Genomic DNA, 495,185 nt, shown 5'->3' on the forward strand with positions numbered 1-495,185 from the left:
ATAATTTTATATTTTTACATATAAAAATGAAACCAAATTTTTATCTTTTTATTTATTTATCGTTATTTTTAATTTACTGGTTCTTAGTTTTAAGAAAGAAGGCGACATATGCGTCCGAATGTTCATTCAGGTTCACCTCTAGTTGGAAACAGGCAACAAAATTGAGTCAATTAAATGTAAATAAGACAACACTGTTCTGTTCAAACTGTGTGGTGAGTACTGTGTATGCAGCAAATGATGCAGTTCACAGCTTGCAAATGCGCACCTTAGCAGCACCTTTAACAACGTTCATCCTTCGACAACTTGGATGTAAAGGATCCGATTATAATATAGAATTCCGTGTTAATTGGGATATATCCTTGCGCTGCGTTTTAAACCGAGGTAAGTGAGTTCTGTTCAAACGAACTGAAGGCTATTTTACAATGGGAATTTCCATTTCAGATCGTGGCGTTGACTAGCGCTGAGAGAAGGTAGGTTTCAAAACATTAGCTCGGCTTTGCCGTCAATACAGCAAAACTCAACAAGCAGGGCTAATGTCATTGTGATGTTATCAGCTTAACATGGTCCAACGCTGGCGTTGTTAAAGCTCCTCGTAACATTGAAATGAATGAAGCGCTGCTAAGAAGGTGGGTCCAGCCTTTTTAGGCCATTAGCAAGACCCGCCTAGCTAACGTTCCATCGCTGGGTAGCAGTGGCGCTTTTTGTCACCGCCTTTTCAACCGACGTTCACACCGGGTGAACGTATCCGGTGTGGCGTTAATCACTCCGGGATGGAAACAGGAGCTCGACACGGTAAACTTGTGACATTATTATTTATTGATAATGGTTTGTAAATGGCTTTGAATGAGAATTGGGGTTAGAGGTTGCAATGTGGCTGTTCTATAATGTTGAACAGAATTGAAGAAAGACGCAACGCGCAAATTAGTCATCGCTGGTTTGTCGTTTCCCTGTTAAGGGATTAGCCGACGCCAGCTAACTAGCTGAGCGCTAGCTGCTAACAAAGAGCCGTTGCTTCCCTTCGCTTTGTAATGTTGACTCGATGTTGCCATTTCAGACGACAAGGGTGTCATTAATACAAAGCTAAAAAAAATACAAATGTACTAAAAGGTTTTATTTGGTCATCATTCGATTTTTTGTTGTTATTCTTACGTTTGTATATATTTTTGTATATCTGGATGGAAGCGCGACTAACATTTATCCGGTTTCTTTCTGTCATTATGGTTGCTTACGTTGGCCATAGCTGCTGAGGTGACAGGAAAAAGGTGATTAATATGTAACAACATTGTCACTGCTCGCTTGAACAACCATATCAGGGGACAGGATGCAAATCGGTTTTTTGCTGTTACTGACACACCGACTAAAACGGATGTTTAAACCGACAGAAGCCGTGGTTTAATTTACAAAGATGTTTTATTGATTATATAAATCTTTGTTCTGCTCAAAATGCTTACTAACCTCCACCCTGAACATAGGCAATAGAATTTGTCATGATTATTTACTGGTGGCAATAATTATTACCTGTCAGATGTGTTCTGGCAGCCACCTCTGGCTCCTAAAAGTAAAGCACGGGCTTTCAGTTTTACAAGAGGTTAAGTAATGTTTTTATATCTATATGTACTGTCACAGTTAAGCAGATCCCATGACTTCAACGTGGCTATTATTTTTAAAGTTGACTTTTGCAACATTTTTAGTCATGATAGTAATTACTGCATTTAAAAATTAAAAAAAAGATCAATTCAGTCTTTTTTTCCCCCACTATATTTTCCCTCAGCTTTTCCTACTAGAAACAACTAAAAACTAAAAACATCTGCGATATTGAGTTCAGTTTAAAATAAATAACTACGGGTAGGATTCACCAGGTTATTTTGTAACATTACAGTTTATAATGGGGGAACAAATGTTTACCCAAAGCCAATTTATTCTGTCTTCAATACAACAGAATTGTGTATACTCTCTCAATACACACGATAAAAGAGGCAGAGTTTACCCAGTAGAGAGTTTTATTAATATAATAAGATGGGATGTGACAAACAATAAAATCTGGACTTAATTTTTCTATTCGAGCCCTAAAAAAACAATTGCAAAACCATAATGTTAACAGTGAAGACAGTTTATTCTGAGACACCCTAAAGACCTACTTAAATGCAATAAATACAGTTAAGGAAATTATGTTTGACAATTATGTTTGTTCAGATCCTTTTTTTTTTTGCCTCACTATCTCTGAGTTTGTTTTAAAAAGAGTTTTCTATTAAATCCCAGCTTCTGACATAATAAAACATGGGTAAAATAGAAAAGGCTTTATCTGTCATACATCATTCATATCTGTGTGCATTTTTGGCAAATCTCAGATTAGTATAATGTACCGTGTCGACTGTTTTAAACTGTGTCAATGGAAGTTTTGCCCATGATTATTGTTTATAATGCTCAGGACAAAAAAAAGTCATTTGTAAAAGTTGGACACAGTTCAATTTTCTATTTTGTGCTGAGCTTTAGCAAAACAAGAGGTAGGCTTGAGGCTAAGAGATTATAGATTAATTCAATTTGTTCCCCTTGTTGGCAACTTTAGAGAGAAAATGCCCCGTAACCCAGTTGCGGGGGCATGTTGGAACAATTGTGTTACTTTTGAAGAAATTCACATAATTCAAAATCGAACGCAAGTTGAAATCTGATCTTCAACTTGGGGGAACTAGAAAAATGTGTAGTCAGTATTAAAATTACTCGTCCTGCAAAAATTCAATCTTCAACAAGCTGTAAATGTAGTTTCTTTTTTTAGGCAAATTTAAATAGATTAGTCTACTTGAAACATAATTTCTAAAGTCTACATCAATTGTATCAAGCTTCTCTGTGCTTCGGGGTTAAGAAAGGTTAAGTTTATGTGTACTGTAAATTTTGCCTTATGCTAAACGCTACAAATCTTGTTGACATTTGACATAATGTTGGTTACTTTTGAAATGTGTTGGGCCTAACTTTTGTTTTGGATTCTTTGTTGCAGGACAAAGTGGACTGGAGCGTATTAACACTGTTTGCCCACCCTGCTTTTGGGGTGATTGGTGCCTGTCGGAGGCTGTGCACGCTTGGTCCTTGCCAATAATTCCTTATGCTTGAAAGAACCTGTCAAGCATCCTGTCTTACAGGATGGATGATGTGGAACTAAAGAGACTTGTGTATCAACATCAATACTCTGCATTCTGTTGCGGTGTTCAGTGTTTTCCCATTGACAAGAGAACACCTCCCATTTTGCACCCCCAGTCTCTGCATTATAAATATAAAGACAGTCTTTGAGCAATCAAAGGGACAGCATAAGATAGATTTCAGTTCAGCCTTTTTGTTTTTGACTACAGGTTAATACCACCTATTGGGCAGTCATGGAAGTAAGCTTATTTTAATTTTTATTTACTGTACCCTCTTACTCTAAGCCTGGGTGGTGGGATGTCGGACAAGCCAGACGACAAAATGGTGAAGTTCCTAGCCCCCCCTCAGAGAAGTGGAAATGGCCCCAGTTCTGGTTCAGATTCGATGATGGGTGATTCCCGGCCGGTGGAAGTGAGACGTCGACATCACACCATGGAGCGAGACCGATGTAACCCTGAACACCGTTTTTTACGTCGAAGTGTCATCAGTGATTCCAATGCCACAGCACTGGCCCTTCCTTTACCCAGCAAAATCCCCATCCCGTTACCTCCACAAGTTCAGCCGCAGGAATTGGTCCCTCCGGAGCACAAGGCTGCTGCTCCTCCCTTACTGAAGGCTGAACCCAGAAGTGATCAAATTGAGAAGTCTGCTGATAACGGTAGAGATAAGCAACAGGGGAAAGAAATTGAGATTGCCAAGGTAGACGTTTTGGGTCAACAGTCTGCTGTTGTGCAAGACATTAGAGATGCAGAGATGTTGATCGAAGCTCACACCGCACCATGTTTGGAGGCACATTTGCCTAGTCACAGAGAATCTGAAAGTGTCACTGAGGTGAAGGTTTCTCTTGAGAATGAGGGGGAGGAGGAGGATAAGGACTCTGCCAGGGCACGAGCTGAGGCAGAGCAAAGAGAAGCTGAGAAAAGGGTCCAGGATGACATCGAGGAGGCAGAAACCAAAGCAGTGGGAACATCACCGGACGGACGGTTCCTGAAGTTTGATATAGAAATTGGACGTGGTTCTTTCAAGACGGTCTACAAAGGGTTGGACACTGAAACCACGGTGGAGGTGGCATGGTGTGAGCTGCAGGTATGCACAATTCATCTCTTAGTGTCATTGCTTTTCAGAATTGTACTAATGTCATTCTGAGACATTTTTCATTTTAAAACAGGAAATGTCTTTACCTAATGCTTGTTCAATTATGTTGGGTTTTTCCGTTGTTTAAAGTGACCTCAGATGATCTTTGTTTTGAATTTGTGCCATTTTTAAACAAAACTTAATATTGTTCACCATCAACTTACGATCTTACACAAAAAGTAATATATTGAATATAACAGGAGTATTGGGACTCTACAATGTGTTGTGATGGGGATATTAAATATCGCACTGACAAGTAGTATTGAGACACTGTCACGAGACTCCGTCCAACAGGCTTAACATACTGTTATCTTGAAAGTATTAATTCATGAAACTTTGAATAAAACAGTATTAATAATACACATGGTGTTATTGGCAATGATAGGATATTATGTAATTAATCCATTATCCACTAATAGAGTCATGACTAATACAACTTCTACTATCTATTCGATAAGCATTATTAAGCCAAAGCTAATGATCAGTGTGGCTTTTATTAAAAGGTTTGTGTAGGTATTCAAGTATAAATCTACTTTTTAGCCTTAAAATGTCTTAAATCAGCTTTTAGATCTTAAATTTCTAAATTTAAGCTAAATTAAATTCATTATATGTACTTTGTTTTCATTCTTAAGCAAAAGTATACCTGATTACATTAATTTGTTCTGTGTGTTTCCTTTTCAGAGACAAATCAAATCAATCTTGTTATTTGACCCACTTTTGTGTGACAAAAAAAGTGTTTATTTAATCAGTGTGTCTTGAAATCAGGGATTTCAGTGGCTGATCATCTTATCAGAAGTAATTGTTTTGAAGGATAATGCGTTTAAAAGTTGTTGAAGCTCTGCAATCTATCAAAGTGAAAGCATTGAGTCACATGCTGGAACTGATCAACACCAACTTCAGTGGATAAACAACTATAGGCTCAGAATGGTTCTAAAAATTTTACATTTAACTTGTGGGATTATGCTGTCAGGTTCCAAGCCACAAGAAGTAAACGTAAAGGGTGCTATGAACATGCATCATCCCATCCATGTGGCTTCAAAGACTATAGTAGCACTATGATTTTATTTTACAGCAACTTTCACATTTCACTTTTCAGTCCAGTGAGATGTCTGATTTTTAAAGTGTTAAATTGTCTTGCCTCTCTTCTGTGAAGACAGTGGAGCCAGAAAGATTTCTTTCCATGTTGTTACCTGAACCCGGGCCGCTGTAATTTTCTTTTTGATAAAATGATAAGTCACCATTTCCTCTTAGACTGCTGTAGATTGAACTGCTCATCCAAGCATGGTAAAAACTTCCCTGTGTGAATGCAGCCTGGCTGACTGGATGGGGTTATTGCCTCAGAGGAATAAGATTTTATGGAAAGTCTTGCTTTTGTTAAGTAGAGAAACCTCAGAAATCTGCCATTAACAATGTTTCTTCTGTCTTAGAAATGAACAGAGTTGTTGAAACACTGTAAAATAAAGTTTTAGTGGTTCAGGGACCTGCAGTTAAATACATTCTAATAAATTCTGGACAGCTAAATAATAAGGGAGTGAAAATAAAATCTGAGAATATTTCCATAACCACATAATTGCCACTTTTTAAGATATAAAATAACAGTCATTTCTGAAGTTATCTGCCTCTCTTCTACAAAGTGGGCCACAAAGATAAACTGTTTTACAAAAGTGACCTTTGACCTAGATTCTTCAGGATCTCTTTTAGACCTCACTTTTTGTTTATAGATAACTGTGTGTAATTGTGGCTCTGCTGTCCGTCCCAACCGCTGTGCAGTCCAAACTTTGACCTCCTTCACCACATGACCGTTTGGTTATAATGTTGAGCTTTTACCCTGTCATGACTGCTGTTGGCCTTCACACAGCAGCGGATGGAACCACAGTCTCACATGCAAGCTGGTTTCAGAACAATGTTAAGATTACAGACACGTGCCCCTCCCCCATCACTTGGAGCAAGTCGCACGCATGCTCAGTACATTCCTGTTGCTAATGCTTGTGTGAATGCAAAACGGGTCACATTCCTCGCTGAGGAATCTCCTGTGTTTAGCACAGCAGGCTGACCTGCCCAGTCCTGCTAGTAAACCATCAGTCCACTTCCCACCCTCTTAATTTCCTCAAAGAGGTTTAGATTTTTTCTTCTTTTTCTTTTTTTTTTAAATATCAACTCAATACCCTGGCAAGAAAAATACACCCAGTTAACATGTTACTACTTGGCATGCTGGTATTTACCCCCGTGATTGATCGTCTCACTTGAAGTTGCTCTCTGTCATTAAAGATAGATTATAACATTAAAGGTAGTATTAAGTCTTCATGGCTTGCTGAAATAGCAGTTTTGTAAAGGACAGCTGGAATTGCACAAGATTTTGATGCGGTGATAATTTATAAAAATTGGCCTAAATGATCAACATGAGAATAATTTTGCTAACTTTCTTGTATTTTTGGGAATGTGTGAATTTAATCAATCAGTGTAAGACTTTTGGCTTTAAGTTTAAATTCTATTGAAAACAGCAGTATGAGGGAGATTACACGAATAAGACCACACATCATTGCTGAGTCACACTCAGTCTCACTCTTTGACTCCACGTTGCCATTCGGTATTGTGAAATAACTTATTGTTTCAGGACTAGATTCTCTGTGTCACACAACCACCAGAAGCCATGGTGTGAAAGGAGAGCAATAAACCTGACAATCTGGCCACAGAGGTAGTCAGAACGACTGTGACTCATAGAAGTCTTCTACCTGGTGACTGGCTGGTTGGAACCTGAAAAGTCTTATCTTATTCTGATTACCGAATGCACTTACTACCATGTCTCCAGCCACAAAAGCTTTTGGTGTAGACACTAGTGTTGAGCAAAGAAGATAAGTTTATGTATGATTGGATGCATTAAACCTGAAGTCAGAGGAAGAACAGAAATGTTAGATGCTATTTAAAAGGAATCTGTATTTTTCTTTATGATACCTGGAAACATTTCTGTGGATTGTTCAGTTTGTGTTAGAGCAACAATTTAAGTAGATAGCTGTAAGACTGCACAGACTCAGAGTACAGGGATGTTGCTCTACTTTATCTTCTTGAGATTTCAACATTATGGAAGATGCTGGCTTTAGATATGTTGCCAGCCTTTTGCAAAATGCAGAGTTCAGTCTCAATTAGGGAATACACACAGACTGCTCTTATAGTAATGCTAACTGCACTAATTTTTTTTTTTTTACAAAAGACTCTAAAGGCAGTTAGAAATGTTTCTTTGTCTCAGTTCTGATTTTAACTTCCTTTTCACAGCCCTTTGCAGAAAGACTAGAAACAATATTTTTAATGCTATTATAAATGTCTATATTATAGGTTTTCAAGAGAAATTGAAATAAGTTAAAGTCTGTATCAACTGATCAAAGCTTTCTTTCCAGAAATCAGCCACAAAAGTTTGATTTGTGCATTCTTTAAGGGAGCTACAAAACTTGCAAACTAATCTTGTTGCATTTTCCGTAATTCAGGACTTAATAAAAATGCAGACTAGTTGAAACATGAATAAAAAGTTATTTTAGCACTGACATAAAGCAAGCTCACCATCTAATTTTGTTGCTGGTTGTCTCTTGGTTTGTTATTAAATGAAATCACCAACTCCACTTCCCTGTCTTCAGGCCCTGCAGCTAGTTCGCCTAAAATCACTGTGATCTAAAGCTGCATTGTTGTACAACTGAAAAGCCAATTTGTCAAAATCCTCAAGAGTTTCTAGACCAACACCCTTCTTTACTTACTCATGACCACACTCATTTGTTTTGTATCTCATGTTGCTGGCATGTCTGAACAATAAGTAGGTCACCAAAGAGAGGAAGTTGAGGGAAAGGGAAATAAATTTAGGAACCTCCCCTTTCCTCCTCACTCATGCAGTTTCGTATGCGTCATCTCCCCAACTCGTCCTCCTTCTCCTAACTGTAGCCATACTTTAGAGATTAGGGAAACCTCTGGATTTATTCAGAGACAATGACAGGTCTGTCCAAGGGATCTGTTGAAAGTGTCGCACTAAAACTCAACTACGATTTATTGCTGATCTTAATGGTTTGCTGCTGGGAGGCTTGCTATAAGAGTGTTACTAGATTTTACATTGTAATATTTTAGAAAGTATTGTTCAAAAATTATCAAGTGAAATCCAGCATAAGCATTTTCAAACCAGACACATTAAATGAGCATTCAGCAATTTACTGTTTGTAACACTGCAGTGGTAAATCACGTGGGTCAGTTTAACAAAAAAAAAAAAAGGTTTAGTTTTGAGCAGAAAGGTGAGCTGATAGGATTAACTTGTCTTGGTTCTCATTCTGACTAAAATATGTGGGAGACCATGACATGACCTTTTAAACCCAAATGCCATCGATGACTAACCCAGCTTTTAAGAAAACAGCTGTCGTTAAAACAGCAACTGTGAAACTGGGACGTTTTTAGTATTGGCAAATATCATTCTGGTGACACTGTGGCAGGAAGTACAAGAAAGTGGTTTTGATTTGAGCATAGCTGTGCAAAATACAGTCATTAAACTTTACAGACATAAAGGAAAGTCAAATAAGGCCTTTAATGAGTGATCTGACCTATGGGTATAGAATAAAAATGAAAGATGGAGAAAAAACTCCTGCACACTTTTCTATCTTGCTGTGGCTCTAGACTTTTGTTATTTTTTAACACGTTTAATTATCATTCATTTTGGAGAAACTTGTTCTGCTGGGGCCCTGCATTCAGTTTCCAAAATTTGGGGGAATTCCGACTTTTAATACAAACCAGGGCATGTTCTGCTTATGGTTTAAATTTACAAGCTTTTTCTTTTTTGTTTGGTTGCTTGGAACATAAACTTAACATTAGACAACTAAATGACTATACTTGTAATGACCAACAGAATAGTCCAAAACAGCAAAGAGTACAATTTACTTTGTTAAATTGTGTACTTTAACTTAAGACAAGAGTGGTACTCCCTTGAGTAGTTTTATTTTTAATACTTTAAAATCTGTTCAGTGTTGAAAATTTGCTAACTGATTTGTGCTGGCTTGTCTTGCTTACAATTGACCTGCAGTTACAAAGGTTTTTACACATATATTGTTACACATACCGTTACTGATAACAGTTTCCATTTATCAACACTATCATTAATGGATTTTTCACTTTAAACATTATCCCAAAGTAAGTTAGGAGCTAAGCTTCATCAATCACTCAGTGTTTGCATGATCGCAGGCCGTTTTCCCCCCTCAATCTATTTTTGGTCTGTTAGATTATTTATGAAAGTCTTTGCCTAGAAGCAGTGCTTTCCCCTCCACTTTGCAGTTAACAGTGAATGTGATTTACATTCGCTAAAATTGCTTCGGGTCTAAAAGATTATTATTATTATTATTATTATAATTAGACATATTGAAAACATACAAGAATAATATAAATGCTAAAAGCCATGGATGTAAAAGTTTGAACTGTTGTTTAAAAGAAATTAGGTTATTTACAGATTTGGTCTTTGTAACAGAGGATTTATTAGCGCAATTATTATTATTATATGATCTCAGATTTGTGATCAATATCCTTTGTGTTGGTTTTGTGCACAGCCGTGGAGCTTTGAGAATGACGGGGCGTGCTGCTGTAGATATTTTGCATATTTGCTTTGACATGGTGAGCAGAGGAGAAGGGGAACCCATGGCCCCACAAGATAAATAGATACATTTTCTACAAAGTAGGTCAGTTGGTCTAGTTGCCTGATGTCTCACTCACTGTTTCCTGGTGTTTCTTTGATTAGCTCATTCATTTTCCCAACTCGGCTTCCCAATTGTTCTTTGACATGACAACTCAGACATCTCCACAGTGAAAGTTGTAATATAAATTTATTTATTTATTGTATGGACAAAGTAATGTTTTGTAACGTCAAAGTCAAAACATTTATTTTGCTTTTCCAGGCGGATTGAATATGCTGGCAGCTTGGCTTAAGGCCAGCTGTCCGGGGACTTGAGGTCTTTGGCTGCTGGGTTTCTCACGACTTGTTCAACTACAGTGGGTTTACTGCTCTCTAGTCATGCATAATCTAAATATGGGTCATGCTGAAAATTGCTCCTGAAACTTGATAGAGGTTGTTTCACGTGTTTTAAATTTTGGGGGGATAATGGGCAGAACATCAAAGACTTCTAGTGTTTATGCTTTAAGCTCTTAATTGATTTTGAATATATGTTTCACATATTAGAGAAATGCATTTTTCCATGATATAAATAAGTGCAGCTCCTCATGACATATAAAAGCTCAAATCTGAACTACATAGGCTGATTTTGTGAACAAAGTCATTTTGTGTCTAATTTTATGATTTTATTTCATCTTCTGTTTTTGATTATTTTTCATCCAATCCATCATTGCACTTCTAATTTGGTTTGAATGAATTCAAGGGCAAACCTCAACACATTCTTTGTGTTTCACAGCCTTTGCCAGAGAAAACAGAAATGCATTCCTCTGACCACAGCTGCACACAGTTACATTTTTGTTTCATGAAGACACTATATCCTGTGTCCAACTGTTAAAAAAAGAGAAATTTCACAGTATTTATGAAAATTGAATTAATGGTGTTTATACACCGAACATCACTGTAACTTCATACATGTACATTCATGCATTATTGTGGTGGTTATGAAATGTTAAAATGTTTCCTTTTGGTTTTGTTTGTAGGATCGTAAGCTGTCGAAGACAGAGCGGCAGCGCTTCAAGGAGGAAGCGGGGATGTTAAAGGGACTACAACATCCCAACATTGTTCGCTTTTATGACTCCTGGGAGGGACCTTCCAAAGGAAAGAAGTGCATTGTTCTGGTTACAGAACTGATGACCTCTGGTACACTTAAAACGTGAGTCTATCAACTGATAAACTTAAAAATATAAAATCAATAGAACTCATGTTCTTAAAAAATGTTTTGCCTTAACTCATTGTAAAAATTTGATTTTGGGTCAAAGTTTCTATTTCTGTAGCACACAGAAATAAAAAAAAGGAACAAAATGTCAAGTATGCCTAAATCCTACGTTGTTTTAAGTACAAGTCAAAATGTCAAAATGTACTTGATGTTCATCTGCGGCATTATCTTCTTGCAAGTACAAAAAAGAGCACAGCTCCTATCATTCGATACTCAGTGCATCTAACAGGCTTTGTAGAAATAATGATTTGTTCTCGCAGATATCTGAAGCGGTTCAAGGTGATGAAAATCAAAGTGCTGCGCAGCTGGTGTCGACAAATCCTCAAAGGACTCCACTTTCTTCACACTCGGGCTCCGCCAATCATCCACAGAGACCTCAAATGTGACAACATCTTCATCACAGGGCCGACAGGATCTGTTAAGATTGGAGACCTGGGACTGGCCACCCTGAAGCGCGCATCCTTCGCCAAGAGTGTTATAGGTATGAACTCAGAATCACTTCAGCCTCCTTATCCCTGTGGGACGGTGTCTTTCTCTGAAGTTTTGGACACTTTGTCTTTATGAAATTGCTATTTCTCTGACAATGTGGTTTAAAAACAGACCACAGTGTTTCAGCTGTCTCTCAAACAAACCACAGCTCAAATGGAGGCCAAATATGGTGGCAGATTTGCACATAGTTTTTCTTCCTCGCAGATTCATATTTGATCGATGTACAGAGCATTTCTGTTCTATGTCTGTTAAAAAAAGTCTTTTTTCCAGGCATCTACTGACTGTAAGTAGCGCCTAATGTTTCTCCTACTCTTAACTATTAATATTAAATATAACAGTAGTTGTCATGCCTTCTTTCAGGCTTTAGGTATTTGTGTCTTAGACTGGTCTTTGTCCTGTGGTTTGGAAATATGTGGTCTGTTTGCCAGTTGTACATATATTGTTTAACATCTCTTTCTATGGGTTTGCTTCAACAGGTTTTGTTTTTTTTTCCCCCCCTAGTGTTTGTCTCTTGCTATCTATAAAATTATTGCAGGACTGCAGAGAGTTTTTGCTCCATCTTTCTGTCCAGGGAGCTCTCTCCACTTTGCCTCTGTCGGCATTTTGTCTTTTTTTTTCCCCCTTCCTATTTATTTATTTTATTTTATTTTCACATTCTTGAGTATGCTTTTAAAATGTAGGCTCTAGCCTCAGCTGTGCCCCATTCTGCTGTTTGGAATGAATAGGGTACTGCTGGTCATTAAGTAAGTATCTTTTATGGGCCTGGTAAGTCTTAATAGTGTGCTGTATATGCATCAATATCAAAACCAATTACAATCAAATACCTAAATGAGTTTTTCTGTGTCAGACCTGAGACTGAAGCTAAAATAATGAGTTTAGTGAGGCTGGTGGGCAGGACACACTGTTCAGCTCTGTAAATAGCTATGGGATGTGTTTTTGTCAGCCTTCACTGTAACACCTTCCTCCTGTAGGTCAGGATGATGTGGTAGGTCAGACTTTGAGAGGTGAGTGTACTGCAATGAGTAAAGTTAACACTGTTTTTTGTGGCTAAGGTTTTGACAAAAGCTACTTCTATCGCTAGTTTTATTTCTTTTACAGAGCAAATTGGCACGATCTAGAGTACCTGTAATTTCACTGCAGCTGTTGGAAGCAATTTTCTTAACTGAGAGCTAATTATTAAGCACTGTGAATATGAATTCCTGCCAAAAAGTGTGTTCTGTACACCAGCTACCTCAGACCCACACATATATATATGCCCCATCATGTCGAGGTCTTACACAGACAAACACGTGCAATCCTCTCTACAGTCTAACTGAGCTCAGCTTCCCCCTCCTTTTTTGTTTTCTCTCTTTTTTTTACTTTCCTTCCCCCCTTTTTTTTATTTCTCTCCTCCAACTTTCACCTCACAGATTCTACTCCAGGAGATGTCAGCGGGCCCATCACTCTTCTCATCCTCCTCTTCCTCAACCCCGTCCAATGGGTTAGAGGAGCAGAGGAGCAATGGGTTATGAGAAGCCCACACAGTCAGTAAGGGAGTTCGAGAGTTCTGAATAGTTGTTTTGATTTAAGGTACCCCTGAGTTCATGGCGCCTGAGATGTATGAGGAGAAGTACGACGAGTCAGTGGATGTTTATGCCTTTGGAATGTGCATGTTGGAGATGGCCACCTCCGAGTACCCGTACTCAGAGTGCCAGAACGCTGCACAGATCTACCGCAGAGTTACCAGCGTAAGTCGTCTTGTCAGCACTACATATCACGTCTCTACCATGCCTTCACCTCCTCCTCTGTGCCACGAAGACTTGTGTCTCTGGAGTAATTCTTAATTCACACCTGCGCATTTTTGAATTAATTTTCCGTTTCTATTGACCGGTACCTTCCAAGAGGGAAATTAGCATTGTTTTTCCCCCACCAGAAAACCCCTTCCTTTTACATCATCCTGTTTTGCTTTCAGTTTTTTGTTGATGTATCTTCTTAAGTAATGAGGTGAGATGTTGAAGGTTATTAGATAGTTCACAAAGAAGCCGTGCCGTTTATCTACAAGATAAAATTAGTAATCGAATCCTTTCCTGAACAGAAGCAGCTACATCGGAGAACCGCATAGTTTTAGTCTTATTCATGCAGGTTGTGTTGGCAAACTGCTGGAACGCAATGTAAGTTATGAGTCATTCATATTTCTCGCATAAGGAGGTTAAAACTGTTGCTTTCATTTTTTGTTTTTTTTTAACTGCAATTTCTTTTTTTACGTCTCATCAGTCATCTCTGTCTGTACCCCCTCCGTTTCCACCGCTTGACATTCTTTAATGTCCCCCCCCCACTACTCTAAATGTCTTCTCGGTAATTCTGCTTTATTTGGATGCTAAACCTGTAATGTTTAAAGTAATAGGCTAGATATTTTTTTCCACTTTCTCAACCCCAATACAAAAATTCAAATAAATGTTTTTGTGGTTTCGAAAAAAATTCCAGCAAGATACAAAAATCTCTTTAGATTTGAAAAATTCCAGCTGTAGAAAGTGGTTTTCATTTAGAGTTCTGTGTTTTCTGTAGGGGGTGAAACCAGGCAGCTTCGACAAGGTGGCCATTCCTGAGGTGAAGGAAATTATCGAGGGTTGCATACGTCAGAACAAAGATGAGAGGTCTCGAACTTTAGAAAATCCCCATATTTATGCTAGATGTCTGTCTTATTTTTTCTAAAGCTTTGGGGTTTCATTTACTCACTGGTTTATTTAGATACTCCATCAAAGATCTCCTAAACCATGCCTTCTTCCAAGAGGACACTGGCGTACGTGTGGAGTTGGCTGAAGAGGATGATGGGGAGATGGAGGCAATCAAGCTGTGGCTGAGAATTGAGGATATAAAGAAACTGAAGGGGAAGTACAAAGACAACGAAGCTATAGAGTTTTCTTTTGACCTCAACAAAGATGTCCCAGAAGATGTGGCTCAGGAAATGGTAAATTGAACGTATTTTAATGCGCTGAACAGCCTTTTTCACGCCTTTCCTTTCAAGGCTGGGCTGTCTTTGTTGCTCACTCGTTTCCATTGTGCCTCTGTGTGTGAAGGCAACATCGCAAATACATGGCTGCAATTAAAGGCAATGGCGTATTGCACTGATATGTTGAGTTCTGTGTGTGGAAATGCTGGAGATTGAGAATCTGCTTTGATTCCTGACTTAAATATCTATTCTTCCTCCTGCAGGTTGAATCTGGTTATGTTTGTGAAGGAGACCATAAGACCATTGCAAAGGCCATAAAGGACAGGGTGTCTCTAATCTCTCGCAAGAGGGCGCAGAGGCAGCAGGTGTGTCCCAAGCTTGATGTTTTTCATCTACTTTAAGCACATTCTGTCACATTATAACCACTAACTTCAATGTATTTTGAGATTTTATGTAATACACCAACTCAAACCAGCACATTTTGTGAAGTGGAAGGAAAAGAATGCATGGCTTTTATTTATTTCTTTATTTACAACGAGCCAGAAATCTGATGCCTCCAAATCAAATCCAGTTCCACCAGTTACCTTGAGATTTGACATAATTAGCAAAGAGAGCAAACAAACTGCATCAAGAAGACTAAGTAACCTGTCAGACAGGAATAAAATAGTTTAATGGAGGATTTGGTAATAAAGCAGTAGTCCAGTCTTGGAACATCTTATTGGGCTTTGTTTAGGCCATCATCTAAAAACAGAGTGTAGAACGACAACAAACCCACAAAGACCTTTAAGCTGAGGCCAGGCTAGGAGAGAATTAATTAAAGTAATCTCTCTCTAACTAGTTGTAACATACGAGGAGCTGCAGAGAATCACAGCTTAGGTGGAAAAAAATCTGTTGATGCTTCATTAATCTTGTGAAATGAAAAAGCCACAAGAAATCTTGTTTGCAGTCTTCCAAACGCCATGTGGGACTTGGCAACCAGAGGATTAACGTTTTAGCCTTCATTTTATACACTCTATGTAGCAGAACACTAACTTGTGCACTTAAGTGTGAATACACTGTCTCAACCGTAAAGGGCAGTGGTGGCAACATGATGATTTGGGAATGCTTGTTGCCAGAACAACAAAGCTGGCCCAAATTTATGGGAATGGAGCTGCACACAGGTCAGGGCTAAAACAAAACCTGTTAATCATTGTAAAACGAGCAGAGCTTCACCTTCCATCAGGAAAATGTTCAGTTGGAGCTCCATCAATGCATGAAAGTATTACAGTACAAGAGTCCAGACTTAATCTCATTTAAGAAATCAGGGCAAGATAAAAAAAAAAATCACAATTTAAAGATGCTTTGCAGTAAGGCTCAGCTTTCAACTTATAGGAATGTTTTTTTTTTTTTAAAAAGTGGGTGAAAATCTCTAATTATATGCTGTTATGCATTAGTCACCTGTAATCAAAATAATAAAATTGAAGTGTGTGGTTACAATGAACAAAGTGCTATAAAATGTTCATGGTGTTCTTTCATAAGGGAGTAAATGTGCAACTTGTTCTTGCTTCCATTAGCATGAAGGGAGTTTTTTTTTATTTTATTTTAATGAAGATTCATTCAGTATTTGTTGAATTTTCCTAAAGGTCCGAGAAGATCAGGAGAAGAAACGGCTTGAAGAGGAAGTGCAGAGCCACTCTTTGCCGCCACAACAGCAAGTAGGCCAGCAGTCGGGTCTGGAGGTGTCTCAGTCACAGCCGGTAACGCAGCCTGCAGCCTATGTCGCGCCCCAACCTACCCAACACAGCACACAGATTAGCGGCCAACCAGCATCGCAGCAGAGTATGCAGAGCTCAAGCTACAGTACTGCTCAGTCGACTAATGTCACCGGGTTGTCCCAAGGGGTTCCCCAGCCAGTTTATGTTCCTCAGTCGAGTGGACAAGTCCAAGTTCCCATTCAGGGACAGAGCGTCAGTGGCATCCAGCCAGAGTCTGAAGAGTCCGAGTCGGACCAACATCTGCAACAGACTGGAGGAGGTATAATTACTCAATCTGAGAGACCATAATAATTAGATTTCTAAAGGTTTGTGATTACCAACCAGTTCACCTTTTTGTCTCTTGTCCAGCTCGGGACCTGGCGGACAGATTACCTGGTTCCTCCGCCCTTCCTGAGGCTCTGCCCCCTCAGCCTAAAGTACCCTACATTTCTCCAAATCAGCATCTTCAGCCGCAGGCGTCATGTTCACAGATGCAAAATGATTCGATGTCAACGGTGAGAACATACAAGACAGATTCTCCCACTTGTTTTATCTTTAGAAGAGTTGGAGGCACAGTTTTGTTTTTGTGTCTGAAGGACCTGTTGGCAAATGCTATTCACAAAAATTGAACAGGTTTAATAAATCTCTTAAAAAAGAAAGCTCCTTGTCTGAGGCATGACCAAATATACTGGTCATAATTTTCTGAATATAGACAAGAAATTAGACAAATGAGGCATATTTTGTTTTAAGCTCAAAGTAAGGTGGAGCTAAAGAAGACAGGCATTAGTTCCCCAATAGTCTGATATGAAAATGTGCTTTTTTCCCCCTTCTGCTTGCATTGTTGTCTTAAAAGCACTGAAAGAAAAATTAATATATCAGCCACACTTTTTTTGCAGTATCTTTTAATATGTTTTTTTACAAAAATGACCAGTTAGCTGTAATCTGCATCCAGGACTCATGATATATTTTTCCACCCCAGGTGCAAGCCGGTCAACTTGAAGTTGTTCCTAGTGCGCCCACCAACCCGTTGGCTTCAGTGACGCCTCCACAGGTATGATTTCAGATGTTACATCATTATGTCTTTGAAGAGTAAATTGTGAAATCTGAAACCGTTTTTTTTCACAGGGTTTTTGCTTTGGTCACATCTATTGTTTATATGATAATAGTTTGGAAAAATTTTCAGGACACACCCTCTTTCTCTGTAGTCAGTCTTTTAAAGTGAAAGCTCATTTATTTAGGTGGTTGTCTATTTACAAAATCCACATTCCCTGCTTGAGGTGCTGGTTTAGGCAGCAGGATCATAACTTTCCTGTCCGGTTTCTCTCCCCCTCCATTAACTTGACTTCTGTCTTCAGTCTGCTACTCTTACCTTGTGCTTTTGTTTTTTTTTATAGTACGGAGTTTACTACCAACCATCGCCTCCCCCTAAGGTAGATAAAATGTACCTTTGTCCTGCTACAGCCTTTTAATACGCCCTCAGTCTAAAGAGTAACATGTTCAGGGAAACTAAAGGGACACGTTCGTACTAATCTGTAGACTCCTGTAATTTCTACTGTAGTAGTTGTAGCGGTACAAAGTGTTTTCTAATTTAAAGAAATAATAAAAAGAAATGCACATAAGATGCTTTGTTTTTCGCTTAGCAACCCCGTGGCCCTAGTTTCGGATAGATTAATTGTGTAGCAATGTTATCCAACAGGTAAGTGCATGTGACTAAAAGAGCACAGAGGAAATCTCTGACAGATGTACTGTAGATTAGTGAGCAACCAGGCCTTCACAAGGTGCCCTAAATACCTGTATTGCTGCATTCTTCCAGCTTGTCTTTTAACAGCGCTCCTGGCCAGATGCCTTTTTTTTCTTTCCTGGTCTTCGATGTATATTTCCTTTTAATATGTTTATATTCTCTCTCTCGACAATCCCTGATGCCCATGCTCCTGTTATGTTTTTTTCCAGCCACAGTTAGAGAGCAGCAGCACACTGGCCCAAACTCCTAGTGGAGCTCAGCAGCCACAGGTGATTCACAAACTTCTCCTGCTAATGCTTTATATGCATTTTAAATCTTGCTTTCACCTGTTTTTAAAATGCATACATATGAGTCAGCCATATTATAGGCATCACTAAACTAACATACATAAGTAATGAGTGAAATTAATGTTTTGATTTTGCTCTCAAACATAAAAAGGTTTCCTCTTGTATACAGAGAATACAGCACACATTTGGCTGCATGATATGCATTTTATTCAGACTTCCTACTGATTTGCTTGACAGTGACTGCATGAGTGTTTTTCTGTCTACTTTTGTTTTGATTGTTTAAAGTTTCTGTCTGTTTTCCATGAACACACAACTCTTACTGTGTTTGTGCCATTGCTTTCTTCCACTCTTTCCCTCTGCATGCTACTTATTCTTGCATGGCTTTTAGCCTTGGGGGAATGATCCAAGTCCTCCCATCATGTCTCCACCAATCAACGCAGAGCACCTTTTCTTCCTCTATCAGGCCTCATGCCTCTCTGTTTTGCAGGTACTTTTCAGAGCACTAAACAAACTTGTATGGGTTGTTGAATTTACTGTCAAGCATTTCTTATACTTCTCTTTGGCATGGCTCCAAAGACTGTGTCATCATTCCTGGGGCAAAAATACATGTACCCTTATTCAATGTGTGGCTGTGGCTTGAAATTATACTTTAAACTGATTAATGTGGAGTGGTATTTATTCTATCATTAATTGTGTTAAGAGTAATACAACTAATATAAAAGAACTAAACGTGTGCAACAAAATGAAAGAAACATATATGTGGAAATGGTTTCCATCTAAGCTCAGCAGAGACAGATTCAGAGGGAAATGAAAATTGTTGCACAGCAGTAATTGGTTTCTGAAATGGGCTTGCTGTTACTGTATCCACTTATTTTTCATGCTTTAATTTAGCGCCATCTGGTGGATGACTTGAATAAAGATATTTCTATACTGGATTTTAAAAAATGGATAATATTCGTTATAGAAACTGTAGAACTGAGGTGTCGTAATTGTATTTATAGTAAGCGCACATCAGAGATAGAAGTGTCTTAAAAACCCTACAATTATGAAACGCCTTAAAATGTACTTTAATCATAATGAGACTTAAAATAAAATTTTGTTTATGATGAAATCTAAAATTGTAAAAAGTAATTCAAGAAAAGGATATTTAAACAGTGAAAACAGTAAAATATGGATGAGAGTAATAATTACTGTAGTTCATCTAATGTTCTCGTTCAAAGATAATTTATTAGATTTTTTTTGTTTAGAAATACTAAGCTGTGCTGTTTTTAAGTGGTCTGAAAGGTTCATTGGTAAGATTTTTGGTAATCGTTACCAGCATAATGTTTAAGATTTAGTCATGAGTTTGTTTAAATGTGTGTTGTAGGGTTCTGTGAGTCTTCCTCTCTCAACACCAGTAGAACAACCTGTGAGTTCTTCTGCTTTAGTGCCACCATCTGGTGACAGGTATGATGTTGTTTTGCTTCTTCTTGCATATATACTCTAATTTATGTTTGTAAACCACAAAAACTGTGGTTTACAGTTTTCTGTAAAAACTGGTTGAGAATGTTGGGTTATTCTTGTCATTTTTTGTCACTTTTTGTTTCATAAGAACATCAACAAATGCTCAAAATATGATCGAATGCAAATGCTATCACTATTAATTTGCACTGTCACGCCACAAAATATCCCAGTATCTTGGAGTTTGCTAATCATCTTTTGCATGAACTTTTCTCATCTAGCTGCCTGTCAGACGCAGCTTCAGGTCTAAGTGACGGTAACGATGGCGGTCCTACATCTGGGGGTCGCCATGAGGGCCGCACCATGAAGCGTCACCAGCGGCGGTCTGTCCGCAGCCGATCTCGCCATGAGAAGACCGCGAAGGCCAAGCTAAATGTTCTCAGTGTATGCAGTTGTCCTGCCAGTATTGAGTTCTTTCTGCTCCTGTGTTTATTTGTCACCAATCAGTTTTACCTGAAATCTGCTGCAGATTTCTAATGTGGGAGATCGAGTCGCAGAGTGCCAACTGGAAACTCACAACAGGAAGATGGTTACCTTCAGATTTGATCTAGATGGGGATAACCCTGAGGAAATTGCACACATAATGGTAAAGTTGATTTACTAGTAGATGTCATTTATGTTAAGCCATTTACTGTTCACTGAGCATGCAGTTTTGATGATTTAGTTTATTCCAACCTCTGTAAGGGACTTTGTAAAATCCTGTGGGATCTGACAGAGTCTAAATATGTCTTCTTTTCATTTAGGTTGATAGTGAGTTCATCTTGGAGAGTGAGCGTGAGTCGTTCATCGAGCAGGTCCGGGAGGTCATAGAAATGGCTGACGAGAAGGGAGAGAGCATTAAAGATGGCTTCCCACAGGTACGTCTATTACCCATACGAATGAAGAGATTTCACTCCTGCTTGCCAAATCTGAGGATGTTTCTGAATACATTGTCTCTTTGCAGATGAGTCATCAACAAAAACCTGAGCTGACTGTTCCCATGGTACCAGGTAAACAAATAAAACTAGTATTAGTGTGTTTAATTTTCACAGAGTTTTATCCTAATAGGATCATGTTCGTGCCTGGTATGAACATGTATAAAATCATGCAAAAGGCATTTAACCTCTAAATACCTTTTGCATTTAGAGATTAGTTTAATTCTGGAGCAAAGTGATAAATGTAATGTGGGTCACTGTCCCCTTCATCTGTAGTCCACTTTTTTTTTTTTATTGAAATTATGTAGTTCAAACAATTGCATTCGTTAATAAAAGGTACTTGAACTTATTACAGTATCTTTAAGTTGTGACCTAAATTTAGTGACCACTGATTCGTAAACATGAAGCACATCCTCTACACAAGCAGCAGAATTGAGTCCACATTTTTTTTTGTTTAATCAGTGCTAGATTTTTACTAAAATTCTAACCAGAAACTATTCTGCATTCCTTCAGACTTCTCCACTTTTTGACTCCATCTGTTGTACTTTTATTGACTGACTGATGAATGAATGAAGCTTGTTTCAGCATAATGGCTACAAACTTCTGATTTTCTGCACACTGACACGCTGTAGATTTTGACGGACACACAGCTTTCCTGACAGACTGGTGTAGTGTTTTCATTCTGCCGTCTCATTTGACCAGAAATGAGACGGGACAGTGTAAAAAGCTGAGGCTACGTGTGTCTTGGCATACACTGATTTGATGCACCGTGTTTTTCATTAGGCATCTCCCCCAGCACCACCACTCAGGTGGTTCATTCAACAGGACGGAGGTTCATAGTGAGCCCGGTCCCAGAGTCGCGTCTGAAAGATCAGTTCTTTGGAGCGTCGTCTGCTAATACATCTGTCGGAGACGACTTTTCCTCTGGTAAGAACATTAGTTTTGTCTGCTGTTTAATGCCAGCTTATAATTTCAGGTGTTAAAGTTCCACTTTGTTCCGCAGCTCCTTTGGGCCTCTCACTGTCTGCTCCATCTGGGGTTCTTCAGCACGCGTTCAATCAACTCAAACAAGCTCGATTGGACAGAAGCAGCACCATCGACTCGACTCCAACCGATAAAGAGTCGGGCCCTCTTCTGTCCTCTGATATCTCTAACAAAACCCAGTCCCCTCCTGAAGCTGTGGCTCCCACCGCTATCGTTCCTGTCACGTCAGCGTCTTCACCTCCTCACTCAACAGGAAGAGTGTCGCCGTTACCAACACCCGTTCCATCCCAGACCGTGAACAACGACTCCAGTCCTTCGCCGCAGTCTTCCCATGAAACGGCTCTCTCACAGCATCCGCCATCGACCAGCATTCCGACTTCGTCCTCGACCGTTTCTCCTCCAACCACCCAGACGTCCATACCTGTGGTACCCGGGTCACAGCCAGGCAATATGCCGCCCGGCGGTCCATCCGCCCCAGTTTCAGAGCGGCAGGCCTTTAATAGTGCCGTTACGTCCATCCATCCTCAGCACCCGCCGGCCACGACGGTACCAGGCCAGAACCAAGCCCAACCACACCCAACGGAGCCTGAGGGAGCCGAGGTCCAGTCTAAGACTGTCGGCAGGGATGACATTCTAACCCTCGATATGAAGCTCCGTTCACTCTTCAAGGACCAGCTCTCCGCCTCCTCTGTGTCGGTGGATCTCGGTTCAGGCACAGGGACTTCCTCTCCTCCCACGGGAACTTCCTCTCCTCCTCCTGGAGCCGCCCTGGTTCCTCCGTCGAACCTTCCCCTCACTTCAGGCGCACAAAGTGTTCAGGGCTCGACCACACCGGGGGAGTCAGCTCAGCCCCCTCCATCAAAGCTCCGGGCTCAGGTCTGTGAATAATTCAGCTCTCAGAAATAAATCAATAGTTATCTTTACTTTTGCAATGATTCTTAACCAGATTCCTTTTTACCATTTTAGACTTTACCTACTGATTTTGAGCAAGCTGCTACACCTCCATCTGAACCTGTACACCCGTTTCCTGGACCAAACCAGGTGCGTTTCTCTGACGTATCACCACAAGATACAAAAATCAAAGATTCTCCTTACCTAATCGCTCCCATGTTAGAAAATGATCTCACACTGGTTGATTATCTGATGTGAAGTATTCTGGTAAAAAAAAAAAAAAACACCTGTCTAAAATGCATCCAGATAAAGCTTAGTTTGTTTTAACCATTAGTTGCCTTTAGCAGATTATTAAAAGAATTGGCTTTGTTTAAACAGGATTTATATTATCTTTATAATTTGTTGTGGTAACCTGACTTCACTTCTGGGTCTGTTTTTATTGTCTATGTTACTTTCTTTGTGTGTGAACCAGCAGTCACTGCAGGGGAATTTGGATACTCAGATAATGAGAGCTCCAAGTCCTGAAAATGCTCAGGGAGGCGACGATGTCCAGCCTCCAGAGGGAGGTTTCACTCTGGGACGCTTTAAAGTGAGTCTCAATAACTTTAAGATTCAAAGTTTAACGTTAAACAGCTGAACGTTTAAAAACCTCACGGTTCATCTTATTATGTAGGTCTCTGTCGCAGCTGACAGCGCTCCAGATCCGTCCACCATTGTGTCTTCTTCGTCCCTCACATCATCTTCCATTTCCTCATCCTCGTCATCCTCGGCACCTTCGAGCCCAGATAACACACTCCACCAGTCGTCCCCACTGCCTCAAGGGCCCAATGAGGCCGACGGAGCCTCAGCGATCTCCAATGACTCTGGTATTCAGAGCACCAACGTTGGACGCTTCCAGGTGACCAAAAGCAGCGAAGCCTCGTCTGAAACAAGTGCTGCCTCTAAAGTGGGACGGTTTTTAGTCACAGGTAAGTGGGAGGTTTTAAACAAATGTTGAAAAATGTTATGTAAAAGTGGTACGCTAAAGTTCCCTTGCTTCTTTTTTGGGGTTTGACCCAGTTTATGACAACCTGTAAGAACTTGATGCATTCATTATAAATGAATTATGGATATTATCTTACATGCATATTGTCAGAATTATACTTCCAGGCTCAAATAAATGCACACACTCCGCTAATCTTTTGGAAAATCTCTTTTAGCTGCAGAGAAAATATGTGCTGTTTGTAGCCGTCATCAATATTATGACCGCTCTTTTATCTAAACATAGTTTAGATCCAGAAGCTTAATGTTAGTCCCTTCAAAAAGGTTGGTCTATCTAGCTGTAATCATATCATTACTCCTTCCTGTTTGTGAAGTGGACCAGTGGAAGTGAAATGGGCTCACAGCATGATTCCACTTCCACTGTGCTTTACAGTTGGTACCGTGTTGAAACAAACATTTTCTCATCAAATCTACGACCTGTAGGTCATGTCTCACGCTGCACAGCCATATGAAATCCAAGCATTTACCGTTTGCCCTCACGCATTAATTAACACATAAACATTTTATAATTACATTTAAATGTATTCATTCTTACAAACAATTGCCTTGGCAAAAAGCTGCTAAAGGCCGCGTTCATTTTGAAAAATGAAAAAGTCTAATATCTACCATTTTAGAAATGTGAATAGGCGTTGATGCTCCAAGAAACGTAGCAGATGGAGATGAAAACCGTGGCGACATTAAGTGCCCCAATAAATGAGAATGTTCAAAAAACTCTTCATAAACGTCTCTGGTCTTTAGGATGGTAGTTGAAGTCTAGTCTGAAGGATTCGTTTTGTTGTTTTTGCGACGAGTCAGACCTGTTGGTGTCTGATTGTTATAGCTCAAGCTGGCATGATGTTTATGCTGAATCCATCAGACCCAGTGATGACAAATGTTTCTGTATCATGAGGTGAAACTTTATTTCAAGGAATGATGTTCACTGTTTGATTTTCTGCAGTGACGCCAGCTCCAGTAGCAAACTCCAGCTCACAACATGGCAGCGGTTTGCCGAACGGACCGTCGTCCTCGACCTCTGACCCTCCAAACCCACAACTCCATGAAACCAGTGAGGGGGACTCTGAAGCAGAGGACGAAGCACTTCAGAAAGAAATCAGTCGCCTCAGAGAAAAGTGCGTCAAACATTTACTTACTGTTGAGATTTACATCATGCAAGTTCAAAAAGATAACTTAATATCTCCTGCAGACACATGAAGGAGATTCAGCTCCTCCAGAGTCGTCAGAAAGAGGAAATAGAGGCACTGTACTCCAAAATGGGGAAATCTCCACCTCCGACTGTCGTCTCCCCTGCCGTGGCTCTGGGCGGAGGTCGGCGAAGACGCAAAAGCCACAAATCTCGCAGCAGCAGACAGCCAAGTCCCAGCCATTCAGGTCAGGACAGGCGGCTGATCATCCCGGTTTCCAATAAAACGTGGTGCCTAAATGTTTAATCCTTGTGTTTTAATGCTCAGGTCAGAGTCATGGGTCAGAGTCGCCTCTGAAGCAGAGTTTACCGTCTGCAACGGGGGCTGCTGACGGAGGCGTTAGCTCATCTGTACAACCACTCGCATCGTCTCCATCGCTGCCAAGCCTCAGTAGTTCTTCCACTGGTATGCTTAATGTCATCGACCAGGAACTGAAATGTTTCTCCAGTTCGCAGCTCATCCGTATAAAATATGTGTGCAGGATCAAGTGGAACCAGCTCCTCCAATGGGTCGAGTCTCGGCCAGAACAACTCTAACTCTCTGTCCCAAATGGGTGGAGCGGCTCCGTCAGCATCTCAGACCCAGAAAACCAAGAGCACCTTTTCTGATGACATGCACCAGCTGGTGGATAACTTTGCCAGAGACGCCAAGAAAGGGCCTAAGACCGGAACCTCTGCAACTCTGGGACTGGATGTAAGCCTTCAGTTTAGGTTTTTATTTCAAGGGATAGTTGTTCAAAATGGGACTATAAACAGCTGATATCTTACATGCAGTAAATAAATCTCAGCTCAGATTAGTTGGTCCTGGAGGCTGAAGGTAGAGATCAGCTGAAGCCAAAATATACATCACCATCTTCAAACAGCTCCAGTTAAAAAAACAAAATAAATCATAAAAGTTCACAGCAGTTTGTTTGAATCGTATTTCAGAAACATCGTAGCTCTCTTTATAACAATGTTGATCTACAAGGTGATCAATATGTTCATGTTTTAAAACATGTTTTCCACTGGAATTAGTGAATTAGTAGCACATTATCTACACTATTTCTTATGTAAGCAATTATTGGTTTCTTTGTAAATAAGCACCAGATCCAAATGTGACACTTTCACATAAGCAGGTCAGATGCCTTAAGACGTTAAAGTTGTTTTTATATGCACAGATTTGATGTAACACCTTCGTCTTGGTTTTGATTTGAAGCTGGTCTCAGACCAGCTTCAACATCGAGCACCAGTTAACCAGATTTAGCTTCAACCTGCAGCTAAAAAATACTTCTAACATCAAGGTGTGAAAAGCTCAGACCTTTGACATCAACGCAGCATAGGTGTCAAAGATCAGTTTAACTTTTGGATGAACTGATTAATAATTGGACAGTGAAAGGTGTGTAATAGCTTTAGCAGACTATGAAGCAGATGAAGGTAAAACTGGGTGGAAAAGATTTGCAATGAAGGTTTTTATCTTAAATATACATCTTTTGTTCACCCATACAGATTTGGCTTTATTACTGCTCTGTGTTCTTTCAGCAGATTGTCTGTAGGTTCCAGTTAATGATTAATTGAATACCGAATTAGTTGACAATTATTTAAATATTTGCTTAGTTGTTTCAGCCCTAATTTCAACAAATCCTTCCCTTCTCGTTGCTACACAGATCATCCCTCCAGCGAATATGGGCCGTAAATTCTCAGCGCCGGGACAGCTGGGTCCAACCCATCACGGAACCTCCAACTGCACAACCACCACCAGCACCCACCTGCCCAACCCGGCCAATCCCGCAGCCCCTCTGGGGCAAAGGAAAGGCTCGCTAGGTCCAGTCAGCCAGGGTTTCGGCTATGCTCCAGCCTCCTACAGTGCTTCTGCGTGGGCCGGACCCACGGGCAGCTGCCAGGTCGGCATGCACACCCCCCCTCAGCCACTAAAGCAGTACCAGCCCCCCACTACTGTCTCAGTGTCCATGCACCAGGGCTACCACATGGGAACAGGTCAGACCAGCCAGGCCACGGTTAGCCACGGAGGGACCAGTCCAAGGCCTACGTAGCCCCGTCCAGGCCCTGCTCCAAGCTGAGACAAAGGGCCGTACAGAGCAGAGAGGTCAGAGGTCAGGCAGTTGTTGACCCAAGAACCACAGCCTCTCTTTGCATTTTGCTGGTTAGCTGGCTTTGTATTGTGCTTTTTTTGTTGTTTTTCGTTTGTTTTTTTATTTCATTTTTTTAACATTGTGTATTATTTCTGTTGAAGAGTTGACCGGTGTGGTTCGAGTCCTCTCAGGTAGATTTCAGTCTGTCTGACAACTGGTGGGAGAGTGCAATACACCTCCACGGCACAAAGCGCGTCATTCTTAGCCTGCCGTTAGCTGTGGAAGCAAGCTGTGACGAGTCAGGCGGCGGTGTCCGCAGAAGCACCGCACACCGAAGGCGTAACCAAAAGCAGCCACAGGTGTCTTGAAAAGCAAGATGCTGCAACATCGTCATTCCTTTAGGAGGGACTGGGACGCTCATCCTTATTGATCTGGACTTTAGAACAAGCTGGGACTGAAGACGGTGGAGCCGGTCCACACAGTGGTGGGAAGTAAAGTCGTTTGGCAAGTGGGGAAGAGAGTGTTAAGTGTACAGAAAGTGTGAAATAAGAAGTGGAGTGATTCTGTAAGGTTAGAGGAAGGACTTGGTAAGTCAGGGAGAAGTGATAGAGCCGCAGTACAGATAGATCCCAGAGACTACTGAGTAAAATGCAATAATGGTGAAGTAGATAACAGTCCCTTATAACCGTGGCCTTAATCCCCAAACACATCTAAACATTGACCTTGTACATAGAGATCAGTCCATTGGGTTCTGATTCTATATCTGACATATTCCCGTCTCTGTGAGAATCTTTGTGGTTTGAGTTTTTGATCATCCAGATTCACCTGTGAGAACATCGACTCACAGTGTTGATCACTACTAGTTTAACTGACAAGGCGCCGCTGCAGGAGTTAACCCCGCCCAAACATCAAATCCCTTCTTTTACTTCAGCCGAGTTATTGCTGATAAACATGCATATCGTATCCAAATTAATATTTTTGGGATAGTATTTAAAGAAGTTTTCTGTTGTGTGGCCAGGCGGTGCAAAGTACACAAATACATGGGTTTACTGCAAAGTCATGTCCCACAAGATATTTGTACCCATAACATTTAACTGTGACCTCTCACATCCCAAAGTGTCTGTTTCTTTTTTTTTCTGTTTTGTTTTCTCTGTGATCTGTTTTTGTAAGCATATATTTAATACAACAGACAAACGTTCTTTATGGACTTGTATTCAGCCATCAGATTTTGATGTTGTTTCACTGTAATTATTATTAAAAGGTTGTTAAACAACATGTAAAGAAATATTAAAAAGTGCAATTGCAGGGTGGTTGCAGTTAATATCGTTCTCACCGTGCAGGAGTGAGCCTGCTGTTTTATTAAGCTCTTCTATGACCGCCCTGCACCCAGTTCCTATTTTTTCGTTGTTGTTTTTGTAAATATGAGGCTTTCACATAATACTCCGTCACCACTCTTAATGCACATGCACTCTAAGCCGTAAACACGAGGAACACTTTAGTGCCTTGCATCCTCACTAATGATCGGTTCCAGATTCATCCAGGCCCTGCAGCTTAAACCAGTACAAAAAAAAGTTAAAAGCCACTCGACCCGGTCGGTTCAGAGCATGCAACGCCGAAACAGACGCAGAACCGAGAGCACAGAGTCAAAATGTGCCGTTTCTTTTCTCTCTACATTTACGTTTGTGTTGGTTGTGTAATCAGCTGTGTATTTCTACTTGACTCGTGGGAACATGGATTTTTTTTTTTTTTTGCTGACATTTTCTTTGTGAATTTATTACTAAACAACTTTATAGAAGCACGTGTTTTAAGTGGAGAGTGGGCTGTACAAAGGTTCAAAAGTCCTCCTGCTGACTCAGCTGCTGTCTCACCACCTCGCAGCAGTGCCATGCTGTTGTTGTTGTGACTCTCTCGCCTGCTTGTAGATCAAATTGTTTAACTTCTCTAGAGAAAAAAATGACTTCCTGCAATGCAGAATATGCAATGTTTAAAGTTTTATAGGGAGCGAGGGGTGTTGGAAACATTTGCATGCTGATGAAGTGTTAACTTCAAGGTTTTTGATAAGTATTTCTTTTACTCGTTTGCTTTCCTGACAGTCGTCGATGTCACAGGCACAACCTCAGCAATAGGTTATCAGCATGCTCGCTTTACTGGGTGTTTATTCCCATCAACAAACAACTATTTCACAACTTGACCACTGCACAACACAAGCTCCCAAAGGTTAGCGTCGGTGTGCGATCACACAATTCCCAGAACCCCCTCCGTCCTGTGAAAGGCCCCGGCGCACAGTTCTACTCTCATCTGATCCCTCCTGACTTCCTGTGATTCTGTGTCTGTTTTGTGTACATTTTTCCACATTGTACAAAATGTAAAAACAAATAAAAATATCAAATACAAACGATGTCGCCGTCATTTGTCCGTCTGCTCATTCCTCAAAAGATTTAAACGTTTTATTCCGATTTTTCTATTTAAAACACTTTTAAGACCGTAATGGTGCACAAGAGGTTTTCTATGATCAATAAGGTGCAAACATTGTGATGCAGCAGCAATGCTGTGCAAGAGGAACACAAGTATATTGAAAATAAATAAAACAAAGGTTTTAATCGAAGCGCAGAGTAAAGTGTCATGTGTCCAGCCGGCGTTTCTTCAGCTGCTGTCCTTGTCTGTAAGGACTGAAGGCCTCGCCTGGAAATCAAGAGGAGTAGAAGTTAAAATAAAAACTTCAACCAGAGGCTCAGACACTCTGAGATGCTCTACCTGGTCTCCCCTGGCACTGATTGCTGTGTGGCGGTCCGGAGTGAGCGTTCGGGCTTCCGGTCGACGCTCTCTGAGGGGTTTTACTTCGCGTCTGCATCTGGTGACCCCCCGGCGTTCTGGGCACGCTCCCTCTGGGAGAAGACGCGCCTGCGGGATCATCCAGCTCCTCGATCCCATCCAAAGTGAAATCCCAGAGTTCTGGATCGTCTGCAGATACAGCAAGACAGGAGGAGGAAACCTCAGCAACTAAACCCGAGGCGATGGATTAAAGTACTGTTTGATCCAGTTGAGATTTCAGAACGGTCAAATATTAGCTTACGCCTACTTGTAACTAATTACTGTCCACATTTTAGACTTTAATGGATCGGTACCATGCAAACTGAATGAACCTTCCCATGAAACCTGCTCTTTAAGATCTACACTTCCAATTGAAAACCTGTGAAAAAAAGTTATTAATTGCAAAAACACTGTAATCACAGATGAGAAGGATTTAAGACTTTTCGACTATTTATGCTGTTTGAATAATCTTACCTGCACACGTGTTCCTGCTGCCTGACTGGTTTCCGGATGTTGGTTTGTCGCTAAACGCAGACGCACCGTCCTCACCTGAGGCGTAGAAGAAGAAAAACTGGAGATCAAATCTTGACATGTAATATATGGACGCAGAATAATTCCAGTTTGTGAATCGACTTTAATTGAGAATAACTTTCTTATTGACAACCTTACAATATTTTAAGTTTTTTTGTGGGAAGCAATCAATCATGCTTTCATGGAATCAGATTTGTCAGACAGATGTTTTCACAATCATTTGACTTAATCATTACTATATTATCTACAAAATGGATATGATTAGGCCTGCCACAATAAGAAATTTTGCTCAGTGACAAATTGTCCCAGAAATGATTGCCATTTGAGACAATTTTCAACTAAAATAAAAATGGTACATTAATGCGAGTGCATCCTCTCAAAGACCCAAAACCTTTAACTTCTAACGAACATGTAACACTGGAGCTGGGAAACATTTTAAATTCAAAATAAATAAACAAAACAACAATAATTAAAATTAATCATGAAGTGTGTGGAAACAAAATTGTGTTTCAAAAAAATATTAATCAGGAAAAAATGTCAGGAGTTTGAAAAAAAGAAAAAAAAAGCCAACTACTGTCATCAAATGTTTGTATTATTTTTAAATATTAAGAGGGAAACATCTCTAATGATTATTGAGTTCATTTTAATTTATCGTGCAATGAATTCATTTATTGCAACAGTCTTGGATGTGATTCACCTTTAAAATGTACTTTTTGTTAAGTACGGCAAATTCAAACACTTTTAATCTTTTCTATGCTACAACACAGAAAAGATTAAGGCTTTACTAAACTGTGCCAATCATATTTTCTCTGGCTGGACCTCTACCTCCCGTGGATCTCCGTCCAATCGTGACCTCCGCCTCTTCAGTCTTTGCTTGTTGCAGTTTCTGCTGCAGCTTCTTGGCCTCCATCTCCCTCCTGAACTCCTGCTGCAGCTGCTGCTGCCGCAGCTTCCTCAGATGTTTGGGGTCCGTATTCGGGGCGGATATGACGACATCAGCACCGTCTGCGGCTGACCTTTAGAGGACGAAGGCGACGGTAAGAAGTGCTTTTACAGCGAAGATGACAAACGAGATCGCCCCGCGAAGCACGGTGTGTTCACCTGGAGACGTTTTCTGACTTTATGTCGGCTGCAGAGTCAGCTGAACTGGGCCGGCGGGCCTCTGATTGGTTCTGATTGAAGACTCTGGGATCCAGCGGCATCCTGGCAGGTTCTATTGCACTCATTGCGTTTGGATCTCTGACCAGACTGCAGAAGCGGGCCTTCTCTATGGACGGCTGGCCCTCGCAGCGCTTTGTCTGTGCCGGGTCCAGATCCGGACGAGGCTGTGCAGAGAGAAGCGGTGATTACAGAAACATCGACACAAAGCTTCAGCTTCAGCTTCGTCATTCCTCACCTGTTTGGGAATCTTGTTGATCGCAAGGAGGTATTCTTTATCCAGGATGCAGTTTCCCAGAGCGTTGCCGAAACATCTGCCCGTGATGAATAGAGACGTTCATTTTTCTGCACCAATCCAAGCAAATTCGAGAAAGAAAAGCATGAAATTCTTCTTTACTTCAGAGCTCTCTTCATGCCGTCTGTCACAGCTTCCTTCCTCGCCTTCTCCAGAGACAGAGCTTTAGACCTCAGACCCTCGCTGACTCCGTACCCCACATCCTCATGAAACGACCCATCCTGGAGGGAAGCAAATCGATCCATTTCACAAACTGTTATTGATGATGACAACAACATTTTTTTGCCATTTGGCTTTACCAGTTTTGCTTATTTCAGGGTCTCATTACAACAGCACCCCTCGCTTTTTCACATTCGAATCAGGAGAACCAAGCATTCCTCTACAATTATGCACTACTTTGTGTTGCTTTGTCAAATAAAAATCCCAATAAAATGCATTGAATTTTGTGATTCTCATGCAACAAGACAGAAAAATCCTCCAAGCAGACATTAACGAAGAGTTTGTGAATCACATAATGAAGAGTGATTGTCCAACCTTCAGCTGCACTTTGACAAACGCACTGACTCCAACATAAAACTTCCCATTGATGAGGTCTACAAAGTCTGAGAACAAAGGAAAACTTGATTATTTTTCAATTAAAAATCATTGTACATTACTTTACTACTCACAAAATACTGGCATTTGACAAATAACATCTTGCGTTTGACGTCGACTGCACAAGCACTTCTTACCGACATTTTGCTGGGAAATGGAGTGAGACCATCCATTGTATCCAAACATCTCATTGGCCAGGCTGATGACACGATGTCCTTCAATGTAACAAACCTGTCCAAAACAGGAAAAAAAGGTCCATTTAGCTCAAACCCCAGAGGTGGTTTGTTGCAGGAAGTCTTTAAAACGTTGGACACGGCTTTGAAGAAACACAAAGTGTTGCCTTTTGTCCTCCTCCAGCCATTCTGGAGCTGATGAACTCGGGTCCCAGCCGCTGCCGCAGCGCGTCCTGCACGGCCCGGTACTCCTCCGCCGTGTAGGTGCACTGTCCAGAGACAGGTGCAGCATGTTATAGAGTAGGCGTTTAATGAATTACATGTCATTTAACTCTAGATTTGTTTCTTATTCTAGTAAATATCAGTTAAGTTCAAGTTTACAAACCAATTTAAACAACACAGTGCTTCCCATTCAGGAGTGTGGTGAAGAGAGCTGTAATTATTGTACGTTATTTTTCAAAAATGTATGTTTTTCCATTCAGTTGAGGTAGAAAACAAAGCCAAACTTTTTTTTCTCTGACCCTAGATATTGCAGAACTTCAATACACTATTTATACAAATTGTCTTTTCTTTCTTTATTTATTTATATTTGTTGCAATCTTTTACAGCTTGAATCAACTCTGTTTTAAGTCCTATAATTCCAGTCAGATTAAGAACTGGATTATCCAACACTAAGGAGAAGTTAACTGCAGAGCAGATTTGATCTTTGGTTCATTCATTTCAAATGTAAACGTGAAAAAAAAGAACCAGTTTTCATGCTGTGTTTTTCATAACCTTTCAACCCAACTCAGCTTTCGTCAAGTCAATTAATTTCGAAAGCATATTTTAAAACAACAACTATTGACCAAAGCATGTACAACTAAGATTATATCAGCATTATCGGTTCCATCCAACATTAGAACCACAGGAACAATAAGATTTAAATTTAAAATTGCTTAATGATTAAAATTAAACAATCGTTCAAAAAAAGTCTAATGCATTCAGTCATTAAGTTAAAAAAATAAAGTACTGAAGGATACATGGAAAAATTCAAGTAGTGGAGTTCAACAGTGGAGCAAATCAGAGACAATTTATGTCACATAAAATTTAAATAAACTCACTATTTTTTGGACAAAGATTTTTTGCAGCGTAAATAAATATTCATAACTTCATTCAAGCCACACATCTGTCAAAGCTAGCAACTTTGTTTGACCTCAATAATCAATTACATTTGTTTAATTTATTACTTATTGTCCTTAATAAATATAAAAATGGCGCTTCTCTCCACTTTGTCTCTGCTTACTTGTCCAAAGCTCCTGGATGATGCATGGACTCTCTTCTCCTCCATAGCTGTCGTCCTAAAATGATGAAATGCCCAAAGTGGAAAAATGCATTTACAACATAAATAATCATGCATACATGTCATAGCTCAAATTAAATGGGAAATAAGCACATAAATGATTTTAGTAAAATTGGCCAATAGTGAAAACAAACACGAGATTTATGAATTAAAATATGAACTCGCCGCATGATAACATCTTTATTCTGAATTTATTGAGTTATTTCTTTGTCCACCATGAAATGACTAAAATTGTTGCAACTTTTCATATTCCACTTATTTTACTTCCATCACCGGAGGCTCTCCCATTTACTTTTGGGTAACTTACTATATTTGCTTTTGCTTGAGTCAATACTGTAAAAGCTCCAAATGTTTAGTTAATATTCCACTTATGAAACATCATGTTCAGTTGTTTTCTATTTAGTGAGAAATGTGACGTAAATGTCAACCATTTGTTGACTTTTGTTGTTGAATTATGGCCCTTTTGGACTTCCATAGGTGTACATGAACACGGAGCACAGTCCCAGTTTCTCTTTCTATTGAGTAGCTCATTTAAAACTCCTAGATTATTTGTAACATAAAAATAACCAGTGAAGAGTTTATTAAATGTTGGATACTTTCAGGAAAAGCTCTCATTCCTCCCTTTTACTTGCTAATACGGTTTGTATGCAGGTCCGACTACCAATAACTACGAAACATGTAAGTATAACTCACCTGTTTCAGCTCCTTTGAGCTATTTTTATGATAAAAGTCCAAAGAAATATGTAACAAATGTGCAGTTTACGCTGGAAAAGTAGCAACAGCGTGAACTTCCCGCTCGTACTGCCGATGGGAGGAGCCTGTTCATGCTGCCTTCAAGACTGTCGGAAAGGAAAGTGTCAACAGGCCCACGGCTACGAGGAATGGTTAAAAATTCATCATTTAAGAAAAAACGATATTCAAAAGACAACTTACTTAATAAATGTATTTAGACCCCTTTAAACTACAACTGATAATATAAGGAGCAAGCGCAGGGAGTTTTGGTAGGAAAAATTTCGAGGTGAACTTGAAGTTTTGTGTCGTAACGTTTTATCTTTAAATTTAAGCAAGAGGAGACAAAAGACAAGCCAGAAAAAGTCAAATAAAAACCAGGCAGATATACTTTTAAAAGATTCAAATCCGCAGATAACATGGTCTATTGGAAATTGCACAAGCACAACATGAAAAATAAAATGGAAAAATTTATATCTGTGAGGTTTTTAATCATTTATTGTTCTTTTGGTCATTGGGATGTTTCCTTTGGTGGTTAATTTGTCTCATAATATCAGCTATTTTCCACCTGTACAGCTTAATATTTTGAAACATTCATCCAGAGCTTTGGGGCAGGTTCAAACTAAAACTTAGTCATATTCCAGAATGATTAGGTCTTAGTCTTCTCTTAAATTCAGTGAGAATCTGGGGAAGGACTTAAAATGTTCTGTTCGCAGATGACGGAGGTGCAGAATTGGACCATTTTCCCAGTCTCTAGTGTACAAAACTATTTACTCTGGCGATGATGAAGAATACAAATCCATGTTGCACTTTTTAGATGTTTGTGTTTAACCCATCCAAAAACAGATGTATGATTTCTCTTCCACTCTGCAGCATTGTTTTTAAAGCCAGTGCAGATAATGTGTGTTTGGTGAGGATGTTATTTTTCTCACTCTCACTGATAAGAGCCAATGTGGCACATGCAGTTCTTTTTTTTTTTTTTTGCGCCACTATCTGCACATCTGCCATTATGTCCGCTGCTCTTTCCTGTTTTGCTCATTATTGCTCCCATCAATGAAGTGGCACAATAAACCATCTTACAGAGACAAACTGCATATCTCTGATGAAGCTCTGCGGTTTTCCCCATCTCGCACGCACAGCTTTAATAATAATAACAACAATAACAACCTTAACCACAACGCGCGTTCACGTGCGTGCTCGTAACAGCGACCAGGTTTGTGTGTGTGTGGTTGTGCCTCTTTTTTTTTTTTTTTTTTTTTGCATCTCGTCAAAACAAAGCGGGGGCGAGCCGCAGCCAGAGAGCGAGCGGCGGTTCCTGCCTCATGAATGAGAGGTCGGTCGGTCGGTCGGATCCTTCATCCCGCACCCTGACGCCCGCCCGCCCGTGTGGCTGCGCAATCCGGCGCGGTGCAGCTCGAAGAGCCTCCCGCTGATGAGTCCCCGTCAGAAGACGCTTCCTCTCGGCTCTACATGACCGCTTCATCCCACCGGGTGCGACACGACGGGATCAGGAACGGTGAGCGCAGGCTGCTGCTGCTCCTGTGGGCGCATTTCACGCACACCAACTTTGTATCCAACAGTGATACTGTGTGTTGTGTGTTTGTTTGATTGTTGTTGTTTTTTACTTGCTCATCTGCGTGTTTACATCCGTGCGGGCGTGTTTAGCCCCGGTGTTTCATCCATGCAGGTAGTGGTGAATTAGAAAGCTCCACGTACGCACGGCTCGCTGCTGAACGGTCCTCCCCTGCAGGAGAAACGTGGACTGTTGGTTGCGTGTCTGCGCCGATAGACTGGACGTCTAATGTCGGGGGGGAAAGGCCGCTCAGTTGTACACCAATTGGTCGGAAAAGATCGGTCGATTAGAAATGAAAAAGCGGCATCGATCGGATGTGAGAGTGCAGTCGCAGGCGAGGAGGAGGGGAGAACAAAAGCAGAAATGCCCAGACTGGCGTGGCTTGGCGTTTCTGCTAGACGCTTTCTGTTTTCCTCTCTCAGATTTGATTTGATCCAGCAATAATCGATCAGACCTTCTTCACACACGCCAATCAACATTCCTCACCACTATCTGGCATTCTTCTGTAAAACCATTGTCTTTTAGAGAGACATGCCAGACTGTTGTTCCCTCCTCTGACCACCGGATGGCGCTTTGCTGTTGAGCTTCAGATTTGTGTTTCTATGCAGGGAGACACCCAAATGCACTGTAACTGTAAGGCCACAGAGCCTTTACAGGAACCATTCACTCACTTACTCACCGATGCATGTACACACATGCTGGTTCCCTTTTTTTTCCGCGGATGTAATGAGTGATTACGGGAAGGCTGCAAGGCGATTGCCAAACAGCCGTCTGCTATTTCTGAATGACTCTTAACTGACAGAGAAGACTCTGAAATAACAACTTCTGTCAATTGAAAACAGTGACAGTATATTGGTTTGTTTTTGTTCTTCCCTTTTGACTAATGTTTCTGGTTTATGTAGTTGTTGCTTTTTTTCTTTGAGTTGATCAATGGTCCTGAAAGAGGTTTTGATCGGGCAGCAGGAGACCTTCCAGAACGGTTTCAAAGAAAGCTGCCGTAAGATTGTGTGGAAAGTAGATGCTAAATTTAGTAATATTTTTTCTTAGACTTTTCTTGTGAGGCTGGTGCCATTGGTAGCAATGTTTTGTTGACATGGCATATTCTCCCTGTGCGTCTCTCTGTTGATGGACTCGCAGCCTGTCCTTTCACAACAGGTTTCAGTGATAACTCAAGTGAAACACATACAAAGCAGTCAAAACGTCCATCCATCAGTCCATTCCAGATGGTGAATTTGTTCAGGAGCCATTTGGCGAGAGGCGAGGTACACCCTGGACAGGACCCAATCCATCAAAACACAACAAAAAGTCACGCATGCACACAATCACACACATGCACACACACACACGCACACACGCATGCACACACACACACACACACTCATAAGTGCAGTTTCTAGAGAAACTATTTTACCTGGCAGCCATGTTTGTTTCAGAAAACTTTTGTTTGCAGAAGTGTCATAATTCATTTTATTTGTTGTTTCTGTTATTTTGTTCATTTGTTTTGGATATTTAAAATCTCTTCCAGTGTTAAATGTTGATTAGACGTTAAAGTTCACAGATTTTCCAGATTGCGTTCATTGCATTATTATGCCATTAATGTAGTATTATCTGAAAATTGTCTCAAAACAACAATATTATCAAAATAGCTTCTGGGACAATTTATCGTCCAGCAAAATGTATTATTGTGGCAGGCTTGGAACTGAGACTCGATATAACTAAAGGAACATACTCAATAAGAATCAGAAGATTTAATGAGGGGGAATTTTTCAGCAAGGCAACAATCTGAAGGAAAATCCACAGCATAACCTGAACATGAGAGTGCATGGAAAGGATGAAATGTTTGATACTTATTTTCCCAGTGGTCTCGGGTGGTGAGTGTCTCGCTGTGAAGGACATAAGCTTAAAACATTCAGCTCAAGGTTTTGGGTCAGTGAATTGTGAAAACCTCCTTCTTGGGAATGAACTGAGGAACGGTTTGTTAAAAAGAAAAAGAAAAAAATGTCCCACTGCAGCCAAAGCAACCAAACCACAAAAGTATTAAACTGCTAATTGGGAAAATAAATATTATTTTGGTGAATCAATCAAGTTTGACCTCTCCTCTCTAGTTTCATGTTTGTAGAGTCTGAACAGGGAGGCCTGGACGGGACCCCCTACTGTTTTGTTCACTTTAAACCACCTTGCTTGTTTTTTCAAACATCTCTCCTGTAACCCTAACGGCTGTTTTGCCTTCATTTCCCCTCCTGGGCTCAGATGCTTGACGGACTCCGGCGGCGGCACGCCTCCCGCTCCTCCCCCAGACCCCTTTCCCTCAACTTCAGCACCTTCTCGGCCCCTCCCCCGAGCCCGGACATGGACAGCAGCGGCACCGAGCATCCGTTCAGGAGGTGAGGCTCGGCTCCTGCCCGCTATTAACATTTAACACCATGCGGTATCCCGGGGAAGAAACGCATGAAATATTAATTAGCATTAAGCCTGTTTCTGGTCCCAGATGATTTCCTTACCCAGCTGAGCTTTCTCTGCAACACATGCTGGCCTGGTGATAATGATCTCATGCTGGGGATGCTTGATTGACTCGGTTCTTTCCTTTTGTTCGTCTCATCCGTTTGTGGCCCTGCTTTTCATGCTGTTTGTGTTTTGCGTGCGTGCGTGGGAGTGAAAGGGGGTCTGTTGTTTACTGCTGTGCTGTCAGCACTCAGAGTTTCTGGACTGCGTGGGTTTAAACTCACCGTGTCTTATTTTTCAGAGAGCTTGTTTTCATCACCCATCTCTTTAGAAAATATGCGTAGCTTTTTTCTCTTTCTCCATGTTTTAAAGTTTGATTTTCAATCGAGGACACTTTCTTTTTTATTTTTTATGACTGCACCAAAGTAGGTCCTAAAAATTACAATTAGGCTACATCCAGGTTCCTGAAATAAATGAGGATTTGGAGGACCATGTCTCCTAAAGGGGATGTCCCATATAGAGAGGAAGAGCAGTGACTCAGCCCAGCAGATAAAGTTTCAGCTCTCAACCCTCAGAGAGATTTGTGGCAGCGCTCACTCTAGTAGAGTCCGGTTCAGTTTTCTACGAGGTCTTCATCACTCTGCTGCCATTTTTAAACAGGCTATTTTACTGCATTGAATCAAAATCTCTAAGAAATTCTAAAGCACTAAAGTATGAACCAGGAAGTGTTGATAATGTTGTGATTGAAGTAAACATTTCATGGTCTAGAAGTCGGGACTTAAACTCGAATCTTTTCTTCCAGCTGGTCCACATCCACACAGCATGATTCTGCCACCACCATATTTTGCTGTGTTCCCGAACAAATCTCTGTCTACAAAATGACAAAATGTTACCAAGTATTTTTGGTCTAGTTTTTAGTGCAAAAATCATAGACAAAAATCATAGACAAATCTAACTAACAACTAATGTTTCAACAAGATATAAGAGCTTGTTTTAAGCCGATAATTTCTTAATTTTGATTTAAAATAAAGTGCTACTTCCATTATTTTATTTATCATATGAGAAAATTGTCTTCCTTTAAGTGAAATAATCTGCTAGTGGAACTTGTATTGTTTTATTAATATTAAGAAATTACAGACTTAAAACAAGCTCCTATATCTCATGAAGAGATTATTTAAAAGTTAATTATCTTATTTCAAGTGCACTAAGATATTTGCTCTAGAAACTAGACCAAAGATACTTGATAAGGTTTTGTCTTCTTGCAGTGTTCAGAGCAGCTGTATTTATACCGCAAATAAATTACAGGTAAACTCTGTTTATTACACTGCGGTGAAAAAACATACTTGCCCTCTCAGCAGATTATTGCAATATTTAGAACACTAAAAGTCTCCAGGTCATAAATGCAAAGAGCAGTTCTGTAACAATAATTTCATTCATTGTGTCAAAAATTAAATGTTCTCTAAACAAAATAACTGATTGTGCCTGCCACACTAGCAGGCTGGCATCAGGTGTTTGCTGTGGAGGGAAACCGATGTTGTCTTTCTCCAGTCATGTTAGTTCATCAGGACTTCACACTTTCCAGAATGTTCCACGTTTGTTTCAACATAGTCCACAGATCAACACTATTAGTGTGGAATAAAGTCTCAAGTCTCACGCTAAAAAATAAGTTTCATAAATAAATGACTGAGAATATTTTACGGCATTGTTTTGCAGCAGAGGTCTGTTTTTCATTTGTTCGTTTTCCGCATCCAGCTGTGGTGAAGCAGGAAAACCTTCTTCATTGTCTTGCACCGTGTCGCTGCTTCCTGTCCCTTTTTCCGCTCTTGTCAATAAACCATATGACTTCCTTCTCCTCTTCTCAGTGCAGTCACAAGCGCAGCGACTGCTTTAGGCCTGCTTGCCCTGTAGTTCCTCTGGCATCTGTGCTCTGCATAAATATTTGTTTGCATCAATGGCGGTATTGTACGGACTGCGAGGCGGTTGGAGGAGGCAGAGAATGCCCCCAGCGGTGTGTGTGCTATTGTTTTCCTGCTCTTCTGAGAGATCCGGCGGTGCAGCGACACAGAGCTTCACCTCCCAGCTGGGCTCCACCCATCCTGCTCTTCGCTTGTTGCCCCAGTCTCACCATGCACCACTCTGTCCTACTTCTCTCCTCCTCCTCCTCTGTCACCGGCTGCTCTTTGTTTTCTTTTTTTTCCTCCGCCGTTTGATTTCTCCTCTGCCTCGGAGCCGTCTCCTCGTGTTTCCTCTGCGTATGTCGGCTCATTGCCTGACCTTCTTTCTCGTCTATCCCCTGTCCGCCTTTAATGTTTTCCTCATGAGGACTCTGCACCGGCTGAAGTTGATGAGCTCGCCAAGCCTCAGTGAGCTTGGTAAGAGTGAGAAGAGTTCACCGGAGGACAGAGGGGAGAAGCAGAAGAGGGCCGGAGCCAACGCCACCTGGAACAGGTACACCAGATTAGAGCGGGGGCAGAAGACGCGCTGGATTTAGAGCAGCAGTAAAATGTGGTTTCTGTTTGCGTTGCAGCATCCACAACGCTGTCATAGCAGTCTTCCAGAAGAAGGGCCTGGCCGATAATGAACTCTACACCCTGAATGAAGGCGTCCGGTAGGTTTAGAAATCAACACAAGGCATGGATTCCCCAGCTGTGAAGATCCAGCTGCTTCATTTTAGACTCTTGATCTAATTTTGTGCTGTAATCTGTGTAATTACTGTCTGTCCAGCGCTTGCTGCTGACTGACTGTTTTCTTCTCAATGACCTTGTTTGTGTATGATGTGTATGTGGGGCTCTGGAGTCATGTGGTCAGGCCAGATATCTCATTATCTCTCCGAGCCAGACCCATCACTTCTCTCTGCCTCCACGTTAGCCGACCGAAAATATTTCCGGAAAAAGCCACAAAGACGTGGATTCATCTTTTCTGACCTCAGCAAAATGTTCTTCGGGAAAACAGACTGTTTTCATATAGTCTTTGTTTTCACTGGGAAACTACTGGGTTACTTTACAGAACATGGTTAAATATGTTATTACATCTTCATCCAGTACACTTTGTCATTAAAAGTTTAGAAAAATAAACAGTTATTGTCTTTTTCAGGCATTTGTTGAAAACTGAGCTGGGTTCTTTCTTCTCAGAGTACCTCCAGGTAACGCACATTTATTTCCTTTTTCTAAATTTATTACTGGCCTGAACCTCACAGTTCTATCAGACAAGAATATTAATGACGACAAATGATCCTCCTATATCACGACCATAATTGTTGTCGACTTTCCACAGAATCAGCTTCTGACGAAAGGCATGGTCATTCTTCGGGACAAAATAAGATACTATGAAGGTAGGTCTGGGTTAACGTTTGGCACATGCTTTTAACTCACATCTGAAAAACAAAATCTTCACATCACCCTGAAAACACAGCAATCCTCTGAAGACTGTTATATCTAATACAAGGTTACACTTGAAACCCATTTAGAGGCTGAACATTAGATGAGCGTTTAGGTTTGACTTGCATGCAGAAAATCACCCTAAAGTTGCAGCTGAAGCTACCAGATCGAGGCGTCGGAGCTGCTTGAGCAGTTTTGCTTTGATGAATGCATAAAAATGTTCTACATACTGGTAGAGACATGACCCAAAAGACTAATTGCAGCAACCACTGAATACTAAATCCTTCCTAAACTTTTCGGATTGCTCTTACCCATGTAATCTTCCCCTTGGTCTCTGTTCACCGTTTTGTCACATGAGTTCTGAATAACACACAATGCAGTTTGTTGTAGTAATGTGACAAAACATAGTGAATGTAAACAGCAATGAATCCTACAGGGCATTGTTTTGTCTCTGATTCATGCAGGCCAGAAGTTACTCGACTCGCTGGCAGAGACCTGGGACTTCTTCTTCTGTGACGTTCTCTCCATGCTGCAGGCCATCTTTCACCCAGTCCAGGTGCACAAACTCCTGAACAAGCTGCTTGTGTTCTTTTTTTTTGTTTGTTTGTTTGTTTTTGTTCACATCTCTTCTGTTGAATCGTTTTCTTGGGTGGTGCTCATCGCGGTCTCCTCCTCCCTGTGTTTTCTGCAGGGTAAGGAGCCCTCTGTCAGGCAGCTGGCCCTGCTTCACTTCAGGAACACCATCGTCCTGAGCGTGAAGTTGGAGGACGCGTTGTCTCGGCCGCGGGCCCGCGTGCCCCCCTCTGTCACGCAGATGTTGCTCATACTGCAGGTGAGCAGAACATTTTCTCCTACTTCCACTCTCATTTGTTCAGCTATTTTTGTTTTGAACATGAGGAAGCAGTACGTCGTTCCTGTGTTTTGTACCTTCAGTGAAGCTTCTTGTTTTGGTGTTGGAGTTAGTATCCTTCTGCAGGAGATATCTCAGACATTAAGACATGCTCTTCACTGTTACGTTAAGAATAAATGAGCGCTGGATTTTATTCAGTGTTATTGCAATAAGGAGGGTGAATATAAAGGCATGCCACACTTTTCAGATTTTTATTTGTAAAACCTGTAAATTCTTTGTTTCTCTACACAACTCTGCACTTCTGTCTGTAGGTTAACCGTTACTTATCAGTGCCTCCAATATCATATTGATGTTGGGTTTTAATCATGTTTGGGTTTATATTTACCCTTATTAATATCTTAGCGTGTTGCAGAGGAATAATGATAGTCTTGGCTTAATTTTGGATTCATGTTTGGACACTCAACAAAACAAACAGTTTCCTATGTCTGACCACAGACCCTTCAGAACAGTCTGTTATTTATAGAGTTGAGGTTGACATTACCATTATCTTTATCTGTTTTATCCATGAAAAAAACAAATTTTATTATCTTTAAAAAGTGTAGGGCTTCTCAACGCTTTTTCATATAGAAAAAAATTATTTTCATTTTAATTTTTAAAATACAAACATTTCTACATAGCTTTATGTTTCGGTCCATTTGATGATGTAATTTTCAAATATTAAATGATTGATGTTTTTACGTTTTACCAAATACTTTTTTACTCTCTAGTAATCTCTTGGATGGCTATTTTTCACTTTTCCTAGTGTAGAAATGTGTTGAGGTGCTGCTGCTCTTCCTTGAGTACAGGTGTTGGTACTCTGCCCACCAGGTTTTTGTTCCTCTGTGTGTTTCAGGGGGTCCATGAGACGCGCGGCGTTAATGAGGATTATTTAAGACTCGAGTCTCTGGTACAGAAGGTGGTCTCACCTTACCTGGGCACCCACGGCCTTTACTCTGGGGAGGAGGATGACGATCACTGCTGTGTTTTTGGTGAGCCAGAAGCAAAGTAATAATGATGTGCTGTATTTTGAAAGGTCTTTAAAGGAAGCCCTCCCCTGCTTTCGTCTCGTTTTACAGACAAGCGTGTCCCGTGGGGCTGGCCCAAGTCTGCTGACCAGCCATCCAAAAACCCTGTGGTACGATCTAAGAGCTACAACATCCCCCTGCTGCTGACCCCCGTGGCGGAGTACGACCCGGATCCCAGCTCGGTCGGCAGCGGAGGGATCCGCCGCCACTCGGCTTGTGAGATTATATCATGCCTGGAGGAGCAGGGGCTGACCTACTCCGACCTGACTCCAGGATCTGAGCTGTCTGGTCCGTCCTCTAACAGACTCTGCGTGGGCTCTCAGTTTAATGGTAGGACTGATTTCTAACTGGTTTCACCCACCATTTTATCAAATAACACCAGAATTTGTAACGACACAATAATGCTGTTTCATTCCCAGGGATTATACAAGCAGGCGCCGGTGCCATGGACCTGGCCCTGTCCTCTCCTTCCATCCTTCATTCCTCAGGCGCGCTCCACGGCACGGAGGCCACCACCACAGTGACTGACCTCAGCAAGGGGGCGTCCTCCTCACCGCCAAGTGAATCGTCCAGCCCTGAAACCATAATCGGACAAGTTCCGGGGTCTGCCGGCTCAGACTCAGATGGGATATTTATTGAGTTCCCTTCTTACTCTTCGGGTGGAAAGAGCCTTAGCCGTGAGAGCAGGCAGAGCACTGTGTAGCTGTGGCCCCTTCGAGGAGCCACAGCGAGGGTGTGTGGGAATCTTTTGGTAGAAAAGGGTACATCTTCCATTTTACTTTTATACCTTCAAAGACAACCTTCTTCCAGTGTGGATTTTATTTAAATTCTTTTATGAAACTTTTAAGCAGCTACAAAAAAAAAAAAATTTTAAATTAGCATGCATGTCCAAGTTGACATGATGTGGTACTGATGGCTGAAAATGTGTTGATCTTAAGTGATAAAACCTTTTTACTATCAAAAAAAGTTCAAGTCCTAACAAGATGATGCAATCAACAAACACAAAAGACCATCTAAATAACTTAAAATGTTATTGAACTTATTCCAGGAATTCATCTTAAAAAGTTAAACTTATATATTGGATAGATTCAGTACACACAGAGATATTCAAACATTTATTTCTGTTAATCAAATGATTATAGCTTACAAATAATGAAAACTCAAAATGCAGTTTCTCAGAAAATAAGAGTTCAAAATAACTAAAATTATTAGTTATTGACACTTTCCACAATGAGAGAGAGTAAGCCACAAATGTTTATTTCACAGCAGGTGAAAGTTCCCTCACTGCTGCATGCAATTATATTAATGGAAAGTTGAGAGGAAGGAAAAGTGAGGTAGAAACAGTTTCATTTGTTAAATCAGCTGTCTTCCTCATAATTATGTAGATCATAACATTTCCTTAAAACAGCTGCTTAGACGTCTCAAAAGGAGCTTAGACCAAGTATTAACAATAGTTATTCTCCATGTCCTGTAACACTGACTCCCTCTGCAGTCCTTTGAATGTACTTTGCTTCACAATCATCTCAAGGCTGTGGTATCTTTGTATTCCATGCCATTTTTCCTTCCGTGTAACGTTCCATGTTTGCATGCAGCACTCTGTGTCTTGTGCTTCCCCTTCTTGTGGAAAGTGTCAGCGGCACTCAGCGTTCTGTCAAGTCAGAAATCTTCGCCTCGATTGTGTCACTTTTAGTGACACGAACGTCATTTTTTTCATCGGCTGATGTAACGTTCGCATTTTCAGAGAAACCAAATTGTGAGGTTTTGTTAGTTGTAGACTGTAATTAATAAAATGACACTGATGAGTTTTGTTTTGAAGCTGAAAAACTGAGATTTTCTGTGATATTCTTATTCACTGAGATCATCTGAATTCATCTGAGTGTCTAAAGCTCTAGTTGCACTAATAATCTTACTTCTTATAGTCTGTGAGGATACACAGCATTAAAAAATGAATCCCCTGCCAATGACAAGGTAGTGCATGTCGTTTACAACTAAAACTATATTAGAATGTCTTTTAAACTTTAATTTATAAATGTAACTACATATCAGTGAGACACAGAGTATCCTAAATGGATTAGGTTTGAAAGGTAAAGTATTATGAGACAAATTGTTGATTTCTTTATCTTTCTCGGTTGTTTTCTGGGATTTGTTCATTATGGGGGAAATAAATATTTCTATTCATTCATTTCCTCATTTATTTCAGTTATTTGCTTTAGTTGTTCTCTTGCTTCCCTGGAGAATATGTACTTTAAAGAAAAAAAACTACACATTATTTTTTGTTACAGGTTGTTTTGTATTTGTGTACTCTGATGAAGACTCTTTTATATTCCCTGTTTTTGCTCCTTCATGTGCTGCTTTGGGGATCAAGAGGTTTTCTCGCTTTTCAGCAGCGCTCCGAGCGCTTAATGCAAAATTATTTTGTGACTGCATTTGCTTTTTCTGCATGGGCTTCGTGGTTCAAGGGAATACGACAATGTTTGTTTACATTCAACAAAGATGGAAACATTTTCAACTGAATGTTGTCTCACACTGTATTTTGCACCACCACTAACATGTAAATAAAATGTTTTTTTGTTTTTTTTTTTTTTTTTAGAAAGAATAGATCTTGTACAGTGAACATTTGTCCTGAAAGGAATAGATTTTTTTTTTTTTTAAATACAAACTTTTTAAAATAATCTTTTTCAATGATGTTTTACCTCAAAGCATTTTGTACTTTACTTTTTGGACAATCTATGATGTCTCCAGAATTGTACTTTGTATAAATTTGTTATACTGGCCCCATAAAAATAAATAAATTTCAAGAATATCTAAACAAAAAACCCCATAAATGCTATTTTAAATTGATTATTGATGTATGAATGAATAGGGTATCGTACCTTTCAAAGTAAACAACGTATTCTTGATTTAACTTAGTTAATTATCTACCTAGTTGGATCTCAAGGGTCGCAGAGGTTTTAAACATTTTTCTATTAAAAATGTTCATCACACTACAACCCTTCAATTTTAGTTTAATCTGATCATAGGTCATTTCAGTCAACATCCACACCAGGTTTGGTATTCTCCTCTGGAGTTGATGCATACATTTTGTCACAGACAGACATATCTACTTCCTGTACAGTATGTTGGCTGAACATTTCCATATTTGTTTATAATAGTTTGAACAAATAAACACACCATTTTCAGGCATCTGGAAATTTGACCCAAAGAAGAATCATAATCATTCTCATATATTCAATGATTTCATTTGATTTCCTTATAATGTCACGAAAGGATACAGTAGTTTGTAGTTTTCAATAGCTAACAAAGCTATAACATTATCAAACACTAATCTTTGTCTGTGTAAGTTGCAGTTAAGAATTAAAAAATTTTCTTTGTAGTTATTCTGAAATTTGACAAATTTTTTTAAACCTCCCTGTCCTACAACCGGAAGAGTTTAGTCTGATTTACTTTCTCAAACAGTGAGAAAAAAAGTATGTCATTGGTTTCAACTACTTTCTTTCTTTCTTTCTTTCTTTCTTTCTTTCTTTCTTTCTTTCTTTCTTTCTTTCCGTGTTTTCTGTGTAGTCTGATTGAAACTGAAAAGTAAATAAATTAAAATCGTATGTTTTTATTTTGAAAGGAGTACAGGAAACGCATCACGTTGTTAAAAACACAAACCGGAAATGTATCTTTAGCTTAAAGCTAACCCCTGCTACGTGGTTGGTTTGTTGTGAAACGGTTAAATATAAATGTTTTCTTGTTAACGAGTCACTGCATTTATCAGGAAATAGTGTCGGTAAACTCGGTAAGCGCTCTTCCTACCACATTGTTTGAGTGACATTGAATAGCTCAGTCCTGCGTGACTTACAGTAGCTTCCTGTTCACCCGCTACTGGACTTTGGTTATGTCTTATTCATCGTTTGTGTTTCATTCCAGCTGCCGGACAGAGAGCTAGCTGTCTTCCTGCGCTGGGATCACTCCGCCGCCTGCGCTGCGCTCTTCGGCCTCGTTTCCAGCCTCCGCCGGTGGATGAGCCTGGTCAGTCGCCGCCTTCCTAGATGAAGATGTCCCTGGCTCAGCGAGTCTTCCTCTCCTGGATCTTCGCCCTGGTCTTCCTCATCATGCTTGCCCTCAAGCTGGACTCCAAAATCCAGTGGAACTGGTTCCTGATCTTCCTCCCCGTCTGGACCTTTGACACCGTCCTCATCCTCATGCAGATCGTGGAGATGGCGGGTCGCTGCAAGCCGGACTTTGACCCCAGGGACGAGGAGAAAAGCGTGAAGAGGAGGCTGTGGTACCTGACAGCCCTGCTCCTCAAGCTGGCCTTCTGTCTGACTCTGTGCTCCCGGCTTGAGAAGCTGACGGACATCTGGGTCAGCGTGGTGTGTGTCCCACTGTGGGTGCTGCTGGGTGGAGCGCTGCTGGAACTGGGATACAGTGTTTTCCACTACAGGAGGGACTGAGCCAGGCGGGGGAGAAACCCTTACAAACGGACACATTGTTATTTTTAGAGATATTCACCTCTTAACTGAGGGATGCACAGTTATTTAGTTGTTATTTTAAAACCTGGGACTGCAGCACCATAACAAGAGAAAACTTTGGTATGATTTTCTCTCCACTGTAGGAGTTCATTGTCATTGCCTGACTAAATTGCACTTTGCTTTAGATCTGACAACTTCACCTCAATGTCAACATGTCTGGGATTGTTCAGTTAAATCCAGCCCTCTTTTAAGGTTTACTCACTGCCGCTTTTTTGCAATTTTAAAGTAAAATAAAAAAAAGAGACTTAAACTGGTTTTAAGATCCTCCCTGAGCATCATTTTTTATTTATTTTTACTTCTCTGCTTCAGAGGTTTTATGCTATTTTGTTCTCCAAGGTGATAAAAGTCAATAATTATGTGGATGGATTAAATATTATTTACATGTTGGATGCAGCTGGTAAGGACAGATTTACAAATGTAGAAACCTTGAACTGTATGTTGTCACATTATCACCACAAATGTCAATTTCTTTCGTGGGGAGGTTTTGTGATAGAGCAGCAGAGCGAATAATGCAGAATCTTAAAGTGGAAAGAAAAAAAAATAGGATTCCTTTTCTTAGAATAAAATAAGAATAAAAAATATAACTGAAAGTGTGGAGTTTGTTTTTGGGCACTTGAGTGAACATTTTAGCCATTTTCATTTCAACAGCAGCTGCCGGTGTTTTGGGTTTGTCTCTACTGAAATATTCAGTCACAAATATTTATTCCCAATAACTCTGATCAGTTTCCTTGTCTCTGACTCTCCCACCTGAGCCGTGAATCTCTGCAGCCACTCCTGAGACTTCCTCATATCTCGACTGCTTTTTGCACGTTGCTATCTATGTACGACACTCTTTTCAAATTTGTTTGTAAAAGAAAAAAGTGCCTTATGTTTGTTTGTCATTAAAATCCTTGAAGTTTGCAGCTGTAAAGTAAAAAAATATGAAAGTTTTTCAAGTCATTATCGCAAAGTGAAACATTGGTATGAGGATGAAGTATGAATATAAATAATTATATAACTAAATTGACCATTTATTTTAAAATGGAAAACAAAGCTCTATAGTTGTTTTCATGTGTACAAAGCATATCATTTGAACTATTTTATCGCTGTGTGCTGCGAGACAGCATAAATTCACTTTTACTCATTTATGTTAGTGGGTGAAGCTCATAATTGGTTACAACCAATAAGATGTTAAGTTATGAAAAGCTCTAATGATAGATTTCTATTGTTTCATGGTGAAGTTTCAATAGTTAATAGAAACTATAAAGCGCTGAAATTTGTCTTCATGTTTGAGGTCTAAGCCATGAATCTAAAATTTAACAATTTAATAAATTATTGACACAAGTGGGTAGGCACACATCCGCATACTGATTTAAGGTGTTTATTTGCACCATTTATTTTAATCATGACAAATACGAGACAGGATTTAATGATTTGTTTAAAAATAACTGGATGGACTGATGAGTAAATGAATGCACTCAACTGAATAGAAAATCTTTTATGCACATTTATCCAGATGCATAAAATGATTCAGTCTGAATGTGATCCTGCGGCCGGGGCCGAGTGGAGAGCTCCCTCAGGTGGAGGAGTTTAAGTGTTGAATCTGTAAGAACCGATTCAAGTCAAACTTTTCCATGTTTCACTCGCGCAATTTAAGACAATTTAACTTGGGTTTGAAAGTAACTCTTCACGTCGCCGTGCTTCACCCTGAAGCATCTAATCAGGAAATTAAAACTTAGAAAAAACAGGAGACACTTTGTAACTTAGTCAACATTTAGAACCATTTATTGAGAGGTTCTGATCAGAGTATAAATCACACTACCAAGTATTATCTTAGGAAATAAAATGTATTTACAACAAAATCTTCACATACATCAGTTTCAAATAAAAACAGACAGTAAATGATATAAATAAGCTCTATGGAAAATAAAACCTGTCTTACAAAAAATATATGCAATTTCTGTATACATTTCCTCACACCGGTGCTAATAACATCTAGACTGTACAGTTTTGGTACTTACAGTATAATTTACAGCCCTGTGTGTCAAACAGTCCAGTCTGAAAACCACTGATAGAATCTGATTTTGGAGTGTTATAAACAATGAAAATCCTGCCCACCAAAGCAACAGTAAGACGATTTACAGACCAGTGGAGGACCTACCGACATCTCCCAGTTCACGTCGCTCAGCGCCCGGCAAAACTGTTTCAAATGGTTTCCACACTGTGTCAGCCTATAGCCACAGGTTTCAATGTTTTCATCGGGATCTCAGCTAACAGAGACGCAAAGTATTTATCAAATGAACATAATTAATTTGCAATCAGCACAGATTCATTCTGATACCACTAAATAAAAATCCAGTACAACTAATTACCGGCAGAAGAGACCTAATTAGCGGACAGTTTGTAACGTAAATTAATTTTAAATACAGCTTCTTCACAGCAGGATGAAGACCTATGAACACAGCAGAACCAAAAGAGAAAAAGTTTTGAAGAAAGTTAAAACAACAACAAAAAAAAGCCACATTTTAAACACATCCGGACCATGACCTCCTCTATGAAGCATGGTGGTGGCTTCATCATGGTGTGGGACTCAGCAGCTGGTTACAGTTGATTCCAAGATGGCTAAATATGAGGGTAAGACTGTAGACTGGGAGTCTGCAACTCGAAACTCTGGTGCTGCTTTTGTCTCTTTGGACTTTCTTAATGGCTCTAAAGAACTTTGGGTAAAAATGAAAAAGGAACCAGTTAAGGTTTTTGAACACAAATATAATAAGTAGTGTTTTTAACTGTTTTTATTTCATTTTCTTGCAGCATATATGCACTGAATTTCTACAAAGAATGACACTAAAGTACCAGTTTTAGTGTACTTTAGTGTACTTTTCCTCGTCATTAAGCTGCAATCTAAACAAAATTCTGGTTCTTTAAAAATGACAAGAAATTTCTAGAGTAAATTACCTTTTTTGACTGTCTTAAGCACCAAATAGCTCTGTATGTTGTAAGGGTTGCAGACTCCAGGTGTGGCCCTAAATCTGGCTGGACAGCTTGGAAACCGATGTTCACTCTGAATGAGCTTACAGCTGCACCTGCACTGAAATGTGGTTCCAAAAAGACCTGATTTAAGGGGAGATGGATATTTTACAGGTTTATTTATTAATCAGTCGACTTCTGGAGTTCATTTGTTGCACAGGATTTTATTTCAGGGCATCAGAGAAAGGAGAAAACAGATGTCAAAATGGTCAATCATGTAACCTAAGTTACTTTGTGTCCTCTCTCTTGAAATCCCCATAAAATCCAACTCAGTTAGTGACACAAAAACTAAACGTGAAACAGGCGTCAAAACCTTTGCAAGATGATTGTTTTCAGATTGGCTTGAGTACCTAAAATAGGAGCTTTATGAGCGAAGCTAAGCAGTGCACAGGGGTCACCAAAGCGAATCGCGTTAAAGCCTTCGTACGTCTGCCGACCAACAAGTGAAGTGAGCTGCTTAGCTTTCATTCTCTGGCGCTGTTAAAATCCTTGCAGAGCGCATCCTCGTCTCGCTGCGTCGCAGCAACGACGTCTAATTTATGTAATGGTCGCCTTTTAAGGGAAGGGTGAACCGTCAAATATTTTAACAAGGCCTTGGCATAAGGAGGGCAATAAAAGCAGAAGACGTGGAGACATTCATATCGAGAAGTCTTTCTGTGTTTGTGGCGTTTGTGTCCTCAGAGGCTGCTTTAGTGAGTCCTGCAGCCCCGCCGACATTGCAGGTTTTCCCTGCAATGAGTCCTTTACTTTTGGTCCTTTAGAGGGGACAAGTGTCCGAGCGTCCGACCCGGGCTTGGAGCAGGACCCTCGGGGGTCGGTGTGAGGTTTGGGTCTGCTGTCTGATAAGGAGAGGGCGAACGGCTGGTGAGCCTCCATGGGTTTGAAGAGATCGAACGTGAAGAGCGTCCGTGCTGGTTTGTGTTCAGGCTTCTTCCTGATCTCCTCTCTGCCGCCGTCTTTCTCCTTCTTGCCGTCCTTCTTCACCTGCAGCTGCGTGTGTTTGTTTGTCTTTCCGTCCTCCCTGCCTGGTTTCCCCGACGTGCTCGTGTCCTTGCCCTCCTTGTGGCCGCTCTTCTCCTTCTTCCCATGTGTGGACTTGTGTTTGTGTGAGCCTCCGTCCCGGCCGTCCTCTCCGTCCGGCCGGGACGGAGGCGCTCCTCTGTCCTTGTCGTGCTCCTTGTCTCTCTTGAAGTGGGTTTGTGTTTTGGAGTCGGCCTCTTTGGCCCACTTCTCGTCTCTCTGAGCGGACGGCGCGGTCGGGCAGCCTCGATTTCCCTCTTTCATCCGCTCTTCATCCTCCTTTTTCTTTATCTGCGTCAGGATCAGGGTGCCTCCGTCTCTTCCTCCTTCAGTCTTGACCTTCTCCCTCTCTCTGTCTTTTCCTCTGTCTTTTTTCTCCTTGTCCTTACTCCTGTCCCTCTCCTTCTTTTCTTTAGTCCTCTCCCTTTCGTCTCGTTCTCTTTTACCTTTATCCTTCTCTTTTTTGATCTGCGGTGTGCTGTAGGCGCTCGTCGTGTCATCTTTATTCTTGTCTGGCAGCGCTGGCTTTGGCTGCCGCTCTTCCTCCACATCACTTTCCTTCTTGATCTGCTGTGAGGACTTTAGGGACGGTGAGTCCTGTCCAGCGTCCTCCTGACCCGGGAGTCTTTGATTCGTCTCTGCGCCGCCCTTTCTGTCCTCCTGTAGCTCTTCCACTTTAATTTCCATCAGCGTGGGACTGAAGACAACCTCCTCTGATTCATTTTGGACCGAAGGCAGAGACTGTGTCCCTGGCAACTCCTTCATCTCTTCTTGGCCATCTTCCTCTTCCTCCTTGAAATGGTGCGTCAGCGTTTGAGACGGTGACTCCTCTCGTCCCTCCATGTCCTCATCCTCCACCTTCCTCGCCGTCTGCACTCCAAAGTCACACTTGTTGCCCTCTTCCTCCACGTCGTCCTCCTGTCTGATTCTACGCAACGCTTCGCTCAGTGAACACTTCTCCTCCTCTTCCTCCTCCTTCCTCTCCTCCTGTTGATGGTACTGTTTGAGTCGGATGTGCCAGGCCAGGCTGCAGACTGCGGAGACGGTCTTGAACTGGTGGACGACTCCTCTGGGGATGAAGTAGATGTCGTCGTGGTAGAGCTGGATGCGAGCGTATCGGATCCCCTCCCTCCTCAGCTGGTTCAGCTTGGCGTCGTCGATCCACTGGACGCACTGGAGACACGGAGACAGGAGGACACGGCGCTTAGCCAGCTCTATTTATTCTTTACGTTCACCAAATTTATTTTAGAAACAAAACAAAACCCAATAGGATAAAATGTTTCTTTTTTTTTCTCTTTAATTCAGACATTTTCTTCCTACTTTGACGTTAATGCACCTTTTGACTTTCTGGTGGTGTTTATTCACTAGAAGCTTTTATTTTGACACAAAACAAAGCATTAATCCTGCCAATACTAAATTAATTATGTTAAAACATTTCCAGACCCCAAATTTCAGATTTTTGGTTGATTGTATAAGGAAAAAAAGGGAGGATACGAGGAGTGATAGAAAGACTAAAGTACAAAAGAAAGTAAGAGGATAGAAGGGTGTATTAAAGAAAGGAAGGAAAAACAAGAATAAAGTTTGAAAGAATGGAAATAAGAACAAAAGGAAGAATACAAAAAAAGTGTGAGTGGAAATGATAGAAGCGACAGAGAGAAATGGGAATAACCACAAAAAGAACAACAGAAAGGAAGAAATGAATAAAGGAGTGACAAAAGGTAGGACTGAACGAATGTCGAGGAGGAGGAAGTAGAGAAGGAGGGAAGGAAAGTAGGAAAGAAATGAGGAAAGGGTGTATGAGTGAAAGGAAGGAGGAAGAAAAACAAAAATACCTCTTTCTTTTGGATTTGGGACAAAAGTTGAGTAATTCTTTTCATTCTCAGTCTAAAATGTTTTCCAGACTGTTTCAAACTCTAAACATCACCAGATTACAGAATTTCTGCCTAATCTCATTTATTAAAAATTCAACTTAATTTCTGCCCACAAGAACAGAAAGCAAATTAAATCAGAATTTGTTTTCTCTAAACTGGCTTCCTGGTTGCTAAACATGCATTTTACTTCACCATTAATTTGTCTATTGTCTGCAGTAAAAACACTTTTAGACTAAAAACAAAGAATCGAGGCAGCTCCTCGTTTGTTGGCAAGTTGAGTTAATAGTCAGCGGTTTAGCAGATAATTTATATTACACACACTAAACCAGATTTACTGTCAGCATGGAAATAATTAGTGGGGCAGTAAAGGAAGAAGGAATGAGCATTTACACGAATCGCACGCTGCTGGAAAGCTTGAGGAAAGAAACGCCCGACCCACCTGCGACAGCGGCGGCTCATGGAGGTCCAGCTGCAGCCTCATGACCACGTCTGGGAAATCTCCGGCGTGGAAACACACAACGTCTTTGGTGATCCGGGGCGGAGTGTCGCTGCTGTGGATCAACACAACAGGTTTTTGAAAAAAAAGCGAGCCTGAGTAAACCACAGGCTGGGCAGCTTCAGACCTCCCAGCATGCACTGCGGGAGGATCTGGAGAAGTGAAACGGATCCTCTGCACTCACTCCTCTCCGCAGCGGACGGCCTTCAGCACGCCGACGGCGGCCGTGGTCTGCCGCTCGAAGCCCTGACCGATGTGATCGGCGTGGGCTCTGGTCCGGTCCTCGAACAGCATCTCTCTGGGCTCGCTGGTTCTGGGCAGGTACTGCAGGTTCTTGATCTCGTTGGTGGACCTGCAACACATCCAGTTCACAGCCGTCATGGTTCACAGAGGAGGCGAACTCTCTTACAGGTATTTAAATGGGTTTTTGTTCTTTGTAAAAGCATTCACACCTCTTGAGCTTTTTCTGATTTATTTCAGGTGCTAATAATTGATTTCAATGTGATTCACTGGGATTATTGATGATAGACCAACAAAATGTTGCATGCTTAAGAACAGGAAGGAAATTGATGCATTTTTCTCACTTATGTCCTAGACTGCCTCTGAAAACTAGTCAATTAATTCTGATTAATCACATTTTCATCAAGCAATTTAATCCAAGTTTCCAGTGAATTCTAGTTTAACTGTGGCAAAAGGACACCAGGTGTCCAACCTGTGGCGCAGGGGCCATTTGTGGTCCAGAATGATACAAATTTCTGACGGATGCGGATAGAAACGTTTTGTGACCCACGAATTAAAATCTTATGACAAAAACGTTAGAAATAGCACAAAGTATATTTAGTAACCAAAATTTATGCTTTCTTTTTTAATTTCATAGAAGATAGAAGCACATCTATCCATTGACTTAAACACTAAATCTCAAATCTGCTTTCTACAAAAAAATCAGACTCTTGTCTTTTTAACTAAAACATTTAATGTTCAGTTTACTGTCAGGCAGGAAAAAGCATTCTGACTAAAACGTTTTGTGATTTTAGTTTTGAGAAAAATGTTTTAATTCTTTGGTTCATGAATACTCTCCAGTTCATAAATTTGTTACATAAATGTTACATAATGTTCCAGCATCCCTGAAGTACAAGATTTGTATTATTAAAAGTAACTCATTTAACAAAATAGTTACAATAAATGATGAAATTTGTTAGTTTCTAGCTGGGATTCTTGAATGTTGAGTGACTTTAATTTCACTGTTTTCCGTCCAGTCATATAAAACCGGACAGAGTTACATGCAAAACGGCCTAAAGCAAGTAAGCGTCACAGTCATCTAAATCATGAGACATTCTGCTTTTTACAGTGCAGCAGGCCTGACATGAGAATGTGGTGAAGGAATAGAAATTCACCTTTTCCTTTTGAAGGGGGACTTTGGCATGTCCGCCATGGGGATCATCTGTTCCCCGGGTCGGACCCACATGATGGGGCCGTCGTCGCTCTCCGTCGGGCTCTGCAGCCGCAGACTGGAGAAGGTTCCCCACGGCAGAGTTCGCTGCACAAACACAGGGCGGGAAACTTCAGGTTGCATAACTCAAGAACACCCACAGAGGAAGGTCGAACAGATGTTGACACGCCGCCGGTGCGGACATTTTGCAGCTATGAGAGCGCACTGACCACCAGGAAAGGAGAGTCCTCCAGCATGCTGAGGAACTCTGGGAAGTAGTCGCCGACCTCTTCGTCCACGGCTCCGACCAGACTGATCTGCCGCATGGCGCCGGCACGATACGTTCCCCGGGAATACGTCCTCTTCACCTGGAGGAGGGGACACAAATCAGGCCCCAGCTCACATCACGGCACATTTCCACAGCGAGACAAACACGGCAGGCGGCCTTTTCACCGTTTGCTCTTAACTGTGCACTCAGAAAACCTCAACCTTCAGCTCTTATTGAGAAATGGAAATGTCAGGAGCAAAGCAAACAAAAGCCAAGCTGCTGGGACTCAGAGAAATGTGATGGAGGAATAGAAAATCATTCAGACAGCTTCAAATCTACATCTCTAATTCTAAAACAAGAACAAAGTATTTAGCTCCACAGGTGAAGTTCAAGGCTGACAGCAGCCATCATCGTTATATTTATATACATATTCTGTATAGCTGTAATGATAAATTATAATTAATGATGCTTTAAAAAAAACTGTTTTGTCAGTTTTACTATTTTGTTCATTGAAAGCATCGATAAATATCAATAAATTTGAAAATATGATCAAATACAGAGCAGTTTATTGACGCAAATCACTCTTCTTTATGTCCCAAAGCAGCGCATTTCAAAGGTGAATGTTTTCTAGAGAAGTATTTGTGCTTGTGGGGCCAAGACTGCTGTGACACACAATGAGTTACTTAAATATATTTAATAAATAGTTTTATAATCAGTTTTATTATAACAATATTATATTTAAGTCCAGTATATCCTGTATAACGTAAAACTCTGGAAAACATTGAGAAAATCTCCTGGTCATTCCACCAAATATTGATTTCTGAACCGGTCCTGGGTTAAAACATTAGCATTGTTGTTTCTAAATTCATATAAATTTGTTTATCTTTGCATTGTTTACATTTATACTTGGAATTTCAGAGACATGTCAGTAGTTCATAGAATAAAAGAACAAAGTTCAATTTACTCAGACATATAAAAAGTTCAATCAGATAAACTGATAATTTTATGTGTTCTTTTAAATTGTTCCACAGCAATAATTAATACACTAATTTTACTTTCTTCAACCATTTAGAGAAAGGCAAAAACAAAACAACACAAGTATGGATATGTGCAGTATATGGAGATAAAAGTTAGGAAATTGAATGAATGATCAGAAATGTTTAAATATGGTTAAATGTTAATAAATAAACTTCTTGGATTAAAAAAATACAATCCAAATATTTAAAAATAGCTCCGTCAGCAATTATTTAGATATATTAAAAGTGAAATGGCTCTATAGCGTGCAATATCTGAGTGAAAGTATTCGTGTCAGTGAATCATCGTTGACTAAAAATCATAAAGTTATATTTAAAACGTCTAATATCTTCACATTGGTCCAACTTGTTGCATGCAGCCACACTTCCTGGCCCGGTCTGGACCTCTGTGTCCGGTTTGGCCGTGTTCACTAACACATAAGCAGAAGCTAAGGCTCGGCCCGAGGCGTTCGGTGCAGAGCTCGTCCAGAACCAGAGCAGACAGGACAGATGCAGAGCACTGCCTCCGAACTCACAGCTGTGCTTTCTTCCGCTGTTGCTGCAGAAATTGTCATAAAAGCAGAGCGGAATGTTTTCTCTAAGGAAAACACCCGGGGGTTTGGATGCTGCTTTTTGTTTTTTGTTTTTAATCGATTGCGTTTTTTATCTTGGAGGAGAAAACATCCGGGAGGGACGCCGCTGCTCTCGTGGCGCGGCGCGGCGTCAGGAGAAGGTGGCTGCTTGGGCGATGTGCGTTTACGTTGACGCTGGCCTGTTCAGACATGACATTGACACGTCGCACCGTCTGATTTGGTTTTAAGTGAACAGTAAATTACATCGTAATTGAAAAGATTGCAGCTACCTGATCTGAATGTGAATGCAGCCGGTGAGAAGTGGAGACAGCAGGCGGCTCTGCTGGCGACACTGACGGCCAACATGAACCAGACCTGATGTTTCTGATGAACATGATCGGAATTATTCTTGTTGTATTTTTAGTTTTATAGAATTTAACTACAAGACTATTAATAAGAAGAAGCATAATAGATACAGTAAAGTGTTGTGTTCCCATCCTGCTAACTGCTTGACTTATATTTTATCATTTTTATTGATTTTTTTTATTTTTTGATGGCAGAAGTATAATCAAAACCACAAACTTGTGCTTCTGGTTATTTTATGATGAACTTTTTAAATGGAGCCGCTTCTGTTTCCAATAACGTGTTTCACATCTGAATCCAAAGCACTTCCACTAAAGCACATCTTGTTCACTGGTTTGCTACTTAAAAGGTGGGGTATTGTGTAAAATGGACTTTTTTGCGATTTACATCATGTTCTGATGTTATTCCATCATCAAAAACATACCTGAAGTGTTGCTGTGACTCTTTCAGGCTTGAGAAATCCTTTACTCTCCAGTGGCAACCTGCTCTGGGCCACTAAACGTTTTTAGTGCCACGTTTTTCACATATCACTTTTTGAGCTGCAGTCTCCGAGCCAACCTCACCTACCCTGCAAACTCCTACAGACTAGCAGCCGCAGCAATCAGCAAACACCTGGTGGAATAGAGTCTGCTGAGCTCATCACTACTCAGTGAAACGCTGGTAAGAGCCGCTGTAAGCAGCTTAATTGTTGTGACGATGTGCTGGAAGCGGCAGGAGCTTCTTAAAGAGATCGGTTAAATTTCAAGGTGTCAAATTATTAAGTTAAATTTTATATGCACAACACTTCCATAACAACTGAAGACATGGCTGCTGGCTCGCCATCTGTTTTATGGGCTTTGCACAAATAAGGACAATAATAATGTCATTAATTTGTTTGTTTTTTAAGGACAATCCTTTGATTTTAATTTTCCTGCAGCACAAAATGTTTTTATTTTTCTCAGCAGTATTGTTTGACAGTGACCAGCTGTCAAACTTAATACTTAATTTAATTGTGCAGCGTTTCTGCACTGAAAGAAAACTAACTTCTAGTAAAACATTAGCTGGATTGAGTCTAACCTGTTGTGTTTCACTTTATACTGTGAGTCAGTCTTGATCTGAAGTTTGAAAGTTAAAATTAACCAAGAAAAAAATGTTTGCACTCAACTATCTCTTCCATAGTTTCACTTTTGCCGTCTCATCAAACAAAAACAAGAACTGAACAGTCTTATGTCACACAAGATTATTGTTTCAATGCGGTTAATCTGCCTCAGAGAACATTAACACTGGAAAGCAGAAATGTAGTACAAATCAAAGAGGTTGAACGACAGACCCAGCCAGAGTTGAGCAACAGCTAAATGATTTTTACCCTGAGGTCAATTATAAAGCAAAGCGATAAACACAACAAAAAGTGCAGAAACGCTCTTTGCAATGAGAGTGAACCTGCTGCAGCCTGAAAAGATAAAAAAAAAAAAAAAACTGAACAAACGTGGCATTCAGTGACATAAATCAAAGCATCCAAAATAAAAATCATACAACTTGAGAAAAGGAAACACTACTAATTTTGGCTCAGGAAATGCTTTGCTCTTACCTTCTTGTTACTTCCATGTCAACCAATGAACAGAAACAGCCTGAATAAAGCAGTCAAACACATTCAATCGTCACGTCGCCTGCAAAGCTCCGAGGCGGTGAGCGCTAAAGACCGCCTGCCTCTGCAGCACACCTCTCTATTAAGTCAACCAGTGCAATCCTGAGTCCATAACTACTGTGTGTGTGCAGTAGAAACGGATACAATGCGCGAGTCTGAGAGCTGCCATGAATTAATTCAGTCACTTAACTAAAGAGGCTTTTAGAGCTGCTGCTTCACTATATGCTAATCTGCAAAACTGTACATCTGCAGTTTGCATCAGCAAGTGAAAAATTAGTCAATAAAAAGCAAACGGATAAATTGTGAAATCTCAACACATTCACTGCATATTCTGTGAATATGAAAGTGGGACTTCACCACTGCAGGGAAACGTCACACTACAGTTATTATTGTTAAACATTAAGCAAAGCTCCTAAAACATCACAGCTTAACCCCATCTACATTGTATATTCCAAACCCTGATAGCATCATCATAATTGCAGTTTGAAATATTGTGCAGATATTTTCAGCGTCTTGAAATATTTGTTCTCACAGCTAAGAGAGTTTGGCATAGATGTATGAAATCTTTCCGTGACCTAAATCCGTTTGTTTAACTTGCTGAAGCGTGTTGAAACGAGGCTTAAACTCAAAGCATGTGACAAACTCGAGCTTCCATTTTTAGTGGCTGAGCACCATTTGTCACCCAACGAGGCAATCTGCAACCCAGGTAGGTTTGCTCCTCTCAACCCAGGTAGGTTTGCTCCTCTCTTTCTCGTCCCTCTATGGCCTTTATCATCATCCTCAAACATTGTCAGAAGTGAGAATCCTCTACCTTGAAATGTTACAGGCTCCACATATAATTAGTGGTTGTTTAGTCAAGACCACCCAACCTGAGTCAAGAACAGAACCGACCCAAAACCTTAACATGAAAGTTGTAAAGCCCCCTGCAGCTCATTGTGAGGCGCTGCCACATTCAACCTAGACCAATAAATCTAAAATAATGATAACAGGTTAAACAGACAAACTGGGTAACATTAAAGAGCAGCCAGCTAAATGTTAAACTTAGACAAAAAAATGGTTCTAAATTATGAATGAAGTGAGTAACTCTGCAAAATATGCTAAAATCCTGCTAGTACTTCAAAAAGCAGCCAGTTTTGATTGCTCCAGATTAAAGACTGGTCAGTCAGAAGCTAATGAAAGTCCTATGTAAGTCATATGCAGTCCATGCAGGCAACAGTCTTCAGTGTGGAAGTCACTGAAGAAAGAGGAGTCAAAGTTAAACATGTTCTGAATTAGTGAGATATCTTCAAATTAAGTCCAAGGAAGAACAGGGAAGTATGAGTGTCGGTTCATTCAGGAAATTACTTATTAAATTATCACTCTCTAAGCAACAGGAAGACAAAAGACATTACAGCACAGATACTTTGTTCAATAAAATTAAGTTAGTAATTTAATTTTAATCAGAAAATGCTGGATTAGGAAATGTTGGCAGCTTTCCTCTACATAGAAAACATGCACAGACTGATAATTGCGCTAATCAATAATATAAGCTGTGAAAGGGAGTTTAAAACGTCCCATGTTGCCAAGCTGCTGGAATAACATTGATCTTTTTAGTAAAATCCCTTTTAATAGCAACACAGTCTCTTTAAAGAAGCTGCTTAATTGCATACCATCACATTAAATGTAAAAGTCTGGTTTCGTGAATGGATCTTGTGTGCAAATAATAGAGAAAGGAGTTATGCTTCATTCGTTGGGTGGATTTATTTATGCAAATATTAATTCCCCAAACTCTTGAGGATTTTAAAACACAGTAGATTTACAGTGATGTGACCGGAACAGCACTGTCACCTGGTCAACTGTAGGAGTAAATCGTTTCATTTTTCAGTGAAACAGCTCTAAAATTATTCATACACCAAGCAGGCTTAGATTGAAAGAAATGTTTTGATTTTACCAACGTGTTTCTTCTGGCTGGGTGTAATGTTTATGTTTTGGAGCGGCCCGGTCGTAACAGAGATACAGAATCAGGGAAGACTTCCTACTGCAAAGCTTGGAGCTCATCACTAAATTTAAATCCTAAAAATACCAGCGGAAACACATAAGATTGAAGATTTTTGCACTGATTATTCAGAAGAGTGCAAACAAGTTTAAGAAATGCTTCTTTTTTTTCAACAAAATGTGCAAAAAATTATTTTCCATTTTGTAAAATTCATACTTATTGTCCATTATATTATCATTTGAGATGTGTCTGTATTGTTGTGAATAATTTGGAGGAAAGCTGGTTAAATTAACATTTTCTAAAAATATTTTGAGGGTTCTCATTTATTTTAAACTTAGAGAAATCAGAGTCAGATAAAACAGGTATAGACAAAATCTCTCTGTGCATCTCTTAATCCAGGTTGTTAGTTGGGATTTTGGTGGTTCACATTCCATTATTGCTCATTGAAAATGTCAGCGATTAATAACATAATAATCACCGATCAGCCTGCATGTTTTCTCTGACTGGTGAACTTTCCATGGAAGAGATAAACTCCGTCTCCAGCTGACAGCCAAAGAAAACACCCAGCAAATCGCAGCACAAAAACAACCAATCATAGAGCACGCCCCAAATAGAGCCACCAATCGCTGCAGAGCATCCCTCCCACTGACTCTTCAGGTATTTTCACATTTTAATCTTTGACAACTTCAACATAATCAAAAAGTTTTCAATAGTGACACAAAAATACTTTTTAAACTCCAAATTTCTGATATCAAACTGAGATGTTAAATAATTAAATAAGTATTTAACATCTCAGTATTAAACTACTGCATATCTTCCTTACATTTCAGTGACGTAAGAGAAAAATCTTATTTAATCGCTGCTTTGCCTCTCCATATATTTAGCACTGGTTAGCCAAAGTGATCACCAGCTAAGTCTAACTAATAATTGGGACTGTTTTATGTGGCTGCAACATTTATATAACTGCAACAATACTGCAGCATTAGGCCTGTCATATCAACCAATTTATCTGGATGATAAATTGTCCTGAAGATTATTCTGGCAGCAATAATATTGTCATTTTGGGACCACTTTCAGGTAGTATAATATTATTAATGATACATTAATGTATGTGGATCCTCTCAAAAGTCAAAGAACATTTAACACTGCAACTGGAAAACATTTAGAATATCCAAAATAAATCAACAAAACAATAATAATTAAAACAGATTTTGAAGTCTCCGTAACCAAAATTACATTTAAAAAAATAACCATTTCACTGAAACAAGGGAAAAGGGCAAATGTGCCAGATAGGACTTTTGTAAAACAAAAAATTAAAAAGGGGAAAACTAAGTACTTCTTACAAGGTGTTAAAACGTTTGCAGCATTTTTCAAAATGAAAGGCGAGCATCTCTTTACCGACTGTTGTCAAAATAGAAAGTAACAAGCTCATTTTAATTTATCATACAATTGATTGATGCGTTGCTTAGTCTGTTATGACTATATAAGAACGTTTATTAATCTTATGTGACACTGAAGATCCTGTCTGCGCTGAAGAAGACTGATCCAACTCGGCATGCTGAATGCTTGAAACTGGAACTGACCGTCTTTCAGCTGAATTCAGGTTAAGTATCTGACCTCTTGTCTGTAGTCAAGCAGCACTGACATTTCCTTCCCAGCTGTTCAGTTGATTGGTAAAAACACAACAAAATACTGGTGAACACCAAAGCTGACGAATCCCCATCAAGATGCAGCAGGACACTGAACTCCGTGCCCTTGACTCCATGATACGTGCGTTATTAAGAAGATGACCACACAAAATGTGACGCACACACCTTAAAAATCTGACAGGACTTGATGTTCTTCAAAATCGCCTTCATTTTCTCACATTTAGACCTCCAACAAGCTTTCAATAGCAAGACACAAACTATCTGACAGTAGCTTAACAGTGACATCGATAAATAAATGGAAAAGTCACAGCTTTTTATGGACAAAAAGAAAAGCTACCACAAACATTCCTACGTTAACACAGTCATCCAGATATGGACCGTCTCTTTCACGACTTTTTTAAACCACACAACATCAGAGCTTTTAGCCTTACAAGACTACCTGAAAACTGACACGGTTTGAACACAAGAAAAGACTGGAGATGTTGCGGCGCAGCTTGAAAGGATCCACCAAGTCTGGACACAAACTATGAGGCGTGTCGTTTCAGGATGTGACAACTGAGCCGCTCACAAACTACCAAGAGACTTTGAAGTGGCAAAACATCCCGGTCTTTATCTGATGCAGTTCAGAAACCCATCCTCACCTGAGAGTGAAAGGTAGCCATGGTTGTCGTCTCGATGTCCTTCTTTCCGAGCACTTCCATCTTCACTGTTGCATTGGGAAACTTGTAGGAGAAGTAGTCCAGGAAGTCTGGGAGGTAGGAAGCCGCTCCGTGAATGATTCCCATCACAAAGCGTGCGGCCTGAGCTCCATCCTCGCTGAACGACAGGCTCACAAACTCCTCTGCAAAGCGCTGCATCTCTGCTGGAGACAGACCGGACAGCTCCTCGGTGTAGGCGTGCACCACAGAGGCACCTCCGTTGGCCTGCTGCTCGATGTGGATCAGATGGCTGAACTCCAGCCCGGGAAGGCCCGCCGTGGCAGTGCAGCCGTAGCTGAGCCTGTCCCTGACCATGGAGGACATGGCGGCAGAATCAGCAGCAGCAGCAGGATCCTGGAAGTGTTGTGGTAGTGTAGTGCTGTGGATTAGACCACTGCTGCTGCTGTCCCCGTTGATCCGTCCGAGGAACTCCGGCAGACCTAGAGTCACCCCTGAGCACACAGTCTGGCAGGATCGGTGGTACATTTTGGGCCGGCTGTGCCTCTCCTTCACCCACTCGCTGTCTTTGTGCTTCTTTTTCTTCTTTTTCTTGAGTTTCTTAAGCAGCAGCTCTTCCTCTGAACCAACGCTGAGCACTTCTTTAGACTCTGTGATCAAAACAAGAGTTGTTCACACCAAATGCACAGTACTGTGAATTATGATTTTGATCCATTATGACTTCAAAATGTACAGCTGTTACACTTGAGGTCAAGTGTTTGTCTTAACCTCCAATATAATTTTGCATAAGATGTCAAAACAACTAGAACCAAACCTGCTTTAAACTGACTTAAATTCCTAAGACAATTTAAAGAGCACCATTATCTCTGCCTGATAAAGTTATTTCATATTCTGAATAAATTCCTACCTTTCTGGGGGGACATCACCTCTCCGTTTTCTCTCACAATGTCATGCACAGGTGGTAGTTTGTGTTTTTTCCACTCCTTGTTCTTTTCCTTCTTCTTCTGCCTGTCTTTTTCTTTCACGCTGTGATCTGGGGAGATGAAAAGGTGAACTGAAACACTGTTGTGTCCCAACTGTGCCAAATAATTCAACGAGAAACATTTCCACGTGTATCCACACACCATATGGGCCTAATAAAAACAGAGGCCTGATGTGCGGCAAAATGTCAAATAACTCAACAAAACATTCCTTGGATGGATTCGTGGGTAAACTGGGTTTATTTCGCTGTAAAGCAGCAGCACACTGTGTGGTGTGGTGGGGAGCAGCCTGGCGGCGCCGCGGTGTCCTACCTCTCTGCAGCGTTTTCACGTCGCCGTTCTCCGTCTTTGTATGGCAGCTAGCGGGGCTCACTCTCTCCACGGCGGCGGCGGAGCTCCGCGGGGCTTCGCTGCTCCTCTCCTTCTCCTTGCGCCGCTTCTCCTTCGCCTTCTTCACTTTGGGAGGCGACGCCAGGAAGTTGCTGATTTTGAAGATTTTCCGGACAGGGGTAGTTGGCATCGCGGAGGCGGTGGAGTGGCTCGCCTTGGCCGGGCCGAAACTCCATTTCGCAGGGCTTCCACAACTCTGCTTCCCGTTGTGTTTTTCCCCTGCGCACGCCTCTCCGTTCAGCTTCCTGTGCTTCAGGCCCTTCTCCTCCACCCTGACCTTCTTCGGGGTGGGTGGGAAAATGTCGCTGGAAGACTGCGGACGGCTCTCGGGCGGTCGTTTGGCCAGTAGGGGATTCGGGGAATTTGTTTTGCTGTTCGCAGCGAAATGCATGGAGTCCACGGACTCGGCCATCTTGGAAGTTTCTATTTTTTACGGTCAGACGTAACTGGTGCGCGAGAGACAGGCCGAGGGCGGGGCTTAGCCTGTTACGTAAGACGTACAAAAAGAGAAAAGATGGGTGGATAGGGGATGGGAGGAGTTCCCCAAACATATTTTTAATCTGGTGGGTGGACTCAAATTTGTTTTATATTGAAATGTGATTATAAACTATTAAATTATCCAGGTTTCATTAACAAGATCCCCTGGCTTAGAAAACTGCTGAACTTTTCTTTAACCTCACATGGAGCAATGGGGAGATTCTGTATAAGAATAAGTCACTTTATTAAAATGACTGGGAGGCAAATATTGTAGTAATTGTTTAAAGGGTGGTTATTATGCAAAATCGACTTTTCAGACTTTATATTCCTTCATCAAAAATAAAGCTACTTCTTGGAACTGCAGTCTCCAGCTGACCTTCCATCTCACGAAGTATCCATCTCCCAAGCCTTACCCACTCTGCTCCTCCAGACTAGAGACAGCAGCAATCAGCAAACGCTTGGGAGTACTGCTCATCTGCTGAGCATATCATATGTGAGCGTTGCCTTTCACATATGAACGGCCAGGAACGGTTGTAAATGGCATAATGGAGAAATGTTGTGATGTTGTGCTGAAGGTTGAGTGCTGGAAAAACGTGAGCTTCTTAGAGTCATAGGCCAATTTCCAGGCTTCAAATTATGAAGTGAAATTTCTTTTAAGTTATGTTTGATACATATTATACACTTTTATAAGAACTGAAGGTAACGTAGCTTCTTGATTGTGATATAAAATGGCACTAAGTCCCTGGGAAATATATAATATCTCTATATTACATCTAATATACTATGCTGGGTGGATGGCACTCAAACAACATGTTCCAAAAAATGTATTAGGACGTGTCTATAGAGGATTACTTTACCTTCTGGAGATATTTTTGGTCCTCTATATTCAGAGAAGTTAACTGGGGCGGATTTGGTTAAATGGAGAGAAATTTGCATAGCAAATAAAGTCAAAAAAGTTCACTGTAAAAGGTTAACTATTGAACAGTTGATTGTCTAACTGTCAATTAACTAAATCGATTAATGTCAATTAATAAGGACTTTAATGTTTTGATGGTAAGGGCATGGATAAACTTCTACTTCTTAGTAAACATTCACAAGAGGAGGTGATCAAACTCCAAGCCAAATAGGATCCACTTTTGCAACAATCTTAATACATAAACTATTAAGGAACTTCACAATAACAACAAAAACAATAAACTAAAAACAAACAAAAAACTTTTAACCATAAAAATTGCACTTTTACATTTCTTTTTACAGCAGAAATCCTGGAATTTTGTTTATTGAAGTGAAGGCCTAGTAAAGTTTTAAAATACTTTTTGAATTCACATAATCAGCCGATTGCAGCATTAACACATCGAGCTATGTTGCATACACACACAGGAAATTCCTTCTTTTTTTATGTTTTGCTGTGTTTTAATGATTTAAGATCAGTTCTTTATTTCAAAGACACATGTGAAACAAATTTGTTTTGTTCCATAGGAACATTAGAAAACAACACCAGTTGTTTTCTAATGTTCTTCTAAAAATGTTTTGTATGAACATTTATACAAAACAGATGCCATTCATTTCTGAACCATTTTTTCTCCCCCCAAATACCAGCACACAGGATTGATTTTAAATAAGTGCAACATGCATTTCCACCAAAAATAGCAGAATATTTAGTTCCTTTTGTCTTCCAGATTTAATAATGTAACATTTTACAATGACTAAGCATCATCTTATTTAACTTACTTAACCAGTTATCTCATTCTATATTTGAAGCTGCAGTTAGAAGAAAAAATGTAAACAGATTATTCAACAAAACTTGGAGTGTTATATGGAGATTTTAATGGATTCTTCTGAATTATTTTCAAATGTAACTTTGCACAGTCAGTCAATGTGTTATTCTCCGTCTCATTTTATTATCCATTTTATATTTTTGTAAATATAATATTTTTCCTCTGCACTCTTTGTTAAGCGTGTAATTTTCACACCAGCCGCTAGATGGCAGTAAATGAATGGAACTTAAATGTGAAGTATTTGGTTTCCCTCACTGACACTCAACACTTCATTCAACGTCTAAGTTTACGAATTAAAATGAAACAGAGCCGTGCACAACATCACCTGGTTAGCTGTTATTCTAATCACATCTATTTTTCCAACTTTGTGACGAATTTTCTAAAAACTTAATAGTTGCCAGCTGATGCGTTAGACGAAAGTTATCTTAAGTTATGACATACACTAAAAACGAATCCACCGAAAATGTGGAAAAATTTAGCTCAAGCTTTTAGTCACATATTCTTCTATTCCTCCTCTTCAACTTTAATGTGCTGCTCATCTGGATCCGCACCCATAAATTTAGAGGTCTTGACCTACTGGGGAGATTTGAAAGGCAGTGTGCACAGTGTTTAACAGACTTACTCTAAAATCAGATTTGTTTATTTCCTCTGACTCATCCTGTTCATTTGGCGAGTGCTGGACTGCACTCTGTCTCTTAAAAAGGTTTCCATAGAGATGAAGACAGTCTGCTGGACATAATAAAGTCAGGGTCATTTATAGTTCTCTTAACACAAACAACACCTACAGACGTAGTGGAAAACATCCATAAAAAATGTATGTTAACACAAGTCTGATGTCGTTGTATTCAAATATTCTCTCAAGTTGAGAATATGTTATTTTATTTATTACAATTTAAAGAGCCTTTTTTTATATGTATATATATATATACATGAACATTTTGGGTTAATTATGATTAAAATCATACAGAAACTGTCAATTAAATTTTATCTTGAGTTTCAAAAGAAAATAAATTGTAGTAAAACTAAAATTATGTCTAAAATACACTCGCAGACATAAATGGTTTAATCAAACCCAGTTCTCTGCAGCTATGCTCGTGTGTTTAGAGTCACTGTCACTGAGTGGCATAGTCAAAGTTAAGGCTGAGTAAAAATGCACATCACACTTTTCACATTTTTGTTTGTAAAAAATTCATCCTTTTCTCTTCCCTTTGCAAATTCGCCCCACATCTTGACGTGAATCTCTGCTGCTCCTCCAGACTCTTGAGTGCTTCTCTCATTACGACTCTCTTTACCAGAACTGTGACAGTTTAAATTAACGATCAAGATTCAGTAAGTTTTTCCATCCTTAGAACAATCCTCATTTAGATGCTGGTACACTTCAAACGTCTCCGCAACTTTTTCTGACCTTTTTGCAATGTTCCTTGGTTTAGATGATGCCGTTTAATTTTATTGTTCTGTAATAAACCTCAAAGGCCTTCAGAGAACGGCTGGATTCAAGCTTAAATTACACATAGGTTGTCCCCAGTAATTAGATGACTTTTGAGAGCTGCAGAGGAATTTATTTAGGGATAGAGTAAAATGGGTCAAATACAACCACACTGTTTATTTATGTAAACAAAATACATTGAACGTTAAGTATCTTTTTTCTTCTGTCTGCTTTGTGCTGGTCTTGTTCATAAAACCTAAACAAAATATAATAAAGTTTAGTCCAGGCGTGTGGGTTATGAATACTTTTGAGCTGCATGATTTGATCTTGCAGTCCTATCTTGTCCATACTCTGATAATTAACCACATTGTGTTACATTATTTTGACTCTTTGAGGTCATTTCTGTAATGAAGAAGAGAAAAAAGTCATCAGACAGTATTAATTCCTTTTTGGTTAGAGTCTGTTTACCACAGATGGGAATAATGTGGGACACTGCTATATAAAATCCATTCAAGATTACCTTAATTTTATGTGATATAAAATTCAAGAGGTGTGGTCCTCTTGATCTTTTAGTAGAAAATAAACCATAAAATATAAATTAGCGCCCCCGCCTGTTGGACACACTGTGCAGCTAATAATATTGTTTTCCACGTTACACCCAGCATCAGCATCCTTCATCCCTGCCAGGTTTCTTGAAAATAAAGTATAAAAGCATCTTAATGAGACCCAGACTGACCTGACGTTCTCCTGTGTGGCTGGCTGCAAGAAATGCAGCCCAGATGTGAGGATCACTTGATTGTATCACTGGTAGGAGTCACTATCAGGCACGTAATGGATGAAAAACACTCACATGTGGGAAAGGAATGCATGTGTGACTGCAGAATTAAGGACCTAGACGCAGACAACCTGTGACAACCAGACAACCTGTGTGAATCTCAAAGTTCGTGGCGGATCTGCATCACAGAGACAGAAGATGAAGTCAGGAAAGACGAGTGGCTCTTTAATTTTGAAGTAATACGCACAGATTGTCTGGATTAGAGCAGGTGTGGCTCATGTGACGGCTGTGCTGAGTTAATATGTCTGCTTTAGTTCTTGGCTTGCAGAGAGCGAGTCTGTAAAATAATAGCATCCAGGTAGGTTTCAAGGCAGACGAAGAGTGGTGTTATTAGAGGCTGCATGGTGCTGCATGGTGCTGCATAGTGCTGCATGGTGCTGCATGGTGCTGCATGGTGCTGCGCCTCACTGTGCCGGGTTCACACTGGTTCAGATGGAAACTCAGACGAGAGAAATGACACTGGTTTCTCTTCCCAAACTGAATGGAGATGAAGCGCTCTGCCAGGAAGGCCCGACTGATGGTCAGATGTTTGTTCTATCTGTGTGGGAAAAAAAACACAGAGTTTACACAATCCAAGACAGAGTGGGCCGAGCCAGCCCACTGGGGGAATTCAAAACACTGTATCCAAGAGGGTACACTGAGGGGGGAAAGAGAATGCTGTCCATAAATGGGTGAAGCCCCGGAGTGAGTGGATTATTGGGAATATTAAAGTTTCAGCATCTACTGACGTTCAGTCCAGTCCGGTTGATGGTCTTCATGTGGCTGAGCAACAAACTGAGATCGATGCTCCGCTGTGCTGTAAAGGGTTCGGCCGTGAATCAATAAGACTGAAGCCTCTCGACAGTGTAAACATTTCTGTCACACTATTCAACAGTGTGCTGTTGGAGTGCTGAAGTCAATGTGGAAGGTGAACGAACTTGTACTTCTGGCTTTTATCCTCCCAACAGTTGCCAAATGTCAGATGAGCTCATGGCACATTATCAGAAGAGGAGGAAGAAGGGGAGACCAACTTAAGATTTACAGCCAGGCGGATTTACTGGGACAGACAATTAATACTTCAACAGATGTGAAAATCAGGCTAGTTAAAGGATGATTTAAATTCAAAAATGTGCAAAACAAAACTATAATAACTTTTTATTTAAAGCTAAAAGAAAACATTGGAATCAGTTCAGTGTAAACTTTTATGGCTTTGTTTTATTTCTTCTTTGAGAAATTTTATTTCTCTACAGAAAACATAAGAGTTCAGAGCGATTCTTGGCTCATTTTGCTACAACTGCTTCAATAAACCTAAGTATTTGTTGATATTGTTCATTCCAGGTCGCTGTTTAAGAAGAACCTTCATTTCTTCACATAGCTGTTCCACAGTTAATTTGACAATTGCTTCAATAAAAAGAAAAAAAACGCAGCTGCGGTGACGTTTTACAAACAAGAACTTGGTACACAAGTTTATATTTACTCTTATCCACAGAGTCTAATTATACACACCCTCTCACTATAAATGTCCCCTGCAGGCTGCAGAGAAGCCAGAGCTTTTGTGACTACCAACGTTTCTTGTTTAACTCCTCCTGGATATTCAATCACTGTTCTTATCACAAATTGTAGCGCTCATTTAAATTAATTAGTTTCCTGAGGAAGGCTTTGCTTTTAAGCTTGATTTGTACTTGTTAAGTCAGAGTCATTCCAGATGCTTCACGTCTGCCTGTTTTATCCATTTAGAAAACAACATTGAGTGTGTTTGGGTTCATTGACCTGTTGTTACTATGAGGTATCTCCAAATTTGTAATACTCCTACATTTTTCAATACTCTGACTGCATCAGCACCATTGGGACTAAAAAAAATCCCTTAGCATGACGCTACCACCACCATGCGGGTGCAGTGCCTCTCCTCCAAACTCGCAAACAGCTCAGTCTCTGTTTTATCAACCTTCAGAAGGAGAAAATGTTGCAAAGTCTGTGATTCAATACAATTGGCTGGATTTTATTAGATACAAACTTTGATAATGTTCCAGTTGTTTCATTGCATGTAAATGTTTTGATTCACTTAATTGAGCCAAACTTGAGTTGTAAACAAGACCGAAAAAAAAATAAAATCCTTTTCGACACCTCTGTTGTTTATAAGCTGAAAAGTTTTGTTTTTTTTAAACGCCAGCACTTTTTTCTTGTAACCTGTCAGCAAAGCCTCCTTTAGACCCAAATAGATCTGACCGGTTTTATATTCAGATACTTTTACTGTGCCACAGCCGGAAAACAGATTTTTACAGTGGTATTAATCACAATCTGAGGCATTATGACAGTACATCACTTAATACCTTACTGATAATTCTGTGTTTTCCAGTTTTTTGGAGTCATGGTTTTTCTGAACAGTGGTTTAAAGAATAAACATAAGAAGTGAGCTGCAGCATGACATATTGCACTGTTTCCATACAAGCACCTCCTCCAGCATCGTAGCCAATTGTTTTTTATTTTCACTAAGTTAAATATGCCAAGATGACAATGAACAAACCTAGTCTTAAAAGTCAACAATTAAACACCTGTGGGAAATTATTTTGGAAAGCAGATTGAAACTTTAAGATTGCACAAAGAATAATGGGCAGTCAGTTTAAAAATGCTAAATAATGTTTAATCTAATCTTGCGCTCACTTAACAGGAATTTTGAACTAAGGCCCAAGCTTTAAAGCCCTCTGAATCCAAGGTGCAACATAATAAATCTTTAATCTTATCAAACATTTCAAACATTATCTTTATCTAAGTGTGTCATTGAAATGCTTTAAGCTCTCAGAGGCTTCAGATGCCAATGATATTCCATATTGTGCCTTTTTCTCCCACTCACTTGTTTTCCATTCCAACCTGCTGTTTCACAAGGTTTTCTTGCTAAATAAATGGTTTTCAGCGTGATTGCTTAAGTCACAGCTGAAAAACCTCCAAGTCTGTGAATGAGACAAAACATAGTGAAGCTCAAGTTTCGGTTTTAAAATGCGATAATTTAGGTGGTTTAATAAGCGTTACAAATGAACAAACCAGACATATCAAACACTTGCATTGAATGTGATTAGTCAAATGTTACTTCCTTTGCTGGGGTTGACATCCACACCCAGGAAACTAAAGCCTCATTATCTAAACTCCCTGCCAAGCAGATACCTCATTTAGCTCATGTGACTGCGATTTTTCTCTTTTTGCTTTGCAGACTGTAAGCAGCGGAAAAACAGACTCGGCCAAGAGTCCAGGACTCAGATGAGCGTGAAGTGACTTACAAAAGGCAACTTTACCTCAAACTTCTGTGTGTTTTATTTGGATTATGTGTGAACGAGCGTCTTCAGCTGCTCGAAAACCATGGAAGGAAAATGATTCATAGTTTGTACAATTAAAAATAGCATGAAGGGCACTTGTATCCAGCCCTCTTCACTCTAATATCCCCACATAAAACTGTTTACAACCAGTTGCCTCCTGAGGTCACTAGAATAGTATTCAAACGGTGTAACCTAGTATCCTTTCTTGAATAGGTTGGGATACGTCTATGCTCTATACAAAACATAACCATTAAATTGGTCCTCAAGGCACACTGTCCTACATGTTTTAGAGGTTCCCTGCTTTAATGTGCCTGATTCAAACGACTGTTAATCAGTCATCAATTGAAATCAGCTGGACTGCAAGGAAGCAAGGAAATACCTGAAACGTGCAGGGCAGTGTGCCTTGAGGACCAGGGTTGGGAAACACTGCTGTAGAGATCTAGAGCTCAGGTATGCGAATCTGTTCACAGTTTATTCTGCCTGAGGAGTGGCAGAAATAAAGTCATTGTTGCAAGATGCAGTGTGTAGTGGAAAAATAACATCATGTTTAACGCCATGACAGCATCATGCTTCTCTTCAGCTGACATAATGTGTTTGGAGAGAAAAACATGTTAAGTACTGCAAAAAATCCCCCAAACAAACCATGAGTTGGAGGTTATCGTAAAAGATAGACAATTTGCATGATAGAAAAAGCTAGAATTTCTGGATTTATTGCTCTTGTTACACAGAATAATAAACCATATTTAGTTTATTATTCTGTGTTGCATGTCATTGTTGTTATGGTCTTGCCACAGGTCCATTCCTTTGTGTTTAGTTTCTTACTTTATGACTTTATGCTTTCTGGCTTTCACAGAGCTGGTTTCTTATTTTGTCCTCATCACAGTTTTTAAAAAAAATTTATTTCCTTTATATAACCAGGTAAACCCCGTTGAGATCTGGCTCTGATTTTCAAGAGGGACCTGGACAGAAGTCTGCAATACACAGTAACTTGGTTCCATGTTCTGTTTTCCTTGTTCCAACACCTGCAAATTTTGTTTGTTTGTTTTAAATTGAACTCTGCTGTTCTCCACCAGCCTGTTGTCTACATTGGGTCATCTAACTACCACACACCAGGACAATAATGAATAACACTGAAGTATCTTCGCGTGTTAAGACTGGTCCAGTCAAAGTCCAAGTCGAAGTTTAATGGACTATGACTAACAAGAAAATTGGCTTTCACACATGGTTTTCATCCAATTTGACTGAGCTATATAAGAGCGGACTAAGCTCTTATATAGCTCGAGATGAGCAAACCTGGTGAAGACGTTTGAAATAGACATGGAGCTATAATTATACCATGGTATGCTTTTGAGGTTTTGAAAACCTTCCCACTCACAAATATGTTCTACTTTGTGTTGTTCTACCTCATAAAATCTCCATAAAATACATTGAACTATGTGGTTGTAAAGTGACAAAATCTCAAAATGATTGAGCAGCACAACAGAGTCTGCACACACTGAGATCAGCTTCTCCACCCAGAACTTCCCTCACCAAATCCGACACTCGTTGAGGATTTGTTGAGTCAGAATAAAATCCTTCATAACACGAGACATTTCTCTTCTCCGGCACTGCATGTGTATCTTCTGGTTCTCTTGGATAAATCATTCCTGGTTTACATTACCCTGGAGTTCAAACGTACCACACAGCTTACAGTGAAATGAAATACAATGTCACAAATCAGAGTAACATCTTCTTGGCTCTGGCTCTGTGTGTTTGCTTCAAATGCATATTTTGACTTGTGACATCTGTCAGTCACATGTTTGTGGACGCTCTGACAGGAAATGCTGGAAGCCTCTGCCAGAACAACTGTGACACACATGTATTTATCGCATTTATCCTTACAGCATGGAGGGAGAATGTGTGACAACTGGCCCTCATTAGGTGACGTGACCAGAAAGAAAATAAATGGGATTGTAATAATACAATTACAATGAGAAGGATGCTCCCTAAGACTTCTCTTTTGCTGAAGTGATAATTCTTCTGTATGTCCTCAGGCTGTAAGGCAATAAACATTTAATTTCTAGGAAAAATATTTGCTCTTTTACAGATTTCTTCAATTTCTTTTTCCCACATTTAATGTTTCAGATCAATATTCGGCAACGATGACTGGAGTAAATACAGAAATTTGAAAGCAATTTTCAAATAAGCATATTATTTAAAAGGGAAGACAGTTATCCCTTTTAAATAAAGGGATTGTTTCATTTTCACATTCGGCCTCATGTGAAAATGAAATCAGGGCCTTATTTGTCATATATTAGCTGTTAATAACCACATTTTTGGGAATTTCTGAGATGAGTAATTTTACCATCCAAACTTGAAAACTCTCTGTTTTAACTCATTTAAAACAAAAAGCCTTCCACAGCCCCTGTACGACCAGGTTTAGGAGGTAATTACTTATTCAAAAAATGTCAACAGTTACCTTTGTCTGATATTAAAATATATTTGATTTGAACCTGTGGAATAGTTTTCCAGAGTATCTTAAATCACCTAATAACATAACACTTAACATCATAGCTTTAAAAGGGAATTAAAGCTATAAAAATACATGAATATTATGATGGTGGATTTTCTTACTTTTAATCTTCCAGTTTCTTTGTGGACTTTTTTCTTCTCTTGTTTTAATTGTTGATTCTGTTAGTATTTGTTGTTTCTTAAGAGTTGAAAGGTTTACGGGTACGCACAGAGAAGCTGAAAAGCCTCAGCTTATAAATGATTTCTATTTGGCTTTGTTTTGAGTATTAATGACAGCAGTTGGAGTAATGATCAGCATTGTTGGTATTTGTGTGTCTCTACATTTTAGATCGAATGAACTATACGTCTGTGCGTCTCTGACTGAACGTTTACATCCGAGTCCATGTCAAACAGAAAAGTATTGGTAAACAATTATTTTGTTTTTCATTATGTATGCGCATGTTTTCTCTGTCCTTGCTTTTTAAAAACCTGTTTGAAATAAATAGATCAACTCAAGTCTGGCAATTAGAAGAAAAAAAACAACTGAAATTTTTAAGAGGATAAATTATTTGTCATAGCTCTGCATCATATACTGCCTCCCAAACCCAATCCGCTGAGATGATTCTCCTTCTGCGGCTCGGCTTCATCTGCCTCCCTCCCACCTCGTCTCCTCCTCTCTGCTGTCACTGCGCTTCACTAACAGTTGGGTGTTTTTTACACCCTCTCCCTCCTCCATCTTCACTCTTTCTTCACAAGACACAATGAGATTAACAGTGCTCTGTGTGTGTGGGACCCTGCTGGCCTTTTCAAGTCTCTCTCGGATCAGAGCGGAGGAAGGAGTCCTCCTGGGCGACCGGGGATTCGGACCCTGTGCTGCGACTCTGACACCGGTAGGACCGTGCAGACCGGGGGACCACGACAACACGTGCCCCTTCCACATCAGTCTTCCTCCTCTGGTTGTTCATTTGCCACAACATCTTTTGGAGTTGGAGAACATCATGCAGGACCTGCAGAAACTGAAGGAGAGTGTCGATGAGCTGAGGGACATGTGTGCAGATTGCGCAGGTGGTCAAGCGGCGAGAAACTGTGAGAGGAGGACTGAAGGAGAGCTGAATGGAGGTAAGATCACAAATGAGGATGAGAGGGACTGGCTGAATGAGAGGCTTAAAGAGAATGAGAGAAATTTCAGACAGGAGTGTGGAAAAGATGGTGTTAAGGTGGAAACAATGGACGGAAACAACGAGGAAAAAAAGCTGAAAGACGGGAACGAATGGGAAACAGGAGGAGTTGTAAAAGAAAACAGGAGAGGAGAACCTGTGACTGAGGGTGCAAGAGGAGAGGACACATTAAAAACGCCAGACTCTGGTGGAAACATAAAATCTGTTAATGTGACAAGAGGAAAGATTACTGTGATAAATCCCAAAGGGAGCTCAAGGAAAATTCAAGATCTGTTGGACAAAAACAAGGAAAAAACAAAAGAAGAAACTGGCCATCCCATATGGCGAGATAAGACAAAAATGGAAAAAAATAATAAAGCTGAAGCCATTGATAGAATAAAGATGTCTAAGAACCACACAACAAATATGAATAAGGACCAGGGGCAGATTGAAATGGAAAAGGGAATAAAAGTGGACCCAAATAAAAAGAAACCAAAGCAGATGGAGAGGTTTGGGCTCACAGAAAAGGGGAGGGAGATTAAAACAGAGAGTGTGCAGAGAGATGACGATGGAGAAACATCATCCAGCAAGACAACTAAAAAGACAGACTTTTTATCGATCAGCCCGACTCCCCTTACAACAGAATTAACTTCAAGGCCGGACTTGAGCGACAGTAAAAGCTTTACATCACCTCTTCCATCACCTTCTCTGCTCAGCTCCACTTTAAGCTTCATCACAGATGTCACTCATGACCCAAAAGCTGGTTATGGACTAACGGGAAGCACAGAGCCCGGAGCAGCTGGTGTTACTGAGCCCAGACGCCAAGTTAAGGGGCGGCTATCTACAACAACAGAAACAATATCCACAGTGGGTGGTCCAGGACAGCAGATAGCCATCGCTGATGTAGAGTTATCCATAACAACTCCAACCACCTCATCTCCTCTTCACACTGTATTCATAACATCATCATCCAGAGTTACAGATCATAGTCACAGGGCACCGAAGAAGAACATCAGCTCAAAACCCAAGATCAATCTGAAACCTCCACCAGCCCAAGCATCGAAGCCTGATGAAAAATATAAATCTGGAATTAAGCCTGAGGCAGACAAAAGACTAAAGAATGCCAAGAATGACCACAAACCAAATCAAGGTCCTTCAACAGAGGAGAAACCTAAACTCAACCAAAGGAATAGGCCTCACAAACCCACAGGTGTAAAATTAAAACCTGGCAAAGACTCAAAACAAATCCAAAATAAAAAAACTGGCCAAAAAAACAGCACTGATATTTCAACAACTGAGGAAAATCTCAAAAGCATTTTGTTGCATAAACAGGAAAGTAGAGCTAATGAGACACAATCAAAGCAAAACACTTCATCTGCTGTCCAGAGACCTGCAGCTCAACGACCTCCAGCTGTAAATGCGACACGTTCAGGTAAATATAAATTAACCAATAGAAAGTCTGACAAAGTTTCAAATGCTGACCAAAATTTAAAGCCAGGAAAAAAATTTGTTCAAGTTTTTATTACTGACCTACCTGACCAAAAGTCAGACAAAAGGCTGGGTGAAGAAAAATTAAATGAAACAATTATATTACAAAATCCCGATCATTCATCAAATCCAACTGATGAAGCCAATCCCTCGAAGGGCAAATACATCAAGAAAACCCCAACATTTGAACCTGAACCTACTTCAGAGTACAAATCAACACCAAAACCAAACCAAATACCTTCAAATGAATTCGTGGGCACATTTGAAGAAAATATGGAACAGGAGATTACAAACAGTCCAGATTTAACCTCTGGACTAAAGGACATTGCAGAACGACCTCCTACATCTCCGGATAACACCAATGATTCCACTCAGAATCACTTCAAGCCTTCCCAAGAGTTTGAAATTGAAACAGCTATACCTTTAACCGAGGCAGTGGACATCTCTGAAGAAAATTCCTTGCAGGAGCCCAAATATAATCCAGATTTAACACCTGGACAGACATATGTACCGGATCAAGCTACTGTAACCCCTGATCAGAAGAAAAATTCCAGCCAGTATCGCCTTAAAATCAAAAGCAAGCCAGAATCCACTCAAGAATCTTCTTCTGAACCTAACAAAATAGAAACGTCTACAAAAACTCCAAAACAAACGCTGTTAACTGAGCCAATGAGCAAATCAAATAAAAATCCCTCGCATGACCCCAAATCAAATCCAGATGTAAGGCCTGGACGGACATCTGCTCCGGATCAACCCCCTATGACCCATCACCTGATGAACAAATCCAGGCTGGGAATTCCTGAAACTAAACACAAACCTAAGCCTAAACCTAGCAAGCCTAATTCACAGAGAAGTGAAACCACTGCTTCACCTCAACCAAACCAAAGGTTTTTAACCCACGTTGGAGATAAATCTGAAGAAAATCCCTCAAGGAAGTCTAAAAACCCTTCAGACTTAACACATAGACTGGAAGTTATATCTGATCGAGCAAACACAACACTTGATCACATGGATGAATCCAGCCAGGAAAGCCACAAAACTAAACACAAGCCTGTTAATAACAGTGAGGATAAATCTGAGAAAGCAAACAATTCTGATGAAAATTTCTTGCAGGAGTTTGTATCAAATCCACATGTAACACCTGGACAGACATCTGTATTAGATCAATTAACAAAACACTCTGATCAGACGACTAAATCCAGTGAGAATCATCTTAAAGAGACCCACAAATCAGAAAACATCCAAGGGTTTAGGTCTAACAAAAGTGAAACAGCAAATACAAAACATACAGTGGGTATGTATGAAGAAAAGTCCTGGCTGGAACCAACACCTAATCCAGGTGTAAGACCACATCGAGGTACCACAAGCCCAGATCAGATTAAAACATTCAGTGAGGATCATCTTAAACCAGAAATTATCCACAAGATTAACAAAAGTGGAACAGCAACATCAAAACCAATCCAGGAACTTTTTCCAGAATCAGTAGACCAGTCTGAGGACATTCAGCAACCTGCACCCTTTCCAGATTTAACAGTTGGACACACATCAGCACAAAGTCAAGCAACTATAATACCTGATAAAATTAACAAATACATCAGAAAACACCTCAAACCTCAAACTTCTCAAGACTCTGAAAGTCCAACAGTGACACCAAAACCATTGATTGAACCAAGGGACAGGTTTCAAGAAAAAACCCTTCAGAAACCTACATCTGATCCAGGTCCCGCACCTGCAGAAACATCTACAATAGATCCAGCTACTACAACAACTTATTGGGTGATTAAAACCAGTCAAGACCATCTCAAAGCTAAAGGTAACCCAGAAAAAATCCATGATTTTACATCAAATCAAAACAAAGCAGCAACCCCAAAACCCCAGCAAAAACCTTCACCCAAGACTGTGGAGGAGAATTACTTACAGCAAGCCAAACTGTATCCAGATTCAGCACACGGACAAACATCTACACCTGGTCATGCAACAACGACACCTGATCATATGGATACATTTAACAATGAATATATTGAAACTCAAATTTCTAAAGAGTTTAAATTTGACAAAAGTGAGACGGCATCTCAAAAACCGCCAACTAAAACATGGAACAAGTCTAAAGAAATAAATTTGCAGGAGCCCAGGCCCACACCGGACTTAGCTCCTGCAGTCCCAAATCAAAAAAAGAAATCCACCAACAGTGACTCTCAAAGTAAACACTCTCATGTGACTAAATTCAACAAAAGTGAAAAAAGACCAAAACCTTTAACAGAGTCATGGGAGAAGTCTGAAGAAGCATCTTTGCAGGAACCAACATCTAAACCAGGTTTAGCACCAGAAGAAACATCTACATCAGCTCTAGCTACCGCAACAATTGATCAGATTACAAAAACCGCCCACGACCACCATGGAGCTAAACAAAACCCAGGAAACAACAAAGGGTTTAAGTCAAATAAAAGTGATACAGCAATACCAAAATCCAACCAAAAACTTTCACCAGAGTCAAAGCGTAAAGAACAGCAGCACAAAAACAAGTCAGACTCAACATCTGATTCAGTGAAAATGTCACCAGACCAAAGCTCCAAACCTGGTAGTAATATACCCAAATTTAGCAAAACCACTGAACCTGCTCAAGAGAACAGACAAAACCAGAAAAACACAAAGGTCAATCCAAGCTTAAAAACAAGACCAAATGCAAACCTTAAAACCAACCAAACCAAACAAACAAATTCCAGGTTGAAACCCCAGAGACCTGGCTTAACGACTACTCTAAGACCAATATCTGCAGCAGAGAAAATCATAAAATTAGCGCACAACAAAACATCCAGACGGAGGTTTCCATTTCGACACAAACCATCAACAGGACCTATGTTCAGGCCAGGAGCTAAACCTGTACAGAGGTCAAAACAAGCAGTGGAACCAAAGCCAAGTCCACAAAGCTATACAAGCCCACCTCAGATCAGCTGGGTTCCTTCAGGAAACATCCAAAACTCTCGCACTGACACCCCACCTACATCTGGCCTAAAAAAACAAATAGCTAAAGTGAGTCATACCCTGGGGGAAACAGAGTTCAGCACAAGTGTGAGGAAGACCATAACTCTAAGTCCAAAGACCTCAAACAGCTTGAAAAATGGATACCTCCCCGCCACTCACACCCAACCCGAAGACGTCACATCAAGCCCAAACACCAGGATTACGTCTGATCCGAGGCCACAAACAGCCAGGCTGCTGTCATCTGCCCCAATGACAACAAGACCAAACGACACCAACCGTAGGATCCTCCAAAATGTTATCACTAGCACTGATCCAGGAGCTACACAGCTGAGCGAAGCTCCCAAATCTAAGGCTAAGACACATCATGAAGAAGAAAGCACCCATGCAAACCCAGTTTCTCCCCTCAGTTTGAAAACTACCCCCACACTCAGCCCCAAGTTCAGGTCAAAGACCTCCTCCACCTCCAGCCATGAGCCCCCGCCTGCAGAAATGTCCACTTCTAGCCCACGAGAGCTGCGTGTGAAAATCAACCAGGTGGCTGCGTTTGTCAACAACAGCCTGATTCCTAACAGGAGACCAGACCAGCTTCCAAAGGAGTCCCAGACCGGCGAGGGGCCTGAGAGGACACAAGGGAAACTGCCAACATCTGCAGCATCCGCAGGCAAGAGATTACTTTTATGATTTCTGCACGTTTTACTATACTTGTCACATTTACGAGAAGCCTTCTGAAAATGTAGCCTCTCTTGTTCAACTGTGTTTATTGCAGTAAATTGAAAAGGACGCTTTTATCTAAGACACATTCATTCATTCAGGAAATCTCAAGCAACGTAACATTAAAAACAAGGAATGAGTAAACTATATGCATCACAGCAATTAGGTCGGTATGTGCGTATCTAAAAAGGAAACTTAAAAGAATTTTGAGTATGACAACCACACAGTAAACTCAAAAGAGCCTCAAACAATTAATCAGAAAGTAAACTTCATGATGTGGTCTGAGATCATATTAATGCCATACATCATCAGAAAGAATCTGCATGTGTGCACAACTTGTAGATCGCATGACTGTGAGGTTAGCGCCGCAACAATGCAAGGACCAACAGCTTTAAAACACTCTTCAGTGGAAGCAGTGATTCAGCTATCAGTCATGGTAATTAGTAATAATTTACTCGCCGCGTTAAAATAGGCGTATTTTATTTAAATAAGCCGTAAACTCCTCACTATAAACTTCTCGCTTAAATTACTGGTGAAGTTAAACAATTAAACATTTAATTGTTTTCACTGCGTCATTCTGCTTGGTTTAAGTAAATAGGAAAAATAAACACAGAAAAAATTTGAAATGGAAATAGGAAAGAAAGAAATACATAAAAAAAAATAAAGAAAAAAAATAAAGAATGATAGAAAAGGCACTCAAAAAATAATGCTAATAATTTTGAAGATTAATATATAGCAAGCAAGGAAATTATAAGTTTATGGATAAATTTTATGTTTATCCATAAAGTTTAGTTTATTTAGTTTCTTTATGTTTTTTTGAACCTGTGTATGTAAATATTTAAATTAACGAGAACCAACTAAACTTGTCAAACTCAGTATAGAAATAAATAAGTTGCTCAATTAAATTAATTATTAGTGATCAGTTTAAACAATTGTTGCTCTGTAAAATCTGTCTTACAATAGTTGAATTGTTTCACTCCATATTGATGTGAAATGCAATTTTGCATAAATCAATAATCCTAAAGCCAATAGATGAGTTGAAGAATAAATAATGAAAAAACAATGAGTCACTTAATGACTACATGATTTAAAAATTAAGCAGTAAATTAAATTCATGCAATTTAAAATTTCTCTGGCTTTTAGTAAATGGCTGTAAATTACTATTAAAAATCTTAAATAGCTAAAGTGTTAGATAAAGTGTATATAATGCCTTATGTATGACTTAAGAGAGACTTTATAACATATAATGACTGAAGAGTCATCAGAACTGTGTGAGGAGGAGTTACACTACATTTGGCTCTGGAGGACCAAACCTACCAAAATTTAAAATAAATAAATAAATGTCTACACACTTCTCTATAATCAGCAAGATATTCTTGGCCTAGCACATAAAATCCCAATAAATACATCACATATGTTAAAACATGTGAAAGGGTTCACAGGAATCTTGTGAATACTTTAGTGAAGCACTGTAATTGTTTCGACTCACATATTTTCATCTTTATTTTTGGCTTGTTTGGTCCTCCACATAACATTGTTGCCATTTGACCTGGTCAAGGACATTTTTCAGCCAAGTCCCAGAGCTGCGAGAGAATGTTATCACCTGCACTTTCTGTACTGCATGCAACCGATTAGTTCAATTCTCTTCCTCCATTCCTCTTCCACAGTAATCAGAGACTGCTCAGACCATCTCCTCAGAGGAAAAACCAGGAGCGGACTTTACCTGGTGACCCCTGACCTCCGCAGCAGCAGCTTTAAGGTGTTCTGCGACATGGAGCTGGACGGCGGCGGGTGGACCCTCCTGCAGCGCCGCCAGGACGGCACCGTGAGCTTCAACCGGTCCTGGGCGGACTACCAGGCCGGCTTCGGAGCGCTGGACGGAGGAGAGTTCTGGCTGGGCAACAACAAGATGCACCTGCTGACCCGGGACAGGGACATGGAACTGCGGGTGGAGCTGGAGGACTTTGATGGAGTGACTGAGCATGCGCAGTATAAGCACTTCAGGGTCGCCAGCGAGCGGCTCCGCTACAGACTGACGGTGGGCGGGTACTCAGGTACGGCGGGCGATGCCCTGCGCTTCAGCAAAACCTACGACCACAACAACAGGGCGTTCACCACCCCTGACAGGGACAACGACCGGTATCCGTCCGGGAACTGCGGGGCCTACTACAGCTCCGGCTGGTGGTTTGATGCCTGCATGGCTGCAAACCTCAACGGCAAATATTACTTTGGGAAGTACAAAGGGGTTCGGGACGGTATTTTCTGGGGAACGTGGCACAACATATCCACAGAGTACTACCCCACCAATGAGAGACAGTCTTTTAAATCAGTCAGGATGATGACCCGACCAAAGAGCTTCGGCTTGCGTTAAGAAAGCGAACATCAAACGCTTTCGTCCAGGTTTCTACGAATCTTTTTGTACTTAACAGCGTCTCAGTGCTGCCATCTTGTGGCCGTACATTCAGCAACGTGGTTTAATTTACTAGAATGCAGAAACAGATGATAAGCTATTTTGCAAAAAAATATTAAGAAACGCCCATACAAATCATTGAATTCAGGTGTTCCGGCCATTGCTATGGCTACAGATAGGTATGGGCAGGTTTGATAAGTTTTGTTAAAAAAAAAAAAAAAAAAAAAGATTTTATGTTATACAGGTAATATTTCAAGAAAAAAACAGAAATGCATTACTTACAACAACTACTGCCAACAACTGAACATATTGATTACAGTAATTATAATGTAATTAACATATAAGTAATAGCCTATTTGCTTAATTTAGAAGAGGGGGTTTCAAGTACATATGCTTACTGTGGTAAACATAATAAATTTTTATTGATGTTTCAAAACGGCATTAGTGTAATGTATTGCTGTCCGTAGGAGTTTATGCCAATATGTTGAGTTTTTTTTTTTTTTTTGTTGCAAAGAGAACTGTTTACAAGCAGCTGAATTTGTCTTTCTTGTCACAAGGGGAAAAGTACTGGTACTTTCTTTCAGCCAGCTGACCAGCAGTGCACATCAACATATTGGGGCAGTGTTGTTTTAACCGATGCAACCCGAGAAAACTCCGGCCCTTCTACCAATTTCCCCAGCAATTTATTAAAAGAACTGTAAAATGCAGTAACTATTATTTAATACCTCGGTGGGCCATCAGGAACCATCAGGTGTAAAATTAAGCACTCAGGCATTCAGGCGGCTCAGGAATTTGGTAAATTCAGCTGCGATGCACTGACAGGATGCATAATAAGCTCATTCATAAAATATTCCCTCCACTAAACATTACACTGATAATTGGTGTTGGTGTCAAAACGTATTGAAAGCAACTGAGAAAAACAACAACTCTGCCTGGAAAACAGTGTGTCTGAAATCACAGAGCGGAGAAAATGCTGGCTGAAGTCTCCAACTGTCAGCAGAGCCAGATTTCACGCTCTCTTTATTTTAGATTTCTGGAGCAGTGCGTCAAAACCCATTACATCACTAAGTACTATGCAAAGACTTGGAAGCAGAGGTGTGAAACTTATTGCAGCCAGACTAGATCTGAAAAAATCCTGCTGCTCTCTCGAGCTGTCCAGTGGAAAAGTCTGAGTGTGGAGGTCGTAATGGGGACACGCTTGCCTGACTGGTTTGGAGTTGCTTTTTAGGAGCCGGGTGTGGAGCATACAAAGACATTATGGATGATTTCATGCTCCTGGTTATTTAGGAAGAACTTGGAGCTCCTGTCTGTTCCAGTGTGACTTTCCATCAGAGCACCAGGCAAAGGTCGTGGATACCCGGATGAGCAACTTTGGAGAGGGCTTCCCTGAAGAGCGTTGGTGGATGAATTACTGTGAGCTAGATTAGATTGTCCACCTGACCTCAGAAATGGTTTCCTGGAAAATGGTCAAATTTTCTCTCCTAATCCTTCTCAGAAGAGATGAAGTTGTTTCAGAGGAGTATGAGCACATGAGAGACTATTAGGAATGAGATTTCATTACAGTTCATTTGTGTAAAAACAAGCATCCCTGTATTGCTGGTAGTATATTACATTACAAAGGTCACATCGTAATGATTGTCCTTTTGAACTATTTTTCCTTTTAACAGTGAAGAAAAGCTGTTTTTAATTTTTTTGATTGGTCTGTTTTATAACACAGTTTGTTTAATTAAAAAAACAGTATCTTATATATAATGTCTGATAAGTATCAAAATCTTATCTAACTTTGTACTGTTTAACCTTCATATAACAATCTGGATGTAAAAACAACTTTAAGACTCAATTTCCCTAAATCCTTTGCGCTAGAACTGACGTCACCCACATGGTGCTCCATTGTCTGTTTTCATTGGTTAAAACCAGAAAGGGGTCGGTTCAAGGTTTACGCAAGAACACAACATCCGGTCTGTGAAGTTTGCCAAAGCAACTTGGACCGAACAATAGAGTGAATGAACTTCCCTTCAAATTAAAAGGATGAAGGAACAAATGTAATATGCAGCTAGGGAGGATAAGGAAAAGAGTTTGACGCTCCTGTCCAGAGGATCATTAAACAGGCGCAGGAACCGAGCTTCATGTTGCGTTCACAGGAAATCACGGGGAAACGGCTGCTAACACTTTCTGATATGTTCAATGATGTCATATGGCCACTTGAGGTCTCGGCAGTAAACTTCGCCTACCTTGGGCCGCCCTGGATACTTCAAATTATCTCCGCATTATCTTCAGGAAGTTTTAAAAATCTTACGCTTGAAATAGCAGACTTTTATTCTGAAATCCAAGCGGTTCTGGTAGTCTCAGTAGCAGCTCGGGACTCACGTCCCCCGGTGGGACTGAATGACTGCACATCAGACTCAGCAGGTTGTGTTGTTGTGTCTGGAGGTTCAGAGGAGATGTTGTGGACATCCGCAGCTCAGAGAGGCCCCGTGGGGCTCCTCCTGCGGTGCTGGCCCCTCACATCCTGTCACACGGCTGCCGCTGCGCCCCGGTGGCCCCTGCTTGCCTCCCGGCACTTTTCGAGCTCCGAACCCGCAAAAGCGCCGACACATGACGGGGCGGAGGCGTCGCCCCTGCGGCAATGGGCCCTGGACGTCAGCCCCTTCACCACAGTGAGGGCCCGGTTGCGCTGCAACATCTGCGTCCGCCCGCTGGACGTGCACGCCTACCCCGAGGCAAACCGAGCCCTGATCTCGGTCCACGGTCCGGACAGTGACCGGGGGGGCTGCACGGAGGACCTGCATGTCCACTATGATGGACAGAGCCAGGAGCTGCTCATCTCTGCTGAGAGGGTGAACAGCGACGTCACGATTGAGATGGACGCACCAATCAAAACTAGTGAGTTTTTACAATAATGACAAAGCTGCGCATACAAACATGGAGCTTAATGAACCTGCGTGCTTTTGACAGATCTCTTCATCACTACTGAAGGAGGAGGAAACGTGCAGGTGAAGAGGATGGAGAGTGATGTCTGCAAAGTGCAAACAGAAAAGGGCAGCTGTTTGCTTCACTCTGTTAAAGTTGGTATTTCCTCATAGATAGATAGATAGATAGATAGATAGATAGATAGATAGATAGATAGATAGATAGATAGATAGATAGATAGATAGATAGATAGATAGATAGATAGATGTAACCAACATATCAAAATCATAGAAAGGCAGAAATTGTACTCAAGTACAATTCAGTACAAGTATAGAGTATTTAGTAGCAACATAAAGTATTTGTAGCATTTGGCCTGAAAATTCTATATTAGGCCTAAAAATAGCATCAGTACAGTTTGTTAAAAACAATAAGCCCCAGTTTAGCATAATGTTTGTGTCTGGGGCATTTTTGAGTTAAAACATTCTTGCTGTTCGTTCAATGACATAACTGGAGGTGTGTAGAGTGGCCAAAATCTGACTAAAGTAAAAGTAACGTTAGTGTGAAATAATATTAATCAGTAAAAAGTATGGCACGAGAAAATGATTAATATGAGTACTTGGTAATTGGTTACTACTCACCAGAGTAAGGCCAAAGAAGTGGATTGTAACAGAGTGATGTAATAATGTATGTTAATGTTTGTGTCAGAGATGCTTAATTTCATCTCTAGCAAAAGTTTATTACTTATATGGAAAAAAAACACACACACATTTTTATATTTATTCAAATATTAAAAAAACTATTTAATATCTTTATTTAAATTGTGTCTTATAGTTTCCACTTTCTTATTGGCTTCAATGTACAAAAAAAGGTGATGAAAGAAGGGAAGTAATTTAAAGACACTTGCAAAAATAAATCTGTAGCGATTTTTATGCCTTAAAATAGACAAAATAATGATGTGAAGAATTGATATGCATCAGTTTTATAATCATTGATTGTGTTAAACCGTCAAATATCTGAAACTGGCTTAACTCCTCATCCTCTTGTGATGTCTCAGGGACATCAAGTGGAGGTGAGGTCCCACAGCGGACACGTTACAGGTTTGGGCACCATCCATGGCAACGTGGACATCAGCACAAAGGGAGACAGCGTAAGTGGGACAGGGTTTCTGCAGCTCTTCGGTCTTATTCTTAGCAGCCATTAGGGGGTAGCAGCGTCCTATTGCAGCCGTCGGCACCAGTGAGTTAAATGTTGTGTGTTCTGATCTGAAGTGGTGTGTGTTTACATCTGTGTGCGGTCACCTGAGGTCTCATCTTGCAGGTGGTTGATGTCAAGAAGCTTCAAGGCACAAGGATGAACATTTCCACGGAGCACGGAGCTCTGAAGGTCAAAGCGGTCTATGCCGAGTCCAGCCGTGTGTTCTCCTGCTCGGGGAGAGTAGAACTGGGTCATGTGCACGGTGAGAAAACGTTTCTCACTTCTACTAATTCATGTGTGCATGGCTGGGTTGCCATTTTCTTTCTTCTCTGCACTCTTCCACAAACATTTGATTTATTGAGTCCAGGAATAATAGCTTCCTCTTAATTCATTCTCCAAACAGAGCGTTGGGTCTTTGCTCCTCAGATCAATGCTCCACTCGAACTGCCTGTTAGCTTAGCTGAACAGCCATGTCTTGGTTGCCATACTCAGTTGGCACAGTTAAGTGTGACACCTGATTTTATTTAGGGGTATCAGAGTAAGGGTGTCTAAATAAAAACACAAGTCATACTCTCCTTTTTCTTCTGTGGAGTTTAACTGCATTGAATTACCACCACCTAAATGTAGATGCTAAGGCTTCCTAAATCTGCTTACATAGGGTCATAAAACATTAGCACCCACATTTTCTGGATTCAGTGTCACTTTTCCCTATAATAAATAAAAGGCAATTCATATTTGTATGGCCTATTGCAATACACTAATATGAATTCCTCTCTCCTGTTTCCTCCAGAATACGTGACTCTCTGCATATATAATCCCCTTCTCCTGTTTTCACTGCTGTTTTCATACTTGGTTACACACATCTTAACTGCTCTGCATGTTTCAGATGTTTCTCTGCTTCAGCACATCTGATTTTAATTGACGGCACCTGGTTTTTAAAAACCAGGTGCCGTCAATTAAAATCGTAAAAACCATCGTAACATCGTAAAAACCAGGTAACCAGGTTGTGTTAACAGTGTGAGTCGAAGACCAGCAGGGTTTAGAAAGTCACAAAAAAATTCAAATGCAGCATGCTGAGGCAAACATTTTACTCAAGGAAAAGGAAAAAGTAGCAATTTAAGAGATTACTCAAGTAAGAGCAAAAAAGTATTTGGTATAAAAGCCACTCAAGTACTGAGTAACTGATCAAATTATCGATCATTTTGTATTTAAGAATTACATCGTCACACTAACCAAAATATGGAAAAAAATTGGAAATTTTGGTAGTTTAAATATCAAAATGGAAACAATTCACATAAATAAAATAATGACAAAATGAGGCAAAAAAAAACTTAAATATTTTTTTTTCAATTAGAAACTTTAGTAAAAACTACAGTTGTGCGTTTCTGTCTGGTAATTATATAGTTAAAACAAATTTGTTCTTCACTTTGTGAAGTTACTCAGGCATCCAGACATTTTACTCAAATAATAGCAACACTCCGTGATAAAATTACTCAAGTAACAGTAAAAGTGTAGCATAGTTCAAATATACCAAAAGGTATTTATTTTCCTCAAAAATGTACTCAGGTAAACATAAATGAGTAAATATAACTAGTTACTACCCAACTCTGGTAATTTGTTTTCCTTATTTCATTAATCTTGTAAGTATTATCCAAATAATCTGCACAAAATCTTTTAACATAAATATATTCTACATTAACTTAAATCCTACAAACATTGAAAACTTGTGAACCAAACATGCCAGATTTGACCGCACAGATATTGATCTTGGCCAGATTTCTCCACTGCCCTGCATGTTCTCTTCCAGAACACCTGATTCAAATGACCGCCTGACTTCCCCTGCATGCCACAGAGTGCTGCAAAATCCTGTTAATCCCCCACTTATTCAAGTCAGATGCATGGCAGCAGAGAAACACCTAAAACATTCAAGGCGGTGCTCCTTCCGGACTGGAACTGAGAAACGCTGATCTATGACAACCTTCACCAGACTCAATGATTTTAAGGGTTTAAATAATGCTTAAAGAAACTTTACTTCAGAAAAACAACTGTTTCGTTTAGCAGTTTCCAGTACATTCTGGTCCACAGCTGCTTTAGGTTAAATCTCTTGGTAAAGCTGAGCCATAAGGAATCTCGGGCTCAGATCCAGTCACAGTTGATTTAAGCACAATGTGGTCCCAATCTACCACAAACCTTTCAACTATTTTGCTTTAAGATGGCTATAAAGTCAAGTTAGCAGTAAAAAGTGACATCGTTGATCACAAACAATCCTGAGAAATATTTCATAAATAAAATTGATTGAATAACAATTTTATTGTATTCCTGAATGTGAATTTCAGCTATGTAATGTAATGTGTTACAACTCAAGATGTGCTTAAAGTATTCAGATATTTATTTTCTGTTCAGCGTGGTGAAGTGCAGGTAGTGATGAGGTTATTTAATCTTGTTTTTTTAATTCATTGTAGGTAACGCCACAGTGGAGAACAAGTCTGGGGATACAGTTGTTGGTAAGCAGGCTGGCTGGCTGCAGACTGACCCACGCATGGTTTCTATCAAAGTCTGAGGTTTGCTTTGCTCCTGCAGATGGTTCAAATAGTTTCCTGAAGGTTTCCTCTATTAGCGGAAGCATTGATGTCTACGTGGGAGACGGTGGCACCGCTGACCTCCACACTCAGGACGGTAAGTATGCCGTAGACAGAGCCCACTTTTTCCTGTGCTCCTGATTTAGTTTCAATCTTTGTGTCATGTAGGAGCGGTGAGTGTGCGTGTCCCGTCTTCGTTGAGAGCCGGTGTAAATCTCTGCGGCACGGCGGTGAACGTCAGCCCAGAGGTTCTTCTGCATGATGAACAAAGACACACCGCAGACGGCCGGACCACACTGACTGGTGAGCTCCTACCATCCGTTGTTTCTTCACTTGACAATGACATGAAAACCTCCAACCAGTGAATGAAACATGACATTAATGCGTTTGTCTCAGGCTATATGAGTGGAGAACCTCCTGATGACCAGTGGGTCAAAGCTCGGACAGACAGAGGATCCGTCCAGCTGAGGACGCAAAGCTGGTTTGAGTCCCTGAAGCTCGGGAGCTAAGTGACCGGATGCATCGCAATGTTCTCAGGGCCGAAAACCGGATATTAATACTATGCGAACAGCTGAAAGTTATTCTCCTGTCTTCACAGTGCACTCAAAAATATAATTTAATTTAAAGTGTCTTTTGAATGTTCATGTCAAATCACACAATCAATGTATTGTGACTGTGTGTATTTAGTGTTTTTTTTTACATGATTAAAAAAGATATTTTAATAAAATAATAGGTTCTTTAATAAATCACTCAACAAAATAATTACAGATAGCTTTAAAAATCTCTTTAAAATCAATGTAAAAGGCATTTTCGAGTGAAGAACAAGACGTGGAGAACATGTCATTGTTGCTGCACAGTTTTTACTTTATAAAAGTAAGTATATTAACACGTTTTAGTAAATATTAAACTTTATTTGTCTCATTTACAGTTTGTGCTCTTAGAAATTGTTGACCAGTTCTTCTGTGAAAGGGCACAAAATAACAATTAAGTAAAAAAAAAAAAATAAAAAGAAAGACTAAAAGGGTCTAGACCTTTTAGTGAATTACCATGGCAAAGCCAGGTGAATTATTACCTGGTTTATAATTGGTTTGAAATATATCAGTGAAAATAAAAACACTTTAATAAGAAATGTACAAAAGCTCCTAAATCGATGGTTGGAGTGATCGGAAACAGGGGCCTCAAATTTCTGCCCTTGATGTTGGTCTGCAGCTTTTAGGTGCACCTCTGCTGCATCTCACTTGAATCAAATAACAATGTCGTCAGCAGGACTCTGCAGCTTCTAGTTGCCAGCTGAGGAGGCAATTCAACCATTCGGCAGGTTGCATGAAATATGCATCTAAAAGTCACAGCACACCGGACTTTGAGAACTTAAGGTTGTGACCTCTGCTTGAAGATAATCGTTCCTCCAGGTTTTTCTGTATTTAAACAGAACTTCGAGCTTTCTGGATGTAATTGCTGTTCATGACTTTCCAATGTCCCTCTCCGTTACCCATGAGTCATTATCCTTCGGGATCATTGCAATCTTGTGTACATTGCAATCGAACCAGGAGGAAGATGTGTCGCCGCTATACTCCCAGTGCGAGAGGCGTCTTTTCAGTTTCACAGCAGCCTCCCTTTAAAAAGAAAAAAGGACATTTGTTAGACAAGCTCTCGCAAAGCGTGCAGATGTCAGACTTTTGACTTTTAATGTACCATGAGATGCCTGCACAGTCATTTAATCTGATGGTGGTGAGTGGAGGACAAATCTTTTTTAGGTTTTTAAGAGAGCGATCGGTGAGGAGTTTGCAGCCACTCAGGTCGAGTTCTCGCAGGTACTGACAGCCAGTGGTCAGATACACGACCGCCATATCTGTCATCTGAACACAAACAAAACGAGGAACTGTAGCGGCTAAAGAAAGATAATATTTAATAGTGAGTGTGCATCCGAGTGTTGAGAAGAAGTATCTGCTCACATGTTGGAGATCAAATTTTAGTATCAGCAAAGAAAATCTAAATAAATACAAAATGTATTTTTCACATATGAAGTCAACCTGGTGCTACGTGAAAAATGTATTCATTAAAAATATTCTGTGGGTTGGTAAGAAGAGCAGTACACCCATTTAAATCTGGGTTGAAAACTAAAATCACATATCAGAAAAAGAGCACAATCAAACACTGTGTGTTTGGGCTGCTGTGCTGCTGCTTCAAAATCTGGATAATATTGATGGAACCAGAAAATCCAGGATAATGTCAAAGCACATCAGCAAGTCCACTATTAAACATCAGAAACAGAAAACATGAGGTTGTGGGGCAGCCTAGTCAAAGTTTGGATTTAAATGGGAAGCATCATCAATCCCAAAGACTCCAGTTTGGCTGGTTTAGAAGAATCCTCCAAAATTCATTCACAGAGATGTAAAAGACTCACCACCACTTATGAGAAATGCTTGTTGGCTGTTGACACCAAGAGTCAGATGGTTGATTTTAGGAGATACCGGATTTTTCTGGTATTGGGACTCCAAGTACCGATAAAACAAGTAGTTAACAAATTGGTACTTAAACGTCACACGATAGATTTTTTTAAACTAACATTTATTTAGAACAGGGGGGCTCTTCTTTTTAAACCTGTAATCACTTTAACTGTTTCAACAAATCATAAATAGAGCATGACACACGGATTGTTCGATCTGTAAATAGTTTATCAAATTACTCGTTGAGACACATTTTCTTGTTTTGAAACACATTTTCAGCTCGGCTAAGCACAGAGGGCAGTCTGTTTTATTTATCATCCTTTGTGTTTTCCTTGACATATCTCCAAACTCTGGACATTTTGGCCACCCTCCCACCATCTGACTTCAGATGGCGGGATATCGTGATATCGTTTTGTTTTTACAGGTATGAATCCCAGTGCTTGATGCTGGTATCGATACAGATACCAATACCTATATTGGTATCTGGTTGACTTGCAGAGAAATAACTTTTTTCATACAGGGTGACGTGGGTTGAATAGCGTTTGACAGTAGCGTTCTTAATTTCATATCAAACTATTTTTTTATTTGAAAAACTTAAATAAGAAGCAAGAACTGAAGAATTTCTGTTAGGAGAAAAATACAAACACTTTACTCCATATGCATATGCAAACTGAACCTGTGGACACGCTGCCATCTTCAGTCTGAGGAGACAACTGCAGAAAAATGAAATGGCTTTGATTGCTGCATCAGTCAGAGCCGGACATTGGGAAATGTCAATGTACTCCAGATCTCTCGCGTTCTCGCACAGCCTCTGTCCGGAAGGAAAATAAGAAGGCATAAAAAGGGATATAAAACTGTGCTGATATCTTCTCTTTCTCACATCTGCTTCTAAAGGGAGAGATGATTCTACAAAAAATATCCAGAAGGAAATAAACTTGAGGCCACTAATGACTGAAAGTTGTGTACCTCTATGCCCTGATCGGTGATGAATATACACTTGGCAATGACAATCTTCTTTAGACGGATCTTCTGAAGTGAAGCCAGTCCCTAAAATAGAGAACACTGTAATAGTCATCGAGACGGAGAACAAGCAACGTGGTTTAGTACCTGATCTCGGATGTTGCAGCCAGTCAAGTCCAGAGACTGGATGGAGCTGCCATTCAGGTTCTCCACAGCCTGGTCTGTCACCCTCTCACAGTAACTCAAATTAAGGTGGAACAGTTTATGCAACCTAATAAATTGTTTCCCAAACACAAAATTGCAACATTTTACTTTTTTTGTGCAGGCCATGAATCCCATTTAGGGAAAATGTAGATTAACTATCAGGATAGGATGAGCTCTGTAGTTGAACGTTGCTAAATACCTTCGTGCAATCCTCTTGATGGAGAACTCATTAATGAGGCAACACTGACTAAGGCTAAAGTTATGCAGTTTGTTTGCTGAGGGACCTTCAGTCAAACATTTGATTCCAGCATCACTCACCCTGAAAGACACGATGGAGAACGCCATGACGTAATTCCATCGATTCAGCAAATGAAGCCAACACAACCTGCACCCACCTGCTGCAGAGTGAAACATCCAGGTAATTCAAGTGTCTGAGCATGGCCACATATCTCATGCCATCATCAGTCATTCCAGGACAGTCTACCACATGCAGCTTGTTGAGACCAGCGGAGAAGCTGCACAGGGCCTCCCAGGTCACATCAGTTATTTGGTTGTTGCCTGAAGCACACATGAACATGTTCCTGCCTCAGTGCATAACATCCACACATGGCTAAGAAAGAGAACAGCAGCAGGATGCAAAATGGTCTCACCCTCTATACTCAAACTTTTCAGATTGGCTACTTTTGCCATGACTTTAAAGGTGATGTCGGACAGGAGAGGACAGCCCACTAGAGAGATGGAGGACAGAGTGTAACACTTGGAAAGTAGGGCCTGGTAGAAAAAGAAAAAAAAAAAAACATTATTTTTTCACTTTTACAGCACCACCTTGAAAAAGAATTCATACCCTTTGACTTATAAAGTCGTATTACCGAATCAAACTTTTAGATTTTATAAGAAATACCAACAAAAGTGAAGTGGGAGTGGAAGAAAGTGACACAGTTAAAAGAAAAAAGAAAAGTTCAGCATGAATTTGTACTCATATTGCAATTTACAATTTACTTTAATACGTAATTGAATTGAATCCAAGTAGTAAATAGTCTCAGTATAAATGTAGATGTTCTGTGAACGCCTCAAAGGCTCTCTAGAGAACAACTGTGAACAAATATTGTCATGCAGACCAGGACACACAGCAGACAAGACTGGGATAGAGTGGAGAGGTTTAAATCCTGAATAAACATCTCTGAACATCCCATAAATGAGTTTTTAATCAATCTGACAATAGAATATAACAACTTCAAACCTACCAAAACATGGCCGTCCACTCACTACATCTGACAGGCCACGTAGGAGGAGCATGAATTAGAGAAGGAACAAAGAGGCCCTTCGTAACTCTGCAGGAGCTGCAGAGAGTTACTGCTCAGTTATTGTACAATTGTACGAATTTGGAAAGAAAAAATCCATTGTTGGGGGGGAAAAAGCCATAAGTATTTTTTTGCATTTTGCCACAAGCCATGAAGAGACCAAACAAACACGAAACACCGTGACCAGATGACACTCGACCCTCTGTGCAACATGCTAAGAGGGTTTGAGTATAACAGGCAATGCACATTACCCTAAAAACAACAACAACAAAAAAACCTTCATGGTGAAACATGGTGGTGGCTGCATCAAGCTGTGGGAGCTCTATTCCTCATTTTCAGTTTTGCTTTCCACCAGTTAAAGACATTAAAACATAGAGCAAAAGCTGTACAGTTGTCTGTTACAATAGTCTAGTCAAAGTCCAGACCTAAATTAAATTAAGACTCTATGGGAAGACTTGATGATGGATGCTGACAAACATCTACATCTATTCTGACTTAGCTTGAACTTTCTTGCTTCTTCTTCACTGTGATGCACCTCTTTGTTTTTGGTCCACAACAAAATACCCAAGTTAAATATACGGGGGTATGAATACTTTTTAAGGAACTGTGTTGCTTCAGCGTTGATTTGATGTTGTTTATGCACATCACATAATACGCCAGAGTTTATGATCTCAGTAACATCCGGTTTACTTTGTGTGACTTCTGAAATGTTGCAGAAATAAACTCTTACCAAAACACAGGTGTCTGACAGAGTTGTCATGTCGTTCATCACAACCTCTTTGAGAGACGGGCATCCTGTAGAAATGTAATCGAACCCTTTGGGTGTCATCTGTGAAGAGAGAGGGGGGAAAGTGGGTTTTCACCCACTTCTCTGCGTTTTGCTTTTTTTTTTGGCATTTTCTGCATTCTTATGATCTCATGGTGAAAACCATACATCTGGATCCCAGCTAATGCTCGTCCCCGGAGCAATGAGTGCAAATGTTACATGGTGTACACATGCGGAGAGGGTGGGTGTGTAAACCCAACCCCTCCACTTAGATGTTTTGAAACTTTCACAGACCTTCCCCCATTCGCTCCGATGCGCCCCAGTGCAGAGGGAGAAACAAGATCAGACACGTGCAAACGGGAGAGTGGATGCAGTAGTTGGAAACTGAGTCTAGGAGTAAACTGTCGCTTTGGTCATCAGGAGACTTCGATTGTATTGATTAGGAACCAAAAGAAGCAAAATGGCTGACCTGAAGGCATCCGCTTAAGTCGAGGTGGATGAGATTTCGACCACCTTCCTCTGTGGTCAGGGTTGTAAATCCATCATCTGTGAATCTGCGGCAGTGGGCCAGACTCAGGTACTGAAGGCTGTGGCAATTCCTATTTGAGAAAAAGAACTGCCTGATATTTTTTATTGTTACTGCGGTGACTGATTTCAAGCTCGTCTAGACTAAAAAAAAAAAAGTGTACATATAGGGTAGAAAAAGCTAAATCTGGAGCTTTTATTTCACAATATTTACCTGAATATTGCTTTCAAAGACTGGTTGGTTATGAGTGTGTAAGAAAGGTTCAGGTAGAGCAGGCACGGACATCCCTCTGTGATTTTGTGAATCATCATATCCTGGTAAAGAGCAGAGTTTAATGTAAAATGTCTCTCTCAGCGTCACAAAGATTGATTTACATGTTTTATTTTGAAGCGGACTATTATTAGAAAACATTTCATTTTGGGTTTTCATTTTCTGGAAAGACATTTAAGACTCAGTTTATGTGAAAACAAAGATTATGCTGTTAATAATTAAACATTGTCATTTTCTGGTACGAAACTAAAGGTCTGAGCATCGGGTTGAACTTTCAGGCTTTTGATGTACTTACATTATAATTTAGAACAAAACCATTGCTATTTCACTTTTATATCAAAATAGCAAAGAAAACAAAATTCCAATTGCGGCTAAAATAAATATTATTTGATTAACCTTTTTTTATTATTATTACTGCTTCATCTAGTAGTTGTAAAAAGCTCATTGCATGGATTCTTACATGCGTTTACAGTTTTTTCCTTATGTAATAAAGCATGTAGATTAACCATATATTAGCTGATAACATTGTCTGAATCGGCTGCAGAACTAGAATTAGCCAATCACACTTTTTCTTTACATAAATAAAAAACAAAATAAAGTCTGACTGAACAGATATGCAGCTTCTAGCTTCCCAACAGTGATATGGTGGCAGTCCTTTACTGGTCATGCCACAAACATATTCACTTTTTGAATGCTGAATATTTCCAAAGAGTCAAACTTTTATGTTTTGAGAGGTTGGAAAAAGTTTAGCAGTTGATTGGCAGCAGCATGTAAGGGTGGAACTGAGAAACTGTACACAGCACAGGGAAAACTTTAGACGCAGAGAAACATAACCTGTCATCGAACTGTAAGGATTACTAAACATGTGAACGGTGGGATGGAAAGTTTCGGCCAACTTTTTTGTGCCTTTATACCAGTATCCAGGTACCAGCAGCTGAGATCAAATGTAACATTAGAGTGGAACTAAAACCACTACAAAAAGTTTACAGTAAACTTTTGCTTTCCTTTTCTTCACACTGTAAAATAATAAGAAAAAAGAGATTTACGACTGCTGGACAAAAATGAGTCAGAGTGATTCATTTGTGTGGGGAATGTGGTTTCCAGAAATCCTGCCAATCTGTAATTTAATGCAGGGTGGCATTAAATCAACATGACAAATGTTTTAGCCTTAAAACTGCATATATAACCCAAAAACTTTTTTTTTAGTCTCAAGATTTTCTCCAACTTTCAAACCATATACTAGTTTACTTACAGAAATAGCCAAGCACTCGGACAAGTTGAGTTCCTGCAAGTTTTTGCATTCGCCTAAAGGAAAGAAAAAAAGAGAAAAGAAAAAACAAAATGAGCAAAGCAAGGCTTGTTAAATTGTTTTCATCTATGTACTAGTAATAAACCTCGATACATATCAATTTTATGTGATGTCTCTTCTCTTTGATGATGTGCTGACTTGAGCTTTTTTTCCACAACAGAGTAAAGAGAATCTGTGTTGCATCAAAACCAACACAGCTGCCCGTCAGACAGCGGACTGAAGACTTTCTTCACAGATTCCCGCTTTGACTCTTGCTCCTGTAGGTGAAAATAAACACCCTGCAGAGTTCAGGATGCGTGTGATCTCACTGATCTTTTTAGTCCTTGTGGCTCTTTCGCTGCTCCCTTCCACCGAGCCAAAGAGACCAGGGAAGGGCCGAGGACTTAAGAGGCAGAAACTTACACGGGAAAGGTATGGATTCACTGCTGTTTACAATTCTGTTTCCAGAGACTCCGGTGTTTATAAGTCATAGTGAGCTGAGATTTGTTTCTGTCTGTTTCCAAAGAATAAGGATGAGGGCTTTTAGGAATCACAGCAGATCAGGGGCGTTAACCTTAATCTCCCAAGTGAGGGGGGCCAAATTTTTCAGAGGTCTGTTGAGTGATTTATTATTGTCCCGCATCTAATCGCAACTGTGCTTAGTGGCTGAAAACACACATAATCACCAACAGCCACAGTTTCAGCAGCAGGGGACCAATTTTATATTTCTAAACTACTAAATCTAAAGTTTTATCTGCCAAACTCTGGGTGAACTGACACAATTACCCTGGAACATTCACAAGTTAAGTAGCCAGATCATCACGTCTCAAATGGCAGCAATAAATAAAGTAAAACATCATTCCCATTAACAAATTATTACTTAGCACACAAAATGCAACAGTCGTCACAGGTCGGAGGGAAATAAGTCTCATAGTTTTATTTAATGGCATGAACATGAAATGTGATATTTTAGTCAAATGTGAGAGCACAGATGTGCAAAATTAATAAAGTGACATAAAAATCTGTCAGGAGTTGAATACTTTTTACAGCACTGTGTTGATGTGTACAACTTGTGCAGTGTTTATATACAAATTATGAGATGCTGGACTTTTTTTTCCAAAGGTCAAGGATGAAGGCTCTGCGGCGTCAGAGCAGATCGGGCCTTTCTGGCGTTGTGATACCAAACTGCTCAGAGATGACTCAATCTGGAGAAGTCTATCTGGATTGTCAGGATCAAAGTCTCACTTTCATCCCCAGCTCAAGCACCTGGTCCAGAGTACCTAACCATCTCCTTCTGGCCCGCAACCAAATTAAAGCGCTCCGCGGTGGATCCTTCCTTGGATACGAACGTTTATCCAGTCTGGATCTTCAACAAAATCAGATCTCACAAGTGGATGAAGATGCTTTTCAGGGTCTAACTCACCTAACCACCCTGCTGCTGCAACACAACCAACTGAGAACGCTCAGCGAAGAGGCGCTCATCCCAATGCCAAACCTTCACTATCTGCGTCTCTACGACAATCCCTGGAAATGTCTCTGTCCAATGGAAAGCCTCATACGCACTCTTCAAGTCCCAAGCAACCGTAACCTAGGGAATCATGCCAAGTAAACGATGCCACCAGATATTTAATAAGAGCATCATTGATTTACTGTTAACCTGTAAACATCTCCTGTTCTAGGTGTGCAGAACCAGTCAGCCTTAAGGACAGGAAGCTGAAGCAGATCGATCCTGAATTACTGTGTGAGGAATTTGGCCCAAACATCAACCTCACTCAAACTATAGAACCCATTCCGATCCGCGGCAAACTAGACGCCACCGCGCTGTGCCACACTTACATTTTCCCCGTTTCGTGGTTGGACTGCAGGAACCGAGGCAAGTTCAAGATCAGGCTTTATTCCCAAGTATCAATTTGATTAACGTCTCTCTACCGTGAGCCCTAAAGCTGGTCCTGTAATCCCCAACACTTGGTCTTATGTAACAGAGGGGTTAAGAGCAGATGATTCATAATTACTGTTGGGTTACTGGAAGAGCTGAACTTTGCTGTTTTGTTGGGGTTTTTTTTTTGAAAGAGAAACATTTTCATGGCAAGACATAAAATGAATCAATGCACATCTGTCTTTTTTTCAGTGCTGAGTCAGTTATTCCTATAAACACTAATTAATGTCAATTTATTAGCACCTTATCTGGTTGGAGAGAGAGTTTTGACCAGCGTATTAGAGTAAAAATATTTAAATTTTTCGAGTAAATGGACTAAATCAGTTATGTGATACTATTGTGTTTGCTGGCTTCTCCTAGATTTATTTGAAGCTGCAGTTTGTCTCTTCTGCAAGTGACAGAAATGTGGAATCAGAAATAATTTGATACAACAGTCTTTCATTTAATAAATCATATGTAGGTGAATATGGATAAAAAAAAGTTGCAATAAATAAATGTAAATGTACCCTTCCTGTGTCTGTCCAGGTCTAACTGAGGTGCCTTCAGGTATTCCAGACAGTGTTGTTCGGGTCGATCTGTCCCTTAATCAAATCCACCATCTTAAACCCAGAGATTTTCAAGGAGCAAAAAGTCTCAGAATCCTAAACCTCAGCAACAACGACATGCAGCGGATCGACACGGGTAAGTGTTACCCCCCATGCTCACAGATTCATCAGGATTACTGGATATAATAACATGTCCTGTATGTAATCATCTCGGTAATACTTAGAATGAATTGCTGCACTTATACGGTTGTGTTTATCTTAATCTGAAGTCCAAAAGGTGGGGAACAGTTAAACAACTGCTGTGGCTTCAGTTTTCCCCTTTTTTATTTTGAGCAGTGGTGGGCATTCAGCCATACATGTATATACAGGCTTAGCTTTATTTATGACGAGGTATACAAGGAGACATGCTGATATATAGCCTCGCTGTGTTTGAGTAAATCACGGCCCACTGGTAGGAACTGAATTTAACATCAGCAGACCAGCAGCTAATCCCGCTGGCGACTTAAACTGAAATCTATTTAACTTCAGTCCGAACTTGGTTCTGGTAAAAAAAAAAATGAACCAGTCCATCTACAGGAAGGAATACAAACTAAAGGCACCTGATAAGTCAAGTTAGTATACTTGACTGGCTCTGATTGGTTGTTTTTGACTGGGAGCTGTGCATTTCTTCAGACAGCAATCATACCTCAGGGAGGAGGAGGAGCTTGATTTTTTTCAAAGCTTATCTGTCCAATATTATATTATAACAACATATAATATAACATACAATATAGAAAAATGTATTTTGCAAACGTTAAATAATGCAGCTTAAATGTTGAAATCTGGGGAAAATGGCCAATCCTGACATTGTTCAGGAATCTTGATTAAAAAGTTGATTTGAAAGTGTGAAATATCTGAAATAGTGCCAAAAATGATTGGATGCTTGACTGACTGAATTCAAAAGCTTAAAGAAAAAATTTAAGTGAGGCAGATTGGGAAGAAAATGCAAAACCTGACGCAGACTGTTGTACCGTATTGACAGAAAATAGACTTAATCACTGATCATTTCCAGGGTAATCAAAGAATAATTCAAGAGAAAACTATAACCATCAACAGACCCAATGTGAAGTCAAGCTAAAGGCAAGAAACCTCTGCACGCCTCTGAAAACTGGCTGAAGAGGAAAGCGCACATTTACTGGTTTTAAAAGAAATGGTGCAACACCTTCGGACAGTTTGTCAGAGGTCCCTCAAACATTAAATTCATGCACTGTGAAGCACAGTGGCTCAGACATCATGATATGGACGATATTTTACAAACTGTGGTGTTGGGCCTAATTGTGTCACACCTGCATCTTGGTTCCAGACCTACAAAATAAATATTGCAGAGTGGAAAGCCTCTTGAAGTTTATCCAATAGTAAACATGTGGGTAGCATAAAATATGCTGCTTCTGAGTCAAAAACCAAGAAATGCAGGAACTGTGGAGTGAAATCAAATTGTCCTTGGCTGCAATAACAGCTCTCAGGTAATTGCTCAAAGTTTCCATCACTTTCTTCAGAATAACAACACAACTGATAAACTTCTCCTCTCGTTTTGCTTTGGAATAGAATGTACTGCATTATTAATGCATTTCTGTGTCTGAAAGCAAAAGCTACAAGGATTTCGAACGTTAATGTATTTAACTAGAAACTTGAGAGTTTCAGCTTCTGTGCAAAACTAGAATGCATAAATAATTTCCATCCTTCAATCCCTCATGCAATGAAAACAAATAAGAAATAGAGCTTCTTGTGTTTTAAAATGTTTGTGGCATGGTGGTACGACTGTTTAGGTACGTCTTCTCACGAGTCAATCACTGTTCTACTGTTTTGCAGGGTCCCTGTCTGGACTTTTACACCTTCAAGAGCTGGACCTGTCATCCAACAGGCTGCATTTTGTTCAGTATGGAGTTCTTGAAGATTTGTACTTCTTGTCCAAGCTAAAACTAGGAGGAAATCCTTGGATGTGCGACTACAAGTGAGTTCCACCCCCAAACCGCTGACAAAGACTCCAAAGACTTATTCTAATAATTGCTTACTTTTTCTCCCTCCACCCCCCAGCATACACTACATGGTGTATTGGCTACGTCTGCATCCAGGGGTGAAGCACTCTGGCCTGCTTTGCCAATCTCCCCTAGAATATAATGGGGAGAGAGTGGAGGACTATGTGCATTCTTACAACAGAGACTGTCCTAAAGACAGACAGCTCAGCAGACCGGATCAAAACCAAAGGGACGCCGAGCTTTGGGACTCACCAATGGAACTACAAGGAGAAATAGAAGAAGAAGAGTTGGAGCCGAGCCATCTGAGAGTGGCACAAAAATACCAGATCTTCCGACTGGCCTGACTCAAATGATTTGTTTTTAATAAAGACTTTTCATTTCTCCCTTTCTGTCAATACAGTACAACAGTCTGCATCTCATTGCTATGTTTTTTGCATTTTGATTTTTTCTTGTTACAGTTTGTCAGGTAATTCATAATATGAACAGTCCCACTGCAGCTGGTTTGACTTTAGCATTTTAAACAGCACAGCTTACATTTGATCACCTGTGGGTATTGGCACAAGTAAAAGACATTAAAAAAAACCACAAATAAAGAAATTAAAACTCACTGATATATTTTAAGCTGGACCATTTTGTCGAATGGCAGCCGCGCAGGTTCAGGTGGGTCACAAAGGGCCGGTAGCTCTTCAGTATTTTCTGCACTATAGCATCTGTTACCCAGTCTTTCCCCACCGAGAAGTCAATCTAGCAGAGACAAAAACACTTTAGGCATGAACCTTTACCACTGTACTAATGGTATTCAACCTACTTCAGCTTTTTCAGATTATGTAACATTATAGGCACAGATATTTTCAGATAGAACAAAACAACTAAATATGAAGTTCAAGGAGATATTTATATGGGTTTGAATTATTTTATAAATAAAAAGCTGAAATGCTTTGTGTAGAGTCACCATTTTCTGCACTTCATACTGATGTCTCTATCAGGTTTGCACATCTAGAGAAATAGATTTATGCTCATTCTTCTTTGTAAAATAGTTCCAGCTCATTCAGTTTAATTTATTTGCTCAGATTCTTAGTTGGAAATCAGTCTAAGCTTTAATTGTGGCTTTTTAATGGACAAATATACTTTGGTCTGACCCATTACTTTGTAGCTCTCTGTTTTAGGTTATTGTCCTGCAGGAAAATAAACCTCTGGGACAGAAAACAGGTTTCAAGGATTGTGCTCCATTTAGCTCCAACCATCTCGATATCATGACATAGCAGCTTCCCTGCCCCTACTAAAGAAAAATATTCTGCTGCTCCCTGCATGTTTTACTATGTGTGACTTTGTTCAGCATGCAGGATAAAAAGTTATATTTTGGCCTCATCTGACCAGAGCGTGTTCTTTCAGTCCTCAAAATGGCTGACAGGTCTTCTTATTGTGTCTCTGATACATCTCTTCTCCCCTGGTCAGTTGGTTTCGGAGTTAAACCCTAAACCAAGGTTTGTAGCTGTGCCATATTCTTTCTATTTCCAGATAGTGGATTGAAAAGAGCTCTTTGAAATACTTAAATGTTGTATATTTTATGAGCTAACCTTGCAGTAAACTTCTCCCTGTCCTGTCTGCTGTGTTCATTAGTCTTCATGATGCTGTTTGCTTTCTGATGTTCTTCAATGTACTGCTGTATTTACATTGAGATTAAATTGCAGACAAAAAAACTAATCATCAATTGACTTCTGATGGATCTTATTTGGGGTTTTTAAAGTTAAAGGGGTCATGTTGTAAAACTATGACACAGTCTTTAAAAACTACTACTACTACTGTCATTTTCCTTTATTATGTTTCGGGTTATTTTTTATTTAGTGTGTCACATAAAACCCCAATGAATGGCACTGAAGTTTTAACGAGCATGAATATTTATTTGTACTAATCCTCTATAAATATTTCACAGCACAGACCTGACTCCACAACGAGCCTGAGTGGACAATCGCTTTCCAGGTATTGGACACCTCAGAACAGTTTAGCCAGTCCCTTAATTCTAAATACTGAAAGATCTGAGAACAAAAAAGAGATTTACACAAGTTTCAGGCAAAAGACACTGGCACAGAAATTCAGACAAAAACTATGACACAACTTTGATGCTGACAGATTGATAGTTGTTCCTTGGTTTCACAGAACCCAGACTGGGTACTGACAGAACCCAGACTGGGTTCATCGTCCCTTTTGCCACTTTTTATGGCAGAGATATGTAAGCAAGCAGCCCCTGTCTGTTTCCAAACATAGTCATGCCGAAGCACAATTTATCAGGCGATACTCTCTATAGAAACACCAGAGTAAGGAAGGCCAACAAATCTCTCACTTTGCCAGCTGCTGTGAATCCAAAACAATCAAAGGCTAAAAGTGGAGCGAGCAAGCATGGCTAATAATAGACCAAGTTAAAACGGCTCTTACTTTAGTGGATATAAATCATGTATAAATATATGCATGAGATACAGACTGCAATAAAACTATAATGATCTGCATCTGAGTTTAATCACTCAGAGAACCTGTATGCAGGATTACAACAGAGTTCACACACTGCCTAAAATAACACAAATTATCTCACCACTGACTCCTTACAGAGGGGAACAGAATAGCTGGAGCTTCAACATGAAGACCAGGATAATACTAACAATACTATCTAAACAAATGAATGGTGAGAGCTGCAGATGAGGTACCTTCAGTGACAGGTGATGAGGGAGGTCTGAGATTCCATCAACTCTTTTCTCGAGCAGATGAGTCTTAGAAGGCCGCTGACCTTTACTGTCGAATTCTTTGACATTTGCCTCCAACCTCTGCCAGTTATATAAGAACGAGAACTGGTAAATGAGAAAGCAACTTATGTTTAACGTACTTTCAGAGGAATATCTTTAGTACCTCAAAATACTCTCTTCGCCTCTTTGCATCCATAGTAACGACGTGCCAAGCTGTTATGTAGCGGTTGAAGCGGACTTTGTACACCAGATTCTGAAGTTTCGCAATGGCGGCTAAATGAATGAGAAACTTTTCTTTAACAATGAACGTGATATTAAAAAAAACATCTTTTTTTATACCTAACTGAATAGTCTGCCAGTTCACGTCTTAAACAATGATGATAATAATGATAATATTTCTCTGGACGCTTTGGCTTCCCAGAATATGTTTGGTAATCATGACTGTTAGATCAATCTATTACTGTAAATTGCCCTTAGGTGTTAGTTTGTGTGTGTACTTGCCCACCTATGCTACTTAAGATGATTTCTGTCATATGTACTGACCTTCTGAAGACCAAGAGGCCTTTAAGGCTTTTGGGTTATGGGTTAGGTTTAAAACTAAGGTGTGAACAGAGTTCAGGTTAGGTTTAGCATAAAAGTCAGGGTTAAGCTACGGAAAAATAAAATTGAATGGAAGTCCTGGTGAAGATAGAAAGAAATATTATGTGTGTGTGGGAGAGCGTGTCCTGTGTGCGTCTGCGTTGCCCTGCGATGAAATGCCGACCTGTTCAGTGTGTCCCCTCCCTCTTGTCCCCTCTAAAAAACTCAAATGCCTGCTGTAATATTTTATTAATTTAATTCTAAAATGTATGTTTTTGCTCGCTCTACTCTGCTCCGTTGCATTAAAGATCTATTATATGCCGAGGTCATGCCATTCTCACCCTATTATGAGAGTATTGGCTTTAGCCCTCGATTCATTTAAAGTGCTGTGTAGGGAAGGGATATTGCTTTAGCATGACATTAACTCGAAAAATAAAAAAAATTTCAGCAAACATGCCCCCTAAGAGTTCAGAATTTATTGCCAGTCTCTAGCTACTTTCAGGATAAAATGAGTCACTAGACTGGAGCAATCCAACAGCATCTGGAAGGATTTTCAGCTTGGACATATTTAACCACAGCAAATGTTTTCTCTGGCTTCACTAACTGGAGTGGGATGCCTTTCAAATGCAATAAATCAGCAGCATTCATTATCATTTCTCACCATCACCTACCTGCTTTTCTCTTCCTGTATGACTTCTCAAAGATCAGCCATCCAAAGAATGCAGCTTTCTGGCACTTCTCCTCAGCATACATCTTTGCCACCTGCATCTGCAGAGCCATCGCTAAGATTTCGTTTTTCTTCTGCTGAATGAACTTCTTCCACGCCCTGTCACACCACGGCAGGCACAACTCATCAATAATTCAGTCAACAGGGACAAAAGAGAGGCTGTGAGGGGTCCATGCATTAATTATACAGCAGTGGGTCCAACCTAATATTTGCTAATCAAATCTATTTTATCTTCTAGAGTTTCATTGTTAGGAAACAGGAGAAATAAGGATAACAGAGACGACTTCCAGTGTTCACATAAAACGCATCCACTGCTGAAATTATTCCGAGAAGGAAAATGCATTTAAAACATACGGATTGCCAGGAACAGGAAATGTAGGGAATAAAATAGAAGTGCATTCCTGTAAGTCTGTATGCATGCTTCCTCTTTATATCTGATTGGTAGCTGGCAAGCTTTTTTAAGTGAATTCCTGCCGCCACTAGACTGGAAGGTGGATCTGGAGGCAGAAAGAAGAGATGAAAATAAATGTAGCAAAATAACCTAGCTGCCTTCAGAAACAAAACAACCTTGGCGTATTCGTTGACTGATTTATTCTTAATGTGAAGTCCTGATGTTTTTTTCCTTTTCTTAGTGACCTCTGAAGAGCTGCTGCACCTGCAGGTATTTAGGCAGATTACCAAACAGGCAGCTGCAGTTTTCATCAGGGGTCTGCTGTTTCCGCTCTGCTGCTGCATGTGCTGTCATGGATCTTTCATTTGGGTATAAACACGTGTTGCATTTTATATAGATGTTTTGCCCTAATTAGCTTGATTGCTTTCTATCTATAAATATTTCAGTGTTTCAGGGTTTCCTGGTTATGCATGCTTTTATGGGGCTGCATCTGCTTTCCTCCTCAAACTGATAAGCATGTCAGGAGTTTTTTACCCCCCTCCGTTTAAATCCCAGTGAAAATAATGTGTTGTTTGTTTCCTGATCGGTTATAATACTGCACATGGAGACAATGTACAACAGGTTAGGCAACAGGAGAAATAAGGCCGTTTAAATAAGGCCTGGCCAGAGGTCCACAGACTAAACGGGAGCAAAGCTTTGTTTCACTGCAGAGTAAACCAATTTTCCATGAAGACGTGTTGGGTTTTGGCTCTGTTGGCAGCTTCCCTGAAGAGATGGTGCAAAGCCAACCAGATATGGTGGATAAAGACACCGAAGGTGAAAATGAACAAAACGTCTTGAGCAGACGAGATCAAAATAACCAAGAAGTGGATGAATACAGCTTCTTCACAAAGCCTCCTCATTTCACTCAAAACATCATCCCTTCTACTCTTCAAGCGGTTACATGTTTTACAGTCGCCAAATGTTTATCCAGTCATTTGACATTGTTATGTCAAGTGTCATACCAATGATAGTCCACCTGTGGACGCAAAGACGCTTTCTTGAGTGTTTCCAAAAACAGTCATGTTCAGTCAGGCTATGAGCAGAGAAAATTCCCCTTGAGCAGATTCTCTGGTGATTCATTCATCAATCATAAAACGGTAGCTGTTTTTGACCGCCCATCTCAAGATTTCATCTTCTTTTCAGTGAGGAGATCTAGTTTAGTTCTCTACGTTACAGGTCAAAGGACCTTAAGGCGAAATGCATCCCTGTGTTTTCATCTGGTGCCGACAACAGTAAGGGATTCCACAGGGTGGGTCAATCTCATGTCCTTTCTCTACACAAACCCCCATCTTTGAATTACTTCATACCAAAAAATTATATCTACATTCCAAATGTTGAAGGCTTAAAGGAGAAGAAAGCATCCAAGTCCTTTCATGCATACGAATCCAGTGTTGGCAAGAGATCAAATGACGGAGTGTATCCTCCCACATGCTTGCGGCAGGTATCTGCAAGCATGATACCTGCTGCAGATACCTTCAAAATTTCTCTTTTCACATTTTGAGTTGGATGCAAATAAACCTCAAAAGGAGCAGGGTGGTTTTCACTTTGGATTCAGCGTGCAACCTTTCAGTCCAACGCATGACCCGACTGGACGTTCCGGCACTTTCAGACACCAAAAGTTCCACTCCGGTCCGTTTATTCTGGCTGCCCATCCGGAATACAATTTTGCTCGTTACAAGCCAAATGAAAATGTTTTCACTCCACATAAAGCTATCCAGAAAGAAATCTCCCCTCGGGGTCGCCTGAGCTCCTTTTCTCCTCAAGACAAATTCCTTTTCCTAAATAGTGGCTATGAAGAAGCAATGAAAGCTGGCTTGCTAAAACCCATAAGCCAGCCAGACCGCTCACAGATGCTTTCTGAAACCATGGAAACGGAGCCACTAACTTTGCCTCTTGGCCCTCGGAGCTGTTGTCTGAACCCAGAGATGCAGATCTGAACTGGATCCGGAAGAACACAAAAAGTTCTTCTCACCCAAAGCCCCAAAAATCCTCCCGCTCCTCTGTGAAGGCATACATCAAGTCCAAAAACCGCTCCAGGAGGGCGACGACGTTTTGACAAGGACCTGTTGCAAACGGACGAGGCTGATAAACGGCAATGGAAATCTGCTTTAAGATATTGTACATAGATGCCGTTCTCACTTCAATTTGCAAAATGACTTGGGGAAAAATTGGGAGAAAGCTTCCTGAAGTCACAAAAGGGTATGCCACATGTCTGTATAGATTTCTTTAAATTGCACTGAGCGCTTGTAATTCTTGATAGCACAAGTGTAGACCTACCTGAAGCACATACCCAGTAAGTGTCTCATGTAACAAGAGGCAGCCTTTTCCAATTGACAGTATCGCTCCTGCAAAGCACATAAATGCCTAAATTAAAATGTATTCACTTCCAAAATCTGTATTTCACTATTACATACTTGTATAATACCATTTGGGTGCTTTGGGAACTTGTTTCTACAGCTTTGGATTTCAGAGAATCTTTTTTTATGAAATCGTTTACATAATCAACAAATTTTTGCCTGCAAAACAAAACAAAAAAAAAAACTTTCATTAGATTGTATGAATTGTATGACTGCAGTGAAAATTGCAGAGTTGGTGTTCCCCCTTTATCCAAGACAAAATACATGAGAAATGGAGCCACCAAGCGGTTGTTTTATCAAACGCAGGCGGTACATACCAGTCGACAGTTCTCAGATTATCATGTCCCTGGAATGCAATAAGCACTCTTTTCAGGAACTCCACCGGTTCATTGGGATACGTCAAACAGGCGGCTGTCAACAATGCCTGTCGAAGGAAAGTTGATATGTGTTTTAAAGCCAGTTTTAAAGGTTCATGAGCGCTTAACTATCCGTATCTACTTGGATGCTTATGCGTAAAACTCTTCCACGTTGTACAGCCTACCTTGCTTATATGTGGGAGGCATTGTTTAATTTCACTCATCTTCAAGCTTCGGTCCGTTTCTGCAGCCGCCATGTTTTCTGTGTGCGGCTCAGCTGACTAGCTCGATGTATGTGTCTGCTTCTCCGTTAGCACGATTTCATTTCTATTTAGTCAGACATTTCGATTTCGAAAAGCGTTGTTGCTAGGTAACGGAAGGATTGAGCAGAGGCTATGGCAAGACGGTTGTATATTTATTAAATATCGTTTGAGTGTGCCAGGTAAATTGTAGTATCCATTTAATTTGTCCCTAGCTGTTGGAATCTCTTTAAGATAGTGGCTAAAGCAGTGCTGTGCAGTACTTGGCTACTGACCTCAAGAAGTGACAAATTCTTCTGTTTTTGTTTAACTTGTTAATTAGCTATTAAGTGGAATTTGTACTGAAGTTATATTAGGATGTTTTTAAAATTGACTTAAGTGGTTTGTATTTAACTAATTTGGTCTGGTTGTCCACTCTTGCATTTAAAAAAGCCTGCCTCTATGGATTTTTGTTTTAAACTACTAGTGCAATACTAGTACTTTGGCCTCTTTCCAGTTGGGACAATGATGGCAGAATTTAAAGGTGCAAATGGTTTTTTTTTGTTTGTTCCCCCCCTATAATTATTATACCTGGTCAAGGTTGTGTGACTGGTCAACAACTGTGCCATATTAGCAACCTAAAATAACACATGGCCTATTTTTACCCCGCCCAATCAAAAATGCAACCCTATCCCACCAGAGAAGGTTGAATATCTAGTCAGAAATTTAACAAGAACACCACTTGCAGTTGCAACTGTAAAAATAAGCTGCAGAGACTGTATCAAGCGTGAGTAATAAATCAGAATTACATTTATATTATTTTATTGTTATCTAACTCAGCTCTCAGGGATTACAAATAAAGCCACAGCCAGTTTGCCACAGGGAGGAACATTGGACAACTAAAACTAACGCTGGGAGATTTATCGCAGTTTAATTCACGATTTTAGCTCAAACTATTTAATATGTAATCAAAACACGTAACACTTAAAAAATAAGTTTAATATCACAATATATTGCAAAAAGTTGAGCCAAAACGTAAAAGAAGTTTTATGCAAGTAACTCAGGAAAACTTTTGGTTGGCCTTAAAACGGTCCAACTGATGAGGTTGACAACTTGACAACTGTAGCTTTTCAGCAAAGTTGTGTAGTCCTTACAACAATGAAAACGGTCAATTGTTTCAGGGCGAAGTTTTTAACCACTGCTGGCTAACATATGACCTCGGTTAGTTTGATAACCGCTTAATTTTCAAACGTTTCGGAACATCTGCAGCTAATTGCTAAGCAGCTAGCAGAGATTAGCAGCATGGGTGATGGCAGTGTTATCCCAAGGCTCGGCAACATGAAGGCTCTGCTGGGAATTGTTGCGGGTGCTGGCGCTTCTTACGGACTGTACAAACTTATCAGCGGGCAAGTTTTCAAGAAAACCAGGAAAAATCCCCATAATGAAAGTCCCAGCGTGAAGAGCAGCCAGCAGGGAGGGATGAAGCTAGGGCCGGGGAGTCTGCTAGCGAAAGTATCCGGACTGGATGTAGTCTGTGCCCGAACAGATGATGCTACATCAGGTAAATATTAAAAAGTTACACTGCACTCACAATAGAAAGTTAACTTCTGATCTCTTGTTTAAAAATGCAATTTAATTAAGATTTAAATCCTGATCTGTTAACAAATCCGCCTCTTCATATTTAGTTTTCCAGAATGCAATAACTATTTATTCATTTGTTTTATTTTTTTTGCATTGAAGGAGAGATCGTCCATCAATCTCCCAACAAACTGGAGATGCATCACTTGAAGATGCTGCTGTCACGTTTGCAGACCATCGATGACGTATCTAATCGGGCTCAGTTTCTTCTCACGCTGGGAAACGCTGCTGCCTTCACCGTAAATCAGGTACAATGAAACCTTTTGGCACAACCAACAAGGACAAACTCTCATTTTCTGGGCCCTGTGGATTCTGTTTGTTTGTCGTCGAATGGAAACAACTGAACCAATCAGTTGCTAAACATGTACATTTAGTGTTGTTGTTTTTCACTATTTCAAGGGGCATTCCCTGCCCTATCACTAAAATACAGAAAAGAGTTTGGTGACCTGTGGCTTAAACCTTAGTAATATGTTTTGGTGAGCTGATACTAAAATTAATTTTGTACATCTACCACTGCTTCTGCAGGGTGGTAGATCTGTGATGCTGTGGGAATATTGGCCCCAAATTTCTGGAATCCTTGTTAGAATAAATCACATCATTAATTCCTTCAAGTGTCAGGATGTTCATAATAAGTGCCAGACCGAACTAGAAAACTGAAAATGGATAATTGGGTCATGCAGTAGAATAAACTCATGGCCAAAAAAAGCCCAGAAATGGTTCAGCTGACATAGAATGTTGAACCATTTCCACTTGCTGATTATTTTTTCTTTTGTTTATTTTGTAAACTACTAATCAATGTTAAACAAATTAAGTTAAGGCAACTTTGATAATCTTCTCAAACTAAACTGTGAGCATTCACTAATTACTTTTATTCTTGATATCAGTGTAGAATACATCGGTTTTTTGATCATAGCTCCTCATCTACTGTTTTTTGCCTTTTTCTTCAGAACCAAATTCGTGAATTAGAAGGGATTCCTGTCATAGCTGGCTTCCTTTCTGATCCTGCTCCAGAGGTTAGAGTGCAAGCTCTGAATGCTTTAAATAATTTGAGTATGAATATCCAAAACCAGGAGCAAATAAAGGTACGTTGCTGTAAACGTTACACCACACAACAGCCAGCTGACTTTAATGAGGCTCTACTTGATGCATTGATGTCTTTTTATTCTTCTATTGAAGCTTTATGTGCCACAAGTGCTGGAACTGATTGAAATGTCTGCAGTGAACTCTGACCTTCAGCTGGGTGCTTTGCGGCTGCTGACGAACCTCTCAGTCACAGACAAACATCAGCCTTTGCTGAAGGGATCGGTCACTCTTTTATTGTCTCTGCTGGTTGTCGGCAGTGAAGCATTACAGGTTTGTGGAATTGAGTTTAATCTTTAAGCGACTTTGAAAACAAATGGAGCAACACATTGCTGTCCAACAGTCAAGAGGAAATCTGTGAATTTTTTCTGTTTCTCTTTCAGGTTCAGACCTTGAAAGTTCTTGTTAATTTATCATCTAATCCAGATATGATGGATGACATAGTTCAAGCTCAGGTACTCGTTTTTTATCGTCCAGTCAGTTAGCATATCTTTCTGTAGAAATGCATCAAAACAAACTGACTTCTTTACTCTTTGCTTTGGGACCCAGGCTCCTGCATCTGTGCTGCTTCTCTTTGATGAACGAACGTCTACGGCTGTGCTGCTGCGACTGCTAACCTTTGTAGGGAACTTGAAGGCCTGGAGGCCCTCAGCACAGGTGGCCGACGAACTTAGACGAAAACAGGACTGTCTGTTCCGGGTCATGCTGGATGAATCCTCCCAGCTGCACGGCAAACTTGTCCGGCTGCTTTCACACCCCGCTGGGGAGATTCAGGCCCAAGTAGCTCGTATATTGACCTAAAACTTCCCTCCTTCCACCTGCCAGGCTTTAGTCTTTAAACCGTTCCTCTTTAACCGTTGTGGACTGTGCTGTAGCCTCCTGTGGAAACTCAGCAATACTGTTTTTCTTTAGTGTTCCTTTCATCAGTAGTATAACTTCATACTTAATTCAGTTTTATCTCAGACACTCCAATTTTCTACAGTCTTGCTATGAATAGGTAAAAATGATGCCACCGTTTGTTTAGCATGTAAATACACAAGCTTTAAAAGACTCTCCTCTTCTTTTCACTTCTGAGTTTTTATAAGAAATCTATTTTCCTTAATGATCTGCAGATAACTTCTAAAATGATACTTACTAATCTCAAAAGATTCAGGTGACATTTAAGAAGTCAAGCCCAACTGCCAAATGTTTATATGCTATATTTCCTCTGTGCCCAACCCTCTGTAGCTCAGAGAGGCATCTTGGTCTCCAGTCATAAGTTTAACTTCTAACGGATTATGTACTTGACTTTAAAGAAACTCTTTTTAATACAAATCTAAGCTATCAGGATATCTAGATAACAGAATCTTTTCTGTTTGGTAGGCAGAAGCAAACCTTTAAACAAAACTGCTGATTATTTGTTCTGCAAATTTGAAAGCCAGGAGCTCAGTGAATCATGAAGATATTAAAGTTTAGCCACTGCCTCCACCACAAAGCAGAGTTATGCATCAGTTATTAACCTGGATGAACGAAGAACCACGGCTGCCAGAAGAAAGTGACATTAAATACTTGAGCAGGAGTACGTAACGAAGCCCCCAGCAGGCAGCAGGACGAGACTTGAACTGCAATGCAACTTATCATGAAACTTGAGCAGAGATGCAGCTTGGAAATGTTGGACTACTTGGTCCAGATGCCATGATTGTTTATTAGTTGTTTATACGTAACAAGGTTATTTATCCACACCAGTGATGAATGTGAACTGCACGCTTTTGATATCACACAAATCTATGCACTAGTGATACAGAAAGTGAGGGAGCCATCTAAATATTGATCGGACCAGAAGAAGTGCTTAAGAATAGTATTTTGACAGTATGGCACTACATGTGAAATGTTAAAAGCTGTGGTGAGTAGATGTTGAGATATGCTGCACTTTTTTATGTTTGGACACCTGTTTATTGACCTAAAAATCTCAGGCAACTATGGTTTACCAAAACTGAATGGTAGGATGCTGATTGATTATAACAGTTTATATTTATTAACTAGTTCATTTGTTGTTTTTCCCTAACTAGAAAATGTTTCTCTTTAAATTGTTCAATAAATCTAAATTGAGACATCCAAGTGTTTTTACTGTGACTTTTAACCGTATCTGAACTTTGAATTTCTTACATGTTTTGCTTTTGTTTATCACCATCTGGCAAACTATACTAACAGAAATCAATGCAAATGTGAATCCAGCTTTAGTTGTTTTTGTCCAACATACATCAATAGAGTTGACACTGAGGGGTAAATGTAAGTGCACCCTTAAACAATTGCAGGGTTTGAGCATGAGATCAGAAATCTGACCTCAGTTATTTACTTAAAGCTGACATGCTTTAAACTGAAAACAGACAAGTTTTCCAGAGTCATATTAGTCCATCTATCCATTGCTTTCATCCACTTGTGGGATTCTTGCAGTGAGATTTTCTCTCGTTTAGACATTTGAGTTTCAATTCTTCACAGGAAGGGAACGCTCAACAAATTCTCCCCAAATTTAGGTCCTGGAATGCTGAGTCCATGTGGACAGACGAATTCAGAACAAAGAATTTGGTCTTAATGGCGCAGCGCTATATTTGGCAGAAAACAAATGGCATATCAGCACAAACAACTTGCAGTGGTTGGTGGTGGTGCGGTGATTTCTATGTGGCTGCTTCTGTTGCAGCCACAGAAATCACCTTCCAGCTCTTCTGCACACCAAATATATAGGAGCCGAATGTGAGGCAATCTGTCACACCGCTAAAGTTAGTCCTAAATTGGGTCGTGAAGCAGGAGACATGCCTTCAAATCCACAGGATAATTGCTCCAAAACAGACTGTGAAGCAGAAGCCTCGACTATAACCTATAAAGGCTGTTGGAAGATCTTAATGGAGCGAGGTGCTAAAAAATAGCAACAATGTGAGGGGATGTCAACGTCTCACTCTTTATCACTAAAGCCTTTCATCTTGCTGTGGTAAATATTTGTCGAATTCAGTATTTTTGCACTTTAAATCATTTAGAACTTGGTGAAGACCAGCTAGTCTTTATTGCTTTGATTTACAATTCTTGACCTGAAAAAGGGGTAGCGTTGTTTGCTATAACTTTATCTAATGCAGTGATTCTGAGTCTCTTCGTGTTTTAGATGGATCTCTGCAAAAGCACCTGATTTAAAATATTGAATTATTCCGTCAGAAGTTCGCTAGTGATACAATAAACACAAATCTGGTGTTTGTTAGCGGAGAAACAAACTAAAAACATGACAGGATTGAGAACAACTGATGGTCTGTCTTGTGCGCAGCAGTACAACTGGCCCACCACACGGTGGCGCCACACATAATGATGCTCTCGGCTGTCTTCACCAGTACATCTGGAGGAAATATTAGCTTTTTTTTATTTTATTTTTGGTCAGTTAATTTTTATTGCTGTAACCTTGAAAACACACAGCAGCCAAAAGCTGTGATTTTACAATTACAGGTCAATATGTGACGATGCAGAGAGGGCAGCCAAACGTCTGAGTAAAAGTTAGGAATTTAAAGTGCAAAGCTTTCACTTTATTCCCATTTAAATGACTTTTAGTTGACCTCATTGCCCAAGCCTTCTCCTAACCTCAGTAATATTACCCTTTATTATAATCAAGCCAATAGATTTGATGCTAGTTGATGAAATGTAAAATTAAGGGAGCCCAGCTGATTGCATCAGAGTCAATAACTGCAGCCACTGATGTTTTTTAAATATGGGTGAAAAGTTTTCTATTGCTTAATTCAGTGGTACATTTGTGACCTCCTTCAGTTGTACATTACACATGCACTCTCTCGGACCAACTTTGCCAAGTTCACTTCTCTACATTTTCTCAATTTGTGGAAAACGGCTGTCATTGTGGTTCAATCAATCAATCAATCAAATTTTATTTGTATAGCACATTTCAGCAGCAAGGCATTTCAAAGTGCTTTACATCATAAACACAAAAACACAAAATCATGCAACATAGAATAAACAATACATTGTTACATATTGCATTTCAAATACAATTCAATCGGGAGAGACTCAGATGAGAATGAAAGCGATTAGAAAAGTTAGTTAAGTCTTTGGCGCTCGGGCCCCGGCTAAGGACATCGAGCTGACGCGATAAGCTCGGATGAGCATTCCCGATGCTGATAGGAATGACATCCCCCGGGACCCGGCCTGGTGGTGGAGGTCAGTGAATGAGTATGCCTGGGAGCCTGGACGATGGAGGTGGAGAAGGGGTGGAGGTGGGCTGAGCGCAGACTCGGGAGCGTCTGATGGGGAAGGAAGGGTCGAGGACACGGCAAAGCAGCTGTACGCAAGGAATCACCAAGAAAGGGATCCGCTGGGATGGTTTGCTGGGAAGCTGGGACGTGCGACTGAACGTGTTGAGCGCAGCAGCGAAACGGGAGGCACTTTGGATGGACGTCCTTATGAACTGAGGCGTGGTCGGTGATTGGCTGCGACATGGCTAAGTCTAGCGATGATAGGTCGTCAGTGATTAGCGGGAAGCGCCTACTGAAAGCTGCGGGAGGGGCTAAAGAGTCTTCCAGATTGAATTTACGCCTAGGCTTCATTTCTAAACAAGTGTGTTTTTAGTTGAGATTTCACTCAACTAAAAACACACTGGAATTAGAAGTCATTAGGTTTGCAATCTGGTTCTGAATTTCTTCAGATTGGGTCATGGCGTGTTGCTTTTTTGGAAGTCCAGTCTACTTCAGGTTGTCAAACTGGTTCTATTCAAGTAATTTAAATCAGTAATAAGATGTGGCTAGAAAAAAATAAAAAGCTTAGATTTCCAAATAGTTTAACTCCAGTTAGCAAGGAGGAAATGTGATTTCCTTTTGGAAAGCACATTTTCCATGGAAGGAAATGTGCTTTAGGGAAAATGCATTTCCCTAAATGTGCTTTGCAATTTCCCTTAAGTGAAATAATAATGATAAACTGCATATTGTGTTACTCGGGTTACTTTTAATAATACAATTATTTGAATCTGTAATTAGAAAAAAAATAGAAATGAAGTGAAAATATTTTCTTACAACACTGAATAAACCATAATTTTCCTAATAGCTAAATAAAACAATAATAATTGACCTGTTTGTTATTTTGCTTTCACTGTTTTTTAATACAAATGCGCATATCTGCTTTTCTGTTTGGTGATTGATCAGTTTATCTTAGGTGCCACAATAAATATTGTATCTGAAAAACAGATGTCAATAAAAATAACATTTCGTGAAAAGTCTTTTTTTAAGTGACGCGGATAGATTGGAGACGCGCCGTCCTTGTTTTTTCTGTCTTTGTCTCCTTTCCTTCCTCCCACTCCTCCTCTTCCTCTCTCTCTCTCTCTCCTCCCACCCAGCCTTCCTCCTCCTCCTCCTCCCTCTGTGAACAAACGTGATGACCATCTCTGGATCATCCGGACTCCATCACAGTCACAGAGCGGACCTCAGAGACATTTTGGATTATGCGCGCGGTCCGCTATGAAAACCCGCAGCGTTAGGCACAAGTAGAAGAACCTGAGAACCGCGCAGCTGTCACCCCCATCCACGCGTCGACATGAGCGGGACCGCAGCTGCCGCGGGCGGGTCGGCCTCATGCCGCTTCGCCCACTATTTTGTCGTGTGTGGAGTGGACACGGAGACGGGCCTGGAGCCGGACGATGGCGCGGGTAAATAGGCCGGATTTCATCTAAAACATGATCACTTAGACAGGATGACATTTTCAGTGAGGCTCGTTTGGGTTTAAAATGTGTTTTCTGTCTGCAGTGTTGAGATGCTCCATTTTGAGAAGAAAATATGCCAATGTTTATGTAACACATATCCAGGATCCCTCTCATTCAGTGCTTCTTAAAATGTCCCTACACGTTTCAGAATGTCTAAAAAAATCAGAAACTCTGATGGATCTGAATCAGCTTGCATGGATTTACAATGACAGCTGATTCCTGGTTCTTATTCGTGTCCTTTTGTCTGACCCTGCCCGAGGAAAACAAGGCGCAGTCCTCCTCATGTTTTCATCATATTTCCAAAACAGCAGTGTGTTAGAGGAGTCCAGAATGTGCCTCAGTTTTCTGCAAGTCATCTGGTTACACACCTGAATCGGGAACAGTGGAGAACGGACAAACAACAACATCCTGTCTGGGACATTAAAGCTGGAACACAGCTGGAGAATCGAGGCCAGGAGGTTCAGGGTTCAGGCAGGATGAGCGAAACCGTCCGGATCGTTCTGTTCTGAGCAGATAATGACCCATGTTGTGGCTTCTTTGCATCGATTTGACACAAACCTGGAATTTTATCATCTAAACCAAATTAGTCTTGGGCAGATTAGGGTGGGAAAGGAGGTGTTTGGTTGTCAGAAGCAGTGGAGGAGAGATGTTCTGATTTTCTTCTGGTTGCTGATGTTCTGCCTGCGTCCTGAAGCCTTTGTAAGGAAACAGAACTGAGTGTGTTAAATAAGCCAAACGTCACTTCCAGGTAGTTCTAGAGCAGCAGACAATAGTCACACCCCGTCGTCCTCTCCTTCCCTCTGTTAGGCTCATTTAGAGCGACTCCTCAGGGGGAGAAGGTAGCTATGACTTGACAGTTTTGGTGCCAAGTCGTTAATGTAACACAAGCTGGTTCTCAATTATGGAAAATCCTTATCATTTGGATCACTGTTGCTATCAGCGTTAAAAAGCCAAAATGCTCATTCTGTCCCGATAAAACATTTCTGTTTGTATTCCTACGAGTTTCATGTTCAAGTTAATGTATCATTTCTTTCCACGAGGGTCTCATCATTCAGCAGCAAAGTATCCAAAATCTGAGAGTTATTGCTAAATGTAGATAAGAAAACAGTAAAAAGTGACCAATCACACAGACATTTGGTCCAAAGAAGGCAAGTTCTGCTTTGAGTTTAAAAGCTACAAATTAACTTATCTTGGGTTTTATCATTCTTCAAGACACGCTTGCAGTCTGCTAAGAAATCTGATTTATTAGTCTTTAATGGTACATGAGGCTGAGTATTATCCTGACAACAGATAAGCAACCCATATTGTCCAACAATTACACCAAGAGAAGCTTACAGTAGATTGGATTGGCCTGAGCACACAGCCCTGTGGTACTCCATAGTGTAGATGGAAGATCTATTATTAACTTTGACTGGAATCTGTCAAATAAATATAATCTAAACCAGCCTGGGGGAAAAATTCTTACATTACCACAGGCAATGGAGGAGGAAAAACAACAGGACACCACCAGTAGACTGATTTTTTAAGGTAGTGTCGTCTTGTCAGAATAATAAAAATAGTCATCATTCCCAGTATTCCATATTTACCGTAAACCAAACAATTTGTGTTTTCTACAGTGTGAAAATCACAGGGACAAAATAATTGGACGAATCATTCGTTTTTGTTAATTGCAATGGAGCCCAAATGCAAACTGAAATGCATATTTAATTTTAATGCACAACCTTTTAATAATGCACATCTCTGCTGCAGATTTCTCCAAGCTCTGACTAACCCGTTAGTCTGCCCCCCTGCTGTGAGTGACCATCCCAGTTGGTTGTACATCTGAGCTCCCCCAATCTGCTTATGTAACAGCCTGCAGGCCGGGGGGCTCTGCTCCTTTCAAGGGATTTCTGTCTGTCTGTTTTTGTCCCTTTACACTCATAATCTAAAAACCGTGCTCACCTGTCTTGTTCAAGCCAGAATGACGTAATACTGTATCTCCTTTTGTGCGTTGGTGTAATTAGTGAAAGCCCACCAAGAGACAATCTGCTCTTGTTAGCTCCTCAATAGATGCCTCTGTGTTTTCTGCAGCCTAATCAAATTTCACATGACGCTGCCTGTTGGAATGCTGAACGGCCGAGGCTTCGGCCCGGTGGCGGTCACAGAGGGGGGAGGGATGACATCAGTGCAGCAGGGTGAGATCTCCCTGGCCCAATGGAGCTGCTTTAAAATGTAAAGCTGACTGCAGAGAGATGCCACCATTTGTCTAATAATAGATCTGATGCTGGTGTGCAGAAAATCCAGCTTGAGTTAATTATATTCTGAGACGTGGTGCTAATCTAAAAAAAAAGAGCAAAAAAAAACCCCTCCAAAATATGTCTGTTCTGTTATTTGCTGGACTGATAAATATGTAAATCACTCAATGCTTTTTGTCATTTTAATCTTCTTTCTTTTTTTAATGTTTTTCTTCTTATGCACCCCTGATTTATGCCCACAGTGATTCTGTACAAAAACAAAACTGAGGCGTAGTGAAAATATATTCTTACACGTAAAAACATATCGTCTTTTTGTTACAATAAAGTAACTTAGTGAGTATTTTTATTGGAACTTCAAAGTAGACGGACATAATTAGTGAACGACTTCAAACTGGTTCAAACTGGAAAGAAAGGGATAGACGGCTTTTATAGAGTTTTTCAAATATAAATATATAAAATATACTGCCTCTTTACTCTGATGCCCCTGAATAAAAGCTTGAACATAGTTTTCTGGTGTATAATCTAAGAAAAGACCAAAAGTGACTCTGGAGGAGCTGCAGAGATCTGCAGCTCTGCTGGGAGAATTTGATTTTTGCTCCTCAAATCTGTTGTTTATGATGGAGACAAAATTTTTTAAAAAGCCATAAGAAGTCATGTCTACAGGTTTTCAGGCATCTTCTCAAAAAATAAAACCGAAAACCCTGTATCATTTTTTTTTTCCCGTTTCCAATTATTATTTACATAATGTTGATTCATCACATTGAAATCTAAATACAATTTTTAATTGTAATGTGACAAAATGTTTAAAAGGGGTGAAAAACAGTTTTGGAAGACAGTCTATGTGTTTGTATGTTGATAGGAGAGCTGGTGATTACAGGCCGACAGAAACAGATATTTACTCCTTCACTGAAACACGAAAACAAACCTCCTTCCTCCTCCCTGTGCTCTGACACGCAGTCAAACACATAAACGTGATCCTTACGTCCTCCGCTGAGGGGATGCGCATCAGGACTATAGTGGCTTCTAAGTGTGCCAGCCGAAGGTGACGTAACTGATGACGAGCGCAAATACCTTTCTTATATTTTATTTATTTTTTATTGGCTGTCTTCGAAGCCGGAGCGGAAACGGATGCCATGGAAACACAGTGTCTTTCTCTGAGCCAAGCTCTCGCTCCGTTTGGTACCATACGGAAAGAAGCCCTTTTCTCATTGTTGCCTCCCTCTTACCAGACTGACGTGAAACGCTCCGCTCTCTTTTTTTTTAAATTTCTTTTTCTTCTTTTTGCTCCATGGTGCAGTTTCCTGTCTCGGGTCGCTGTGCGTCATTTTGTAGGCAGGTCAGGTGGATGTTTCTGCACGCCGATGCAAGTGCGTCACACCTCACAGCAGACAGGAGGATGTTATAGAACCTGATGTGCTTCTTGCACCTCAATTATGTAATTAAATAGGCTGAAGGTTTTATCGTAGGCACTTTTTAAAATAAAAATATACCATTGGAAAGTGAAAGAAAAATGAAAGTATTTTGGTTTATTATTCGCTCCGACCAACATAAATATACTGCATCACCTCTTTTCAGCCGAGTGTGTGTGTATGAATATATAAAATATTCTGTTTATGCACAAACATCACTCTGAGAAAGCACAGAAATTTCTGCTGCAGAGCATAGAGGAGGAACAGTGTTGCATCCTTTTCACCCAACTGACTGTCTTCATATTAATGAGTTACGTAACCTTTTCTAGGGACCTTCCTCTATATTCGCTGCAGCATTGTCCTTGCTGTCAACAGGAATTAAACTTTGTGTCCTTTCTGCACCAGGAAAGGGTGTTCTGTCTGAGTTCTGTCATGCTCCAATCTGTTCTGTTTTCTTTTCTGATTCAGTACAAATCAAGGCCAGATATGTTTCTTGCACTGTTATAAAAACAGCCAACCACTTTCCCTCTGTCTGTCAGGTGAGAGCTTCGAACAAAGCCCCATCCGGCGGTCCTTCAAGTCAAAGGTTCTGGTGCATTACCCGGAGAACACGGACAGGAACCCCTTCAACAAGGACGCCGTCAACATGGTGAGATGTTTGCCTGCACCGTGGAGGCAGATCGCTGTCATCATCACAATGTCAGTGTTAGCAACACTGCAATCTGAAAGGACTGCTTGCGTGTATTGTTAAGTTGGGTATCTTAATCAAAGTTTCAGAAATGCTAGTGAAATATTAGGTGCCCTTCTTCAGTAAGATGAACAATCTTTCTCAATTGTCTCCAATAATAAAACCCAATAACCTTTAATCCAGAAAATACCAAGTAAAGAATTAAAAAACAAAACAATTGAAATAAATGGTAACTCTTAAATAAAAATAATGACAGAGAACTGTCTGTGAAATGAAACTATAAGTAAGATAACATCTTAGTTGTTTTAGGATGAATTTTATGAAGCACAAAAGGTTATCAAGACTTGTACAGCTGCGATAAAGTTAAATCGATAAATGTGCCTGCAACATGACTTAAAAAACTGTTCAATGTGAGCCAGTGAAAAGTTTCAAGTTCATTTTCACCCTCAGGTTTCAGTTTTAACTTTAAGCTTTTTTCTAATTCTGCTGTTTTCTTTGCTTCCAGCTCTGCCTGCCCAGAGGTCTGTCCTTCTGCACACAGGCGGACAGCCTCGACCCGCAGTTCCACTCCTTCACCGTCGCCTCTGACGACGGAACGCACTCCTACGGCTTCGTTCACACCTTCTACGAGGAGGTGACTAGTCCTCAGATCATCACCGCCATGCAGACTCTCTATCAGATGCACCATGTGGAGCACCACTCCTCTTCGTCGGCCTCCTCGCCTTCTTCCTCCGCATCCTCCTCCGCCTCCACGCCCTCTACCTCCAGCATGGACTCTCTCGCCAGCAGCTTGGAGGAGTCGGATGCAGAGTCTTTGACGTCTGGAGTTTCTGGCTGCCTGGGCTGCGTGGGCTCCTTCAATGCAGCGCGTGACACCCTGTACGTGTCCAAAGCCCTCTGCCTCATCACGCCGCTCCCGTTCCTGCAAGCTTCACGCCAGTTTCTGGCTCAACTTCACCAGGCTGTGACATCCCAAACGGCTCCACCTCTTCCCCTAGAGAGCTATGTCTACAACATCCTGTACGAGGTGCCCCTGCCTCCACCCGGACGCTCCTTGAGGTTTCATGGGGTGCAGGGGCCCATTGTGTGCCAGCGGCCCGGGCCTGGGGAGCTTCCCCTCGCAGACTATCCTCTGGGAGAGGCTTTCTCTCTGCTGGGTGTGGACAATATGGTTAAACTACTTACCTGTGCTCTGCTGGAAACCCAAGTCCTGCTGTATTCAAAAGGTAAATGAATAAGAAGTTTGTGGAAGTTTTTTTGTTTTTTTTTTATAATATTGGAAAAAATAAAACCTAGAACAGGTTAATTTATCTGCTTGTCTTCATCGATTTCATTTATGCCTATTGGAAAGTTGCAAGCTGACACTGAAAATCTAAACATTTTGTTTTTATCTGTTACTTTGAAAAATAAGACATCTTGACGTGGCTGCAGCTCAGATTTTATAGAACTGGACTGCCAGATGCAAAAAAGAGGCAATACTGAAATGTTATTGAGTGAAAGCCACAAACTTTCACGAGGCAGAAATGCATTAGGTTGGTGAAATAGAACTAATTTCGTCTCAGAAAAACGTAGTTTCACAGTAATTCAGTAATAAATGCTCACAGTTACATAAGGTAGGAAGCTGACTAAACGCTACATTTGATGAGAATTTGATTTTAAAAAGTGACCATCACTGACATCTGACCGACCCTCAGGCATTTAAAGAGAAGATTTAATTATACTTCGTATTTGAAGTGTTGCTTTAAATGCTTCAATATATATATATATATTTTTTGGGGTTAATAAAGTGGATTACTCTATGCTAACAGATTTTGTCTTCCTGCTCCTCAGACTACCAGCGTTTGATGATGGTGGCAGAGGGCGTCACCACTTTGCTGTTTCCATTCCAGTGGCAGCACATCTACCTCCCCATCATCTCTACTCCCCTGCATCACCTCCTCGATGCTCCAGTGCCTTTCCTGATGGGCATCCAGCACAGAAACGGAGCTCAGCGATCCTCGCTTCACCTTCCACATGAGGTGAAAAAGGAGGCTTCAAGCCTGTTCAACTGTTTCACCTTTTGGGACTTTACAAACCCCTCTAGCAGGTTTTCTTTAATGTCTGTCTTTCCATCTGTATTTCCATCCTGCCCAGGGTTTCACCTGGAAAACCTGCTAAGCCCGGTGCTTGAGGGCAGTTGTCCAGCTGGATGTCATGTTTTTGAGTTTAAAAATGTTTAAAGTTTACAGGAAATTTGAAAATATTACTTGATAGTTATGCATTTTTATAAGACTGGAAGATTAATACCTAAACACCAAATATAAAGTCTTAAAAAAGACAATAATAATAAAAAAAAACTAAGATAAATTAACAATACTTAGCTGGTGGAGGCACAAGTAAAGCCTGGTGGCCCGCCAGGCTTATACTACACTGAGGGGAAACCCTGCTGCCTTTACTTTGACTATATCATCCTAATGCTTCAATGGTTTTAAGGGTATCAGATTAATTGTGGCAAAGCAATAATACAGGCTATCCTTTTCAGTCATTAAAATTGAAAATCAGGTATTGATTTTATTGTATTTCACAATTATGCACTACATTGTGTTGGTCTTTACATAAAATTGCAATAAAAACAATTATCTTTATGATTTAAAGAGAACATGTGTGGAAAAAAACTTAAATATCTTAAATACATTGGAATTGCATGACTAGAGAATCAGCTAATGTGTAAACTAGCCACAAAGTCAGGGTTCATATATCTTCCTGAGGATCTAGAAATGTTTAAAATGAGGCGTTCTCGCAGCCTTTTCCAGATCAGATATTTGCTCCATGCAGCAACACCCCCCTACTCCCTGCCTGTGATTGGCTCTTCACAATCCCTCGGAGCTGTCCTCATTTCACATCCTCGCCTGCATCCGAGATCGCTTTATGCTGCATGAATGTCTCGCTGAATCCTTTTTGAAGTTGCTCTGGCCCAGAAAGGAGGGCGCAGTAAGACGGCTCCGGGGGATGAAAGCAGAAATGAAGAGCCTGGCAAATCCATAATAATGGGCTTTACTGAATAATTCATGCAAATGAGAAGCTCTCCAAATATCATGAATCATACAAGTTTGGCTGTTTTTGAGCTCAAAGTCTACAGCCAACAAGCAGGGAAATTGTGTTTCCCTGCTTGTTGCTCACATAATGAAGTGAAGGCTGGGAGGATGATGCTGTTGACTGCGACTGTTCAGTGCATCTCCCTGCATCCCTCAGGGTTTAACCGTCGGCCTCAGGTCACTGCTGAAGGTTGTGTTGCTGCTGACTGCTGCTTACAGAGGCAGTTTTTTAAATCCTCGCCTGTCTTTTCTTACTCTTTAGAAAATGTGCGCTCAGCAGATTTATGCATTTTATCGCACAAGTTTCTTATCGTTAGAGGCTGACAGAAATATTTTCCAGTGTCTCCTGTTGCAGAGATAGTCAAATCATTTTGTCGCTGTAGCAAGAATGAATGAATGACATTTCTTCGTCTCGCAGCCTAATTGGAGCTCAGCCACTTTATCTACACGATGTAAATCTGACTGGTTAACCCTATTATGCTGGCTGAGGCGCTCTGCTTGTGTTTTTCTGCTCCCCAGGCCAATCTGTGTTTCGTGGACATTGACAGCCACTGCGTGGAAGCGCCGGAGGACCTGCCTCCGTTCCCAGATCAGACCGAGCTCATACAGGAGCTGAGTGAGGTGCTGCTAAGTTTTGGGCTCCCTCCACGGGGAGGAGTGACGGCGACGACCACCACAGGCTCCACATCGGCGTCGCCACGCCTGAGCAGCCTGGTGCTGGAGGACCTGATGGAGGACCGGAGGAACGGGAACCTCGGAGGAGAAGAGCTGGCGGTGCTGGAGCGGCTCCAGGCTCTGGCGAGGAGATGCGGAGGAGGAAACGTTTCAGAGGGAGGAAAGACACTGGGACACGTGTTTGAGGAGGAAGAGGAAGAGTTGAAGGCTGCAAAATTAAATATTCAGCTGAGGGAGGTGTTCGCCGTTCGATTCGCAGCCATTTTTGGCAGGTATGAGGACTTTATTGTCAACAGCGCTATGGATTTGGACTCGTGGTTCAACAATAGAGACGGCACCTGCAGCTTTGACAAGGTACTAGAGCAGATTCCTGACCGCATTGCTGAAACTGATGCTTGTGTCTCATTTACTCGCTAAAATCTAGTCGCTTTCGTTGTTTTTAGGGTTCGTTCCTCTCAGTTCAGCCAGCGGCCCACCTGCACTTCTTGTCCCGATTCCTGGAAACCTGCATGTTTTCCTCCTTTGTTGACGGGAAGGTTGTCTCCCGCTGGGTGGACAGGGAGCCGCTGCAGCAGCTGTTTGACAGCCGCATGGAGCGAGAGCGACTGTACGACATAAGCGACGAGGAGTCCCGGAACCGTCCTTACAGGAAGTGCACCACGCTCTTTGAGTCAGGTACTGTGAGGGAATAAGATGATTAAATGGATTATTCTCTCAAAATAACCTGTATTACATAATTAATGCCCCTATAATGTATGGAGAAGATCATGTAAATAAAAAATCAACTCAAAGAAATGAGTTGATAAAGAAATAAAACATGGTAAAGAAAATAAAACATGATTTATTTGAGTTTTTTTTTTTTTTTTTTTTTTGCTAATAAAAACATGAAAGCTTCCAGAATCACTGCTTTGTTGAATCGTGTTTTGCTCAAATTACAGTGATCAGTCCTGTTGCTATCAGTTTTGTGTATTTGGAGAGTGAAAGAGCTCAAACTCTGTCAGATTGGATGGACGGCATCTGTGACCAATTACAACACATTCTCAATTGACTTTTGCAGCTTTGATTAGGCCGTTCTAAAAGCCTGAATACAAACACATGCCACACTTCTCAGATTTTTATTTGTAGAATAAATGGCATTAGTTTCATGGGTCTGTCACTTAAAATCCTCCACAATACATTGACGAGTGTATTTCCAATGTGACTGAAAGACATGTGGATCCTCAATATTTTGATGTGTGTTACAGCTGATAAAAGAAGTGCAAGTTAAAGAGCCTAATGTCCAGTTTTTATCATTCCATCTATCAATATTAGTGGGATCTATTGATGGAGCAATAGGAGCAAAAAGGAGTGTTGTATTGTTTTTTGTTTCTTGTATTTGTCAAAAAATACATTTTAACTGAAATTAGTGATTCACTTTTCCTAACATTGTCTTAGTGGCATGACTATTTTTTTTATAAGCAGAGCGATGTTTTTCTTTTGTTTGGTTTGTTTCCGCTGTAGAACCTGCATCAAATACTGCATGCTCCGACTTGTTTCAGCTTTACTGCACAAGCTGCATTGTTTTCATTCCCCTATCAGATATTTTTTTGCTTGTTTTGTTTCGAACATAGTGCAAGTTTGTTTGTTTCTTTCTTTTTTCCCTGTGGTTCCTTGGAACAGTAAGTGCTCACGCTGTTTTGCATCTTTTTGTTCTTGCAGCTCAGGCCATCGAGCGCAGGCTGCTGAAGACGGACCACACGGCCATACACCCCCACCTGCTGGACATGAGGATCGGGCAGGGCCGGCATCACCCGGGATATTTCCCCAGACTGCAGGCCGACGTGCTCGCACAGGCGCACAACACACACAAGTGAGACTTTGCTTCCTTCTCGCAGTCTGTTGGGCTTAAAAATCGGCTAAAGAGAAACGAGACACTGGAAACGTATCAAGTTTTAACATGGAAGATTTGCTAGAAATAAGTTTAGAAATAACCCCATTTAAAACAGGTGCAGGAGAGCTGGAAAATCATCAGTTTGACTGTTGATGGGCAACATGAGATTATTCTCCATTAGCTACATAGAAACACATCAATATTTATGCTAAAACAAACATGGTCTAAGTAAAAATGTATGCAGATTTATCCATTTTAAGCAGTAGATTTTATTATTTTCTGTGTTCTCCAGGTATTCCAGTCGCATCACAGCTTCACGCAGGACTGAACCCAGAAGGAGTGTTGCTGATCAGTCTGGAACCGACAGTGAACCTAAACAGGTACTGACACACACAGCTATGCATACAGGCCTCAAAAGCTGCATCATTTACCTACGAGGTCATTTTCTTTGTTCCATAGAAACACGCATTCACAAGGAGAGCCTTCAGACAGTCGAAACTCCTTGACCCGTCGCCTCAAGCCGTCTCTCAGACTCACAGAGAATTTGTCGATGGGCTCTTGAGCGAGTGTCGCCTGAAGGTGAGCGCTCTCCTCCTCTGAATGGATGGAGGTTGATCGTTTTAAAACAACACATCGGAGAGTTTATTCCCACTTTTTGTTTTTCTCAGACTAAGCGGATGCTGAAGGAGAGGATGGGGAAAGAGTGTGTGGAGCTGGGTCAGGGAGAAGCCAACATCACCGGCCTTCAGGAAAACACTCTGATCCACGGTTTGTGTGATCTGCTGGAGAGGACCTGGGGCCACGGCCTGCAGATCAAACAGGTGAGAAGGAACATCTGAGAAACCTCAAACATGACGCATGTCACAGAGCTCTGAAGGAGATCAACGTGTTTGTGACGAACAGGGAAAGTCAGCAATCTGGTCCCACCTGCTGCACTACCAGGCTGCTCAGGAGAAGATGGAAGCACCTGCTGATGTACCAGGTTAGAGCAGCACAACGTCACTGTTGTTCCTTCTCTATGTGTGTGTGCAAGTATTTGATTAAGAGGTTTTCTGTGTTTTGGTTCAGGCTCTAACAGCGTGGACCAGAGGCTGTCTGAAGACGGCTCTTTGCTCCTGAGAGGGTCGCTAATTCAGGACATGAGGTATCAAAAACAGAAATGTTTCACTATAAAAAGGAAATCCTGGAATTTGTTCAGACGTCTCATTTATATATTTACCTTTTTTTCAATTTTTTTGTATACATTTTTCAGGTTTATCCAAACCATGAGAGACAATCTGTCAGAGGTGGGACAGGCCAGAGCTTGGATCCATCTGGCTCTGGAGAAGAAGATGCTGTCCCAACACCTGAAAGAGCTGCTGACGAACCAGGAGCTGCTCAGGTCTCAGTTTACTGATCTTTATTAGCCTGACGTGAAACGATCCAGATCCGTTGGGCAATTATAGAACAAGTGTTATCAAATTTTAAGAGAAAAGTTTGTCGTCGGGAGTCTGATGACAATAAAACAAAAGGACATAATAAGCAACATACATCTCAGACCCTCTGAATTGAGCTAGTGCTCAATCAGTGTTAATGTGTTAATTCAACACATTTTTTTCAGTTTGTTGCTCTTTTTTCTATTTGCGGTATTAACCATGAGCCAAAAGCTGAGCTGTCTGCTCCTTACACTTTTAATCTTGTTTACTTTTCCTGCATCTTGTCTGAGTTTTCATTTGTATGCTCCTCTGACAGGCAGCTGTACAAGCCTCATGCATTCCTGCTCTGCGAGGAAGAGCGAGAACAGTTTCTGTACCACCTGCTCTCCCTCAACACTGTGGACTACCTCTGCTTTACCCGCACCTTCACCTCCATCAGTAAGTCCCATTAAACCTGACATGCAGCAGGATTTACTGCCACTCCTGTCACACCGAAGGACACAGAAAGAGACCAGTCCCGAGCTTTGGGTCGAGCTTTACGATGTCCATCTCCGCCCATCTGGCTTTACTGCTGTGCCTTCTGGCCAAAGACGACACTTTTGAATTTGTTTCAATGCTGTAAAGATTTATTGAGGAATGTTTAACAGCATATAAATTGTATTTTGTGTCCTTTTTCGCCTTTCTTCCTCAGGTATTCCGTACCGCGTTGTTATCATTCCCATGAAGAAGCTGAGCATCGCAATGGCAACAGTTAACCCCTGGGTGTGTGTGTCAGGAGAGCTGGGCGATTCAGGCGTTAGACAGATCCCAAAGAATGCACAGGAAATCTTTTTCCAGGTTTGTTCTCACTCCTGTCCTCAAAACAGGCCAGAAAATCAACATGTGTTCACTGCCTGTAACGACAGAAGTTCAAATGAAATGTTTCATAAATATCTTAATAGGGCTGCAGAAAATGTCAGAGCTTTGTAAAACTGCTTCTGGGCTACACAGAATTAAGATTTTTACTCTCACTGTCTGTGAAATGTTCCTCTGAAATGTCTGATTTTTTTTTTTCATCTTTGTCAACCCAGAGTCATTGAGATCTAAGGGATTTTTCCCCCTCTGCTTTGTTTTCAGAATGGCATAACTACTCAACCTTTTGACCTTTAAACTTTAATTATAATCTTTAAAACAGAAGCAGCGCCAATAAAAACCGTAGGAGTGCAAACGTAGCGTAGTTGATTGACAATAATTATTCTTTGTTTTGTGGGTGGAGGCACTTATAAGTTTAAACTAAAACATCTAATAAAATAGTGGCACATACAAAATCTTGTCCAATACAAAGTAGCATTTTCTGCTGATACTGAAAAATTATATGCAGTTATTAGGATAATTACATTGTCCACTACAATCTCCTAAGAAAGTGAGTATCTAATTAGGTCTGACTTAAAAACCTGGATTTAAATAACTGGCCAAGAAACTAAAGCTGACCAGACTTTGTTGGAAGAAGCCTTGTTGCATATATAGGTACATAAAAGGTTTTCCAGCAGCAGGATTATGCCAGAGCAGGCCTGTTACTCTGTCTCTTTGCTTCTTGTTTCAGAGTAAGAACCTGGGCCGGCTCAGCACGCTGCAGCTGGGAGTGCAGGAGAACTCGGGTCTCCTGGCCAAGTGTCTGATCGACTGTGTGGTGGTTTACAACGAGATCACAGGTCACACCTACAGGTGAGACTCACCGTCTGGCTTGGTCCCTTCACTGAGTGTTCAGCGTGGCTCCGCAGTTCTGATGAAGCTGTGAAACATGTGCAAAAAAATAAAAAATAAAGTCATGTTGGCACAGCTCAGTCTCGTCCTACAAATGTGGCAAAGTCCAATCTTTAGTTTGAATACAATTTTTACTTCTTATTATTTAATCCATAACTTAAGGGGACATAAACATGAGTTAAACCCAGAGAACTAGATCCACATTAATATTAAAATTTAAGAAAAGTGAGATCACCAAGTCTAGACTCTCCCCACATGCCAACCGGCCGTCCTGAAGGTTCACTAATAACCATGCCTTTGGTTAGACTATATAAAACAAAACATTTTGTCCTAACTCTGACGTCAAGAGGTTGAGATTTTCTCATCGTTTTTCAGTGTTAGATGGATTTATTTTAAGGATCCTTTCTGTACAAAGAGCTGCTCCATCACTTCATAACATGAAGTAAATCTGCTTTATCCTGCATCCAGTGCCTAAAAGCAAGACATGTAATCATCACTGAATAAACTGGTTAAAACAAATTTTGTCATATGATCTGCATCTGAGAGAGATAAAAATGTAAAAAAAATAATAAAACTGTGTTTTTTTCCTGCAGATTTCCATGTGGCCGATGGCTGGGGAAAGGCGTGGGTGACGGCAGCCTGGAGAGAGTCCTGATTGGTCAGCTGGTGTCTCCCGGAGCGGAGGAGGACGCTGGACGGTGGTCGGGAACTCCTCCGGAGCTGGCGTCTCCGTCTCAGAGCGTAAGAACGGTGCTGGGATCACTCGGCGGCCGAAGCAGTACGTCACTTACAGAGAAGCACATTCTTTAGCACAATGCCTGACCTACTTGTTTGTTTGTGCTGCAACAGCAGATCATGCTCTGGTCTCACCTTTTTCCTCATAAAAACAGTAAAGACGCTCATGTTTCTGTGTTTGCCGTCAGGAATGCACTCTGCCGAGGTACAGGAGGACCTGAGGGAGGCGGCCAACAACCTTGTGAAACATTTTCACAAACCTGAGCAGGAGGTGTGTTCCTGTGACAATGTCTTCATAACTGATGCATCAATTTAACGCTGTAGTTCAGTTAAGCTGAAAGGCTGACAGGTGGTTAACTCACAGAGGAGTAGAAATCCTGTTATTTCGCGCCTGAACGCGCTTCATCACCTCCATCAGTCAGCCTGGTTTCTTCATGTGTCTGGGAGAAGAATGCCACTTCTCTCCAGAGACATAAATAAATCTGCATTGATCTGGAAGTTAATTAAGACATCATTACTGCAGATGGGTTTTAGTTTGGATAAGAGTCGTTACAGTGAGCACAGTTGCAGTTTCTTCTGTGTAGCTGCTTTCTTACCGTCTCTTCTTCCCCAGAGAGGGAACCTGACAGTCTTGCTATGCGGTGAAGGAGGACTGGTCCTCGCTTTGGAGAAGTTCCTCCTCCACGGGTTCAGATCCAACCGTCTTTTCCAGAGGAACGTATTTGTTTGGGATTTCGTGGGTAAGCCAGCTCTCCAACTTCGAATTTGTGCTTCCGTTTCAATCAGTGGGAATGTTTCATCTTAGGACCCACACAGAAAACCTATTATTTTTTCCAACTAAAACTACTAACTTCTTCCCATAGAAAAAGCAGTGATTTCTATGGAAACTAATGACCAGATGGGCGACCTGCATGGCTCGACTCTACCGAAGAGTCCGCCTTGTGACTCGCTGTGCCGCTACGTCCACGCCATCAACTCTTCCCCCAGGAACATCGGGAAGGAGGGAAAATTTCAGCTGTTTGTCTGCCTGGGCGTAAGGTGGGCTGACATTTTTTTTTAAAAATAAAGAGGTCAAATTTTGGCAAAGCAGCCAAATACATAACAACATAAACCATATGATACTCAAAAGAACTTGTGATAATGTGTTGCATCCTTTACCTCCCTCTATATTGTGTGAGTTACGCATAATCAAGCTATCACTTGATTATCCTTGAATCCACGTCTGTAGTTTGACATTTGTCAGAAATATTGCATTAATTACAAATGATTGTTTTACATTTAAATTTGAAGTCGGTACATTTTTATAGCTGATGAAAGTCAGATTTTGATGTTTCTACCTGTTTGACTTGTAACAAAAATGATAAAACATAGCCAAAGCATGACAGAATTGAATGGCTTCTTCAAACTTTATTCTTTTTTCCACCAAACCTGGTTACGGTTTGTCCCTCTGCAGGGACAAACTCCTGTCTCAGTGGTTCCCCCTGCTGGCCGAGTGTCCCCTGACAGCTCGGACTTATGAGGACGGCGCTCTGCTGCGGGACCGGGCCGCCCTGCACTCCCTCTGTCGCATCCTGCAAACCCTGAACGACTTCAGCATCACCCTGGAGGCGGCCCTGGTCAAAGGGGTCGAACTCTGACCCTGAAAGCACCCTGATGAGATGAGATGCATTCAGACTCTGACAAAATGTAACTCCATGGTCAAAGTCGTCAGATGAAGACGGAGACTTTTCAAGCACCAAACATATCGCTTTGTTCACTGATGTAAACTGTCTTATATCTGCTCCAGGAACTAGTCCTGTGTTTGTCTACACTGTGAAATTCCCCCGGGAGAAAAGATCAACTCAAACATGCAGAAGATATCTGCTTTCATGATCCATCTTATATGACTTTAGGTCTACTGTATCTACTCACTGCTATGTTGCTCGCACTTAAAATCTTAACCTGCATGGCCAGAATCTTTTCGTTTCATTACTTTAGGTGTTGTAATCTGAAGTGTCATTGCTCAGGCCTTATTAACCGTCTTTTATTTGATATCTCAGTAAATATTGTCGTGAAAAGTAATGTTCTCCTTGAATAATTTAAGCATAAACAAATGTTACATGAAGCTCTTGTTATGGTGTCATGTCTGGCCTGTGTCTTGCTTATTTTTTATTTCAGTTTGGAGTCACATGCTAAGCAGAGTATTGCTTATGAAAAGCCCCAGTTGGATCCAAGCTGGTGTCCTAATTGTGTCACTTCTAGTCCTGTTTGTCCCTCCGTCAGGAATCCCAGTCGCCAATCTCTCTCGTAAATATTTTTGCCTCATCAGACTTCTTAGCGTTGCTCCAGCCGTTCATTCCCAATTGTTTTCATTTTTTATTACACATTGATAAGTTTGCAGTAACAGTGGGTCCCTCTGTAGGCCAGCTTTCTTACTATAGACATGCTGTTTGTTTGTCTTATGGGAATAACAGAGCACAGGTTTGTTAAAAATGTAAAATGTTAACGTTGAATTTAATTTAACATGTTAAAATGTAATCCTCTGCACTGTCCTGCAAGCACCAGTGTACCCCAATATGACCAAGTCTCTGTCGTTTAAATACAGATTAGGAAGAGCAATAAGTTATTTATGGTTTGTGCTGTTGAGAAATTAAAGTTATTGACACAGCTGGTATGCTTTGAAATGTCATTGTCAACAAATCCTGAAACAAATCCTGGCGTGAAATATGGCATTGTGACAGTTTTTGTTGCAAAATAAAAAATAAAAAAAAGAAAATCAGAGCCTTAATTCATAACTCTGAACATTTACAAAACAGAATTTGGCCTCTTTAGTGATCTATTTTGTTTTTCTCACTTAAGTGTTAAGGATCATCATAAAACGGCTGTTATGTCGTTACCTTTTGTAATTTTGGGGGGTCGTGTTTCACTATCCACTTCCTGGCCTGGTTACTGCCTGACCTGCTTGGCAACTTGAAGTAGATTAAATATCTCAAGAAGAAACACGTCGGATTCTAATCTAAAGAAATTTTGGAACAAATGGGAAACAAAGTCATGGTTACAAAGCTGTATCTTCTTTTCAACAAAATGCTTCACATCATAAAAACATTATGATGGCAAAATAAAGAGAGGTAAATAAAAATGTAATCCAGATTAGATTTAATCCATGTAGAAGTTGTTGGGTGTTTAGCCTTGATTAAAAGTAACTCAGTAGTTTTAGTAGTTTTGCTGTTTTCTGGAAGTTTGTTCCATATTGGAGGAGAAACAGATTAAAAGCCGCTTCTGTCGTTTCTGATTCTAGACTTGAATCAAAACTCCTGTGATTTGGATGCACTGACAGCAGGTCTTTAATGTGTTTTGGTGCCAAGTCATTCTACCTCCTCGCATCAGCTTGTGACCTTAAACTCAAGGACATTTTGATGATGCAGCAGAATAGCTATCAGTAGCACAAACCCAGCATCTGTTTCTGAACGGCTGAAAAAATGAAGGTTTAAATCTGATTTAGTTGCTGTGGCTTGACCTTAAGCGGGTTGTTTGCGCTTTGAGACCCGGTAATGTGGCCAAATTAGAACAAATCTGCTGAGAAGAGTAAAGCCAAAATCCTCTGCAGGGATCTGAGTTAACGACTCATTTCCAGTCATTGCAAACACTTGATGGCAATTGTTGGTGCCTGGAGCAACACATCCGGTTCTTTGGTCTAAAGGATAATTACATTTTCATAAAAGAACATATTTGGTCAGCCTTTATCCTTACTAAGTAAAATCCTACTCTTTGGGTTTTTCTTCCCACACTAGAGTTGCACAATATCAGCAATTTGGTTATTTAATTTGAAACATTTGATAGTCATAAAAACGTTAAATCAGAAAAAGTCATTCAACCCAAAAGGAGAACTACTTTGGCATTGTATTTAAAAATAAACATTTTTGAGATAAATGGTTCCTCTTTTATTACATTTTAGATGAAAGATCAGAAACCAAAGCACATCTCAGTCAGTACTTCTGTCTTGGCCCATATGTTTGTTTTCTATGCTAAAACTTAGAAAACTCAGACACAACCAACATTTTTTTTATATATATATAAGACTCTTTTTTTAAAATTCCTTGTTAAAGTTTTACAAAGTGTACATTTTTGGAATACAAATTATCTTTTTATATGTTTTTGTTCATCTCGGTTTGATTTAAAATGTTTTATGTTAAAAAAATGAAAATATAGGTGGAAAATCTGTTTTCAGACGCACAAAGAAACAGCGCCACCTACAGTCCTAATACGAGATGGTCGTAGGAGAAGAGGCAGTTTTATCTGTGATTTTATTTATTTTTTTTGACATGAACGAGAACCTAAACTAATATCTGTTTTTTTAATAACTGCAGAGTGAGACATAAATATTAAACTTCTACTTTTGTCTATTTTTTTCACAGAAATTTGTGAAGCACTGCATTTTCCACAGGACCCACAGAAGAAAGAATATTTTTCTAATTCTAATCCTGTTATGAAACGTGTGACTGGATTGAAATGAAATGAAACCTTTTTAGTAAAGTACCTTGAAATGACTTGTGAAGCGGTGCTATATAAACAAACTGAACTGAAATAACTCTACATCAAATATTAAAATGGCAAATAATACTTGCATTACTTTGATTATGCAGCCAAACTGAAAATTATTTCCAAGGAAATTAAAACAGTCATGAGGACCTTAAAGAGCAACATTTTACAGCAGGTGAAAGAGTCGAGATTCTGCATCCGCAGCACAATGTGCTCCTCCATCATGTGTCAAATAATGTAGTCAAAGTGATGCACAGCCACAGTTTTCTGCTCAATCTCAGAAAAATCTTTACTTTCTAATGCTGAAAATTGTTATGAAAATATTGACTATGATCCCAATCTGTGATTATGACGTTGTAGACCAAACATATTTTTGTTAATGTGTAACATCTGAACAGAAAAGCTTCTTTCTTATGTTTGCTGCTAGATTGTGGCAAACTGCAGATGGCTTTTTGTTTTGTTTCTATTTTACTAATCGCTTTACTGTCACTACTTATACTTATTCTCATGAAACATGGGGAACCAATATGTAGTTTACCTTGCTGTCTTTCTTTTGGTTTGTTGTTTTGCTGGTATTTTCTTCTACTTCATGTAAAGCATTTTGAAAATGAACCGCCTTGTTGCTGAAAACGTGCTAGGTAAATAAATTTGCTTTCCCTTACTGTTATGCAAAGACCAGATCCATGGCATGAAGGACTGACAGTTTACAGATTTCCCACCTGAGCTGTGGGTTTCTGCAGCTTCTCCAGAGTTAAACGCTGCTGTTGGTTCACCACTGTTTTCCAAAACGACTCTGAGATCTCAACATAGCATTGATTTTATTGACGTGCTTCTTTGCACTCCAGTTTTTCAAAAATATTTATTTAAACATATTCTTCAATTACACACAATCTTCCAATAGTTTGTTTAATTGATCATTAAAGATAAAACCGTATTGTATTCTAATTGCTTTACAATAAAATAATAACAAATTGGACATGTTTGTTTGTTTGTTTCCCGTGATCAGTGAGTCTGGGGATTAAACTTTATCCGCCTTTTATTTGAACACTAATCTGGTTGTTTTGGTGTGAATTTTAAATCAACAAAGCCCATCTCGACTCCAGACGCCGAGCCTCCTGAAGACTGCAGGCCCCGAGACGAGCCATCTGGCGTCGAGTAGTAAAACAACAAGCCCCGCCCCTTTGCTTACATTCTCCAATGCGCCATAGCAACCAGAGCCGAGCCCCCCGTTCCCGCGTAATATTCCCAGCCTTATAAGGCCAGCGGAGCGCAGACGCACGCCTACGTCACACGTCGTTTATGTAAATAGTTTGATTGAAGAAAAAGAAAAAAAAAAGAAAAAGAAAAAACAGAGGGGGCCCTGCGCTCTACTCTGAAATGGAGGCGTGGATGTGACGCAGGCGCAGTAGCTTCACAACTATCCAGTCCCGTCCTCAAGCGCAGACATCAACAAGAGAGCGGGTTTACTGATGCGGGTTCGTTTTCCCAACACTAGCTCCGCCGCGACGCTCTTCAGGGACACTCGCTTTGTGTCAGCTCCACCAAACTTCCAACAAGGTAACGCCGGCGAGCGGGCCGCGTTTGTCCCGGCGCGTCTCTCAGGCTGGTTTTTAAAGTCGTTTCACACGCGTAATTAAAAAAAACCAAGCCTCGAGTTGTCTTTGAACAATTGGTGTTGTTTTGGGGCCTTCCGGCGCGGTCAGCTCTGGGTCACCTTATGATGGTTGAAATGATTCGAGAAAGTGGGGAGATTAGTGGGGAGGAAGGGAAGAAAGAGCAGGAGGAGTTGAGATGCAGACACTGGAAGCAGATCGAGGCTCTTATTGCTGCACTCGGCTGCGTGAGGGAATCGCTCCTTTTAGCACATGCAGTTTGATTGAAGTCGGTTTTTAAACGCTTCTTAATCCAGATTTTAAACGCCACAGCGGTGCAGAAAGTCGGAATAGTGCGTATTTTGGTTTGCTGTACGCATCGATGCCAAGTTGAATCTCTCACGCCCACCCGGAGTAGAGATGCGTCTCAACACGCGGGCGCCGCTGTCAACAAAACACCTCCTGCTAGACGCAAACTGTTCGTGAACGCCTCACGCGGCTCAAACTGCCTCGCATATTTAGTTTTGTGCGAGAATAAATGCGTGGGAACCGACTGTACGAAGGCAGTCGCTCTGAACTTTGCGCACATGTTTAGTTGGATGTGGACAGTTGCAGCGACGCGGCCGCGGAATAACAAAGAGTAAAGATCAAATTACACACTTGTAACACAAAAGCTTTATTTTTTCGCGGTGCGAGGCGAGATGATTTGCGTTGGAAACGCGTCGCTCTCAGCTCGTCAAACCGCACAAAGTTGGAGAGCGGCGTGGAAGTCGGGCACCGTCGAGCAGAGGACGGTCGTCATAAAATGGGTGCGCAAGAAGCAGGTCGTGTGGCATGCCATGCTTCCTTGCTGGAGAGTGGGCGGTGAAATTTCAGCGCCGTGCGCGCTTCCCTCGGCGACAACAAGCGCGAGGTTTGGATGTTTCTGCAGTGTTTGCGCGTTTTGGAAGCAGAAGCAACAGCTTTCCGCGGGGTTTGTTGCAGTTTACGTGCTAAAATTGCAGCTTTTGCGGAAAATCGCATCACACCCCTTTTCTCCACATTGCCTCCGCCTTTGAAGTGTGTTGCCATGTTGAGTTGCGTCACGTACTGTATTTTGCTGCAGAGATCGTCTCGGACGTACAGAAGGCCCACGCGGAGGTGAAAAGCAGAACTAATTGTAGGCCACCCTGTCAAGGAGTGTAGTGAACTGATTTAAATAAATTACACAAAATATCACTTTTATTTATCTTGCCTTTGCTTTATTCATTCATTTTATAGCTTATTAGGAGTAGTAGCAATTATAGGGTAATTAAAGTAGTAATAGCAAAGAAATAAATTACAAAATTAGTGTGTTGTAATAAAATAGGTGCAGTGATGTGATTTACAGATTTTATATGCAAAACGCAAACATCGCAGCTCAGTCATTATTATTATTTTTAAATAAATATTATTACTGAAAACAATTACATTGATGATAGTATTGAGGGTGGTTCCACATAGTAGTAATGATTGCAGTATGATAGTAATTATTATTATTATTGTAAATACTACTAACCCTTGTTAAAAGGATTTAAAATGGGTCAAGATTTTTGCAGCTGCTACTGTTTTGAGCACAGATGAATTCTATTTTTATATTTTTATGTGCCAAATACATTTATCTTTATTTTGATATTTTGATATTGCTACTTTTGTTTATTAAACTGTATCAGGTATTTGAGACACATTAGCAGAGTCTAATAAAAGTAAAGTGTACACTATTGAATATATAAGGATGTTTGTATGAAGAATTCCTATTGAGTCAATCAAACAAAAACATAGTAAATTCACAATAAATAAACAGAATCAATACATTTGAGCAGTGATCAGCAGGTCGGACACTTAAAAATATGCATTCATTCTTAATTATTAAACACACCCAAACTAAGAAATATAATTGTTAGTCTAATGACAGAATAATGGTCACTGTGTCCTTTGATTCAGTTTATTTGTGTTTAATACAAAAAGGGGCGCATACTTTGATGCAAAAGTAGGGATATTCTTTTAATCTGTTAATATTTTCTTGTACTCAAAGCTTCCACTTGGATCAACAAACTGGCAGCACATGTTTCTCCTTGGCGGGGAAAAAACATTCAATTAAATTGTCAGGTCAAACATTAAAAAAAGGAAAATCAGAGTTGCACAGAATAAAGCTAATGTGTGCGTCTTTATTTAGCGAGTGTGACAGGTAATTTTCAATCTAATTATTGGGTTTCTGCATCACAAGACCCCAGTTGGCTTCATTTCTCATTCAATCAATGAGAAATGATTGAATGCGTTAAAGAAATTAAATAAAACATAACATCTTCTATGTTTGTGAAATCAGCAGCAGAGTGAGAAGTCTCTGATTTTTTTCCTCATCTCTGCATGATCCGTGTGGCAACGCACTGTCAGAAGACCCCAAGGACTGATGGCAGAAAAAAAAAAAAGAAAAGAAAAGAAAATCCAGTCTGGGGGGCGCGGCTCCCAGTTTTGCCGCAGTTGGTCCACATGTGTACTGGGAGATTTCATTTTGCCTAGCAACATAAATCAGCGTGCACTTCTGCATATTGCGCGCTTATAGGTGCTGGAGTCTCCTCCCGCAGACAAGCCCCTTTCATTTCAGATGCGGCCAGAAACGCAGCAAAAAATGTCCACGGTTATATGCGAGCGCAATATTGCACGATGCGTGGCCGCCTGCGGGCTCCGTGTGCCGCGAGTTTCCCAAACGTTGCATGAATCCAGCCAGTGCAGCATGGTGACATTATCTGTCTGACACGCAGTCTGACTGTTGACCTACTTTCATCATGTGGGTCACAGCAGAGAGATGCTCCCCAACACCCCATCTACGCATGATGTTTATTATTAAATGTATTTTTAATTAATTATAATGAGCACATCTGATTTGCTTAATGTTATTTTCTAAGATTCGTCTCGTGGTAGAATGTGTGGCACTGCACTGTATGATAATAAATTGTTGTGATGAGGCGTTAAAATTTAAATATGTGTGCATGCAGATGTTTGGCTTTCATAAGCCCAAAATGTACCGGAGTTTGGACGGCTGCTGCATCTGTCGGGCCAAGTCCTCCAGCTCCCGTTTCACAGACAGCAAGCGGTACGAGAAGGACTTCAGGAGCTGTTTTGGGTAAGAGACCCACCTGAACATGTGCTGTGTAGTGACATCACACTGCATGGTGAGTTGCAACAAAGTGTTTTTTGCAGGTTGAGTGAAACAAGATCAGGAGAAATCTGTAATGCCTGCGTCCTCCTTGTGAAGCGATGGAAAAAGCTTCCGGTGGGAACCAAGAAAAACTGGAACCATGTGAGTTTGGCTTTCCTTACAAATGCATTCATGTTTTATGTGATAAATCCATTCACAATAATCCAAAGAAAGAAAATTATTCACAATTTTCAGACATGTTTATAAATACATCTACCTCAAATTCAAGATCCAGTGTAACAATATCCTAACTTTGAGCATCACACAGAGAATGTATCGAATGAGCATGGAATAACTGCAAATCTGGTGATTTTTAAAAATATAAACTCATGTGTGGCAGGAAACTATTTGCTGTAAAGATGTCATTCCCCCATTTGAGGCACGGACGTGGCACGGACTTTTCTATTTCAGGGAAACTAGACGGATTGTAATCCTGAAAACAAAAACAGTTGGAGACTGTGAAAGTTTGAGTTGTACCGTAAACTACCAGACTTACAGCAGTGGATTATATCAAATCCTATTTGTGTTTCAAACATGTTTTACACTAGAAATGTATGAAAACCATCATAATTTCCTTCCAATTCAAAATTATGTTACACTCTGGTCTATCACATAAAATATGTTGGTCTATCACATAAAAATCCTGAAGTGTTTAGGCTCTAATACGATTAAATGTGAGCCAATTTAATGTTTTTGCATGATCGGAACCTTAGAATATTTTCAAAAAGTGGATGTTTGTTGTGACCAGGTTGTTGATGCCAGAGGAGGCCCCAGCCTAAAGATAACATCCAGGCCCAAGAAAATCAAAGCCATCTCCAAGAAAGCTCGGCCGAGCCAGATCAGCAGGCTGCAGAAGGAGCTGAAGAGAAACAGTTAGTTCTGAGTTTTACTTTTCCCTGCCACCAGTATGAACTAACAAAAGTGGAGATTAAGTTTTTGTCAAAAATATTACGCTCCTGAGCTTTGTTGTGCTCTCCAGACTCAGATGCCCACAGCACAACCTCCAGTGCCTCTCCAGCTCAGTCTCCCAGCTACAGCAACCTGTCCGACGACGGCTCCGACACCGAGCTGAGCCCCGGGTCCAGCCGCTCCCCGGTCTTCTCCTTCCTGGACCTCACTTACTGGAAGAGGTAGATTTGATGCTGGAACACAAACACTTAATATTCAGCATCATGTTGAACAGATATGAACAGATATGTTCAATATGATGTATGCAAAAGAAGACACTACCACATGTAATGTCAGTGGTTTAATTTCCATTCACTCTAGTTTGTTGGATTTGTTTAGATGCAACATAAAACAACATCTTAGTAATTTTTCTCTCTGGAAGTCATTAGCATTTTAGATTTGTTCAAATATTTATTCATAGATCAATTAAAAAGTGCTTTGCCATTTACAGGTCATCCTGCACCGCTCTGTAGAAATTAGGCATATCCGTTTGAAAATAATGACAAACTGGGGGGGTTTAGACTTTAGACTCCCGTAAAACGACCCTGAGAGCAAAAAAACCAAATAAACAAAAAACAAAACCAGAATAAAACAAAAGACACAAAAGGTCTTCCTTGAACTATGGACAAAGACTGGTCAAAAATTTTTGTGAGGTGTAACGTGTGCTGAAATTTCCAAGAATTTTTGGAAAATATTCTGTGGATTTATGAGACAAATATCAAAGTATTTACATCTGTTATTCAATTAACAAAGCCTTGAAGAAAGTGTAACACAAAAGCAAAAACAGACAAAATCAGCAAGGAGGCAAAAACATTTTTACAGATGAGCCATGAAGCAAAGACAATCTATCTGCAGATCTACTGAAAGTTGCATGCTTTACATCACAATAAAGTGAGCATTTAATCAATTAGATCATAAAACCATTTTGTGTTTAGAATATTCATTTTGAACATAGACTCTATACATTCAAAGAATACAATTTAATGCTCAAACTGCTTATATTAATCTAGTCGTTGACAAAACGCTTTAACACTGTTCTGTGTTGATTTTCGCAGTTACACTTTTAACTGCAGCTTGTTAACACACTCAGCTTTAATCCTCTTGGCTTTTTTTTTTTTTTTTTTTTTTTTTTCCACACATCTGATGCAACGCGTCTCGCTCTGTTGCAGGCAAAAGGTGTGCTGTGGAATAATATACAAGGGCCGCTTCGGGGAGGTGCTCATCGACCCCCATTTGTTCAAACCCTGCTGCCGCAATAAGCAGCGACAGCAGCAGCAGCAGCAGCAACAAGAGGAGGAGGAAGAGGAGGAGGAGGAAGAGGAGGAGGAGGAAGAGGTCGAAGTAGAGGAGGGTCAAGTGGGGGTGGATAAATCCCACGTGGAGGAAGAGGTGGTTAAGGAGACGCCTATGGGTGGGGAAAATGCAGAATCTGCTGAGCTACGTGTGACAGCACCTCCAGCCAGGAGCGGGGAGGTGATGGAGGAAGGCTGGTGAGGCAAAGAACCCATTTTTTCCTCCTTCATCTGGTAACGTTCTGGAGAAATCTCGGGATGGATTTGGTTTGAAAGTATTTCTTTTCATTATTTCTCTCCCCCCGAGCACTTGCAGAAAGTAGTTGCCTCAGATTGCCTTCAGTCAAAAGCAGCTATAACATCTTTGGTTTTCTCCATGATAATGCTGGAGGATTGTTCATTGTTATGGTCGAACGGTAACTTATGGACTTCTATGTTCTTTCTGTATTTTTTCTGTTGTTGTATTTGATATTTTTAACCATGCTGATGATGGACCATCATCTGTGGTGTTACTGATCTACTTTAGATGAAATGCTGGACCTCTAGTTTGCTGGTACATTTTGCAGATTTTATTCCAAAACGCAATACATCCACTTCTTCACAGAAAAAAAAGGGTGCTACTTGAAATTCATAACTCAATATTTCGAACATCTAAACCCATTCTCACTGTGGATATCTTCTAAGCTACTTATACCTGATACAGGTGCATCTCAACGAGCTAGAATATCAGCAAAAAGCTCATTTATTTCTGCAGATGAATTCAGAATATTATTATTTTAATTTTTAAGATTATGTCTTTCAGATTATGAGAACTTACAATTTAGATTTGCAAAAAAATCAAATATTTCATAAGACCAATAAAAACTTATGTATGTAGAGTATTTGCACTCAGTATCTAGTTGGAGTTCCTCTTCCTTAAATTACTGCATTAATGTATCTTTTTTTTTTCTCTCTCTCTCTCTTTTTCTCTTTTTTTCTAGGCACCTTAATTTTTTAAATCTAAAATCAACTTTTGTTGAATTTAGATTTAAAATCAACAAATGTGAACAGTCTGTGAACAGACTAGTCTGAAGAAACGTACAATTCTCTCAATGCTGCAGTTATTACTATTTTATAATTTTCAACTACACTTTTTTCTTCCACTAAACTTTTAATTGGTATTTCTTTAGTAAAGACTCTTGGTGATTTGCCTACCTCATGTGGGAACTCTAACTATCTGCTGGATAGTTGTTTAGTCAGCAGTTTTAGGATTGTGCATGCCAAAGCACAACATTTCTCTGTTTACCGTCCAGGCTTTATTTATTGGTCTTATGAGATTTTGGGATTTTTTTGAGAGACATAATTTTGGGTTTTCATTTTCTGCAAGCCATAAAGAAATATATGGAATCAAACAACATATAAGTTTTCCTTTTTGAACTGAATTACAAAAATAAATGAGCTTTTTGATTATATTATAATTATGAAGCTACACCTGGATAGTGATAGTCTTTAATTTATAAAAAGTATACCTTCCTGTCTTTATTTTTGGAAGTTGCTTTGGAGCGATCGATACTTTACACTGACACAGCACAGACATGTACAGCGGCCCCTGTGTTTCTCTGTCTTTTCACGATATCCCCTCCTATCAGAGGTTTTTCTGTGTGTATTTGTTAGAACGTCTGTGTGCAAATGTTAATCCATTTAAATAAGGCCTATTCACAATCTCAACAGCAAGTACACCAGCCTTAATTGTGTGTCACAGACAGTGCTAGTGTTAATCCTGGATTGGTATTAAGGAATAAAACAAAAAGGGAAAGTAGCTATATTTATTGTGGCCTCAGCAACACACAGTGCATTCTGCATGAATGGCAAGCTCACTCACCCAAGAGACCTGAAATACCCTGATGCATGAGTCTTGGAAATTTTAGCATGGCCTTACAGAAACTGTATATCTTGCTTTTTTTTGTTTTGTTTCTTTTTTGATCCGTTTCTCCGAAGTTGTAACTTATTTTTGTATGTAAAGAAAAGACATAGGGAAAGGGAGAAATAGTGTCTTTGCTTAATGATATCTCACCAAACAACAGAAAAACACAAAATGATCAGTTTATAGTCATTCAGCAATACCAATATCAGTAATCTCTGTCAGTCCTGGGTCAGTTTATGATAAAGGTCTTTATAGAAGCAGAAATTCTATGCCATTGCCTCTAATATACCACAAACGTGTTGTGATGTATAGCCTGATAATACTTTATTTATCAATCGAAAGCCAAAGCACATTGAAATTCACCCAATGTCAAATCAATGCAGGTTTTCTATGGACACTTGTGCTTGTCCGGGCCATTTGTACGTATCTCTATGGTATTCTTAAAAACACACACACAAAAAAAAAAAAAAAAAAAAAAAAAAGCAAGAAAAAAAAAACAAAACAAGAAGAAGAACACTAATATGAAATTTCATACATATGATGTTGATCATTTGGAGCTGTGAGTTTGATATGTAAATAAAAGGGCCGGGTGGGTCGAATGGCTCTCAAAATACACGTTTCATTATTTATTTAATTCATATTTATTTGTATCCCGGCTTAGAAGTGTTGTTCTAGAAATCCTTCTCATTGTTAGCTTTTCATCTTTGGGAATGTGATTCCGACACAAGCTCCCTCTGAAGTCGTGTCGAATCGATTTTGCTTTGTTTTTGTGCAACTATTTATTTGCTCATCAGCCGAATTGCGTGCAACCGAAGTTGTACTGTATCTCCACTTTGCATCTGTATCATGTAGACTATAACGACCGGTAGACTGCAGCCAAACTGAACATCTCCCTCTTTAATCTTATAGCTTACAAATGTTAAAGTAGTAGGAAACCACAGTAGGATACCTAACTCTAGACTTGCATGTACTGTTGCTATGCATTTACTTAGCTTACAACTTAGACAAAGCGTTTTTTGTATTTTTTATACATCATGTACTTTTTTTACTTGTCCCTTAATAAAAGTAATTTTGTGAGTTTTATGAAAGTATGAATTTGTGGGTTTCCTTGTGCTTTTTTTCCTGACTGTCAGTATTATTGGAGGATTTAAAAATTCAAGCACATAGTCATTTGGATTCCCTATTTTCCCATTTATGCATCTTTTTCCCCAGTTATGGTCCTCCTTCACTCTCTCGTAAACATGAAACCCTCCACATGTCCTGTCAAAATCCTTCCAACCTAGTTATTTCTGAACATTCTTTTTACCTTATCGTCCTGTCTGAACGTTCTTCCCTGCAGAAATGATGAACATGTCCCTCTCCTGTGTCCCCTCCTCTGTCATCATGTTGTTACCAACATGATGAACAACAATTGTTAAACCTCAAACCTCAGACGTTGAACCCAAACACGGTTTGGACTCCTTTCAGCCAAAGCATCATAAGCCTAATTATTTAATTGTTGATTGAATTAAGTGTCCATTTAGTAACGATCAGAATAGTTTTTGCTATACATGTGTGTCATTCTGTACTGTAAAATGTGATCTTTGTGTTCCTTGTTTCAAATTCACTTTATTAGGACTGAGCGGATATTAAAAAGATGACAGCTACCGCTCTAATTCTACTCTTACAAACAAACAAACAAAGCGATCACCAAGGCGATGACCCAATTGTTTTGCACACGCTTCTCCAACAAGGGGCAATGACGAACGTGAAGCGGCACGTGACATCCGGGATTACGCAAAAAAAGAAAGGCAGCGGAATCCTTTGACAGTTCACGCTTTCTGCCACCTGGTGGCGGTAATGCGTCCGATTGTTTCGCAAGAAGAAGAAAATCATGGGACAGGAAGTTTAAACCCATTTGTTTTGTTCTCCTCTCGGCTGGCCAGCTGTCAGATGTAGTTGAACCTTTTTAGTTACGCAAGGAGCCGGTGGGCGCAGATGTAAGGAAATCATCTTGCTTCGTTTCTTTATTTCGAACATTTTCGCTCAATGACGAAAATGTTGCTTTAACAGCATGTCAATGGGGGAAATGCAGGGTCTTATCCCCTGTCTCCCGAACATGATGCCTCTAATTATTAGGTGTGTAAATGTTTCTGCAGCTTTCCTATCACCATGGTGGAGCCCACGGCCTCCGGTGTGTTCTGCAGCAGGATGCTGAGCATGGTGAACTCTGAGGACGTGAACGCCATCATCCAGGCGCAGAGACACATGTGAGTAGCTTTATGCAGGTGTTTCTGCAGCCATGCAGAGCCAGACAGGACCTGTACAGGAGCCTGCAACCATACAGGAGCCTGCAACCATGGCTCTGCATGAGTTTTGCATCTAAACACTGAAATGTCTTTTGAGCAAAATAGCAATATAACACACTGACTGGTGTCTGAAAATCTCTCTTTGAGTCATATTTTCTTTTCAGGTCCACTTTATTAAGTGAACGGCTTGTTGTATCAAATTAGTCTCCCAAACAAGCTGTTGATTTCTGCATCTGATTCAGAATTACAGTGAATCTGATTATTTCTCTCCTTGCTGTGGCTGGTCAGTTAAGGTGAATGAACATGTACTGTAATGTAAGGCAACTTTCTTATTATGATGGGACATTTTTACAACAAGGCAACTAAATGTGAAGAAAAGTGATGGCACCACTGATACTTTGTGGTCTTGCCACTGATGGAGATTTAAATATTTATCTATTTCTGTACTACTTTTGTCTTTTTCTCTTTTACTATTTTCTAACATATATGTTTTTTCTGTTTTGGACTTGTGGATAAAAAGGTAAAATTCATTTAATTCATCGGGATACTTATATTAACCTACTCATCTGCTGTGTCCTCTGGTCTTTGTTCTGCTTAATGAATAAATGATTAGTGAAAGAGTCTTGTTAAACTTGATTTAATTTTAGTGTATCACAGTAAAGGAGGTCTTTATACAATCACACTTGTAGATTCTTTGTTGTACCAAGGTTGGTCTAAAAAAAATTTGTGCTTGTAATGTGGTGAAAATTTAAGTAAACCTTTTTTTCTGTTGTGCAAATAGGCTCGATCGGTTTGAGAAAACCAATGAGATGCTGATCAACTTCAATGGACTATCGAATGTGAGGCTGCAGCAGATGAACGAGCGTTTCCTGCTTCATACTCGCACCCTGGTTGACATGAAGAAGGATTTGGACAGCGTCTTCAGGAGGATCAGGTTAGTCATCAGTCTCTCTCTCGCTTTTATTTTTCAGCCATATCTGTAGTGTGCACAACACAATTTCTGACCTCTGGATCTTTCTCTTGTACACTAGGACATTGAAAGGAAAGATTGCAAAGCAGTACCCAGAGGCCTTCAGTAGTAAGTTACCATTAGCTACTAATTTTGACTACAAATCTTAAGTTTTTAAAAACTTTCAAGTTTACTATTGTGGTGCAAAAACTTGAGCATGTTACGTATGTATGATGCCTTCCAAAAGCACTCATTGCTCCAAAGATTTTCACAACCAGCCATTTGAAACCATTTTATATAGATTTTATATTATGGACTAAAAGAAAATTTAAACCACCAAACTCTCAAAATGTTTGTGACGCAAAAGTTTAAACACATTTAAAATAAAATATATTTGTTATTTATTTTCTGACCCTTTCTCGTGATGTAGATTATGTTGCTACAGCAGCTTAACCTTTTTCTTCAATGACAGACATCCATGAGTCACCAATCTTGGAGGATGACGACGAGGAATTCGACCCGGTTCCTCCAAGCGTTGCTACGACAACCAACACGGCCACATCAGAGCAGAGCACAGAATCCTGCGACACAAGCCCCGATGTGATCTCGCCCACCGTGAGCAGATGCTCTGAAGATCTGTCTCAGGAACCACCAGACACGCCGACCTCTGACCTCCTAGAGACGGCTGTGCTGCGGGATGAGGGTCCGGACTCTGTACCTGCGGAGTAGAATGGACAGATTCTTAAACTGAGAGTCAATCTAAAGTCTGCTTTGGCAGCAGGTACATTGTGTGTTTGCATAAGTGTCCGTCTTTCTAAGATTACACAGATTACATCTCTGAGAAATTAAGAGGATTATTGTTGGCATGCTTACATGTTTTGTGCTTTCATAGCTACTAAATCATGCCAAAGAAATACTTGAAGTTATAAAGTATGTCTGTAGATAAATGCGGTAGTCCTAACAGTGAATCTGTGCTGGATTTTTTTTTATTTATATGTAGAAACTGGTTTAAATTAATGGCATCGTAATTAAAATACACAGTGTTCCTCTCATTCTAAATGTAATTAAATTAGTGTTAAAGAATTAATCATTGTCTCATCATTGATTATTACACTTATTAATCTTACTACACGTGTCCTTAATAACTTTATAAATGTAGAATTTTTACTCTCATTGTTCAGTTTTTATTGGACATTTATTAACAATCACTCTCATCCACCACTTTAAGCATCTTTTGACCTATGATGTAAACAGACATTCACTAATGTTAAATAATAATTTAAAAGAATAATACACATTTTCAGAATTTATCTTTTCGAATTTAGTCTTTATACAAATATTTTTTATTCCACAATAACATGCAATAACATTGACAGCCGCTAGAGGCTTCCAATTGTGATGGAAGAGAACACAATGAAGAGGTAGTTGGCCCAGGTGATGGTCACTCGGCTGACAGTAGCTATGCTGACTTGAAACATGTCAGCAATGAGCTGCTCCTTCATGCCCACTGCATCACTGAATGAGTACATCAGGAACTCATCAATCAGAGGCATGCAGCGGGCAGCACATGCTTCCTCCCCAAGTTTCTATGCTCTGGTCCAGGACACCAGGCGTGATGCAGAGGGTGCAATGGACTTCCAGAAGATCCGGAACACACATTCAGATGGAAATTTGGTGTAGAACCGGATCTGGTCATCAGAGGCACAGTAGCGGCTAAAAAGTATGGCAGACAAATCCACTTTTTGAAGTCTGGCCTCCAACTCCTTGATATAATCCAGAGCTTCATCAAGTGCACCTGTAAAACCACAAAATAAAATAGTAAAACATACAATTAGCAATAAGTTTTAATTATATATTTGAAACATTACTTCTGTGAAGATCAATACAAGTTGTGAGTCGGAGCATGTATGTATACAGCCATTGACTTAATCTTTCCCCAAAATACATAACCACATAATCTCATAATTTCATTATTATGTGAAAATAATAATAATAATAATAATAATAATAATAATAATAATGTTATTATTATTATAGCAACAGTTATATTTTACTAAAATTATCTTACATGGAAAATATATACAATATATTATCTTTTACCTGCGGGTGGATGTGCCGTGTAGTCATGGTCCGCAGTAGCATCTTCAGCCTGGCTAGCTTTCTGAGAGGACGAACTGCCGTTTCTTCGCCCTCTCGAAAGCAGACTCTCTCATTGCAGGTGCAGTGAAGTTATTCCAGACAAACAGGGAAGGATCAGCTGCACTTTTAAGGCGGCTGGTGGTGGATCCGCTAACAAAATCCTTCGGTGTGAAGTGGCGGAAAGATGGCGAACCGGGCAGACAGCTTACTTTAAACTCTAATGCACTAATCCCGACGTGTTAGCTAAGACCTCTCATTTTGAGTTCCGAAGATTACTTAACCTGCCTATACATCATATTTCTCTTCAGTTTATTTTTCTGTACCATATTTAACTTTACAAAAGATATGAAACGAGACAAAGCGGACACCAAGCTAGCGGTTTCCCCCAAAACGTGCTCTGCGACTGCTGACCACGAGTATAGTATGGATACTTCACTCCCAACAAGCAAAAGGAAATCTCCTCCAACGCCTGGGAAGACATCAACACCACCCAGCAAGGTAATTGTGTCCCAAAATGAGGACATTAACAAACTCGGTTGTGGAAGCCATTAATAAGCTAACGGACAAGATTGATAACTTCGGCGTGCAGCTACGTGACAACATGCTAATGGTTGCTAACATCTCTAAGCTAGCCGAAATGAATGCAGCTGATATAAAAGACTGCAAAGCGACACTATGTGGTCTGGAAAAAGTGGTTCCTTCACTAATCAAAGAAAATGCGGAGATGAAGGAAAGATTGCTGGAACTAGAGCGCTATAAACGCCGTTGGAACCTAAAAATTCAGGGCTTCAAAGAAAAGAATAACGAAGATACCCGCAAGGAAGTCATCGACATCTTAGCCAAGATTGCACCACACTGGGCCTCGTCCATTGACAATGCAGTGGACATCGCGCATCGGCTGGGGAAAAAGGAAGACGGAAGACATCGCCAAATACTCATTCAGTTCAGCATGCGACACCTTCGTGATGTCTTCTGGAAACTCACCAAAGAGTCCAAGACGTGCAAGGAGCTGGGGATCCACTTCAAGCAAGATTTCTGCAAACAGGATCGGGAGGCAAGAGCTGCAGTTGGCCCAAAATGGAGCAAGCCAGAAATGAAGGGAAAAATGTCTACTACCGAGGACACATTGGCTACATCAGCGGAGCTCGGGTTTTCCCTGACTGATGGAGATCCAACGGTGGTGTCTAGTAATCACACACTGTTGCACAAGAACACTAGATGCTAGCTTATGCTTAAAAGAAAAACAACGTTGTTTTCTCTTATTTCTATAATTTCCTTTGTTTAAATTGGGTAAAATAATACATATAGCTATCTAATAAGGTTTAGCTGATCATTCAAAGGAGTGATCAATCTTTTTGATAAATATGTTCTAATCCTGTTTCCTGGTTAGAGGTCAGTTACTCTGTTTTAAATTCAGTTAAAGGGAGTTAGTGCTCAGTTCTCACCCTTTTTTCAACACTAGAGGTTCACTTTCCTTCCTGTTTTTTCTGGTGTTTTTCTGTCATGGTTGTGTCCTTTTCTAATTTTAATTGTGTGTCTTTAAATGTTAGGGGTCTGAGAGATGGTATTAAAAGAAAATCAATATTTCTTTTTTGCAAAAATACAAATGCTAACTGCATATTTTTACAAGAAACTCACTCTATTAAGGCAGATGAGAACTTCTGGTCAAATCAATGGGGGGAAAAAATAATTTTATCTCATGGTACTAATAAATCTGCTGGTGTTGCTTTACTATTTCAAAATTTTCAGAAAAAACTAGAAACTCATAGGAAAGACAAACAGGGCCACTGGATTATGTGTGTACTCAAAATGGAAACTAGTTTTCTGATTCTCTGTAACGTCTATGGTTACAACAGTGTTGCTCAGAACAAATCCTTATTGTCTGAACTAACTAGTCAACTAAAAGAACTATCTCAGAAATATCCCACGAACAATCTCATATTGGGTGGAGATTTTAATATGGTGTACAATGAATGGGTTGATAGATTTCCCTCTAAATTCCAATCTCATCATATAAATGTGGTTTTACAAAATTTTTGTTTATCTCTGAATTTGGTGGATCCTTGGAGAGAAGCAAATCAGAGCAGTCAGTCTTTCTCCTGGTTCAGACCTGATGGCTCAGCTAAATCACGTATTGATTTCTGGCTAATTTCAGACAGTCTGATGCAAAATAATGTAAATGCTAGAATTTCACCTGCACCTTTGTCTGATCACTGTGTAATACAACTCAGTATCACAACTCAACTGAAAACATCCCACAACAAAGGTTACTGGAAGTTCAACTCAACCCTCCTTAACAATGAAAAATTTAATAATAAAATCCTGGAGCTTCTCAATTTAATTTGCAATGATACAAATCTGAGTTCTTATACAAAGAAATGGGAATTCTTTAAATTTAAAGTCCGTGAAATCTCAATTAAACACAGCAAATTGATAGCTATCCAAAATAAGGAAAAGGAATTAAAAATCATTCAAGAACTTAGTCACATCTGTTCTAAACCGTTTTTTAATAATGAGGACAAACAGCGCAAAAAAATTCTGCAGACTGAATTAGATGATTTTTATACTAAAAAAGCCAAAGGAGCTTACTTAAGGTCCCGAGCGAAGTGGATTGAGGATGGTGAAAAAAGTACTGCATATTTCTGTAGATTAGAAAAAATAAGACAAGAGAGAAATGCAATAAATTGCTTGCAAATTAATAATAAACCATGCACTGACTCAAAATTAATATCTAAGGAAATTTTTAGCTTCTATAGCAATTTATATTCTTCTGAATATAATAACTCAATGACAGAAATATTCTTTAACTCTGTTCGACATTTGATTCCTAAAATTGATGACAATTATAAGCAAATATGTGAGGCAGATATCACTATAGAGGAATTGGATAAAGCCTTGGGCGCTTTATCCAAGGACAAAGCTCCAGGCTGCGACGGCTTGACAAGTAACTTTTATAAACACTTTTGGGTCCAAATCAGAACACTTGTGTTTGGAATGATTACAGAACTATTAGAAAATAATTGTTTAACTCACACTATGAAACAAGGTGTCACACACTCATTCCTAAACCCGGGAAAGATCCAACTATCCTTGATCATTTAAGGCCGATAACATTATTAAATAATGATTACAAGCTTCTGACACACATTTTTGCCAACAGATTAAAATCAGGCATATCCCAAATTATTTCTGACACTCAATCTGGTTTTATAAAAGGGCGCTCTATACATAATAACATTCGTCTTATTGGACTTAATTGACTATAATCACTTAGTAGAAAATGAAGGCTTTGTATTATTTTTAGACTTTTATAAAGCCTTTGATATGATAGAACATGAATTTATGTTCAAAGCTTTAGCTTTGTTTGGATTTGGTGATAAATTTATTAACGTAATTAGGACATTTTACAAAGATACCAACAGTTCAGTGTGTCTTCCACATGGTACCTCACACAGATTTAGCATCAACAAAGGTATAAAGCAAGGTTGTCCAATCTCTCCATTGCTGTTTATTGCTGCTGCAGAAATGCTTTCCATATCAATTAAAAAAATGCTCAATTTGGTAAATTAGCTGTAATGGGTAAGGAGTTTTCTATTAGTCAACTCGCTGATGACACAACCATATTCTTTAATAATCTGAATGAAATTCCAAAAATTCTTAAATTGATTGATTCCTTCTCAAATGCTTCAGGTCTTAAATTAAATTTAAACAAATGTGAAATTTTGCCTCTAAAAGACTGCTCTCTATCGACTGCTTTTAATATTCCTGTAAAATCCAGTGTCAAATATTTGGGTGTGCATATAAATAAAAATAAATCTGATTTAGAAAACCTAAATATCTGGGAAAAAATTCAAACTTGTAAAACTCATTTAAATAAGTGGACACACAGAGATTTATCTATTCTGGGAAGAATAGCTCTCACCAAAATAGAAAGTATCTCCAGACTGATATATCCTGCATATACATTAGGAATACCCACTTCAGCTATCAAATCCATCAATAGGATGAATTTTGATTTTATATGGAAACAGAAAACTCACTATATCAGGAAAGGTAATTTAATCAAAAGGTTTGAAGATGGAGGACTGCAAGCTATTGAATTTGACAGCATGAACGGTACTTTAAAAATGAATTGGCTTCGGTCTTTCCTAACAAACCAAAGGGCTTTATGGTTCCATATTCAGATAAAATATTTTCAAATGTGGGTGGAGTTAGTTTTCTTCTTAGATGTGACTTTGACGTTAAAAAACTACCTGTTAAACTTCCTTCTTTCACCAGCAAGTTTTATTATATTGGAAGTTAATCTATAAACATAACTATAGCCCACACAATACTCCATTGTGGAATTGCCGTTACGTAAAAATTAATAATAATCAATCTTTATAAAATAATTGGCTAGAACAAGGTGTTGGTCTGTCATGCATTTATTAAATAATGGGAAGGTTATGTCTCTTGAAGAATTCAGTGGTAAATAACCTACAAATAAATAAAAGTGTATTTCAAAAGATTATTAATGCTATTCCCCCAAATATTTTATCTACAGCTAAATGTTTGTATGAGATCCCTGATTGCAGAACCGCTGAGCTTCCTGGTCTATTGATTAATGGGCTCAGTATCACAGATAAGAAATTGAAAAACAAAAAACTTCGGGAATGCTTTATTAGTTCTCTATTTCCGTTTATATCCAATCCAAATTTTATATCGCATTTCTTTTCAAAAGATCAGAAAGAAAAAATTAGAACAAAATTTAAAGCTTCCCATTCCTCCAAAAGCCAAGGAAGTCCACTTCAAAATCTTTTCAGGCGTTTACCCTTCTAAGGAATTCCTTAGACTTCGATTTGCTATTGATGATAACACTTGTTTATTTTGTAATGGTGATATTGAGTCGACTGAACATCTTTTCTATGATTGTGTGCATTGCAAAGCATTGTGGGATGATATTCACTACTGGCTTTTTCCTAAAATCCCGAACTTACCGGACTTTTCCAAGAATATATCTTTTTGGGACTATGAGAAAAGAAAAGAAATTTGAAACTCTGTTAAATGTCATAATTATTATGGGCAAGTTTTTCATACACAAATGTCGTTTCCTTAAAACCAAACCGTCTTTCCCCTTTTTTCATAAGGATCTCTGCCACCTCTTCTTATCGCTGAAATTCATGAACAAAGGTCAAGTTACAGAACTATATGATATGATAATCATCATGAAATTGCTGGAAAACCCCTAATGTATGTCTTTTTGTTTTGTTTTGTTATTGTTGTTCCAACTTTTTGTCTGTATGGATGCAGCTGAGATCGGCTTCATCATGTTTTTCAGATTTTATGTACATTTGAAGCCGATTACATGTTTAATGTATATGTTGATAATAGTAATAAAGAATTAAAAAAAAAAAAAAAAAAAAAAAAAAAAAAGTGGCGGCTACATACGAAAGTGCTCCCCGTCTTTATGCAAAAGTCCGGACCTTCATCTCTTCGGATCGCCTGGATCCACTGCCTCCGTTGGTCCGGGTCCGTCGGGAACGCAAGGCTGTTTTCTTGCCCCACATGAACAACCAGGGACTGAACAAAAACAACTATGCTGAGACTGAGCCATTTTCCTAGCCTTTTAATGCTAACACTGTAGCCACCGGAAGTTGTTCAACGCCACATCCGCCATGGGTCCGCGCATGCGCACATCCGGCCCGGCCCCGCGCATGCGCACATCCGGCCCCGCGCATGCGCACATCCGGCCGGGCCCCGTGCATGCGCACATCCGGGCCCACCCCGCGCATGCGCACAACCTCCCAGCCCCGCGCATGCGCACAATCGGCCTGGCCCCGCGCATGCGCACAACCGCCCCGGCCGTGCCGTGTTGTCATGGTCCGCAGTATCATCTTCAGCCTGGCTAGCTTTCTGAGAGGACGAACTGCCGTTTCTTAGCCCTCTCAAAAGCAGACTCTCTCATTGCCGGTGCAGTGAAGTTATTCCAGGCAAACAGGGAAGGAACAGCTACACTTTTAAGGCGGCTGTGTTCCGCTAACACAATCCTCCGGTGTGAAGTGGCGGCTACATACGAAAGTGCTCCAGTCTTTATGCAAAAGCGTGAAAAAGGTCTTTCTATACCACATCAACTGTTACACCGAGGAGGAGAGCCATTTTTCAGAGTACTTGAATTACAGTCACCAAAACAAGAAGTGCCGCTGCCCTATCAGATACAGTTTCCGGTTGCCGTGAAAAAGTTCTATTGGAGTAAAACAAGGTAACTTCCTTTCCTTCGTGTGTTGTATTTCCTGATTAGCAGGGAACATCATATGCACTTAAAAAACACGTTTTAAAAGCAGTTTGGGCGTTAGAAGCTCAGTCGTACGCAGTCACGTTTCAACCAGTTAGCAGGACGATTAGCTCGGTAGTTGTAATGGAAACTCACTAATTACCGAATGTGTCCAGCTAGCTAGCAGCCTGAAAGTGTTCACTTTTATGAGGGGTTTATACATCTGCTGCTGGCCCCAAACATGAGGAGAATATCCAGGAAGAAAGCTCTGACTCTGGTGAAGGAATTAGATGCTTTCCCCAAAGTGCCTGAGAGCTACGTGGAGACCACAGCCAGCGGAGGGACAGGTACGAGCTAGCAACACAAGCACAAACCAGCTGCTACAGCTGCTTTACTAACTGTCAGTCTCTGAAACTGTCCTCAGTCTCTCTGGTAGCTTTCTCCCTCATGGCGGTACTCGCCTTCCTGGAGTTCTTCGTGTACAGAAACACATGGATGAACTATGAATACGAGGTAGACAAAGACTTCACCAGGTAAAAGCTTTAACACGATCCAGCCTTACCTGCTATGAAGTGTGTGTCCTCATCTAGGCTGTTCCTCATTTACAGCAAACTCAGGATAAATGTGGACATCACAGTAGCCATGAGATGTCAGTGTAAGTGCATACATTTATCACAATTCATATTTTAATAAAATGTCATCTTATTGCTTTTGTAGTAATGATTGAATTAGTTTCCTGTTATTTAAAATGTAAAAATTGTGTAGGGATTAGATGCATTTTCTTATTAAGCTGGTAATTTTACTACTTTACTTATGATTTAAAGTTATTTTTTACTGGTAGCCCTGTAATTGGCAACTTGCTATGAGGATAATACATTTTCAAAAGCTACAAATTTAAACTGAAAACCACTGTTTTCACTGTTTTTCAAGGTTTCCTACTTTTTAAAAAATTATATATTTCTTTTGTTTGTGCTGCATAATGCAGACATAGGAGCAGATGTCCTGGATCTGGCAGAGACGATGGTTGCTTCAGACGGTTTAAAATATGAACCAGTGAGTTTTTACTTGACTATTTTTTTCACAGTGTCAACACATCTCTATTATTCTGACTGTTTCTTGTTTTTCCACACTTCAGGTCAAGTTTGAACTCCCACCAGAGCGAAAACTGTGGCAAATGTAAGTTCAACAACCGTCCCCCAGACAAGACAATTAACTCGAAGCAGCCTATCAATCTGCATATTGTTTTATAAACGTGTGGCTCTGGCGTAAATTGCCTTGAGTGATTGGTAGGACTAGAAAATATAAATTCAGTCAGTTTGCCATTTATTTACCATTTGCTGCCTTTTGTTTTCCACTCCTCTTGGCCAGGACCCTCCTGCACATCCAGGAGCGTCTCAGAGTGGAGCACTCTCTGCAGAACGTTCTCTTCAAGTCTTTAGTGAAAGACCCTGCTCCTGCTCCGAGTCAAAGGTAAAGACCCTGGTTTACCTCGCGATCAGTGTACACACACACACTGACTGATGAACCTGAACATCTTCAACTTTTACTTGAACCTTTCCCTCTGCAGTGATGATAGCTCCAGTTCACCCAGTGCCTGTCGGATACATGGACACATGTATGTTAACAAAGTGGCGGGAAATTTCCACATCACTATCGGCAAGTATGTGCCTCCATCTTTAATTTCATTCTTTGACTTGTAGTTTCTGTGTTAGGCCTTCACTTCTTCCCATTGTTCCCTATTTTTCTTATGCACCAACACAAAGGCTCATCTGTTGAACCCTATATGGCTCAGGTACCACAGTAAGCTCTGTGTTACTGTGCCACAAGGTTTTTGTAAGCGATTGGTCAGTTTGTCGGGAGAACAAAAGTATCCTGCTGAAACTTGTTTCAGTGATATTTGGTTCCTCAATATTTGACGGCTTTGGTCAATTTGAACATCACTGTGTTGTAACCAGATGTTACCTCTTCATCCAAACCCATTTCCATCTCATACTTATGTGATTAACCTTTAGCATATATTATTATATATTGGGGCGTTTGCTGTTATTGTAAAATGAGATCATGACCCCTGATCAAACCAAAAATAACCAAGTTTCCTCCAGCTGAGATGAGTTCACTGGAAACACAAAACATGTGCTATGATTAGTGGCAAGCAGCTCCGTTTTGATCAAGAAAACCTACAAATGTATGAAAAGATAAAGATCCAAAATAATCAACACCTCCAGTTAATTGAGCAGAAAGTTTGACCTTTGACCTATTAATCTCTCCATAGGTCCATACCTCACCCCAGAGGCCACGCCCATCTGGCTGCACTTGTCAGCCACGACTGTAAGATTTTCTCTGAGCTTCTGGTCGCATGGTAACTCTACATTCACCTCATCAGGATTGTTTTGGTTTGTTGTGTTCCAGCTTACAACTTCTCCCACCGAATTGACCACTTCTCTTTTGGAGAAGAGATCCCTGGACTGATCAACCCTCTGGACGGCACAGAAAAGATCACTGCTGACGGTGCCTATGTGCATTTTCTCTATAAGCAGGAACTAACAGGCCCTTCTGCCAAAGCCCACATTCAGGATTCACCGATCACAACTTTGTGGCCACAAAAATCATTTTTACTGAGAGACCAATACAGCGTGCCGAGTCAAACATAATGCATATGTAGATAAAAATGATTAAAAACCAGCCTGGAATGACTGCTGCACGCTGATATTTTCCCTGCGTTGAATCCTCAGCGATTAACGAATGAACAATTCTTGTTTGTAGCAAACCACATGTTTCAGTACTTCATCACCATTGTGCCAACCAAGCTGAACACCTACAAAGTGTCTGCAGAAACACATCAGTACTCGGTCACAGAGCGGGTACGTTTAAATATTGTATTTCAGTTCAGCGTGTGGTCGACTGTTGCTGCGGTTTATGTGTTAAATCCCCATTTTCCTGCAGGAGCGCGTTATAAACCACGCTGCAGGAAGCCACGGAGTCTCAGGGATCTTCATGAAATATGACATAAGCTCACTGATGGTCAGAGTCACCGAGCAGCACATGCCTCTCTGGCAGTTTCTCGTCAGGCTTTGCGGCATCGTTGGAGGCATTTTTTCCACAACAGGTAGACGAAAGTAGTAGTAACAATACACTGGAGAAGATATGCTAGTTTTTCTTTTGCAATAATTTATTTTTCATTTGCTAAGGTTAAAAATATTTGGATCACAATGTCTTTCATCAATTTTCAGTTTTTTTCCTTTTTATCATTATAATTCAATTCTCATTGATATTCTCTTGTTTGAAAACTGAATCATTTGTTGCAACAATTTTCCATTTTTGACATCATGTTGGAAATTGTAAAGGATTGACAACATTGTCGTTACCTTATCCATCATTTCTGGATAACACCTGCTTTCAGTAACAGCCTTTTTCTTTGTTAAATTTGTTAGATTGGTGACCCACTTAAATAAGTTACTTCATAAGTTCATAAATGTAACTAATTTAACTATTTTTTTAATCTATTCATGTAGATCTAAACCCACTAAAGCGTTCAGACAGTTTTAAATGATGTGAAAAGTTTGAACAAGTGAGGTTAAAAACTGCCCCGGTGAATTGTTTTGCTTTTTATCAGTGGTAGAGCAGAAGTTTTATTTTAGATTTTATTGAAGGGAAGTTAAAACCAGGGCTCTCTAGTATCACTTGCATTCTGCGCATTTTGCAGCAGATGTCAGTAAATCTCTGCTCCTGTAAAGGAATATCTGCATTTTTAATCTCATTTTAGACTTTTCTTAAAATGAAAATCTAATAGATGCATTGACATATCCCACTTAAAAAAAAAAAGAAAAAACAAATTTTTTTAGTCAAAAATAAATTAATTGGAACCTGTTATATACATCACACCCACCTTTAGAAAAACATTGTACAGCCCACATATTTTTTAAATACACCACAAAACACTTGAATCGATATTTTATCAACAGTCGGAACGGATTTTCTTCTAATAGAACAAATAGTTCCAGATTTCCAAAGGAAAATATAGAAATGGAGAATTTGTTGTAATTTAGTTTTCCAAGATTGAACGGTCATATAGTCCAGGAATAAATGTGTTTGTGACTGCATGCAGCGTCCTTCCATCAGTAGTTTTAAAAATCCGGCTTTATTTGTTATTGATGGGATTTGAAACCCGTTCTGCGATGTCGATGCAGTGGCTTTCATCTCTTCTTTCTCTCAGGCATGATCCACGGCATGGTGGGATTCGTGGTCGATGTGGTTTGCTGTCGTTTCCAAATGGGGATCTACAAACGGATGAATGTAAGGCTTTATGTTTTTCCTCATCTGGTAGTTAATTGCTTCTTGACTTTCTAAATGTTTTCTTATTTCCTCCTCCATTGAAGGCTCCTCCGAGCGAACAAGGAGACGGGCAGTTTGTACTTCCTACAGGAAGTTGCTCTGAGGAGTGACAGGAGAACTTTTCTTGTGAGCCAGGAGCAACAAAATGTTGCGTTTACGTGGCTCATTTAGGGATTTTTAAACTTGGCCATGTTTGTAATTTCCTTCTTTGTAGGACTTTTTCAGATATGACTGGTCTCGCTCTTGCAAAGGAGTGTAATTGGTACCAACAATTACAGAAGCCAACAAGCATCCAGAAACTGAAGTTTTCTGGAATAGACAACATGTGTACCAGAACAGTTTTCAGATTTTTGAGCAGTTAATGCTGTTGAAACCCTTTATGAGTGTACTGTGCCTTTAAAGGGGAATATCATAGGATAATGCTTGTGTTGTGGGGGGATAATGTGAATTATACTTGTTGAATTTCAAACTGGCTGTGATGCTGTCTTGGTTGAAAACTGAATCACGTTTGAAGAATTTATTTATTTGTGTTAACATTGGAGATTGTAAAGGATTTGAAATGCTCCCATTTTGCAATGCAAGTCTTTGTTTTTTTTCCCCCTCTACGTCCCAAAGTCAGGAATTAGGTCTGCGTTGTCAGTTTCTAATCATGCCATTTGTTTCTTTTACATGGGTTTGATTCAATGATTCAATGAAATGAATTATGTGAAACCTCAAAACTTTATGATAAAGGTTCATGAGTCACCCTTTTTCATATTTTGTGTTTGTGTGACAATAAAGGGTTTAAAGCACAAATGTCTTTCCTTTTCTTTACTTCAGTTTTGAAGTTTTATGCCAGAGCTGAAAAGCAGCAATAATGTGCTCAAACCTTTGAGTTGAATATAAATTATCAGCCAAGATATTAACCCCAATTTTTTCAACCTTCTTATAGCGGTAAAGGTGTTAAAAATATGTGATCACAGAAGATTTTCACTTTTTGTTTGCATAAATGCTAAAAAAACAAATCATTTGTAAACTCTTGGGACATTTTCTGACTATAAAACATTACAAAAGAGTCTCCAACAAAGTCTGTTTTACACCATGTCAAGAGTTTATTTGACAGTATTTCAGAATATCTTTCAGTAAACAAGTTTTTCGTTTTTTAGCAAAATGTAATATATCAGTACTGTCGCATTTCATAAAAATAGTTGTTCACGTCTTTGAAACTACAGTATCAATGATACAGTAAACCATATTTGTAGGAATACAGCTGTACAAGGTGAATATTACACAATTAACACTACACAATTATACTGGATCTCGAAGGGGGGAAGGGGAATATGAACTTGCCATCCTTCACAGATTTAATAAGCAGTTTTTCTTTTTTGTTTTGTGTGACATACAAACCCAGTCACAGCAGGCAGAGGGGCGGGAGGGGGGCTGGATGGAAACGGAGGGCTGGTTGACATGTTCTCTGAGCTTTTCTACATACGTACAGAAAACACATTTCTACTCCCTGGTGACGCGTTTGTCAGGGACCTCGCTAATGCACAAAAGAGACCCCCACAGTTCTGTCAGCGTGGAACCATCCAGACCAGGTTCGGCTGTGGATTAACATCAATCCCTGGGATCCTCGGTGTAAAAGATCTTACTAGTGACCCCAGAATGCAGGTAGCTTCACAAAGAGCACATTTCCAGCGGTTTTCAGGTCTGGTGTGGGCGTGCCGTCATGCTGTCCTCCGGTACTCAAAAGCTCCAGTGGTTCATTTTTAATAATCTTGCAGGAAGATTTAAATGGCATCCAATTGGAGAGCTGCAGGAGAAAACTGACATTCCCTCGAGCGTCTAAGTTTAAGAGCGGCGTGCCTCAACCGCGACCAAACCCAACGTTTGGTTATTAAACAAATATGTTTGTGTTTATGGGCTCACCATGGGCCTGCGACATTAATACAAACCTAATGTTTCCTTCGAGAGAAAACAAAAGTGAAACAGAAACCATGACCCACTCTGATGTTTGGCTCGTCTTGATAAACCGCTCCACATTACTTCAAGGAGGGGACGTGATGCTACAGGCTACATTTTTCTCCCCGTCAGAATCACTCGGGGGGGACAATTGCAATAATTGAGACGGCTGATCTTTACAGCTGTAGAGTGCATCCAGATAGATACTGCTTGGCGTTAACATCCGAAGCAAAAAAAAAAAAAAAACAGGCTCCACATCTCAGCCTGGTTCACCAAGTTCCCAAAAAACAAATCTCTGCATTAGTTTGAGTAAGGCACTCCGCCTCACCTCATAACCGTCGACCTCCTCCTCCCCTCTCCCACAGTGATGTGGTACACTTAGCACAGTTAAAAGGCATAGAAATAGGAGACTGGACAAAGTGTTCCTGTTGGGCGTCAAATGAATACACACAGCTTTATAACTCTGCACAATGACTGCATGGTTGAACTGCGATCAGGTTGAGTACGCAACTGAGAGAGGAGTCGTATGAGTTCTTACTAAGCCAAATGTTCTCAGTCATTTTGAAAGTGGTGAATTAAAAACATCCGATTCATCCTCCAGAGGTGATTTTCCCACAGAGCTCTTCAGAAAGACTGACGTGTCTGGAATCCATGCACACCAACACCGCCTCCCTTTGCGGCCCGGTTCAGAGTCAGTCTTTGATATGTCGATATGGACAAGGCCATGGAAACAGTGTTCCTAAAATACTGTCCCAGGATACTTTTTTTTTTTTTTAATCCTTAATTTGTACAATGTATCTAACTACAACACTGCCTCAAAAACACCCACAGGTTTGCTTTGAGTATACAAAATGTACATAATTTTCACATCTTCTTTACATTTACAGTATATATTTGTAGCCATGTAACATATGAATCAAGAGCTCCAGCTTCCTAGCTCTCTAACACTCAAAAATATTTTAATCTCCCATCTTCAGAGAGAGACAGAGCAAGAAGATGATTTTCTGTGCTGATGTACAGTAAGGAAAATAAGTATTGAGCATAAAAAAATCCTCAGTATGTATATGAATATTTCTGATGGGTCAATTATAAAAACCTGGATACCAGAAGTCACCAACAGCTCAAATAATCCATTAACACAATGAATTTAACACCAAATAGTGCATAAATTAGTTTTTAAGTGTAATAAATTGGAATGATACAGGGAACAAGTATTGAATACATGAGGAAAAGATACACAAAACACCTATAATCTGTCAGTATTTAGAAAATAAATCCTTCTCCTTATCAGAACAAACTAATTCATTAAAACGTTTTATATTTTGAAGGTGTTGTGCAAGATGCATGGCAGTTATTGTTGCAATATATACTTGACGGCTTTGGTTACAAACCAGACTTCTGAATTTTCCGGTCAGTTGGAAAAGTAATCCAGAATGTAATTTAACCTTAAACCAGGTCAGTCAAATGCTCCTTTTGCAAAGAGCTTAAAGAATAATCAGAGAAGTTATCCAAGAGCAAAGGGCCAAAGAGAGCTTAAGAAAGACCCACAATTAGGAGAAATGAGAACATTTATGTCCTCAACATATATTTTCTCTATGAATATTCACTACACAAGACTCCACTGCTGAAGAAAAAGCATGTCAAGACTTGTTGACAACTGGAACAAACAAACAAAATACTGGTGGCAAATCTGGTCAGAAGAGACCAAATTCACAGAACAATTTTAACAATTTGGTTCAATACTTATTCCCTGTGCATTTCACTTTTTTGCTCAGATTTCTCTTACTTTTTTCATGTGTATTGGTTTATTTTTTCTGTATTTGAGTCTGTTAGAAGTACTAAGAAAAATGGTGATGTGTTCAATACTTACTCCCCTCCCTGTGTACCTTCAGTCGGCCAGGTAAAGGTGTGAAGCTCCACACTTTAAAATGAGATTTGAGCAGCGCTCACATGTGAGGGTCCTTCATCATATTTTATAAAGTTTCTCCAGTCCTTAAGGTAGAGGGTGTAATAATCTTCTTGTATGAATAAAAATACATGTAAAAACAGACTTCATACGCAGGGTGGAGCAGAAATCAGGACAGTGAGATTGAAGGAAGATGCTTTCCTGGTGATGAGAACTGAACACAGAGCCAAACAGTGTGAGGATCCTCTCTACCTGCTCACCGTGGAGGTCCAGGACCTCAGGGTGCCAGGCAGCTTGTCGGGCCCAGGGATGTTCCAGGGCCCCGGGGAGGCAGCTGCGCTCCTCGCTGGAGGACCTTCGATGGTCTTAGAACGGCAGCACACCGCGCTGTGGCCACCGGCCTTCTCTTCTTCTCTGGGGAATAGATTCCTGGACATCAGCCGTTCCTGGAGGCCGACAGGTCCGTCTCCTTCTCCCGGAGACGCTCCGTTCAGATTCACTGTCACATACGGGTCCCAGGGTGAAACGCCGCCCGCTGCGTGTTTTTGCCGGCCCTTCCTCTCACAACAGGGCGAGCAGCTCTCCTTCTGCCTCTCTCTTCTGTCAGTGGACCTTCCCATAAGCGCTTTGTGAGACAAAACCCGAGGCGGCTTTTCGCCGGACGCAGGGTTCCCCTCTTCAGACCCCTGAAGGGTTCCCTGCCCCACGTTGACGCACTTCTGCTTAGTGGACCTGCCACCTATTGGCCTTCTAATGGAGCAGTGGTCTGTCAGCAGCGGAGCTTTGTCTGCCATGCACACTTTGGCCTCTAGATGGAGCCGATGAGGGGAGTCTGGGGATGAAGCTGGATGGGAGGGAAGTAATGGATTCAGATGTGGTTCCACGGTCACTTCCTGCAGGGCAAAGTGGGCTGTAGAAAGGGAATCCCAGGGGCTGGCACAGTCTGTCGCAGAGAGAAAATAATTTACAGGACCTGCATGAGAGTACATTACAGCCATCATGCACATGCAAACAGAGAGAAAATACAAGACTAGAGAAAAAAAAAGAACAAGCTGCATGCTTGAAGATATTACACACTTTCAGGTTGTGTGAAATATTTCACAACCCTCAGCATTCTGCAGTCTCATCAAAACATTCTGCACACAGATAAAGTTCTGGTTGAAAGCTTACATCCATTCATCAGAGCGTTTTGGGTGATAATCACACACATTGTGTTGAGTTAAATATGCTTCACAAATTCCTCCTCAGTCACAAACATTTTCTTTCTGGCATGATTCTGGGGCCTCTTCTTGACAGAACTCCTTCTTTAATTGTTTTGTTTTCTGTTTCTGAGAATATTTGGCAGAGCTTAATCTCATCCTGCTTTAGCTATGACAAACCCAGCTTTGTTGTGTTTGAGGTCATTGGTGAAACTCCCAACAGGACAAATTTCAACTATTCAGCTGTGGAGTAACTTGGAGAAATGCTGCTTGGATGATGCTGCCACCATCATGGTGACTGTTACAGTGTTCCTCGGTTTGAGAGCCTCGCGTCTTCCAATCGTTCTGTTCATTGCAGTCGAATTTTTCTTGTCTAACAATAAAACTTTCCTCCTCTGGGCTTTCAGTTCGTCTTTGTGACCAGTTTCAGATTTCAGGTGTGATTTTGAAGCAGGTGCTTCCTCTTTAGCTGCGACCTGCTTACTTTACATTGACGTTAAACTGGAGTCACTGCGGTGATCCAACATCAAAATGCTGACCTCAGCCCAATTGAGAATTTATGGACTCTGCTCAAGAGCCAGTTTGAAGCCAGAAAAACAAACTAATTTAAATAAATTTCACAATTTCTGCCAAGAACAATGGTCAAGTATGCAGACAGTATTAAGCCAGAAGCCTGCTGATGTCTGCAAAAAATTGTGAGTGAAGTGCAATTTGCTAAAGGACATTAATGGAAGTATTTATTTAAGGCTGGGATTTGAGAAAATTAAAACAAATGCACTCAGTTTTAAACAATCATTCCACCCTGGAAAAAGAACAGTTCAGTAAACGTGTGACATTATTAATACGGTATCAAAACCAGTAATGATTGTATGTAAACTTCTGGCCAGAAATTATTGGGCTGGTTTGTTAGCCAGGCATTAATGATCACATATGCATGCATGCAGAAAGCACACAGAGTAGTGTGTATGTTAAGACATGCAGTTTTCCACGAACCGTGTCCTTAGAGTGGCCCATTAGGAAGAAATAGGGGGAGCTTAGTGTGTCACCTTTCATACACATGGAGAGGTTGGAAGGTACCATTCCTGAGGGAAGGCAAGTAAAAGCCTAAACCAATCATTACTCACAGCAGATGGGTTACACTACATGAAGGATGTTACAGATGTACCCACAGTTAAATAAGAAATAGTTAAATATACGAGGATGAGTTTAATTTCAGACAAGAGAAGAGAAAAGCAAGAATAAAATGTAGCAAGTTATCAACGTTTGATTGGAAGTTCATCACCAAAACACAGAGAAAGCCTGGCAAGAATGGTGAAAAATGCATCTGTTGACAGAGAGGTCTGGTGGAAAGACGGAGCCGTTTAGGGGATTCTGTGTGTGCCAGGAGAACCCACCATATTCCGGGACCTGTCCGGTGCCCCTCTTCAGCAGGAGCCTGACCCGCCTGCCTCCCGCCTTTATGAGTTCAATGGCGCGGGCGTGAGTCATGTCCCGGGTGCTGTCTCCGTTAATCTCTATGATTTGGTCCCCCACCTACAACACACACACCCACACCCACACACACACACACACACCCACACACACACACACACACACACACACACACACACACACACACACACACACACACACACACACACACACACACACACACGGGAGAAGGTCCAGTCCTGTCAGCTTCTAGTTGGGCCTGAAAGTCTGGCTTTCTAACATAATCAGCCTTTGTGTTACTCAGAAAACTGTTTTATATCACTTAATTCAGTACCTTGAAAGTTTATTCACATTACTGGACTTTCTCACATTTTGTTGGATTACAACCACAAAAGATGTTCATAATGTAGATAATAGAGTTTAGAGGTGGACGATATGGACTTAAATGTTATTATGATATTTTGTAATACTGTTGTGATAACTGTAAAAATTATGGCATGACTGTATGACTGTGACTTGGTGGCACAACGTTCATAGCACCACAAACCCAAATATTATAAAAACATTCCCAGGTCAGGGATGAGATTGAAGAGATGTTTAACCTTTTATCTGAGTACACATGAAATAAGAAAAACTAACTTTTCAACAATATGTAGAAGCTTGTTTTAAGTCAATAATTTGTTAGCATTGATAAAGAAAAGTCCTACTTCCACTGGCAGATTGTTTGACTCATAAGATGGGAAAAATGTCATTTATAAGTGAAATAATCCACTAGTAAAACTAGGGCTTTTAAAGTAAATATTAAGGAATCAGTTAGTTAGTTTTGTTTTATTTCAAGTGTACTAAGATATTTTACCTAAAATAAAAGTAGACCTAAAACACTTGGTAAGATTTTGTGGTTTTGCCATTGCAGCATCAAAAAAAGATTCAACAAAGTATTGACTCTCATAAACAGAAATAAAAACATTTTTAGCACCATTTTTTTTTGTTTTTGTTCACACTTAATAATTATGCACCATTTTGAAATCGTCTTTTAGCTAATATCCCATAACAACTTGTGGAAGTTTGTTGTAAAGTGACAAAATGTGGGACAGTTCTAGGGGTGTGAATACTTGTGCGAAGATCTGCAACGATTACGATCTGAGTCGTTGTCTCACCCTCATCCTCCCGTTGCGGATTGCAGGCCCGTCCTCTGCAAGCCGCAGCACAAACAGGTCCATGCTGTACTCTCTGCCCCCACGAATGCTAAAGCCGAAACCCTTTGCACTTTTCTCCAGCTCCACCGTGAAATAATCATAGTCCTGGAGAACAAGTAAGAGAGCTCCAATTAACTACTGCATATAATTACTATTCCAAAAAGCAATAATCCTGATTGATTAATCTGCATTGCGTTACAAACCTGCATACAAATTTGAAGTCTATGAAACAGGGGCAGAGAGTTCTTGCTCTACCTGTGGTCTGAAGTCAGCAGGGATTCCCAGAGGGAACTGCGCTGCTGCAGGATGCTGCCTGAAGTCCAGAAGGCCAGGCGGGTGTCGGTAGTCCAGCGTCGGCGGCTGGCGGTAATCAGTGACCGGAGGGTGACGATAGTCCACAGGAGGTTGCCGATAGTCGGTGAATGGAGGGTGTCGAAAATCCGGTTTGACGTCCTGCCTTGCTTTTACCTCTGACCTGAAATGAAGGGAAATGAGCAACAAGATGATGACTGCGCTTTGTGTCACAAGGAGGAGAGTGGTGTTTTTAAGAATAGCCTCAGTGGAGTCCACTGGAGGTTAATCAGTAGAGAAATAACTAACATACCAGGAAAACGGTGGGTAAGAATTCCTGCGTGCGTGCAGATGGAGATAAAGGACGGAAATAAGAATTCCAGTTTTAAAGAATTTCCCAGTTCTTTTTTATAAAACTGGTATAAATTCACAGCTCTGGGAGTGCTACTCTGTGAGTCCTGGCCTGGGACTTACATACCTATCAAAGCAAGAGCTCACACTTTCATAGTTTTGACACGTAACACGGCCTGATTGCAGAGCTCCTGAATTATAGAACAGATACCGTATGGTAAATTATTCACTGACACCAGGCGCTAAGTGGTGTTATGCAACTCAGCCGGCCTGAGACCAAGACTCTGCCTGGGATGAAAACTGTCTGCAGTCACACGTTTTTCCCTGTGAACTTTATGGCATTCAAGAGGAAGAAGAAATTCTCTCCTCTGCACAAAATCTGTTTCTGTTCCTTGTGGAAATGTCATATCCTTTTCTTCCATTACCAAAGAACTTACTGACATACTGAACGCTTCTCTTCAGCCCAGCTCACCTGCCGTCATGGAGGTAGAGCTGCGGAGGAAGGCCAGAGGACTGGGTGACCGGGCTCTGCTGGGTTCCAGCTGGTGCGGGCTGGGAGGCTGCTGGTGCAGGAGGCCCACCCACCATTTGGTTAGTATGAGCTGCAGTCTGGCCGGGATGGACCGGTGCTTGACCCGGCTGCTGAGCCGTCGTTTGGCCAGACTGAGCGGCCATTTGGCTTGACTGGGCGCCTCCTTGGCTTGGCTGGGCTACAGGACTGGGCTGGGTCTGTGGGCTGTGTTTCTGGGTCATGGGGCTCTGTTTCTCTGAGTTGGGTCCAGACTGGGAACCTGGGACGGACAGACGGTTGAAACTAAATTTCATCCAAGCAGAGAAGCCAGGCTGAAAATAGAAAGAACACTCAAGAGGAGAAAGTATGTTAAATAAAGAAAATCCACAAAATTGTTGATTTAATACAATAAATGGTCTTTCAATAGCATTTGTCCTGAAACTTTGCACATTTTAGCACTTTACAACCACAAAATTCTGTGCATTTTATTCACATTTCAACACAAAAATTGCAAAGCAAAAACTGCGTTGCACTTTATTAGACCTCCTGGGTCAATACTTTATAGAATCACCTGTTACTGAAACTACAGCTGCAAGACTTTTTTAGTCTCTACCAGCTGTAAACATGGAGGGCATCAGGAATTTGACTAGGCCATTTGAACAAAAGGAAATGCTTTACTCTAAACTGTTGTAAGTTCAAGAGGTATGAAAACTTCTATAAAGTAACACACATTGTCTACAGAAGCTTAATAATTGAATAACATCTGGTCTTACTTTCTTCTGGTATGATGTGCAGCGTGACTGTGAGTCCAGCATCTTTGATGAGCTTGACAATGTCTGCGTGAGGCATGCTGATGATGGACTGTCCATTCACGGCCAGGATTCGGTCCCCCACCTTCAGCTTCCCGCATCTGTCTGCAGGGCTTCCCTCAATGATGCGTCCAATTTTGTGAGGCACAGCTAGAAACAGACAATAGCAAAGTTAAAGCCGTGAGCAGTTTTGAGGATGGAGATGTCAAAAGCTAAACATTAATATTTAGGGTTGTTTTATAGTCAAACCCCCCAGGTTGTGGAAACCAGCTTCGTTATAATTATATCTTCTTGCTAAAACACCCAGCTGTTGTTTGACATCATGCAAAGCTGCCAATAAATGTGAGGTTTGAAATGTTTTTTTTTTTTTTGCATAGTTGTTTAAAAATTGAAAATATCAGATCCAAAATAACATTTCAAGTTTTGAGAAGAAACACATGAAGTCCTGCTTTCAAAATACAAATGTAAGTAAAAGTATTGAGACATGTAATCCTGCTTTCAGACTTAAAATACGTCCTCTCCAAATATGGCAGAATAATCCCCCCATTATATTGCAGCAGAAGTCGATTCCTGGTGTTTGTGGGTCGTGACGATAAACTCACTGATGACTGTGGTGTTCTCCGGTCTGTTCAGGGAGCTGATGATGACGAAGCCAAAGCCCTCGTTCTCCTTGCGGTGAATGACCACGTCGCTGGTCTGCAGAGCGGACCCCTCCGGGGCTGAGGTTGCAGCTGGAGCGCTTGTTGTCACGGGGGCCGGTGCGGAGGCTGCGTCGCTGTGCGGAGAGCTGTGCTGCGTCGACACAGAACCGGGACTCCGGCCGTTCACCGGGCACGGCTCCCCTGTTGGGAACGAGAGGAAAAGAGCTACTGTAACTGTAAAACCAATCTGTCTGTTAACAATGCTTTAAAGTCAGACTGAAAATAAAATGATAAAAATGTTTCAGTTCGACGGAAGAGGATTAGGACCACCAAAAAAAAAAAATATATTCTGACTTTAATCCACAGTTAGAATTCTGAGATTAAAGTCAATATTCTTATGATTTGAAGAGGTGGGTAGTAACTAGTTACAGTTATGCAATTACATTTACTTTAGTATCTTTTTATAAAAAGAGAAAGTTACAAGCAACTTCAACGAAGAAAGAACAAACATATTTTAACATAATAACAGACACACATCTAAAGTTGATGTTAAAGTGAGACTTCCTGTTGGTACACAAGCTTTGTCCTTCTGATATTTTCTATGTTCAATACACACTATGTATTATCACGAGAGAACAGTACTGTTCTAATATACACAAAACATTTTATGGCAAGTTTTAACTTGAGAAACTTTTTTTTTAAATTCCTTCTAGATCAAGCCAATGAAAATTATTGATTCATCATTCGATGAATTGATTTATTGTGACAGGCCTACGTCTGGTTTCAAATCTACATGTTCGATCTCGTTCCACAGAAAAGGCTTGTGAGAGAAGAACATGCTGATCCTCAATGCAGCCCATCAGCATGAGTGTCTTGTCCAAGTCATATTTTTTAATCTGATGCCAATGAACTGAGCAGCTTGTCCTCCAATTTTAGTAAAAAGAAGTAGGAGAAATAAAACCTGTCCTCACCAGGCATCTGCACTCTCCTCCTCACAGTCAAGCTGACTTGACCGTTGCGGGCAGCGGCGTGCATCAAGTCAATGACGTATTTGTGCGGTTTCCCAGCAACCACGTTTTTATCCACTGAAATTAGCTCGTCCCCGGGTCGAAGTCGGCCGTCGCGCTCAGCGGGAGTGTTCTCTATTATAGCGCCAATAACAATCTGTTCAAAGACAATCAATATTAGCAGCGCAGATGAAGGTGAAGAAGACGAGCAGGAGGCAACAGTGCAGAGACACAAAAATGGAGGACCCTGGTTGACCTTTCAAATAATCTGCAGCCAAACTCTCTCAGTTTGCCACAGTCATGCTGTTTCATTAGCAAGGCGTTACCTTCAGTATGGGAGGCAGTGAGCGGTTAGAGAGTTAGTGTTGTAAATTACAGCATGTCTAAAAGATGCATCTCCTTGTCAAAATATTCATCCTCCTGAAACTTCTTCACATTTTGCCACAAACTTAATGTATCTTATAGGGATTATAGGTGATAGATCAACACAAAGCAACCAATAAAAAAATCTGAAAAGTCTAGAGCATATTTGCTTTCAGCCCTCCAGAGTCCAGACTTTGCAGAATCACTCTTTGCTGCAGTTACAGCTGCTGGTTTTTTGGGTTTTGCCTCCATCAGCTTATCGCATCCAGAGTCATCTTCTCCTCTTCCTCTTTTCCAAAATAATCCAGTCAGATTAGATGGGAGTGAATCTGTGAACATCCAAATCTAGACATAGACTCAGTTAGATTTATGTCCAGACATTGACTGGCCATTCTATTGAATACAAGCTTTGATTCAAACATTGTTTGATATCCCAGTATTTATTTTTATTGATATTCCCATAATCTGTCTCTTTTGGAATAAAGCATACCAACAGCATGATACTCCCACTTTCCAAAACATTTGGTCTAATGCCACTCGTTGCCAATGTTCTCAAGTTGTTCATATTTGTCAACAAAATTCTTCCACCTGAGCTGTGGATCTCTGCAGCTCCTCTTGAGCTACCGTGAGCCTCTCAATTGCTCCTCTGATTAAATGTTCTCCTCTGTCTGCCACGCCTTCATTACTGGTCCGGATGACCAGATAAAATCCCAACAAAATACATTTGAGTCTGTAGTCATAACAGGACAAAATGTGGCGAAGTATAAAAGGTGTGATTATATTTGCAAGGTTCTGGATGTCGCTGATAGAGTGTGTGGTGTAGCAGTAGATGGATGTAGGGGGAGTGTGGATGAGGTTAAATAAGTGTTGGTCCAGCCCGTCCCATACGAGCCTTGTCACGGGCGTCCGGACTCACAGCCTGCACGGCCTCGTCTCCCCCCAGGATGCGAAAGCCGAAGCCCGTTTTCTCCCTCAGCAGATGCACCTCCACCTCCTCGTACTCAGGACCTAAAGTTAACACACAGGCCATTTGAAAAAGCTCATGTTGCCATGTTGGCTTTAGGAGACAGAGGCAGCTTCTAATAACAAAAAATAATAGACTGATAGCAACACAAATGAATTTCAGGTGTAATAGAGTTTTTTTTAAGTGTTCCTTAAAGTAAAACAAATTCTTAAATTCATACAAGAAAGTGACTCCAAACCTATTAGTAAATAAGCCAATAAGACGTGTTGAAATGTGATGCAACACTTCCTAAAATATACCAAAACAAAGGCTTTTCCCTTGAGCAAAATATTTTTGAAAGTGCATACAAAGAGCAAAAAAGGGCATTGCCTTTCACATAACAAAGGCTGAACTGTGAAAAAAAGAAGTATATGAATGTGTTTACATGACTAAATGGGATTGAAGGTGGATGGTGATTTTTAACTGGGATAAGCAGGAATTCACTTTCACCATGTTAGTTTACATAGTAAGGGACATGTGGGGTAAAAAAGTCCAATCTGTAATATAATTTCTGGCCTTAAGTGGAGGATTGTCCTGCATGTCTGATGCGACGGGGTCAAAGGGTGAGGTAAGAACTATGACATGACGGGGGTTTTTTAATAGTTGTAAAGTGTTTACTCAAAGGAAGACATTTTTAGTTTTATAACATAGCATGTCTAAACTTTGGAGGTTGTGGCTTCCTGCACTTACGTCTGCTCTCATAGATGGCCCTCGATTTCTCATAAAGGTCGTAAGGGTCGGGTTTGTTCAGGTCAAACCCCTCTGTGGAGTCGGGTACAGATGTGCGGTGATGTGGTTGGTTTGGAAAGGGCGTGCCAGGCGGCAGAACCGGGCCGGATAGGTTTGTCTGAGGGCTGCCCTGAGGGTCCCACTGGTTGAATAGCAATAATAATAAAACACAAAACAGGAAACATTTCATTTCACTAAGCTATAATACACAGCTGTATTTTTAGGTCATCTTCACTTTGCTGTTATGCTTTTTAATTAGCCAGATTTTGTTTTTCGTGAGATAATTATTTTTGGGAGTCACTCCAGCTAAATATAATCAAGTGTTATTTCTGCACAAAAAAAGACAACTTAGCATCAAACTAATCTAAGTAGCACTTTTTGTAATCAGACGTATTTCATAAAGCTAAATTGCTCCTCTTTTAAGTGGAACTTATTTTAATTTTAAATGCGTAGTATTTTAGTGTCAGCAAGTTGATTCCTGACTAATTCTTGGTTGAAATTTTGAAATAAAGTGACCTGTCAGCTAGAGGATCATTCATTTTTCAGGTTTTCAATTACTTTTTTCAAATTTCCTAAAGAAAATTCATGTGCTGCAATTAGTTTCTTTTGTCCTTTACTTTCATTATTTTAATAACAGGTTGCACACTGTAATGCAAGGACTGACTTTCAAAGAGTTTAATTTTAAAAGATCTTCAAAAAATGTGAAACTTCACTGATGAAAGACATTTGGGAGTTCAGAAGAACAATGCTATAGTTGATTAGAATTTTTTTCTTTTTTTTAAATGTGCACAGGTTGCTATTGTTCATTTATTCATATTTTTATTCCAAAGACACATTAAAAAGTGATACCACAGATTTTTTGTGTTGTTAGTATTTCAACAAGTGTATCAAATGAAAACTAATCACAGGGAAATTAAAATAACTACAAGGCTAAATTCATTCAAAAACAGCAGGGAACATGAGGAAACATGCAAAACAAAGCAGGAAAATAATCCCCTGACCTCTGACATGCTAATTATGTGAACTAAATTTATTTAAATGTTTTGCTTCAGTGATTGTATTATACAGAGCCGTAAAAATGACTCTGTGGGTGATGGTAGATGTACAGATGATCAGACATTTATAAATATTCTTCTTTTAGACCTAAATGACGTGTATTTGTAAGTTTCTTATTAATTGGCATTTGCGTAACACTAATATAAAAAGGCTTTGCTTTAGCCTACATAAACAGAGTTAGCTAAAACTGATTGCTTTACTCTAGGTCTTTGGAATAGGCTTCAGAATATAATTAATCTATTCATACTTAAAAATTTGGCACAAAATGTGTAATTATTGTATTTAGTCTTATTTTTATTGATTTTTTTTCTTATCAGTCTTTTGTACATTTGCTTTCTTTCTATCTTTTCTTCTTTGAACTGTTGTGATTATGTTTTTAATTGTCATTATTAGTAGTATTTAGTTAGTTAGTAGTGGAAACGTACTTGTTTGGACGCCTTCCATGGGGCGATGTGACCTGTGGGGGAAAAAAAAGAAAAAAAAACTGCTTACAGAAAATAAACAGACACGATTTGTTCCAAAGTTACAAAACAAAATATACGTATAAATAAGTAGATAAGAGAGTGATAAACAAGCAAAACCCATTTTTTTGGAAAGTAACAAAATACCTCAGTGATGATTTTGAATTTGTGTCGCTTCCCCTAAACAATTTTTGCAGTTGCATTTGTTTTCAACATTTTTACATCATTAGCTGTAGGCCCGAAGCACACACTCCCAACCATAAGCACACACACTTTTCTCAGCAAGTCGCTTTTCATCTGGATGAAAGAAGCAGAAAGAGCTATATCACAACAACACACCCATGAACACAGCTCCCTTGTGACTCTGAATCTAAGGGATACAGTCCATTTGTGCTGCTAAGCCCCAAATACATACATTTAGATGTGCAGCAGCTGCCTTGTAAAAGATCCCACTGCATCTGAAACTCCACTCACATGGACTGAAATACATAAACTTCCCCCTACAGCTCCACTCCTGCATGAATCCTGTAGCTGAGATGGGTGCCTGTATAAAATTCCTCGGAGAATTCAAGTAGTTAATATTTATTAAGTTTATGACATTTCACGAGAAATGTCAGGGAGCACTAAGAGGAATATATTTCTGGAAGGACTCTCCGACTACATCTGCTTGCACTGACGCTACATTCCAGCTTCATCCTGTAAAATCAGCCAATCACTTGAGAAATAACTTGTCACCTACAGAACAAAAGGCCATTGTCAGTTTGTTTTGCTATTTTCTTGTAAATTGTTATCTAATTAAAATATAAAAGCACACAAAGCAAACTCATCAGGATTCCTGATTCATTTTAAGGATTTCTTTTCTTCAAATGTGTTTTACTTGTGTTTTGTGAACTGCAGAACATCGTTTGATCTGCACAAATGAGAAGGAATAAGAAGGTTGAGAACCGAGCTGGATTGGACAGATTTTATTAATACGGATATAAAGATTAAGCTCTAATAAATAAATGTTATTTGTGGCCATATGTGTCTTGGACTGTCACCTTGTCTCATTTTAAATTTGGTTCATAAATAACCTCAACTTGACCCAAAAACCTCATTCACTCAGTTCTATTGAAATTACTTTTCAAGTCCTGATAAGTAATTTCAAGTTTCCTGCATCACCTGCGTAAAACAGCTGCTCAGAAGACAAAAACAGAGAAGCTGCTCAGTAAAGTTTAGGTACTCATAGATTGCCTACTTTGATAAATTTATATTGGAGCATAATTTTAGAAAAAAAACAGGTACACTGATGACGCCAAGAGTATCATTTCTTCAATGTTTCCAAAGAGTGCAAAATTAAAATGTCCTTTCAAACATCCCAGTTTGATGTTTTTGATCATCGCTAGTAAAAAATGTAGAACACTTGAATAGTTTTTTACCAAACAAAGATTCTCTAAATCACATTTTAAGACGTTTGAAAAATTTATTGCTTTTGTGAAAACACAAAACGGCATTTTCAGAACCACCTGAAAGTGAGTCATTCTCAAACGGTGTAATACATGCAAGTCAAACCTTCCCTGAATTATTCTACAATTAGGCTTTTACTCTGTTAGTGAAAACAAAAAATATGGATTCTTCTTTTCACAAAATTATTCATGAAACCTTGTCTCGTCTTGTGAGCCCAAAATAATTAGCATAATGGATTGTCTTGTTCCAGGATGTTCATCAACACGTCTAATTTAAGGTGTTAAGAGCCTGAAATAGCGAAGCAGCAGCAGAAAGTCAATATGATGATGTAAAAGCTTGAGCAATGATGACAGCAGCTCAGTTTACATTTGAATATCAATGTCATTGCACTACTTATCTAGATCTGATCGTCATTTAGGTGAGATTGTTCTGATGAACAGAGAAATCAGCTGATGAGGATCCAGTCGAACACCCAATAATCCGTCACTATTCCAACCAAATAACGAAGCAACCTGGTGCTAACAGGCTGTACTGACAACGCCGCTGCTGGGGTGAAGGTTATTACTAAGTGAAGCAGAATAAATGTCAGCTATTATTCTATCAGGTGCTTTACATTAAAGCACAGAGACTTTTAAAAGGAATCACATTTTCTCTGGCATGTTGAGACATGTCTGCTGTTTGTTCTGGCAGAGAAAAGACAAGACAGAGTTAGACTTTTAGGAGATATCAAGACAATCAAACAAATTAGAGCATCAAATGTGACAAAAACATCCAGGTTTTGGAAATTTTGCTACTTTTGGAAAACACAGCAAGATCAATGTTTTATTTATGCTAACGTGATGCTAAAGCCAGATTGAAACAAACAAGTCATTTCAGCTTAGATTTTTGTATTTTGTGAAATTCATTAACCAGCTGCAGGTTTCTACTATCATTGTTTTGTCAGAGAAATCAAAAGTTTACAGAAAAGGGAATGCAATCGATGAATCAGTGTCTCCTAGATTTTCTTGTCTCGTGAGAGTTAGTTTGTATCCATCTCATCTACGTCACAATTTACTGTTGGCTCTTTAGCACTGAACAGGCACATGAATATTATAACATGGTTTTAATGACACATTTTTGATAATTATCGAGTCACTAAGTCTTGCATTTCATCCTTTTCAAAAAGAAGAGTAGTAAACAAATGATTTTATTCTTGGTTATGAATTTACATGTTTTTCTCTTTCCTACTGTTTGCTTGACCTCTTGTTTGAAATAAATGCACAAAATAAATACAAACGACTATTGAAAAAGGTGAATAATCAAATCTTTTGCCTGTTCTGACAGAAATTAGTCAGAAGCCAAATTTTTGTTACAAACATTAAAGGGAAGGAGAAAGAAGACGAGCAAGGTTTTCTATGAGTTGTGCAGATGAACGTGAGTTCAGAGAGCGCTATCCGTGGTGCTGAAGTGATTCGGTGACGCTGGAGCTCGGCGGGCAGCTGGGAACGATAACTGCGTTCAGCAGGGAATACTGGCCTTCAGGAGGCTTTAAGGAATTCTAATAACTCATTCTCAGGAAACTTTCCTTAACGATTCAACGAACAAAATGACTATCGGCCACGAGTTAATTGTCCGTTCAGATTAAAGAGGAACATTGTCCTCACAGTTGCATGTCAGCTTAATTTAAATGCAAATACAATTCACCAGCATATGTGCGGGGTGTGTGGCACGCTCACGCGAATGCTGATGAATTACAAATGAATGACTTCCAGAGAGCCATCGTGTGGCTTCCCTCACAAGTCAGCGGTCAAGCCGTCTGGCAGGCTGGGCCTCACAGACTCGCCCGCTGGGTTCTGGATGAACTTCAGGTTCGCTCCGATTGGCTCAGCAGCTCGGCACTTTCTCCTTTCACTCTGTCTTCAAACGCATCCTGACTGGTGGTGCAAATCGCTTCAGATATGTGGTTGGCTCGTATTTGGTCTGGGATGTCAGGGGACGGAGCTGCAAACATGACCAGAGCTCAGCAGAACGCTGGCAGAGCGCCCGCGCTACGGCGAGGCAGTCACACAGAAACACCCAGCCACACATGAAGAAGATCAACAGAGGGTCTCTGTTCTAAAACGCAAAACAGCAACACTGTGAAGTTTCAGGATGTCATCGTTTTTTTGTTTGTCACTAAATAGTGATCAGCAGATAAACTCCAGCAGAAACATGAATGGTTGTAAAGAAGTTCCTTTCGTTTCAGGCTCGACTCTCCACAGAGTGCAGGTTTCTTAAGTCTCCATGTGAAAAATAAAAATCTTTACTTGACGAATTCAAAGTAGAGATGGAGACATTGCCATCATTACTTTTGTTAAGTTTCTTATGATTTACTTTGCTGCAACAATTACAACCGCATCAGCTTTCAGCTGCATCTCTGGCTGCTTTGTGCTCAGTTTTGTTCTTGAATGATGAAGTTTTTATTTCAAATATTTCTGGATTTCAGTCATGAAAACTAATCAAACTAACCTGAACACATCAGAAAATGAATTATGATATATGCCCTTTAAGATTTACATGAGTAACTTCAGTAAATTAGCGAAATAGTTTAACAACATACTTATTTGCTTAAGTTAGAACTAAAAACCTAAGTCGATTAAAAATAATCTGTGTTGGCTCTGAAATGTAAGTCTATGGCGTTTACAACAACGCACACTATATAACAAGATATAGTGATATAAGACATAAATAATCTAAACATATTCTAGACTATTAGACTTTAATATGGGATGAATGAATCAAGACTCCAAGAACTTGGAGAAACCTGGATAAAATTTCTCTTTAGGATTCATCACAGCGTTAAGTATAAACGATTTAATATTAACTATAATTTATGAACCAATAAATGCACATATGTATACACAGACTGAAACCTCAAAACAAGTCTGCAAGAAAATGAAATATCTTTAAAAATCTGATATTAATTTGCTTTTTCTTATCTTTGGGAATTATAAATTTGACTGTGAAATAACACTGCATTCCTTAACCCACCACCAGGGGGCAGACACCGGCTCTGCTAATTAGAAGATGCTCAGGCAGCATGACATTAGCTCTGTGTTGCTCACGTCTACATGTAACCATGCAGCTGCACACACTGCTGCATTTTCTGCTTCTGCAGGAAACATTAGAATCATTTGTTCTCATCTCATCATTTTAATTAGCTCTAATGCAGCCGGAGTACAGAGTGTTTGGTTCATGTTGGGTTTGCTCTGCTGTGCAGAAGTTTGGCGCTTTAATAACTCTGCCGTAAAATAAGCGAACCAGCTCTTACATCAGGTGTTAGTATCGCTGAGCGCTCATGTCTTTGATGGCTTCTCAAAGTCTAAATAATAATTCCAGTCACACATTAATTAATTAAACCTGAGATGCATGTTAGACTGATTACTTTTATCCCTAATTAAATACAATCCATGAAAAGAGTGATGCAAACAAGAGTCTACAATTTACCCCTGTATTGTTCTGATACCATCTGAGAAACAATGCAAATGAACTTCTCTCCCGGCAGTCAATCCCAGAGAAACCAAAGTCAGTGGGAAAACACGAATTATAGAAAAGAGATTGCTTCTTGGTGTTTTAACTCTGGAGTTTGTGTATTGCTCCACAGATTCCTCCCTGTGTGGTTAAAAATGTGTTTGTCAGATAGCCAGAGGCTGAATGTTATCAGCAGATTAAGGAAATCACCAAGTCAAATTCTGACCTTTGACCAGAGCATCTTTTGTAGAATCGGTGCGAGTGCACATGCCAAACAAATAAAGTCGATGAGTTTAAGTTTCTTTGGAGGAAACAGAAAAGAATGGTCAGAATATTTCCTTTAAGCTTCTATGCAGTGAAAACCTGTTTTCCCTTGAAATATTTCCAAAGAACGATCAAAGTCTCATCTTTGTTTTATGCTTAGATTGTTGTTCAATGTGCAGAATATCTTAAAGACCATTCTGTGCAAGAGCAGCTCATCACTTTGTGTTCTTGTCTCGTTTCAAATATTCCCAACCCAGCATCACACCATGATGGACCTGAACGCAGAAACAAAAGATCAATGTTGCATGAGTCCAGTCGGCCAAGTTCCTGCACAACTCTCGGAAGTCTGTCTTTGTGAGCTCTGCAGGGGATTTAGGCTCAAAACATTTCCTCATAACTACTGCGGGAAGGTTCCTATACATTGTTCATGTCCAGATTCCACACTTTCACGCATTTCTAGGAAACTTCTCTGTTAATTTATTTACTCTGAATGCTTCTGTTAGGGTCACAGTTTAAATTAAAAAATCTACAAAAACCAGAGGAAGGGATGAAGGAACAATTAGCAACAATTAGACACATTAAAAGGGTTTGGGTCTGGAAAGCATTGAAATTGTGTTTTGGAGACTTTTTCCAGAGAGCAGAGGAACCGAGTGCGATTATCATAAAGATGGTTTCTCCTTGTGGGACTGAAACTGCTTTCCTGACAACAACAAAGATACTTTAACTCCCACTGCAGCTATCCAGCTTGTTTTACATTTAATATTCTGTATCTTTAAACAGCCACTACAACATGACAAGATTAATAAAGCCCAAGCAGTCACAATGCATTTGATAAATTCTCTCAGCAAAGCTGCACAGACAAAAAAACAACAATCTATTAATTTTACAGGAGTTTATTTCTCTTGATCAATACAACTAAATGTTTTGAAGAACTTTATGTATTGTTCTTAGGAATCAGTAATCTCAATTATTTAATATTGCAGAGGCAAAATCTCATTTACAGACTTTCAGACAGTCTAAATAAAAAAAGCTTCAGAGACTCGAATGTGTAAAAAAATAAGAAGTTGTCAAAATGATCCTAATCAAACTGTATTTTGCTCTCACTGTTACCTCTGCTTGACTCCTCTCTCGCAAAGCAGCAGCTGGGGTTGAAGACGCTCCATAAAATGATGCAGGAGGATCACAAGCCAGCACATATTTAGCTGTAAGATGCTCCAGATCTGGACTCTTTCCTAATTTTGCTAAAGTCATCTTGGCATATGAAATCTCCAAAGCAGCCAATTGTGATATTATTTGGTGTTCTTCTTTCTTCCATCATTCCCCCTTTTGTCAAAAACAGATTAAATACTCAAAAGTTGATGGAAAATCAAGAAAATGTAACATTTTATGTCGTATGAAGTCAACCTCCCACCTTTAAGATATTAATAAACAAATCTAAAAACTTATGTCTATGCTTTTTAACCCTTTACTAGAAATTTTGATCTTTAATGATTTTGAGTTGAATATTGATGTGACATATAGAAACTCTTTTGCAGCAAATGCATCTTTCCATTTTACTGTCATATATCCTGTTTTGTGTTCACATAAAATGCCAATAAAAATGATTGAGGCTTATGTTTGTAACGTGACAAAGTGCAGAAATATTCAAGGAGTGCGAATAAGTTCGTAAGGCGACGTCCCAAATTTCAAGACTCTGTGAGGGAGGAACGTTCTTCAGGGTATGAAAAGAAGCAGTATTTTATTTGATCATTAATGAGTCGAAAGCATAAACTAAAAAGAAAACCCTTCTGATGAGTCTGACCTGTTCCTGCTCTCTGTATGAGGAGTGTTGCCTCTGCGCCCACTGGACACTCTTTGAGCATCTCCACCACTCGTCCGTGTCCCGCTGACGCCACCGGCTGCTGGTTCACCTCCAGGATCAGGTCTCCTTCGATCAGGCCCGACGCGCCTTGAGAACCAGGCTCCAACACCTGCACCCCGGCAGCAACACATCCGCCATCACTTGCTTGAAATGTGTTATTAATACGAAGCAGCTAACAAAAATACCCGATCCGCATCAGTCGTGGTCCTCAGAGCTCTCTGCTCTGCATGTTTTACATCTTTTCCCGCTTCATCACACCTGGTTCAAACAAGAAACATGAAGTTGAATCTGATGAGAAGGTGCTGAGGTGTCAAGGTGTGCTGGAGCTGGAAAACATTTAAAACATGCAGGGCAGTGGAAAATCCTAAATAATCAATTAATTTCCCCCATCTTCGCAGAAGAACATTTGATCGGACCATCAGAGATGCTGCACAGAAGCCGGGAGAGGAACTTATTTCTCCAGGAAAAGTTACAAACTATTTATTAATCTTCACTCAGCAAATTACTGCTATATATCTGAAATATTATATAGAAGAAAAAGCCAACCACCTATGTACATTTTCTCATTTAAACAGAAATAAAATGTTATCTGCTTTACCTTCATTGTATGTTTGGATGTGATTGGAGAGTTTTTTGAAAAAGAAAACTGTCATTGTTTGAACATACTCAGAAATAAATCTATATTTTACAGCATTTTCTCCTAATGCAAATAAAAAATAAATAAAAAAGGCTGGGAAAATCTATATTTTAATGTCAGACCAATTAAAAAAATAATTGGTATACTGAAGTATTTTTGTAATTTATGCTTAACAGTTTTTTCCCCACTGTGTTACTTAATTTATTAAAACAGATAATATACATAAAACAGAAAAAAAAGTTTAAAGAGAAGTAGGTTTTAGTGATTATTCACAGCTAAGCAGCAAATCTAATAAATAATGCAATGAAAGCACTTTTTTTTCTGCAGCCAGGTTTTAAAAGTATGATGGTGACAGTTTTTATTTATTATTTTAAATTCAAATTGTCTAAAATATATCCTTGTTATTTCAGGCTATCTTAGGTGTAATTATCTTTACTTACTTGGGTTTCTTCACCAAATCAAAGGCAACTTTTTATTTTAACTCTGCTTTATGTTTACTCATAACTTCATAACTATCTTATACTTCACTCGATGTTTCAGAAAGTTCTTGAGAAGGAAGACTTTAATCTCAATTGGGTAATTCCTGGTAATATTAAGTCATAAAAGAATCTAATAATATTTGAATAATAAAGAATATTAAAGGAACTAAAAGAAGGAGATGGTACACATCACCTGCTTAACTCGCTGCCCGGTCGGACTGTCTGCGATTGTGAACCCGAAACCTTCTGCACCTTTCACCATCGTCACTGTCAGCAGCTCTGGTCCTTGTCCTGTTGCCCCTGCAACACCAGCTGCCCCAGACGAGGCCATCGAGACATTATCATCGCGCGGCGTGTGTGCGGAGGCCGAACCGGGCGTGGTGGGCGGCAGCGACGAGCCATCCAGGTGCGTGTCCCCGGGGTGAGAGGCTCCGGCCTGCGCCAGAGCCTGAGGGGGAAGCTGGGAGCTCAGCGACAGATACTCCAGGTAGGGGTCGTAGCTGCCGCGCCCGTTCACCACCAGTGGGCGGTGCTCCAAGCCGATGGGCGTGAGGGAGGCGCTTGCTGCAGCGTTCGGGTCCTCGGGGTCGAAGGGCAGCGGATATCCTCGACAGAGCACGAGCGTAACACTCTGACCAATCGGCACGGACTGGAAGAGCTTCACAACATCAGCGTGAGTCGTGCCGAGCACACAGATGTCATTAATGTAGACGATGACATCCCCTGAAGAGGAAGGAAAGAAGATGAGAGCAGCTGTAGTCACACTGGAGGCAGTTTTATGTCTCACAAACCACAAGCTTTAGTGTCAGTGCTTCGGTGTGACACACTGTGCTCTGAAAAGTACAACTTGTCACAGTCTGTTGCCATTAAGTCTCCGTGGGATCAGAACAGGAAGCAGCGGAACACAGAGGAAGTAGACTGTCCCTTGAAAGAGCCACAAAGGAACATCGTATCACCTGCCTGCTGCTGACGGTGATCTACTGCAGCTGAGAGGGACAGACATTTAAGGACTGAATGAAAGCAGCAAACATTTGCAGAAAAATGGCCTCCACTGAAAAAGGAAATCTAAAGACCTCTACAGAGTCAGAACAATTAGAGACAAACTCCTTTTAATGGTTCAGAGAGAATGTTAGTCAGTTGTTGTCAATGGATAAAGAACAAATTCATATAGATATTGTTCCTTGTTAAAAAACTTTAAATTATAATATTTCTACCTCAAAAAAGTATTTGTTGGCTAGTAGAGGAGCACCATCTCTTGCTCTCTGTTTACTTCTGTAACGTGTTCAGCTCTACAGAAAAACCCTCAGGTAATTTATGCTTTTCTTCTGTTGAAATAGTACATTTTTGATAAATTACTTCTGTTAATATTTCTTTGTTTACACTGGTCATTGTTTGTCCCTTTGTTCAGATCCTGGTGCTTCCAGGACAGTGTGGGAGGCACTGAACTGGATCACTGTGTGGAACCAAATTGATGTTTTTTGTTTCTGTACAGCATTGCTTATTCTCTTCAAATGCTTATTATAGCAAAGCTTATTTTACTTTGCAAAACATATATTTGTGTAAATAAAGTTCATATATTTGGTTAATAATCTTATTCCTGTTTCATTGTTTAATTTTGTTTGATTTATTATGTTTTTTTTTTTTTTAAAGAGCCTAATAAGTTACAGGTTTCTTTTCTGTATAAAACCAAAACAACTGAGAGCCAACTACGGCAGAAATGAAAATGTCAGAAAATAAAATCCACTGAAAAGAAACTCATAATAATACAGTAAATTTGGTCAGCCAGGGAAGGTTCATGATGGTTCAGTGCTTTCTCAATTTGATGATAATGGCTCTCATTGCGGTTTTACGCAAAACCTAACAAATGTCTCTATCAAGATATCCACACTAACATATTAAAATGAACTTTTGTTCTTGAATAAATTTAGATTATGAAAATCACTTCTTTCCTACCTTATACTATTTCAGGTTCTATTAAAGTGCTTTTTTGAGTCTGTTGGTCAGTCACACACAATGCTGTGTGTGACTGGTGAAAATGAAGTGAAAAATGCTAATCACAGCTAATTTATTAATCAAAAATAGGGACAATTTTTCATCTACATGTGGCCAGGTCTGTTTAAATTGCTTTTTTTACTCTTATTAAATGTTATGAAACATTAAAACCTGATATAAAAAAAATAGAACAAATCTGGAAGGAGCCAAATAGTTTTTCGCTCCACTGGAAATCAGTTATAGATCATCATATATCATCAGAACCTCATATCTTCCTTTGTATTTCACAGTAAAAAGTGACAATGCAGTGACAAATACAGCTGCCTCAAATACTTTATTTTACACTGCTGTACACACACACATATATGTCACACCAGACATGTCAAATCCACAATCATGCACAATCCCTGAGAGCAATGCCACACAGCCAAATAGGCCAGCTAATCTCAGTCAGAGGGTGTCTGCGTGAGTCCCTGCATGTGAAAGTCTGTGCTAGTGCAGCTCTGGCAATGTCACAGAGTGGAGACGAGCAAATTGGAGAGAAAAGGGGGAAAAAATCAGAACAGAGAGCAAGGCTGACACACCAGGATGCAGGGATAAAGAGAGAAAAAGTAAAGAGGAGAGAAAGAAAACAGAGAAAAACACGCAGAGGATGAAGACGGAGGGGGAAGCGTCAGGCGGCACAGTTAGATAAGCCAGCTCAATAAAGAGCAAACTTTAAGGGAAAGGGGGAGACAGAGATAAAATAAAGAGAAATAGATAAAACAGAAACAATGAGAGCAGTAGAGGAAGATTTAGAAATTTGCTCTGAATGAGATGTTTAGACACCAGCAGCGCCAGGCATGAGGCCAACAACAAACCGTTTTCGCCTACAGCTTTAAAAGTCTGCACCGAGGTTAAGCCTCCACCGGTTATTGTTTCTGTAAACTCAGTCTAAATCACATACATAAAGAGCTTATGTATGAACCTCTTGTAGGCATCTGTACCTTGTAGCTTGCTTAGAGTCTCCAGTTCACAAGCGGACAGACGAGGATTTCATGCGTTGCTCTGAGAAAATCCAAATGGTTAATGTTGAGTCTGTAACTCAGTGATCCTCATGAGAAGACACCGCCACTTGTGCCGAGTCTGAATCTCATGTGGTTTTAAGATTCAGGGGATTAATACGACACAAGTGGGCAATTTAGTGACACTGGTGTTAACTCTTTGTGTGTGTTATTTTTGATAATAGTTCCCATTCTTCACCAGCAGTGGGACCCAGGAAACAGAAACAGACCCTATAATGAAGGTGTTGCTCGAGATTCAACCAATAAAGTTTCAGTCTTTTATAACCAGAGCAGTGAGAGAAAAGAAAGCATGCAGGGAAACTAAAGTTCATGCCTGGAAGGAAAGCAAAGGCTCAAATATGGGGCGCCCTGAATATGCTTCCATGAATATTTCTGCAGCTAACAAACCTCTGAACACAGCTTTTTATTTCCTGTAATTCCTATTCTGTTAAGAGTAGATTTTAAGAAACATCTCATAAACTGGAATATTTTGGCGAAACTTTAGCAAGAGAAAATGAAATAAGGAAAGTTGTCCAAATATTAATTCTCCTGGAACTTTGAAACATTGTAAATGTTTATATCCATTTCATTAGCCAATAAAGACACAGTCATGCCTGTCAGTGAGAGATGAGTTCATCCCTATTCCTTGAACATGTGCATGTCAGCAAGTGAGGAAAAGATCGTTGAACTCTGACCCCACCCTACCAGCTAAGGGGCGCTGAGGTGTTGAGAAAACCAAGGTAAAGATGGCCGCAGCAGCAACAGCAACGAACAGATTTCACCAGGAGGTTCCAAAATTATTAGGGGAGGAAGGTTGACATATTCTGCACAATGTGTGAAAGATCAGGTGTGAAGTAGCAGCACAACAGCCTGACCTCATCAACACATCATGTTTACGACATTACATCCACAGGCTTTGGTAACGTTCATGACAGCTGCATTTGTACTGGGGAGGCAGTTTTTCTGGTCTGCTCTCCGAGGGCAGCTGGTCCTGACCGGATCTCTGCAGCCACCATCAGATGACGTGCAGAACAGCCGATGGCTCTCGACTCCATAAAGCTATTTACCTAGGAGCTCCGGCTTTTCTAGACCCCAGCATGTGTGACAGCGTTAACATAAAAGACAAAACATCTCTCTGTAAAGGAATGAGAATGCATATTATGTATTTTCCAGGCACATAGTGACACTTTATACCACAATAAAGTAACAATGCTGCCTTCAGTTGTTATGAAAATGGTCTATAAATCAATAACAACTTCACAGAAACTTTGATCATAGCCATATCTGATGCCTTAAAATTGGTCTCTGTCTCTTTAAGAAGCTCCTGTCCATTCCGATGCTCTGAGTGGATTTTTTGCTACTTTCAGTGATTGAATGGAGAAGTCAGTTGTAATCGGTCGTATGTATAATTACCTATTTAATTATTTATTAAATTTTGTTTAAGTCATTTTAAAGGAGAAACATGAACAGATTAGCTTTGTGCAGAACTGCACTGCATTTTATCTATTTATTTAGGGGTCTACTCTGAATCTGCAGCACTCCAGATTTATCTAAGATGTTTCTCTTAGCAATTTGGCCAGATATTAACCCCCATGTATTATCCTGCTTGTTTTGTTGCAGCTATTATTTTGTAAGTCCCACTAAACCTCTTTAAACACACGCAGATTATTATGTACCCGTAAGGGTCATTATAATAAATTTTATTTAAAGGAATTGGAGTAAATAGGGCAGAAAATAAATGAATGACCCACTTTTCCGATTCCTTAACAATTACTCAGTATTTCACGTTGAAGTATTGCTTTACTAGTGGTTTTAATGTCATAAGATGTGAAAAAAATCCACAATATTTTACAGTGTGTAGCAAAGTCTAAAATAATACAGATATATTGTGGCTTAGAAAAGTACAAAGAAACAACACTATGATCCAAATCCTTCTGCACAAAAAGCTTTGAGCAAAAATTTCAAAACAGCAAACGGTTTTGAAAACTGTTGATCAAGAAAATATTTAAATGAATTGATCTGGATGTTCAAACTGTCCTTGTATTGTTTGAGGACTTTGTGACTTCTGCCAGCTAAAACTAAAGCATTATAGCAGAGGATGGAAAAGCGTTGTGACAACACAGCATCAATATTTACTTGGCATTGATGCAGGGAAATTAAACTTCTGGCAGCAAAATCGACTTCATATACTCGTCTATGGCAAGAACCCAAAGTCCATCATGGCTATGTGTCAGAACCACGATGCCACACTTAAACATCTCTATGAATACATTAATCCAGCAGGAGAAGCTGTTTTTATTGTTCTTACACATCAAACCAGTTTCCATTACATATCCAGTAATTACCTGTGTCCATTTTCCCGTCCTGAGCGGCAGGTCCGTCTGGTATCACACTCTTCACTTGCAGGAACTCATCGGGTTCGTCGCCTCCGATAATTGTGAAGCCAAAGCCCATGTTGCTCTTCTGCAGGGCCGTGGACAGGAAGGTGCCCTTCAGCTGGGTCGGGTCCCTCGTAAACAACGGCTTTTCTACATTCAGAGACAAGCTTTTTGTTACAGTTCACATCTTCTCTTTTGTCAAAACCAGGAAGCATTTGTTTTGCTACATCAAAACAAATAATTTTGTTGAATTTTTGCATTAAATAAAATTCAGAGTTTATCTACAATGCGCTTCCCTGCTATGCGGACTCTCAGATCAAGCAGAACGTAACGTGTTGGGTTCATATGTCGTCACATTTGACCGGCCGGAGGCCTCGGGGTGAGAATGTTCTCCTATTGCCTGAACTAGCCCCGATCTCCAGCCAACCCTGCGCAGCACGTTGTGACATCTGCCTCATCTGGTGCACATGAAACTGCAAACTCTTAGGGGTAGTTCAGGATAACTCAAGATGGCCCGTTTTGGCAGGAAACACTCAAAATTAGCAACTTCATTTTGAACAGCTCATATTGGGTCTATGTTGTTGTATGAGCAGGGTCTCCATTAGGTGACGTTGGGATCATACCTCTGTATATTGTGGGTAAAGGCAGAGCAGAGAGTCCCTGGCTCTGCATCTGTCTCTGCTGCTCCACACGTCTCTTGGCTTCAAGGACTGGATTTTCAAACTGAGTCCTTCGATTGATGTGACTGAAAATACAGGGCATCATTAGAATGAACAGAAAAGCCTTTAGAGAAGCTCTGTCAGCCATAAAGAAGCAAGATAAAAGCACAGCTCTGGAGTAAAAACTTGATTAGAAGGTAGAGATTCATAAACAGGAATATAACACTTCAGACTGCTGGATTCGACTCTCAGGAGATTCATTAGCAGTCACTTTTATTAGAAGTCTCTGTAAACATAAGTTAATATTCTTTTGCTTTATTAGCATAATCTCACATTGAAAATGAGAGAAATCTTCCAACGTTAATTTAAAACCTTTATTTTTATCAGGAAGGTGAAAAATAGAAGCGTAAATGTCTTTTCTGCAGCTCTGTTCAGATTTTCAGCAAACTTTACTCCATGTTCTCCTTCACTTCACTTATAACATTGTAAAAAACATGAGAAATTATGAAACCAGTTCAAAACCAGTTAATAGGTTTCCTGTAAGTTGTTGAAATGGCTTTAAAATATTTACAAAGTTTGCCTAAAATGTGCACAAATGTTAAAGCCTCCTTAAAAGAAACCACTTTTGAAAGTGCAAGTATTTAATAAAACACAGATGCACATGTTTAATTTTCTAAGTTAAAGGCAAATAGCAGCAGAGATCAATGTCAATTGAGATTTTAAGTGTTCATATTTCATAATAAAAGTAGAAGCAGAGCGCTGAAAAAAAAATGAAATAGTTCTTACATACCAGAAGATAATGGAAAATCTTCTGAATGAGGTAAATAGTCAAGGATGAAAAATTACACTCAACAATTTTTAGATTTTGCTCTTCAGTAGATTGAAAAGTAAAAACCAAAGCAGCTCAAAGCAATCTCTCCAGTACTTCGTCCATCTTGGATACTGCTGTGGGGAATTTATGGGGCTCACTTTTCTTTGCAGACATTAATTGGAGGTTGAGGGATTATATTCATCCTCAGCTAATTGAAGGTCTTTTCTCAACATTTTCATTAGACTAAAATATGGTTTCACTCCATATTTGCTGCCATACTGTGGACTGTTGTGCTTTTCATGAACTTTGTCGGACAGATGGTCTCACATTTGACTCCTGAATACTTTAGTTTGCAGAAGGGTTCATGCTGAACGCCATGACTGACAGCTGTCCAACTATTGCATCTCTTAACCAAACTTTACAGCCAACACGACTGACATGTTATTTGACTTTCACCAACTGTGGAGTTCAGCTTTATGGCCAAATGTCTCATGTAGTTCTGCCCACACTGCTCCACAAGCAGCTTTGACAAACCAAAGAGAGCTCGCTATTGCTTTTAGCTCTTGCAGGTTTCTTTATTACATGCTCCTCCGATGTCCTTTGGATGCAAACAAATAAAAGCTCCTTTGCTGTAGAAATATTATATAGTAACACATTTCCTTCTCTTCTTATACATGTGGCTATCAGGATGACATGCATAAAATGTGTTAAGTTTTAACTGTTTTTCATTGTTGTAGTATTTTTACCAAAAATTGTCACTAATATTGATCCATGTAGTTTTTTGTGCAGTTTTTTGTAAATAAATTACTTCATTTGAGTCCCCTGGGACAGAAAAGATTGTAATGTACCCAACATTTGGTCTGTATGTTTTTTTTGTCTTTGCTGTTATAAAAGCCATTATTCTCATCCATTCAGACCATGCATATACAATATTTATGACACCTCGTGGAAAACAATGAAGCATTTTCAACAGGAATCAACACCAGGGAATAAAAAAAACAAACTCAAATCAAAGTGGTTGTGTGTTAGAATGTGCATTAATAACTGTCGCAAATATATTAGAGACTTTGTTTTGTTTAGTTTATTGTGCATATGAAAGAATAAAAAAACAATTAGTGCCACTCTTAAGATGCAACCTGAGGGTTTGAGATGAAGCTCTTGTGCGTTTTGTAATAACTCTTCGCTTTGCACAGTTTGGCCTCAGGGTGAACTTGAGAGGATGCCCACTCCTAGGAATGTTTTGCACGAGTCCTTTTTGGATAGTTTAAAAACAAATTACAGAAAAAATGACAGATGATGAGCATTAAAACAGTTACTTCATATTTTGACCACACATATAATACTGTGTATAAGTAGTTACAGTTTAATTACTTATACACAGAGTGATTATAAGGATACACTTTTAACCAGAATAGTCTTTTTTTCCCAGATGGACATTAAAAAAGTGTATTCCCTCTTTTATTATGAAGCAGGGTAATAAAACGTCAACTTACTCAACGTAGTAGCTGCCGTAGATGGGGTCATCTATTTTCTCCCAACCATAAGGCAGTTCTGAGACAAAGAAGAACAGAGACAAAAGAGAAATGCTATTAGTATTTTCAGAGAGCAGAAGAAGGAAGCTAGACACTAAATTGAACCACTCAGGGGAGACAACATGACTCTCAGGGCTCACAGCCACAGCAGATGCTCCCAAAGCGCCTTTTAGTAGACACGCCAGCCTTCGATCTGCAGCAGCGGCTTCTTTACGGCGACACGAATCACAACAAAGAGCCGATACAAAGAAGCGAGGGAGGAAAACAACAATCCGTCTTCTTTTTTCCTATGTGCTCATTTTTTATTGTGCACATAACACTACGGCCAAATACCCCCACAGAACTACTTCTTGTTTGTGATTTTCTTCCACACACCCACTCTTTTTCGCCTTTGATGGTTCCTGTGGATGCTTTGTTAATTGTCTACTCCACTCCTTATCGGTTTCATTCTTGTGTCATCCAGTCTCTTTTAAGTCTCTGCTTCTTGTAAAAGCCGCCACAAAACCTCCTGGACTCTGACGCTTCCTCCTCTAAATTACAAGTGACACTCAAAGATACAAACCCATTTAAGAAATCAGAATATTATTGGAAAGGCATTCTTTTTCAGAAATTGTATTACTAAGTGAAACACATTCATTCACCTTTATTTCTGTCGATAATGATTTTCTGCTAACAGTCAATAAAAACCTGACATTTAAAACTAGAATATTACACCAGACCAATAAAGAAACAATTTTTAATACGGAATTGTACCCTTAATGAAAAATATGTTTAATGACTACTTAAAGACTAAAAGGTACTTATAATCTGATAAATGGGCCTCATCGAATTTATTAAACACAAATGAGGTTTTCAAATCCCTTGAAAACGGTGTTCAATCACACTAAAACCACAAACTCCAATGTATTTCATTGTCATCTAATGTTACAGACCAGCACAGAAGTGCACTATTGTGAACGAGATGACACATAGTTTTTAAAACCTGAATATTTTAACTTACTTTCAGGCCCTTTAAGTCACAACTTAATACAGCTGTAACTCTTTCTAATGCCTTTACTCAGCTAAAGACTGAAATTCTTAGAAAAGTATCTCAAGCTCAAATCCATCAATATTCAAGTTTTACAACAGATTCTTCGTTAGGCCATTGCAATACAAGAAAGAATATGCCTGACATTTTAGGTCTGGCTCTTTCCTAGAAGATTTTTACCTCCATTTTGTTTCCATCGACCAAATTTCCTGTCTCTGCTGAAGAAAACTATCCCCACAGCATTATGCTGCCTCCACCATGTTTCATTGTGTCCTGTCTTTGTTTGTCCACTTAACCGTTTTCTAAATGGTTGAGTAGGACTGTAAATAGGACTTCCTGTGACTTTTTTTTTTTTTAGCAAAGCTCTTCACAAAACTCATTATTTCACGTTTGTAGGTCATCCAGAGCTACAACAGGCCACTTGCTACAGCTTAAAAATCTTATTTAACCCTCACTTCACCAAAAAAAAAAAAAACACACACAAAAATCCCATTAAGATTAAAAGTTGCCTTTGCAAGGCTGGCCGGTCATGCTTTTCATTTTCAAATTTTATTGTTTTAAGACTTGATCCTGCATTAAACTTCCTCACTAGTGTATTCCTTGGTTTTGTCTTTATGTTGTTTTTACATCAATATTTTCTAACAGACCTTTGACACTTTCACTGAAGAGCTGGATAAATAAAAGATTAAATTTACAAACAAATTCAAATTTTTAACGACGAGACATTTAGTTGGATTTTATTTGGGGGCGTCAGAGAGAAAGGGACTGAATACAACTTATTTGGAAAATTTGTAGATTACTACAAAGTTGCAATGAAAGTTTTCTGCAGTATTTGAATAGAAAAGAACATTCTTTAACCTACACTGTGGTGCCTCTCATCAAGCTTTGATACAAAGACGTGACCTCGTCTTGTAAATCAGCTGAAGCTACAGAAACAAGTCCGGTTCCCCTCATCAGTTCAAGCTTTTTCAGAAACTCACATAAAGACCTTTTATTTCTGATCAACATTCATCAGCAACTGCTTGTGAGGCGTTGATCTTCCTTCTCACACTGCCACATTAAGTCACTCTCGTGTCCAGTACTTCACAGTTTAACTTTGACTGAAAATAACTGCAGATGGACAAACACAATGTGTCGCACAGACTGAAAAAGCAGGGAAATGCACTAACTCTGAGTCACGAAGGATTTAGATGGGCCTCAGCTTAGTACGGACATTCAATTACACACACAAATGCACACATACACAATCTATAAATGTAAAGCAGAAGCGACAACTTTGGGGGTAAGAATGGGAGTAATGGACTCATTAGGAAGAGGAAGTGATGCGATGTAGAAGAGTCGCTGCTGGTTTCTGCTTCATAATTTTGCTTTTCAGCTATCTGGCTTTCTGGATAAAATTACAGTCTTAACAGCGGTTATGGATTTTTCTGGCATTTTTCTCACTATAATATCTAAAATGATCAAGGCCAGGGATTATTTATAATCTTCTTTTATTGTGTAAGCAATTACCGATGAATAATTGACCCAAATATACTAAGTAACCTTTTTGCAGCACTATAGCCGCTATCACGTTTTTTCATTTTAGCATATATTTAGACACATTTCTTATGGCTCTAAGTGTGAAGGGTTGAGGAACATTTGGGAAAACGTTACGATCCATTGCATCTTTCATGCATGCTAATGAAGCACAAGCGTTTTCTGTAATGAGAGTGTGTATCTTGGAATGAGTGGTGGAAAATGAACAATCTGTTTTTGGTCACCCAATGTTTGACGCTTTATGGACGACCCTGAACACAAGTTCAGGGTTGTGTAAATTTATTTGACCCAAGAGGTCAAATAAATTTATCCGAAAACAATGCCAGATCTCGGCCATGTTGCTGCTACAAGCGTTCGACATGCTAATGCGAGTGAACCTTCATCTATGCAGCCAGAGTATCTCCATAATGTAGCATGAGATTATTTACAGTTGTTATCAAGTCATTGCTGCAGATTACATTATGGAGGCGACTTAAACATATGCCAAATGTACATGAAGTAAATATGAAATTACACCTACATTGGAACTAAAATTAGCATTTTAAATCTGCATTTATTTATTTTATGCAATGCTTCTCAGTGTTTGACACACTAAGCTCTCTTTTTAAGAACATAAGAGTTTTAATTATTTTTTATGCCATGTAAAATCTTATAATTATCTATTTTTATACCAAATTAAGTACAGATTCCAGTTCTCTTCTATTATATTTATTTATTTAACATTTTTTCATTTATTTAAGGTTTCTAAAATTTAGCGGATTCTGAATCCACATTCTGAATATTTATTGCCTTCTATGTCTAATTCCTCCTCCACCTCCTCAGCACAATTAAATTTCTCCAGTCCTTCAAAACAACATGAATTATTCACATGTATGTATTTTCAAATCTTGGCCTCGGTTAGGTAATTCTTTCTGTTCCATTTGTTTGGTTGTTTTTGTTGCCTCACGTTATTAGCTTATGTAAAAGTTCTTTGTTTCGTTGTGTATGAAAAGTGCTCCCAGAAATAAAGACTACTTGATTGAATTACATGTGTCACACTGCATTAATCAGCTCTCATAATTCAGAAGACAAAATTTCTGATTTCTGAAGTATAAAAAAGCATTTATGACATACATTTTTTTTTCATATGCATGCCAGCTTTGCAGAACTAAAGGCCATTCTGGGCTGCATAAGCAAAATTAATTTCTGTCTCACAAAACAATAAATACCAGCTCCTCTAAGCAGACTTTATACACTTGAACAAAAAGCATTGTTTTGTGATTGGGTGGGAAACACAGACACTGCACAAACAGCAGCGTGTGACACATAATCACAACAATCACTGATGCGCACTTCGACACATAAATCCTCAATCTTATCATTTTTACAATTATTTACTCTGCGTGACGCTGGTATTATAGCAACATCCCTCACGCTTTAATGTAATTACTGGCAGATCCGTGATCCTGATATCAATAATCCATGCGAGAATGTGTGTGTCAAAGTGTGTGTGTCCTGGCAGTGGAGCGTGCTGACTGTGCAGTCCAAGGTGAAAGGAGGCCACACCTCAATTATCTCCGGTCTGCGTTATCATTCTCTCAGCGGACTCGCTCTGCTCAGGCATTACCTCACACGACCCTCCTTATGCTAGCCGCACAGCAACCAAACCTACTTCATACCACCTTAAATAATCCCCTCCCAGCCTGTCCGTGAGCCACCTTAAATGTCGGCCTAACTTATGCGCTCGCTGCTTGCCCTCCCCCGAAACCGATCGGGAGACAGTTTCCATGGAAACCAGCAATGAAAGTCTTTTTCCCATCCCTCTCCCCTTGCTTGAGCTGAGGGCTGCGACTTGTCTCTGTTTCCTGCCGCTGAAACATAGAAAGACTGTGTGTGTGTGTGCGTGTGTGTGTTTAAGCATTCACATATTTGTAGAGTGTGTATGTGATGCGAATTAAAAGGCTGAACACTGTTAGCATATCTGAACAAGTAAAAGTGCGTTCTCCTTTCACACCAAATCTGATTCTTTGCCATGTTTGAAGACGTATCTGTGGCTCTGAGAGGCTCATTTGTGTAGTTTGATTAGAGTCTGAATGCAGGAAAAGTCCAATTGTGAAGCTTTTATGTCAGATTACTTTTTCTGCCTGATTAATGAGCAGAAGAAAACACATGGGTGACCTTATGTGACTCTTTAGGAAATAAAATTAAAACATTTATTTTAATCAAAGAAATTACTAAATGACTGGCATTGTGAGTCGAGATTTGATGGGACTCGCCACTAGTTAGGCTGAATTTTATTGTGTGCAATTTATTTATAGATATTTAGTATTTAATTATTTAACGATTTGAATAAAAAAAACATCATAACATATTGAAATAATATGAATATCAAGCTGTACAAACTGATACCCTTATGGTAAAAAGAAAAATTAAATTGAGCTATGATCTGGTCATTTTCAGGTATTTAAATCTACGTTCAAATATTCCAAACTAGACTTCTGATTGAAAATGTCATGATTTATTAAATTAAACAAAAATATTATTAAACAAAAGTGCTCATATTCCAGTGTTTTTCAAAATCAACTTCTGATGGTTTAATTTAAAGCCCCCAGTGGCTTAAATTTCAGGTTTTCTTTTTATCCATAAAATAATGATTTCTACATACATTATCAAATATATATTGTAAAAACAAATCAGTTCATAGTGAAATTGGGTGTTTTTGATATTATAATAACACAGTAACTACTAAAAAAAAAAAAAATCTGCTCCACTCAGGGGGCCACCGGCCCCTAAGTGACTGCTTAGTTTGCTTATGCCTTGGGCCGTCCCTAACCCTACCACTCAACCTAAAAGATGGAGCAAATGAAACAAGTATCTCCTGGTTGCTGTTTTTTTAAATTAGGGAAGCAAACTTATGTTTTGTTCAAAACAAGATATTCACCCCAACAGTCTGACAATTATATACAGTTTCAGTCTGTATTTCACCTTTTTGTGAACTGCCAGATCAAAAACTTTTAAAAATCTGATGCTTTCCTTCACGTCTGAGCTGGTTCAGTCCAATAAGCATCACAGTCTGAGTTAACACCTCTCGATGTGATCTGTCCAGTAAAACAACCATCAGAAGGAAAAATAAAACCATCTGAGGTTTAAACAGTGCTTTAAGCAGAGCCACTTCTCCTCTCACTCCCCAGGTGGGGGCTGGACCTGTCGGCATCGTGTGCTCAAACAACAGGCGAATACACACTCTGCCACCGAGTGTGTGTCTCTTGCAGCGTCCCAGTTACTGTTTTATCGCGAATCCCATCAGTAAACACTCTTTCTTCTGGGGATGAGACTCTGAATTTCCAGCACTAAACTATGGAGATCTATCCTCCTAAGCCACTGATGAAACAGACAACAAACCAAACTACACAGATAAAACACAAAGTTTTGGGGGAAAATAGTGTTTCCCCCAACAGGTTTTAGATCTAAAATAATGAACATAAACTAAAGGATGCTTATTTTATTTTGTAGTGATGTTTGTTTTTTTCTTGGAGGCAGATTGTAATTTCTCGCTCTCTTTTTGCTCCCTCATTTTATGACAAAGTTGATCCATGCAGCAAAATATTTTTGGTCGTCTCAGTTTGAAATGATCACAGCATGACAACCTTGAGTAAAAATAATGCTTTGTTGTTTTAAAATAAAAATCTAAGACACATTAATTTTTTTTTTATGATTCAAAAAAGTAACAATTATTATTACATAGCACTTACAACCAGCTGAAAAAAGTACTTAAAACAGTACAAAGGTAAACCTTAGCACAATTTCCCTTGAGCAGATATTACAAACAAGCTGAAGCAAACATACTCCATCTGATGCGGATCTCTGGCTACAAACTCTGGGTGCGCCTCAGTGTTCAGTCGCAGGACCTGCTGATGTGTTTGAAGGTTTCACCAACATTTGCAGCAACACATCAACATGAACAAACCTCTTTCCAGATTCACCAAAATGCACCATGGGAGCAAAAGAGGCCTGGGAGACCGCACAAGGAGAAAGAGAATGCAGAATGAGGATATGAGATGCCAAAGGAAAGTGAAGCAGAAAGACCAGACATGCATGAGATGGAGGCAACAAAAAGGGAATAACAAGAGGGAAAAGGAAACCAGCAACTGATGAAAGTTCCTCTGAATATCTGTCTGCTGCCTGCCAGAGGCTGTGAGACTGAGAAATCCTTCAGGCAAAGGGGCATTTAAAATCGGCTCCACTTCTTCCTTATGTTGCCTGCTCACTTTTATTATATCATTCTGACAACTTTTATCCTTCAACATCAACTCTGCTCTCTACATACTTTATTGAACATGCGTGGCTGGCCCAAAAATAGAAACAAAAAAAAATAAAAAAACAATAACAAATGAACATCTAAATAATTATTAACATCTAGTAATCATCCTAGTGGCTGCTGAAGTGCTAACCGCTCTGAAAAGGTGGGATCCCAAGAGTGCGGTAAGAGGATATGATATGTCATCCAGGACCTTCACAAAAATTCAGCAAATAGCATTTGATTCAAAATCCTCTGCCAGCAGGCTTAGATCACAGAAATCAGTTTCTCTAAAAACTGCAGCCCTCAAGATAGTGACACAGCAACCCAAAGAGAAGGATAAATCAATATCAAAGAGATAAAATAAGGAGGTAAAGAAAGAAAAAAGAAAAAGAAGCTCTGGCCTCTATGTTGTAAATTTAAATTCATCAGTCGAAGCACTACTTCAGACATAATCGCGGTCTACTTGAATACCGAAACAGACCGCGTTAATGTTTACATACAGCAGAAAAACTGTACCAAGAAACACGGCTGTTTGGTTGGATACTTGAGAGAGAAAGCTGAATAAGAAAAAGAAGGAGGTGAGCTAGTACTGAACGCTTAATACATTATTGAAAATATTTATGATTCTCTTTAAGAAGTAGACTAAAATGCAAAAAAGCAGCCTACATAGTGGATGAAGATTTGTCTGCGCTCTCCACTAATCTCCTTCAAGAACTTTTGGAGAGCGACTTGGTTGCAGCAGCAGCATCTCTCCATGAGGCTCCAACACATCTGGGGAACGAAATGTTGTGCCCCATCTCTGTCTCAATACACCAAAAGAGCAAAAGGAAAATGGCAGCCAACGTTCTCCCACATGTACGCTGATGAAAGGCTAATACATTTAACAGAGCGTGATGTGTGAGCACAAAAGATATGCATACTTAACTCAAAAACTCAAGAATTTGTGTTGTCAAATCATCTCTTCCAATCCCTTTTTCATCATTTATTGGATTAAAAAGTTTCAATAAACAAAAAAAAAAAAGGCAATTTATTCATTATTTAACAATTAGTTCAAACTGGGGTCTCAGTCGTGTGCAACATTGCAAAAACATATATAAGTTCTTCACATGTTAGCGATCTGCGTGGTCACACACTGCTGTGGGACCGTGCGTCATCCTTCAACCGGCAGTGACTGATTGGTCAGTTTGGTTGTTTTGGTTCATCTGGCACAAACAGCAAACCCAAACGGCCGAGGTCGAGCTGAACTTAACCTCTAATTTGGAGTTCAGTCAAAGTAATGCTGTAACTCGGTTTTGCAGAACAGCAACTTGAATTTTCCCTATTGCACAAGTGAAATATAAATCAGTTAAATACGCATTGCTTTAAGCAGATTCCAATTCACATCTATAGTTGGGTATTTCTTACAGATGCTAATAATCGGGCACCAAGGAGGTGCCCGATTGTCAGCACTTGGGGCACAAAAGTCTGAAGAAAAAAAACAGATAAGAGTCAAAAGCATAATAAGCTTTTTGTTGCAAAGATAATTTGGCAAGTTTTTCATATAATTCAACTCAGCAATAAAAAAATAAATAAATAAAAAAACTTCTTTTTGCGCTAAATTTATGATTGACATCCTGTCGATGTAAATTATTGAGTCAAATTATCTCATTTGCCTACAGTACAGCTGAAGATGTGTATAAAAATACATTCATTATGGACAAGGAAAACTGTGGCAAAGCCATTTCATTGCCACACTGCAAAAACAAAATCAATTTTTTGTCTAGTTTCCAGTGCAAACGTCTTAGGGAATTTGAAATAAGACAAAACTAACTTACAGGTACTTTATAGAAAGGCATATAAGCTTGCTTTAAGTAAATACTTCCTTAAAATGGATGCTATTTTCATTGGCAGACTTAAACTTAAAAGAAATTTTTACTACATTATAAGTTAATTTGTCTGCCAAAAGAAGTAGTCATTTTTTATCAATATTAAGGAATTATTTGCTTGAAACAAGCCTCTATAACTTGCTGAAAAGATAGTTTTAAGTTAGTTTTGTCTTATTTCAAGTGTAATAAGATATTTACACTAGAAACCAGACCAAAATTACTCTGGAAGATTTTGCATTTTGCAGTGCATGACAGCCTTGAGGAAGAGACAAGAATGGCAAATGTAAAAAGCGGTCCAAAGAATGAAGAAAGCAGAGCCTATTATATTTTATGACCAGCTAAAATCCAAAGGTTCACAGTAATTTAAAAAGTGGTAAACCAGAATCCCCCCCTTGATGTTCTGCTTTGTCTCCGGGTTCTGCTGTCAAAGTGATGGGGCTCCAGAAAATGCAGCACAAAAAATCCAGTTCCTGCAGTTAATGTGTCATCCATACTGAAATATTAAGATGACAAATCTTAACCAGAAGGCTGATGCAACAGATAAATTCTTCCTGAATGTATCTATTTAAGCTATTTTTATATTTTACAAGAAATCCTGTAGTTTGCACAAAGTAGAAAAAGAATAGATTTTTTTCCTTACTACCAAGGACATAAATATACGAGTTAAACGAGTAAACAAACAGATTCTGATAACTGCTCATTCCCATAAAAAACACTTGCATTGTTTAAAGGGAATAAAAATTAAGAATGGAGGTGTCTTCTTATTGTTGCATTTAGACCATATAGATCTGTTCAGTGATAGCAGTGGTGTCCACATGTTTTTCTGTCCGACTTTGAATGTGGAGAGTAAGAGCCAGCTTATGCGGAGCTGACTCGGGTTATTAGCATTCCCGCCGCAGTCTGGCCCAGAACTGCCCAAAGACGAGATTGGGAGGGATGAAGTGTGGGGGAGAAGACAAAAAATGAGTAGAAAATTTAATGAGAGGGGATTGAAAGAGGAAATGGGGGGAATTTCAGCTATGACTATGTAGAGAAAAAAATACAGAACAGATGGAAAACAGAGAAAAAGAAGATATTGATTCAGATTCACTTTAGTGAATTTTATTACAAGGTAATTTGTTACCTAAAGGCTGATACAGTCGAACAAATGTTCACCTTACCTTTTGATCTGGTTGCTCTGTTTCATGTAGCTCTTAATCAAATGGTGGCATAACAAACACAAGAAGACACGGTTTTATAAAATATATATAAAAAATGCAGTCACTTTCTGCGTCCTGAGCTTAATGTCCTGCATTGCAGCGCTTTGCTGTCCAAACACTGTTGAAGCCATGAAGCCTTAACTGAGTCCAAATTTAGACTGTAATGTGGATTTCCAGGAGACATTCGATCTCAGAAGGACAAACCAGGAATAGATTATGCAAAACAACACAAACCATGAATGGAAACTCTTCCTCAGTGGAATCACAAGAGTTAAATACAGGATACATTTGTTTAGAAATTTTCTTCCCTAAAAATCTCAACTAAATACACTCAGGTTGCAATGTGTAAAAATAAGGCAAAACACATTAGTTTCCTACCCAATTTGGACTTCATTTGTTCATTGTATTCTGTCTGGATTTAAAAATCCTTCCATCAAAAGTGAATTAAAACCTCTGGAGAGCCAGGAGACCAGCAGCACACATTTCTGACAGCTGGGTGTTTTTATGAACTCATCCTCCAGGAAGGAAAAACAGTGTGTTATAAAGAGACATCAGGTGCAGAAGCAGCAGGAAATGTGGAGACAAAACACACCTACGAATTCCCAGAGATGAGTTTGACTCACGTGAACGTGAACTAAAGCTTTTAAGAGAACAAACAGGCTGCTCAGACTCACCGTCCTCCCTGCACTCCTCGGGTGGTTTTGCTTTCTTCGCTAGCCGCGGATCGAGCCACGATGTAGTTTTGGTGTTGTGACTGGAGGTGAGGTGCAGATGAAGGTGATAGAGGGTGGGGAAAAAAGTGCAAACAGAGGTCAGAGAGTGACTGACAGAGAGCATTAAAAAAAAAGGGTGCAAAAAATAACACCAATGTCCTACATGTGAAGAAAGACGAGGGAATATCTGAGGTAAACCGAATGCCTATTAATCCACTAATTAGCCTCCAGCTACTAATTACCAAGGGTGAGAGGAGTGTTACTTCAACAGGATAGACACACACACACACACACACACACACCCACACACACACCCCCACACACACACACGCACACACACAAACTTTTGCAATTTTCACTATGTGTGTGTGCATATGTCTGATTAGCAGTGCTAAGCCACATCAATTATTCAAGAGGAGAGGCCAGAGCTATAAAATTTACACACACATACATAAACCATGACTTTAAAGTGGGTGCATTACATTAGGTTTATTTTTAACAATTTTATTTTATCAACACTGGGTGTAACATCCAGATCTTATAACATAATGTTAGAAAGCTACGTTTTTGCACTACAGACACTTTAGCAGCTTTACGATGCTGAGACAGCAAGATTTTTGACCAGAAGTTAACACTGCATGATACTGAGAAATTTAATAATATTTATGTTCAAGATTTCATGGAGATAGCAGAGTAGCTGGATGGAGATGTTAGATGCCAACACTTCCAATAACAAGGTCTCTGCTTCGCCCCCACTCACTACTGGTTAAGGCTTGAGGTTTAGAAAAATACACATTGTTGCTGCTAAAATATCAATTTATGTTACATTCACTATTACATGTGAATTTTCAAAGTCTCAACCAAAGAAATTGGGAGAAACTGAGTATCTGTGGTAAAATTTCTTAAAGTGATCAGGTTCATCTCAAGTGTGTGTTCCGTTTATGTCAGAGATTTATGGGTCACATCTAAGTGGCTTATCAAGCACAAACGCATTCCTCTCAAAATAGCCAGGCACTGGAGTGAAAATAAACAGGTAAAGTTCAGAGAAAAACTTTAAAAAACTTTCAGAAAACCTGCAGAAGTACAAGGTTACTATTACATCTCCTTTGAATATTGAAGATAGGTTAAAAATGTATATTGTTGATTATTATAGCGCATATTTATCATGTTTCAGTGCCAAACAAAATCTATAAACATTAAAAGTCTAGGATCTTATAGAGATCTATAGCACTACAATATAGGTACAGTGAGAAACATCTCATACTTTTAAGCCATTAAAACAAAAATGTGACGTACTCTATAAAGTAAACTTCCCCCTTCTCTGTGTAAGCCATCTCCCAGTTGTCAGGCAGAGGACCGAGCTCTTCCTCATCTGCATCAGGGACTTTGGAGGGAGATTTTGGGGCCTCCTCCCCTTCAGTTGGAGGCTCGGATGATGCTGGGGCCTGGCTGGACCCTTCAGCTGCAACTTCCCCAGAGGCATCTGTGCTCTTGTCCTCGTGTTCACTGGACTCTGGAGCACAAAAACAGACTTATTCTCACACACACATGCAGACGTGAGGGTGCACTACACACTTGGTGTGTGATGAGTCAGAGCAGAGCCACCGCAGAACTGTGAAGCCCCAGGAGACAGAGGCAGCCGGGGAGGGAGGGCAGAGTCTAAGAACAATCAGCACGAGGAGAAAAAAAGCATAGGAATGTCAGAAACTGAGAAAACAGGGAAAGACAGAAACTATAGGGGTCACAGACTGAGTCACAAACACGAGGAGAGGTCATCAGCAGAGAGAGAAGCTGGTGGAATGATGAGAAACCCGCTACTTGGATTGGACATACTCTACAATAATCCTGACTTTTTTTTGTCACAAATGTTTCAGATTATCAAACTAATTATAATATCAGACAAAGACGACATGAGTAAACAAAAATGTAGTTTGCTGATCTAAGCCTGACCCTTGGTGAATTAATTGCCTCTAAATCAGACTTGATGAATTGTGGTACATCAACTAGATTGTGAAGCAAGAAATGAGCTCTAGGTGATGTTTTTTTTTCTGAAATTATGTGTTAGTTTTACACCTTATATAACAAAACATTCAAAAAGTGACTTTTTTTTTCTTGTCAGTTCATAAAAAAAAAGTTTTAGGATCATCAAGATGTTTTTTTTGGAAAGTATGTGACTGGCCTTTGTGTTTTCAGCAGTGGTTCTGATCTTTAAATTATCTCATGGATAATATTTGTGCCCAGTCTCTGATAGACTGAAAGATGAACAATGTTTCTCGAATAATCATTTGTTGTTTATTGAGCCTACTTTGATATCAGGCAAGTTCAAATGTGACTAATCACATTTCCATATATGATTTTAAAAGATGGGTAATTATATTCTCCCTTTGGCTTTTTGTATTTGACAACATGACAAAAACCGCAATTTTGTAACAGGAAAAATATTTTTGTAGCCCTGTGTTTTAATGTAAAAACCACATTTTACATCAAATACTGTGATTTTTTTTTTTTACAGCTTATGGGGGGGGGAAATAAATACATGAAGAGAAAACGTAACACGGAATGCTTTCACAAGGGACAACAAAGACAGATGGAGAAAAGAGAAGGAAGAGTGGGGGCAGCAAAGACAGGTCCACAGGGACAAAATAATAATAAAAAAATATCAGGAGGCTGGGGAAAGTGAGGAGGAGAGAAACAGAGGGACGTTTGGTATTAATAGCAACAAGGACAAAAGCCAGTGGCAGAAAGACAACAAGAGAGACGGAGGAATGAGAGGACAGAAAGACGGGAGCCAAAGCCTTTATGCGACTCCAGCCAGTGACTAAAAATGGAGACATTACGGTGCCCTTGTTTCTTCTGTTACATAAGGTTACTGTTAACCTTTGCAGTTCACACTCATGTTAGCAGAGTCTGTTAACATTTGTTACAACTGCTCAGGGTGCAGTTTGTCGGAGCTGCTGATTGAGCTGCAGACGTGACACCGGGCTGCAGGAGGGAAGAGAGCTACGTTTTACCTCAGGGGACAGTAAGAAGGATAGGTAACAACTGCAATAACAACTGGCTTGTTGCTCCGGTTCGATTCAATCATACCAGTGGGACAAAACTAAAAGGCAGCCAGAAATCCAAACCAGGGAAAAATAAAAATGTCTTCACGATCACAGCTGTTCTGAAACACAAAATGTTTTATGTTGCAAGACGATTTTAAAAAAGATCTTGGATAAAATCCTCCAAACTGTTGAGTTTCCAATGCTTTGTAAAAGTATTTGTAAACCATGAACTTTATCACATTTTGTCATCTCAAAACCTCGACCTTGAATGTGTTTTGTTGGGATTTTAAGCGCTGAATCAAAGCAGTAGTTAAAGATGAAGTGGAAGGAAAAAAAAACAAATTCTTTAGACAAAACTTAAAAACTTAAAAAATTTGATTTTTGTATGTATTCGGCCTCCAGTGTCAATAAATTATCAAGTTAATTTAGTGATGAACTTTGGGACAACACTCCAAAACCGAACCAAAGATACTTTAACCAGGTTTTATTTGAAGATTATCCTGTATTTAGCTCTAACTATCTTCCTTTCAAATTTGATCATGTCTGTTTCTTCTCATCAGATCAGATCATCATCTTCCCAATGTTTGCTTTGTTTATTACACTGTAAAACATTTGAACCACATTTAGTTGTGTCTACTGTCTTCTAGACTTTAAGCCAAGTAAACTGACTTACAAAGTTTTAGATTTTGAACCTTAATATTTGATTTCATGAAAGATAAACCTACCCAAGTAAGTTGTGTCCACCTTTAATTATTTTTTGTCAAACTTCCAAGAGTTAAATAAACTAGAGTTTTTAGGTGAGCACTTAAAAAGAAAGAGAGGAGAGGAAACTATTTCCCAGAATCCTTGGCGGCATGTTTCTGTATCCTGATATGGAAGTGTGTTACGCTGGTCTGACTCCTTTTATAAGATAAAATGTTTATTTTAATGCTTGAGGATATGTCCTGTTCACGCTAAATGTTTTTGATCAGAATTCATTGTAATATTTAATAACATTTATTATTAGAGCAAATATTTTCTTCATGCTACTTCAAACAAAAATTTTAATGTTTCTAAAGTAAAATAAGTAGTTATTTTAACTTGGTAATGTGAGCAAAAAAATAATAGAGAAATGAGTGATCTTTAACGAGGTGACGGCAGTTTTGTTTTGCATATTGTGAAATAATTATTTGGTTTAAATCACATCACAGCATGATGTTAAAATTCACAATTTAAGATTAATGAACTTATAAAACAATGTTTATAACTTGACTTATGTGAAATAAACTTCATGAACTTTAATTTCTGAGTTAAAAGCAAAACAATTTTCTTGTTGCACTTTCTATTTCCAGATGAGGAACTGAGCAGTGCGCTGAGATGCTAGCATTTTGTTGTAAAACCTAAACGTTCTTCCCGATCAGCACAAACTGATGCTTGGTTTTTATGATGCTGTTTGTTCACTAACTAGCAAACTTCACAGAATGGCTGAATTAATGCTAAAATAAAAATGTACACCAATTAATTCTGTAGGGAATTGATAGAAGGCGTGAATACAAAAAGCATGCCACACCTTTCAGATTTGTATTAGTAAATCATTTTAAAAGTCTTGCATGATTTTCCTTCTCGGTAGTACTACTCTGTCTTGGGAAAAGCAGAGTATGAGGTTTTACAACACATTGTCTTCCTGCTGTGATCGTACCCGGTGTGATGGCCACTCCGTTGCCATTGACAACTGGGCTCTCCTCTTCCTCCTCCTCGGGCGGCTCCAGGCTGGCGCGCTGCTCCATGTTGCTGACCGACTGATTCCTCTTTCTCTTGCCCTGGGCGCTCGGCCGGGCTCCGGGAAGCAGGGCTTCACTCACATTCAGAGGAGGGGCTGCCGGGGACGGCTCCGCTGGAGGTTTCGGTGTCCCGTAGAAGTTATCTAAGGGCAGAGAGCCACTGGGTTAGAGGTCTGAATGTAGGAGCACAGAACGGAGCAATGTCAGGTGATGTAATGTCGGCATGGAGGGCTTAGTGACAATATGATTGCCTTTCAGATCAGCTATACAGACAGAATGGAGCGCAGATAACTGGACTGAAAACTGCCTGTTAACTAATTTAACTAAACATTAGCATGAATCAATGGTGCGCATCTGCAGGCTCAGGTTGCAAGAAGAAGCAACCATTAGAGGTCTTATCTGGCAGATACAGTCTGGCAACTATGACTTTCTTAACAACAACATCTTTTATTACAATAATAAAAGGAAAAAAATACAGAAAAGAGACTAAATCCAATCTCCAACATAAAAGTCAGAATCGCTTTACTTTCTGGACAATCAAAGAATAAAATTTTATACACAAATGTCTGAGCAGCTCAGTGGTGAAAAAGCAGAGTGACCTCTCCAGGTATTAGTTTACTCCTGAGAGAAATTTACTCAACAGCTGGCATTCTGCTGCAGTATAATCTTACAGAAAGGATACAAACTGTAAGCTTTTGGCAGCCACTGACTGAGGCTTGTTGCTTTTGTTCCACACTCCAATCTTCCTCTCACAAATTTCCAAGAGATTACCGTTTTACTGTGAATTTTCAGGTTTCAGACCTACTTCAGATTTCCTTCCCATCATGCTCTTGGTTTTATTTTACTGCTTTGTCAGTGGGATTGATCGGTGCAACCTTGAAGAGGAGATTGTCAGACAGACAGAAACTAAATGGCCGATGCACATTATTGGAAATCCTTTTTACTTTTAATAAAAATCATCCACTTCAGAAAAGCATTTTAGACTTAATATGCATTTGAGTTTTGTTTTAGTGGACAGACTTGCACTCGAGTGGCACAAACTGTTATTTTCAAAAGCATCACAGGGTTAAATACAACTTTTGCATCACTGCTGAGCTAAATTACCTGATTCAGTAGTTTGCAGCCTCTTAAAGCCCTAACCAGCTGTCTGCTCCTCTTAATTAATCTCACTTTTCCTCAGCTGCAACTGTTACTCTGGACAGAATTAGCAAAGCATGCCTGGAGAGCGATTATTACAGTGTGAGAAGGAGGGACAGCATGGAAATTGAAGTTGGGGTGCATGTTGCTAAATGTAATTGACATCCTTAACAGCAGGAAAAGCCTTTAAGAGGTTAAGGGAGAGTTCAGTTTTACCAAAAGATGCAAACTTTCAAACACTGATGCAGTCAATTCCAAAATTATTCATATCTCTAGTACATTTAAATTTGACAGACATGTTTATTCTAACTTAATATTAATGTTTTTAACATCTTTCGCTGAGTCTAGACTTTAATCTAAAGTTTAGGGTGATTACGGTTTCAACCTCAAAACCTGAAGTCAAACTCAGTAATCATAAGTAGGTTTTGATTGCTCTGAATAATTTTCACTTATTAACAAAATGTAAACATGATGCAAATGATGAATGATTTTCTATCACACACAAACCATTTAGTTGAATGAAAATAATGTTTAATTGATATTCCCAAAGGGTGTGAATATATTCAGGTTGCACTGCATGTTTCCAAGACTATATAACATTTTCAGGCATTGTGCTTCAGGATTCAACATTCATACCTTGGTCCAATGAAAGCTCCTCTAGAACCTCTAATACCACCTGGTCTCTGTGCACTTTGAGGAAGAGCATCAACCATCTAAAAGGTTTTTTACTTGTGAATAATCTTTCTGCCAAACGAAGGACTTCACATTTTTCAGAACAGGGATTGTAGCCCTTCTCATATTGACGGACAGTAAACATCTGCTTCTGTAAAACGACTACTGATAGATTTTCTCATTTAATTTGTTTTAGCACACACCTGTAGGTTACAGATCAACAACTGTCAAGGCTCTTGCTACTGTCTTTATAGAGGTGGTTAAATTTGTCTGCCTGCTATTTTCCCTCTTGACATCTGAGATCAAGCAAGAATTTGATTTCCTGTGAATGTATATTGTTTTATTCGATATGAAATTATATATCTTCATCTTATTTATGCAAACAGTATGTACGCTGATGAAATAAAAGGCTCAAAGGCATTCAGTTCATGTGTGGGCTGCTATAGTGGCTCTTGTTCTCCACTTGTTGATTTTGTTTGCAAAAACCCCACAGCACCTAATTTTCTAACTTAAATTCACAAGTGCGCCACAAAAAATTTTAACACCTGCTCTTACTTTTAAGTTCTTATTGTTATAAAGTACTCTGTTGTGAATTTTGTGTGTAGATCTTTCTAAAAGTCTCCGACATGTAGATAACCACAGATTACTGACAGTGCTGAAGTCTCAACCTATCAAAAGGCCCAGGAGTCACAACAACTCTCAGCCCAGTAGAAAAAGACTTTATATTGTGTCTTCTTATCCACAAATCCAAGGCTCTCAGGGGAGCTGAACAAATGTGATTATATTTTACTGCTGGACTCAAAAGCTGCTTTATTCTTCAGGTTTATCAAAAAAGAAATGTTACTGCTGAAGGAGAACAATTTGAATCAGAACAAGTGATATTTATTCCTGGTTAATACACAGAGCTGAACAAAAAACAAAAACAAAAAACTCAGGTTTTCAAATATTTGACCAATGAAAAAAGATTGATGAATATGTTTTATAAAAGTTTTAATGATTTATTCAAGAATTTTTCAAAGCTTTTAAGCTTCTAACAACTTCCACCTTCAATGGTTCAATGTCACGAATATTATTTCTCATTCAATATACGTACACACAAAAATAAATAGACGTACATCATTCTTTATATCCCACTGTTTAAAATTGTGTATGCAAAGTTTATGTCATTCTGGACTTGCAATGCAGGAAAAATATGTTAATCATAAATAATAATCTATGGTTCTGACACTGAAAAAAGTACATATTTAATACTTTTTCCTTCATCCATACTGCAAATTTTGTGCACGAGTTCACCAAAAATAAGAGTACATAGGGTTGTGGTATGTTAATGACAATTTCCTTTGTCTCTTTTTCTTTAAATAAACTTTACAAAGCATTAAGCTAAATATGTTTAAAACTACAACGTTAAGATCAAAATGCAAAAGTAGCATTACGTGTCTCCTATTGCTCACTGTTATAGGACTCCAAATGGAAACACCGACACTGAAGGTATGAACACTGTTTGGAAAGAAAAGTTTAATTTCACAAGTCACACAGGTAGATGACTGCAAGACTTGTAGAATTAAGCAATAAATTTGACCGGTTTGACAACAGGAAGTATGCTGAAAGATCTCAAAAAGCAAACAATCATAACGAGATCGAAAGAGCTTAAAGAGCAGATGACGAAAAGTCTGGAGAGAGTTACAAATCACTGATCCACAGTGAGAACCATTTTCCACAAATGAAAGATGCGCAAACAACCTGTAGATACATTCAAACATTGTTACGAAAGCTCTTCAGTGACTCCTTTATACTGTATATGTGCATGTGTAACAAGGTTTTATTTTAATATTACATATGTGAAGTTTGTCAAAATTTGTTTATTTATTCTTTGAATTTATTTTGTTGTGTCTCCAAACATTTATTGGTGTTTTAAGTTCTGTTGTGCTGCTCTTGAAAAGGGATTCCTGCCAAAACTAAGTTTTTCAGTTTTTTTTTTTTTATTATATTGTTTTCTTCTGTTTGAATCTGAAGGTTCCCAATTTCGATAAACCCAAACCTTGTGTGGGAAAGTAACCTGAGCTGACTTAAAGCTGTTTACAAACTGTAAAATGGCCACATTTTTTTTAACCAAATTGTGTGCAACTGACTTACTGTTTTTTTTGATAAAAAACAGTATTAGGATTAGCTGTTCTCTTTACAAGTATTATATTTTAGACACATTTAATAACATACAGCGCTTCACAAGTAATTTTGCTATGTTTTGTATGTTTTTAACCGTTATTATTAATGTCCATTTTAGTTATGTTTTTTTTTTTTTTTTTTTCCAAATGTTAACTGCTGGCTGTTGCTAACTGCTATTAGCTCTATTACTGCTTTGTAGTTTGTTTAGGGTTATTTATTATATTTCATCCAACGTGTAGGGGCATGTTGGACTGATGTTAACCACCAACATAGTTTTCTCTTTCTTTGGATTAAATACAATGAACCTGAATGCATCTGTCGTGAAGTTAACCTACTGGACCTGAGATGAACATATACGGGTTACACATAAGTATAAGTATATATCTTATATATATATATATATATATATATATATATATAAAAAACATTTCAAAACTTTTTTTGGCACAAAATTTTGTTTTGAGGATTTGTAACATCCAGATGTGTTGAAAAAAAAAAGCTAAATTAGAATAAATCTGCTAATAAACAAACATTTAAAATCACTGTTGAATGAATGTATACCATAGGATAAGCATAGTGAAGAAGAGACAATTATATAAAGGTATTCAGCCATTTTACTGCAGGTCAAAGTATTAACACAGTTGCCTGTGACAGAGTAGCTTGTGGGTAGGAGCCAAAATGTCTTGCTCCATAATCCCTTTTTTATAATTCTTCAAAGCAAAGGGTTGGTCACAAAGAGGAAATACAAGTTGTTTTTACTCATTAGCCTGAGTCAAGAGACACAGTCTGGAAACTTGTGTAGGAACCTAAATTGGTTTTTACCAGGATTGGTGCTTCAGTGGAAGATGAAGGAGGTTGGAGAGGGTTCTCGGTTTATTCTCACACAAGCTCAGTCTGACATTACTGACGTTTTTGTACTTTGGACTTAGGATTTTACATCTCTATTAAGCCATGTCAAAAAGTTCAGGGATGCAACACTTCAGAAAAATGAAGTCAAGAATCTATGGCCAAAGAAGAAGCAGAGACGATAGAACGAGGCGTCAAAAAAACGACAAAAAGGGGATCAGCATTAATGCTCCAGAAGGATCATAGAAGAGGCTTCCATTTTGTCAGTAAGCACATTTACCTCTGCGTTCTCGAGGCAAATTCAGCGCACCCTGTCGAAAATGTAAATGTAAGCGCACAGGCTCGGGTAAACAAAGACAGGAGGATGACAGAAAAAGCATTGAGAACCCACCTGTGAAAGCTCAAAGCCAACCAAAAGACAGGCTTCAGAGAACATAAAGCAGACTGAGGCAAGTTTAGTTCAGTTTTTCCTGAAGAGCCTCGGCAGGTTCAAAGGAAAGCGCTCACCTGATATTGACTGAGACATCTACTGGCATCTTTTGACTCATCTCAAATGGTTGCATGTATAGCACGTATAATTGTTATGTTACAAATTTTAAGACTTCACATCAGTGTCTGGTTTCTCTCATCCGTTTTTCAGACATGAAAAAGAATGTAAGAGGGGAATTTTTTAATATTTCAGACACGCTTGGAAAAAGAACTTTAAATTATATTCCATTTTATGTTTGAATTAGACATTATTGGTTCTTAAATTAAGAAACAGAATAATGCTGTAATCTAAAATACTGGTTATTATAATAGCTTCAAACTGATTGCAGCTTAGCAATTCAGCTTCCAAGTAAACATCTTCCTGGGGGCACATCTACCCAAATCTGAAATGACTTCTATAATTTTGCACATTTTGTGATTTTGTAAAACTGAGACAGCCAGCGCCAGTTTGTTTGTGTTTGTGTCACTGGAGAGTTTGGATCTGGGGACAGGACCTGTTTATCTGTAATCGCTGAACATTTTAACGTTGAGGCACTTTTAATTCAAACAGATTTTGTAAACTTTGAAAGGCTTTGTGATGAAACTTTTAAAAAATATCAGCAAGGATCAAAGGTGAGGTTATCTCTGAGGAAAAGATGGCAGTTTGTGCAATTATTTCTCACAGCACTCATGGAATACTAGAGCGCAAAATGTCTTAATTGTGCAATAACACCTGGTCAAAATGTTTGATAAAAATAAAGATCAGACAGTGCAGGTCGAAAGTTTTCATACCCTCATCCAGTCTGATTGTTTTAATGGTGCGTTTGAAGCTTTATTTACTTTTCTTGTAAAAAGTCTGTTGTTGTTTTACATGCACATATTTACATGCATGCTTACCCGGTATCTTTTTAAATTACCCTACTCAGTTGCACATTTCCTCTCACTCTACAGGTGTTTATTTTTGTTTTTGAATAATTTTCAACTTTTGTGTGAATCTGCATGCTCCCACCGACTTTTGACTTGCTGCTGCCACTCCAGAACCTCCCCACCGTGGGACAATAAAGGATGCCATAATATTCTGCTCTATGCTAATTTTTAACTTAATGGGAATAGCCTCTGATTTGCATGGAGAAAATATAATCCACCCATTTCAGCAGTCTGCAGCCTGTGGCTTTTTATGGCCTGAATTGTGGCTCTTAATACCTCCAGGCCTAACTACAATAAAACTTAACAGTGCCTTCATAACAGTGTTAGGATCCTGTTGGGTTGCCCAACAGGACAATGACTCAGGCATCATTCCTATTAAAATAAATTATGGAGAAAGCAGGAAAACAAATCAATATGAGCTTTACCGTTTCTGATAAAAGAGGGCTTTTCCTGGCAAAACTAGATTCTCCTTTTCCTTTTATGTCAGACCAGGCAGTATGACTCTTGACTGGTTTCCTTTTTTTCCGTAATAGAGGAAAATATACCATTGTCTGTAGTTTTAAGTCCAACAGAAAATTAAAGAATTACATAATATTGAGCTTAAAAGTGCAAGCCTTTTGTTGATCTCTCTATAGACCACAAAATTGTGAGTGTTCTTTGATGCATTAAAAAAAAAAAAAAAAAAAAAGATTTCTTGGTGTATCGCTGGAAACCTGATCATGGCTAGAAACTTTCTGTGGCTTCTCTGAAAGTTGTTCAATGATTTAAAAAAAGTCAAACCTGTGCACCCAGTTCTTGTTTTTAAAACTCATCATAGGTTCTATAATCATTCCATTCTGGAAATATAATCAAACCAAACACACCAATAAAAGTCCAAAATTTCTATAAACTCATGATTTGATTTCACTCTCAACTTTTACAGACACATCCTTGTTTCTATTGTCTTACCTGAAATCGTCCGTCCTCTTTTTCTCCCCTTTCCTAATTCAATCTGAATCCCAAAATGAGTTGCAGCACCTCCAGTGTAGCCATCCAGAAACAGACAGCCTCCACCAGCAGGCACAACTAAGCTCTCTGTTGAGGGGAAACGTACTCTGTGGCCCCACAGAAAAAAATATAATGGAAGAGACAAACGACTGTGATGTGAACATGTGTAGAAAGGAAGGCACACATGACCACGCCGATGACTGTAACATCTTCACATGCACATTTACACGCAACATTTATGTGAGCGTGCTCCGCCGTGCTTGCTGTTAAAATCTCTTCTGGCCAAATGAACCAGCTAATCCTCCATCTGTGGATGTTTCCCTGACAGTAGCAAAGCAGAGATGCACAGACTTGAGATGACATGCAACTGGCATTGCTTCAGCTAACACACACACACATGTTCTCAACAATGACTGAAAGCTATAAAACTGAAGCCTCGGTGTGTTTACTGAAGCTTCATCACCTGACACGTCTGATTAATCAAGTAAAGATGCAGCAGCACGAGCGTTCAGAACGAGAGAAACTGACACATGAGTTCCTCCAAATAAACACCTGTGCTTGACTCCTTGGTGCTCACCTTCATAGGTTCCACTCTCTAACAGGGCTCCACTTTGCTCCAATTCCATAAAACGCTCCACGCTCACAAAATTGTAGTCCACCCCTGGCACCTCCCCCTCCTTAGGCTGCCTGGTGGTACCTGCAGAGCGAGAGGAAGAGAAAAACAGAGTCAGAGGGGTCATTACAGCCAAATAGGACACTTGAGAAGAAAAGGCAGGAAGGCAGGGGAACGAGCCAAGAGGAAAGGAAAAAATAAGAAGAAGGGGGCTGGACAGGAAAAGACGGCAGATTTGAGGCTACAAAGTGTACGGGAGGAAGTGGGAGGGGAAAGGAAATGGAAGTGAAGAGGCTGATTGAAGAGTCATTGCCTCCAATCGCCAAAGCTCCATTCACAAGATTCTGACGGGGACAGTCAGAGACGAGTAGTGAGAAGCAGGCAAACAGCAAAGAACAGACACTCAGTCCCTAAAAGCCAATCTGGTGCCGCTTTAGTAATATGACTAAATCAATATGGCAGTTTTGCCAGGCATAAGTCAAACCCCCCCCAATGCACTGCACACAATGCCTCACCGATTGGATTGTTGTCAAAGCAGCAGGGAATGCAGAGGCTCCACATTACCATGCTGCAATTAGAGTCTTCCTCTGTCAGTGCTCTGGAGATCTTCATCAGTGCAGCAGTGTTAGGTTTGTGTGTAACGGCAGCGATGGGAGTTTTGAGTTTAATGAGGTGGTGTGTTTGTGTCACTGCCAAGTGGACTTTCACTCAGGCCCAGTGAAGTCTGCTGGTGTTGATCCCTGATCTCTATCGATCCTGCCAGAAAACAGTCGCTGGCCTGGCAAAGTAAAAGGAAATCCAGGTTATTTTCACCATGCAGTCGGTATGGAGTATAGTTCAAAACACCCAATATTGGGTCCTGAAGCACTTCTGCTAACCAGATCAGTCTAAGCACATGCTCTATAGTAACCGATATAGGCATATTGCATATCTATCTAATGAGCAAAAGCTCACCTAAATTCTAACAACGTTTTCTACTTCAACAACACCAAGCTCAAACACTAAGCGTTTAAAAAACATAATTAGGCGCTAATTTGATGCTAACGACTCACACCTGGTGAACACGTAGCAATGACAGACCTATCCACACAAACTACCAATCAGATTCAAACCCAGACTCTGCTGTTTCCAACAACACCAGGATCAAAAGCTTTCATTATTTGGCTGAACCAGCAGCCAAATAATGAAAAAACAACAAAAACAAGCTAAGTTCACGAAGCTAAAAACATAAATTCAGTCCAACCTTTTTTTGTGTCCCGGTCATGATCCATGTTAGAGTAAATATTTCCAATCACGTACTGTAATCAAATGTTTTTGCGTCACACTGAAGTGATTTCTCACTGTTTTCAACTTTTCTGTCTCCATGGTTACCGCCTATGTACTCAAACGACTTCCTGTGTCAGCGCACAGCTGGAGCTTCCGGTCATTTACTCAAATGCGTTATAGCTCGTTTTGATTGGTGCATGATGTTGCTGATGTCATAAACCCGCCGATTCTATTGGCTGTTAGATGTGTCAATCACCCAAATCAACCAATGGGCTGCAGAAACTCTGTCCCGTAGTAGATCACTCTTTTATTGTTTTTTTTTTTTTTTTTTTTTTAGATCACCTTTATTAATTGCAGATAATATTTATGGAAAGATATAGATTGGGGGAAAAATAAATAAAAAAAAAGAGAAATTTTCCAAAACTGTCCAAGAAATATACAAGAAAGAGTTTTGTAATAATACTTTGTGGTACTGTTGTGATAACAATAAAAGTGATGATCAGAACTATTTACTGCTTCGTGTGGGGCTGTTATTGCATGTCACAGCAATAACAGCTCCACAAACACAAATACTGCTAAACATTCCTATTTGTAAGATATTTCTTTAGGACACCTGACCCATCAAAAAATGTATTTAATCTTAATAATGTTTTCAAATGTATTTAAATTTATTGATGCGTCCATTAAACTAACAGTGGAAAAAATAATAAAGCTAACAGTCCCAACAATAAGCACAGTTTTTTTAAACATTGATTGCAAATTATCATGACAACAATTAATCTAAAGTCTTACAATGGCAAGAAATTTATCACCATAAATAATAAACTATACAATAAATACCCATTTCTACCAGGTAGTGACACCTCAGGTAGTCGTTAAAGCTTTATATGTGCAGGAATGAGGTCAGAGGTGTGAACTGGCTTCCTGGTACGAAAGCAGAACTGTGATGAGGATTAGAGCAGCAGGTGACGGATGTGCAGCGGACCCGCATATGGTGCTCACACATATGCACATTAACTCTCCCTAGAGTGTGATATCTTAATCATTAGATCGCTATTGATCGTCTGTCACCACTTCACTCCTGTGTTGGGTTCACCCAACATTCCCAACAGTATTCTTGTCACTGCTGGGAGCGAGGATGGGAGCTTATCCACATAATGAGAAAACAGGGAATGCACAGAAATCAGATACTGAGTGCTTCTTTCATGAGCAGTGATGCGAAAAAGTGTTTAACACACTTAAATGTAAAACAAAGCTTTGATGTCAGACTAAGACAGTGTAGGTTAATGCAAAAAGCAGCTTCAGGATGATGGTTTGCATTTATTCAGAGAAAAGAATCTAACAATCTCCTTCTTAAATCATAAAATAAATTTAATTTTGTTAGCCACACAAAGCTTAATTACACAAGACATACAAACAACCTAACAACAAAAATAATAAAATCTGCAGAATTTAAATTAAAACTGAAGATAATCAGAGGATTTTTTTGTTGTTGTTGTAGTAATTTTGAAGAGGTTTGTGTTTTCATTAATTTCCTGCTAATCTGGATCATTAGAAACATCTAAATGCTTCAGCCAGAAACTGTCACCTAATACTGTATACATTGAATCAATAAACAATTATCACATTGTATTCAATTATCCATGTCTTCTAAATATAGATGTTTTTCTTTTCCTTTCTGTTAGAAACTTTGTCTAGACTCTAAATGTTGTAATAAAACCAAAACCTGACAGGAAATAACTTATTTTCCATTATTCACTGTGAGAAGTATTGATTTATTTTGTGGTAATCCTTTAGGCTGCATTGAACATTTTTTATATTGAATTGCATTATATCACGAGGTATAATAAGTATCTTCCCCACCCCCACGAGTTGACTCATTTGTCCTCTGACTCAGTCAGCGCAAACGCTTAACATGAAATGTTTCACAAAGATAGAGCCCATCGAAAAGCCTATTTTACCATAATTACACTGTATATTAAGCTGCGACTATAGCATTCATTTTATTCGAGTAATTTTTCAGTCTGGCTTTAAAAACATAAACTTGCTGACCTGTTTTCCTACACAATAAATATCTGTGTTAAGATGTTCTGCAGGTATTTGCAATGAGTTCCACTCTGTGCACTGAGCTCTAGGTCAAACTAATAAAACCTAAATCTCAAAAAGCAGCAGCCAAGCATGTGTGTCTCTGAATACTGCAGCAGCTCAGATCGGCTCAGCCAGGCGGGGCTGGTCGCCTTCCAGTGGGTACAGCTATTGATCTGTAAGATCAGAATGAAATTATTCTCCAGCCCACACCGGAGTAGGCAGAGCCTGCAGGAATACTGATGACCTGCTGATGGCCTTCTCCCACAGCTTCCTTTGCTGGACACACCGGCTGAACATAGGCAGGGAGAGGAAAGCATCTCGTTAGATGTGAGCTGGGATTATTGATCCACATCCACTTCCTATTTTTCCCTCCTTTCCTTTGGTTTCACACATTACCTGATTTTCTGCTTTACTACTGGCTCTTAATAGTCTCCACTGCTTATGGTAAATACAGACAAAGTAAATCTTTTCATAAAAGAGAAAAATCCATACTGTGTTTCTTCTGCTCTGGTTCACACCTTTCTGTCTTTATCTTGCCAATTTTCTTTCAGACACGAAACAAGGAGGACAGGAATGGTCAAATAAAATCTATAACTCATAGGACACTGGTGGACAACGGCAGGACATTTCTTCTAGTGACTTCACAGAAATGTCCAATGTTGCAGATGTGTTCAGAATAGTAGATGTGAGTTGTTTTGGTAATAAGAGAGAAAAAATAGAATGGATACCTGCATCTTTTCTCTCCTTGTGTAAATTCAGTCTTTAGGGGTTGGCTTAAAAGTTATGAAGATCTCAACATAACCATCTTGCCTTCATTAGGTCATAAAATGTTTCTTTTCAATGGCCAATGGACTGAACATATGCTGAACTTCTTTAGTCATAAAGGAAACTCTCAGTGCTTTTACATTTGTCATAATCAACAAATGGTCACATATTCTTACAGGAACACACAGATTGTCAGGTCAGTGTGTGTTTACTGTTTAGTTTTTTATAGGATTTTGTTTGACGTGTTTCTAGTTTTGGTTTCAATTTTTAAGTATTTAAGATCATTTTAGGAATGCAGCATATCATTTCCTGAGTTTTCTCTGCACTCACCAGGTTTTTGATCTGAGCATGCAGCTTTTGATGAATGTTTAAAATGACACATTGTACTGGGATTTTGTGTCAGAAATCCATTACAACCAGCATGTACAACATCTGCTGTCTTCCTTCCTGAATTGGGTCACCTTCTTTGACTACTGCTTGTTTCAAATGATAAATAATCTTCCTGAGAGAATGCCACACCGTTTTTATTTTGAACATACTTTAATTAATTTTTTAAATCAGAATCAGCAGGAATTATATGACGACTGTTAGACCAGTTTTCTATTCTAACAAGTGAATTTTTTCTCAAATAATTTATAATAAGACAAATAATTTCTACAAAAAACAGAAGCTGGTCTGGTTATTTTATACATGACTGCAAATAGCTCTATGCAAAATGATGCAGTAATTATTAATGAGCACAAAAGCCATACAAGCAAATTTTAAAAAAAGACAGCAGACTGCACAGACAAGAAAGTGATGCCCTCCTGCAGGCAAAAATAGTTCTGCTGTTATCTATTGATTGCATGTCATGCTCTTACTAATAAAGGGGTAAAAGAGGCTGCAGGCCATAAAAGGTGTTTGCTTTGCAATCAGACAGCGTGGCCAAACCTCTTAGAGGTGAGTAGGAGTCAAAGCGGAGCAGAGATTTATGGCTTAAATGCTTTAAATATATAATAGCAATGAAAAGCTTCAAAGCTGCCACTTTAGAGGATGAAGACTTTCACTGGTCCAAACCATAACAACTAGCTACTATAAAACATTTTCACATTGGGGATTGCAGCTGTGTGTGTGTGTTTGGTGGGGGGGGTGAAAACGAGAGAAAGAGAGATTACTTAGGATCACAACAAGGAAAGTCCATTTAGAAGTAAAGCTGAAATAGCTGATGCACTGAAATAACTTAGCTGGGTGTCAAACGATAAGAGGACAAAGACCTTTACTGAATAATGGACTGGCAGAGAAAAACAAAAGAGGCACCAGCAGACATGGAGACATCGAGGAAGAAGCTTGATTGGTTGACCTTGCAGTCGGCAAAGATGCTTGAGAACGTACACATGTATTCATACGCATATTTATATAATTATACAGGAAGTCACCAAGAGGGAGAAGCAGAGCGGCAGCGACTAGGAGCTAAAAATAGCTCTATCGATGGGCTGATTATCATAATAAAGGGGTGAGAGGAAGAGGCGGTCCAATAATACAGTCTCAGCACAAGTACGTGTGGGAACAGAGAAGTGGCTCTTTTATATTAAAAGTTAATACTTTAATCTACATTAAAGTATTAATATACTTTAATACGTAATATTAAAGTATATTTAATATATACTTTCTGAGACACAGAATCTCAGGGCTCTGTAGCTCGACACAGATCTACTGACATAATTATGTCCTCTAGAGCCCTGAGATTCACTGACAAAAAAAAAAGTGCTTTTGTGTAAAACATTTGCGGTACGAATACGTGGGGCGATTGAACAGTAATTGGAGTGCGTAACAAACTCTAATGAATAAAACTGGATGCAGTCGGTCCCACGTCAGGCTTCTAGCTCAGTCTCTCACAGCATCTCATCCATCACCGGCATCAGGCTGTCCTGGGAGTTCACTGGATTTATTACAAAGTCTATTGTAACACCAAAATCCAACAGCGACTAAAAATAGTCTCCAAGAGGTGAACAGGTGTGCCGCTCTTTTACAATAATCCCCAGGTGGGCTCAGAAGAGGATTTTATACATGAAGGTGCACACACGCATTAGCGCGCGTCTCCTGTGTGAAATGAACGTGAAGCGAAATGTCGCAGCAGCAAACAGACTGTCTGGTTAGATGTCTGTTCAGCTGAATCGGCACAGGCTGCTTCTTGTTTCTCCTCTTTAGCCTTGCTCGATTCAAAGTCTGCGAACCAGTAAACAAAAACCACTCCTAGATTCCTCTGGGTCCCTAATCCAATCGGCCTTAAATGCATCGAGGGTTGAACTGTATAACCCTTAAAGCTGCAGGCCAAACTCTTCTGTAGAGTCTGTCAAGCTCACTTTGGGTACATCTTCGAGTAAAATACATTTGCTTAAAAATATGTTTTAAATGTGTGGCATCAGAAAAATTGCAAATAGTGAATGTTTCCTTTCACTTGTGTCTTTCTCTGCAGACCCTGAAAACTGTAATTACCAACCAAGCGTTAAACGAATCCTAATTTGCAAAGAAAGTATAAAAGCCCATGTCTACCATAACATCTTTAGCAAAGGTAACTGGAAATAAAGGAAAGTTTTGTTAACAAAAACAAAGAATCAAATAGAGGGAGATTGTTTGGTCTTTAAAACCGTGAGCTTGTTTACCAGGAATCTTTTTCATGGCATAGCAAGCAGCAGAGTAAAAACAGCAGAGAGGAGGACAGACAGTCTCCTTGTCTCTCTCTGTCTGTCTGTCTGTCTGTCTATCTGCCTAATTGTCTTGCTGTTTTAAATTGGCCTCCTCTTGTTTCCAATTTACCTCATTCTCTTCCCATCCATTTGTAGGTGTTCTCTGTCCCCATTACTCCCTTTTTCTGTCTTTTTTAATCCACTCTCCTGTTTGCCTCATTATGCTCTCATCTTCCTCTCTCTTGCTCTCTTTCCATCCCGTCTTTCCTCCACCCCAGCTGGCAGATGTGAGGCATGACAGCAGGTCTGCAGAGAAGGTATGATTGAGCTCACATACTGGCATCCTTATTTACACTACAAAGTCCGAGTTGCAGATGCGGCGGTGCGACATGGCAACACTCCGACGCTGACATGTCACCACCGCCTGGGAGACAGACTCGCCATCGTAACAAGCAACTACATCTACATTTGCTGCACCAAAGTAATATTTATGTCAGACATGCCGCTCGGTGTTACAAGCTTCTGCTTCTCAGTTTGAGCATTTTCTCCTGCGCGTAGCTACAGGTCACTGCCTTGCACAACAATCAATTACTGTCACAGCCTCACCACTGAGAGCTCACACCTGGTTACTTCATAGTCATTCAACTGGTGTTGAAGCAGACAGGTCTGACTCTGATTGGAGCTGCAGGCCTCACCTCCCCATGTAAATCCCTGCTCTGGTTTGAGGATGCTCTCAGATTTAGTCAAGTTGAAGTCAGCATGGAGATAAATTGCAGTCTTCAGGCAAACCAGAGAGTGACCTTTCCTACTGTGCACTATTTTAGAACTAATACTCCACAAAGTAAGACTGAAATAACAGTTTCCATACTCTGTGCTGTCAGGCAGGAGGTTCCACTTACGCCCTTCAAAGAAGTAGGGCTATAAAATTGTGCATCAGTTTGTCGCCACTGTAAACGTGAGTTGGGGGCGCGGCCAGCAGCTTATTTGGATCTTAAGCGACGAGACGCTGTAAAACAAATCAGAAAGGAGCTGAAAATAGACAATAGATCTGATTATCTAAGAATGATTTTGTGGGGGAAAAAAACACCTTTAAACCACCATTACATCACTATTTGCAGGAAAGATTCTTCCTCTATGAACAAAAAGCTAAATCTAGTTAGAATCCCTCAGCCTTTAGTAGAAATCTTCAGTTATGAAAAATGCACTTTAATCAGGATCAAGAGTAATTCCCTTTCCAAGCTCGGCTTCAAAAAAGCTTAATGTTTTGGTCCAGCATCTTGACCTGAGACACAACAGTGCTGCTTGATGTAACCAGCAGGGGTGACATTGAGAAATTACCTTTGTACTGAGGTGTCTCCTGTGGCGAAGGAAATCAGCCGCAATAGCCTGAAAAGCATCTTTATTAGTCTGTAGAGCTGAGTGACTGACATAGGACGACAGAGCGGGTCATGGTGACACACGAGTTGGTATTCCGAGTGTGTGTGCAAGAAAACACCAATCACAGCAAGCAATTAGGATTTCAGAGGTGTTGCTGCTGACTGACCATGATAGGGACTCATCGCTCTAATCATAGACTGACACTGAGTGGAGAAGTGTGAAGATAAATACTCAGCTTGAGTGAGAGCATCGACCTAAAGAAAAGCCAAAAAGAAATAAAACATCACTTTTCCAGACATTTAAGATAGAAAGCAATTTGCAAACAATGCAAATTCATTAATCACGTTCAATATTTGCGATTTTCGTTTCATGAAATCCCCTCGCTGTCTCTTTCATCTGTGCAACAACATTAATCCATTGTGCCAATCAAACTGCAGGGAGCACAGAACCACATCAAAGCATGTCAGGCAGGCCTTTAACAAGAGCAAGCCAGCAGGCAAATCACCCCTTTAAGAAGAGTCCCTGGGGGATGATGTACTTCTTTTTCTCTCTCTTCTCATACACACATGCGTACAGAAGCAACACAGAACGGCATGTAACACTCAAATGATTCATTTATCAGCCCGCCCTATTAAATCTCAGCACACAAACAGAATAATCAATGCAACAGGAGTAAAAAAAAAGAGACATCCACAGATAAGTGCCGTGTGTTTTTGTGCACATACAATAAACTCTCCCACAGAGCCAAACACAAAGGGAATGAATCGTATCTTTATCAGCTCATTGAACCATTATGAACATGACTAGCGTCCCTAAAATGACTGTCAGCGAGGAATCTGGTAAATATGACAGCTTCCTTTGCTGAGGAAATAATTACATAGGCATTGACTGACTGTTGGCTTGAAGCAGCAGGTTTTGGCCCAGCATATTTATAGCAAGTGTCCATTTGACTTTCACATCAACAGTATAATGAATCCAATTTTAAGACGGCTTTATAGCAAAAAGTCAGTTCGCCAAAATATTTTGCATGAATGCAATAACGACAGAGGCAAGCAAGGAAAACTGCAGCCTGGTGACGGATGTCCATTAATGTGCTTTGACAAGATGGAGACAGCTTTTAAATGTAAACAGAAATGAAGTAAATAGTTCAAAATGTTTTGCTAGCTAAGATGTAGATGATGATCAAACTTTATGAGGTATGACATCAGTAAATCAGCAATAAAAAAATCAAATAAATTCAACTTAAAACAGTTGCATTAACACATTTACAGCTGATCACTATAAAGACATATTTACATAAATGATTGATTTAATGTTACCATCAGTGCAACACAAAAGATTGATGTATTTTTTTACGTAGTCTTGATCAGTGCTGCTGCTGATCAAATTATTCATGCATCTTGAATTTTTCTTCTGTCATAAACAAATAGTTCATAAATATGAAGGGAAATGAAAACATGCATGGTTTTAAACAATCTTTACAAATAAAAATCTAAAATGAAGGGAGTTAATTTGTATCTCTTAATTACTCAACTTCGCTTTCAACTTCTGCTATATTCTTGACTCTCGGCTCTGATTGAGCTTGAGATGTTTCGCAAAAGATGAATGGACAGAAATGTCTGTCTGAAGATGCACAAAGCTGGTAGAAACCTAAATAGATTTGCAGCGAATGTAATGAAAAGTGGTTCCAGAAAGTATTGACTCAGGGAGAAGGGGGCTGGTTGTAAATGAATGCCACACTTTCAAGTTTATTTTTAGCGAAAATATTTTATTCTTTTTTCGCTTCACTGCATCACTTTGTGTTAGTCTGTCAAACAAAATCAACCAAATGTACCGTGTCTGATTATTACATGAATTAAATGGAAAAGTCACACAAATAAAGGATTTAATGTGGACTATTTGCTAACAGTTCAACTTCATATGATCACCTTATTGCTAGTAAAATGCTGTTTCATGTGTTAAACTGTAATATTGTTGGTAGTTTTTACAGATGCTGGTATAAAACTGAAAAATGATCCAGTTGCTTGTCTGATGCGTTTATGCACAACACAAAAAAGAAAGTTTTTGTGTTGTATTCTACTGTATTACATATTTCATGCTAAACTAATGTTTTTCTATTCGGTTTGAATGTTTTTTTAAATAAACAAAAGACACGGTAATGTTAGATTTAAATAGGAAAATATAGCTTAGACTTTCTTTCAAGAGGTATCCTCCAAATTTTAATAATTTATTTATCTCGGTAGTAGAAAGAAATGTCCAGTGTCTAATTTTAGAAAAAAATTCAGGGAGAGTGAAGAAAAACTAGTGAAATCAGATTTAAAGATTTAAGAGAAAGGCTGCTATCTTGAACAAAATCAAAATAAATAAAAGATAAGGAGGAACTTTCCAAAGCATCCAAGCTCGTTGATACGTTAAAATTAAACCAGATAAAAGAATCTCTAAAGAAAACTGCAGCTGTTAAAGACAAAACTGTTCCCCGTAAAATGTTTCCTTATTTAGCTCGAGACAAGCTAAATAAGTCACAAGGACAAGTTCAAGTATAAATGTGCATTTTATTAAATATCAATAGTATTTAATGTTTTGCCTTTTATCACTTTACTATCTAATCGTTAAGGTAGAATGCTCTGTCTAATAGAGCTGGCATGAAAATTAACAGTATGTTTTAAAATATCATGCATTCATCAGGGTTATAAAGGTCCCTTTCTCCCTCCACGCATCATTTCCTCACATCATTATGATAGTCATCTTCATTACTGCTATCATTATCAGACGCGTGCGTCATACGCCATCACGATCTCCATCCTATGCATCCTGGCTTTGTTCCCCATTAACATCTTTATGTGCCCCTCCTCCGTGTCTCCACCGGAGGATTCCCTGTCAGAGGCTGCAGAGCTGCCGGGCAGCCGGAGTCCAGAGCACTGGATGTGAACCGACAGAAGCTGCATGTATTTATAGGCTATCTGAGTACAGAAATGTGCTGCTCACTGTTCAGGCTATTTATAGAGCCTCTTTGCTGATGTCTCTGCGTATAGAGCAGGAGAGAAGATGCTTCTCCTGGGATTTACTTACGAGACTCCCTCATATCTGCCTTCTCCCTCCATTCGGAGCACGTCCGCTCTCCCAACAGCCTCCGTCCTCTTGTTTTACACTTTCTGTCCTCTTTCTTCCTGCCTCTCTGCCTGTCTTCTCCCCTTTTCCATCTTCTAGGAGTAAAAGAAGCTCATGTCTACATTTATCACCATCCCTCCCCCCACAGTCTGTTTTCTGATCCCCTTCTTTCTTTTACCCTTTTTTTTTCTTTGATTTTCTTATTCTTTCAGTTCATTTTAATCGTCTGATCTCCACTTTGGAACAGAAGATGCTCTCCGCCTTCAAGGGGGCAATTATTCCCTAAAATTTTAAATAAAGGGTTGAATCTCAGTCCCAAAGCACAGCAATATAGTCACTAAATGATTGTAAAACGTTTCCACATTTACCGTTCCAGCACATGCAGTAACTTGTAAAGATGTTTGTGTCTCGTGAGCTTTTCCTCATTTTGTCGCATTACAAACACAAACTTCACTGCATTTCATTTGGATTTTGTTTGAGAAAATGTGCAGAGATAGGAAATTGAGTCCTAGTTTGAATATTTTTACAACTAAAAATCTTTAAATTGTGACCTGTGTTGCAATTTAGCCCACCTCAGTCAGTCTCAGAACATTATCTGATATCAGTCTGAACTTTGACTAGGCCTTTCAAACATGTATTTGCTGAATTCTCTCATCTCATCAGCTTTCCCATCCTCCTGCAGCATAATGCTGCCCCCGCCATGTTTGGGGGTACTGTGTTCAGCCTACTGTGCAGTATTTGTGGCACAGCATGCATTAAGTCATGTATAAACAAAAAAAAAAACATTCTTCCATGTGTGCGCAGTATCTCTTAATTCGCTTGCTGCAAACTGCAAACAAAACTTTCTTTCAAGAATTGCTTTTTTCACATCGCTCTTCCATAAACTCCATAATTTTTCTAATAGTTGTCACATGATTTCACACCAGAGTTGAGACTCTCTGAAGCTCCTCCAAACCTGCCATTAGCCAAAATAATCAGCTGGTTTTGTCCTTTAGTGAAAAGGTTAGTTCAAATGTACTAAAGTAAGAATCGGTGAAGCTGGAAGATGCCACATTACCATCACCAGAAAAGTTAAGATCCTTGGCAGCATGGAAAGCAAGCTAAGCTAATTTGCTAATTTGCAAGGCACTATGAGATCTGGGTCGTGTATCTTTAATGCTGCTGCACAAAATCTAAAAGCTTTGTCCATGTTGGCTTTATCTGTTGTGTTCCTCATGATGCCTTTACAGAACGCCAGGATTTATGAGGAGATTAAGACTGAGATTCAGAATAATGATTAGCTGGGCAACTTGTAAATATGATTTTATTTACGGGTGGCCAAGCAGAGGGGCACAGAGAAAAAAAAATGTAACACATTCCTTTCACTTCATATGTTTGCTCTACTTGGTGCTGGCCTATAACATATATTGAATTAAAATGAAAAATGTGGAAAATCAAGGGAATAAGAATACTTTTTCAAGGAACTGTAAGTCAGTTTTCACTCTTTAGCACATCTTCAGACACCTCTAACCTGGGAATGTCCTCCGAGTGTTAATCCTGCAACCGTTTTGCCATCTGCGCTCAAAGAGAGGTAAGTGCATGTGCAAAAAGAAAAGCCCCAACTCACAGATAAACAACCGCAGCAGCTTAAAATACAAAGTCTGCAGCATGTCATTGGTATCAAAGAGAACATTCTTACATTAGGCTCATTATGTTTGGGGTGCAGCAGGCTATCCTTGAGCCCAATGACATAACAGGATGCAGTTGATGTCAGCATGTGAGCCTTCTAGCTCTGTGCACGCACACACACACGCATACAGATTCCCTGACAGCCAGACACACCTCCTCCCACGTCCTTGACAGCATGTTGTGATGCAGAGTGGCGTCTGCTCGTCAAGCTGACAGACCGACTCTGACAGCATGGTCAGAGCGTTGCAGACAAGAGGAGAAAAAAAAACAAAAACAACAAAAAAACCAAACAGTAATTGTCAAACGCTTCAATCCGCGACAACAAACAGCCCCGGCGGGCAGCGCAGAGCAGCGTTCAGGACCACCATCACCGGTTAGTTAGCCATCTGACGCTGTGTCACTCTGATGCCTGACTAAACTGAGTGTAAGACTCCCAAAAAGTCAAGCAACACATGCAATGAACCATGCTCACATTTAACAGAGAGGGCCAACTCAAAGCACAGGGTTCCTTCAGATTTTTGTTACTTAACCAGATTTAAATTTCTGGATTTGTTCTGCAGTTTTTGTAACATTGTAGGCATGGAAGTACACAAAAATAGCCTTAAACTTGCCTAAAACAGAGTCACATTCTGCTCTTCTACAAAGAATGGTTTCTGTTATCTATATTGAGTTAGATAAGCTGTATTTCACAACCTTTAACTCTTCGACAAGTATTTCTAAAGTGGTGGCACCCGACCCAAAAGGATATAGTTTTCAAAAATGCCAATAATGGAGTGTCATCTATTTACACGCTTTACTTGAAGTGGTCATCATATTCTGTAATTTGAGTTGACACCATCATTTAAAACAACAAGAAGACAATGTGACCCTGTGACTCTTCATGTTTCATTTGCACGTCACTTTGCTGCTGGGACGTCTGAATTTCAGCACGGAGACGATAAAGGTTATTTCTGTTATATTCTCTGGTGGATTTAATCTGAATTCAAAAGCCAAAAACCAGAAACCAGCTGAAACTTCAGTGGGATAATGGATCAAAAGGAAGAGATCCATACAGCATTCAGAATAAAGGCTGAGGTTAGAAAAAACAGAGGAAGTAATAGCAGATCAGAGATAATGCTGAGTGGAATAAGAATTGGGCACCAGAACTTGATCAGAACCTCTTTATCACGGGGAAGCATCCTACTGGTGTTGAGGAAATGGTTAAAAAAAAGCCTGATGGGATGTAAAAAATTGTGATAGTGTTGTTCATGGAACAGTGAAGAACTGTGGAACTGAGGTTTAACAATATTATTACATTGTAATAAGGTTGACGGGGAAAAAACTATTTATTAAGAGTTGGGGCCTGGAGTTGTTTGAGTTTAGTTTGGGGTTTTTGTTATGTTTGGTGTTTCTAGTTGTCTTCTGTTCTAGTGTATCATGTTTCTTTAGTATTTGAATGATTTCCTGTTCTCCCTTCTCCCCCCTGTTAGCTCCTGCTCTAACCTCTTACACCTGTTACCTATTATTTAAGCTCCTCTGTCTCTCTCTGTCCTCTCTGTCACTTGTCGCCAGAGCGTTTTGTCACCTTGCCACGCCTCGTCACTCTCATTGTGTCCACCTGGAATCTCCTCACCTCTTCAGTTTTTGTGTTTGCTTGGATTTTTGTATTCCCCTTTATTGTAAGTTGGATTTTGTCTTTGTTGAATTAAATTTTCTCATTCATGCTGGTTTTGCCTACTGCTTTTGGGTTCTGTTGTAAATCCAGCTCCTACCATTCAGCGCCGCCTGTCTCTGTGACGGCGGCGTCTCATCTCTGGTTCAGCTGAAGACTAAATACAAACAGACTGGACCCTGAGGAGAACCTCAGAGCTGCTTTGTTAACTGCAGCTCCAGTCTTTGAGGCAGAAACATCCTCAGCTGTCCCACTAATTCCTGCAAATTGAGGCTTATGATGTTCAGGGGACACCCAGGGTTGATCTGCGCACTCTGATGTTTCTTTCGCAGCCCAATACGACACTGCTTAGCTGCCAGAATGGTGGAGGAAAACTTCATTTTGTAAATGTGAATTGCACTTTTTCTTCAGAGACAGTTTTAACTTGTGGAAAAATGCTGCAGATTTCCTGTCCTATAGTGGTGTTCTGGACTCAAATTTTAACAACCAGATGTCCCGTTCAGCTTGAATTTAAATTCTTGTAGATAACCGACAAGTAGTAAAATGTCACTGGTGTGATTTTTGATTAAATGTGCACGAAGACAGTAGAAACTGCTCAACTGCAGCTGTCAGCAACATATCTCGTTTTGCAAAACTAGGACTGCTAGAAAGCAACACTTGGTAGGTTATTACACTTCAGCATAATATTAAAAACATATTCGCCCTAATGTGGATGAACACTGAGGGAGCTGCAAAAGCTCCCGATGAATGAATGATGGGAACGTGCCGATGAAGGAAAACCGATAAGACTTGGATAAATAAATCTTAACTGCAATCGGTACTGTCATTTCAATCTACAATAATTATATCACAATCGCATGAGAGCTTTTAAAGGCTTCATTTATTATAAATGACTGTGAAAACAACTGCATTTGTTAATCAGTAGGAGACTTTAGTGCAGACATTTTTTCTGCAGATTAGAAAATGCTGAAAGGAATTCTCAGACTTTTCTCGATTGTGAACGAAGGCTGAAAGATACAGGTAAGTCAATGATTCATTCAAAAGATGAAGGGCAGGAGTCTTCATTACACTGTATAGGCTTTGCAACTTGATGGACAGATAAATACAGAGACGTAATTACTACATTATCACAGAATAATAATAATTGTTCTGTTCGAATAAAAGGTTGGAAGGTGACTGTAATTGAAATATTATTGCAAAACGGGGGATGATGTGAACAAAACGGGCACATGGCGTCCTTTAGGATGAGCAGAGAGAAGGTGTTAGAAGGTTCAGCCAATGCTCATTACCACGGCCGTCAGTCTGTCCGTCGCCTAAAACACAGTCGACAGTCTGAGCCAGGCAGAAAACAAGAAGGACAGAAATGGAGGCTTTTCCAGCAAATCTCCTGTCAAATTTGACACTGGTGTTAAACACAGTAACTAGCTGCAAAAGACACATAAATCTTCTGCGTACACCATTACCAGAGTGTTGCTACTTAAGTTTTTTTACAACCTTTCTGTCCTCTGAATGGTGGCGGCGGATGAGTCACTGCCAGAGGAATCTTTATCACACTGGATTTTAATCGCTGATATTGAAATAACTTCCTCACTGTTATTGAAAACACTTCAACATACTCCAGACAACAATTATCAGCTGAAAGACTGCCCTTGGGAAAAATATTACTAAAAGGATAATAAACAGTCAAATCACTTCTGCAGATGTGCCTGAGTGGAGTTTTAGGTTCCTCCGACAAGAAAACTCTGGATAAATTTTGTAAAGTATACACACCAACTTTACCGGTAGTGATGTGACTCAGTTACAGAGTTTGCAATGAATTAACATTTTAATCAAAACAATAGGTCGACAAAATAGGCAACATGTTCAATTCAAAACATTTTTCCACTGATAAATTATTGGATAAATAGACATATGAGCTCAACAACAAAGATTTTTATGCATATTCAACTTCCAAGAAGGGCTGCATCTGATGATTATTTTTATTATCGATTATTCTGATGATTAATTGAATGAAAACAAATGGAGAACTCCCTGCAGGTGAAGCCTGGCTGCCATCGTGCACACCGTGAGGCCAGTCAGCCTCCAGGAAGTTGACCTTGAAGAGAAACAAGGTAGTCTTCAAAATAAAAGCATAACAAGGCAAATTTCTCATTGTGTCTGAGTGAGGGAGTTGATTTACAGCACCCTCACAGTAACTTCTTTGAAAAAATACTTATTTTGAAATGTGGCCTGTGGAAGTTGACATTAGCGCTGAGGACGTCTGAGCTGCTGCAGCATCGTTTACACTGACATATAGAGTTGATTAGTTTTGGTTTCAGGCTAACTCTTTTTTGCACAACTTACACACAACAACAGTTTTTTCCAGCTTCACATCAGATTGTTTTGAAGCAAAAATGAACCCCAGTGGGTCAGGAAAAGCGGCATAGTCGTCCATCACTATTGTTTGCAGATGACAGGTATGTCAGATTTACTGGCAAACCAGAAAAAAAAAAGAAAGCTGGTAACAAATAAATATTTGGGTTAAAGAAAATTAACATATTCATCTCTATGTAATTAATTAATCAAAATGAATCTGTTATTTCTTGGTTGGCACATATTAGCCAATCACATTGCATTTACTTGGTCCAGGTTTAGTTTAGGCATCTAAATTGGATGTAGATTCCTTTCTGGATTTCAAACCACAACAAGAACAAAAGAGACTCTGAAAGTGTTCTGGGTTTTGCATCGAGTATTTCAGAAACCAATCGCCCCAGTTTCAGCTCAACCGTCCCACTGGTTTACTGGTTTTATATCAGAGGAGAAAGGGTGAACTGGTTACAACCAAGATATGCAAGGTCAATGGTCTGCAGCAACATTAATTCACACTGCCACTCCTGTCAGCAAAGAGAACAGGAAACTGAGGCTACAATTCACACAGACTCCCAAAACTTGTCAATACCAAATTACAAAAAGAGGCGATTCAGCCTTAAATTCTGCTGAGTCGCAGCAGTGATGCATCTGAAACATGCAGGACACTGAGAGGTGGAGGCCATGCTCTAATCTGCAGCTTACATAAACCATTTCAACTGGATATGTTTACTTCAGACACTGATGATGTTTAAATTCATCAATGATCACTGAATTCAAACATTTATAACCCTGAATTGGAAGTTTTTTATTTATTGCATTGACTCATTTTATTAGTTTCTTTTAAATACAAAAGCTAAATGGAGAAATATATCATTTATTTTAAAGTATTGTTGGATCTGTTACTTCACTCAGCTACAGAGCAGTTCTGCTTTCTTACTGTATCCTTGGTTCCTAAACATTATTCACACGAAGATCCCAGAGTTTTCCAGACTGAAAACATTCCTGAAATGTTTTATACTTGAAATAAACTAAAAATATATACATTTATGACTGGATGAAAATATGTAACCTGCAAGAAGAGGAAAGAAGGAAGGAAGGGAGAAAGGAATATAATAAGAAAAGAAAGAAGAAGTAACGAACAAATGGAAGAAGGAAAGAAGAAGGAAGGAAGGAAAAAAGAAAGGAAAGAAAAAGAAAGGAGCAAAGGAACAAATGAAAGAAAGAACAATGTAAATGAGAAAAATAGGAATAAAAACATAGAAACTATTATTCTGATACAGAAACTTTTCCAAACTGTATATTTTGTAAAAAAGAAAGAAAGAAAAATCGTTGTCAATGGCGAACTGTAGGTTATGACATCACATCCTGACCTTTACAGGCGCCTCAGTTCTCACACTCTGAGTCTGAAATCTAAAATCAAGAGAAAATGTAACGTGGTGAAAATGACAGACAGAGAGAGGAAGAAGTCGCTCAACACACCAGCAAAGGAATCATTCAGTGGATTCAGTAACAAACCATCAAGACACCAAAACTAAACTTGTTTGAAAAGTCTGACCTACGCTCACTGACACTGGATCCAAACAAAAATAAATACGGCCGTGAATCCACTGACTCATGCTCCACGAACAAGGAGTAGCAGCCAGTCATCGAGCTGATTCATGAGCCGTTCGATGCATCGACACAAGGAGGACCTGCCGGGGAAACGGAGCAAAAGGCACGCAGAGAGAGAGAGAGAGAGAAAGACAAACCCCAGATTTCATGGCGAACCCGGGAAGCGTCTGACTGACGGCTTGTTTTTCCAGCACGCCAAAATTTTCCAAACACTTCCAAGAGAGACGTTATTATCTCTTTGCATCTCTGTGTGTGTTGTGAATGTGTGCTGAAGGGGGGCAGGGCATCACGACAACGCAAGCCTCCAGACAAGAAGGTGGTTGCTGTGGAAACCTCGGACGACCGAGGGAAAAGAAGGAGCGATAGACGGAGAGAGACGGAGAGAAAGAAATAAAGGGGAAACATCCTGGGGCAAAACTAAAAGGGGAGGGAAAAAAGAGAGGAGGGGGGGGAAAAAAGGCCCTGGGAGGAGTCGAGAGCATCTTATTTAAAAAAGAAACAAAGAGGGAAAAGGAACAATTACGCCGGAGCATTAAGATAGTGAGATGAGTGGAGCAGCGGTGAGGAGAAGAGCACGGACTCACAGGGAACGGTGCGGAGGTAGAGGTTGTCTCTGATGATCTGCTGGTGGTCGTGGTCCACTGAGCCCTTGGAGAAGCGAAGGTTGAGGTAGTGCCGCAAATCTTTGTCAACTACCCCCCTAAAAAAAAAAAAATGAAAAGAGTTGAGTCAGGGTCAGGTATAAAGAGACACTTCGCTCAAATGGTCTCCGAAAATCTGCTAAAACGAGTAAAAACGAGAAACAGCAAGTCAACTCTTCTCAAACGTGAACACTTTTCTATGTTTTGCGGAGGTCAGTAGTGTTTTAGAGAAAAGGCTGTTTTATTCATTTGAACACGACTACTTTGATTTAAATTGACAAAAATTGGGCCAGTAACAAGTGTAGATTCCAGGGAGCAGAAACTTTTCCAAACCTAAACAAACATCTGGTTTCTGGAGAACAAACAGGATGTAGCTACCGGTAGCCAGACATGCTCACCGAACAGTTACTTTATTTTTTATAACCAACACTATGCTACGTATTTTAGTCTGCAGAATTTATCCTCACAGTTCTTTGACTAAGCTTGTAATAAGTTACATTTGACCTCAGTTTAAACCATAGGAGTTTCTTTTTTAAAGAACTCTGCAATCAGGTCGCGGCTAATCAACTTTGCATGTAGCTAATTAAGATGGCTGACAATTAGCCACGGTGGCTAATAGTCTTTTGGCCTGAAAGAGAACCCTCCATTAAAGCTGCAGCAGGAAACTATTATAAAATCCTATTTTTACATGTTGATGTGAAGCAGGAACATGTAAAGTTTGCTTGTTCAAAGCCCACTTTTCTCAGGAGCCACTAGAACTCCAATAAAAACAATAAATACAATTTCAAAGACTACTATATGAGGTTGGTTTCACTAGTACAATTCACCCTGCTCCATTTCACGTGAGCAGTCATTGTTAGGGTCAGTGAGCAGGTCAATGGCTGTTAGCAACAAAAGTCCTTCAAAATTGCACTTTGACCTGCATTTTATGCATAGAATGACATACTTAGGAATATCATGCGATGAAATACTGGGACACAAAGCTAAAAGCATCACAGGGCAACACAAAGACTCGCAACATTACACAGACACACTTATACAATAAACAACTGACCTGACAGTCATGTTTTGGACTGACAGGAAGCAGGAGTACCCAGAGAGAACCCATGCATGCACAGAGAGAACATGGAGACTCCTTACATTATCATGTCTCCCTTTTCAAAATAAGAAAACCAGAAGATTTTGTTGATAGTTGTGTCAAGTAAGCAGGTTTACAAAATCAAAAATCACTAATAATGTGTTTTTTCTCTAAACCTAAATTATTTAACCCCTGGAAGAACCAGAAACATGTCAGTAAACATGTTAAAATGTATTCATTATTTATAACACTGTCCTGAATTTTCATGTTTTGTTAATTTTCCAAGTCAGGCTTCTAACTTTATGACATATTTTATTTATCCAACCTTGATCCAAAAATATCCATTTTCTAAATATGTGAAATGCTACATGTACAATATTTATCAATAGACTTGCTGAAAACAGTTAGCAGCAACAGGTAATAATGTGTTTCTGTCTGCATTTATGTTCTTCATCACTGCAGGAACTTTGTTACAAACATGCTCAAACCCTAAGAAATGCAAGAAATTGTTTGTTTGCTTGTTGTTGTTTTTCTGCAGCTTCAGCCTAAAATGATCATCCTGGCAGATTTAAGTTGAAATTCATCAACATTTAACTGGAAAGTTTGTTTCTGATAAAATATATATATATATTTTACATTTCATGCCAAATGTCCAATTTTTATTTTATTTTTTTTTTACACCTTTTTGAATAATTAATTATAACATCATGACTGGTATTACAGTAATCACAATCTTGGACTGCGGGGTGGCACAGTTGGTAGTACTGTTGCCTTGCAGTAAAAAGGTTGTTCATGCAAACTTTCACAGCCAAATCAAGACAACCAGTGCTACCAGTGACCCAAACACACACGTCAGGGTAATTGTGTAAACCAGTGATCCCATAGGGATTTAATGTGCGGTGTCAGCAGGTCAGGTAACAAAAGCTACAGAGGACAACAGCTCGCAGCCCCTTTTCTCCACGCTTCTCTGTTTCCATAGATTACATGCTGTATAAGCTGTTTTTCCTGTCATTAAGTCACTGAAGTGCAACACAGTAGAACTGAGCAAAGAGCACAATTGTACGCAGAGGGGTAAAGAGCGGGGAAAGATTCATGAGAAGGTCCACAAATAGTTTCTCCTGCCTGCATTTAAAACAAGAGAAGCCCAGGAGGACGAGAGGAGGGGAACTCACTCCACACGCAACATTTGGTATGCAATAGTATCACATCCGACAGCGGAAGGGATGAGGTTACATCCTAAGCATTTACAAATGACAAACATGTCTTCCCAGTCATGCATACAATATTGACCTCCTGCCAAACTGAGTCAACAGCCTTGGGCCTACAAGTTGATGCAGAGCCTACCTGTCAGGGGGGGGTTGACACATTGCACTGGAGTGGAAACGCATCGGGCCCCCGTGCAAACACATGCACACGAGTCCCTGACACAGGTGACTCTGATTCTCAGAAAACAATAATGCACCGTCCGCTCGCACAAACTGAGACCATTTCATCGCTGCTTTCAGCAAAGCCAGAGGAGGAATGAGGAGAGAAAAGGAAGCATGGGTAAAACCTTCATCAACATCAGGCCTGACGTGATTCTCTGATAAACCAATCTGCTTTGTATTCAGGCACAGGCTTCATGTTGGGCATGCAGACACCAACACACACATATTCATACATGCACACAAGTACACACACACATAGAAAGACACACACAGATAGAGAGAGGTTGAGATGAAGAAAGCCAGACAGTGAAGAGGGAATGAGATCCATGCACCTTAACAGCAGTTGGCCCAGATGTTGATTAAAAAAAAAAAAAGTCTTTCTCCACAGGTATATATCCACTGACAGCCTGTCCTCCCTGGCGTCCTCTAGCTTCACATCCTACCGCCACACATCTTCCTTTACCTTGGTGAAACCTCCCCGTCTTCCCCGTCTTCCTCTGCTTCCCAACTGCTGCTCCGGCACACAGCAACCGGCTGCAGCCAATTTTAATCCCAGAAGATGACGACCGGGGTGGGGGGTGTGGGGGGGATGGTAAATGGAGAGAGACACAGATAGATGGAGAGAGACGACGACCGTCAGGAGGAGGAAAAAAGAGGAGAAGAAGATGTGCCAGTGGGAAGCCAGGCTCTGAAAAAAAGGGGAAAAAAAGCCTGCCAGCCGATTGGCCGGGCCATTTCCACAATCCTGCAGCATCCTCTATCTGCTTCTGGTGTTACTGCACTAGAGTGTGCAAGTGCATGTGTGAGAGTGTGCAAGACAAAGACAGAAAAGCTGTCTGACGGCAGAATAAAAATGCTCATGCATTCGAAGGCATTCGAAGATGTGGGTTTCCATTTTTGTGCATGTCTGAGAGCGGGCAGATGTCCTCAGAAATTTCTCAAATACTCAGCATCTCACCCACCACATGCTAGCCCAGTCTGACCTTGTGTTTACGTCACACAGCAGGAAGAAATACAGCAAAACGCAGCAGCAGCATATGCCACTCTGAGGTTACACATAGCTGTACGCACATGGAGGGCAGATGAGCTCACAGCTGCAGATGCCAGTGAAGACGCCTTGGGCAGTTTCTTAAGTGAGGTTTGGTCAAGAAAACAGAAATAAACAGACACCAGCACAGAAACACATGCTGATGATATGAGCCGAGTCTGCAGGATGATTTGAAAATGCTTGACTGGTTTAACTGTGCAGGACGAACAATGCCACAGATATCAAAAACCTGTGTATAGAACATTACAGCTGGCTTTCTTGGTGATTGGTTGCATCAAGAAAGCAAAGGAATAGACAAGACATGTATAAGATACATCCAGATCTCAGAGAAAGACAGTGCTATCAATCACAAACCCATCTAGGCAGACAACATCCACTTCAGCTTTTGCTCACAGAGAAATGCAGTAGAGAAATACAGTGAGTAAACAAACTTTACTCACTGTAAAGTCCGTTTATCCAAAATAAACACACAAGCAAAAAATAAAAAAAAGAGAGAGAAAGAGAAATGAAAATCTGTGCCACCATACAGTGACTTTCAACAAGGTGGCCTATTTACAATCAGCTCCAGATTCCTCACTGGAGTCCAGCAGCTGGACGCCTGGAGAAAATGGCCTCACCTCCAAGGTCCTGAGTGCCTGATAATTCCTATGATGGTGTGTTCAAAGTGCAATGTTAGTTTTTTTTTGTTTGTTTTTTTTTGACTACACACCATTTTGAATGAAGGCAAAATGTTCAGTAAGCGTTTTCTGCTAGTCTTCCTTCCCCTTTATTTCTTCCATAAAGGCCAGAATTGTTGACTGCATGATAATAGTTGTTCTTACGACAGCTTTCTCCCACCTGAGCCATGGATCTCTGCAGGTCCTCCAGAGTTACAAAGGGCCTCTTGTCTTATTGCTGAGCTCGAGCTACACACCTGCATATTTGAAGGTATCAGAGTAACACAAATCCATGTAAAACCTTTCTGATTTTTATTGATCAAAATTAATACCACATCTCACTTTCCTTCCACTTCTCAACGATGCACGTCACATAAAATCACCATTATGTACACTAAAGTCTGTGGTTTAGAGAATTAAATGTTTGCATTCTTCCATATATTTAAGAAAGCACTGCAGAGTTAATGTGAGGTTCTCATCATAACAGTAGACAGTTAAAATTGCAGGTTGTCCAGGCAGTAAATGTCTTCCTGTTGATCAGACTCCCTTTTCTCTCACGCCTTTAAAGAACTTGATTTCTTTTTCATCAAAAACATGATCTAGAATGTACAAATGCAGCAATCATCAAAAAAACCTCCAAACTCTTATTTCAGCTTCTCCATCTTGTCGCGCTTGTATGCTGGGGTAAATCAGACAATCACAAACTTTAACATAAAAGCATGTCAACATGATGATACAAACTACGCAGGAACAGATGGGGCATCAGTGCTTCAGTTTAATGGCTGGAATCAATCAGAAGCAACAATAACGATGGTGAAACTCAGGACCTATAAAACCCGATCACTGAGGAGAGTCACTCACTGATTTCACTCATTAAAAAGTGGAGTTCACGTGAATATGGCTCAGAAACGACTCGACGTGTTTGCATTTGATGGGAAGGGACGCTGATGTGCCAAACTGTTGATTTAAAAGCTTCTCTTCAGCTTCGCTCCCGATGGGGCAGGACATGGATTAACAAACACACAGTGGCACAAATAAGAGACAAACGCCAATAGAAATAACAACTTTGATGCAATTTTAATGGTTATATTTTAGACTTCATATTTAATTTTCTTATAATTTGCTTGTTTTGAATTAATTGTCTGAGAAAATAAGTGTCTGATTGTAATCTTCCCATCGTCCTGAAGTCATTTGCATGGAGTGCAGTTTGTATATTATTACATTTTTAACACAGCCAAGCTGATAATAATGTACTGTTTTGTCAAGGTTGCAGTGAAGTGGGTTGTAAATCTTGACCTCTGTGCCCTCAGTAGCGAGGAACACACATAATTCATTTTGATAAGATGAAACAGCATCCAGCCTGACCTGTCAAATTAAGCTGCTTCAAAAGCATATGATCACAGAAAAAAATTTGAAAATAGACTCTATATTTGCTTTCATCTTTATTCCAGCTGCTTTTATTCAGACAAAACATACAGAGAAACATTGTTCTCCTGCTTCATATATTTTTTGAACATATTACAACTCAATACTTCTTGTTTCAGCTGTGCTCTCCTGTTGGACAGTTTGGGACGTCTGAGTAAACCCTGCAGAGCAGATCACGTGACGCAGAGAGACGAGGAGCCGCAGCGTCTCCTTGTTACTGTAAATGTCACTGGAAGTGTGAATTGATTAGGACGATCCTTTCACATTTGCAAGCTGTGCATAAAAAGCACGCTATGGTTTTTCAAACTTGGCTAAAAACACAATCATAAGGTTTGGCTATGGAGGCTGCAAACAGAAATGTATTTAACAATCAGAGTTAAATAAATTGTCATAATGTTTCTTGGGATTTTTCCACGATGCAGTAACTGACATTATTTTATGCACCTTAACAATTCAAGCACCTTTGACTTGGAAGCTCGAATAAAAAGAACAAAACTGTTCATTACACTACATCTTATTAAATTCTTTATCCCTTATATATCCTTAATGAATCTTCAGAAATGTGTTGTTTCCTCAACCAACACAAATTAGATTAGATAAATAATCTTCACCTAACAGCCAAAAAGTGTCCACATGTAAAGAGCTTTAGGATTTCTCGTCATTTGCAAACACTGAGTTCTTCCAGGAGACAGGTGTGTGTGTGTGTGTGTGTGTGCACAATAAAGTTGGGTTTGCCTGGAGAATGTAGATGCAGGAACTAACAGGAGCCATTTTGTTTGATTTGGGTAGACAGAATTAGTTCTGACATATCCACTCCACCATCAGGCCACGACAGGAGAGCAACGTCGTCTCTGCACAGTGATTCACCGAGTTCGCCTGCGAACAAAATTTCACCACTAAACTCTTAAATGCAAACAATCCTGCAGTAACGCTTCAGGAATTCACCCTTGTCAGCTCTGACTCTGATAGTATATCCACTTATTTAAATCCGGACTCACCAGCGGCCGGCTCGGATCTCCCCTGAGACACGAACACGGACGAGCGCCGCAGCAGATAAAGTGAGGGCGAGTTAAAGGTTGGGATGTGAGCTGACGGTTGGGGGCGTGAAGGCAGAGGAGACGCGAAAAAGATGCTGTTTTTACAGAGTGGTTGTCATGGAGAACAAAACCTCGAGAGGCTTTGTAATCAATAACTTTCATCTATTTCTACATTAGGTTGCTCAGATTACAAAGAAGCATAAAGGGGCATAAATATTTGCATTTCTTAAACAATAGAGCATAAACATTTAAGTACAAATATATACAAATGTGGCAATGAATAGTTAAAAAGGTTGCTTTCCTGACAAAAGTTAGTTTATGGATATATTTCATAAAGTTTCATTGGATTTTTTCATTCATATGCACCAAACAGAAATCCATTTTTTTAAACTCTTTCTAATGGATTCAGTATTAACTTCTTCAGCAGCTTCAGCTACATTAACATTAATCAGTGTTTTTCCCTGATTAGTGTAGGTTTGCATCTGCAAAGACGTGCATTTTGAAACCCAAAACTTTAGGAACATTGTTAATCACAGAGATTAGAAGAAGCAGAAACTGTTAAAGCAACGGCTCTTAAAACATAAAATCGAAATCCAATTTGTTGACACATTCCATTTAAAGATAAGTAAGTTTCCCCGGAAACTGAACAAAAATAAAATAAAAGCAAGAGATGAAACGTGTGCAACACTCATAAAATAGAACAGGCGTGTGGATTCACACTGGGCTTTACGCTGATGAGAAAAAATGTGAGACTTAAAAAAAGAAGTGAGACGCTCTAATATTTAAAGACAAGAAACAAATGGACACTTTTTTGTTGTTATTTCTGTCTCTTTTGTGAACTGTGCTGCAGCTCATAAGATTTATGTTTGGCATGTTATGAAAAAAGCAAAACGCTCTTCACCACTTCCCATAAAGCGTTTCTGCAGCTGACGCCCTGGGCGAACCACCCCTTCAAAATGCCCATGTTGCCCATATCAGAAGCTGCCAACAATATCTTTTTAGTTACAACCAACCAAACAACAACTCTTCCATATTCGCCTGATCCATCCATTTTCAGAATTTAGAGAGACCAATAAACAGTCATGTTTTTGGACTGTAGGAGGAAGCCGGAGTACCCAGAGAGAACCCATGCATGCACATGGAGAACATGCAAACTCCGTGCATAAAAACCCCGGGCCGGGAATTGAACCCAGGACCTTCTTGCTGCAAGGCAAAAGTGCTACCAACTGCGCCACTGAGGAATATCTCTAAAGGAAAATAAAAACTTTGGTTTAATTCTGGTTTTGGTTGTCATGCTGAAGTCGTCCAGCTGTGGATGAAGTATCGGTTTCAGTGCTCCGGAGACAGCAGGAGGGAAGGCCTATTTCTAACAGTAAATGACAGAGTCTTTCTCCTGAAGGTCCTAATATTGATCCTCAAACCGGTCTTAATGATGATGTCCCTCCATGTCTTTCCCTACAGTGCCATAATCAAGATCAGACACACATTGACAACCTCAGAGCCACATTAAAGGAAAACACGGCTGCACTACAAATGAGACTGCAGGATTAAAGATGAAAGGTTGTAAGAACGATCCCTCCTCCCTCAGCAGGTAAATGAATTCCTCGTTTCACTTTCAATCACACAACCACAGTGATGAGATAAATACTGATGGACTCGGGGGTGTGCACGCGTCGGCGTGTTGGTGTTTGCGGCGGCTGTACGGTGGTGTTTGTCATTCCTGATTGCGCTCTTCCAAGTCGAGCAGGGCTCTTCAGACTCCATCAGAAACAACATGCAGGTTGCATCTAAATGAAAACAGCAGCACTGATACAAGAGGGAAGGGAAGGAGGGCGGAGAAAGTCCAACAGTACAACCGGGGTCATTTATCGTTTTTGCAGGAGCAGGAAATAATAATAACAATAAAGAAACAACACAACAGGAGAGCGCAAAATATGAAGGACTCTTAAGGGCAACATTGAGCCGTAAAATACTCATTATTCTGGTGGAGCAGCAGTCGATAATCTGGGGGCTTTAAATTCAGCATCGGCAAGCCTCCAGTCAATAGAAAAATAACAATGATTGAAACAAAAGCTGAGGAAAGGGAACCTGATGATTATAACCCAGCAGACAGCCTAATAAAGCTTGTCTGTACCAATAAATTGTCCTTCAAGTTACTTAAAAAAACACAAGAGTAACAACCTGATTGAGTTTTTCTGCTTTATGAAAAGCAGAAAAACTGGTGTTTTATAAGCCTGGTGGGCTACGAGGCTTAACTTCTGATCCCACCAGGCTTAGCATTGCTTATTTATTTAGGTTGGGTTTTTTTATATTAGCATTTATTTTTTTAAAGACTAACTTTGTGTTTCGATATCAATCTTCCGATCTTCCAGTAATATATAATTATCAAGTGATATTTTCAAATTTCCTGCCAACTTTGAACATTTCTTAGCTCAAACACATTGCAGGCTGCTGGATGGATGGATGAGTGCCGGGCGCCTCAACCACCAGGGTTGGCGAGTTTTCTGCACGCTGAAGGCCGTAATTCCAGTTATCACAGATGCCATTACTGGGAAAACCTGAGGATGCTGACAGCTTGGTCATCACAGCCATGAATCTATTGCTCCATTTCGTGCAGCACAGTTGCATCAGTTCAGCCACCGCAGCAGGTAGCGTCGCTCCAGACAGGCTGAACTCAAACCAGACAGCCTGGTGATAATTACAGGCGCATTCAGGCTGAGGCAAGATCAGCAGTTGTCATAGCTACTCATAACTTTTATGTGACTCGAGCACTGAAGATTAAAATACTGGACAGCACAATTATTAACTTTCCCTCTGAAGAGGAATAAAGAACCACAGAGCGACAGTGAGCGTGTCAGGGTGGATAAATAACTGCTGCTGCTGCAGCAGGGAGCTCCGGCGCCCTCTGCTGGAGGAAGGCGAAAACTGCATGAGTGGAGAAATCCTGTGAATGCAGATGAAGCGCTTTTAACACATGAGCTGAGATTTCTTGTAGGGAGGCAGAAAGCTGCCTGCTGCAGCATCGAGCGTGATTAACCCAGCAGTGGAGTTTAACTCCACATTTAAGACGGAGCAGCGATTAAATTACGGCCTCACACAGAACGATCCGTTACAATAACAAAAGAAATGTTGGCTTAGATGCAAACTGCGAATAAATACAAAAGGTAATTCAAATCAGTATTCATGCATTTACTGTATACAACAATAAGGTTAATTTAGTCAGTTTAAAGAGTGAAACTCAAGTTCATTCCACGCTTAGAGAAATTTTTTTTTTTAAAGCTTTGTTTCTAATAGTTTTGATGATTGCGGCTGAACGCTCTGCAAAGAACAAAAACTATATCTCTAATATAAAAATAGTCTATGATGGGAAAGACTGTTGACTTCATAATTGTGAGGCAGAAAGGTTTTAAATAAGAATGAAATGCATATACCATCCAATACAGAGACAGGCTTTCAATAGGCTGACATTTCTGTGTCAAAATTACAAGAATTGCTGGGGGAAAAAATGTAACCCATAGGGTACTGGTTCTTTCATACAGGAGCACCTGCATGCAGGAACTGTTTATGTTTATCCCAGGGGAAACAACAAGCTTCCATGGAAATAAAAATAAATTCTGGAGCATTGTCGGTAGCCCCCCACCTGTTTCAGCTCTGTGTCTCATCTTTCATAATCCATCTAATTCAAATCATAAACTGACAGAGAAGGCTAATCTGGCTTATCTGCCCTATGAACGTAAACCATCAGCTGGAGCCCTGCCTGTCTAAATAAGATATGATTTATGCAAAGTGGGAGGGATGATCATCAAACTAAATGAAGAAAAATCCTCAAATGGGATTTTATGCAGCAGTTCTGTCTCACACAGTGAAAAACAAAAGGTACGCATTGAATTGTTGTAATTAAATAACTACAGGTACAATGCAGCACAGGCAAAGAGTGAGATGTCTCCGTTTACAGCAGCGTCTGTAAATCTTCTGCATGTTTTTCTAAAGCTCTTGGGATGAAAATGGGGCAAGAAAAGGATGAAAAGGAGCAAAGTGACTATTTGTAAGCAGGGAAACTTAAAAAAATTGCTTGAGTGCTTCCATTTCTGCCCACTTTGGGCTCCTCAGTAAATGTGCTCTTGTCGACTCACCAAGTTCATTTGGGGGCTGCTTTTACCTGAACTGAGATTTTACATGCTGATAATACCCTGGGCTCAAAAAAGCTGATAAAACACAAAGCAGAGCATCTTCACCGCGGCCAGCCGAGACACTGCTCATACTCTGATTTACAGCATGCAGGCTGTAATATAAAATAAACAAGCAGAAGACAGACTGAAGTATTTAAAAATTTAAATACTCCCAGCTGCTCTTGGCTCTGCTGGTAAACACTATGCAACAGAAAACATAAACCTAAAAACCACTTCATTGAAAGTTTTAGTCCTGTGCTTTGAAATGACCAACCACATGGTGAAAAGGTCAGATATTTGAACTGTTTTGCTGTAAAAAATAAAGACTTATTACTTTGTGTTCAGATATTTATCTTCCGATCTTCCAATAATACATAATTATCAAGTGATATTTTCAAACTTCCTGTCAACTTTAAGCATTTTTTTTAGCTGAAAACATTGCAGCCTGCTGGATGAATGACTGCCAGGCGCCTCAACCACCAGGGCTGGCGGATTTTCTGGGGGAAACCTTGACTCTGTTGGATGTGCACATAAAGTCCGTGGAAAGTTATATCTGAAAGTTACAGGTGGGTAATAATGAAGACATTCACACTACAGACATGCTGCTCAACATGTACAGATGTGACAAAACATGGTTAACATCTAATCTATGGGGAGGAAGAAATACCACAAAAAACACAAAGATGAATCATGTATATGATCTCATTAAATATCCATTCGTCCTCCATCCAATATCTATATCTGCTTATCCTTGTTAATGTCACAGCCGGCTATTAGGTTTAGGTGAAGATTATTTTTTTTTGCAAGTGTCCAGGTTGGCTTGTATAGCTAATATTTTGTATGTACTCAGGTTATTTTTCCTCAAATATTGTGTTTGATTATCTGAAACAGGTATAAGAATATAGTTTAGTATAGTCAGGTCTATCACAGCATCATCAAGTGATTACATCTTCCACCAATTTGTCTTTTTAAACATTTTGTTCTGTTATTTTGGGTTTTTCTGTAATTTTCTGATCTCAGGTTGCTTTGGCACTGAGCTCGCCAAAATCCTGAAACTGCCCTGCGCAAAACAAACAAGAAAATATATGTAAGCAATTTGAACAATAAGATGTTGCAAAGTACTCTGGGAGTTTTGATGAAGGTTGTGGGTGGGGGCATAACTGGTTTTGTAAAATAAACTTTATGAACCCACAATTGGTCAAATATATGATTTGAGTTTTGGGCATAAATAGTGTTATAGTTTAGCAAACATTAAATTCAATCAGTCCTTAGCAACCACATAAAAACCCAGCCTGAGCCTGCAAAGATAGCAGAGCCTTCATATATTGTGCAGCTTCAGTCTATAAATCAAATATTTTATTCATAATGTCCCCAACTTTTCTAATTCAGAATTGTAAAGAAAGTTCATAAATCTGACAACCTGGAGCTGAAACCAAAGAGAGCCGTTTTGTTTTGCACTTTAAGGCTCGGACATATTTTTAGTCCATGTTGTTCCAGATGATTCAGCGCCGAAATGTTGCACATTAAGACACTTTCCTAATGTTCCTTTTATATGGATGTGCATGCAGCAACTTTACACGCATTTCTTTTTCCCTTTTTCAGCAGAAGCCACACAAAGGCGCTCTCATTCAGCACTCGCACATATCATGAATAATTATCAAAATATGGTGTTTATCGCAGTAAGACCCGAGATGAATCCTCATTTTCAGGATCTGGCCCAATAAGCTGCATCATCTGCTCACAGAGGTGGGGATCCAGAACTAAAGGGTTTGCACTGTAGTATCTGAAAAATCCTTGGAAAACAGTCGTTCTAGGGACAAAAGACCCTTTATTTAAGGTCAAACTTTTCCAGTTGAGTAACTAGGATCTAAAAACAGCCAAGTGCCAGTAAAACTCTGATCCTGTTAGGACTGGAGGAGAGTTACTTTTCAGAAGAGGATCTGACACAGAAACACCAAATCTTTCTGTATTATGCAAACACATGCTGCGGCACAGCCCCAGATTGTCCGCACATGCAGTGCGCCTGTGGTGTGGAGAATAGCTTTGACCCAATTCACTTTACTGGACTAGTTAGATATTTGGTCATTGGCTGGCTGAGCCCCGAGTGTGATCCTCTGAGCCGAGCTCCAGCAGCTTCTAGCCTCAATAAAAATCCTCCTCCGTTTCTGACAGAGCCCATCTCTCGGTGAGTTATTAATACCGACAGAACAGACAGGATGTTATGCACTGATTCTTCAAGCCTCTCATCAACAAACCAACGAGAGAGGAGAAGAAGAAGGTCGCCTTCTCTCCCTCCGCTCCGTCTGTCCCTCAACACTGCTGCCACATTAAGACGACTGGAGGGACTGGGACCGCAGAGTTGAAACTTGACAAATTCAAACATTTCCTCCTGAAGGTCTTGATTTCACAGACACTGTATGTTATCGCGATTTGAAGCAACACCAAGGCAGGGGCTTATCTTACATGAGCTAATTTAAGCTGGCAGTAGCTTTAACACTGGCACTGGGTGACCATTCGCTAAACGACGCCTCCAAACATTGATTATCCAGTCTGAGCTCAGCAGCTATAACTGAGCAAGGAGGTCCTGCCAAGCTTTGGATCACATTTAGCTCTCAAAGAACATTTAGTACGTCATTTCCCCAAACTTTGATGGACTGCAAGTTTTTAAAAATAAATAAATAAAATAATCACAAATGCTAAAAAGTACAGAAAAAGATAAAAATACAAAAAAAAAAAAAACAGAATTGACATAACCAGAAGCAATTTATGGAGCATAAATAAAACTTATCAGACTTTAAAATGATTCCCTTTGAAGCTGTGGAGGCTGGAGCGAGCACCAGACTGCTCTCATCCAAACTGTTTCTGACTCTGCAGTTCAATCTCCTCCAAAGCAGCAAGTTGGACAATGTGGGCAACTGCCCAGAGCAGCATGAGTATGGGGCTACGGTTACCTGCTTATTCATCTACATTTTATCCCTTTAAATACAACAAAGTGTTCACTCCTCAGGGTTTGTTGAATGCATTCGTATCCCACTAACTAAATGACAGAAAAAGGTCACTAATTATTCCTGAAGTTAAAAGTTAAAATTATTCCTTACAGCTAAAAGTAAGAGATGTATTAATTTTCAAATATAAATCTTCTCTCAACTGGTGGCCATCTTGTATTTCTAGCTTGGGTCATTAAAAAACATTACACGTTTCATGTAGGAATTTGAACTTCAAGGAATATTGCAGTGAATTTCTCCAGCCTGTGTCTTGCAGTCCTATCGAGAGGCCGAATCGGCAATTGATTATGCATGGTGACGTTCATGCAAAAATTATATCAAATTAACGCCACATTGCTATTTCTGAAATGTATAGTAGACACAAAGCACACAAAACGACTGTTCCACCCAAATTTCAAAATACTTTCATCACTTCCACACAAAAAGTTGTTTCAAACATAAGATATAGGATTTTTAATAAAACTATGAAGTGGCATCAGGTACTTTTTTATAAAGGAGTCTATAATTTGTCAAGAGGAAATAAACACAATTTGATTTAACAGCAAGTGTTTGTGATGCTGCAATAAACCCAGATTTAGGCCATTTGTGGTAATAACAATGTTAATAATCAATACTATTGCAGTTAAATTCCTTATTAACTTCCATTTAGTGCAAGGCATTTAATTTGAAGCATTTAATTTATTATTTAATGTGCTGACATTTGGCAGCACAGGTCAAAGTAAGGGATGCATTAGTGTTCAAATATAAAGTCCTATGAGTCAGACAAACACTTTATTTAATTAAACGTAACCAAAACATCATAGATTGATGAATTAATTCCTCCAGTCTGTTTAACTGGTGAAGAATGAGCTGCCCAGTCTGCAACAGTGGCTTTGATGAGGCTAAAAGTGAAAATAAATCTCTCAGTTGACAACACCGCATTTAAAAACACAATTAAAGAGAGATGTGATATGTTAGAGGTGCACCAGTCGACAGGAGATCAGAATCGGCCAATTATCACTTGATGGGATCTGATCCGGTATCTTCAAATCAAATGCTCAAAAATATTTCTTTTTTTCTAGTTGTAGAATAAAAACTATGAACTCCAACCATTTTTGTTTGGATATTAAACACAACATGCACTTGAGACAGTTTTGGAGTTTAATGAGAATCAGATAAAAGGTTGGAGACGTAAATTAGGCCTGTCACAATAAATCAATAAATCAATTAAGGGCATGGTAAATTGAAACAAACTCAGTGATTATTATTATCTATTTTTTCTCTCGTTCTGCCAAAAACTGGATGATAAAAGTCTTCAGTTTGGCACTTTGGTCTCAACGACCTCTTCAAAATTAATTTCATTTAGTTTATTTATTTTGGATATTTAAGGTTTCTTCCATTTGCAGTTTTAAATGTTCATTAGAATAGAAAGTTTATTCATCTTTTATAATGTGTTCTTTCATTATTATTGTACCATTACTGTTATGTCACTTACAGTAAAATTGGCCTCAAAACAACAAAATTATCGTTTATTGCTATAACTTCTGGATCAATTTGTCATCCAGCAAAATGTTTTATGGTGACAAATTATACATTGATGCCTGAATGGAGATAACGTATTTTTCTTTTTGCTCCTCTGGATATAAATCAAGGTTTTCCCTTCTAAAAAATGTGTACTTGTACTGAGTGAATCGGTCAGAATGGACTGATCAGTCCACCTTCAGTTTTTGTTTGTCCCACCTAAAATAACATATACTGAGAATTTATTGTCCTATAATAAATCAAGATCACTTTCCTTTATTTGCTTAGGAAGTAAATTATAATGAACATCAAACTTTGACCATTTATCATTTTATAATTTTCTAAATAAGCTTGTTGTGAATCTCTTAATTAAGACTTCAAAGTAAAACAATTCACTGTAAATTATTAGACAAAGACAAACAAGCTGGAATTTATCCAAGTGTATCTTAAGTCTCCTCCACCTCTCTTTCTCACTTTGTAACTCAAACACACACACGCACACACACACGCACGCACACACACACACGCGCGCACACACACACGCGTGCACACACACACACACACACATTGTTCACACTTCTCTGTGCTCCGTGCTGTTCTTACACCTCGCCACAGTTAAGATCTTTATGGCACTTCAAGAAATCTGCTTCGGTGAACCAAGCAGCCGTTTGCACTGCCTGCTGCTCACGAAGACACAAACACCACCGACGGATCTGCTGCCTAACAAATAATCAAACAGAAATGGGGTTTGACTCATTATCAAAACTCATGTCATTTTTTTTTTATGTCTTTTAAAAACAAACATATCTTGTGTCTATTTTTTAAGCCCTGGTGAAAACATTGAAAGCCTCAACGTCTCCCTAACTTCATGAAATCAAATGTGGCATTTGGAGGCATTCTCAGTTAAAATGGCTCTGTCTTATGTAAGCTGACTGTAAAGGTCTTGAACGCTAAACTGAAGAGTTTTGTTTTGATTGTCTGGTGATGTTGCTGCTGTTTAGATCTATTTGGAGGCCAGGAGAGAAACCAGAAACCTTTGAGGCAGCCAGAAATGCACACAAACACGTACAGCAGGGGGAGAGACAGCAGCTCTCCTAACCTGCTAAATATTCCAAAGAAAGACTGAACAGTGTAAAAGGATGAAGGGCTGATTTTATATGGGCTTTATAGCTGCCTTAATGTCTCCTCACCACTGACACCTGCACACTGTGACGGAGAAAACTCGTCAGCTTGTGAAACCAATACCGTCTGTGTTTGTGGCTCAGGCCAGAAGATGCAGCAGCAACTCAGAAAAACAGTTCTGGGTGACCAGGTGCCTCAAACCGCTCATGAACCTTCCTGCATGTTACAAATCTCACTGTATTTTATCAAGATTTCATGTGATGCACCTACACAAAGTGGCGCATAATTGTAAAAGTGGAAGAAAAATGATAAATGTTTATGGCTATCATGGGAAACCTACCAAAACATGGCAGTCGTCCTAAACTGCCAAATTCACCAGCTTGGTGAATTTATTGAATTTGTTACAGCTGCAGTTACTGTCATATCACTTAAAAGTCTCAAAACAACATTATTATTTATTGCTATAACCTCTGGATCAATTTATCATCCAGCAAAATTTGTTATTCTGACAAACATAAAGTTGATCGTAACTTACCATGAAAATAAACAATTATTGAGGTTTACTGAGATAAGCTCAGTAAGCCTCAATAAGTTATATAACATAAAACTTTCGTATTTTAATGTTATAAAAACACAAAGTCGTTCAACATAGACTCCACAACTGAAACATTACATTTAGTCAAATGCCATCATTAAATTCTTATTCAATTATGCTTCAAAAGCAACTCCAAACAGGCTTAGATTTAAAGGCACTAACTGATTCAGCAGGTTTGTAGTTTTCTTGAAGTTTGTTCCAGATTTGTGGTGTGTAGAAGCTGAATGCTGCTTCTCCTCGTTTGATTCTGGGCATGCAGAGCAGACCAAAACCAGAAGTCCAGAGAGGTCTGGAGGGCTGATGCAATATTTCCAGACTTTCTCCATCTAATCTTACTGAGCGTGAGTTTTTTTTCTAAGAAGAATAAGCAAATGATGCCAGTCTATTAAGGTAAAAATACAAATCTCAAAAGATTTGCAGCTGTGATTGCAGCAAAAGTTGGATCTTCAAAGTATCGGCTCCACAATGTATGTTGCCCTCTCAAATAATTACCAAAATAAAATGCAATATTTGTGGTTGTGAAAGGACAAAAATGTGAAGTACTTCACATTTTTGCAAAATAACTAACAAGAGAATGAGTACTTTTGCAAAAGTAAGTGATTTTTGGCAAGTGTATAAATGAACAATGACGATGTGGTTGTGTAATCTCAATCTCAGATGAGTGCGTTCGAGATGAGGTTTCAGCTCTATTCTTCTCCTGGAAGTCTACCTCAGTAAACCTCAATATGGGTTCATTGTCATGCTAAGTTATGAACATACGCTGAGATTCAGGACATTGATCTTATTATAATTTAGTCGTTTTTGCAGGGAGGGAGTCTTGCCTCTCACTTGTACCTTTTTAGAGCATTCTAGATGATTTCCTCAGCAGTATGTCAGCAGCTAACATCCATAAATACACTCTCTGCTCTCCTCTGGATGAAAGTCAGACAGCAATATTACAGCGAAAACGAGAGAGAGAGAAAGAGGAGAGAAAAACACATGAAGGGGGCAGCAAGCTGTGCTCAAACAGCAGAGTCTTCACGGACGTTCGGAGAAGTGATGTGGGTGTTTGGAAACTCAGATAGGCTCATGTTTAAATGGATAAGAGAGGAGGACGGAGCGGCAGAATAGACCTGTCCGTCTAACTCGCTGCACATCACAAGACCGTACCATGTCAGCAGCTCCAGCGCAGTGATCAATCACATTGATACAGCGCATGGAAACAGATCGAGAGCCAGCAGTCAGCAGAGGACGCCTGAGTAAATGTTGCAGCGGCCAAAAATAAACACAAAAAACAGTTTGATCTCCTGCTTTTACTTCTGTCTCAGAAACAAGCCACTGTATGTAGGACCGCAAGCTCCTCTTGCTCTCCATCACTTATTTGGAGTTTTAACTGAGCCTCCAATGGTGCGATGAATGATAAATATCTTATCCACTCATGCTTTTATGTTCTAGTTACAAGGTAGTTTTCACACTGGCTGACAGAAGCAGGTCAATCACACAAGATTTGCTGCCACAAACCCGACGCTGTGCCTCAGAAACATTAGAGCGAGCTTTCACCCTCAAGAGGACAAAATGATTACACAAAACAATGGCTGCAGCGGCTGAACTCCGGTGGCCCCGGACATGATCAATATGAAAGTATTTAAGGAGATCGTGCATGAGACCTCTTGCTTTGAGTAAAAAAAAAAAATGTCCCAGTCAGAAGAAAGCAACTGAGCACAGAATATGATGAAAGGAACGCTATGATTTCAAGGAAAATTACTTAAAATGCCATTATTTCTCATTCATGAAATCAGTGACCATGCTTGGTCTTAATCAGTCAACTTATGAATTATAAACATTGTAAAATACAGCTAAACAAACAACTACAAAAGGCAACCAAAAAAATAATAATAAAGAATATTTTGTGTTAAAACAGAGAAAAATTAAAAAGATTTAAAAAACAAACATCAAAAAGATAAGAGAAGTTTTAAAATTAAAAATATAAAACTGAAAAAAATCTGTAGGATTTCAAATAATAACCTCTCAAGATGAAAAAATAAATAAAGATCTATAAATGGAGAACAGAAGCAGAAGAATGCGAGGAAAATGCAAAGAAATTAGATATAAAATTTAAATAAATTAAACATCAAATGAAGAAAAAAAAACTAAAAAACTAAATTGCTAACATACAATGAAATATCAGGTTCAATAAACTGGTGTTTTTATAAAAACAGAGAAGTTGAGTGCATCTTTAAGAATTCAGAATCATTCAGGTTAAGTTTTTATGTTTAAGACTTTTTGTAAAACATGACCAAAAAGTCACATAAATAGACGCATCAATAAAACTAGCATATAGTTTAAAAGTTTATTTATTTATTTTAATCAGTTCAAAATGTTTCTTATACACTGAGCAACATTTTTTTTATTATTCCTGATGATTATGGCTCACAGGCAATGACAACTCAAAATGTTTTTTTAGCAAATAAGTATATTACATAAGACCAATAAATATGTATACACCAATATACTAAAAGGTATATCCATGTGTTGTACAGAATATGTATTAAAAACTTAGTTGGGGCTCTTTTTACATGAACAAGCCAGGACAAGCTCCTTACAGGAGCTTGTCCTGGAGGTGATCACCCAGTGGCTCCACTAAGGTTCTCAGGTTGTATTAATAGCAAGGGCATAAATCCCATCTCATTACTGGGGGGACCATAAACAGGAAAATCTCTTAAGACCAATGTTGGGGGGGAGGGGAGGTTGGCAAAGTTACACTGAAATGTAACATAAAATGTGGTTTAAAAAGTTTTTAAACCACTTTCAAGCTGCAGGACCAAAAATGACTAGTAATGCACATTAAATATGTTTTTCTAAATAAGCAACCTGTTGAGAAGTACAACTAAAATTCAAACGCTGCTTCTATATGAGTTTTGTTCAGACTGACTGATCTAATCTCTGCTACACCTTTACAAACATTTAAGGTTCTAAATAAAAAAAGTTTTAATGAGAATCTGCTCTTAATAAAATTCTTCATAAACATTGATTTATTGCAATGCCTCCCTATACAAGTTATGGCCTATTTAAATTATAACTTAAGTTGCTTTATTTTTAAGCCTTTTTTTAGTTTTGCCATGTCATATTGATATTATTTGAATGCAAAAGTTTCTTCAATGATTTTTTTCAGGGGACAATTCTAGACTTTTCCAAGATTGAGGGGGTCCGGACCCCACTGAACCCCCCGGGATTTACGCCTATGATCGCTAGGAGCCTTCAGCTCCTCTGCGTCTCCAGGAAGTTTGTCAGCAGAGGGAAGCATAAAGTGCTCTGATATGTTCTGGTAGACTTTGTAATTCATAGAACATGGAGGATCTCCAACAGTAGACGAATCCTCACCGAATGTGGAACCTTCACTCTGAGTCTCAAGAACCTTGAACTCTGAACTGACAAAGGGCTTCGATTCACAATTCTCCCAAATCTGTGGGCTCAGGGTATACAGGGCACCTTTTGTCAGCCACACTTCTTCCTTCCATTAAACTTCCTGCCTTTATCCTTGTTTATCTCACTCTGCGAAAATTATAAACCATCCTGAATGTTCTTGGTGTCGATTATGACAGTTTCCCTCCCCACCCCAGCAGAACATTCCTGTAATAAAAATCCTCTTTAAATTGGCCTTATGTAATATTCTAATAAGGAACCAGCAGCGTTTCCAGAATAATGTTTGACGTGATGCATGCAAGAGAATCACCATCTGATCCACAGCAAAGGCCCGTTTGGTGAGAAAAGCTCGGTCCACGGAGAAAACATCACGTCTGTGCAGACACACCCCCTCCAGGCTGTGGCATCGAACCAGAGACTCTGTGGTAAACAAATCACTACAGCTGCTGATTCTGCTGGACTGGACTGGACCCGCCGTTGCACAAACAGGCCCGAAATGTCCGTTTGTCCACGTTTGTCCGCTCAGCTCAGCCTGACAGCTCAGTGCTCATATTCGCCTACATCTTAATCAAAGCAGAGCCTGAAAAATAACCCAGCTCACTCACTCTCTCTCTCACTTATTACCGCCACTCTCAAGCCTCCCCCCGGTGAAATGTGCGCCGCGCTGCGCTCTTGGCCCCTCTCTCCCAAACCTCTCACCTTGCTTGACACATTTGAAGCGGACCGGGTCCTTGCAGTGCTTGATGACGGCCAGCACGTCCCGGGTGGTGAGCCCGGCCACTGGCATGTCGTTGACCTCCAGCAGCAGCTCATCCTGGGCCAGTTTTCCGCTCTGGATGAGTCCCTTCCCCTGCTTCACCTCGCCGAAGTGCGGGAACTGGCCGTTTTCCGCGCCCCCCTTCAGCTCGAAGCCCAGCTCTCCGTCCTTCCCACGGGTGATCACCGCTTCGTGGACTTTGTTGGTCCAGTGGTTTTTCTTCTTGAGGCTCTTCGACATGGTTCGGGTGAGTCAATCACCGCCAGCTAGCCCATACACGAAGCCTCTCCTCACCGTCTCATCCCCCGGCTTTGTGTGCGTGCGACCCGGCTGAGGCTTCACGGCGCTCGGGGCTCCATCGTCGCCGGTGCAGGCGAAGCGCAGTGTCCGCTCGGCGAGCCGCGCGGCCGGGAGCAGAGCTGCAGTACAGCGCGGCGGCGGCGGCGGCGGAGGGACGGACGGAACGATTCTTACTCCCAGTCAGCCACAGACGCAGGAGACAGATCCTGGCGGATGACCCGGATGTGAAGCCTGAAGGAGGGGAGAGATGAATGGTTCTGGTTCGGCGTGAAGCGATGGAGAGAGGAGGCGCTTCTCGTTTACTACACTGCCAGGGGCGCTTCCTCCGGCTGCCTGATCACACGCTGGAGATGACATGCAGGAGGAGCAACAGTTCACCCTGCAGGACAGACAACCTCTGGTTTTAAATACTCACATGTTCACACATATATGGGCCGAAATGTTAACAGGAACAATGAATCCTTAACATTGTTTCCCATCAGAAGTTCATGTGTCATCAGTGTGAGAAATCTGAATAGACGCGATTGTTTTGTCTCTTTAAATCTTCATCATTATATCTATTTTTTGTTTGTTTGTTTTTGTTGAACTCAGATGGTGGATTTTTTCCAGGGCCGACCCGAGCCTTTCTGAGGACCAAAGCAGAATTTAATTTGGGGGCCAGTCACCAAACACCTGAATTTGAGTTACATCTCTTGTGCTTCAGTCACAAATGCAAATGATTTTACACTCGGCTTGATTGAATCACAGAAGCCTTGCAGCTTGACCCAAACTTTACCACTAATGACTTGATGCTTTGGACTCTTTGAGTCGAAAACGTCTGATTCCAGACAAAAGACAGGACACCCTGTCAACGTGGCAAATTTAAACATATAGATATTTAATAAGACGTTTTAACAATACCTGAATAATTCCCATAATGTAAATAAATTTAAAGAAAAAATACTTTTATGATTTCATGTTGATATAACAACAATGCAATCTCTGTTAAGAATTAAATTAGATCACCCCCACATTTTTTCCGACTTAAAATAGCTGAAATCAAACACACGTGCATCACATTGAGCCTACATGACATCATCGCTTTGTATTTTTAAAGGAGGTTTGCCATGTTTGAACTGCAGACATTTAGTGTTTTTTGTGTTCTCCTAACATTTGCAGTGAGAGGATGAACACCAAGGTGAGGTCCAACGGGCCGAGGCCTTCAGAAACCTTGTGAGTCTCATAAGGGACGTAAAAAAAAATCTCCGATGATTCTTAAATCAACCATTATCTCTACAGACAGAGGAACTACAAGCAGGCCTAGGACAATAAATCACTAACAATATAAACATGTGATCAATATCAATAGAAAATCCATCCAATAGAATGTTCAATAACCGCACAGCATTCTGGGAGATGTAGCAACAACCTGTGGAGTGGCAGTTGTTTGGTTTTGCTGCCTTGTCTCAAAACTGCGGATGAAACAGGAAAGGCCACACCATCAGATTGGCAGTATTTCAGATATTTAAAACAAAAAACTAATCAATAATTATCGCATGAAACGATTAAATTGTGATACGTTTTACAGTCATGTTGTCCAGTATCTATAGCTCCCTGCATGGTTTTGCACGACAAGAAACTTTACCCTGAAAGCAGACCGCAACATGCTACAGGATTCAGAAAGGTGACAGTTTGGCTTTTTTATTCAGATATCAGTGCAGCATTGAAAGGATAATATCACATTCCTGTTAATTCCCTACATGAAGTCAAACTTTCAGTAAAAACAGGAAAGATTTTATCTAATTCTCACCATAAATCTCAATGCGGCACTTTGGAAAAGCTGCAGACTTTTTAAAATGCTTTTCCTTCCATAATTTGACAGCTTTCTTGTTAATCAGCTGCTTTGGCACATTACACTCCATAAGGACCCTCTATTAAATTGACTCTTTGGCAGAAATAGACTTCTACAAGTGTTTGTTAGATTAGACAACCTATAACTATAAATTACTGTATAATTCCAAATTTGGTTCTTGATTTTGAACTAAAATTGAATAAAATTGCATTTTGACAAGTTTGTGAAAAGTGATTTTATTCTTTTGCTAAGGGCTGTACTAAATTTTAAAAAAATCAAATTTTCTCAACTCATTAGTGAAGAGTTGTTTATGTGACTCTACTTTCATAGGTGTAACCAATCAGAACCATCATCTTCGGCCTTTCAGAGTCTTCCTCATTCAATCAGTCAGTTACATAACAGCCGGCATGCATGATGGCGTACGCTCAAGTCCAACTGAAAACGACAAATCTTTTTGTCACCATTACTTTTTCATGTCCGTGTGGCTTTCTGAAGTGGCTCGAGTCACATTTCATTCAATATTAATTTGCCCCCGTCCAGAGCGGGCCCCTCTATCACTGCGGAGAATGAAGGTTTCTTGCCTCTCCAGCCTGTTTTGTGTGGATGCTTTAGCAACATGGGTTTGTTTTCGTGACGCTGAACGGTACACACTCCCCTGGGTGTGTGAATAATCCATGAAGAGCAGAGGATCTACTTGGACTGTTACTTTCCTTACTTAAAGTCTGTTGGCATGTAGGTCACTGTGTTTTGGGCCAGCAGCGAATCACGCTTTTGACACTAATTCTAAGCAGATGACCATGTGGAGCAGATCCATCTTAAACAGGAACTGCTGGTGTGGAAAAAGAGAACTGCATAATCTAGAAAATTTGTTGGATTAGTAGATTGCACACCCAGAGGGGAAATGAATCCCAGCTTTATTTACCACTCGGTTGGTGGATGCCAGAGCTGCAGCGTTGCAAGGCGTCAGTGTGTGGATTTGCAGGTTTCCCCCTCAAAACCAGAACATCTGAAGATATTGTTTCACAAATCTAATCCTCTGTCATTGCTTTTTATCGCGATGTGCTTTTTTCCCCCATTGATCTATAGACTTAATTGCTTTTTTTTCTTGTGTAGTATCAGTCACATTGACATGGACTCATCACTCAGTGTTGTTTTAATTACTAATTTGTTCCATGTTTGTGATGGAACGAAGAAAACCTGAACATGGTGGATTTTCTCAAATCCGAAAGTGCTTCACATGCAACCCAAGCAATGTCAAATGTGGTGCAATTTCCCTTGGAAAGTTGAAAAGGAAACACTCAATTTTGTTTATCAATACACTTGTATTCTGATAATTTTGGAACTGGTTCGGAAACAGACATTTTCACCAGAGAAAATGTTCGGATAAATCCATAATCTTCATTTTAGTCTGTTTTATGATTTTAGAAACAGTTTGGATATCTGTTTGGGATCATTGTTCTGTCGGAAAATTAAACTGCGTCCAAGTTTTAACCCCCCAGCCATTGACTTCTTGTACAGTCAAAGAATTAGAAGCTGGTCCTCTTCCTCCATTATTCCACCCACATCATGCAACAGCCCCTTCATGATACTGCTGCCATCACAATCGAGTTTTGTGTTTTCAGGTTCGAAAGCCTCATCTTGTTGCTGTCCTAAACAGAAAGTGTCTCCAGAAGGTATTCGGTTTGCCCACATGGGTAAACTGCATGTTTCATTCACGTTTTAAGGTTTTGTGGGTAACATGGAGCTTCCTTCCTGCATCATCCCAGGTTTTGACCCTCAATGGTTTCCGTGTTGTTGCTCAAATCCTGACCGGTTTTCTTTCAGGTCAGAAACTTAGACACAGCCGATTCTTCCAACAAGAACATGATCCCAAACTCATATTGAAATCTTTTGGGAGGGAGATTACAGTTCGAGCCTGGGGCAAATCTTTAGCCACAGTCCCACTAGAAATTCACAAACTATGGGTAACCAGTTACACAAACCAATTCAATTAACTTCAGCCCTTCTGATAAAAACGGAGATAAGACTGGGGTTCCTCTGCAACTAGGTCAGGAACATTCATCCAATAATGAGAGAAAATCCAGAATAAATTCAAAGTAATTTCCATTTAACTTGTTTGTTACATCATCAATCCCCCCTGGAAAAAGAATGGTTCAAATGCATAATTAAAAGCCCCAAATTAATGACATTAATTTTGGAAAGTGCACGTAAACTTCTGTCTGAAACTGTATCTATATCTGGATCAGAGCATTCCACTATTTTGGACCATCAGAAGCGTGACACAGGAACAAAGAGAGAACGTATGAGCTGAAATATCTATATTTAGAGCCACTTTAAGATTTTTTCCTGACAGTTTGCGGAAGAGGAACAGCTGTGTCACAGTTTCAGTGTGACTTGCAGGAGAAACCAACAACAGCGGCACGATGATTGTGGGCTTGAGAGCCAGTCTTCCACTCAAGCAGATCTCTGAAGCAACGTAGGATATGTGACATTTTCCTACATCTGCCAAAAAGCTAATGACCAAGAATAGATTTTGCAGGAACAAAAAACAATGTGGGCTTCCTCAGAATATTTGTTGATGCATTTGTGGCTGCGTTTGTTTGTGCACACCGGCTGGGCCAGGAAGAGGAAAGATGAGGAGATTACTTCATGTCATTATTATCGGTGGAAAGCAATGAACATCCTAAAACACGCTTCCAAGCAACAGAAGGGAGAAAAATACAATAACATGAGTCAGCCTGTGCTCTCCGAGGAGGAATTTCAATAGAGCTTATATGGATTTATGCCACAGCTTCCCTCATTGACTCCCTGCTTTGTAGGGTTTGCTTTTAGGAAAGAAATGCATACTAGGTTGTTTTTATTTCCCAACAAAGAGAGTGGGAGATCAGCGAGTCACCTTCACTGCCTCTTCCCATCTCTGGAAGAGTTTAAACCTCAAAATTAAAAAGAAAACACAACGACATCTGCGAGGAGCCGCAGGAAAAGAGGCAGCAGTTAAAAATCAGCTCCACTCACACAGAGAATAAGTTAATTAGACTCAAACGCTTCAGGGAATTTGGCGTGTGTATCACGATGGGTTTCCCGCCCCTCTCAAAGCTCACAATGAGATTTAATTATAAAAACGGAGCTGGTGATGGCTGCATACCTGTACAGAATCCAACATGACTGGAGACCAGAGCAGACAGCCTCCATCGCCGGAGGAGGCTGCTGAAACCAAACACGGATCATCTGATTTTAGCCTTCACAGATCTGCGCTGGTCTCAGTGTCAGCTGCTGTGAAATAATTCATCACAGTACATCGCGGCTCCAGGAGGAAATATTGATTTGAAGCTGCACTAAACTACTGTTTTCACACCAATGAGGCTAGAAGTTTCCTTCATTAATGTCATACTCAGCTTTAATGATCTATTTGAACCATTTTTTTTACCTTCAAAATGATCTTGCATCAAACATCTTCAAAGCACAGGAAGCTAAAGTTTGATTTTTTTTTTTCATAACAGACTCAGAATAAATTTTTTTGTTTTTGAAATTATAGAAATACAAATTGTGCAGGGAGTTTGGAGAACCACCAGTCATGGATGTGGATCAGAAGATTAAGTAAGAAATATTTGGTTGTTGGGTAAAACAGGAAAATTAATCAAATTTGCTATATTACAGCCTCTCCATGACCCTCAGTTTTTCTGGAAACAATCATTTGTTGATTGTTAGACTGAAACCAAAAACATGTTTATTTTTAACCATCTCTCAGCTGTGAGCAGATTTTCTGAAGACGTGAGTCAACTAAGAGTTTAGATGTTTTTAAAAGGAAACTAGAAAGGCACATACAGCTCTGTTTCTAAATTAATATAAACTTCTCTTCTTTGCATTATTTGAGGTCTGAAAGCATTGCGTCTTTTTAGTTATTTTGTTCATTTCTCATTTTCTGCAGATAAATGCTACACTTTTGCTGGGATTTTCAGAAACATGTTGTCAGTAGTTCATGGGATAAAAGAGAATAAGAATAAATGACTCCTAAAATGCATTAATCTCTCGAGGTCAAAAAGTTTCTTCAGAGATTAGGTTCAGCTTTCTTCTGTTTTGAATCGCAGCTGCAGGCTGCAATGACACACTTTTTGAATCACAATCACTAATTTCATCATTATCCTCTTTATCGCGCTTTCCTCAAACTCACACCTTCATTTTAAAGAGGCTTCAGATTCACGCCATTTGATCTCTCTGGAAGGGCTTTGGGGATTATCTAAATGACTCTGCAATTAGCTTTTAAATCACACAATGCCTCACCAAAAATAGCGTCCTCTTCGCCTGAGCATTGTGCTTGGGCAGTCGTCTGAAAGATGAAATTAGCCACAGTCATCTCGGTGTCTTTAAAGCACTCAAAAAATAACAAACAAAGCCTGTTTTAAGACGGCTACTCTGTAACTCCAGGTTTTTCCTCACTACTTCCTTTCAATCAGTTCATGAGGGATGGAAGAGTCTCTGTCTTTATTGAGACATTCAATGTCTTATGAAAACAAGGACATCTTATTTTCACACTTTTCTGCATATTTCACATGACAGGCTTTATTAGAAGCCAGGCGTGTGATTATTTACCAAACTGGTGATTCAATCATCTGTCATCTTTGTGAACATTTAGTGGTCGTCAGTCTTGATCTTTGCATGCAGTTACGTAAAGCTCCCGCTAGAGGTCACCTTTTTCCTGCATGAACGCTTGGAAAATGGCCTAAAGTCACATGAACTCAAATGAACTCAAAGTAAGGCTGGGCCAAACTGAAGAGAAAAGAAAGCAACACACACCGCTTTACTTTTTGTGTTTCAAATATAAAAACTAAAAAGTGACGCATGCAGTTGCCCTGTTTTTGTCTTACTCTTCAGTTAACACAAGTACTGGATGTGTATTCCACAAAAGTGGATTTGATGGTAAAAGAGGACAATTTGTAAGAGATCTCTGCTTTTTGCCACAATCCATGTAGGGAACAGCGCAAGCACAATAAAGATGATCTGGTCAGGTGATACCAATGTGGGGGGGAAAGTGACACTGCACAGTACCCTGAACACACCATCGCTAAGGGGAAACATGCTGGTGGCAGCATCAGACATTTTTGGGATTTGGTTCTAGTGAGGACAGAGTTCATGGAGAAATAGATACTGCTGTCATCAGGCATCCCTGGAAATAAGCTGGTTAAACAAATAAAAGTTTGTCTGCAGGACATTGACAAGCTGTTTAACTCAGCTTTAATCATTTTGAAAACCTTCCAGGTCAGAGTTATGCACCGCTTCATGTTGCTCCATCACAAAAAGCTTTCAAAGAACAGAATTTCACTTTTTTACAGAAACATTCTTATGACTTGAAAACCCAGGCTTTTAATCAGATTATTTCTCAGTTTTTAATGCAATCCAGCCACATATTTCAACACTAATGTCTAATCTTAGCATTTGAATGATGAAGCATATGAAGGATTGTCTTGTCTACAGGCCTCTGTCAGTTGTCCATTAACTCTCTAAAACGCGGCTCTGTTCATGCCATTTATTTACTAATGGCTGGAAGTGTCGCCACACTGACAGGCATTTCCTGAAGCTTGTTGACAACACAGTTAAAGTCAGTCGGCTGCAGCATGGAGAAGTAAATCATGGGACAGTTGTGACAGATGGTGTCACATGGTGCAACAGAAACTTCCTTCAGTGTAATGTCAGAAAAATGAGGATAAGGTCACTTGCTGTGAACCCAGAACTTCTCAGCTGCACTGACTGCAGGCTGTGGAGATGGTTTATTTTATTTTTATTTCAAGGCAATGATTGACAAAAACAGAACCCGTGATGGGAATGTTACCGCAGTCAGCAAATATGAATACTTTTAATGTTGCAAAGACTGTGACGGTTTCACGCCACAGAGTTTGAACAGATTGTATAGTTTCTTTTTTAACATTCCTCTTTTATAAAACAGGAATCCAAAGTTACAAGATTCCCCAAGAAAATTAGTTTTACAGAAACCTCAGTTAGTATCATCCAGTTCAGATCATCCTTCATACTTCACTCAGAGTTGAGTGGATCCTTGATTCCATGGAAATTGCGTCAAACCACTTTGCATAAATTATAATTATCCTCCTTTGAGAGGAAACAAAAGCTCAGCTGAAAACTAGTTAGAAGGTGAGCTTACTTCTATAAAATAATAATGTGTCAATCAGTCTTGGAAATTTGTTCCAAAATTTGAACATTTTTGACTTTCTTCCAGCAAATTTGCAACTTTTCAAACTCAGAAATGTCCGTTGTTTTCTCTAGAATCGTTTTTTATTTCTTTGTGGAAATTTACATGTTTTTTTCTATCTACAATAAAGCGTCATAAAAAAATCCACAGAATCATTGACAGAATATTATAAAACGCTTCAGCCGCTTCTACGTGTACTGACACAATTTCACTGCTTTCCCTGGAAGGAAATAAAAGGAAAGGATAAACACGTACACGTCTGTTGCACAAGTTGTCCTGGTTTCACCAGAACAGCTCTTTTATTAGCAAAATCATGGAGATTAGTCCGCTAATGTCCATAAATCCAATGGAAACAAAAGGAGTCAAAGGGGGGAGATATGCAACTTGAAATCGTCACATGTTCCAATCCTGAACCCATTCGGGTTTGTCTTTACACTGAACACAGATCTACACCAGATCCCAAATCTGCTACAAGGCCACCTCTGCCATCCTCTTTCCCTCATGATTCTCCAGGAATATTTGCAGGAGCACATCAACAACTTGGACTAATTAATGAGTAGCTTCTTTTTTTTTGGTCGCTTAGAAAAATACAACTTTCAAAGAGGATGACAAGTAGAGGAATAAAAGTCCCTTCGTTTATATGGTGCACACATTCACTCACGCAGAGACAGTCATTCAAACAGGCATCTAGCTTCAAACAAAACAAAGCTATCACTCAGCACACACACACACACACACACGCACACACACAAGCACACTCACAGTTTGTCAGCATCAGAGTGAACTGGTCTGGAGAGTTTTTCTATATGGAGAGATAAAATTATGCAAAAACTGAGGCTGAAAATGCCCAGAGAGTAAATCAGGTGACTGAGTGAAGACTTAAATGGCCAAAGCTACACTGACTTTAAAAGAAGAGCACACATTGTAACTAAGGTAACAGGGCAAAAAAAAAAACAAAACGCTCATTTTTGGACCCTCAAACTGGAAAATAACTCCTCTTCTTTATGTAAAAAAATAAAAATAAGTAAAACACAATTTAAAACTTCTAAAAATCCATGGCCATAGACTGTTGTACAAATATCTTACAGAAAAAGATTTTCTCTACACACCATCTTTCAAACTTTTAGAGATGAACATAAGTTAATAAGAGGTTAAAAGTGACATTCTCGTCAGGGCCCATCCAGCACGCCGACTCCGGGTTGAACTAAGTCACTTGGTTGGCCGACTCTCTGCCTGAATAGAAAGAAAACCGTCTGATTAGTGAGGAAGAGCATCGGTAGCCGAGTCGGTCAGCCGGTGTCGGAACGGGTCGGCGGTACCTTTAGAAAAGGCCGCAGTCCTTCAGGTTGGTCTTGATGATGACGTCTGTGACGGCGTCGAACACAAACTGCACGTTCTTGGTGTCGGTGGCGCAGGTGAAATGGGTGTAGACCTCCTTGACATCCCTCCTCTTGTTTAGGTCCTCGAACCGGAACTGGATGTAGGTTGCACCGTCATCGTAGGTGTTGGGACCTAAAATTACAGTTCAGAGTTATGAAGCGTTTTTTGCAGCCAAAAGCCTCAATTTTCAGAACAACAAAATAATAAATCAATATTCAAGTGCTACTTTTAATCAATTATTTCCTCTTTTTAAGATTTGAATCCAATTAATTGGATTTGAGCTGCTTTGTCTCGTTTAATTTGATGCACTGATGTTCAGACAGCTGACTGACATGAAGAGTCGTTAACATTTAACCTGAAAAACCTGATGGGAATTGACTTAAAAAGACCCATTAAGTCATTTAATTATTTATTGTTTCTCCTGTCACATCTCGCAGGTGTTTTAGTTATTTTATTATTATTTATTATTGCAGGATATTCAGTCAGTTTTACTTTTTACAGACAATTTGGACACATAAATCAATCCGACATAACGCTGTTGTTCAACAACTGCAACAATCAGGTTTTGATTTAACATAAAAAATAAAGATGCATGTTTTTGATATCATTTTGAAAAAAAGAAGGAATTAAGTCATTGTTTAAACTAATATCTACATGACTTTGTATCTTAACGTGTGACACAGCAGAAGCCATATCCTACTGTCAGTTTCTTTTTCAGTAAACTTTTATTTTCTGCTGAAGAGTGATGAATTTTTAAATGTATTTATTTATAGTTCTGCTACTTTATTTTACCAGGTGAAATGTTTGAGGACCAGTTTTATTTTACAAACTAGACTAAAAATAATGTTTTAATTGATTTAATTTTATTTGACTTAATTTCTTCAACTCTTTTAAGCATTATTAAAACAAATTGTACATTTTGTCCATTAATCAGCTCCACTCACAGGGTCAGAGGTTAAAGCGCAGCTGAAGAAGCATAAAGAACTGCTGCTGTGACTCACCTTCATAGTCGGGGAAGCAGATGGTCAGAGGACTCTTGGCGATCTTGTCCTCAAACAAATCTTTCTTGTTGAGGAAGAGGATGATGGAGGTCTCTGTGAACCACTTGTTGTTGCAGATGGAGTCGAACAGCTTCATGCTCTCATGCATTCGGTTCTAACGGAGAGCGGAGAGGTTCAGCACACGGCGGCAGGTGGCGCACGCCCAGGCAGGCCGTGAACTCTTACCATCTCCTCGTCTTCCGCCAGCATCAGGTCGTAGTCGCTCAGCGCCACGCAGAAGATGATGGCGGTCACTCCCTCGAAACAGTGAATCCACTTCTTCCGCTCGGACCTCTGTCCACCGACGTCAAACATCCTGACGTCACAGAAACACACGGATCAACGTTGAGGCTTTAAAGTTCAGGCCTGCATCGCCTCAGAGTGATAAACCAGGTCAGCCTACACATCCATGCAAGTTCCATTCACTTACAGTAAACATGAATGTTATATTAAGTCGGGGCTTTAAAGTAGACATTTCGACCTTTTTCCATAACTGGAATAAAAGTACAACATACAAATATGTTTCTAGTTTCCATCAAAAAAAATTTTCATTTTACTATTATAGACAACAGTGTGCAAAATATTCAGTTAGATGTAAAGTTAGTTGTTGGTTCTGATTCAGTCAAAGATTGAAGAGTTATTTTACTTTTTACGCCACAAACTATCAGATGGAGTAACCAAAAAAACCTTATGAAATGGTACTTTTCAAGTTCTTGAAACATTTCTTTATTCATTAGTAAAAAACAAAATGAGGAACGAGTTGAACGAAAAATTCCATTGTGATGTAGATGCATCAAAAATGTGGGCAATTTTTTAAATCAGAGTGAAAATCCTTTTATTTAGCAAAAATGCCTAGTTGTATTTTTATTTCTAATACTTTATTTTATTTCTCTACACTTACTTGGATTGAAAAAAAAAATACAAGAGAAATCAAGTCTTATACTTTTCCAAGACACACAATAAACTTGAATTTGGAAAAAACAAGAACTGGGTGACAAAGTTTGAATTTAGTGCAGATTTTCTCCAATCCACACAGATTGTAAGATATAAATACAGAATAAAATGGTCAAGTGTTGGTGGCAGCTTCATGTGATTCTGGAGGATTGCTCAAACTGAAAGTGACGCAGCAAAAAAAAAGATGACTACCTTTAACGTCATCTATCAATAGTTGAAACTCAGCAGAGGTTTAGCCTCAAAAGAACAGGTGGTAAAAAACAAACAAAATAATCATTTGTTAAACTTTAACTTACTTGAAGTGCAGGTCTTTAAAGGTGAAGTGTGTTTCCACAATGCCGGTGGTTTTGACTCTGGTCCTCAGCACATCCTGCTGCGTTGGGACGTATGAAGGCGCAGATAACCTTTCCAGATCATTCAAGTAGCTACAAACAGTTACAGACAAGACAAAGTTAGCTGGTAAAAATCAATTAAATCCGCCCCAGTACAGTTGGGGTTCTCTCACTATGATGCCGAGTCGTTGAGCTGGTATTCCCGGGAACGGCCGAAGCATTCCTGAATGCCTCCGTCCTTCCAGAGCCGCTGGATGGCGTCGGCCAGCTCAGGCGTCATGACACCTTCTTCTGCTGTACTCGCCAGGGCAAACAGCTGTCGGGCATCGTCCTAAAGATTATTAAAATGAGAAAAAAAAAAAAAATTTACATACTGTAGTTATCAAAACTCAATATATTTCTTAAGCTACTCTGGTATAAAAACAATTCTCAAATGAATAAATCATGAAATAAACCACAGTAAGAACTGAGCTTCTGGTTCTGCAGTGTGAGCGAGACCTTCCCAGCTCACGGACATGTTTGGTATTTGGACAGTTTTTACTCAACTCCGTTTCATTTTTAAAACTTATTAATACAAGATTATTCTCCACTGAACAAGTTACAATTTATAATCCACCGTGCACTTCCCTTGCTTGTGAAGAAAGAAAGTTAGAAGAGTTTACATTCTGTAAGGTTCAACATTTAAACCGGAATAAAGTTCAGTCTAAAATTATCATTTGTGATAAAGAGGAGATCTTGGAGCTCAGGGTTTCTGTCAACAACTCCAAAAGAGTCAGTGAAAGTGGACAAAAACTCAAAACGCTCAGTGGGAAAAGCAAAAAGAAAGATCATTTAAAATTAGAGCTGCTCAAAGGATGTTAAAATCACTTTTGCAATATTGCAATAGCAAAGAAACTACTTTGAAGAAATGAACAGAGAAGATATTGCAATTTTCAGCAGCAGTGTCACAATTAACATGTTTTAACCAACCATATAAATATAAACAAGGTCCTTTATTTATCAGTTGTAATAGAAGAAGAAACACAAATATTTTTCATATTCCAAGTATTTGCTGTTTTGTTTTTTACAATCTATCCAGACTTGATGACATTTTTTATTTTAGAGGCTCTGTGGGGTTTGGAAAAGCAAATAGAGAGATATATTAACTATTTTTTTTCAACAAACAGAATTAAAGAGATATTAGATAAATTGCCAGTATTCATACACTGAGTTATCTACAGATCTGATCTGAGAACATCTGAGACATGATACTATAAAACAACAACAACAACAAAAACTTTCTTGTCTCAACAGAGTTTGAGTTTAAAGACTGAAGAGTTCTGAGGTAAACAGAAAAACAGTTTGCAAAAGCATGAAAATCACTAAAGAAAGACATCTGGACTTTAAGATGCTGACTATTACAAAGTGAGATTAGTCATGCTCAGCAAATGAATAAGTCCTTTTTCTGCAAGGAAAGAAAAAGTCCAGCTAGATTTAAAAAAAAACAAACGTGAATGATAGTTTTCTGACTTATATTTTATCACCATTTATGGATTATGGCCAACATCTTTGTTTGTGACATTTACAATCAAACCCAGTTCATCTAATGTTGCACAATGAGACACTGAGGCGAAAAGGCACCAGGGGACTGATGATAAATAACCTGTACTATTACTGTACCACTTTATCTCTGTAAAAACAACAACAGAGAGAGAAGAGGAATAGTAGCGATTAATTAGCACATAGGAGCCAAATAAAAACACAAATACTCCAGGTACGTACAAAGGTCAAAAGATTGCGATAATAAAAGGAGGAGAAAAGTGTTTTTAGAGAGGTTTTAAAAACAGCCAGAGTGGGAGCCTGGCTGATCTCTCGCTGCGCCTTATTCCACATTTCAGGAGCCAAAACCTCACCGAATTCATAAAATGTTTGGAGGAAGATCAACATGCTCAGATGTGCCGATCTAAGAGCATGTGATGTCGTGTGAATCTGCTCAACGTCAGAACTGAACAGGAAACTGAAGCGATTCCCCATCCTGATAACTCAGGGGGAATAAATGTAAATAAGCTCTTTTCTTGGACTCACTGCTCTGGCTGATTCAGCAAATTCAATCTTCAGGCGTCCCATGGCTCTGATGATGGCCATCATGGACTGGATGGTGTTGCTGAAGACCACGGCCTTGTACTGCTTACACTCCTCCTCCGAGTAGCCGGCCTCATGGATGATCCTGAAGAACAAGCAGAGGACACCAGAACCTTCAATTGCCTGCTGTAGTTCTTATATCTCTTTAAATAAACACAAAAGATTAAAAATAAAACAACTGAGGTTTTAAACATTTAAACTGGACGGTGGCATTTAAACCAGAAACATAATCTGCCACTTGGGGGCAGCAAAACCAAAGTATAAAGTTAATCTGAGTTAACACTTCAAACACTCCTAAAACCATTATCAAATTATTGATTTAGATAAAAAATAACTAAAATGTTTCTTTCAACTTAATTAACCTGAGATCAATGTTATGCTTGACAAGACAGATGCACATAAAATATAAACTAATCAATACATTTTGTATCTGAAACATCAGCAGATTGCAGCAGAGCATCAGACGTGAGTATGGTAAGCAATGAGGGTCAAATAGCCTGAGCTGATGCCCATTTAACTAATTGATTAGCATTTATCAATACACTTATAAGTGTGGAATATTTATGGTTCAAATGCAAAACTAAATTTCACATTCATCCTGTAATAATTTTGAAATTGTTTTTTTTTCTAACTTGATTTCCCTGTAACATGAGTAGAAATCTCAGAACACAATGCACATAACTGAGCATAAATATGACCAAATTAATTATTTTGTTGCGTTTAATTGTTTCATACAGTTTCATTTTGTTGACAAGATGCATCTGAATCAAGTCTTTACAACATTCATTGTGTCATTCTTAAGGCCCAGTTTACATGAAGATGCATGTTTTCATCAAGCAGACAACAATATGAGATGCTTTTGTCTGACAGTCAAACGAAACACAACGTCGCCTTTAAAGTAAGGAAATTACAGCTCCATAAAAACTGCCAGTGAGGCGTAGGTTGATCATGCGTCACAATGAGGAGCTCAGTTCAGCTCCTTACAGTAAACTAATGGACGTCTGCACTACAGAAGAACATTGATGTGGGATCGATTTTACACAAGCATCATCTTCAATAATCTCATGTGACCTTACATTGTACATTAAGGTCCGTCTTCATGCAGTCTGGGGGAAAATGTTCTGGGATTATTCTCATTGTGTTATTACATGCCGATTTGGTTTTTTCTGAAACACTGGAAACTGCATGTTTGCTTTTTCAGACTTACTTCATCTGTTTGACGATTGTGCTTTTCCCAGACTCTCCAGCGCCTGAAATGGAAACCATGCAGAGGTAAGACATAAAAAAACAAACAACTGACACCTTTTATTAAAGATCATAGATAAAGTATGAGAGCGAAACGGACAATATTTTGTATTTTCCAAGCACAGTATCAACTTCCAGAAAACTGCAAAACAGCTGAAACACTGAGTTTCATTAAATCGAGGCAAAAGAAATTTTGTTAAACAAATTAAATAGAATATTGATCGACATATTTGATGCTTTTTGAATATTTTGAGGATGACGCTCTTCAAAATATAACATTTGTTTTTGGTTTTTTTATGACTTTTTTTTTCTATAAAATACTTTATTAGTATTTTATTCTTTGCTGCTGTTGTACAGAAAATTCCCCATTGTAGGACTATAAAAGATGTTTCATTCTATTGTTAACATCTTCAACAAACATGAAGCAGGTGTTGTACATATTTATATTATTGTTCACTTTGTGTTTTAAATTAAAAGCTACACATGTTTCACATTAATTAAGTTCTTCGCATACAGTAATAATACAATATTTATTATGACTATAAGAATCCTTTGCTGGTCTTATCCCCCTACAAAAGCACCACTACGCTTTGCAATATCCTCTAAATGAACACATAAAGACCCTGCAGCAAATAAAACAATAAAAAATAAATAAAAAAATAGTGAAAAGTTTTCTACAGCAGGCAGAGCTAACCCAAAGCCCTGAAAAACCAGAGTGACTTAAAATGTGACATCTGGCGAACGACACTTTCCCAGCATCAGGAAGGTGAAGTGCAGTATAATGTTCACTGTTAAAAGTGACAGAATGAACTCCAAATACACAAAACCAAACTGCACAAAGTAACTTAGTCACTAAAACAAAACCTTTCAACTGAAACATGAACATCTACCCACAAATTTAATGTGTGTAGCGACCAGAATTTGCATCCAGCAGCCTGCAGTAAAATCTTGCCCTCATATTTGTACAACGCTCTGCATCACTGTACTCATTTCCATTACCTTCAGGTGGTAGAGCTCCCCTTCTAAAAACAGGTCACTTTGCTGCACAAATCTGACCGTTTGAAAAATAATTACCAAAAGTCATAAACGAGATAATCCTAAAAATACCTTCATTTACTCCACAATTCTACAGCCGAGATAAAAATGTGTAGAGAGAAGCAGCTTGATATTCAGAATGAGAGAAAAAATGTCAGTCTTAGGAGCAACACACCAGCACTTTATTACATAGAATAGCATGGAAGCTGTTGAGGGCCAGGTTAGAGCGATCTTTGAGCAATTGGATTAATCATCTCAATCCTCCTGTCAACAAGATTACACACAGCTTACATTTATCTGGGTTACAGCCTCCCATCTGATCGCACTGCAGCGCCTCGGATGCATCCAATATTGAACCATAAAACACCTCCAGACTGCTTGTACAATTTTGTGCTTGGGTAATATTATTAAAAATAGGAAACATAATCACTCCTCTTCCTTATGCTTTTGAATTTGCCATTAAAGTGTTTTGTACAGAGTCCCTCTGAGATACAGAAGTGTTTTAAGCTGAGCACACAACATTTTAATTATGCCGTCTCTGCAGGGACTCTCTGCTCCCAGGTGAGCTGCAGTGTTTTGCAATTCATTGTCCCACATGATAAACAGCGAACATCCAACGGAGTTGTTATTACTGAAGAAAAAAAATATTAATTTGAAATCACACATTCAAAGCGCACTGCTGCTGTTAGATTTCAAGGACACTTCAGAAGCCGATTGTTGGAAAAGGCAGAGGAATCTAATGTTTCATGCTTGTTGAAGGACTCAAAAGTGCCACAGGGCTCCAGAGCAATAAAAGCGGATTTATTTTGAAGGAAAAACAACAACTCTGCCTCTTCTGGGCTGAGCTGTCTTTTGCAAAGACATTGCAACATACTTAAGTTTGGGAAATTCGGACGTGACTTGAAATAAATGAACTAGATGTGAGATGAAACACACCACACCAACTTGTAAAATGACAAATGATAATCGCATAATCGAAAGTGATTCTGGTGCTGGTAATTGTGGCAATCCTGAAGAGGGGAAAAAAAAACACATTTATTTATTTTTTTTGTTACACACCGCCAGCATTAAAATTCAAATCAGCATCGCAAATGAGGCACGCACACTTACATAAGCCATCAGCAGGTCAACAGTGTACTGCATTTGACAACAGGGGGAAAAAAGTGGCAGCAACCAGAACTGAAAAGCAGAGATTAATCACGATAAATGCCACCGATAATGCAAAACAACACAGCAGCATATTGCAGGGTTCAAACGAGCACTTTGCCGTCTCTGTCGTGTAATTGAAGTTGTGACAGATGCATACTGCTGTCAGCCAGAGCACTAATGTTGCTATGCAACCCGCGCCCCATCCATCCATTCAACCAACACAGGGGGAAGCAGTGGGGAAAGGCGTGGCAGCATTATAATAATACTAATTTACAAACAGTTTTGTGCAGCATTGAAGAATCCAGATGAGCATTTATGTTTTTAGCCCTCAGACACAATCATCCTGCAACATAAGAGATTTCATAACTGGTTAAAGTATTTATTGTTTGCAAGCTGCTTATTGTTTCTAGGTAACCAAAAAGCCAGTGAGTTAATTGATGCCACCAACTTTGATCCTTAACCAATGAGAGGTTAAGGATCTAACGTTTGTTCTCTACCTACATGCCCCATAATGCTGTGCGGTTCTGAATCGGAGTTCAGTGAAATTATTGAATATTCCATCAGACATATTACATACTGATATTGATCATGTGTCTGTCGCAAAATATGTTGTTACTAATTCATGTATACAATTAACTCATACACATGTAGTGTATGAATCATGCATCTTCATGATTTATCAAAATATTTACCTATAAGGAAACTAAACTTGCATACAACACGTTATATAGAGTGTCATTTTATTCCTTCAAACTTGGATATTAACACATCAGACCAATAAGTCTTTTGTCGATTTTTCTTTCAAACATATTTTGCACGCTTTTCTTCAGGCATTTTACTTTACCATCTCAGTTTTATTTCAGCTGCAGCGACAAAGAGATATCAAGAGTGTACATCCATCTATTGGATCTGCGCAATACATTGCAAGAATATCACTATCGCAATGCTGATGTGTGCAATATGGAGCGTTTGTAATAAAACTCCTATTAGAAACTCATGTTGCAGTGTATTACAAACTCCAACAGGAGTTGTAAAACTCCTATTGGAGTTTTATTACTTGATTTCACATGGATCAAGTATTGATGCTTTGCATGCTAATAACATATTTTGCCTGTTTGTGGTTGCCCACACGACGCTGCAATTCACATACAGAGCTGCATGCACCTTAATGACAGCTGAAGAGGAATGAGGAAAATGTGGAAATGGTTTTTAACAGTATCCTAATGATTTAACAATAATAATAATAATAAAAATCACACAGTCCATCCATCATTGTGTCAGAGCTGACACTTTAACTTTTTAGCTTTTACTTCTATCAATAAAAGTATTTTGGCAAAGACTTGATGCCTCTAAACCGTCTGTTCTTGAACATTTCAAATATAATTAGATTTTTATGTCCATTACACTTGGACATAAAAACGCTAAGCAGCCATTGTGCAAAACTATGAAGTCCTCAAAGTAATGCAGCTGTTTGCCGTTATCAGTAGAAATTAATTGAGGAGATGACTCAGGAATTTGTTTTCAGTGTTTTGAGCCAGTGACACATCAGAACGTTGCATTATACCAGCTCTTCAGAACTGGTATAATGTTTCAGGAGTTTGACATCCTGAATATTTCTAAAAACTGTTTTCGTCCTGTGTGCTACCATGGCAGAAATGTGGCTGAAGCATGAAGTTATGAATCTGAAAAAGGATTTCTGGAGATCATTTCATCAAGACCGACACTCAGCGTTTCACCACCCCACATAAATCATGTTATTTTAAAAATATAAAGTCTTCCAAAATATAAAGTAGTCCCAAAAACACTGTAAATTGAGTTTTTTTCTGTTTATTTCAAGGCAGAAAAATCTTTGTCCAGGTTTCCTGTGTACTTTTATTGAAAAGAAAAAACATATTTCTCCATACTTGAGTTTCATAGACACATTTATGGCACCTTTTAAATGTAATTAAAAGATGTGAAATTTCAGTCTGTGTAAAATATTTCCACAGCAATTAATTATATAATGTCCAACTGGCCTTAAAGAGCATAAAATAACTAAATAAAGACCTACAGGAACACATTAATGGTCTAAAAGTCTCCTGGTTCACCGTGTTTATCTGCTGTATCGTTGGGTAAAATTTGTCTATGAAGCATCGAGGACAACAGGACATCTACGTGTACTTATGATTTTTGAAAATAGTTGTGCGTAAAATGTTGGCATTTTATGAGATAAATGAAAGAAGAACAGTTAAAATCATTGTAATTATATTTAAAGTGGTTCCAAAGTCTTACTTTCTGTTTTCCTTTATGTTCCTTAGATGGAAAACTGACTTTTTTGGCAGTCATTCATAGATTTATTTCTTTTTAATCAAAGCATTTTTCACACTTTTCAATGGAATTCAGTGAATATTCACTGCTCTCTCTGATGAAACTGTTTGTTTTTTTAACACCACATTTTGGAGCTGGAATGCGTTCAGACTTGTTGAGCAGCAAAACTGGGACAACCACCAACTAACTCTCTGAAACCTTCACTTTTACGAGCCACGCATGTGCTGCGGACGGGTGTCTGGACATCAACCAGGCTGCTGCGGGTTTGAAGGAGCTTGAGCAGCACGCATGTTACTGAATGTGATCCAGATCCGGTTCTGGACTGCAGAACCGATCCTGGACGGCAGAACCGACCCTGGACTCGTCTGGTTGGCTAAATAATCCGTGCTACCACCGAGCCGCTAAAGCAGCTCATTATCTGACAGTTAAATTAGCTTACGGACTTACTGGAGGATAGAAGAGCCCTGAGCCAGAGGAAACACGCCGTTGGTGACTGAAAGTGGATTTAAATTTGTCGAGGATGGACGACACAACGGGGACAACGTAAAGTTTAGCTAACAGGAGAACCGCAGCTCCTCTAATTGCTATAAAAACAAGAAACGCCTCCAGTTTCGACACATTAAACAAGAAATCCCCTACATGCACAAGCTAACAGTACGGTCCGTCTCCGGTTAACACACCCAGTCCATCCATGTTTTTCTTACCCAGCAGCAGCAGCTTGACCTCCCGGGCAGCCTTCTCCCCGTCGTCCCGCAGGTTTCTGTCGATCATCTTGCTCCGCTCCTGCGCCGCCTTGTCGTCCGTGCTCAGAGTACACCCCATCTTCTTCTCACCTGCTCTTGAAAATAAATCAGATTACCGCTTACTGAGGCACAACTTCAACCACGACGGCAGCAACAGCATGCAGAGGCTACCGAAGCTAGCATCCAGACTGGCGAGGAGAAGGAGGAGGAGGAGGAGGCAGCCTGTCTCTCTACAACACTCGAGATCCAAACCGCCCAGACCTCGTTCTCAGTTCCCCGATTTAAAAGCCAAAATCCCCGAGTTGAGACTCAAAGTGAGGGGCTGTGGGGTAACTACCTCTTCTATTTGCGTCCCAGAGTTAAACCAGTCCGATGTATCCAGTTATTCCCGGAGAATTGAGACGGGAACAAATTGTTGCATCGATGACGGAGCTGTGAAAATGTTCGTTTCCTCTTCGTCTCGCATACCGCTGGACTGCGCATGCGTTGCAGCGCAACAGGCTTTCACAGAACTGGTGGAGAGAAAAAAGTTGTTAGAGGCGGGGAATCATTCATCTTTTTCTGGGGTTTATATTTTTAATTTGAAAAAATATGGTGGGTTTGGCTATATATGTTTAATTCAAAGTGTCTTCTTTTTTTGAAAGGATGACAAACATTTGTCAACATTCAGTTCATAGTTTGATGTAAATGTACAACAAACAAAGAGACATTTCCATGGGAGGTTTATTTACCTCATGAATGTGCATTTACAATTCAGAGAATAAATAACATTGATATCTAACCATAATCTAAAGAAAATCCAAAGACTTCAATAAGATAAGTAATTTGCCTTAAAAACATAAAAACACAAACTCAACACAACCTTTGAAAGGATATGTTTTCATCATTGGTTGTAAAGCAAAGATAAGTTTCAAACTTGCTGTTAGACCCACCCTCAATGTGATGCTACCTCTACCAGGCCACGCAGCTGATTCAGCCATCTTTGGTTCTTCTGGTCATCGTTGTCAAATAGTTCAATTTTTGTTTCGTCCGACCTTGGATGTTTTCTGCAGACTGCAACTATTTTGTTATTTCAGTCGAGTTTGAAGATTTCAATTTATGAACAAGAGCCTTTTTAGTCTGCACCCTCTCCAGTATCTTTCAGATTTTATTGTGGGTATAATTGGGAAGAGTAATTGATGTACTGTCAAAGGCTTTCCAAGCTTCCTCTCAGATTTTTTGTCTTTTCAAAAGAAGCTGAAATACAACCATATTCCCAGAATTGAGCTGACATAATTCACTATGTGACTGAATCCTCCAAATACTCATTCACTCATGGCACAGATAAAAGAATCAGACAGAAAGCTTGAGTTATACCACTTTCTTTTATGTTGTACTGACCTTGACGTTTTCACTGCGTGGGAGGAACAGAAAGCTGAGCAACGAACGTCAAATCCTCATAAATAGAGTGAAAGAACAGTGACATTTGAACGATAGAAACCGTGCAAGAAAATTATTCACATCAATGAATATAAGTATGGTTTAATGTTTTCTTTCTAATGAGAGAATAAAAGAACTGTTTTTACAAAGTTCCTGCTATTTCAGAGTTTAAGACAGCAATCTACCCCATGCAACAAAGAATCAGCTCCCGCTAAAATATCTTGCAACATTTTGCTTGAAATATTTTTGCCATTGTTTTACAGATTAGAAACAAAGCTAGTGACGATTTGTTGAGATAAACTTACCCTTTTTCTACAAAAATAACTCTTTCTGGGTCTCGGAATGTTGGCCCAGTGATTTATATACCAGGACTTATTATCTGTTCTATTATAGACGTTTGAGTTATTGATAAAATCCCTAATGCATTCAGTCACGACCACATAGGCTGAATGTTCATGGCTGACGTTTTCACAATTTGCAAAAATGCTTTAAGTTTGGTTGTTAAGGGATCACACACGTCAAATTGTGATGTTTAATTTTTCTCCTTGCATGGATTCCTTCACAGAATCCTGATCTTGACAACACACACCACAGATTTTGCCCCAAACTCCCTGATATTTGATGATGGAAACGTGGTAAAACCTGCAAAGTTCAGCTCAAACCATCAGAGGAAACTTACTGCCTATAGTGATTTAATCTGACCATTTTTTTCACCTCAGACAATCATTTTGCCAATAAGAATATAATGTTTGCACTAGTTAAACGGTTAGTGTTTTGGTTGAAAGAAAAATGACAAGAGAACAGAGGTGGAGGGAAACTTGCCTAGGGTCACCAACAGGGGGCAGCAAAGTGAGACGTCTCAACATATGGTGACTTTCTGCAAGAAAGTACTCAAAGAGAACTAACGTTAAGATGCTGCAAGGATTTTAAAATGTTATTGTACTAATAAATACTTATAGTTTATGATAGTGAAACCGAGAGAAACGATTGCAGACAAATTTTGATAATTGTTAACCAGCGAGTCAGAACCACAAGATTGCTTTTTCCTGCTTATGTGGTCACAGCATATTTGCTTGCGTAACATGGGTTTGTGCCACATCTCAAAGCTAAAACTGCAGTAATTTTATTTGTTCATGTTCATTAGTATGTTTTTATGAGAAAAAAATCACATTAATGTGTGTCTCTGTGTTGTGTAATGGACTGGCGACCCTTCCAGAGATTTTTTCTGCCTCTGAATGACCACCAGAGATGGGCTAAATAGATTAAAGTTTATTCAGAAGAACAGGAAACTCTAAAAATAGTGCAGTTGATTGATTGAATGAAGTGACCGTGTATTTATTCCAATTGTAATTGATCAGAATTCACTTTATAAAGTTGTACTTTTAGTGTTTACAGAAATATATTTTTAACACATCTAAAAACGTTTTTTTGCCCCCATATTTAATAGCTTTTTAAATCCAAAAATGTATCTCAGCTATTGAAACGTGTGGCTCCAGCTATTCTGATGGGAGCTGTAAACACTTGATGTTGTGCAGGCAATATTATGACAACTTAGGCAAATCAGCTCCACTGATGTTTCATTTTCATGCTTTGAAAATGACAGACACAGATCATTATTAACAAAACCAACTCAGGTTTTCTCTTTGCATTAAGCTTGTTTTATTTTTCCACTCAGCCTTTTAGGGTGTGATATCTTTTACAGGATCCAGGTTTAAAACACTGGAATATGTTTTACAGATGTCGACTGTGAAGGGAATTGGTTGCCCTGGATTTTATTTAGGACTTTCTGACTCAGAGGAATCAAAACTGAATGCAGGCCACAGTTTTCAGCCTTTGTGTTTTAAAACCCTTTAAAAGGACAGGTTTCATTTTACTCCCATTTGAAATTATGCACTGCTTTGTATTGGTCCATCATTAGAAATCCCAATCAAATATATTCAAATATGTGGTTTTAATCAGAAAAAATTTTGAAAAAATTCAAGGCATATGAAAACGTCCAACATTCTGGAAGTACTTTCAGACATCCATGTGTGAAGAACCAAAGAGGGAAACAAAAAGTGGAACGCAAATCTGATTTCGGGCTTGAGATTTCTTTTTAATTATTTAGGGAAGATGTGAGCCAAATGCGGGTTGCTCTGATGGGAAAGGCCTGCCGTGCCGCTGTCAGGAGGTGTAGGGATAAGCTCCCAAATGAGGGTCACACCCTGTGGTTGAGCTTTGCGGTGACCACATCCATGAATTCAAATTAGCCCTGGCTCTAAAGCAGTAGAAACCCGCCCAGCTAAAGTAAACAAAGAGTTAGTAAAAAATTGTTTTTAAATGATCTGACTGAGCATGTGTTAGTTTATTTTGTGGGTCACTTGTTTGAATCACCAAGGGTGAGCTGTTTCACAAAAAGTGAAAGATAAAAAATCCTGTTCTCCATGTTCTCATTTCAGGATCAAACTCAGATTGAGCTCAAATTAATGTTTGTGTCCTATTATTTATGTACACACAGGATGGAAAAGGGTTGACATGTGGTCAGAATTCATCTCCTCACTTTACATATGATTTTCTTTGCAGATGATCTCACCGTCATGCAAACTAGTGCCATCATTTTTCCACTCGAAATGAACATGGAAAGATTTGTCTTTGCATGCATGCCACAAGCGTAGTCAGTATATCTGATCTTTTTTTATTAATCAGCATAACACCAGTCAGGAGCACCAAAGGCTTGTGTTCGGATTTGTTTGTCTCTGACTGCGGGGAGGAGGGTGTATTATTGCTGCCATGGCACCGCCATGTCAGCGAACCCCCAGGTAACAGGAAATGTTTAGACTTTTTTAATAGCGAGAGATAAATGGTCCAATGACGGAGCAGCTCATCAGCAAACTGGTGATCCAGTTGCTTCATGGAGATCAGGGACACAGAGTGAGACTCATTAGTGTGTTTATCATCCACTGTGCTGCAGGATGAAGAATTAAAAGTCAGCTAGTGTGAATTATGTAAATTTTGACACCTTTTGCCCCATCTCTTGCACATAATATTCTCAACTGCACTAATTCATTTATTGTTTTATGTTTTTATTTACAGTTTTTTAATTGCAATCAAGTTGCAATCAGGGTCGTCGCCTCAGACCAACAATTCAGCCATTTCATTCAGGTGTTGGAGCAGGGATGCAGCTGAAGTTTGCAGAAGGATAGTAGCTCTCCAGGACTGGACTTGAGCATCCCTATTTTAATGAGTAATGAATTATGTTATTTTGAATGAGATGCTGTGCTCTGAATACCAAATACTGAAATGACTTTAACAACTGTCAAAAGCAGACAGCCTTGACAGAAAACAATATCCTTGAATCATGAGAATGTTTCAAGGTCATCAAGCTCAACAGGAAGGCTGAAAAAAGATTCACAGATAATTCTAGATCCGAGCCATGATCCTTTCAATAAAACCATCCAGAGCTGTCATTTCCTCCCTCTCTTTGGCCACAGTAATTAAGCCTTCTACATACGTCATACAGTGACAGCACTGCCATCTCCATGGTGACATATCACCTCCATCTGCCACAAAGGCCTCTTGAAGATTTGGGTTATTTTCAGAAATAAAAGATTGTCATTGTGATACTAACCAAAAGAAAGGGGAAAAACAGCACGATGCAACAGTACAAGTTTATGTTTGAATTGTTAATTAAAACAAGGGTTCATAACATATTACATAATTATTTATTATCAGTTTAATGCACCCACACGTAAAAGCGCAAACTCTTTAAAACTCAGGTAAATGTGTTTTATTGAGCCTTCAAGGGAGATATACGCGTGAATGCGCAGAGAAAGATCCGTCCTCTAGAGGGCAGCAGAGTCATGAAACAGCAATCAACGTGCATCTCCAGGAAATCTGGGTTTTTCTGAGAATATCTAAAATTGACTCCTGTTGTTTGCACTTTTTTGTCAAAATTACCTGCTTCAAAGGGCTTTAAGTTTTTTTCTGAGTTTATGTTGATCAGTTTGAGATTTGTGAGTGAAAAATGTGAAATCTGGAATTCCTAGCATTATATTTTAATCTGAAAGGAGACAAACATGTATGATCATAGATCATATCTACAGAAAAAAAATGTTCGTCTGAGGGGACCCCAAACACATTATCTATGAATTTTATGTTCAATATGAATATTTTTCTTTTTTTTTGCTATTTTTAGTGGCAGGAGGTGAAATATCAATCACCGTTCCTAATGATGAGAAAAATGAAAGATAATAAATTTTTATAGTTTCTGTTTCACTTTTTGGCTTTATTTTTTGATTGACTGGTTAATTTTTTTTTTATGAAATATTTCTGGCCTCAAATCATGAAATGATTTTGTGCAGGGGGAAATTATCCTTATTGGTAACTCCATCAATGTAAGGCCGTGACCAAACGCAGACCTTTTAACTGCGTTTGGTTAAAAGGTCAAAACATCAGAGTCTTGAAGGTTAAAGTCCTGCAGCAGCAGAGAAACAGGACAGCTGTCTTCTGTTTCCTTCTTCAGTAGAACTTTATGTTCTACATCCATTGATGCTTTTCCCTCCAGAGTTTTGGAAACAAGGAATATTATTGTGTGTTTCTGCTGCAGAGGCCAGAGCTCTCCACAGTCATGAATCAGATGTTTCTCCCTTTATGTTGTGGTCTCTTGCTAATTTAAATATGCAACCCTTGCTTAAGGGATTCAGAAAAATAGTCAGTTATAGTTTCATGACCTCTTCTTATTTGAACTGTCACACACACACACAAAACACTGGGCTCTTTCAGAGGAGGAGCCTCATCCACATGCAGGATACTTTCTGCTGCTCTGTCTACATCATTTACAGCACGAAGGAAAGTATACAAAACTAAAGTAGCTCATCTCGTCCCTGTGGACGAGGTGAATCCTTATGGATTTGTATCACAGTCTTGCAGGTGAGAGCAGTAACTGTAAACATTTTGCAAACTTATCATACTACAACATAGACATATTTTGATGTCTGCTTGCAGAAATATGGTCAGACCATTAAAAACTAGTATTTTAAAAAATATCTTAGATTTTTGCCAATTGCCAGTTATAGTATTTGCTTGAATGAAACCATTTTAATTTAGGAAATCTGGGACATGAAAGCCAGATTAAAAACAGATTAAGAAAAGCAAAACAACAGCAAAGGAATAAAATGAATCATATTAAAATATTTGGCGTATTTGTGAGGTATTCCCATGAAGGTGCCTTGGAAATATAGATATTGTTTTCTGCTGTGAACTAAATTGTTTCAGCGTACCACCAGGAACATATCCAGAGTCTGGATCCCCCAGTTTTTCTGACTCCAGGGAGTCCCTCTTCATTAACGTGATAACACTTTAAGAAAGAACATGCAGCTCTTCACTGCCTCCACAAAAAAATCTAATATTTTACCAAATGTGTTCCCTTTTTAATATAAATATTTTCCATGTTAATTTTATACTACGTCTTTATTTTTGAATTCCTGTTTAGCTGGGGATGCACACACTTTTTTGATATTTCTTACGTCTCTGTGTGAGGCTGCATTTCAGCCTGATGTTAAATTTCTCACTCTTCATATTGACACCTCTATGAAAACTATGTAGAAGTGGCATCTTCCCTTTTTATACAACAGATAATCATGTCTCTAACCTGTCATAATACAACAGGTTGAGATAGAAAATGAATAAAAGTTGACCAGCAATATAAGCTCTTATATTTTGTAGCTCCAGATTAGTTTTCTTTGGATGAAGAAGGGGTAAAATACCTCTGTTACTCTCCTGGGGCACTTCTGATAGCTCCCGAGAATTGGTACTCACTAGCCAATCACGCGTAGTTGCTAGGAGAAAATAATAAATATTTGGCCAATCAGCATCGCTGAATTTAATTTATTTGGGTCACTCAGAATTTCGCCGCCTGCCACGATGCCTGGCAGTTTTAGGTGGCTATGGTGATAAAGTTGATGGGGACTACGACAGAGAAGAGGAAACGTGACTGAATTCTCCATTTTTCATGACATTACAGATACATTACCGGTGACGGGTGAGCTACAGCTTCTGTTGTATTCGTTTGAACTTCCATTTTGGTCTTTTTTGTTGTTTAGCTCTGGTCAGCATTGTGCTAATGGATCTCTGGATGAATGTCTTTTCTTAATTGTTAATAATAAAGTTGCGCTTGTAATGCCGGACAACAGTCGACATTAATAATTACTGACTCGTTTCTTTCTGTTTTTTTTGTTCACTTCAAATATCTGAAATGTCACAAATTAATGGCGTGACTTTCTGCTCTAGTTACTCCACAGGCTGTTGCTAGGTAACCAAAGAGAGAGAGAGAGAGAGTAGTTTATGTCACAGACATGCGTATTTATGTCTATGAGTTGACGTCACCAACTTTGCTTCGCTGACCTTGAGCGGTTGAGCGGCTCCTACATCCCCCAGAATGCCGTGCGGCTGTGTTGTAATTCTTTTAAGTAGGAATGCCTTTCACTCTCTGCTGTCAGAATTTAACTTGTTTGTTCAAGCTAGATTTCTAGCCAATTATACATGAGTTTGAAACATTAAGTTAAACTTTCTACATAAATATGTTGATGGATTAGCCAATTATTGCAACAACAACAAAAAAAAATTAAAAGCTGTTATTGCTTAGGATGGCACAACCATTTATTATGTTTAGGGAGCAAATTCCAGTTTCTGTAGGGACAGATTTATTTAAATAGCTGTCTCCACCTTGCCATGCATCCATTGTACAGGTCATTTTATCCTTTCAGGGTCATGATTGGAAATATTGCCTGTGTCCAGGAACTAGAAGGAGCAATTTGAATGAAAAACGGGGTGAGAGGAACACCATCAGCATCTTGTTGTGGGCAGTAAACCATTGCCTGATGATGTTGGAGCAATGGAAACTAACAGATGTCCTCAGCCTCTTCTGCCTCTTCTTGTTCTCTAAAAAAAGTTTATTCGTTGTTGGAAATTACAATGTGTTAATAGGTAGTCCTGTATATAAACAGGTATAAACTGATGATACCAGCAAATGATTGCTGGTTTAATACATCCCTTGGCCAGTAGCTTCATGTTGCCCTCCACACCAAAAAATACCATAATTTCATTATTTTAAAATTCTTTAGTATTGTTTATATTCTTAAAAATTCCAAAATATAATTATAATTCACCTGATCTGCACCTATGACTTATTTAGAGTACAATGTTTGCAAAATACACATTCATTAAAATAAATACGTATGTGTCGATGGTAAATTGACTTTACATCACTTATGTGTAAATGAAATTAATACATTTAAAAAAGCAAAAAAATCAATCAATCAATGGAGAGTAATGTATGGTCATTCTAAGAGAAACAAAGATTATTTAGAACAAGTAGTGCTTTTGTGCTTTTATAAATTCTACATCATTCATAGCTTCTGCTTTTGTGTAAAAGAACTGCTAATTGTGCCTGCCAATGTGTGGGAGTCAATTACACTGAATTGCTTTAATTCCCCAGATCTTACCTTTTTTAGGGTTTGCCTTAACGTGACAAATAAATTATGTCTGTTTGTTTAGCTTTATTAGTTTTCAAACTTTAGAACCAGCTTAGTACATCCAGAAGCAGATTATGTATGTGCATGTGGAGTACAATTCTAGCCTCCGAAGCACTAAATTCCCAAAACATTTCTCTGTCCTGTGATATAAACAACTCATTTTATCTGTGACAGAATTGTCCCAAAACCGATTTTTGAAGAATGAGTGATGAAATTAGAGACCCTGTAGTGAAGTTTCATCCGGCTATAAGAGCAGGAAGAAAGCATCTCTCAGGTACAATACGATCTTCTGATGAGGCCTGATGGACTCTCTGACAGGGTTTTAGCAGCAAGCAACAACCCGCTGGACTAAACTAATTTTGATTTTCTGATTAATATATAAAACATAATCACATTGTTTATAGGCTGCATCTGTATTTCTGATGCTTTTTCTAGCTCAACAACAGCTAGAAAAAGCTGTTGAGTAGCTCTGGTTTGCAGAGTAGAAGAGAGCGAATTAATTTTTATTGATTTAAAACATTAAAATCAGTCCTCTAGAAATATATTAATGGAAGCGTCTCTGTTTTATGCAGAAGCTTTTATGCATGTCATCAAACAACACCATGAGGGCCTTGACGTTACATGTGGGTCAATTAAAACAGCTTGTTTCACTGTATGCTGTTTTTTAATCCAGTTTTATTTTGGTTTGCCTCATGTAAGTGTGGCCTAGTAAACACACCGGTTGCAGCCTTTGTTCCTGTCATACCTGTGCATTCTGCTTATGTGGGCCTTGCTTGCTGAAACACTCCCATAGCCTGCAGGTTGTTTATAACCCGAGAGTAACACATAATGATGTGTGAAAATAAACAAGACAGAACATGAACACCTAAACGTAATGATTTATTTCCCTTACAATCTCTGTCATTACCAGGGATTGTGCAGAAATGACTGAAGCCTGAAGTCTCTCTGAGAGCAACATCAGACAAGATGGAGACTGCGAATGCGTCTTCCATCGTTAACATGACTCGTGGCAGTCGCACCAGCCTCTTTTCAGAGAGCTCATACACAGTAGTGGAGATAGTGCTCATCCTGCTGGCAGCGGGAATCCTTAGTCTGATCACTGTCACCGGGAACATCCTGGTCCTGCTCTCCATAAAGGTTGGGGTCTTCCTTTTTTACATTTTTCATGATTAATGAGTTTGAGTCAAGCATCCATTCCTGCACACTTTGAAAACATCACCAGACTTAGAGATAAGAATGCATCGTGTGTGCTCCTGTGCAGAAGGATAATCTAATAGGAACAAGAGAACGTACATCATACTGCACAAAAAAGATTAGGATCTGACACTCTGCTCCGTGTCGTTCCTTTAAAGGTAAACAAAGACCTGCAGACCATCAACAACTATTTCCTGTTCAGTTTGGCCTGTGCAGACCTCTTTATTGGGTTCTTGTCCATGAACCTTTATGCCATTTACATTGTGATTGACCACTGGCCTCTAGGAGAGGTGGAGTGCGACATTTGGTTGACTACTGATTATGTTGTCAGCAACGCCTCAGTCATGAACCTACTCCTCATAAGCTTTGACCGGTACTTCTGCGTTACCAAACCCTTGACCTACCCAGCATGTCGCAGCACCAAGATGGCCGGGATGATGATTGCGACGGCCTGGATCCTGTCCTTTGTCCTATGGAGTCCCTTCATCTTGTCCTGGCAGTTCATTGTAGGAAGGAGATCCGTGCTCTCGACTCACTGCCACTTCGAGTTCTTCTACAACCCATGGCTGATGTTTGTGGCTTCCATCATAGTTTTCTACCTGCCATTGAGCATCATGGCCTACCTGTACTGGCAGATCGCGAAGACCAACTGCGACAGCGTAACGAGGAACGTTACAAGACTCTCAAGTGGAAGTTTATCAGATATTGTCTCCTTCAGCCTAGTGGAAGAGAAGGAGGAATCTTCAGCGGGGAAGGAGAAGGAAATGTTGCAGCAGCACAGTGAAATTGGACTCCTCAGAGAATTGCAGGCAGACCACAGGGACTCCTCATCGGAGACTATCAAAGCTTCGACTTCCAAAGAAACTTACATGTTAAGGGGAAGTTTTAGTGTGAGTAAAATTCCAACACAGACACCATCTTAACAGAATTCAGCGACCAATTTAGAGAAATCTGAGAGAGGAGGTGTAGTTTAAATTTAAACTGCTACGTCAACTCTGCTATGACTCGCTGTGATTGTAACTTACTGAGTTTGTGAACCAACAGAACTCAGACTCATTTATTAAATTCATAGCATCACGTAGTTGCTGTCGTAACAAAACATGAAGCAACCATGAAGATTGTTCTATGCTCCTTAAAATCTTAAATGTTAAACAATTTAAAATCCTTAAATTTATCTATGCTGAAACCATTTGAATAAACAAAAGTAAAATTTTTACATCAGTGGTCTGTTATAATATTAGCATTTATGGGGCCTTTCAAGGCCTGGGCGGCCTTAAGCTGTTGTATTTGGTAAAATTAAGTCATCAAGTGAGTAAAAAAATAATTAAAATTTCATAAAGTAAGTAATTTACTCCGTTTTGTAGTAGCCTTTAAGCCTTTTTAAATATTCTTCATTTGTAAATACTTGACATTTGTTTGAATAGGAACAATTATTATTCATAATACGCTAAACGAAAAACAAACACAACTTTGGAACCTAAAATAGTCAACATGGAAACCTTAATCTTCTCCTCTCATCCCTCAGTTTTCTGAACGTAAAGAGAGCTTGCCAACTCTGGAAAGGAGAAGGAGCATCAATGCTGACAGGGGAAAAAAAGTGACGCGCACCATCGTGGCCGTCATGGTTGCTTTTATCGTCACATGGACGCCGTACAACATGACAGTCCTCGTCCACGCACTCTGCAACAAGTGCGTCCCGAAAGCAATGTGGAGCATATTGTACTGGCTCTGCTACGTCAACAGCACTGTCAACCCCGCTTGCTACGCCCTCTGCAACGACACCTTCAAGATCACCTTCAAGCACCTGCTCCTGTGCCAGTACAAGAACATTCGGGGACGATGATTTTCCGCCTAGAATGGAGCTGAAACTCATGGACTCCCTTAGTAAAAATAGAGCCGAAAGCTGAAACGGCCAAAAATGGATTCTGTTGGTTCCTGTGCACTTTCTTTTAAATAATAAAATATTGTGTGTGTACTTTATTATACTGTAACAAAGACCTGGTAATGTATTTAACTCCCAAAAGTTTTTTTAGCGTTGTAGAATCTTATTGTTAGAATCTTATTTTGTCCCCGTTCGCCTGTGGAGTCCATCGATTGGCCTCTAGGAGAGGTGGAGTGCGTACACCAACTATATATATTTGAGTCTTCTGACCTGCATTGATTTAGAAATGAAAGTTAGCTGGTCTGCTTGGACATCATAAGCAGCTTCATAATCTCCTGAGTTTTTGTTATGGAGGTAAACGGTGAAAAAGGAACTGTTGTGCCCTCTAGTGGATTTGAAGCTATGGCATTGATACTTTTGCCTCAGAAGCTAAATAACAGAGGCCTGAAAATTTAAATTTGGGCTACTTTGTCCTGTTGCAGTTCTAAAAATAAGGGATATCAATTCAAATCAAAAAATTCCTCAACAGAGCTCCAGTGGAATCTGTGCTGACACAAGATTTGTTAAAAAATGTGGACTTCATAGTGGAGAAAAACAGCTAAAGTAAGAAGTCCTTTCAGAAGTTTGTCACAAGCTGTGTATACAGGAAACACAGCAAACCTCTGACTGGAGGAGCTCTGGGCAATGAAACCACTGTTTACATTTTTACATTCACACTTTCCACTTGGTGAAACGTTGCTTAGAGTTGATGATGTAACCCTGAAAGAAAACCTGTTAGAAATTGGTAAAGACTTCGAACCTGGTTTATAAGATAAACAACAACCCAAAACATACAAGACCACTTCACAGAGGAGCGCCACCTACTGTTGGTCAATCACTATTCCAATAAAAAGAATTAAAGTTCATGGTTGGATTAAGACATATGTGAAGTTTAAGGGCTGTGGATACTTTTGCAAAGCTTCGCATGTGCTTCAATGCAAAAGCTCTGAAGTTTAATAATATATTAAATATTATGTGTCAGCTTAAGGCTGTCATATTGTCAGTGCATGTTGAGCCAGCACCGTCTAATCTTCCCATCTTGCTGTTTGTGTGGTAGTCGATCAACATAGGACCTCTATTGATGCTTTTGGGGTTTATTGTAAGCAAAAGAGTCACCATACCTGTTTGTTCATGATGCTTCCCCCCGTCCATGTGGCTCCTGTCTTTCCTATTGTATTTGGTGCCAATGTTATCAACAGGAACACTGGAAGAAGTGGCTCTGCAAGTCCAGAGAGAGCACCACCAAAGATCTGTCAGTTCAAATATGAGCAGAACCATTAAGGATGGGCAGATCACTGCGTCTACAGCTTAGTTAGGTTATGAGTGAGACACAGTTATACTAACCAAAGTTATACCTTTCTGTAAGAGGACTCAGATCAGTATTTACCCTGTACACACTGCATCAAGGACCAATTATCTGCTCCATTGTTTGTCAAAGTGACCAGACAGTGCTGCTGTTTGGGGTCAACACATTTCTATCAGGGAGAAATAGGATGTGGGTAAAGGACGGAGGGCGAGCAAACCTAAGTCACTTCATTCCAGCATTGCACAGGGGAGATGGCGAAGGAAAAGAACCATATAGGCGGTTCCTGGGAGGACCTGGCAGTACCCGAATACTTTCCAGAGCCGTACACAGAGGAGAGAGCTGAAGAGGAAGAGGAGGACACAGAAGAAGCTGCCAGAGACGGAGCAGTAAAATGCAGCCCAACTCTGCTGAGGATGCTGAAGGCAGCAGAGAGCAGGTGGACGCCTCGTGACAGAGACAAGGCAGAACCGTCCAAACTGGGACGGAAAGTCAGCGAGGCTGAGGCTTTGAAGACCAACATGGTGAGCAAAGACCTTTTTTTACTACCTGCTTATAATACAGGAGCGTAGAACACAAGGTGCTCCTGTAATCACAGTCCTCATGCAGGGAGCGTGGATCTGCATCTACTCAGGCAGTTAATGATTTCAGACGCATGCTGCAGGCCTCTAGAAATGTTTCACCACTCGCGCTCTCATGAGAACGGACTCTCATTCCAGACTTTTCACCGGTGTTGAGGGTACAAATCAAATGAAAGAAATTATTTTTAATGCTTTTGTAGAAAAAAAATACAAAAGGGTTTGGATCTTGTCATGAAGGGGCTACAAGACTTCATATGCCAATAAAAAGATGCATAGTCTTTCATCAATGTGTGATATTAAATCTGAATAGTAAATTCTGCAAATTTATAGGTTTAGACGCATTGAAAAATGAGAAAATCCCAGATTATGATGTTCTTGATTATGTTTGCTTCTTATAGATCAGTTCACAATATTTTAATCGAATGGAGATAATCCTGTGAATGTCTTGTATGGTATGATGGGCCGTTTAGAACAAAAACTATGTTTTGTCTCTCATACACTACTAAAGACTCATTAAAATTGCACATCCAGTCCAAATTTACGTTCTTCATCAATTTAAGATCCACAACAGCTTCAAAGATGTGGTACAAAACAGTTTAAGCTCTTCAGTCTCATTTAGAGTAAATAAATAAAGTAGCAGGTATTCTGTTTGTTCCTGAATGCAACAACAGTTTGTGGTTTTTTTTCTTTACTTGGCTGGTTCCTTTGTCCTGCTCCTCTCAGCCTCACAGTCCCAGTCTGTCCTCGTCTCTTTGTCCGTCAAGAGCAGAATTTTCTCCGAGGAACATAATCTTATTCATCGTGGCCTCACGCTAACTCTACCCCTCATCTTTTCCTGAGTGTCCTCTGCTTTGAGTCCACAAACAGGTCATTATTTATTCCCTCTGTCACCTGTTGGGCGTGACGTGAAGCTTTGGCTCTGAAAAGTTTCACAGTGTTGGGTTGCAGCTCTGTGGGGCTGTTCAGTGTCACAGTGGGAGCGCTCGCCACAACATGAAGAAAGCGTACAAACTAGTGAACGTTTCTAAGGCGAAGGAGCAGGAGACAGTGCAGTCCATCTGTATCAAGGTACCACAGCTGCTGCTGCTTCTTCTCACGGAGGGTCAGGGCTTCAAATAGGACAGATTCATAAGCTGTTTGAGTGTTTGTTGTTGTTATATATATGTATGTAAAACACCTCAGAGTTATTGAGTGTCTGAAATGGATTAATGTAAAATTATTGTTTCACTTTTAGGTATTTTGAGTTAAAGAATCTTCAGTTCTTTTACAGTAGCTGGCCTGAATTCAAGCCTTTCTTTATTTCTGGATCATTAAGTTAACTTTCAAGCTGCTTCAAGTCACAGCTTAATGTCTTCCTGTGCTAAAGATTAAGCGGTGGCTCAACAAGAGTCCAGTGTTTTCAGGGGATGTTAATGGGGGAGACATTCTGGATATTCATGCAGCATGTTAGAGGAACGCTTTAACTTTGATTTTAGCGCAGCAGCAAAGAAGTTTAATTCAGATTTTACACCATGCATGAAATAAATCCTTTTTATTCATGCATGGTGTACATTTTGTAACTCTGCTGTGTGTGTGCTTTTTTTATTTGAGGACAACATCAGAAAAGGGCAAACCATGGTTTTATATATAAAATAAATGTGACAGTGCTATTCATGATTACACATCTTACAGCAGATTATCACCTGGCAGTTCTTCACATTTAATGGCAGCCCCGGTTCTCCTGCATGTTTTGGGAGTTAAAATCATTCAGTCTTTTTTTTTAACTTTTTCCTTTCTTCAACTGCAGACATGGGAAAATGTACTAAAACTTTGAATATTACTCATGTGTCCCTGGTTTTGTCACGTCGCTATTTTAGGTTTAGACCTGAACCAAATATCTGGTGAAGCTTTTAGATGCTTCTCTGACACTGTTTCCAAAACTGAGATGTCACAATAATGGGAAGCCAGATGATGTGGATCATAATGAGGTTCTAAGAATCATAAAGAATTTAGAATTTAAAATAATACAGAAAGTGAGAAGGGTTCACAAATATCACAAAGAGAATGTGGGAAAACGCAAATTATACAGAGGAGAAAGAGGAGCGACAACAGGAAGACTTCATACTGTACTAAACAAAATAACTCATGAACAAAATGCATTTCTGTCTGTGAGGAAAACTCACATCATAGGTTTGCACTGTAGTTGTTCAGGTCTGAAGCAGGTTTTCTCTCTCCTTCAGTTTCCTCTGAGGACAGTGGGAATCCTCAACTCATGTCGAGTTGATTTTTTGGTCGAACACTGTTGGTTTTTTACGTAATTTCTGACGTACTTCGTTTTGTCACAGAGAAAATGCAAATTCCTTCTGACTGCAGAGTTCCCAGCTGAATTGCGCAGTAATTCTCTAAAACATGTGACCCTGATTTAGTTTTGTGAGAGAAGTTGCCTTTCAAATCAGACAAAATTGATGTCAAATGTTTGTGCAGCAAAAATGTTCGTTTGTGTTGCTATCATTTTAAAGATATAAAGAAACGTTTCTCGAGGTCATCAAAGTTCGACCAGGCGCCCCTTCCTTCTTCAAATCAATTAAAATGGGTGTCAATCAACTCAACTCTGTTTGTGCTGCTTTGGCTTTGAATATATTAATTAAAGTCTAAAGGTCAACCAGTAACCTCCCCCCCCTTTAAATTATCTGCATTTGGTTTGGTGCACAAACATAGAAACAGCTAATGTTGATGAGGTTGTGCTAATTTACTGATTACAGTTCACATGACCTGTGGATGTTTTATGTTTTTTTTAAAACCTAGATTATTTCATTTGCCTGTGTCATTTGAGCTTTTTAATTGCAGAAAATTCAGCTCAATGACCAGCAAGAGGAATTCAACAAGCTTCCCACCAAGGCTGGACCTCGGCCTCTGTCTCACTCCGTCTCCCAGTCGTCTGCAGACAGCTTCAGTTCAGGTCTGACCCCACATCCTTCACTTGGAAGCTGGTGCTCCGAGGATTATCTTCTCCTTCAGATTAACTTTAAAAAAAAGCTTGTTTGATAAAATGAATCCCTTCAGTTTTCCACTTATCACCGTTCTCAGAAGTGTCAGTCACTGCCAGGATTTGTATAGACTTCAAAGTCTTCAATAAGCTGAGGTCTGAGGGAAATTAAATCCTGAGTAAACCTTGTGACTCGGTGTTGAGTATTTTGTCTTGTTTCTGCAAAGCAGTGGGCAGCGTAAGCTCTGAAGATGAATCCCCTCCCCAAAAGAAGCTGCAGAAGACCTCCAAGGGCTTGACGGACTTCTGCATCAAAAACATCAAGCAGGCTGCTTTTGGGCGCAAAGAAATAGACATCGCTCAGCAAGGTGCAACAAATATGTTTTATGCAGCTCTCATTCACCATTTCAGAAAAAGTTACTCAAATGGAAAACGGGAACAGAGTTCTTTGTGAATATCTACTTCAGAAATGCCGGCTCTGATGATCCTGAGGAAAAGAGCAGGTGGAGAGAAACCGCTGGCTGGAGCCAAAGTCGCGGGATGCACACACATCACTGCACATACAGCGGTCAGTTCAGCACAAACTGCACCTGACAGCTGTTCAGCAGTTTGATTGCTTTAGGGGGTTTCATTTAGTCCAGTGAAACTTTTACATTTATTCAGAAAATCCCACAGCAGGTGGGATTTCCTAGCATTTTTATTATATATCTAGCATTTTTATTATATAAAAATGCTAACAAAAGAGCATTTTGTTAGTTGAAGTTTGTGTTGAAGTTTTTGGATATTGTAATTTTGAAGACAATTTAGATATTCTAAATTATTATTTCATAATGAAACAATAACTCACTAGAGCCAGGTTGATTTGAATACATTTTTGTATCAAACACGTTTTGTGCAAAATGAATGCACAAACTGGAATTACTGCTGGATTTAATGTGTTGAAACAGAAAGAAATCATTTTGTGTTTTAAGCTTCAATCAGTAAATTTATTCCAGCCAAATTTGCAATACCGTAAATTTGCCACACTTTGCACTATCTGAAAAATTCCAAAGGTTTCTGAAGGGGGAGACATTGCGCTTTCCAGTCATATCAGGTTATTACTGTCATTTCTCCCCTGCAGGGAGTGAAATTAATCTGAGGGTTGCTCTTTTAATAGACGGTAAATTGCGAAAATGACTGCTGGATATTGAAAATTCCAGTTGTTGGGCAAATACATTTACTCACAGGACATTTAAAGAATTAAAATAAGCAAAACTATCCAGTCTGACATTTTAAATTTAGGACATGTAGGGTTAAAAAAAAGCAGTTAAATGATTGAATCCAGTAAATATGCAATAACCACGTTAATGTATGATTGTGTAGGTGTTAATTGAGACCCTGGCAGCGTTGGGGGCTCAGTGTCGATGGGCCGCTTGCAACATCTTCTCCACTCAGAACTCGGTGGCTGCTGCTCTGGCTGAAGGAGGTGAAACCCAGTTACATCAACCCCACACGGTGGGTCATCTCCCTCTGCTTTGTCTTTTCATGACCTCATCCTCTCTGTGGCTCGGTGTTCGTCAGGAATCTCGGTGTTTGCCTGGAAAGGAGAATCGGAGGATGACTTCTTGTGGTGTATAGACCGTTGCGTGGCCGCTGACTCCTGGGAGCCAAACCTGGTATGTCGACTCACTGTAAAACACTTGAGTCTCATTTAGTCGTGTCTACTGTCTTGTAACCTTTAAGTCAAATAAATTGAGCGAGTTTTAATTTTTGAACCTAAATATGTCATGTAATGGTGGTGTAGAGGTGAGGCAGGTGCTTGGAGACCCATGTAAGGTGAGATTAATGAAGATTTAATGAAAACAAAAACAGGTACAAAATCCAAAAGGTCCAAACTCCTGGCAGCACAACAGAGCAGAATACAGAGGCTCAGCACTGGTAGCAACAGAATCTACAAAGGACCGGACAACGGACTGAGAATAACATTAGACAAGGATCCAACAAGGAATACAGGACAGGTGGGGTTAAATACACAAGAGGTAATCAGGGAACAAGACACACCTGGGAAACAATCAAGGGGAAGACAGGACAACAAGGAGACTCAGGAACGCAGAAGACTCACAGAAAAACACGGAACATGACAAATTTGTTTTTTAAATGAGTTTCTAAGACTTTTTGGCCAACAAATGGTCCAATCTGCTTTTCCTGGTGAAGTCTGGCCAACATGTTCTGAGTGATATTAGCCACACCCAGGCTATATAAGTGCCAGTCAGGCCAGTGAAACGAAGAAATAACCTGAGAAGAGTCCGTCTGACAACATGAAGTCGGCTACGATCTCAACAAGCAGCGTTTTATATCCTCATCTGAAGAAATTTAAAGACAGATGAGAAACTCGGTCATTGACGTCTGTCTGTCTGTCCATCTGGAAAGGGATACAAAACATTTTTATGGTTTGAAACTCCAACTGATTCACAGTGACAATTATAATCAACTGGAGAAAATATGAGAGCAGCTAGTTTACAAAAACTTATATAAAATCAGAAAAACATCAAGAGTCAGAGAAGAGTTCCAGTCTGGTGGTGCTTTGTCTTCTTCAGGAAAACGTGCCATACAATGAATCGTGCTTTCTACTATTAATTGTTAAAAGAGAACCTCCCTTTCACCAGCTTGTGACCTCAAGCTCAACACAACCAGATATTTTTCTTCACAGCTCTGAAACTTAGAAACTGCTGTTTGTTTTTTGATCGGATCATTAGTGAGCGTAGGGAGTGTTTTCCACTGCGCCAGGACGAAACACACAACAATACACAATAATTGTGTATTATTGTACAAGATACAAGAAGTATCTGAGCCTGTTCAAAGAGCTCAAAGGCATTGTGGAGGATGTTATGCTGATGTGGCAACAATCCACCTTCAGGACATAAAAATGGTTGAACTCTGATGAACTCTTCCCTGGCTTCTTTAGCTTTATGTTTTGAACAGCCATACTTTCCTGTGTTATTATAATTTTTAAAGATGTTCCTTGCAGATTCTGGACGATGGCGGTGATTTGACCCAGTGGATGTACAAGAAGTATCCGAGCCTGTTCAAAAAGCTCAAAGGCATTGTGGAGGAGAGCGTGACGGGCATCTATCGGTTAGTTTCTCCACACACCGTGGATCAAGTCATCAGACTCCAGAAGCAGATGTTTCTGTGGCTGTTTCAGGTTGTACCAGCTGTCCAAAGCCGGAAAACTGTGCGCCCCTGCCATGAACGTGAACGACTCTGTGACCAAGCAGAAGTTTGACAGCATTTACTGCTGCAAGGAGTCCATACTGGACGGGTAAGGAGTGTGTTGTGACCACAAACAGGCGGGGTGACTTGCACCGCAGTAACCCCGGCTGAACTCTTCCAGGTTGAAGCGAACGACTGATGTCATGTTTGGAGGAAAGCAGGTGGTGGTGTGTGGATACGGCGAGGTCAGCGGGATGAAAACATGCTGGATTTTTCTATAAAAACTCAAAATCTTTCAGCAGCTCAGCAAACCTCTTTTGTCCGTGTTTCCTGGCAGGTCGGGAAAGGCTGCTGCGCCGCTCTGAAGGGACTGGGCGCCGTCATTTACGTGACAGAAGTAGATCCTATTTGTGCCCTTCAGGCCTGGTATGATAAGAGGAAGCTTTTATGAGTCAGGACGGGAAATCTCCCGCCCCCTTCGACGCAATGAGCGAGTGTTTAAAACGAACCCTGTCGTCCTCCTGTTCCCAGCATGGATGGCCTCAGAGTGGTTACACTGAGTGAAGTTATCAGACATGCAGACCTGGTGATCACCTGCACAGGTACTACTGACCTCTTCTTTTAATAATTTTATGTAAAAATGACATTAGGAGAAATTTGAAAAGGGAATTCATAAATGAACATTTTCTAGTTTTATTAGGGTAAGTATCTGTACGGTTTCACACTCCGTCACTTTTAATAATTTGTTATATTAGAGCACTGGGATGCACAGGTGTGATAGGGGGTCAAACTCAATTTAGTTTTGAGCCAAATCAAGATCATGAATGTTCTTAATGGGCCGGTTGTGCCAGAATCCATTGCTAAAACGTGTTAACGAACTGTTGAAATCTAAATAAATTATTAAAATTAAATAATACTGAACATTTTTTCAGTCCCTCCAGGATTTTGCAATTGTTTTGGGGATTTTTTGTGCAGTAAAAATCAAGGTGTTTGTGGTACTAATTTTGAAATATTTGTACTTTTGTATGATGGAAATTAGGACTTTTTATTACTCGCTGTATCGTTATGGATTATAAATTAAGTAAAGCTCCAGTAGATGTTTTGTAGAAGTAAGAAATACATCCACCTACAGGTGGGAGAAAACAATCATTTGGATCCAATATTTTTCACCACTTTTGCCAAAAATCTGTAATAAACTCACAGCTGTGTTTTAGTGCAAAAAGAAGCAGGAATTTGTTGATTTTACGTAAATATCCATGACTGATGTAATTTGGCAGTAAACAGATAAAAACTGTTTTGATGTGATTGATAAAATAATGTTTAAGCACGCTGTTATCTTTTTGACATAAAAAGCTTTGGCGGGCCAGAATTGGCCCTCAAGCCTTGAGTTTGACACCCGTGGCACAGGGCTTAAATCCTGGAGATTATTTTTTATGGAGGTTGCATGGTGTCTCCAGGTATTTTCACAGTCCAAAAACATACCTGTCATTAATAATAAAATACACAAACGTTTGTTTCCGATATGAAAAACCTCAAGAAATATAAATACTTTTGCAAGTCAGTCATTTTGCCGTTTCCTTCAAGGCAACAAGGACGTGGTAACTCGGGAACACTTTGACAGAATGAGAAGTGGCTGCATCGTCTGCAACATGGGACACTCAAACACTGAGATAGATTTGGTAAAAACTCTGAGACTAAATCATGTTTGTGTTCGTGAACATTCGAGTGTTTGATTCCGAGATGTTCTCTTCTTAGGCGAGTCTGCGGACCAGTGAGCTGAAGTGGCATCGAGTCAGGCCTCAAGTGGACCACATCATCTGGCCTGACGGCAAGCGGGTCGTCCTCCTGGCTGAGGTGACTAAGCTGTTTTTACCACCCGGCGATGACGATTAGTCACCGCTAGCGCAGCCTGTCTGTGTGCGATGAAGGATCTCTCATGCTTCTGAGTTTGACAACGCCCTGTTGAACATGCGGAGACAGCTGACCGTGTGAAAGCAGGCGGATCAGACGTGGTTTGATCAGGAGGGAGGAAATGTCCCTCCCTCCTGTAGTTAATGGAGTAAAAGAACAATGCTCATTTTACTCAAACATGTAACTCTAAAGAGTAAAATCAGAGAAAATTAGCATTTTAAGTGTTTTTTTTTTAAATGTTCTTCCAGAGCTTGAAGGTACAAGACGTGGAAACACTTCTGCAGCGCTGTGTATTCAGATTTGCTTCACTTTATTATTATTGTTGTAATCATCATCATAACTGCCATTGACATGTTTTCTATTTCATATTTCCAATTTTTGTCATCATTTTATCCTTTTATTCACTCCAGTGTTTTTCCCTCAGGGTCGGCTGCTGAACCTGAGCTGCTCCACTGTGCCGTCATTCGTCCTCTCTGTCACAGCTGCAACTCAGGTATGTCACCTGTTGTTTTCTTTTTTTTTTATCTTAAGTTATATGCATAACTTTGCCTCCAACTGTCTGCTGGTGTGTTTCAGGCTCTGGCGCTAATAGAGCTGTACAACGCACCAGCAGGCCGGTACAAACAGGACGTTTACCTGCTGCCAAAGAAGATGGGCAAGTTTTATCTTTGATGCTGAACATGCATACTTCAGGTCTGCTCAACATTTAATCTGAGCTCTAAATACCAACATGTCCGTTTGTACTTCCAGATGAATATGTAGCCTCTCTGCACCTGCCGATGTTTGACGCTCATGTAACAGAGCTGACCGATGAGCAGGCCCAGTACCTCAGCATCAGCAAACACGGACCCTTCAAACCCAATTATTACAGGTAATATTCACCCTCTGAAAACAGATAATATAAGGTCATGTTTGACTGAGACTTTTCTTCCTAATAGATATTAATCACAGAGGAGATCATTTGGCTTGAAAACCCATTCAACACCTCCTACCATGAGGCACTGGCGCCCCCTGCAGTCACGTGTAATGTATTGCTATCGTGGCATGTCATCCTTTCATTTATATTTTATCTTATTTTTTTACTTTTTTGTTGGGGGATTTTTTCAGTCACACTTCTGTGATCAGAATATATTATCCAGTAAATTTTGAATTAATTATTAAAATAGACATTTGTTCAAACTTTTTCAAAAAGAGTGGACTGTTTTCATCAACTTTTACCCACTAGGAGGCGACAAAGTGTTGTTTTTTTATGAGATGTTTTATTGTGTTTATGTCTGTCACAATCTGCTTGTGGTGCTCACTTTCTGAAAATATCAACTACATAAACGCATATTCACACTCTGGACACATGAGTTGAATTTCAAGACATAAAAATATCCACAATGCAATTTTCTAACAACCAAATAAACCAGTATAATCACCTCTAAAGTGATGGGAACTATGGGGATGAAGTGGGGATGCTGTTCTGCTTGAAATGCTGCACCTTCAGCTGCAGCATTTCAGGAGCTGGATACAAATTTAACCCAAAAGGAGGAAATTAAAACCAAATATCTTCTACTTCAAATACCATAATTTGCTAGCATTAGCACACATTAAAGTCTGTGGTTGTAAGATACCAATCAGATCGACTTTATTCCCACCTTAAGTTTTATTTATTTTTTTTTTTAAAAAGACCAGCATCTCTACAACATCTGCTTCTGATTAAGGAAACCACAACCTGACATCTTTATTTATATAAACACTGATATATTTTTCACCCAAAATTCTAGTATTTGTGCTCTAGTTGAGCCTAAAATATCTTCATCTTCATTTATTTACCTGTAACCTGTGTAAACTGAATCAGTAATTTCAAAAAAAGCTTACTAAGCGTTTCATAAATTTCCAGATTTAGGTGTGTTTGGAAATGCATAACAACATATATAAATTGGATTTGTAACCCAGGGACTCAGATTGAGTCCCTGGGTTACAAATCCAGATAAATCCAGATATTTATTCTGCCTTTGCGTCCAGAATCATCTCTGTATCAGTTTGGATTCCTGCAGGTCGTGACATAATTAACGGTATTCCTGGAAAATCCAGCTGGTCATATGACAGCTATCTGTTTTCCTTGATAGTCTGCCTCTGCTCATGAAGTCCTAAAAATACCCCCGGATTACTGTAATCCAGGGACGGGATATGTGCCTTGGTGTGTGTGTGTAAATACACTGAAGCACCACCTCTAATTTAGGTGAGGTGGTTCACTTTTGGCCACAGCAAGGGTACAGAAATAACACATCTGCAAAAAAATGTTTTTTTTATCTTTTCTGTCTTCTTTTGCTTTCTGATAATCCTTTTAAAAAATCACATTTCAACTAATTTCCTTCAAATAGCAAAATCTCCAGAATCTCATCTTTCTGACTGATGATGACAAATTGACGGCTCCACCTTCAAACGCTTCTCCTTCATCACCTTCTTGTGAGGATTTGAAACCTATGAAACATCCGATACTCACCGTCGAGCTGAAATTAGCGTAATTGCCCTGTAATGTGACAGATACGATGACATACAAGCCAGCAGAACAGCAGAGACAACAGCAATTAGCGTGTGAGATTAATGAGGAGCTCCATTAACCTCCACACCCAGACTAATCTAATGAAACTCCAGTGTTACCCTCATCTCGGAGAGAAAAAGCGTGATAGTGTCGGCTGCTGGTAATCCGCGGCCTGGTGATGAGTCTGAGGAAGACAGATGGTCTGCGCTGTGCAGCCGGCACACGGCTGCACCAGTAAGCCCGGTTTGTGGGCATTTTCAGCAACCAGGAAGTGTCGGGATTTGGTGGATGTCGCGTGTGTCCTTGCCTCCTCCTGTTTAGGGGGATTCTCCCTAAAGAGCTTTGATGCCTCTCCTGCATCACGGCAGGGTCTAATCGCCCGTACCAGCTGTCGGCGAACAGGCCTCACCTCCTCCTTCACTTTGCTCGCCACCACTTAACCCCACATCCTCTGCAGGCGGACATAATGGACTCTGAGAGTCTGCAGTGAAACATGATGAAGAGACATCAGCTGCTGAAGTTGACCGCTTCAGGAAACCTGCGTTAGTTTGGTGTCTGACTGTTATTAGTAGTACTTTCTATTCCTTTCATCTTTTATTACTTTTCCTTATATATATCTATTTGTATTTATTAGAAATGTCTTTCGGGTTTCTTTGCATATTTTACTATCGTTATTATTATTATTGCTATCTGTCTGGATTCATGTTATGATGGCTGTCGACACTCGTGGAGTTGATCTCCAATAATAATTTGAGTGATCTTTATCTCTTGTTCGTTTCTCAGTAGCTCTGGTGTATTTCAGAAATAAGATTCTCACATTTAGCACAGTCGTTTGAAATCTATAGCGGAGCTCCACATTGCTGTATTTAGTGAAACACATGAGTAGACGACACTGAATACACGTTTTTCACATTTTTACTGCACATGTCATTTTCTCACAACATTGAGCAAACCAGTGCATTTTTAAGTAAAATTTACTAATTCAAGATTTATTCCAGGGTGTTTTCAATGTTTCTTGTGATACTCGAGAGCTTGAATCTTTGCAGTGTTGCTTTCTTTAAACATGGAACAAAACTTTGTACAGAAATAAACTGTTAGCTTCACCTGAAGCAAAAGAGGAAGGTGTGAGAACGTCAGCTCAGAGATTGATAACTTTGAATTAATTTATCTTCTGCTCTGACCATTTTTAGCTAGAAAACAGATCAAGTTTCACCGTTGGCTGAGCTCCTCTTTCGGCCCATGAACATCACTGATTTATTGATCAGAGAAGTGTGCGCCTAATGGCCTCTGCATGTTTCGATGTCTCATGGTTCACTAATCAAAGTCTGCCTCGGTTCATACCTTCGGTGTTTTAGGCCTAGGATTACATAAGAGGTTTGATGTCACAACCAGCAAACCGTGGCGAAGACAAACCCCTGAGGGTCGCCACACATCTGTGAGGGGAGGAGTGAGCAGAAGCACTGGACTGGTGATGGATTCCCATGTTTGGCTTCTTCTCCTCCTCCAAACGGATCTCTGAGATGTTCTGAGACTGCAGGAACGCGCAGGGGGGGATGATGAGCCTGAACCCCTCGCTGCTCCGCCTGCAGCCTCTCACACATGACCGGCGTCACAGACCTCTCCCTCGTAAACCACCATTTCACCCGTGTTTGTCATTTAGAACATTTATGAAATTGCTGAAGTATTAATATGTTTTTATTTGGGATTTAATGTGATAGACAAACACAAAGTAGTGTGCAAACGTGAACAGGAAGGAAAACAATCCATTGTTAAGACATGTTTTCCCAAATAAAAGCCTGTGGAGTGATGTGCATTTGTAGTGAGACCAATTCACTCCGATACCCCAAAATAAAACCCAGTGCAACCTTCAGAAGTTACTCCATTGTTTAATAGAGTCCACCAGTGTTTAATTTAATCTCATTATTAATAGAGTTGTTCTCAGAGTATTGCTAAACAACATTAATGATCAAACAGCATCATGAAGATCAGCCTGAATGTAGCACAAATTTGCTCTCATCTGTCATCAGATAAGAGCAAAATTAACCTTTTAGACATTCAAAAGTCAAAATCAACACAAATCCTCCTTAACAAATCCATCCATCCATTATCTAATATGTGAAGGACAGCACAGAGACAAACAGGACAAACAAACTTTCACACACACCTAAAGAGAATTCAGAGAGACTAAATGACCCGACAGTCGTGTTTTTGGACGGTGAGAGGAAGCCGTAGTAAAACCCATCATGCACCGGGAGACTCCATACTGAGAGGCTGGGACTCAAACCCGCAATCCTAAAAAATATCTCAACAGTAAAGTGGTTGTAGCAGCATCATGCTGTGGGGATGCTACAATGAAATGCAGGGCAATCCAGGACGAAAACCTTTGGGAAGGCCCCGTCACATCTCACTGAGCTTCAACTATTTTACAAAGAGAGTATAGACACAAAAAAAGCTGGTAAAAGACTCGAAGCTCTGATTGCAGCAAAGCATGTTTTTATAAAGTACTGACTCAGTTGCTGGCATTGTTGCCTCGCATCAACAAGGTCCCAGGTTTGAATCACTCTCTGTCTGCATGGAGTTTGCATGTTTGCCCCATTCTCTGATTTCCTCCTACTGTCCAAAAACATGACTGTCAAGTTAATTGGTTACACGTATTAATAGAGTGTGTTTGTTCTGTGATGGACTGGTGACCCATAAGGCACCAGCTCCCCTGTGACGGGACCAGCGGGTGCAGATGGATGACCCTATAAACGCATGTCACTCTTAAAAGGTTTTTTCTGTTTGTCCATCACATAAAATCCAACTAAACTGTAACATGAAAACATGTATAAACCTCAGGAAACCTGCGGGTCTGCGTGAGGCTCTGGTCTTCTGCAGCTCCTGATGTGTTGGTGGAGATCAGCAGGTTCAAAGCTCTCAGTCAGTTGTTGGCAAGTCTAGAACCACCGGATCCTTCCAGCCCACCAGAGTGAGTTCTACCATTGCCAAACACTGTGGGAGAGAGTCGCCGCCACCTGATCTACGTGGCGACCGACGCTCGGGTTACACGGGGACGCATCTCTGACACCGCCCTCCATAGCAACCTGGGACATCTGATAGGACAATCGATGAGATCCATAGTTCGCCCTGTCCGTCCGACGAAACACAGGAGACGCTGACATCGTCCTGGCGAAAACACACAGCCGAGTCTTTCTCTCAGCCCATATTGGCACGACACATGATTGCTCAAACAACAAGGAACAAAGCAAAAATGTGCTAGTGCCAAAACGGGCCAAGAGGATGGGAAGCGTTTCAGGAAAAACAGCTGACGTTTGAGCCGATGGAGGACTGCAGGGTTCTGTCTCTACTCTGTTTATGGCCCTATGGTAATTCACTGATTGTGTGCTCTGACAGTGAATTCTACCAGTGCCATACACAGAACAGGAGGAGATGGAGGCGCAGTCCCACATCGTCCATCGCAGCCAGAGGACTTTTCCCACTGGTGCAAGACAAAAAGGTGAAAAACTGACACAAATAACAAAATATGTCCAGATTCAAATCACCAAACTGAGAAAGCAAACTCACATATTAACATAAAACTCATAAACAAATTGTAGAAGATAAGAAATGGAGGAAACGAGACTGTATAGTTTAGTGAGAAAACACGAGACAATAACATTTACAAAGACTCTATAGGAGACATAAAAACACTCAAAACATTTTTTTTTCATCTAAAAATAATTATTTATTTTGAAAAATAAATAATTATGTACTATTTTGTAATACCTACAAGAGGAATAAAATAATTTGACTAAACACATAAAACTCTTAATGCCTAAAATAGAAATAAATTGATAAAAATAAACATATAAGATTTTTAAGCATTAAAATGCTTAAAACTTAAGCTATGAGAAGGAAGCTCAGTGCCATCCATATTAAATCTAATGTACAGTTAAATTGTGATCATTTACTTTTTGTCATTTGTTACGTCCAAACATGTTTCTATTTACAGTGGAAGTGATTTCTGCTTGGGCCAGCAGAAATATGAAAGCTCATGACAATTTATCAGGCTGACTCCCTCTGAGGGATTTCCTGCTGCAGGTTTTATTGTCATAAAATCACATTTCTCCACACACTGTGAATTGATTATAGACGATGGATATGAATCTTTTATCGTCGCATCGGTACGAAACGCCTCCCCAGCTGCCACAAGCTGACACATGCTCCATGCTCCAAAAACAATCCGGTACGAAATTATTAAAGCTTCCAGGATACAAAATGTGTCACTTTTTTGGAAACTGGACTTTATGATCAGAAACCGGTAAACTGTATATGTTAAAATACAAAACATTTCGATAGTTTCGATAATGTTTGTCTTTTGTGGTATAAAAATCTAATTGTCAAGAAATTAAATTTCATTTTATTTTATTTTCATGCTTATGTAAAATACAAATATTAAATCATCAGCATAAATGAAATTGGGTCGGTTTTCTCATCTTTGATGTTTTTAAATCTATAAAGAACTATTTGACATTCAGGTCAGAATATGTCACTGAAACGTTTTTAAATGTATTTAATCTTTGTATTTTTCTGTTTGTCTTTATTTTGGAGTTTAAGAAAACAAACTGAGGAACAAGGTACAGAGCAGGTGGAACGGCGCCTCCTACTGTCCAGGTGGAAGATGGTCCTGGTATGATGAGTCGGTTTTTTCATCGCTGCCCACAAATAAATAGAAATAAAACTAATCAGGTGGGAGAAAGGGAGCACCTGCAAGCTAACTCTAATCCCTCTGGCACTTTGTCTGATGTTTTTGAACCACTGCTGTTTTATGATGGGCTCCATAGCTGCTTAAACCCTTTGTGCACCTTGATGCCAGGATCCGACCCTGCCTAGCGGAGACGCTTGCTAACCCCTGATGACCTCTCTTGAGTTCAGCAAAGCTTGTGCTGGAGGTCTTTGCAAGATTATGCAGAGTGGAAACATCGCTGTCCTTTCCTCATCTCTACCTTGCAGGACGGAGAATAAATCCACCTGTGCCATCTGCTGCAGCCTGAAAAGGCCTGCAGCTCCGCTTATCTTACTTCAACCAAAATGCAGCTCTAAATGTTACCTACAGATTGTCGTATTTGGCATTTTTTCCCCCTCAGCCTCCGCGAGAGAAGATCTCCAACTCGGATTGATTCTGGCTGTAGGGAATGATGTGCTAAGTGATTTTTGAGATGCCCCAAATGAGTCCCAAAGCAGGGCTCATCTTCCCCTTTTCCGGGAAAGATCAATACAGCAAAAGGCATGCGTATATATGTGTGTGTGTGTGTGTGCGTGCGAGTGTGTGTGTGTGAGACAGAGAGAGAGAGGGAGAGAAAGAAGTTGAGCATCCATCAAAACCTCCTGAAGGTGCTTTGTTGTAGCTGAGTGTTTTTAGTCGCTCCTCATATCTGGGCTGCTCTTATTACTGATAATGGACACGTAAGTGATGACTATTAGGCCCACATCTCCAGTCAGGCTGATGGAGAGTGGAAGTCATGAAAAAGAGGCTAAATTATAATCAGATCTGGCAGCAGCAGCAGATAAGTTCATTGCTGACCATGTCGTTAGCATCCACTGAAAACAAGCAGATTGCAGAGACACATTTTAATACATCCGTGGTGGAGGTGTGATACGAGAAATGACTAATTCTTAGTTTCCTTGTTTTTTGTTTTGTTTTTTCATAAGTTATGCAGGACCGTCACTTCCTGCAGATTAGAGCTTCCTACCTTACAAAGATAATCCAACATCCCCAAGTCAACACTTTACAGCAAAGGAGCTTCTTCCCACAGTCAAAAACAAAAGTGTCCAGCAGCAACACAGCACAGCCGACCACTCTTCAAAATATACAACACATCAGAAAATAGATATATTTTCGTATTTCCTCGGTCCACAGCGAATCCTCCCTCCAGATTTCCAACTGTCCTTCCCTGCCTGCTCGGCTGCACAGCGAGGGATTTTCATGGACAGGTAATTAGTTGGTAAGCATCTTAACCCACAGGCAGGATAGTAATCCACGCCGCCCTCCTCCCTCTCCTTCTGCCGCCTCCATGAGTGGTCCTGGGTGGGACGCTACATTTCCGCTGCGCCTCTTTACGCACAGGGCGCCCATTCCTGAGGAGCCGTTGCAGGACGCCGGAGAGGTCCAGGGGCTCGTCCAGAAAGTTTTATGTGGCAACTGCACAGGGGGGAGCAACCACTGCAGCAATACACTCGCTTTATTTAGGCAACTGGCTGCAGTCAACGTTCAGCACCAATAAAACAATCTAGAGTCTTCTCATAATTTTTCTGAACAACTTGGTTTGATAAGTTAGAGTTTGCATTTTTAGCCCGTTAAAATGTTATGTCCATGATTCTAAACTACTGAAACTCTCCCAGTTTATTTAGGTTGTTTTTTAACTAAGCGTGTGATAAACATTTGAGGACAGGACCAGAAGAGACATTCAAAATAAGGCATATTTTTAATAAATAGAGTTATCTCCTTCCTTTACTTGTCTGAAATCTGCACAGACTAGTAGCTAATCAGTAGGTTTGACCATTCCTTGCCTTCAGCTCCACGTTTGGGACTTCACAGGTATTTTAAAGAGACAATATGTCACAAGTATGGACCCCAAGCTGATCCCAATTGTTAAAAAACATCCTTCCTGAACTAAAATAGCGTTTTGAGCCATGCCTTCCAGAACAAAAAGCCACTGCAATGCCATCCGGACATCTATCCCAATAATGAAAGACCAATATTTTTTTTTCTTGCCAAAAATACATTTTCAAAGGCAACATGTAGCATAGATGTCCGATGCTCGTTGTTGAGATAGAAAAAAGGACAGAGTGAGCGGTTTTCTTTGCAACTGAGCTCTGTGGACGTAAAACAGTGGATTCATGTTCAGTCTCTGCTGGAACAACTGGAATCTCTGAGACACAAACTTAATGTGAGGGGAAAAGAATCAACACAGTTTATGCCACAAATCGATAGATCAGGCAGAGAGTTGATAGTCAGACCATTGAGAAGGCCACAGCTGTTATTGTGAGCATCAAGTTTATCGGGTAGGAAATGCTTTCTTTCCATAAATACCTGGCTGGACTGGCTTGAATTTTGAACCAAGCGAAGGAGAAAATGTTTGCCAGCAGATGGTGTTTGAGTATTTTAACACATGTAGCATTAGCTTGAAGGAACTTTTTATGACCCTGAAAAACAACTGTATTTCTTTCATATAGCAACAAACTCTTTAAGGACTTTTAGTGTTTTTGAAATGACTCACCAGCATCTCCGGTGACGTTTCTACAGACAAAATAGAATCGCTTTTAAATCCCCACACAGAGTGCCGGTTTGCTATTTCTCCAAGCTGCTGAACTCAGACAGCATGTATCCTCTACTTCACTAGATGAGCTTAAACATAACTATTCACTGAATGAAGTCAGATTCAGGCTGGAGACTTTGCATGCTTTTGTCTTTGTTGAACAATTTGTCATGCAGCGGCTCAGCATCCAAGACTGAATCAGTAAAAAAGAAAAAAAAAGAGCAAAATATTGCTTTGTTTCTTTCTTTATGTATTTTCAATTTCTCTTTTTTGGTAATGGAAAAGAACAAAACACTAGTAAGCTGCGAACCTGAACAGAAATTAAAAGAGAAGGCTGCAAAAAAAAAAAAAAAAAAAAAGAATGAAAGACAGAGATTAGACCCTTTAATTTGTGTATCTCAGTCTTAAATAGCGGTGAAAAGTTACCCAATCAGGAGAAATCCAGTAAATATAAAACACAACAAACACTGTTCTTGTATTTTCCAGTAAAGCTCTGGACTCAAACAATTGGACTCACCAGCACCCAGGCCGTGCAGGACCTCCCCTCTCGCGTCGTCGATGCGTGCGCAAAAGTTTCTCCAAGCGCAGGCCTCCAGCGCGCCGCGTTTTATACGAGCATCCAGAGCTGCGCGCGGCTCATTTACCTGCTGTCGGTGATTATTAGACAGATTGCAGGTGGAAAAAGACGCATCATCCTTTCAGCTGATGCGGATCCGCTGTTGTCGGACAGTGCGGGTTTGGGTTACGGCTCTTTCAAAGTTAAGTCTGAAATCCAGCCGCGCTCCCTTTGTCCTCTCCATACATTATGGAGGAGGCGCAGCCGGCCAGCAGAGGCTCGTCGCTCTCCGCGCCCTGCGCGGCTCCTCCAGCTTCTCGGGTTACTCCGAAAAAAAAAAAAAAAACTTGACGTTTATAGGCTACGACCTTTTTCTTTTCCGAATAAAATACTTCCGCAGTTCTGCACAAAAGTGGGTCATTTTTGCGGGTTTATTTTATTTGATTTTTTTGTCATTTGCATTACGCAACGCAAATATTAAAACCTTTTACGACTTTAAATCCAGACATGTGAATAAGTTCGTAAATTGAAAAAGCAACCCAGTCCTTTTATATTTGCTCTCAAAGTGCTTTTTTTTATCTGTGTGGAGAGAGGCAAACACTCTGGGATGAGCTCTAATTACTGAGAGTGGCCGTCTCGCCAAATTAAACACTGATGTTGCAACTGGAAACCAGAATAAGCGCAGAAAGGGGCAGCGTGGCCACACAGCCGATGAATATTTCATTAGATCATTATGGTCTGGTCTGGACTCCATCACGGCACCATTCAGTGTTGCAGTAGTCCATGATCAGCATGAGTTTAATGAAAAGACTAATAAGGTTTTAATCTGTTCTGAAGTCGTTTCTCCGTGAGACCCTTATTGCCAAACTGGACAGAAACAGCTGCTGGAGCAAAAGAAAAATATTTTGTTTCCAAGATTTTGCTCTCACAACTGGATCTTTTCAGTGCAAACATACAAATAACAGGCCTTATAAAATGATCTACTGCACTTTTAACCCCAACTGGATTAATTAAAAAAAAGTTTATGAAAGAAAAAGTTTATTTTCTTTCTTTTTGTCTTATTTTGGGGTTTTATGGCATTAAATGTCGGTTTGATGTGTGTGTTCGGTGTTAAAGGTTTTTGTTCATTAAAACGTTTTGGTTTTGATAAAGCAGGAAATCGATATCATTCGCTTAAGTTTTCTATAGTCCTGATACAAAAGATAAATAGTGCATTTTTAGGTTCTTATTTACGCCATTTTACTCTGTGAAGGTTTAAATAAAGGTTATTTTATGCAAAAGTGTTGCTCCTTACGCTGCCATCTAGCGGCCACTTCCTCGAAGTTCACACTTCGTGCATTGAGCCACCTTGCAGAATGTTAACAGCCCCTCTGCTTTAATCTGAGAGCATTTAAAGCAACAGATTATTTTTGAAAACATGGGTGTGACATTAAGGTCCGTTTGGTGCTTGTAGAACTCATTTGGACCAGTGGAAATGGTAATTTTAAAATATAATACTTATGAGATCGGCAAAGATTTGCCAGGAAAACTGTAATTTCCGACTATCCCTGAAGGCAGCCCGATGCAGTAGCACCTTACATGCGGCTCACTGACGCTGTTCATTGGTTGAGCTGACATGCGGTTCCTGCTTGATCCAAAACACCCGCGGCTTTAGAGTCCACCGTTGAGGAGTTTTGCAGGTATTTACAGCATTTTACCGCTCAGCGGTAACCACTGTTACCTTCCTAATGAGAGGCGGCACTTGTCATACATTTCTAAAAAGAAAAAAAGTAAAATGGTTGTGCACCGCTCCGTACTGCCTGGTTTATTATATTAGCCATGCTAATGCTGGTAGATCGTGTTTTAGACAGATTCTTTTAACATGTTTTAAGATTTTTTTGTACATGCTGCCCTCATGTTTTATTCATTTGGCCAGGATATATCTCCCAGCTCTTTCTTGAAATGTGTGTGGTGAGAATATTTGAAAAACCATTAAGTTTTATAAATGTAAATAGGCTATGTCATATGAAAGCTTTGGATTATAACCTAACTAGTTATATTAATTTCATTAATCTATTTTTAATTTAGCATTATTTTAGCTAGCTACAGAAAACTAAAAAGTAGTTTAAATAACAATTAAAATGGTGTCTCCTTGCCAATCAGTCATGGAGTCTAAATACCAGGCCCTGACAGCATCGCTCCTAGGATCACTGGGACACTCAAATCCCCACCACGATAAGGTGGCAGCCATGGAGGGGACGTGTAAATGTGTGCATGTGTGTGTATGTATTAAGTAACTTGTTAATTATGTGGGAAAGAGAGAAAATGAGAGACAATGGAAGAAAGTTGTTAACACGAGGAAACGAGCACAATGTGGAGGTAATTATATTCTGACTTTTGGTCCATTTGTTTAGTTTTTAAAAAGTTTCATAGGCTCTAATAAAGTGTTTCAGGCTCTAGTAGCCGTTATTGACAAGAAAAACATCCGGACACTGCCATCTAGTGGACAAAACAGGGACTGCCACCTTTTTTCTACCCAACATGAAAAATTGAGCTTTCTAAATTAGTGACAAATGAACTTCTTTCCACATTGGAAAAAAAACAAAAACAAAAAAGATATAATCGTGTTTTTAGTTGTTTATTTCTTTCTTCAAGTTACAAGGGAAGCACATTTATTGATTTTTTTTTATTTTTGCCATTTAAAAATCGGAATATTTTGGATCTGTATCCTGGACACAGGGCTTAAAAGTTCAAAATAAAAACATTCAGACAAATTAAAGGCGTCAAACATGAGTTGAATTAATAAAAGAAAATAAACGCAGCGAGGAATCCTGATGGCATCCAGAGAGGCTGGACAGTGGGTTTTTTTTTGTTACTGTTGCATTTGAAGACATCGTGTCCTAAGACTAACACCAACATGCAGTCTATTTGGTACAAAAGCTAACCAGAGGAGTTTAAGGAGATCTGATTAAATCACCTTTAAACAACAAGGAATGGCCCATTTTTTACTGGCTCTGATGTTGACACATTCCTGCTCTCCTGTCTGATCCCCGGTGCATTCAGAGCTCAGCACATTAAACAGCAACACCTTCACCGCTCTGTCGCCCACAGATGCATGAAGCCCAGCTGCAATAAGCCAAGACGTTTTAAAGTTTTTATTTTAGAGTTCGACCTTTTAGGGGGAACGTTAAATAATTATATTTTTGGTCCCGATATTTTTGGAAAAAAACATGCTGCAGACAGCATGAAACAGCAAACGTGACCAATGTGAAACAAAGAGCGCTGCAATGGGACACATTTCCATGAGGGGCAACTTTTCTTTGGAAGGGTTAATTCAGCAGATGAAGATGATTTAACGCTCCACATCTTGAACAGGAAAAGCTTTTGTCATTATATAAGTATTAAACCATACATCATGATAGGATTCACCACCTGCAAAGAAACTAACTATCCCTACGCATGTCAGACACCTATGACAGTTCAACACAAGCAATAGGCAGAGTTAAGTTCAACGACAATCCCCACTGACCCTCGTCTGTACTTCTGTGTCATGCCACAACACACAAAGATACTCAGAATGGCAAACACTTTCCTGAAACGGAGAGGAGGAGGAGGTGCTCGAAAATAGAGGATATTGATTACGGCGCTCTCTCCCTGATTCCTGCTGAGCATCATCGGAGCAACACAACACGTCAAAGGATGAGATTCATGCACACGCTGATGATGCGCATAGAAAGTGTGTGATGCGTCTGCATCTTTCTGCAGTCCTGGAACGACCGTCTGCAGCCTCTACACCGAAAACATGAGCCCACTGTGGCCTGCTGCTGCTTTTCCATCCTTTCGCAGCGGTGATTGTGATGATTGCAGCTCCTCGTAGGTGGCAGTGGGGAAAAAAAACAAGTTCAAATCTCTCTTTCTGTTTTAGTCACCCAGCTCTGCCTTAAAGAGGAAATGATGGCAAAAGTAAAAAGGTGGTAAAAGCGTGTAGAGTGCCGTCCCGCATCAGTTTTATAGTGCAGCGTGAAAATCGTGTGTTGAGATCAGCTGAAATAAAGCAACACTTCATTCTGATGATGAGGAAGAGTGCGGAGCTGATAGTGATGATGAGGAGCTGATGGTGATGATTTCCTAAACATAACATTGTTGGGGGGTTTGTTTGTTTTTTTTGTTTTTTTCCAAACTGCAAAACCTTGTGTAGCAATAAAAATCCTCGTGTTACTGTAAAAAATTGTCCTGTTTGTTTAAATACGAATATAGTACTGAGTTTCTGCTCTTTAGGAAATGATAGTCCGTTGTGAGGTGAAGGACGGTTCTGCCTTCACTACAACTCCATATCCTGAGCCTCGTCCTCGGAAAAGTCCGACATGGAGCTCTCGGAGGACGAGTCGCCTCCGCCCTCCTCCTGCTCCTTTAGAGCCTCCTCTGTGGCGTACTTCTGGATGTATTCTGGAAGAGACGAGCAGATAAATGAGTCCAAACTGACGTCCACAGCAGCTTCACGTCCATCAGAAACAGAACGTCACGCTGCTGTGACCCAGGCACAGAAACTCTGCCTTGCAAAAACTTTCAACCAAAACTTTCTGCTACTTTGTTTTTGGTCAATCAGGTGTGAAACTTTTACAAATAAAACTTGAAGTAAAACTCATTTAGAGGCACAAATTTTACATCCACTTTTTGGAAAGGTGACGTAAAAAACGCATAATGTCTAGAATTTAACATTTTGAAAGAACTGCCATTTTATTTGTCTTTAAGTTTTAAAAACCAGAAAACAAAAGCAAAAAAACAACAACAACAAAAACAGCTGAATCTTTATTTGTTATATCTATGTTAAAATATTTAAATGTGGTTCTGCACATTTTTAGCCCAATATTAAAAGCCATTGTTTAATGACCAAAAAGCCACTTGCTGCAGACAACAAGACCAGCCAATAAAACACAAACTTTATTGTTGGAGCATTTGAAAATGTGGAAATATTCCAGAGATGTGAATATGTCTGTAAAAGGGTTTAACAGGCACAACAATACAAGTTACATCTACTCCAACAACAACTGCACAGTGATGATCTCAGTGATCCGGTCCACACGCTACTCAGTTAAAATCAGATCAGTAACTTTTGCTTTTTGAAACCCAATCAAACCAAAATTGCAGACATATTCAATTTTAGTTTGATCACAGGCGTCGTACCTTTGATCTTGTGTTTATAGTCCTCTGGCCGGTGCAGGTACATGGCGGCGGCGTCCCCGTTCAGAGGGTCGATGGGGTTGGGGTAGGCGAGCAGCTGAGGGAGGAAGGACTCGAAGATGTTGGTGAGGTCTGAGAAAAGAACGGAGAAATGAGTGAGAACAGCATCAACGTCAGACACCAGGGTTCTCTCGGCTGTAACGAGGTTATTCTGATGTTTTCATTACAAACACGGTCGGTTCCTTTTCTGAGCTCATTTCTGGATGGTTCTCCACAGACTTGGCAGAAATCCTCTTCCGTTGACTGGTATTTAAGGGCAATGTTGCAGTTCAGTTTTAGTGCTGCTGTCTGTTGTGCAACAAACCTCAGAAATCAGGGGGGAAGAGCAAACAGGAAGCTAACAGGAGACAGGATTTGCTGCATCTTCTTCACAGCAAACAGAGGCCTCCTCACCCACAGTTAAAAGGAAACCAACCAGAAGGACAAATCTCATGTTGTTGGTGTCATTAGTAGTTTTGAGGTCGTACCCGACCCTCCAAGATAGCTACAAAATATTGCCTTTCAATGATAAAGTCAAGACATATAACACTGTTTTTATGTTGTCAGACAATGTCTCGTGTTTATGGACATAAAACTCAAACTTTTAATCCCTATTATATACTTTATCAACTCACATTTACCAGTAAAACCCTCCACAAAAAGTCCTTCACCCAGCTGAACGAGTCGACGAATCTCGACCTGCACGTCTGACTGAAATGTGTCACCACATCCCACGCTTCCCTCAATCTATAATTGAGACGCACAGCAGCAAAATGATATTTCCTCTCTTTGTGGCTCTTCTCGTTTTTGCTTGCTGTGTTATTTTATCTAAAGTTATTTTTTCACGCAACAATTAGTTTGGCAATTAAGTATTTATGTAAGAACTTGATTAAAGAAAAAAAACAGAACTAGAGTGTCGACCTTCTGTTTATCAGTAACCATCTCAATGTGCGAATCGAGGAGAAATGGAGATGGACCGTCCCTCTCACCTAGCGGATTCTGAACCGACTCTCGGTCAACGCTGGACATTTTGAGCCAGACTTTTTTGACTATAACTGCAAAGACCCCAGACAGCCAATGGACAAAATGACCTAAACCCAAACATGTCTTCCTCACTTGTTCAAGACTTTCTAATCTATCAGCTCTGAATGCTTGACCTGAATACAAGCAGCAGTTATCACTGCAGTGTAAGCTGATTAAACAGTGTAAAGCTCTACAGGACAGGTCCAGTTTGAGCACTTCATTCTGTTCCAAATTATTATGTAAATTGGATTTAAGTGTCATAAAGATTAAATTTCTTGTTGTGCTATTAAATTTCTAGATGGTATTGTGTGTCAGGGCTCTTTGAATCACTATAATTAATTTCAGACAGCTGGGTTGATTAGTTTGCCTGGTGAGCTCAATTAAAGGAAATTACTTAAAAAGGATGTTCCACATTATTAAGCAGGCCACAGGTTTCAAGCAACATGGGACATAGAAAATCATCGGAGAGTGTAGTGCCGTATGACAAGATATGAAAACATTAGACATTTGATAAAAACTGAAGCACTGTCATCATACTGTGAAGAGATTTGTGGCTGATTCAGAACAAAGATGGGTTTGTACAGATGAAGGCATAATGAGGAAGGTTTCTGTTAGACAAATTCATGGGATTCAAACGCTCTTACAAAGCAGCAAACAGTGATTTGAAGCTGCTGGTGCCTCTGGAACCTCAAGGTGGAGGATCCTCCAGAGGCTTGCGGTGCATGAACCGACTATTCGGCCCCCAAACCAGAGCCAACAAGCAGAAACAGTCGCAATGGGCCCAGCCGTACATGAAGATTAACTTTTTAAACAGACTTGTTCACTGATGACTGCTGTGTAACCCTGGATGGTCCACATGCTGTGCACAAGAATTTTGAACAGTGCATTTTGACTTTTTTTTTTTTGAAAAAAATACTGTTCAGTAAAATTTCATTTATACTGTAATAGTTCATGACTTTAAAATTAATTATACGGACCATCATTTGCATTGACCATTTAAGAAAATCTCATAATAATCTAGAACACAGTGTATTTGCGTGGGTCAATTTTAGGCCATGACCATTAGTTTATCTAAGTTTGGATCTTCAGCTGACGCCCCTGTGACCTACCGTAGAGAGCCGTCCATGTCTGGTTGATAACATCTAAACACACGGTTCCTGACCTGAGAAACACACACAGCAGCAGCATAAGTGATGAAAACTGAAAAGATTGATTTTATGCTCAAACATCTGTCACAGCAAGTAGAAGCTAGCTCAACTTACGCTTCGTCGATATTGGGATGAAAGATTTTGTTCATAAAACCTGAAAAATAAAAAAAAGGATTTTATTAACATTAAAAAAATCACTCAGTTATCTTCTCACTTTGCGTTTCCATTATTATTATAATTTGACCATGACAAAATGAGAACTGTCAAACGTATCCGTACCTATTGACGGTGATTTGAACGGATATTTATCTGGCAGGTCCACCCGAACCTTCCACACGCCTCCTTCATACGGTGCTAAAAAATTTTAATCAAATAAGTGTTCATTTCAATAATTTTGTCTTGCAAAACAATTCACACCTGTTAAAACTTTTTCACCTTTTGCTTCATTTAAACCAGAAACATTTAAGTGTGGGATTATGGCATTTCATGCCAGCCAACACATGCATGTGCATAATTAGGAAGCACAAAGGAAACAACGCAAGACTGAGAGAAAGGAGAGGATTAATTAGTGAAGCATCCAAGAGGAACATGCCAACTCCAGAGGAGCTGCAGAGGTAAAAAAATAATAGGGTCAATTATTAGTCAACCAAAGGGCTGAGGAATCTGGTTAGACGAGACAGAGTTGGACACTGTTAAGAGACTTATGATTAGGGCGGAGGTTCGCCTTCCAGCAGGAAAATGACCCAAATCATGCAGCCAGATCTGCATTAGAATAGCTAAAGGCAAAAGAATATTAATGTGTTAGAACGGCCTAGTTGAAGTCCAGAGATTTGTTGAATTGGCCTAACACAGAAAGATACAGAGAAATTTAAGGTTTTAATGCAACAAAATGTGAAAAAGTGGTGTGATTTTTTTTTTTTGTGAGGCACAAATGCTTACATAAAGTCTAAAAATGTCAAAGCTAACTAGGCTTTATGCACATGTGGTAAAATATTGTGGTATGCTGCTGAAGACAAATGATATAGACTCTTACTTCCAGGAGGTCCGTGGAACTTTACCACAAACTCATTCAGTCCACTCAGGATCGTGACTTCATGTTTACTCTCAATGCTGATTCCTGGTTAAAGGAAAACATGCGTTCAACATCCTACAGTGATCAAAAACCTCAGGAGGAAAGTTAAAACCCCAACAAAGCTGTTTCATAACCGTCATCCTTCTGACCCCTCCATGACCTTGGCTGGGCAAAGGTCAAACACTGGATCAGTACCATCAGCTGCAACAATGAAATCAATAATTCAGAGGCCTCGATCAGATAAACTCAACCAGCAAACATAAACCTCAGCAATAAAACAATTGCATGGTTTAAGACAAAAATCGTCAACTGCACAGTAAAAGCAAAAACAAACACACAATAATGAGTCATTTTATTTGACGAAAACATCGAACCTCCTGGATGGTTAATAGTCACAGGATGTGGTGGTAGCAAGAAACATGAGGGTGAGTCAGCTGTCGAACAACAACACAGCGAGGTGGAGGTATTTAATCTCAACGGCTGCTCGAGTCTGAAGCAGGCCTTTCACCTCATTTCATCACTCCGTCTCGAAAGTTTCAGTCGTTTATATTCCAACAGTCTAATCGGAACGGCGCTGGCATGGCAGCTGCAGGCGTTCAGCTGCCAGAGAGCAAACAACTCGCACTTCATATCAGCATAAAAAAACATAATGACAAACGTTTAAAGACGTTTGCCACGCCAAAAATGGCAGCAAACCACAGACAGGAAGACTAAATGTGATATAAGGCAACGGATCCTATAAATAAAACCTGATAGAGATGTACAAGTTGTACTCTTCGCCCCGGAGGGTTACCCATAGAAACTCAGGCAGAGCTCTTTCAGTCGGAGATTTACAAGAGAAAACCTGCTTGGTTGCAAGTTCACACTGCTCTTTAGATCAGCACTTAAGCTCATACAATGATCTCATGTTTTTCTACTAATTATAATGACACGTGTCTGTTTCATCTATTATTCCATTTAAAAGAATCAAAACAATCATGCAGGTAAAAGGTCATAGTTTTAGGTCTGCCTTCTTTTGTGTTTTGGTTTCTGTCAAGTGTGGGAGTGACGACGCCTAAAATCCATCAGATACAGAGAAAAAGATTCTCCTTCAGCTCATAACTTACATTGCTACATTCTGCTAATATTACTTTTATGCATTTCTTTCAAGCTTGCATTAGCTCAGATTATCTGTTTTCCTACTAAGTATTTCAAATAGCCTGGTGGTGCAGAAATAAACCTGCCTTGCCTGCAAGATGGTGTCTTAAAAAAAAAAAAAGAACAAGTATTCCTCTCTGTATATGTAATAAAAATCCTTTATTAAAACTTACTGAAAATAAAAAATAATAGAAGAAGAGGTCTGTCTGGTTGTGCAATTTAAAACAGATTCTGATTTTTCTTTTCACAAAAACAAGCAGCAGCTTCTTTGAAAAAGGTCATAGTTTAAACCCCCCCCAAAAAAATCTCTAATAAATCAAAACCTCAAAACAAACGTGCATCAAAGTACTTAAATTGTTTGATGTGGAAAAAATATATTTCAGTCTGTTAAGGGGAATTTAACAGAATCGATCATTAGTGGACTATTTGTTGCATCTTTAATCATGGTAAAAAATGAAAAATATATATCTGTCAGATACCTTTCAAAATACCATCTAAGTTTTGAGTAGTTTGTAGAAAAATCTCTTAAATTATAAATTTTCTAAGCAGTTACAAAATACCCTTAAAGATGGTAAAAATCAACCCTAACCTTAACATAGTGGTGATACTACTAGTAAACATCACAAAATTAGCTGAAATAAATCCATATTTTTCTCCTTGTGTGTTCTTCCAATACTCCATATTAGTCAGGTGTGAAGCAAGACACCATGCCACATTATCAATATCATGGTACTTTAAATATTTAGTATTTTAGTCAACAATAATTGCACTCCAAACAGTCCTGTGTGACTTTACTACTTTGACATTTATAATATATTGTATGCAAGTACTTTTTTTACTTTATAAAATGTGGAAGATGGCCGCAAATCGGTGTAGAAACAATTTTAAAATAAAAAGTAACATTTTATTCCAACTAAAAAAATTTTTGTAAAACGTCCAATTTCTAAGTAATCATTTGTTCATGGGGGGGAAAAAAACAACAACAACATTTCTATTCCTAAACTTTTCCTTCCCCCTAAAGTGAAAGTTTCGGCTTCATTTGTAAATCAACCGATTTCCACTGATCCACCTGACGGGTCATCACCTCGAGCTTTAAGCAAAAACCTGCTGAGCGCACTCATCCTGCAGAGTGTGTGTAGCTCCGTCCATTCCCTGCCCGAGGAGGGACGCTCCCAGACCCCCGGTCCCCCGGTCCCCCGGTCCCCCGGCCCTCCAGCCCCGCGTGATGCGCCCCTACAGCACGCTTGTTGTCCCCCGTCAGCTGTGCGCCGAAGGCCCGCCTTCTACCGGGTTCCGGATGGTAACAGGCTGGCCAGTCAGAGAGCAGCATGAAGCTGCAGGACAAAAACAAAACAATTCAGCACACGCTTCCACTAAACCTTTAAAGGAGGAAAAATTTACTTCCGCTGATGCCCCAGAATACGTGTTAGAATAAAAAATTAAATACTCCACAGCTTATTTACTAAACATGATTATAAAAGCCTCAGGGTGGAGGGGGGTACAAATATTCATATATTTATGAAAACGACAGTCGTGCTCATTTTTTTAACCCATTATTGTAGAAACTTAAAATAACATTTTGAAGATTTTGTTTTCCTTCACTTAATTATCAAAGGTAAAACACGCCAACGCTCATTAATTCTTATTATTTATAATAAGAATTTCTGCTTTGTTTTTAATTTAAATCAACCATATGAGTCCAGCCACTTTTATTTTTGAAAAAAAAAAAAAAACATTTTTGAAGTACAGGCCGTTTGTTTTGAAAGGTCACCGCAGGCCCTGCAGCTGCGTCAGGATTTTAATCGGAATCGACTCTTGATCGAGTTTGATTGTTCTCTTCTGACGGTAGCACGCTACAGCTAACTGCCGCGACGTAAACGTTAACAAAATGAACATTTAACACCCGTGTCTTCCCGGAGAAGTGTCTCCAGAATGTAGAAAATCACTCGCTCGTACTTCATAACGTGTTGTCAGTTAGTGAGAACGAATAGTTGTTGGTGAAAATGTTAACTTGACGCTTTAAAGCTGAGGCTAACTATGTTCAGAGCTAATACGGATGCTGAAGTTAGCGTGCGATTCGTATCTTCCGAGTTTCATAGTTTTTAAGGAGCCTGAACTACTTTTGATCTGATTCAAAATCCACAATGTTTAGGATGATGAAATCCTATCTGAATAATTTTATACAATCCACAGATTCAGTAGAGGTCAGCTTATGATTGATGGACATTTTGCTTTCTGTAAAAATACAGATAAAGATTGTTTTTTTTTGTTGTTTCACGAACAGCACTTCTGATGGGTCTTGCTTCAAACCCAGTTTCGAAACAAGTCAAACCTTGACTGAATTATTCTCCACTGACAAAATATTCCGTGAAGCATAGTTTATGGACCGTTTTATGACATTAGCCTGACATTACCCTGAAATGTGTTTGAAAACAGACATTATTAAACAAGTAAAACCTGTAAAAAACACACTTTGGGATTTATGAAAGCTCTATTCTGTGACAGAAAATAAAAGGGGATTGTTTGAACCTTTTCCCATTTCAATATTTTAGTTTGAAATGAGTTTGAGAATTGGTCCACCTTGAAAGAAAAAAAAACACTTCTACAAGTCAAAGTAGGACTGAAATGTTTAACTATAACTATATGTACTGTAAAACACATCTTGTGATTTGCAAATCCTTTCTTCCATTAATGCAAACGCAAGTACAGGTAAAAATAAGAGTGTAAAGCCCAGAGTTCATATATAATAATCTGTTATCAAGGTAAAAACAAATAAGTTCAACTTAGACTGTTATAAGTAAAGTAGATGTTGAGATATATCTGATTAAAGTGAATCCAGGTCTCAGTGACATAGCCCTTTACTGAAGTGCTGAATTAGAAGCCACACAAATCGGATACCGACTTCAGCATTGCAAGCTAACAGAGTTAACAGCCATCGTTGTATTGCGACAGTTTCCGTTGCTAATTCACTGTGGAAACAAGCAGAACGACTACAGCTAACATACCGATAACATATATGGCATTGGTTCAACAAATACTGCTCCAAATTCACAGCTTATTCGCCTTCTGGGGCAGTTAGCTGCTGTTAGACACAGACCCTTGCCAGGAACGTCAAAGTAAAAACACTTAAAAACAGAACACGGCTGCCAGCCCGAGCGAACAAATGTAAATAATCGCCACCAAACAGCTGGCAATAGTCGCCAAGAGACGTGTCGGGTTCATTTGACCACGTTCGGTTGAAAAAGGATACAGTTTCACCACGTCGGTGTCCATTCGCCTCTTGCCCGGACTTGGAGACGACATTTTTGTGTACCTCAAAAGAAGAGATCTAAAAATACTCCTGCGGCTCCTGGACTACCTTCACCTTTCAGCCTGACAGCACCGCCAAGGCCACCGGACTGTTATCAGCAGCAGCAGCAGCCTGCCCGCAGCCTCCATAAACAGGACATCAACATCGCCTATTTCTGTCTTTTTCCTCCTCCCCGGCCAGCTCTACCTAGTTGCGTCCTGTCCTGAAGACTCTCTGCCAGCGACATCCACCTCCAGCGGCCGAACCAACCGGAGGAGGGGCTCGGGCACAGAAATACAGCCCGGGAGCGCGCACACACCCTCTGCGAACTGCTGATCAACTGTCCAAATGACACTGCCGACTCTCCTGGAGGGATCGGAAGCGATGCTTGAGGTTAAAAGTCGCCTTTCTTTGTGTTTTTTTATGGAAAGGTGGCTCGAGCCGAGGCTACAGCACAAAGTGCGTGCTGTTCTAGTAAACCTAGATCTGCGCTCAAGCCGCCTCGATGGAAGCCGTGAATAAGCACACTAGACACAAGTTGTGTCACGTGAACGACGTGAACCATAAACATGATTAGATATTGAATAGTTCCGGTGTCCACAGGTGGAGCTTAATAAATCGGAAGATAATTGAAAAGTTAATTTAGTTTTTTTTAAAAAGTGAAACTCCAATAAGCTTTCAAGAACTAATTTCTGATTGTTTTAAAGTTAATAAAAATGCCAAGGGGAGTTATTTTAAATTCAGAAATGTTTTGTAGAGTCCCTACAATCACAGGAAAGACTGCTGACTCCACAGAAGTGCAAACTGTTACCATCACCAACCACCATGGCGGTAAGCCACAAAGGTCAAGCTGGCTGGTTCTCAAAGTGCTCTGTTCAAACTTACTGGAAAGTTCAGTAGAAGAAAAAACTGACTGGAAAAGAAGACGTAATAGCAAATCCCAGAGTCTGGAAAAAGAGCATAACAGCTCATAATCCTGGTTGGTTGAGGCACACAGCCACACATCAGTATACCAGGAGATTTCAGAGCATTTCAAGCGTCTTTCTGCTGATTAGCTTTGTGAAGAGGTTGACTTCATTTTCCAGCAGTTCTTGTCGACTTTAAACTTAGTCAAAAGGACAAATGCCTGCAATAATGATCTCATCATTGTGTTTGGTTAGACTGTAAACTTACCTGATGTAAAAACTATGGAAAATTTGTGAAATTTGTCAGGGGGAATGTGAATGACAGCTGTCCAGAAAAGACACACCCTTCACTAGCTGGACAATTTATTATTCTGTGTCAAATTAGTTATCCTTGGAAATGTGCTGCAGAAACGTCATTATGTGTGGAGGTGATCAGTTTATCATCTAAACTCATTGTTGCATGTATAAAATCAGCTAATCATACTTTGTATACTTACAAAATAAGTGTACAAAATAAAATGTCTGGTTTGTTTTTACTTGGAATTAGAATTTGTAAGTTTGTTGTATTTAATAGTGACTGAATCCTTAGAATAAATCTCAAAGTTCATCACAATAATGAATACAAACAACAAGGCTGAGTAGTGTGAGAAGAATACTACATTTAATTTGATACAGATTTTACTTGAAATCATTTATTTGTAAAAAGGGATAAATAAGTCCTTCCAGATTTTACTTAAGGTGAAGCAATGTTTCGGAGTGACAGTCACAGTTGATATAATCTTGCATTGATGAACATCTCTGACAATATGTTAAAATACAGATAGAAAGGAGATTTTAAAAATATGCATTTACACACTTCAGCTCCCTCATTGTGAGCTGAAATCTCCTCACTGAAAACACAACTGAACTCTCATTTTATGATTTATTTGCAACTTGGATCTGGACACAATAATATTTTCAAATGGCAGGCAGGAGAGCCCATAAGCCAAAGGCATCATAAGTTAAGTGATGTGTTCAGGCAGAGTCCACAGCATGTGACTGTCAGTCTAAGCAGTCAGTGAGGGTCAGAAGACACAGAGGAGGCATTTTACATGAACCGAAAAACATTCCCTGGGAATGTTTTTTTTTACCAGCTTTAACAGTTTTTTAGGAGTTTTAGTTTGAGTTTGCAAGACATTGCTCAACATGCAGAGCGCCATAATGCTAGAGTGAGGTGGCAGTTTTTTGATAGATACAGGCAAATCAAAACAAGCATTTTTTGAAATCAAGAGAAAACATTGAAACAGGCTTGAAAAATGACTTCATATAGTCATGTTATGTATTTATTATTGATTAAAGATCATTTCAATGTGCACTGGACACAGAGGTACAGGTTTGTCTGGAGTAGCACTGATGCAGGAACAGCGTTGTCAGAACTTGTCAATATTCAAAGCAGAGGGTTCTTGAGCGGACTGACAACATCTTGTCTGGTATGGTACTGAGAAGAACCTGCTGTCCAGCTGGAGATTTCAATGGCACAATCGTACAGATACCGGCGTCTTGTTTTTTCTTTTTGTTTATTTCACTTGGTTTGTCAGACTTTTGGCTGCTCCAGGAACCGCCTGCAACACATAGCTCCTCTTGTGATGCTGCCACTCATTTCTCTCCAGATGCGCCCATTGCTTGTGAACTGAATCACATCTAAATCTGACCATTCCTCTTGGATGTTGAACTTGGAGCTTGCATTTTGTTGCCAGTAAGTGTGATGTCACATTGAACATACAACATCTAAAGCACTGTTGGTCAGAGATGAGGTGATAATGTGGGTTTTATTTCCTCTGTTTTAGCAGACCTCCTGATAGGAAAAATAAGAAATTCAGAAATGTCTGCTTTTTTCCCCCAGAACTGTTCATTTTCCCTGCTGAAACAGAAAACAGAGAAATTTTAAAACAGTACTGAACAAAAGCTGAAATATGACTCCATGTAATTTAGATGTCTCTGGTGTACCTTCAGCTAAAAATATGACCTCATTTCAGTTTGTTGCGTGGCGTCTTTTGTGAAGAGGCTTACTGTGCCAATTTTGACAAGCTGGGAGATCAGATTTCCTCTGTTACAACTTTGTGCATTCAGTAAAGAGACGAAAGGAGCCAGATTATCAGTCTGTCTGGACCCACCGATTCTTTACTGAGTGATCCGAATCTAATCAATAAATCAGAACAATGGTGCATTAAAAGATGCACCATTCACACCCAGATAGGTGTCCACAGAGTAATTTATGTCAGTTACATTTAGTAAAAAAAACAAATGTTCTGTTGTACTTAACCATTCTGTATCCTGATTTTCACACCTGATGTGAATGAGGTGATAAAAGTTTTGCATAGGATTAAGATGCTTGTTTTGTTTTATGTCTCCAAGTCTACTTAACAAGGTCAAAATCCAGATTTCTGCATGACAGCAGAGCAGCAGCACAGGATGGGGACTGTTGATGCTTGATATGCATTATGAAAAGAAGCCACTCAAACCAGCTCATTGCCTCAAACTGTTTTAAAAGTGGTTCGCCACATATCCTGGACGTCTTAGACAAAAGTGTTGAGGCTGATTAAAATACGATTCAAGCTCAGAAGAATTCAACAATTCTACAATCAATACAGCAGCTGAAATAATCTATTTATCAAAATAAATTATCTCAATCCAGATTAATTGTCACTGTCAACACCAGGTGCGGTGCGGCTCTTGAACGCAACACGAACCATTCCTCGCCCTCTGATTGGTCGATTCAGATCAGCTGGTTACCTGTGAGCAGCGCCTGTCGGTTTTATTTTGCTGGGAAGCTGGTGCTCGCCTCTCGCTGTCGGATGCCTGGACTATAGTCAGAGGGAGTCCGGTTCCGATCCAGTTCTTGGTACTGTGAACCGCCTCTGTGTCTGTGTCTCCAGTGAAATGTCGTCGCTCGAACCGAACGGAACCTCCAGTCACCTCAATGAGTTTCAAAAACTGTCGTGGCGGCCCTCTGCCCGCGATTCAGGTTTGTAAACAAAACCAGTTGCTAGCAACAGCATAGCGCGTAGCACCTCCAACAAGCCAAAGGGGAGTTGTTTTGTTGATTGTGACTGTATGTTGCGGTTTTGCACGTGAAGTTGACACAATGGGAGTTTTCTTTGTTCCCAATCTGTTAGCTTTAGCCACAGGCCGGAGTTAGCCACCGCTGCTACGGAAGCATCACAAAAGGTTTTTATTAGCACTTTTATTGATATACTTTCGTCAAACCGTGAAGAGCACGTGGCAGCGTAATGGGAAGATGCTGAAGGAACAAATCAGGACAAAGCTGCAAACAATTTCACTTAATAATGCCCATTAACTGGAAGGAATCATATTTTTAAAGATAGTGGTGTTTACTGCTGCTGTGATGGACCGAGCAGTGGAAAAACCAAGAGACTAGCAGAGATCAAGCTGGGGTACAGTCTGCAAACATGGGGAAGTATAATATCCACGTATGCTCAGACAAGACCTAAATATAACTTTTTGTCTATAGGCTTTGCACTGTGTCAAAACTCCATCCCCACAAAAAATCCTCTTTAGCAGGAAAAGATCTGTAGAGTGAAATGCCATCTGACTGAGCTTTTCACAAAGAAAAATGCCAGTAACTGCAGAGCAGTTACTGGCACAACTCTCAAAGTCTGCTGCTGTAATTAAAGCAAAAAGCAGTTCAACTACATGAGGCCAAATAAAAATTGTGAATAAAGTTAAAAAAAAAAAAAAACAAGTAAACCAGTTCCCTTCCATTTCATAGTTATGTGCTATTTTGTTTCGCCCTATAAGAAGAGAAAAACGTTGATCTTGTTTATTATTATTACCCCAGTTATCAACCTGTATCATAGCTTATGTAGCACTTTGGTCAGCTGAAGTTCTTTTAAGTTTGACTCTTGACTTTGTTTCTGTGTTTTCAGGCTCCAAGAAGCGAGCACGATGGCTTCAGGCTCGGCGCATCTTCTCCCCAAACGGCCTCAACCTCCGGATCCCCTTCAGGTTCCTGAAAGAAGGTACTGAAACTCCAGGGAAAAGAGATGGTTGACGGATAGAGTCTGTTCCCTACGATTCCAGAGAGAGTCTGCAGCTGGTTAAGATTCAAACTTTTCCCACAGGACACTGCATACCCTCTGCCCGCAGTGGACACCGCTGCGTTGCAGACAGCTCTAACCTGTATGTGTTCGGAGGCTACAACCCCGACTTCGAGGAGGCGGGCGGGTCGGATAATGAGGACTACCCTCTCTTCAGGGAACTCTGGCGGTTTCATTTCGCCACAGCCACCTGGCAGCAGATCCGCACAGAGGGCTACATGCCCACAGAGCTGGCGTCCATGTCAGGTAAGAACAGACGTGGCACGGTGGAAATATGAGCAGGCTAGTGTGGGCACACAAATATGCTGTAAATGAAAGTCAAGCTTCTCATACTTAAAATTCAAGTAACCTAGAATATTGGTTTGTGTGATTAGTGAGTTTTTGGACCTCTAATTAAAGACAGTCTAAGTGAAAACAGCAGCTGGCTGCATCTTAAGTTATATTTCCATCAATTATTGCCTCTTTATTGGAGTGAGATGCTGGTTTGCAGGATCTTGTTTTCTTAAATTAGATTTAATGTGGATCATGATGCCTAATAAATACTGCCTGTATATTTTAGGGTGAATGTCTTCCTTAATTTTGTCTTCACTTAAAGTATTTTCTTTAAGTATTTTCTTTAAGTATGTCTCTTATTTCCTTTGTACCTGCTGCTGAGTATGTCAGGAGAGAGGAAATGTGTTACACTATGGTAATTTTCCGATTTGCAGGTTCTGCTAATCTTAAATAACTACACAGGCGTGTATGAATATGCAAACTTGGAGATTGATTTTTGTCCTGTGGTTTTATATTGTTACAGCTTTATGCCGAGAATCGGAGTTAAATCATGTTTTGCCTCTTAGCTGTCTTGGATGGCAACAACTTGCTTGTGTTTGGTGGCACCGGGATTCCCTTTGGTGAAAACAACAGCAACGACATCCACATCTGCAACGTCCAGTACAGACGATGGAACCTGCTGAACTGCAAGGGGAAGAAACCAAACAAGATCTATGGACAGGTACCATTTCTGTCTAGACCTCAACGCTGTGATGAGTGTTGGTGTTTTCATTTACCAATCTCTCATCGGACGCTTTGTTTCCAGGCGATGGTCATTATAAATGGCTACCTATACGTGTTTGGAGGCACGACGGGCTACCTTTACAGCATCGACCTGCACCGGTTGGATCTGAGCACCAGGGAGTGGACCCACCTCAAGCCCAAAAACGCAAAGCGAGATCTACCTGATGAGAGGTCAGTGAGTTCAGAGCCATCAGACTCGCCCACTGGGTTTATTCTGACCGTCATGTCCAGAATATCACAGCAGATAAAGACGGATCGAGTTCTGTTTTTCAGGTACAGACATGAGCTGGCTCAAGATGGACAGAGGATATACATTTTAGGAGGTGGAACCTCATGGATGTCATATCCATTAGATAAAGTAAGAAGAACAAGAATGGAAAAACTTGGCCTGAACTCCTCACTGTCTGACATTAAACTAGATTAAATATTTTTTTCCTTTGGAGTCAGATGGGGTAGCAGAGTTATTCTAGTTGCTAAATGTCAGAATAATAAAGTCTTTCATTAGTTTTTGATAGCATTGCCTTTCAAACTGTATGACTTGAATCAAATGATTTTGGTTTTCTGCCTTGACTTTGTCTCAATAATCTGGAGATTTGGCCTTTCCTTCAAGCAGAACTGATGTATCCGCGTCGGGTTTGTTAATCACACTATTCAAACACTCCTATTTAACTCCACATCTTTCTCTTTTAAGCATAAACTTTCTGGCTAATATCATAAATTGTCTTAATTTTTCCATTTCCGTCTCCCCTCACAATTCGATGCTGCTACTCTTGTCCCCCACAGTTGGAATATGGTCTCAAGTTTCTCCTTTTTTCCTCCAGATGCTAATAAATGTCATTATGAACAAACATTTCAGTGATAGTTTAATCATACAACTGGCAGTCTCTAAAAATTAGTCATTTCATTGTAGGTTAGTAGTCCTAACTCGCCTAAACAGGAGAAGTTTAGTCTGGTTTAATGTCAGACAGAAAGATAAACATTTTGTATCTTTATCTTTAATGAGTAAAGGTTTGGATTCAACTTTTAAGTGTGTATTTTCATAATTTCATTTCTGCTCATCAGATTCATGCATATAACTTGGAAACTAATTACTGGGAAGAAATTTTAACCAAACCCAATGAAGATACAGGTATGTTCTTGTTTTTCTTCCTCCTCTTTTAGGCAAATTGTTGTTTTCTATGAACTGTGTTAAGATTTTAAATCTCATCACTCCAGGTTATCCTGCTCCTCGCAGGTGTCACAGTTGTGTTCAGGTCAAAGACGGTAAGCAGGCTTTCACACATCAACACGACACACGCCTGAAATGCTGAATTTAACCTTTTATCTTGGCCTGTCTGTGCGTTCAGACGTGTTTATATGTGGAGGTTATAACGGCGAGCTCATCCTGTCGGACTTGTGGAAGATAAACCTTCAGACTTTTCAGTGGACGAAGCTGCCCGCCGTGATGCCGGAACCGGCCTACTTTCACTCCGCAGCTGTCACTCCGGTCAGTAACGTGGCGCCGAGAGTTTTCTACATCTGAACAATTGATTAATGGATTACATTTTAGTCGATCAGAATTCAGTGGCTGATTTTCAGCCGTTGGTTTACTATAGCAGATCTTTGTAAAGTTCAGTTGCTGCTCTGATGGTGTCCTTACAGAAATCAGCGCTGAGCTTTGTTGGGTTTTTTTTTATTATTACAAAAGTTGAACCAGATTAAGCTAAAGCTATTCTGCTTGAGATGTTCTGGGTAGGACATATTTACAGACAAAGGTGTTTGTTTTTCTCTTAAATGCAACATTTTTTATTTTTTTGTACAGTTTTGGCTGGATTGCTGCTGAGTGTTTCCCCAGCCAATGGCCTATTTTTTGAGTCTACTTCATTTAATGATTGATTACTAAATTAATTCACAAATATTTCCGATATTGATTTATCACAATTTATTTGATTGTTTAAGCCCTAAAACAGAGGAAATTGCACAGTATTGTAATTCTCCAGAGTAGCAGCTCGTCAGCTAAACCCAGCTCATGTAGTTTTCATGAGGTCATTATGTGCAGAGCTTTGGGCCACAGAATTGCCCTTCCACTGGTTTAATGTTTGTTTGTTGCTCCTGCAGGCTGGCTGCATGTACATCCACGGCGGTGTTGTCAACATCTCTGGGAACCAAAGGACTGCCTCTCTATATAAAGTGTGGCTGGTGGTGCCCAGTCTGCTGGAAATGACCTGGGAGAAGCTGTTGAAATCGTTCCCTCACCTGATGCAGCTGTCCACCCTTCAGCTGCTGAGCCTGGGACTAACGCATTCACTAATTCAGAGGCTCAGATAGGCTGAACACACAGACCAACCACCGGGGACGGATGGAGACTGACACTAACGTTGGTTGTAAGTAGGTCAAAGACAGCTTGGTGCCGTTTGGCTGGGAAAATACTTTGTTCTTTTCTGTCCGAAATTCAAATGTCCATCCCAGGCAGTGAAGGAGGTGCACATATAAAACTTGACTTGTAATTTAAAACCTGTGCACATTCCTTTCTGTGTCCCAGAAATGTGTGAAATATTAAGGTAAATACAAAAAAAAAGTTCAAACAAACTAAATATGGCTGCAGGCAGTGTGATTTAACATTTTGCTGTCTTTTGGGCCCAGTGCTGAGTCTGATGAGATTCCTCACTTTGACCACATTTCGCTGCAGATGAAATCTGCATCTGGTTTCTACGTGTTCCCACTGAACACAAATCTGAGATGACATCTAACTGGGGAAGTTATTTAAGATGCTATGATGTGTTTTGCTATTGAGCACTTCAAACTGACAAATAATCCATTGATAATGTTTTGCTTCTGGGATCAGAGGAAAACCCAGCAGCCTCTTTTTAAAGGCTCACTGTGAAACTTGTGGTGCCTCTACAACCATTTCATTTCCTCTGGGTTCCTACGCTGCTTCCAGTACAAAAATCCACACATTTCCAGATTTTTCTGCTCCATGTTTTTAGAATGGCAAAGCTAAGAGTGCAGTAAAGGGCTATTCCACTACTATTTGAGCATCTAATCTAATTTGGATCTTTTGGGACTAAATTTAGTTCTTTATAACACAAAGTGTGAATTTTTATACTTCATTCTGTTATGACTAAGCCAGGAGTACTTCAAAAACTTAGACTTTGTTTACTAAAACATACAAAAGAACCAAAATGGATCCTTTTTGGTTCTGTTTATTCGTTGGCAACTCAAAAATCGAAAGTTGCCAACAAATGTCACTCAATTAGTGATGGGAAACATCTAAGACAAAAAATAAAGGTTTCAAGAAATATCTTTTAAAAAATTGTATTTTCTGACATTTTAAAAACTAGTAAAAAAGTCTGGAAACTGTTTGTTTTCCCTGTACTTGGTTTTCTGTTACATTTTCAGAGGTGGAAATAGGAACCCACTATCTAGGTCATGAATTTGCACGATATCTACCACAGTTCTGTTATTTTCCTTTATGCATTCTGTGCCTTTTTATTCCTCAAACTTCAGATTATTCAAACTTTATTTGTATGTTTTAGATTTTTTTTTTTAACCACGGCGACGGTGCTTCACACTTGAGCCTTCAGACACTGTTCCTGGTTCCTCAGGAGGAACTCCAGCAGACTTTACATAAACTTTTTAATTATTTATTTGAAACACTGTGCTGCTCATTTCATCAACTGGTGACAAGTGCTGTATCAATTGCCTCTTTTTTTTATTCCTGATCCCATTTCCAGTTTTTGCATTGTAACAAGCTGTAATGTTTATGTTCGGTCTCTCTGTAGGGGGTGTTGTGAACAGATTTAAGCTGCTGTGTAATTCTGCAGTCCTCGTCAGTGCGTGTGACGTACTCAGGATATTAAAAACTGTGATGGGTGTGAAATTCTCTGCAGACGAACCAAACGTAGGAAAACTTGGGAGTTAGTTGGGCGATACTGTGTTGTTTCCAGACAGGCCTTTTATTTGTCACCAAATCTGTTACTGTTGATGCTTTTGAATTGTTTTAACCCCATCCTCTTCTTTTTTTTGTTTTTAATTTTGTGGCCTTATTTAAGCTTGAAGCTCAAAAGTATCGGCCTGATTAAGTTTTAATTCCGTCTGTGAAAGTGAAATCTTGCTTGCATATGGTCTGCATGTCGCTTTGTACAGAATCCTCTGGGGAACAAATGAATGTCTCATCAGAGAAAAATATGGCTGCGTTGTTTTGTAAATCTTGTTCTCTGGTCTGTGCACACAATAAAAACAGGCAGCTGTTTTTGTTTTTTTTAAGAGACCTTGTGGAGATATGTTTTATTTCTTCTCAGATTGCAGTAATATGCAGGTTATCTACATCAACCATGTAATAAAACTTATTCAACTCAAACAGAAAAACTTAGAGTTCAACAATGAAAAGGAGATATTTCAAACTTTGTTAAATTTGATTATCCAAAGCCCCCCCCTTTTTTTTTGTAATTCATGTTTTATGTATACCTAAATTTGAACCAAATCATAAAATGTAACAAAAATAAACTGCTGTTATAATTATTGCAAACTGCATAAATTAACTTTTATTGAGATTCACTTTTACAAATTTTAACAATTCTTTCTGGAAGTGCTTTAAATATAGTTTGTACCAGTTTAAAAATACTACTTCTTAGTCATTCATATTTTTAAAAAGGGAATATTTCTTTAAAATAAATAAACTCAGTAAACCTATACATTACACATCAATATAGTTCACAGGTTATAATAGTGCATTTAGTGGTGCCTACCTGAGTTAATTTTGTTTGCATGGAGAAAATGCTTCAGATTTTCTTCAAGATTTCACCCATCAACACTCAAAAAACCCCCCACAGAGATTCTGTGCAACTGATATTTGCTCATTTGGCGTCCTTCATATTAATTTTTTTTTTAAAAAGTCCTAATTGAGATGAAACTTGATTCTGTTCTCAACAGCCAGATGGAGACGGAGCAAAGTAATACGAAGCCAGGAGGATGAGGTAGACGACCACCAGGGCTGTACCTGAAGAGACAAAAATGATCAAAAGTAAAAAAACAAATTGTGAAATTTCAGAGACACAAAGGTTGCTTTCACAGTGGAAATAAACTAAAGCTGCCGAGACATTTCCTCCATCACATTGGTGTCAAACTCATTTTCATTTTGGGCCAAATCAAGATAATGAACGCTCTCAAAGGGCCGCTTGTGCCAGAATGTATGGATGAAATCTGTTCACAAGCTGTTAAAATATAAAAAAATCTTACCACTGAATATGTTTTTGAGAAAAATCTGCAATAAACTTAAAAGTGTGAGGATTTGTTGATTTTGTGTGAATTTCCAGAATATTTCTCAAACTGTAGGGATTGATTGGTGCAATTTGGCAGTAAGCAGATAAAAGCTGCTTTGTTTTAATATCAGGGCCACATAAACTATGGTGGGCACGATTTGATCCATGGGCCTTGAGTTTTAACTATGATATAGAGGTAATTTAGTTGTACCAAAATATCCAGTACAAACAAATGAATGCTGCATTGTTCTGAACACAAGCAGCATGTCCAAGTGTCAAACCAAGTGAGCGCAACTTTAAAAAGCAATGATAAAAATGAAACTTGAGAGGGTTCCCAGCCACTGCTAAGCTCAATTTGGGAACAGTAATATTTTTCATGCAGCTGCAGCCCAGAACCAGAACCCCAGGTCAGAGTAACCAGCTAACTCTGAACCCAAACAAACAACATATGAGATGCAAATCTAAGGAATCGGAGATGATGAGAGGGGATTTTCTACCACCTGCACATGCTGCATTCAGGTACAACACCAGGCAGTTGAAATATCAAAACAACTCTAAAGTGATTTTAACATGTTTAATCTTCAAATATAGATACAGTTTTATTTATTTATTTTTTTTAACATTTTCAAAGGGATTCTATTTTTTTGCAACTTCTATCCATCAACTTGGTGAAAAAGTTGCAGATTAACAGTAACATTTAGATTTTAAGTTAACAGAAAAGTACAAATTTTCTTAAGAGGTGGATCAGAAAGCATAATATATTAACGCAGATCCCAGCTGATGTGTTGTAATTTTTAACATAATTAGTCCCAAAAGTAAAACTGGGATGGTATTAATACCCAATATTTATGTTTTTTACTGGGTTGTTTAACAGAAGCAGATGTGACTCACATCATGTGAGTCAAAATCGTAGTGAAATGTACGTAATATAGAGTACTGGTAAATATCGGCTATATTAATATTAGCCCAAATTTCCCTATTGATGTAGAAATGTGTACACAGACTCTCAGTTGAGGAACTATCATGCAACCATTCCACATATTTTATTGCTGGTGTGACCTCACACACAGTCAGAGTTGATCCTGCAGGAAGAATTTTACAAAACATAGTTTGCATTTTACTTTAGGTAGTTTTAATACTCCTGTCCTGTTTATGTAACCTTTGTACTGAATCTGCGGTTTAACTCTTAAAGGCTAGAATCAGACACTGTAAATAAAGCAATCATTCAGATGAACACCTCTGATGTGCGTTGTTGCCCCGAGTCTTAATTTCATTTAGTAAGCATCCAGCTGATCAGGACTCACCCTGGAAATAATCCGACTTGCCATCCATGAAGATGTAGTTGACCAGAATGACACTGAAAATGCTGGCCCACAGGTGCTGATCGCTGAAGAGCAGCACAAAGCCCACGTCCTATTGAACAAAAGCAGAAACAGGTTATCAGTTGAAATTTTTGTGAACTAATTATAAGAAGAAGGAGGAAAGTGACATACACAGAAGGTATTAAAAAGGACCAGTATTGGAATCTGCAGCATGCAGACCTGCACAGCTATGCAGCTTCCAACCTCCAAACTGGGGAGGAAACACAGCAAATGTTAAGGAATAGAAACCAGTTTGTAGCTTTCCAGCTCTAGTACGACTCAAGTGACCTCAAGCTGATGTTGTTCTGAAGCGCAAACTGGATCCCATTAACAATCTCTGGGATCTCGGGGACCATTGCGAGAACCGTCACCCCGATGAAGTACTGCAGGAGGAAAGATGTAGGGAGGGTCAGCACAGTCAGGGAAGAGTCTGAGCGTGCTCAGATGGCGGGAGACCGACCTGAGAGACGTTGGGCTGGTTGAGGATGGGCTGGATGTGCTCGGTGGCGAGGTCGGCACAAGCGGACGTCAGAACGGTGGCCACAATGAGGATGAGCAGAGACCTCCAGCGGGACCAGTGGACCACCGTCCCATGATGACCGGTCTCTGATCAGACACAAATTATAGTGTGAACATCAGGGTTTACTGCAAACCGGAATGGATTTGACATTGATGTGGGGCCATATTTATTTTCTACAGTACTTCCCTATAAGTCTAAGCTCAGCACTGTTAAAGTCGGGACCTTATTGTTATGTTTTTTTATCCGTTCCAAACCATTTTTGGGGGGAAGCTTGAGAACATCCACCTCCATGCATCAAAGTTTCAACCATCTCAACAAAAACTGCTATCACTGATGAACAAGAAAAATGTATAAACCACCAGAAATCAAGCCCATCTTAATCCAAAACACACCTGACCATCAGACTGAAGAAGAAGCTTTTGCGCCAAAACATATTCTGGAAAAAGGTTTTAACCTCAAATGAAACCATGATTGAATTATTTGGTCTCAATGACAACAAGCACAGAGGAGGGAGGCTCATGCTGAGGGGCTGTTTTGCTCTCAGAGGTACAAACAGGCAGGGATATGAAAGAAGAAGGATGACATCCAAATTTCAATCTCTAGATGATTGAAATGAGGACACAGATGAGTTTAACTACAGGATCCCAAACAGACAGCAGAACTTTTTGTCTGGCTAACATCAAGTTTCTTTGATAGTCCATCTAAATCCGTACAAACAATCTAACAGCATTTACCATCCGATGCAGTACATCTCAAACATTGCTCACAGCTCTGTATGTGTGTAAAGCTCTGCCCTGAACAGGAACAATGAAACGCTGTTAGTTTGCTGTTCGATGGGAGTCGTGTGTGTGAGTCTCACCCTGCCCTTCTCCAACATGGATGTTGTAAATGTGCGAATGCGTCTTCAGAGTGAATATCAGTCCAATGATGTAGGCAGCAGGCAGGAGGGCGGACACGGTGTACACCAGAGGCCTAACAAGAACACAGCCAAACACAAAGGCTTGTCTGAACTCCTGTGAAATCCCGAAGAAGAGCATCAACATTTTTCAAGACTTTGTCCTTTTACTATTGTCTACAAGTTACGTCTTTCTGTCAAACCACCTTCTTTTCCTCCTTTCTTGTCCCCTTATTCCCACCCTCCATCACTCCATATTTTATTTCCTGTGTTCTTTCTTTGCTTCCTCATCTCTTTCCTGGTTTTCCAGTGACAATCCTTCTTTCCTTACGTTCTTTGTTCTTCCATTCCTTGTATTCTTTTCTTTTCTCATGCTTTTACATTTACCTTGTGCCCTTTCTGTCGTTCTTTTCTTTCTGTCCTTCTTTCCCAACTTTCCTTCCTTGTGTGATTTTTTCCCTGTTTCCAATTTTTTCCAGGTTCCACGTATTTAGCCAACCATTATTGAAACAGCTGGCATAACACTGATCTTTAGTGTTTTACATTTACAAAATTAACACAGAGAACTGAAAACTTTTTCTCCCCCATGTCCGTCCTTATTTTCTTGTGATGTTACCATTTTAAGTCCTTGTCTCTTTTCTTTCTTTCTTCTTCCCTCTCCTTTCATTCAGCTTGGTGTCTTTCCACAGTTTTAGCCCATCAACAGTAGAAATATCTGATTTTTACTCTTTTATATTTTATTTAAAAAAAACACACAAAATTGAGAACTCGAATCTGGAAAAGTCTTAAATTTAATCACGAAAAGCTATAAGAATAAAGCATCACTCACTGGATGTGGTCACGAAACAAAGTGCCATTTTTCTGAGAAAACAAGACAAAAATCAGTCTTAAAGGCAGATGTAAATATAACCGACCATGAAAGAGCAGCAGTCTTGACATCTACTGACCAGATCGTAGTGACAGTTGTGGCACACAAACGGCCCGCTGGCGTTGATCGAGGCGTTTCCTCCTGTGGCGTTGGTGCAGGCGTCACACACCAGGTTCCCGTACGCCTTGGAGAAAAGCGTGGGGGCAAAAACACCTGCAAGACACAGAAAACAGAAGATTATTCGACTTAATTCAGACACAAAAAAAATCCTAATTCTTTGCTGATCACTAGCAACTTTGTTACCACAGTGAAATACAGACAACCTCAAGCTTTTCTCTGTCTTCTTACATCCAATTTATTGTTCACCTTCAGATAACATCCAGATTTGTTGGAATGTGTCCCAAACAAAACTCACTGCTGCTACTTAAATACTAAATACTCGCCTCCCACAGAGATGAAGAGCAGTGCAGAGCTCACTCCCGTAGATCGGCTGTTGAATCTTTGCTCGCTGTGTTTCAGGCCCCCGATTATCATGCAGATGCCCTAAATATAAGAATATGTTTCATACATCCTGAATATTTTTTTTATTAAATTCAAGAAACGTATTTGGTTATATTATGTTAGCTAAAACAAGCAAAAGAATTTAGATATCTATTAATTTGCACAAGTTTAACAACTAACTAGAAGTGCATTTCAATAAGTTAGAATATGACGGGAAAGGTTTATTTATTTGTGTTTATATGAATCCCCCAGGGTGGTATACATATCTAAAGTGTTATTTTCTGGCAAGTTTATTAATTATGACTCAGCAAATGAGAACTCAAAATATTTTTTATCAGCTACTTTGACTATTCCAGTAGACAAATAAAAAGGATTTGTAATAAAAATAAATTCCTCTGTATAAAATGCTCCCTCGATGCGCTTTGACATAGCTGTATTGAGGTGTTAAAGCAGCTCAGGTTCCTTTAATATTCTTTTAACAAAACTACATAGACTCTGAGGTTTAGGTCAGGGACATTCATTCCTCAATTAAACACACTGATACTAAACTAGGTGTTAGTGTCACAACCTATTGGAAAATTAAATCAGCATTTTTTATAAAACTTGTGAAAAGCACAGAGTTGCTTATTAGCTATAATTCAGGATGTTTTTCTTTATATACATGCTCACCGGGATGAAGAGGATGCATCCGAGCAGCGTCCCAGTCAGCGCCGCCTTCACGACCTCCTGCAGACAGGGATTGGCCGCCCGGTGGCCTCTGAGCAGGGCTGTGATGTAAAAGGTCAGCTCTGTGATGGAGCCAAAGGTGGCGTTCACCACAGCACCGACAGCGAAGTTACTCTGGGCGGCGATACTGCAGAAATGGAGAATGTTTCAAAACCTTGTTCATCCCCTGCTGTACAGAGGACCACGGACATTTTACCTTGCGATGCCCATGCCGATGTAGTAAGACAGGGGTATGATGGAGCTGATCGCTGTGGCAAACTTGACCTCTGAACTGGCAAACTGGTTTTCTCTGTCTACATATCCGATTACCAGGGCAACAATAACTATTGGGAGGAGGTCTGAGGGGTGAGTCAAAGATCTTTACAAGTCTTGCCATGACACACAAACACACACAGAGAGAAAAACTGAAGGATACTGACAGCAAACACATTGATCCCATCAACAGTGTATTTGTAGTAGTACCAGTTTGCAGCATGGTAGCAGCACAGCAGAGCTCTGGTCTCATAGCCTTGATGCTGCAGGTCAGGTTAAAAGCACAAAGTCAAGAGTTGCTTCTCTAGACAACCTGATGTGGTCGATAATAAACTCCTCATCAGCCTCCTACCTTCCTGTGAGAGCTGGAGGACAGCAGGACGTCCTCAGGAGGCAGGAGCAGAATGACGCTCACGGTCTGAGCGCTCATCTTGGAGACTGGGATGGTGAAGACCAGGATCCAGGAGACCAAGCAGACCAAAGAATGGACGACAGCCAGAGGAGGAAAACCCAGCAGCAGCCAGACGTAGGTGGACAGACGATGCTTGATAACAAGGAGAGCACTTTGTGTAAACAAACAGGGTCTTTAAAAAGCTCTGGGTGTGCAGGAAGCCCAAGCCGTTCTACTCTGTATTTAAAGTCTCTAACAAGCTGTGTTTCAGCTCCTCTGTTCCTGCTAAGGAAAACATCTACACAGCATGATGCTGCCACCATCGACTCTGACCGTGAGGACGGCATGTTTAGGGTTCAGTGCAGCATCACATTTCCACCGCACATCATATTTTGCACCAAGGTCCACTGCATGACCCTTGAACTTCTCCACCAATCGTCATGTTACAACTACAAAATGCAATATAATTTATATGGGAGTTGATGTGATAAACCAACACAAAGCAAATTTTAAAGTGGCAGGAAAATAATTAATACAAAAAATATTCAGCCCCATAACTTAAAAATTGCGGAACTGCAAAAGCAAAATCTTACCGAGGATTTTTTATCTGTTTTTTGGTGAAAATATGTAAGTAGACTTGAAATAAGACAAAAATAACTTGCAAGTAACTTTTCAGCAAGATATAGGAGCTTGTTTTAAGTCAATACTTTGATATTGATAAAAAAAAAAAAGTTGATCCTTTGGTAGAGTATGTAATTTATAGCAACACTTCTCCGATGTCTTGAATTGCTTTCCTTGCACTTCACAACTATGCACTACTTTGTGTTGGTTTGTCATAAAAAAATCCAAATAAACCTCCATAAAGTTTGGTTTGTATGTGACAAAATAAGAAGTAGTTAAAGGAGTAGGAATACTTTTGTGAGGTCATGTAACTTAAAGCTACATTATAAGAGATTAATAATTTATTCAGCTGCAAAATTCCAACTAAATTTCAATCACATTTTCCAAAGCAATTTCAAAAACCTGAACGACTTGCACATCAATCTTCAGAGCAATAACAAACACTCAAAGCTATCTGTGTATTTTTCTGTGCATGTTGTAAGTAAACAACATGCACATGCAAATGTTGTGACTGTAAACATTTACTCATTGTTGTGACTGTAAACACTTACCCAGTAAGGAGTGCGAGGAGGTCGTTCTGGCATCTCTGGAGCCGGTCCCTCTGAGGCCGAAGGCAGCAGAACCGAGGAGCTGTCCGCCACCGTCTCCACGCTGCACTCACAGTCTGGTGCCTCCTCACAACATCTCCTCAAAGTCGTTCCTATCTGGACAACCAACCACAGGGAGGAGTTATTTCTCTGTCGCTACTCATCCACAATGCACATCTGGAAACACTAACTTCAGATCTCATTTTCAAGTCGGAGTTATTGAGTTATTACTGACATGACACTGTTGTGAACATGACATAACACCTGTCATGAACGTGAAGGAGTTTTCATGGATGTTTATGACTCTTGTCAGGAAGACATTTTTAATGCAAGGTTGCATTAAAAGTCCATCAAAATGGTCAACTTTGCATTAAAAGTGTCATTATTTACCGAATGACACTTTGTGACCACAGTGGTAACCATTCATGAAAAAGCCTTCTTCTTCATGACAGGTGTTATGTCATGTTTATGACAGGGTCATGTCAGTCTTACCCCGCCAAATAAATTGTTACCAAAATAAAGATGGTTATATCCACAGATCTCAAATTACTTATGAATGGATTATAACATCCATTCATATTGTTCATTCAATGATTTTTCAAGTTAAAATATGTAATGCGAGAAAAGAAGCAAAAACAACTAAGCAAATACTAAATTATTTCTCATTTCTTTTCTTTCAAACTCAAAGGAAGTGAAGTTTAAGCAACATCTGCAGTGTTGCAAACACGGTCTGCAGCTGCAATTTTCAAAATGTGTGGTTTTAGTCAGGAAAAAAAGATTCCTGCTTTCCTCACCACAAAACTAAGCAATAACGCCGAAACAAGATTCAGCAGGACTCAATGTTAAAGCAGAAAGACGAACAGGAAAGAGGCTGAGCAGAAGCAATACCTCATGGATCGTGTTTCCAAATGGCCACAGGAAGTAGCAACACAACTTCCAGCAAAGCTTCCCTAAAGTCACAGAAAAAAAATAGAAAAATAACAATGAGGAAGACATCTTATGTTTAACACAACATGTCCCACCTACCGTAGGGTAAGCCGATAACAGTGATGAACATCAGAATGCCGACCAAAAAATACGCCAGAGACACCCACCAACCAAACAGGAGCACATACACAAGATTTCCACATGTGATGAAGTGACCTGAAAACAGAGCCACAAAAAAAAAAAAAAAAAAAAAAAAAAACAAGGCTCAAAAATCTTTCGGTGGGACTACTGGTTACATTTTAAACTAAAGCAATAAACAAAAGATTTTTATCATCCAGTTTGTGGTAGAAAGAAAAACAGTAAATTATGCCTTTCTTTCATTTATTATGCGATTAATTGATTATTGGGACAGCCTAACTAAAACATCTTAATACAGGTTTCATGTCCTCATCAACATATTGTGATATTTCTTGACAAACATCTCTTTGCAACTAATTTACTGGTGCAAATCAGCAAGTTAGTCTATAATCAACAAAAGTCTTCTTTCTAATTTCACAGAAAATTACCATACACATAGAAATATATCTCTCTTTGGGTTCTGAATCTATATAACAATGAGATTCCCTGTTTCAACAGAATTATAAAAGTAAATTTACTGTTTGATAACTTTATAATTTCACAGCTTTAGTTAGAAGTTAAAACCAGAAGATCTGTACCTGGACTTGAGTGTGGCTTGATGACGTTCAGTTCAGAGTAAAGCTCCTTCACAACATCTGACCGCTCTTCAAACGGTCGCGCCGTGACGTGGCTCTTCCATTTTCTGAAACCAAACTGATTCACAGACCAAATTATAAGTTTCCCAGCCCTTTACACTCTGGTAACTCTAACCTGCAAGAAAACCCCTCGCCGTCTCACCCTGTAGTTGTTGACCAGCTTGTTAGCCTCCACTTCATTCTCCACTCTGATGGTTCTCTTGCTTTGTATCTCTTCCCAGCTGTCTTCACAGACATGCCGGCTCGCACCTGCAGCAACAAGCATGAACCTGCCCAGTTAACACTTGTCAACCTGCTGGGAAACGCTGCTCATAAGCAACGTTCTGGTACGTAAGACTTACAAGTGGCTGCAGGACATAAGGAGTGATGTGGAGACGGAGTGTGTGTGGCATCAAGTTGTTGGGTCTCCTGCGGCCCGTCAAGGATCTCCTCATGATTGTAACTTGTATGAGGATCAAGAACACATGAAGGATCTGTAACACCAGAGAGGAGATTATTTTACTGCCTTTAGTCACGACAAACACTGCATGCACTGAAACAGCGAAGACCAAACAGGAGGTCCTTTTATTCTTTTGTACAGAGTCAGAATGTCACATCTCACTCGTTAATAATTATAAGATCATATTTATTTCGATAGACAATACAGACAAAACAGTACTGACGACATCACTCGATTAGAACAAAAATCTTGACTTCCCCTTTTGTCAGGACATCAATGCTCACCCATTTTAACTTGGAGCCTAGTTTTGGTTCCTATTTCTGTGCTGTTGTCTGGGCTTCATAAGGTGAATGAGCAAATATGACAAAGAGAGCAGCATGTTGATGATTTCAGTCAGTCAATATGACAATTTGGGGGTTACATCTAAAAACCTCCCTGTAGTGATTTTGTTCATTCTTTAACATTTTAACAAATATAAACATTTGCTAAACGCGTGTTTTTGCTAGAATCCCCTTGATGATCACTTTAACTAAACAAATTCAAAAATATACTTTTTAATTTAACTCGCTGTTATGATTTTTTTATTTAATTTATTTTTTATTGGTTTTGAAATATTCGTTTTGGAAGATTTTTTTTTGTTCCAAATGATAATATTGAATAGTTGAGTCGGTAGTTTTTGCAGCTATTTGTGTCACACTTTAATACCATCCAACGCACACAAACAGCCACGCTGAGAGAAAACTTAACTAATTAATACAGTGTGACTGTCTGTCTGTCTATCTGCAAACTGGTGAATAACGACTGAAAAATGAGCAGTAAAATGAAGATGGAGAATGCTGTAGACATCCCCTTCTATTAGTGATGAAATCTGCAGGTTATAATAAAGTTTTAAGTTGAAGGAAGCCAAATAAGGAAGGTGATCCGCTCACCCTGCCACTGGTCTGCGGTCTTTCTCCTCCGGCTGGTCGAGTCTGAGCTGCGTGTGGACGACAGAGACATTTCTCCCAGTAGAACCAGTCGCCCTCACCTCTGACCCGGTCACTCTCCGCAAGCACAAGCCTTCATGTTCTCTGGATCAGGCGCCGCTATCGCCCCGCTTCTGCGACGACAGACGGGCTTACGCCGCTTGGAATTGTGGGGGATGTAGGCCAGTCGCGCTGGTCACTTCTTAAAGAAAAAGTGCACAATTCAAGGAGAGCTTTTGATGACTTAAACGTGAAGAATAAGACTTCAAATGCAACTTGTTATAGTTCAAAGGTAACTTGTCACAGTTATGTTTTATGTTGAAGTTTGGAGTCCTTTCTGGTTCTGGTTCAGAGCGACCCGAAGATCTGCAGAACTTCGTTTGGATCACTTCATTATGCCAACTGGACTGATGAAGATGTAAGCTTGTGTGACTTCTGGGCTGATGCTCATCTGACCACTTGGAGGCACTCGATGGACACTGAAAAGTAACTCCAGAGCTCAGCGGATTGTTGAAAAAGTAAAGAGATTGGTTTTAAGAAAAAGGTATCAAATTTTCTGTCTGTCTGTCCGTCCGTCCGTCCGTCTGTCTATCTATCTAGAGAGACAGTCATATAATGTCTATATATCATATCTATGTATATGTATATATAAATAAGTACCTTTTGCAATTTAATTATTGTAAAAAGCAGAAAAGTGGGAAAAGACAAAAAAAGAAAACATGCTATTTTAACTTATCAAGACGCACTTCCACATTTCTGTGTATCATTTTAACACCATGCCCTGCAGGTATCAACATTTGTTCATAGTAGGAAAGCCCCCCCAATTTTGGGGGGGTTGGCAAAGTTACAGTGAAATGCAACATAAAATGTGGTTTAAAAAGTTTCTAAACCACTTTCAAACTGCAGGACCAAAAATGATGAGTAATGCACATCAAATGTGTTTTTCTGAGGAAGCAACCTGTTGAAAAGTAAAACTAAAATTCAAATGTTGCTCAGATATGAGTTTTGTTCAGTCTGACTGATCTAATCTCTGCTACACCTTTACACAAATTTAAGGTTCTAAATAAAAAATCTTTAATGCAACTGTAGTCTTACTACTGGATTTGAAAGAGCAACGCGTTAGATTACTCATTACTGAAAAAAGTGGTCCGACGTCAATAAGACATTACTAAGTAAGATGCTGGACACTATTGGCAATCACCAATAGTATCCAGAATAAATGTGTGTTTAAACCTCTAGTAACAAACTGGAAATTAGACTGAGATTTATTAAAATGTTAATGAGCGTTGCTTAGGTGGAAAATGACAAATTATTCTGGTTTTGTTAATAAGTTGAACCCATTGCTCAGCGAAAGGCTGCCTCACAATCCACAAAAAGTGGTCAACAACACCAGTGACCTCAGTCTAATTGCCCCTTATTTAAGAGCTCTTTTTATAGATAGGGTTAGAAAAACATTAGAGTAAAATTTAGAAACGTCTTTCCTCTTTTCTCCGTTCTGTAGCATTAACTAGCAGTGTTTTAAGTGCAAAGAGAACTGATTTCTGAACATTTCAGTGTCTTCTGTATTCCAGCTTTCCATTATGATATATGTATTAGCTTTATAAGCAATTAGAAGCACTTGTCTAATCCTAGTCCTTATGTTAAAGTCTATGGTCTCTTTTAAATAATTTTTTTAATAAACTGCTGATCTACTTTTGCTCTGATATCTAACCAACTCTTGGGTTTAAAAACAATGGTGCGAAAAAAAAAGAAAACATTTGGTGAGTAAGTTGCAAAAGCTCCTTGTTGATGTCAAAGGTCAGAAGAGATGGTCAAAAGGCTACAAAACATTTGTCAAAGCCATTTCTGAATGGGTCATAGGTTAAACTTTGAATCTGGGGTTTACAGCAGAAGATCTCACCAGATAAAGTTCATGTGAAATATGAGGAGGAAGCGCAGGCTACATGCCTAACAGGCTCACCAGAATTGGAAAATTACTGATTGAAAAAATATCCGTGTACGGGACATTTTCCTGATATAGCTACTTTAGACACCAAAGCATCAATGGAGCATTATTTAAATGTTGTGACCTATCTGAATATTGGTTATAAACAAGCCAACAAGGGATTATCTGACCTGAAACATAATCCCTTCTACAATAGTGTCTGTATGGTTACTTATCATGATAACTTTCCATTTTACAAAGCTTAAAATCATTTTAAAACTTTGTGTGTGCTTCAGTTTTTATTACAGTAGTCCAATGGACTCAACAGTCCAAAGATGTCAATCCAATAACACCTTTGTGATAATGTGATTTGCACTGAATGTATAATGCTATCATTAAATATAACAATGGTTCTGTATATTTATTTAATGTTCTAAACCCGCTTTTGTTAATTAACCTTAAACCATAATCCTGGTCAGAAATACAAAGCAAGGTCAAGAAAATATTTTGTAGGACCTCTACATTTCTTTCTGAGGCAATTTTATGCTAAATGTTCTTTTCTACTGGATTTTTGATTGTATGATGTAAATATAAATAACAGGAGAAGTAGTAAATTTGAGAATGAAAAAAACATTAGCTTAGGTGCAGATCAAGTGAAGCTGGAAGTCCAGAGAAAAGATCAATGTGTTTGTGATGATGTGCTAATAAAACAAACATTTGCTAAAGATAAATTTTGGGGTGCAAAGACCACATAAAAGTTATTGTGACCTGTAACATAATGTAATACTCTTATCTGACTCACTGACCTGATCTGATAAGACACAATTGCCCCTCTTTGTGGGAATGCTGGGAATTATTATTTCCCCAAGGGGTGGAGTTTGTAAAGCATTACACCTGGGAAGACATAAATGGAACAGCAGACAGAAAGCGTAGACTTGGGGACTAACCAGACCAGACAGCTGTGAGGTCATGGCAAGTCACTGGAGTGTCACTTGTTTGGCAGCACTAGCTCTGCTATGCTGCTTGGCTAGCAATGAAGCAGAGGCACAGACATACCATCAAATGCCTCAATATCCCCAGAAACCTTGGCTGCCTCAGTACCCTCAGCAACCTCAGAACCCACAGCAACCTCAGAACCCACAGCAACCTCAGAACCCCCTCCAACATCAACTTCAGAACTCTGAGCAACCTCAGAACCCTTTCCTTCAACCTCAGAACCTGCAACGTCGACATCAGAACTCTGAGCAACCTCAGAACCCTTTCCTTCAACCTCAGAACCCACAGCAACCACAGAACCCACAACATCGACTTCAGAACGCTCAGCAACCTCAAAACCCTTTCCCTCAACCTCAGAACCCACAGCAACCTCAGAACCCGCAACATCGACTTCAGAACCCTCAGCAACCTCAGAACCCCCTCCAACATCAAGTTCAGAACTCTGAGCAACCTCCGAACCCTTTCCCTCAACCTCCGAACCTGCAACGTCGACCTCAGAACCCACAGCAACCTCAGAACCCGGAAGATCGACTTCAGAACCCTCAGCAACCTCAGTATCCCTACCCTCAACCTCAAAACACTGTGCAACGTCTACATCAGATCCTTCAGCAACCTCATAACCCTTACGCTCAACTTCAGAACCCCCAGCAATTGCCATATGAAGCTTTAAAGCATCAGTACCCTCCACATCCTAAGCCCCAAATGCCTACGAAGCCTCAGTATTCTCAGCCACCGATGCCTGCTTGGCCTCAGTATCCTGAGCCACCGATGGCTGCTTGGCCTCAGTATCCTGAGCCACAGAAGCATCAAACAGCCACCATTCCTCCCCTGAGACCACACCATAAAAGGTGTGATGTGCCAAAAGCTTCAAGAGTACCATGTGGAGCTCCAGGCATTGCTGCCACTGAATGTGAGGCCAGAAATTGTTGCTTTCAAGGCCAGTCTTGCTACTTTGGAAAAGGAGGTGAGTGTTGAACCGGCTGCTCTCGTAAGACAAAAACTGAAATACATTAATTAGTCTGTAAAACATCTCATTCAAAACAAAAGTGACTAATCAGAAGTTCTTACAAGTGGAATTTTGTGTGTATAGTTTAACTTATTGTATCCTGTGTTTCCCCCCCCCATTAGTGACAGTCCAGTGTACCAAGGATGGCCAATTTATTGTTGTTGTAGCCAAAGACGTCACCCTGCCCCACATTGACCTTGAAACGATATCACTGTGGGGAGGAGGTCCAGGCTGTACACACGTTGACTCTAATTCCATGTTTGCTATCTATTTCTTTCCTGTTACTGCCTGTGGCACTGTTGTATTGGTAAAATCAAAATTGAAAAATTGCTTTAATTTTGGCAATAATCTGGTTATTTTTCAATAAATAACCCTTTTGCCATTTTAACATATTGTAGGAGCAGCCTGGAGTTATAATCTATGAGAACTCTATGACATCTTCCTATGAAGTGGGTGTTGGGCCTCTTGGCGCCATTACCAGGGACAGCAGCTATGAGTAGGTGAACATTAGAAAAGTATCATATTTTAAGAATAACTTTATAAGCCAGTTTAACACCCATTCTCTTTTCCAGATTACTCTTCCAGTGTAGGTACATTGGCACCTCAGTTGAAACCCTGGTGGTTGAAGTTCTGCTGTTGAATAATCCTCATGTGCCCGTTGCTGTTGGTCTTGGACCCATTAGAGTGGTTCTGAAGTTGGGCAATGGCCAGTGCATTACAAAGGGTTGCAAAGAGGGTCAGTATATGTTGCCCACAAAGTGATGCCAATCATTTTGTAAACTTGGCTGTTGTAATAACTTGTGCGTCTGGTCTCCCAGTGGATGTGGCCTACACCTCTTACTATCAGGCCTCAGACTATCCTGTTGGCAAAGTACTGAGGGATCCAGTCTATGTGGAAGTTCAGCTGCTTAACAAGACAGATCCCACACTGGTTCTGACTCTTGGACGCTGTTGGGCGACTACAGCCCCCAGCCCTCATAGCCTGCCCCAGTGGGACATTCTGATTAATGGGTAACTAAAACACTTTTTTTTCACTATATTAGTAATGATAACAAGCTGATTCATTACATCTATGTCAATTATGTTTATTCGAAAAAATTTCTTAATGCCATTTGAATCTGAGTGAGAAAGATGTTAAATTTTATTAGAAACAGTGATTACAATTAAGGGAAAATTGCCAATGATACTATAAAAGAAAAGTTTATCTGTAAAATAGGAGTACTAATTAACTTTCATGGATAAAATACATTTAAATCTCACAAAAGCAAGTACTGTGCAGAACTCTGCAAGATGATAAGGGAACTTGCTGTTGGTGTAGTGAACAAATTACCTTATAATGATGCAAGTGACATTTCTACAGTTTAGCATGAAGCTATTCATAGCCCTTGCAGTTTTAGGTTTGAAGCAATATTTTAATTTTATCAACATGTTATCAAAATGTTATTGGGGCCTGGCATAGCAATGCATCGGGAGGGCAGTGACAGACTTGCCATAGATGTATGGGAGCAATAGGTGGACATTATTGCACGAGAACGCAAAAGATAAAAAATTTCCCATGTCCCTTGGAGGGGTTTATTCGATGGCGACGTAAAAGTCGAAAAACGGGCAAAACTTCCAACTGCCGGAACGCAGAGTGTAACTGAAACCAACTGCGGCTCCATTAGTGTAAGAGATGGAGTGGATTTTTGACCCTCTAAACCAGAGATGCCCAAAGTCAGTCCTCGGGGGACGGCATCCTGTACGTTTTAGTTCTCTCCCTGGTAGTATAAACAATCTTTTCAGCATGTCAGTGTTCTTCTTAGGCCTTCTAAGAGTCATCATTTGACCCAGGAAGAGAACTGAAACATGCAGGACGGACTTTGGGCACCCCTGCCCTAAACAAGTTTGAAATTGCCCTCACGCCTACAAAAATCGAGCTATTGGTAGGAAAGTCGGTCAGAATATCGTACCGAATGCCTTCTTCCGTAAAATGTTTTTGAAATTTCCCTGGGGCTGACGGTTTTCTGACAAGGTGCTTCAGAGCGAAGCAGGGTGACAAAGTAACCTCAGGCTCCCAGACAATCATTTTCATCCTTTTCTCAAAAATTTCCGAACTCAACGCACACCATCTTTCTCTCATCGCTGATATTACTGTGAGAGAGCTAGAGATATGAATCGCAATACTATAGGAGACGAGAAATAGCCCTCTCATACGCTTCAAATGGTTTTCGAATACGTCTCACAGTTCCTGAACGGGAAGGAGTTGTTCGGACTGCTTTTTTCAGAAAAACTAACTGGGTGTCTCACAAAGATAAGATTCTTTCTCCACCTAGCCTATATGCCACGGACTTCCGTTTTAGCACTTCCGCATTTTTTTTTCCACATGGGTCACTTCCGGGGCGCAGGCAACAATGTGTCAACAATGGCTCCTCTTAATGGTGCTTATAGAATTATTCAGACATCCTGAAATGCTCCAACAACGACAAAGGATTTTAAGCTGGATGTGTCAAACTTCACAATAACTTCAATGGTAAGTTAATAAATCATTTGTATTCACCATAATGCCTCAGGTCTGACGTAGCTAACAGAGACAATCTTACAAAGATGCTATGTAGAAGTTAAACGTTTTGATTATTAGTGCGATTTGTGATCTATCTGTGCAATGATGTTTTATATATATATGTAAAATATTCAATGAGTAGCTATCAATCGAAGCTGAAGTTAGCTTCCGAATATAGCTTCTAATTCGGATAATAGCTAAATGATTACACTTATTTTCACTATCTTGAGCATTTTTAATGCGTTGTATTTTAAAACCTACAACACCCAAACACTTAAAACTCTGACTGGATTATTCAACACTAATATCAGAATAAATAAAACATTTGTGAAACTTTCTAATTGATTTGTGAAATTTGTAAGATGTATATAAATTTCATAACGTTTTTTGCATCTGGACCACAATTATCGAATTGGCATTATTTGTTATTTTATCTTTCTGTTCCATTTGTTGTTTTTTCTTTTAGTATAGCTGGAGTTGGGCAGGAAGTTCTGTTTGGTGGCTTCCTGGAGGGAAGGATCGGCTAAGCTAATGCTGCTAACAGCTTCTCCTTCTATTAACTTTTTTGCTTTTCTCTATATAGAACATATTCCTATCCGTCGCTCTGTTTCCATTTTGTATATTTGCTTTATTTTTTATTTTTACCTTAATGTCGGTCAGAATATCTTAGCTGGTTAATTGAAGTGGAAATGTACATCCTCTTGATTACTGGCGAATGTGTCAGAACCACATGGACTGAGCTGAAACAGATCAATGTGTTTCTCATTAAAACGACTTCTTGTAATTTTAAGACATCGCTATGACTGTGGCAGTTACTGTGCTGCCAAGAAAAATAATAAAGTTAGGGTTTCACAAAGAAAGAGAAAAAGTTACAAGCGTGTCAATTTATAGCCCAGTTTTTCCTCCAAGGCAGGTGGGTCGACTGAGAGATTGTCAACCATTTAGCTTAGCTACAGGCTACCTCCATTTCACTAGCATTTAATGAATGAAGGGAAGAGTTTAACAACATATTTATATATTTAACTTTCCCCTATACTACTTACCACACTTAACAACAGATGAGTGGGTCAGCAGCAGCTCTAACCCTGATACCAGTATAACCTTCAGCCCTGTCCCAGTGACAGAATTGAGCAACACTGTGTTCAATCTGATTTTTCCTGTCTCTCAACTCTTTTAAAGTTACACAACAAAAACAATGTATTTATTACTCACAGAAATTCAAACAATCTTCATCAAATATTCCATTAGCACACTAAGCAGGGAGTTAATGAGGTTTCTTGACAGCGCTTAGACTGTCCTGGTTCTGATTGGTTGTTTTTGGACAGAACCTCACATTTCTTCAGACAGCAATAGCAACTCGAGGAGGTGGAGGACATTGATCTTAGACAGTTTCTTTGCAAATTGTCACATGGTTACAGCTTTAACAAGTATGGAGAAAACATGTTTCTTTATTAGTTATATTCTGCCACTTGAACAAAATATAACAACGTAGCATTTTTGGAGAAGTCTGGATTGCTTCATGTATATTTTGCACGTTGCTTGTGAGTGTTGCTGGAGGGGAGAGACATTTCAACCAGCTAAAAACTATTAAAAACAAATTAAGCAACCAGTCTGTGGATTGTTGCATGTAGAATTTATGAGCAGTGAGTATTGTGCCAGTATCAAAATTGGATCAGGGAAAGCAAGGCAGTTGCAAGCCTTTAAAATTGTGACGCTTTTAATGGATCAGATAGACTCAAGAAACTATAACAGCAGCTGCGAAGGGGGCCCAAATTAATTTTTTATCATGGGGCCCCAAGATTCCTGGCAGCGCCCCTGATCCTGGTCACAGACTGGCGACCTGTCCGGGGTGTACCCCGCCTCTCATCCGAAACGTTCACAAAGAAAGTAAAGATAGTCACCAGCACCTCCCGATCCCACTAGGAACAAGGGGTTATAGAAAATGGATGGGTGGATGGATTCTGGCCATAATGCTACGATACATCTCAGGCACAGTGAGATCCTCAAGTTTAAAGTGTAAAGTTATACAACTACCAGAAGAAATGATTGAAATAAAGGCACGTCTTGAAAGTATTTTCTGTAATTTTATTATAGAAATTGAGGACGGGAGGAATCGATTAAAATCAAATCTAGTATGACAATTTTTTTAAAGTCATATCATCCAGCCTAATTCAATGTATATTGAATAACATGACTAACTGCATATTTCTTAATATTCACATTTCTTTGCTGGTATTACTTAAGTCTATTTTAATATCTGATCTACATGCAAATACTTGATGTAATGTAAGCACTGACAAAAGGGGGGAAAAAAGGTTTATGAAATCCAGAATATTACAAAAGACACTTGATTTTATTTTAAGTTCAAACAGGATAACAAAATGAACAGCAGTTACTCAGACATCAGACATGTTTGCCTTTACTGGTGATGAAAACACATCGATCTGGAGGGGATGAAGAGCGGCTCAGCTCAGTCCAGGGTCACTGCAGTGTCAGGGTAGCCAATAAAGTCTGCAGGTAGATTTTTGCATATCTGACGTCTGGTTTCCAGATCCTAACTTAACTGAGTAGTGTAAATAAAAAGTTGGTCCATGCTGTGATGATCCGGCAGACAGTGGACTGATGGACACGTTAGCGGTCAGCAGGACCAGGTGCTTGGATCCAAGGGAAAGGTAATTGGTAGAGCGGCTCAATCGTGGCTCAGAAACAAATCATGAGGTGTAACAATGCAAACCTGAAAAAATAAAAACAATAATAAATACATAAAAAATAAAGTGCTCATATTTAGCCACACAATTAAATCAAAAACTGATAAACCCTAAGCTCTTTTTGAGAGTTTTGCTTGAAAATAAATTGACAATATCTCAGGAAATGTTTAAGTGAAACAGTTCTGGTATCACAATTAAAGAAGCTGCAAAAATGATCTCAGAGGTGTAACAACACTGAAGTAACTGAGTAAAAGTAAACTGAAATATTGACTCTTTAGAAAATGCATGTTGAAATCTGAATATTGTTTTTAAAGTCTATAGCTGGAATTAATTTAAGCTACTAATAGACGCAGCATAGGGTTTGCCTATTAATCTGTACCAATAGTAATACAAACAAATGATGCATAGAAGAGGTATTCGTTTATAAAAGTCCAGGAAAACCTACGTTTATCATTTTAATAATAAAGAGCAGCGGAGTGATGTAACTTCATAGCTACATCACTTTCATATGATGTATCAAGGTATCAGTGCTACCTCGCCAGATTTTGCTACGGTACCATGGATAAGACTGTCAGGGCTACGTGTCCAAAACCGCTACCGTCATGTTTAGGAAATGTTTACAAACTGAAAACTATACTGGGTAGAGTTAATGTTTAATATATTGGATAACATTATTTGAGTGACAGGACTGAAGTGGAAGCTTAGCAAAGCATTGGAACAATTTATGTAGACGATGAAACCACAAGAACATCAGTTCCTTCAGTTCTAGCCTACTTAGGGCATTACTGTTGTGATCAATTTGCTATGTTTTGAACCAGAGAAATCCCCTTCTGGCCCTCCATCTGAATTTTGCGTGTCATCCAGAAGAAGAAAAGTCACGTGTCTCTGTTGCAGCACCCTATCCATGTCTCTGATCTTGCCTCAAGGCACACTGCCAAAGACTTTCTGTTTTTATGTTTTTTTTTTTTTTTTGTCAAACGTTTTCCAGGAATAGGTCACTGAGGTTAATTCTGCAGTTTTCAGTGTAAATAACTGTATTTGCTATGCATTACTTAATATTTGTTTCATAAAGCGAACTGGACCAAACTGAAAGTAATTTCATTTAAAATGTTTGTACTTGTTATTTAAAATTAAAAATAAAACCATTTTTATGGATCCAGACTGTAAATCACATGATTTTGTTTATTAAAAGACAAATTCATAATTTTTAAGGCTATCCCATTTTTTTCGGTCTGAGACGGTATTACTATGTCATGGAGGCCCATCTTGTCTAGAATGAATTTAACACATAGAGAAAAAGAGAAAAAATGACCGGAATGAAGTTTTTTTAGAGCAACCCACAAAACATTGCACAGTATGCTTAAGTATTATTGTATCGTGTCAAATAAACTTAATTTATTGACATGACTACTTTGAAAACAATGCTGCAGTTTTCTGGATAGAGAAAAATAAAACTGGAAAGTTATTTCCAGTTTTACTACTGTTCTGTGACAGTAGTAAAAATTCAGAATTTTTGGCCCTTGTGAACAATTGGCTCCTTTGGCCCTGAGGGAGATGAAATTTCCCATCTGCTCCTTGGTCCCTAAAACAAATGGGCAAATTAATGGTAAGTGACAAGTATGTTTCTTGGCTACCAGGTTTATGTGTAGATAAATTTACATATTTCTGTGAAAATACCAAAATAAAATAAAAGCCTTCAGATTTTCACATCAGGTAATTGCTCTTTTGGGCTTTATATGTGTAACAGTGGTTTAACTAAACCATTGTTACACCTAGTATTAGTGTGGCCCTTTAAAACAAAGCTTACTGAAAATTTCAAAATAAAAGCGTGAATGTTCCTCTCAGGCAGTGCTAATGCAAGTCATTAGCACTTGGATTAGCACTGCAGGGCAGTGCATTAGCATTAGCCTATTCCCTAAAATAAGCTGTTGTCAATTTTTATTATCTATTAGCCATGTTTAGTATACTGAATGAAGGAAGTGACTGTATGACAACATGCTAGTGATACCCCTCATGCCACTGGCAACATCTAAACTGACATTTACATTTTGGCTAATTTTAGCTAATGCGGAAGTTTTAACCTACTGAATGGATTAAGTCCATGTTAGTCAGCATGCTTGAGATTCTCCACATGCTATCAATATTATCTTAGCAAAGCTTAGCATTGATGCAATTTTTTAGCATCAGAACACTGGGTTCCACACTTTGGCAGGCCCTGTTTAAATTCCTTCAGAAATGTTCTGGCTCTGCTGTGCTGTTTGTCGTAACACACCCATGTTGACCCAGGTATTACTCCATCTCCATCCAGATGTCCATATGCAGACGATCGTTACCTCTCCACACTGGTTCCAGTGGGTCCTTCATCTGGTCTGAAATTTCCAACTCACTACCGACGTTTCATTTTCAAAATGTTTGCCTTTGTGGACACCGACACAATGGAACCCCAAAACAGATATGTAATGAATGTAGCACCCTGACAAAAAATGACTGTCATTAGATATTATTCCTAATAATGTTTTTCTTCTTCAGGTGTACATTCATTGCAGCACAGCTGTGTGTGTTCCAGGACATGGTGTGAGCTGTGAACCATTATGTCACAGTAAAGGAAGTAAGTGAGTCATTTAAAAGCCTAGAAAAATATAATGATCAACAGACACCCAGATGTGACCATAGTTTTCATGTCGTGCAGAGAGAGACACAGAGGCTGCAGAGGAGAGGAAGGTTGAACCAAAGGTTGTGGTTTCATCTGGACAAGTGATTATGACTGCCCCTCAGGAGTGAGCAGAGACAACCTCAGCAATTCAACTGGGAACATTTAGAAAAAAAACACTTTAAAAATTAATGCAGTTGTTGAACTGTAAAAAATAAATAAATAAATAACTGTATTTCTGAATAAATGATTGCACAATATATAACCAGCAGTTGATTCAGTTTTGAAGATGGGATGATTGATTCTTGTTAGTCCTTCATGTAAAAGTTGTTTACTTGACAATATGATCAGTGTTGTATTTTGTGGTTTCATTGTACGAGTTTGAATTATTGTACAAATTCTCCAAATATGTCAAGCATGAAAAAAACCAGACGGCATCGCAGGAGCAGCCCAAGTTTAAAATAATTATAGTTTAAATTATAGTTTGTTGACAAACTGCATGAATTAAAATGTAAAAAAAAAACAACAAAAAACAATGTATTGATATTTGTAAATCCAGTTAAACAAAATGTAACAAAAAAAAGATAGAATGTGCTACAAATTGTTTAAATTGTTTGGTTAAATTGTTTCACATGTAAATTAGGGGCAGGGGAATCAATATTCCTGCTACTGTGACCGAACAAAGTAAACATTTAAAAGCAAACAAAACCAGACGATCTGACTTTTTAAAAGTTACTGTGACCCAAAGAGTCAACAAAACAGAGTAAAAAAAAAATTATGTAAGCCTCGCTGCTTGGAAGACCTTGGCTGGTGATTATTTTGCATCCCTTTGAGTCGGTCATTGACAACAGCACATGCTAAGACCCAAATGCCTCTGCAAACAGCACTTGTACACCTGGAGTTTCACCTGTTTCACAGCACAGACACTGGGACAGATCAAGGACAGTCAGTGGTGGATTTCTGCCCAGGTCAGAGGGCGCCACAAAGAGAAATAATAAATGTAACTGTTGCATACTGAAGTTGTTTTCAGTATCAAGTTAACTGAGAAGATTAATGGGTTGTTTCTGCTTCTTACAGATTTCATTTGACCCTCTTTGGCTTACAATATTATATTTAGTGCGCTGAACAAACTCTTGAAACACAATTTGAGATTCAAAAAACATTTATTTCATTTACGAAAACATACAAAACAGCATTTCCAAAGTAATTTGGCTTGAAAACCATCTTAGGCTGAAACAAGTGAGAAGCACAATGTACAGACCGGTCAAACAAGTAGTCTACGATGATTTGGACGCTTCAAATTTTCATCCACTTACCCTGTCCTATTTCTGATTAACTAAATTAGCATTTTTGTTTTTGATAGAATTGGATACATTGGCAGTGGTGGAGTGCTGGTGGTATGCATTAGATTGTGTGGTGAAGGAAGAAACGGCAGAAGAAAGAGGACGAAGGGTGGTGCCTGTGTTTTGTATGCAGGAGGATTAACTTTGTTGTTATTACCAAACTGTAAGCCTGGTAGGTGAATGGTTTTGAGCAAGCAGAAACTGAACATGTTTTATTGTGCTGCACGAAATTGTTTTTTAATGTATCCAATAATAGTTTTTAGGGGCTTCAAAAATGGTTTATAAAAACATACTTTCTGTATAAATATTCATTTAAAAAATAATTCACAGTTAACCAATTCTGATGCACTAATGAATTGTTATGGATCAGTATGCTACTGGAGTACCAATTTACTGCAATTAATACATGAGTTCTGAATTACTGAAGAAATTAAATCTCATTCCAAATATTAAAACATACAATTTTACAGTGAAACTTCAATCATTTGAATTATATATATATATATTTTTTTTACCTAAAATAAAGAAAATTATCTCCATAATTTTATTTTAAAAACCTTTAAGCTTTATTTTACAAGAAGAACAAAAGAAAAGCATACAAATGAGAAAAGATTTAATTACAAAAAGTCCTTTGCACAATAATAAAATGCATTTATTGTAGTGAAAATAATAATAAAATGTCTAAAACAGGGATCTTCTACTAAGGTGAGAAGATTACAAGACAGACATACATCTGAGAAGCATGCACTTTGAAATGGAAGACACCAAAATATTTAGGTTAAACACAATAAACCAACCCATAGAAATCCATATTAAAAAACTGGACTTTACCTACCATGTCCTTGATCAGATTTATCTGATCATTTGTCAGAACGTGTGTTTAGCTGAAGAGAAATAATCAGAAATCAGACTCAGAGTGTTTCTAGTATTTACCAGCTGAAAGTGAATTATTTCCAGATGATAGTAACAACTTCTTATAAGGCACAGATCATCATCATCGATTGTCTTGAATCAAAAGGAAAGAGAACAGGTGTGCTGTATTGCTTTCTTTTATGCACAAATTTTGAAGACATAATTAAACAATTGTTAATTGTATCTCTAGATACAATTTTTGTTATTTTTGTTGAAAAATAACAAAAACAACATAACTTGCAAACTGCAGCTCTAAGTCTTTAGTTGCTTTTTCTCCCGTTTACAAATGTAAAACCATCAACAGCAGTGTGAGGTGTGTGTGTCCAGTCTCCAGTTCCATTTCAGTCAGACTTGTCTTTCTTTTTGCTGCCTCCTAGAGGAACTTTGTTGACTACTGCAGATCCGACCGCGGTCACACCGCCAGCCACGGCACACACTCCCCCCTTCACCAGCCCCACTCCCATTACAGGCACGGCAGCCACAGTGCAGACAGCTGTCTTAGTGATGTCCAGGCTCTTTCCTCCTAACCAAGTCACGCCACCCACTGTAGCTTTGGTGGCTCCATACAAACCCCCCGCCAACCTGCCGAACATCCCTGGTTGTGTCTGTGGGTGGTCCTTGTTGGCGTCTGATTTAAAACAACAAAATCAACATTTTGTGAATTGATTTAATCAACGACAAAAAGCTATAAATACTATCACTTTTTCTTTAATGATTAATTTGTTTCTGAAAGACAGATTGTTTACTCTGTGACTACGGGGGCAATTCCATTTCAGTAAATAAAAATATCAGTTAATACTTAATTTATGTCAGTAATTTATTCAAAAGCATAAACACAAAGTGAAATGCTTCAAGTGTTTGTTTAATAAATTTTAATTAAAAACTACAAATTCTGTTTTTTAAAAAAAGGAATATTAGATAAAGACAATAAAATTATTATTTTTAAAAAGAAATGTTATAGTACAGCCTCCACAAACATATGGAAGATTGCGAAGGTGTCAATTTCAGGATCATTTCAGCCTTGAGACAAATGTGAATCAAAGCCTATTCAAGAGTTTGGGGAATATTCAGCAGACCTGGATTGAAACTGAAGCCAGTGCTACCACACAGGTCCAGGGTGAAGTTCTCACAGACAACGATCATTTAGGACATCATGCCACCTGCTGGCGTTGGTGAGGTTTTCTAAACATTTAAATAATCTGGGAAAACCCAGTTAAAGAGTTTGTAGATTTTCTAAGTTTTGATAATTTACTTTACATTTGAGTAAATTGGAGGCATTTTGTGGTGTGCTTTAAAGGAACACCTCAAACTGCTTTCTTGAGTCAGATCTTGTAAATAGAAAAAAATCTAAATAAATCAAAGGTATTAGAAAGTCTGGTTCATCCCTGGATACATATTCCAAACACCTGACGGTGCCACGTTCTTCTGTTTTAACATTTATATGAAAGTATAAACACCAGGGAAATATCCAGCCATTGTACCATTCAGGAAGGATGAATGTGCTCTGCTGCCAAATGCACATATCCTCCCAAAGGACAAATGCAAACAACCTTGCCAGGAGGCTGAAGCTGCTGAGAGTGTCAGTATCCACAATGAAACAAGTAATTCACCAACATGGCCTGATAAGGCCTGTCAGAAATGTGGTTACTGATCTAAAAGCAGCAGCAACAACTAAATAAGATTACAGTTTGCAAATACCTTCAGGGTTGAAGACATGCACTGCATTTCTACTCTATTCTACTGTCGTCCATGGGTGTCCCGCTCCATTACTCAAGGCCTGGTATCCTGAAAGTTTAGATGAGCCTCTGCTCCAACTACGTCATCACGATGTCAAAGTTCTGGAGAGAATTAACCATTATTTGATCCAGGTGTGTTGAACCAAAGAAAAAATTCAAAACACACAGGACGAATTTTGAACTCCTCTGCTATTACATTTGAGGGAAAAGGAGGGAAACTTGCAAACCCTGCGGTGATCTAGTTCATTGTGAAGTACAACGAATGAACATTCTAGCAAACCACTGTGATGATTGTAAAAGGATACCCTGAACAATTGACCAAAAACATACAGTTACAATCTAATGCTAAAAAAACATTTCACTGTATGGTAAATTCTGACTTGGACGAATATGTTCATGAAAAATGTTTCTCTCTCATTATTTTAGAAGAGATAAATCACTTTGCTCATTCAAACTGAATCCAAGCAGAAAGGTTTAGTTTTATTTAATGTCTGACACGGTAAAGAAACATAGTCTGTGAAACATGATGGAGCTTTTACTTGGAGAACAGTGATGGAAGGTATGTTTCCATAATAGAAACAAGTCCTGCAGTGTTTACATATTTTTTCAATGCTTTTCATCTCTCTCTGTATATCCATGCATCCATTCATTTTCTAACACCCTTGTCCCTAGTGGAGTCTGTCGCAGGGCCCTCTCTGTATATGAAGTTCATTAGCTTTAGGTGATGCTTAAAAGCTGCATTCCTGCATTGTAATTTAGATTCAGCATGCCTTGACATTAATTTAACCAAATCCAGCCTGATTATTTTTTCCTTCATTAAATATTAAAAAGTCAGTTTAAGTCAAAACTTCAACTGTGTTCTTGGCCTTGTGTGTTTTATGAGGTGTCAAAGCAGATTTAGAGCTCAGCTTACCTGTAGCTTCTGGCTCATCTGTGTGGCATGCAGGGATGTCCTCAGGCACCTGCTCGGCCTGACTCATCTGACAACAAACATAACAAAATTACTAAGGTGACTCAAGTAGTTACACGTATGCACTGACGATTACAGCTGGAGGAATTTTTATCTTCTTTAATAAACAGGTTTTACTTTAAAAATGTGACTTTGTCAGAGTGCTGATTAAAGTCATGGCATAAAATAATTCAAGTATTTTACATATCTACCCGTAAAATAAACAAATACGACTTATTCCTCTAAAACCTTAGGAGTAAAACATATGGAAGGGGCTATAAGGTCATTAGAAAACAAATTATATTTATCCATTTAAAGAAAAGCGATTTTTTTTTTTACAATTAGGAGCTTTCAGACTTTTCCAGGAGTTAACATCCCACCATATTCCCCCCAAAGGTTAGACAATGTTCCCAGGAATTTCATAAAAACAGACATGTTAGTATTTTGACTTTAATTTTGTTCAATAAAAAAAAAAAAATCTAAGTTAGTAATCTAAGTATTGTCTATTCTGAGTTTTGCTAATTCTGTTAGGTTATCACAATAACATAAAACATTAAGAGTTTGAAGAGGTTGTACTTTCATGACTGTATGCAGTCAAAAACCTTTAAATGTCCGATGTGACAGTAATATATAAAATGAAGTGGAGCTGAATGTCAGCACTACACAACAGGCTGCTGGGAGCACACAATGTGTCAGAAAATAAAGGAGTGTGTTTTGGGTGTGCTACTAATACCAAAAACAAGGCCGACCTGTTTGTAGTCTGGAACTAAGCTGAACAACATCTTCAAATGGGACGATTGAAACCAAACAGACCAAAAACTCTTTTTGGGGTCATTTTGATGGAGAAAAAGAAAGATGCTTAAGTTTAACTTTAGCATGTTTTCTTTTTTTTTTATTCTTGAAAAGTTAGGCACTGAGAAATTAAGTTTTCATTTGTGAATCTCATCAGGATTATAAACTTCTAACAATGTGCAAGTCATTTTTTATACTACAACTCAATCACTGCAGTTTACTGTACATGGAAGAAATTGACCCAATGTCAGGCTTTCACAACATATTAATGGTAACAAAATTAACGGACAAAATAATAACATTTTTTATTTGTTTAGACAATATCCATCCATCATCTTACATGCATATCCCTATTAAGATAGTGAGGGGTGCTGGTGCCCATCTCCAGCGGTCAGCAGGCGAGAGGCCGGGTTCACCCTGGACACCATTGCAGTATTTAGACAATATCCAAATACGTATTTTGTCTTGACATAAACAAAAGTGCATTTTTGATATCTGGCTCTACTAGAATACATTTAACAAATGTTTGATGGTAAACATTCAGAAGTTGTTAAGGAAGCCCAGATCGCTTTAACACCAGCCTTTCTGGACAGTTGGGTCAAGTGTTGCTCATTTTCATCCTCACAACAACACCTCATAAATTCTTTATGGGTTTAGATCAGGTGAGTTTGATGGTCAATCAAGCACATCGAGAATGTCATGCTCTAAAATTCTTGATGGGCAGCTGACTTAGGACTTGATGTAACAATAAACTAACATTAGAGGACGTTAGTTCCTCAATTCATCATAATCTGTGGAAGCGCACTGTATCACAAAGCAAGTTGGGTTTTATGTTTTTTCACCCTTCCTCCAAACTCCTGGTCTTTGATTTTCAAAAGAAAAGTAAACATGGTATTTACATGCAGAGAGAATTTCAGATGTCTGAACAACATTGCAGTCTTAATTTTCCTGAGATTCTTCTGAAATGTGGCCTCAACGCCACAGGTTGGTCATCCCAGATCAAGAACTGATTGCATCCAGTGTGCACTACATGGACATGCTTCTCAGTAGACTGACACTTCTGTAAATTATTGTTCTTTTGTAATATGTTTTTCCTACAAACTGAATTTCAGGTTTCTACTAACCTTCAGCAATAGATATTAGAAATGAGCATACATTCTTTGTGTAATGAATCCATATCACATGTTGGAAGGGTAGACAGAAAAAGTCTGACAACCCTTCTGACATTAATAACAGATAATGAAAGGGACTGCAATGATCATGCAATATCTGTCGCATTAAGAGATTACATATTTTCCAAACCTGGACACCTAACTTCAGGTATAAGAAATCTGAAGGCAAAAATTAGCATTTTAAAAGGTTGCTCTATATAACTGTCGCCGTGTTTATATCGTCCATATCAAAAGAACATGTCCATCTAAAAGCTCATAACCTTTCAAAAGATGAACACAAAGGGAAACTTACTCAGGAAGTTGCGTCGTGAATTAACTGATGGACGTCAAATCATTCCTTGAGTGGATTTTAAATATATAACTGCGCGAGTTCACCCCTCCAGAAAAAGTGCCAAACCAAGTGAAAACAATTTATGCTAGCTGCCTGCAACGTTTCACGGACGTCAACTTCTGCACACATTCTCGTAGAGTCGGACGTGCGTCGTTTGGCGGCTTTTAACGCAATTAACCCCAAACTGCGGGACTTTAAAGACACGTTATCGGTCTGCGTGTGGTCGACGCCTTCAGCCACTGTAACTGCTCGCGCTTTACGGTGAACGTGTAGAATCTTCTAGCTCGTACGTCACGTCGCTCGCGGATTTTCAACGGTTTAACACAACAACGTTCGACATCCAAACCTCCGTTTGCTCTACTGAAAGCAGGAATAAACGTCCGAGTTCGGCCCGAATCTGTGGTTAGAACGTCACTGCTCTTAGTCCCCCCCTCCAAATAAAACAACAACAAAAAACAACACTGGTTGTATTCAAGTTTTCATGGCTGACTCTCTCGTTAGACAAAACTGATCCCTAACGGTCCTGAATAACACTTACCTTGCTGTAATGGTGGCTAGTCGAAAAAAATAAAATAATTTCAATGAGTTGTAGGAAGGTTGTGAGACTATAAGTAAATAAAATGATGAATACGAAAAATATGTTGCAGTCCCAAATTTAGAAATAACAAAGGTGCTGCAGGGAGTGAAGCAGGCTGGTGTTGACTGTTTTTAGGAGGAGGTTCTCAATCTCCACCCACAAAGCACACACACACACACACACACACACACACACACACACACACACACACACACACACACACACACACACACACACACACAGAAAGAGAGAGACAGAGGTATAAACTGGATCTCTGAATCTGCTGGATTTCATAAGCATGAAATGATTACATAGATTATCATGAATGCCTTTTTAAAGTGTGTTAATAAAAGTGCATTCCTTTTTATGAAACTAGTAATTCTGAGCACATACAGCGGGATGCTCGGGGGGTTGCGAATGAGGAGATTAAATGTCTATAATCTGTAAAGACCAACCCCCGACCCTCACCCAAACTGTCACTCAATGATGGCGGGAGGCTACAAAATAAACCATGCAATTAATTGAACTGAATCATTCAAGCGTTACCAAACTGATTAAAATACAGCAGCCCCGCCTCTTCCTCAGGGAGGAAGTGACGATTAAGGTGTTTTTGCGGCCTTCAAGTGAAGATCGTCTCTTACAAGAAGATGAGCCTCTACCATTCCTCGGGAATAATGTTTCTATGATAGATTATTGGAGCCGTTGACATGAATGCTATGGCTGGCACAAAGTGATCGGGTTCATTAATAATCCCCAAATGAAATATAAAATAAATTTAAATTGCCCTTTTGATCTTTATTTAATGTAATAAAATTATAGTAATACAGTAAAGTTAAGATCCAAGATATCTAAATAGGTGATTGAAGGACTTTATATTCCTTGGACAAACCAAGGTTTTTAGAGTAATCTACTTTCATGTTATGTTTTTTTTCTGTTCTTTAGTAGATCTGAATCTGAAGTTTATGTTTATTCTTTGTGTCTTATAAATATGTCAGAGTCCCATAAGATACAGAAATCACCAGCAGTAAGGTTTCCCATGGTCTCCAGAAACACTTTATGAAGCTCTTTACAAAGCTCTAAATGTCAAATTCATCTTTAAAAATGTAACAACTGGTCAACCTTCAGGGAACATTTCATGAGAGTTTTCTTCTGTTTTCACAAAGTAAACTTTATAGACTACTGGCTTTCTGAAAGTCAGGAGCAACTTTCAAAGTGCATGCCTAAAACAGCCACGAAGACTAATTCCTTGACATTAAACGACATCGTCTTGAAGTTTTGAGGTTATCTACAACTTTCTCAATCTCAATTTAGAGAAGCCCCGGGAAACCTCTCCTAAAGTTATCCTCAAGGTCCTAAACTTTTGAAACGTGAGATGTAACATTAATGCAAGCTCCTTTAAACTTTAACTTGCTGCTGGTACAACTGAATTTCCTGAATTTGTATGGGACAATGAAGGATATTTCTATTCTATTCTATTCTATTCTATTCTATTCTATTCTATTCCAAACTAAAGTGTACACATGATTATTAGGATGTTTTACATTTACATCTCCCATGAACTGCATCTATTCTGTATAGAAATGTAGCTTACATGTTGGAATTAAAAGGCAATCATTGTTTATTCTTTTATTTATTTAAGATCAACACATTAACAAAAGATTCAACAGCAGTTTATCATCAAGTTAGAATGACATGCATGAACAAGTACATCCACTCTTTTAGATTTGAAAAGGTTGAGAAATTGGTGTTGAAAGCGGAAACACCGCGTCATGTGACTGCATTGGCGTTTCCCGCCTGTATTCGTTCTTGATGACTTATTTACTGCACGGAATAAACGGCGGAGTGAGACCTCTGCTCCCTAAAACTTCAATCGAGACTCCATGCAGATTTCCTGCGTGTGGCTGAGAGGAAGACAGACTAATTTAAAAGAAGTAAAGCCGATTCTGGTGACCTGAGCGCCACTAGTGACGGAGCTCCACTGTGGATTGGAGCGTCACGGCCGCAGAGCGAGCTTCCGTTAGGTGGTTCAAGCGTTCAGGCGGAAGCAGCTCAGACTGCCTGCATCTCTCGTCGAGCAGTCTGGAGACAGGCAGGTAACTCCTTGCAGCACCGCAATGGGAAAAAGCCCGAGCTGTGATTGGTCTGGGTTTCAATTTTATGTGATCCCTGTTTGCCCCTTTTGAACTATTGCAGCACCAACTTACCGAAGAATGGTGAAATGTTGCATTCATTTGAATTTTCCTCCAATTCCTTGTCGGTTTTTAGCATTGACTTAAATATACTTACAGTTTATCTGGATTGCAGTTTACAGGGGCGATCAAAAACATTCTGCTGCTTCAGTTAATGTCCCTACAGCCAAAAGTGTTGATTGAATTGTCAGTAAATCTGTGAAATGCTCTGTGGACAGGAGATGTTTTTTTTTTATCATTTAAAGTGACTCAAAGCACAGAAAGGTGTGAACTGAAGCTTTCAAAAGTATTTGATTTGAAAAAAAGTGTAATTCTCCAACAAATTGCATGTGTCTGCACAGACAGACAAACATAAATCAATTTGTGGAGCAGATTTATCAGAGCAGTTTGGAAAATGGAGAAAACCAAACTATGGAAAACATATTAGTGTTTTCTTTTATCTTGTATTTCTTTTTCTCTTCCTCATGTCCTTGTCATTTGGTGACTTACTTTCCTTGTTTTCCCATCTTTATTTGATACATGTTTTCTTTCTCCATCCTACATTTTTTTGCTTGTGCCTGTATTCATTCATTTTTTGTCTTTGTCCATCCTTCCTTTTATTTACTTCCCTTTCCCCCTTCTGTCCTTTCTTGTCCCTTTTTCACCCTTCCTTCCTTACATCCTTCCTTCCTGCCACCATGCGTCCCCACCTCCAATGACCCACTGAAGAAATTTAAATAATTCAAGGCACTACAACTATAACGTTCCCTTTGGGATTGATAAAGTATTTTTAAATTTAATTGTGAATATAGACCAGAATTTATCCTCAGAGATGGCAAGAAAATTCAACTCCTGGTTAGCAATAAACTCACTTATCGTTAACAATCCATTTTGTGGTCAGTACCTTTCTTTATGTAGTTGTTAGTTTTATTTATTTATTTGAACATATGTTCAGTTATTTTTCTTTTCCATGAACAGTTCTGATGTAATGAACTTAAACTACCAGCAGGTGTCAGTGTGGGCTTATACTGCAGACACTTGGCATGCTTTTGTTTTTGTTCAGGATCTAGAAAAGTTTCACACATTTATAGTATTGAGACTTGGATGAATGTTTTAATTGGTGATACCTCGTGTACTGCTTGTTTACATTTTATTAAAGAAAAAAAAAACTCATCTCAGTTGCAGAACTGATTCATTTTAATTCTCCAAGTGAGGATTTTTCCCGTCATACATGTTTGTAGGTAAACAGAAAAAGTGTGTGTAGCTTTTTAAAGAATATCATCATAAACATCACTTCTACTCTTTATCTTCAGCTACAAGATCGACTGGATAATTACTGTTCAAGAGTACTTAAAGTTGGAATTTGCTTAAAAAAAAAAGTTCATTCTTTTGTCTTATATCTTTAGAGAATTGACATTGATTTCTGATATGCTATTAATTAAGTGCTAGTGTGTCTTTTGAGGGGCAACTAGACAAGTCATTACTTATCCATCGACCCACTGGGCCAGTTTAACCCCGCCGCCGCCACCCACCTTCCTCTGTGTGAGCAAACAACATCCTAACACAAATTAGGACTTGGCGCTTTGTGTCAATAGAGAGGCCAACAAAGATGCTACACAGAGTGATATGTCATTAGTGAGCAGGTGGGGAGGGAGAACACAGAGCCGTTGCCTCTTCAGCAAAGTAATGAAGAGCTTTCCATGGCGACCAGGCTGCTGGTCGTTGTCCCCCGGGTTGGGGGTACGGGGGGGAGATCAAAGTTGGCCGTCCTCGACTCCTCTGTGAGTGGAGGGTTAAATGCTGGGGTTGCAGCAGAAAAGCACCTCATTAAACTTAGCCAAACCTGCTTTAAGATGCAGCTGAGTCTGGTGCCAACAGACTCCAGCGCCACATTTCAGCTGTTTATCTCCTTAAAATTAAATTCAACTGTAGCCATAATGTGCAGAAAGTGGAATCTGAGTTAAGCTCTCCTAAATTTCATTTGCATAAAAGATGGAATGATGAGATCAATTGTGATGATTTAATATATTGAAAGAATTAATGATTAATCCTTAACTGGAATATACATACTCTAAAATATACCATTTCCTGAAAGAACAACACAATCAGAGCAGTGATTTAAGTCAAAATGCAAAATATATACATTTTGCATTTAAGATAAAGAAAAGGCTGTAAATATGTTCTACCTAGTTTTAGCTTCATGTTTCAAATTCTGCATATTCTGCAATAAAATGTATATTTTCACAATGGGAATCAAATTATTAGTTTGTTTGCATCTTTTAAAGTATTTCTACTATTTTAATAAAAAGATCTTAAGTGGATAAATGAAAAATCAGCAGAATGTGCCAATTTTCTCCTTTTTTCTTACTGCATAATCATCAGAATAATATCTAATAGCAATCAATTACTAAAACAATAGTTTTTTTCTCTGCATGCAGTGTTAATAATTACACTATTGAGTGTCTTTTAGGTAAACACATCAGTATTTGCTTAAAGAGTTCTCTGGTTTCACCCTGCTAGCTGTGTCTTTGTTGCTTTAGCATCAACTTGTTGCCCACTTTCTCTTGCTGGCTTTTGGCCTTTGGTCTGAGCCTCCAGCATTTTGAAAGGATTGTCAGACAGCATGGGTTTTTAGTCGAGGAGATGGTGTGGGGTAGTTTTGAAGGTGATCACTGATGTGTTCCCAGTGTTGTGAGGCTCTCTTAATTAGATAACTGTATCCCCTCGTATGAGCAGCCGCTATCCTGGTGGTCCTGTTATGGGACACTCAGATTTTCGATCTGGGAGATCTGCGAGAGCAAGTAGTGTGAAAGGGCAAGCAAGTAGGGGGGCTTCTAAATCCGTATAAAGCCCTTTTGTCATTTATACAAGGATTTATTTGTCATTAAAGAGCAATAACAGCATCTGCAGACATTTAGAGCTTTATTTAATAAAACGGAAGGATTTCAGATGTTTTGAACAGTAGTTTTTATAAAAAAATGACTTTTGTGCTCGTGCAGAGTAAAAGAAATTCAACTTATCCAACTGCGACCATGCTTGGAGAGGGTATTTGTCCTGTAAGATGCTGTGTGATGGTAGCTCACACCATCTGTGAGAAACCTTAATAACTGGGCCTGTGATTTATTGCCTGTACTCAGCAGTGTCTTTTTGAGAGCAGACCAGACAAAAGCAGAGACCCTCGCCCTCCTACTGTTTTTAATAGTTCTGTAGGATGTGAAGGGGCAGGAGGGGGGTCTAGTAATGCAGGGGCTTCAGTCTTAAAGGAGCAAAAAGATTGAGGACCTTTAAATGAAAGTAGTGAATTGGGATGTTTGTCTCTTGAACGCAAGATTGATCTGTTTTAAGCTCAATAAATAACTTTCTAAAAACTGAATTTGATATCATGAAATTAGGGTTTTCTAGTATTACGGCTTTTTTCTAATAGATTTTTCACATCCTTTAACTTGGTCGAGATTTTCTATTCTGAAATAGCCTGATTGCCCTTGGGTTAAAATATTGTTAAATCATCCTGCTTCGAGTCTTCTTGGGTTTGTCTCTACAAGCTTTACAAACCTGTAGTTCTTTATATGCTGTCAGGCTAAATGGGAACAGTCAATAGACGGCCATTTTAGCTCTTTCCAGAGAACGGTATTCAAGCGCTGGTTCTGACTGGCCCACACATCTCAAATATGTCCAGTCTGTTTTGTTACCTTTGCTCTGTGCTTGAGGTCATTATCATAACAGAAGATTAATCATCGCCTTAGTTTTCTTGACAAATCTCTGTCTTTAGCCACTAATCACCAAAACTAATCACCAAACTCTTGGGCTGGCCGATGAACTTATTGTGATATTTGGTACTAGACAGTGACTATTTTTCTCCATACATGACACCTTTTTAGTTCATCACCTCAGACAAATTAGTATTTTTACCTTTTGGTCATAAAGGTTCTGGGGCACCTTTTCTTCATTGTCTACTCTGTTTGGTCCAGTTAGATACAGAGAAGGCTCTTTTCAGGTGTTTTCCATTTTCGAATCCTGAAGACAATGCTGCCAAAACTTTTTTTTTGGACTGTTTTTCTAGCTTCATTGCCTGGTTTCTGATCTTGTATAAAGTCAGCGGTTCCAAATTATTTTTAGTCAACAAAATGTTCCACAGCTGGATCAAGCTCCTGAAGCATCTGTGGGTTGATATTTGGAAATCAGATGCACCTGAGCTCCGTTTTGAATCTCTTAGGAAAGGCCTTTACAAAACCTCAGTAATGGGAAATGGTGTGAATACTTCCTGGTGGTACTGTGGAAGTATTTTTCTGAAATAGAAGACTTTCAATTAGAGGTGCACCGACTTGTCTTCCAGATGATTGGTGAAGGGCCGATGTTATCCACCAATGTTATCTACCTCAGCCAAGGTCTAAAAATCAACCACGGTCCTCTGTAGCTCTGCCGTGAGGTTTGTCTGACAGACCGGCGCACCAGGTTAACAATAGTCACCCTACTGTTGCCATCTCAGTGACTTTTTTACTGTATTTAGTCACATTTCAGACAAAAGATTGGTATTGGAATTGGAAGCTAAAATTGGAATCTGCAGGTCAGGCTTTTCAAAGATTGGTGGCAAAAAACCACAATCTGTACAACCCTGCTCTTAATTTTTTCTGATCCTTTATGGCTTATCTCCTTTAAGGTGAATGTAGAAGGAAGTTTGTTTCGTGATAGCTTCATTTGTTTTGTCCACTTCTTTGTTGCTCAGCCATTCCAACGGTCTTTAGTTTTAGGTGAGCCTCCTCCCTCCTCCTTGGGCACCGTCCTTATTGAAACTCGCCTACATATCATTTATCTCCTCTGCCCCCGCCACCCTCTGCTGGTTTTCTCAATGTGATTGTGGGGCTGTATGGGCGCCTTTTCCCCGCTCACCCAGCTGGGTTTGTTGACTCTTATCAACTTTCCTCTTTTCCCTCATCCCACTCTCAGTCCCTCCCCTTCACCTCTCAGCGCTACGCTCCGCTTTCCCTGAACAGTAAAGCTGCCACAGCTGTGGACTGTATTAGCATAGCAGCTATGGAGAGAATGGGGAGGGGGCTAAATATATTGCAGCCATTAGCTTTTGTTCGGCTGTTGACAGTTTTAAAACATTTCAGCTTCCCCTCTGTGTGGAGAGTCTCAGAAGAAAAGGATGTGGGGATGATTTCAGTGTAACAGCTTTTTAAATACGACACCAGGAAGAGGAAGAATGGCAGCTGAAAAATAAATGACTGGAAGCATTTTGTATCTAATAAGACTGTTAGATTATTGAAGTTAGTCCAAAAAAAAACTTTTTAATTCCAGATTGTTTGGAAAATAAAATGTCAAGTGTAATCTTTGAGCTTTGTTTTGCCTTCTGGATCAGAAATTTTGTGTTTTAACTGCATTTCTTTCCAGGACAAAAACACTGAAATAAATTGTCCTGTTATTTTGTTGATGTGCCCTATAGTACTTACTATAGAAAGTACTACTGACCTGGTGCTTATGTGTTAAGCTGCAGCAGAGCTATTGTTGCTATAAATTTGTACTTTTTTTTTTCTTGGAGGGGACTTTTTTGAGGTTTTTCTCATAGAAAACACATTTTCTTTTTGTGTTGCTCTGTCTCAAATCAAATTTATTTATGTAGCACATTTGAGAGCAGCTGTGGTTGGACAAAGTTCTTCACCCAAAAACAACAAATAATGATAATAATTTTAACATAAAACTAAATGCAAACCCAGAATGACAGAAGAACAAACGTAAGAAGCTCAACAAATTATTCTCTCTGAAGAACGACTCGCTTTGATTAAATGTGATTTTTATTATTTTTTTTTTCCTTTCATCTGTCCTATGTCCAGCCAACTCTTTTGTGTGAAGTTGTTTTTCTCTTCTGGAGAAACCAACCAAGAGAACTTTTGGTGCTTTCATTAAGTGACACTCGTTTTCTCTTGTTTCCTAAAAAAAGCACTACTAGCGCAGTGCTAATTTGTTCAGCTGTGTCTCGTTCCTGAATAAACTGTAAACTGAGATTTAATTGCAACTGGATTGAGTTCAGATTAATTGGGAATTGGATTTCTTACAAGTGAAAGTAGATAGAGGTAACATTTATTGTGAACCTGTGATGTATAAAAGAACTGAATGGAAACTAGAACTTTCTGTTGTTGTTACGTTTTACCAGGTGTTGGGATGAACAGGTCCAGATCCAGCAGGGATAGAAAAGTTCCCCAGCCTCCAGGCACCAGGTTAACCCGCAGCTCCAGCTCCCAGACCAGGCATCCAGAACCTGCAGAACCCCAGGAGTCGTGGCAGGGTCCGTATGAAAAGCAACGAAGGAAGCAGCCTGACTCGGCTCTCGCTCAAGACCTCAGCCTGATGAGTGTGAGCCGATTGGACTCCACAAGGTGAAAACATGCTACTGCAGCCACACGTTTCAAAGTAGAACATATGGAGCAGGAGTAATACTGGATTTATTCCCCTTAATTTTTGTTGTGGTACTAAAATAAGAATAAGGCCTGTCAGTGTTTTTGTAAACTACTCTAGGACTTTTCGTTTTTCCTGCAGTAAAGGAACGATGTCCGCAGCTGGCAGTATTCCCATGCAGAGCTGTCCGTCCTCTGAGTCCACATCCGATCAGATCGTTCCGTCTTCATTCCCGGTGAAGTCCTCTTCCCGGAGCGGCCTGTTGTCGGTGGCTCGACTTGTGAAACTGGGCCGCTGTAAGAACATACTGGTGGTGGTAGGAGCAGGAATCAGCACATCCAGCGGCATCCCAGACTTCCGGTCTGTATCTGTCCTTTATTTTCTGTTTTTGATTTATGACTTCACACCTAGTCAGTGTGGTCTCAGCTGTGGAGTTATTTTTAAATCTTGTATTTTATTCTTACTTTGATTGTTTTGGATTTTTTTCATGACATGTCTTGACGAGTGCTGTATGTTGCTTCCAGGACTCCAGGAACAGGTCTCTACGCCAACCTGGAGAAGTACAACATCCCGTACCCTGAGGCCATTTTCAACATCGACTACTTCTCCAACAACCCGCAGCCTTTCTTCTCCTTGGCCAAGTCTCTGTATCCTGGCTGCCACCGTCCCAACTACATCCACTACTTCATCCGCATGCTCCACCACAAAGGCCTGCTGCTCCGGCTGTACACCCAGAACATCGATGGGCTGGAGAAAGGTGAGTTAGGACACAGACAAATATCTACCACAGCGTTCCGACATTGTCTCAGATTTTATTTACGCTTTTATTGTCCATCTCACCTTCCATCCTTCTTTCCATCTCTACTCTTTTTTTCTTTTCAATTTACTGTCACAATTTTCCTGTTATGCTTTTATTCTTCCTTCCTTTCTTTCTCATAGTGTCTGTGGTTTTCCCCAATTCTGTATTTCAAGTCAAAACATTTCATAACCTAAACTTTATCTAGGGCCTTATTCACGTCAGTAAAGATATTTAATAAGGTACATAAAAATGAATAATAACTTTAAGAAATACAGTTCTTTACAACTGCCAGTTATAATTGACGTACTTAGTGAATAAATTCCTATTAGGTATTCAATATTTTTATGTGTGGCTTCATTTAAATATCTTGAATTAATAAATGTACAGCATTATTTTAACAAATTTATAGTTTATTAAAAAAGTTATTAAAGATATTTTTTGTTTTAAAGCTAAAATGTTCACTATTAGTTTCACATTTTCTTAATCATTTCAAGTTTAAGTTGTAATTTGTCATGAATTAATAGAAACTGTCATTATAGACTCGGCGATATGGAGGTTCAGTCATTGGGTGGGGATAACACTGCTTTGACTTTGTAAACGTGGAAATGTATGATAGAAGTAGTTTTTTGAAACTACTGAGATTCGATTGTAAAACAATAACTCAGTAAAGCTGATTTTAAAAGGCAAAGTGTTCATTAGAATTGCTTTCTCCTGCCTCTTGACTTGATTTTCTGCCTTTGTCTCGGTAATTAAACTTCTTCTCCTCCTCAGTGTGCGGCATCCCTGAAGACAAACTCGTGGAGGCCCACGGTAGTTTTGCCACAGCGTCCTGCCACCTGTGCTACACGTCGTATCCTGCCGAAGAGGCTAAAGTATGCCGATTCCACGACCCGCCAAATGCTGTCAACTGATTTATTCAGCTTTGTGATCTTTTCTTTTGTGTGTTTTGCAGGTTGCTATAATGACTGACAACATCCCCATCTGCTCCTTCTGCGCCGCTACTGTCAAACCTGATGTTGTGTTTTTTGGAGAAGACCTCCCTCAGAAATATTTTCTCCACACAAAAGACTTCCCCAAAGCGGACCTTCTCATCATTATGGGGACTTCTTTAAAGGTGAGCTTCAACTTCTTTTTTTTTGTTGTTGTCTGTCGTAAAATCATCCCTGTAGCGTCTGATCTTTAATAGAGATTTTTGTTTTCAGATCGAGCCTTTTGCTAGCCTGGTGAATACGGTGCGCTCCACTGTGCCGCGCCTGCTCCTGAACCGGCATGCTGTGGGCCCCTTTGAGAGGGTCCCGCTGCGCAGAGGAGACCACATGGAGCTGGGGGATCTGGCAGACTCGGTCAGGAGGTTTGCAGAGATCCTCGGCTGGAGCGGTGAAATCGAAGAAATGATGAGGACTCAGGAAAAGTTGGTGAGTCCTACATCAGGACACGTGGGATCAGCAAAATGTTGATTTATTTCATTAACTGAATTCAAAAGTCTTTTAAATAGATTGATTACAGTCGGACAGAGATCAAGTTTTATTTTCATTAACGTAACGTTAATGGACTTTAAGTTAATGGAAATGGCCAATGAAAAACCTGGAATTCGGTTTCTAAGAAATAAGAATTGCTGAATTAAATGTCTGTTCATAGAGCTTATATGTGTGATCAATACAGCTATTTAAATACAACACTAACCACAACACTTCCTGCTTCTGTTAGCTTTGCAAACAGTGCATATTCTTTGTTATCTTCTTAAAATAATGGCCTGAAGCATCTTTTGGCGATAAAATGAGGTAATTATTACATTTTTTTTTCTGGTCAAAGTCACGTTTGACTGAAATCGACTTATCTATTAATATTATTATTTATTTATTGTTCAGCTCCGATACCCAACAATAAAGAGCAGCTAAAGACTTATATTAAAGCAACCTGCCTTTCCTCAAAGCAGCACCAGAGCCACCCAATGCAAAAATTAATGGAAAATGGCAACAATTTTTTATTAGAAACTCCTTATTGAATGGCCTTCACTGTAGCAAATAAATGTCATCCATGTGTAATTAATCTTAATTAATCTATTCAAGTTCCACTTTTTAATAAAGTTTACTGCGATAAACTTGATTATTTGAGATGAAATCCTTCCTGCAGGGCATCCATCCTGTGGTAACCACTGGATCATCATCATCATCATCAGCAGAGACTGAAGACATGAAGACATCCAGACCAGGAGCTGAAGGAAGCTGCAGCGAGGACACCGACTCAGAAACAGACAGCAAAAGCTCTGCGTCTTCAAGAGCAAGCAAATGACGCCTCAGCCTGTAATACAGAAAAAGGTTCTGGAGAAATTCATTTCAGCTGCTCTTTAAATATGCAGGTTGTTTTGCTTCACATCAGTCATAGTAAATATGGTGTTTATTTTGTTAATATGTAGATATAAGGTGGTTAATCTAGTTTCCATCTAGAACACTAGTAAATATTCCCCAAAGTGATTTCATATGGCTGAGGCTAATAAAGTTGTTTTATCTCAATCATGCAATGTTCAGTATTTAATAAATGTTTCTCTTTGCAAAGAAGACAGTGTTCTTCACTTTTATTAACTTTTCAGTGAAAAAGCATCACAAAATAAGTTGTGCTGCCCATAGTACACAAAAAAACAAATGTGCAAACTAGATATTCTTCCCACGTTCATGCAAATTTCAAAAGGATCCCAGGATTTATGTGTTGGAAAAATAACAGCATAACTTACAAGCACAAAGGAAAGTCTGAACAGTTTAAATATAAAAACATAACTGTAAGAAAATACAACAAAAATCTGACAAGGCTTAAAAGCATTTCAGTTACAGTAAAATCTTCAGGAACTGGACTTGTTACTGTACCAACAGTTTACTATAAATTCATAATAGTCAGGCTTACACACAAAGATTTATATAAAATTCAACATTTTCCATCGGGGGCAAAAATAACATTTGATTTATCGTGTAGATTTGGCAAAAGTAAATCGATTAAAAACAATCATTGTAGTTTACATATTTCATGGTCATAAAGTCCACAAGAGATGTGTTTCAGCAACTACATGTCAGGATGCTTTTTCTTTTCCTATAAGCTTCTTAAAAAAATGATTCCAACAAGCCTGAATTTAAAACGTTTCAGTGGTCAAAACGTGCCTGTGGCCAGGCAGCGAGATTTAAAACCAAAGGAGGAGTTTAATTGTCCAGTGTTTAATTAAAAATGTACCAGAACATAAATGTGAGCAACAAACACAAACAAAAGGAATGATTTTTTTAAGACTTGAAACCTTGGCATCTGTGTTCACAATAAAAAATTAATAATAAAAACCAAATGATCCAGCAAGAAGTTAAGTTTTATAACTTAAGGATGCAACAGGTAACCAGAAAGGCCTCAAATAAACTCTGAGGAACTAAAGATTTGTCCTTCAGGACCGAGTCTTTGTACTTTCATAAACTCCCATCCGTCCATCGCTCATGTCTGCTTACGGTGAAGGCAACGGTGCATTTAACGTTTTAGTTAAATACTTCAATTATGTTTCAATTTATTGTATCTTTTCTGAAAAGTCTTGATTAAATTCCAATAGTTAAAAACCAAATTTAATTTCAGAGGACAAGAAGAATCTGAAAAATTAGCTTAGTTTGTCATCATGGCACAGAAGGTATGCAATGGAGAAGGAGGCTAAAATCTGATTTTTCTTATTATTCACATCTACGCTGCAAACTTTCAGTCCTTGTCAAGTCATTCATTTAAAAGATGTTACCACTTCAGACATCTTTCATTGAGCTTCTATCAAAGTAGACACACACACAACACTAAATGCAATGTCTCACAAAAGTATCTATACCCTGAAAGTCTATTTTCTCGTCAAATCACAACCACAAATTTATGGTTAACACAAAATGTGCATACGTGAGGTTTAGGGAAAAAAGTACTTTCTTTTATAAATGCAAATCTGATTAAAGTGGCTTTCTGCCTCCTTTATTTGGAAACCCTAAGAGTTTAATATTCTCCAATCCCCAAAGTAGTGGCGGTTTCATGCTGTGCAGATGCTATTCTTCTGCAGGGACAGAGTTGAGTCAGAGCTGACGGTAAATCCTGTTTGAAGGTGACCAGAACTTCCCCTTCAAGTTGGACATCGACTCTAAACATACGGATGACGATCGAAACTGGTAAATACACCACAAGACATGCAACTGTAATTGAAGCAAAAAGGTTTTATAAAGTATTAACCACAAAAACACTTCAGATTTTAAGTTGTAGTTTTAAATCCCATCTTCGCTTCAACTTTGCAGTTATGCTCTAATTTGTGTTGGTGTGTCACATAAAATGGATTTAAGTTCTGACAGAAACAGACTTTAAGGAGTGTGAGTACTTTTGCAAGAAATCAATAACTGTAAGAAGCAGAAACATGACGCCTGACAGACTTAAAGGCGTACTCCATGTTTTCCATCATTAACATGCCTAACTATGTGCCAGAGGTTCAGTATCTTACATTTGAGCTCATATAGTCACTGTACCAGCTTAATCCACAATGAACTACTACTTCTTCTCTTATCACACACTTTGGTGACAAGCTGGACTTTATGGGTTATCACTGGGTCCAGGATGGTTTTTACGTTATATCATGTACATGTAATGTAAAATGTGAAAGTGCAGCATGTCACAGTTCAGTTTCACTAGCTCTAGAATCGGGACCAGCAGGCGCACTAGTCAGAATCTGTGTCAGAGTTTTCTTCTGGTCGACAGATGAGCGTCTCTTCCAGAGGCGCCAACGTCCCGTCCGGCCTGACGCCCATCGGCCGGATCACGTTCTGCCTGTGGAGAGGAAGAAGCAAGGAGAATCAGAAGACTGAAAAATCTGAACCGCGCAAAACTCTGCTCAGGCTTCTTTGTGTCTCTGGACAGACTTAATGAGGGCCTTGAATTTGTTCTTATTCATACACAAACTGGAGGACCCTCATCCAAACCCCTCTCCTCACCCGTTCAATGACAATCGGCCCTGTCTGACCATCCTCTCCCTCCTCCTCCTCTCCCTTCCTGTGGCAGTTTAATTACAGGATCAGTGCTCAAACTAATCTCCTCAAAGCCAACACTGGCCCTTTATCCTAATCCAATTATACCTGCATATGTGTGTGTGTGTGTGTGTCACTGCTCCGTCCAAGATGATCCATCTGAATTATCCATCAGCAGTTTAAAAAAGGATCCCTACACATTAATGTGACAGATTTAAACACAAAAGACAGATTCCTGAAAGTAAAACTGATTTACTGGGAGGAACATGTGAGAATATGGTTTGTAAAATAAAATAAAATAAAATAAATAAAAAAAATCACCTTCAGTCTTAATAAAAACAAACATTTAACATCACTGCTCCTAATTACACCCAAAAAATATCTCCTCTCTTCTTCTCAGAAGTGATGGAGGCTCTCCATCACTTTGGGGTTGGGGTGTGTGTCCTAATTAGACGAATGGTCGCGCTGTCAGTGGGGCACATTCTTGTCGGCTGCTGAGCAATCTCCTTAGCACCTGTGCTGATGGAAGAGCACCTCTCTCTTTCCTTGGAAAGAGAAGAAAGACCATGCGGCCTCAGAGGAGGAATCTTCTCATTCTGGCTGCACGTGTCTCATTATGACTCCGCGGCCAACAATGACGAGGTCGCCTCCCTTATGTCGCCGTTTTCATTCAGCTGTGTCTCTTCTTCTTCATCCACGTTCCACCCAAATTGGTCCGTCTACTTTACGCCTGTGTGTCGGTTTGCTCCTCATCTGGAGCGACTGGCGCCTCCAACACGAGTCAGGACGCGTGGTTAAAAAAAAAAAACACAACAACAACAAAAAAACAACTTCAATGAGGAACATAAAGGAAGCTGAGCCAACAAGCCGACCGCGTTTGCCAATTAGGTGATAATTAACGTGGAGGTAATGATGCTGCAGCGACGTGCGGGCCAGCTCCTATTTTCTCCCGCTGAATGTGATGGCTGCCAGTCAGAGGCTAATTGAAGACTCGGGTGGCGCAGAAGATTCTTCCTGTGATGAACTGGTTGGCAGGGAGAAAGCTCACAGTCACCTTTTAGCAGGTAACATTAGCCTCCGCTCGCTAATGAAAAGGTCAACGCAAACGCAGCAGAAACCTGAAGCTTTTCAAACACTCCTCCAAAGCAGAATCAGTCGATCAGCCAAGAATAGGAACATCAGCCGTCCCTCCTCATGTGTCTCTCTCTCTCCTTTGTGTCAAAATTTTAGGGTTTACATGGAGGCTAAATTTCCCAATTAGAAACTTGTTTTTCATATTTACTCAAACTATAGGCCATCGAGCAAACTAGTTAAAACTTACAGCTATTTTCACCAGATGCATGTCAGCACCAATGTTTAATACAGGAGCACTTAGAAATCGAACTGCGCTGCTGTAGATTCCCAACCATCCAGCACATTACAGTCCTGCTCGACTTCTGTTGTTTCACCTCTCCTTCAAAACGCTTCACAGAGGTGAAACATTTTCAAGAAACAAGAGAAGTAGTCCAGCTGCCTTCACTTAAGCACCAAGAATCAACTGGTAAACTGAAATGGTTGATTTTATTCCAAAATCATGTGAACTACCTGAGTACTAACAGGTCCTGCCCACAAAACCACAATGAACGATGTTACAGAGCTCAGGTGTAGCCATTTATAGCATTAATCATTTACGTCAGAGGAAGCATAGGCATGAGGGAAGCTATCTGAAAGGAAGCTGTGTTTGAGAACGTTAAAGGACGTGGAAGAGAAAAAGACAGCAAGAGATTTAGCAGATAACAGGAAGGCCGAACATGGCACAGCGAAGTTGGCCTGTTTTAACATTTATCAGCTTTTGCTTTTTGTCTGCTGGTTTATTGATGAGCTAATTGCTAATTTAAGATCTTAAAACAGATTTTAAGATCTTAAATTAGCAATTTAAGATCTTAAATTGCTCTCCTCAGCATTGCTCTCCTCTGCTACAGGTTAATAACTAACTACTGTAGTTATTGCTGCTGGAAAAGTATGTTTCAATTGGAGGCTTTCCGTCTTCTCATGTTTTAGTTCTGCAAGGGAATGTGAAGGATCTGAAATCAAAATCAGCAGGTCAAATATTTGCAAAAATTATTATTATTATTAATTGACAAGCAAGTCTTAATGGTAGCACATTTATGGGAAGCTTCTTTTCATGGAAGAGGAGAGTTTTACCAAATTACATCAGCTTACTTACTGAGCTTAAGCACCGCCAGAGAAAAATATTGCCTCTAATTCTACTGACTTGTTTTCTCCACAAATACTGCAGGAGTTAAAGAGTTAAACTGTCAAACTGTTTAACTCAAACAATATTTTCTGATGTCCTGATTCTCCAGGTAAAATGTGTAAAAAGCTTTAAAGTAACATAAGTTCACAATACATTTTTTAAAATAATTCCTGGTGCTACTTTTCATCAGTACTTTGGCCTCTAGAGCTCACTAGGTCTCCATATCAACTCCACATTTTAGGGTCTTTGTACATATCTCCATCAGTCATCTGTCGCATCTTTAAAACTGAACCTTTCCTGCTTTTTGAACAAAGCTTCTGAATCCCCGTTTTGCTTCAGAGTCTCACCTTGTCAGCTTGTCAAACATGTTGGCCAGTTTCTCAGCTTCATACTGCTTCTGCTCCTCCGTCATCTCCTCGATGGGGTTCGGCATCGGCTCCTCCACGTGACCAGTAATGGGGTTAATGCTGGGAATATAAACATTAAAAAGCCCAATCTACATCTGCAAACTACTTTTTCCGCGTGAAGCAAGCCCAAACATGCCTCCCGAGAAACTCACAAAGGTTTGGCGGATTTATACTCATCCGTGTCCGAGTCTTCATCTTCAGAGTACTCCGTCTCTCCTCTCCCACCAGCCAGAAGCCCCCGAGCCACCAGGAGTCCTGCTGCGTTCCCATATCCCGTGTACTTCAAAAGATTGTCCACTGAAAGGCGACGTCGCACATATGAACTTATTAGTATTTCAAAAGCTGAAACCAGGCATAAATGTCAGTCTCACACGCCCTGCGCTCAACACGTCTCACTCGTCTTCACTCACCGCTTTCTTTGCAGAGGACAAACAGGAACTCTGCGGCCGTCTGCTTCACGCCCATGTCCACGTGCGTCATGAGGCGAACCAGCTTGTTTCTGATGGTGGTGCCCACCTCGGGCCTGTTCTTCACGTCCTTCAGGGGAGGAAGTACCTACCATGCACAACAGTTTGTATGTAATATTGCCAAGTAATTCTCAGCAGATATAAAGGTTAGCACTAGCTGTTTCTGCTTGGTTCACAGTAAGAGTGAAGCAAGGAATTAGATTGATTATGGTTAATTGATTATTGCTATAACCATCCGCTAATTTAATAATCAAAAAAATGTTAAATGGAGCATACAGACTCTTAAAAAATGACATTTTCTGAAAGAAAGTCAGCAATAATTAAGCAAAAACTGTATAAAAATACATACGTGTTGCATTTAAGACAAAAAAACCATCTTTGTTTGTAAATATATTCAACCTAAAACTTCTCCAGTGGCTTAGTTTTAGCTTCACTTCCTTTAAATTTAACAAAAAAAAACTCTATTAAGCATCTTTTTCAATCCAATTTTTAATTGGTCACTCAAAAGCATAATCATCAAATTAGCCTTAATCAGCAGAAACGGCTGAGCTTCTCACATGTTGATATCAGAAATATTTTAACTGCAGATGGTGTAAATGATGTACTATGTAAGTAATACTATGCTAATGTATTGTAGGCAATAAAATATTTTTTTATTTTAAAAAAATTACTGAAGTGTTTGTTTGCATTTTATATGTGTTTTTAATTGTATGAAATAAGTTTAAGTAATGAAAAATCTGCAAGAATAGGCCAATTTTTAAAAATCTAATTAATCAATTGTAAGAATGATCACCAGAATTTTCAACTACTAAAATAATGGTTGGCTGCAGGTTTGTTTGCAGCATTACCTGAGTTTTGATATATCTGCGGATCTCTCTGTGGCATCTGGATCCTTCAGTCAAGAGGCTGAGCACTGGAGTCAGACCCTCTTTGTAGTTGGAGCCCTTTGTGAAGCGACACGAGACGACAAATGAGTCACATCATAAACTGGAAAAAAACTGCGTCTTACTAACATGAGATACACAGTGGTAAACAAAATAATTGACATTTATTTTTGCCAACTGTTACAGAAACTAAAGCAGAGATTGTTGTAACTTTGTTAACTAAGAGATTAAATAAATGTTTCTCTACACTTGAAACTTGATTTTTCCATATAGTGGCTATTCTGCCTCACAATCTGACATTGAATCACACTTTTCTGTTTTACGCAAGAATCTGCTGAGAGCCACAATAATAAAACATTTGAAAATCTGGACCTTAATCCTAATCCCACTTTGTAACTTAAGCTTTAGCTAAAGTTACAAAAACCCAGACAGCTGTGCAGCTCAAAGAGCAACATAATGGACAAAACCACAACATATTTATGCAGCAACGTAATGCAGTTAGCTGGAAATGTCTAATGTCTTCAACAAACTGCATCTGGTTAACAAAGCAACCAGATGAGGGGATCATTACTTTGTGCAGGAATAACTTCATATCAACGGGTTTCTTTGCAGGAAGCGATGAAACGATAAAATATGTAACAGAATAAATGTTTTGTCACAGCTGGGAACAATTAAACAATTATCAATGGTATGTTAATTACACATCCAACTTACTATCTTAGATTTCTCAAATACTTCGTTAACATTGTAAAAAGTTAGCAGCGTGTTTTTCAGACATGTAAACTGTAAAAATGACCCTCACCAGAGCCCTTCCCTAATTGCTCCGAAAGACCATCTTTACCTTGTCGATTCTCCTCTCCATGAAGTCCAGCAACACCTGAACTGCTTCCATGTTTTTTCCTCTGTACTCCTCCACGCCTCCCTGGACCGGCATATCAATCAGCACATCCAGGCAGGACGCAGGCAGGTTGTTCAGCAGGTTGACGGTGTGGCTGAAGTAGGAGCACAGCAGCAGTTTTACAGCAAGATCATAAAAGTAAAATCAGATGCTTAAGACAATTATTATGTAAACAATACATTTTTTTATAAGATGTCAGTTTGGGTTGGGCACATTCTGTTCTTAGCAGCCGTTTGGCCCATTTCACAGCTTCCCACCTGTGCACTTCTTCTGTTTTCTCCTCTGTCTCTGTTTTCAGCATCAACAGATGACGCAGGATAGCAACTAGGAGTCGGAACTGGTGATTGTCCTCCTGTAAAAACGCAAAAAAATTATTGAACAATTAAGAAGCAGATTATAATAGAAAGAAGAATCTAAAAAGATTCTTGGAAAGTGAAACAAGATGCAACAAGAAAAGATGACAAAAACTTTTACGGCATATAATCTACCTTAAATCAAAGGCTAATTCTTTCCCAGTTATTTCTAAAGCTAAAATTGGCTTCATTAAAAATGTTCTTGCCAAACACAGCAAAAATGAGAAATTGAAAAACAGGTCTATAGCTGTTGTAGCGATTTGAACAGAAACCCAGATGTTGACCCCTGTACCGTAACAGCAAATCAAAGTCCGAACATCCTCACCTCGTTCCGACTTTCTGAGAGTGTGAGGTTGAACAAGGCTTTAAGGGCTTCCATGGCTCGCTCATTGTTCTCTGTGGGCAGGGGCAGAGCCTGCGGTTCTGGTCGAGCCGCCTCATATGTCCCTACCCAGTGAACGTCCAGAGTGTGCTCCAGAACCTCCGTCAGCAGTCTCACAGCGTGACAGTCTTTCCTGAGCATTCCCCTCACATCTGGGCGCAGGGCGGACAGCAGGAAGAACAGGCGCAGGACGAACAGGCCCACCTCGTGTTGCCACGTACGGGCGAAGCACAGGCTGGCACAAAGGCTGTGAACCAGCTGGATGTCCACACACACCTGCTGAGCTGCAGCGCTGTTGTACACAACGTTGCAAAGGCACTTCAAGGCCTCCACAACCACCCTCTTCTCCTCCTCAGACTGTAAAGCATCCTGAGTGGTTTCCTGTTTATCCTCGCCTTCCTGTCCGGTGCGCAGCATTGCCAACCCAGTCAGAACCAGCATGCCCTCTTTGGTGGCTACGGGCCCCAACACACGCTTGTCTCTGGACAGGATGCGGAGTGTTTCCAGACACGTCTTCTGACAGCTGGGCCGCACCTGTCCCCCAAGAACCGTCAGCATACTCTGACAGAGTTTCTGAATCACAGGACAGATAGGGAGGAAGAATGTCATCATCGCTGTACAAGACTATCGAGTGACAACAAGCTCCGCTGAGATATACTCACACTCCGCAGGGTTTCTTCTTTTTGGTTAAACATGAAGGTCTGAGTGTTCTGAAATTAAAAAGGTTTTATTTCAATGACTGTGCAATATGTCATCACTGCTTCTTAATTTCCCCTTTACTGTCAATCCAAAACGCTGCAGCCAGAGTCCAGACCACAACCAGGGTGATGAATCACATCACTGCTCTGGCTGCCTGATTGTACACAAATAGTATTAATTGAAGCCTTCTCGGTCTTGGGTCTAAACACATTTCTGAGCTGTTGTTCAGATACGTGTTGTCAATGGTAGCACCAAAATGAAGAAGGAGTCAGACTTTGATCTCTATCTTTGGATCAAACTCCCTGAAAACCTGAGTTAAGCAGAAACTGTTGTCTCCTTTAAATAAAGACTGAACTCTGTAATAATGATACAGCTTTCTCACCGAGCTGACAACATAAGTTTATTTCTAACGCCTTCACTATTTGTTAGCTCTTTTAGTTTATTAGTTAGCTATTTAGCACTCTCTTGCATGTCGTTTCAGTTTTTCCTGTTGTTGTTTTGACCTGTTCCGTGTTTTTGGGCTGATTCATTCGTCTCCGTCGCCTTGTTACTGATGAGCTGTATTGAACAGCTCTGCTGTCAGAGATTTGCATCAGGAACATAAAGTCGCGCATCTTGTCGGCCGGCAACATATCGACTAGAACTTGGTTGTTGTTGTTTTGTTTCTTTTAAGCATTTTTTTTCTGCTCATTTTGTTCGTTCTCGGACACGACGCGGTTTGACTAAAGATTAAAAGTCATTTGACACACCTCAGCTCAGCTCGCAACTCAAGATGCGAAGCTAACTCAAAGCTAGTTAGCTAGCTAACTAGCTTTAGCTGCTAGTTCAGGTTGGTTGAGTCACATCTGACCGAGCCGCTGGCTCACCTCTTCATTGTACCGATGTAAAAGCGCCTCTGTGTCCTCTTCGTTAGCATTTTCAAGCTGGGACAGGACGTTGTTAAGATCCATGGTGTGGAGACTATCTGAAACACGGACAGCTAGCTCGGTTGGGACGTTGCCAGTGCTAGCTGCCAGGCTAAGGTGGTGTCACTGAGAGCAGGGCGACTCCCCTGACCGCCTCCACCTGCAGCATCCGTCACTCTGCTGCCACAAACTACACGATGCTAAACAGTTTGATAACTGTGTTCAAATTAATTTATTGCAAATATAAAACACATTTGTATTTTTTAAAATTAGATTTATAGATATCTTACATTTTCATTGCTTGGAGTTTAGATGTAATGTGGATTCTCAGGATTCAATTTTGTTTCTCCCAGAGTGAAATTAAATGTTGTAGCTCATATATCTCAAGTAACTTCACACTTGTGGATGTTGATGCATTGGGCAGGAAGTATCTCCTATACCAGTCAGTATAGACCTTTTTCACGCTTCCAGGTTTGAAAGCGGATGTGGGGTTGGACAACTTCTGGTGGCTATAGCGTTAGCATTAAAATTATAGGAAAATGTCTCAGTCTCGGCGCAGTTGTTTTTGTTCAGTCCCTGGTTGTTCATGTGGGACAAGAAAACAGCCTTATCTGTCATATCATGCGTTCCCGACGGACCCGGACCAACGGAGGCAGTGGATCCAGGCGATCCGAAGAGATGAAGGTCCGGACTTTTGCATAAAGACTGGAGCACTTTCGTATGTAGCCACCAATTCACACCGGAGGATTTTGTTAGCGGATCCACCACCAGCCGCCTTAAAAGTGTAGCTGTTCCTTCCCTGTTTGTCTGGAATAACTTCACTGCACCGGCAATGAGAGAGTCTGCTTCGCCTATTGCGGACCATGACTACACGACACATCCACCCACAGGGACCTGGGCGCTTGTGCGCATGCGCGAGGACCGGGCGGTTGTGCGCATGCGCGTTGTCGGGGCGCTTGTGCGCATGCCCGGGGCCTGGGCGGTTTGTGCGCATGCGCGGGGTCGGGGCACTTGTGCGCATGCGCGGGGTCGGGGCGGTTGTGCGCATGCGCGGGGCCTAGGCGGTTTGTGCGCATGCGTTTTATAAAGCGGATGTGGGGTTTATACAACTTCCGGTGGCTATAGCGTTAGCATTAAAAGGCTAGGATAATGGTTCAGTCTCGGCGCAGTTGTTTTTGTTCAGTCCCTGGTTGTTCATGTGGGTCAAGAAAACAGCTTTATCTGTCATATCATGCGTTCCCGACGGACCCGGACCAACGGAGGCAGTGGATCCAGGCGATCCGAAGAGATGAAGGTCCGGGCTTTTGCAAAAAGACTGGAGCACTTTCGTATGTAGCCGCCACTTCACACCGGAGGATTTTGTTAGCGGATCCACCACCAGCCGCCTTAAAAGTGGAGCTGTTCCTTCCCTGTTTTCCTGGAATAACTTCACTGCACCGGCAATGAGAGTCTGCTTTCGAGAGGGCGAAGAAACGGCAGTTTGTCCTCTCTCAGAAAGCTAGCCAGGCTGAAGACGATACTGCGGACCATGACTACTTTTAAGAAGTGATTGTTTATGAAAGCTACATTTTATACTGTATTTCAGTTGTTTTCACTGCATTATAGTTTATTGTGTTTATTATTATCATGTTTATTCTTCATTCTTTCCTCCGGGTGGATGATGTCATCAGCTTCATCCTGCACTGGAAGTATCTGGAGCCACCTTGAGAATCAAGTTTATTTTTATGTCACATCCAGGTGACAGCATGGTTCTCTCAGCTGCCAGACGAGGCGGCGTAGAGATCTCAGTAGATGACGGATATTGCTGTTGACATTAAGGTCAGGCGATTATATTACAATGAAGGGCCGACGTCTTTATTTTCTTTTTTGCAGCAAACAAGTTAGCTGTGTTCAATGTCTCGGCAGTGAGTCCTGCAGGATTTTAGAGATGTAGCACAGAGGATTCACTCTGATATATAAAGAAACGCAGTCAGGGGTAAGAGGTTAAAGGTTGTGGGACTAAGATGCAATGACCTCAGCACAGCAGGACACTCTCTCAGTTGAAATGAACTTTATTCATCAGTGTGGCTCTTCTTGTTCAAACCTAACCCCCATTTGAAAGGTTCCCTCTGAGTTTATGAAGATGGAAAAAATGGATTTGCTAAAATGATTCCAGAAAAAAATATCTACTTATTGATTGGAGTCAGGTTAAAATGATTCCATTTTGAAAAAAATGTTGACAATATTGTTTTTATGGTTTTCTTAAGTGCTTAAAAGCTGTTTTAACAAGTATCAGACCATTATAAACAAACAAAAACAAGCATTAATAAAACTGGAATGAAATTAATTTAAATCCATTTTGCATCACATGGATTAATAAAAGAAGTTATAGCAAAAATGTGAACAAAACGGCCCACTGTGAAAATTACAGATTATAAACTATAAGACCAATCGGTCTTATAGTTTATAATCTGTAATTTTCAGAGTTCTTAGGTCTGAAAACAGTTTTCAGTATTTGATGTATCAAGGATACAAGGTTCAGATTGGAGCCTAGCTTCTTCGTTTCTTTAATAACAGGATTTGCAAAGTATCTAGTAACTGCAAAGTCTTTTGTTTGCAGACTACACCAATAGTTTGTTTCTTGCAGCGGCTTAAAAAAGAATGAACAATGGCTGGTAAAACTGTTCAGTTCAAGAAGTGATAAGCATTTATGATATCTGGTGATGAGTATTTCCTCCTACTCTTCTTGCACAATTGTTTCATATTTAATCACAGCAGAAGGTTTTCCAGAATGGCCGGCCGGTTTCTGGTGATGTCGCAGGATCTAAATCAGATTTAAAGTTTTTTGGTGCTTTGGGTGGTTGTCCCGCTACATAACTACTGAGCATAAGGTCAGAAACTTATTCAAGATTTACTAGTTAAAAGCGTAAATCATGGTTCTATCATGATGTTGGAATACTGTCTGGGATACTGAAGCAACAAATCAGTCCCAGAAAATCACGCCAGCACAACTGTGTTTAAATGATGATGTGATGACACTTTTCTGAAATCATGTTAGTTTCACATTAGGTGTAATAAGATGCCCAGCTTACAAAAAAAATCCACTGTTTACTCATTGGTCCACATAATACTTTGCCAGAAGTGCTGAGGCTAATCAGGATGTTTTTTTGGAAGACATTCGCCAGGATTTTGTATGATCACTGTAACACGGATGCAGTTTCTGCCCAGTTTCTTCTTTCTTAGTGTTTAGTCATTAAACGATGCTCAAACTGAGAAGAGTGAAGCCAGTTTTGCTTCACATATTGTTTTGGGTTCTTTTGTGACCTTCTTGGTTTAGTTGCCAAAGGATTCTGAGTGATTTTGGTTAGCTGGTGACTGTCCCACATTTTCTTTATGTGACTTCATGTTGTCGAACAGGTTTCGTTTTTAAGTTCTTTCTTACCTCTACAACTCTGACAACAATCAGGCTTTAGGTGTGGCGACAAAAAAAAAAAAAGAAAAGAAACAATTTTGCAGTCAGTCAGTTTTTCCTGGATTTAAAAAGGGCACCATTTTGGTTTGGATTTGGCCTTTTCCTTTAATAAATGTGATTATTTACTTTGGCTACACTGGTCCGATCCTAAACTTGAACTTGTTGGTATTGTTTACGTGTGACCAAAGCCAGAACAGAACTATGTGAAGGCCAAATACGCTATTACGTTATGTATGTTTGAACAAAAAGTGGCTATGGATTGTGTTTTCTCAACATAAAACTCATGAAAACAGTAGAAAAAAAAAAGACTCACTGTTTTGAATTGTTGAATTATTTATGAGGGCGGAATATTTCCAACATAATTTAACTGTCACCACAAATGCTCTCCAGTGCTTTTTATTTACAGAAAAGTGACTTCATGTTACTGTACACTTTGATATTTCCCTTTTTAATAAATACCCATAGGGTAATAGGTCCTCCGTAGCTTTGAGTGCATTATAAAACACACAACCCTAAGTTAATGCATCCTTTACTAACCATACAAAACAGACAACATAGAAAATATAGCATTACACCATGTTACAAAGTTACAGAAAATACTTATATATATATATCTATCTTTATAGATATATAGTCACAGAAAAACAGCAGAAAAGCTTGTGACAGGATACATTTGTTGTGTTTAAGTTAACTATCTGAGATGGAAACACGTGATGGTTGTCAGCTCAGAGTCACAGACCTGGAGTCCCAGGAGATGGTTAAGGCGGTGCAGCTCGTCGCGATGAGATGCTGCAACAGTGCTGAGCAACGCCCGCAGGAAAACCTGCAGCTGCACCGGTATCCAAACACAGCACTGAGAGCAGCAAGGCCAACTCCGGCTGAGGTGTACATTCCTTGAAACAAAGGCACAGCTTGGCAGCAGCATTGCACTCTTTATATGATTTTGCTGCAGGTTCAGACAATCAATATGATTTGTTTTCCTCCATCAAGTGTTTGATGGAGGAAATGATTAATTGGAGATCTGGTCGGGTGACACCACAATCATCAGGGCGACTGATGTGACGCGCCTCTTCAAACTTGTCAGTCCGGCCTCGATTTCTTTCGCCTTCCTCTTTGTCTTTGAGAGAGTTCAGAGACTGCAGCTGCCGGTTTACCAGGTAAGGAGTTAGCAAACCCTATTTGGCCCAGCCTGTAGTGGCCTCTCCGTTGATGTAGGCAAAGCCTGGAAAATGCTGCGAGTGTTCGTACTCCGAGTTTCTGCGAGGGCCGAGAGGAGAGTACATGTCCCCAGAGGTGGCATAGCGAGAGGAATGCATAGGCGGGCTGGAGTAACAGCTGTTAGCAGGAGACACATCTGGCCAGCGGGGGGCGATGGGCGCAGGGTGCAACCGAGGAGTGCTGCCCATCAGGCACGGCTCCATGCGGGGCATCTGGCTGTTGAGCTGGTACTGAGGAGGAGAAAGACAATAAGGTTGATCAAGAATTATTCTAGAAGCAATTAAATAAGGTTTAGAGCTGATTTTTGACATAAAAGTAAATAAAAAGGGAAATAAATTCAAATTTAAAGACTGAATTTTTGTTCACTTTTGTTGTCCTTGACTAATATTTAAATTGGTTTGATGTCCTGAAACAGTTAAGTGTGGAAAACATGCAAATAAACTGGAAATCGGGAAGGGGCAAACACTTTGTCACGCCCCAGCATTAACAAAACTAATCATCAGAATAAAATAAATCAACAGACCAAATATAGATCCAAATATAAATCTGAATCTATAAAAATAGAAGAAATATTCTGAATTTATTAAAAAACAAACCCAAAAACTAAATCGTTATGCTGAATTCTTCTACCTGTTAGATTGATAATAAGCTTTTTTCTTCCACATCAACAAAACACCAATTTAAAACCTTGAAGGAAGCTTGAAAAGCCTCCATCAGTAAACTCCCTCCTTTCTGAGACGGTACCTCGCTGTCATCTCATATGTGAGCCTGTTTATGTGAGCCGACCCCGGCGACGGTAATTTCCTGTCGGGGGAAATTGTCTCAGAAGTTGTGCCAAAAATGGTCAAAACAAAAAAATTAAGCCTCTTAAAAATATATATATAGTTTTTTCCTTAAAAAATGGCTTTTCTATTTGTTATTTGCGTTGCCTGTGGTGACGGCGCACAAAGAACAACGAGTTAATCTGCCTGGCGATAAAAATACTCTGGACAGATGTGGATCCGGATGAGGTTGTCGCTCCATGCCCGACCTCTTGCTCTGACAAAGTGGAGTCATTGTGCTTCATTTAAGCTCAGACGGGTCGAAAGTAGAAAAGTGGAAGTAGGAGTCTTTTCCCTTTTTCTGGCTAAATATAAACATGACAGTCGATTCCATTATGAAGGATCACGGCATGGAAAAAGATGGTCAGAGCAGAGCAGACTCCTCAGCTGCCTCTTGTTCACAGGCAAAGAAGGGGTCGTTGCATAACAATATTTTAATAAACGCCCCTTCTGCTGCTGCTGGCTCAAACACATGAAGAGACCATTGAGAGCTGGAAGGAGGAGTAACAGAGCGGGGCCCCTCTTGGCCCCTGGTAGAGCCACCTTTCACTGTCTGCTTCCGCCGAGCGGAGAGGGTTTGATTCAGAAACGTTTAGAAACACTGCGAGCTCTGAAGTCCGGCCGATTCTCCCCCCGCCGCATCATAAAAGCAGCGGAGGCTGGCGCTCCGTCGACAGGAAATTACCACCCAAAGAGCGAATTTACAGCACAGGCTGCAAGAACGGCAACATCAAGGACCGAAACCTCTTTTTTATATTTAAATTTTTTGTTTAAAACAATAAAAATACCAAACCAATTTCTTTTGCAGTTAATCAAACTGAGTTTCTTGTGGCTTTCAGATAAATCAAACACCTAGAATACATAAAACAGAGCAGATGTGAGCTGCCACCATCATGTTTCACAGTAAGACTGTGCAATTTTCTGCTGTACTCATCACTTTAACTTCAAGCAAAAAATATGTCTCATGTGGCAACAAGAAAATCTTAGATGTTCTTGTTGCCACTTTTTCATGAAGTGGGTTAGGATGATGGCTTTCCATTCTCAGAGAATTATGTGAGATGGTCACAGTTTGAGATTATGTTTTATAATCTAACCCTAATTTCTGTATAACTTTCTCCCTGACCTCTCTTCTAGAAGCTGTTTGTTCTCTAATAGTGTCACATAACAGCCGGATTTAAGAAGATTATGCTAAACACAGACGACTTCCTCAGGATTTTATTTAGGGGCAAAAACAGGCCTGAATAATGTATGCCACACTTTTCAGATTTGTCTGAACCGATCCTGCCTGTGCAGCACTGACCTGTGCAGAGGAGCGGTGGTAGGCGGAGTAGTGAAGTGGGGCGGGGATGGCTGGCTCGTGGGCCAGGCTCGGGTACTGGCTCTGGATGGAGTGGGGGTGCTGGTTGGTGTAGCTGCCATAGTTGTAGCTACCGCTGTATCTGAGACAAGAGCAGCAGGAAGACGTGTCTGATTAGCAGGTGAAACCGGTTAGACCTCCTGTGGGTGCATTTAACACCGGGGTGGTATTTACCCGTGCTCCTCTCTGTGGGCGTACACCGGCATCCTGTGGGCGGAGGACGGCGGTGGGACGGGACCGCTGCTCCTCATGCAGGACAGCTGCTGCCCGGCCTCCGGAGCGGAGCCGCCCGCTGTGGTCACTGTGTATGTAAGGGACCAGGTATATGACTGAACAGCGCCTGGCAGACACAGAAACAAACGTTTCGGTGCGGAGTAGCTAAATAACGTGGAGCATTTTGAACCGCTTCGTTTTCTGTCCTGTCTCACCTGTGGAAGCGGTGACCCCTGTGTACTCTGGGGACAGGGCGGCAGTGGGGGAGCTGGCCGACGAGACGTCCACCGATTGGACGGAGCGGGCGGGAGAGTAGGACCCCGGAGATGGGGAGGTGGGGCTGGTTTCTGTCAGCGTGAATTCCTCCTCTTGCTCTGCTGAAAGAGTCAGGAGAGACACATTCGTGGAATCACAATTTACTGGACGCCTCCTCTGTTTGCTCACACAGAAACTCTGACTTTTGCTCATTTTTCTTTAAAAATTTGCTCAATTGCTATCAGACTGGACAGATAACCTTTCTGAACATCAGCTTTTAAGTCTTGCCAGTTATTCCCAATTGGATTTATTCGTAGACTTTGAGTGGGGCTTTCTAACACGATGATGTATTTCAACCAAAACCATCATTGTGCTGCTTGAAGGCGAACCTCTGCTTTAGTCTTGAGTCCTTTGCAGCCTCCAACTGCAAAGGAGGCTGCAAAGGACGGCACACGTTGCACAGCTGAACCGAAAAAACAAAATCCTCCCAACAAATGATGCTGCCACTACCGTGCTTTAGCATAGGGATGGTGTGTTCAGGGTGATGTAGCATGTTAATTTTTGCCACCCTTTCATAAAAGCCAGATTTGTGGAAGCATTAAACACATTACCCCGCTTTAATTTTTAGATTATAAAATAAACATAATTATTCCTCTAAGCTTAAAATAATTTCTTGAGTAAGCTTTGATTCGGATGAGTGGTTTAAAATAAAAGCTGGTTGATACAACATTCCAAAAGCACCTGATAAATCAAATAGAAAATAAACTGAAAACTGTTTTTTAATCAAAATCAATTGTCTATTTTCATTAGATAAGCCACTGGACAAGCTATCTCACCAAAAACATTTAATATGGTCATTTACGAAGTTTGAACTGCACCAGTACAAACTGGAGGAAAACCATCACACAACAGGATGGTGTTACCGACACCTCACATGGATAGACAGCTGAGATTTCCTCCGTTTTCCCGTAAGTAACACTTCAAATTTTGGCTTCAAATAAAAATGCTTGTTCCTGAGTGCATTTTCAAACTTCAATCTTACTTTTCATATTGTTTCGACTTTGTAATAGCTTCTTTTTCTTGGAGTGGCCTTTCACTGGGCAGGACTCGTTGCGCTGTGGCTAACAGTGAGGATGTTTCACATCAAAACACATTCAGACATTTGGATATTAAATCAAAGGATGAACCGAGTCCCTTCCTGATATCTAGTCTAATTTCTTCAGACTTTCCATGATGTCACACAGGAAAGCAGCGTGTTTGAAATGTTGCCAAAATACAATCCCAGGTGTTCCTCTAATTTATTCTAATGATTTAACAGCAAAATTATTTTGGTGAATGTAAACCTCTAAGTCTGAAGACATAAAATACAGAAACAGTAAATGAAATTTCTGACTTAAGCTGACTCTGTGTAGCTTTACTCTTTGCAGGTAGCTCAGTGTTTGAGGCCTCACCTGTGCTCCCCTCCCCTTTCATGGCCCTCATCAGGTCGTTGGCCCTCTCCTGGAAGTGCAGCGACTCCAGCAGGTAGAGAACGTAATCATCAAACATGAGGTGGATCAGGTGGAAGGACCCTGCAGACACAAAAACCCAGCATGCTATCTCTTCCTGCTAAAACCACAAAACTTTTTTACAGATAGGAAAATGAATGAAATAAACGACGACTTTCTGAGCGGTGATGACTTCACATCCTGACAGGAGGCTCGCCGTCATTAAAAAACGAACCAACTCAGCCTCAGAAATATGTCGGCTGACCCCAGATGTCACAGGGAGCAGATGAGGCAGCAGCGTCACAAACGTGTCATTGTGCCGCCGCCGTGCGCATAATAAAAACACTTGTGGTCATTCAGGGGAGCGGGGCGCAATCCAGGACACTCATAGGAAGGGGTAAAAAGCAGCCAGACGCCTCGGGAAAGGGGAGGGCTGGCCGTTGTTAATTAGCTGTTTGTGCACAGAGACCTGTTTTATCAAAACACCGCGACCAGCCGTGTTTTCATATTCAAAGACACGGCGAGTGGAAGATGGAGAAATCTGTCTTTGTCCCTCTTTCACTCGTACTACTGTTTCTAACTTTGGCTTGTGCACAGCAGGTTTTAAGAAAAGGCAGCCATTTTTATTTCTCCATCTTTTTTCTGAAGACTGATATTTATCTGATATGAGGGTAAAAAGCAGCAGATTCATCTTCTTTTATTTGACCAAGACAAAATACCAGTGAAAGTATTAGCATAATACGAAGGAGCCGATTAATGTAATGCCAGAAGAGATTGTTTAATTGATTACAGAGAACATCACTGACATTAATTTTCAGTAAAATGTCAATACAAACAGATTTTTTTTCAAAGCTTGTATTCCCTTCACATGCCTGCCTCATTTCCTGCTGGAAACAAACTTCTTAATAAATGGACAAGGGAAGTTCAAGACCAACATGTTTGGATCCTTTTTTCATTTAAAACCCAACCTGCAGTAGAAAAAATACTGCTGACTCACTTCTCAACAAATCTTTCACACTTACACCACTTTAATAAATATACTGGCTTTACAAAGAACAAAATGCATAAAACTACATTATTATTAATTTATATTGCTAATAGCAGGTAGCCTGGTTATTGAACCAATCCACTAGCAAATTCCACAGAAACTGAGAAATGGTGAATCTTGGTTTGATGTTGTTCTAATGTCCAAGATTGGACAACAGAGGTAAATAAAAGACGTCATAAGTAAACCCATAATCCATGTCACCTGTTTTACTCGAAATAATTAATACCAAAATATTTCCTGAATCTCTCTAAAGTTGTACAAGTAACACATCATTTCTGCTCTTCTATTTCAAATTAAAACAATCACAGCAAGTAATGTTCTTCTCTTTTCATTTTTTCTGCACATTCTGAGAAACAGTGGCACTTACAGTTCTTCATACAGAGGGAGTCTAATTCTAAGCCTAAAACTGACATGATGTCATTTCATTGGGGTTCCAGTGGCTTTGCAACGTTTCATAAAGAGAATAGATTTTAACCGGTGGTTTTTCTGCAGAACTTGAACATAAAATCTCTAAAGTTGCTCAGAACATTTCGTTTCCAAAGCAGACTGTGAACTTCGTGTGAGCATGAATCGTTCTGGGCTCACCAAAGCTGGGCGCGCTGTGCAGGGTCATATCCCGGATGACTCTGGTACCAAAACACGACCACATCAGCAGGAACTGTTGGGCCACCTTCTTCAGCGAGCCGGGCCTCTTCCCCGCCACCTAGAGAGAGAACATTTCCATGAGAAAAAGATGGAGGTGGGGGGAGGGAGCGCTAGAATTAACCCCTGGGTCCGTATTGGGGCTTAACCCTCAGGAACGAAAAACATGTCAACAAGTCAACTATTTAATTTGCCCCCGGGGACACGCCTTCCTATTGAACTATTGTCTGGGCGGCGGAGGACGTTGCCAGGGCGACCAAATTTTACAAGCCCATATCTGGCACATAATGGGTGCAAATGGGGAGCTTGAAGACATCATTAACTGGGAGGACTGGGAGCTAAGTGCCTCTGAGTGAGAAAGGCTTGCAGAGGTGAACGAATTTTAGCATTTTGCTGCACAAACAGGTTCATTGAACAAAACTAATCATAACTGCTACAGGTGCAGCGAGAAAAATTATTTCAGTCTGGTTTGCGTGTTTAAAATGGTATACATTTTTATTATTTATTTTATTTTTTAATAAGCAGCCAATCCTAAAGTAACAGTGCTGTTTTTTTAATATATATTTTTTCTAATTATTATTTTTAAATAAAAATATTATTGTTTTCATTTATCATCAGTTTTTTTCAAAATTATTTTTTAGACTCTAAAAGAAGCTTATGTCTATAAGCTATATGATTTTCTTGGTAAAACTGTGGCATATTGATAATATGTTTTTTGTAAATTGTTTTTAAAATTTATTTAAAATTTTGTCTGACCATTTAAAAATATGTATAGTTTTGATATACAGTTAATGTTTTTTATTTTTATTTTGCTGCAGTGGTATGTGACCTTGACCAATCAGCAGGCCACCCTGGAGCGAAACCTACATCTATAAAAAAATGATTTAATTTGTTAACTTCTTGAAACTGAAGGACATATTCTAAGAGGTTTCTAGAATTAGATTTGATTTATTTTTTGGTTCTATTTCCAGGCCTTCTGTTAGGAGGAGAATGCTTCAAAAGAGTGAAACAGATGACCTCATCCTGTTTTGCAGCTAGTCACATGTCTGTGGGATGCTCAGTCATTCATAAAACTTCGTTTATCTTTATCGCCGTCTCTCACCTTGACGACGCAGCGGTCCACCATGGAGTCCAGCCACTCGATGTAGGCCTCAATTGGAGACTGCTCTTCCAACAGGCGGTCAAATTCCTGATACACTGAGACAAGAGAAAAAAAAAAAAAAGAAGCTTGACATAACTCGAGCAACAGCCTTGTAACACAGCGTCGTCCACATATCAGCGACCTCTGCTCCTCTCGGCAGCTGAATTGTGGCGGCTTGGCGGGGCGTCGGAGAGGAGGATGAACTTGTTTAACCTTTTGCTCCCCGTCCTCGGTGCTTTGACTCCACCGGTCGTGGGAATGATCGTCACTGAGGGTGTTGTTTACGCGGCAGTGAGCGATTGAGCTTTAAATGTGACACTTACAGTGCATAATAAGCTGCCTGTGCTCCTCCTGCGAGTCCTCCATGGTGTAAAGTGTCTGCTTGGTGATGCTGTTCAGGTCCACGTTCCTCCAGTCCTCCAGCATTTGGAAGGTGATGTCGGCACTGTTTATCACAGTCCGAGATGCCTAGGGGCCGCATGAAATCACAATGTGACGCCTGTGTGTCGCTTATCTGATTCGTTGCTTTGCTTTTCATATGGATTTTAATAAAAACATTCAGAAACACGACGTTCACCTGACAGAGATGGTTTAATGACGTTTGTCGCTTCAAAATCTGGGAGAATCTCCTTGAAACTGGAAATAAAATCATAGAAAAATGGTCAATATTGAGGATGCGGCTTATTACGTCAGCATATATAAATCATTTGTGGTTGACTTGCGTTCAAATTTGATGTTCCTCAGGTTTTCAGGAAGGTCATGAAGTGCTATTTTAAGCCACTCATCAAGCTGTTTGGCAAATTTCCGAATAACCTGAGTCAAGCTGTGCAGAAGAGAGACAACAGAGTGGATTTAGCCGCAGCTAATGAGATTTTAACCTGAGGTTTCATCTGAAGGGCATCACATAAGAAACAATCTAAAGCTCAAGTTAGAGCAACATTCTCAAGAGGAAATGCTTTCAAAACATTCATCAAAATAACTCATTAAATCTTTTTCTCTGCCATTTGCAAGGGAAGCTAAAGCCACAGATCACTCAATATTTAGCAGTAAGTGAAAACTACAGCGGGGTCAAATCTGCACTGTTATTATAATAAGACATTCTTAATAAGAAAAATGTCTATAAATAGTGACGGTAAAAGTTTAACTCGTCACAATTGCAGTTGATTGGAAGCGTTCGCATAAACAGCTCGAAGTAGAGACATGCAAAGAAATCAGTTCTCTACAGGAATTGGATCATTTTCAGCTCTTTGAGCCCCATTTATTATTTATGAATTAAAAAACAAGCATTATTACATGCTGTATTTGCATTTTGTAATCAAAACAAAAACTGAGAGGCAAAACACCTTGAGAAAGTGTCCATAGTTAGGTGCTAACAGGTTTCTATGTCAGCTTAAAGGGACAGTGGTAGCAAGAAGGTCAAGTCCATTACACCAAAGTTGGTCTGTTTTTTTATTCTTATGTTTCCACCTTTGTGGTTTACAGAATATGCTGGTGTTGGAGATGTTTGGACCATTTTGCAGGTATTCAAGTTCAGGTGACATTCTCAATCGAACCACATTAGCCTGTGATATAAGTTGCTAAAAATAACAACTCTGAACATGAAACAGCAACGACACACAGCAGGAAGCTTAGGAAAAGATATCTTGAAAAATATCTTGAAAACTATCTATCTTCTAGATAGTTCTATTTTCTAGATAGAACTATCTATTTGGTGCCCTAGAGCTTTGTAAACTACAGAACAATCAATTCATCTCTAAACTGAACCCACGCTCTCAAATCTGAGGAGGTCGAAACATTTCTACAGCTGAACATAAAGTTTTCCGTACAGAAAGTTTTCTTACTGTCCGACGTTAAATCAGATGCATCTTTTTCTGTTTTAGGTGACTTAAGATTACCAAAATGTTTCCTAGACACCAGACAGCTGAAAGGTCATTCAGAAAATGACCCCAAAATCAACGTACAGAAGGGAGTTTATAGTTTTCTAACATACACAGCAACAACTTCACTAAATAGGTGAGGAAGAAATATAGAAGCAATATCTTCAAAATGAACAATGAATCTAAGCAAATTATTTGACATTGTTGAGAGAGGCCATTACAATGTCTGTTCTCAGTCTTTTAGAAAATGTGTGTGTAGCGCTAATGAGGTGGGTGTGAGCAAGACGTCTAACAACTCTGACTCGGTTCTGTCAGGAGGAATGGGCCGAACCTCCAGCGAACTGCTGAGAAGCTTGTGGGAGGCAGTTCAGCCACATACAGGGAAAACGTACGCCAGCTTCTGACTTTAAAGACAAACAGAAATAATTTTCCTAACGCAGCTAAACAGGAGCGGCCTGGTCTGATTTAATCTCAGACAGTGAGAGATAAAGGCTTTGTGTCTGCAGGTGAGCATCGAGCTGTAATCCCATCAGACTGAAGGCGATTTGGACACAGATGCTCACCTGTCAGGTAGTGCTTGCAGGACGGTGGGCATCAGCACTCCGGAGATGGCTTTGTACAGGATGGAGTCACAAACACCGACGATGTTGACCACAGTGGGGGAGCCGAGGACAGGGAGCATGTGGGGCGGCATGCCCTGCCAGAAGTGCAGCAGGAAACTTTGGACCTGCAGGCGCCGAGCAGGCGATGTTACAAGAACAGGTTTATGCTTACGTTTCATTAAGAGAGTAGAGTTCAAAACCTTGCCTCGTCAAAATTGGCTCTGATGACCGTGTCCAGTATCCTCTGACAGTGCGTTCTGTACATCATGATGAACGTTGACACCTGAAAGCAACAACGGTATTAATCTGTTCGCAGCAGAAAGTTTTACAGCCTTTTTTTCCCCCTCTTTTGAGGTGAAACTAAAAAAAAAAAAGAAAGTGTTGCAAAAACAAGAAAATAAATCTGCCTGTGAACCAATAAATACATGTTACAGGTCCAGGCTGGAGCAGAGCGATATAAAACGAGCTTTAGAGATCAGCAAAACACAAACCATTTAAAATCATGGCCCCCCTTTTAAAAGCCGGACAGCTAGTGCCCGTCTTTTGTCCACTGCTAGATCTTATTATCTGCCCCCCGAAGATTAAGAGTTAGTGAGGAGCCAGCACATAAATCCTTAAGGTCCTTCTCTCAACGCAAAGCCAGATAAAAGAGTCAAAGAGGGGGAGCAGAAATGGTGAGATGGGGGGAGCTGTAAGTAAGTAAGGACTTAAAAACTGTCCTTTACCCTCTCCTCTGGCAGGCTGGCAGGCAAATTTAGGTCTTTGACATTTGGAAACTCTGGCAGGAGCGTCCCCAGCTTGGAGCGCGGTGAATACGCTACTGTCTGCTTTGTGACCTCTTTCTTCCCCGTCTCGTTCACCCACGCCGCCCCCTTTTTGGAGTACATCACATCGTAGTACGGGGACGTCTCCTTCACCGCAATCCCGTAGTAGTGGTACCTGAGGAGGACAGGATGTCCTTTAAGAACATGATAATCCGCCGCTGTGATCAGGTTCTAGGTGTATTTGCTGCATCTTAAATGAAAAACTTCCCGTTTGAGTTCAGCTTGTTTGTTTCTGCTTATTGTTTGTGATGTGAACAAAAGTCCAAACTCACTTGGACTGTCCTCTTGTCCCCAGTCTTCTGGTCGTCAGTGCTGGGAACTGCTGCCTTATAATCTGTTTATGAAAAGGAGATCAGAGCTGTCAGTACAAACATGAACGTTTATGTGTCAGGAGAGCTGAAGATGCCCCGCTTCATGTTTTATTCACCACTTCAACTTGACAGAACCTCAAGAAAGTGAGTTCAGGTGAAACATCTAAATAAATCCATTTTCTTTCCTCTCTTTATATAAATAATGTTGGAATACATCAGCATGGGCCAGCTATGGCTCACCTCTATGAAAAACATGCAAATATTCAAATACTTGCAAAGTAGCAATCAATCCTTATTCATTTGAATATTTGTTTTAAGTTTAAAGTACTTGATGCCAAAAAAGCACTTAAAGAATGTTATTTTTACATGTTTTACACGACCCGCTACTTCTTAACCTCAGAAGTTTGGTGGCACTTCATCACATAACCAAGAATCTGTTCAAGTCATTTATTCTCAGTTTGTTCCAGATCATGAAACAGTTTTCAATATTAGACCAAGTTAGCGCAACTAAACACAAAAAGCGGTTTTCAGCTTTTCAAACCAACCTGACTATTTTCATAAGTAAATGCCTCTCTTCTTAAATCGCTCTGAGTGCATTCATTGGACAGATGAGCAAAGACCCAAACAGGAGATGATAAAAAAAACAACAAAAAAAAAACACCCAGAGCAGCATCAAAAGCACTAAAGTCACCACTTTCCTCTGTTACGCTCAATGTTAAAGACTTAACTATCAGAATAATCTGAACTAAACTGGAGTCAAAGTGAGAGTTCAAATCAGAAAAGAACAGAAAGGTTTTTTATCACATTTCTGAAAATGCGTCTTCATGATAAATATGATTTCTGGTTCAGTTTCATCTTTATAAAACTAACAAAGCATTTCAGAAAAACGACATCACAGCAAAAGTAAAGCATGGTGGCGCTACTGCGATGGCCTGATGCTTCAGAAGCTGAAAGATTTGATTTTTAGATAAGAGTATGGAATATTTATCTTTTTTTAAAAATTCATTTAACCCTTTATACATATCAGTTACTGCACTGAACAGCAATCTAAAAGCCATTTTGTTGTGTTTTTGTGAATTTCTATGTTTAAAATGTCCATCATACGATGGCACAAGACTTAATCTAATGTTGATTCTATGTTGCATGACTTTGTGTTTTTGTGCTTTTTGTAATGTAAAGCACTTTGGAACGTGCTATACAAATAAAATTTGATTAATTGATTGATCTTAAAATACGCTATTAACTACTGGCAATACACTGCAATATTTTTTGTTAAATCTAATCTGGCAAACAGACGAAAGAGCAACGTAAGAATATCCAGTCCCTCCATCTACTGTAATGTAGACTCAAGTAGACTCGAGTCATGTGACATCACAGAACCTTTAAACACCAACACTACTGCTGTGTTTTCCTAATAACTTTTTAATTTGGAGAAAATTACAACTGATCACCTAGAAAAAAAATCCTAGAACACCTTAAGAAAATAAAAAAAACACTTTGGAAAAATAAATCCTGACCTAAAGGATCATAATTCACGCATGAAAGGGTTTAGTTGTTGTCATTTCTTTTATAGTACTGTTGATTTAATTATGCTTATGACTTTCCAAGTCTGCTTTTCTGCATCAAACTCCCCTGCTGCTGAAGCGACTGTGTTTCAGCAAGACATGAAATACAAGTCAAATAAATTCTGTCACTTCTGTGACGTCCAGTCATTTGACTCGTTCCTTTCTTCATCAGCCTCTCCTATCCTCACTCCCTGTCCTTTTCATCTCCCCTCCTTCCTTCTTTCCTCTCTCTCTCTCTGTCACTTTCTTCTTCTTCTTCTTTTTTTTTTGTCTGCAGAGATTGGCTCTTCGGTCCGGCTCCCGGTGCAGAAACTTTAGCAAACAGTGTAGCTCTCCATTGTGTGGGATGAAAAAAGGGGCCAAGCTGTGAAGTTTCTGTCAGGCCCCGCTTGATAAATGAGCAGACAGGGAGGCAGCCCGGGCCCTCTCTCGTTTTTTTGTCCCGAATCAATGAAGCCTTCCTAAAGGACACCCCACACTGCTCCAGCCACTGATCTAACATTCCGCAACATCTCACCCTTCCAAATTTCCTTTAATTACACATTAATCCAGGCCCCTTCTCTTTTTCAATATCTTCCGACAGGAGCTGGCGGAGGGGCGGAGGGGCACGCTCGGGGTGGGGGGCTGGGGCCGGAGCCCGGGGTATAGAGGACGGCTGGGGGCAGGAAGGCTGAGGAACTTGTTGGGGTTGTGGGAACAGACGAAAGCACATCTCCTTTGGCTCTAGATTAAATGTTCACACTGAGCTGCGGTCGACGCTGCTTCAGGAGCTGCAGCCCAAAACCGAAAAAACTGCACTCAAGTAAGAGCGGCGCTACTTCAACACATTTTCACTCACGTAAAAGTGTCTCTCAAGTGCAGAGTAACTAATCGAAACATCAATCATTTAATATTTAAAAATTACATCAACAGATGGAGCGGAATGTAAAGTTATGTGGAAATTATGGTATTTATTTAATGACCAAATGAAAACAATTCATTTAAATAACATAACTATAAAATAACAAAATCAGGCAAAAGAAAAAAAATGTCTTTCAATATGAAACTCGTCAAACTTTAACAAATGAAACTTTATGTCTGTTGATTTTTGTTTGTTTAAAACAAGCTGGTTCTTCATCATTGAGTGAAGTTACTCACAAAGGGTAGAGTATCCAGAAATCTCACTTCAGTAAGAGTAGCAATAATTCATGATAAAATTACTAAAGTAAAAAGTACAGCGTAGAAAAATTTAAGTAAATGAAACTGAATAAATGTAACTTGTTACTACGTTATTTGACCTCATACACAATCTGTGAGGTCACTTCAGGAGATTCAATTTAATATCTCAGGAAAATGAATTTAGCGCAGGATGAGCGACACTGGGAATGACGGTGATGAAAACTAACATTGGGAGCTCACCTTTCCAAAGCTCGCCGCGTTCACAGGTTGCGTGTCGTGCTTCTCGCTGAAGTCAAGGTAGTGCATGTAAAGCGCACTTCTGGGGATGCACACACCTTCTGCTATCTCGTAGTTTTCCTCTAACCTGTGACACAACACATATGAGGGGGTTGCAACCTCTGGATGAGCTTTAAGCAACAAAGTCAAGCAAAATATGTGCTGGAGTTTATTTATTGGAATGTGTGAGATTCGACACTGGAAAATTATGTGGAGAGAAAACATTATGAATGTAACCTAATAGTTTACACTCATATAGAGGATTTGATTTAAAAGTCTTTTTATTGGCTTGACAGCAGCTTCATCAGAACAGCAGTTTTACTCAATCATATTCAGCAAACAGTGATCGTTGCTCAGTCAGCATGTTGTGGTACGCGACCTTTCATCAATTAACATTTCATTATGTAAACAACAACTGGTCCACTAGGAGCCCTTAAGCAAAAATAATTGATTTGAAGCAGTAGCTGCATGGTTTTATCAACATTTAGAAGAATGTTTGCTATTATTTTTAGCCAGTTTTCAGAGTTATGTCGCCACGGCTGCATTAAGCCGTTCAGAACCACAGTAAATTGTTTGGATGTACATTATTTTATAGCTCATTAAAAACTTTCTGCAAAGCAAACTAAAACAGCCTTTCAAATTAAAATGCTCTTTATGCTTATTTGTGGGATGGCTAGCTAAAATGACACCTGCTTGATTTAAGGAAAATTGTGGATGTAAATATTATTGATGGTTTATTTTTATTCCTTTGACTACAATCACTGCCATTAAGCCTAATTTTTCTTCTCTCCTCATTACTCTTAGTCTAATTTAATCCAAATTAATCTAAACCAGGTGTGCTGTGAGAATCCATCCAAATATATTTCATATGCAGAGCAGGAGTTGGTGTTGACAGAAATAAACATGCCTACCAAATATTAGCTCCCAGCACTGGGTTGCAATTTTGATATTTCAAATGTTGATACTGCAGTGAAGTTTGTAACTTGTTAAATTATGCAGAGATCCTGTGAAAGCTTCGATTATCTACATGAATGCAAAGAAAGTTTTTTTTCCCTCCTCCTAAATTGTGCATTCAGCTCTCTTGATTACAAAAAAGAAGAAAATAAAAAAAAACGTATGTGATACTGAACCCTGAGGAACACCATGAGCACAGAAGTTTAAGAATTTAACAGAAAAATAAAATAAACAAAGACTGATCCGAACATGAACGGTTTTGAAGGTGGAGGACGTTTTTGTTCAAATAAATCTTTTATACTTCTATTAACATTGCACAATGTTTGCAATTTAGAATATTTGCTTCCCAATGTTTCTGTGATCATCTTAGCGCATCATGTTCTGTCATTGTGAAAAGAAAGTAGAAGCACTTTCATCATCGAGTTTTATTTAAATGTTTAAAACTAAATTCATGTGGTCTATAGTGTGTTGTTTTATACAGAAAGTAAGATTTTAGTCATTTCAGGGGCTGCAACTGCTGTTGATAATTTATCTTTGGAGCTGGAAGTGCTGGAGAGCCTCTTTGACATCACCCTAATTTTAACTTCCTTCACAGATTTAATATAAGATTCATCTCAAGATTGACATTATTTCCAGGCAAATGAAACATTTTGGTAAAACAAAATATCTTTTCAGGTTATAAATTATACTGCAGCTGACAAAACTAATTTCATATGTTTCAAACTAGTTCACAGCTACGTACATTATACTAACTGTATAATGTACATTATAATAGTAGTGGCACAACTTTTGGGACATTTGTTTACCAAAAGAAAACCAATACATATGCAAAAAACCCAACTTCTCAAACATAAAGAACTGTCACAGAAAGACAAAACTGAAGAGCTACAAGAAGAAAACGCGTTCAGGAATCCTGTCCAACTCAGCAAAATTGATACGGATAAAATCAGGTCTTGTTTTTGTTCAACTACAAAAGGTTTAAGATCTGATGGACATTGAAACTTAAATTATTAAATGAAGCAAATCCTGAAATAATCTGATAACCTGAGTGAGTTTTTAATGTACAGCAACTAAAATTCACACAAGTCCGATTTAAGGCTGATATGAAGGGAATCTGACAGGTTGAAAAAATATATGAGGGTTGAAATTTTTTATTCTTTAAGAATAAAAAAAGTCAAAACATCATATTCAACATAGACATCCTGTGCTTGCACATTAATTGTTCCTCCCTGTTATTTTTATTAGATTACATGAGTCTTAAATGCTCTTCTTCTTTGGTTATTATAATTATCTTTTTAAAAAAAGAACAACATTTAGTGACTCACCATTCCAGAGTAGCTGGTGTTGAATGTGGTTTAGTCGCTCTGTTGTTCTCCTTCTCCTCATCTGCAGCAGTCAACAAGCATCAGAGTAAATCAAATGATCAGAAAACACTGATTCTGTGCAGGTGATGTGACCAAACAGCAGCAGGTGGAACAAACAGACGTCTGGAGGTTCGCTGCTTACGTTCATCGTTGGACATGTTCCCCAGAGATGTGTGACTGGAGTATCGCTTGCTCTCGCTCTCATTGAGGCACCTTTCGATCCAGCTCTCTATGAAGATTTAAAAAACAATATTTACTCCTGTTTCTTCAAGACAAGATCTAGGTAAGCTGAAGGGCTAAGTTTGTTTTATTCCTCTAGACCTTTTGCTCTGTTCTGCAGCTGGAAGGAGCATCATCCGGCAGCAGAACAGAGCAAAAGCTGTATTTACATAAACATGGTGCAGGACACTTAAAACGTCACTAATGTGACAGGCCGAGGCCACAACAAGCGATTGTGTGGGGCGGCAGCGCAGCCGTGGGTCCCGTTTGAGATGTTTTCAGCAAGACGGCAGGAATCCAGCATTGTTCTCCGGAGTCGACGACATGAACACACAGAAGCTTAAAAAAAGAAAGAGCCTGGGCGCATTTACTGAAGCAGTCTGCTGGAATAGAGGCCATTGTGCTCATTTGATTTCTGCTTAGAAAAAGCCCGACTGGTGTGCTTTCTGAGAGCGAGCAGCAGCAAAACAACAATGCTTTCATGTGGGAGCTGCATGATAAAGTGAAAATCCTTTTTAAAAAACAGAAAAAAGTGAGTCGGCGGTCAGAGTGTTGAGTATTTTTTTAAAAAAATGTTTTTCAAAGGAATGTGTTATTAACTTTCTGCTTTAATTTTGAAACCTTTTCTGGTGTAGCTGCTTTTAGAGAGGATTCAGGTCACAGCAGACAATAAAAGTTTTTGGAAGTTCGCATTAAAATGTACAGAAGGTGCCTTTCGAAAGGACAGAACAAAAAGTTTTGTCACAACTTATCCTGAGGACAGCTGTTTGAAATAGTTTGAGGTACGTCAAGTTTGAATTATTGTCGTTATTTTGCTTCAGATGCATTTATTTAATCGGAGCCTCGCAGTTTGGCCAAACTGCCAGATTGTCCTTCTTTTCACATCGAAAAGACCGAAAAGAAGCAGCTTGGAGATGCATAAGTGAATCCACTGAAGTGAAGCTAATTCTCCACAGAGACTCGGAGCTCAGGCTTCATTTGCCACAAGAACAGATAAGTTGGGGGGATCCAAATAATTGGATTAAATCCGATCAACAACCGAGATGGATGTTGGCCCGTTTATCGGCAGGAACAAGCGACACTTTGAGGCGAAAGCTGCCAAACATCTACAAATAAAAAAAGAAAGGAGAATATCTTCGTTTTGTCCTTCGTATTTTGAACTACTAATTGCTTTTACAATAATTGGCATTTTTCACTGTTTTTTGTTTTATACTCAAAACTTTGGGAGCAGGTGCTTCTCTGACTGCCTTTTCTGAAACAGATCCTGATGGAAGAAAAATAAATAAAACTCAGATTCCTATTTACCAGAAATACTCCAGAGCCGGTCCAGAGAAAGTTTGAGACACTACCAAAAAACAGGGCGCAGCTAAGAAGTGGAAGTTTGCGTCCAGTTTACCAGGACTGACCTGTGGAATCCATGTCCGGCTCCTCCAGCAGCCCGCAGTGCATCCTCTTCCCATCAACGACGCCGGCTCCTCCAAGTAAAATGGCTCAGTGCACACTCTCCGTCCCCCTCCTCCGACGATCTCCTCTCGGCTCGTCCTGAGGCTCCCTGACCACTGCCCGTCACGGGAGATGTTGAGGCTCTGGGGTTCACCCGGAGAAGGGCGGTGTTGGCGGAGGAGGGAGAGAGGGGGAGAGAGAGAGAGAGAGAGCAGGGTTGGGGGGAGTGGTGGGTGTAAAGAAGGGAGCAGGAGACTCCAGAAATCCAGCGGGGGGAAAGCCAGACCCGTCAAAATGTTTGCTGATGTTTCATGGGAAAGGGGCTGATTTTATAGGAGCCCTGATGGGGACATGTCATTGATAGGCTTGGAAGGCTGATGAATGGCCCCAAGTCAGATGGGGATGTGGCAGAGCTCACTGGAAGTCTTTTGTGGGGCTGTTTTGAATAAGAAAAGCTCCCTCCAAACCAGAAAAAAAGAGGCTTAGATCTACATCCTAACACTGTGGCCTCCCCGCTCTCAGTTATGGCATTTCATACATTTTATACACCCTGAAGCTCCAAATGAACTCACTACTCAACTTTACAGGCTTTTTTTAACCTCTTCTCTCCTCCATGAACACATCCCACAGCCACCTGTTGCCTCACTTGAGTCGCTCTTCAGTAAAGCTGCTTCTCCATGTTCCTCTCCTTCCAAACATTTTGAATCTTTACAGAGGCATGTTCAAAGTTAAAGTCTTCGTCGTTCTTTTTTTCTTTTTCTGCTCACTCTTTCGCCTTATTTTCTCTTTTGGTGTGCCTCTGAGAAGAGGGAACGGCCACAAAAGAAGACGGGGGGGTGGAAGTAAAAGTGCAAAGCCCGAGGCTGGGAGGGCTCTGATGGAGTGCCTGAGAGCTGGAGAAGGGAAAGCTGTGATTAGAATATGAATGGAACGGCAGGAGAGGGGGGGAGAGGAGACGGGCCGAGGAGAAAGGCGGATTATGGCTGAATTACTCACCACACCACGGTAGGCGAAGGAGGACTTTCTCTTTCTCGGCTCGCAGGCTGATGCTTCATGCTGCTGCAGACACCTGATGCACGGCAGGGCGAGGAGGCGCGGCTGCACCCCCAGACTCCCGCTCTGCGTCGCTCTCAGACAGGAACAGGTGCAAAGCAAACAAACAAGATCTGATTCATTTCAATCATTAAATGATGTATATTTTTATTTCCTCATTACGGAAAAACAGGTGCAGCCTCTTATTATTATCACACTCTCACTTACAAACCCACACATCCATGCTTTTGTGGCGTTAAAAAAGGCCCCAGGAGAGCCGTGTGTGTGTGTGTGTGTGTGTGTGCATGTATGTGTGTGTGTGTGTGTGTGTGTGTGTGTGTGTGTGGGTGTGGTGGCTACCAACAATGTTGGTGGCTACAGTTTAAAGAGGAAACCATACGACTCAAAGCAGCTTTCTCTCCCTGCTGACATCAACACGACTTGGGCGCCGGCGCTCAGTGTACGGGTGATGTCAGCGAGCGCCGCGGCGACCCGAATCCAGCCGTCTGCTCGTCACGTGGCCTTCAACATGAGAGATGTCAGCGCTGGCTGAGGCGCTGTGATCTTCTCCAATTGAAAACAGATTCAAAAACAAAACAAAACACAGTTAGATGATTTTATGAGAAGCCAGTCAGGTTCTTTTAGGAAATACAGCAACATTTAAATTATACTAAAAATGTTATAATTTAAGAAACAAGTTAAAAGTGGAAAAAGAAAATTAATAAAAAATTATTAATATTTTAAGTATGAATACTTTGTGCCTTACTTGTATAGTTATTTCTGGCAAGTAGCAAGAATTGAAATTGAATGATTTATCTGGACTGTGTTCAATACCAATACTGAATAATTCAAAACACAGGTTTGAATTTACTGTGAATTACATGCATAGACTGAACTAATCTACTGAAAGCACCAAATTGAAGAAAAAAAAAAAAAATATATATATATATACATATATATCTAGTTTTTTGCAGCCATGAATTGCAAGCCTGGGATAAATCTGCCTGGAGATTGAATTGCTCTCCCTGGAGGAGTTGGTGAATCTCACTGATGTTTTGTTACCAGAATTGTGTTGAAGTTTCAACTGGTTTGTTAGTTTGAGGTGATGTAAAAAAAATTTTTAAATATGAAGGACGTCTTTTTTTTATGCACAAGCCTTTTGAGTGACAGAAATAAAGTGTAAGAGAAACAACTGACCACATAGTTTCAACGTTATATATATTCACTTGAGTTAAGTTTGGTAAATATCTTTGGAGCAAACATCTCTAGATGGTGGTGAGATTTTAGATATTCTTAATTATTAAATCCCCGAGTTTCACCTGTGCAGTTTTAGACTTGGTTATCTAATTAAACATTATTCACACTCCTTGACATTTTGTCACATTAGTCACAGACTTCTAGGTAATCACAAATTGTTCCTGGATTCACCATGAGGCACGACTTAGTTTCAGTCTACAACCAAAAATTTTATCCAAATATATTGTATGTTTACGTTAGTCTGAGAAAATGTGAAGTCATGGTATAGAGAGCAAACACACACAGTTCTACAAAATACTCTGTGGTTTGAACAATTTTTGACAATTGTTAAGAGTTAGAAAGATTTTACATTTAATCAGAAATCCAATTTCTAAATGAATGTTTTAATCATCTGAAGAGCAAAGAAACACTTTGTCACCTTCCTAAAACAACAGCCTAAGAAATCAATTTTGGCAAAAAAATTAAAATAAAAAAATATTTATACATAGGTAATTATTTTAGGAAGAAGACAAAATTCACCAATTTAAATATTAGAATACTAGAAGGAGATATTATTGATTAGAAATGTCATGTAACTATGAATAGAGAGACAGGAGCAACATAAGGGATCCAGTTTATGGTGGAGTCTTAATATTTGTAAAGAAATGCAGATTAATTCAATTAAGCAACAGACACAAGATGACTGAGAAACATTTGTTTTTGCATTTATTATTTACACAAACTACACATCTATTGATGAGGCATTAACATAAATGAAAACCTCCAAACTGTACATTTGAAGTTCATAAACTTTAACAGAAGTTCATAAACTGGATTTTGATGATTCTCCCTCATCAAATCCACTCCAGCGTCTGCAGCTTTCTGCCTCTGCCGCCTCTCACTCGTTGTAGCGCGACAGCTTGAGGCGAGGGATAATGTTCATGGACTGCAGCTCCTGGAACAGCAGCTTGCAGGCGTACGGGATCCTCAGCGACGAAACATGGCAGGAAGACTTACAGTAGTGACACCTGGACACCAGAAACAGACGCAGATATCCCGATGACGGCCGCTACTGGAACTGCAGCTTTAAAGAGACACTCCAAAAATATTCAGCAGTTGGCAAAATAAAAGTGGAACTGGTGTCAGGAAATCGTCAAGAATGCTTGTGGTTTTACTATGAAAAATAAAATCTGTGGTTTGTCAAAGTTCAAAGCAAGAAAATGAACTTTATCTCCTCTCCTCAAAAAATCACAGCGATGTCCAGATGTTGTTCAGGGAAACTTAATACAGAAGAGATTCTGAGTTGAAGCTCAGCTGAATACTGATCAATTTTAGCATAATAAATGTGACACAAGCTTTTCATAATGTTACCGTCGCTTACCGGGGTTGGGGTGAACTTTACCCGAGTGCGGTAAACATTTAACCCTGTCCCTGATCAATTCACAAAAAAATCCCAGCAAAGTGGGCGGAGCCAGGATAAACTGAGGGGTGTGGCCAAATGTGGGACGAGCAGAGGGGCGTCAGGAAGAAAGATGCACTGGTCCTTTGATGACTGTTCAGGCACTTCAAGCTATTTTTTTATTAAACAAACACAACAAGTGACAAATCTGGGGACTTTTCCGTTTCTACAGACTCGTATTGTGAAAACGTTCTGCAGTTCAGTTGCAGCTTCGCTGTGTCCTGAGTAGGTAGCAAGTGCTGCAGTGAGCACTTCCTGTTTCCTGTCCAGCAATCGGACTCATTCGATTTCTGCTCGTCTGAATCTGATCATTTTATCAGCTGCAGTTTGGTTGCTGTGGCCAAGCCAGTTGTCACTGCATTTTTTTCTAATGTGAACAATACAACACCCCTATGAGCTCAAATTCAACTATTCATTTTCATCATCTTCTTCACACAAAGCCTTTCTTGAGATCTGGCCTAAACTTCATCTTTGAAACCTTCATGAAACGACTTGTGTTTCAAGTTGTTGAGATCTGTGGTTACGACTCACCAGCCAGAGTATCCCAGCAGGCCACACTGTCCGCACACGTCCACCTCGAAGGCGTCGCTGGAGATCATCAGACGCTCCAGCAGCAACATGCTCGCTCCGTAGCCAATCAAGCAATCACGCTCCATCTCTCCCAGTCGCAGACCTCCGTCCCTGGAGCGACCCTCGGTGGGCTGCCTGTTGGTGGAGATTGAAACAAACACATTCAGCGAAGGATCGTTTATGCAATCCTGACCACTAACATATAAGGTGCATTCACACCAACCCTGTGTCGTCCACTTCAGTCTAAGCAAGGTGTGAACATGCAATCGAACTCTGATGTAAACAAACAAAAAAAACAAGCAAACTGGTCCATGTCTTGGTTCTGTTGACGTGAACTCAAGCGGGCTTTGAGTCCATATGTAGACTGGAGATCACTCTGAGGACAGGAAGCCAAGTATAGCGCAGGGCATTCTGGGTAAGTGCAGCTAAAACAAATGTGAAAGTCTAATGCTAGCGGGAGAAAGACCAGAGAGAAATCCTTCAACCGTAAAAAGGTGGCACTGCTCCATTTCTGTTTACATTTTGTTAATACGGAAGTTGCGCTTGTGTCTTCTAAGGTTTTCGTGTCGTTCCTTTGTTTGGTTTGTTTGACACTGCGTTGTGAAAACGAACCACAACAACTGAAAATGAAGCAAATGTTGCAATTTCTTCCTTACACCTCGGTATGTTATCTCTCTGAGATTTTAGATTTTTTTCCCTGTTTTCACCTGGTGAGAACAGCTCTGGGCCCTCGCGCTCTGGCATGCATCTTGTCCAGAACCATGTGCTTCAGCTTCTGGTAGTAGACCGGTCCGAAGTAGATGTAGGCCTCCAGAGGTTCTCTGAGGACAAAAGGCAGAAACACATGATTGGATCCAACACAGAAAAGTTTAAAAGCATAAGAATATTTCCTTACAGTGAACCAAAAAAAAGAACTAATTGAGATTTGTGACTCTGTTCACATTCTTTAATAAGTAAATAAATAAAATGTTTTTCAAATGATCAGAAACCTAATTATCCAATTTTCCTGGGAAAAATTTCACCAAATAGTAATGAAGGTGTATGTATATATTTGACCCTGGTTGGTTACGAGAAAGACTTCAACACATTCAAATTTTTGTTTTTTATTCACTGAAGTTATGTTTTATAGTCGTTGCATCAGAAGAGCTCAGCTGACCCAAAGTAACGATCATGAAGGGGGAATGTAAACGTGTTTTGTCCTGCTCAGATTTAATGTTTGCATAATCCTCTCTTTAAGTTACCCGGTGATTCCTGAGGTGACGTAGTCCTTGCCCTGGTAGTTGTATCCGTATCGGATCAGATCCTCGCACACATCCTTCACTTTGCTGCCTCCAAAGGCCGTCCCGTAGTGAAACCGTCCGTCCAGGACCCCCGCCTTCCCAGCAAGCAGCTCTATCAACTTTCCAACCTGATCAAACATGGAGAGGAAACAAAACTCTGACCAGAAGTTGGATATTTTTGAGGATTTATCCGCCTCTGACACAAAGTGTTGATTATTGTGGGTGAAATTAGATTACACATGTCGCCGCCCCCCCCCCTCCGCTCAGGGAGAGGACATCCGTCCAAGGATGACCGACTTCAACAATTCCTGTGAGGCTGCACCCCGAAGACCCCTGACCCCGCCACATAAAGGCAAACACCTACCCTCGTATCACTCTCAGGCCACAGAAACATCCTCCGGAGCCAAACATTTCTGAGCCTTCTCCGAGGCAACGACGCCCAGCAAACACACACACACACACACACACACACACACACACGCACACAACTTCAGCAGTAAAGATCCATCGGGCTTTTACAGCATCCAGACAAGAGGACAAGACAAGTCTTCACGTTGTCCACAGTCTGTCCTGCTCTTCAGTTCTGGGCGTGTTTGATAAAAAAAAAACACACAAAACAAAAAAGAAACTTCCACACTCTGCCAGAGGCGGCGGCGGCTTCGCTGGCACCGTTTCCGCAGCAACAAATATCTGTTTGTAAAGAGCGAGATTGCTGCTTAACGCCGTGAATGGACGTGTGCTCTGGAAGCCAACGATAAACCGGAGAGAAGAGGAGAGCAGATAATGAGGGCTTTGTCTCAGGAGAGGCAACACAGGGGTTTAAACTTCCAGGTCCAAACTACAAAACATATCAACCGAGGGTCAGGAGTCAGTTTAACATGAGAACTTAAAAAAAGACTATTTGAGTTAATGCTTTAGAAAAACTATTTAAAAATGTAAGCATGAATTTACGTGTTAGGGATGAACCAATTTTACTCACTGTAAAGACAGAAAATAATCAAAATGAATGAAGCGCAATGTTAAATATCAAAATACAATAAAACATGTGGACCAAAGCACACGGCTCTGACAGCAGCAGGCGTCGTACCGTCATTCTGGACGGATATCCGTGGGGATTCATGATGATATCTGGACAGATCCCAGTGTCACAGAACGGCATGTCCTCCTGAGGGACGATGAGGCCACACACACCTGAAACACACGCAGAGGCTGTTCAACCAGCGCCAGGGCAGACACAAAGATTCAAACACTCTTTGAAAGGCTCTGAATTAATACTTTCAGTTTACTTTGAGTTACCAGACAAAAATGAGCTCTGGGCTTTTATGAAGGTTTGATTTTTGCAGGATTTCATACAATAACTTTCCACATTTGGTTTTCTGAAACTTTTTAAAATAACCTTTTTTTATTGAGTCAGTGATAAATTCTTATTGCTAATGTTTGTTCAGTCATCATAATTTTATGTGGATGAACATAAACACTTAATCAAAGATTATCATTCTTGATCATCTTTGCTACTAAATTCTTCTTTTAATTGTACTTTCTTCCCACCAATTTGGATTTTATGTTTGCTTTGTTTACAATCAATAGTCTGTGTATTGAGTTTTCGTATTTTTAATAAAAATACCCCAAAACATCTAGTAGAAAGCATCTGCCAAACCACCAGCAGGCTGGTGAAGAACTTTCTGGCTGCATTTTAACAAATCAGATCTGAATCAAAACTAATTACACTCAGCCTTGTCTATCAGGTGTAGATTATAAAAGCTTAAATGTAAATATCCACAGTGCAGTTTGTAAGTTTGAGACCGTTATTTAGTTTTTCTATCTCTAAAAGAAATCATGTTTGTAATTTGGAATTCGTCGGTGTGAGGAACCCCAGCAAAGAGTGACATTTCCATACTCATGTGGACAGACAAGGTCTTCTTTTGACTCGCCTGATGTGGGGACGAGCTCCCTGGTCTCCAGGGGTTTAAGTGCAAGGGCAAATGTTTGCTGAGGGGGGCCGGAGCACTCTTCCCCGGCCAGGGCAAACACATTGTTGCCCCATTTGCAAATGAAAAACAAAAAAAAAAAAGAGAAATGGAGAAAGAGAAGCTGAGACAGGAAGTGGAGAAAGGTGCTTAGCTGGACGGAGAGAGCAGGATTACACACCCATGACTTTCAGTTTAACTCGGAGGAAGTGGAGGGGATCAACTGGAGAGGAGAAACTGAGGCGATGCACGTGGGAAAAATGTGTTATTAACCAGAGCGGGTCGACTGACTGCTGATGCTGTGCAGGATGTGGCAACAGGATGTGGAGAGGGAACAAGTGCAGCAAGCTGGTGGAAAGTCGTCCAACAGCAGGAAGACGGTGAAAAGAGGGAAAAATCAAAAGGAAGAAAGAGAAAAAAGGAGCAGGAGCAAAATAAAAGAAAAAATCAGGATCAGTGAGGAAAGATGTGAAAAAGGTTGGAGGAACAACACAGAAAAACAAAGTCTCACACACACGGACTGGTTATAGCGGCAGACATCTTTGGTGTTGTTTGTTTTGTGTGAAAGTGAATGATAAAGGAGGCATGAAATCAGAAGAGAAAAGGAAGACAACAGCGAGGGTCCGGGACCCTCCATCACCGATCATACAGCTCCGCACTGACGCCTCGCACAATGGGCCCCCAATACCGACAACCCTGCACCTCCTCCACAGCTGTGTGTGTGTGTGTGTGTGTGTGTGTGTGTGTGTGTGTGTGTGAGAGAGAGAGACTGGTAAATAATTAACCTATTCTGCTGACCGGGATGTCGGAGTAGCAAACACTGCAAACTAAATTCACTTCCAATTAAATTACTCTCTGAGTTTATTGAAAATCTCCTAAAAGATTCAATTAAAATAATCGATCCACTGATCAGGGGCCGAAACTAAGTTTCCATTTTATTTGAGGTCTGACCTGTTCAGTTTATCTCCAATCTGACGACTGGAGCAAGGAGGGAAAAATAAGTTTGCTTTAATAATTTTGAGTCAAAGAGCGAATGAAGAAATGATCCTTATTTATCCATCAAGCCATTTGTTTCTTTAATCAGTCGGCTGATTTTTATTAAGCTCTAATGTTCATTGATGCATTCAGAGATCAGAATTGGAGAAAGTTCTTAATGTTCATTAATTTTATAATTTTATAAAATAGTATTTCACCATTTGAGCTGCAATTAAAAAAAAAATCAGAGCAGATCCAAGGATAAAACTGTCCAATTTGATCTCTGGCAGATGAACCTTAAAGGACCAAGACATTTAGATTTGAAAAGCTTTTTGCTCTGTAACACAAATAAAAGCAAGTTAAACCCCAGGCATTAAGATGTTTTGAGGATTAAAAGTGTAGAAATGATTTTTTTCTTAAATTTTGTCCATTTATATTTAATTTATTGAGCTATAAAAATGCTAAACCTCTGATAAATCTAAGACGTAAAGTTTGTAATGCAAGTAAATATTATTGTAACAAATAAATTGTTATTTATGGTGCATCTATTACACAGGGAACCATTTTTCCGATAATTAGCTGATCGGTCAGTGCATCTCTGAACCATCAGCGCTAATATTTAGTAGGACTGAAACGATTCCTCGAGTGATTTGAGTGAATGTTTTATTTTTTTTTTTTAAGACCGATTACTCGATTAACCGTGAGAATAATCAATAGATTACTCGATTACTAATATTTAGTCCAGCTGCGGTTCACGTCAGACTCCAAAGCAAATGACGCATCTGAATGGAGCAGCAAGTGAAACCCAGCTGTTCGCGGTTACACATCTGGATGTTTCACCCCTTTGCTCCTGCAGCTAACCCCACGGTGACCCTCGTCTTCGTCATTATGTGGGACGGAAGACATTGTCCCGCCCCGAGCTGACCGCCCAGCGTCCACCGCACTAATGAAGAGAGTAAATTATGCATGGCGCCAGTTAGCTTTCTGATTAAAACATCATACAGGCCCTCTATAGAGGAGGTGCTGCAAAACAATGACGGTTGTAAACACTCCCCCCCCACACCAGAATACTGCTGGGTGTAATAAATTTGCATAGTCTGGCACAGGACAAAGAGCCAATTAATTGAAAAGAGCTCTTGAAAGATGAGGACGGGGGAAGTGACAGAAACGGCCACTGGGAGTCGACTCAACAAGCTCTGTTGAGTCGACAGAGGTGACCTGCAACTTTTCTTCACCCATAACAACATTTTTTAGTAAACACTTATTCCATTTATGTTCATGTCACCTGCTGAATTTATTTAGCAAAATTATGTTTGTGAGTCTCCTAAATTTGAACGTTCTAGATCAAGTGTTCCCAAGTCCAGTCCATGCAAGTTTTGCATGTCTCGATTCTCGAACACGTCTGAATCAAAAGGCTCGTCAGCATCTTCCATTCATTGGGTTCAGGTGCACAGAAGCAGGGATGCATTGAAAAGTTGCAGGACATTAGATTTTGGGGACTCGGGCAGATTTAATGAGATTTCAGAGCATGTTTGTGTTTTTACAACTGAACAGAAACTTCAAAGTTGATAAATTTATGTTTCTAGACCCAATAATTGCTCCTGGGAAGACGACCGACGTTTGTTCTGATCTAGGGTTGAAATGTGCCGTGTGTTAACCTTTCTGCCCGTGTCGACTGCTGAATTTATCTCCTATCTCTGGTCTCCTCGTCTGCCTTAGGAGGATCTTGATGAGGAAGGCGTCTTCAGCGTTGGACGAGATCATGACCTTCTCGATGTACGAGTCTGTTGAGCCCTTATAGCTGCAGTCAGACAGACAGACAGACAGACAGACAGACACCATGATTCCTCTGCTTCACACAGAAGCTGAACTGAAGTGCAGAAGAGCCTGCCGGGCCTCACCTGATGGGAACGTCTCGGTACTGCGGCTGACCTGGCTGGGCGCTGCCCTCCAGTGGCGTCTGAGTGACGGTTGGCATTGATTTGTTCACCAGCACCTGCTTGTTCTCCACCCTCTCACCTGAGCGTCACATCATAAATCAGCATCAGGTCAGCATCCTAAAGCCTCAACAATTATCAATTACTTGTGCTAAAACATTAAATAACTCAACCTTAACAGCAATTGAGTTCAGCATACTTTCCTGCAAACCGCTTTTTTATTGAACACATTTCTCTATTCAACTCAAATACATTCAAGTGGTGATACATACAGTGTAATTAATCTAAATTGAATTACACAAAGCCTAATTAATTTTTATTTCTTCCTCCAAGGTCTCCTAAACTCTTTAAAAATTAATTAAAGCCATCATCATCTCTGTAGTTCAAAGATTTGTAAGTCTTTATCATGTTGCACTATTAACAGTATTTGCATAACTAATATTGAGATACTGAGAAGCAGCAGCGGATTCTCACCGGGGGAACAGATGCCGTCAGCGTCCAGGATGTTGTGTCTCCATATTGGTTTGCGCGTAGCAGCGTCCAGCATGGGCCCCATCACCTTGTCAAAGGTCTGGTTTGTGTATCGCCTCAGAATGCACTTTGTGTTTTTGTAGACGAGGCAGCGACCAAATCCTGAGGGGAAGAAAACATTCAGCCCCACATAGTCTAAAACGTTGAAGAGTTGACCTCGGATTGAGGGAAAGCTTTCTGAGTTCAGTGGATTGCAAGGAGCAGCGGAGTCTCACCTCTGTCCAGCGAGGCTTTGTTGAGGACCAGAGCGTCCTCGATATCATAGCCGCTGTAACTCATCACGGCCACGGTGGCGTTCTGACCCGCCGGCAGCTTCTCAAAGTCAATCAGCTCGATGGTTTTGGTTTTGACCATTGGCCTCTGAGGATAGGCCAGCAGGTACATCAGAGTATCGATGCGGTTCCTCTGGTTGTAGCCAATAGTTCCTGACAGGAGACGACAGCAGAAAACCAGATTTATATGTATTTAATCTGAATATTTACTCCAGGATCATTTTATGGCTGCACAGGAATTGGATCATTTTTAACGTAAGTTAGGGTTCCTATACAGTCCGACTTGTAGTCCTGAGAGACACAGGGATGTGCAACTTTCTATTGATTATCCACATAATTAATTGATTAATCAGATAAACACATTGGAACATTTTTCATTTGAACCACAAACCCTTTCAATACAATATTAGGACAACATTAAAAATCCAAATAAATAAATTCCTTTTTTTACTAAACAGCCTAAACATTTAATTCCATAAAAAGCAACAGCATAGTATTCCTTTAGTGAATTTGAACCACTAAAACTATACCACTCAATGAGTCACGTATTCGCAGACAAATGTTTTTGTACAATTTTGGCTTTATGATTGATCTGAATATGTTCTTTTTTCAAGAAATTACCTTTTTAGAGTCTGTATACTCCAGTTAACGATTAATCATTTAATGTTAGTTAACAATTATGTCAATAATTGATTCATCACAATTAATCTGATTAATTGTTTCAGCACCAGTCGTATGATCCATCTTCACCAGATGGATGAAGACATATGTGCATAAATTAACAGCTGAACGGACGGACAAACTAACTGGGGAACGGATGGACGTTTGCAAATATGAATATTTATCCATCCTTATTCAGAGCTGGAAAACACCCAATTTAAAATATATATTTTTCCTGAAAAATATAAATTTGGCTCCTTGGACGCCCAGCAAGAGTAGACCTTCGTCCTCCTGCCTCACTCTGCTCTAAAGAGCTCACAGGGAGAGTTATGGCGTAAGGCCTGGCCTCCCTGGAAGCCTTGACATTTGTCAGATGCTATTACTGCACAATCAGCCTACAAGCACAGAGCCTGTGATAATAGGCTCAGGCCACACAACCAGATTTGCACATGTAAAGGGCTGTCCATACAAAACAGACAACACAGAGGATATTGGGCCAAATATAGTTCCAGTCAGTGTTTTTGTAAGGATGGGGGAAGGGCAGGGATGGATGAGCAGAGGTGAAGCAGTGAGGAAGAGGAGGGGAGGGCGGGGGTGTGACTCCGGCTCTTACGAACGTTAGCCGACCCGTTCTGGGAAGTTTTGGTTACCAAGGAGCTTTGGGTGCGCACTCTGTGGGCTTTTGCAGCTGAGCACACTGACCCCCCGAGCTCAGCCTGAGCAGACACAATGAATTGCTAATGACACTCTGGGTGACTGGCAGGGAAAGGGCCTCCACACACACAGCACAAAGGAGAACCTACACAAGCGCCCCATGTTTGATGTCCGCGTGCATACACACTCTGGCCGACGCGCACACACACACGCGCACACATTCGACAAACACTCAATCACACATACAAATGTATTCTGACAAGAAGTGCTGCAGGAGACGAGTTTTGGGGGAGAAGAACCAGCAGGTTGCTTGTATCCACACTGCTTGTTATTCTAATGTCCTTTTTGTGCATTTTATTTTCAACTCAGAAAAAAAAAAATGTCCAGACTTCCAGGAATAATCATGGAAAATGAAAATATTGCCAGTGAGAGTCTCTGCAGCCGAATGAGACGAGCAGGTAGAAGATAAGAGTTCTCAGTCCTTTGAGTTAATTTGGAAATATAAAATACAAAACAAAGGAAAAGAAGGCAGGAAACGAAACAAGGAAGGGAGGAAAGAGAGAAGGGCTGATGGAAACATGACAGAATGAACAAGGGAAGGAACCAAGAAAGGAAAGGAGGAAACGACTAATGAGGGAAGTAGACAACAAGGCAGGTGTAGAAAAACAGAACAAGAAAGAAAGCACACGGAAGAAAAGGAAAGAAAGAGTAAGAAAAGAAGGAAAGAAAAGGTTGATGGAAGCATAACGGAATGAATGAAGCAAAGAAGGTAGAACAAAATGATGGAGGGATTAGTGATTAAGAACACGTCCCTAATAAAATTGGGGACGCAAGAGGATAGAAGGAAAAAAGGAACTAAGTTAAGGCAGCAAAGACTGAGGGAATAAGAAAAATTAAAGGAGAGAAGGACATGAGGGAGGGATGAATGAAAGAAGGAAGAGAAGAAGTGCAGAATGGAAAGAAAGAAACACTAGAGCAAAAAGAGAGCGGAATGACACAACGAAACAAAACTATACGCGTAGAAAACCATTTTTTAGACTCTTGTTTTTTTTCCACATCTGGAAAAAGTTTAAATGAAATGAGGAACTTTTCTAGGCAGCCATGTCAGCAGACGCCTTACCCATGGCCTGCTTGCCCATAGCGCACTGGTATGTGTTCCTGGGCGACTGGTTGTGGTGGGGGTAGGGAATGAGGCCGGCACACACGCCGAGCAACGTGAAGGGCTCGATCTCCAAGTGCGTCGTCTCTCTAGAGGGAGGAAATAAACACAAGCAGCAGCGGCTGATGTGACTCAGGAAGGGATTTTTTTTTTTGTTTTTTTTTTAACATTTTATCTGTTTTCGTCCACATACTTGCTGATCATGTGCTCATAAAGGGAGATCTGACAGTCGTTCTCCTCGTTCACATCCAGATACTCCACAAGGCCTTCGTGCAGAAAGTCCTCAAACGTTCTGGGTTAAAAAGATTGAGGAATTATCAGATGGGATGTTCACACACTACATGTTACAGCTTCATACAGAACTGAAAAAAACATATTACAATTTTTTACTCCCAGAAAGAAGAGAAGGGAAACCTTGATTGAAAAGTTCAAAACTGCATAGAAAAAAGTCTGGTGATAAGAAGAAAAATGACTTCTTAATGAAGGCTTGAAAAAGATGTAGAGGTCAAAGACGGAGCACTACCATTAAAGATTAAAAAATACATGTATATGCCAGATTGCAAAGCCATATCCAGCTAAAGACTGAGATATGGGATATCAGAGGGTATGTGCTTGGACCAATTTGTGTTTTTGATCATTACTACTTGGTGAAAAAAAAAAACGTCAAATTTCCGACAGCAGTGTTTGAGCCATCCTCAGAGTTGCTGACCAAAGTTGAAACTGTACATGTTATTTTATCATATATAAAATAAGAACAAGTACACAAGAAAGAAAAAAAATCGAACTTTCAACTCAACTTCCCCTGATACTGAAGAATAAACAACTAAATTTATTCAAAATGAGCTCTGCATACATTGTTAAAGTTGTTGGCAGGTACAGCTCTGGAAAAGAATAAGTTAATTAATTAAAATGATCAGTTTCTTTTGTTTCACTTTTTATAAGTATATGTTTGGATAAAATGAACATCGTTTTTTTATTGTATGAACTACTGACAACATGTCTCTGAAACTAACAAAAATGTTGTATTTCTTAACAGAAAATGAGAAATGGTCAAAATAACAAAAAGATGCAGAGCTTTCAGACCTCAAATAATGCAAAGAAAACAAGTTCATGTTCATTTAGAAACAACAATACTAATGTTTTAACTCAGAAATCAATATTTGGTGGAATAATTATGAGATCATCAGTGGGTTCAGTGCAGCGGTCTCTTAATGTTGTCGACTTCAAAATGGTCATCACTCACCTGTAGCCCTGAGACAAATCCTCAATGTGTTTGTTATTTACCATCGGCTGTCCCTTCTTCACAATGATGTACGGCCTGCGGCGAGAATAAACACAACAATCACTCCTGATTACTGTTTTATGAAAACAAAAAACCCTCACAGATATACGCTTCTGATGTTTCAACAGCGCCCGAACCTGCAGAGTCGTCCTCCGTCAGACGAGATGTAGACGCAGCGGTCGGCCATGTTGGTGGAGATGGACACGAATTCATTGATGAAACCCGCCCGGCGCATCAGTCTGAAGGTGTTGACCAGTTTCCGATGGTCTCTGATGACGCCCAGAATGTTACCTGCGGAGGAAACGTGGAAAGATGAACGAACGGCAGCGACAGCCGGAGATCTGATACATTATGGATGAACAGATGCTTTTAGCTAAGATCCTTTTGTTTGGTTTTACAGAAATCATCCAAAATGAAATAAATGTGCAGTTTGTCGGGAAGACAGAAAGAATTGTGTCTTCAGGTTTTACAACTGATTTGAGGCAATTATCTGAGCAGCAATAGTCTCAGTCAAGTGAATGTTCTGGAAGCTGGTGAAAGTTTAGTTTTACAGCTGTGTGATCTGACAAAATAAGTTCAGTTTGTCTTTTCAGAAGTAGGGCTGCTCAATTATGGAAAATAAATTTTAAAAATCTGGCTAAGATTAGCAGCTTCTAGCAATTTTTTAGTATGTAAACAAATTGCATCTATTGCATGAACTTGTCAAGTGAAAAGTGGCTAAATGACCTAGAAATTACACTGTTTTTGTAATTATTTGGATCAAATATTGCAAAACAAAATCGAAATGAATTTACAAAGCACTTCCAAGGTCTCATTTTTTTTGCTGTACGGTAAAACATTAAAGGAAAAAAACAAAAAAATGAAGTCAGCTTTCCTTAGAAGCAAATCAGAAAGAAAAGAGAGATGACTTTCACTCAAAAGCTTTAGCTGTAGAGGAAACGTAGGAGCTTTATGGCAACATATACTCTGAGGAAGCAGAGCTCTGGTTGCCTGCTGCGGTTGCTTCATATCGGTTCTGACAGACAAACGAGTGGCGAACAGAGGAGGGACTGTGCTCTGCCTCTGTGAGGAAACACAATCCGAAGGGCTTTGACACCTGCTGCTACTAACTAATTAAATAGTACGGCAGCTAATATAAGTCGACATTTATCAGAGCGAAGACAAACAAATACAGTAATTAAAGGGCCAAGTTTTGACACAAGAATAACACCAACTGCTGCCATGAAATTAAAGACTTATCAGCGTCCCACAAAATTACATCCTCTGACTAAACAGGAAAGAATTCACTTAATGTAAGCAATGCATTTAAAACCGGCTGGATTAGAGCTTCTTTCAAAGGACCTAAAGCAGCTGGAGTTTATTCAGAACCTGCTCATTGGCTCTGCAAGTTTCTCAGCAGAAGTTTTACCGTTGAGAAAAACAAGGAAGACGCTCGGGTAGGAGAGCTCCTCTCCGCACAGCAGGTTGACGTCCTCCACGCCGAGGTTGAAGGCCAGTTTGATGATGGGCCCGTCCTCCATGTCTGTGGTGATGTGCGTCATCAGAGCCAGGTTCTTGACCAGACCGCAGGCCTGCCGAGCCACAGGTCAAAGCAAAAAGGAAAGAAATGAACATTTTCAAAAGAATCGTCCAGAAAACGACCTCAAACATGTGCCGGAGCTCATCTTTACAGGTTTACCAGGTAATACCACTGTTTACATGTTTGTTTACAACAGCAGGAAGTCGTTTAGAGTAAGTCTCTACCACCTTCCAACAATCTGAAGACTGGAATTCGTTCTAGATACCCACTTATTCTTGCAGGATCGCAGGAAAATTGGTGCCTGCAGCAGCATGGTTTATGCTAGTACACCTCGAGACATCCTGTGCTACAAACCAGTGGTGCTAACAATTAGTGATTAGCATTATATGGACTCCGATGAAAAGAGGATCAGAGGTTAAGATACGGTATGTCTGGGTTATTTTCAGATGGATTTTTTTCTCACCTCTCCCTCAGGAGTGTCGGACGGACACAGCATTCCCCACTGGGACGGCTGCAGGGAACGAGGCCCGCTGACCTTCCTGGTCTTCTCAAACTGGGAGGAGATCCTGGTCATCATCCCCAGAGCCGAAATGTAGGAGAGACGGGACAGAACCTGGGTGACACCCTGACGGTCCATCTTGAACCGCTTCAGAGACCAGTTCCCCTGATGATGAGAAACGACCACAGCTCAGAGAAATCAGCTGATGACCAAAATGAGTCCATTTTTAGCTTGACTGGCTCTGAAAAAATCAAAACAGATTATTTTCCAATCAGAGGGAACACAGTACTCGGCGCTACGAGGTTGCATGCTTCAGTGTGGATGCTGTTACTGAGTGAATAATATGTGAAGTGAACCGTCTTCAGTAACAGTAAGGACTTTGGAAAGAGAGTCACTTTTCTCACACAGAGCAACTATAAAACAAAAACAAAAAGAAAATTGTGCAGAAAGGTCCGAGACAGAACCGTGCTCTCCGTTTTTGTCCAAACTCACTGTGGAGATGGCGTTGACCATGCCGTTGGTGATCTGATCCTGCCTCATGTGTTTGACCACGTCGAACTGAGCGGCTCGCTGCTTGGGGATGATCTGGTCGGCGATCTTCTTCAGTTCGGCGTTAAACTTTTTGAACAGATCCTCAAACAGCAGAGACAGCAGCTGGAGGAAGAAGAAGGGGAGTCTTCTTATTTGGCGTGACGGTCTTGGAACCGTTTGCAAAATGGCTATCAGCAGTAAAAACAGTCACTTCAGACAGCAGAGTCGTTCTATCACATCGGCATCAAGGTTGCCGTCAGATTTAATAACCAGGTGTGCTGGCTCAGAAATGACCCCGACCTGGCCTCCGTCCCAGGTTCTCGTCTTCCTCCGCCAGGCCTGCAGGAGGAAGCGTCTCACCGCGGACCCCCAGACCCCCACCACATCCTTTGCATTAGCATATATCAAAACAAACAGGCTGCTTGAAATTAATAAAGAAATTAAGCTTCCATTGCGCAGCCGGGCCAATTAGTTGAATGTCAGGGAACCATAATTGGAGAGCGAGGAGATTGCAGGCGTCGTTGATGTGTAAGCCTCCTTTTGAAAGAGGGCCCTGCCTCCTCCCATCTCTGCTCCTTACACAGTGCAGGTTGGGAGAGGAGGGTGAAATTAAAGGCCTAAAGACAGCAGTAATTACATTATCAGAGCCCAGGCCGCGGATTAGCTCAATCGCTCCAGTCAAGGCAGCGGTTCTATTGTCGTGGTACTGAAAAATCCCCATGCTTCCACAGCGTTGGGATTTCGGTGCCACTGCATATCTCCCTCCTGACAAAGCCAGGCAGAAACAAAAAGGGGAGGGAGGTGCGAAAACAAAACGGGGAGAAAAACAGAGCTGAGGAAACGTAATGAAAGGCTTATTAAAGGAAGGTGGCAGGAACAAAGATGCAGGTGAAAGATCAGAGCCGGTGCGGCCCTGTGATCTATTCACACCGAAGCACAGATGCAAACCAATTACTAATAAGAACGTTTTGTTTTCCTGGAATTCAAAAGGAATAAACACCTTTCATTGAAGAAACCCATAAACAACAAGGTCAACAGGGAGTCGCTATTGTCCAAACGAAGCTGGAGAACCTTCTGGAGCTGAAGGTTTTGTCTCTGAGCACAAAACCTGCCGACCCAATGGAGGTTTTAGTGAAGCCTAAATGAAACCACCTGCAGGACAGGTTTCACAGTGAAGTCTCACCTGTCCAGCCAACTCCAGTCGCTTGTTCCCATAATAATCTCTGTCGTCCACTTTGTTGTCACCCTGAGCCAGGATCACCCTCCGGACCATCACAGCCAGGTAAATGCATTTGGCCCGAAAGTTAAACTCTTTCACCTGAAAGCAAAATTTACAAAAGTTACCATGGTTAAAACTACAGGAATAATCTGAGATTTTAGTCCGTTTACATACAGGAACATGAGTGAGGATGAGAGAGGCGAGCAGCTCTCTGGCCTCCTCCATCTTGGTCTTCTTGGGGCCTCCCCACATCCGCTGCCGCCGGACTTTGTTCCCAAGAAACCTCAGAGCCTGAAACACCAAGAGGAGGAAGAGGAGCTGTCAGCTGTCATGTGAGGACTCATGTTTTATAAAAAAAATCAAAAACTTCTTCCTCTTTTCTGAAGCCATTACTGCCACCTTGCTCTTCAGGACCTCTCACTGGTCCCAGCAGACGGCTGCTCATATTGATCCAGGTTGTGTTGAAGGTTATTCCTGATAAATGGTAATATGTCTGCTCTACATGAGGGATGACTGCAGAATTACTCAATTCAACCAGCTGCACTGAACTAAATAACTAAAATCTGATTGTAATGAATTATTTTGACTGAAGTGGATTGGATTAGGGTTTTATTCTAATAGGAGAAAACCTCAATTTTAAGTTTGGGGATAAAACACTGTATTTTTTTCTGTCCCTGACAAATTTGACTAAATGAGCCTCTGAGCTCATTGCTGATGATAAAAGTCTTACTCGTCTTTTTGCGCACATTTTTTTGGTAGTAATCAGGCCTGGACAAGGCGAGTCTAATGTGGTCAGTCACAGTTAATCGGGAGTCACTGGGGCACATTTTTCTTCAAAAAATAATTTCAAAACTCTCTAAAACTTATTGTTGCGTAAGAATAAAACTTAATAAATTATCTGAAGCACTTAAATGTGGTATAAAAAAAATGAAGAACCCCCCCCCCACTATTTTTGATTACTGTCACATCTGTAACAAAAAATTAAAATAAAAGAAATTAAAATCCACTAAGCATCACTTTTTAGTGATGCTTAGTGATCAGATCGAAAAATTTATTTTACTCTTGAATGAGTGTAAAATAAACCTGTGAGCTCTTTGTGTAAAACCAACAGAAAAGTTTTTTTTTAGTATTTCAGTTATGAATTTTATCCAAAGCTCTGGTTTCATCCAGAATGATGTTTTGAATTGGTTTTATTATTACTTTTTTTTTTATGAAACATTAAGAAGTGGATAAGATGAAGGGAGACATACAACAAATACTTGAAGTCACAGTCAAGTCTGCAAAGTTCGATCTTAAATCTGCTCACTTTAACTCTGCAGCGATCATCAGCAGATAAGTTATCGATATGCAAATATTGGTAATCAATGATTAGAAAAGATAATTGCGAATTAAAAAATAGACTTATATACTCCTAGTAAAAATGTATAAAGTTTAAGAATTCACAGGTTAACTCACCTGAATTACCCTCAGCAGGTTAATGAAGGGCAGAGGTTAGTTAGTAAACCCAACGCTTCTCAACTAAGTATATAATAGGTAACTGATTAAAACAGAATTCACCATCTAATTAGAGAAATTAAAAACAATGTGATAAAATCTCCTGCCCATTTTCCAGAATCTGATTTAAAAAAAAAAAAAAAAATTACAGTCACATTTAGTTTAGGCAGATTACCTATAATCTGATAACACTGTTCCTTCAGCTTTATCTGCCTTTAATTATATAGATTTAGGTCTCATTGTGCACAATACAAAGGGCCAATGAATACCCTGAAAAGACGTGACAGAGGCTGGCAGGCACAGAAGCATGAGGGCTGAGGCGAAGGGGTTGCTAGGATCCAAACATGCCCTCATCAATGCATCTGAGGAACCGCTAACAACATAATCTTTATGAAAAACAAATTGGCCGATTGCATTCATCTCTAGATGTTAAGGGAAAACACGTGGGGCTTCTGAAAGGATCTGAAAAGTGTTACTTAACTGGGTGAGGGGAAAAAAAAGCTTTCATCAAATGAAAAACTGAATATCTTCTTTTAGCAGGTGTTTGTGTTTCAGAACAAAGATATTTGCATCTTCAGATGAAGCTAATGAGAGCAAATCAGGAGTCAATATGGATGTTTCATCCATTTAACAAAAATGTTGCTCAAGTTGTGAAAAACATTTCATCAAACTGTCATGTTTGTTGACATACAGTTGTTGACTGTATGATGTTTTCTTTAAGATGTCGTAATTTTGTATTTTTATTATGGGAAGTACCTTGTAAAGCACCTTGCCACTTAAAGGTGCTCCACAAATAAACTTGACTGAGTTACAACTGTGCAACATTATATTGTAAAAAGTAAAAAAAGGCTGTTGCATGAATACATTTGCAGGGCCCTGTGGAGGAATTACCTGAGTCTGTGTGAAGATCTGAGCTTTCTGACACTCCTCCAGGCTCGGAGCGAAGCTGGCCATGACGTGCTCCTCTGTGCCGATCATCTGAACGATCTCCTGGTCACTCTCTACACCCATACCCTGCAGGGAGCACATGCAAACCAGACAGGAAAATAAGACGGGAGCAGTATGCACTGCATGATTTAAAAATATATATTTTTACGTTTCCTCAGAAGAGAAAGACCTTGTTGATTTGAATCATATCTGAAACAAGGAGCCAAAAGGAAAGCTCTGAGAGGGGAACTTTGAGTCAGGAGTTTGTGTGACATTTGCTTATGGAAATGTGAGGCTGTGGGAACCGGACCGCTTGAACGGCAGACATGAGACGGAGAGATGGAGGAAGGAGTCGCACAGGATAAACAAGCGATTGGGCAAGCATGTGGATCCCGACACTTCACTCTCACAAGACAACATGTCTGAGGAGGTTTTTCCCAAAGGCGGCTGGAGATCACAACACCAGCTGTCCTTTGACATTTTCACCATCAACACAAAGCCTTGAAGCTGTTTAACTACAGACCAATAACACCAAAGGCTCATATGAAGCATAAAAACAATACGCTTGAAAGATAACTTAGTGAAGATTTATTGGGCTTTATTGTAGCACCCTCTACTGGTCAAGCGGTGTCATTAAAAACTAGATTTTACCTTGAATATTATGGCGATGGGAGCGTCTTCAGACAGCGTGTTGTGTCTCAGGTAGAAGCGGCCTTGCTTCACTATCATGTTGGTTCTGCTTTTCTTCTCATGAGTGGAGCTGGAATAGAAAACATCAGGCTTCAGTGGCACTTTTATGAATCAAATTATGAATTAAATTGATCAGATATTCAAAAATGCAGAAATTTTAAATACGTCTACATTGTCCAAATTCCAAGCTCTTCAGCAACCTAAAATGTGCAATTTCTGTCACATATACACTGAATGATAACAATGTTATCTTTTCATTACCCAATACTTTAAAGTGGGATTACAAATGAAGAATTTAGCCTTAAATAAATGAAAAAAATAATAATCAGAACCCCAGGACTGGAATGATACAACTTCTACATTTAACTTCTTCCCTTCACATCTTCAGACCTACAGAGCTGTGAAAGTATTTACCCCGTTGATGACGTCTTTTGCCAAAGAGTAAAACAAAAAGGCACCATTAAGGAGATTATTTAATTTATTAGAAATAATAAACCTTCCCAAACCAACTTTACCCCATATGAAAAGTAATCCCCTGTAAACCTAATCAAGTTTTTTTTATTACGGATTGTGAGAGATTGCGGCCGACTCCATTTGGCAACTTTACTTTATTTCAACCACAGTGAAGGTTTTATTGGATTTGTGTTATATTTATATTTTATGAAAATAAATACCTGTAAAGCATAATCAACTAAATGTATAGAAATAAAAACTTGAAATATATCACTGCGTGTGTGTGATGAGATTCACTTTTCAATGATATTCAACTTCATATTCAGATGTAGTTGTAGTTTTATTTGAACCCAAGTACTGATCTGAGGTTTTCGTTTAATAAAATGGCACAGTTATATTTTAACCTGGTGACTGAGGCTCCAACTGCTCCCTTCCTGTCCTGCTCCACAATGATCCGATTCTTGGACAGCTGCTCCTGGATCAAGATGACTTTCTCCTGGCCTTTTACGATGAAATAACCTCCTGCGAGGCAAAGGGAGAACGTCTGCAGTCAGTTCCGCTCGGTCTCCACCACGCGGCTGCACTGACACTGTACCTGGATCCAGAGGACACTCATTCAGCTTGGAGAACTCCATCGCTGTCTTTCCCGTGAGAACGCAGTTGGAACTTCGCAGCATGATTGGCATCCTGACGAGGGCAGAATTCAACATGTCTGTGAAAACATTTTAACATGCGGAATCTGTGACAGAAAAGAGAGCCCAAACCTTCCAATGGGAAGAGCGTTTCGGATGATCCTCTGGCTGCCGCGAGTGTACTCGATGTCCACCGTGATCGGCGCCGAATAGGTCATGTCTCTGAGGCGACACTGACCAAACACATGGGACACGTTTCACCAACCACAGTTCCTTCAAATTGTTCATCACTTTTTATAACATTTGAGCACAAAACCTTTATATGGTTGAGTTTTATTATCTTTATTTTCCACAAATTATGAAACCACAACATGTTGAATAGAACTGAACAAAGTATAATCAATATAATATCCTTTTTATATCACAGCTGCCACAACTGTCACAACAAGAGCTGCTGTTTTGGAGAAAACTCTTCTCAAAGTCACTGCGCTTTTTATGGCTTTCTCCTGCTTCTATCATATCCACTTTTACAATGAAATGCTCATCAGCTGCTTAATTTATCCTAAACACTAACAGGTACAATGATGAGGAAACAATCTGGGTTACTGATCTCATCTGTAAGTGTTCATATTGTTCTGCCTGATCAGCATCTCTCAATCGATTTAACATACTTTGTGATTACCATAAATCAACTCTTCAAGCGTCATTGGCTGCTTCTAACATCCTTTTGTATTTCACACAAATTAAAGCACACCAAGATTATGACATGTCAACATTTTAAAGATAAAACTCCCCAAAAAAAGAACAGAAAACAAATTTAAGTTCATCTTTATCCCATTAAAGAATTTGACAACAAACTAATCATTTAAATATTGTGCTGACCTCATGAGGAGAAACCGGTCTGGTTACGTTGAAGCTCTCCTCGACATCAGGCATCCCAACGTAGATGTTCAGGTACCTGAGCAGAAATTATTTAGCTTAAAAATGAGATCCGAAGCTGGAAGTCACGGCGGTTGAATCAGGAACCGTGTGGATGAACCCGGCTTACTTCAGGTACCACATTGGATCAGCATCGCTGGTTATTTTCTCATTCGCTTTCATGATTTTCTTAATCTTGGAAACAAGACAGTCATATTAAGCTCAGAGTGGGATAAACAGCAGCTGCCAATAAATAAATACATATGCATTTTGTGTTTAATTTCACCTCAACATTGATGAAGTAGTTGAACGAGTCGATGTGTTGCTTCACCAAACCTTTCACCTGCAGAGCAAATGAGATGAGGTAGATAATGAATCTGGTCCATTATCAATAATGAAGTATAACATAGTCAATAAATGTAACTGTAAGAGAAGAAAAATACAACACGACTGATTGGACCAATTTGAGTCTTTTCAAATGAACATCATTTAAACTGACCAGATCTAAGGTCATTATGCAATGGGACAGACTTAATTTACATTCATGTAAAGGGGAAATATCAAACACTACATGAAATGTAATTAAACAAAAAGAATTAAACTTTCTTGTAGATAATAGCTTGTCCAGGGGTGAAAAGCGCATGAATGCAGTTGTTATGGTGGTTTACCTTCAGGAAGGCTGGGAGCAATTTCCACTTTTCCTGTCAAATAAACCAGAAATATATTTTCTTCAACTTTATTGTGTGTATTTGATGGACACTGTGTTCAGATGTGAACTAATTTTTTGACTCCTCTCTGCCAGTTCATCACACACACCACCCTGGTGCTCGTGGTGGAAACCCATGTCTCCCACTGTCCTCAAACTCACCGTCACGGTGTTGACAGGAGCCGCCAGCTCCTGAGGAGTCATGTCTCCAAACTCTCCTCCCAGCAGCTCCATGAGTCGCGCTGCTCTTCACCAGTAAGCACATAAAACTGGAAAGAAATCCGAGCTGGAGCAAAGAATCGGAAGTCTCCACAACATGCGTCCCGACTGTGTTACTTCTTAAAATGTCCCTTCCGAGGTGGGCGGAACTAAAGACTGCGTTCCGCTTCGAATTAATTCTTCTTCTACGTTTTAATTTTTACTGGTTTGCAAAAACGCCAATTCGGCCAAGAGTTGTTGGAAACAAGTTTCGGCAACTAGTTTGAACAATCAAAAAAAAGTATTTTGAGTTTCCATAATAATGTATTATATAATAGAATCACACAGACAAACATAGACAATCCTCAACTAGACAAAAATATTAAATATATCATTGCTTTTTCCAACTATTTCTTTTTCTTGGTAGAATAAAAGGAAAACATCCAGGGTCACATTTAGGACCCTGGATGGATCTGTGGTTACTTACCCAGTCTGAGAACATTTATATGGGGGCAATTGAAATAACAGCCCTCAAATCAACTTTGTTGAAAATGTGGAGCAAAGAAGTGAAAACAGCATGCTTTAAATTATGAGATGAGCAGCAAAAGAACAACAACAACAAAATTAAGCTATAAGCCACTTTTTAAAAACAGAAAGGTAAGAAGAGGTATTTTATTTAGAAACAAACCAACTATACAGTGATCTAAAGCAACTGATTATAAAAGTTGTTGGATCACAAATCTGCAGTCAGCAAGAGGAAGAGTTTAGACTGTCTGTTTATTGTAGACCTAATGAAACAAAAAGGTGACTGATTGAAGAAACAACATTTTTACTTTCACTACCGAAAGTTGCGTTTCAGGAATGTATATGACATCACAGTCTCTTCTTTTATTTTTAGCCTAATGCCATTTGAATGATAGGATGGTGCAGCAGATTGTTAAGTATTAATACATTTAATCTAGAAATAAGTTCATATCACATTCCACATGTACACTCACGTGTGACCTCTACTTATTTTTGACACAAAGAGAACCCCATATTTGTTTGCTCTGAAACAAATCCACATTTTAGAAATAAATGTTTTCTAATGAGGAAAAAAAAGAAGCCAAAAATTACAATTATTTCGCATGAAACAGTTACAAAATAAATGAAAGGAAGCAGATATGTTTAGGTTTTAGTTCTGACGTTTATTCCTGCTTCTCTGGGCCAAGAAAGATTAACTCTAATCCTCTTCAATATGGGAAAGACAAAGCAACATGTCATCCAAGTAAAGCAGTTGTGACTTGATCTTTAAAAGTTAGAATTGAAGAGTTGAACAGAACATTTCAAATAATAAAATCTGATTGCTTCAACCAGAAAACTTCAACAGGGGAATCAAATGTCCTTAAATACAAAGACAATGATGATCTTTAAAAGATAACTTTGTACAGTTAACACGCTTCTTTTAATACGAACTAGTATTTTTGGATCACTACAACACTGACGATTACTTTTAATATAAGGTTCTATAGCTTAACATGTTACACTTTTTCAAATAAATCCTGTTCCACCAGGAACATCATCAGAACGGTTTCATTAAAAGCTTTAGATACATGTTAGAATCAGAACAGACTATGATTCTCCTGCTGGATGTAGATTTCACCACCCCACTTCAGGTAAAGACCACTCAAGCTGCAGCTGGAGTCAGTGCGAGTGCTGGCTGACGTGTCTGCTGTTGCTGCTGAGCAGTTTGGGGTACGCCGTCCCCAGACAGCGGCCCTGCCTGATGACCACCAGCTCCATCTGACACTGGTCGATGTTGACCAGCACCGTGGTGCTTCGCTCCGTGTTCATAAGGAAGATGATGGTGAAAATGGCCATCTCAAACTCGGGGCTGGTGCCAATGAAGGCGCTGCCGACGGGCTTCACCACACCGTGCCAGCTGAACTGGAGGTTCAGGACGTGGTCGTCCTGATCAGGCTGTGGAGGGAGTGACAGGTCACAGCGCCTCAGACAAACATGTCTCCCACATGCAGTGAACTTACCAAGTCCTGGTCTCTGGCCTTGTAGCCTTTGTAGTCCAAATGGCTGTTTTTCTCCTGCAGGAAGAACTGGACCCAGTTGTGAAAGCCGATTATTTCTGTTCCAGATTTGGTTTCTCCAACAAAGACGTGTTCAAATCCACAAGAGTCAGGTCTGCCATGAAAGACAAGAGCATTTCCAGACCGGTCTCAGACTTAAAAGTTGACTCATCTGTTGACGTTGTTTGGACCCTCACCCTGTGTTTCTCTGCCGGTGGTAGAGATGGAACCAGATCAAGTTAAGCTGATTCTTAAACTGCTTCGAGTCGGAGCTGGACTTTCCTTTGCTCACCAGGTACTGATGAGCGCGCTGTCGAGAAATCACATTCGTTAATGCAAAGGAGGCTGTGCAGGGTCCTAAAACCGCATCTGTTTGTGAGACCATGAGCAGCTGATAGGTAAATCTGACAGACTTTCATCGATATCTTATTTTCTTATATTGTATTAGTTTTGTAGAGATCAGAACTGAGACATTTACTGACTTATTGGGGGAAAACACTGAGGGGATTCTTAATTAAATCAACTCCAAAAAGTATACACAACCCTTGAACATTTTCAGACTCTTCTGCACAGCATAGCTGGCACTTCAAAACTAATAAATCCCTTGAATCTACCGTCCATGTGTCTCATGTTGGTGGCAGAATCATGCTGTGGTGATGCATTTCTCTCTGCACAGATGAAGAAGAAGTTCAGAGGTGATGGGGAGACGGTTGGTGGCTGCAAAAGATTTGAGTCTGGAGCGAAAGTTCAATGTTTCTAAACATACAACTTAGATCAAATCTTATCTGTGTCTTATGATGGCCCAGTCAAAGTCCAGATCTAAATATAGCTGAGAATATGTTGAAAATGCCTGATGGTTATAGATGCTTTTCAAGCCTGAATGAGCTTGAGCAATTTTGTAAACAATGATAAATTTTTTAAAAAATTTTTTAAAGCTGGTAGAGAAAATAGAGTTACATTTATAATTTTCCTTCCACTTCACATTTGTACACAACTTTGTGTTGACCCATCATGTGAAATCCGATCAGAATGTATTGAAGCTTGTGGTTGTGATCTGATAAACTGTGAAATCATTCACCAGTGATGAAAGTTTCTGTGAGAATGTGCATTTGCTGATTATATCATAAACAGCAGCAGTTTTATAATATTCTGAACAAAACAAACGTCGATCCAGACCAGAATATTCTGTGGCTAGAGTCCAATACCAAGAAGCATTATGACCATATAGCTACACCAAGTTTGATTTCAAGCTATTGAAAGGCTGAACTGATATTATTGATTTCTTATGCTTAATCTACATTTTGTGTTTTTCTGTTTAATAGTTTTTCCAATAAATTCGTCAATGACCCCAGATAGACACTGCTTGGCTTTGTTGTGTACCATTAGCTGTAAACTGACCGTGATTTGGTTCTATATTTTCTCACCCCAAATGTTTAATTTGATCAAAACATGATCACATTCCACATTCTTCTCTCTCTTATAGAGAAAGGGGAATCCAAACTCTCAACAGAGCCAGAAGTTTTGTAGATTAAGAACTGAATGTCCAAATATTTCCAGAAATCCTCTTTGGGGACAGCATGGAGGCCAAGTTTGCATTCCGCAGCCGCACACAGATGTTTCAGCTGTTTGTTATTTTTCACTCTAACACCGTGAAGTTGAGCGTTTAGCTCCTGCAGGGACAGGAAGAGACAGCTGCAGCCTCAAATCACAAAACAGAAAGCGGTTTGCTGCAATCTGTGGGAAACTTTAGGCATCTGGAAAACACAACAAACATGTACCTGTTGTAACAAATAACTTGGACGGCTGCTAAATCCAGCTGGTTGAACACACCTTCATGACTTGTGTCTCCAAAACAGCATCGAGGAACAGATTGATCTCGGTCAGCTCCTCTGGAGTGACTCGCTCTGTGATGCCTGTCGACCGCTCATAGTTGTCCAGGAGTTTCATAAAGACTGCAAGAGCACAGAAATATAATTTATTGAAGAAAAATGTGCTGGATCTTCACATCAGCTCAGACATGCAAAGGGCTCTATATGGGACACTCACGAGAGAAAGTGGTTGTGTTCCTCAGTTTGTTCTCATTAACGTTGGAGAATAGAGGCAGTGAGGCGTGATCCAGGACAACATGGCTGCCCTGGTTCACAAATCCCGCTCTACCCTGCAGAGGTGAGACACAGAAGATTTCAAAAACAGCCAGGAAAGTTTTGTGTTCGTCAGAAGCGGCTCCTCACCTGAACAGAGATAGTGTAGTCTATCCCAGGCTTCATGCGGTTCACATCCAGCCTCCAGAGCTCGTTAAAAAGGTTGGATAACTCCTGGTTTACAGCTGGCCTGCCACAGAAATACAGCAAAATCTGAGTCAAACTAAAACAAATGCATGAGGAATGTACTCATGCTTTTATTGATTTTTACCTTGATGCATGAACTCCACTGAGAAGAACTGCAAGCAGGAGGAATCCACAAAGCCTGCATTCCACACAGATTCAGTCAACGCTCTTGGCTTAAAACGTAATATTTTTGGCAGCAATGACATTTAAAAGGAGTGAAAATACATATTTATACAGACCTTACAGCCATGGTGCCGGAAACTCTTCACTACACTTACAGTTCACACTACAGCAGACTGTTCACTAATGTTTGACTGAGTCCAGCCTCATACCCAGTATTCAACACTCCACAGGGGTTTACAGAGGAATCTGGACGTGAATATTTAACATGTAACCACCAGGGGGCACTCTGCTTCAGGATATGGTTTTTTTCTCTCTTTATTTCCACTTTCACGTGAGATTGTTGGCCTACATTTGATGTTATACTCTATTACCAAAACAGTTCCTTTGGGTCTTAATGGGAAACACTTAGATCAAATTATAATAGAAATAAACTACAACTGCAACCAATCCCAGTGGTACCAGTAAGAGAGAGAGAAGGCTGGGGTACAAAACCCTCCTCCACCTAAGAGACAAAAGGACAAGCTTAGTTACACGAGCATGGCTATTTTTCTGGCTTTTTAAATGTTTAAATGTTCCTCAAATGCAACGTATCAGAGAGCTACAGCATTTTTTTTTATTTTAATCAAACATACATTTCCTGTAGTACTACCTAAACACATCTCCTACTATGGCTTCTGGTTGTTGTGTCCACTTAGTGTGAGGTAGTACATGTGTTTAGTTTCAGTTTACAATGTCTCTGTTATCATGCATCACAGTGAATTCCATCAATCAATTTATGGTGCATTTTACCAAATTGGAACTGAGAATTTACACTTGCAACAAGACAATAAAATAAACTGCATAATAGATGATGGCTATAAATAATTAAGGTACATTTAAAATGATTCTTAGTTTTGTAAAGTTATAGCTTATTTATATCTTCAAATTATCCATCAGGATTACTTTTTATGTCACCTACATCTTGATCCCACTACAAAAGGGCAGAATTCACCAACATCTGCAGTTTGACCTCCACAGCTGGGCTGAGAGAACAACTTTTAGAGCCGAGGCTAACGATTCCTCCCAGAGCAGACGGGGCCCGGATCTGAAAACAAAGTCGGTTCCCAGAGAGAAAACAGTCAACTGATCCAAAAGTAGCAAGTTCTGGTTAGATTCTGACTGGTCAAAGGTGGATCACCTTGATTTTTTTTCCCCCTTGACCAAATTTATCTCAGAGCTAATTCAAATATTTTAAAACTCCAAGCTATCAATAAAAACTTTAATTTCCAGAAAACAACTGATAAAGACTTCAGTTACTATTACTTTGTTCAGCTACAAGGTAATAGTAACTGAATGTCCATTTTGCTAAATTTCTAGTTAAGTTTCATGCACTTTATGCAACACGCTGTGCAATTACTGTAATTACCAACAGCTTCAGTAGTTTTAATTTTTCATGTCAATTTTGTGATCAGTCTCATTTATTTCCCATTTGATATGTGCTATAGGATAATTTCATGATTAGAATTTACCCCTAAGATTGATTGTGATTATAAACCAATGTGTGGTTTCCTACACATTTCCTCTACATCCGTTTACTTATTAGTCTGAGGGAAGAGCCCAGATAAACACGCCTTTCTGTTGTATGCTGTTTTACAATTACAGCAAACTGATGTTGATGCTTCAGGAGACAAAATTTGTAAAAACACACAAAATGTTAGTTATGCATAAGTTAGAACTGACTTTTCTAGTGACATTTTAAGGTGTAATCTGAGAAAACAGGTTACATACTGAATGACATTCATTTAAAACCGATTAAATATGCCCAACAACTATGAAATCGAGTCAGAGTGCACCCTGCTGAATCTGAACACAACCATCTAAAAATGTATCATTTCTGGACATGATGCTAAAAATAGTTCAGATAAATTAAGAGGAGAAATTATGAATAGTCTGTGTGTAATTGAATACCCATACAAACATTGACATAAATCACATTCTACAAATTGAAAGCCTTTAAAAATTTTTTAGTAAAAAAAAAAAAAAAAAAAAAAAAAAAAAAAACTGAAATATTTTGGTTGTCATTGGAAAAATAAGCAACACTTTCAGTTTTTGGTAGTTTATTTTGTCCCCTGGAACAAAACTCAGGTTGACTTAAATTAGTTTATTGAGCTCAATAACTGAGTTTAGAAATGCATATCTTATGATATAATAAAGAGTCACATTACAATATTTAAACAAAGAATGATATTTTCTCAGAGTACAGGGTCGCAGGAAAAACTCAACAAGTTTCCAAAATCCTTCCAGGATGAAGAGTAAAATACAAACGTGTTGAATTCAGACATCATGCTATGATATGATCTTCAGACTGGGTAATTCGAATGTATTGTATGTGCAAATGCATGTGCATACAAATCTTCATAAAATAGATAAAATACAAGACCATTATTGTTTAATCAGCAAGGTTTAGTTGTGTAAAAAACAAACATAGCAGCTGCAGTTATCGTTTAGACCTACTTTCAGCATTACTTCTTCGGTTCAGCAAAGCTCACGTCTTTCTTTCAATTTTTTAAGTCAGAAGGCATCTAAAAGTCATATATTAAAATATATAAAATCATATTTTCATGGCCTTTCTTGCTGGTTGACGCTCTCAGAATCAAAACAGAGTTTCTATATCAGAGTACAAAATATTTCCAGAAACCAGCTGGCAGGAAAACAGTGGTGTCATCCTATGTGTTTCCTCGGACATCAGTAACTGTGACGAATGGGCTGAAGGCTCTCGCCATGACGCTCCGTATTACTGAGGAAGCTGCAACACTTTTGGCTCTTTAACACTGAAAGGAAATGTAGGTCATTAGCTGGGTTCACTGGTGCAGCGTGCAGGGGGAGAGGGATTGCCCAGAGTTTCATTCACAGCAGGATCAGGTCTGACCCAGACGCTCTCATGCGTTGGATTCCTCATCCGTTACGCTGGGGTTCGGAGAGTTCGACATCTCCTTAAAGAATTCATCGTCTTTCAGCATGCTCTGGAAAAACACAGGGCAGATAAAAACATCACACCAGACGTTCCTCAATGAAGGATCACTGGGTGTTTTGAGTCGGTGGATGTTCCTCGACCTACCGTCAGGTTCTGGATTCCCTCAGAGAAGGCCCCGATTTGTCTCACCGTCCCCTCAGAGTCCTCCATCTGCACATAGGGACGCTCAACTTACACTGAGAAAACTAAACACAGGGTGACCAGACCAAATCCCAAGATTTAGGCATCATGCTCATCCTGAGTCTGAGAACAGCCGATGTTCATTTGTCTTGAATAAACTTTGAATTTAAAGTTACATTTTAAAAAAATGATTGAAAAATCTTAGTGCGAGGAGCTCACCTGCTCCAACCTGTCCAGGTCGTCCTCATAGATCTGGAGCTCAAAGCCTTTCTGGAAGCTTCGACCTTTTGGCATCTCCACATCCATTGGGCACACATACTCCTCATTTTCCTCCTGCTTCTTCTTCCTCATCCCAAAGTTACCAAATGACAGCTTCCTTGGCTGGGATGAAACAAAAATAATAAAACATATCAAAATTTGAACTTTTTCCAGCTCTACAAACAGAACCCTGTGAATAAACAAAAGAAGAAATATTAAGACTACCTTGACTTTAGTGGTGGCAGTGAGCAAAGTGTAGTCTGGGTTCTCCAGACATTCCTGTTTGAGCTGCTGGGCCTCTGAGCCAATCAGCAGACTGAAATGTGTGGCCAGGTGGCGACGCAGCAGAGTCTTATTAGGGGGGATGTTCAGCAGCAGAGCCATGGTCTCCACATTGAACCGGGGCTCCAGAACCTGAACAGACAAACACGTGTTGGGAGTGGACAGGTCTGAGGTCATATCCTGCCTCGCACGTTGAAGAGAAGTCAGAGTTTCTCACCATCAGGCCTCCGTGGACGCCACTGCCTCTGAGGTTGGGAGCGTACTCGGCGAGGTCGACAGATCGAAGCCACTCCATCACCCTGTGGTTGGTCCACTGGGAAATCTCTGCAGGTGAAATGTTGTTCTACAAACCAAATGCAGAGACAACATAAGTAAACTAGAAACTAACATAGATGTTCATTTTCAGATGTGCATTAGAAAAAAAACTCAGAAGAGAGAAGACATGAAAACTGACTCAGACATTGCACAAAAAAATGTTGGTTAAACAAATATTGCTGCTTCAAATGGCCTTGTGAAATGTACAGTTTTGCACCATTTCAATATTTCTACATTTATTTTCATACATTTTATATCAAATATTCTAAATAAAATTTGAACTTTCATCTATTGCTTTTAAATAGCAGGCAATCTCACTGCTTCAACTCTGAACACAATCATAACAACATAATACAGAAGTGATAATATTGCTGTATTTTTCAAATTTCAAGTATAAACAGCTTTGATATCAAAATCAGTTTATTCAAAACAAAATAAAGCCTGTGGTTGATTAGATGTTTCACTGCATTATCTTTATGTTCATATTTTTTTCTGACTAAAATAAGCAGGTTTATTCCACCCGTCTCCTCATTTATAGATAATGTTGACCTGTGACGTGTACCTCATCTGACGGTCTGCGGCGCAAACAGTTGGGCTCGTAGTTGTTGAGTCGAAGAACCTGAATTGCTCTCTTGATGCTGAGGTGATGCAGGACACTTCCCACCTTCAGGGAGAGCAGGTCGTCCTAACGGACAGAGAAACCAATGGTTCGGTTTATAAACTTAGAAGTTTATAAGTTTTAGCTTTCAGATAAAACAGCATGAAAATGCAACCCCAGCTACAGAAGAATTCAAGAGGATACAGCAGCAGTTTCTATAAAATATCAGGCCCTTGTAGCTGTCGCAAAATTGAATGCAAACACCCTTTACTAAAGTCAGATCTACTCTCTATATAATAAAATCTTTATGTCACTCATGCACTGAGTAGACAAAGCACAGAAACATCAAATATATCAGGTGGCAGCAGCGCCATCTGTGGTGCGTTCTTTAAATTACAGCTTTGACTGCTGTCAAAAAATGAGGTCAATAAATCGTTTTGCTGCACTTCCTCAAGTGTTCCTCAAATTTTACTTTCATCAAAGTAAAATCTATCACATAAACTCACCACTGTCATATAGTGAAGCATTCGACCATCAACTCTGGCTTCATCAAACTGGGTTTTATACTGAGGAAGACCGATGTCGTCCAACCACCCTGACAGGAAACAGAAAATAAATACATTATTTGTGCAACTGTGGCATACAATAAAGTAAACTGAAAGTCAAGAACACATTTTTATCGTAAAAATCTACAATAAAACCACATAACCTGACTTACTAGTCACCCAGTTGTAGTCCAGCTTTCCCTTGTTATCCTCCTCCTCTGAGCCGAGGGCCTGCAAGGCGAGCTGCAGCTTCTTTCTGTGCAGCAGCTGCTTGATGCCCAGCTCCTAAACATCCATGGGAACAGAAATGAGGAGCCGGCATCCTTGGATACTACAAACCAAGTTCTGGTAGACAATATTTGATCTGACAACTCATTAAACTATTCTGCCATGCCTCACCCTCTCGAGGTCTTGCTGCGACGCCTGCAGCAGAGTCTGTCCCGAGTGGATCCACACACGGGCCATGTTGACGTAAAGGCCCAGACCCTGCTCCTGCAGCCAGTCACAGACCTGATCCTTTGACCAGCGCGCAAACGGAGCGTCCACTTCACTGCAAAAAAGGAGGTTCAACAGATTAAACTGTGGGTCCACAGCAGTGCTCAGACGCTTAAAGAGTTTATTTAAATTTGCATACAAAATGCTTCACTTCTCTATTGAGTCAGTTATTGTACTTAATTGCTAGGTTTTATATTCTTTTCAAATGACAATTTTTTTTGTAATAGTCATTTATTACAAAATGGCACCAATAATATTCTGCTCAACCTGCTTATGCAGAGCTTATGCAGACATCAACATGAACCTTAGTCATTCATAGATGCCGAACAGCAGAACAAGTCAAGGGGGAGGAAAAAAATCATTATCTGTAGAAACCAGTGTATTATTCACTTGGATGAAATCCAATGACTCTTCCTGAGTGAACCATAAAAACATTCGTACACGAGGAAAAGATAATGAATGAGCATCATTTCCACTGTGAAACATGCTGCACTTATTTTCATGTCTTTGTTATTCATCAATTCATTATGTCTGCAAATCATCACACAATAGAGTGAAAACAAGGAAACCACAATCTGGCTTTCATTCTTTACGCTGAATGCACCGACTCACTTGTTGACTCGCTGGAAATCACGAGACCAACCCAGTCTGGGTCCCGCTGTGGCTCGAACTCCGCCTCGCTTGAACTCTCCCTCTGGGAGGTTGTCATCCAGGTTAAATGTGGTCGACTGACTCCGCTTAAGCCTACAGATTACAAATTTGTGTCTAAACATTGGAACAAAAATATAAACAATGCAAGATTTAGTTCTTTTCCACTCACTTCCCAAAGAGTTTTTTTATGCCTTTAGATTTCTTCCTGCTTTCCGGCGTGGTAGGAAGCGTGTGTGTGCTGTCGCTGTTGGATGACCTCTGTGGCACTCCGGCGAGGTCCAGATGGTCGGTGCCCTGTCGCTCTGTTTCAGCTGCACAAACAAATGCCCACACAACACCGTCGTAAGCATGTGAGAGACACACATTGATAAAGGGGGGAAATGCAGCTGCTGCACAGAGGCAGAACAGTGCCATGGAAACGGCATGACTCCAAGACATGGATAAACTGAGGGGCCATGACAGGGGGGCATTAAAGATAGAAGCTCTCTAGCAGGCATGCATCAGACATGAGATGTCTGACTGTTACTGGAATAAAAGCTCAAGTCATTAGTTGTTTTCGATTATAAAAGGGAGCACTTTTATCCAAATGAGTGTTTTTCTTGAACAAGTTTCTGGTGTTTTTGATAAAAACGAGCACTCTACTTCATGCAGACACAGAGGAGCTCAACATACACAGAGTGCATCGACTGGATGTTGAGCAGATGTTTGTGCAACGAAGGAGAAGGCTTTGGATGTTAAAACGATCAGGTGCTGGAGCATTAAAAGGTGCAAACTGAAGAGAAGCAAGCAAACAAAGAATGAAGGGGATGTATCGTAGTTTCCTTAGTTTTTCTGCTGGAGAACTACAACCTTACAGGGACATGTAGTCTTTACTGTACCTAGCATAGGCGCACTTGCACTCCTGCTGCGGTCTTCATGTGTTACAAAGAGCACACAACACAGGACAGCGTCCAACAAAAAACATAAGACAAGAGGGCAGAAATTATGATTGGAACAATAACGGGACGGGGAGGTGGGACAAAGACACAAAACAAAAAAGGACACAGACAGGACAAATGGCAATTGGTGCCAAGGAAACTGACTTCCATATTTAAATGAGGACCACAGTTGGTGTAGGCTGCAAATTATGGTCTTGGTTAATGCAATGCACTCCCAGGGTGTGGCTTTGGAAAAAGAAAATCTCACCCTACAATGAATAGTTTCAGGTCACACATGACAACAGGACATATATTTAGACAAAGTGGAGATTTCTCCCACCGAGGTTAGGGCTGCTGGATGTTTTCTTCCCTCCGCGGATCTTGAAGAAACCTTTCCCAAAAGACGAGCGAGCCTTTTTGGAACCAAAGCCGTCATCTCCGATGGAGGCAGGCAAGGTGGCAGAGGGATTCATAGGCGGCTTTTCACTCATTTTACTGTTTTCTTCACTTGTGGACTGGGGAATAATCATATACATAAAGTCATAATCAGAATTATTCTCCTTTTATAATCCATTAATAATCTTCCTTTCCTTACCATTTCACTGTTGCCATCTTCTAACTGAACCTGGCCGTCATTTTTGCTCAGTTCGTGATTACTGAAAACAACAAAATATTTTTTTTTTACTTGTTTTACTGGAAGTTGGTGTTCTATGTATTTTTTTCACATATCTAATGAAGATTCTAGAACTTCATTTTAACATTTCAACTTTATACAAGTAATGAATAGTATTAAGTTTACATATATATTAATATGTATAAATCCTATTGATGCATATTTAATAACTTTGGATTATTAAATATGCATTTAGTTTGCTATAATATCAAAATAAGATTTTTGTTTTGCTTTTCCCTTCTTGTAATAAAGTTTCTTTCAAAATCAAAGTGGTTTTTAGTGATGAGACTCTCTGCCATAAGTACTCAGATTTTCTCTCACTTGAGCAACTAACACAACGCCTTTCAGTGATGAAAGCACCATTGTATCTGCAGAGAACTGGAGTATGACAGGAAACATTGTCAGAAGACAATGACTTTCTTAAATCAAACATGTGATAACGTCACAATTTAGTACACTGAATGTGCCAGCCAGTGTCATCAACAAGACTGTAAACATATAGAGCTTTCACTGTTGCATTTAGTAGGTAGATGTGTGCCAATCCTACATAAACTACTAAGTATCGCCACTGAAACAACAGGACCAACTTGTGGTAGCAACACATATGAGAAACAATCTTTAAATATTTGACCTTTGGCCCTCTGTCTGTGCATGCTCTAATAGTCGAACTGGATCAGCGGGACTGGGAGAGGGCGACGAGTCTTCACTCAGTCCACTGAGTCTTTCCAGCTGATTGTGAATTAAACAGAGAAAAACGTAAAAGAGACATTAGATTATTATGGGTGTGAGAGCTTACTGTTTTGAATTTATTTTAATTCACAGTTGGAAAAATAAAAAGGTAAAAGCAAGCTGAACAATTGGATCTTTTCTACTAATAATACCAAGTTTCTCAAAATACACCCAGTCTTTGTTCTCACAAACCAAAACATAAAAGTACATTATATTTTCTTCCACAAACCTCATCTGGCTTCTTTGTTTGCAGCTGTTCAACATCTGTAATGTCTTGCTTTTCAGATTCCACAGAGCCAGAGCTGCCAGACAAGAAGAGACTGGATCCATCGCCGGGGCTCTCAAGCCGCTCGGCATCTTTTGTTTTTTCTGAAGTGAACAACACATAGCTGTGCTTAGTGTGACATGTAACAAGAGAAATGAGGTTAATGTTGTCAGCTACCAATCATAACCCTCTGCCAGAACAATCCCATGTTAATAATTATTGAATAAATGAAACAAAAATGCTGCATCTGGAAAACAGAATTACATAACCCAAGAAATTCAGATAAAAAAGAACTTGGGAGCCATCAAAACTGTACAATTTTGGTGAAAGTATATTTTAATTCATTAAAGGATTTGTCTGTAGAAGCAAAGTCTAACCTTTTTTCCCTTGTACCGACATCACCATGTCTTGAACTTTCTTGTATCGCAAAAGCGACTGTTTGAGCTCCTCTATCTTACGATCCTGCACAGGAAAATACAACAATGAGAATTAAAAACGGTTCTTTTTTATCTAAAGGTTAGAAAATTGTTGCGAAACATACCTTTTCTTCATTTGCTGCCATAAGTGACTCGACCGCCTTTTTCATTCTTTGCACTTCCACATCTGGTGAGGACAAATATGATTTAAAGTTCCGCATAAAAAAGCTCTGTTAAAAACACATTTTTGGGATGCATAAAAAGCCTGAAAGTAGAGAGGAGCTGGGATAAACTTCAGTCTACTCAGGCTGCAAAATTATAGTCACTCGAGTGACAAATCATGATTTCAATTATTTAACTTTGTGAGAACATTTCCTTTTATCAGAACACACACTCCAACACACGGTTCTATAAGATATTTGTGATCAGCATCACCAGTAATCAGCATTTATTATTTTAGGCTTATTTTCAGCAAATGGGTAAAATAAAAATAAAAAAATTAATACAAAAAAAAAATTATCTCAAGGCAAGAAAACATTTAATAAACCTTATGTAGTTACTACCAAAACTGAAAACCTAGTTCAGATCTTAAAGGATTAAGTGGAAGGTAGTACTGGTTGATGATAAAAACATGTTTTAAAAAGCTGATCTGCACAGCGGGTGACCATCGAAGAGTCATAATTGGACTGTACATGCTTTGCTTGTACTTTATCTGATCCTTAAGGATCGATCAGTAGATCCACTGTGTTTTCCAAATGTAGAACTGCTAACACATTTAGAAAAAAATCCCTGATCTATTATCAACAAGGTAAATTGTTTAGGGTTTGTGTATTCCTCTTCTGCATGGTATTATTATATAAAACTGTAGATGCAGCATGTTTAGTGACAGGGACTAATATCTCCTGTTCCAGTAAATTTTACATTGATTTGTGGAGCTTTCCACAGGGAGTGTGTCTGCTGACTAAAATGAAATTGTTCTGTGCAATTTATCTTTTTATAAAGTAAATATGACTGAGAGGAACAAGCACAAATGTGACAAAGATACAGGCAGACAACATGAGATATGATTTCAGAGGTTAGGAGAAACATCAGCTGCTGGTGTGAGCAAGGAAAGCTTAAAAGAATTTTGAGGAGAGGCATTATGGGTAAATGAGGTGATTTTTGTTGGAAAACATGAGAGAGATGGATGTACAGCTTGAATGGTTATAACAGGACTGAATTCCTCATTCCTGGTGAAAACACAGAGCCAACCGTTCTTGTTGCTTTTTTTTAGGTTAAACATTAAAAACACAGTGAGAGACGATGAAAAGGTCCATACTTCAGTTTATTTAGGACACGGTGCAACATGGAGAACTACTTGCACTTCAATGAATTATAATGGACAAGCAGAGTTCAGATGGCTCATGCTCGTTCATGCAACAGGGACTAGGGTGGGTGCGGTACTGAAGTGTAGCAATAAAAAGGATAAGACCCCCTTACGCTTTTCTTTCAGCCTCTTTCTAAGCGTTTCATCTGGATGAGACACTACACAGGATGGGGAAAGAAAATTACGAGAACTGTGAAGAATTTAGCCCTAAATATCACTGATATCGGATACGAGAGATCGGATCTTAAAGCATGCTCAAATTTCAGCGAGGCTTGTGATCGGTTACATTCCCCACCTCTTTCTAGGCCATCAGGGCTGCTTGTGGCAACAGGCTTGAAGGCCGTGTCATCCTGTAGTCTCCTCATTTCACCATCTTTGCCCTCCAGCTGCCTCCTCAAAGACAACAGCTCCTCCTGTCCAAAAGAGGACAAGAGTAAGAGTAGGTCCCTGTCCCCAACCCAACAAGACAAACAAACTACAACACAAAGGTTCACAGATGCCGACGTGGCACAGAGGCACGGAAACCACACCTGCTCAGAGGGCAATGTGTGTGAGGTGGGCGACATGCACAGATGTCTTCAAGAACCAAAGCACAAGATGTACCAAAACTAATAATGAAGGAAAATCAAGCACAGAATAAATATACCTAATTGTAAGTAACAGCTTAAAAGTAAGGGAAACAGTCAGACAAGAGTAGAAGGAGAAAAAGAAAAGCACTACAAAAACTTCACATTAAAGCATACCTGTGGTTTGAACAAATGTTTGCTGACACGACTGCTCTGCAGACTAGAGGAAGCTGTATTTATAGATGCACTTAACTTTCTAGGTTATTTTTTTATTGTACTGTTAAAGAAAATGTGTGGGACAAAAGATCAACATCACATTACCAAAAAAAAACAGAAACCTAAAGAACTTAGCATGTTTATTTTTGCTGCCGTTTAAAAAAAAAAAAGAGGCAAAGGGAGAGGTCAAAAACCATAATCATACAGCAAGCACCACATTCAGCCTGAGAAAAGCCAACCTTCAGAGATTGGAGTTTGTGCTCCTTCCTCTGTTTCTCATACTGCATCTGGCCCATTTTGATTTTCATGCTAGAAAGCTTAGCCATAATGGACTAGTAGTAGAAAAACAAGTGAAACAAAGAAAAAAAGTAAAAGAAGTACAGAAACGATCAAGGCAGCAGAGAAGACAAGAAAAATAAGCACAGATATTCTAAGTACGACAGTTTCATCATAAGGATCACAGCTAACGAGGTAAGGCAAATTAAAGCCCACAAAGTAAGTCCACGACAACAGACTGGCACTACCTGTGTTCTAGCTGAAGGGCTTTTATTTCAATCTGATTGAACAAAGTTGTCTTTTTCAAACTCATCTCAGTTTCATTCCAAAATGATTTTGCTGATTAAAACACCAGAGTCAACTCACCTTTGTGGACTTAAGTTTCTTTTCATACTGCAGTTTTTCACTGTCCAGCTCTGTCAGTCTGTACCGAAGTTCATTAATTTCAAGAATTAAATCCTGCAGAGGTCAAACAATATTACACATTGATATATTAATAGTTTTATACATTTTTATTTTTACATACATGTTGTGCACTTGTTCAACCACAGCTGAAAATACAGTATGCTACAAACCCCCCCACAATCATTAGACTAGAACGTTATTAATACAAAGAGTGAATTTGGTCTGTTTGCTTGTTGACTTTATTTTTTATAATAAAACAAAACGCAGGAGAAAAGTTGTGAAATAACAGCCGTAATCTAGTACAATCTCATTCTTCCTCAAAAAAACTTTGAGTGAAATGATGAATTTAAAAAAAATATATAGGATTGTGGGTATGAGCTCTCACAAGTACAAAAATCATAGAAAAAGAACCAGATGCAATATTTGTATAATAAAGTCGAAACAAATTCTGTAAACTATTGCAGATGTGTTTGAAAGAAATTCCTCAGATAGTAAAGAGTCCAAAACAGGAGCAGAGATAAACTGAAAGGAAGCTGTGATTTATGAGCGGTGAGCTGGGAAACTGACAGCAGCTTTTTGTTCCCCAGTGGAGTGGAAGAGACAACCGCGATGAAACAACAACATGATGGGTTTGAAAGCTTTCCAAACCTTGTGCAAATATGATCTGTTAGCAGGGATCTCCCAATCTCCAATAAACATTTTAAATGTTTAAAGAACCTTCAGTCAAAACGCAATAAATCCAAAAACTTAAATTTGACAGTCTCCACCATTATGTTTTGTGCAAGACTCAGTGTCACTGCAAGTATTTCTAGACTAGGATAGTAATAATAATAAAAAAAAGGATTAGATTCAGAGTTAAAATCCATATTTCAACTTTAAACGTAGTTCACTAACCTCACTGTCCCTAAATCGGTCAAAGTCCAGTCTCTCTTTGTCCAAAGAGTTGAGCTTCAACTTGAGGTTGGACACTTCAGACATCAGCTCGAGTTTCTGCGTCTCCAGAGCCGTTCTGCACAGAAGCTCCTGGGATGATAAGTAAAGGAAAAATTCTGATTCAAAACAACACAGCTATGCTGCACATATAATTCAGTTCTGTTTGGTTCTTCTGTGGTTAGTTTGCGTCTGGGTTTTATTACATTGTCAAAAATAAACACAGATACACACCTGCTGCAGCATCTCCTCTGTGGCGTTGAGTTTCTCCCTGTGCTCATCCAAACATATGTCCAGATCACGAATCTTCTCTCCCTGCGCCTCCACCTGATCAGTCAGCACACTCACCTGCATGAAGCCAAAAGAGGACTGCTTTGATGGAATATTTACGTTCCATAAAATTTCAAGTGCAACGCAGTCAGACTTTGACCCCTAATAACACATTTGCCCAGTTTGAAGGGTTAAAAGAAAGAACCTTGTTAACCTTACAGACAAACACTTCGATTTTAACTTAATGTGAGATTTTCTATGATCAACATTTAAAAACCAAGTTTGATGTTTTTACTGGGTGAAAGTTATTCATCCTGCTCAGCACAAAGACTCATAAAACATGCTAAACATGCTGACACACTTTGCTATAACAATTAAAGTCAGCTGACGCTTTTGAGAACTATGCAGTTAATTTCAAAGCACAAACTTGCAGCCAACAATTCAACAGTTCTAATTATTTAGAAATGAATTGATAAATATGAAACATTAAATGTTTCTGCAAGTCTAGACTAAAGCCCTTTCTGTTTAAACCACATTAAATGGGACACTGATCAGCATATTTAATGTGCATTGATGATTATGATGATGGGACTTTACAAACTCCAATGTTTGTTACTGGCTTCTCAATTCTTGACTTTGTTGTTTTTTTGTAATTTTGCACTGCCTTGTTGCTGAAATGTGCTATACGGATACATTTGGTTGATTGCTTAATTAATATCTGCATTTTGCTGATATATGACATGTTGTTGAATGGGTACCTGAAGCACCAGGGATTCCTTGTCACCTTCTAATCTTGACAGCCTTTCTTGATAGTGGTCACCCCCACCCAGAGAGATGTGCCCATTGGACTGGAAAGGGATAAGAAAAAACAGATTAGACACAAAACTCAAACATTACCAAACCTATCAAATAATGATCACCTGTGTTTTAAATTGTCTAAAGATTTCTGCAAACTTTTTTCCCCTAATCAAACCAGGACTGCCTTCACCGTCTGACCCTGCACAAACAAAACCTTACAAGGCTAAAATAAAGAAATGCACTCAGCTGTATGGTTAGTGTTACAGCATAACAGAGAAACGGCACATGGCATTTAGCCCATCACTCTTACAAACACTGATCTGATTCCCAAGAAGTCAGCATGTTTCTTCCTACACTCTGGCTGCAACATTAACACTACCAGCAGTAAACCATTTTTCACCCAAGGAAGTCAGCAGAGCTAGACAACCATGTTTGCGCTGAGCAAACAAATCACTTGTACACAAATGAAGGCAGAAGATTTTGGTTACAGCTGTTGGGCATTCATTGGACTTCTTAAGAGCAGAAAGGCCAACATTTACTTTTGTTTTGTATTAAAAAGAAAAGCAGAAAAGATGAGGCTTTTAAATCATGCCTTAGAAAGATCAATTAAGTGACTACAGCAAACAAATGTCTATCTTTAGAAGTTAATAATATGAGTTCACAGATCTGAGTCTAATGCAACATATACAGTCTGTCCATGATAAAAGGCTCTCACCAGGTTCCCATGAAGCCACTCGACCAGACTGTCAGCGGTGGAGTCAGGGATCTGGCAGCGGAGACTTTCCCTTTCCTCTGTGTCCATTAACTCAATCACACTCCGCAGGTCCTCCAATAGGTGGAGCGCTCGCAGGCTTCCCATGAATGGAGAGGTCGGCGACTGACAGTCAAACAGACCGTTGGAATAGTCCAAGGCCTTTGAGCCTGAGGCAAAGAGGCACAGAAAGCATAAAACCTAATTATGCAGGCAGAGCAGGCAACCAAACTTTTCTGTGGCCCATTTTTATGTAAATATTGAACAGGCGTTTACTATAAACTCTTTTTAATTTGCTGTCACAAACAACTGTTTTATTGATATTAATGATAAAATGCATACACAGTAAAGAAAGTACTTATAAAGTGTGTGGCTTAAAAACACACAGCAAAAGCAAGCAGAGCGTAACAGCTTAAAACCATTCAGACGTCATATGATATCTGTGTAAAGGTCAGCTGTACAAAAACCATGAAAACACAACAGAAAGTCTTTTGAAGTTGGAACAGACAATTTACTGCTGTTTTGCTCAAAAACTGCTAAAAGAGGCGCCGGTCATTTTTACCTGCTATTATCCCATCCATCTGCTCTAAGGCAGCCGCCAGCATGTCGCTGGCGTCAGACATCATCTTCAGTCACTGGCGAACCTTAAAAGTACAATGATAACCATAAGAAGTGGAAAACATTGAACATTACAATTTAAAAAAAAAAAAAAGGCAGACAACATTTATGTTTTGGAAGAACATTTCTAAACATTGTGGTACACATTAATCTTAAGACTGTGGAAAAAGCATTCACATTTTTGCAGAAATGCTGCTGGATCATAATCCAGAACAAAGAGAAAGAGATTGGCTGCTGTCAGCATCAGGTGATTTGCGTTACTGCATCCATTCAGAGAAAAAACTGTTGTGAGTGCAATAATCATTGGCTAATACATTATGCATTTTACAGACTGATGTAATATTATCCAGTGGAACAGTCTCACGGCACCCAATGCTCAAACTGGAAACAAACATGCAAATTGCTGAAAATCCATGAGAGGTGAAAATAGATAAGATGAAATAAGGAAACTGGTACATACCGTAATATTTAGCTATATTATTAGGACTGGGAGATTTTTTAATATTGTAAAGCCATATACATCAGGACAATAATCTCTAACTTGCAGCCAGGACCACAATTTAATGTTTTAGAATAAAAGAACCTTCATGTGTAGAAATGGCCCAGTCAAAGTTCAGACTTCATCCTAATGATACTGAGTGGCACAACTCTCCATCCAATTTGACTAAGCTTCAGCCATTTTTTGCAAAATAAAAATGTAGACTCTAAATTCACAAAGCAGATAGAAATGGATAAAAAGAAAAATGGGATTTGAAATGAGCTTTTGAAGATAATGCACCCTTTTACTATTACACATTACTTTGTTAGCCTATCACTTACAATCACAATAAAAAAGGCATTAACATTTATGTTTGTAATGTAAGGAAAACATCAACAGTGGAGGAGAATAAATACTTTTGCTACAAATTATGTCAATCAACAAAACAATTCACTAGCTTTTTAAAACTCAATAATATTCTCCAAATTCTCTGATGATTGACGGTAAGCCTAATAAAAAGTTCCCAGCAAGTTCCACACAGAATGTATGCTTCAGGTTTAAGTATTTAAAGCTCAAAAAAGGAACTAATTAACTAAAGCAATTTCATATTATCTAGTCAAATCGCTAGACAAAAAAAGCATAGAAACCATGCAATCACGAATAAGTTTAGTTATTTAGCATTCCACCCTGAAATTAGGCAGGCACTCAAATCTAAAAATAAAACATGCTGGGAGGTAAATTATTATGTGTAACGAGTTAGACTGGCAAAAAATAAATAAAAGTATATATTTAAAAACATCAAAACAAGAATTGTGTTACAATTTCCAACATCCAAGAATCATTTTTATTGTCATTTTGACAACAAAGGCTCAATTTCTTGAAATGCACAAACATTTTTCAGGTAGACTGATGAATCATTCATTTTCAAGCATTAATCAGGCCATTTACCTAAAATGTCGGTACACAGAATGTTCAGCCAGTAAGACAGTGGACACTTTGTTTGGAGCAGTGTGAAGACACATTTTACTGTCTCAGTCTTGGACATCTGCCCCGAGAACACAGCAGGCCCTTTATCTCTCTGGATGTGAAATCACACCACTCTCCTGCATTTTCATGCACACATCAGAAGTCTTCTTCCTTTAATCGCCCGCCTCCAAACCTGGGAATGCTCCACCTTTTTAAAACTTTATGGAAACCCCCCACCTACCAGGCGCTGTTATTCTAGCATTTTGGAGGACAGACTTTCCATTATGTGTAAAACAGGAAAGTAAAGAGATGCAAGGTTCGTCACAAAACACTGCGGGGTGGGAGGAGACGAGGGGAGCCAGCACACCACCGGAAAACACTGAGCACTTTCCACTAAAAATGCTTCATTCAGGCCGCCTGCAGTAGAGGCTTACCCCACATTCTGGCAAACATACATAGACATGACATTTAAAAAAAAAAGGCCGGGCAGAAACGGACCAAAATGTTGAAGCCTTAAAGCATGTTACTGTGCTAGTTGTGTGCAATGAAATTATGGGAGAGACAAAAAAATCTGAATATGTTAAAAATAATAAAACTACAATTTCAAAACTGTTGCACTTTATTTCCTCTGGTCCTAAGGTTTTGAGTTCTTCCAATGAGATGCCAGAGAAGATGAGAGCAACAGAGCTGCTGCCCACTGCCAATCAGCAGGCTGAAGGTTTAAGGAAGACTACTGCCCTTCTTCTAAAAATATGTCCAGCCGCAAAAACAGACAATTATCTAGCATCTCGTGGCGTAGCGGGTAGAGCGGCACCTCCTTGCGGTTGTCTCGGGTTTGACTCCCGACCTCAGTACCTTTGCCACATGTCTTCCCCCTTCTCTATGATCCTTTTCCTGTCTACTGACTGATGCAAAAATGGAAACAAAATGTCACTGGCACCATCCAAAACTGAACAAAACAAAACAAACAACAAAAAAAAACATACAGTCAATTATATGGTGAGTGTTTATAAATGGATGTTTTAAAACTGGAGTTGCCTAGCTATAAGCAGCATGTGTTTTAAAGTTGTTCACTGGAGCAGAAAGCCCAACTAATAAATCAAGTAATATCTGCTTGTTGCACTTGTGTTGCGCTCTAAAAAGAACAGAAAAAGGTAATAAATGTTCGAATTTGTGATTATTAATTTGTTCAGGTGGAACAAAATCTTGTCATATGACATTGAATATCACAGTATTTCTTGTTGAGGTGATGAAGTTGGCATAGAAGATGCCCCAAATAGTCTAAATCATTTGTTTGGCAGCATTTTGGAATGTTTGATGACCACCGAGCGAAAGACAAGACATAAACATAAGCAGTGCAAGTTATTCAGATGCTGAAGGCATCACTATGACAAACCATGGCTGGATATCTAGGGATGCATTGAGCTGCATCACAATCACAACTCATGCTTTCAACAGCAACTGAGGAATGATAAATGTCCTATTGTCTGAAGAAATTCAGACAATAAAGATGTCAGTTTGCTGAGGTTGGATAGTCAAAATTAATAAAAATGCATAATTTTGGTCTTTGAAGAAATATTAAAATCTTGTCCTGTCATGTTTTGTGAGTTCAAGATCGTGTCTTGTGGATTTAATGTGCAGTCCTTTTTTTGTTTTGTTTTCAACACTCAGACAAAAACTAAATGCACACGTACAATTGTACGGCAGTGTTTAAGGTCGTATATAAATCCAAAATTTTGGGATGGATAATGAAACAGAGTTGTTCATATATTAGACCAGCATTTAGATTTTCTAAGCTAAGCTCTTAAAGCTTAGTTTATAAACAACATGAATGATGGAACTATGGCATCATTGTTATGAGCATAATACTTTCTTAACTGGCTATGACGCAATTAAAGTCACTGTGAAACCGCAAAAGACTGTGGCAAACAGAATCTGGAAGCTTCGATTACAGTCCTGTCAGCAAATTATACCACAAAGACCAAGATAAGACTTTCATTATTTTGAAATCTTAGAAAACATCTCGACATTCTCCTCTATCAAGCGTGCACAAAAAGATAAATCACCGTCACTCACTGCAGAATATGATGAAGCTAACAGAACTGGAATGGGAGCCTGCGGGGCATACTCTTTAAATACCTGAACCACTCAGTCTCTTTGTCTTCCTCAGAGGAAGAGCAAATGTGGGTGAAGGGAACACATGACTTTCAGCAAACACACTTCAAACGCAGCAGACCAGGTCCAGACATGCTGCTTTGGAACCTGCTGTCCATGTGTCAGGCAGCTCTGAACAAATGCAAAAAACCTGTCTGAACACTTCCACACTTATATCCTCATGGATGCCTGCAGAACTAAACAACTCAGAGGACATAATTGCTTAGAGAGACACTTGTCTTTAGTCATATAGTCTGAGTCATGTTGCAAGCAGACATGGCAACATTATATGCGATGTCTTTACTGACAAGTCATCACAACTGAGCATAGATTTGGATCTGATCTTTATCTTATCTAAAGCACATCATAGAGGGAGCAGATTCCGATATAAAACTTGCTGTTACACTTTGAACTGGATTTTGTCTGTGTGGTTTTACTATCTAAGGAGATATCTCAGAAAATCCCAGCACCTTTCATGTAAACAATGCCTCGCCATCTGCATTTCTCCAAGCATAACTGACACAACTATTAGACACAAAGGGAACTCCATTATTCAACATTCCGGGTTATTTTGACTGCAAGGCATGCAACGCTACAGTGCACAGGACGCTTACAACCCAGCCTGCCTCAACACTCTCATTCTTGAACATAAAAGATCCTTAAAGCTAAACTGTAGAGACATAGAAAGCACTACAATCGGAAAGTAGCCCTACCCTTTTGGAAAGACCAGCCTGATAACCCACAGCGACATCCAGAAGATAATGAATACAAGGGGAAGAGTGGACCATAGTAATTGCTTTGAAATCCTTCAACACTTGTCCCTTCAGGCTGAGAATACCATTACAGTCCATCCTCACTGGACAATCCTCAGAGTTCTCAAAAAATTCCTGGCATTAAAAAAAAAAGAAAAAAAAATCTCCCACAATCCCTTGGAAGCTTGGCATCTGCACATGAACAGGAAACAGAAAAGCAGCCTTGGGGTCTCATGTCTCTAAAGGGAGAAAGAGTTGGGTTTACACCCGAAATGTAACCAACTTTAACAGCCTGTGACTGGCGGTGAAAAAGCTTGAAAGAGAGGAATTTACAAACCCGGCAAATATTGTTCACTTTTTTTCTATTTTTACTTTGATAGCATAATGATTTCCAGGGACATGGCAGAGTGGATCCAAGCCTCTCCACATAAAGACACCATATTTCGACTCATGGATAATTTTCACCTTCACAGAAATTCCACAGGAAAATAAAAAAAATAAATAAATAACTGCAGCTATATATATATAACGCCTCGGGTTTAATGTAGCAGCACAGTAACGATGCCTCAGATATTTCAGCCTGTGTAAACAGGGTTAGGGCCTGCAGAACGTCGCTCCAGAATAACCTACAGCTATTTTCAAACTCTGTGTGCAGGCAGAACACATCATCACTAATTTTGTAACAGTTAATGAAGGCCTGTGTGGCCAGGTGATAAAAATGCAAAGTTAGGGCAATACTTTAGCTTAAAAGGTGATCCAAAGTCAGCACAATATGGAAATTAAATGTTTGAAATAATTAAGGCCTGCAGTGATAAAATCTCCAAGAATTTCCTGCCTGTGTATGCACAGACTCTTATAAAAGATCCATTTATGTTGGACAGCGGGACACATTCTTTTCACGTTACTCACAGGTTGTGCCTTAACTTGATTAAAATCGCATTCTGAAGTTGTTCTAAATTGTGCAAACGTGTTGCAAACTCCAAGCCTTCCATTAAGTGTGCTACTATCAGCAGGACATTGGCTACAATTTGATTATTTTATCGTTTTTTGGCACTGCTGGTTGTGTAATCCCTGGTGAACTGTTCTTTCATTTGCTACTAAAGACTGCAGTTTTAAAATGCCCAAAATATAACAATATTTCCATGAAAACAATTCCATGCTTAATTCAGGCTAAATATTTTCTTTAGATGAGTTAGTATTACGTTTACGAAATGTCAGAATATTTATTTATGTATTTTTTTAGCTTTTTAATTTTTTTTTTACTTCCATTACGCTTTGCATTTAAACTATTTGGGAGAGCACAGATGATGACTTCATAGTTTGGGAAGGTTCTGATGTGTTAATTCAGGGCACACATGTGTATTTTGAGGCAGCATCTTAAATACACTAGTTCCTTAAGTGACACCATAGAAAAAAAAAACCAAATCAGATGAATAATCAGTAAGACAATTGGGGACCTGAACAACTTTAGCTCATCCTTGGCTTCAGTTTTCTAATACCTAGCCTCAATGTAATCTAAACTGCACTTTAGATTGTTTTGCCCTCAACTATTGCCAGCATCAACACCGTGTTCAGGAAGGATACACGTTTTGTGTCCCAGAGATGAACAATTTAGTAAAGATGCCAGCTTACACTGACAAGAGAATGTAAGTATTCATAATAAAATGACTCTGAATAGCCACTCAAAGAAGAAATCATTACTCCAAAACGAACATAAAAAGTACATTCGCAAGAAAAAGGATATTTGCAATATCTTTCCAAATATCAAATATTGCAAATATATTTGGAGAGATGTCTTTGTGACCTAACAAAACTAAAATAGAAGTGTCAAAATAAGCCATTTTAGCATTTAGAAAAAATGGGGGACAACTTGGAAACCAGAGAACACCATCCCAACTGCAAAGTACAGGGGTGGCAGCATCATGGTTGATTTTGCTGGAGGCGGGACGTTTGCATTTCACAAACAGTTTATCAATCGATTTTGATCGCAGTCTAATGCAAAAATTGTGTTTAAGCAATGTGACCTACAATCCCGACTCAACTGTCCAAACTCTTGTCAGGAGGAAATTAGACTAGAAATGTAATTCTAACTAATCTGAAGCAGGAAATGTTTGGGTCTGATTTAAGGCCATAATTTTAGCAGCTTTTAAAACACTAATACAAAAACAAAAAAAAAAATATCCTAGCTCCTTTCTCATTTCCATTGTGAGATTAGCCTGCAGACAATCCTACTGTTTTGGGAAAATATTATAAAACAAGGACCAACTAGTCTGAAGGGTCGACTCAAGGGCAATACAACATCTGCTCAGGTTTCAAAGATTTGGAAAAGCAACATCCTCCGAGGTCAAACGTTTTAAGGAAACATAAAACTGCTTTGTTTGAGGAAAAAAAAAATCCTGAAGTGGAAATGAGTGAACCCCTCCTATGTGCAGAGGCCAGCTATTTTTAATATGATTTTTTGCCTTATCCCATTTTACTCTATAAACTTTGAGAAATTGAGGCTTAGATTATATTGCTTGATTATATTTAGCTGGTTCACGTGTAAGCAATAAAATTACTTACTTGTCGCTTTACTTAACGGATACCATTTTTAGCTCTGCCAAAATTTCCCTTTTATTTAAAAAAAATATAACCCTATTTTCTAACCTTTTGCTTGCGCTCTTTCAAATGTGATAATTTGTTTTTACGTAAAGCTCATCAAACATAAGAACTTAACTTTTGTTCACCGCAAACACACCGAGCAACAAGCCGCTGACTGTCAACAGACTTCCGACCTCCTCCTTCAAAGAACCGTTGAAACGGTTAAAGGTTCAACAAAACTAGCCGTTAAAACTACGACGGACCAACATGAGCAGCGGGACGCCGCCGCTTGAACGAAGTTCATCAAGAAAGAAGAAGCAAACAAATCACGGCCAAAAGAGCAACCCTTCCTCTTACCTCCACCCCGCTCGAAGGAATCGGCTTTTCCGTTGATTTGATTTCCTTCTGATAAAGTTAAACTCCACAGTTTCTGAACTTCTCCGTACCCAACCAGAGAAACCCCCAGTCACTCCGCATCGCTACGCCATGATGTCGATGTGACACGGCAGTGGGGGGAAAGTTGATGACGCCACAGTTGGGAAAAAAAAAAAAAAAAAATCCCTCCCCGCTTTAGTCTGGATTGGTCCGGGAGCAGGGATTTTTGGGTGCGCACCATTTCACATCCAGAGAGGCAAACGGCACACAGATCCACAGCGAAGGCGCGACGAACTCTCCCTTCCAGAGTGACTGATATTAATAAAACAAAGTTGCCTGGTTGCCAAGATAACGACATTGTTATAATTAATACATGTGATTCTATATTATGTATCCCAGGAAATGATCTTCAGTTCTACCAACTCCTCTATTCAAAGTATTGGCTGTGTACAAGTTGCTAGAAGCCCCTATCCGAGTTGTTTCCCGGCTGACTGTTAGGGAATGCGCTCTTTTACAAGCCAGGAAGCCTGGGGCGTTCACTGTAGTATAACAGGAGCAAATGTGTGCTATACCTCTCTGTTAGTCTGTCCCTTGACCCCTGAAAACTTGCATGTTTTAATTTATTTATTTGGCACAGATGATAGTAGTCAAAAAGTACAGTGGTTAATAATATTACATTAATTAAAGTAATTTTTGTAATTTTGTATTGGCTCATGAAAGGATATTTTCTTCAAAGTTTGAGAAGTGATAGTCAGAGGTTTACCACACACGAACTTAACTGGGACATATTAGTTATAAAGAATTATAACTATCATGATTGTAAACAAAGTTCAGAATAACCATTTGAAGCTATAGCTACTGTTCTGCTAAGCCAATAAGATTCTCTTTAGATATGGTTGGTCCCCTGTAGAATAGTGATTTTTCTATTTGTTTGGAAAGTCATTCCAAACAAAAGATATCTAAAAATAAAGTGACATCTCATTAGCAACTGATCTGAGTTGGTTTATTTTGACTGTCAAAATAAACCAACAGAGGCCAATGCCCCTATTATGGGCCCTGCACTGGAGAGATAATGCCAAATGAATGTCTTATGATGGAAAGACAATACTTTTAAGTAATATCAATGTTTCAGCTTCACTGTAGCAAGTCAGAAACATACCAGAAACACTTTTCTTAACCTTTGAAGCAGTAATTATAATTAAATCACCATTTCAAAGACAACTGCCACCAAATGGCTCTATTTGTCGGAGACAAATTAATATTTGCAGACCTCATTTTTGCTCATGGTTCAGAAACATTAATGTCAATGTCAATGTCAAATTTATTTATATAGCACTTTAAAACAGGTATAAAACTGCACCAAAGTGCTGCACAGGAACGACAGTAGCACAAATAGATAAAAACAGAATATCAAAAATTGCTTCAGTTAAAAGCCAACAAATAAAAATGAGTTTTGAGAAGTGATTTAAAATTAACATTTTACAATTCAAATAACAAGTAGTGTAAATAGAAAATATTGACTAGATATTACTGACATTGTTTTGCAGCAGAAAATAAAGTTAAATGAGCCAAATCAACCAGAAAGAATGGATGAAAAAAAGGCCAATTTGTTTATTTCTGGTCAAATGGAACGCTTTGTTCCAATAAGCTGAAAGGCTAAAACAATTTTTGAAAAGGTATTTTCTATACACAGTCATGTAAATATCAACATAGGTTTTATATGTTATGTATAGAAATCACTGCATTTATACACGATTACGCTTAATACATCTGTACAGCTGAAATTCTTAAAGCCTTTTAGTGGTTCTGACTCTGCACTGTGCCACCAGCGCTCTCTACTGGAGATTATGGGTTACTGCAAAGTATCGTCATTAGCCATTCGTCATATTTTCTAGCAGTGCTTTCATTTGGCCCACAATTGAACCAAATATGCAAGTAAAATGAGTAATAGAAGACTAATTTAATTTCACAACATTCTAGGCAACATTTACTATAATATTTCACGTTATTTTTCCTATTAGAGTTTATTTCTATTTTTTATGCAAAGCAAGCGTTATCCATAAGTACTCTAATCAAGAGCTTATTAGCCTGGTCTTTTATAGCACTGAAAAACAAATGCAGAAAAAAATATTTCATTACTGAAGACTTAAATATATGTAGTCTCTACTCAAAAATAAATTCTGCAAGATAAAATACATAGAAAAAAAGCATTGCTTCTTTTACTTCTTCATTGAACTATTTTAACCGCTTTTTTTTTTTTATTGCTTGTGTGGTGTTTTTATGGTTTCTTGTTTTCATGCACTTTGAAGCCATCACAGAAATGTTGTTTTCTACATCAAAGGTCTACAACTTGGTACTGGAAAGATACTACCTTGCAACTTTTCATGCAGTGAGTCATATGTCCCAGATTAAAATTAAAACTACCTCTGGCACTGATTGGCTTTAAAAACCACTATCTGGACACACAAAAAGACAGTTCACTTGCTTACAAAAACTACATTTTATTTCAAATGGAGTCGAAGCAAAACTCTGTGAAAAGGTCAATCACTCTGTCACAGCAAAACAGGCTGACATGAGAGCAATATATTATCTTTCTGAGGAAACGACGACCACAACAGAGGAACAACGGAGGAAGCTGCACAGCAACAATACCAAACAGCCTTAGAAAAGGAAAAAGGACCTGCATCCATGGCATGACTCCTTAGCGCTGTGTGTTTGGTTAGGTAGTGAGTTCTGAAGCCAACATGTGCAGCTGCTGCTTCCATCTTTGCACAGGTTTCCGCATCCTCCATTGACGGGCACAGCATGCCATGGATGAAGCTTCAAGTTAATCCAAAGATATGCAGCTCAGCCCTCCGTTCAGTCCACAGAGGCGCCTCCAAGTAAAACAGAAAAAACAACAACACAGGTTTCAGGTTTATGTGTCCGAGCAGAAATGTCCAAAGGCACTTCGGACACAGGCAGGGGGGTCCCTGTGAATTCAGCTGCTCCATCGACTGGCTCCTTATATTTCAAGCTTAATAAGACAAGACAGTATTCTTCATAACTCGCAACCTTTTCCATCCATGAAACAAAAGTTCTTATTGGGGATAAAAACTTAACAGTCCTCAAGAAATCATTAAATCGTGGCCCGAGATACCAAACAAGACAAACTATTCCATCTAATGCTTAGGTGCCAGTATATTAGATATTATTTATATAGGGTAAAATAGACATACACAAATTTCTGACAAAAATATTGAAAAATTCTACAATTTTCTTTTCACTGTTCTTCTTATAACACTCTGTGTTCAACACTTAGAATAGAAAATGTTATATCTGTAGGTATAACTTGAAAAATGGAAGTGTTAATGGCTAATGATACCTGACAGCATCTTAAATTCATCTATAGTTTGGCATTTAATAATATAAGAACATGTTTTTATACAATAAAACAACCAATAAATTAGCTTTCTTTCAATGAATTTACATATAGGTACACAAATTTAACAATAGCTGTTATTAGCATAAATTTAGTTAATTTTGAGGGAATTTTGGTGATTACATAATAAAACTCAAACCCAATGGGACAATACAGTGTATCACCAACAAAACAGATGATCATAATAATGGCTATCACTTTTCTCCCTAAGAGATAAAATGTGCAATTCTAAGCAACAGAAAGTCAGAACTCTACATGAGGTAAATGGCAACGAGATTCAGAAAGTTCAGGTATTCAAAAGTTGCATGCACAAACCACTATGTAGAGAGAAAACGACAATGACAAATTTAAATGTAGAAATGTGAGGAATGATAGTTCTGCATAGCACAATCCCTTAAAGGACGCACTGTTCTGGTCAAAAGTTTACATACATCATAGCATTGATATAAAAAAAAGTCTGCAGGTCTTTGATGATACATTTAAACCCTTCTTTAAGCAGGGTGAGAAGATGGTGGGACACACTACTTCAAATAGTTTTAAAGATAAAATAAAGTTCACAAGTTGCAGCTGAACCACCAAGTATTGCTAGATAGCAAAGAGCTTTTGATCTATTCTTGCACTCTCCTTGGCAAAATTTGTAGGGTTCAGTAATTGTCACTGGTTTCCCAATACAAATCTGGCTTTTAAAAAACAGATTAGAAATATCTTAAGAGTTGAGGTCAGGGTGGAAATTCAGCGTTCGCAATAAATGTATAACTTGTGAATCCAAGTTTCTAAAATCGCTGAAATAGTATATAGTTTAATTATTCAACTCTGGAGAAAAAAAAAAAGGTTTAAATTAAGCGTTTAAACTTCAAATAATACGACATTCATGCAGACAAAGAAAGTATGTAAACTCCTGACCGGAGCTTTATGAGACAACCCAGGGTGCACCCAGTAAGCACAAAAAACATTAACATGTTTTTGGAAATAGGTCAGTGCATAAAGGTACATTTAAAAAAAATAATTAAGAAACATGCCTAAAGCTAGAACATATCTGCAAAACTATGAAGCTGATGTTGCATAAGAACACACAGGTGAACGGGTGCAGTCAGAAAGCAGGGAAGTCTGGAAGTCCTTCAACCGGATAACTCCCTGAATTATCTCAACTTTAATAGAGACTGACCAAAGTTGCTACCAAACCTCATAGTCACCACTTTTGAAATGTTTTTTTTTTTTTTTTGCTTAGAATGAAGTTGACCTACTCTACTATTGTTCTCAATGTATAAGGACAAATATCATATCACAACCTGCTCCATGTCTGATGCTGAAGGTATTCAACTGGGGCCCTCTTTGCAAACTGTCCCTTTAAGACACATATGGTCTGAAACTGTGGTGTTTGCCCTCATTAACCCCACAAAATACAGCATATATAAGTCAGTGTAGAAGAGAAGAGCTTTCAGGGCTGCTTTTTTGAAATATGTTCAGATAATGACAAGTGAAACCCTCCAAGCATCCACATAAGAGTTGACTCTCAAACGGTAGATGTTACAGAGGTTGGCCTGCCATGGTGCACTTTAGATCCTGAGGCTTACAGAGGGACCAGGCTGTCTTCCACATGTCCTTTTTTTAGTATTCAAACAGTAGCAACTTATCAATTCAGTGTTTTTTTTTTGTTGCTTTTTTTTTTGTTGCATTTTCATACCTAAATATTTTTCAAACTGGGATGGAGAAATAAAAGGTTGGGAATTCAACTTTTTGTCTCAACTTGTTAAAACTTTTATCTAGTGCGGAAACTGCTGCAAGGCTCAAGAGGAACATCCACCGTCTGAGGAGGGAAAGTGTCCCAGATGGTCACCACTCCTGATCTTGGGAGAGCAGTCGCCAAGAAACTATAAAGCTTATGATGAAAGGGGTTAACTAATAATTTAAAGTCTCTACATAAAAAATTATAAATGCTGCTTTTTGGAGTTACCATTTCTGTCACAAAGAAACTGATCACTCAAATGTTTCCCCACAGCAGCTGTTATAAGGGTTTTATAAAGACCAGTGCATCTCTTCGAAGTCTACAGTATCTCCCAAGTTTGTGTCGGTCTCCAGCAGGCTCATGATCACAGCCATGGCCGCTTCATCGGTGCTGAAACTGTTCAGGCTGGGTCCAACAACACTGTCCAAATCCAGCTGGGAATTCTCCCCTGAAGCAAAGGGGAAAAAATGAACACACATTTAGACAAAACTGCCAAAAGACAAACTTCTACTGCCGTCTATGTTCCTACATTATGTATGCTACTGGCTGCAAATGCTTAAGCTCACAGAGAAGAGTGGGACCATTGTGATTGTGGAAAAGGCAGACAAGAGTTTAGAAAATCTTGAAATCAGCATAGTTATTACAATATTCAGCAATAGTTTAATTACATCCTTTTTGCTGCCTTAAAGATTGCTGTTCTTACTGAAAATCTGCTGCTTTGGAACCACTGTGTGCACAGAAGTATTTATCTTTTAGTTCATTGTCAACCTGTTACTGAAAATGCTCTTATGTCAAAATTTATTTTGTTATCAAGGGACATTTTCCTAACAAGTGTAAAAATATATAATGCGGGATTGATAATTGCTTACAGTACATTATGTCATCTATTTACTTGTATTGTCACCACCTCATGAAGTAAGGACAAAGCAACAGTGGGAGGGAGGAGTGCTGGAAGGCTGTATGTGATTCAGCCTTATACTAAAATGAAGGTGAAGTAAATAGGTTTTAGACTTATGAAGAGGTTCGGATAGAGTACCCATCAGCGAGTCTCCGCCTGGGAATGAAGCCCCTTGGGGTTCACCCTCTGAGCTCGACTTTCCTGGAATCTCAATGTCAGAAGTTTCTCCGTTTGGCACCTGGAGAGAAAAAGAGAAACAGATTAGAGGCAGTATGCAGCATATTTTAAAGAAAAGCAGAAGAAGCAGTAACAAAGATAAATTTTTTTGAGGTGATTTTAGAACTGCAAACAATTTGAGATGAATAGTCTAAGCAAAAATAGACACCATTTTAATGTTTTGAAACAAAGTTGAAAGGAACGGACCAATTGCACTTAAAATATCAACTTGGGAAGTAATTTCTTACCTCCTGTATTGAGAGACATCTTTGTTATGCAAACAGTTCATAGAAACATTTATAAAGCCGTATCTACATTGGAAACTATTTAAAATTTGTTTTCCGGATAAGACAGGATTTATTTAGCAGACACTTACATTGTTGGCGATCTGATTGAGTGTTTGAGGAGATTTATCCTGTGCCAGACTGAATGGACTGACATTCCCACTAGAAGGTGATGAATTCAGCCTGAACAGATCAACAGACCTAATCAATAATGTATCAAACAGCGTAGCAGGAAAAACACAGCTGCTTCAGAAGATGGATGAAAATGAAAAAATATACATTGGAAGATTTAGGTTATAATCAAACCATGAGAGAAAATTAGAACATCCCATTAAATATTCAGTTCTTTTATGAGAAAAAGTTTTACAGAACAGATCTGCTTTCAGGTTCCAGTCATTTGCATGGTCAAAACTTTTGAGACCACTTTTCCAGAGGCCTCAGATCAAAAATATGAAATATTTTTCATTTTTGATAGGATTTTTTCTCAAATCCAATGGAAATATCCAATTTCCAAATGTCCAAGTGGAAACATCTGACTCATTTTAAAGAAAATATTTTGAAGTATTCAGTTATTATTTATCTTTCTGATTTGAAAATTAACATAAGATATCCTTATGTCTGAACATGTTTTATAGCATAAGGTATCCAATTGTTTTTTCTCATGACCCTAAAAATTAAACACTTGTGATGCCGTACTTGTTGAAATCCAGCAGCTCATTAGCAATCTGTGTCCCAATACTCCCGGCGTATATCATAGTTCCAGATGCAGAGGAGATGCCTGGTATAACTGGAAGGGACTTCTTGCACTCTGTAAGAATATAAGTAAGATTAAGATTCAAAATGCTTATTTTTATATCCAAAGGCCTTTTCAGGCTAGGTTTATTTTTCTAATTCAGTTTGAAGCAACGAAATTTAATTGATTAGAGAACCAAATGTTTCTAACATTATTCAAACACACCGGTGAAAGGCCTTTTTGTCCAGAGTCACATAGAATAAATGCATTTCAAAGGTTTCAAAGAGTCTTGAGGTGGTTTCTGCTGCTTTAGAAGAAGTTGGCTCCACATGTTATACAAGGGTCTTAAAAATCATGTAGAACGCATCATTCATTTCATTAATTTTCCATTTAATAGCTATTACAAGAGAATAGAAATAAATTGCCAAGTATAAATTATGAGCCTGCTTGAATAGTAAGGGATTTTATTTTCTATCGGTTCCATAAATAATGAGGAATAGGGCCGCCAGTCAACAGCTCTTCATCAAATAGAGCTGTCTGAAGCTCTATTTGAAGTTTCAAACAGCTCTTTTTGCTGAATAGAGCTCAAATAATTGGGCTTTGACAAGCCCAAATATTGTTTGTTTGGGCTTGTCAAATAAATAATAAATTATCCAAGACTAAATGAAAATTGTTTGAGGCAGATTTGTTTTTTCTCTACATCTTACAAAAATTGTGGTTTTATTGCTTTTTTTAAGAATCAGGGGTTCAGCTCAACTTGAATTTAATGTTGTGTACAGACCAAACAGTTCGTAAATGACCCTTTTGTTAAATTTTTAATGTGTGGCTCCAGTCACGTTGTAGAAAAAACCCAGAAACACTAAAAGGTGGAGGGTAAAATAAACACATGATGTGGAAACTCAAATGTCAATTTCAATGTAAGAAGAAACGAAGTCTAAAATAATCTTTTTTTATTTTATTTTCAATTAGCTTTTTTCCCCTTCTGGCTTTTAGTCATCATAAAAGCCAAATCCATACTTTTCAGTACTCACAATAACTGTAATAAATAGAAAAATATGTGTGGTTTTCACCACATCCAGTTGCAGCTACACTCCTTTCAAGACTTTGTTCTGCAGGAGCCTTTTTCTAGAAATTAACTCGAGTATTATGACAAAACTCTCAGGCACAACACATAATGTAGCTGAACCGTTAATTAATTAATTAACTAACAACATTGTTTAGATTTCCACTTAAAAACAAACTAATTGATTCCATCTTTCAGTGTGCACCAGTTTCTTAAACATGCTCAAAGTGACCTAGAAACATTTCTAGGTCAGACTTAGTTCAACGGAAAAACACACGTCATTCACACAAAACACCGACATGCTCAGCTGCAAGGAAAATCATAGAAGATGCTGCATGCATGCATGAAAGCTGCACACAGATGTAAATCAGTGATTGTTATGCTCTCACCTTCTGAAACCTTGGAATTGCCCGACTGCTCAGACTTGTGTCCAGACCGCCCTGTTCGACTGTTGTCAAACCTTATCAGAGGAGGAGAGAACAGGAAGCAGATGGTTTTCTGAGCAGCCTTGTGCAGATATGATCAGATGAAGCATAAAATGCTGCAGGCATATACTTACGATATTACTGTGTTGGTTGATACTATGTATTCGACTTCTTTGTTCCAAGGATTGACAAAACTAAACCACTGGCTTTGCAGAGTGACAAAAGAACCATATTTTGTTTTGAATTTATAGCAGTTTGTTTCTATTTTCTCCCGACTTCGCAAGACTGTAAAGAGGTGACAAGAAGAAAAAAATGCAAAACAAACAACATATTAGACAAAACATACTACGTGCAAAATTACCAGTTTGGAACAATGAGAAATTTGCAGCTCAATATGCATCGCAGCAATGTTGAAGCTGGTGCATTTTATGCAGCAGAGACTTTAGAAGGGCTTAAAGAAAAAAACTAACCAAGACACGTAGGTTACCTTTTCGATGTCGATCGGCTAAATGTAGTAAGTCATCTTGATGGAAGTACTCGTAGCACGACGTTCCCAGCAATTCTTGGGGAAGATAACCCAGAATGGTTGTTGCTCTTTTGAAAGAAAAAAGTTCAGACATTGAAAATCTGCAGAAGGAGGGTGTGTTCATAGAAATGTAAACAAATACACAACATTTCTGGGTTTTTTTTGTCCAAACCTCTAAAAGTGGGATTTGTAATGCATTTAGACATAAATCCCCGCTCTCCTCCACTCGTGTTTCAAGTTACACGTTTTCCAACCATTTTATGAACACCATGATGTTAAACAGCGCAGGTCCGTTTCTTTTATATATGGAAATTAAGTAATAAAATATACTCGCTTCTTTAACTGTATAAAGCATCTCACTTAAAGAATGGTTAAAATATCTGAAATGATTTTCAAAATGTAGCCAGCAGTAGTCCATCTATAACACAGGTATCAAACTCCAGTCCTCAAGGGCTGATGTCCTGCAGTGTTAGATGTGCCACTGGTACAAACCGCTGGAATAAAATGGCTTAATTACCTCCTCCTTGTGTAGATCAGTTCTCCAGAGCCTCGCTAATTACCTAATTATTCTATTCAGGTGTGGTGCAGCAGACCTAAAAGTTGCAGGACACCAGCTCTTGAGGACTGGAGTTTGACACCCCTGGTCTATAGACAAAATACATCATCCTCTAGGCCATCTTACTCTCCTGTAACAGGAAATTAAATTTACCTTTGATCAACAAAGGTGAATTTTCCATCCATGGCGTAGCGTGTAACAAACTCGGTGGGTTTAACTCGGACTTCTCCGTTAACTTGTGGAGCTGAGTGTGAGTGGACGCGTCCCACCGCCACCAGGCAGCTAAAGTAGGAGCTGTCCTGCTTGTCTCCCTCTCCTTCCCCCTCTGCTCCCATCTGACTGGTTGGCCAACTACGCATATAGCCGGTGCAGTGGACTGTGCAGTATTTCTGTGACTCTTAAAAAAAATGTAAAAAATATATGCATTAAATATCATAAACAATATGCACAAAATAAAATCCACCTCTGGGGGTCATTTGTGAAAACTGCCAAGCAATTTGTGATCACCTTTCTTTTTAGAGGTGTTTGCCTGGGTTTTCTTTTCTTCAATTTTCACAGGTATTTTGTTGTACTTCATGCGACAAAAGAAGGAGCGCCGAGCGCCTGAGCACAACCGCGACGCACCGATGGGAAGGTCAGCCTGAACCTGCAGACCAGCTGCAGATACCCAGAGTGTTAAACGCACTGCAGTAAGTAAAATCTTTTGACCTCACACACACAGACAAAAATAAAACGCTTTACTTTTAGCATCTATTAGCCGCTCACGAGGGTGCAATTCAGAAGCAGAGAGTTGCTCCTTCACTTTTCCCATGTCCTTGGGGTGTATATAGTCAAACAGGCTCTGTCCAATCAGCTCCGCCTAAAGTAAAAAACACAGCACACTGCATACTTAGACAAGACGTCCATGTGGATGACACAACCAACAAATATACCTAATTTAAACAAAGCTGACAACTAGTTTCGAAGGACATTTTTACTGAGGACTTCTGTCCCAAGAGCACACCAGACAGGGTGTAAAGATGGAAATAAGTCAGATTCAGATATTAAAGAAATGCTATTAATGTTACAGTATATTAATTCAAAATTAAGTCATAATTCTTGTAACATTTTGTCACATTACAATCACAAAGTGTAATATTTTTGAATGGGATTTTATGGCAACACAAAAGTAGAGCATAATCGTTAAGCAAGCATAAGGAAGGTCATACAAGTCTGAAAATTGAGACTGGCATCTTTATTTCGATAAATTTAAAAAGCAACAAAAATGGACAATTTAGCAAACAAAATCTAGCTATGTGCAATTTAAATTTAGTAAAATCTAGACTGATCTGTGAAGGAATCAAAATACATAACCACAAAGATCAACGGACACAGAAACTTTCTGAACATGTGAAAGAACCAAAATGACACTTTACAACTCAATGCAAAATGTTCTGTGAAAACCAACACAGAAAATCCTGAATTATGAACAGTGTAACATGGAAGAGACAGCATAAATATTAGAGTTGCCTTCTTCTGCAGGGGCTGGTTGGAGTTAAAGACCTGAAATATGGGGCAAAACATGTCACACATTTGAAAGTGTAACAGAGACTGCAGCTGTTATTTTTGTTGCTGTAACTACATACCAGGGTGTTGCATTTACCTGTCGCCTGATTTTTATTTTCCTCTTCACAATTATGCACCACTTTTGTTGGTCGACCACATAAAACCCATTCACGTTTGTGGTTGTAACAGGATATGGAAAAGTTCAGTGGGTATGAAATCACAAGATACATCAAGTTAGCAGAAGTATGAAGATTAAGATCTTAATATGGCCAAACTCCTAACAGAAATGTCCATTTATAAAAACAGTACAACCATAACTATGAAGCACATATATAGTGAATGAATGTTTTAGTTTTAACTAGCAGATCTACAGCAGGGAGCATGCTCTCTTTTAATCTCACCAATATCTCATGGATTCCCCTCTATCCACTATGCAGACATCATAACAAAAACCCATCTAGTGTGTCTGGTGTTTTTACATAAAGCCACAAAAACAGCAGATTATGCGACAAATGTAAAAGTGTTACCCGACTATAATTTAATATCTTTGTGACGGACTCTGAGACAAAAACTATTTTCCCGCGATCACAGCCCACTACAAACAGGAACCCATCTGCAGCCTGCACAACAGAGACAAGGAAAGAGCAACAGTCAGGATCTGCTCAAGACAAAAGCACAAAGCCATCAGACTTTTGTAAAATGCTATACATTGTAAATGTAACTAATGTAGTTCAAAAATAAAGAAAAACTAATCTAGTCCACTTTACTGCTTTGTAATTGATGGAAAATTTTAATGTCCTTAAAACTTTGATCACATGCAAACGTGTTTTACTATCTCATGTTTACTTTGAGGACAAGATGTTTAAGCTCTTCATCGGGAAGAAATGATGGCTTGGAGCTCGCTTCAGAAAAGGAGCTCGCTGAACCTGAAAGTACAGATAGTTTCACAATGTAAAAGGCTTAAAATTTTAGAAAAAAAACAAAAGACGTTAACAGGACGTGCATAGTCTCTGTCAGTTAAGTCTAAGTTCGAAATATTTTGAACTGAGAAAAGTAGGGCTTACTATCCTTGATTACTACTACAGGTTATGGATGTGATTTGTACCTTTGAGGGATTTGAGGTGCTGCACTGCCATTCTGAGCACAGTGAGTTTGTCCAGTTTACGGGACATGGGGTTACATGTGGGGATCATGGCTGAAAGTTTGTCAATAAGATTGTTCATTTTGTCTCGTCTCCTCTTCTCAATTTGGCTGTGTGGTTCCCTGCAAAGACATTTAAATAAACATGTCACTGACAGCACATTCTGGATTATTGAACAATAAGAGACATTTGTTTAATCTGGGGTTTATTATAAGATTTTTCTACCTGAAGCATTTAATTTTGACATGTTGGTCCTCTCCGTCTGACCTGTGGAGAGAAAATCACCAAATTCACAAGGATAGATTACATTTATTCTGGAAAAATGTACACAAAAATATTTGTTTCCTTTTAAAAAGGAGCAAAGCACCTGTTTTGGTCATCTTCCATATCTGCATCGCTAATCATTGCCAATTTTGAATCCCTGAGAGGAGAGTACACACATAATTTAACAGAGTTGTTTTTTTGTGTGTGTATTTTACTCAGATCAAATGTATGAGTACTAACTGGTTGTCCGTGCTTCCCTTGCGCTTCCTTGGCATGTCCATACTCGAGGACATACCGGATGTTATGGATGGGGTCATCAAGCTGGGCAAAGAATTGCTCTGTTCTTCCTCAACCAGCACATCATCTGGAACACAGACATCAAATGCTCTGAAACAAATCCTAAATGCTAAGATCATCATTTATGTGCAGCAAGACACAGGGAGCTTAGGGTTACTGAGGTACAGCAAAGTGTGATAAAATTCCCCCCAACAGTTCATGTTCCTTTTTTTTCAAATAGCAAAGAAGGCAGCTGAGTTTTCTCAGGCTGTGAGGACCATAAACAAACTCCCTCAATAGTTGCTGCACAATACCGGTCAGCTCCTCACACCTTGGTCACAATTTGTTCTGACTGCTGCCAGACGGCTCCTGCACTTTCCTACAGGAACTCCTGAAGCTTCAAATCCAGTGATGAAAATGCTCAAACATCACTGCTAACATATCTATTGGCAGCTTTAACTAGTTTCTTCAAGCAAATCCAGGTGGTGACTTCAGTTTTTATTATCAAAACAGAAAATTACAAAATCAGGCCGTTCAAAAGTGGAACGAACCATCACTTATTTTGGCATTTCATGGAGCTTTACACCAGAAAATTTTCCTAAATCTACATTACTGTTAAAAAAAAAATCTAATTTCATTATAATTCCCCATTTTGGATAAAAAAAAAAGTTATTTAAGACAAATATAACCAGACTGATTACAATTAACTGTTTTAAAACAGTGATTAAAATTTATAGGATAATAAGCTTTCCAAACCAATCTGGCCCTTTATGAAAATATACATTTTCATAAAGCTAACAACTTGTTTTGCAATAGCAACACATTTATCTTTTATATTGCCATGGAGGAATTTTGGCCTAATTTTCTTTGCAGAATTGTTTTAGCTCAAGGACATTGGAAAGTTTTTATTCCTCGTTTCCACGGTCTAGCACGTGTCGGTGTGGTTTGGTACGCTATTTTCTGGTCTGGTGTGTTCAGGATGTGGGGTTCAGACAAATGCAGCAACAAACATGATGCACTAGGTCTCAGGTTTGTTGCAAAAAGTGAAATTTTTTTGGTCCCCGATCAATGGACTGTGTTGTATGAGGCCAAGAGCTGCAACATAACTGTACCGCACTATTTATCCAAAGGCCTACAGCAGAGGGAAGCCCAGGAATGGTGCGGTACGGGTTGTTCAAAAGCAACCATGTGTAATGAAGCATTTAAATCCCAAACTACTGACAGTGGCTTTCAAAAATGTGGTCAATTCTTCATATTTCCACATCTGGTCTGGTGCGTCATGAGCTGTAAGGCTTCTGAAACAATATGTGGGAGAAAAACTCACAAGAATGACTGGAAACAGACTGGTTTTTATTGATTACATCTATTTTTAACCATGAGCTACAAACCCTGTGACCCACATAGCCTTTAACAGATCAGCAGTGACCCAACTTCTAATCCGCCTCACTCTGCCAAGTTCTGCCAGATTACAAGTTTGCAAAGAAGCTAAATGACGATCAGACTGAACAGACATTTTTCCAATAAATCTTACAACCTTTATCTCCAGCTCAGCTGTTTACTTATAAGCTCATTCAATAAATTTCTGACTTGAGTATTGGCTGCACCTATACAATCCACAGCATGACAATCTGCTGCTTGATGAAAGTCTAATTTCATTATTTAATGTAAAGCAGCGGACCCTACATTTAAATCTTCACAGTGCTAAGATACTCGTACATTATTTCAAAAACAGGAATGCAAATAAAAAAAAATTTTTTGATTGCAAATTATTATGACTCAAAGATCTTAACTGAATTTAAATAACTGGAGAAAAGAAGTCCTTGAGTGCAGAACTAAAATGGCATTCTGCAGTCTTTTCTCACCATACAACCAGAGTTTTATCCATCCCTCTTCTGAGCATCTATTATTCAGCTTCCAGCCTCAAAACTCTGAAATATTTTATTTTGATTGCCTCAAATAGACAGATTGTGCCAAAGGTGGCGTGCCTGAAGGACGATCCCAAGGTTTGAAAGGCTCCATGAAACAAATACAAAGCACCCTATTCAGTTGTGAACACACCCTTTTATTCATTTTGAGCAAACAGACATGGCCAAACCTCTAACTGCCTGCTCAATCCTTTTCATTCTGATCAATTCACTCATACCAGGACATGTGAATGCATGGCAGCTCCTCAGTGAGCTTTCTTGTGTTAAGCTAACATTAATGTTTGTGTCACTCTGTGATTTTATTCATCTGTGCGAAGCAAACCAACATTTTGCTGTAACGCCTGTCTTTCTCTCATGTTTGCTTTCAACAATATCTGTGACTTTTAGCATTATGGGATCTGTGTTGATGTGAGCCTCTTTCACAGAAAGACTATTCAACAGGATATATATCTTATTGGCATGTTAAATATGTAGTCACGAAACTTGGAATATATTTGTGATAGATTACTCGATTTACATATCGATATCTTTGAAACATTGTGCTTGTCATTTCACCACTTTGCATGTCTTGTACTTCTACAGTATTTTTTTGTTACGTTTTTACATGGCAATTTATAAATGTTGTTTTTTAAGAACCATATTTGTACCTCTGGAGTTGTGACTCCAGAGGTGCTGAAACAAAAAAGATCCCAATGGTTTAAGTACTTTTAGTCACTTTTATTATTAATGCTATGCATCATGATGCGTTATAAAGTTTACATCATCTGTCTCTAAAATACAAAAGAAATTATTCTACTTTAGAGATAAAAATAGATTTGATAGTTTTATGACAGTCCATGAACATAACTCATAAAAAATTGGACTTAACCTAAATCCTCCCATACCCGACCCCTCCAAAAACAAAAAAGAACAAAAAACGAAAAACTCTCCGCTTGTTTATATACAGCGGTATAGCAAAGCATTGTGTGGGTATGAAAAAGTGAGTCAAATTGACCTGAAGTTTTTTCTTTTTTTTATCTTTTAGCAATGCATAAAGAAGGGCTTCTTTCAAGTACTTTTTTGGTTTACGGTTTTATTGCTCTACAGTAAAAACCTTCAATTTTAGATATGCAACAACCAGGCCTTTTCTAGCCAAGATTGATTTCTGTTTTTCTTTGAGGTCTGCCCTGCCGGTCCTGATGGACAACAGACGAGTGCAAATGTAAAACAGGAATATAGAGGAAAAGTTACTACCTTTAGTAGTAACTTATTTCTGTTTAAATGTGTCACAAACCTTTCCCTGGTTTTTACTCAACTACAAAAAAGTGCATCCTGAAAATGCCTGATGACATTTTGGGAATTTATTGATTTTGATGCAACAAAAGCAGAAATACGAGCATCAGCGCGTAGATTCGCTGATGCAGAGAGCGAGAAAGAAGTGGTTTTGAGTTGTACTTTAACGGTTTTGAAATTTTTCAGTTCATAATACCTGCATGTCCAAGTTTGACTGAGTTAACGGAATTATTTTACCGCACCAGCGCGGCTACGCGTGTGGAAGGATTGTCTTTTTGCCCCCCCCAGCGCGAAATGTCCTTATGTAAAGAACAACATGCAGGGGGCCTGTATTTTAAAACCACAACTTCTTAAAACTGCTGTACACCTTGAAATGAATAACCAGCCCAAGCCTGTTACACCGTAACAAATAAAAGGAAAATTTAAAACCTTAAATTTGAAACTGTCTTGCAACGGTTTGTCTGGACGGCCACATACATTTTAGGTGAAATATACTTATATTGCCTAAAATAAACATGTTAATTTTTTATATATTTTGTGAAGCATAATCAAAACATATGTTCATTTATTTTCAGTCATGTGTGACTTACTTGTCTTACTCAGTCTGAACTGACCCTAAAGCTGGTTCCAACAGTCCAGTACATCCAGTCCTGAAACCAGAACTGATTTATGTGACACTAAAGGAGGACTGGCTTCTACAAGCAGAGGTTCTCTGTGGCAACCTTAAAGCTTAAAACAAATAACTGATTCGGCTCCTCCATTGTACATATAAAACGCGTAACTACATTGTGTATTAATCAAAACTGATTATATTTGCAAACGAAGTGCTAAATAAAGCCGCTGTAACGTAATGTAACACGGTGTTCTCAAGAATACCACCTTAAATAAACGCATCCTTCGATAAAGAGCGATAAACACAGGCCCCGCTGCTGCTGCTAAGCTAGCTTTTGTTGTGGTTTATATGTACGGATTACCATTAATAGGAGCGAATAATTATATTTACAAACAATATGTTTTTAATATTTGACCTGTTTCGTTTGCGAAACGGCGGTGGTGTGACAAACAAGGTCGTACAGCTGTTACATAAATAGCGTAGCGTTAGAGGGCGAGCTTGCTCTACTGATCTACTGACCTAGTTTCGGAATAGCGCAAACTCCTCAGTTGAGCGGAGCAACAAACTGACAATAACGCCCCTGGAGCTCACCTTGTCAGCCGAAACCTCGATACAAGGCACCCTCTACTGCCAGCCTATACAAGCATTACCGACGGAGACGGCAGTAGTGCTGTGTTTCATTTACCTGCCGGTTCGCTTCCCGCTCTGTCACCGCCGCCAGCCGCTGCGTTCAGTGCCGACATGGCTGAAGCCGGAGCCGGTGCGCTGGGGCCCAGGACTCCAATACATGGATGAGCCAGTCGACAACCCCCGATGATGTAGGACAGGGCTGTGTGGGTTCCGCTAAATGTCGTAAAGCCGTTTTAATAAACTCGCTACAGGTAGAACTGAAAAGGGAATAAATAAGGATGAAGGAGTTTTGGAAACGTGACCAAAATTACCGGCGTGCTGTGCAATGAGAGAAGCGAGAGGGAAACGCGGAAGCAAGAGGACAGTCTCCGCCTCCCCGTTCACCGCCGCTGATCCCGTTCCCTTCATGACAGCCAAGAGCTGCCCCTTCCGGACTTTGATAACAGCACCTTAATTAATTAATTAGTAATGCTGGTATGACTGTCTGTAAGTCGGAATAACATTCCAATTTCAATAGCATTGAAATAAATAAATATACTACATAAAGCTTGCAGTTTTTCCTTAATATATTAATGTTGATAGATATGACGTACGTTTATTAAAAACGTAAAAATGTTGCAAAAAAATAAATAAATAAAACATTTAGCCAAAAAAGAAATTATATACAGTACATTCTTGTTTGGCCAACCAATAATTTGCTTCCATACCCAATTGCAGTAAAAGATCAAGACATTTATTCTGCTGAAGCTTCAGTCTTGTTGCCTCAATATTTCATAGTATTCTTTCCTCAAGTGCATTAGTTAATCCTGCAGCCAGCATCATTTCTTTGCAGGTGTGACGCAAACGACGTGGGCGGGTAGAGAACTGCGTCATCATGGTATGCAAATATTTTCTATTATGACATCATACTTGTTCGTCTTTGAACATTGATTGACGTACCTTTTCACACGAATTCTACCCAGCCTCAGTCCAGTTTTCCGGATTTTGGAGAGCGATCAGAACTTTTGTAGCTGCAGTTTTTTTGTGAAGTAAACCTAAGAAGAATCATTCATTTACTGAACAACTTTTCTTCTCTACCAGGATTTACTCAGACATTGCAATGTCAAGGAATTTTATCACATGTACATGTGATGGAGAGAAAGAGGAAGACTCACTCAGTGAGGAAGAAGTAGTTGAAACATTTACCTTGGAACAGAGATCTTGTCTCTGTGAGGAAGAAGCAGTTGAAACATTTACCTTGGAACAGAGACCTTGTCTCTGTGAGGAAGAAGCAGTTGAAACATTTACCTTGGAACAGAGACCTTGTCTTCTTGAGGAAGACTCTTTGAAAGAAGAAGACCAAACTGAGCATTACAGAGAGCAGGTTGAACTTTCGAAGATGAACTCAAATTCTAAGAGCAGTATCAAACCTAAAGAAGCCTCTTTTGAATTTCAAAATCTACTTACAACTATCAATTCCAGCGGTCTTCAGACAGAATTGTTTCGAGAGACTTTGGCTAAGGAACATTGGAAAAATCTATACTTTCAATCCCAGGCTTGGTTGTTGAAAGTGTATTCATTGTGGAAGAATGTAAGGAAGGAGCTCCAGGAAAATATAGCTTTCCTTGCAGTTGACAGCGCCTGTGATAATGACAGCAACGTTGCTTTGAAGAGAGAGATTAACATTCTATCTTTGGTTTTGAACGAACTTCATGCTCAAGCGGAGCTTTTGCAACAACAAGAAAACCACCCACAAAATATGCTGATTTCAAGAGATGCTTTAGCTGTTGCACTTGAACGAAGTGAATGCAGGCATTTCATATTCCCAGAGGGTGAATTTAAAGATGAGAATGTGCCCAAAGTACAGAAACCTTCTGTCTCTATTGAAATCTGTTCTTCAGGGCCTACGCAAAAGGAGATCTGTGTCGGAGAGGGTCAAACAAGCAACGACACAAACTATAGAGCTGCAGACACTGAACCTGTGGCGAGATGTTTTTCTGTGACAGAAAACTTTAGTGAAACTTCGGAGTTTGAAGATACAGACTGTGAGGTTAGGCAGAGACCATCTTTGGAGGAAAACCACAACAGTGTGGAAACCTTGAACTCACAAACAATTGTACCAGAAGAAGAAACGAATCAGGGATTTCTCCTGTTGGAAAGACAGTGTGATCACAGTTTGGGGTTAATAAAAGAAACAGCCAAAAAAAATTATTTCAAAAGGCAATACGTTAGATCACAAGCTGAGCTTTACAAGTTATTTTCAAAGTTGGAGAAATTCAACATCTGTTATGAAAAAAACATAACTGAGTTTGAAAATGTGAGTTTAGCTTGCATTAATCTTCAGAAAGAAATATTTAAAGTGAAGACAGAAAAGGATCATTACATTGACCAATTCCTTCGGTTCCATACTGAACTCTTGAGAGTGCATTCGATGTGGAAGGACTTAAAGATAGAGCTTGAAAACAAGATGCCAGCGTTTGAAAACCAATATTTAAGTAGCAATATTGACAGACTAAGTTCAGCTTTGGATGAGCTTCTGATTCAACTGGAACAATCGAAGCAGAACATCGACCAGTCACAATATTCAGAAATGGGAAATAAACAGCCTGAAAAAGGAACATTTTCTGCTGACCTTGAACAAAGTGAACACAAGAATCAGACATTTCTGGATTCTGAAGACAACCAATATGACGACTCTGAGGAACAGGACCTTAATGTCTCTTTCAGACGAATTGTTTCAGATTCGGCAGAAGACAAGATCTTTGCAATACAGGAGAATGTCGGTCAGAAATTTGAAGAAAACATGACTATGTCTGAAAGTTCAAGTTCATCTGGAGAAGACAGCTTTGAAAAGGTAGATGAAACCATCAAATTTGTACATAAACCCAAAGAGAAACCTTATAAGTTAGTACAGCCAAAAAGCAGATTTTCTGAAGAGACTGACTACGACAAGAAGAGGCTCCCTATGATTTGGGAGGAAGAATATGAAGTCTCTGACACTACAGAAAGTGAGCCAGAACAGATTTCTGGTTTGGAAGTTGAACTTGTCGAGCAAAGGCATTATGGTCAACGAAGCCAGGGATCTGAAATGCTGTGTGTTCCAGACGAAGTTCTCATCGAACCACTTTTGGAGAAACAGAAAGTTCATCATCTTGAGGCAAAGTTATCAAATGAAATGGTGAAGAAGGACTATTACAAAAAACTTTACAATAAATCACAAGATGTGGTCATGCAGTTGTATGCAGAGGTAGATAAATACAATATTCAGCATAGAGACAAGTCACCAGTACCTGAAAGTTTAAGTTCATCTCGAAATGATGACAATGATGACGATAGCAATGCTGATGATGAAAATGCAGAAGACAGCATAAAAGGTGTGTGGAAATCTGTAGCTAAACTTGACTTTCAAGTTCAAACGATCAAACAGTTAGTGGAAAAATTTAGGAACGTACCACAGCCAAAAGAAGTTATTTGCATAAAGGACAGTTCTGAACAGACTGACCTTAAGCACGCATTTGATGCTCCACAACCTGCACAACTGGACACAACAGATCCTGAACAGGATCATGAACTGATAACCAAGTTAGGTGTTCTTCAAAAGAGAATTTGTGATCTTGAGGCAGAGTTATCTACAGAAAAGGATCAAAGAAATCATTACCACAAACTTTACAATGAGTTGGAAGCTAAGCTCCAGAAATTGCACCCAACAATAGATAAAATGAATCACAAATCTGGAGACAGGACATCGGCATCTGACACCTCAAGTTCATCTGAAGGTTCTGGCTATGTTGATGTAGATCCAAATGCCAAATCTGCAAGGAAACCTGAATGTGCTGAAAACGTTGAGAAATTAGAAAAACCGAATGAAACAAATACAAAGAACACGTTTCTGTATTTCTCACTCTGCTCTGAGGAGAGTGATACCGAGACTACATATTTGGATGATGATCAAGGGGAACTTGATTTGCCTAACCCACAGCAACCTGGTGACACCACTGAAATCACAGTTCCTGAATCTGTGCCAGAGGACATCACTTCAGTTAAACCGACAGAACTTGAGTATATTAATCCTGAGGAGCATCCTGTGCTTGAGGACCGTCGTGTGCCCATACCAAAAGCAGACATAGTTCGTTATTTCTTTCATCAAGGAATAGTTCATTATTTCCTTCATCAAGGAAATAATGGTTTTGACGAACAATTGCTTAAGGAAAAGAATGCAAAGGACTATTACAAAAAACTATATGATGAAACACAACCTCAGTTGCATGCACTGCGGGACAACTTTCATTTGAAATCGGAAGAGATGGCAAAAGCAGCCAATGCATGCATTTACATGTTTTTAAATACTAGCCACAAGGGGATGCCTGTGCCTACTTCACGGGATTCTAAAGAGAAATCTGATGCTCCACAACCTGCACATCTAGAGACCTCTGCTGCTACAACTGAGGGATCTAGATACACACACCACATTAGCTCGAATACTAATTCTCAGCACTCTGGCACATCTTTGAACATCACAGCTCCTGAATGTGAGGTACAAGATACAGAAAGAAATAAAGAATCTCAAGGTTTGAGTCAATTAGAAGCAGAAAGAAACGAGGTATTTTCCCTTCATCACAGAGTTTCCACTCTTGAGACAGAGTTATCTGAAGAAAAGGACCAAAAGTACTACTACAGCAATCTATCGAATGAATTGCGTGCTGAACTCCTGAAACTGCGTGCAGTTCTAGAGGACAATGATCAGAAATTTAGACACATGCCATCTGTACTTCATACTTCAAGTTCATCTGAAAGTGATGGCAATGATTATGGCAATGATTATGAAGATGAAAATATCAAAGATATGTGGAGATTTGCAGGTGAACTCGAAAGTAAGGTTCAAAACCTTTCAGAGCTCTCTAGAGAAATGAAGAAATTAGTAGAACCATATGAAGCAAATCTGGACGTATTTTCTTCAGAGACGGACCGAAATGTGCGAAGCTCCACAATGTTAGATGCTGAGCTTGAGAATCAGGATGCGTATAGAGCAGAAGCAGAAATGACGGAGTTACTTGGCATTAGACAAAGAAATTATGATCTCGAGGAGGAATTGCTTAAGGAAAGGGATGAAAAGGACTATTTAAAAAAACTATATGATGAAGAACATTTTGAGCTGCTGGAGTTGCGTGCGATGCGGGACAACTTCCTTTTGGAATCTGAAGAGACGGCAAAAGCAGCCGATGCATGCATGATTGTAGAAGAGCCCGAAGAAACTATTTCAAATGAAAGAATTTCTTCTGACGATGAACACAAAGAGTATGCATCTTACACATGCACGATTGTAGAAGAGCTCAAAGAAACAATTTCAAAAGAAACAACTTCTTCCGACGTTGAGCACATAGAGTACACATCTTACACATTTTTAGTCACTGAAAATGATGATCTCTATGTGCCTACTTTAGAGGATTCTAATGTTGCAGCGGAAACTCATACTCCACAATCTACAAAACTGGAGACCTCTGCTTCTACTAGTGAGGAGCCTAGATGGACACGTGATGCAAGCTTGCATCCTAATTTTCAGAACTCTAGGAGATCTTCAAAGATCAAAACTCCTGAATGTGATCAAGAACAGATATCCACTTTGGGTGGCGGCCTTCTGGCAGGAACACAAGATACAGAACAAAGAAGAGAATCTCAAAGTGTGTGTCAACCACGAGCTGAAATGAGAGACCTTTACCGGAGACTTTCCGATTCTGATACAGAGGCATCTAGAGAAAGGGAACAAAAGGACTACTACCACAAACTATACAACGAAGCGCAAGCTGAGCTCCTTAAATTGCGTGCAATATTAGACAAGACAGCTGCGCCTGACACTGCAAGTTCATCTGAAGATTCTGACAATGAAAACATCAAAGATACGTGGACATTTGCTGATAAACTTGAACATGAGGTTCAAACCCTTTCAGAACTCACTGAAGAAATTAAGAAATTAGCAGAACCACAAAAAACAAGTCTGAAGGGCAGATTTTCTTTGGAGACAGACCAGAGTGCACACAGCTCTACATTTTTGGATGCTAAACAAGATGATTATGATGTACCTAATCTACAACACACAAGTGACTCTATGGAAACAACGGTTCCTGAATTTGTGCCAGAATGCAATTGGTGTTACGATTTCTTTTCAACACCAAAGAAATTTGAGGATACTAAATCTGAGGAGTTTACTATATCCGAGGAAGAGAAATATAGAATGTCTTTGGATATTCAAGTTCCAGAATTTGACCAAGAACAGATTTCTACTTCAGAGGTTGATATCCTCCAGCAAACACAATACATGGAGGAAAGAAATGAAGATGAACTCACCCTGCTGTCTTTAGAGCGACAGAGTGTTTATGATCTTCCAAATGTAAGTTCAACTGATAGTGACAGTGCAGAGTTTCTAGATTTTCCAACAGATGTACTTCAGCTTCAAATGGATTTGTCTGAGCAACCCGACACAATATCAAATCAAGTAATGCCAACAGAAGTAATTCCTGGAGTTACACCGGAAATGAGCTCTCAAGACTTTGCGAATTCTGATTTGGGTACAGCAGATGAAAATCAAACTGTGGAAGACTCATATGAAGTGACAACTCCAGAACGTGAGCAGGTTGAAATCATTACTCCTGTCAGGTGGCAACAAGAGCAAAATCAAGACACATTTTTTACAACAGACAGAGATGCTGCTGTGGAAACAGTAATTCCAGAAGAGACCTCTGTCTTTGAGGCTGAGAATAGTGATGTAACATGGCCTTCAATCCTGGATGAACAATTTCCAGACATGGCTGAAACTGGTGAGGTTTCAGAGACTACGTCGTTGGATATGTCATTCTCAGAACCTGAGGACGACTGGTTGAACCGAAATGAGCAACATCATCGCGCCTCTTCTCACTCTCATAGTTTGACTCGTCCATTAGAGAGACAAAGTTCTTCAGAAGGATTAAGACAAGATGATAGCGTTCAGGAGAACCTGGTGGTCAGGCGGCGGACCACACCAGCAGATCTTAGACTTGACCCAGCTGAAAGCACCCATAGTGTGGGAAACAGAGTGTACTTAGCTGTCAGGCGTAACCTTCCACGTCTTTGGCATTCTTCAACGTTTTTCATAAAACAAATTATACTCACACTTGCCTTCTCCATTTTGGGTGCATATATATGCCATGAATATATATTCGCGAGACCCCACTTTGACGTGAACTACGGTATCTTCAAACTATTGGAACCCTTCTGCACCTTTGAAAATGTTTTACCAGTTCCGTTCTAGCCTACAAGAAAGCCAATGCATTTCTTTTGGATAAACTTAGAAAAGCCCCCCAAAAAACAAGTACTATTGCCAAAAAAAAAAAAAAAAAAAAAAAAAAAAAAAAAAAAAAAAAAAAAAAAACACATTGGAAGTTCTTAATTAGAAGACAATGACAAAGGACCAGGATTGCGGCTAGAGCGACTTGACAGGAGGAATTGGAGGTTGGCTGTGGGGCTGGAGGGAAACATGAGGAAGTGCTGGAAGGGGGCCCTGCAGCCAGCGCGACACATACAGAGGACCTGGACCTGGACATCTGCCCAGGATCTGAACATCTTGCGAACAGGAGGACCTGGAGGTTGACCTTGCGGCTGGAGAGACCCACCAGGATGACCTTCAGGTCAACCTTGCATTTAGAGGGACCTGCAAGGAGGACCCGGAGCTCACCCACCTGGTGAGACCCACGAGGAGGACTTGGAGGTCGTCGGGGTGGCCAGAGTGATCCACCAGGAAGATCCACAGAAGGGCTGATCTAAAGTAAAACACAAGGCTTTTCTTGTCACATAAAATAAGGAACAACAGAGGCAACACAATCAAAACCTATACAATCCAAGTCCTGGTTGTAAAGGTTTTTCTCTAAAAATATCCAATTAGGTAAAGTTAATTTGTCATGTCAAATCTGTTCTGGACCAGAAGGTTCAAGAAGGTCCAGAAACAGAATCAGAAGGTTCTAGACCAGAACCGGAGGGTTCTGGTCCGGAAGGTTCTGTCCAGTAAAGGTCTGGACGCGACCTTTACTTATTCAATTTGCAAGAACAGGTTTTTCTCCAGGCGCTCTGGTTTTTTCCTGAAAATCATTCACTTTGGTCGTCTGGCCAATGTTAAATTTCCATTGGCAAGTCTTAGGGTCAGGGTTTGGAGGGAAAGCAAACTCTGCAGTTATATTTCAACATTAAGGGATGTAGCATCTGGACACGAACCGGAGGGTTCTGGTCCAGAAGGTTCTGTCCAGTAAAGGTCTGGACATGACCTTTACTTATTCAATTAGCAAGAACAGGTTTTTCTCCAGGCGCTCTGGTTTTTTCCTTAAAATCATTCACTTTGGTCGTCTGGGCAATGTTAAATTTCCATTGGCAAGTCTTAGGGTCAGGGTTTGGAGGGAAAGCAAACTCTGCAATTCTATTTCAACATTAAGGGATGTAGCATCTGGACACGAACCGGAGGGTTCTGGTCCAGAAGGTTCTGTCCAGTAAAGGTCTGGACATGACCTTTACTTATTCAATTTGCACGAACAGGTTTTTCTCCAGGCGCTCTGGTTTTTTCCTTAAAATCATTCACTTTGGTCGTCTGGCCAATGTTAAATTTCCATTGGCCAGTCTTAGGGTCAGGGTTTGGAGGGAAAGCAAACTCTGCAGTTATATTTCAACATTAAGGGATGTAGCATCTGGACCAGAACCACAGGGTTCTGGTCCAGAAGGTTCTGTCCAGTAAAGGTCTGGACATGACCTTTACTTATTCAATTAGCAAGAACAGGTTTTTCTCCAGGCGCGCTGGTTTTTTCCTTAAAATCATTCACTTTGGTCGTCTGGCCAATGTTAAATTTCCATTGGCCAGTCTTAGGGTCAGGGTTTGGAGGGAAAGCAAACTCTGCAGTTATATTTCAACATTAAGGGATGTAGCATCTGGACCAGAACCCTGTGGTTCTGGTCCAGAAGGTTCTGTCCAGTAAAGGTCTGACCATGACCTTTACTTATTCAATTAGCAAGAACAGGTTTTTCTCCAGGCGCTCTGGTTTTTTTTATTTTTAATTTTTAATTTTTAATCTTTTTATTCGATTTTTACACCAAAATACAAAATATGCAAAAAATTTATAAACAAAGTATATAGACTTTTTCTATAACAAAACCGGACATAGGACATATAGAACGCATACATAAACTTTCCCCTCGGGAAAAAAACAAACAAACAAACAAACAAACAAAAAACACACAAAAACAAACAAACAAACAAAAAAAGACGGGGGGAGGAATTAAGTAAACGTGTACATCAATGGGTATTAATGACAAAATAAATTATTTGGTAAATAATATAATAAAATGTAAATAAAATTTAGTTGGGTACCATACGGGACGGCAGCGTCTGAATAAAATCAAAAAACGGCTGCCAAATTTTCAAAAAATTAGCTGAGGAACCTCGAAGGGTAAATTTAAACTTATCAAGTTTACTAAAGTGTAAAGCATCTTTAATCCAAAATTCAAATGAGGGAGGTAGAGCTGATTTCCAGCATAGCAAAATTCTACGCCTCGCCAACAGAGTGAGGAATGAGACCAAATCAGCCTCGAGTCTTGACAAAGAAACCCTCTCAGAAAGTACACCAAACAGTGCAGTTAGTGGGTCAGGCTGGATGGACATGTGTACTGCTTCAGACAAAGCTGCAAAAATATTTGTCCAATACTGCTTTAATGATGGGCATGACCAAAGCTTATGAATCAATGAGGCAGGTGTCTGATGACAGCGGTCGCATTCCGGACTAACGTTTGAGTATATTTTAGAGAGCCTGGCCTTAGTCCAGTGAGTGCGATGCAGGATCTTACACTGGATTAGTCCATGTCTGGCACACAGTGACGAACCATGTACCGATGAAGAATTATCCCACAGGTCATCTGGAAGCAAAAAACCCAGGTCCTCTTCCCATGCCGCTTTAATTGAAAGGATTGGGGATTCATGAAAACAGCACAGCCTCTCATACAAACATGATACAATGCCCTTTTTCGGTGAAGGGGGTAACAGAAGATTATCCAACTCATAAGCAAGAGGCTTATATGGAAAAAGAGAAGTTTTTTTCTTAACATAACTTCGGACCTGTAGGTAACGAAAAAAGTGGCTCTTTGGAAGGTCAAACTTAATAGAAAGCTGGTCAAAAGAAACAAATGTACCCTGGTCATAGAGGTCACTAAAGCTTTTGATACCATGAGAGAACCAAACAGAGAAAGCACTATCAATCATAGCGGGCCGAAATAAAGGGTTCTTAAAGATAGGAAATTGTAAAGAAAAAGAGTTTAATTTAAAATAACGGCGAAGCTGGAACCAGATTTTCAAAGTCTCTCACCATTTTATTGTTTGGAATTTCAGCACCAGATAGCAGTTTGGGAGCATAAACTAAAGCAGACAAAGACGATTGTATACAGGAGGAGGGTTCCAATTTCAACCAAGCCGGGGCACTATCCAAATCCTTTGCCTTTGACCAGTAAATAAGAATTCTAATATTGGATGCCCAATAATAAAACATAAAGTCCGGCAGTGCCATTCCACCCACACCTTTTGGTCTCCTCAGATATGACTTACGAATTCAAGAGGGTTTATGACCCCAAATAAATCCAGTAATAATTTGGTCCAATTTACTGAAAAAAAGAAACCGGGATAAAAACAGGGATACACTGAAAGAAAAAAGAAAATTTGGGAAGCACGTTCATTTTAATCGTATTAATTCTCCCAGCAAACGGATAAATGAAGCAAAGACCATCTATCCAGGTCCTGTTTGACCTTGTCCACCAATGGTTCAAAGTTAAATTTAAAAAGTTCGCAGAATCCACTCTTGACCTTAACCCCTAAGTATGTAAAACCATCAAGGGCAATGAAGGGAAGAGAAACAAGTGAATATTTTCGAGCCACCGAATTTATTGGAAAAATTTCACTTTTACCAAGGTTTAGCTTATAGCCAGATATGAGGCTAAAATGATCAAGAGTTGAAAGTACAATAGGAACTGAAGTGGCTGGTTTAGAAATATAAAGAAGCAAGTCATCGGCATATAAGGAAAGCGCTCTGGTTTTTTTCCTTAAAATTGTTCACTTTGGTCGTCTGGCCAATGTTAAATTTCCATTGGCAAGTCTTAGGGTCAGGGTTTGGAGGGAAAGCAAACTCTGCAGTTCTATTTGAACATTGAGGGATGTAGCATCTTTTGTTCAGAAATCAAGTTTTTAATAGGTAATTAGGTAGATACATTTTTACCAGCTGGTATAGTGAATTGACTCTATATAAATTATCTTAAATAAAGGATCAATGTAGCTTCTTATAAGTTATTGTAGCCTGTGCTACAATACCTTATAACAAGTTTATAATCAGTCGTTCTGGACGAATCTAGGAGCAGATTGTTACCCTGATACGACTTTTTAACCACTGGCAGATTTTAATGACTGTAGCAGTCATCCAACCATTGTCTACATGGAAGACTCTATCAGGTCCCCACCAGGTGGTCTTGGAGGTCTTTTTGGGGGTTTTCATTTTTGATTATATTTCATTTGAAATATAATCTGTTATTTATACAACCCAAGTCTGTGTTATTTTAGCAATGTTTCTGTCATGTTTTGATTGGTTCGGCGAACCCACATGCGCAGAACACACTCAGGAGGGAGACGTAAATGCGGTGAGATTTATTGCAACAACAAAATGTGAGGTATGTTGTGGAGCGGAGGTTGTAGGGAGAGGAGCAGGCGACGGCGTTGCAGGAGGGCGGATTGGAGGAGCGGTTCTCAGGAGCCACACGGAGGATCAGAGCTCACGGTCTCGATGAATCTCCTGGCCAACGGGAATCCAGGTGGAACAGACTGCCAGGAGAACACGGAAACAGGGCCTGAAGGCGGATGACAGGAAAACCGTTAGGAAACAGGTCAGGTTGGTCTGAGGTTAACTTAGCACAGGCTCTACCATAGGCGAGCAACACTCTGACACTGGAGTGTTGGCGTGATCCTCCAGAAGTACTCCTCCCGATGAAGTAAGTGGCCACAGGTGTGCAGGAGGAACCACCAGTCACGCCCCCCTGCAGTGTCACGACGCCCCCTGGAGGAGAAGCTGAAGACGCATCTCCAGATTCACAACATAAGGTAACACTATTTGCAAGGGTGTTCATAAGCAACTTTTAGTCAAAAGAGTCATTATTTACAGACAACAGTCATAAACATTCACAAAGACTCAGCTGCTTGTCTCTCATCCCATTATAAAAGCTTCTCACTATCCAGTATCAAATTCTCCTGTTTTTCCTGTTATTTTCCCCAACTTTCTGCCATTCATTATAGCTCTTTTTATTTAGCCTTGTGTCTTTTTGTAACTTGTATCCTTTTATTTCAGATAAAAGCTTAAAAAACAATACTTATTGTTATTTAAGTTTAAATTAATTATTTAAAGAATCAATTCTTTAAATAACTAATTCAACAATTAATTGTTTAATTAAAGAAATAATTAATTTTTAATTAAAGAATAATCTTTTAATTAAAGAATTAATTCTTTACTTAAAGAATTGTTCTTTGATAATAATACTGATAACAGTAGCAATTAAAGAAGTAGGCTATTCTTTATTTTTTCCTGTGACATTCCGCATACTTGTTCCTTCTGCCAACATTACACCCTGGGAGGGTCGCCAATTCATCATAAGGCAACACAGACACACAGGACAAACAAGAACGCACACACTTAAACACAGTTTGGAGAGACCAATTAACCTGTCTAGAAAACACGCACACGCACAAGGAGACATTAAAACTTAATTCAGAAAGACCCAAGGCTAGGACTCAAACACAGTAACTTTTTATCTGCAAGACAACAGTGCTACCAAGCGCCACTGCGCAATAATGCGCAATTATTAGGCAGTTTGATCGTTTCCACTTCAGCCACTTCTTCTTTCCAACCGCTAGAGGGCAGACATGGCCTTTGACACGTCGAAGTGTTTCTGTTTCAATCCTGTTGCGAAACTATTTTCTGTTTGCCAAACCTAAACTGTTGTTGCAGTACAGAATAGAAAATAATCTCTTCTGTGAAAAGAAGAGGTTATGTAAAATCAATTATTCTAGATTATTTGATTAATAATTTACAGACATTTATGATAAAGTGTGTTTGTGTAAAACCTTGAACATTAAGTTTGAAAAGGCAAATGGAAAATATCCAATTGGTTTATGAATTATCAGAAAGAACTATTGTGCTTTGGAGAAAATAACCTTATTTACCAGAAAGTGCTCAGTGTGCAGCTATCCAGTGGAGAAGAGAACCACACAGCAGAAACTGGAGAGTTAAAATTTTAGGGTTAAACATGTCAGAGTTAATTTCAACTCAGTAAGTTTTTTTTTTTTTTTTTTTTTTTTTTTTTTAACATTTAGCGATTTAAATGATGCCCGGTGTTGGAGTTATTTCGCAGAGTTGATTGCTTTGGTGTTGAATCAACTCTGCTGGGAGATAAATAAGCTCCTCCCCTCAGCTTCAGTTTGATTTCAATCTGAACACGGCTTCATTTTGTTCATCTCCTGTTCTACACGGAGGTACCTAACTTACTAAGTAGTTTCAGCACTATTACATTGACAGAGTGAGTGATTCGACTATTTCTACTAATTTCCACAAAATTGAAAAGCAGCTGAATATGTCCATTTTGCAACAGTTTTACACAACATGTTAGCTGGTAGCTAGTAGCACTTGCACCTGATATTATTATAATGGTAATTCTTACAAATCATATTTTGTACGACCATGCACTCGTAAAAAATATACTTCTATGTTTTTGCCGTTTGAAATGATAATTTTGGCCTTGTGAATGTAAGCTAACGACTATTAGCTTCCGTGGAGCGTCAACGAGCCGAAGTCACGTGACACCAATAGCAGAGTTAAAGTGAGGTGAACTCTTGACCTTTACCTTATTTTGCTTTGTCCAGGTTTATCCCATGCTGAAATAAAATGCTGATCCATCTAAAGTTTGGTGAAGTTGGAGGATACTTCTCATGAAGTATCATGAGAAAGGTTTGTTATTTATTTATCATCTGTGTGGGGCATGGGCATTATTCTTTTCAATGTATGTCTATTTTACACATATTTTACACATTTGTGGTAAGTAAAAATTGTATTTTCATTAATGTTTTATACTAATCACATGATCAATATCAAGTAACTGTTAATTTTTAAAAATCCAGTTAACTACAGAATTAGGCTCTAAATCTTGCCTCGTTTTTTTCAGTCATTGAACGATTTTGCCTGCCACCTGATGCCAAAGTTACATTCAAAGATGCAACAGATACTGAAGTTGACAAAGAAATATTCAGGGACCTCCTTAGACAAGGAGGTACTGACAGTTTTCTGCTATGATGGTGAGATACCAAAGCAAATTAAATCAACTGTTATACAGATTTTACCAAAGAATGTAACTGATGTCTATTGTCTCTTTCTTCAGAGTTCTCAGAATGGTCATCTGCTTCTGACTTTAGCTTCAACTCAAATGCATCAACATCAACAATACTAATGGATGAGATGCCACGCAAGAAGCAAAAAACTGAGAATCCTGATAACTGAGTGTCTGCTAAAAATGTAACACTATTTTTTGTCTGCCTCTAAATTCTGTTTTGTATGCCCAGACATGTTTTGTCATATTTTGGTAATCTGCATATTGCATATTTCCTTTTTTTTTGTCTTTCTTTTTTTATTGTTCATTTTATAGCTGGTTGAAGGTGTCCTACAAAGCAAGTCTGGTGGTGAAGAAATTCTGCAGGAGTATGAAACTACAGAAACCCTAACTGATGCCACAAGAAGACAAATGGTGAACATACTGGTGGCTCACATGATTGATGAACACGGGTATGTCTGTTTTTACACTATTTAATTTATGTATAATAATTGAAAAAAATGTTTAATCACCAATTTAAAATCTGCTGTTAGGCACCTCCCCACTAAAGCAATCAGAGAGAAGTATGGCTTTGGAATAGTGACACTTTCCCATCCCTCAAGGATCCATACACCAAAAAAGGCTATGTAATGTTTTTTTTGTTTTGTTTTTTTTCTACAATCAATCATGCTCTTTTATTTTGTGACTCAAAACTATGATTTTGCATTTAATTTTTGTTCTTTTTTTAGGAGCACTTTTATGATGCACCAAGCAGCACTGGATACATTTCAAGGCATCTTAAAATGGTCCAAAGGGAGCTTAGGACCATTTTGTGCCACCAAATAGCACCAATTACATTTCATATGGAGGCCCAAATATACAGAGAACTGTGATTGTTGAAAAACAGCTTGATGGGAATGCCTGCCAGGAGGCCATATCTCTGCTTAACCACACCACAGACACGTCTGTGATCTTTGAGAAGATGAGAGAGACTTTTGAGCACCATCACAAGCTTATTAAAGATGCCAGTGGAAGAAATGATATCCTGACAATGTTCCCAGGGTTCCTGGACACAAAAGGATTGGTTAGTGTTCAACTGAAGTCTTTAAATGTGGATTTTTACATTGTTATAATGGTTTGATTTCTACATGTTATTAAAGATTGATCAAGACTTCAGTTGAAGAAACCTCATCCAGACTGCTGCAGAAGTGGGATGTGTTCTTCAAACCAAATGTCATCAAGGAGGCTAAGCGTTTCACTTCTACACCTGAGTTGAGAAGTTTGGTGCAGTCAGCGAAAAGTCTTCAAAGCGATGACCTCGCTAACACATCTAGTAAGTACCGAGATATATCTGAAGATAGTTGACTATTCAGAGTACTCATAAAGTTCTGATGTTAAAGCTAAAACTTTTATAAATTTGTCCTCAGACTATGACCAAGAAATTACCTCGCTGTTACTTCTTACATCTTCTTCCACCGCAACCAGGAAGACGGAAGTCTCCAAAAATCAGTGCAAGTGATGCAGTTGAGAGACTTGTTGTCTTTCATAAGGTAATTGAAATTTAAAATATGCAAAATTATTTGTCTATTTCCTTTTATAGACACGCTTAAATACAGATGTTTGAATGACAGCTTTGAAGATGTCTGGGCATACTCAAATTAATTTTTATGTCACATGTATCGTAAAGCTGTATGTTTTGTTTCTTATGTTTGGTGTATATCTTTTTAATTTTAGTCATACTGCAGTTTGGAGGAGGATCTCCGGGGTCTGCAGCCATACCTCCTTGCTGTTGGGCGTCAGAAAAGAAAGATTGACAGCTTCTACATCATCATGAATAAGTGCCTCATCCCATGCCAGACAAACAGTTCTCTTGGAGCATTTGATGAGCTATTGAAAGCACATTTAGTGTTTAATGTCTCTTATGACGCTGCAATGATGAATTTCTATACATTTCTGCAGACAACAGTGTATAACATTGACGTGGGCAAAATGAAGGAATCGCCCAGAGTTAGGGACGTGAGAGCAAGGCTGCTAAACCATGTTGACCTGTTTTATATGTCAAAAACTGTATCCAAGCGGATGCATTTGATCATCATCATCATGCTTTCAGAATTGTTCAAAGTGAAGAAAGGCATTTAGTAAAAATCCCTGAACTTAAATTTTATAAGCCTTTTGATACTCAAAACTCTTATGGCGTTTCTAATGAATGTTTGATCATTGTACCACAATTTAAAATGTTGGAAACACAGCTGCAAAAATAAAGTGTTCAAAATGTATGTACTTGTGTCAAGTTTTTTTTCTTAATAATTATTATAATTAATCATAATCTTAAAGTAACTTCTTTTGGAATAAATAACACTTGAAAGTGTTAAATCAACACTAATAAAGTGGTACATTTTTGTTCCTGAATCAGTGTTATCCAGTATATCCCACAGTATTAAATGAACCCTGTTTTGTGAGTTAAATAAGTAACTCTGATAAAGTGTTAAAATTTTAACTATATTGAAAGTGTTAATTTAACTCCTGATGAGTGCGGACTATATAAACACTGAAAAAGTGTTAAATATTTTATTGAATAATCTGCGATTGGGAATATATTTGCAGCATGGATGGTTCGACGTCCCTTCTGTTTGTCTTTCACTGCCCATCATCCTAAGATGTGTTTGTGTAATATTCACAGATTCACGTCAACTCTAATGGACTCTGTCGTCTCGTTATTATCAGATAATGTTAATGATGAAACATTCTGGATATAAACAGATTTTCATCACAAACATTTTATAACTATTAAAAAACAGCATACACAGAGGGG

The 495,185-nt window shown here is 39.6% G+C and overlaps 30 protein-coding genes and 1 long non-coding RNA gene across 76 annotated transcripts; 17 read left to right on the forward strand and 14 right to left on the reverse strand.

Moving 5' to 3' along the window:
* Positions 1 to 235: 235 nt before the first annotated feature.
* Positions 236 to 29,318, forward strand: LOC129352589 (serine/threonine-protein kinase WNK1-like). 8 transcript variants are annotated; one of them, XM_055021771.1, is made up of 29 exons: positions 236 to 381; positions 2,993 to 4,218; positions 10,927 to 11,099; positions 11,423 to 11,643; positions 13,221 to 13,378; positions 14,196 to 14,284; positions 14,379 to 14,598; positions 14,844 to 14,945; positions 16,203 to 16,593; positions 16,683 to 16,828; positions 17,293 to 17,364; positions 17,708 to 17,743; positions 18,264 to 18,323; positions 18,730 to 18,828; positions 19,708 to 19,787; positions 20,063 to 20,225; positions 20,311 to 20,427; positions 20,585 to 20,698; positions 20,785 to 20,830; positions 21,539 to 21,682; positions 21,759 to 22,615; positions 22,706 to 22,780; positions 23,103 to 23,219; positions 23,304 to 23,598; positions 24,609 to 24,780; positions 24,855 to 25,039; positions 25,120 to 25,257; positions 25,334 to 25,545; positions 26,495 to 29,318. In XM_055021771.1, exons 2-29 carry the CDS (start codon positions 3,430 to 3,432, stop codon positions 26,879 to 26,881), a joined length of 5,658 nt encoding a protein of 1,885 aa, XP_054877746.1. In that variant the 5' UTR covers positions 236 to 381; positions 2,993 to 3,429; the 3' UTR covers positions 26,882 to 29,318. The 8 variants fall into 8 exon arrangements, with proteins under 8 accessions (XP_054877746.1, XP_054877803.1, XP_054877666.1 ...); XM_055021828.1 differs by lacking the exon at positions 236 to 381 and adding an exon at positions 450 to 470; XM_055021691.1 differs by lacking the exon at positions 236 to 381 and adding an exon at positions 692 to 792.
* Positions 29,319 to 29,492: 174 nt separating this feature from the next.
* rad52 (RAD52 homolog, DNA repair protein) lies at positions 29,493 to 34,616 on the reverse strand. Its single transcript, XM_055022263.1, has 12 exons — positions 34,515 to 34,616; positions 33,765 to 33,819; positions 32,650 to 32,751; positions 32,447 to 32,540; positions 32,250 to 32,317; positions 31,818 to 31,936; positions 31,659 to 31,734; positions 31,364 to 31,587; positions 31,088 to 31,278; positions 30,206 to 30,280; positions 29,675 to 29,881; positions 29,493 to 29,602 (listed from the first exon to the last, which is right to left on the reverse strand). The coding sequence occupies exons 2-12, from the start codon at positions 33,807 to 33,809 to the stop codon at positions 29,541 to 29,543; spliced, it is 1,263 nt and encodes a 420-aa protein (XP_054878238.1). The 5' UTR covers positions 33,810 to 33,819; positions 34,515 to 34,616; the 3' UTR covers positions 29,493 to 29,540.
* Positions 34,617 to 35,840: 1,224 nt separating this feature from the next.
* prr5a (proline rich 5a (renal)) lies at positions 35,841 to 46,038 on the forward strand. The gene is made up of 11 exons (XM_055033344.1): positions 35,841 to 36,066; positions 38,374 to 38,507; positions 40,888 to 41,013; positions 41,093 to 41,173; positions 41,659 to 41,707; positions 41,839 to 41,896; positions 42,407 to 42,498; positions 42,634 to 42,774; positions 43,685 to 43,820; positions 43,908 to 44,186; positions 44,276 to 46,038. Exons 2-11 carry the CDS (start codon positions 38,374 to 38,376, stop codon positions 44,557 to 44,559), a joined length of 1,380 nt encoding a protein of 459 aa, XP_054889319.1. The 5' UTR covers positions 35,841 to 36,066; the 3' UTR covers positions 44,560 to 46,038.
* A 1,479-nt stretch (positions 46,039 to 47,517) lies between these two features.
* On the forward strand, positions 47,518 to 49,270 carry tmem60 (transmembrane protein 60). The gene is made up of 2 exons (XM_055033359.1): positions 47,518 to 47,637; positions 47,769 to 49,270. Exon 2 carries the CDS (start codon positions 47,891 to 47,893, stop codon positions 48,293 to 48,295), a length of 405 nt encoding a protein of 134 aa, XP_054889334.1. The 5' UTR covers positions 47,518 to 47,637; positions 47,769 to 47,890; the 3' UTR covers positions 48,296 to 49,270.
* An 849-nt stretch (positions 49,271 to 50,119) lies between these two features.
* On the reverse strand, positions 50,120 to 66,102 carry LOC129363927 (lysine-specific demethylase RSBN1L-like). Its single transcript, XM_055036282.1, has 8 exons — positions 65,608 to 66,102; positions 65,223 to 65,348; positions 64,301 to 64,965; positions 56,426 to 56,563; positions 56,161 to 56,303; positions 54,951 to 55,118; positions 54,710 to 54,821; positions 50,120 to 53,572 (listed from the first exon to the last, which is right to left on the reverse strand). The coding sequence occupies exons 1-8, from the start codon at positions 66,095 to 66,097 to the stop codon at positions 52,016 to 52,018; spliced, it is 3,399 nt and encodes a 1,132-aa protein (XP_054892257.1). The 5' UTR covers positions 66,098 to 66,102; the 3' UTR covers positions 50,120 to 52,015.
* Positions 66,103 to 76,739: 10,637 nt separating this feature from the next.
* LOC129364245 (mucin-4-like) lies at positions 76,740 to 85,190 on the forward strand. The gene is made up of 2 exons (XM_055036792.1): positions 76,740 to 82,266; positions 83,984 to 85,190. Exons 1-2 carry the CDS (start codon positions 76,740 to 76,742, stop codon positions 84,685 to 84,687), a joined length of 6,231 nt encoding a protein of 2,076 aa, XP_054892767.1. The 3' UTR covers positions 84,688 to 85,190.
* Positions 85,191 to 87,090: 1,900 nt separating this feature from the next.
* Positions 87,091 to 92,439, forward strand: fam185a (family with sequence similarity 185 member A). Its single transcript, XM_055027422.1, has 8 exons — positions 87,091 to 87,609; positions 87,682 to 87,791; positions 88,691 to 88,783; positions 88,954 to 89,092; positions 91,293 to 91,334; positions 91,411 to 91,506; positions 91,578 to 91,712; positions 91,806 to 92,439. Exons 1-8 carry the CDS (start codon positions 87,168 to 87,170, stop codon positions 91,916 to 91,918), a joined length of 1,170 nt encoding a protein of 389 aa, XP_054883397.1. The 5' UTR covers positions 87,091 to 87,167; the 3' UTR covers positions 91,919 to 92,439.
* Positions 92,440 to 92,446: 7 nt separating this feature from the next.
* fbxl13 (F-box and leucine-rich repeat protein 13) lies at positions 92,447 to 111,311 on the reverse strand. Of its 2 annotated transcripts, XM_055027381.1 has the most exons (21): positions 111,040 to 111,310; positions 110,816 to 110,922; positions 110,567 to 110,657; positions 110,419 to 110,486; positions 107,653 to 107,807; positions 106,566 to 106,675; positions 106,367 to 106,483; positions 105,608 to 105,703; positions 104,276 to 104,411; positions 99,136 to 99,188; positions 97,827 to 97,927; positions 97,557 to 97,686; positions 97,052 to 97,150; positions 95,671 to 95,791; positions 95,416 to 95,578; positions 95,220 to 95,339; positions 94,964 to 95,087; positions 94,823 to 94,903; positions 94,533 to 94,667; positions 93,102 to 93,265; positions 92,447 to 93,022 (listed from the first exon to the last, which is right to left on the reverse strand). In XM_055027381.1, exons 1-21 carry the CDS (start codon positions 111,109 to 111,111, stop codon positions 92,869 to 92,871), a joined length of 2,397 nt encoding a protein of 798 aa, XP_054883356.1. In that variant the 5' UTR covers positions 111,112 to 111,310; the 3' UTR covers positions 92,447 to 92,868. The 2 variants fall into 2 exon arrangements, with proteins under 2 accessions (XP_054883356.1, XP_054883364.1); XM_055027389.1 differs by lacking the exon at positions 93,102 to 93,265 and having other exon boundaries at positions 92,868 to 93,022; positions 111,040 to 111,311.
* LOC129358386 (leucine-rich repeat-containing protein 17-like) lies at positions 97,552 to 105,371 on the forward strand. Of its 2 annotated transcripts, XM_055027400.1 has the most exons (7): positions 97,552 to 97,664; positions 99,353 to 99,603; positions 100,294 to 100,776; positions 100,851 to 101,044; positions 101,633 to 101,788; positions 103,501 to 103,642; positions 103,726 to 105,371. In XM_055027400.1, exons 2-7 carry the CDS (start codon positions 99,485 to 99,487, stop codon positions 104,009 to 104,011), a joined length of 1,380 nt encoding a protein of 459 aa, XP_054883375.1. In that variant the 5' UTR covers positions 97,552 to 97,664; positions 99,353 to 99,484; the 3' UTR covers positions 104,012 to 105,371. The 2 variants fall into 2 exon arrangements, with proteins under 2 accessions (XP_054883375.1, XP_054883384.1); XM_055027409.1 differs by lacking the exon at positions 97,552 to 97,664 and having other exon boundaries at positions 97,928 to 99,603.
* A 427-nt stretch (positions 111,312 to 111,738) lies between the features above and the next one.
* On the forward strand, positions 111,739 to 115,901 carry armc10 (armadillo repeat containing 10). Its single transcript, XM_055027437.1, has 6 exons — positions 111,739 to 112,654; positions 112,834 to 112,979; positions 113,679 to 113,813; positions 113,908 to 114,084; positions 114,195 to 114,266; positions 114,361 to 115,901. The coding sequence occupies exons 1-6, from the start codon at positions 112,396 to 112,398 to the stop codon at positions 114,610 to 114,612; spliced, it is 1,041 nt and encodes a 346-aa protein (XP_054883412.1). The 5' UTR covers positions 111,739 to 112,395; the 3' UTR covers positions 114,613 to 115,901.
* A 3,270-nt stretch (positions 115,902 to 119,171) lies between these two features.
* LOC129361660 (DENN domain-containing protein 5B-like) lies at positions 119,172 to 136,130 on the forward strand. 2 transcript variants are annotated; one of them, XM_055032658.1, is made up of 21 exons: positions 119,172 to 119,473; positions 123,710 to 123,819; positions 124,364 to 125,084; positions 125,689 to 125,876; positions 127,452 to 127,961; positions 128,051 to 128,282; positions 129,306 to 129,456; positions 129,770 to 129,857; positions 129,937 to 130,056; positions 130,146 to 130,298; positions 130,381 to 130,459; positions 130,546 to 130,621; positions 130,730 to 130,858; positions 131,209 to 131,330; positions 131,584 to 131,729; positions 132,475 to 132,596; positions 133,229 to 133,413; positions 133,559 to 133,641; positions 133,984 to 134,110; positions 134,234 to 134,408; positions 134,824 to 136,130. In XM_055032658.1, the coding sequence occupies exons 1-21, from the start codon at positions 119,362 to 119,364 to the stop codon at positions 135,005 to 135,007; spliced, it is 3,813 nt and encodes a 1,270-aa protein (XP_054888633.1). In that variant the 5' UTR covers positions 119,172 to 119,361; the 3' UTR covers positions 135,008 to 136,130. The 2 variants fall into 2 exon arrangements, with proteins under 2 accessions (XP_054888633.1, XP_054888641.1); XM_055032666.1 differs by lacking the exon at positions 119,172 to 119,473 and adding an exon at positions 121,599 to 121,701.
* Positions 136,131 to 139,248: 3,118 nt separating this feature from the next.
* Positions 139,249 to 147,933, forward strand: sinhcaf (SIN3-HDAC complex associated factor). Its single transcript, XM_055040244.1, has 6 exons — positions 139,249 to 139,445; positions 142,495 to 142,622; positions 142,700 to 142,799; positions 143,446 to 143,569; positions 143,677 to 143,827; positions 144,815 to 147,933. Exons 2-6 carry the CDS (start codon positions 142,495 to 142,497, stop codon positions 145,137 to 145,139), a joined length of 828 nt encoding a protein of 275 aa, XP_054896219.1. The 5' UTR covers positions 139,249 to 139,445; the 3' UTR covers positions 145,140 to 147,933.
* Positions 147,934 to 148,669: 736 nt separating this feature from the next.
* Positions 148,670 to 151,164, forward strand: kxd1 (KxDL motif containing 1). Its single transcript, XM_055040256.1, has 5 exons — positions 148,670 to 148,819; positions 148,979 to 149,089; positions 149,910 to 150,062; positions 150,160 to 150,206; positions 150,550 to 151,164. Exons 2-5 carry the CDS (start codon positions 148,992 to 148,994, stop codon positions 150,804 to 150,806), a joined length of 555 nt encoding a protein of 184 aa, XP_054896231.1. The 5' UTR covers positions 148,670 to 148,819; positions 148,979 to 148,991; the 3' UTR covers positions 150,807 to 151,164.
* A 6,864-nt stretch (positions 151,165 to 158,028) lies between these two features.
* Positions 158,029 to 163,593, forward strand: LOC129366406 (endoplasmic reticulum-Golgi intermediate compartment protein 2-like). Its single transcript, XM_055040231.1, has 13 exons — positions 158,029 to 158,813; positions 158,891 to 158,999; positions 159,075 to 159,121; positions 159,452 to 159,519; positions 159,602 to 159,642; positions 159,835 to 159,936; positions 160,034 to 160,126; positions 160,739 to 160,794; positions 160,876 to 160,974; positions 161,230 to 161,327; positions 161,410 to 161,572; positions 162,680 to 162,759; positions 162,843 to 163,593. The coding sequence occupies exons 1-13, from the start codon at positions 158,708 to 158,710 to the stop codon at positions 162,906 to 162,908; spliced, it is 1,128 nt and encodes a 375-aa protein (XP_054896206.1). The 5' UTR covers positions 158,029 to 158,707; the 3' UTR covers positions 162,909 to 163,593.
* A 274-nt stretch (positions 163,594 to 163,867) lies between these two features.
* magi2b (membrane associated guanylate kinase, WW and PDZ domain containing 2b) lies at positions 163,868 to 258,516 on the reverse strand. 10 transcript variants are annotated; one of them, XM_055040337.1, is made up of 24 exons: positions 218,764 to 218,903; positions 218,036 to 218,298; positions 217,485 to 217,604; positions 209,626 to 209,850; positions 206,200 to 206,416; positions 204,865 to 204,944; positions 194,246 to 194,303; positions 191,906 to 192,027; positions 191,250 to 191,432; positions 186,063 to 186,592; positions 184,694 to 184,862; positions 177,658 to 177,689; positions 176,138 to 176,318; positions 175,361 to 175,452; positions 174,046 to 174,238; positions 173,036 to 173,275; positions 172,398 to 172,583; positions 171,586 to 171,904; positions 171,076 to 171,099; positions 170,727 to 170,946; positions 170,433 to 170,576; positions 169,239 to 169,377; positions 168,838 to 168,926; positions 167,423 to 167,588 (listed from the first exon to the last, which is right to left on the reverse strand). In XM_055040337.1, exons 2-24 carry the CDS (start codon positions 218,130 to 218,132, stop codon positions 167,532 to 167,534), a joined length of 3,717 nt encoding a protein of 1,238 aa, XP_054896312.1. In that variant the 5' UTR covers positions 218,133 to 218,298; positions 218,764 to 218,903; the 3' UTR covers positions 167,423 to 167,531. The 10 variants fall into 10 exon arrangements, with proteins under 10 accessions (XP_054896304.1, XP_054896275.1, XP_054896266.1 ...); XM_055040311.1 differs by having other exon boundaries at positions 173,036 to 173,299; positions 175,337 to 175,452; XM_055040329.1 differs by lacking the exons at positions 168,838 to 168,926; positions 218,036 to 218,298; positions 218,764 to 218,903 and adding exons at positions 236,654 to 236,769; positions 257,867 to 258,516 and having other exon boundaries at positions 163,868 to 167,588; positions 173,036 to 173,299; positions 175,337 to 175,452.
* An 8,006-nt stretch (positions 258,517 to 266,522) lies between these two features.
* Positions 266,523 to 279,050, reverse strand: LOC129361909 (guanine nucleotide-binding protein G(i) subunit alpha-1-like). 2 transcript variants are annotated; one of them, XM_055033145.1, is made up of 10 exons: positions 278,908 to 279,050; positions 278,532 to 278,660; positions 273,299 to 273,341; positions 272,035 to 272,176; positions 270,144 to 270,301; positions 269,935 to 270,063; positions 268,871 to 269,000; positions 268,646 to 268,799; positions 267,584 to 267,776; positions 266,523 to 267,497 (listed from the first exon to the last, which is right to left on the reverse strand). In XM_055033145.1, exons 2-9 carry the CDS (start codon positions 278,647 to 278,649, stop codon positions 267,586 to 267,588), a joined length of 1,065 nt encoding a protein of 354 aa, XP_054889120.1. In that variant the 5' UTR covers positions 278,650 to 278,660; positions 278,908 to 279,050; the 3' UTR covers positions 266,523 to 267,497; positions 267,584 to 267,585. The 2 variants fall into 2 exon arrangements, with proteins under 2 accessions (XP_054889120.1, XP_054889111.1); XM_055033136.1 differs by having other exon boundaries at positions 278,532 to 278,665.
* Positions 279,051 to 285,872: 6,822 nt separating this feature from the next.
* LOC129363872 (muscarinic acetylcholine receptor M4-like) lies at positions 285,873 to 290,673 on the forward strand. Of its 5 annotated transcripts, XM_055036206.1 has the most exons (7): positions 285,873 to 286,008; positions 286,257 to 286,435; positions 286,733 to 286,796; positions 287,675 to 287,774; positions 288,411 to 288,637; positions 288,853 to 289,584; positions 290,220 to 290,673. In XM_055036206.1, exons 5-7 carry the CDS (start codon positions 288,467 to 288,469, stop codon positions 290,535 to 290,537), a joined length of 1,221 nt encoding a protein of 406 aa, XP_054892181.1. In that variant the 5' UTR covers positions 285,873 to 286,008; positions 286,257 to 286,435; positions 286,733 to 286,796; positions 287,675 to 287,774; positions 288,411 to 288,466; the 3' UTR covers positions 290,538 to 290,673. The 5 variants fall into 5 exon arrangements, with proteins under 5 accessions (XP_054892181.1, XP_054892195.1, XP_054892203.1 ...); XM_055036220.1 differs by lacking the exon at positions 287,675 to 287,774; XM_055036228.1 differs by lacking the exons at positions 286,733 to 286,796; positions 287,675 to 287,774.
* Positions 290,674 to 292,095: 1,422 nt separating this feature from the next.
* On the forward strand, positions 292,096 to 302,064 carry LOC129363806 (S-adenosylhomocysteine hydrolase-like protein 1). Of its 6 annotated transcripts, none has more exons than XM_055036103.1 (17): positions 292,098 to 292,442; positions 295,326 to 295,437; positions 295,692 to 295,832; positions 295,932 to 296,032; positions 296,827 to 296,929; positions 297,025 to 297,119; positions 298,472 to 298,578; positions 298,649 to 298,765; positions 298,838 to 298,901; positions 298,994 to 299,082; positions 299,188 to 299,258; positions 300,241 to 300,335; positions 300,412 to 300,510; positions 300,992 to 301,060; positions 301,144 to 301,222; positions 301,318 to 301,438; positions 301,506 to 302,064. In XM_055036103.1, the coding sequence occupies exons 1-17, from the start codon at positions 292,173 to 292,175 to the stop codon at positions 301,510 to 301,512; spliced, it is 1,740 nt and encodes a 579-aa protein (XP_054892078.1). In that variant the 5' UTR covers positions 292,098 to 292,172; the 3' UTR covers positions 301,513 to 302,064. The 6 variants fall into 6 exon arrangements, with proteins under 6 accessions (XP_054892084.1, XP_054892078.1, XP_054892098.1 ...); XM_055036115.1 differs by having other exon boundaries at positions 292,100 to 292,442; positions 295,695 to 295,832; XM_055036131.1 differs by lacking the exon at positions 292,098 to 292,442 and adding an exon at positions 293,491 to 293,567.
* Positions 302,065 to 313,552: 11,488 nt separating this feature from the next.
* LOC129363901 (ubiquitin-conjugating enzyme E2 H-like) lies at positions 313,553 to 324,330 on the reverse strand. The gene is made up of 7 exons (XM_055036241.1): positions 323,781 to 324,330; positions 319,355 to 319,431; positions 318,601 to 318,675; positions 318,436 to 318,475; positions 318,283 to 318,335; positions 316,115 to 316,243; positions 313,553 to 315,376 (listed from the first exon to the last, which is right to left on the reverse strand). The coding sequence occupies exons 1-7, from the start codon at positions 323,831 to 323,833 to the stop codon at positions 315,252 to 315,254; spliced, it is 552 nt and encodes a 183-aa protein (XP_054892216.1). The 5' UTR covers positions 323,834 to 324,330; the 3' UTR covers positions 313,553 to 315,251.
* A 1,731-nt stretch (positions 324,331 to 326,061) lies between these two features.
* On the forward strand, positions 326,062 to 335,131 carry LOC129363855 (kelch domain-containing protein 10-like). Of its 3 annotated transcripts, none has more exons than XR_008606358.1 (12): positions 326,062 to 326,459; positions 327,640 to 327,728; positions 328,651 to 328,743; positions 328,846 to 329,067; positions 329,661 to 329,815; positions 329,900 to 330,048; positions 330,151 to 330,235; positions 330,940 to 331,006; positions 331,093 to 331,140; positions 331,224 to 331,363; positions 331,975 to 332,240; positions 334,789 to 335,131. XR_008606358.1 is itself a non-coding variant. In XM_055036185.1 (12 exons), the coding sequence occupies exons 2-12, from the start codon at positions 326,428 to 326,430 to the stop codon at positions 332,182 to 332,184; spliced, it is 1,290 nt and encodes a 429-aa protein (XP_054892160.1). In that variant the 5' UTR covers positions 326,062 to 326,193; positions 326,302 to 326,427; the 3' UTR covers positions 332,185 to 334,126. The 3 variants fall into 3 exon arrangements, 2 of the variants coding, with proteins under 2 accessions (XP_054892160.1, XP_054892151.1); XM_055036185.1 differs by lacking the exon at positions 334,789 to 335,131 and having other exon boundaries at positions 326,062 to 326,193; positions 326,302 to 326,459; positions 331,975 to 334,126; XM_055036176.1 differs by lacking the exon at positions 334,789 to 335,131 and having other exon boundaries at positions 331,975 to 334,126.
* Positions 334,123 to 345,083, reverse strand: LOC129363798 (uncharacterized). The gene is made up of 20 exons (XM_055036090.1): positions 344,908 to 345,083; positions 343,881 to 344,012; positions 343,682 to 343,788; positions 343,483 to 343,597; positions 342,866 to 342,982; positions 342,728 to 342,789; positions 341,804 to 341,956; positions 340,593 to 340,784; positions 340,404 to 340,503; positions 340,185 to 340,326; positions 339,932 to 340,115; positions 339,205 to 339,304; positions 338,841 to 338,974; positions 338,723 to 338,754; positions 337,858 to 337,970; positions 336,939 to 337,084; positions 336,767 to 336,861; positions 336,611 to 336,689; positions 336,422 to 336,530; positions 334,123 to 334,855 (listed from the first exon to the last, which is right to left on the reverse strand). The coding sequence occupies exons 1-20, from the start codon at positions 344,975 to 344,977 to the stop codon at positions 334,782 to 334,784; spliced, it is 2,256 nt and encodes a 751-aa protein (XP_054892065.1). The 5' UTR covers positions 344,978 to 345,083; the 3' UTR covers positions 334,123 to 334,781.
* Positions 345,084 to 347,836: 2,753 nt separating this feature from the next.
* On the forward strand, positions 347,837 to 356,938 carry LOC129364272 (zona pellucida sperm-binding protein 4-like). Its single transcript, XM_055036827.1, has 8 exons — positions 347,837 to 348,827; positions 348,992 to 349,176; positions 349,268 to 349,365; positions 349,442 to 349,605; positions 349,688 to 349,880; positions 356,425 to 356,572; positions 356,646 to 356,724; positions 356,806 to 356,938. The coding sequence occupies exons 1-8, from the start codon at positions 347,837 to 347,839 to the stop codon at positions 356,895 to 356,897; spliced, it is 1,950 nt and encodes a 649-aa protein (XP_054892802.1). The 3' UTR covers positions 356,898 to 356,938.
* A 972-nt stretch (positions 356,939 to 357,910) lies between these two features.
* On the reverse strand, positions 357,911 to 364,709 carry tmem263 (transmembrane protein 263). 3 transcript variants are annotated; one of them, XM_055036261.1, is made up of 3 exons: positions 364,540 to 364,709; positions 361,671 to 361,737; positions 357,911 to 359,649 (listed from the first exon to the last, which is right to left on the reverse strand). In XM_055036261.1, the coding sequence occupies exons 2-3, from the start codon at positions 361,735 to 361,737 to the stop codon at positions 359,363 to 359,365; spliced, it is 354 nt and encodes a 117-aa protein (XP_054892236.1). In that variant the 5' UTR covers positions 364,540 to 364,709; the 3' UTR covers positions 357,911 to 359,362. The 3 variants fall into 3 exon arrangements, with proteins under 3 accessions (XP_054892236.1, XP_054892244.1, XP_054892228.1); XM_055036269.1 differs by lacking the exon at positions 364,540 to 364,709 and adding an exon at positions 363,963 to 364,525; XM_055036253.1 differs by lacking the exon at positions 364,540 to 364,709 and adding an exon at positions 362,839 to 363,945.
* Positions 364,710 to 366,420: 1,711 nt separating this feature from the next.
* si:dkey-103i16.6 (uncharacterized protein LOC557125 homolog) lies at positions 366,421 to 376,496 on the forward strand. Its single transcript, XM_055036170.1, has 8 exons — positions 366,421 to 366,671; positions 372,898 to 373,120; positions 373,281 to 373,499; positions 373,664 to 373,896; positions 374,710 to 374,810; positions 374,891 to 375,052; positions 375,141 to 375,353; positions 376,072 to 376,496. Exons 2-8 carry the CDS (start codon positions 372,906 to 372,908, stop codon positions 376,228 to 376,230), a joined length of 1,302 nt encoding a protein of 433 aa, XP_054892145.1. The 5' UTR covers positions 366,421 to 366,671; positions 372,898 to 372,905; the 3' UTR covers positions 376,231 to 376,496.
* A 2-nt stretch (positions 376,497 to 376,498) lies between these two features.
* Positions 376,499 to 386,610, reverse strand: ric8b (RIC8 guanine nucleotide exchange factor B). 2 transcript variants are annotated; one of them, XM_055036149.1, is made up of 10 exons: positions 386,137 to 386,608; positions 385,234 to 385,281; positions 384,515 to 385,144; positions 384,094 to 384,188; positions 383,780 to 383,930; positions 382,903 to 382,998; positions 381,998 to 382,142; positions 381,740 to 381,884; positions 381,528 to 381,647; positions 376,499 to 378,747 (listed from the first exon to the last, which is right to left on the reverse strand). In XM_055036149.1, the coding sequence occupies exons 1-10, from the start codon at positions 386,218 to 386,220 to the stop codon at positions 378,639 to 378,641; spliced, it is 1,623 nt and encodes a 540-aa protein (XP_054892124.1). In that variant the 5' UTR covers positions 386,221 to 386,608; the 3' UTR covers positions 376,499 to 378,638. The 2 variants fall into 2 exon arrangements, with proteins under 2 accessions (XP_054892124.1, XP_054892133.1); XM_055036158.1 differs by having other exon boundaries at positions 378,655 to 379,713; positions 386,137 to 386,610.
* A 2,588-nt stretch (positions 386,611 to 389,198) lies between these two features.
* rfx4 (regulatory factor X, 4) lies at positions 389,199 to 409,982 on the reverse strand. Of its 3 annotated transcripts, none has more exons than XM_055038616.1 (19): positions 409,398 to 409,982; positions 408,365 to 409,294; positions 406,882 to 406,968; positions 406,701 to 406,761; positions 404,386 to 404,509; positions 401,384 to 401,445; positions 401,013 to 401,226; positions 400,493 to 400,570; positions 400,249 to 400,412; positions 398,531 to 398,631; positions 398,386 to 398,444; positions 398,132 to 398,276; positions 397,770 to 397,864; positions 396,611 to 396,728; positions 394,942 to 395,061; positions 393,451 to 393,609; positions 393,197 to 393,362; positions 392,966 to 393,104; positions 389,199 to 391,074 (listed from the first exon to the last, which is right to left on the reverse strand). In XM_055038616.1, exons 2-19 carry the CDS (start codon positions 408,405 to 408,407, stop codon positions 390,802 to 390,804), a joined length of 2,208 nt encoding a protein of 735 aa, XP_054894591.1. In that variant the 5' UTR covers positions 408,408 to 409,294; positions 409,398 to 409,982; the 3' UTR covers positions 389,199 to 390,801. The 3 variants fall into 3 exon arrangements, with proteins under 3 accessions (XP_054894591.1, XP_054894597.1, XP_054894582.1); XM_055038622.1 differs by having other exon boundaries at positions 389,200 to 391,074; positions 393,197 to 393,323; positions 393,451 to 393,612; XM_055038607.1 differs by having other exon boundaries at positions 389,200 to 391,074; positions 393,451 to 393,612.
* Positions 409,983 to 411,388: 1,406 nt separating this feature from the next.
* Positions 411,389 to 433,325, reverse strand: polr3b (polymerase (RNA) III (DNA directed) polypeptide B). Its single transcript, XM_055039949.1, has 28 exons — positions 433,166 to 433,325; positions 432,966 to 432,998; positions 432,584 to 432,640; positions 432,428 to 432,492; positions 432,262 to 432,337; positions 431,512 to 431,612; positions 431,343 to 431,434; positions 431,152 to 431,269; positions 430,256 to 430,364; positions 429,569 to 429,691; positions 427,358 to 427,474; positions 427,148 to 427,282; positions 425,926 to 426,087; positions 425,398 to 425,598; positions 424,824 to 424,986; positions 423,553 to 423,706; positions 423,377 to 423,451; positions 422,327 to 422,425; positions 422,095 to 422,222; positions 419,604 to 419,813; positions 419,332 to 419,490; positions 418,822 to 418,939; positions 418,579 to 418,721; positions 415,066 to 415,169; positions 413,940 to 414,106; positions 413,406 to 413,519; positions 412,660 to 412,833; positions 411,389 to 411,697 (listed from the first exon to the last, which is right to left on the reverse strand). The coding sequence occupies exons 1-28, from the start codon at positions 433,235 to 433,237 to the stop codon at positions 411,568 to 411,570; spliced, it is 3,399 nt and encodes a 1,132-aa protein (XP_054895924.1). The 5' UTR covers positions 433,238 to 433,325; the 3' UTR covers positions 411,389 to 411,567.
* Positions 433,326 to 433,959: 634 nt separating this feature from the next.
* On the reverse strand, positions 433,960 to 437,935 carry endouc (endonuclease, polyU-specific C). Its single transcript, XM_055042356.1, has 8 exons — positions 437,828 to 437,935; positions 437,674 to 437,727; positions 437,493 to 437,592; positions 437,308 to 437,419; positions 437,092 to 437,213; positions 435,459 to 435,571; positions 435,226 to 435,376; positions 433,960 to 435,160 (listed from the first exon to the last, which is right to left on the reverse strand). The coding sequence occupies exons 1-8, from the start codon at positions 437,836 to 437,838 to the stop codon at positions 434,885 to 434,887; spliced, it is 939 nt and encodes a 312-aa protein (XP_054898331.1). The 5' UTR covers positions 437,839 to 437,935; the 3' UTR covers positions 433,960 to 434,884.
* Positions 437,936 to 439,790: 1,855 nt separating this feature from the next.
* On the reverse strand, positions 439,791 to 460,629 carry ppfibp1b (PPFIA binding protein 1b). Of its 6 annotated transcripts, none has more exons than XM_055034196.1 (27): positions 460,472 to 460,629; positions 453,129 to 453,210; positions 452,531 to 452,736; positions 451,776 to 451,865; positions 450,982 to 451,095; positions 450,712 to 450,840; positions 449,779 to 449,871; positions 448,650 to 448,767; positions 448,468 to 448,512; positions 447,114 to 447,175; positions 446,950 to 447,034; positions 446,537 to 446,676; positions 446,210 to 446,307; positions 445,501 to 445,561; positions 445,246 to 445,420; positions 444,867 to 444,899; positions 444,158 to 444,299; positions 443,950 to 444,081; positions 443,242 to 443,392; positions 443,016 to 443,127; positions 442,804 to 442,892; positions 442,262 to 442,384; positions 441,602 to 441,727; positions 441,328 to 441,516; positions 441,064 to 441,225; positions 440,809 to 440,874; positions 439,791 to 440,713 (listed from the first exon to the last, which is right to left on the reverse strand). In XM_055034196.1, exons 2-27 carry the CDS (start codon positions 453,190 to 453,192, stop codon positions 440,630 to 440,632), a joined length of 2,889 nt encoding a protein of 962 aa, XP_054890171.1. In that variant the 5' UTR covers positions 453,193 to 453,210; positions 460,472 to 460,629; the 3' UTR covers positions 439,791 to 440,629. The 6 variants fall into 6 exon arrangements, with proteins under 6 accessions (XP_054890171.1, XP_054890209.1, XP_054890181.1 ...); XM_055034234.1 differs by having other exon boundaries at positions 440,809 to 440,909; XM_055034206.1 differs by lacking the exon at positions 460,472 to 460,629 and adding an exon at positions 460,272 to 460,327.
* A 2,345-nt stretch (positions 460,630 to 462,974) lies between these two features.
* On the reverse strand, positions 462,975 to 478,472 carry bmal2 (basic helix-loop-helix ARNT like 2). 5 transcript variants are annotated; one of them, XM_055031094.1, is made up of 18 exons: positions 478,059 to 478,472; positions 473,528 to 473,651; positions 473,391 to 473,444; positions 473,249 to 473,290; positions 472,988 to 473,145; positions 472,729 to 472,808; positions 472,410 to 472,502; positions 471,980 to 472,021; positions 471,079 to 471,196; positions 470,845 to 470,994; positions 470,491 to 470,734; positions 469,743 to 469,849; positions 469,390 to 469,540; positions 469,220 to 469,290; positions 467,731 to 467,842; positions 467,127 to 467,217; positions 466,673 to 466,772; positions 462,975 to 466,084 (listed from the first exon to the last, which is right to left on the reverse strand). In XM_055031094.1, exons 1-18 carry the CDS (start codon positions 478,114 to 478,116, stop codon positions 465,927 to 465,929), a joined length of 1,953 nt encoding a protein of 650 aa, XP_054887069.1. In that variant the 5' UTR covers positions 478,117 to 478,472; the 3' UTR covers positions 462,975 to 465,926. The 5 variants fall into 5 exon arrangements, with proteins under 5 accessions (XP_054887069.1, XP_054887092.1, XP_054887084.1 ...); XM_055031117.1 differs by having other exon boundaries at positions 477,965 to 478,065; XM_055031109.1 differs by lacking the exon at positions 478,059 to 478,472 and adding an exon at positions 477,351 to 477,455.
* Positions 478,473 to 488,322: 9,850 nt separating this feature from the next.
* Positions 488,323 to 494,612, forward strand: LOC129365006 (uncharacterized). The gene is made up of 11 exons (XR_008606497.1): positions 488,323 to 489,907; positions 489,994 to 490,121; positions 491,934 to 492,018; positions 492,233 to 492,362; positions 492,446 to 492,579; positions 492,710 to 492,846; positions 492,928 to 493,020; positions 493,123 to 493,457; positions 493,534 to 493,706; positions 493,801 to 493,923; positions 494,108 to 494,612. It is a non-coding gene; the product is annotated as an uncharacterized LOC129365006 (long non-coding RNA).
* The last annotated feature ends 573 nt before the right edge of the window (positions 494,613 to 495,185 follow it).

Source organism: Poeciliopsis prolifica, unplaced genomic scaffold (genome assembly GCF_027474105.1).
Source record: "Poeciliopsis prolifica strain line A6 unplaced genomic scaffold, Auburn_PproV2 SCAFFOLD001, whole genome shotgun sequence".
Taxonomy (NCBI): domain Eukaryota; kingdom Metazoa; phylum Chordata; class Actinopteri; order Cyprinodontiformes; family Poeciliidae; genus Poeciliopsis; species Poeciliopsis prolifica.

Bases quoted from the DNA above. Each gene is read 5' to 3' on its own strand.
- LOC129363855 (XM_055036176.1), top strand. From the start codon at position 326,428: ATGTTGAACTTGGAGCTTGCATTTTGTTGCCA. The intron at 328,744-328,845 runs GTACTGAAACTC...CTTTTCCCACAG, and splicing joins CTTCAGGTTCCTGAAAGAAG to GACACTGCATACCCTCTGCC. The intron at 329,068-329,660 runs GTAAGAACAGAC...TTTGCCTCTTAG, and splicing joins AGAGCTGGCGTCCATGTCAG to CTGTCTTGGATGGCAACAAC.
- fbxl13 (XM_055027381.1), bottom strand. From the start codon at position 111,111: ATGGCGGCTGCAGAAACGGACCGAAGCTTGAAGATGAGTGAAATTAAA. The intron at 107,808-110,418 runs GTAGGTCTACAC...GTGGTGTGACAG, and splicing joins TTACTGGGTATGTGCTTCAG to GGCGTGGAAGAAGTTCATTC. The intron at 95,088-95,219 runs GTATTTAGCAAC...ACAATTTATTAG, and splicing joins ATCAAGAGGATTGCACGAAG to GTTGCATAAACTGTTCCACC.
- armc10 (XM_055027437.1), top strand. From the start codon at position 112,396: ATGGGTGATGGCAGTGTTATCCCAAGGCTCGGCAACATGAAGGCTCTG. The intron at 112,980-113,678 runs GTACAATGAAAC...CTTTTTCTTCAG, and splicing joins CTGCCTTCACCGTAAATCAG to AACCAAATTCGTGAATTAGA. The intron at 114,267-114,360 runs GTACTCGTTTTT...TTTGGGACCCAG, and splicing joins ATGACATAGTTCAAGCTCAG to GCTCCTGCATCTGTGCTGCT.
- kxd1 (XM_055040256.1), top strand. From the start codon at position 148,992: ATGGTGGAGCCCACGGCCTCCGGTGTGTTCTGCAGCAGGATGCTGAGC. The intron at 149,090-149,909 runs GTGAGTAGCTTT...TTGTGCAAATAG, and splicing joins ATCCAGGCGCAGAGACACAT to GCTCGATCGGTTTGAGAAAA. The intron at 150,063-150,159 runs GTTAGTCATCAG...CTTGTACACTAG, and splicing joins AGCGTCTTCAGGAGGATCAG to GACATTGAAAGGAAAGATTG.
- LOC129361909 (XM_055033145.1), bottom strand. From the start codon at position 278,649: ATGGGGTGTACTCTGAGCACGGACGACAAGGCGGCGCAGGAGCGGAGC. The intron at 272,177-273,298 runs GTAAGTCTGAAA...CTTGTTCTTCAG, and splicing joins ACAATCGTCAAACAGATGAA to GATCATCCATGAGGCCGGCT. The intron at 270,302-272,034 runs GTGAGTCCAAGA...AATAATCTTTAG, and splicing joins TTGCTGAATCAGCCAGAGCA to GACGATGCCCGACAGCTGTT.
- tmem263 (XM_055036253.1), bottom strand. From the start codon at position 362,880: ATGGGCACCAGCACCCCTCACTATCTTAATAGGGATATGCAT. The intron at 361,738-362,838 runs GTAAGATGATGG...GTTTGTTGTCAG, and splicing joins ATCTTAATAGGGATATGCAT to ATGAGTCAGGCCGAGCAGGT. The intron at 359,650-361,670 runs GTAAGCTGAGCT...GTTTTAAATCAG, and splicing joins AGATGAGCCAGAAGCTACAG to ACGCCAACAAGGACCACCCA.
- LOC129364272 (XM_055036827.1), top strand. From the start codon at position 347,837: ATGGCAAGTCACTGGAGTGTCACTTGTTTGGCAGCACTAGCTCTGCTA. The intron at 349,177-349,267 runs GTAAAATCAAAA...AACATATTGTAG, and splicing joins CCTGTGGCACTGTTGTATTG to GAGCAGCCTGGAGTTATAAT. The intron at 349,606-349,687 runs GTCAGTATATGT...CTGGTCTCCCAG, and splicing joins TACAAAGGGTTGCAAAGAGG to TGGATGTGGCCTACACCTCT.
- polr3b (XM_055039949.1), bottom strand. From the start codon at position 433,237: ATGGAGCTGCTGGGAGGAGAGTTTGGAGACATGACTCCTCAGGAGCTG. The intron at 432,493-432,583 runs GTGAAATTAAAC...CTTGTTTCCAAG, and splicing joins ACTACTTCATCAATGTTGAG to ATTAAGAAAATCATGAAAGC. The intron at 431,613-432,261 runs GTCAGCACAATA...GTGTTTGGTCAG, and splicing joins GACCGGTTTCTCCTCATGAG to TGTCGCCTCAGAGACATGAC.
- ppfibp1b (XM_055034196.1), bottom strand. From the start codon at position 453,192: ATGATGTCTGACGCCAGCGACATGCTGGCGGCTGCCTTAGAGCAGATG. The intron at 444,300-444,866 runs GTACAGTAAAGA...TTGTTTGTGCAG, and splicing joins TGCAAGTGCGCCTATGCTAG to CTGAAACAGAGCGACAGGGC. The intron at 441,226-441,327 runs GTAGTCTTAATA...GTTTCATCCCAG, and splicing joins CTGCCACCACTAAAGTCAAG to CCAAGGAAGCTGTCATTTGG.
- LOC129364245 (XM_055036792.1), top strand. From the start codon at position 76,740: ATGAGATTAACAGTGCTCTGTGTGTGTGGGACCCTGCTGGCCTTTTCA. The intron at 82,267-83,983 runs GCAAGAGATTAC...CCTCTTCCACAG, and splicing joins AACATCTGCAGCATCCGCAG to TAATCAGAGACTGCTCAGAC.
- LOC129361660 (XM_055032658.1), top strand. From the start codon at position 119,362: ATGAGCGGGACCGCAGCTGCCGCGGGCGGGTCGGCCTCATGCCGCTTC. The intron at 125,877-127,451 runs GTGAAAAAGGAG...TCTGCTCCCCAG, and splicing joins CGCTTCACCTTCCACATGAG to GCCAATCTGTGTTTCGTGGA. The intron at 133,414-133,558 runs GTACGTCACTTA...GTTTGCCGTCAG, and splicing joins ATCACTCGGCGGCCGAAGCA to GAATGCACTCTGCCGAGGTA.
- LOC129358386 (XM_055027400.1), top strand. From the start codon at position 99,485: ATGCGTGTGATCTCACTGATCTTTTTAGTCCTTGTGGCTCTTTCGCTG. The intron at 100,777-100,850 runs GTAAACGATGCC...CTCCTGTTCTAG, and splicing joins AACCTAGGGAATCATGCCAA to GTGTGCAGAACCAGTCAGCC. The intron at 101,789-103,500 runs GTAAGTGTTACC...ACTGTTTTGCAG, and splicing joins CATGCAGCGGATCGACACGG to GGTCCCTGTCTGGACTTTTA.
- prr5a (XM_055033344.1), top strand. From the start codon at position 38,374: ATGCTTGACGGACTCCGGCGGCGGCACGCCTCCCGCTCCTCCCCCAGA. The intron at 38,508-40,887 runs GTGAGGCTCGGC...TTTCCTCATGAG, and splicing joins ACCGAGCATCCGTTCAGGAG to GACTCTGCACCGGCTGAAGT. The intron at 44,187-44,275 runs GTAGGACTGATT...TTTCATTCCCAG, and splicing joins CGTGGGCTCTCAGTTTAATG to GGATTATACAAGCAGGCGCC.
- endouc (XM_055042356.1), bottom strand. The intron at 437,593-437,673 runs GTAAAAATCAAT...TTTCTGTGGCAG, and splicing joins AGTGGAGTTCATGCATCAAG to GCCAGCTGTAAACCAGGAGT. The intron at 437,420-437,492 runs GTGAGGAGCCGC...TCACCTCTGCAG, and splicing joins ACTACACTATCTCTGTTCAG to GGTAGAGCGGGATTTGTGAA.
- ric8b (XM_055036149.1), bottom strand. From the start codon at position 386,220: ATGGATCTTAACAACGTCCTGTCCCAGCTTGAAAATGCTAACGAAGAG. The intron at 381,885-381,997 runs GTGAGTGAAGAC...GTCGCCTTTCAG, and splicing joins TGTCCTCTGCAAAGAAAGCG to TGGACAATCTTTTGAAGTAC. The intron at 381,648-381,739 runs GTGAGTTTCTCG...TTATATTCCCAG, and splicing joins TATAAATCCGCCAAACCTTT to CATTAACCCCATTACTGGTC.
- LOC129363927 (XM_055036282.1), bottom strand. From the start codon at position 66,097: ATGGCCGAGTCCGTGGACTCCATGCATTTCGCTGCGAACAGCAAAACA. The intron at 56,304-56,425 runs GTCAGTGCGCTC...GTGTTTGTGCAG, and splicing joins AGGACTCTCCTTTCCTGGTG to CGAACTCTGCCGTGGGGAAC. The intron at 54,822-54,950 runs GTGAGTGCAGAG...GTTGATCCACAG, and splicing joins GCCGTCCGCTGCGGAGAGGA to CAGCGACACTCCGCCCCGGA.
- fam185a (XM_055027422.1), top strand. From the start codon at position 87,168: ATGTTGTGGACATCCGCAGCTCAGAGAGGCCCCGTGGGGCTCCTCCTG. The intron at 88,784-88,953 runs GTAAGTGGGACA...CTCATCTTGCAG, and splicing joins TCAGCACAAAGGGAGACAGC to GTGGTTGATGTCAAGAAGCT. The intron at 91,713-91,805 runs GTGAGCTCCTAC...CGTTTGTCTCAG, and splicing joins CGGCCGGACCACACTGACTG to GCTATATGAGTGGAGAACCT.
- LOC129352589 (XM_055021771.1), top strand. From the start codon at position 3,430: ATGTCGGACAAGCCAGACGACAAAATGGTGAAGTTCCTAGCCCCCCCT. The intron at 18,324-18,729 runs GTGATTCACAAA...CATGGCTTTTAG, and splicing joins GTGGAGCTCAGCAGCCACAG to CCTTGGGGGAATGATCCAAG. The intron at 20,226-20,310 runs GTATGCAGTTGT...AATCTGCTGCAG, and splicing joins CCAAGCTAAATGTTCTCAGT to ATTTCTAATGTGGGAGATCG.
- LOC129363901 (XM_055036241.1), bottom strand. From the start codon at position 323,833: ATGTCGTCTCCAAGTCCGGGCAAGAGGCGAATGGACACCGACGTGGTG. The intron at 318,676-319,354 runs GTAAGAGTCTAT...AAAATTTTTTAG, and splicing joins GTTCCACGGACCTCCTGGAA to CACCGTATGAAGGAGGCGTG. The intron at 316,244-318,282 runs GTAGGTCACAGG...TTCTTTTCTCAG, and splicing joins GACATGGACGGCTCTCTACG to ACCTCACCAACATCTTCGAG.
- si:dkey-103i16.6 (XM_055036170.1), top strand. From the start codon at position 372,906: ATGAACAGGTCCAGATCCAGCAGGGATAGAAAAGTTCCCCAGCCTCCA. The intron at 373,897-374,709 runs GTGAGTTAGGAC...TCTCCTCCTCAG, and splicing joins CATCGATGGGCTGGAGAAAG to TGTGCGGCATCCCTGAAGAC. The intron at 375,354-376,071 runs GTGAGTCCTACA...TCCTTCCTGCAG, and splicing joins TGAGGACTCAGGAAAAGTTG to GGCATCCATCCTGTGGTAAC.
- LOC129366406 (XM_055040231.1), top strand. From the start codon at position 158,708: ATGAGGAGAATATCCAGGAAGAAAGCTCTGACTCTGGTGAAGGAATTA. The intron at 159,000-159,074 runs GTAAAAGCTTTA...CCTCATTTACAG, and splicing joins GTAGACAAAGACTTCACCAG to CAAACTCAGGATAAATGTGG. The intron at 160,127-160,738 runs GTATGTGCCTCC...ATCTCTCCATAG, and splicing joins TTCCACATCACTATCGGCAA to GTCCATACCTCACCCCAGAG.
- bmal2 (XM_055031094.1), bottom strand. From the start codon at position 478,116: ATGTCGGCACTGAACGCAGCGGCTGGCGGCGGTGACAGAGCGGGAAGC. The intron at 473,291-473,390 runs GTGCTTTGCTCC...TTCTCTCCACAG, and splicing joins ATGGAAGATGACCAAAACAG to GTCAGACGGAGAGGACCAAC. The intron at 472,809-472,987 runs GTACAAATCACA...CTGTACTTTCAG, and splicing joins GCACCTCAAATCCCTCAAAG to GTTCAGCGAGCTCCTTTTCT.
- magi2b (XM_055040329.1), bottom strand. From the start codon at position 258,171: ATGTCGAAGAGCCTCAAGAAGAAAAACCACTGGACCAACAAAGTCCAC. The intron at 206,417-209,625 runs GTACGATCACAG...TTTGTGCTCCAG, and splicing joins CGGAGTGGCCATCACACCGG to AGTCCAGTGAACACGAGGAC. The intron at 167,589-169,238 runs GTGGGTTCTCCT...TCTCTGCGACAG, and splicing joins CGGACAGGTCCCGGAATATG to ACTGTGCCAGCCCCTGGGAT.
- LOC129363872 (XM_055036206.1), top strand. From the start codon at position 288,467: ATGGAGACTGCGAATGCGTCTTCCATCGTTAACATGACTCGTGGCAGT. The intron at 288,638-288,852 runs GTTGGGGTCTTC...GTTCCTTTAAAG, and splicing joins TGGTCCTGCTCTCCATAAAG to GTAAACAAAGACCTGCAGAC. The intron at 289,585-290,219 runs GTGAGTAAAATT...CTCATCCCTCAG, and splicing joins TGTTAAGGGGAAGTTTTAGT to TTTTCTGAACGTAAAGAGAG.
- rad52 (XM_055022263.1), bottom strand. From the start codon at position 33,809: ATGGAGGAGAAGAGAGTCCATGCATCATCCAGGAGCTTTGGACAA. The intron at 32,752-33,764 runs GTAAGCAGAGAC...GTCTCTGGACAG, and splicing joins CATCCAGGAGCTTTGGACAA to TGCACCTACACGGCGGAGGA. The intron at 31,937-32,249 runs GTTGGACAATCA...GCTTCCCTCCAG, and splicing joins TTGTCAAAGTGCAGCTGAAG to GATGGGTCGTTTCATGAGGA.
- LOC129363806 (XM_055036103.1), top strand. From the start codon at position 292,173: ATGGCGAAGGAAAAGAACCATATAGGCGGTTCCTGGGAGGACCTGGCA. The intron at 295,438-295,691 runs GTCTGACCCCAC...GTTTCTGCAAAG, and splicing joins TGCAGACAGCTTCAGTTCAG to CAGTGGGCAGCGTAAGCTCT. The intron at 301,223-301,317 runs GCAAGTTTTATC...TTGTACTTCCAG, and splicing joins CCTGCTGCCAAAGAAGATGG to ATGAATATGTAGCCTCTCTG.
- rfx4 (XM_055038607.1), bottom strand. From the start codon at position 408,407: ATGCACTGCGGGCTGCTGGAGGAGCCGGACATGGATTCCACAG. The intron at 406,762-406,881 runs GTAAGCAGCGAA...TGACTGCTGCAG, and splicing joins GAACATGTCCAACGATGAAC to ATGAGGAGAAGGAGAACAAC. The intron at 398,445-398,530 runs GCAAGTCAACCA...TTTTATTTCCAG, and splicing joins GAGGAACATCAAATTTGAAC to TTTCAAGGAGATTCTCCCAG.
- tmem60 (XM_055033359.1), top strand. From the start codon at position 47,891: ATGAAGATGTCCCTGGCTCAGCGAGTCTTCCTCTCCTGGATCTTCGCC.
- LOC129363798 (XM_055036090.1), bottom strand. From the start codon at position 344,977: ATGTCTCTGTCGTCCACACGCAGCTCAGACTCGACCAGCCGGAGGAGA. The intron at 340,327-340,403 runs GTATCCTTCAGT...CTCACCCCTCAG, and splicing joins GATCAATGTGTTTGCTGTCA to ACCTCCTCCCAATAGTTATT. The intron at 336,690-336,766 runs GTCACTTGAGTC...TTTCCTCCCCAG, and splicing joins CAGAACAACATCAGCTTGAG to TTTGGAGGTTGGAAGCTGCA.
- sinhcaf (XM_055040244.1), top strand. From the start codon at position 142,495: ATGTTTGGCTTTCATAAGCCCAAAATGTACCGGAGTTTGGACGGCTGC. The intron at 142,623-142,699 runs GTAAGAGACCCA...TGTTTTTTGCAG, and splicing joins GACTTCAGGAGCTGTTTTGG to GTTGAGTGAAACAAGATCAG. The intron at 143,570-143,676 runs GTTAGTTCTGAG...TGTGCTCTCCAG, and splicing joins GAAGGAGCTGAAGAGAAACA to ACTCAGATGCCCACAGCACA.